The sequence below is a fragment of the Schistocerca americana genome, chromosome 6, assembly GCF_021461395.2.
Source record: "Schistocerca americana isolate TAMUIC-IGC-003095 chromosome 6, iqSchAmer2.1, whole genome shotgun sequence".
Lineage (NCBI taxonomy): Eukaryota > Metazoa > Arthropoda > Insecta > Orthoptera > Acrididae > Schistocerca > Schistocerca americana.
The window spans coordinates 156291668-156821371 of NC_060124.1; the positions used below are offsets into that span (position 1 = coordinate 156291668).

Below are 529704 nucleotides of genomic sequence, written 5' to 3' on the forward strand. Positions count from 1 at the left end.
ATTCGTCCGAGTGTTGCCTAAAAGAGATGGCAGGTCCGCTGGCAAGTCAGCCGCGACCCGCTGTTCAGAAAATAAAACACAATCCAATAAAACGTGGCGCACAGTTAGGTTATTGTCCACGCTTAAAATCCAATCGGGCCACCGACAATAACCTGCTGACAGAACCAAAATACTAATGCAAATCCTTGTTAGAATCTGACTTACAGTGAAGGCAAAGAATGCCCTGTATATCTGCCAGAGGACTACGTTATTACAGTCTCTCATTACACTAACGACTATCTCTGATGGCTCAATTTGGACATGACCCTACACCAGGATTCCCAGAGAGATTTCTGATAACGTGGACGTCTCCTATACTGTCAATGAGTTTGTGAACTAAGTACGTGTTAATTAAAGACCTAATTTTAGTGACAGACCACTAATCGTATAATGCAACGGTTCATGAAAGAATGATCATTAGTAGGTATTATGTATCATTTTCGTGGTCAATTCATATGACAGCGTGCAGAGATGCTGGACATACCTTTCAGACATGGTGCTGCTTGGTTTACACAACCCGACAAACTCGACCGACTGCTCTCCTGCAACAAAGAGAAAGAGAATTTGTACAATTATTAAAATTGCCGAATTTATTCCTCACCTCTTCGCAGTACAGTAATCCAATCTGTATTCAAAACAGAATGGTCTGATAACACAAGATAAGAAGCTTTCACATGAGCAACCCACACCATCAAAAATCGTACTCACCGAGTTTATCGAGGTCTGGGAATCTTCCTACACACTTACTCTCGAAGCACTCTAACGACAAAGTTAACTCAGGTTCAAATATATCCGATCCGTCATTCTATATTCTGTAAGCCTATTAGCACTCGTAGACGTGTACCATGTGAACAAAAGTGTCTGGACACGTATAAGCGGACATTACTAGGGTGTGTGTCCACCCTTAGCCTTCTTGACGGCTTGATCTCTGCTGGGGACACTTTCAGTGAAGTGTCTGAACTTCAGTGGAGAAATGGCAGCCCATTCTTCTTCAAGTGCCGAAAACAGAGAAAGGTAATGATGACATGTGGAATAATCGGGTCTACTACCGGATGTTTGTGTTGCTTTGGCACAATATTTCGGCCACGTAACTCGTTGCCTTCTTCAGGTGCTACCTGAGACTGCCGTGTTGGAGGATCTTGTCCAGTATTTATGCCCAGAGGGCGCTGGATGCTCTCTTTGCTGTCCGCCACCCGCCTGGCGCTGCTTGTAATGTGTTGTCTCTTCCTCGGTGTTCCCTAGGACATCCGCGCCCGATTTGGACGCCATCTGTGGCAGCTCACTGAGGCCTGTCCTGTGTCGGGCGTTCCGTTTGCAGTGCTGCTGCTGAGGTTTTTACCCCTCCCTGGTGCTCCGACGGACGTCCGCGCCCGCCTAGTCCACCATCTGCAGTTGTGGCAGCTGTCTGAGGCCCGTCTCGCGTCGGGGGTTCTGTTCGCGGTCCGCGCCCGCCTGGAGCTGCTTGTAAGGTTTTGTTTCTTCCCCGGTGCTCCCTCGGACGTCCGCGCCCGCCTAGTCCACCATCTGCAGTTGTGGCAGCTGTCTGAGGCCCGTCTCGCGTCAGGGGTTCTGTTCGCGGTCCGCGCCCGCCTGGAGCTGCTTGTAAGGTTTTGTTTCTTCCCCGGTGTTCCCTCGGACGTCCGCGCCCGCCTAGTCCACCATCTGCAGTTGTGGCAGCTGTCTGAGGCCCGTCTCGCGTCGGGGGTTCTGTTCGCGGTCCGCGCCCGCCTGGAGCTGCTTGTAAGGTTTTGTTTCTTCCCCGGTGCTCCCTCGGACGTCCGCGCCCGACTTGGTCTCCATCTGTGGCAGCTCTCTGAGGCCTGTCCTTTGTTGGGCGCTCCATTCGCGGTCCGCGCCGGCCTGGCGCTGATTTCTGAGGCGTTGGCACTTCCCTGGTGCTCTGACGGCCGTCCGTGCTCGGCTCGTCCATCATCTGCGGTCGTGGCGGCTGTCAGAGGCCCGTCCTGCGTCGGGAGTTGCGTTTGCGGTCCGCACCCGCCTGGCACTACTCCTGCAGTGTTACTACTTCTTGAGGAGTTTGTAGGTTCATATCGTTGATCCCTGATAAGCTCCAGAGCCGGACTCCACGCCGAGCTTAGCTGGCAACCGCTGTCTCGGTTTATTAGGTTGTCTGTGACCTTGATCTCGATGGCCTCCTTTATGACACTGTCCCAAAATCTTGGCGTCTGTATCACAATTTTGGTGTTGTTGTAGTCCATTGAGTGGCCGAGCTCCAGACAGTGCTCCGCTATGGCAGATATTGTTGCCTGTCCGAGTCCGGTGTGCCTCTGGTGTTCTTTGCACCTGACCTCTACCGTCATGGTTGTCTGGCCAATGTATGACTTCCAACACTGGCACGGGATGTTGTAAATGCCTGGCTTACGTAGCCCCAGGTCGTCCTTCCCACTCCCTAGCATGGTCCCAATTTTGGAGGGTGGACAGAAGATACTCCTTATATCATAATTTGAAAGAATTCTGCTGATCTTTGCAGAAATAGGTCCAGCACATGGCAAGTATGCCACCTTCTTCGCCTCCTCTGGCTCCTCGTGTGTACCCTGTGGTTGACTGGTAGTACGAAGTGCCCTTTGGTGGACTAGGCGGGCGCGGACGTCCGTTGGAGCACCAGGGAAGTGCCAACACCTCAGGAGCAGCGCCAAGCGGGTGCGGACGACGAACGCAACGCCACATGCGGGTCCGGCCCCAGACAACTGCCACGACCACAGATGGTGGACGAGCCGGGCGCGGACGTCCGTGGGAGCACCAGGGAGGGGTAAAAACCTCAGCAGCAGCACTGCGAATGGAACGCCCGACACAGGACAGGCCTCAGAGAGCTGCCACAGATGGCGCCGAAATTGGGCGCGGACGTCCTAGGGAACACCGGGGGAGAGACAACACATTTCAAGCAGCGCCAGGCGGGCGCGGACAGCAAAGAGAGCACCCAGCGCCCTCTGGGCATAAATACTGGACAAGATCCTCCAACACGGCAGTCTCAGGTAGCACCTGAAGAAGGCAACGAGTTACGTGGCCGAAATATTGTGTCAGAGCGACACAAACATCCGGCAGTAGACCCGATTATTCCACATGTCAAGATCTCGCCGGGAAAGCCTGAAGAGTTACAAAGGTAATGATGTTGGACGCTGGGGTCTGGAGTAAAGTCGACGTTCTGACTCTCCCCAGAGGAGTTCCACTCGGTTCGTTATGGAACTCTCGGCAGGTCAGTTTATTTCAGGAATGTTATTGTCAATAAACAACTGCTTCAAACATGCTGCTTTATCACAGGCTGCATTGTCATGCTAATATAAACGCTCCCCATCTCCGAAACGTTCCTCACTGAATGCGGTACATAATGCTGTAAAATCTGTTCATATCCTTTGGCATTAGCGTTTCGCTAAGCTATGAGAAATAACACGCCCTTCATAGTTCGCTGTTGGCACTATGCATGATGGCAGGTAGCGTTCTCTGGGCATTCGTCAAGCCAAAACCCTTCGATCAGAGTGTCACAGCGTATAGCGTGAATCATCACTCCTAATCACTCGTTTCCAGTGATCCACTGTCCAATGGCTTCACTTTTTGTGCCACCTCAAGAGTCTCTTAGCACTGACTACAGAAATATGTAGGTTATGAGGAGGTGCTTCATCATTGTAACCCATTCTTTTTAACTCCGTTGCACAGTCATCGTGCTAACTGGACTGCTGGTAGCACTTTGAAAATCAACAATGATTCCTTCCGCTGATTTCATGTGACTTTTAGAACCACCCTCCTCTATGCGCGATAGTCCTTGAGTCAGTACATGAGATTTGTCTCGGTTTAGCTGTGGTTGTTCGTTGGCGTTTCCACTTAACAATTACATCACCAACAGTCGACTTAAGTAGCTTTATAAGTGTTGAAATGTCGCTGATGGCTTTGATACACAGGTGACAGCTAATGGCTAATTCACGTTGAAGTCACTCAGCTCGCCTAACCGACCCATATTGCTGTTACTGTTTTTCCACTGGCAGCACTCCCCACCTCCTTTAACACTGGCAGGTCCACCTGTCGTGATATGTAGCGGTCAATTCTACATTGCACCAGGGTGTCCGTGTGCTTTTGATCAGATACTGAACTATTACATGCTCTGCTAGTTTTTATTTAAGATATTTGGTAATGAATCGCTATAATGTAACTACGTAAGTTGTCAGACCTACTTTCTTTACTTCACTGGGTAGTTAGGCAGGTGCTCAAATATTTTTATGAGTAAATACCTCAATTTTTTATCTGTCACACTAAGGCTGACTAAAGGGTAGTGTAAGGCATTTAACCTTCTAGTGTTACGGACTTTACTGTAGTTCTCAATGACATTCAGTGCTGACGACAAACTTTATAAGAGAGTAGATGTACTGTGCAGCATTTATCTCTGTGATGTATATATGCAGACTGAAGCGACGAATGAAAATTTGTACCAAAGCCGAGATTTTAACCAGCGTCTCCCGCTCACTAGGCAGATGCGCCAACCAGTACGCCATCTTGGCACAAGGGCTTTGCACAACTGCACAGAGTACCCCAGCATGCCTTCGCCTTCAGTCCAAATTTCCATTGAAGACTCAGCCCAGTTAGGGAGGAGGGCGTGCTAGGGCAATCTGCGCAGTTTGCAAATTCACCGTGCCAGGCAGAGTAGCGGTTAGCACATGTATCTAGTGAGCAGGAAACCCGGATTTCAATCCTGCCCTTGGTACAAATTTTCATTCGTCACTTCAATCTGCATAGTCACAATGAAGAGGTTTGAGACTTGAAGGGTCACTGGAACCGTATAGTTTCATTTATTTATCACTGTGCCCATCTTCTCAAAGTCATATTTACAAGACGCTCTGGAGTGAACATGATATTTTACCATTACCGCACGTTTCTCTGGAACAAAATCTTTCTTCCTCAGTGACGAGTTATCCCAGAACACAGTCAAAGCATTACTAAATGTAAATAGAAAAAGTAAGCAGCTTTTTGACATATTCAGTGTGATATTGTCTGAGTGAGTAAGATGCAATAATATGGTGGGTGATATAGAGAGTTTGAGTGTTCGCCAAGCCAGATATTTGTCTGTGCATCCTTGTGAACACGGCTGTTGTTGATGGTTCCCTTGAAAGGGCGTGGCTGACTTCCTTCACCATCCTTCCCTAATCTGAAGGGACCGATGACGTCGCTGTTTGGTCCCCTCCCCCAAATCAACCAACCAACGGCTGTTGTTGTATTGGAAGACGGGAATGTCCACAGCAGACTCACTGTGAAGGTGTAGAAGAAATGGCAATACTCGTTCAGTGAGATTGTTGAAATAAACATCGTGGTTCCTGTTTATGGTAGTCTGAATGAGTCGTCGTACGAAAAATGCTCCCAATACATCACAGAGCCACCTCTGTCCTGAACGACACCTTCCTCAAATTGCAGTTTAAGTATCTTAATGAACAGCCGGTGCACTCGAAGACTTGTATAATTTGAAAAGAGATAAAACCACGATTCGTTTGACTACAGCTCAGTTTCCAGTCAGCGACTCTCCAGTTTCTGTGTTGTTTGACGTACTGACGATATGAAGCTTTACATGCCGCTGTAAGTTACAATCTTTTACGAGGTACCCGATCCAAATGTCACTGCATGCTGTTTACTTCGCTATGTTCTCTTGTAAACTGGTTGAGATGGAACTACATTCACTGACAGCACCAGTCTCTGTCCAGTTTATAATAGATTGTCATCACAAGAAGTAACCCTCGTCTCCAGTCCCTGTCGGTTAGGATCTTTTCACAACCAATGTTCTCATACCATATTACATAACTCCGAGCGGTACACCATTCCTCGAAGAAACATCAGCAAATTGGGCTACTTCCAGTACAGTGTGATCATGGGCATGTTCAGACACGAAGGCTCCTTTCTGCCATTCTGTCACTTCCATACGTCGATCCATCTCACTGTGCTGAATCCATACTACCGACTGGCTCGCACACACAAACCACCTAAACTCACGTGACTTGCGGCAGCGTAGGAGGGTCATATGACGGCTGGTAACGGTTCCGTTCCGTCTACAGAGCTCCAAAGAAAACAGAGTGCTCTTTTAAGAGTTCTCTATCGTACACGATACTATAAAAGTAAACTCAACAAAGAGCCAAGGAGGGAACATAAGCCAACACCAACCTCGAGGCTGAGAGTGTACGGCGTTCGTCATAAGAACAAATATGATGTAAACATTACACTGTGTATTCTACCGCGTTTCCTGAAATCTCATTGGATTTCGTTTCACATGCACTCCGTCTTGAGTACAGTCAAGCACGATAATACACTGAGGTGAGAAAAGTCATGAGATACCTCCTATTATCGTGTCGGACCTTATTTTGTCCCATGCAGATCAGTAACTCGATGTGGCATGGACTCAGCAAGACGCTGGTAGTACCTGCAAAAATATTGCGCCACGCTGGATTTTGTGCACGAACTCACCTCTCGATTATGTCCCATAAATATTCGATGGGATTCATGTCGGACGATCGGGCTGGACAGACCGTTCGCTAGAATAGTCTAGAATGTTCTTCAAACCAACTGTGAACAATCGTGGCCGAGTCACATGACACATCGGAAACATGAAGTCTACGAATGGCTGCAAATGGTCCCCAGGTACCCGAACAGCATCATTTCCAGTTGATGATTGGTTCAGTTGGACCATAGTACCCAGTCTACTATATGTAAACACAGCCCACACCATTATGGAGCCACCACCGGCTTACACAGTGCCTTGTTAACAACTTGGATCCTGTGGCTTCATGGGGTCTACGCCACACTCGAACCCTACCATCAGCTCTTATCAGCTGAAACCGCAACTCATCTGACCAGGCCATAGTTTTCCAGCAGTCTAGGGTCGCGACTACGGGCGCTGCAAGCGATGTCATGCTGTTAGCAAAGGCAGTCTCGTAGGTCGTCTGCTGGCAAAGTCCATTAACACTAAATTTCGCTGCACTGTCCTAATGAATAGAGTCGTCGTACGTCCCACATTGATTTCTACGGTTAGTTCAAACAGTGTTGCTTGTCTGTCAGCACTGACGACTCTACGCTAACGCCGCTGCCTTCGGTCGTTAAGTGAAGGCCACTGCGTTATCCGTGGTGAGAGGTAATGCCTGAAATTTTGGTATTCTCCACACAGTCCAGAGACTGTGGATTTCGGAATACTGAATTCCCTAACGATTTCCGAAATGGAACGTCCCATGCGTCTAGCTCCAACTACCAACCCGCGTTGAAAGTCTATTAATTCCCGTCGTGCGCCCACAATCACGTCGGGAATATTTTCACATGAATCACCTGAGTACAAATGACAGCTCCGCCAACACCCTGTGTACGCGATATTACCGCCATCTACACTGATGAGCCAAAACACTATGACCAACCTATTAACAGCTTCTTTGTCCGTCTTTAGAACGAAATACAATACTGATTCTACGTATCAGGGACTCGACAGTTTGGTAGTAGATTTGTGAAGGTATGTGGCATTAGATGTCTACGCACAAGTCTCATATGATTCCCGTAAATAGCGGGCCGCTGATTAGCGTAAGAGGTGATGGCACCCGATAGCGACCCAGATGAGTTCCATAGGATTTACATCAGGTGAAATTGGTCGCCGAGATATCAACGTGAGTTCACTACAATGCTCCTCAAACAATGACACGGACCGATATATTGCGGAAAAATGCCATGAAGAATCAAGCATGAAGGGATGCAGGTGGTTTGCCTGTCTTCGATTACTACCACAGATCCTACGTAAGCGCGGGAAAATGTCTCCATAGCATAATACTGCTCCCATCATGCTGCGTGCGTGGGGTACCGCACGTTTTGAGCCGCCGTTCACCTCGATGACGGCGTTTGTGGAGACCACCAGCGACCTAATGTAGCAAAAATATGATTCACCAGAATAGCCGACACGTTAACATTGATTGGCGGTTGAATCCCGATGGCCCCGTTCCCACTGCAATCGTAACTGCAGATGTCGTTGGGTCAACATGTCAACACGTAGGGGTGGTCTGTTGCGGAGCTCCGTGTTCAACAATGTACGATGAACGGTATGCTCCGAAACACTTGTGCGTGCACCAGTATTGTACTGTCTCGGTAGAGATGCCACAGATCACCATCCATCCTACTTTACAGAGCAGAAAAGCCTCCGAACTCCAAGTCCCCACGTCGTGGACGTCCAACCATTTAGCGCCTTCTTGTAGTTTCACAGTCCTTCTACCTCTTTCCGTAGATGCTCACGACAGTAGCACGTGAACATTCGACCAGTTTCGCAATGTTCGACATACTAGTTCACAGGCTCTGCGTAATAATAATCTGCCCTTTGTCGCAGTCGCTTATGTCAATGGATTTCCCCATTTCCAGCCCATATCTTCACTAGGGTGATCCGCCGTCCGTGTCTCCTGCGCTCACACACTTTTGTTACCGCGTTGCTTCCCCGCAACGCCACCAGGCGGCATCCAGCTGACAGAATTACAATGTCATCGGTCAACCTCAAAGTTTTTATTTCTTCTCCATGGATTTTAATACCTACTCCGAACTTTTCTTTTGTTTCCTTTACTGCTTGCTCAATATACAGATTGAATAGCATCGGGGATAGGCTGCAGCCCTGTCTCACTCCCTTCCCAACCACTGCTTCCCTTTCATGTCTCTCGACTATTATAACTCCCATCTGTTTTCTGTACAAATTGTAAATAGCTTTTCGCTCCCTGTATTTTAACCCTGCCACCTTCAGAATTTGAAAAAGAGTATTCCAGTCAACATTGTCAAAAGCTTTCTCTAAGTCTACAAATGCTAGAAACGTAGGTTTGCCTTTCCTTAATCTTTCTTCTAAGATAAGCCGTAGGGTCACTATTGCCTCACGTGTTCCAACATTTCTACGGAATCCAAACTGATCTTCCCCGAGGTCGGCTTCTACCAGTTTTTCCATTCGTCTGTAAAGAATTCGCGTTAGTATTTTGCAGCTGTGACTTATTAAATTGATAGTTCGGTAATTTTCACATCTGTCAACACCTGCTTTCTTTGGGATTGGAATTATTATATTCTTCTTGAAGTCTAAGGGTATTTCACTTGTCTCATACATTTTGCTCACCAGATGGTAGAGTTTTGTCAGGACTGGCTCTCCCAAGGCTGTCAGTACTTCTAATAGAATGTTGTCTACTCCCGGGGTAGCCGGCCGCGGTGGTCTCGCGGTTCTAGGCGCGCAGTCCGGAGCCGCGCGACTGCTACGGTCGCAGGTTCGAATCCTGCCTCGGGAATGGGTGTGTGTGTGATGTCCTTAGGTTAGTTAGGTTTAAGTAGTTCTAAGTTCTAGGGGACTTATGACCTAAGATGTTGAGTCCCATAGTGCTCAGAGCCATTTGAACCATTTTTGAACTCCCGGGGCCTTGTTTCGACTTAGGTCTTTCAGTGTTCTGTCAAACTCTTCACGCAGTATCATATCTCCCATTTCATCTTCATCTACATCCTCTTCCATTTCCATAATATTGTCCTCAAGTACATCGCCCTTGTATAAACCCTCTACATACTCCTTCCACCTTTCTGCCTTCCCTTCTTTGCTTAGGACTGGGTTTCCATCGGAGCTCTTGATATTCATATAAGTGGTTCTCTTTTCTCCAAAGGTCTCTTTAATTTTCCTGTAGGCAGTATCTCTCTTAACCCTAGTGAGATATGCCTCTACATCCTTACATCTGTCCTCTAGCCATCCCTGCTTAGCCATTTTGCACTTCCTGTCGATCTCATTTGTGAGACGTTTGTATTCCTTTTTGCCTGCTTCACTTACTGCATTTTTGTATTGTCTCCTTTCATCAATTAAATTCAGTATCTCTTCTGTTACCCAAGGATTTCTACTAGCCCTCGTCTTTTTACCTACTTGATCCTCTGCTGCCTTCACTGTTTCATTCCTCAAAGCAACTCATTCTTCTTCTACTGTATTTCTTTCCCCCATTCCTGTCAATTGTTCCCTTATGCTCTCCCTGAAACTTTGTACAACCTCTTGTTCTTTCAGTTTATCCAGGTCCCATCTCCTTAAATTCTCACCTTTTTGCAGTTTCTTCAGATTTAATCTACAATTCATAACCAATAGATTGTGGTCAGAGTCAACATCTGCCCCTGGCTTATCAGTGTATGCATGTGCATATCGCTATTCCATGAGTTTTGTCGCCTCAGTGAAAGGATACGTTTTATGCCGTGCGTTACGCCCACATCGACTCAGCGGTAATATGGGTCAACAGCTTTACCGACTCATTTAACTTGGAAAACAGTGGCCAGCCAGCTGGTCCAAACAACTGGCAATGATGTGGACAGTTGCAGTTAAGACGTAAAAGAAGACGAACAGAAAAACAACATAGTTTCGGATGTCATCCAGTTTTTAAGCAGAGTGAAATTATATTCGGCAACACTTCATTAATACCACACGCCTCTTAGGGAACCAGACGGAAAGCATAACATGCTCTCGTTCTTAGCTAACACACTGTTGTAATTACAAACAATATTGAAGAAAATTCCTAATTTAAACACAGGATATTTTTTCTGAGCCAGCCATGAGTGATGCAGAAGCATGTTACAGGGATTTTACCATACAGTTAAATACTGAAGCCACTGAATGTATTACCTACAGCACTCATCTGGCAATCCCTGCACTTCTTCCATATGCCATTCCGATAAATATATTTCAGTACTGGAAGTGTCATCTGTTACGATTATAACGAGTCGATCATCAACAGAATGTACGAAGCCGTCTGAGCGCCACATTTTCCCTTGTTTTGATGTGCCGTTCTGTATCCGGCCAGCGTTCAGCGGTGACGTGAGACAAAACCTCGTGCATCAGTTCCAGTAGAAAAATTTGGAAATTTGTGGTAGGTTCTATGGGACCAAACTGCTGAGGTCATCGGTCCCTAGGCTTACTCATTACTTAATCTAACTTAAACTAACGTACGCTAAGGACAACACACACACCCATGCCCAAGGGAGTACTCGAACCTCCGACAGGGGGGGGGGTCAGTTCCAATAGATATGGAAGCTTAAATTTCTTGTTATTTCTCACGATTAATTTCTTAGCAGGGCTCCAGATCAGTTATAAAGGGTTCATATTGCAGTGGTACGGTGGTAACTGTAAAAATGCAGCATTTGTATGGTGTTCTCGACGTCGTGAAAATTATTGTTTTCGTTTCTAGGTTGCTTATCACTTTGGCTCCTGTGAAACTACATCTGTGGCATAAACCAACGGTCGTAGTCCAAGTAAGGGGTATTTGATTTTTCATATGCGTATCAAAAACGTAATCTGTAATGTTTTCTTAATTCAAAAAATCTCTTCTTACGATCTATAAGATATCGAAGATTAAAAATTTATATTTGCAGAGAAAACTGGAATTTTGCATGCAATATATAATTAGAAATAATAAGATGTGTATTTTTAATAAAAATGATGAGTATATATATCTTAATTAGCACATATATCATCAATTTTGTATTTAAATGAAATAAGTATTCGAACGGAGCGAAGAAAATCGAAGAAAAGACCAAAGTGAGATTCGAACCAGCGATCCGCAGAATACGCGATCATCATTCTTCAATGCAACCGATTCACTTACGCATCTCGTTTACAAAATATACCTCAACTCTAACAAATAAAGTTACTCTGGAAAGTCCACAGTCGATTTGCTCTGTAAACTTGCGAAAACATTTTAAGTACGACATGTTCCTCGCCACTTTTTAACGGTGTTCCACGTTCGTATCTCACGATGGATCAGGAAGCAACGTTAGCTATTTTCGCAGTACGCACCAACAGGGCGACAATCAGAGCACAACTAGCCTTTACAGAAACTGCGACTGTACACGATTTTTGAAATAATAACTACATAGCTAAAAAGTACGATTAAGGTAAGTTCGATGGCTGTTCTGACTGGCTGGGGTTTGACGCGCCTTGTGGCTCCACAATTGACGAACGAGAAACTGCTTTTGCGTTGTGTTCCTCCCAGACCGCGCTTTGCTTAGCAGTCTGATAGCCAAGTGGCTGGGACAAACGGCCCTGAATTCGTTGTGTACGTGGGTATACTCTGGCCATAGCTAACATTTATTTCCGTTTCTCCAGACGGAAGTTTCATCTAAATCCATGTGGCAGCAACTCAGTGAGAGAACACGCTGAAGAAACCGTGTTACTATGTGTTAGAACCACACTGGCGTAAGTTAGTAGGGCCACACTAGCCCTAGTTGCGACAAAATGCAGTCTGCTTTATTATGCCGTAAATGACATTTCAGTCCCTGTTGCCGTGCTTGTAGAAAATAATAATGGATTAAAGAGGGCCTGCCTTTTTACAAGATCAAAACTTTTGTTTAATATCCAAACATGGTTCACCACGCTTGGGTTTTCTCCCTTTATTGTTCCTGAAATATATACATAGAATTTTGTGTAGGACAGGAATATGTTACATCAGATTTTTTGTTGTTTAAATTACATATGTATTTACAATTTTTTACATTTTATTTGGTTCGTGGCAGGCAACCGAAATCAACCAAAGCTCTAAATTAACGCAACATGTCATCTTCAACGTCTGCACTGAATTTTTGTTTAGAGTGGCATATACCCATTTTTGGCAATTGCAAGCGTAAAAAAGGAGCATATGTCACTATTTCACCGGAATACGTAGTTTAAAAGTTGTACTCTAAACAAAAATCCGATTCAGACGTTGCTTTAATATCCCTGTGTTGCAGATGACATGGTGTTTTAATTTAAACTTGTGGCTGGTACCCGTTGGCAGCCACATAATGTAAAAAAAGTAAAATTAATTATGTAATTTAAATAACAACAAAAAATCTATATATAACTTATTTCTAACCAATGTGAAATTGCATGTATATACACACATAAAAAAAAGTTTTGTATCACCCCAGTTCCCAGAACCCCTGAAGATAGACGTTGACTGTGGATATTGTATCACAGACACAGTCCCTTTGACTGGTCAGAGATGTCATTAAACCCGCCCAAAGATGTAAACAACCATGCATGAGCAGCACCTATTAGATGGAGGGGCTCCGACGGTCGATCAGTTTCAGTCATTCCACCAGCAAGGAGGTACACGGCTCGTGTCGGCTGTTGTTCAACCATTCCTAGGTGGTCAATACCGCGGTTCGATAGCGTCCGCATTGTTACTTTTTGCCAGGAAGGGCTCTCAACAAGGGAAGTGTCCAGGCGTCTCGGAGTGAACCAAAGCGATGTTGTTCTGACATGGACGAGATACAGGGAGACACTAAATGTCTATGACATGCCTCGCTCAGGCCGCCCAAGGGCTACTACTGAAGTGGATGACCGCTACCTATATATTATGGCTGGGAGGAACCCTGACAGCAACGCCACCGTATTAAATAATTCTTTTCATGCAGCCACAGGACATCGTGTTACGACTCAAACTGAGTGCAACAGGCTGCATGATGCGCAACTTCACTCGCGACGTCCATGGCGAGGTCCATCTTCGCAACCAGACACCATGCAGCGTGATACAGATGGTTCCAACAACATGCCGAATGGACTGCTCAGGATTAGCATCACGTTCTCTTCACCGATGAGTGTCGCATATGCCTTCAACCAGACAATCGTCGGAGACGTGTTTGGAGGTAACCCAGTCAGGCTGAACGCCTTAGACTCACTGTCCAACGAGTGCAGCAAGGTGGACGTTCCCTGCTGTTTTGGGGTGGTATTACGTGTGGCCGACGTACGCCGTTGGTGGTCATGGAAGCCGCCATAACGGCTGTACGATACGTGAATGCCATCCTCTAGCCGATAGTGCAACCATATCGACAGCATGTTGGCGAGGCACTCGTTTTCATGGACGACAATTCGCGCCCCCATCGTGCACGTCTTGTGAATGACTTCCTCCAGGATAACGACATCGCTCGACTAGAGTAGCCAGCACGTTCTCCAGACATGAACCCTATGGAACATGCCTGGGATGGATTGAAAAGGGCTGTTTATGGACGACGTGACCCACCAACCACTCTGAGGGATCTACACCGAATCGCCGTTGAGGAGTGGGACAATCTGGACCAACAATGCCTTGATGAACTTGTGGATAATAGGCCACAACGAATACAGGCGTGGATCAATGCAAGAGGACGTGCTATTTGGTATTAGAGGTACCGGCGTGTACAGCAATCTGGATCATGAGCTTGAAGGTCTCGCTGTATGGTGTTACAACATGCAATGTGTGGTTTTCATGAGCAGTAAAAAGGGCGGAAATGATGTTCATGTTGATCTCTATTCCAATTTTCTGTACAGGATCCGGAACTCTCGGAACCGAGGTGATGCAAAACCTTCTTTTGATGTATGTATTTCAGGACCAATAGAAAGAAAAAAAAGCCACTGATGATGCCACAACTGTTGAGAAAATCTATTAAACAAAACAAGAATAATTGTATTGTTGGCAAAAGGCGGAACCTCTTGAATGCAGTCTTTTCGTTGTTGTAATGTAGCGCTATTCTATACTATTTCTTCGTTCGTGTTTCTTTTACCACCGATCAGACGCTCGCTTGAGCATACTTGCACTAATCAAGACATAAATTAGGAATTGCTCTGCTAGCAATCGTATCGAGCGGGCACAAATCAGAAACGCGTTCGCAATTGTATCTGATTTTGCTCAGAATACGAGGGCTATTCGGAAAGTAAGGTCCGATCGGTCAAGAAATGGAGACCACTGAGAAAATAAAAAACGTTTTATTTGCAGCAGATAGCTACCTACACCTTCTAGCTACTTCTCTACATAGTCACCATTCCGACTTAGACACGTGTCGTGACGTTCCACCAACTTTCCAATGCCCTCATCATAGAAAGCATCCGCCTGTGCTTGCCGCAAATCCTCTACGCTAGACTGCAGTTCGTTGTCTGTGCCAAAATGTTTTTTCCATAGCCAGCGGTTTATGGGAGCAGAGATGGTAGGCGGGAGGGGGGGGGGGGAGCAAATTATGGGCTGTACTATGGATGACCAAACACTTCCTATTCTAAAATGCCTTAGGAGCATTTTCATTGCTCCTGCAGAGTGCGGTTGAAAACTGTCATCAAGAAGGATGTATACTTTTAGGATACTGCTGCCCGGTGTGGGATCCTTACCAGATAGGACTGATGGAGTACATCGAAATAGTTCAAAGAAAGGCAGTATTATCGTGAAATGTGGGAGAGAGTGTCACAGAAGTGATGCAGGTTTTGGAATGGACATCATTAAAAGAAAGGCGTTTTTCGTTGCGACGGAATCTTCTCACGAAATTCCAATCACCAACCTTCTCCTCTGAATGCGAAAATATTTTGTTGACAGCGACCTACATAGGGAGGAACGATCACGAAGATAAAATAAGGGAAATCAGAGCTCGTATGGAAAGATATAGGTGTTCATTCTTTCCGCGTGCTATACGAGATTGGAATAATAGAGAAATGTGAAGGTGGTTCGATGAACCTTGCACGCACTTGAATGTGATTTGCAGAGTATCCATGTAGATGTAGATGTAGATGTAGATGGAAATGCACGACAATTGTGTTATGTAGGCTGCATGACATCAGGCGAAATCTCACACCAGGCCCACATACTTTTTTCTACTTTCTAGGCATCTTTAGGTGGTCACTGTATTCTCAGAAATGAAAATAGCGACATCACATGATCTACGAGAATAATAGAGACACTGCCCAACACATCTGCGCAAAGCTTCATCGGATGTTCACTGTGGTTTCCTTTTCACACCCGATCGGAACTTACTTTCCAAATAGGCGTCGTATCTGATGAGTTCTTAAAGTATTTGTGTTGTGTACATTATTTCGAGATTGACCTTTAATGCTGTCTCTGTTTCAAGGCAGTTAGATTCGATCTCAGCAGCCCAGAAGCTAAATAAGAAGAAATGGAGCAGATTTTGTTCATGTTATAAGTTCTCTTTACAATTATCTTTCTGCTGGTAATTGAAAGCCCACGACGCTCTGCGATGTCTCTCGATACGGCACCATACTTACAAGGCCAAATAACGGCGTGGAAATAGCCTTACGTTAACGAGAGATCAAATTAGTTGTTTTAAAGAAATGCGTGCTTGCATAGAATACAAACATTTATGGCATTCACCCATCCCCTGTTTGTGCCAACTCGTTTCGCTAGATTGAACTACCACGAGATGACCACTGCAACGACCTTATGCCGGTGCCGTAGGGTCAGTTGAGAACGGCATCGACACGCAGTGAGTGCTAACACTGCGACTCTTTCAGCTTTTCAGTGAAGCAGCACCGACCTCACAGGTGAGCAACGGTTACCAGATTTCAGTAAGCGGGCGAGTAGGCTGCAGATTTGGAATCGAGCTTCTATTGCTTAGGTGTGTAAACGTATATGTGGTAAGAAATGTAGTCTGGTCGACACTGACAGAGAAACCAGCTGGAGGATGAGCGGGTAGGCGGTGATCAGGTTTGCTCGCTCGCGCTGCAGTACACACAGTGGCTACCGAGAAATCGATTGGCGGCGGCTATATCGGGTTATTCGCGTGCTGGAAAATTCATGCACCGCTGCCGCCGCTACAGAGCGTATTTCACGTATTGAGCAGCGCGCCGGCGTCCGGAGAGCCGAGAGCTCTGGGCTGTCTGTACATTCGTCCCAGACTCTGTACAACAGACAGGATTGCTCACCCTTGCCAGGCACTGTCACTGCATCCTCGGATATCCATCTTTTCTTTTACGTGATACTTAATCTAAGTCTATGTCAGACCCACAAATCCAGAGGTTCACACTTCTCGCATTCTGGCCTGTGAATTTCTTCTATCGCCTATCGCTTATAGAACCTTTGGCAATGATAAGTCTACGTTCAAAATAGTACGGTTCTAGATAATCCTTAACAGAGTTTGAAATAGAGACAGGAAATGAAGCTGCATACGAGATTTTTGGAGACGAATCAGTATCAACAGTGGGCACGAATGTATAATTGAATTCTTCTGTCCACAACCAGATCCACCCCATATGGAACCAAAAAATTCAGAAAAAAACCTCAGCCCACTAGTACACATGTACCTCAATCATATTGTCACCTTTAGAGATTTTAATTATCCAAAGACAAGTTGGAAAATTTATACTTTTATAAATGATGGGTGTTACAAAGCACCTGTTAAACGTTACCAAATGTCTTCACTGATGACTGCTTAGAACAAACACTCCAGAAGCCTTCTCAAGACTAAATATACAGAGTGTCCCAGAAACTTCGAGGGGTTGTTGAGAGTGTCTTCAGGAACAGATGGCCGGCCGGAGGGGCCGAGCGGTCCTATGCGCTACAGTCTGGAACCGCGCGACCGCTACGGTCGCAGGTTAGAATCCTGCCTCGGGCATGGATGTGTGTGATGTCCTTAAGTTAATTAGGTTTAAGTAGTTCTAAGTTCTAGGGGACTGATGACCTTATCCCATAGTGCTCAGAGCCATTTGAGCCAGGAACAGATGCACTATAAGAACTCGTGTCCAGGAATTTCATTTAACCATGCTACAAACCTTCGAAGTTAAAGTTGCCGGCGCCTGCCATGAGTTCACCCCTTCAGCAGCAAATGTGACTTTATACATCGACGGACCATAGGTAGAGCATTTCGCGATATCGTTTCTTATTCAGAGATCACAACTGATTGCCACCAACGCCGGTGGAGAAGATGGAGCTCGCTGCTGCATAGACAGGCCTGTCTCCTACGAATACGATGCTCTGTTGCCTCGGTTGACGACGGTTTTGGACACGGCTTTCCATCTAAAAATTTTCTCCTATATACCGAAAAATTTGGGGATTTTAGAAGGGTCCAGGAGAAATAGAAACTGCAGATGGAAACCCATGTCCAAAACTGTCATCCACCAAGGCAACACAACATCACATTTATAGAAGACAAGGCCTCTTCTACACATCAGCTAGCTCCATCTTCTCCACTGGCGTTCGTGGCAAAAGTCGCGTCACTGAATAACAGGCAACATTGTGAGACATTCTGCAATGGTCCATCAGCATACAAAGCCACGTTTGCTGCCGAAGGGGTGGCCTGTGACAGGCGCCAGCGCCTTTAAATTCAGCACTCTGTAGCGTCGTTGGATGACGTTTCCAGCCATGGCTTTCTACCCTCGATTTGTTCCTCAAGACACCCTCTACAACCCCTCGAAGTTTGTCACAACATTGCTAGGACACCATGTATTAGATCTAATGGCAACAAATAGACCTCATCTCCTTGAGGATATCATGCTGGATCTGATATCAGCGAGAATGTGGCAGTTGCAGAAAGAAACAATGATTACCAGAGTACAAAGAGCAACTGAAACATGTATGGAGATATACGTATTGTGGCCATACAATTATGTACCAGGGCCAAAATCTTTCCTATCTCAATAGGTGATGGGCAATGCAGTGCTCACAATGCAGTTTTCCGTTTGTCACTGCGTTACATGTTCAGTACACTACATAAAAATGCAGGCATGGCGTCTGTCAAAAACAAAATTGAATAATTATATTTGGGTAGCAGCATGTAGAAGCACTTCAAATGGCTCTAAGCACTATGGGACTTAACATCCGAGTTCATCAGTCCCCTAGACTGAGAACTACTTAAACCTAACTAACCTAAGAATACCACACACACCCATGCCCGAGGCAGGATTCGAACCTGCAACCGTAACAGCAGCGCGGTTCCGGACTGAAGCGCCTAGAACCGCTCGACCACAGTGGCCGGCCGTAGAAGAACTGTCTCTCAAGTTTAATATATAGTGGACCGACTCTGGCTAGATATATCTCTTTGAAAAACTTCTAAGGAAACAGCATCTACTCCACAACGATGCGTACCTAGAGGAATACAAAATGAAACACGTTTATTGTCAAAAGGGTAAATCCTGAAGCCTACACGACTACTGTAGTAGAATTTCAACAAAAGACCTCTCACGAAACCCAAAGTAAAGGCTGTTAGTAGTACCACGTCGCCGGCCGCGGTGGTCTTGCGGTTCTAGGCGCTGCAGTCCGGAACCGCGGGACTGCTACGGTCGCAGGTTCGAATCCTGCCTCGGGCACGGATGTGTGTGATGTCCTTAGGTTAGTTAGGTTTAAGTAGTTCTAAGTTCTAGGGGACTGATGACCTAAGATGTTAAGTCTCATAGTACTCAGAGCCAGTACCACGTCAGTGTTCAGACACTGATAGCTGAGACAGGAACTGAAATTAAGTATAGGAAAGAGTTCCGTTTTCAAAAGTTCCCTTACATAGGAAAATCAACGGGTATTGTCCAAGTTTAACTCTCTCTCTGCTGTATAGACGAGTGATACAGACTTTAGGAGCAGTGGCGTTGAGAAACACCTGAAATCGCAAAACTTTAACAAAGCTCCAAGGCCAGATGGAATCCCTATAATTAGATGTCTACAAGAGAATAACCTCCTCCATGCCAACTATCATAAATCCCGGCAACGAGAAACTCAACTCGCACTTTTCTCACATGACATACTGAAGTCGTAGATAAAGGCAGTCAGATAGCTACAGTACAACGTTGATAGTAGCGCCAGACTTTTTACATGTTATGATTTATCTATAACGACATAATGTATGAAAAAAACATTGTAAGTACTCTCTAAGACAAAAAAGGACGCACCACAAAGGAGTTATGCCAATTGGTCGCAAACTGATATTCAAACAGGTGTCGACGGAAATTGGAAAACTGTAAACTTTGGTAGCCGATTGATGAATTTGTGGCACTGCAGCGAAAATTCATTGAGCAGCTGGGAAGGATAGAAAACGGGGGACATGTCGTTAACAGGGCATAAAATCTTTGCAAATTTCATTTCGTATACTAAGTTGGACAGTAACTATGTACGCCTCGCAGACACGCGCGTGAACAGTATACGTGGATGTCAGAATTTCGGAGAGGATGTGTAGTTGGTCTCGAAGAAGCCTGTTAGAGTATCTGGTAAATCACTCGACATTTGAATAGCAGCCATGCCACTATTCGACGATGTTGCCAGGAATGGGCGAACCATGGCCGAACACAGCGTCAAGAAGGAACTGGTCGAGTTAGAAAGACGACAGAACTTGAGGACCGAGCAATCATCAGAGAGACACTCAGAGCCCCGGATTCGTCATTATCATCACCCGGCGTGCAACTAGTGCTTCAGTGACCACAAAGACCATTAACAGGCTCACACGAAGGGAGAGCTGACGACCATTGATATCTGTAAACCAGCAAGCCCGTATGCAGTGGTGTTCGGCACATTCGGCCTCCAGTCTCATTGACTGGAGGAGAATTGTCTTCAGTGATTAGTCCCACTTCAAAATTAGCCCAGATGAGCAGCAAAGACGTGTCTTGAGACAGCGAGGACTGATGGTCTGGAGGGCCATTTCATTTCATAGCAGGACCCCTTCGGTTATTATCCGCAGCTCCCATATAGCACGGCGGCGCATCGACAATATTCTATGCAACGTTTTGCTGTCCTTCACGGCAAGCCATCCTGGGGCTACATTTCGGCAAGATAATACCGCCTGCACACAGCAAGAGTTTCTGCTGCTTGTCTTCGTGTTTGCCAAACACAACCTTGACCAGCAAAGTCGCCGGATCTTCCCCGAATTAAGAACGTTTCGAGCATCATGGGCAAGGTACTCTAAGCAGCTCGAGATTTTGACGATCTAGTAGTAGTAGTAGTAGTAGTAGTAGTAGTAGCTTTATTCATCCGTAGATCTCTTTTTACAAGGATATAGGACATGTCAAAGTATTTACAAATTTAGATCAATTTAAAATAAGCTAGACCGGCCGCTGTGACCGAGCGGTTCTAGGAGCTGCAGTCCGGAACCGCGCTGCTGCTGCGGTCGCAGGTTCGAATCCTGTCTAGGGCATGAATGTGTGTGATGTCCTTAGGTTAGTTAGGTTTAATTAGTTCTAAGTCTAGGGGCCTGATGACCAAAGATGTTAAGTCCCATAGTACTTGGAGCCATTTGAACCTTTTTTAAAATAAGCTAATTCGTGTACACATACATTTACAGACTTCTAGTTAGAGACAATCATAGATTTACTCCTGGTATACAATACTTTTTTTACAAATAACTTATTAAATAATGTAATGCCACATTTTTCACTCATACCTCACTATCAGTCACTGCACACACTATACACACATTGTTTCATAACACTTCACTCACTACACAAACACACACAAGCGCACACTGGTGATCTCTGGGCCATTTTCTGTACCACAACATCCCACTTGATATCCTGAAAAACTGTGTCAGCATCCCTCCATAATGAGTGAGATGTTGAGATCAGAAAGAGAAAGAGGTGTTACTATTGTGCCATGCATAGCTTGTGGGTAAATATTTCTAGAAAGGAAAAAAAGAAGGAAAAGAACATAAAGTGAAGGTGTTATGTGGAATGTTGGATATTTTATAATCATTATTATTATTATTTATTCGTACAACATTTTTTATCAAACCCCTACTCTGTTTCAGCTAAATAATCCCTCAATGTATAAAATGTATTGCATAACAGGTACTTTTTAGCTGCCTTTTTAAATAAGTGTATTTTTGCAATTTCTTTAATCTCTTTTGGTAATTTATTGCACAGTTTTGTTCCTTGGTAGAAAATGCTGTTTTTAGTTTCATGTTTATTTTTTCTTGTTAAATGTAAGTTCAGTCTATCTCTTGTTGCATGGTCATGGACAGAGCTGTTTGTGCAGTAATTACCAATGTTATTTTTGATGTGTAGAACTGACTGGTAAATGTATTCACATTGAGCAGTTAAAATCCCCAGTGTTCTGAACAGATCTTTACAATGAGCTCGACTAGTATTTTTGGTTATTATTCTTATGGCTCTTTTCTGGAGTTTGAAAGGTGTGATTTAACGCGAGAATTGGGCAGAATTTGACCCGATATCCTACAACAGGACTTCCAACAACTCTATTAATCAGTGCCAAGCCGAATAACTGCTTTCATAATGGCCAGAGGTGGACCAATGCGTCATTCATGTACTCCAATTGTGAAGTTCTTTTCTTGAACGAATCATCCAAATTTTCTGAAATTGTAATCATTTGTTTATCTGTACATGTACATCACATTTATTGTTTTCCGCACCACTCGGATAATTTCATCGTGGAATGTCCCTTTCTGTCTTAGAGCGTATTTGTCATTTCTAAATAAAATTTCAAAATGGTGCAGTGATTGGTAACTTGCTTTAAATGTTCAGAAATGTAAAGTTGTGCAAAAATTGTAAAAAAACACATGAACTACAATATCAGCGTCTCACAACCGGAGTCAATCAGCTCACACAATTTTCAGGCACATGCAATAGAATAATACCGTAGGTTCAGTTGCAGGTAAAGCAGGTGGCAGATTTGCGTCGATTGGTAGGATATTGGAAGCATTCAATCAGTCCGCCTACAAAACACCGTGCGACAGGTTCTAGAACACCATTCGTGTATATGGGGCACATGCTACATAGGACTACAGGGGATATTTAACGTATACAAGGAAGCGCAGTACGAATCCTCACAGTTTTATTTGGGCCTCAGAAGAGCGGCATGGAAATGTTTAAAAATTTCAACTCCAGATGCATTATTCCGCGCAAACGTACTTACAAGGGAAGTACCACAATTCGAAAGGCTAAAACCAACCTATATCCGAAAAAAATGACGATTTAATATTACTGAAATGTATCTGAGCTACCACACATAAAGGTCATTAACCTGTAAAATTCTGCTTTTAACAACATTCGATGTCTGAAGATTTAAAGAAAAATTCGCTGAAGGAATAATACCATGTAAAAAAGAGTTCGTTATTTCAGACAGTACGAACTCTACGACAGGCATCAATTTCATTTTGTACGCTCTTAGATTTCAAGTCACGTTATATGACCGACATTTCATCTTCCAACTTGACTTTGTTATCTATGAACAGCTTACTGCACTGAGATACAGAGACACGTTAACGTATGTGTGGCAAAGTTCTGCGACTCCTGTGGCTTTTTATAATAGTTAGTTAGTTAGATACGTGTTTTATTGATCAATAGCACGGAAAAACTGTTATGATGTGGAACGTGTCAAATGCACAAGAAATGCGCACAGGAAACAAGTTTTTTTTTCTTTTCTTTTTTTTGTTTACATTATAGTGTTATATCCAAATATATCTATTATCTATCCCATTCCCTTAAATGGCACAAAATGCATATATTACATCTCCAGATTTATTTACTCGTATTCTAGAATTCATCCATGGTATAGAAGGAGTTGTCAAGGAGGTATGATTTCAATTTGCTTTTGAAACTATTACTGCTGTCTGTCAGACATTTTATTTCGTCTTGTAATTTATCAAAAAATTTTATAGCAGCATATTTTACACCTTTCTGTGCCAAAGATAGGTTAAGTAAAGGATAGTGTAGGTCTTTTTTTCTGGTATTGTAATCATGAATGTCACTGTTGATTTTTAACTGGTCCATGTTGTTAGGAAAAAAATTTCATTACTGAGTAAATGTACTGTGAAGCAGTTGTAAGAATTCCTAACCTTTTAAACATACGCCTACAAGATGTGCCACTATGAACCCCATACATTATTCTAACTACTTTCTTTTGAGCAGTGAACACCTTTTGCCTAAGTGTTGAGTTGCCCCAGAATATTATTCCGTATGACATCAGTGAGTGGAAGTATGCAAAGTATGTTAGCTTACTAATTTCTACATTCTCAAAATTGGCAATTATTCTGATTGCAAAAGTTGTTGAACCTAGTCGCTTTAGGAGATCCAAAATATGGCTTTTCCAACTAAGATTCTCATCTATATGTACACCCAAAAACTTAGTATGCTCTACCCTGGCTACTGACTTCTTTTCATGTGTTATGTTTATTGAAGGAATTATACTTTTTGCAGCAGAAAATTGGATTTACTATGTTTTTTCAAAGTTCTGAGCAAGCCCATTAGTAGAAAACCAATTAATAACTTTTCCAAAGACCTTATTTGTATCATTTTCTATCGGAATATCTTTTACTGGATTAATAATTATGCTTGTATCATCAACAAACAGTATCAGTTCAGCATCTTAATGTCAGTTCAACATGGACTACTGCAGTCCGGATCCATACGAGTTTCATCTGTTTTGTTCCCAAAACTTAAAGAACACCCGCGAGGACTTCACTTTGATAACGCGGAAGTGATGTAAGAAGGGGTGAGGTTGAGGATCCGTCAACGAAGTCAGACATTCTAAAGTGACGGTATCAACAAACTGGTCCTCATTGGGAGAAATGTGGTCGTCGCCAGGGTGCCTGTATTGAGAAATAAATATATAGACTAAAGAATAAAGACGTAGAATGTTAATAACGTTTGTTTTGTTTAATCTTAAAGATTTTTCGCGTAAAATATTCGGAGGCGATACTTTTTAGTAAGCCCTCGAATCATTTCAGGCAAATGTTCAGCGTTTGCCAAATCTACACTGCACAGCAGAATTAAAGGACCACTCTTTCGAAGCCCCTAATTGTCTCCCATTGCGACGTAAAGCCTTCCTCTATAGTGGTGCAAAATCGTGGTTGTCTGCAACGTTACTCTCAGGTCGGTGACGCTTCAAACAACAACAAGGCAAAAAAAAGGTCCAAATTGAGAGGTTCATGTGAGGTGTAAGGTGGATTAATGATGTCATATTGCCACCAAAATTCGCCACAATTCTGTCCACCGCCACCGTGGACGTGTCACGCGATGGGAAGGTCGACACAGCCCCTCTTACACGTATTTCACCCCTTCTTTTGACTCGTCAGCGATGACGATCAGAGCCGCGACGCCCAGAGCTGAAATCACGCTGTTCTCCTACGGGCGGGCGAGTGTAACATTGCAGACACAACGCTACTCGGAATCGACACGAAAGGGCCGTAGATAACAGAGTGAAGTTGTATGATGAAATGTAGGTCATGTAACGAGACTTTGCAATCTAAGAGCGTACAAAATGAACTTGATGCCTGTCGTAGAGTTCGTACTGCCTGAAATGGTATTGTTTTACCTGGTATTGTCCCTTCATCGAATTTTCCTTTAGTTTTGTTAATCTTCAGACATCGAATGTTCATAAACGCAGAATTTTACAGATAAATGACCTTTATGTGTGGTAGCTCAGATGCATCTCATTGGTATAAAATCGACATTTTTTTCGGATTTGGGTCGGTTTTAGCCAGCCTTTCGAATCGTGGTACTTCCCTTGTAAGTAGGTTAGCGCGGGATAATGCGTCTGGAGTTGAAATTTTTAAACATTTCCATGGCGCTCTTCTGAGGCTCAAATACAACTGTGAGGATTCGCAAAATGGCTCTGAGCACTATAGGACTTAACTTCTGTGGTCATCAGTCACCTAGAACTTAGAACTACTTAAACCTAACTAACCTAAGGACATCACACACATCCATGCCCGAGGCAGGATTCGAACCTGCGACCGTAGCAGTCGCGCGGTTCCGGACTGAGCGCCTTAACCGCGAGACCACCGCGGCCGGCGAGGATTCGCACTGCCCTACCTTGTATACGTTAAATATTCCCTGTAGTCCTACGCAGTATGGGTCTCAGATACACAAACGGTGTTCTAGAATCTGTCGCACGGTGTTTTGTAGACGATCTGATTGAATGCTTCCAATATTCTACCAATCGACGCAAATCTGCCACCTGCTTTACCTGCAACTGAACCTACGGTATTATTCCATTGCATATGCCTGAAAATTGTGTGAGCTGATTGAGTCCGGTTGTGAGACTTTGATATTGTAGTTCATGTGTTTTTTTTTACAATTTTTGCACAACTTTACATTTCTGAACATTTAAAGCATGTTACCAATCACGGCACCATTTTGAAATTTTATTAAGAAATGACAAATACGATCTAAGACAAAAAAGCACATACCACGATGAAATTATCCGAATGTTACGGAAAACAGTAGATGTGATGTACATGTACAGATAAATAAATGATTACAACTTCAGAAAATTTGGATGATTCGTTCAAGAAAAAGAGCTTCACAATTGAAGTACATGAATAACGCGTTGGTCCACCTCTGGCCATTATGAAAGCAGTTATTCGGCTTGGAACTGATTAATAGAGTTGTTGGAAGTCCTCTTGAAGGATATCGTGTCAGGTTCTACCCAATTCGTGCGTTAGATCTCAATTTTCAAACTCCAGAAAAGACCCATAAGAGTAATAACCAAAAATATTAGTGGAGCTCATTGTAAAGATAAATGCAACCACACCTTCCCCTTTCTGGTCGTAAATGACAGTTCATAGTGCAGTGAGCAACAGGACTACGTTCTTGTCAGGCTTTGACGCTGCTGCTACCCTGTGGGACGATTCAACCCTTCTCTCAGGACATCTTGGGCCTGCAACCCCATCGAACATCATCGCACTTCTTTGGAGTATTTTGTGTCGCTATTTTTGCTCTGGCGTACAGGGTGGAACCACAAGGGAGCACTGAAAAACCAGTCGACAACATTTGAATGTGTGTTTATGCATTTTCAGCCCTCCTGTTTCACATCCTCCTTTAGCGTGATCACAGGGAAAGGAACACTGACATAAGCGTGAATAAAACAGCAAAGGGTCCTTCTAAGACCACAAACATCGGCACCACCGTCAGTGCCATCCACCCACGTTTGGTGAGCGCTTTGATAATGTTGCTGTACAGAGAGAGTCCACAACAGAGTCCTAGACACCTGCAGGCAGGCAGTCCTCTGACACCCCTCCGACGCCGCATGCCCACTAGCAGGAGCTAGAGCAGCGGCATAAGCTGTCTCCAGGCGCCAAGAACTCCATCACCGGTTGTCTCCCTACAGCTACGTATTTAAGGTACTCAACAAATGCAGGCAGGTAGCATTGAGGGTGTTGCCAGTCTGGGTGGTGTTAGAGGGACCCTTTTCCATTTTACACACACATGTATCGATGTCACAACCCTCCATGATGATGCCACAGCAGGGTATGAAACAGGGGGACTGAAAAAGCATAAACACCATTTGCTGCTTCAGACCATGTTCAAACTTCGTCAAATGACTTTGAATGGTCCGTTCTAGATACACACTATACACCAAAGCAAAAACTGCAGTCACACTGCACTCCAAAAAAGTGCGATTATGTTCATCAGGTTTTCAGGCTTGCAATGTTCTTAATATCAGCATTGTCAAAGATTGTGTTATGATCCTTTAATTGCAATGCCTCGGGTATATTATTATACAGCCAACCCGGTTCATAGTTCATGTTGCAGAGTCCCAGTTATAGGTTGCCTTTCTAACAACTCCCACGAGCAACGATATTTGATTTTCAATATTTTTTATAATTATTAACTGAACTTAAAAATTAAAAATGCTGTCATAACCTACTCATTAAGAGATACACTGAAGAGCCAAAGAAACTGGTACACCTGCCTAATATCGTGTAGAGCCCCCGCAAGCAAGCGGAAGTGCCGCAACGTGACGCAGCATGGAGTCGACTAAAGTCTGAAGTAACACTGGAGGGATCTGACACCATGAATTCTGCAGAACTGTCCATAAATACGCCACACACCGTCAGGTGGCTTGCGGAGTATGAATGTAGATGAGTATGAATGTAGAAGAGTACGAGGGGGTGGTGATCTCTTCTGAATAGCACGTTGCAAGGCAGCCCAGGTATGCTCAAAACGTTCATGTCTAGGGAGTTTGGTGGCCAGCGAAGGTGTTTGAACTCAGAAGAGTGTTCCTGGAGCCACTCTGTAGTAATTCTGGATGTGTGGGGTGTCGCATTGTCCTGCTGGAGTTGCCCAAGTCCGTCGGAATGCACAATAGACATGAATGAATGCAGGTGATCAGACAGGATGCTTACGTACGTGTCACGTGTCAGCGTCGTATATAGACGTATCTGGGGTCCCATATCACTTCAACTGCACACGCCCCACACCATTACAGAGTCTCCACCAGCTCGAACAGTCCACTGCCGACATGTCGGGTATAGGGTTTCAAGAGGTTGTCTACATACCATACACGTCCATCCGCTCCATACAATTTGAAACGAGACTCGTCCGACCAGGCAACATGTTTCCAGTCATCAACAGTCCAATGTCGGTGTTAACGGGCCCAGATGAGGCGTAAAGCTTTGTGTCGTGCAGTCATCAAGGGTACACCAGTGGGCCTTTGGCTCCGAGAGCCCATATCGATGATGTTTCGCTGAATGGTTCGCACGCTGACACTCTCTGATGGCCCAACGTTGAAATTTGCAGCAATTTGCGGAAGGGTTGCACTTGTGTCACATTGAACGATTCTCTTCAGTCGTTGTTGATCCCGTTCTTGCAGGATCTTTTCCCAGCAGCATCGATGTCGGAGATTTGATGTTTTACCAGATTCTTGATATTCACAGTATACTCTTGAAATGGTCGTACTGGAAAATTCCCACTTCATCGCTACATCGGAGATGCTGTATCCCACCGCTCGTGCATCGACTATAACACCACGTTCAAACTCACTTAAATCTTCATAACCTGCCATTGTAGCAGCTGTACCCTATCTAAAAACTGCGCCAGACACTTGTCTTATATAAGCGTTGCAGAGCGCAGCGCCGTATTCTGCCTGTTAACATATCTCCATGTTTGGATATGTATGCCTATACAGTTTCTTTGGCGCTTCAGTGCATAACCTTTTCAGACAATTATGTTCATGCTATAAACTTTTTGTTTGTTTAGGCTTCAGTGTATAATCTGATGTTAAAGATTTAAAATAGAAAGGCAACTATCACAGTTATAAAATGTGTATATTTCTTGAGACAACGTAACACATTGCTTGCAAACAGCCAAACTATATTCATTGAATATTTGAGAATGAGAATACTTAGTGACTTGCAACGAACTGCACATATGATTTCAAACCTCCAGAAAAAATTTTTCTCGCTGACACCACCCTACAATATAATGAATAGAAATTAGTTTATCATTTGTTACATTTTTGCTGTTAATGTAGTAAAACTTCAGCACAAGGCAAAGTTATAATTTATTACCTCTTTATTCTAGTAGCCGGCCGTTGTGGCCGAGCGGTTCTAGGCGCTTCAGTCCGGAACCGCGCTGCTGCTACTGTCGCAGGTTCGAATCCTGCCTCGAGCATGGATGTGTGTGATGTCCTTAGGTTAGTTAGGTTTACGTAGTTTCTAGGTCTAGGGGACTGATGACGTCATATGTTAAATCCCATAGTGCTCAGAGCCATTTGAACCATTTTTTATTCTATTTGCAACGCATTTTACAGACAGTATCCACATATATCACTGACTGGACCTACAAAATTATAACATTATACAAGGTAGTTCGCGAGATACGACGTCATGAATATTCAGATGCGTGAGTAAGTATGTTTTGCTTAAAACTGAGTGCAAATCATCCAGACTACACTCATTCAGTGTTTGTTAATGAAAGAACCTAGCGACTTCCAACAAACTTCAAACTTCGCGAGATACGACGTCATGAATATTTAGATGCGTGAGTAACTCTGTTTTGCTTAAAACTGGGTGCAAATCATCCAGACTACACTCATTCAGTGTTTGTTAATGAAAGAACCTAGCGACTTCCAACAAACTTCAAACTTCGCGAGATACGACGTCATGAATATTTAGATGCGTGAGTAACTCTGTTTTGCTTAAAACTGGGTGCAAATCATCCAGACTACACTCATTCAGTGTTTGTTAATGAAAGAACCTAGCGACTTCCAACAAACTTCAAATATAATTTAAAACATTTTCCAAATTTTTGCCCGTTTATATGATTAATCCCAAATATTTAACACAGTATTTCGTTTGTAAAAAGTAATCAGAGGTTTGAAACTCTTTTATCATGAGCGTTGGGTCCTTTAAAGAACTGCGGTAGGGGATTTACTGACGCTTGTGAATCGGGTGACCACGACTGCATGTTACGCGCTACTGTTTGTTCGGCAAGAAGTTCTTCTCTAGTCTTTCCATTCGTTAACATTCTAACGTAGATTGTACACAAAGGCATAGTTTCAAAAATAAATGACCTCTACAGGTGTTAGTAGAGCCACATCTCGGTATTTCAAAATCATATTTATTCGATTTTAGCCTCTCGAGCTGCAGTGCTTCCATCATCAGTTCCAAGCGTCTAGAGTTCTCAAAGCACGTGGCATGTTGGTTTGTATCGCAATAGTTGAGGCTAGGTAGAACGACTGCGTAAGTTTCCATTACACATTTCATGGCACCCAATAAACAACCGCAGAGTGGCAATTTAACTGCTTACCACTCTAAGCAAACCGCTGCCTCTGGATAGGCTGCATGCTTAAAAAAAAAAAGTGTGTGAATTTCTAAGGGACCAAACTACTGAGATCATCGGTCCCTAGACTTACACACTGCTTAAACTAACTTATGCTAAGAACAACACAAACATCCATGCCCGAGGGAGGACTCGAACCTCCGACGGGTGGGGCCGCTGCATGCTTTAAACAAGTGCGCTAACCACAAGAGAATGACCAAAGAAGCCACAGACTCGAGACAGGCTGCATATTCAAGCAAATGCAATTAGGAATAATTGTTATCTGGACGCTGCCTTACCAATTTCTGCATTTGTAAATGAGTGAGCAAAGAAATGCACCGAGCGAGGTGGCGCAGCGGTTAGCACACTGGACTCACATTCAGGAGGACGATGGTTCAAGCCTGCGTCCGGCCATCCTCATTTAGGTTTTTCGTGATTTTCCTAAATTGCTTCAGGCAAATGTCACGATGGTTCCTTTGAAAGGACACGGCCGATTTCCTTCTTCATCCTTCCCTAATCCGATGGGACAGATGAAATCACTGTTTTATCCCCAGATCAACCAACCAACAGAAATACACTGCTTGCTAGCATAGTATTATAATTTCGTGTGGGTCAATAACCTGGTGGAAGTCTGTCTATTGGACATCACTTTGGTTACTTGCGCTTACCTAACCTACCACAGTTACCCAATTGTGCAAAAGAGGACCTACGGTTTAACGTCGAATCACCACATCATTGAGAGGTGAATGCTTCGTTAAAGGCAGACTGAAAAAAAAAAAAAATACGTCGTCCGCCGGGGATTCAATCTCGTGACCTTTCGGTTCCCAGACATTCACTTTACCGGCTTTTCTATTCTTTTTCTTTTTTCTTCTTTCTTTCTTCATCCCTACAACCCGTCCTTGCGCGCTAGACACCGCTAGACTGGTGGTCGTCAAATCGCGGCCACAGACTCATGTGGTCCGAATCACATACTGGTGCGGTCCGTGGTTCTCAGGAGCTTTTTATAAAAAAAAAAATATATGCCTGTAACAGCTAACAGCCGAATCAAAAAACTCAATTAACATTAAGATCTTCCTGCTCAGCAGGAATTAATTGAGAATGCTTGTTGAAAATTTAGGCCTCCGAGTTTTTTTATGTGTAAACTCTTAATGCTTTTCAAACAAAACAAACGTTCTCGGAATGAAGCTTTCACCCTGCAGTGGATTGTGCGTTGATATGAAAGTTCCTGGCAGATTAAAACTGTGTGGCGGACCGAGACGCGAATTTGAGTTCGAATCTGGGTCCGGCACACAGTTTTAATCTACCAGGAAGTGCCAAAACAAACATTATTAAGAGATTCTTCAGTCTCTCCCGGCGTATTTGTTGATTGAAAAATCCGCAGGTGTACTGCCGGTTCAGAGTGTCCAAAGAGTACAATGTTTCGGTCATCAAACACGTCGCCATCGTCAGGTGCGCTGACGAACTGAGCTCCTGAGGGCGCGCGGCTGACCCCCAAGAGCCGCTCCGTCCGCGGTTCGCGCCCGCGGCCACTCATCGGCAGTCGCGGAGACAATAGTGTCGGCGTTTGCGATGGCGCTGATGTACGTTCTCTATCCTTCCTGGTCGCCAGGTCATTTTGTTTGCTGGGAGTCTTCTTAATTATACTCAGTGCCGGTTCCCAAGCATTGCTAGGATTCTAGCCGTAATCTCGGTTGATGGGAACCAGCACTGAGTTTAATTAAGAAGACTCTCAGCAAACAAAACCAGCGGGTCGCGGGGGCAGGGGATATAAGTCGGCCGCGCGCCCTTAGGAGCTCAGTTCGTCAGCGGACTGACGATGGCGACATGATTGATCGCCGAAACATTGTGCGTGTTGAAGACTATGAACCGGCAGTACACCCGTGGACAGTTCGATAAACGTTGTTAACATTCTACATCATTATTCTTCGTGTCTACATATTTGCAGTCTTCTTCCCCTTGAGGGGTTCCGTATTGTAATGGGTAATATGGCGATGTGTAACGCAATTACAGTCTGTGCGTGAGAAACAGAACTTTTTAATCGAATTTCGAAACTGAAGAGTTCGTCCACACTTGGAGCACCCTATCCTTCAACACGACACCAGCCCACACACCAGCGCTGCTACATTTGCGAAACCCGACACCTTGGGTTCGTTGTCACCGATTATCCTGCATACAGTCCCAACTTGGCCTCATTCAGTTTTCATCTGTTCCCAAAACGTAAATAGCATCTTCGAGGACTTCCCTTTCGTAGTTATGAACCGGTACAAGCAGAGATGAGTTTAGAGCTCCGCCAACAAAGTCAAACGTTCCATAGTGACGGTATCAACAAACGGGTCTCTTGTTGGGAGAAATGTGTCCGTCGCCAGGATGACTACGTTGAGAAATGTGTACAAACGAAGAATATAGGTGTACAATGTTGATAACATTTGTTTTATTTAAAAAGCTTCTACGGTTTTCATATAAAAAATTCGGAGGCATTGCTTTTCAGCACGTCCTCATACAAAGGCTGCAATATTTTAAGATGTGCTTACTTTTAATTGACGTTGATAAATTCGACTGTGAGCGAAATAAACTTGGCAGCTTATCTCAGGGGCGGAGGGGGAAGTGCGTGGCCACTGAGAGGTTAGAGGATTTGAGGGGGAGGGGGGGCGGGGGGGGGGGACACCCGTACCGATCAGCTGCAAGGGTATAAATTTTGACGCGGAAATACCATGGATTCATGAATGTGCATTACAGAGAAGGTCATCTTCAAATGCGCTATTTATTTGTAGTAAATAACATTTAATTAATTAATGCTGTTGTAATATAGTGGAATGAGTAATAGAAAATGACATAAAAATATTTAATAAGGATTTGCATTTGGTTTCCTCACAGTTGTACAATTGTTTTCTATTGGTGACTAGTTTAGAACGCTTCCGTTACTTTTGAAATTATGGAATGCACAATATTAATAAAAACTTAATATACAAACTGTCAAAATTCACTAACAGTTTTCCAACATTTTGTATGCATAGATTTCAGTAGCTGGTGATCCTTATACCATTTCAGTGTTGGTGTTGCATTATTTGTGGATCACTGTGGTTTGCAGCAATCTAAAACGGGGAACAATCGAAACGAAGCGTTCTAAATGCTGCCGACTTTTAACGATCAGTACACGGGGTCCGACGGTACATATGTGGCCCGTGGCGCCGCCACACAATATCAGTATTGGCTCTTGAAAAAAGAAGGTTTTCCTATCACTGTGATAGACCATCAGGGGGGTGGAAAATGCCATCTAGATCACATTGTAACTGACAAAAAGTACATTAGCGACTTGTTACGAAATTTCAGCACAGCAGACGCGCAGAATGCATTGAATATGTTTTCGTCCACGATTGGCTACTTCAAATAAGTAGAGCAGTTGCCATTATCGGTTTTACAGGGCGCCAACTTTGTATCCATGTTTTGTATTGACTACTTACTAACATCCTACAAGTAACCTACAAACAGGAAAAGGTTATGTTAATGAATGAAAATAAAGTCGACTCGCTTAGCTCTCCACATTTCATGCAATAGGAACATACGTTACATTTATTCTTGCACTTCTAACGTATGACTACCACAGACAGTTCGAAAATACAAGAGAACGTCGTATGCTTTCTGCTAAGGCATCAAATTTGGCTTCTAAGATACACTGAAGAGCCAAAAAACTGGTACACCTGCCCAACATAGTGTAGAGCCCTTGCGAGCACGCAGAAGTGCCGCAACACGACGTGGCGTGGACTCGACTAATGGCTGAAGTAGTACTGAAGGGAATTCACACCATGAATCCTGCAGGGCTGTCCATAAATACGTAAGAGTACGAGGAGGTGGAGATCTCTTCTGAACAGCACGTAGCAAGGCATCCCAGATGCGCTCAATGATGTTCATGTATGCGGAGCCTGGTGGCCGGCGGAAGTGTTTAAGCTCAGAAGAGTGTTTCGGGGGGCCACTCTGTAGCAATTCTGGACGTGTGGGGTGTCGCATTGCCCAGCTGGAGCTGCCCAAGTCCGTCGGAATGCACAATGGATGATGATGATGATGATAATGATGTTGGTTTGTGGGGCACTCAACATCGAGGTCATCAGTGCCTGTACAAGTTCCAAATCTTTCCAGCTCCAGTCTTTCCACTTCCCAAATGATGACAAGATGATGAGATCCGTACACGTCCACCCGCTCGATACAATTTGAAACGAGACTCGTCCGACCAGGCAACATGTTTCTAGTCATTAAAAGTCCAATGTTGGTTCAAATGGTTCAAATGGCTCTGAGCACTATGGGACTTAACTTCTGAGGTCATCAGTCCCCTAGAACTTAGAACTACTTAAACCTAACTAACCTAAGGACATCACACACATCCATGTCCGAGGCAGGATTCGAACCTGCGACCGTAGCGGTCGCGCGGTTCCAGACTGAAGCGCCTAGAACCACTCGGCCACACCGGCCGGCTCCAATGTTGGTGTTGACGGGCCCAGGCGAGGGGGTAAAGCTTTGTGTCGTGCAATCATCAAGGCTACACAAGTGGGCATTCGGCTCCGAAAGCCGGTATCGATGACGTTTCGTTGAATGGTTCCCACGCTGACACTTGTTGATGGCCCAGCACTGAAATCACCAGCAATTTGCGGAAGGGTTGCACTTCTGTCGCGTTGAACGATTCTCTTCAGTCGTCGTTGGTCCCCTTCTTGCAGGATCTTTTACCGGCCGCAGCGATGTCGGAGATTTGATGTTTTACCGGATTCCTGATATTCACTGTACGCTGGTGAAATGGCCGAGCGGGAAAAGCTCCACTTCACCGCTACGTCGGAGGTGCTAATGTTTGTTCCCCCTCTTTCTTTTACTTTTAGAAAGTATTAAATGAACTATATCTTTTTTGTGAAATTACACAAGCGCTAGTGAATCCCTGTTCTAGTGATTTGTGCTTGCGGCGACATTGCGAAACGCCTTTATAGTACATCAATGGTACTGAAAGTGCCGCAAAAATGTTCGAATTTGAAGTTATACAGTAAATCAGCGATTTATGACTATTAATTGTTCTCGATTTTTTGTTCACTTTTTCCTTCCTTATAGGCAAGCCCATAACAATATTCAACGGTTTAGCGCATTTATCTCGCACATTTCGTGCACAAATGTTCACAACATTGCAGAATAAATATCAAGTGAAAAAAATTCAAATAGTTGAATAAATCTACAACGGAGCAACTTATTATTCAAAAAAATGCATTTCATTCTCCTTTACCGATACTTTCGTGTGTAAACAAAGTTAGCAAAAATTTATGACGAATCTGTGTATCACAAAATTTGTTTCAGCCCAGCAGCGTAATCTGTTAAGTTGGGTTGGGTTGGGTTGTTTTGGGGGAGGAGACCAGACAGCGAGGTCATCGGTCTCATCGGATTAGGGAAGGATGGGGAAGGAAGTCGGCCGTGCCCTTTCAAAGGAACCATCCCGGCATTTGCCTGGAGCGATTTAGGGAAATCGCGGAAAACCTAAATCAGGATGGCCGGACGCGGAATCTGTTAAGTGAAACGACATTCTGAACAGCAGTAAAAGAGAGTGAACGGGATGACAACAATGAAGGAGTTAGATCACATGTTAGAAATACCGACATTTGATGATTGTTGCCGGCCTCTGTGGACGAGCGGTTCTAGGCGCTCCATTCCGGAACCGCGCGACTGCTACGGTCGCAGGTTCGAATCCTGCCTGGGGCATGGATGTGTGTGATGTCCTTAGGTTAGTTAGGTTTAAGTATTCTAAGTCTAGGGGACTGATGACCTCAGATGTTAAGTCCAATAGTGCTTAGAGCCATTTTTTTATGCTTGTTGATCTAAATGTGCCGGCCGGTGTGGCCGAGCGGTTCTAGACGCTTCGGTCTGGAACCGCGCGACAGTTTCGGTCGCAGATTCGCATCCTGCCTCGGGCATGGATGTATGTGATGTCCTTAGGTTAGTTAGGTTTAAGTAGATCTAAGTTCTAGGGGACTGATGACCTCAGATGTTAAGTCCCATAGTGCTCAGAGCCATTTGAACCATTTTTGATCTAAATGTGGAGACAATAATCTGAAGGAAAAAGGCATCAAGGCGTCTGAAAGGCTCCCTCGCTCTCTCTCTCTCTCTCTCTCTCTCTCTCTCTCTCACACACACACACACACACACACAATTCGTCCTATGAAGACACGTCTTGAGTACACGACAAATAATATTCACACGACGTAATCATTTTCCACGTGTTATGTCTTAAAAGGAGGGGAGAGAGTTGTACCTGGAGGATAGTGTACCTAGGAACACACGCTGTTTGTTGGTCGGTACTTCAGTCTAGTGACTGTTTAAAATCGCATGAATGAATGTGCACTAGAGACCGCCATAAGTAGTTTCCACCATTTTCCACGGTTTTTGTAGTCGGCAGACGTTGGTTACGTTTTGCGCAGCATTTTTGAATTTTTCGCGTTCAGCACATTTAAGTTCTGTCTAATATATTGAAGCTACTTACAATACATTGTTAATTTTTCAGGTACGGAAACTTGTGGTGAGTAAAATGTTATATATTATTATAACTGTTTATATAACATGTGGACAGATAAGGCATACTTCGTTGGTGGTACACCATCTTGTAACTTGAACAGAAGTCTTTTACCATGGAGCATGTGATACATGCAAATGAACTGGCTTTAATGTCTTAATTTTAGCTATCGTGAAAATGGCAGTTTGTTTTAGTTTCCATTAGATTGTGTTTCAAAACGTATTTAAGCTGTAACTGGTTTTTAATAATACTTCTGTTTGATTCGATTTCACTTATTGATTATTGGTGTGTAGTAGTATAATAATGTAAGAGATAGACTATTAAATACAGTATTGACAAGATTTTTTTCAATTGCAAAGTTTTTAAATTTCAGTCTAATATTTTTTCATATGTGTATGACCATGTTACGTCTTGGAATATCTTCACTTCTGGAAACAACCTTAATATACCGGAGTAATCTTCGAAATTTCAGAAAAAGGTAGCAGCACATGAAAAGAGGGTGCTGTCACTTTAAAATTGAACAAGAAAATACATTAAACTCCAACTTCTTTAAATAAGAACAGTGGTTCGGAAATCTACATAAAATTAAGGAAAATACACTGACTGTCGTGTACAAAACCTTATCTGTGGATGAACAGTGCACGAAAACCGTATACATTCGACGGATAGCATATTCCCATATTTGTCTCTTGTCTCGTGAATACGATGTCATACTTCTACAAAAATTAGCCCTACAATGTTATGTCTTCGCTATACTGTGTCTCGATATTTTTATCGTGTAAAATGGCTCTCATTAGTATGAAAGTGATAACTATAGTCAGATCTTTGTCGTACTTTCCTATGAAAAGTAAATGTTCCTCCCTTGACGAATTACTGTTCGCATCCATTGAAGGAACAGTAAGTCACTATTGGAATTACGAAAACATAGACCGAATACGGGTAACATTTAAACTTTGGTATTTGCATAAAGCGCAAACAAATAGGGCTGTATGATAATCCCAACTTCGTGTTGACCACCAATACTTGCTGAGTCCAGAGATATTTTACTTCAAGGTGCTATCAGATCGCAACCTCAGTGAGCAAATGGTTAATGTTATTCGATCACTTACTACAACGTGTTGCGGAGCACATCCTTCAGTGCTGCTACTCCAATGTCGCTCCCTCATTAGATTTAGATTGGATTATAGATGATATACCACAAATACACGTCATGCAAAATGTTATAGAAGCTGGATAAACTGCAGTACAACTGTATATGCAAATGCTTATGAGTAATGAAATCCACACCAACAAATGCATTCCTAGTGGAAGCACAAGAGACGCCCATCCATGCAGGAAGATGCTCATGGAACGATACATTGTAGAGAAATTATCATGCGCGCAGTATCCAATTCATCATCGTCCTTCTCCAGGAAATTACGGGAGAAAATCTTTTGATTTCATTCCGGCATATAATATTTGACAGATGAGTCCAAAGATATTGCCACCAATATGACTATTTCATAATCGGGGATCGCATCTCATTCCAAGAGGGAAAGCCTGATTTCTTGGAGGCAATTACAGCACTGCAAAGACAAATGGAGGAAACAAGACAAGTAATCCACATATACACAGATGGGTCAAAGACAGCAGGAGAGGACAACGCAGGATGTCCTATATTTAGTCCACAACTGCAGATAGCCCAAAAGCATAAATCACCAGTAACTACTTCTACCTACCTGGCCGAAACAATCGCACTGTTAAAGGCGATACAATGGTGTACAAATGAGAATTACACATCTTATGTAATATTATCAGACTCGAAGGGTGTACTTCACGTAATATCAAAAAAAAAAATCTCAAAATCCGCCAATGAGTACCTGCTCCAAGTTCGTTATTGGTATTATAACTGTCTCAGAAGGCAGAAACGAACTGCCTTCATGTGCGTGAAAGCCCATTGTAGAATCCCAGGCAATGAAAAGGCAGATCAATTGGCAAAGCACGCTACGAGCAACGGGACATCACTAGTCATAAAGCTTCCCTTGAGGAATATGGACAACTTATTCTGAAAAGAGCATTCCAATCCGGGCAGGAAGAATGGACGCAGAGCTCACGATACAAAGGAGGCGACTATGCCCAAGTAGAACCACGAATTCCGAAACGACTTTGGTTTGAGTACGTTTGTGGACCTCAAGGAGGTAAATATTTATGTATGTTAATAACCAACCCTAAAATCCATAAAAACGAGAGCAACAGCAATTATTCGGTCACTCACCATAACGCAAAAGCAAATTAATGAAATCGTAAGTTCCGCTGAGAAGCTTAATCCGCTCCACAGACTCTCGTTGACCACTTATAACACCCTCCTATTGGCTACTGCCAAGTTGTCACAAGCCGTAAATGCCAACGCAACGTCTGCGCCACCGATTCTGAAGTCCAGCCAATTTTTTAATAGAATGATCGACAGCATTCTGAATATCATGATACGAGGAGTAAGGTGCTAATGAGCTTTTATAAACACACCAATGAAACTTTACGCAGCCGAAGATGGGAAATTAGTCCACCGATATTTCGCCATTGCGGTAAGATCGGGAAAAGTAAAACTGCGCCGAGTTAGATTCTATTGATAACGCAACGTCATTCAGAGCGCCAGAAGAAATAACTCAGTTTTAGTCTATGTTAAACCCAAGTTATATTTATCTCATTTCTTAGCTATTTTTGTGAAAATATCCACAGCGTGTGAAGAAATCAGGCCTATATTCATCTTTTCACGAATTACCGAATGTCATTAAAAATTTAGTTGTTCCGTTACAAAATAAAACGGTTACGTCACCGTCTCGGTAGATGAAATATTGCAAGCATTAGCAACACGGAAAAATTTCCCCTTTGTGTAGTCTGACTAGTTCCGCATCATATTTTATATAATATACAAAAGTATTAATTTCTCAATACTTACCACATACAGTCCAGCTTACATGCAGAGCAGACGGTTTGTTATTTTCCGACTTCAGTTTAGAACTGATTCGCCACAGATGAATTACCATGGAAGTAAAAAAAGAAGGCAGATAACGCTATAGATTTACGTTGCACGTTGCTTTGATGCCACAGTGGGCGGGTCCTGTCGCCATGTTAAGGAGCCCAAAATACTAGCAGACTTCTGTTTACGATTGGTTCTTGTTCATTATTTCAGCCGTGTACACGCAACAACTGTTTTAAATATTAATAATTACAGTTCTTACATGAATAAATAGATCCAAGAAGGCAATTTTGAACGTTTTTCTGTTCTTCAATGTGTATTTGCTCTAGTGATACGACACATTTGGCCTCATTAATGTAACTTTTTTCTTGTTGATATATCTCGAATAGCCACGAAAACAAGGAAGTGACGTGACAAGCATGCTTTCGTGGTCCATGTAATTCCACTTTTCTGTACCTTTATTGACAGCAAATGAAGCTGGAATTCCGAAACCAATGCTCGTTTGCTTACTGGTACTGCTTTTAGTTTAGTACTTTTTCAGCTTGCAGTTCGTATGCACAACATTTTTAATGTTCACTGTAGCAAAAACTTACTTACGTGTTCTTTGCAAGCCTACAAAAGGTAACGCTCGTTCCAAACTACTTCCCGCAAATGTGACGTCATTTTGACGTCCCGCACAGTATCGACGACAGCATGATCGGCTATTGACTTTGTGACAAGGCAGATATGAATGTTATTGCTCCTCAATTCACTCGCAGGAATTTAAGCTCTCATCTTAACGTTGTTACCTAACCACACACTCGGAAATCGCCACAAGTTCGTAAATAAGCAGTGAAATATTTGTGACAAGGGAGAATATGAATGGAAATTATCCTCGTTTCACTCGCAGCAATTTAAACTGTCGTCTTAGGTTCCCGCCTAACCACACACTCGAAAGACGGCACATATTCGGAAATAAAGAGCCAAATATTTGTTAGTATGGCAATTTAAGCTGTCCTGTTAGGTTCCTCCCGCTTAACCACACACTTGGAAATTGCTAAATAATAGTATTTATTTCATTCTTCGTTCTCATATCAGACAGAATGAAAATAACTTTTATTGCAGATTACACTTGTATTACTTTCATAAGAAAGTCCAAGAACGTGTTAACAACGCTAACATGAAAAAATTGCACGTTACAAGATGCCATCCCACAACTTTCGACTCCAGGAACTACGATGTTGTTCATTATGCCACCGCTTAATCACGTGATATTTGTCTCTTGCCTTAGTTATCATCTTCTTTCTTGAAGATTTATGTCGTTGATGCGTTACTAAGTGACGTTTAATGATAATGGTAAGATGGGTTCTCAGCACTATGGGACTCAACTGCTGAGGTCATTAGTCCCCTAGAACTTAGAACTAGTTAAACCTAACTAACCTAATGACATCACAAACATCCATGCCCGAGGCAGGATTCGAACCTGCGACCGTAGCGGTCTCGCGGTTCCAGGCTGCAGCGCCTTTAACCGCACGGCCACTTCGGCCGGCTAATGGTAAGATGTTTGTGATAAATTTTCAGTGGTCGTTACCTTGAAACGGCGTACTGTAAATTATAAAACAATCGTGTTTCATGCTTAATTTGTGCATGTCAACGAAGACAACAGTTGAAATGACAAAGAAACAGAACTGCATTGTAAAAGTTGTTACCGTTTGACAGCTGGAGAGACACTAGCGCTCCAAGCGATGAGAAAGCAGGCACTCACGTGCGTCGAAGGGATAACGTTAGTTTTACTCCTTCTAGCTATAAGAATAATTTCCCTTTTCTGTTTACAATATATTTTTATCCCTTTAGTAAGCCATGGCTTTTTAGGCGTTTTCTTACAATTATATTTCACTGTTGTCTTAGGGAAAATGCTTTCAAATATACTCACAAAGATATAATCAAATAGGTTCAGTTTTAAATTAGCATAAGGTTCCCTGTAAACCTCATCCCAGTCCAGCTGTAGCAAGCTTTTCTTAAAATTTGCAACTGTTAAATGGTAAATTGAATGCACTATTTTGGGGGACTGTTTTACATTACTGTATGGAGCTATGCCATTTACTGTAACTAGCTGTGCATCATAATCAGACAGACCATTCTGAACAGGATAAATTTTTATTTGATAATATTTGCTGATCTATCAAATCATTATCTATCAGCGTGTTGCTTTCCTCTACCACACGAGTAGCAAAATCAATAACTGACGTCAAACTGAAAGAACCAAGTAATACTTCAAGGTCAAGCTTTCTGTCGACCTTTTTCAGAAAATCTACAGTGAAGTCCCCACAAACAATAATTTGCTTCCCTCCGTCTGACAGATACCACAACAAAGAATCCAGGTTTTTCGAAAATAGCTGAAAATTTCCCAATTGGGACCCATACACAGCTATACAAAAGTACCATTATTAGCGTCATCACCCTTCTATTTAACTACATGATGTCAATGACTGTTTGTAATATGTGTACAAACATGTGACACCACAATGCAAGCAGTGTTTTCTTGTTGCTATAGTGGCATATTTAAATGCAGCCAATATCCGCGTCATGTCACTGTTTACGTGGAAAGATTATTTTTAGCGAACTTACGTCATTTGGCGCGGTCACAGAAATTTATCTCCAGTACTGCTCCAGCATTCTGTTTGCTCATGACAGAGTGACAGAAGAGGCTTATAAGGATGTAGCACGAAAAGCAATAAAAATTAATTTACACTGCGAGTGTCCAATGGAAAAAATGGTGCATGTCAGTACGCCTGAGATTAACTATTGAAATCTTTTTTTTTTTTTTGTACTAGATCAGAAACTGATAACAATGTTAGAGTAATTTTGTGACACTTAACTTCTGTCTCCGCCGAAAGTCTGAATTTTGAGTATTACAGCCATCTTACGCTTCCTGGGGAGTCCATGATCGATTTTAGTGAAAATTAGATAATCCTGGCAGTCTTAATGTCATTATTTCGACACTTCTGTTCGTATTACATCGACAGGGCAGTAACGAGCAATGTAGTGGTTACCAGCATTAGACGAACTCATTATGATATTGAAAATATTTTCGATAAAGCCTCACAAAAAATAATGCACAGTACTTAATTTTCATCAATAACAGATTTCTCGAAAATTTAAAAAAAATGTTTAGTTATTGTTGTAGTCACCAATAATTTAGGTGTCCAATGTTAGGGTAGCAGGAAGGGAACCTCCAACTGTAGAATTCAGTGGATATAGCAAAGTGGCCTACTTGCATTCTTACCACGGTCACATAACAAAGCAATGTATCTAACACAGATTAACTGCGGCAACACGTGAGAAAAAAGAACAATCAACTAATAAAATAATGGCAACAAAACACACTCAGATTTTGCTTTGCGAGAAGCACAGATTGAAAGTTCTGCACCTGATCTTACCAAACGCGGTAGATGACCACTACTGAAGTTCAGTTTGGACTACAGTACAGAATTTGTAAGTTCAGTTCCTCAATAAACACTTTGACTATGGCTGCGACTGACCATCGACACTAGGCGTTAACTGTCCAACGATTGGAGCTAGTCGGTAACTGATGACTGTAGATGAAAACTATCCGATAACTGTAGGCAACTGAAAACTGAAGAGAACCGTGACTGGCCAGGAATCGGCATAACGCCGCTTAAATAATGCTCTCGGCGTACGAAATGCAACTGCGCTCTATTTGGGGGATGCGTAAAATATCCTGGGTTTCAGCGTTCTCTTTGATGACAGAGGTAACTGTTGGCGGTTGAATGGACTAGTTGAATGTCTTGTAGCGGAAGTACTAAGTAGTTCCTGGTGCGCACCGTCTAGAAGACGACTAACCACACTAAGTGTGGCACCACACTCCAAGTTTTCTAAAGGCGCTTACACAGTAGGCGAACGAAGATCAACGGACGATACCCAACAGCTTTGTTGCCCAAGATTTGCTTAGTGTGTACAGGAGGCAACTCAGGGCCAACGAAGCCGCGTCCATTGTTCGTTGGTCCAGTAGCGATTTGATGTGTCTCTAGAACAGGTGTATACTTAAGTTTTTCAGGACGAGCGCAAGTCGCACGTAGTATGTTTTACTGATCGATTTCTCTGTTTAATTTAACGACAGCGTCATCAGAAAAAAACTCTGGAATATACAGTTTAAAGTACAGTAGATGGGTGTTAAATTAAAGAGTGAAACCAGTCAATTTTCCGTGGCTGTCGTGAAAACGTAATTTCAACAGTCGCTGTTTCCTCTGCAGGCAACGAACACCTGCCACTCTTATTGTGTTAAAAAATATTAGAGTGTAGTTTTATCGTGAACGAGCTGCGATTATACAAACAAACTGAAAAGTATTAACGCTTGGAGGGAAATAACTGGGCTACTACAAAGTGATATGCGTGATGTGAAAAAGAAAATAGTGTCTTTATTGACGCCTTTTTGCGGCGAACGACAAAGAGAAACAAACAAAACTGCGAGTGACTGTCAAGTTTCGGTTGCAAGCACAGCTCTCCTAAAAGAGGTGTTAGCTTTGGAAGTTTTAGAGACTACAGAATTTAATAACAATTCGGAATCTGTAGCTTTCATTAGGAAAATGTCATGAAATAGCCCATATTTTAGTTCAGCTTTGTGGTAGACATTAATTTTGACCCACCAAACTGCTCGCTACGTTTTCAAAGAGATGCCGTCCACCAATCTCGTTTCCTCTTCTTCTTTTTCCGATCAGCTTCTTGCAGTAAATATGTTGCACATTCGGAGACTGCTAAATCCAGTTTTTCCCTCATAATATCGCCGGTGAAACCGTAATTACTGGGTGCCAGTTATCGAACTACATGCAAAAAGAAAGAAAAAAAAAATTCGTTACAATCTACGGCGTGCACACACTTTATTCAACAAGTAAACTTCGCTACAGATATTCGGATTTAGGTAATGACAAGTTCGATAAGCCTGCCATCCTTGGCAATGATGTGGCACAGAGGAAAAGCGAAATTCTGCATGGCCCGCTGAAGTGTCGAAACATCGATTCTGTCGGTGACCTGTATGATGACCTTAATGGCTGTTTTCAGTTCAGCAATGGTTTTGGGGTTATTGCCGTATACGTTATTTTTAACATAGCCCCACAAAAAGTAGTCGCATGTGTTCACATCCGGAGAATATGGCGGCCAATCGAGGTCCATGCCAGTGGCCTCTGGGTACCCCAGAGTCAGAATGCGGTCCTCGAAGTGCTCCTCCAGGACATCAGACACTCTCCTGCTTCGATGGGGTCGAGCTCCTTCTTGCATGAAGCACATCTTGTCGAAATCTGGGCCACTTTGGACAATGGGGATTAAATCATCTTCCAAAATCTTCACGTACCGTTCGGCAGTTACCGCGTCATCAAGGAATATCGCACCGATTATTCCGTGACTGTACATTGCACACCATACAGTCACCTGTTGAGGGTGAAGAGACGTCTCGATCGCGAAATGCGGATTCTCGGTACTCCAAATGAGCCAATTTTACTTATTGGCGAACCCATCCAAATGAAAGTGGCCGACAACAATATTGCCCGTGCACATGCGCATAATATCTTCCATCATGCCCCGCGGCCAACCGTGCAGTTTGAACGTCCTAACGCAAACCGTTCATAAATTATGACGATTTTATTTCATACAGTTCAATAACTGTCACCTTGTAAAACGCTACTTTATAACAATAACGGAACGGAAGCAGCGTAGACAAGTTATCAGAGCCAACTGCGATTCCACATGGCCGAATCACTTGGCCGCATGCCATTCATGGATGGGAAGCCGAACACCAATGCATTGGCTATCAACATTCCACTGAATCCAGTCTCGATCGTTCGTTGGCCTACAGTGTACGCATCTTAAGTAGTCCCAGGAGGAATGGTCAATATTTAGGGCTAAGACAGGAACGATCATTCGAAGCAAATAAGCTAGAAAACATGGGCTCTAAAATGCGTTACCTTAAGAGGTATGAGCACTTGATCCTCTTGGCTACTGTGAAACACATCTCTTCTACTAAACAAGTGCTCATAGCGCTTAAGGAATGCGTTTTAGAGCTCATGTTTACTACACATTTTTTTCTTGTTTTCTGAGTCCAGACTACCTCCTCCCAAAATATGTAAAGCAAAGAGCTTGCAGAGATTTGTTTCGCAGTATCGAATATGAAGAAATGCCCATAATTCTTAAGGTATCCACTTTAGAGTCTATGTTCACTAGACTTTGGCTTCGAATAATCGTTCCTGTCATATTCCTGAACAATGTCTATTCCTTCTGAGGCACCCTGTATAAATAAATAAAATATCCAGTTTCGTAGCCAATGCAGGCTCCTACCCAAATTGTGGATTTTGCAGGCACTTCATACTGTGTACCAAGCGCATCAGTCGCTAGGATCATTGCACTGGTGAAAATGGTTGGTTTCGTAGATGTTCTACTGAATAATGACATTTAAAAAAAGATGATGGTATTATTTGGTTACTTACGCTGAAGAGCCAAAGAAACAGGTACACCTGCCTAATATCGTGTAGGGTTGCCGCGAGCACGCAGCAGTGCCGCAACATGACGTGGCATGTACTCGACTAATGTCTGAAGTAGTGCTGGAGGGAACTGACACCATGAACCCTGCAGGGCTGTCCAGAAATCCTTAAGAGTACGAGGGGGTCGAGATCTCTTCTGAACAGCATGTTGCAAGGCATCCCAGATATGCTCATGTCTGAGGCGTTTGGTGGACAGCGGAAGTGTTTAAACTCAGAAGAGGGCTCCTGGAGCCACTCTGTAGCAATTCTGGACATGCTTGATGTCGCATTATCCTGCTGGAATTGTCCAAACCGTCGGAATACATAATGGACATGAATGGATCCATGTGATCAGACAGAATGCTTATGTACTTGTCATGTGTCAGAGTCGTATCTAGACGTTTCATGGGTCTCATATCACTCCACCTGCAGATGCTCCACACCATTACAGTGCCTCCACAGCTTGAACAGTCCCCTGCTGATATTCATGTCCATTGATTCATGAGGGTGTTTCCATACCCGTATACGTCCATTTGCCCATCCGATCGATACAATTTGAAACGAGACTCGTCTGACTAAGCAATATGTTTCCAGTCATCAACAGTCCAATGTCGGTGTTGACGGGCCCAGGCGAGGTGCAAAGGTTTGTGTCGTGCAGCCATCAAGGGTACAAGAGCGGGCCTTTGGCTCTGAAAGCCCATATCGGTGATGTTTCAGTGAATGGTTTGCACTCTGATACTTGTTGATGACCCAGCACTGAAATCTGCAGCAATTTGCGGAAGGGTTACACTTCTGTCACCTTGAACAATTCTCTTCAGTCATCATTGGTCACATTCTTGCTGGAACTTTTTCTGGGCGCAGCATTGTCGGAGATTTGATGTTATACTGGATGTCTGATATTCATGGTACCCTCGAATGGTCATAAGGGCAAATCCCCACTTCATCGCTACCTTGGAGATGCTGTGTCCCATCGCATGTGCGCCGACTATAACGCCACGTTCAAACTCACTTAAATCTTGACAGCCTGCCTTTCTAGCAGCAGTAACCGATCTAACAATTTTTTATCTCGTATAGGCGTTGCCGATCGCAGCGCCGTATTCTGCCTGTTTACTTATCTCTGTGTTTGAATACATATGCCTATACCAGTTTCTTTGGCGCTTCAGTGTATTTATGGGTAATCTTAAGGGAAGGAGATTCATGTCAAACAATAACAATAAGGGGCTTAAGACTGAACCTCGTGGGACCTAATTTTTTATGCTTTGTGTTGATAAATGTGCAATACCCGTAAATCCTGAAGGTTTGCAATAAATCAATTATCTTTAAAAATGTTATGTGTTGTTCTGATGTATGTATGCTGTATATATTTATCTACATCATTACTCTAGAAACCACTGTGAAGTGTATAGCAGAAGGTACATCCCTTTTTGTCTGTTATTAGGACTTTTGCCCGTTCCACTCATATATGGAGCATAGAAGTCATGATGGCTTATGCACCTCCGTTTCAACTTCAATTAGTCTCATCTTGTCTTCGTTCGCTATCACTATGGGAGCTACTAAATGAGGGTCTGAGGTATAAAATATGCTAACTTATATTTTGGGCAAGAGTGACTTATGCAGGATATGTTGTAGTATTTCGCATTCAGAGCTAAATGAATGAGTTAGTTTTCAAAAATCAACTGATGCCAGAAGAATACAGCTTGCTCTTCACTGGTAGCTGCTGTGTATATAACACAGTATGTGTGACAAAATGGCTACTAGAAGGAACTTGGAGTTTGAAGGAAAGACAAAAGTGAATAATACTGCAATGTTTGAACAGCTGTTAAACAGTGAATATGAGTTTGATAATTCTGATAAATATCCAGATTACCAAGACACAGAAAATCAAAGTGATGACAGTGGTATTAAGAAAGGAAATTAGGTAAGAAGTGTCACTAACCTCAAATTTGATCTGCCTTAGTTAAGATACTATACATGCTACACAGAGACCCACCACCCATTGAGGCAATCAAATTAAATGATGTTTTGTCTTTTTCTCAACACATACCAGAATCTCATCATGTTTGTTACAAGGCATTAAAAGTAGCTGAGAAACCCAAAGAAAACGATTAGAGCAGTGAAAGTGAAATGTGAATACTGATACGAGTGTTTTCAAGCTTTAAACTTAGTAAATTTAATTACATTACATTGTCTCATTATTTTTTCATTAAATTATTATCCAGAAATTTTTAATGTCAATTTTTTCTGTGGCAAGTGAACATAACAATTAGATGGTGTCTACATTTTATGAACATGAATAACATTATATTTACCATATAACTTATGTCAGTGTCTCATATACTGTTTCTTTTTTCTAATTAAAAAAACATTTCCATTTTGTAACCTTAACAGTGAATACTTTAATGTTCAGATATTTAACAAAAATATAGAAAACAATGGAACTTTGTAAACATATAATTATATTTTATAAAACTTTATCTAATAACTTCAGATCACTAAAATTTCAATTATCATGTTTTATCACTGAGCCCCCCCCAAGTGTATGGGGTTGTAGTATGTTTCTAGTTTTGTCACTTCTAGAAACTTCCTAAGTAAGTTTTCGCATGATAGCTCATGTCTCTCTTCAAATGATTGCCTGTTCAGTCCTTTCAACATCTTTGTGACACAGTCCCACAGGTCAAACAAACCTGTGACCATTCACACTGCCCATCTTTGTATCCATTCACTATCGCCTGGTGGTCCTATTTGGTATTTGTCCCACATGCCTGAGCAATATTCTAGTGTAGGTCACACAAGTGTTCTTGATGTAATTTGCTTTGTACACTGATTGCCTTTCCCCATATTCTACCAATGAAACAAGTCACCGACTGCTTTACCTGCAACTGAGCCTATGTGATCAAACTATTTCATATCCATAAACATTATTACACCCAGTTATTTGTATATGTTGAGTGATTCCACCAGTGACTTACTGATATTTTAATTGTAGGATACTATATTTTTTTGTTTTTTAAAGTGCAAAGTTGTACTTTTCTGAATATTTAAAACGAGTTGCTAATCTTTGCAACACATTGAAATCTTATCAAGATATGACTGAATATATATCGAACTTTTTTCAGGTACTGCTTCGTTATAGGAAACTATATCATCTGCAAAAATGTAACTATAATATTGTTTGCAACATGAACAGCAAGGATCCTGACACAATTTGCTGGGGTATACATGAAATTACTTCTACATTCCCCACCCCCACCGCACACTAAGTAATCTCCAGTATATTCACAAATAATCTCGTTTGATACCCCATATGAATATACTTTTGATAATAATTGTAGATGTGGTACTCAGTCAAATGCTTTTTGTAAATCAAGAAATACTACATCTATTTGAGTCCTCCATGATCCATAGCTTTCAGTATGTCATGTGAGAAAAGCATGGGTTGGTTTCACATGATCGACATTATGAGAATCCACATTGGTTAACATGGAGGAGGCCATTCTGTTAGAGATACATCATTATATTTGAGCTGAGAAGATGTTCTAAAATTCTACAACAGGTGGATGTTAAGGTAATTAATGGTAGTTTTGTGGATCACTTCTGCAACTCTGTTTGTAGATGGGTGTAACCAGTGCTTTCTTCCAACCAAAGGGCAGAGTTTTTTGTTCGAGGTAACTTCAGTGTATATCATGATTAAAAGAGGGCTACCTAAGCCGCAAATACAGTATAAACGCCGATAGGTATCCATCAGGCCTTGGAGCTTTGTAAAATGTTTAATGATTTCAGCTGTTTCTCAGCACTATTTTAGTCTCCTTTGCAGTTGTACACGAATCAAACTGCGGCGCTGCTGCTGGCTTTTACGTTGTAAAACGACATTTGAAAACAGTTTTCAGCATTTCTGCTTTCGCTTTGTTACCCTCAATTTCAGTCCCTCTCTCGTCCATGAGTATCTGGATACTAACGTTGGTGCTACTAACAGCCTTTATATATGGCCAGAATTTCTTCGGGTTTTGTGAGAGATCTTCCAACAACATTCTACTATGATAGTCATTGAAGATTTCACACATTGCCCTCTTGACAGCCAAAAGCATTTCATTGAGCATCTTTCTGTTTATAGCCCTACGCTACTGCTGATATCAGCTGATATTGTATGTAGTTTTGTATATGAAACAAAGTGTGTATAGAATTTGTAGTGTATGCAGCGACTGGAGTGTGAAAATAATGAAAGAACAGTGTTGAAGAGGCTTTTTATGTTATTAAATAACGTCTTTGTAAAACAGTGTTGTGCAATAGGGTGAACTAATTGAGGTAGCACTGTTTTAAACAGACTGTCCTTATATCTGGGAGGGCAGAGACTCTAGTCTTCACCTGGACATCCTGATTTAGATTTTGCATGGTTTCCATAAATTACCTCAGACACTATAATGCCATAGTCAGCTACCTGTCCCATCCTTGTCAGTCTAGTTCTGTGAGTGTGTAATCGCTAGGTTCAAAATCTTCTGAAACAGTCTCCCCTCAATCTTGAGCTGAAACTGATCGAAGTTCCTGCCACAAACGTTAAGCTGTATTGTGAAGCCTCACCTGTTCTTATCTTCCTCATTCCACAGACATGCTTTTGAGAGCCTGCACAATTTATTTCACCCTGGCATCAGGTCAACAGATAAACTGATCGTTAGCCATTTTGTTTATCTCATGTACTGACTGGTTGTGTCTTATATGAGCTAGAGCATTGCTGTGTTTCGTCGGAAAGACGAGGTTGTTAGGCTGCTGACACCATCAGTTAGCTGAGGGTTCGCCATGTCTGGCAACAATAAGTAACAGGCTAGAAAATCCACCTCTATTACAGACTTCTACACACCAGCAATTGTAAAGTCCCACACCCGATCACTCCACAGTCCGATATCCAGCTTGATCCGCAATGTACAGTGCATTGATATGTTTGAATGATTAGCTGTAGTCAGGAAGAAAGTGATTAATGGTCGCTTTCTGTGTATCAGCATGTGCAGAAATACACATAGATCCGACACTATGTCCACTAGACATTTTTTTTCTGCACTTGCGAGTCACTTATGAAGAGGTGTTGTGATGTAGCCCAGCAATCGACTGACAAGACAAGTCTTTGTACGATTGCCGCTGGCATTTTGGTGAGTGCAGGGCATAGTACATTTAGGCGTCTGGTCTGCAAATCTTTTTTGGTACCAACACATGGAGATTTGACTTGTCCCATATGTTGAGGAGGTAGCTGACGAGCACTCGATCTCTTGCAGTGATGACCACCGTCTTTGCTGCAGTCCCAAAGAGTCAACAATTCACCAATCTGTTCAGTTAATAAATCAGTCTTGGCCGCCAGTACATCATAATCAGCGCATGTAACCATGGGCATTGATAAGGTGTTACATGACACCATCACTGCACTTATCGCTGTGGGGATTATGGCGTTGAATATTTTATCAGCCAGTTCATCCACTGCATGCAAGGAATTGTCGGTTTGAGACACTATAATAGCCTTCACTTGAGGCGGCAGATGACTATTCCACAATGTAGCATATCAGACACTGGACAGGTGTCAACCTTACTCTGTAAGTGTCTCAGATATAACGGTGGTCTCCTGTAACTTCTTGTGCGAGAACGTGCCTGATTCGTTCTTCTACATATGTACCCATCGTAGGAGGAGCAGTGATCATGTCTTCAATCTCTGTGGCATATTTGTGGTCCAGATGGATTACAACGATCGTTAAATTGGTGAATCCACAGTAATGCCCATGCAGATAAAACTGGCTTTCACTTGTGTGAACCACGACACTGGATTATATGGCTGGAAGGGTGGTAAGGGCACAGCAAGCCGAGAGACGGTACAGACTCAGTCGGTGTTTCCATCATGTTAATATCTTGTTCTTCCAGTGCTATTGCGTGTTCAAATCATATCAGCTTCATCAGTGTCAGATTAGCTGTGAATAGGAAGCTATCCGATCAAATGCCTTGCTTGTTTTAATCAAGGCACTTGGCATACGAAATGCGACACTCTTGAATCAGAACAATTATCAGACTTATTCCATGATATGCTGGAAGCAATAAGTTTTCAATGGAGAATACGACTTAGAGAAATTCCACCTTCCAGTAGTATAACTGCTAAAAGCATTAACTAAACTTAAACCTGTAACTAAGTATTTATCACAAGGAAGGTACAGCATTCAACTAAAGAATAAGCATAACATCGTCACAAAACACAGAGCCTCTGGCGGCTGGCTCGGAAATATTTGACAGCCAGATGTAAACATGCACTCTAGACATCACATGTCACTGCACTACATTAGTTGCTACGTGCTTATTTTTTAGTTTACAGGTCTGATATGCTACAAGATTACTAGTGCCCTTTCAAAACTGAAGCAATTAACAACCAAAATCCACTATGCCAACAGAATCACTTGGTATAAAATTTACCGTTTCATGTGAAAAGTTTTTGATGTTATGTTCACTAACAAATTCGACAACAGTATTAATTTATTGTAAATACAAACAATAAATACTAATGTTAAAAAAGAAAACTTATTTGACATGATATGTTAGTTACAGTTACTGCATACCAAAAATGCCGATTTACTATGAAGTAATTTATGCACAAAAGTCATAACTTCTGGAAAATTCTCAAAAATTACACCTCTTTTTGAGGTGTATGTGCCGACTGAAACAGCGAATGAAAACCTGTGCCAAAACCAGGATATGAACACAGATCTCCTGCTCACTAGGCAGATGCGCTAACCACTACACCACCCTGGTACAGTGGCATTACACAACTGCTCGAATTATACAACAAAATCAAGGAAAAATTGTTTTTGAATCAGGATACAATTTCCAAAACTTTCTAAATAGCACGATTTAAATTTACAATTGATAATATAATTCGAATTTTTTGCAGCATTCTTGGGCGTTTGATAATACACAAAACACATGAATATTGACACAGTCAATTAAAGATTATGTGAAAATGGCATGCATGGTAAAATATTAAAATCTAGAATTTCGAATCCGACTGACAGGGCACACGTGGTCTCCCACAAAGGAAAATTCAGAAGCCAGCTTATACAGTGTGTTACAAAAAGGTACGGCCAAACTTTCAGGAAACATTCCTCACACACAAATAAAGAAAAGATGTTATGTGGACATGTGTCCGGAAACGCTTAATTTCCATGTTAGAGCTCATTTTAGTTTCGTCAGTATGTACTGTACTTCCTCGATTCACCGCCAGTTGGCCCAATTGAAGGAAGGTAATGTTGACTTCAGTGCTTGTGTTGACATGCGACTCATTGCTCCACAGTACTAGCATCAAGCACATCAGTACGTAGCATCAACAGGTTAGTGTTCATCACGAACGTGGTTTTGCAGTCAGTGCAATGTTTACAAATGTGGAGTTGGCAGATGCCCATTTGATGTATGGATTAGCACGGGGCAATAGCTGTGGCGCCGTACGTTTGTACCGAGACAGATTTCCAGAACGAAAGTGTCCCGACAGGAAGACGTTCGAAGCAATTGATCGGCGTGTTAGGGAGCATGGAACATTCCAGCCTATGACTCGCGACTGGGGAAGACCTAGAACGACGAGAACTCCTGCAATGGATGGGGCAATTCTTCGTGCAGTTGACGATAACCCTGATGTCAGCGTGAGAAGTTGCTGCTGTACAAGGTAACGTTGACCACGTCACTGTATGGAGAGTGCTACGGGAGAACCAGTTGTTTCCATACCATGTACAGCGTGTGCAGGCACTATCAGCAGCTGATTGGCCTCCACGGGTACACTTCTGCGAATGGTTCATCCAACAATGTGTCAATCCTCATTTCAGTGCAAATGTTCTCTTTATGGATGAGGCTTCATTCCAACGTGATCAAATTGTAAATTTTCACAATCAACATGTGTGGGCTGGCGAGAATCCGCACGCAATTGTGCAATCACGTCATCAACACAGATTTTCTGTGAACATTTGGGCAGGCATTGTTGGTGATGTCTTGATTGGGACCCATGTTCTTCCACTTACGCTCAATGGAGCACATTATCATGATTTCATACAGGATACTCTACCTGTGCTGTTAGAACATGTGCCTTTACAAGTACGACACAACATGTGGTTCATGCATGATGGAGCTCCTGCACATTTCAGTCGAAGTGTTCGTACGCTTCTCAACAACAGATTCGGTGACCGATGGATTGGTAGAGGCGGACCAATTCCTTGGACTCCACGCTCTCCTGACCTCAACCCTCTTGACTTTCATTTATGGGGGCATTTGAAAGCTCTTGTGTACGCAACCCCAGTACCAAATGTAGAGACTCTTCGTGCTCGTATTGTGGACGGCTGTGATACAATATGCCATTCTCTAGGGCTGCATCAGCGCATCAGGGATTCCATGCGACGGAGGGTGGATGCATGCATCCTCGCTAACGGAGGACATTTTGAACATTTCCTGTAACAAAGTGTTTGAAGTCACGCTGGTACGTTCTGTTGCTGTGTGTTTCCATTCCATGATTAATGTGATTTGAAGAGAAGTAATAAAATGAGCTCTAGCATGGAAAGTAAGCGTTTCCAGGCACATGTCCACATAACATATTTTCTTTCGTTGCGTATGAGGAATGTTTCCTGAAAGTTTGGCCGTACCTTTTTGTAACACCCTGTATACGTAAATAAATATGCGAATTGCATCGATTTTTTGCTCAGCTGAGTTTATGACACCTTCCACACTGACACACCAAAGATAAATTTGCAGCAACAGTTTATCACGGCCAAAGTAACGAAAATTGTGGATCACCAACAAAGTATTTCTTCCGCTTGGGTGTGTAACACTGTAAAGTTTTAGTGGCACTGCTTCTTCACCTCTGTTCAGCAGAAACCGGTTTGTGACTATGACACTAATGAAATAAGTTGAGCTTTGTAGATTTCAATTCGTCTCCTCACTTCGTATTTGTTCTCTTCTGCTTAAACTAGTTTGTGATTTACATTTGCCTGATTGCTAACTTGACTTACAGGGGTTTTCGTTTGCTCTGCTTCCTTCGTCACTCTTCTTTTCGATTTAAACAGCTCGTAATTTTTGTTGACCTGCAAATATTATACTGTCTTGTTTCCTCAGTACATGCAGAAATTTGTTTTAGATCAAAAAGTCCTTTCCTAAAGCACTTAAGTGAACTACATGAACAGTACATTGTCTTTCCTGAGGCAGCTTATGTCCATAAGTTTTTAGATATCTACCTTAAGTGAACAGAACTGGTGGCAAGAAAGAATAAGCCCTGCACTTGCAAGATAACTTTATATATTTACAATAAAGCACAAATTACATGTACGGCGAGTTAACGCCAAAACATATCAAGAGTGAGCACCAGAACAATAGAACAAAGAAGTAGATCAGTAAAGATAAAACACACTGATACATATCACTGACATCTGTGTCCACTGATCGATATCACTTGGCACTACACAAGCTCCCCTATTTGTTGTTTGGTCTCCCATGTGTGTCGGGGTACTAGTGGCGAACAGTTCTTCCACCCATGTGATCACTGGAACAATAGGTGGAGGGTCTGCAGGCTGTATAATGAGGTCTGTAGCTCGATGTCAGTGCGACCCAAAAATGTCGTGGTTTGTAGCAGCCACACTCAAAGTCCCTCTGTCCTGTGTGTTGAGGTGAGTGGGTCTCAGCCGATCTCTGGAGACTGTTTCATGCTTTCCATTCCAATCCATCACAAAGTCATTTGGCAATCTGTTTAGCACTCCCAACAGACCTGTATATGATTGGCAAAGAGGGGAACATACAGTGCCATTCCATAGACAGACATGCATTGCTGATCCTTGTGTACAAAAACTGCTTTGTTGACATGGTGTTGCGTAGGATGCATGTTGATCTGTGACATTTTCTCTTTTAATTGTCTGCCAAAATCAGAAGTGTGTTGCTCAGACAGTAGGATTGTAGGTTTGTTGGTCAGCAGATCAGCAGGTAGGCGTAATTGCCCATCAAACACCAACTCCGCTCAGAACACCCTAGATCTCCCTTCACCACTGATCGAAGGCCTAACAACACCAGAGGCAAAGCCTCTGTCCACTTAGTGACCGGCGCCACTAACACAGCCTTCAGAGATTGGTCAGATCTTTTAACTAACCCATTGTTTGCTGGGTGGTAAGCAGTTGTTCGAATATGACCGCAGCTACATATCTGTAGCACCTCTTGAAATAGACAAACCTCAGATTGTCTTCTGCAGCCAGACCTGATGACTTGCGCTACATCATACGAGCAAATCAGCCTCCCAGCAGTGTTGTAGCCACAGTATCTGCCGAAATACTGGAAATAGGGAATGCTGACAGGTAAATTGATCCAGCACAGTCAACATCTAGCTATAATTTTTGGAACCTGGAAGAGGTCGCACCAAATCAATATGTAGGTGCATAAAACAGGCTATAGATTCAGCTAACATTGCCATAGGTGTCTGACAATCTTTCTCTTCTGACACTGCAAACAACATGGGGCTCCGTGGCGGGAGTCCTTTCTTATTACAGGTTGTATGACGTATTTTGCCTGTGGTTTAGTTGAAGTCCTGACTCCCAGGGTGTTAAATTATAAAAGTGGCACAAAACCTCTTTCCTGTGTCTTGATAGAATGTAAGGTTGTAATCTACCCTGTGATGTATCACACCATAAGGTAAGTCCCAGCTCTTTCACCTCCACTTCATCAAATACGACACTATGAGAGTGATTAGCCAACAGTTGAGCCAACTCCAACTCAGAGTATTCCTTTCAGTCAGCCTCTATTTTCTCCCAGAAGACTGCCTTGACGCTGGTGCAGCTACATGATACATCATCAGCTGCAACATTATTCATGCCCCTTATGTGTCTAATGTCTGTGGAGGACTGTGCTATGAAGTCCACTATGCGACAGTGACTGGTCTGAGTAAGTTGCAAAGTGCTTGCGTTCCAGGTATTCTTTGAAGAATTTAACCACTGCGTGAATGGCTAGTAATTCATGATATGTAGTGCTCCATCTTCGCTGTGCTTCTGTCAAAAAGTGGGGAAAAAATGACAAAGGTTACCAATCACCATTGATCCTTTGCTGTAAAGTCGCACCTATTGTCTCCTGGCTGGCGTCGACTGTGATTGCCAGTTTGGCATCATGAATAGGATGATGTAACAGCACAGCCTCTGCCATAGCATCCTTAACATCCTTAAAGACCTCCAGTACATTCTCGTTCCATGATACCACCTTCTTACTCCCTGAGGTGAACTTTCCCTTCAGAAGTCCAGCCAAAGCAGCAAGTTTCACAGTTACCTGTAAAAGATGGTGTTGGCAGAAATTAATCGTTCCCAAGAATCTTCATAATTCCTTGAAAATCTTTGGAACCGTAAAGTCACGAATGAGTTGACTGTTTCAGAGTTTGGAGATAGACCTTCAGTGGAAGTGATGAACCCAAGGATCTGTACCCTCTCTTTCCCAAAAAAGCACTTGTCTTTATTGATTACCACTTCAAGCCTCTAAAAAGGGGTTCGTAAGTTCTCCTTATGTGTTCCATGTTTTCCGAGAAAACGTAGATGTCGTGCATGTAACAAAACAGGAATGGAAGCCCTCTAAGAACCTGGTGTATAAACGTTTCCCATAACTGCACAACATTTTTAAGACTAAAAGGCATAAAGTTTAAATGAAAAAAAAAACAAATGGAGCAGCGATAGCAGTCTTCTTCCTGTTACTCTTTGCAACTGGAATCTATGCATATGCCTTGCGGCAAACGATAACGCTGGAAACTCTCGCTCCTGCTACAGCAATGTTGCAGTCAACCACATAAGGTAACGGATATTTATCGGGATTGGTAAGTGAAATTAGGACTCTATGATTCCCACACAAGCACCAGTTTCCATCCTGCTTTTATTTATTTATTTTTTTCCCTTGTTTTTTGGCTAGGAGGATAAGTGTGCCCACAACCTGTATGCAGGAGACACAATGTCTTCAGTAATTTCTCTGTATATGTCATCCTTAAATGTGGCGAACTTTCCTGGCTTAAGCCTGCATGGGCGAGCCATTACTTTAGGGACTGTTGAAGTCCGAATGTAGTGCTGGGTGTCAAGCTTGCAAGCTGTTCCCGGTTTCCTGACTTCTGTAATCTCTGGAAATTCTTCTAATACTGCGTCAACTGCAGACTTGTATCCATTGAGTCACTTCTGGCAGTCGATCAGAAGATAGATGTGGAGCCAAACGAGAGAACTGCAAAAAATCAGCTCCCAGAATCGGTTTCGTCATGTTTTCCATGAGGAATGGCCATGTGAAGGTGTGTTGTACCCCAACACCAAGTGTCAAAACTTATCTTCCCGTGATCTCAATTCTCGAATTATTTGCCACCGTTAGAGATATCAGAACCTTGGAATCATCGCCTGTAAAACTTCCAGCCGCTAATACACTGCAACCAGAACCTCCATCTACCAAAAGCCTTGTTCCGGACGTGTTGTCGCTCGCAAACGATCAGCGAGACTGCATATTGGTTGCCCACGAAAGGCCAGTCTGTTTCGTCAGTTTCCTCCTATTTGCCAGCTGCAGCTCCACAATCAGTTATCGACCCCCTACATAAATGTTATGCGCTATCTTCTCGACGTTTCTGAGTTGCGTGGTGGTTAATGCCTTCTTTTGGCGCAAAAACAGTGTTGTGTGTCCCCTTGCACCACAGAGGTATGTGACCTGTTGATTGACCCTTGTCGAAGATGAGCCCGCGAAAATCTTCTCACGTTACATACCTGGGTATGTTCCACATTGCCTACCTACGATACTGATAGAGTCCTGTAACCCTAACACGGTAGACACGGGAGAAAAAGAGACACATGAGCGATTTTCTTGTCGATGACCATGTAAGTCCTTCCGTGGTTATCGGACTATTTTCGAAAATTCCATAGAATGATGTATTGGCGTACAATGACGCCAAAACGCTGATGGAACCAACATCACGAAGTTTGAGTTGAATGGTTTTTGTTTATTTGTATATATTATTGTTTCTGGAGTGGCTGTTGGTCCACGTTTCAGAGCTGCCACTATGGCTTGTAATTCCCGCAGACACTCCATCACTCTACATTGCTTAGGCCAGTATTACAGTATCAAATTTTTTTGTTGCAGTTGATATGTCAAATATTTTTGTCAAGGAAACTTGATAGCGTAATAGGGAACTTTGTCAAATCTCGCCTTTAGTCAAATAAATATGATCAGATCTAGAGCCTCGCCGTAAATTTGATTATAAAAGTCGTTCGTCTTCTGTATTTCTGCAATTTGAAATGTAACTGCTTGGAGCACTTGCATTGCTACTGATGTTTGACATCTGTAGTGTATTTGTAAACATGACTGCAAAGTTTAGTTGGTGTGTTCCTTCGACTCTGTTTAATAACCTTGCTTTGACTCAGGTGGGGGGGGGGGGGTGAACAAGGGGCACAGTGCACGCTATAAATCGTGTGCTGATGGGTAGGTGGGATATCCTGAATCCATAGTCACAGCTACAGCATCTACCTCTACATTTGAAAACATCCAGGCAGCTTTTCAATTACCCGGAATAAAGGAGAAGGAAACATTCTGATATTAAAAAAATTCCTAGCTCTCCATTCTAATTTGTCTATTTTTGAACTCTGGATTCCACAAGTTAAAAATTATTCATCTGTTTCACACTTTTTCGTAAGTTTGTTGTTGTTGGAACACTAATTCTGTTATCAGTAAACTCTTCTGGGCTAAGTTGCCGTGGTCGATCTGTAGAACTTCTTCTCCCTGACGTTTCGTTCTCAACTACGGAGAACATCTTCCGAGGTGAGTCGACGACTGGCTGCTAGGAGTTTTTTTTTTTTTTTTTTTTTTCTTTACTGAATTTCAATTCCCCCCGAAGGGGGCGGGCTGGCAGCAGCTTAGTATGCCGCTCTTCAGCCAACAGATTTTGTGACAAAGATCAAGAGAACGGATAATAAAAAACAGGCGATAAAATCGGAGACTTAGAGAGTAACAAGGCGAAAAGAAATCGTGGAACTTAAAACAACAACACAGGGATGATGACGCTAATAAAAATGCATACGAAGCAGACAGGGAAAACAAGAGACAATTAAAAAACACGGCGACAGTCTGGATTCTGTTCGCAAAGGACATAAAATTCACACTTAGCGACAGCATGGTTTCTGTTCGCAACGCGAGAAAGACAAACAACACTGAATAGTCACTGGGACACTGCACTAAAAAGTTGGCAAATGTGACACCACAGTCGAGAGCAGGTGGGGGGAAACTGGACAGAAGATGGGAAAACAAAAAAGGGGGGAAAGGAGAGTAACAGCGAAGGGGGGGGGGGGGAACCAGGAAAGGAGCTGAAGGAGGATGAGGACCCATAAGAGGGGTGGGGGGCAGACGCGACAGGGAGTGGGGTAGGCAGAGGAGGGGAATATAAAAGGACTGGGGGGGAGAAGGGAGGTAGGGAGAGGTTTAGTGGGGAGAAAACAGGACGGAAGGGGGGGGGGAAGAGGGAGCCCAGGGAAAGGACAGAGGAAAGGAGGGGGATTGAGGATCAGAGTTGGTAGGAAGGATAAATGGAGGGAGAGAGGGTATCATCCGGGAGGGGGAGTTGACGGAAGCCACCTTGGGAAAGGAGATGGAGGGTGTAGAGATGGAGGGTAGGGGGGACACAACGGTGAAGACGTGGCAGGGGGCGGGGATGGGAGAGGAGAGGAGCAACCAGGGGGTGAGGGGGTTCAAGACGGCGGGAGGTGTAGAGGATGCGCATATGTTCGAGGAATAGGAGCAGATGGGGGAAAGGAATGAGATCATAGAGGATCCGCGTGGGGGATGGGAGGCGGATACGGAAGGCGAGGCGGAGTGCATGACGCTCAAGGATCTGGAGGGACTGATAGAATTTGGGGGGGGGGCAGATATCCAGGCAGGACTGGCATAACAGAGGATGGGACGGATGAAGGATTTGTAGGTGTGGAGGATGGTAGAGGGGTGCAACCCCCATGTCCGGCCAGAGAGGTGTTTGAGGGGTCGGAGGCGGTTGTGGGCTTTGGATTGGATGGAGCGGAGATGAGGTATCCAGGTGAGGTGACGGTCAATGGTGAGGCCAAGGTAGGTGAGGCTGCTAGGAGCTGGGGCCGCCGCTTATATAGAGATCGTGGGGGCCGCCACCACACGTCACGTGGCGTCGATGTGCAGCTATCTCTGGCTATCGCCTGTTCTCTCGATTGCAGGCAATCGATTGTCACGTGATTGATCCAACGTCGACCGCCATATCTTATCCAATTTTAATCCTTCTTCTTTACGATTAAAATTGTATTGATGTTTGTGGATTTCAATTGCCTCTCTATACATACGTGTATAATAGTGCGACCTCCTCGCTAGCACGCTTGTTTCACCAAATTTTATGTTGTGATCTCCATCCTTAAAAACATGTTCCGCTACTGCCGATTTGTCGATATGTCCCAAGCGACAGTTTCTTTTGTGCTCCGTCAACTGTGTATTGATGCTTCTTTTTGTAGTTCCTATGTAGACCCTGCCGCAACTACACGGAATTTTATATACCCCTGGGGTGGCTAGGAGGTGACGAGCATCTTTTGTTGATCTTAGGCATTCACTAATTTTCTTAGTAGGTCTAAAAATGGTCTCTACCTGAAACTTGGCTAGTACTTTTCCAATGCGATCCGTGATATTATGGATGAACGGAAGAAATACTTTTCCAGCTGATGGTTGTTGCTGTCTCCTATTTTTAGGCATTTTTCTATTTGGGTGAAGTGCTCGATTAATCTCGTTTTTCGTATAACCATTTTTCGCAAAGGCCATTCGTAAATGATTTAGTTCTTCTTGTAAGTAGCCTGGTTCACAAATATTATTGGCCCTATCCACTAGTGTTTTTATGACCCCCCTCTTTTGCCTAGGGTAGTGGTTTGAGTTCTTATGGAGGTAGCGATCAGTATGTGTACCTTTCCTGTAGACCTTATGGCCTAAGGTCCCATCCGCCCGTTTGATAACTGATACATCTGAAACCTTCAGACACTGCAAGTTGTTTGCTTAAATACGTATGTGTGGCAGGCCTATTTATTGCTAAGCAGCTCTCTGAATTATGTGTGAAATGGTTTTACAAGCATCAGTGGCCAATATTTATGTGATTTCATTAGCTAATCTTAATACAAATAAGACACTTGAACTAGTAAAAGCCAAATACAATATGTAAAGAAAACCTGTACATCCTGAAGGGAAAGATGTTGAGGGAGAAATCACTAACGCAAAAAATTTTCTCTGGACTAGCAATTAAAGTTAACTTTAAACCAGATTTTCATGGGATGTGATGGCAGCTCATACCACTGCATTCCTTTGAGTAATTTTGGTTGCAGTTTGATGTAACAACTGAAAAACTGTTGCTTCCACTTGCAAAATATAAAATGCAGATTCCTCTTACTCAAGCTACTTGTATAATGTGTGAAATTCCCCTTCTGTATCACATATTAGTATGTTTTCCTCCCCACACACTTTTTTTGTGTTGTTTCACACTTCTGTCTGCCTCCCTGCAAGCCGCAAACCATTTACGTCCAAAAACGTTGTAATGTACCTCCACTTCTTCCACTGGTTATTGATGGTGGAGACTTGCCATGAGTATGTACAAGCGATAATTTGCGCAATGAAGTCGCCCTGACACTTTATGTCCCCCAGTAGGTGTATGTTATTCTCATTAATTATGTAAATTATCACATCATAACCTACCTGTTTCCTAATCTTATCCTGAGGATATGACAGAATGTCAGGATAAGCCAACAAAATCCAGTCGCCCTTTTAACGAATGAGTTATAAAATGCACACAAGAGACAAGATTAATTGGTACAGGAAAATACTATCTACTAAAGGATAAATGCTGTGATTTTAACACATTTATTCATCATAAAAACAATTGAAGGGCTTGCTGCAAAAACCAAATAGTCTATTTCTGGTCAAAAAGGAGATGTTATCAGAATAAGATATAACATAAAAACGTGCATGTTTTGGTGCAAGAACCAGACTTTCGTGGACTGATCTGAATGATCTGAATGAGATATGCATGGTTGGGTTTGGTAGAAGAAACAGATTAGTCCTGGGCTTGCCTGGTTCTTGCACCAGTAGGTGGCAGCACTAGCGTGGCAGACTGTTGTGTTGTTTACATGGCTGCATGTGAAGTTGAAGTTGTTCAGCTCGTGCCTTTATCTGTAGTGTATATTGTGTTTAAGACATGTCTTCCGATGATTCAAGCAGTGATAATGAATATGAAGACGTAGCAAGGAAAAGAAAAGGTGATTCTAGTAAATAGAAAAGAAACAGGGACAAACAGAAAAGGCTACAAATGGTTCAAATGGCTCTGGGCACTATGGGACTTAACTGCTGTGGTCATCAGTCCCCTAGAACTCAGAACTACTTAAACCTAACTAACCTAAGGACATCACACACATCCCTGCCCGAGGCAGGATTCGAACCTGCGACCGTAGCGGTCGCGCGGTTCCAGACTGCAGCGCCTAGAACCGCTCGGCCACTACGGCCGGCAAAAGGCTACATGGTGAGTCGTATGTCACATGTAGTGGCAAGGTTATTCCAGCTCGTGAAACTGGGCCTGCATGCAACTGCAAAAGAAAATGTTTAGATGTACTTGATACAAAGGAAAAAAGGAAATACTCACAGTGTTTAACTCACTTTCAACAAAAGAAGGACTGGATGCTTTTTTGTGTGCATCGATTACACCAAAGCAAGTTAACTGGCGAATGCCTAGAAAAGCTCAAGATTCACAAGTTCGTAACTTCACATACGTTTACAAGGTATGTATTTGTGTAATAACATGCAGTGAAGTAATATTAGCCCAAAATAATATGTATTTTTAAAATGAGGAAACCGAATTTATTCACGAAAGTTTTTGAAATATTGTTTTATCTCTTTCCAGGTTCAGCTTAAAACCCAACAACATGTAATACGCAAAAAAGCTTTCTGCAGCCTTTATGGGATAAAGAAGGCATGGGTTGAACGTCTGTCTTCATTTGCATACAAAAATTTTGGTCCACCCACAGATCATAGAGGAAAACATGAAAACAGTCCTAACAGAGTGAGTGATAATGATGTAGAAAATGTTATAAATCTATAAATCACGTAAAATAGTTTCCTGCACAAATGTCACACTAAAGAAGAGCAGATAATATCAAGAAATTATTTTTACCTCCATAATTGAATGTAAAGAGAATCTATGAGTTATATTTAGAACAGCATGAGGCAGATGTTTTTAATGCCTTAAAACCAGGTGAAAAAGTGCAAAAGTGTAGGGCAACATATGACTATTGTTATAGATGTTTGAAAGCTAATTTGAATGTTTCATTTGGACACCCAAAAAGTGACACTTGTGAGAAGTGTGATTCTTTAAGAAATTAATAGAAGATTGTACTGATGATTTGGAACACAAAAGAGAGCTTGAACTTGAGCAGGAAGTACTTTTGCGATAGAGTATTCTATGAACGACTTAGAGAAGAAACTAAGGGCTAGTGAAAATAAAGCTGTTACATCTTTAACATTTGATTACCAGCAAAATTTGCCATTTCCAGTACTTCCTTCAACAGATGTATTTTATCTGAGACAACTGTGGACGTACAACTTTAATATAGACTGTTGCACAAGTGGAAAAGCTCACATGTTCATGTACACAGAATATGATGGCCAAAAAGGTCCTCATGAAGTTATTTCCTGCTTAAACACGTCATTCCCCCTTATACAACTGAAATTGGATTATTTTCAGATAACTGTGCTGCCCAAAACAAAAACAAGGCACCTTTACAGTATCTCTTCAGTCTTGCACATACTAACAAATTTCAGAAAATTACACATTACTTTCCAGAGTGGGGACACTGATATTTGCCTTGTGATAGGGTCTTTGGGAACATTGAAAAGGGGAAAAGGGTTGTAACTAGATTACACCATCCTGAAGAGTGTCATTCATTGTTATAAAAACATCTAAATTCTTTGCTGTTGTTCCTGTGAAACGAAACATGTTCAAAAGTTACAAAGACCACTTTAAACAATTCTTTAAAGCAAATATGAAAACAAAACATAATGAGCTTTTGAAAATTTCACATTATAAAATATTGCAGTACAATTATGCTCACAAATACATATTTAAAGCCAGCCAGAATCAACACATGACTGTTATGTCAGAGTTTGCACCACTAGAGAAGGCAATAAAAGGTGACATTACCTTCCCAGAGGAATTACTGTATGGTGGTCCTTTACCTCTTAAAAGGCACAAATATGATGATGTCATGAAATTTGTTAGAAATTACATTCCTATTGCAGATATGGGTTTCTATGAAAAACTGTTACCCTCTGCAGGAAATGATGATGGTAAACACAGCCCAAATAAAATAGAGTAAGAATATTTTAAAATGACCATGAAGTACTTTAACTGTAAATCAAGTAGGTCAACAAAATGTTCTGAGACTGTAGATTTTATATTTTGTTAATGATAATATCATTAAAAAATTAACTTTGGGACAGAATAGTGTACGTTATAAGGCATGCAAAACTATGTATAATTTTTCTGACAAAAGATATTGTAAAATGTCTGGTAATTAATAAAAAGTAAATTATTATTCATTATTTGTTATTTATGTCCAATTTTGCATGCAGTATTGCAGATTTTAAAGCCCTTGGTGCAAAAACCAGGTAAGTCCAAATATTTATGATTGAATTTTGATTTATTTATATGTATATTTTTAATTTCAAAATTTTATATAATGCACATAAAATACAGGGCTATAAGTCAGTAACATTGTCTTACATAATTTCTCAAAAATTGCACACCTTATGTAGATGTCAAACTTTGTTTTTCAGTTTTCTCAGAATGTGTATTTTGTGACTTGCCTGGTTTTTGCAGCAAACCCTTCAATTAAAAGAAACTAAATAATGATTACAAATCCCAGGTTCTCTCTGTGTTAATACTGGCCCTTGAATTGTCTGGCTCTGCCCTATAATGTACTTGCAATCTGTGATCAGGTGCAGAGTAACTGAGAACCCCTGTTGCACTAAATAGCAGGAAGGAACTACTATCTCAAGGGCAGTGTGAAACCTTGGTGCAGAACGGAGTGAAATACATGATTCACCTATTTAAATTCACTTTCCTATACGCTGGTGCATAAGCAAGATCACCATAATGATCAGAGGCTATAAACTCAGAACAGATACTAGCAAAATTGTACTTCATCAAAATTACAGTCGAAGACATCTGTTGACTGCCGTGGACCTCCAAGACGATTCTCCTGCTCCACGACCTCGCAACGGCTCCCTTTTTACTTCTTTCTCCTCTTTTTGTTGCTGAAAATCTTTTCTCCCCCTTAAATTTGGTGGTGAATCATCTTCCGGAAGGCGCTCATTTCTGAATGCCGACCAATCACAGTTTAGAATCCAGATCGGAGTTTTTGGAAGTTCTTTCTAGGTCCGTAGGAAAGTCACCTGCTGTCAGGTGTTTTTGGCTGAACAGGCCGTTTTCTCACGTCTGCCTGCTGGAAAGGTGTTCCCATTTTGCAGGTGGTCCTGCTCACAGGCGTGTCCCAGGATTAGCGTCAGAAGCGGCTGTGCTGTCCTATAAGGAATGTGTGAGCTTCCTGTGTCCTTCCATTCTACCATGAGTTTCATAGCTCTGCTTGTTCCCCAGCCATCCATCATGCAGACATCATACAGTAAATTAAGTATACTAGACGATGTCAGTCACATATATGTTTTTAATGAACGAGCACAAACCTGTCTTTTCTATCACTGAAGGAGCTTACTTATATCATACTGGATGTAAATGTGGTTTGTAAGTTGTAAAATAACGTCATTTTCGTTCAAATGTGGACTCCAGCATCCATGCATGTAAGTTGCCGCATTGTGTACGTGCACTTCACGCGTAAAAACAGTTGAAAATCATCTTGCAAAGATCGCAATTCCAGCGAAAAAACTGTTGAGGACAGCAATGGAAGTTGAGATCATGTAACCTGAATTGTCTTGACAAGCCATAATGTGACGAACAGTGTGAATACACCTAGATGTGATGAGGCCATGATGTGATGGTGCCATGACAGATAGTGTGAATTAGCCTTAATTGCCTCGTAAGTCTTGTTCCTGTCGTTTGAAAAACCAAGAAGCACAACAAAGTCATCGTTTCTCAAACTCGTTACTTCGATCGATTTTGTAAGTTTGTTATTTCAATCAATGGATACCCTAGCTTTAAAAACTAGACATATTTAAATTCTCAGCTGAGCAGCAATACCACCATTGTGACTGCCACCTAACACAAGATGAGAAAACGTAGTGTCCTATGATTATGATATCAAGGAGTCACGTCTGGAATCACACAATAAATAGTAAAAAAAAAACCAGAACGCTCCTAACAAGGACATGTTTATCCCATTGGTGTCTATCAATGATGAACTAGTTATTAAAAGTACTAAAACCAAATTCCTAGGACTCTGGATGCAGATCAATGTTAAATGGAACAAGCATACTGAATACGTTAATGCAGAACTGAGCAAGACATGTTACCTTCTTTACTCATTAAAATCATACTGGAGTGAGAAAACAGTAATGAATGCATACCATGCCTACTTCCATTCTCGCCGTAAATATGGAGTCATTTTCTGGGAAAACTCTAAAACAGCTAATAGCACTTTCAAACTAAAAAGGGCCATTAGAATCATGCTTGCATGCAAATGTAGAGGCTCTTGCTAACCTCTGTTTAAGAAATCTGGTATTATTCTATTACTATGTGTATATAGTGGGGAAACCCTTATATTCATTAAAATAAATGTGCTATGTAAGGACTGCAAAAAAACTGTGATATGAATGACCATTTTACCAGAAAAATAAAAATTTACATATAAGCCAAATCAACACATATCTGTGTCCAAAAAGTAATTTCCACATGGGAGTTGTGCTTTACAACGAATTTCCCGAAAACACAAAAGCTATTACTGAGGTCAAAAGCTTCGAAAAATCTCTGTAGTCGTATTTGCAGCATCACTGCTTTTACTCCATTGCAGAATATTTAAATTTATGAAGCGTGCTATATAAACACTTAGTGAATAAAGTGTTTTTATGTAACCTTAAATAACTATGCCTAGAAATCACTTTCAGAAGTTTACTTGTAACTTGACTTGTCTAATGCCTTATGTAAAAGATGATTTTGCAGACAAAAGGACCAATAAATACAATACAGTATAGGCTCAGTTATAGTTAAAACAAGTGAGAGACTTCGGTTTTTTGGTAGAATGGTAGGGAAATGAAGTTAGTCTACAAATGAGATTGCTTAAAAACATTCATGCAAAAGATCCTAGCATATTGTTCAGTTGCTTGGATCTCAAACCAAATAGGACCAACAGGGGATTCTGAACGTATATGAAGAAGGACAACACGAATGAATACTGGTTTGTTTGACCCATGGGAGAATGTCACAAACATGCCGAAGAAACTGAATTGGGACACACTTTAAGATAGATGCAAATGTCCAGAGAAAGCTTACTTCCGAGTTTCATGAACCAACTTTAAAAAATGAAGAATCTAGGCATACAGCACACTAGAATCCCCTAAATATCAGAGGGATCATGAGGACAAGATTGTGAGGGCGTGCTGAAAACTAATACCTCAGAATTTCTTATGTGAAAACTCTTTAGGCTTTTTAAATAAAACAAATGTTATTAACATTCTACATCTTCATTCTTCATTTCTATATATTTGCAGCCCTCTGCCATTGGAGGGTTCCAAATTGTAGCCTGTAACACGCCAGTGTGTAACGCAACTATGTGGGTATGTGAGAAACAGTGCATGATAATCCTGTTTCGAATTCGAAGAGTTCGTCCACACATGGAGCACCCTCTCCTTCAGTGTGATGATGCCAGAGCACACAGCAATGTTGTGACATCTCCATCAGTCTGATGCCTTGGGTACACTGTTATCGATCATCCTCCATACAGTCCCGACCTAAGTTTCTACTCGATAGCTCCACCCAGTCCTCAGAGAATTTGTGGTACATAATAGTCGAGCATTACGATAGTCGATATACTAATGACATGGAAGCTTTTTCATAACATTTTATTACAAATTAATACTTTTTGCGTTTTGTCGTAAATATTGCTGCTGATCCTTGTCCCTTGCTAAGTACTACGCTTCTAGGTCAAATGGGATGAGCCTACGGTGGCCGATAAGTAAGTTAAGTGAGTTATCGATTACCAAATTATCTAATAAAAATCGCTATAATCGTCGATTGCAATTACTTAGAAGCTTCTACTTTGTATACAATGAAGGGACCAGACACCTTAGTACGTTACGTAAATTACCACTCGATAGCTATACCCAGTGCTCAAGGAATTCGTGCTATGTAAAGTCGAACATTACGATATTCAATATATAAATGACAAAGAAGCTTTTTCGTAACATTTAACTACAAATTAACAATTTACCATTTTGTCGTAAATATTGCTGCTGATCCCTGTCGTTTGCCAAATATTACGCCCCCATGGTCAACTGGGAAGCGCTTACAATATCCGATAACTGAGTTAAGTGAGTTATCGATTACAAAAGTATGTAGTAGAGATCGCTGTAATTGTCTGTTGTAATGACTTAGAAGCTTCTATTTCGTACTCAGCGAGGGGACAACACACCTTGGTATGTGACATAAATTTCCACTCGATAGCTCCACCTAGTATACAGAGACTTCGTGCTATGTAATGGTCGAACATTATGATAGTCGATATACAAATAACAAAGAAGCTTTTCAGTAATGTATAACAACGAATTACCACTTTTTGCGTTTTGACGCAAATATTGCTACTAATCTGTGTCTTTTGCCAAATATTAGGTTCCTAGGTCAAGTGGAAAACGTCTACAATACCTGGTAAATGAGTTAAGTGAGTCATCGTGTACCAAAATACGTAATAGAAATCGATTTAATGTCGGTTTCAATGACTTAGAAGCTTCGCTGGCCCCATCAGATTTTCATCTGTTTCCAGAACTCAAAGAACTTCACTTTGATAGTGATGAAGCAGAGCAATCGAGTGTAGTTGCAGCTGCATCAACGAAGTCCAACATTCCACAGTGATGGTGTGGTAGTCGCCAGAAGAATGTTTGTGAATGCACAACGATATGCAGCATTATTCTGTGGCGACGAGCGCAGAGACAATCTACTTTACTCTTTGACTTTTATTAGTGTTCTTTGTATTGACTTAGATTATTCATGTGATTGGTGTTGGAACTTAAGAAAATAAAAAGTTATTGTTTGACCACCACATTGTATCTCTTTAGCAGATGGAGATAAGCTGTAGTTGGTGTGACTTGACAGTGCCTCTCATGTGTACATGACTTTAGATCTTTGTTCGTGAAATAGTTACCGTCCCATGTCTCAAGACAGTGGAATATTCTCAAAATTGGCCAACTTCTGTGATTTCCACCATCATCATACCACGGCTTACCGCCAAACAATCAATGGAATGGTGTAACACTGGCATAGAACGTTAAAAGCCACGTTAATGTGCCATGTGCAGTCTCGGTCTTTAGCTTTGCCATAGTTTTGATAGGCCTTAGTACAGTATTAAAAGCAGATTTAGGAGCATCCACTGCAGAATTTGTTCATGGTGAACCTTTAAGACTGCCCACACAATTCTTCACCAATCAAGCCAAGGCACAAGAGACTGAATTGCCTTAAGTACTGCAAACAGTGCATGAGCATATGGCCAGACGTCACCAACCTGCTGCCTCGAGACATGGGGTGGTAAATATGTTCATGCACAAAGATCTGCAGTCATGTACACATGTGACACTATGGACCGACACTGTCAAGTCACTACTGCAGCCCCCATATTCTGGGTCCTACAGAGTTCTCTCACGGGATGAACATACCATGCATATAGATGAAAATGGGAAAACCCATCTGTATTGTTGGAAAGCGACAAACCTGCGCATATATTACCGATGGAAGACGCTGAACACGACATGTCACCTTCCACATTATTGGACATGGATGACACTGTCTTAGCGCCACATGAGTAAATAGCATCATTACTGTCAGCACCGGAGCCTGAAGAAGTTGAACCAATGCCTTCAGTACACACAAGAGCTGGACGTTGGGCGAAATATAAATACCCCTACATTTCTGGAGCTCCGCTGTGCCAGGACGGGGGGGGGGGGGGGGGGAGCTGTTTGGGAGTCGGGAGTCGCCAGAAGAACATCTGTGAATGTACAATGAAACGCAGCATTATTCTGTGGCGACGAGCGCACAGACAATCTGCTTTCCTCTTTGATTTTTATGAGTATTCTTTGTATTGACTTAGATTTTTCAGTTGATTGGTGTTCGAGCTTCAGGAATTAAAAAGGTAGTGCCTGACTCCACCCTGTATCTCTTTAGCAGACGGAGATAATCTGTAGTTGGCTAAAACGGTATCAAAAATCTGGTCTCTCTTTGGGAGAAATGTGTTCGACCCCAAGGTAACTATGCTGAGCCATAAATGTGTAGACGTGAACAATAAAGGTGTAGACTGTCAATAACGTTTGTTTTATTTACAAAGCTTTGAGAGTTCTCAGATAAAAAATTCGGTGGCATTATTACTTTTCAGTGCGCCCTCCTAGATTATTACACCGCACCCAGAGACGTTTAAACATTCCTTCCTCCAGCTCTCCGTACGTGAAAGGTATTTTTTTTTAAAAGGTTTATTTAATAGTTATTCGATTGCCGACAGTAATTTTTATGTATCAAAATCCAGTTTGCGAAAAGCCTTATTCTTAATCGATGGGACTTTACAACCCGTGGAAACGGGGGCTTATTATTTCTTCCTTCTTGTGTGTGCGTAGTGAGTGAAGTGTTATGAAACAATGTGTGTATAGTGTGTGCAATGACTGATAGTGAGATATGAGTGAACAGTGTGGCATTACGTTATTTAATAAGTTATTTGTAGAAATAGTATTGTACGCAAGGAGTAAATCTAATGATTGTCTCTAACTAGAAGTCTGTAAATATACGTGTATACGAATTAGCTAATTTTTAATTGATCTAAACTTGTAAATACTTTGACATGTCCTATATCCTTGCAAAAAGAGATCTACGGATGAATAAAGCTACTACTACTACTACTACTTCGTTTCCAGCAAGTTTCGCTATGAATTCTCAACACGCGCATGCGCTTGCGCATGCGTGTCCACCTATGTAGTAATATCTTCGAAGACGTTTTTCTTTGTGTCAGTGTGTGTTCTGCTACCTGCTGTGGTTGTTTATGGATGTAGCCCGTTGCAGGCTTATAATTGTGTTTGTAGTTGTGTTGTGAGTTCAATGTTCGATTATGGAGGACAGCACAGAATCAGCAACAGAAACGACAGTAGAGTCGGAGGATTCAGAACTCACCAAGGCACCGCATAGGGGTGAAGAGATTATGAAAGGGTTCCAGGTGTATCCTTTCAAGTGTTCCGTGCCACAGATGCATCTTTTGCTGCTTTTGTTGCTTCGTCTGCATGTTTATAATATGTCTGCCCTTGCAGGAAAGTCGGTTGTTACACATAACGGAAAACTGTAACAGAAAGTGTTTTCTGTGTGTTATTTCAGGGGGGGTCGAGTATCACATAGCGGACCCACCTTTCCATTCTTCATTGTTTATTTACAATAAATGTGAATAAGAAGCATCAAAGTACTCGCTGGCGGCTTGCCCATAATCCAACATACGTTTTTGAATTTACCTTGCAGTTTTTAGTTTTTATGACTAAAGTTGCGTTAAATGTGGCGCGAACGGAGACATTAGGCTACGCTACAGGTCAGTCTGTTACCACAGCCTGTATTTGGTATCCACATTCGTCCATTTCGTTGCCTTCGCCAACTCTCAACCAGATTATGATGTTGCCACCTAACCTTGACATCGGACCATGCTACAGATTAGTCTGTCACCACAAACAAGATATCTGGGTGGCCTAAAATCACGCCGTAGCTGTTTTTAGATCATTCTCTGAGGGCCCTTGTCAAAGGAAAAAAGTTACGCCTGTCAACTAACTACTCCTCTCCACTAGAAGCAATACTCAGTGTTATAACGGTGGCTATCAGTACTGCTATACTGATGTGTGAGACTTGTGGACAAAGAATACACTGTATTAATCATTTACCTGTGTATTCAAGGCTGGAATTTGCACGTTTATAGCAAAAAGAAGTCTTATAATTTATATGAGGTTTTATTGCTTAATTTCCATTAAAGAATAAAGCTTAGAAATCCATTTTGGTCCACTAAAAAGTTTTGAACTACATGGTGTAGCTAACAGAATGCTAGTGACGACAATGTAGATTAAAATTATAAGGCCAGCACTTTACAGTTTACATGAACAGCCATGGTCTCTAGATGGAGAAGATTCATAAAATATTCTTTTGAGGTTGTGAATAACGCACTATCTGATTTCTTAAGTTTCACAGTCTAAAGCAGGACATTGGACTTCTCAAACCAAGTGAGGTGGCACAGTGGTTACCACACAGGATTTGCATTTCAGAGGATGATTGAACAATTCCGCAGTCAGCCAGCCAGATCCAAGTTTTCCGTGATTTCCCTAAATCTTTCCAGGCAAATGCCAGATTTGTTCCTTTGAAAGGGCATGAATGATTTCCTTCCCCATCTTTGTAACATTCTGAGCTTGTACTCCATCTCTGATGACCATGAGGTATTAAACCCTAATTGTCCTTCATTACTCTACTCAGTATTTATAAAATCCAAATCAGGTCATAATGGTACTATCTTTTTTTTTTCTAAAATGTGTTCACAAAGTTGCATTGCTTACTGTAAGGAACTTTTCTTACATATATGGCAGTGGGGAAGTGAATATCTTAACTAAATGTCAGAGATGAAACATAGTGTGTGCTGTATATAGTGCTGATTTGAATTTTCGATTGTGTGTGATTTCTTGCTGCACTGGGTAATTTCCAAGAACGTTTGCCTATCAAAGCTGTGAGCTCCAAACGATAGATATCGAACTTGCAATTCTAATCGATCACGCTACTAGTGGTGGGCGTTATGAGCTGTGTTTACAGTGGTCACTACAGCAACAACAAAAGAAGAGTGTTGACTGAAATGCTTGTAATTGCAAAGGAAATGACTTACCTCACTCATCACGTTCCACATCATAACGGCTACTGTACTGTGCGATTGATCGATGTAACACGCAACCAACTAATTGAACTATCATTGTCGACCCTGTTGTCGTGAGAAAGTCCATTTGATTTATATGCTGTAGGAAGCATTCCATTTTGGCCATAACCTCGGTTAGACTCTGCGTATGTCACGCAAAGATATGTGTAGTGTGTCGTATGCATCAACTTTTCCTTGCAACCGCAAGTTATGGAAATACATATACTGAAACAAGTGGATTTGTTCTCTTCCTCCCTGACAACCTGCTCTTTTAATGGAAAATTTTACTAATTTCATCAGCCACTCAATGTTCTGTGTGTGCACACTGGGAACATCAGAAGACATGAACATTACACAATGGTTCACAAACTCGTGGTTGAATCTTTGTGCTTTCATTGTGTTGTATGATTGAAAGCTGTCTTTAATCACTTTCCTACCGGGCAGTATAAGTGCTTTATCAAACTGACTAAAGTCACCTTGTCTCTGGAGAACACTCTTACCACAAAACACTTCCAGGGCTCTCGTTCTATACCACCAAATACCCAAATATATTCGACTTCATTCTTTGAAGGTTATCCTCTCTGGTTTTTCCTTCTTTGCTATGTGTGACTCGTCCATTCAACAACTTTATTTGGTCCACCGATTGGTACACTCTCGTTCGTCACTATTACATAACACACTTCTGTGCACAATCCAAAAAAGTCGCACACGGTATTTGTAGATAAGTCAGTTTCCAATGCTGTTGCTTGCAGAATGTAGTCCCTAATACAGCAAGATACAAGAATTATGCTGCTCTGGATCGATAATTTTGAATATGCCCTAGTCAAACCATGTGTTCTTCCAGATAGTCATTCATGTACCACAGTTTCCACAATGAAGTTGTAAAAGGTATTTCACTATCAGAGCTCTTCTTACAAATTCTTACAGACTTTGTCCCATTGCAGTCTACACAGTCCCCCATTTCGTCATCCAGTTTGAGTCCATATTTTTGACAAAAATTCAAACAATTTTCTACTTTACATGAGCATGGAATTAGACATTTCCATATGAGACAATCGGCCAAAGAAACGTCTACCACCACAGACATCCCAATTCAATACAGACATTAATCATGTAGATTTCCCAAGCAACTCACAAATAATTTATCATAACACCAGCCACCACATTCATGTGACCGATTTACAACTGTACCTATTGTTTGGAGGCCGCAGCTTCAATAGGCGAACATTCTTGGAAATTACGCTGCATTGAAGCACATTATCCATTTTCAAATCAATCCATAAGTCGTGTTCTTTTCATTTTGTTACTCAAATACATAAATGGCTTTGATAAGAAGCAGAGCTTCCATGGGTAGCACTAGTTGTATGCTTCCCCAAGCGATATAACAGTATTTTCCAACTTGTTACAGACCCCAGGCTTGGGTTGGTATTTAAGGCTTGAATTTCCCTACCTACAACCATACTCTCCATTCCTCTGTGAACTGTGTGATAGAGGGTTTCTCCTGTTCTTTTGACATACAGAGCAGAAGAAGAATGGCTTCTTAAATGCCACTGTGAGCACTATGGTTAGTCTAGTCTTGTCTTTTCAGAGCCTACTGGATCTGAATGGAGGGGATTGTAGTACAGTCTGAGATTCATTATGCAACAGAGGTCTAGAAACTTTGTAAGTAAGAAAGCTGCCATCCATCTCCAACGACTGGCCAGTTCAGTTTTTTCAGTATCAGCATGATGCTTTCCCATGGATAACTGAAACCTTCGAGCATTCATGCTTTCCATAGTTTTATTGCTCCACTATTCTCTGGGAGTCCTAATTGGTATGGGTGCCACTCACTTGAATGGTATTATGGTATGGTCACATGAAAGGTTCATAAGCCTTTGTAGACTCACTGCATTTTCCCAGTACTCTGTCAAAGAACCGAAGTCTGCCCCTTTCTTTATGTACGATTGAGCCTATATGATCGTTCTATTCCACTTCCCCACAGATTGCTACACCTAGATATTTCTGACCTGATTGACTCCAACTGTGCTTCTTTGATATTGTAAATATAGGATTTCTGAACATTCATTTGCACGACTTTGAAATATTTTCGTGGTCTGTCTGAATATTGTTGCAGCGTTTTTTCAAATCAGACTTCACAATAGATAATTGCATAGTCTCCAAAATATCTGCGCTTACTATTATTGTTGCTTCCCAGGCGATTAATGTGAAAAATAAACAGGAGGGGCACACTTTAAGTTACTTCAACCTGTGTTGATGACTCTTCACCTGAGATAGCATAATGCATCCTCCCTCTCAAAATTCCTCAGTCCAGTCACAAATTTTGTTCACTACCTCCATATGATCATACTTTTGGTAATAAACATTGGTGTAGCACAAAGTCGGATGCTGTACAGAACTCAAGAAAAACTGCAACTACCAGATTGCTTTGATCAGTGGCTTTCTCGGCATCATGTGAGAAAAGTATTACTTGGGTTTTGCATGACTTGCTTTTGAAACCTATACTGGTTAACATGGAAAAAGTCATTCTGTTTAAGCTACCCTTTTTGAGGTTGAGCTCAGAATGTGATCTAAGATTCTACAGCTGAAGGATGTCAATGATATTTGGTGGTAGTCTGGTGGAACACTTCTGCTACACTTTTCTTCTCTAACAGATCTGCACTTCATCACCAACCAAAATGAAATTGCTGTAGTACACACTGCATTATTTTGTGGTGAAGAGATTTGCAGTACATAAACTGCCAGCTTGTGTAGAATTGATTTGTAAGTGTTGAGAAACAAGCGTGAACAATTTTTCCCTTTGCATTCCTTGAATATCATATATTAATACCTGAAAGGGTAATGCATTTCACACAGGGCTGTGAGTATTCCTGGTATTGATCAGCATTTCTTCACTTCCAGGTTAATTTGGATCTGTTGTCAGGTTGTATAAAGCTACAGACATTGTTTTAATGAGTTAAAAAATAAACACTGCACCACTTACATTTTTTCATGCATAGCACAACATGTTTCAGGAACACAAACCTGTTCTCAAGTGCACACATTGTCATTGGTATCCCAGAACAACACACATCCAGGAAACTCATATGACACCAACGTAAATAGTTCCACTTGAAAATGGGAATAAATTCCTAAAAGTGGTGTATTCTGTGTGAAAAAATGTAACTGCCGCAGTGTCTTCTGATTTATATGTTAATGACACGGTTTCAGGCTTTCAGAATACTTTGATTATTATGAATGGAATTAAGACATTATTTTAGTTGCAATAGCGTCCACAGTGACCACAATTTTTTTGTGTAATGACAGTCTCCACACTGGCTGTCATTGGTTGGAATAGTTTGTTCTGTCCATCTCTTCTGTGGCCTCTTTTTGTTTAGCAGGATTAAGGGAATTCCTTAACAGCTGTGCCGGCAAAACTTACTACATTGTCTTCGAAGAGAAATGTGGTATAGCCTATGGACAGTTTATTCCGCTTGGGCTTTAGCTGGTGAGAGATAAAAAGCTGGTCCTTGTTGTCTTCAGATTGAGCATTCTCGCTAAGAGAGTCAACCCCGACAGGAAAACAGTCAAGCCCAAGTCTCAAGGCCGGGTAAAGGGAGACGAACCCTGCACAAGATTTGTAACACAGACGAAGGACGATTTCACTATTGAGAATCTTGCGCTGCCTTACGCAGCACTACATTCGCAATAATGTATAGTTTCAGCCATGAAACAATTTTCAGGTGACCATCTGAAATACATGTTAGGTACACAATACTTAAAATGTAACACAACCATTAGTTGGTCAGTCAGAAGAAGAAAAAGGACACTTGCTCAGTACAACTGTTTTCAGTGAAATTTTATGTGGAGATACCTTGAACATTGTGGAAGAATGTGGGCTACTTTAGAAAGTGTGTAGTACATGATGTTCATTGATTTGAAGAATATGATTTGAATTTTGGAAAAATATTTACTCTTTGACTTTTGAACTTTATAATATTTGTGAAAGTGCCTTTATTGGTTGATATGTTCTACAAAACATGATTCTACGTAATGAATCAGCGCTTATACAATCCTCAACATGTTTAATCCATACTTCCATGATAATATCATAAATGCAAAAGTAACTGTCTGTTGTGTTTTGCAGTTAAATAGGCTACTGAAAGAAAAAAGAAGGAAAAACAACTAACAGGATGAGGTAGGGAATGGAATATATTGTTTTAGATGAATGAACATAAACCATGTTAAAAACTATGAAATTTGTTGCATAATGTACATTTTGTACAGTGCAGTGTACAGCTACTTCAGTAACGTGATGGATTGATGCGTGCTCCTGTCCACACCTGTCTGCATTGTGCATTGGGACGTTGGGGGGGGGGGGGGGGAGGGAGGGAGGCAGGGCACATCACGAGCTATGTTTACCCAAACAGGCAGATGTGAGGGCAGCTGATATTGCTTTTGCAGTAGTTTACTTACTCACCATAACAAAGCTATTGGTATGTGAACAGAGCTACAGGTAACAGCTAGTTGTTTTAGATTTTGTATTTCACCTGTAATAAACCAAACATTTTCTTGAATATGGCTACATTACCAACACTGCAGTGTACTGGTAGATACTGAAGAAATGTATATTTTAACCCTGGAAATGATGGGTTATAATTCAGACAGTTTTTGACATTACGTGTGTGTTATCCTATGGTAGAAATACACACCTGTAGAAAATGGTTGTCAGTGATAACTTGGTATTACATGAATGCTTGTCACTATCCTTCACCTGTTTATTCTTAACAAATATATTCAGTAACTGGATGGTATTAAGAGATGCTGACACTGGAAAAATTCTGTGGCAAGGCTATCAAGATTTGTAAGTTACCCTTCACAAAAATTGGCAATTATGTGTTTATATACTTGGTTCTTTTGACCTCACATTGCATAATCTCTATTTATTATGTATGTATCATGTTCCAGATCAGTACCAGATGTCGAACATGAAGCACGAGTTCCAAAGAAGATCCTAAAGTGCCGAGCAGTCTCAAGAGAAATAAATTTTTCATCTGCGGAAGCAATGGAGAAGTTTAGATTAGAACAGAAAGTGCTATTTAAGGTCCGAAATAATACACTTGATATCCTTGAGCTAGTTGCAGTTTTTTATTGTTCATGCAAAGGTAGTTGCACTTCTGTAGTAATATTAGTTGGGAGAACTGTTCACTCTTCTGAGTAAGAAGCCTATCCATGTCAGTTACAGAAGTGGGCTAAAGCAGCAGAAGAATTAAATGATTTTAATCACGGCTCTTTCAGGTTTCTGAACTGCACTGTAAAGAAGCATTAGATGATTTCAGTCATGACTCTTGGATTTCTGAGCTGCAGTGTAAAGATAAATAAAAGGTAGGGACATGTGCTGGCAATACCAAAGGGAGGAATAAGTTGTTTGTAAATGGGACTTATGAAATATACAGATTATGGGACAAGAAATGACTGAAAAAATCAAGGTGTATTTAAATGTGCAAGCTTGAATTTCATCCACAACTACTTCCATTGCTTGTTTCCCAACTTGTTAATTTTTTTCTGATACACATGTCGGATATAATAGAGAAAATCTACTTACCAAGTAAAAGCAGATGGAAAAACAGAGAAAAAGATAACTTCATCAATAAGATTAAGGATTGACTCTTCAAGCTTTCCTGTGAATGTGTTGTAAATAGTCTTCACGGGTTTGCTGTCCGGCAGCAAACCCCTGAAGACTATTAACAAGATTAAGATTTCCTGAATTGATACTCTACAAGGCAGTCCATTCTGTGAAGCCTTGTTTCCACACAATCTAAAATAATTTTTCATCCACAGTAATCTAAGACATCCATAAAAATGTAGGATCCCAACAAAAGCTTTTAATATTAAGAAATATGTAAAGCTGACATGCTTTTCACTCATGATGTTTAACTAGTGTGCTTAAGAATGGAGAGTAACAAAAATCAGAGTGGAGAATATTGGTAAATGCTAAAGGAAAAGAAACTAATAATTCGATCATATGCCTTTGGCCAAGAATGGAACAGATTCAGTAGAACTTTGAATTGAGTTAAGGATAAGAAAAACAAAGATGTTAAGTAAGCGAGATTGGTAGATAACAGAATAGTGACTTTAAAATGGCACAGTAGTGTATTCTCTTATGCAGCAATTAATATTACGTGAAGGTACTGAACAAATGAAGACACCAGAGGTAAAGTGGCACATATGAAACAAGCTCTTTTACTGTCAGATATGAAGAGAGTATGTGGGAAAAAGTTGCTGAAACTATAAATCTTGTGTACAATATCGTATGAAAGTGCATCATGGGATTACAAATAAAGAAATTAAAAGTGTTTGGTATGTGGTATTACAGAATACTACTGCACTAAAAATTTATTGAATGGACAAAACATAAGGTGACAGGTCTTGAGAAAACCATAAGTTGAGAAAGAAGTCCAAAGGAAACCATTCCCAAAAGGAGAATTTCAAATTTCCTTGCATGAAATATACAATTATCATATGTTCGCCACATATCTAACTAATGAGGCAGCGTGTTATTTCAGGCAGCTCTTATAGATAGCATAATGAGTCTTCTTCAGTACATTTTATAGGGGGCATAAACCTAGCATTCCACAGTTTTTCACTATTGTGTTCACTTTCATCTTGTGTCGTATAAATAAATAACCATCAATATTGCATTCATTGAGATAAAACTATTTTTTGCTGCTGGCAGTACATTTATCACAGTGAAGTGTACAAGAAAGACAACAGAACTAATGAGAAAAAAGCTTAGCTTTAATTATTGATTGGTCTATTGCTACAGTTTCTGAGGTTTTCCAGCTGTGAATAGTGCAAGGTATATTTTTGAATTATCAGATGGGGTTATGGTTCCATTTTTACTGACAGAATTTTTGCGGTTGATATAGAGCACATTGTATTATCAGATCATAATCAATTTTGAGATGAATGAAAATAAAATCATATTGAATATTCTACAATTAATTTCATAAATTTGTCAATTGCAGGGACGATGCCTAGAAGAATGGTTTTTTGAGTTTGGATATGTTATCCCGAATTCTACCAATACATGGCAGTCTATGTTTGAAGCAGCTCCTGAGTCACAGATGATGCCTGCTAACGTGCTGAAGTGAGTGCTGCGATCAGTGTTTATAATATTGTAACATAGGTTTTATCGAAGCTGTTGACTTGAAAAGTGAATCTTTGTCTTATGTTTCAGCAGTAATGTTATGCGAGGAACAATAATTGCCCTCTCCCTCCTCAAGAACTCTGTCACGATATTGGTAGATGAGATGTATGCCACAAAAGGAACCGTTTCCTTGATAATTATTGAATGTTTTATACTGGCAAGTAGCATGGGCCCCTGAACACTAGTGATCATATAGATGCTCCACCACTGAGGTTCCTGTTTTCTGTTGGTGATTTTAAGCCTATAACAGAATGTCCTCTCCGTATCTTGGTAGCTGTACACAGTTCTGGATGATAAGTTTTGTTTGGATACTTTGCGACTTCGTTTTGCTGCATTCAACTTCCCTTTATGTCTTATTGCTCATCAGCATTGGCAACACAGTGTTTTCCTCAGTACGTATTCTATAAATAAAATGTCAAATTGTTGTAGTCACACTGAGAAAGAGAGCGTGGAGATACTCACAGAGAACGACAGTGAGGACAAATTATTTGATGTTGACGTTAGCTATAATTCTCCCATAAATTCTAAAAGCAACAGTCCCAAGGCATGTAACATCTACTTAAGCAGATTTAGCACGGCAGTCTTTTGTTTCGACAAGAGATTTAATTGATAATCCAAAGAATCTGAAAGTGACACCATCTTTCAGAATTGGCTATGAAAATTGTACCAAACACTACTGAAGAAAAAGCCATCTGTACATCTCTGCAGATTTTATTACAACTGTAACTTCACAGGGAAGCTGCAAGCCAGAAACTAATTTTTACACCTACAGTAATATACATCTCTGCAGTGACAAAATTTCAAGTGACAGAGGGAGACATCATAGAAAACACTCTAGAATTCAGCACAGGATGAGGCAGGCACTGGTGTAATCCCAGCACAGGAAGAACCTTAGCCACAGGCTACTTAGTGCAGGTTTACTCACTAGGAAATAATGATGCAGCAATCAGTGTGTTATGTAGCAGCAGCCAGTGGTTTAACATAGTAATGGATAACAGGGCATCGTGGAATCTTTCATAATGGAATAGTTGCCCACATAGCAAACATCTACGTATCTCAGCTAGAACAGTAAATGGTACTAATCTCTGCAGCACAAATGGAGACATTTACCAACAATCTAGATCTGGATATGTAATCTGTGAGCTACAGTGCAGGTTGTGATTGAGATTGCACAGTGCACCAGAATTATCCCATTCTTCCTATCGCATTCTGAATGGTACACAGGAAGAAATACGGACACCTTTTTACATAATTCCAAATTTCTCTAACTTTTCTCCATGCCTTGCTCATTACATGGGACTTTTTGGAGGAGTCAGCGAGTTTTTGGGCTCGTCTTTGAACATGGTCTCTCAGAAATATTGTGAGTAAGGCCCTCTATAGTGCACAAGTCCTTTTTGTTTTGTACAATTTCTCTGTGACCTGCAGTAAATTATTGCTTTAAGCAGGGGCAGTTGTTCTGTATATTCAGCACAGAATTTAACAGGCATCCAGTCCAATGGACTTCTCTTAAAGATAAATGTTAGCTGATTTCCCGTTCAGTTATCGCTTATTTGTATGTAAGTCATTTTCCTGTCTGTGTGATGGCCAGAGCAGAAACTGCATTCTGCTCTGCTTTATTTTGGAAAACAGAATTTAGTATTTTATTACCTTCACTAACATTGTGATCAGTGAGCATGTGAACACATCACTTTATTTCACTGATGGATTTTACACAGCACCAAAACTATTTAGTGTTCTTTGACAATCTGGAGATACGACCTCTCTTATGATGTTACTGAACACTTCTTGCATAGCTACCCTTATGTCCGTGTTAACTTCATACAGCTTTTGCTTGTCAGAAAGAATTTATGAAATTTATCTTGCATAATTTCATATTGACCAATGATAATTCCTTCTTCTTGTATTCCCTCAGCCGGCCGGTGTGGCCGAGTGGTTCTAGGCGCTTCAGTCTGGAACCGCGCGACCGCTACGGTCACAGGTTCGAATACTCGGGCATGGATGTGTGTGCTGTTCTTAGGTTAGTTAGGTTTAAGTAGTTCTAAGTTCTAGGGGACTGATGACCTCAGATGTTAAGTCGCATAGTGCTCAGAGCCATTTTTTTTGTGTTCCCTCAGTCTTTTTTTCTCTTTTTTTAAACTTTTCTTTATAGTGTCTTCTCCACACCTCGAGCACTGCTGCTTTCTCTGACACTAACTTATCCCATTCCTAATTGTCTTTGTTCGCTTCTTGTATTTCCCTCTTAGTGGTTTTGCGGTTTTCCAGAAGCTGTTTGTGTTGTTCCCCCTTGCTCTGCCCTCAACTATGTTTCCAAATTCCTCCGAAGATTTCTTTTTAGATTCCTTCACCATGCATTTCCCTTCATTACTTCTTACCCTACACTCTAGCCTGTTGTTTCCCATATGAGATGCAATATATCTTTTCCAACATTCCTTCATATTACTTCACCACCTGCTTCACATCCTCACTCCATCAACTTATTCTTTTCTTCCTACATACGTCTTTTTTTATTTTATTTATTTATTAATTGTTCCGTGGGACCACATTTAGGAGAAGTCTCCATGGTCATGGAACGAGTCAATACATGAAATTATAACACGATTGTAGAAACAGGTAAAATGAAATATAAGAAACATATTCAGGCGACAAGTCGTTAGTTTAAATAAAGAAAATCAAGAATGTAACACTGGAATTTGCTTAATTTTTTAGCTCTTCCAGGAGCTCCTCGACAGAATAGAAGGAGTGAGCCATGAGGAAACTCTTCAGTTTAGACTTAAAAGTGTTTGGGCTACTGCTAAGATTTTTGAGTTCTTGTGGTAGCTTATTGAAAATGGATGCAGCAGAATACTGCACTCCTTTCTGCACAAGAGTCAAGGAAGTGCATTCCACATGCAGATTTGATTTCTGCCTAGTATTAACTGAGTGAAAGCTGCTAACTCTTGGGAATAAGCTAATATTGCTAACAACAAACGACATTAAAGAAAATACATACTGTGAGGGCAATGTCAAAATTCCCAGACTATTGAATAGGGGTCGACAAGAGGTTTTCGAACTTACACCATACATAGCTCGAACAGCCCGTTTTTGAGCCAAAAATACCCTTTTTGAATCAGAAGAATTACCCCAAAAAATAATACCATATGACATAAGCGTATGAAAATATGCGAAGTATACTACTTTTCGTGTTGGAATGTCACTTATTTCAGATACTGTTCTAATGGTAAATAAAGCGGCATTTAGTTTCTGAACAAGATCCTGAACATGGGCTTTCCACAACAGCTTACTATCTATCCGTACGCCTAGGAACTTGAACTGTTCTGTCTCGCTTATAACATGCCCATTCTGTCTGATTAAAATGTCAGTTCTTGTTGAATTATGGGTTAGAAACTGTAAAAACTGAGTCTTACTGTGATTTAGCATCAGATTATTTTCCACAAGCCACGAACTTATATCATGAACTACATTATTTGATAATGTTTCAATATTACACACAAGATCCTTCACTACCAAGGTGGTGTCATCAGCAAACAGAAATATTTTTGAATCACCTGTAATACTAGAAGGCATATCATTTACATAAATAAGAAACAGCAGTGGCCCCAGCACCAACCCTTGGGGAACGCCCCATTTAACAGTGCCCCATTGGGACTGAACATCATTACCACTCTCAATATTGCGGAGGATTACCTTTTGCTTTCTGTTCTTAAAGTAGGAGGCGAACCAATTGTAAGCTACTCCCCTTACTCCATAATGTTCCAACTTCTGCAGTAATATTTTGTGGTCAACACAGTCAAAAGCCTTCGTTAAATCAAAGAAAACACCTAACGTTCGCAACCTTTTATTTAATCCATCCAAAACCTCACAGAGAAAAGAGACTATAGCATTTTCAGTTGTTAAGCCATTTCTAAAACCAAACTGTACATTTGACAGCAAATTATGTGAATTTAAATGCTGCAGTAACCTTGTATATACAACCCTCTCGATAACTTTAGCAAACACCGATGGCATAGAAATAGGTCTATAATTGTCAACATTATCCCTGTCTCCCTTTTTATAATTATTTTTTGCTGACTGTACTAGTACCGACTACAGTTTGATCCATGTGATACTAATAACCTCATCCACATTAGTTCTACTTTGCAGCCTTGTCAACAATTCTGCATACTAAGTCGTCCTCTCTTCCTTCTGAAATGCCTTCAGTTTAATCAATTTTAATTTTGGGGACATATAAAGTAATCAGTAATGTTTTTAGCATTTCTGCTTTCAGCTTTGTGGGTAATGCTATGTACTTGTTTGTGGGGGAAAAGGAGTATCTTGGTAACAGTTCGTTTTCCTAGCAGAATTCTATTATACACCTGTGACTATTGTTTCGAGTTTTCTCTGCACCACCACAAGTGCTCTTGCTCCCATGTGCTATTATTTTGTCCTGACCCATTCTACCACTGAAGTCTCCTGTTAGTATGTGGTGTCCTCTGCCAATCTCTTTGTCCACAACTCATTGTAGTTGTGCATAGAATTCATCTTTATCTGTTGTTGTTGTTGTGGTCGTCATTCCAGAGACTGGTTTGATGCAGCTCTCAATGCTACTCTATCGTGTGCAAGCCTCTTCATCAATGAGTAACTGCTGCAGCCCACATCCTTGTGAATCTGCTTAGTGTATTGATCACTAGGTCTCCCTCCAAGATTTTTACCCTCCACACTTCCCTCCAATACTTGATGCCTCAGAACATGCCCTACCAACCTATCCCTTCTTCTGGTCAAGTTGTGCCACAAATTCCTCTTCTCACCACTTCTATTCAGTACCTCCTCATTAGTTATGTGATCTATCCATCTAATCTTCAGCATTCTTTTACAGCACCACATTTTGAAAGCTTCTATTCTCTTCTTATCTAAACTATTTATCGTTCATGTTTCACTTCCATAGATAGCTGCACTCCACACAAATACTTTCAGAAAAGACTTCCTGACACTTAAATCTATACTTGATGTCAATAACCTTCTCTTCTTCAGAAACAATTTCCTTGCCATTGCCAGTCTACATTTTATATCCTCTCTACTTTGACCATCATCAGTTATTTTGCTGCCGAAATAGCAAAACTCATCTACTACTTTAAGTGTCTCATTTTGTAATCTAATTCCCTCAGCATCACCTGATTTAATTCGATTACATTCCATTATCCTCGTTTTGCTTTTGTTGATGTTCATCTTATATCCTTCTTTCAAGACACTGTCCATTCCATTCAACTACTCTTCCAGGTCCTTTGCTGTGTCTGACAGAATTACAATGTCGTCAGCAAACCTCAAAGTTTTATTTCTTCACCATGGATTTTAATTCCTACTCCAAATTTTACTTTTGTTTCCTTTACTGCTTGCTCAAGATAGAGATTGAATAACATCGGGGATAGGCTTCAACCCTGTTTGTCTGTTCCCAACCACTGCTTCCCTCTCATGCCCCTTGACTCGTATAACAGCCATCTGGTTTCTGTACAAATTGTAAATAGCCTTTCACTCCCTGTATTTGATTTCTACCACCTTCAGAATTTGAAAGAGAGTATTCCATCCAAGATTGTCAATAGCTTTCTCTGAGTCAACAAATGCTGGAAACGTAGGTTTGCCTTTCCTGAATCTATCTTCTAAGATAAGTTGTAGGGTCAGTATTTCCTCGTGTGTTCCAACATTTCTACAGAATTCAGGCTGATCTTCCCTGAGGACGCTTCTACCAGTTTTTCCATTCGTCTGTAAAGTATTCATGTTAGTATTTTGCAGCCTTGATTTATTAAACTGATAGTTTGGTAATTTTCACACCTGTCAACACCCACTTTTTTTGGGATTAGAATTATTATATTCTTCTTGAAGTCTGAGGGTATTTCACCTGTCTCATACATCTTGCTCACCAGATGGTAGAGTTTTGTCATGGCTGGCTCTCCCAAGGTTATCAGTAGTAGTTCTGATGGAATGTTGTCTACTCCCGGGGCCTTGCTTCGACTGAGGTCTTCCAGTGCTCTGCCAAATTCTTCACGCTGTATCGTATCTTCCATTTCATCTTCATCTACGTCCTCTTACATTTCCTTAATATGGCCCTCAAGTACATTGCCATTTTATAGACCCTCTATATACTCCTTCCACCTTTCTGCTTTCCCTTCTTTGCTTGGAACTGGTTTTCCATCTGAGCACTTGGTATTCAGACAGGTGGTTCTCTTTTCTCTAAAGGTCTCTTTAATTTTCCTGTAGGCAGTATCTATCCTAGCCTTAGTGATACATGCCTCTACATCCTTACATTTGTCCTCTAACCATCCCTGCTTAGCCATTTTGCACTTCCTGTCAGTCTCGTTTTTGAGACATTTTTATTCCTTTTTGCCTTGTTCATTTACTGCGTTTTTATATTTTCTCGGTTCATCAATGAAATTTAATATATCTTCTGTTACCCAATGATTTCTACTAGCCCTCAATTTTTTACCTACTTGATCCTCTGCTGCCTTCACTATTTCATCTCTCAAAGCTACCCATTCTTCTTCTACTGTATTTCTTCTCCCCATTCTTGTCAATCGTTCCATAATGCTCTCTCTGAAACTCTCTACAACCTCTGATTCTTTCAGTTTATCCAGGTCCCATCTCCTTAAATTCCCACCTTTTTGCAGTTTCTTCAGTGTTAATCTACAGTTCATAACCAATAAATTGTGGTCAGAGTCCACATCTGCTCCTGGAAATGTCTTACTTTTTAAAACCTGGTTCCTAAATCTCTGTCTAACCATTGTATAATCTATCTGAAACCTTCCAGTGTCTCCAGGCCTCTTCCACATATACAGCCTTCTTTCATGATTCTTAAACAAAGTATTAGCTATGATTAAGTTATGCTCTGTGCAAAATTCTGCCAGGCGGCTTCCTCTTTCGTTCCTTACCCCCATTCCATATTCACCTACTACTTTTCCTTCTCTTCCTTTTCCTACTACCGAATTCCAGTCCCCCATGATTATTAAATTTTCATCTCCCTTCACTATCTGAATAATTTCTTTTACCGCATCGTACATTTCTTCTATCTCTTCATCATCTGCGAAGCTAGTCGGTATATAAACTTATACTACTGTGGTAGGCATGGGCTTCGTGTCTATCTTGGCTACAATAATGCATTCACTATGCTGTTCATAGTAGCTTAAGAGCACTCCTATTTTTTTATTCATTACTTAACCTACTCCTGCACTACCCCTATTTGATTTTGTATTTATAACCCTGTATTCATCTGACCAGAAGTCTTGATCCTCCTGCCACCAAACTTCACACATTCCCACTGTATCTAAGTTTAACTTGTCCATTTCCCTTTTTAAATTTTCTAACCTACCTGCCCGATTAAGGGATCTGACATTCCATGCTCCGATCCATAGAATGCCAGTTTTCTTTCTCCTGATAATGACGTCTTCTGAGTAGTCCCTGCCCGGAGATCCGAATGGGGGACTATTTTACCGCTGAAATATTTTACTCAAGAGGATGCCATCATCATTTACCATACAATAGAGCTGCATGCTGTCAGGAAGAATTACGGCTGTAGTTTTATCTTGCTTTCAGCTGTTCGCAGTACTATCACAGCAAGGCCGTTTTGGTTGTATTATAAGGCCACATCAGTCAATCATCCAGCCTGTTGCCCCTGCAACTACTGAAAAGGCTGCTGCCCCTCTTCATGAACCACATGTTTGTCTGACCTCTCAGCAGATACCCCTCCATTGTGGTCACACCTACGGTACGGCTATCTGTATCCCTGAGGCCTGCAAGCCTCCCTACCAATGGCAATGTCCATGGTTCATCTTTATCTAATATATTGGAATCTTCAATTGCTGTCTACTCTTGAATATAGGACACTTTGATTTCTGAGTCCAAATTAACAACTATTGTTCTTGAGTTTACTAGTTCCCAACCACATACTTTCGTTTCAAGCTGCTCACTGGTAATTTTTAGTACTTCCTGTTTTGCTTGCCTATACATTATAACCCCAGCATACCTTAAAATGTACTGCTTGTGCATTATTCTTGTACTACTAACTTTCCTCTTCATCTCACTTAGTCCAAGAATATCTGATTTATGGTCGTTCATTTTCTAAGTCTGTTTTATTTTTTTATCAACAATTGTCTTTATATTCTAGGTTCCAAATCTCGTTTTCCATTTCCACACCAGTAATTGTCATACAGATCTGTCGAGTCCAAGACTACTGCTATTTGTGTGAATCACTTTTACCTCCTCATGGCTGATTAGCCCATTGGATCTAATGGCAACAAATAGGATGTCCACGATGAAACTGGTACCGGTGACCATGATGCTGTTGTGGCAACAATGATTACCAAAGTATAGTTCATACAGGATAAGGTGGCCAGTGTGCATTGACCAGTTTTCATCCAAAGCACAGGACGAGTTCATTCATTTGTTCGGAAGGGGAGGCCAACAACTGTTTACCACCTTTGTCCGGCTGGCGAAGATGGAATCGTGGTGCATGCCCTGCAATCTTTCTCAAATAGATTTACAGAAACTGTTAGGTACAAAAAATTCATTTTTGCGTTACTTACAGCTTTACGTTTTGAGTGTCAGGTTTTTGATGATATGTCCATAATTTTGTTACTGGTCATAGTTATTGTGATATTTACTTGGAATTAACACACTGCATGAAATTCGAAAAAGTTTGCAGTGAAAAGTGGAGGTAACTATGATTTTGCTTTTGGTGCAAATTACATAATAAGTTGCTGTGTATGAAATTTAGCTAACATACTGAATTTTTCTTTAGACTTGGTTGGAGGTCTCTATCTGTTGCCAATCTTGAGAAAATTGGTTGGATGTAACGCGCTCATTTACAATCGCCCCACACCAGCGATGAATCCAGAATGAAAGATCCACAACATTCCTCAAATTTCATAAACTGTTTGAGATATCGAAATGAGATTTTGGGAAATGGTAGCACACAAATAGGAGAATATTTTAATATATGGTTATTGTGCAAAACTGCATTGTCTACCACATTTTTTGATGAAAGAATGTAATTTTTAGGGGCCATTGATTGCTGGTAAAGCGAGAAATGCTATGGGTTTTGGAACAACATAAGTGGAGACAATGTATGTTTATTTTGTACTGAGGATGTGCTTTTTTAGTATGCTTATTTTTCCACAGTTCCTCACTTAATAAACTTATTTACCCATTGTTTCAGAATTCTCTCGCATTTGTGTCTGCAAATTTTAACATGGCAGTCAGAGAAATGTGTAAGTTTTACTCAAAATTTGCCACTCATGATGCTTCTCTGAAAATTGCAAATGGGTAACAAGGCAAGCGAAAGTAAATTGCAGCATTTTCAGCAGAATTCTTTTTGATGTTAATCAAATCACGGTGATACATGTTTTTGAATGGTCACAATGCAAGTGTGGGCATGGAGAGGCTCCACTTAATATTTGCAAAAAATGTGAGTTTAAGCTTCAGGTTAGAGCGGCCCTTTACCCTCCAGCACTCGGCATTTCGCCTACAGCGCCTGCCCATGCCCCCCACCGTTGCCATTCTCCCCACACATGCCCTGCTGACTGCGCATCTAGTGACCGTGGCATTTTGTGCAGGAAGTACGAAGGGCAAGTAAAACAAGCAGAAGGCTATATAATTATGTACAATAAACTAGATAAAAAAATTAGTAGTGTCATATATCAAGGAAGAACTTGAAACTTTCGGCACAGGGCAGGAGCATGTAGAGGAACTGTGTTTCAAGTTTAAAAGGGTAGTTGACCATGCACTGGATAGATAGTAACCCAGTGGAACAGTTCATGATGGGATAGAAACTCGATGGTATACAGAGATTACTGCATAGTAGGTGTAACACTGTAACACAAAGCATGGGGCTATAGATAGAGAGGTGCTGAATAAAATGTGTTTGGCTGTTGAGAGCAATGCTTGATGCCTTTAGTTACTACCATCGCAGAATATTGTCGAGTGATCTTTCATAGAACCCAAAGAAATTCTGGTTATATGTAAAAGCTGTTAGTGGCAGCAAAGTTATTAGTGTCCAGTCCCTAGTGAATGAGACAGGAAATGAAACTGAGAGTAGAAAAGCCAAAACTGATAGCTTAACTCCATTTTCAAATGTTCCTTTACAAAGGAAAACCCAGGAGAATTGCTGCAATTTATTCCTCATACCACTGAAAAGATGAATGAAATAAGTATTAGTGTCAGTGCTGTAGAGAAACAGGTGAAATTGTTAAAACTGAACAGAGCTCCTGGCCCCTATGGCATCCCTGTTAGACTCTATACTGAATTTGTGACTGAGTTAGCCCCTTTTCTCACTTTATCTGCCGTAGATCCCTCACACAAAAAACTGTGTCCAGTTATTGGAAAAAGGCACAGGTCGCACCAGTCTGCAAGATGGGTAGTAGAAGTGATCCACAAAACTGCTGTCCAGTGTCCTTGACGTCAATTTGTTGTAGAATCTTAGAACATATTCTGAGCTCAAACAGAATGAGGTATCTTGAACAGAATGACGTCCTCAGTGCCAACCAGCATGTATTTCAAAAACGTTGATTGTGTGAAACCCAACTTGCACTTTCCTCACATGACATGTGTGGAAGCTTTGGATCAAGGCAGTCAGTTAGAAGCAGTATTTCTTGATTTCCTAAAAGCATTTGGCTCAACACCACACCTATGTCAAAAGTACGATCACATGGAGTGTCAAGTGAAATTTGTCAGTGGACTGAGGACTTTTTGATAGGGGGCACACAAAATGTTATCTTGGATGGAGAGTCTTCATCAGATGTAGAAGTAACTTCGGATGTGCCCCAGGGAAGTGTGTTGGGAGCCACGCTGTTTATTAATGACCTTGCAAAGTCAGGCTTTTTGCAGATGATGCAGTTATCTATAATGAAGTACTGTCTGAAAGAAGCTGTGTGAGTATTCAGTCAGATCTTGATAAGATTTCAACATGGTGCAGAGATTGCCAACTTGCTGTAAGTGTTGAGAAATGTAAAATTTTGCACTTCACAAAATGAGAAAACGTAGCATCCTATTACTATAATATCAGTGAGTCACTGTTGGAATCGGCCAACTCATACAAATTCCTGGGTGTAACACTTCGTAGGGATATGAAATGGAATGATGACATAGGTTCAGTTTTCAGTTGTGGGTAAAGCAGGTGGTAGACTTCAGTTTATTGGTAGAATACTGGGGAAGTGCCATCAGTCTACAAAGTAGATTGCTTACAAATCACTTGTGCAACTGGTTCTAAAATATTGCTCGAACGCGTCAGACCCATACCAGATTGGACTAACAGGGGATGTTGAACAAGAGAAGAGCAGCACAAATGGTCACTGGTGTGTTTAATCCGTGGGAGAGTGTCACAGAGAGACTGAAGGAGCTGAACCGGCATACTCTTGGAGATAGACATGAACTGTTCCGAGAAAGTCTATTAACAAAGTTCCAAGAACCGGATGTAAATAATTACTCGAGGGATCTACTACAACCCTCTGTATCGCTCACATAGGGATTGTGAGGTTAAGATTAGAATAATTACTGCATGCACAGCAGCATTCAAACAATTGTTCTTCCTGTGCTCCATATGTGCACGCAACAGGAAGAAACCCTAATAACCGGCACAATAGGACATACCCTGTGCCATGCATCTCACGGTGATTTGCAGAGTATAAAAGTAGATGTAGGTGTAGTTAAATGTAGAGTGGTTGGTTGTGTCACCTTTCCCGTGGCCAAATTAGCTGTCATATCCCAGGTAGTCAGTGTTTGTGCAAGGTATTTCCTCCTTACCCACTTGGTTGTGGTTTTCCCCCAATTCTGGGATGGCTGATTGCAGCCGTTTCCCACTGAACAATGGTGTCATCACATTCCTATGCCAGAGATTGTTCTAAACATAAGAAACTCCTTATATGGACACTACATGTTCTTTGCTACAGAATTAGTTACTTCCTGGGTGTAGAACATCCCCAACATATTAAGGGGAACCCTACAGTTCTCACCGGATAATGCAAAGAAGAATGTTGCATCTGAGATTGTAGCAGACTTTATGGATCTTCTGGTTCAAGCCGTTCACACAGATCTACCATAGTCAGTCCTAGATACTATGTTACAAATCACCAGCTGAACTTTCGCCTTATAAAAGAGGGTAGCAATTTTTAATGTTCAGCCAGCTGCTGAAAGAAATGGAAGATGACCTCTGGATCCGAACAACAGATATTATTGGTGCCTACTTGGATCACAACTTACTATGTAATTCAGTAGCTTCTGCTAAGGCACCTCTGCATGTGGAAATAGACACCCCCCCTCCCTCCCCCGTCCTCTCATCCCACCGAGCATACCAGCGTAATATGTCCACTTTGCACATCCTGTCCAGTCTAACTGTTGCTGTGAGAGGCTGCATCACCACCTAACTAATGGAACTGTCATCATCAGGCACCTCCTTCCATTTTACAAGTATGAGCCTTGCAGGAAGATTGTCCCCAGTTCCAACAAGTGAGATGTGTCATGCTAGCTTTCAGCAGAGGGCAGCTAGATTCAGTACCGACATTCACACTCTTCGAGATCCACAACACAATCATTGTTCACCAATTACACTTACATGAGGGCAGACTAGCATCAGAAGGTATAGTGGTGTCAGCTGATGCCAAACATATTTAAGAATTAGCTGTCATCATCTGTTATTGGTTGCCAGCATATCATTGTTAGGAATTCGTATCTGTACTGTTAGTCCATAGCCATACTCTTTAGGTATCCTGTTTCCAACTTTTTGTTTCCTTCAGCACTATGCTCTTTGCATTGGGTAAAAGTCACTTAGCGTATGTCACAAAGGTCTAAAATACTTGGCAAATGTGAAATAATGGCCCATCCACTTAACATGTCTTGTTTCCCTCTCCCTAGCATTTGCTCATGGCCTCCACAAAGTGAAAGGAAGAGAACTGCTCAGCATAAATTTAAAAACACTGAAAAAAATCATATATGAGAAACTAGTGCAGAAATGTTACTATTCAGAGAAGAATTCATAAATGACAACCTGAAAATTTTAGCAGGAGAGGGCAAATACTTAGGACTGTTACTCTTAAAAGTTTGTTACTTTTGAAGGAAAAATATTAATTGCTTAATTAAGTAATTATTCAGTACTGTATATTATATTACTGGTATTATAAGGAAAATTGTAAATTCTACCCCTTTTTTCCCCACACCATGTCTGTTGTCATTCAGGTTACCCCATTGAAGGCAGTAACTCTCTAAAATCAGGCCATAGCACTCTGAGAATGTATCTGCATGTGTTTGTATCCACACCTCGTAGACAAGAGTAAGCTTATTAGCTGAGCAGCAGTCTTAACCATAATAGTGTGCTTCCATGTGTTCTGCCGAGATGTTGTTTCCATTTTATGCACGATATTTCGATGACTAATCCAGCTGTCCTCTCCCTATGCATTAAATGAAGAAAACAAGTCAACAGAACACCCAGAACCACAATATTAATCAACTGCATCGAGAAAACCCCAGAAGAGTTAACCTTATTTACCCATACCTACATTGTGAGTTGTGGTCTTTTACCTATTCCATTGTTTCTGTTCCACCTAAAATTTCTGTTTGTGTGTGTGTGTGTGTGTGTGTGTGTGTGTGTGTGTGTGTGTGTGTGTGAGAGAGAGAGAGAGAGAGAGAGAGAGAGAGAGAGAGAGAGAGAGAGAGAAATAGTGATTGTATTGTGTTTGTAAATCCACTATAAATTTCTCTTTCAGTGGCAACGTGGTCATTGAAACGAAGTTCTTTGATGATGATATGCTTGTGTCAACTTCAAAAGTTCGCCTGTACTATGTATGAAACGTTGTACATCGTGATATTACAAAGTGTGAGGTAAGTTGGCATTAATTATTATACAAAATATTTATGTGGTAAATTATGCACTATATACTGTTACAATGGACACAAAACATTGTGATGCCCTAAAATGTAACACAGAGTTCACCAGCAGACGTCACGAGAGGCTAATGCACCATGCAGGGAAGTAGTAAGAGCAGAATTGGTTGGTCAGGAGAGTGCAGTGACTTTAAACAAGGACTTGGCAATTGATATCACCTGAGTAACAAACCCACTGGGAACATTTCAAACCCATCTGAAGCTGCCAAAGTCAACAGTTAGTGAAATGATTGTGAAATCAAAAATGAATGATAAGCTACAACTAAACCAAGGTCAGACAGACGTCATGTACTGACAACAGGGACCATTGAGCATTGCAGAGGGTGTTTGTAAAAAATCACCTGAAATCAGTGGAACAAATCAGCTGTGAGTTCCCAAGTGCTGCCAGCAGTGCAGCTATCTCAGTGACAGTGTCTAGGGAGTTAAAAAAGAATGGGGTACAATAGCCAAGCAGCTGCTTCTAAGACACACATTTTTGTAGTCAGTGCTAAGCTATGCTTGGTGGTCATTCCACATCAACTCACCTAGGCCTCCCTGCTCATTCATCTCAGATTTTGTTGAAATTTTATTCACAAATGCCCCAATGAATGTTGGCAAACTTTAACATTCACCAAAGCAGTACTGACTGAGATACAGGCAATTGTTTGATTCTGTGTGTAACTTTCCACAGAGCGAGCGTGAATTTATGTTCTTGAGCTGTTACATCTCGTGCAATGTTTTGTTGAAAGAAATAAAATTTTGCCACCTAGTACAACTTTATGTGTTCTATTAACAACAATAATGAAAAGGATTTTCCAAACGAAATTCAGCCAGAAAATTTTAGGCAAAATACCAGAAAAAATCAGCACCAGAAAGAATTTTAAAGTTTCTCTTTTTATCTCACGGTGTAAAGGTATGAAGAATGTGAAACTTGGCATGTAGAAACCTGACAAGACAAGGTTCTCAAATATAAAGTTCTATTAAGTATCACGTCCCAACTCTGAATACATTAAATGCAAAGTTGAAGATCTTTTAAGGAAGTAGAAAATGCGGTATTTTTGAGCTGATTTTGCAAAAAGACTGTGTTCCATAACACTCTCCAAACTGGGCTCATTAGAAAAACTATGGTTTGAACTGCAAACAAAGTGTAATTGATTATACAACATGGGATGACAATACTAGATAATTTGAATCAAATTTGGGAATGAAAATTACAGAACAAAAAATATGAACTTCAGACTCTTATATGTCATACAATAAACATGTTCTGAATGCGGAATTTAATATGCAGTAGCTTGGAAGTACAAGAACAAGAATACAAGATTTCATTCACATACTACTTTCCAGTAACAGACAAATTCATCAGAAAGTTGATGATGTTTGTGAAAAGCTAAAAAAAAGCCTATAATTAACACTTATTTTACAAATACTGTTTTCTATTAAAGCTTCAAAACCAGTCTCTTTTGAAACAACAGCCCACTCCCCCTCAGAACAGTGGGTTTAATTTCCAATGTGGGTTAACACTGCTAAAAACATTGAGACAAAGTAGCCAGAAAAGTCACACTGTGAATAAAAGTTTTAACTTTGGCTTCTTATATCCATTGATTAAAGGCATGATAATCATGAAACTTTGGAAACAACAATTTTGCAACATAAAATTTTCCATTGTAACATATCATTCACTTACTGCTTTCGAAATTCCTTCAAAATCAGTTCAAACATGATTTTCGTAAAAATTACAAAAATAGATCACATTCAATTTCCTTTTAGAAAATATATTTTCAACAATTGATTTCAAAGTGATCGCAGTTTGAAAGATAATATTTTCAAGCATCCGGAAAATCGTATTTGATTTTCCAATGTGAACTAACAATACCTGAAAATGATGGACAAATTTGAGGGAATGTAGCACAGCAACAGTCTACATTGCAGCGAACAGTTGTCCAGGTTTCATTGCCTGTGGTTTTTGTTTTTAAATTGGCAAGTAATATCTCACTATGTTGCATTGGTCCGTGGTGACATTGTCACTAACAGTTCAAAAACATGAACCGACTCTCATTGTCGGAGGGGTCACACAATACCAGCCATGTGGGGAGAGCCGGGGGGGGGGGGGGGGGGGGGGAGGTGGTGCGCAATTTCAACCAGGTTCCCAAGACTGTAATTTGGTTTCCAAATTTATGTTCCAAAGCCAGTCTGCTTACAAAGTCATTTGCTAAGTATCGTATCTTCGATTCTCAGATATGTAGCCATATCCTACGTAGGTGGCAAGCAAAAAGTAATATTGATTTTAAACTTCTCAGTGTTACAGTTTACATTTTCCAAACTTTTTCAATGACATTCTGCAGTTTGTTTTCTGAAATTGACGCTATCAACCAAATGATGATGTTGATGTTGAAAGAAAAGATGGCGTGGAAATGGGGTGGTGTTCTTGTACCTGACAAGCATCCTGTCTTTCAGACCAGTAAAATGAATGACTATGAACATGTACAAATTTTCTCAGCACACCACTTTGTTACGTTGATATGTCGATAATGATGTTGACCCACCATTCATTATTGTACATACAGGCAACATAACAGCCAGGTAACGACTCCATCAATTTCAGTCTTAATATGTTTGCAATACATACTTCAGCAACAAAATGTATTGTGTCATTAGGAACTTTGATGATACGAACCAAGCTCAAGTCATATGATACCAATTGAGGATGATCTCTCACACTGGATACTGTCCAGTTTTCCCCTCATCTTACTTCTTTAAACTTTTGCTTTCTTACATGTCTTGTTTTGGAGCATATACATATATATGATGCTGTACATTTTGGTTGCAAAAGTTGAATAGATCTTTTGGTTTCAGTAGTTGTGTAGATGGCCTTTATAGGCTTGCACGAGAAGCCAGTCCCTTGGTTCACCAGCCCCATGAAACGGAGTTTCTTATGGTTGGCACCAAAAAAGTTCATTCCGTACCAAACTTTTATGTTGTGCAGCTGAGGAGTCACTAAAATAATATACTTTTGTTATCTGTGTTTAAGTTGACAAAAAGTCAATCAAGTACAGATATCCTATCATATAGCAAGTGGTCTGAAGTAATGCAACAACTAACAGTTAGCCACATGCTCTCATTGATAAAATAATCTAAAAAGGATGTAATGTACGAGGGCTATCCACAAAGTACATTACGTTTTGGAATTAAAAATAAATAAAGTATTGGAAATTTTTTTATTATATACAGATAAAAGCCACACTTAAAGACTACTTTTCTATATAGTTGCCATTTAAATTAAGGCACTTATCATAGCGATGGACGAGCTGGGAAATTCCTTCGTCGTAAAATTCGGCCGCCTGCGCCTTCAACCACTTGGTTACCTCTTCTTGAAGCTGTGCATCGTCATCAAAACGCTGCATAGCCAACCACTTCTTCATTGCTGGGAATAAGTGGAAGTCGCTTGGTGCCAGGTCGGGACTGTACGGTGGATAAGGAAACAACTCCCACTCGAGAACTTCATGAGTGGCATTTGCCGTGTGGGCTCAGGTGTTGTCGTGAATCAGCAAGATCTTTGAGCCCAACTGTCTCCTGCGCTTGTTTTGTATTGCTTTTCTGAGGTTGTGCAGAGTTTGGCAATACCTTTGAGAGTTTGTTGTAGTGCCTCTTTCCAGGAAATCCACAAAAATCACACCTTTTTTGTCCCAAAAGAGGTAACCACGTGGTTGAAGTCGCAGGCGGCCAAATTTTACGACGAAGGAATTTCCAAGCTCGTCCATCGCTACGATAAGTACCTTAATTTAAATGGTAACTATGTAGAAAAGTAGTATTTAAGTGTGGCTTTCATCTGTATATAATAAAAAAAAAATTCCAATACTTTATTTATTTTTAATTCCAAAACGTAATGTACTTTGTGGATAGTCCTCGTAGCTTGCGAATTTTCCTAATGAAAACCTTGAGCGGCATGTTTAACAAAAAACTAATAATTTTCAGCAAACTTTTTGGGACCTAAATTAAGAAACCAAATTACAGACTTCCTTCATAAACCCACCAGTGGCTGGTACTGTGAGACTCCTATGGCAATGGGGTTACTGGTTCATGTTCTTGAACTGGTAGTGACAATGTCACCATAGGCCAGCTCAATATAGTGAAATATTCCTGGTCAGTTTCAAAATACGAACCACATGCAACAAAACATAGACCAAAGAATGGACCACCAATTGCTCCAATGTAGCCTGTTGCTGTAGTACATTCCCTCATATTTGTCCGCCATTTTCAGGGACTGTTAGTTTTTTGGCAAATCAAAAGTGATTTTCTGGGTGTTTGAAAACATGCTCTTTACAACTGTGATTAGTTTGAAATCAATTACGGGAAACACATTTCCTAAAAGGAAATTGAAAGTGATCTATTTTTGTAATTTTTACAAAACGCAACTCTGAATTGATTTTGTAACTGTTTGAAAAGCAGTACATGAATGATATTTTGTATTGGAAAACTTTGTGTTCCTAAGTTGTGATGTCATAAGTTACATGTTTATGACGCCTTTAATCAACGAGACATAAGAAGCCAAAGTTAAAACTTTATTCGCAGTGTGATTTTTGCAGCTTCGTTGCCTCGGTTTATGTAACATTACTAGCCCGTGTGGGAAATTAAACCCATTGTTCCAGGAGTGGAGGGGGGCGGGTGCTCCTAAAACACTTGTTTCAAGTCATTCTGGATTTGAAGCTTTAATAGAAAATGGTTTCTATAAGAGAAGCGTTGATTATGCCCTGTTTCCACCTTTTCACAAAAATAATCATATTTTTGACTAATTTGCGATTATTGGAAGATAATAGGTGAGTGAAAGGCTGTATTCCACATCGTTGTGCTGCCGAGCAGTTGCGTATTAATTTTCATGTTCAGCATGCGTTAATTCTACAAGATATAAGAATCTGAAGTTTATATTTTTTCGTGCAGAAGTTTTCAAGCATAACTTTGATTCAAATTATCTGTTAACCCACACTGGGTAATCAAATGCATTTTGTTTTGTGGATCAAACCACAGTCTTTCTAATGATTCAGGTTGGAGAGTTTTACAGAACACAATTTTTCACAAAATAAGGTCAAAAATATAGGATTTTTTACTTTTTTACAAAATCTTCAACTTTGCACTTAAATTATTCAATGCTGGGTACTTAATGAAACTTTATATTGAGAAACTTATGCTGTTAGGTTACTACATGCTAAGCTTCACGTTTATCATAGCTTTAATCCCTGACAGATACCTTATTTACCTGAGTATGGGATGACGCTGAACATAAAACCACCCCCTTTTTTTAAGAGGGTCCTTGATTTATTTTTTAGCATATTATGACTAATCAAAATTACAAACTTTTATTGATGTAAGGGATCTGTCTAAAAAGTTAACATTATACCTATTCTAAATTTAAGTCATTTATTGATTGTCTGTATTTTGATAATGCAAGGAGAAATAAAATAAACAAAAAGAAATTGTTTACATTAATTTTTATCTTCACTGTCTTTTTTGTTTATTTAGCTCACTGTCCTTGACATCGATATCACTACCATTGCCGCCATCATCCTAACAGGACAGCTGTGAAACTTATATCTCCATTGTCTCAAATATTTCGCTGTTTGTTCCAAATATGTTGCAATTTCTGACATTGTGCTCACTGTGGGATCCAAGTACACAGCTTCGTCTTCCTCTTCCTCTTCCTCTTCTTCTTCTTCTTCTTCTTCTTCTTCTTCTACATATAGCAGATTTTGCTTCTATACTGACGTGAGAATGTTATAGTGTCTCTTGCTTTCAAACATACAGTCTGCCCGCCACTCTCTCATTGGCTGTGTAGAACCAGCAGTTGACACACACCCAGTCTTTCCCATCATACCTCATGGTGAGCATCAATGACATTGCTGCACGAAATGTGTAAGTATGCCGCTGTCCCCCAACTAAACTTTTAGTGTCTCCTGCAGAAATGTGTGCTACTGTTGAGCATTAGGCAAATTTTAAGGTCACTTCAACTCCAAGTGCAAATGGATTCAGGAAAACTGCAGCTTAAACCTGGTAGATGTTCATAAAAAGCCAAAGTATGCAGTATACATTCCTGTGGTTGGATGCATGATGAAATTTCTGCCTACTCAACACTCCCATCCCCGCACTCATCATACGTGTAGACAAGCTGGGACACTGTTCCCCCTCCAACTTTCCGTAGTGTTATGTTCGAGCAACAGTATCTTCTAAGGTGCAGGTCACATGTATCAACAGCAACTAATACATAAATAGAAGATGACAATTGCTATTCAGTCCAATTCTCGAACTTTTGATCGTCCTGCATTGTAGTGATGTTTGTCCATACTATCTTCTCAATGCGTCCTTCCACTGTAATTTATCTGAATGCCATCATCTTATTCTAAAGCTGATTCAAGTTGATAATGATTTTTCTCCAGTACTTTAATACATGTGTAGCGATCAAATTTCTCATTTGCAACCCACTTGGTAAATCGTTAGTCTCTCAAAACCAAATAAAATATTGACTTGGGTTCAGAATCAAGTAATGGCTTTTGAAGGACAAGAGTTTTGCCTGAGAACCTATTCAAATACAACAAAAGTTGGTAAGTTCATAGAATTTAATGTTATTTCCTCCTGTGTTTCACAAAATTGTCTGTTTTTAAGCAGTGTACCCCTTGCACTAGTGCTGTGAGTCAAATGTCATGTGATTGTTCGAGCAAGGTCAATCCTGTATCAATCACTTTGGTGCATTGGGAAATCTCAAGCCTGGTTTTGAATGCAACTATTGTTTGTTGGTATGGTTTAAAATAAATTTGTACAAAAGCTCAATAGCCAAGGCTTTATCTGTAGACATAAGATGACCCCTATACCATTCGGTCTTATAATCACATAGGTACAGTAAAAAGCCAAAATTTGAAATTTTTTCAGACAAGTTTGCTAAAAATTTTCTGGCTGAATATCACTCATAAAATTCTTTTCATTTTTGTTCATAGAGATATAACAGCTAAAATTCGCCAGAAATTCCCACTCACTGTGCTCAAGTCACGCGTGGAGTCAAACAAGTGACTATATCTTGGCCAGTATTGCTTCAATGAATGTTAAACTGTACCAATGATTATTGGGGACATGTGCAAATGTTCAAATAAAATTTCATCAAAATCCGTGATGGTAAAGCAGGAAAATGTTTGGAAATTTGGCGATTTGACATTGAATAACACTATACCTGTGGCAATCAGATGGGAGAGTTTAGGTTTGGCAAATGCCTGGAAAATCTGTGTAATGCCAGTTGAGCAGTACAGAGATGGAAATGAGCGTTTGGCGTCGTTGGCCGGGAGGCCCCTCGCGGGGCAGGTCCGGCCGCCATATCGCAGGTCTTATTACATTCGGCGCCACATTGGGCGACCTGCACGCCGGATGGGGATGAAATGATGATGAACACAACACAACACCCAGTCCCTGAGCGGAGAAAATCTCCGACCCAGCCGGGAATCGAACCCGGGCCCAGAGGACGGCAATCCGTCACGCTGACCACTCAGCTACTGGGGCGGACAGTACAGAGATGATATTATGACACAGGGGTTTTTTTTTGTGGTTACAGTGTGGTCACCGTATTGGCCGTGAAGAAACACTAAATGCAGAAACGGAAAGATATGAACACATTTTACAGCATTGTGTACTATGTACTTTCTGAAGATGATTCTTGATTGCATCAGCATGACAGTGTGTCCTGTCATAAAGCAGCACCTGTGAAGCAATGGTTTGTGGACGATAACGTCCCTAAAATAGTGGCCTGCTCAGGGTCCCATTGGAACAACTTTGGGACGAGTTAGAATGTCGACTTCACTCCATACCCCAATGTCTAGCATCACTACCTTGTTCTTGAGGAAGAATATGCTGCTGTCCCTCCACAGCCATTCAGCCATTTCATTCAAAATGTCCCCACTAGAGTACCAGCCTTCATATAGGTGAAGTATGGACACCCCCGCCAGCCTCTCTCCATATTAATGTCCACTACTAGGTGTCTGGATACTTTTGATTGGCTGTGGCTAGTGTATAATGTTCCTCAAGGGCTCTTCAGATTTCTTGATTTTTCATCCTTGTCACCATTATTTTACAATTCAGTAATGTTATACTTAACAGTTCAATGGAGTTATAATTAAGAGCTAGTAACCTATTACATCTTGTAGGTTTCATTACATTGCAGATAAAGATTGAATTTTGTTATTGATCAGATTAAAAAAAAAAAAAAGTATTTGAGAGCACAAGCACTGTGCAGGTTTGTGGGTGAAAGCTCAGTAACAATGTAAAGCCTCACTTTGTTACATGTAGTAACAAACCAAGGAGGTTACTGTTGTAACCCTATAGTGTGAGTGCATGTAATCAAACAGCACACGATACGAGCACCTCCACAGCCGCCTTAGAGAGATCGTCTCACAACCTGGACAGGTGCCGCAGCAAGCCATGTGCACAGCACCCCAATATAAGTCCAATGCGCTGGACGCTCAGCCTCACTTATGTTTACTTGCTTATTGTATGCTCACCTATGAGACTATATATTTCTGTATTCTATAGTTATGAGGCTTTGTACTGTTCTATCGTTCATTTGATATTATTGTGGATGGAGAATTAAATTTGGTTGGTGCTTCTTCAGATATTGTGTCCGTATAATATTACAATTTCAGTGGAACCTTGCTTAACAAGCACCTCTCATAACACATAATGAGTGATGACGACTTAGTGTGACCTCACCAGCCGCTCATGCGCATTGGGGAAATGTTCAACGATATGAGCATCTTTCATTGTCAGCAGTGGCATGTGAACAATGTCTTTAAGTACGTACTGCAGTCCGGGTTTAGCGCTCTTTCTGCTACCATCTTAGCGCAGCTTGCAATCACATATTTTTCTAAACTTGTGTTCACACAGTGTTTTTTGTGTGCAGATTTTAATAATCTCCATAGAAATGTCCCCAATGATCACCGTAACAGAAAGATGACTGTAATAGAAAGAAAATGACCTAAGAAATGAAACGTAAAGTCATTGAAAAGCGCGAACGAGGTGTAAGTGTTCCTGATTTAGCATCCATGTACAATCAGTCTACATCAAGTATTTGCACTGCCCTCAAGAACAAGGGCAATATTAAGGAGATAGATGCTTCAAAGAGTGTGACAGAAGTATCTAAACAACAGTGTCGTATTCTGGGTGATGTCGAAAGGTTGCTCCCTGTACAGATAAATGAAAAGCAATTGCAAGGTGACACTGTTAACGAGAACATCGTTTGTGAGAAGGCGAGAATGATTTTTGCCAACTTTGTTAACCAGACACCAGGATCATCAGCAGCTGAAGGAGTGTTTAAGGGAAGCCGTGGGTGACTCGAGAATTTAAAGAGAACAACTGACATCCGCAGCATTGTGAAGCACAGCGAAGCAGCTAGCTCTGACACAAATGTAGCAGAGAACTTCATCAGCAACTTCAAGATGCCCTTAGATTCTGATTGTTACAGGTTTCTAATTGTGACGAGATGGGTCTGTTCTGGAAAAAGATGCCAAAGTGTGTCTTTATGCCAGATATAGAAATATGAAACCAGAATTTGGTTGCAATAATTACACGGCTGTTGTTTGAAACTGATAAACAACATTTTATTCAAAATAATCTCCATTGCTATTTATGCATTTCTCCCACCTTTCCAGCAGGCTACGAGTTCCACACCAAAAAAACAGTTCTTCTTTTGAAACGAACCAGTCAGTGAGCCATTTCTGTACATTTTCATGCAAATTGAAGTGTTGTTCAGTGAGAGCATGTTCCAGTGATGCAAATAGATGATAATCGGATGGAGCCAAGTCTGTAGAATAAGCTGCATGCCCTAGTATTTCCAGACTGAACTCCTTGATCGTTTCCCTGACCCGTTTTGATGTGTGTGATGGGGCGTTATCATGGAGCAGTATGACTTTTTGTTGCCTTTTTCCATAGTCTGGTCATTTTTCACGTAGTGCTCGATTTAGATGGAACATTTGCTGTTGGTAGCGATCAGTGTTAACGGTTTCACCAGGTTCCAACACCTCATATTAGATGAGACCCTTCTGATCCTACGAAACACAGAGCATTGTTTTTTTTTTTTTTTTTTTTCCAGAGCGATTTGGTCTTGCAGTGGATGTCGATGGTTTGCCTGGATTCACCCATGATTTACGACGCTTAGGAACCATTTTTCGTCACCTGTCACTATTCGATGGAGAAACGACTTTCTTTTGTATGTGGCGAGCAGCATTTCACAAGTGGTCTTTCGATTTGATTGCTGTCTTTCATTCAGTTTGTGTGGAACCCATTTTCCCACTTTCTGCACCTTTCCCATAGCTTTCAACTGAAGAGAAACGGCTTTCTGCATCACATTCAACCGTTCCACGAGTTCTTGTTGAGTTTGAGTATCATCTTCATCCAGTAGTTTCTCATGTCAAGATCTCCACTTTTGAATTTTTTGAACCACTCGAAACACTGTGTTTTCCCTAGAGCAAGTTCACCGAAAGCTTTGACAGGCATTTGATGTGATTCTGCAGCAGTTTTCTTCAAGTGATAGCAGAAAACCAATGCAGTCCGCAAATTGTAGTTCGTAGGCACAAAACTCGACATGATTGTGGGTTTGAAACAGATATCAGAGTATGGAACTTGGCTTACTGGGTATTGACATTTGTCGTAAGCAGATGGCGCTGCAGATGTGGTCTAATGGGCCCTACACTGACGGCTAGCACCATTTGTAGGGAAATTCCGGTTTCATACTTGTACAACTGCTAACAATGGAGGAGTATGCCTTGCCTCGTTACAAGCCAATGAAAGACCGTTTCAAACCACTATTCTGTGCCAGTGTAAGTGGAAGTTTGAAAATTAAACTGCTGCTTGTTTACCATTCAGAAACTTTTGGGATTGAATCAATGAAGTGTTTGGTCCTTCGGTGAAAAAACATTTGCTTGAGATGAACCTGCCACTCCATGTCTTGCTTGGTATGGACAACACTCATGCCCATTTCCAGGCTCAAAAGACCACCTCCATCAAGAATTTCAGTTCATCACGAACCAGTTTCTGCCACCCAACATTAAAGCATTCTTCGAGCATTGCTTTGAGTTGATTGAAGCTACCAATCTCTCACTCAGAAAGTTTTGGAAATATCACCTCGACTTTGTTGCATCAAGATGATCAAAAGACATGGGAATGGGTTACCAAGAGAGCTCTTGACTTCTGCTTGGAAGAAGCTTTGACCGGAGTGTTATGTCGAATGTGATTCTGAGGCATTAGAGTCAGTATCTGTGGAGCCTGTAGTCAATGAAATTGTGTCTTTGGCCAAGAGCATGGAACTAAAAGTGGATAACAGTGATATCACAGCCAAGAAGTGACCACCAAAGAGCTTATGGAGTTGCAGTGTGTTCCACAGCAGGAAGTTGTGCAGAGGAGTTCTTTAGAGGAGGAGGAAGAGGAGGCAGTAACAGCAAAGCAGCAGTCTTCTGGCGCATTAAGAGAAATGCTGAAAGCGTGGGAATCGATTGATTTGTACATTGAAAATCACTCCACCAATAAAGCAGTGGCTATGCGTGCTACAAATGCATTTGACGATAATGCTGTGTCACATTTTCGCCAAGTGTTGAAGTGTCGGCAGAAACAAATGACCATAGATAGCTTCCTAGTAAAAAAGAATTACTTATGTATCGTGAATAGTAAAGTGCATGATACTGTATGTATAATTTTCTTTGAATAAATAGCATGAATAACTTTTAGTGCTTTTTCTTCATGGAACGCATTATCGTATTTTACATTAATTTGTATAGAATAAATTATTTCATTTAACGAGTGTTTCACACTACTAGTAAGCTCCTGGAATGAATTATGTTCGCTATGCGAGGTTCCACTGTGTTACTACTCCAAGTAATACGGGGCGAATTATTACTTAGCATTTGATGCTCTTGGACAGACAAAAGTACATTAACTATTACAAACAACCATTAAAGTAATGAAATGGTAAAAGTGAAGACACTGTACAGGTTATCCAGCTACTTATTCACTACGTAGCTAGCCCAATGCAGGCTCTTCCAGTTACACCTGCCACTGTGGAGATTAACAGCAGGTCCCCCTGTTCAACTCTTCATTTGGTTGAGTTTGTGCGAGAAAGGTTGAAAGCTTGGTTTTCGGCACATAAGTGGCCATGCTGGAATGAACATGTTCCTTCCAATTTCCTGGCAGTCACAGGATTGAAAGCCCTGACTAATAGGCACGTGGCACTTTCGCAGGATGGTCGACAGATTTCAGACAAGATTATAAAAATCTTGCTCGATCGTATCTGGTTTCTCGTCCATAACAGAGTGATAGCTGGCTGTCTTCACGTGTGAATCAGAGCCATACATAGCAGCAAATGTTAGCAGAAGTGGGAGTTCGGCTTGTCACAACTGAGCATCCACTAGTTGAATGTGAGGACTGTGGAACCGTACGGATGAACGATGCTCAGCTGAAGGCCATTGCTACCATTCTCAGAGTTTTTTCATTGGATCACCACAAAATTATAGTTAGATTTTGCATCAAATTATTGTAGATTTTCACTTTTACAGCTATTTTCCAAAGATAGTGCTGGTAGTTAAGCAACGTATCCGAATGCTGATGCTTTGTAATATCCATTCCTTAATATTAGCTGCAGATTGTAATTTGCAATTTGTTGCCGAGATGAAATGCTGCAAATTTGTCTTCTGTGGCATTTGTTTTAGCTTTCACCTTGTGGAGTACTCATCAAATACGTGCAGATTCTCTGTCACTATTTCTTGTGTCATTGTCACTGACAGAATTGCAGAAGTGTGGTTTATCTGGGGCATATCATCTTGATTAATCTCCTCTTAGTCATCCAAAGAGCTTGTAGGCAAGAAGGCCAAGAGTATTACCACGTGACATGTTAATAACATGCCCAATCAACTCGACTACTATTGCCTGCATCCCCCATTGTATATTTGGAAATGAGTCAATTTGTAGGTTAACAATGCTTACAACCACAGCCCCTTGTCACACATTTGCTGACATTTACATACACCATTCATTGTGAATGAATAGTGTGTTTTCTTTCTTTTTCGGATGAAGGCTGTGGCCAAAAGTTAATGTGCAAGTGTATTTTAATTGTGTCTGTACTCAACTCAACAAGTTGTCGTTATGGCAAGTAGCAGTTTTTCCTTTCCTTACATTGTTGACATTCCAACCTGGCTTTTCCATTGTTTAAAGACCCAGTTGTGTTTCACAAGAGCAATATTTTCTGAATTCAGTCTGACTGTCTCAATAGATCATTTTCTTTGAGGTAATTCATAATGTTTGAATGCAGTATGGACTCCAAAATCCTATTCCAGATCGACGTCAGTGATGCGGGTGTACAATTCATCAGATTACTCCTGCTTCCTGTTTTGACTGTTTGTATGTAACTTTCCAGTCTTTTGCTATGGGTATTTTGTCAAGCAGCTTCAGTAAAAATTGCCTATCTTAGAGAATGTGTGTCCTTACATAAAATGGGTTGCTTTTTTTTTCGTTGCTTCAGCAACAATGTTTTGACTTGTTTTGTGAACCAAGGGGGATCAGTACCATCTTTTTATTGATTTATTCATTATAAATCTCTCAGTTACTGCAGATACTATTTCTTTGAATTAAAGCCATGTCTATTATACACTTTTTTGGTAGTTTTTTTTAATTTTGTTGTTATTGGCATTTGTCATAGTTAGTTAGTGGAGAAGGAGTGAAGACTGTCTTTTAGGAAAGTGTCAAGGAAATATTTATATGCGCTTTTATTTAAGTAGATATATTTTGCATTTACTTTTGGTGGATTTGATGTTGTGGTGGCCAGTGTTGCTACAGCGACCTTTTATGCAAACACTTCTCCATTCAGCCAATGATGCCATGGGCAGGCTGTAATATTCAAATGAGTCAGACTACCTTGGTGAGACATGCAGACACATGGGCTGTATTACACACACAAGTCACTTCAAACAGTAGTGTAAATTTGAAGCACATTATTTCTTATGAATTCAAAAACCCTTTAGCGGATATGAGGTGTTTTGTTCATTGCCCTGTCTGGAACAACCTCCTAAAGTCAAACTGTGTGACTGCAAAACAAAAATTGCAGAAGAATTGAAGTTAAAACAGTATTTGCGCTGTGTGTAACTTAAGCAGAATTCTAAATTTGTAGCTAATAAAATGTGTTCATTTTCAGGTTACAATGAGGCACTTTTTGATGAGTTGTGGAAGATGTGCAAAGAAACAATTCCTCTTGATTATGGATTTTAAAAATAGACAGGTATCAGAGAAAAGTGAACTTTCTCTTTCAGATACTGTGATTGTATACATTATAGATGATAGTAAGAAGAACCATGCACTATTTTATATACATGTATAAATATATGTATTTCAGTGATCTCTTGTAACTTCAGTGCTTGTGCTATTTGCAGTAATTGTAAAACATAAATGGTCAAGCAGAACTCTGTCCTTACATGAGACACAATTTGTGTTTGCATCACTTCTCGGGGTAACAGAGGTTAGGTGCTTCTGTTGTTCAAAAGACAAATACTGCATAAGACACACTGGGGTACTAATCCATTGCTTTGGATCTATAATGCAAGTAATTACCTTAGAAAGTGAGGGGTGTGAACAGTTACCAACAATTTGTGATTCCAGACACAATGGTACTGCAAACTAAAACCTTATTACAATGTGTTGGGAACATCATAATAAAGGATTTTATTGTATTTACTTTCATATGTGAATGGAAGAAAATAATATGAATGAAATTGTTGATGCCAGTTTCCTTCAAGTTGACCTTCCAACCCTTAATGTTGTTAGGGATGAATAGACACAACGTGCAGTAAATTCTCAGACTCACTGTGAGAAGAACTAACTGTTCAGGTAAATTTTTATGCTGTTCCCCTGAAAATCAACATGCTGCACAGTGTGAGAAAATGAAACCACAGGCCTAGCTGTGACACTTTTAACATTTGGTATTGAATGCTTCCTGTGCATGGGCGTCTCTGGATCAAACTTAGTGTGCAACATCTCTTTCGGTTTAAAATCTTGTACAGCATTCTCATGTTAAAAATGAAATTCACATTTTTTTTTTTATTAATTCCACCCCCCGCTCCCTCCCAGAATCTTTTCATCCTGCTTCTTCAGTTGTGTGATTTGATATCTTACTAATCCAGTTGGATGCAGGAATGTGGTTCATTTCGAAGATGAATTGGTCCTTAATTTTGAATGACACAGAGCTGTTTAACAAGATTTCATGTGTGTCAACAGTCAACCATGTAACAAATGTAAAAGGAAGACTAAACTTATCACAGGATTTTCTTAACATAGAATGTGTGTCATTGTAATTTTTTATTCTTGTCATTTATTCATGTGGTTACTATTACCAACTAGCATAGTTTGAAGCTGGATAATGCAACATGGCTGAATTACTGTAAAGAACAGACAGACACCTTAATATGGGCCTACTTTTGGTACTCATCTTTCCTTTTTGTTTTATTGTTAATATGAGGAGTTTGATGGTATTTGAGAAGTATGAAACCTTAAGATAAATATTTGTAATAGTTTTACAATTAGGAATGTAACACACAGTCCTTACTGAGACTGAGCATACAAAATCTGCTTTCAGTCTTTGACTTAGAAATCCCACTGTCAGTTTACTTTTATAATCTTTACTGTCACTGAACATCTATAAATTGTATCCTCATTGCCTTATAATGGGCTTAACTGGAACAATTCATGGTCATGCATGTATTATTTTGGCACTGATGTAGCTGTTGGTGTGGGTTAACCTGTTATCAATCTTGCACAGTGCCATTTTATCCCTTGTGGTTTTCTGCCAGACCAATTCTAAATTTCAGTTGTACCAGAGGTACTCTTTTTATATGATCTGCTAAATGTATCTTCAATAAGCATAAATTGGTATGAAACACTTTTGTTTTAGACACTGTCATCATCTCTCATACAGAATACATTTTTTGTAGTAGGATAGATAAAAAAAATCCACTCACCAAATGGTGGCAGGAGGACACGCACATAAAGGAAGGTTATACTTATGCAAGCTTCCGGAGCCAGTGGCTCCTCTTTTCAGCGGTATTGTAGAAGGGGAAGAAGAGGAGTGAAGGAAAAGGATTGGAGAGGTTTAGGAATCTGCCCAGATTTCGGAAAAGTCATGCAGAATCGCAGGTGAAGGGAGGCCGGGATGAGAAGGAAAGACTGATTGTTGGGGACTGCACTGGACGAGATTTGAAAACCTAAAAGTCTTTCCTCCTCATCCCATCTGGCAAGTCTCCCCTGACCTGCGAAAGTGGGTGACTTTCTTGAAATCTGCCCCTTTTCCTAAACCTGTCAAGTCCTTTTCCTTCACTCCTCTTCTTCCACTTCAACCCTTCTGCCAAAAGGTGGAGCCACTGGCTCAGGAAGCTTGTATAAGTATAACTTTCTTTTGTGTGTTTGTTCTCCTGCCACCACTTGGTGAGTAGTTTTTTTTATCTATCCTATTACATTATATTGTAAAAAACTGATTATTTTCATTATTATAGAATGCATTTTTTATTCGACATAGAAATGAGATTGCATTCTTCAGCATTGACATTTCTTGACAGTAATAGTTTTCATTCTCATCAGCAAGCAGCCTCCAGTTCTTGTTAAAATTAAAATTTCTATGTAAGTGAGTAAAGTGAAAACTGTAGATTTTCAGTGATATTACTTTCACATTAATCATGTAATGGTGCATACTTATAACTAAGTGTCCACTACACATATTTTGACATATCACACATTATAGTCACAAAAGAACATGGGCACCTGCTAGATTGCGATGGAGGACTGCTTGTCTCACCCATTTGCAATTATATGGCACGTGTACTGAAACACACAGTATCTGAATTAATCACAATCTTTGCTTCTTGTTAATGAGAGATATTTGATTGTTCCAGCTTTGTGTTTCAGGAAAAGATAATGTTACAGTTGTTAGTTACCTGTTACAAAGCATACAGTGCAAGATTACTAAGTCTGTAAAGTAGAAAATAGCAGATCATGATGCTATGTGATGTAAGGCATGCAAGTCTGTAGTACGGGGCAATTACGATGATGATCAGGATGATAATGAATATGAATGACCTTACGTATTTGTTCCACCTTACATATTTGTCCCATACACTTGTTGAGAGAGCAGAGGAAACTGAAGCTGATTATGTGCAAGTTATTCAGTTCCCTCTCGATGCTCATGTAGTAGATCTGAAGCATTATTAGCTGTTGTAGGAACAGAGGTGTCTTCTAAAGTAGAAAGTCTGCTCTTAATATCAAGCTTTCCTTTTTTGTTTTAAGAGAGAGATTTCTGAGACATATCATGGACTTAATGTAGTCGTTTTGCGATCTTTGCAAAGCTGCAAGTATTTGCAGGAACGTATGTTGTATTTAACTGATAGTTTTCATAAAATTTGTGGGGGCAAAAATATTGTCAAAAGTGGACTGCCACATCTCATTACCATCATCATTGAGAAAGATAAGGCTTCGAACGAAAATCTTACAGCATCGAAACTGTAAATTGCTCAAGATTTGATTTCACTTGTGTGAAATACATCTCATTTTTACAAGTAGTAAAAAATAGCATCACACCTTTGATCTGTCTGCCCCTGGTAGCTGAGTGGTCAGCGGGGCAGGATGTCAATCCACAGGGCCCGGGTTCGATTTCTGTCTGGGTCGGAGATTTTCTCCACTCAGGGACTGGTTATTGTGTTCTCCTAATCATCATCATTTCATACCCATCAACGCGCAAGTCACCGAAGTGGCGTCAAATTGAAAGACTAGCACCCGGCAAATGGTCTACCTGACAGGAGGCCCTAGTCACACAACATTTATATTTATTTACCTTTGATCAAACAATTGACACTGAGATGAAAAATGAGATGGAGCCTTGCAGCAAAATTGTATACTGTATTGCATGACCTGTCTCAGAAATGAAAATTCATGCTGTAACGGGTTACACGAATGGTCTTTGTGTGAGACACATGATGATAATTTACTTTCAAGGTAAAACTGGTATTTAATCAAACCACAGGTATGTGTGTGTGTTTGTGGGGGGAGGTGGGGGGGGGGGGGGGAATTATGTGCACGCAGACATTTTTGTACATCATGAAGACAGCAAGAAATTTCAGCTCTGAAACATATCTACTAACTGATAGCAATCAAACAAACATACGAGTATTATATAAGCAGGCACACTCTATATTTTCTTTCTATGCACAGAATTTCCTGCAGTGCCTTATGGACATACCTTCTAAAATTTCTTTGTGTTACCAATAAAACAAAACATGCTGTTTTCTCATGTGTACAGAGTTACAATTTTTAAATCTGAATTTCTCCCACACATTTCTTGCATAGGCGGTGTGTAACTACCAAAATACAAAGTTCTTACAATATAGGCTAGCATATTAATAAGATTTTTCTGAAGATTTCAGTCTAGGCCAAAACAAGGAAATCTTTCCTGTACATCAGGCACCCTGTTGTGGTGCAGCTCATGGAAATCCTACCTGTTTCTCAGCAACGAATTGTAAATGAATTCTGTACTTTCTTCGATGTTTTATTTCTGCAGTACTTTTTTATTCCACTTATTGCATCATGTAGATGTATATGAGTTAAATGTGTAATTTTTGAATCCAAGTGAACTATTTCGTGAAGGTAATTCAAAAAATTTTACAAAATTTTATTATGCTGCATTATTCTTGAACTCTAGTCATATTAGATAAGTAACTTTGGTGCAGTGATGTTTGTGGTAATCGTGCAGTGATTGTAACATGTTACATGGAAGAATAAATGCATCCATTGCCCTTAATTTGTAATGTAAAGTTCCCTCATCCATAAAAAGTGAGTCTGTGGACTTTTCAGTGAAAAGAAATGTGCCTTCACTCAGGTACCAGCTAATGGTGCCACTGTCTAGAAGGCATTAGAAATACAATTGTGTGCTGCACTAAGAGAGTAAAAATTTTTCTCTCCATCATTCTGAACAATTTTATATACTGGAAGCAAACTATTGTTAACTTGTTTAGTAACTGATGACTTTTTTAAAAAGTAATTTTATGTTGTAACTACAGACAATAACATTTTGGGTTACTTTGGAAAGCAATTGGTCCAAAGATAGAAAACCTGATAGCTTTTCCCCTTTGTAGACATTGTATTTGCACATTTTGCATTTTGTATTTACATTTTTGTACCCATATGTATGTTAGATTCTTACACATTGTGGTATATTTTAGCAGATTTGTTTGCAATTAAGTGCATGTAAAACATGAATAAAGTTTCTGCTGTGTAAATTCTGTTTACAATTAATAGATGTGTACTTTGTAAAATAGCCATGTACTTTCATGTCTAGCAGAGTAATTTCCTGTACCACTTACACGGGACCAATAAAACTACTTTTTCTTCTAGATTGCTAAGCTTTTTTCCCATTTGTATTGCAGCAAAACATCTTAATACTGTACCACAGCAGCATTTAATCCAATAATTGTTGAGAGAGATCCCATATCCTCATATTGTTCACTTACCAAGATGGTTTGTTTGGAAAGGACACAGCTGATCGTACTTCCCAGCCTAAACTTGTGCTCCATTTCTAATGATCTTGTTGTCAAGGAAACATTAAATTGTAATATTCCCTCATTTGTTGTTTTCCATCTTCCCCTCCAATGTACTTCTTTGAATTGTCCAATTTTTTATGCAGATTTTAGCTTTCCATAATTTCCTAAATCACTTAATGCTAATGCTAGAGTAGTTCCTTTAAGAAGTACAAGACTGATTTCCATCCGCATCAGTGTCCAGCCAGGCCTAATGACCTCTTTGTTGAAAAGGGCACTGAACTCTTTCAAACTGTGTTTTTCTCCATTTGATCTTTCTTTAGCTTTCCTGTTTAGTATATTGTGTGTGTGTGTTTCTCAATTTTTTTTTTACTTATTCTTCATGGTAATAATGGGCACCTGATGACTCAGCAGCTACCCTCTACATTCAGTTCAGCAAGTCGTCATATAGGTGACTGATAGGCCATCCTTTCAATGTTTGTTGGTTTCTTGGAAAGCCGTTATTCACACTGTTAAGGTGGTCAGACATATAGTTGGTACTCTTGTAAGAATAAGTTATAGGAGATTTGTAAATAATTTTATCACTAAAGGCGATACCTCATTGAATAGTAGAGGTGCTAAGTTGTTGAAAGGCAGATAAACAAGACAGTGAATTTCTCTAGACTTTGGACTAATCATTTTTCAGAGCTACAGAGTACACACAAATATAACAACCTCCCCTCCGCGACATACACACAACACATGCCACAAACACATGTATGACTACATTGTGCGAGCATTACAGCTTGACTGGTTTGAGGAGTTGTGCAGTGTAGAGTGGGCAAGGAGAGAATAGTCACAAAATGGGGCAGAGGGTTGAAGAAGCACGTCTGACAGTTAGGAGGGAGAGGCAGCAGATGCACAGCATAGGAATGTGACTGGGAAGGAGGAAAGGTATGGTGCAAGATGGGATGTGATGCAGAGGCTAGCAAAGATAGGAGACATGGTGGATTACAGTATCAAAGAATGTTGTACGGATGAATTCTATCTATGTAATTCAGAAAAGGATCCAGGTGGCACAGGTTCCAAAGCAGCCATTGAAATTGATCCTGGTGTGCTAAGGAGCATGTTTTATCACTGATTGCTCAGCTCTGCTGCTAGCCATTCATTAAAGTGAACAGTTGCTTGGTAGTTGTGCCCACGTAAAATGCTGTGTAGAATTTACAGCAGACTTTGTATATGATATGACTGCTTTCGCAGGTTACTCTGCCTTCAGTAAGATAGGACAAGCCTGTGATGGGAATATGACGCAAGTGACAAAATATTGGGTCTGAGTGTGGCTTAAGGATGGACAAGGATATTACACAGATTGGGTGGGTGGCCAAATTACACTTTAGGAAGGGTTGATAGGTTGTTCCTCATTTCCAGGTATGAAGCCCTAGTAAAGGATGTGGTCCAGTTGTTCCAGTGTGGGATGATACAAGGGTCGTTCAAAAAGTAATGCCCAACTTTTTTTTTCTTAGAACATATTTACTGTTAAGAGTCAAAATTTGGTGACAATTTACATAAACACGTGTTGTCCCTGTCCTATTTTTCTACATAGTCTCCATCACGTTCTACGGACGTATGCCAGCATTGTGGAAAGCATGTATTCCCTGCTGGTAAAAGCTCTTGTCCTAAGCGTAGCCATGTTTTCATTGCATGACTAACACTCTTGTTGTTTTCAAAGTGTGTTCCCCGTAGAGTGTCTTTAAGCGGCCCAAAGAGATTGAAGTCTGAGAGTGCCAAGTCTGGACTGTAGCATGGATGAGGGAATGAGTAACCCAATTTGGAGATGTGTTCCCAGATTCTCAGACTTGTATGTGGGCGTGCATTATCGTGTTGGAGCAAGGTTTCTGCTGGATTCTTGTCCGATCGAACATGTTGGAAACAGTTCTTGAGTTATTCAGAGTCTTCAATATGCCTCTGAATTGATGGTTGGCCTTCTTGGCACAACTTCCACAAGAATGATGCTATCAGAAGACTGTCACCATGACTTTTCTGGCAGAGGGGTTGTCTTGAATTTCTTCTTTTGTGGTGAATGAGGGTGATGCCACTCCATGGACTGCCTTTTTGTTTCCGGCACTAAGTGGTGCACCCAGCTTTCATTCCCCGTAACAGAAGGGTCTCTCTGTGGGTCTCAAAACGCTCCAACAATTCAGACTGAATCTTGTGGTCCACTGTGAGTGTTCGTGGAACCCATCGTGAGCACCTCTTTGAATACCTGAGTGTCTCGATCATTGCAGATGCACTTCCGAATAATGGCATCCACACAATTCAGCATGTTTGGAGCAGTGGCTGTGACACGACGTCCAGAGAGTGGCTGATCATGGACCTCTGTTTCTGCATCTCCTGAGGCTGTAACTTTCTTTACCCGTCGCACAACTGTACTCGTATCAACTGCAGCATTGCCATACACTGTCACCCAAGTGTTTATAGATGATCATCATGATTTCTTTTTCTGCACACAAGAATTCAGTAACAGCACACTGCTTGTAATGTGAATTGTATGTGAACGCCATTTTGACACTGTGCTATGGCTCTGCCATCTGCCAGAACGGTTAAAAACTTCACCGACGCACAGAACAAACAACAGATGTGAAGCACCAACAAGGACATTTGTCTATGTATATTAATAGCTTTTTTTAAAAAATGTGGGGCATTACTTATTCAACAACATTCGTATTTAGGTAAGGATGCACCTTTGTAGCTAGTTCTTCGAGGTGGTTAGAGAAATAGGGTCATGTGAGGATATGACATTGGAAGTCTGCCTGTGAATAGATCTGGAGGATGTCAGCCTGTGAAGACCTTGATAATACCTTCAGCACACTGGACGAGGTATTTCTCATAACTGCAGACATGCTGTCCTGAGTGGCCTGTCTATATGGAAACAATTTTTTTATGTGGACTAGTAAGATATATTTTAACTTTCTTTTGAATGTATACTGTTTCACAATTTTTTTGCTGGCAGCTTATTACAGATGTTCACATCGGAATACAGAACCCAGTCTGAACAATAGGGAAGTTGCACATGCAAATTATTTTTGTGCCATGATTGCGGTTGTGTAGCCTGTATTTCATCTCAAGCTAACCATTATTACTAACCACAAATACCATTAAGAAGCAAGAGGTGTAAGTGCAAGAATTCCAATACATTTGTATGACTTAGTCATTCTGTTGTACACAGTATTCTTACACTTGCTTCAGGGAAAGTAGCATTACCATCTGCATATACAACTCAACATAAATAGAAATACTTGCAAATATAAAAAATGCTAAACTGAGTTGCTTGATTAATTTATATGTTAAGTTGCTGAATCCTGCAAATGCAGTGACTGCCTTCTTTGCTTGTAGTACGCTAAAAACAGTGCTTGGTTTGTAACGATTCTGCAGTATATTCATATTTTTTCTCAATGTTACCAAATATGGCACAATACTGTTGGAGGGTACAAAGATGGACAACTTCAAGTCTTTTACGCAGCAAACAAAGACATGGCGGGGCAAGCATCATGAAGATCAGTCAGAAGCCCGTCTTTGGTGGAAAACCTGAGAGGAAAATTCAAAAAGGAACATTTTATGTAGTTCAGTGTGCTCTTACACTTTATAACAAACTAAAAGTGTGATGTTTTATTTTAGGCAGAAAAGTAACTACTATGTTTTTGTAATATTCTGAACCGCACAAGGATCTAAAATTAACATAAACAAGTTGATTGAAAGACAGCCAATGATAGTGATTCCTAGTGGTGCCAAGAGTGATGGAAGAGATGCAAATGTGTGTCGATGTGAGACAGGAGGCAGTAGATTGCCAGATGTGGGAGCTGGACTGTGTGAGCGACCAGGAGACAGCTGGTGCAGCCACTACAACATGGCTCAGCGAAAGAGGATGTGAACCTGGCCCCACCTGAAACTTCCACTGTAGGCATTGCTTCCACTATCATTTTGGAGAGTCCATTCAGAATTAAGGGCTTAATCAGCTCTTACTGTCCAGGTTGCACGAGTACTGATCTCAAAAGTAAAGATGCCTACCATTCACTGCACTACATAATGGAGATGATCCCTGTAGATTCAGAGATTAGCTGAAGAACACTTTATTAACTGACACTGCAGAAATGGTTCTTTTAATAATAATAAGAATATTTATTCAACGTTACATGTTTGCTGGGAATATATTATTCAGAAAAGCTATCTCAACCAGTGAATTTTCATCTTCTTAAAACATAGTAAATTACTGACTCTGTCCATTCTATAAACTTGCTCTCAAAACATTACATGGGAAACCATATCAAGAGCAACATTGACCTTCCAACTACCTAGAACTGGGAACACAGTAATTACAAACCATAACTTAACTACCTTACATACATTTCACTACCTTCACTCTGTCATTTTTGTCGTTTATTGTTGGAGCTGTAAATGTTAATTTTTTCCACAGTATTTCAGTACTAAAATTAGAAGTTTTTATTATTTTTATCTCATTATGCATATATGGACATGGCTCCTTCCATGTAGTTGAAAGTTACCTTTCAGTAGACCAATGAATTGTGGTCTTATTTGGCACAAGGGTAGTGTCACAACAAGATATTTTTACTTGACAACGAGTCCACTACAAGAGAGTGCGCGTGGAAGAGCAGGGGACAGCTGCAGAGAATGAAAATGGGGAAGACTGTGGCCTGGCCAACTGCCACTGGCAGAGATTTTTACTGCGGAGTTTACAACTCCCAACAAAGTGGGAACAGGGAGTGCCACCTGGCTACTTAAGAGCTAGCTTTTCTGTCATCATTAACTTTGCTTTGAACATGCAAATATTTAAAACCAGGTCTGGTAGCCATAACATTGTTGTGAACAAAAGGAAAAGGTGCTTAGTGCATTATAGGTTGCGATTTAAATATAGTGAGCGTTAGTAAACGATACAGGTTTTGTAACATATGTATGTATTTCTGGACAAATCCTGCAGTGCTACTGCACTAACTGCATTTCTGCTATAAAGGGACAATATGAATCGTATTCGTAAGGTGTGGGGGGGGGGGGGGGGGGCGGCTGAGAGACTACTTCTGCTTATAATTTATGTTACATTTGAAATGCAAATCCATCCGTTATGTTGCTGCTTCTGGTGATAAATTAATGACAAAAAAAATTATCCACATGTATCTTTTGAGGCACTTAATTGGAACTCGTATCTACTTATTCAATATATGGCTCCACATAGAAGCTTATATTCTTGAAGACATCAAAAACTAACAATGTTCTGTTCATCTTACTATGAACAACAACTGAGGACTCTGAAAATGAGTGTGCATATATGAGCTTTAGACAAAAGAAATGGCTGCTATGTGAGACTGACTATCAGTGACACAAATATTAACAAAGTTTAATGCTTTTTACAGAAAACCGAGCAGATCCTACACAATTCATCTTTTGTGCACTGTTCCAATTATGGCTAAAATAAAAATATATACTATGTGTTTTGAACAATGTATCAGAAATAAATTCCAGGCACAGGGAATGTCAAACAGATAATGCATGTTTTGTATGTACAGTATTTGTTTATTCACACGTATAAATCACGTACAAAATTTGTGTTAATAAACACATTTTCTGTGATCGTAACAAATATTTCACAGGTTCTCTCGATTTTCTTCTCATTTTCTCCACTAGGTAGGAACACCTGAAAATCAGAATTGTAGTTTTCAATATAAGTGATAATAGACACATCAAAAGAAGTTTTGCATCAGCCCGGTTCCCAGAACACCTGAAGATAGTCGTTGACTGTGGATATTGTATCACAGACACAGTCCCTTTGACTGTTCTGAGATGTCATTAAACCCACCCAAAGATGTAAAACAACCATGCATGAGCAACACCTATTAGACAGAGGGGGTCAGACAGCCAATCAGTTCCAGCCATTCCATCAGGAAGGAGGTACGCGGCTCGTGTTTTCTGTAGTTCAACCACGCCTAGACAGTCAATACCATGGCTCAATCACATTTTCATTGTTACTTTGTGCCAGGAAGGGCTCTCAAGAAGGGAAGTGTCCAGGCATCTCGGAGTGAACCAAAACGATGTTGTCCGGACATGGAGGAGATAGAGAGAGACAGGAACTGTCGATGACATGCCTCGCACAGGCCGCCCAAGGGCTACTACTGCGGTATACAACCACTACTTACATATTATGGCTCGAAGGAACCCTGACAGCAACGCCACCATGTTGAATAATGCTTTTTGTGCAGCCACACGACGTCATGTTACGACTCAAACTGTGCACAATATGCTGCATGATGTGCAGCTTCACTCCCGATGTCCATGGTGAGGTCCATCTTCGCAACCACGACACCATGCAGGCGCAGTACAGATGGGCCCAACAACATGCCGAATGGACTGCTCGGATTGGCATCATGTTCTCTTCACTGATGAGTGTCACGTATGCCTTCAACCAGACAATCATAGGAGACATGTTTAGAGGCTACCTGGCCAGGCTAAACACCTTAGACACACTGTCCAGCAAGGTAGAGGTTGCTTCTTGTTTGGGGTGGGGGTGGGGGGCATTATGTGGGGCCGACGTACCCTGCTGGTGGTCATGGAATCTGCCTTAACAGCTGTACAAAACATGAACGCCACCCTCCGACTGATAGTGCAACCATATCTGCAGTATATTGGCGATGCATTCGTCTTCGTGGAGAACAATTCACGCCCCCATCATGCACATTTTATGAATGACTTCCTGCAGGGTAATGACATCGCCCGACTAGAGTGGCCAGCATGTTCTCAACACATGAAACCTATTGAACATGCCTGGGATAGATTGAAAAAGGCTGTTTATGGATGACGTGACCCACCACCCGCTCTGAGGTATCTATGCCGAATCGCCATTGAGGAGTGGGACAATCTGGATCGACAGTGCCTTGATGAACTTGTGGATAGTATGCCACGATGAATACAGGCATGCACGAGTGTAAGAGGATGTGATACTGAGTAGCAGAGGTACCAATGTGTATAGCAATCTGGACTACCAACTCTGAAGGTCTTGCTTTATGGTGGTACAACATGCAATGTGTGGTTTTCATGAGCAATAAAAAGGGCAGAAATGATTTTTATGTTTATCTCTATTCCAATTTTCTGTACAGTTTCCGGATCTCTCGGAACCGAGGTGATGCAAAACTTTTTGATTGGAGTATAATCTTAAGATATGGAATTATTATAATCAGAACAACATAATTAAATACAATTAGCCCCCTCCCCCCCATATATATAAAAAAAACAAAGATGATGTAACTTACCAAACGAAAGTGCTGGTATGTTGATAGAGACACAAACACACACACAAAATTCAAGCTTTCGCAACCAACGGTTGCTTCATCAGGAAAGAGGGAAGGAGCGGGAAAGACGAAAGGATGTGGGTTTTAAGGGAGAGGGTAAGGAGTCATTCCAATCCAGGGAGCAGAAAGACTTACCTTAGGGGGAAAAAAAGGACAGGTATACACTCGCGCACACACACATATCCATCCGCACATATACAGACACAAGCAGACATGTGTAAAGGCAAAGAATTTTGTTCCATTATGGGGAGCTATTTGATGAGTTGTGATAATACTTTGTACGTGTAACATTTGATCAGAACTACAGAAGCTGATTCTAATGGCCATTGGAATCATGACAAATATGGCAGTTGAAGACTTAATGCTTAAAACAGAGATTGTGGCACGCCTGACTGCATTTCATCTGTCGCGCTTAAGAGGAATCAGAAACAATAGCACCAACGCTTTGCTATGCACAGTGTTTACTTGTAGACTGCATCAGTGACTGCAGCCTCAGTTAAGTGTGATCCTCAGATCAGTTGTGCAGCGACATACTCAGAATTTTTACAAATCATTGTGGAGAAATGACTAAACAATAATTACTATATGTCTGAAGTTGTGATTAAATTGGAACACTTTTCAAGCAACGACTCATTTTTTTGCAAGATGGTCAGTAACATACATTTGATGTCTAACACTGACAGTTCAAAAGGAATCTCTTGTTTGGCCACAAAATGTCATTGCTTTTGGCTTTGGACAATGTCCTACATTTATCTCCACCTGTACTGCCAACCCAGTTGGTCTCAATAAGAAACACGGGAAAACATATCTGTTGGGCTTCCTTGTATGGTCGATTAACTCATTAGCACAAATGCAGCTGTATTGTCATAGACCGAAATGTTCATTTCACTACAATAAAAATTAACAATTAGAAAAGTTGACTCCTTGTAATCTCCAACAAATCATCAGACACATTGAACCAACACAATGTAGTGACAGATAATTTTGCCTACTGACTGTACTGGGCAAAGTATATAGACAGTTTTTCAAGCAGTTTCCTCAGATTCACAATATAGTGACACACACAAATAAAGCAGATGGACCTAGACAAATGCAACATCATTACTTTGATTTGCAACTAACAATGTCACTCTAGCAGCAGCCCATGTGGCTTGCAGGAGTGACCTATTCAACAGCACTGAATCAGTATAGAATTTGTGCAAGGATGATTTTTAGTTTTTAGAACAGACACTGTTGATCATGCACAACTGTGTGAAATTATTCAAAACTAATTCACTGCAAGCTTGTATTACAAGCCTATGTAGGCACACAACAACAACAACAACAACAACATTGGTCTTGATTTTTTGTCTCATTTTTCCCCTATTGCAGGAATTCAAGTAAAATTTTGACCATTAGGTGATGAATTTAGTGGACTATGATGTAAGAACATAGACAGTGTGAAATATGGAGGTTTGGGTCGATCCATGGAGTGTGCACAGATAGCCAAAGTGGTTAAGGTGGGCACTCACAATAAGCGGGAAACATGGGTTTGAGTCCTGGTCCACCACAAATTTTCATGTCACTATTGGACAGTAGATCTAAACATAGTATAGCTTACGTCAAATATGGAGATTGCTGGGTTTGTAACCAACAATCAGATAAGGCCACATTTTTTACTCGGTGTCTGGTGGTGTGGGCTTTGTCAGTAATAATCATGTGTGACTGTAGTACCAGGCTTCAGGTTAAATAACTAAAACACAAACTGTATGGAAACATAATTTTAATGATACGAAATTGGCCACATATTGTAAAGTCTGAAAAATAACACCTTAACTGTCCAGTAAAACGAGTTGATTTACTTCAATTTCATGTCCTTCAATAGGCGATTCATTCAAACACATACATTTAGGTAGTGGATTGTCAGGCAATAAACTACTGTTGTTCATTACTTCTTCATACCACTTAACATTTCCAATCTCATTCTACTTCTCACCATAGTGTTTTGCTAGTAATGCTTGCATGTCTTGTATCCTAGACACACTTACTTTTACTCCAATCTTAAGTTCTTTAGGGTCAGTGTCTATTGGTTTTTCCTCTGCTTTCATGACACATAAAGATTGCTCAGTTTGAAAGTTATAGTTTTGTTCATCACTGACATGTACTGACTTTGGTTTCTTGGCCAAAACTGATTTTTTGACTTGTGAAATCTTGGATTGGCCCAATCCTTTCCTAAAAGTTTGATGGTTCCATGCTTACTAAATTTATCAAGGTGCTCTCCAGGCTGCACAATCTTATCTTTTTCTTAATATTTTTTTCAAGTGCACCAAAACTCTATCACTTGGCATATAAGAGTTCCCTGTGACAGAAAAAGAGTTCAATTTTTTTGCTCTAATATTTTGTTCCTTTTAGTCAAGATTGTATTTTTGTTTTGGTCTGGACACCCACCTGCTATAAGCTGTACAGTGTCTTTGCCTTCAAAATAGCTGGTTTTACATTTACATTCAAGTTCCTCATATACTACAGAGGCTGCTTCATTTGACGACTACTTTCCTTCATGTTCTGTCCAGCTTGATACATTCTCTTAAAGCAGAGTTCCAGGTCCACTAGAACATCCAGAAACCACTGTCAAGTTATAGTAATACAGCAGCCTTGAATATTATGTGCTTTGATCTGGAAGCTCTGGAAATAGTATATTTTTTGTGAATCATACGAAATTACAGCTACCTTATCATCTAATTTCTTTACGACACGAAAAAATCATGATGCAAAAGTTGTGTGTATGAATAATTCTGTTTTCAGTTTGTTGTAGATAGGTGCAGAATACACTGGTCATCAATATGTCTCTAAAAATGTCATGAACTTGTGAGGTCACATGGTAGAACTAAGCCTTGTGATTGGTGCCTAGTGGAGGTGGCTGTTTTGTCAGCAACATATTTTATGCTTGGCTGATTTTGTAACCAAGACAAATGTTTAAAAATGATCTTAAAATGCTTCTGCCCATTTTTAACATTATAGACTACCAGTATTGGATTCCCTACACTATTCACTCTTGAAATCTGTTATTATCTCAAACTGTATAAAAAATAGAGTTGGCCATCTATGGAACTAGGCTACAGAAATAATTGAAAAACACAAATATTTGAGATTTTTCAATATGTATTCGGGACGGTGTCTACTGGATGGGTAGTAGCAGCAGCATCAGTAGCCCACATCTGGGAGTGCTCAGATGTGGCTTAGTGTCCACACAACACATGCGCTCCTCCCCCCCCCCCCCCCCCCCCTGCCCCATTTTTTTAGATACACGAATAATCAATAGTGCACTGTATTTTGTACAGCTGTGGCTAGTCAATTGTGTCTATTCTTTCAGACATACAAGTGAGTGTTACAAGTCTAGGCAGGTACACGTTGATAACAACATCGGTTTCAATTTCTAATTCTCTCATTCATCCTAGTCCAAGTAATGTTGCATAAGGTGATGTATTTAATGGACACCGATATAAGGATGGAGGTTTGGGTCAGTCCGGGGTGCGTGCTTGGGCAGCTGAAGTGTTTAGGGCAACCACTCACAAAAAGCGGGAAATCTGGGTTCGAGACCCAATCTGGGACAACTTTTCATAAGTCACTATTAGGTAGTAACTCTCTACCTAATACAGCTGACAAGAAGAAATTCAGTCAGCAAATTAGTCTTGATGAGTTTTAGATTAAAGGAGCAGGCAAATATTTTACACCTTCTCAAACATATAAATGAAGTGGATGGGTTTTTGAGAAAGATACGCAAAAAAAATTGTCATATTCCTTCATTCAGTGTGAATCAATCAACCTACACTGAAGAACTCACACTGTAAGATGGAGCAATAAACAGCACATTAATTGCTTACATTTGCACTTATTGTACTGTACATATTATAAGCCAAAACAATGCTATATTCAAAGACGTTTTATTAAGATATTATTTTCTGATGCTATTATTTCGGCTACATGGCCAATGTCAAGCTACCTGCAAACATATGGAGTTGTTAGTGCATCTATCAATGTCGGTTGCTAACTATTAACAATTTCATATAAATGTGCTGTAGTACTTACTTCCATAACACTTTGTTAACGCTGCCACAGTCTAATATGCTGTATAGCTACTTCTTGTAGGTGTAGTGCAGACATAATTGTTGTTCTCTAGATATGCAACATTTCAGTAGTGGAATTTGTTAATGATGTGTTATAGAAGTAAATACTACATCAGATATAAGTAAAATAGTTATTAGTTACAGACAGACATTGATAGATGCAGTACCAACTATTATGTTTGCAGATGGCTTGGCAATGACTATGGAGCCAAAATAGTTTTATAGCATCAGACAATAACATCTTAACACCAAAACTTTGAATATAGCAGCATTTTTTGGGCTTACTATACACATAACGTGTTTACAAGACATCTGTAATATATTAACTGTGTTGAAGGGTACAGTGGTGGATTAGCAAGACATTCACTAGCCCAACCAGTTGTTTGTACAAAGTCTTTGAGTAGCGTACTGTTACTTGTGGAAATTCACATGCAAGTTAGTATTTAATTTGAATTGTCTCCAGAATGTCTTCTTATCACAAGTATTATGTACAAACACAAGTATCATGTACACAAAGAAAAATTTTCTGTCTTGGTCACACTTTACTATTCCTTATTTTGATTACTCATTTCAGCTAATTGCCATCATCACATCTGTCATAAGCGGAAAAATAAAACATGGTATATACAATTATTTGCCCACGTTACAAAAACATTTTTCATAAGAAGCGTTAAGTATTTATGGTATGCACATTATTTCAATAAATCATAAAAAAGAGAGATGATCGCAAAAAAAATAGGCCACAAATACAGTAATAAACATGAGTAATACATACCGAATACTTTAAATCATCAATACAATGTAAATCATCAAATAGCATGTTCTCTTACAGGGGCAGGTGCATACCGGCAGCAACACAGTCACCAGTAAGGAAGTAAATTATTCAACAGCCACCAGGTGGTGCTCAAGGCACACTGCCAATGCACTCTATCAAACATGCATAAAATTAAAAATCTAATACATTAAGTAATGATTAACAAGACAAACCAATATGGATTAATACATGTGCAAGAACATATGTGCAAAATATTGCAGCACCAAATGCAATAGTCAACAATACAAAGCAATGACACAAACATAGGAAAGTTACTCCAAGGCAATCAGTCCAGAATCCCAATAGAGCCAATACAAATTGCATGGAGGTAATGCGGCTGGCTTGACAAGTAACTGAATGTCATAACAGATCATAAAACATGTCTCAAAACCAATTTTTACTAAAATATGTCTGCTCTTTTAGCACTCATTGTGACTGCCTTTTTCTATGAGAATATATCTTGAGTTCTTCCAAAGTAATTGAGTACATGGCCTGTGGGTGCTTAAGTAATTGAGTACATGGCCTGTGGGTGCTTTGAGTGCGATTTGAAGGCTTTCTGTAATAGGGTCTGGATCACAGTTCTTGGAATGGTTCCCCAAATCAATCTTGTCAGATCATACGTATGCTCCCTATACCTTGTTGCAAAATTCCATCCATTTGACCTCTATTAAATTTTTCTCAGTCCCTACATTTGAGTTTATGCATTCCATACCTCAAAATTTGTTTTCATTATTTTCTACAGAATGACATGATATCTAAATTTCTATTAGCATGAAACCCAACTTTTTAGATGATTTTTTAAATGGTTTCATGACCTTACAAAGTGGGCCATTATACAGGGTGCTCCAAAAGGAATGACCGGAAGAAGGGCTTAACACCGACAAATTGCATACTAAATTACTCAGAAAAGACAGAGGTTTATAAAAATCCATCATAAATGTTCAATATGTCCTCCATTGGCTGCACGGGCGACATCTAGCTGATAGCCGAATTCATCCAGAACTGAGCGTAAGGTGTCTGCTGTCACTGAAGCTACAGCAACTGATATTCTGGTTTTTAGTTCATCAGTGTCAGGAGGTAAGGGAGGAACGTAAACACATTGTTTAACATATCTCCACAGGAAGAAATCACATAGTGTTAAGTCAGGGGACCTAGGAGGCCGAGAGTATAAAACCTCGTCTCGCTGTCCTGCATGCCCTATCCAACACTGAGGTATGTTGGCATTGAAGAAACTGCACACACTGTTGTGCCAGTGCAGTGGTGCTCCATATTGCTGATAGATGAAACTGTCAGAGTCAAGTTGTGGGAATAACCAGTTCCGTAGCATTGCAAGGTATGATTGTCCTGTTACGGTTTCTTCCTCAAAAAAGTATGGTCCATAAACCTTGCTTTGCGAAGCCACAAAAAAAAATTCACTTTTGGTGAATCGAGTTGGTGTTCAATTGTTTCATGAGGATTTTCGAGCCCCCATATACGCACATTATGACAGTGAACCTTAGCACTAATATGGAAAGTTGCCTCATGGCTCAATATCAAATGTGACATAAAAGTGTCATCTTCCATGTCCTCTAGAATAGCTAAAGTCCACTCACTTCACTTTGTCAGTATCTTCAAGGGCTTGTAACAGTTGTAATTGGTACTGTTTGAGGGCTAAACAACGTCCTAACACACGCCACACTGTCACGAGTGGTAATGCAAGTTCTCGGCTAGCATGACGCGTAGACTTGTGGGGGCTCCACTCACATGCTCATTGGATTTGTTCCACTGTTTGTTCATAAACACATGGCTGGCCAGGATTTTTGCCTTTACAGAGGCACCCTGTTTCTTCAAACTGTTTATACCACCATCGAATGTTCTTTGGTGATGGTAGTTTAGCACGAAATCGAATATGAAACGCCCGCTGAACTGCAATCACTGATTCACTGACTGAGCACAAATAAATTCAATAACACAATCCACATTCTGTTGCACGGAAGCCATATTGCACAAGACTGGCTGCATGCTCCAGGTCAGTGCTTGTAGTGACATTTAGTGGATTTTTTCTAAAACTCTAGACCATGCCGATTAGATTTAGCACTGTTTCAGTCACCTAGTGACATTTGTCTCAATATTATTACAAGTTAAAGTTGGGTCATTCTTTTTGGGACACCCAGTACATCATATAGATAAACTTAGTTTTGGTTGCTGTTTCTTTTTCATGTCTCCTCTTTCTAACTTTAATCTTTCTGTACAGCCCCAATACACTAAAACCATTAGCCATCGCTACCTGTGTAATTACATCTAATTCACTTTCAACAGCAACATTATTAAGAGGTTATTTGAGGAAAGTCTTTTATCACTGACCTAAAATAAGCCGATTTGTGGGAATCTGTATGACACAGGCTGCATCAATAATCACATCTGAAGTGGTTGGTTTTCAGAAAGTGTCAACAGAGTGTGTCCCATTATCTTCCTCTAACAAAAGATCTAAAAAGCTTTCTTCTTTTCAAATCTCTACTGCGAATTTAATTTTTGGTTGCATCCACTTAAATTTCTTGGCAGTGTCATTAATGTCCCAATGCGTCCCTTCTACAAAATTATGACGACACTTGACCTATCTATGATGAAAAATCATTCTCTGAAAATATCAGGTTGTACTCACATTAACCCCTTAGATATTTAATTAATGAAAAATCATAGGACACTATGAACACTTTCCAAAAACCAACCACTTTAGACATCATTATTAGTGCAGACTCATTTCACCCAAATTCCTACAAATGGGCATTTTAGATCAATGATCAACACACTCCTCGAATTAACTCCTGATAATGTTGCTACTGAACATGAATTAAATATAACTACACAGGAATAGATGACTGATGGTGTTAAAAGATGTAGTGTATAGGGGGTGTACAGAAAGATTTAAGATAAAAGGAAAAACTATGAAAAGCAAAAAGAGACCAAAACTAAGTTTGTCTCTCATCTCAAAGTTGGATTTTGTTACCAATAGAAATTTAGATAAAGGGGTGCAGCATTCCATGCAAAATGATGAAAACAAATTTTTGAGATATAGAGTGTATAAGCTAAAATGCAGGGATTGCAATAAATTTTATATAGGCCAAACTTGTAGGAATTTTGCAACAAGGTTTAGGGAGCGTATGTACAAGCCCAACAAAAGTGCTTTAGGGAACCATTTAAATTCCAACAAGTGTAATCTAGACCTTATTACAGAAATTCTTAAAATCCTATACAAAGCACACAAATGCCATGGACTCCATAGAAATAAATACATATATGTATATGTGGGCACTTCAAAAAGTAGTAGCAAACTATCAGTATTAAGTACAAGTAAAACATCATGCATTTGAAACTCACAGGAAGTGAAATGCATTCTTTAAAAAATCTCCGACATACATGAAAGATAGCATTACAAGCTGAATAAGAAAGACAGTTGAAACAAAATGGCTGTGTCCCTAGCTGTGTGCACCATAGAAGAAAAGTGAGTAGAAATACGAGTTTTGTGGTCGGAGGGCGTAAAATCTCAACAAATCCATAGAAGGATGTTGGAAAGGTATCGAAATAGATGCATTAGTGAGAGAAGAGAGTACACGTCAGTAGATGTCTTTAAAAGTTGATGTATGTCAGTCACAGAACAGCAACGTTCTGGTCGTCACTTTACGACCGTTCCTGAAAAGAATGCAGGAAACTCTGATGCTACGATTCGTGAGAACCAGTGCATTTCTGTAGAAGTTTAAGTCAGGAAACTGAGTATCACTGTCGATCTGCTCAGACCACTATTAATGAGGTTCTCAAGTACCACTTATCATGTGCACGATGTGAGCCCAAGATGCTCACAAAATGACACGTGTTCAGGATGCAACATCATCTCTGATGCAAACTGGAGGACAAGGTTTTCTGACACGTACTGTCACAGGAGACAAAACCTGGGTGCATCACTATGAACCTGAAAGCAAAAGACAGAATTCAGAATGGCAACACCCATCTTCTCCAGCCAAGAAGGACTTCAGGTCTCAGCCGTCTGCCAGAAAGTTCCTTTTCATCCTTTTCTGGGATATGAATGGGCTGATTTTGAAGCACTATGAGCAAAGGGTGAAACAGTGAAAAGACCCAGTACAATGACATGTTGGGGACTGAGCTAAAGCCAGAAATATAGAGCTGTCGCACAGGACTTCTGTCTAGAGGCATTTATCCGTCATGACAATGTACGCCTCCACACCACAGCTGCAACTCTTGCTGTCATTTGGAGACTGAGATTTCAGGTCATACCACATCCTCCGTACAGTCATGAACTCGCTGCTTTGGATTACCATGTGTTTGGACCCCTGAAGGATGCTCTCAGAGGACGATGATTTGAAAGTGATGATGAATTTAAAGAAGCGGTGCACTCTTGGTTGTGGGCACAACCGGAAATCTTTCATTCAAATGGAATAGAAAAGGTGGTTCATTAGTATGAGAAGTGTATCAAAAAGGAGTGGTATTATGTTGAAAAATAAAATCTTGTTTGTATCTGTAAGGGAAGTATATGCTTCACAAAAAATAGTTTGCTGTTACTTTTTGAATCACCCTCAATACATAGATGTGATATAGTGACTATAAATTATCTATCTTGTTGTTGTTGTTGTTGTTGTGGTCTTCAGTCCTGAGACTGGTTTGATGCAGCTCTCCATGCTACTCTATCCTGTGCAAGCTTCTTCATCTCCAAGTACCTACTGCAACCTACATCCTTCTGAATCTGCTTAGTGTATTCATCTCTTGGTCTCCCTCTACGACTTTTACCCTCCATGCTGCCCTCCAATGCTAAATTTGTGATCCCTTGATGCCTCAAAACATGTCCTACCAACCGATCCCTTCTTCTAGTCAAGTTGTGCCACAAACTTCTCTTCTCCCCAATCCTATTCAATACCTCCTCATTAGTTACGTGATCTACCCACCTTATCTTCAGCATTCTTCTGTAGCACCACATTTCGAAAGCTTCTATTCTCGTCTTGTCCAAACTAGTTATTGTCCATGTTTCACTTCCATACATGGCTACACTCCATACAAATACTTTCAGAAACGACTTCCTGACACTTAAATCTATACTCGATGTTAACAAATTTCTCTTCTTCAGAAACAATTTCCTTGCCATTGCCAGTCTACATTTTATATCCTCTCTACTTCGACCATCATCAGTTATTTTACTCCCTAAATAGCAAAACTCCTTTACTACTTTAAGTGTCTCATTTCCTAATCTAATTCCCTCAGCATCACCTGATTTAATTTGACTACATTCCATTATCCTCGTTTTGCTTTTGTTGACGTTCATCTTATATCCTCCTTTCAAGACACTGTCCATTCCGTTCAACTGCTCTTCCAAGTCCTTTGCTGTCTCTGACAGAATTACAATGTCATCGGCGAATCTCAAAGTTTTTACTTCTTCTCCATGAATTTTAATACCTACTCCGAATTTTTCTTTTGTTTCCTTTACTGCTTGCTCAATATACAGATTGAATAACATCAGGGAGAGGCTACAACCCTGTCTCACTCCTTTCCCAACCACTGCTTCCCTTTCATGCCCCTCGACTCTTATAACTGCCATCTGATTGCTGTACAAATTGTAAATAGCCTTTCGCTCCCTGTATTTTATACCTGCCACCTTCAGAATTTGGAAGAGAGTATTCCAGTTAACATTGTCAAAAGCTTTCTCTAAGTCTACAAATGCTAGAAACGTAGGTTTGCCTTTTCTTAATCTTTCTTCTTAGATAAGTCGTATGGGTAGTATTGCCTCACGTGTTCCAACATTTCTACGGAATCCAAACTGATCTTCCCCGAGGTCCGCTTCTACCAGTTTTTCCATTCGTCTGTAAAGAATTCGCGTTAGTATTTTGCAGCTGTGACTTATTAAACTGATAGTTCGGTAATTTTCACATCTGTCAACACCTGCTTTCTTTGGGATTGGAATTATTATATTCTTCTTGAAGTCTGAGGGTATTTCGCCTGTCTCATACATCTTGCTCACCAGATGGTAGAGTTTTTTCATGACTGGCTCTCCCAAGGCCATCTGTAGTTCTAATGGAATGTTGTCTACTCCCGGGGCCTTGTTTCGACTCAGGTCTTTCAGTGCTCTGTCAAACTCTTCACATAGTATCATATCTCCCATTTCATCTTCATCTACACCCTCTTCCATTTCCATAATATTGTCCTCAAGTACATCACCCTTGTATAAACCCTCTATATACTCCTTCCACCTTTCTGCCTTCCCTTCTTTGCTTAGAACTGGGTTGCCATCTGAGCTCTTGATATTCATACAAGTGGTTCTCTTCTCTCCAAAGATCTCTTTAACTTTCCTGTAGGCAGTATCTATCTTACCCCTAGTGAGACAAGCCTCTACATCCTTACATTTGTCCTCTAGCCATCCCTGCTTAGCCATTTTGCACTTCCTGTCGATCTCATTTTTGAGATGTTTGTATTCCTTTTTGCCTGCTTCATTTACTGCATTTTTATATTTTCTCCTTTCATCAATTAAATTCAATATTTCTTCTGTTACCCAAGGATTTCTATTAGCCCTCGCCTTTTTACCTACTTGATCGTCTGCTGCCTTCACTACTTCATCTCTCAGAGCTACCCATTCTTCTTCTACTGTATTTCTTTCCCCCATTCCTGTCAATTGTTCCCTTATGCTCTCCCTGAAACTCTCTACAACCTCTGGTTCTTTCAGTTTATCCAGGTCCCATCTCCTTAGATTCCCAACTTTTTGCAGTTTCTTCAGTTTCAATCTGCAGTTCATAACCAATAGATTGTGGTCAGAATCCACATCTGCCCCTGGAAATGTCTCACAATTTAAAACCTGGTTCCTAAATCTCTGTCTTACCATTATATAATCTATCTGATACCTTTTAGGATCTCCAGGATTCTTCCAGGTATACAACCTTCTTTTATGATTCTTGAACCACGTGTTAGCTATGATTAAGTTATGCTCTGTGCAAAATTCTACAAGGCGGCTTCCTCTTTCATTTCTTCCCCCAATGCACATTCACCTACTATGTTTCCTTCTCTCCCTTTTCCTACTGATGAATTCCAGTCACCCATGACTATTAAATTTTCATCTCCCTTCACTACCTGAATAATTTCTTTTATCTCGTCATACATTTCATCTATTTCTTCATCATCTGCAGAGCTAGTTGGCATATAAACTTGTACTGCTGTAGTAGGCATGGGCTTTGTGTCTATCTTGGCCACAATAATGCGTTCACTATGCTGTTTGTAGTAGCTAACCCGTACTCCTATTTTTTTATTCATTATTAAACCTACTCCTGCATTACCCCTATTTGATTTTGTATTTATAACCCTGTAATCACCTGACCAAAAGTCTTGTTCCTCCTCAATCTGTGTTTACAATAATCACGTACAATATTTACATTTCTGGACATACCATGGCATTATGTTTTTATGAAGAAGATATTGACATCTGCTAAACCAATTCTAAACTTCTGAAGATGACAGATTTATTTGTCAAAATTGGTAAGGAGTAATAAAATATAATTGCAACTAATGACTGAATTTTATTGTGAAAAGTATATACTACAGTTGCTGAAAATTACAGCCATGAATAAAATAATAGCTTGAGATATATTGTAACAGTAAAAGGCAGTCACAACAAATGATAAACGAATAGACACGTTTTAGTAAAAATTAGTTTTGTGACATCTTTTATGACCTGTTACGACATCTGAGTGCTTTGACACCAGCCCTCCCTCACCTCCACCTCATATTTATTGGCTCACATGGCGTGTACACTGGCTGCCATGAAGTCATTTTCCTATGATTTTTATTATATCCTATTGCTGACTGTTTTCTGCTGTTGTTGGGCGTCATTTTAATCATTACTTAACATACTAGATTTTTAATTACATTTTATTCATGATTGATAAAATGTGCTGTCAGTATGCCTCAAGTACCATATAGTAGCTGTTGAATAATTTACCTCCTTACTGGGGACTGTAAGAGTATGTATTGTTTGACGATTTACGTTGTATTGATGTTTGAAAGTATTTGGTGTGTATTACGCATGTACATTACTATGTTTGTGTCCTGTTTTTTGTCAGCACTTGTCATTTTTATGGTTTACTGAAAAATGTGCATCCAAGAGTGAGTTATCTATTCTCATGAAAAATATTTTTATGACATCTGATTTCTTCCCAACATCACACCTATCCTTCCATGTCTCTGAATGTTCCAATGATACAGAGAGAATAAGTTATCCAGAACCGGCTCAAAATTTGGAGGTGGCAAATTACGTGATGTATTAGACCGTGTCCTATGTGAGCAACAGAAGTGACTGACAGCGAGCGACTTCTGGATATGTGACACTCCAGCGACAAGCAACAGAATCGGGCAACAATCTTGGGTGTCCTGCGTGCAAGTGACCATGTCGCGCTACAAGATGGCTGCTTAGAGACAATCAGTTGTTTCTATAAAATGGCGCCCCTAAACTGTATAATACTGTAGTTGGAGAGTAAGGCTACAAAATTTGGTTTACTTAAGAAAATAACGTGAAAAGGAATGCTGTGCATGAAATTTACAAATGGAGGAATCTCCATGGAGAATTTCATAAATATCATCACCTATGAATATCATCAGACAAATTCTTCGAATATGCATCTACATCTACATCTACATCCATACTCCGTAAGCCACCTGACGGTGTGTGGCGGAGGGTACCTTGAGTACCTCTATCGGTTCTCCCTTCTATTCCAGTCTCGTATTGTTCGTGGAAAGAAGGATTGTCAGTATGCCTCTGTGTGGGCTCTAATCTCTCTGATTTTATCCTCATGGTCTCTTCGCGAGATATACGTAGGAGGGAGCAATACAGATGCCTCTGTGTGGGCTCTAATCTCTCTGATTTTATCCTCATGGTCTCTTCGCGAGATATACGTAGGAGGGAGCAATACACTGCTTGACTCCTTGGTGAAGGTATGTTCTCAAAACTTCACCAAAAGCCCATACCAAGCTACTGAGCGTCTCTCCTGCAGAGTCTTCCACTGGAGTTTATCTATCATCTCCGTAACGCTTTCGCGATTACTAAATGATCCTGTAACGAAGCGCACTGCTCTCTGTTGGATCTTCTCTATCTCTTCTATCAACCCTATCTGGTACGGATCCCACACTGCTGAGCAGTATTCAAGCAGTGGGAGAACAAGCGTACTGTAACCTACTTCCTTTGTTTTCGGATTGCATTTCCTTAGGATTCTTCCAATGAATCTCAGTCTGGCATCTGCTTTACCGACGATCAACTTTATATGATTGTTCCATTTTAAATCAATCCTAATGCATACTCCCAGATAATTGTGGAATTAATTGCTTCCAGTTGCTGACCTGCTATTTTGTAGCTAAATGATAAGGGATCTTTCTTTCTGTGTATTCGCAGCACATTACACTTGTCTACATTGAGATTCAATTGCCATTCCCTGCACCATGTGTCAATTCGTTGCAGATCCTCCTGCATTTCAGTACAATTTTCCATTGTTACAACCTCTCGATACACCACAGCATCATCTGCAAAAAGCCTCAGTGAACTTCCGATGTCATCCACAAGGTCATTTATGTATATTGTGAATAGCAACGGTCCTACGACACTCCCCTGCGGCACACCTGAAATCACTCTTACTTCGGAAGACTTGTCTCCATTGAGAATGACATGCTGCGTTCTGTTATCTAGGAACTCTTCTATCCAATCACACAATTGGTCTGATAGTCCATATGCTCTTACTTTGTTCATTAAACTACTGTGGGGAACCGTATCGAACGCCTTGAGGAAGTCAAGAAACACGGCATCTACCTGGGAACCCGTGTCTATGGCCCTCTGAGTCTTGTGGACGAATAGCTCGAGCTGGATTTCACACGATCGTCTTTTTCGAAACCCATGCTGATTCCTACAGAGCAGATTTCTGGTCTCGAGAAAAGTCATTATACTCTAACATAATACGTGTTCCAAAATTCTACAACTGATTGGCGTTAGAGATACAGGTCTATAGTTCTGCACATCTGTTCGACGTCCCTTCTTGAAAACAGGGATGACCTGTGCCCTTTTCCAATCCTTTCGAACGGTAGAGACCTATGGTACACCGTTGCAAGAAGGGAGCCAACTTCCTTTGCATACTCTGTGTGAAATCGAACTGGTATCCCATCACGTCCAGTGGCCTTTCCTCTTTTGAGCGATTTTAATTGTTTCTCTATCCTTCTGTCGTCTATTTCGATATCTACCATTTTGTCATCTGTGCGACAATCTAGAGAAGGAACTACAGTGCAGTCTTCCTCTGTGAAACAGCTTTGGAAAAAGACATTTAGTATTTCAGCCTTCAGTTTGTCATCCTCTGTTTCAGTACCGTTTTGGTCACAGAGTGCCTGGACATTTTGTTTTGATCCACCTACCGCTTTGACATAAGACCAAAATTTCTTAGGATTTTCTGCCAAGTCAGTACATAGAACATTAGTTTCGAATTCATTGAACGCCTCTCGCATAGCCCTCCTCACACTACATTTCGCTTCGCGTAATTTTTGTTTGTCTGCAAGGCTTTGGCTATGTTTATGTTTGCTGTGAAGTTCCCTTTGCTTCCGCAGCAGTTTTCTAACTCGGTAGTTGTACCACGGTGGCTCTTTTCCATCTCTTACAATCTTGCTTGGCACATACTCATCTAACGCATATTGTACGATGGTTTTGAACTTTGTCCACTGATCCTCAACACTATCTGTACTTAAGAAAAAACTTTTGTGTTGAGCCGTCAGGTACTCTGAAATCTGTTTTTTATCACTTTTGCTAAACAGAAAAATCTACCTACCTTTTTTAATATTTCTATTTACAGCTGAAATCATCGATGCAGTAACTGCTTTATGATCGCTGATTCCCTGTTCCGCGTTAACTGTTTCAAATAGTTCGGGTCTGTTTGTCACCACAAGGTCTAATATGTTATCGCCACGAGCCGGTTCTCTGTTTAACTGCTCAAGGTAGTTTTCAGATAAAGCACTTAAAAAAAATTCACTGGATTCTTTGTCCCTGCCACCCGTTATGAACGTTTGAGTCTCCCAGTCTATATCCGGCAAATTAAAATCTCCACCCAGAACTATAACATGGTGGGGAAATCTACTCGAAATACTATCCAAATTATCCTACACGTGCTCAACCACAACAGCTGCTGAGCCAGGTGGCCTATAGAGACATCCAATTACCATGTCTGAGCCTTATTTAACCGTGACCTTCACCCAAATTATTTCACATTTCGGATCTCCGTCAATTTCCTTTGATACTATTGAACTTCTTATCGCAATAAACACGCCTCCCCCTTCACTGTCCACCCTGTCTCTGTGGTATACATTCCAATCTGAGTTTAGAATTTCATTACTGTTTACATCTGGTTTCAGCCAACTTTCTGTCCCTAATACTATGTGGGCATTGTGACCGTTTATTAAAGAGAGCAGTTCTGGGATCTATCTATAGACGTTCCTGCAGTTTACTATTAGCACATTAATATTGTTATTCTCTGTTGCAGCCGGCCACGGTAGCCAAGCGGTTCTAGGTGCTTCAGTCCGGAACCGCGCTGCTGCTACGGTCGCAGGTTCGAATCCTGCCTCGGGCATGGATGTGTGTGATGTCCTTAGGTTAGTTAGGTTTAAGTAGTTCTAAGTTCTAGGGGACTGATGACCTCAGATGTTAAGTCCCATAGTGCTCAGAGCCATTTGAACTATTTCCCCTGTTGCATTTTGCCTACTCCTCCCTTGCCGCGTTCCCAGAGGTGTCTTGTCGGGCCTAGGGAGGGAATTTTCTAACCTAAAAAGCCCACATGTGCACTCCACACGTACTCCACTACCCTTGTAGCCACTTCCTGCGTGTAGTGCATGCCTGACCTATTCAGGGGGACCCTACATTTCTCCACCCGATAGCGGAGGTCGAGAAATTTGCACCCCAGATCTCCGCAGAAATGTCTGAGCCTCTGGTTTAAGCCTTCCACTCGGCTCCAAACCAGAGGACCGTGATCGCGGCAGGAGTCATTGGTGCCGACATGAGGAACAATTTGCAGTCGGCTGCACCCAGTGCTCTCTATCGCCGCCGGCAAGGCCTCCTCCATATCTCGGATGAGACCCACCCGGCAAGCATACAGAGTGAACACTGGCCTTCTTCCCCGACCTTTCCGCTGTTTCCCTAAGGGGCTCCATCACCCACCTAACGTTGGAGCTCCCTATCACTAATAAACCCTCCCCCCGTGTGCCTGCTTGGGCCTTGCTGAAGGAGCGGCCACATGTCCACTCACAGGCTGAGCGGGCGATGCCACACAGCCAGCCTCCACATTGACCCTCCGCCTCGTGTGCCGCGAACGCCACTGAACCCGCCACTCCCCTTGGGGAGAGGGTGGCCCAACCGCGCCCAGTACCCACAAAGATGTCGCGACAGCAGGTACAGTGGGTGAAGCATGTAACACCTGGAGTGTACCATGCAAGGCACCAGACTCCCCACTACCACTACACTCCGAGGCAGCAGCCTGAAGACGGCTGACAGCGGCCATCAACACGTTCAGCTGTTCGCGAACAGTGGCCAGCTCCTCCTGCGTCCGTACACAGCAGTCACACATCCTATCCATTCTAAGAAATCAATTTACTATAGAGAGTTAATCAACTTTTAACTAGACTGCTAATTCACTAAAGGCGGCTGATAGTTGACTAAACTGTGGTTACTAGACACTTCTTGTAGAAAACAATGAAAATAGCACTACCTGTCTCTGGACTGTATTCAAAACAAACACTAGCACTACTGGCACCATGGCTGACTAAAGTGACTCTCTCTGACTGTATTCAAAACAAATGCGAAACCTATGGAACACTATTACTAGCACTCGACAATTAAAGCTTCCAAAAGCAAAAACACACGGAAGAAGAAGGGACAAGTAAGAAAAATACAGTTAATACTTAAATTAACGTAGCTCGCTGCACAACAGGCATGATGCAGGCGGCAGTTACGATGACACTGACACTACTGGCACTATGGCTGACTAAAGGGACTCTCTCTGACTGTATTCAAAACAAATGTGAAATCTATGGAACACTATTACTAGTACTCAACAATTAAAGCTTCCAAAACCTAAAACACATGGAAGAGCAGAGGAGCATTCAACTATCTCATTAGTAAATTAAATACGAATGTTTTTTTACATGATCAAGAACATTTAACTGCCAATAAATGCAGAAGAATGACTGACTAGATGACTAACTACCCTAAAAACACACAGCTTTATATCCAGAAACAATAGGTAACTGTTGTGTGGTGGTAGTGTTACAATTCGTGACTATGTGCTTCATAAAGGTCCTGGGTTCGATTCTGGGTTCCTCATATATAAACTGACTCAGTTACAAATCTGTATACTAAGTTTTATGCATACTGTTTACACTGCATCACTAAGTATATTTTTCAGGTCTTGCCAAAGAGCTTGATCTTTAAGTGTATATGCACCTATCCCAGTACATCACGCACGTTAAATCCCTAATAAATTACAATGAAACATGAAATTTTACATATATCTGATGTTGTGAACATAATTCATCAGCAGTCAGTGTTAAGGCCGAGCATTTCAAGTAATCTAAATAGTCTGTAAAAGTAAATGATACAAAATTTTTGTGCAATGATTTGTCTAAAAGTATGAAATAAAAAATTGGGAAATGTTCGGTGCACCTCCTTTTCTGTTCACGATTTCGAGCATCATTCAAAGGCATGTAGAATGTTTCTCTGATCTATTTGTTTCACTTACACAAATCATTTCATAAAATATTTGACCGAAATCTTTCATTTTTTATTTTCAAGTTTTACTCAGAAAGCATGATCTCACTGACTCCTCGTTTGCCTTCCTAACGTACTTGATTCGAAGGAAGCCTTTTCGACATTTAAATATCGCACCAATGTATCTTTTTATGTGCAAAATAGCTAGGCCTTGAACAAATGAAATTTTTGACACTTCATTTAAATAGCTTGGCGCAGCTTTTCGTGAAATATTTCAATTTTTCCTCAACTCATTAATTAAGTCTTCGTTGTTACCCTGATTACTTTCAAGCACTTAAATATTTTCATGCAAAACTAAACCTCACGCTGGTCATTTTGATACCCCGTTTACCTGTTTCTCTCCCTTTGTTTGGCTATGAAAATTCGGACAAAACCTCATGGTGTAATTTATAGGGAGTCTTGTTTTCGCTCTGCTCACGCGTTTACAAAAACGTTTCGAGTGTTCATCATACGATAAAATAGTCCTTTCTGCGTGCTATCATTTCCAAAAATCGTCGTTTCGACAGCTTGAACCGTTTATGAGATCCGACGATTTTTACGACCACTTGATTCCCGAAGCGCAGGAAAGGTTCGGCCGCGCCGCGAGCGATTCGTCCGCGGATATAACCAATATCTCAACAATGAAAAGAGATATCGTTCTGGTCTCAACTTTAAATGCAATTTAGATATAGTAATTACATTTCATACGAAATAATGTATGGCCTTCAATGAACTATACGGAGAGCCTAAGCAATGTGATTTTAACTCTGCAAATTCTTAAAAATTTCGTGCAGCTATGTACTGAATTTCGTGCTGCACAGTAACTATGACGAATAACGAAAATAAGTTCAGACCTTTATCGTTTAAAGATATCAAGCTATAAGATGCGGAAGAATCAAATTTTTTTCACCGAATAATTTTCGTAAAATCGGACGACAAATATTTCATAGCTGTCGTCGCGTCCGCTCCACTGCTTTGCCGAGAAGACAACGTGGCTGTCGCTCTCTGTCGCGCGTGCTGCAGCGACAAGATTCAAACCAGTTTGAATTCAAACATCGCCAGTTGCAGCGGAAGACAGGCAGCGACACAGATGATGCTCACGTAGGACACTGCCGTAACCATACCTGCGGTTGTGTTCTGTCGCCTGAAGCTGTCGCGCGCTATCGGTCGCTTAGGACGCGGCCTAAGTGTGTGCAAAGAATGGTGTATCCCATGTTTTCACTTTTTGTCTCATGACAGATGCGATGACGGCAGTTAGTCAAAACGTGTAATCAAAATAAGAAATAACAAATTGTGACCAAGACTGAAAAATTGTGTGTGTTTGTGCATGTTTATGGTCGCTGACCTTAACAAAGATGACGTGCATGTTTTTTTGTTACGAGTATTGTTACTTTATAGACACATCTTGTACTCTTCATCATTATACTCAGGGTTGCCTACTGAGGATCGGGACGAATGGAGAATGAAGTCTGACCTTTCACGTGTCACCTGCCAGTCAGCAATCCGATGAGAGTGGCCTTCTCACGCTCCTTCTTCCGCACGGTCTCGATATTCCGTGCTCGCCATGTGCTCTTACGCAGCTTAATTGGCCGGCTGCCCACGTATCGCCCTGCGGAACATAAAATGTGTTCTTTAGATAATTGCAATCCAACTTCAGTAGTTTCCGAATGACAAGAAATCAATAAGCATTTTTTAAAGCATAACCTACTGCTTACAAAAACAGCATTTTAAAACAAGTTTAATAAATTATAATTCTCGCTTTTTTTAGTTTATTTTTTGAAGGAATTCGTGGGAATTTGGAAATTACCTGGAGCTGCTGCTACACACAACAGTTCACTTTCCATAGCAAAACTTCTCGACAAAGTGGCATTCATAACACTAGTTGAAAATGCTTGGCAAATCGTTCATATGTGGCGCGGTTGGGGCGAGCAATCAGTTACAGACAATATAGCATACGATGCTTCACTGCGATCCGACACCCATGATGGGGGCTCTTTAAGAACTATGAGTACTTGTTGATCTTTGTTACTGTGAAACACAGCCTTTCAATTGGAAGCTCTATGCTATTATGAACGACCTACAGAATTCAATGAACAAATGAGGACACATTATTCTGTTAGTGTCAAACAGCAGAACTTTTAATGTAATCTGCTTGCCACTGCATATGACCTGCACCTTTGAACCTTGCTAAAGGAAGTACTCAATAAGGTGTCCAATCAACGTAAGGCACGCTTCTGCAAAACGTCTTAGGGAATCGCGTGCTCACTGAAAAACTGATGGTTGTTCACCAATGCGCTGACAGGTATTGGAGGCGCATTCCTGTAGTGTTTGCACATCATTTAGGATCTTGCATCATCCAAGCATAAGAACAGCATATCATCTCTGCCATTTCCTGTGGGGAATAATAGGTCTCCATTTTGGTGGCAAGTGGAAGGACAAAACTACAATGTAAAAGTATTTCACGTAATTATCAAAAAACTAGCTGGTTCCATTAGAACTAGTGCACGCACTGCACCTACCCAGAACTGTGAATATGATTTACAGTAATAATACTAATAAATGTTTACTGCATTGTGAATCCAAAGACAATAGCAGAACAATGTGTCGTCATTTGTTTACAGCATTCTGTAGGTCGTTCGTAATAGCAAAGAGCTCACAGCAGAAGCGATGTGTTTCAGAGTAAAGAAAGCAAGTGCTCATAGCTCTTAAGGTATGCATTTTAGAATCCATGTTTACTGGACATTTTTGTATTATTCTGATCCATGACACCGCCTCTGAAAATACAGAATATTCTTTTACTAACATCTTTTATAAATCGTTAACAGTAGCGCTCCTATCACACATCAGTGACGAATGCCATACGCTACCTTTGTTTGGATAAAGAGTCAAACTGTAGAGGTGGACGCCGTAAGCTGGGGAACATTCACTTTCTAGGGAGGGTAAAAAGTACTACGGAATTTAGCGCAGAACCTCTTGCGGCGAGGCTTCTATTAAGTTAATCCATTAAGCACGTGCAGAGGCTGGATGGCTGGCGTGTTCCACGAATCTGCGCCTCTGGGAAGACAGTCCACGCTTATTTTAGGCAGTGAGCCTCTGGCTTTTCATAAAATCTCTCAGACGGCAATGGAAAGACGAAAGTTACGCTAAACGCGCTCCTGCCGAAGTTGGACGTAATCCATCAAGTGTTCGATCGAATTAAGCCAGAGAGAACGAAGTTGACAGCCACACCGTGCGGTGCCGCGCAGAAAGGGCCCCCAACAATGCCTGCACACTACGGAAGGAAAAAAAAAATCAGCACATAACTTTCCTTATAAATTTCTCAGGGTCGAAAACCAAGAAGGACACGCGAAAATAAAACGCACGATTGTAGCTTTTTGCAGAATATTTATCTGTTTTTGTTCTGAGGAGTGCTCCTCTTCGGCAACTGAGGGCAAACCGCGTAGTCGGTATTACATCGTCTCGCCACAATTTACACAGTGTGAACTCACCAAGAGATGGCTGCATGGCTGTCAACCGAAATATCGTGGCACGATCCTGACGCACCCGGCTGCAAGGAGGGGACCTCACGAAATACTCATTACGCCAAGAAAATTTCAGAAATCACAATTTTGAATCTGTTTCCCAGTCGGAAAAATTGCGTTCATTTTAAAAACATTTGCATACCTCCTGCCCTAATTACATTTAAGAACAGATTCCTGAGGCTTAAAAGACATTACAGAGATCTTAATTTCTCCGTGTTCATAGGGATCGAGCTCCGCGGCAGTGGATTAAATTGCTTGAAGAAACATTACATGTCTTCAGAAAGTGACGAGTTAATTTATACCAAAACATACACTGAAGAGCCAAATAAACTGGTACACCTGCCTAATATCATGTACGGCCCCGCGAGCACGCTGAAGTGCCGCAACACGACGTGGCATAGACTCGACTAATGTCTGAAATAGTGCTGGAGGTAACACTACGAATCCTGCAGGGCTGTCCATAAATCCGTAAAAGTACGAGGGGTTCAGATCTCTTCCGAACAGCACGTTGCAAGGCATCTCAGATATGCTCAATAATATTCACGCCTGAGGAGTCTGGTAGCCAGCGGAAGTGTTTAAACTCAGAAGAGTGTTCCTGGAGCCACTCTGTAGCATTGTCCTGCTAGAATTGCCCAAGTCCATCGCAATGGTCAATGGACGTGAATGGATGCAGGTGTTCAGACAGGAAGCTTACGTACATGTCATCCGTCAGAGTCGTATCTAGACGTATCAGGGATCCCACATCACTACCGAGCGAGGTGGCGCAGTGGTTATCACACTGGACTCGCATTCGGGAGGACGACGTTTCAATTCCGTCTCCAGCCATCCTGATTTAGGTTTTCCGTGATTTCCCTAAATCGTTTCAGGCAAATGCCGGGATGGTTCCTTTGAAAGGGCACGGCCGATTTCCTTCCCCATCCTTCCCTAACCCGGGCTTGTGCTCCGTCTCTAATGACCTCGTTCTCGACGGTACGTTAAAAAACACTAACCTAACCTAACCTAACCCACATCACTCAAACTGCACACGCCCCACACCGTTACAGAGCCTCCACCAGCTTGAACAGTCCCCAGCTGACATGCATGGTCCATGGATTCATGAGGTTGTCCCCATACCCATACATGTCTATCCGCTCGATACAATTTCAAACGAGACTCGTCCTACCAGGCAACATGTTTCCAGTCATCAACAGTCCAATGTCGATGTTGACGGGCCTAGGCGAGGTGTAAAGCTTTATGTAGTGCATTCATCAAGGGTACACGAGTAGGCCCTCGGCTCCGAAAGCGCATGTCGATGATGTTTCGTTGAATGGTTCGCACGCTGACACTTGCTGATGGCCCAGAACTGAAATCTGCAGTAATTTGCGGAAGGGTTGCACTTCTGTCACATTGAAATAGTCTCTTCAGTCGCCGTTGGTCCCGTTCCTGCAGGATCTTTTTTCGGCCGCAGCGTTGTTGGTGATTTGATGTTTTACTAGATTCCTGATATTCACGGTACACTCGTGAAATGGTCGTATGGGAAAATCCGCACTTCATAGCTATCTCCGAGATGCTGTGTCCCATCGCTCGAGTGCCAACTATAACACCACGTTCAAATTCACTTAAATCTTTATAAACTGCCATTGTAGCAGCAGTAACCGACCTAACAACTGCGCCAGACACTTGCTTTCTAATTTAGGCGTTTCCCACAGCAGTGCCGAATTCTGCCTGTTTACATATCTCTGTGTTTGAATACACATGCCTATACCAGTCTCTTAGGCGCTTCACTCTATAAATGAATTACGCCAGCGGAAAGTTGTGAAAGCCCAAAACGCGCCTTGGAATATATAAAATTTTATACAACTGCTGGTTGGTGTATTTCTTCAATTAACTACAGCTGTCTATAGGATAACTGAATTTGGGGTCTTTTACGTGGTAGATATTTTAAAGCTATTTTCTATCGCACCGGAGAGCGGACTGCTGCAGTGGATGCCTGCAGACAGTACAACGTCGTAACTTCGGCGCTTAAACGTCAAGTGCCAAGTAGTTTAACCTGGACTTGCGGGTTACCGGCCGCAAACGTCGCCTGCAACTGGCTGTGGTAGCCAGTCCCTTCAGTAGCAGAGCAACACGGCAACGGGCGAATAGAACAAGCGGAGTCACCAAGTTCGTTATCGGACTGATCGTCGACGTGGTAGCTGCTCTGTAAGCAGCTAGCTGTCAGCCACTTTGTTATTCCGATCCAGGCTGGGCAAAGGCGACGAATGACGCCGAAGAAGTCCGACGAAAACGGAGCCGCAGGGACAGAGCTGACGCCTTGCACCGCAAGGCAGCCTATCCGGCCCCTGCGTCGCCAATCCAGCAATGAGACACAAGTTGCATACAGTCACAGAAGCCTCCAATTCGTTCTCTCTTCCCAGCAGTATTTATTAATGCGAGGAGTGTTTGGGAATCATGTGTGAAGACGTCATATTTTCTCCAGCGAGAAAAGTGGACGAAACGGAATAGAAAAGTGAAACACGTCCTTACAATGGAAACTACCACGATTAGTAAATCTGATACAAAATTATACTGGACGAAGAAACCGTGTCTCTATGCCGTCAAAATTGGATCTTTAATAGCATGACCGGTACAAATTGTTCACGTATGGATCTCGCCTGATTCTGCAGAAGTCGTATTTTTTATGACTAAACGGAGGGGGACAATATTTTTTGTTACTAGTGACAGCCTTGGGAGAGCCAGGCGAAACAAACCTTTACCATTCAGTGAGCAAGATGTATGAGACAGGCGAAATACCCTCAGACTTCAAGAAGAATATAATAATTCCAATCCCAAAGAAAGCATGTGTTGATGGATGTGAAAATTACCGAACTATCAGTTTAATAAGTAACGGCTGCAAAATACTAACACCAATTCTTTACAGACGAATGGAAAAACTGGTAGAAGCCGACCTTGGGGAGGATCAGTTTGGATTCCGCAGAAATGTTGGAACACGTGAGGCAATACTGACCCTACGACTTATCTTAGAAAATAGATTAAGGAAAGGCAAACCTACGTTTCTAGCATTTGTAGACTTAGAGAAAGCTTTTGACAATGTTAACTGGAATACTCTCTTTCAAATTCTGAAGGTGGCAGGGGTAAAATACAGAGAGCGAAAGGCTATTTACAATTTGTACAGAAACCAGATGGCAGTTGTAAAAGTCGAGGGGCATGAAAGGGAAGCAGTGGTTGTGAAGGGAGTGAGTTGTTATTCAATCTGTATATTGAGCAAGCAGTAAAGGAAACAAAAGAAAAATACGGAGTAGGTATTAAAATCCATGCAGAAGAAATAAAAACTTTGAGGTTCGCCGATGACATTGTAATTCTGTCAGAGACCCCAAAGGACCTGGAAGAGCAGCAGAACAGAATAGACAGTGTCTTGAAAGGAGGATATAAGATGAACATCAACAAAAGCAAACGAGGATAATGGAATGCTGTCGAATTAAATCGGGTGGTGCTGCCGGAATTAGATTAGGAAATGAGACACTTAAAGTGGTAAAGGAGTTTTGCTATTTGGGGAGCAAAATACAAAATAACTGATGATGGTCGAAGTAGAGAGGATATAAAATGTAGTCTGGCAATGGCAAGGAAAGCGTTTCTGAAGAAGAGAAATTTGTTAACATCGAGTTTAGATTTAAATGTCAGGAAGTCGTTTCTGAAAGTATTTATGTGGAGTGTAGCCATGTATGGAAGTGAAACGTGGACGATAAATAGTTTGGACAAGAAGAGAATAGGAGCTTTCGAATTCTGGTGCTACAGAAGAATGCTGAAGATTATATGGGTAGATCACATAACTAATGAGGAGGTATTGAATAGGATTGGGGAGAAGTTTGTGGCACAGCTTGACTAGAAGAAGGGATCGGTTGGTAGGACATGTTCTGAGGCACCAAGGGATCACGAATTTAGTATTGGAGGGCAGCGTGGAGGGTAAAAATCGTAGACCAAGGGATGAGTACACTAAACAGATTCAGAAGGATGTAGGTTGCAGTAGGCACTGGGAGATGAAGAAACTTGCACAGGATAGAGTAGCTTGGAGAGGTGCATCAAACCAGTCTCTGGACTGAAGACCATAACAACAACAACACCTACAGAAATGCCTGTATACAAATATATTGCTGAATAGTTTGGCTTTCACCAAGCTATTCTTTATGTAGTCGATTTACAAGTCGACAATGTCCTAATACACTGACGAGCCACAACATCATGACCACTCTCCACCGTGACGTTGGAAGCCGCCTGGTGACGCTGCGAGCACGTGATGCGGTACCAAAAGCATGAGCTGCAAATGGGGAAATCCACTGAGATAAGCAACTTTGACAATGGGCAGATTATTATTACGCAGAGCCTATGAACGAGTATCTCGAAAGCGGCAAAGTTGGTCGAACGTTCACGTACTACTGTCGTGAGCATTTACGGAAAGAGGTAGGAAGACACTGAAGCTACCACTAGGGGCTAAATGGTTGGACGTCCACGACTCTTCACAGAACTTGGGGTTCGGAGGTTTGTCTGATCTCTAAAATAGGACAGATTGTGGTCTGTGGCATCTCTGCCGCAAGAGCACAATGCTGGTGCATGCACAAGTGTTTCGGAGCATATCGTTCATCGTACATTGTTGAATGTGGAGCTCTGCAGCAAACCACTCCCACGTGTTCAGATGTTGACCCAATAACATCGCCAACTACGGCTGCAGCGAGCACGGGACCATCGGAATACGACTGTCGACCAATGGAAATTTGTCGGTCCTTCGTGTGAATCACATTTTTGCTACACTAGGTCGACGGTCGTCTCCACGAACACCGTCATCGAGGTGAACGACTTCTCGAAACGTGCAGCGCGCCATGAACGCAGGCTGGCGGGACATTATCCTGCGCTTGTATGGGACCTGTGGTAGTGATCGAAGACACGCTGACAGCTGCGAACCACCTGCGTCCCTTCATGCTTCACGTCTTAGCCGATGGCGATGTAATCTTTCAGCAGTATAATTGATAGTGTTTCTGAGACATAACAGTGCTACAGTGGTTTGAGCAGCATTATAGTGAACTCGCACTGATGTCTCGGCGACCAAATTCGAATGATGCAATGGTACCCATCTGGGTCGCTATCGGGCGTCACCATTGCGTACAAAAATCAGCAGGCCTTTATTTACGCGAATTGCATAACCTGTGCTTAGATATCTAATGCCACATACCTCCTCAACCCTACCAACAAACTGTCTGATTCCTGATACGCATGATCTGTGAAGTACCTCGTTCCAAAGACGGACAAACAAACCATTTATGTTTTGGCTGTACGTACTGACTCGATGAGTGCCCTACAGTCTCTTAAGAGGGCAGTCGGAGGAAAACTGTAAATCCCTTGGTACACGACTTACTGAGAAGTCTCAACAGAGCGGTGGAATTGCATTTACTGATACATGTGCAGTGGATACCGAGACATTCGTAACCTCTTGAAATGAGGAGTACAATGACATAAGGCTCGATGATGTCAGCATCGATACTTTTGCGAAAATTATTCGGGAAATGTGCTGACACAGAAAGGCAAGGCAGCCAGAATCCGCTGTTGAGGTAACTCACCGCTAAGTGGCGCTCTCATGCCAGGTTCCGTCGTTACACAGCAAGGTCTGCAGGAGGAATGGCCAACGTTGACGGAAACGACAGGAACGATCAATCGAGGCAAAAAAAAAAAGCTAGTAAACATGATCTTTAAAATATATGCCCTAAAATACATCCCTGATACTGCGAAACAAATCTCTTCTAGTAGAAGTTCTTTGCTTTCCGTATTTTGAGAGGTGTCAGTAAGGGCCAAAACAAGAAAAAAAATGTCCTGTAAGCATGGTCTCTAAGATGCATACCTTAAGATCTATGAGCATTTGTTCAGTAGAAGTAAAGCGTTTCACGGTAGCGATGACGGACAAGTGGTCATCGCTCTTAAGGCATGCATTTTGAAGCCCACGTTTAGCGGACTTTTTGCTTCGATCAATCGCTCCTGCCATATCTCTGAATACCGACCACTCCTCCTGGGATACCCCGTATACAACAAGACGGTGGGCCCACGCATTAGGCGTCTACAGGGAGGCACGTCCTTGTCCTCACTCATGCCTCCCCCCCCCCCCCCCCCTCCCCCCAGGAATCTCGAGTACAGACTCCTTATTAACTACAGAACCCTCGTATACTTCCCGAAATAGTTTCTCGCGATCCCGCAACATCTCTCGTTTGCCCAGTTGTAGGATTAAGTGGCTGTTCTCAGTCAAACAATACTGTGCGTTTAGCAACTGCTGTATAACTTACGCTTGTTCGACGGCCGCCCTCCCCCGCCCCAACGGATAAATTTCCTAAATTTTTGTGCTTGCCCTTGGCTGCGCTACTGAGGTAAAACTTGTTCCATCTTTATCATAATAGAAATGCAACATCAGCTATGGAACTATATATGCTAACTTCTAGTATATGACAAGACTCTTTGGAAAACTATTTCAAACGTGTATTCATACTCATGTTAAAGTGGCCACCTTTATTGAATACGAGTAAACAGTCAGAAAGCTTGATACAACAACGGACCATAGCCACGTGGCTCTGTTTACTCCGCAACAGCAGATTCCGACCGCCCTGTCTTTCAATTGTAGCACATTTCTCGGATATTATCTGCAAAAAGCTCCAGCGTCAGCACGGACAAGCGTTATGACACTTTACTCGTCTCTTCGAATGTTTACGGATGTTAAAATACATATTGTTCTATTAAAGGGAAAAAAAACATACCCGCTTCAAAACCTCGGTTGATACAAGAGTATCACCCAAGAGTATTACCCATACAACAAAGTTACCTGTCTACAGTCATTTTCCGAAACTTTTCTCCGATTTCTTAAACCGTTTACGAAATAAAAAGGGAACAACTCGTAACTTATTCACTCTGCACGTACGTATAATTAGACTTTATATTAACAACTGCGTCTTTTGCCGTATCTGTGTAGTCAAACTAACTTATTTTTTGGTCTCATTATCTGACATAATTGTTCGCTTATCATCTTCTTTCTTCGTTTCGGCGAACTATGGACAGCGTCAATTCTTCTGTCTCGTTTTCAGAGGTTTCACTATCGCGCAATGCTCTTGCATTCGTTTCCGGTGTTGTTATTTTGTCTCTTCGGTTTATGCTTTCCCGGTCATCGGCTGCAGCTTTTCCTGGAAACCTTTGTGTGTTCGAAGTTTTTGCTTAAGCGGATTACGCTCCTGGATCTCTTTAGGAGAAATTTCCAGTTCTCGTAGACCAAAGTTCAGCTCGTGTGAACTACGAGGGATCGACAAAAATACGGGAACACCGCGATAAATGCATGCTTGAACATGTCTGCAGATGCTAGCCAGGCTAACAGGCTCCGCTTTTGTATCTGACCACGGACACCAACTGTGCAGCGTCCACTTTGAAAGTGTCAGTCGTAGTCAGAACGGTGTTCGGTGTGGTTGTGAGTGTGTTATGCCGGAGCTAAGTGAATTTGAACATGGACATGTTGTTGGTCTCGTATGGTGTGTGCTTGCGTAATCAAGGGAGCCGAAATGTTTCTTGTTTCAAGGCGCGCCGTATCTAAGATTTATAATTCGTGCAGGAAACGCGGCGGAAAAACATCATCCGCTACGTCACACCGCGGACAAAAGTGTGTATTGACTGATCGAGACGGACGATCACTGAAGACGATTATGGCGAAAAATAAGAGGGCGACAGCTGCAAAAATCACTGCAGAACTGAATCTCGCACTCGCGAACTCTGCCAGCATCTAAACAACGGGAAGGGAGTTTCATAAGAAAGGAATGGCAAGGCAAGATGGAATTCCAAAACTACTCATCAATCATGCAAATGCCTGTAACAGAAAAACATGGAACCGAAGCCATAAAACCTGGACCCTGGAGCAACGCAAGGAAGTTATTTGGTCAGATGAGACAGTTTGCACACTGATTCCAACTTCTGGCCGAGTTGAAGTCCCACGAGTGAAACATGGTGTGGGTTCGGTGACGATTTGGGCATCCATATCGCGTTACTCCATGGACCCTACGGTTACTCTGCAAGGTCGCATTATTGCCAAAGATTACGTGATCATTTTGGCTGATGAGATTCATCGCATGGTACAATGTTTGTTTCTCATTGGTGGTGATGTGTTCCATGCAGAGAGGGCCCCTATTCACGCAGCTCGCATCGTCCAAGAGCGGTTTTGTGAGCACGAGGATGAATCGAGGACCATTTCAACAAAACTCAAGCCTTTTTATTTCCTTCAAAATGTATTTTTTAACGGATTCTGGCACTTTAATAAGAGCCTCACACAACGGCTAACAGAAAATACGACAAAAGCGAACGTTGTAAAAGGCGCCTGAATACAGCAAATGTTCACAAAACTCGACTTCTCCATTCCTAAGATTCCACGAAATTCAAATAATCCTTCTTTTATATTTTATGCTTGAAACTTTGAACATAAAACTCAAAAGTTAAATTTAATTGTCTTTACACTCGCATGTGTTTACTGTTGGACAATCACACAACGTCCTGCAAGATAAACCTAATGGGTGCTAAGCGACTGTTACACAACAATGAATAATGGTTCAAATGGCTCTGAGCACTATGGGACTTAACTTCTGAGGTCACCAGTCCCCTAGAACTTAGAACTACTTAAACCTAACTAACCTAAGGACATCACACACATCCATACCCGAGGCAGGATTCGAACCTGCGACCGTAGCGGTCGCGCGGTTCCAGACTGTAGCGCCTAGAACCGTTCGGCCACTTCGGCCGGCCAATGAATAATGTCTCGCGTAATTATCTTCCGTGTTCAGCTACTGTTTCACCATAGGATTATAAGCTGCTGTAGAACGTTCTTGCTGGATCATCATTATTAAGATGTTCAGTCGGAGGTGAAAAGTGGAACAAAAAGTAAGGGTCCTCAACGTCAAAAGTGTAAGAAGTGGACGATTGTACTCTCAAATGAAAATCTGAGAACAAACTATAACCATATGGAAACAAAAAGGAAACAACGCGCAATGTAGGATGTTTGGGTTTCAAATATATTATTCGTTTCAAAAATAGCCTATATGCTAATAAGACAAAAGTTTAACAGGATAACTTCTTACTACGATTCATAAGACTAAACTTGCCTAAAACACGCAGAGATAAGGAAGATGATACAAGTAAACAAAAATATGTGTCAGTCTCATACTGTACAAGAGAATAAGAAAGCCGAGAGATTCCTGTAGGTACCTGAACAATGAGAAAAGTGACAGGTAAGTCTGATTTTATTTATAACCTGAACAAAAAGTTTGTAGCATGAAAATAACTGTCTGAACTGGTTACCCACGGAAGCGCTTAAGAAATGTATAGGCTTGCATATTCAAACACAGCAGAATACGGCACTGTGGTCGGCAACGCCTATATAAGGCAAGTGTATGACGCAGTTGATAGATCGGTTACAGCTGCAACAATAGCAGGTTATCAAGATTTAAGTGAGTTTGAATGTGATATTATAGTCGGCGCACGAGCGATGGGACACAGCATCTCCGAGGCAGCGATGAATTCATATTTTCCCGTACGATCATTCACGAGTGTACCGCGAATATCAGGAACCCGGTAAAAAACATCAAATCTCCGACATCGCTGCCGCCGGAAAAAGATCCTGCAAGAACGGGACCAACGCCACTAAAGAGAATCGTTCAACGTGGCAGAAGTGCAACCCTTCCGCAATTGCTGCAGATTTCAATGCTGGGCTATCAACTGTCAGCGTGCGAACCATTCAGCGAAACATCATCGATACGGGCTTTCGAACAGGAATGCGCAGTCGTGTATCCTTGATGACTGCACGACACAAAGCTTTACGCTTCGCCGGGGTCCGTCAACACTGACAATGGAATATTCATGACTGGAAACATGTTGCCTGGTCGGATGAGTCTTGTTTCAAACTGTATCGAGCGGATGGACGTGTACGGGTATGGAGACAACCTCATGAATCCATAGTCCCTGCATGTCAGCAGGGGACTGTTCAGCTGGTGGAGGCTCTGTAATGGCGTGGGACACCTGATACGTCTAGATGTGACTCTGACAGGTGACACGTACGGAAGCATCCTGTCTGATCACCTGCATCCATCATGCCCACTGGGCAATTCCAGCAGGACAATGCGACACCCCACACATCCAGAATTGATACAGAGTGGCTCCAGGAACACTCTTCTGAGCTTAAACGCTTCCGCTGGTCACCCAGCTTCCCAGACATGAACATTATTGAGCATACCTGGGATACCTTGCAACGTGCTGTTCAGAAGAGATCTCCACCCCCTCGTACTCCTACGGATTTATGGATAGCCCTGGAGGATTCATGGCGTCAATTCCCTCCAGCACTACTTCAGACATTAGTCGAGTCCATGCCACGTCGTGTTGCGGCAAGTCTGCGTGTTCGCAATGGTCCTACGCGGTATTAGGCAGTGTACCAGTTTCTTTGGCTCTTCAGTGTATTTATTTCGTATGTATTTTTCAAAGAGTGCCTGAAGACAGGCTCAGGCTTATTGCCAAAAGATACAAACTGGAGGGTGTACGGTGTACTTTCCTAAGGAGAATAGCGGTGGACGAGCTCGCAAGCTGCAGGAAAGGGACGGCGAGCACACGCAGTTCATTAAGGAAGATATACTTTAGTATAAATGCAAATCTTGTCATTAGACAAAAAAGTTTCCTGAGTGTGCTGCCGCACCATAATGTAAAAGATTATGCTAGAGAAACCCACGTTTCAGCCATGGTTTCAGTGGCCTTCTTCTAGTAGAGCCTAATCAATTTAAACGCTTAAAATGTATATTTATAATACCTACCTTAATAACATAAAGAAGAAACAAGCATGAAAATTGGATATGTTGACTTTTGTAAAAATTTAGAATTTGTAACTTTTTTCTCAAGAAAAGCTGTTAATGATGAACTTCAACTACTCCTTCATCAATCGTTACCTACATGGATGCCCAGCAATATTTTTTTGAAAGTTTCTACAAAATACGTCTCCTGTAAAATTTTGTAAATGGCGTTTGTTGAGTTTTGTTAAAACGGTCTTCAGTTGTCACATCCCCCTGACTAACGCAGTCACCAGACCACAATATTGCTGATCCTTTGTGGTGTAGTCTGGAGAGAAGGGCTGGTTGGTTGATTCGGCGGAGGGAACCAAACAGCGAGGTCATCGGTCCCATCGGATTAGGGAAGGATGGGGAAGGAAGTCGGCCACGTCCTTTCAAAGGAACCATCCCGGTATTTGACTGAAGCTATTTAGGGAAATCACGGAAAACCTAAATCAGGATGGCCGGATGCGGGTTTGAACCGTCGTCCTCCCAATTGCGAGTCCAGTGTGCTAATCACTGCGCCACCTCGCTCGGTTGGTGAGAAGGGTGTGTGATCACTATGCACCTCAATCATCTTTACTTAAAATCGTCTCTATTTTGCGTTACGAACGCCAACGGTTTTCCTACGCCGTGTTAGGAATGGTAATTTTTTCTCACCGCTGTATTCTCGTTTGTTTTATTATCTTGAAAGTAAATTTATATCCTTTTAGATATACTTGCTGCGCCCATTCGTGTCACGTAGCCGTAAAACGTACTCCTCCTTTTCCCAATCTTTCACTTATCTTGTGACGTGCTTGCATAGTTCGTGATTACGCGCCTCCTGTACTCGGTGTGCCGGCCGAAGTGGCCGTGCGGTTAAAGGCGCTGCAGTCTGGAACCGCAAGACCGCTACGGTCGCAGGTTCGAATCCTGCCTCGGGCATGGCTGTTTGTGATGTCCTTAGGTTAGTTAGGTTTAACTAGTTCTAAGTTCTAGGGGACTAATGACCTCAGCAGTTGAGTCCCATAGTGCTCAGAGCCATTTTTTTTGTACTCGGTGTTTTGTTGGATGGGACTGAGGATTTTCCTCAGAACCTTTCATCTTTGGCCTCAAGTTTTTCCACTAGGCCTTTCTTGTTCTGTGTCTCTGCCACATACAGAGGATACGGTCGAATAACAGTGCAGTAGTGTCTAATTTTGGAGTTTAAGGGTTATCTTTACAAAATCTCTTTTTATACAATACATTGTGTGACATTTTGTAGTGAAGACCGATAAATGTCCTCTCTGTATTATTATGCCACGTAATTTTATCTGATAAAGTGGGCTTTGCCTGAAGCCAACGAAAATGAACCGACGTCGAGCTTCGATGAGCGATAAGCTTTTAATCAGAGCTGTATTGCGCGTCCCTGGGGAAAATGGTTCAGATACTGAGAGGCTTCTCGGAGTCGGTCATGCTGGTCGAACTGCGGAAGCCACGGCAAAAACGTGTGTTACTGTCATAAGCGGCAGTTCCGATCCACAGGCAGACCCACCCGACCGAGAAGCGAAGTGAAGTGAAGGGGTGGGCGGTCAGGCCAGCAGAAGCGTGTCAGAGCGAATCCTGTAGTCCCCAGCGAGACCAGCGGTGAAAAATGGGGTGAGGTGAAGCGATCCGATCTGAGATGAGAGGAAAATAAGACGAGACGCCCCGCCACAGACAGCTCGTAAAGAGGTCGCTGGGCCCTCTGTCTGGGCACCAGCGGAGATCTGTGACACAGCCACAATTCGTTTTTTTCTCCTCCTTACAGCAATTATCAGTGCTCCTCTTCCTCCGTTGAAACCCCTCGTCGCTTAGAATAGCAGATTCCATGTACTTCAACTTCCGAAACGTTACCGACATTGTACCAGTCCTTCGAGTAATAAAGAAGACGCTGTATTCATTCCTCTGCGAAATATAACCGTCTGAATTCGGCTGAATCTGTTCGGAAAATCCTGTGCTTTGGCAGTCGACAACGTTGGCGTCGTCATGTGCGCCGATGAAATGACTGACGATGCGGGAGAACTTTTTTTTTCCCCTCCAATCTGCACAGCACTGTCTTCGGTGATACACCTCACATCTCGTATAACCGCTTCATTATTCAGCAGAGTAAGCTAAGCGCAGCTGAGTATGCATCTTTGCTGCAGCCTCGAGCAGAGGTGTGATAACAGAGTAAAATACTTCAAGCACGGATTGTCTCACATGTGACTTTTGTGCGAAACATAGCACCTGACACGTCGATAGCAATGTGAGGGGAAGTAGCCGAACTGGTAAAGGAAGACGGCATTCTCAAGAGTGTGAGTAAATTTCATGTCAATCTCTCTCTCTCTCTCTCTCTCTCTCTCTCTCTCTCTCGCTCGCTCGCTCTCGCTCTCCGTCCCTCCCCCCAGTAGTTAAGAAACTGGCTCGCTTACTGGAGACAGGCGTTCAAATTCGCGTTCGGTCAACCAGATATAAGTTTTCCGTAGGTTCCTCGTGGATTCCTTAACGGCACGGCCGATTTCCTTCCGTATCGTTCTCCAATGGGGACTAAAGACTGGTATGGTACCGAAAGGCACAGCCAAAGGCAAGTAGGATGTGACAATAAAACTTCGGGTAATGCCTCTGCGATGACTCGGCATCTCTGCCAGTAAATCCTACTGCCACGTCCGCAAAGGCTCCAGGGCAAAGCACCCCTTCATTACGAGTGCTGCAGACGAGACAGGGTGAAAAACGAGTTCCCGGCATCTAAACTGGGACTTTTCGGCAGAGGGAGAAAAGCCCGACAGAACGAATCATTTAATCTCTTCTCCCATTGTTTAGCGACTAGTCGTTGCCTTACATCTCCGCTCCGCATTCTACACGTTAAAGTGGGAGCCCCACCACCTGACTACCCATGGAAGATACTAGTGTCTTCTTATGGAGGAAAAAGCATAGCCGGAACTCACTCGAAAAATCAAAGAAAAACCACCTCTTATGTATGGTAGCGAAAACTGGATCCTAAGAAAAGGAGAAGAAAAAAAAAATTGAAGCAGCTGAGATGAGATTCCTGAGGTCACTTGGACTAACATTAACCCTTAACTACAGTCGTCCGGTCCCTAGGACCGCGCTACTTTTCACACCCCTGTTTTTAGGAACACTATTGACCTTGAAGAGCTGGGCGCCCCAGTAACTTCCTTATTCTCAGTCTGCTGCTTGTTGCCATGGCAGTCATTGTAGCAATTGCTGTGTTTGCTTTCGTTTCGTTGAAACGACGTCCACGGGACCGCACGACTGTGTTAGTGTAAGTCAGTGACTCACTGAACATTTTTCCTATTCGTTGTGGTTGTTTTGTTCTTTGCATCTGTCGGTGACAATAAATTTGGAACTATGTCAGGTAACCCTGGTCCTTCGTTTGTGAGAACAGACGAAAGTTTTTCTTCAAAATTTGGATCAAGAATTATTGATGAAGTGAGGAGCGACATATCCGATTTTTACTTTTCTGATGTGGAGGATGGTGATTTTATACATAGTGAACATGATTCGGAATCCAGTGTGTCTGGCGAGAGTGAAAGTGAGGAGGAAAGGTCTGAAGGAGAATCAGATAGCGATGAAGATGAGGAACGTGCTAGGAAATACTTCTATGGCAGAAATAGGTTCAAGTGGTCGGCAGTAGAACCAAACAGGCATGTCAGAATTCCAGCTCATAATATATTGAAGATACCAGCACTTCGACACGAACTCAGAGGACAATCACAGATCGACCCACTGACTGCTTGGAGCTATATTTTCAGCGATGATATGCTGAACGAAATACTCACATGGACAAATGAGAAACTTGAAAAAATTCGTGGAAAATACACGAATACGGAGAGAACAGAAGTCAGACCTTGAACAATGTCTGAAATGAAGAGTTTCATCGGCCTTCTTATATACACTGCAGTACTCGAATCGAATAACGAAGACATACGTTCTCTCTTTTGTACTGGCAAGATTTGCTGTAATTCTCAACTGCCTGAGATTTGACAACCCTGATGACGGGGAGTTACGTAAGGTTTCTGATCCAGCAGCTGCTATAGCAAACATTCTACATAAATTCAACGGAAATTCGTAGTGATCCTATATTCTTGGGGGTAATGCTACAGTTGATGAAATGCTAATCGGTTTCAGGCTGTAAATTCAAAATGTATATTCCATCTAAACCGGCGAAGTACGGCCTGAAGCTTCAATGCCTCGCCGACTCCAGGACTAACTACATCTTCAACACCTATCTCTACTGTGGAAAAGTTACTGATGGAGCAGGACTTTTCCCAGACGAGAAGAAATACGCCGTTCCCACTCAGGCTGTCCTCAGATTGTGCAAGCTAATAGCACATACTAACAGAAACATTACTGCTGATAACTGGTATGTGTCAATCGAACTTGCAGACGTGCTACGGAAAAATGGTTGGACCACAGTGGGAACAATGCGCAAGAACCGAAAGGAAATTCCAGCATCTTTCTTGCCTTCCCGTAGACGTGAAGTTGGAACAACGCTGTATGGATTTACCAAACACATCACGCTCATTTCGCATGTGCCTAAGAAAGGAAGAGCAGTAATTCTTATATCAACAATGCATCACTCCATAGAAGATGACGTGGAAAGTAAAAAAACCTGTAATTATAATCCACTATAATAACACAAAGGGTGGTGTTGATACTGTAGACGAAAAGTGTGCCAAATATTGATCAAGTCGCCGCACACAACGCTGGACCATGGCCGTGTTTTTCCGTATTCTTGACATGAATATTGTCAATGCATATATTGTTCATCAGTCATTCAAGGAAAGAACTGTGCTTACCAGGATGAACTTCACGAAATCCCTAGCGAAAGAACTGATCGAACCTTCACTGCGCGAAAGGATAATGAATAAACGCCTCCCACGGGAATTGAGATTTTCTATCGGTCGAGTTCTAGGAACTGAAGTACATCTCCATGAAGAGCTGGAAAAGGAGGACGAACTACCTAGGGATGGAAGGAAGACAGGTCGAATTTGTCCACCAAAAAAGAAGAGAAAGACAAGTTATTTGTGTCGCAAGTGCAAGGTCCCAATTTGTTTGGAGTGCTCTTGTAAGGTGTGTCCGCAGTGCGTGTAAGGTGGTGCGAAATGTGGCCACTTTCAGTGGTGCAGATTTTTTCTGTTTAATTCGCTGTCAAGAATACTCGTTAAATTTAACACTGATGGTACTTGATCAACATTAACCTGCAATGACCAAGTTTCAAGTAACAAACTACACTTAGATATTTCGATATTTGTCCATCACTGTAACTTTCAGTGAGAATTTAGAGTGCAATATGAATAGGTCTTTTTCACAGCACCGAGACAATATTTTGGGCGTATGTTACCATTTATATATAATTGAAGAATAAATATGTAGTACTGAATTCAAAAAGTAGCGCTAGATTTTTACGTATTTTTTCCGCTTTCTGAACGCGGTCCACGGGACGCACGGCTGTAGTTGCGTGAGAAGTACTCACGACTGCGATTAAGGGTTAAGAGACAGAGAGCGATTGTGAAGACATGAGACACCAAATAGACGTGAAAACAACAATGACAGAAAGGATTATACATCACAAAAAAGGAAAAAACCGGTTTGACCACATCAATAGGATGCCACCTGAGCGCCTACCTTGGGGAGTGTTACATTTCAACCAGACTAGGAAACTACACATAGGACGACCAATGAAGAAATAGAAACAACAGGTTTCTTAAACTCCTTTGCTTTCTGAACGGGAGAGCATACACTTCTTGAAATGAAGGAAGAACAACAACAACCACCTTCTTTACTCCGAGCTTGTGCTCTGCCTCTAATGAACTCGTCGTCGACGGGCCGTTAAACCTTGACATATCTTTTTCTTCTTCCCCCCCCCCCCCTCTCTCTCTCTCTCTCTCTCTCTCTCTGTCTCTCTCTCTCTCTCTCTCTCTCTCATACACACAGTCTGACACAGTGCCGCGTCATAAGAAAGTCGCGCAAAGCGGTTATCGCTGCAGGGAACGCGTCAGGAGCAGATCGGGGCGAAAACCGAATGCGCGTTAGCGACGAACGGATGCACCCCCGGATGTAACGCTTCGACGAGCGCGCTACCCGCTGTTTCCACTTAAACAGGAAGTGCACGGTGCACTTCCGGCAGGCTCTGGCTATGGAACGAGCTGACTGACCGATGGACCACACAGCCGTCCGATTTTGCACGATTTTGGGGCAAATCGCTGATAAATCTCAGTGCTGAGCAAAATCCAAAGCACCAAAGATTTTCGTTGCTTCTACTCGAGCCTTCGTCAGTGACGACCGAGAAATGCTGTCTTGTCCAACCGCCCATTCATTTGAAAAGAACCTTGAGCTACGACATCCTAAGTCTTACTCGAATCGTCGACACAGTTACCCTTTACATCTCCATCTCAAAACCCTCTCTTCTTCAAGTCAAACTGGACAGCCGGAACACAAGCACTAATGAGACGTTTTTTGTTTGTTTTTTTTTTCTTTTACAAATAAAGACCGCGAGCTTGTGTCATCTTTATGCGGTTCCCTATATACTTTCACAGAACACTGTCGCCTCTCTAAGCCAGCAATCAAAACTGCTAAGCACTACAGTGGTAGCTGTCGTGCAAAAAAAAAGATTAGAATCTCGCGTCCCAACTCGCAGTCGACGAGGAGTTCTTAGAGGTGGATCAGAAGCTCGGTATGAACAATAGTGCCTCAGGATATCGGTTGAGTACTTTTCAAAGGAACCGTACCAGCATTCGACTTACGAAATCCATTACCTATCGTGCAAGAAAAACAGTGTATTGAGAACAAAGCTGTGCATGCAGTTTGTGCTTAAGAAGCCTTTTCGCCGTTCGTTGAGTTTGGCCATCTCACCTACTTTTTTCTCACAATATACGGCTGTCTGTGCATCACATATCTCAAGAAAATGCCACACAAAATCGTCAGTGGAATCAAAAATTGTTCCTAGAGCAATTCGCGAGCAAAAAAACTTGCTTTTAAATTATGAATAGGAAAAAAAGAAAATATTATTAATACAGAAACTACTTTATTAAGCATCTATTACGTTGCATACTCGCGTAAGTGGAAAAGATGTCGCGTATCTTCTAAGACGATACTAGTAATCGACTCAATGACCATGAACGATAGAAGTAAACTTATGATTCACAACTTTCGTCGGTGTATAAGCGTTAAATGTCAATGTAAAGTTCAAATTCTTGTCCGTAACAAGAAGAACCCGCTTCGGTCGCCAGGTCTGCTGAGGCGCGCCAGTTCGGCGTCGTTTGAGGCGGAAGTAGCAGCTTCGAATACTGATGGCGGGAGAAAAGTCTGTGTAACACGTCGCTGCTACAACTGGCGGCGAGCGGTAGGCAACTTCATGTAGCCGCTACTGGCTGGTCACACTAATCTGATAGTCTGTACCAGTAAGTAGTACCTAGTGGCGTGTCGTTCAAACCTCATTCCTCGTTTATAACGTCGAAAAAAGCCAATTCGCATAGTTTTGAAACAATTGATTCGTCCGGCTTGTGCTGAATAGGCTTCGCTGAACCAAATTAACATGAGATTATAACCGTTTTCAGCTCCCTTACTGATTTTCAAGCATTTCTTCACTTACTTTAATTCATTTTGTCCTCGACGTTCTTAATTTTTTTTTCCTCGGATGTCCCACTGATGGAATGTTCAATCCATTTTCATTCACTTCTGGAAGTTATCTTCTACAGCTACACTTTAAAAAAAAGTGCGACTCAGCACGAAGGAACTTTCAGAGTAGATGTGGCGTACATGAACAGAAAAACAAATTATCAGAATTTCATAAAAATAGGAGAATTCATTCAAGAAAAAGAGCTTCACAAATTGAGGAAGTCAATAATGCGTTGGTGCATCTCAGACCCCGTATGAAAGCGGTTATTCGGCTTGGCACTGATTGATAGAGTTGTCGGATGTCCTCCTGAGGGATTTCGTGCCAAATTACGTCCAATAGGCGCGTTAGATCGTCAAAATCCCGAGCTGGTTGGAGGGCCCTGCCCATAATGCTCCAAACGTTCTCAGTTGGGGAGAGACCCGGCGACCTTGCTGGTCAAGGTAGGGCTTGGCAAGTACGAAGACAAGCAGCAGAAACTCTCGCTGTGTGCGGGCGGCCATTACCTTGCTGAAACGTAAGCCAAGGATGGCTTGACATGAAGGGCAACAAAGCGGGGCGTAGAATATCACTGACGTATCGCTCTGCTGTAAGGGGGTCGCGGATGTCAACTAAAGACGTCCTGCTATGAAAAGAAATGACGCCCTGCACCATCACTTCGTTAGTCATCAGAGTTCAGCTCGAAGCGGGACTCATCACTGAAGACAGTTCTACTCCAGTCAATTAGTTCCAGGCGAAGACGTCTCTGGAGACGTCCCGGACAGCGATGGGATACCAACCTGACTGTCCCTCGCCATACGGCCAGACGACCAGGAGTGATGGCTTGGAGTCCATTTCTTTTCACCCCTTTGGTTGTCAACCGCGGCACCCATAAGCACAGCGGTACAACGATGATATTCTACGCCCTGTTTTGTTTCCCTTCACGTCAAGCCACCCTGGGCATACACTGCAGTAAAATAATGCCTGCCTGCATATGGTGAGAGTTTCTACCTCTTATCTTCGTACTTACAAAACCCTACCTCGGCCAGAAAGACCGCTGGATCCCTCCCAAAATGATAACTTTAGGAACATTATGGGCATAGTCCTACAATCAGCTCGGGATTTTGACGGTCTAACGCGTCAAATCGACGGAATTTCGCACGACATACCTCAAGAGGACATCCAACAACTCTATAAATCAATGCCAAGCCGACTAACTGCTTGCATAAGGATCAGAGATGGACCAAAGCTCTTTCTCTTCGATTAATCATCCAATTTTTCTAAAAGCATAATTATTTGTTTGTATGTACATGTACATCACATCTACCAATTTCTGTACCATTCAGATAATTTCTTCGTAGTGTCCTTTTTGTCTTAAGAGTGTATTTTGTCGCGCGTTCTTCTTCCCGTAATTATTGCTATTTGTGACCCACAGCCCTTCGTATTTCGGATAAACATCAAAAAATTTCAAGACGTCGTTCCCTGACCACTTGCACACAATTACTTCCCAGTTCTGGATCATGGTGGCTAAGAAACATAGAAAATAATCAATGAACAAACAAAAAAAGTTGAACGATACATCTGATAAATAATAAGCATGGTACAAGATTTTGTATACTGACTACTGCGGACTCAGTCCGCTAGGCAATAGCTCTATTTCTCTCTGGGGAACGTCTATTTCAAGAAAACTGTCATCAAAAAGTTAATAATACGATACTGAGTTCCCTTCTCTCTGAATAGAAAAGGTAAAGATGTCACCAACCCGACGGCTGGTTTCAACACCACACTGCTTTACTACGCATGATCCTGTTGGAAACGGTATGTAACCTCTTAACTGACATATACAGCCAATTATAGGAAGACCTACATTTGAACCACGTTGTAATGCAATTTGTTTTTCACATTAACAAATCATTTTATGTATATAGACTGAAGCAGCGAGTGAAAACCTGTAGCAAGGCCAGGAATCAAACCCAGGTCTCATGTTTCCTAAGCAGAGGGAATTTAAAGTAGGCTGGGGCGGCAGTGAGAATTTGGATCCAGGAGGGAGGCGTGCCAGCGTAATCCGTGCAGTTGTGAGAACCGCTCTGCCAAGGTGGCTTAGTGGCTAATGCACCTGCTTAGTAAGCAGCAGACCCAGGTTCGATTCCCGCCCTTGCTACTTAAGTGTATATATATATATATATATATATATATATATATATATATATATATATATATATATATATGAGACCAGTTAAGTCTCTGAAAGTATTTGATTTCATCATTAAATCATTGTAAAAGGTGAAAAAAGCAGTGGCAGAAAAATATCTAGGAGCTACTACTAAGGATTCAAACGTGGACATATGGTTTGTAGTTTAACATTTACTCATTGTTGTATGAGGTAATCTCATTTGTCATACAACGAATTTTGATAACTACTTAGTCATTACTACATTACATCATAAAAAAGCTTTGTACATTACACATAAAAATTAAGAGAACTGCAGCATTCACAGAATGAGAACTTACATAAAATCTTTAATAATTAGATATGGAAAGAAAGTTTTCAACCTCTTCGCAATGGGAGGTATCTCCATCGTCACTCTTAAGTAGTGGCATTTGCCTAGCAAATGCTGACTACAGAAAGCCTCAAACCCCTTTTTTCAGCCGCGTCTCTTTATTAAATACTTCATCTTTACACGTGATATCGTACGAATAGAACTTGCTACTTTATTTTCAGCAGCATGTACACTGAGACAATAAATCTCATGCGATACGTCATAATATCGTGTCGGACCTCCTTTCGTCCGGCGTAGTTCAGCATCTCGACGTGGCATGGACTCAACGAGTCGTTGGAAGTCCCCTGCAGAAATATTGAGCCATGGTGCCTTCATAACCATCCACAGTTGCGAAAGTATTGTCGGCGCAGGACTTTGTGCATGAAGTGACCTCTCGATTACGCCCAATCAATATTCCATTGGATTAATATCGGGTGAGCTGAGTGGTCAAATCATACCTGCAAACAACTGTGGCCGGTGCAATGCCGCATAATCATCCATAAAAATTGCACCGTAGTTTGGGAACATGAAGTTCACGAGTGTCTGCAAATGTACTCCAAGTAGCCAAACACAACTATTCCCCGACAATGATCGGTACAGTTGGACCAGACTACCCAGACCATTCCATGTAAACACAGCCCACACCATTATGGAACCACCAATGGCTTGCACAGTGCATTGCTGACAACTTGGATCCATGGCATTGTGGGGTTTTCGCCACACTCGAATCCTACCATCAAGTCTTACCAACTGAAATCGGGACTCACCTGACCAGGCCACGGTTTTCCAATCATCCAGGGTCCAACCGATATGGTCACGAGATAAGGAGAGGCGCTGCAGACAATGTCGTGCTCTTAGTGAAGGCACTCGTCTCGGTCATCAGCTGCCACAGTCCATTAACGCCAAATTTCGCGGCGCTGTCCTAACGGGTACTTTCGTCGTACGTCCCACATTGATTTCTGCGGTTATTTCGTGCACGGCTGCTTGTCTGTTAGCACTGACAACTCTACGCAAACGCCATTGCTCTTGGTCGTTAAGTGAAGGTGGCCGGCCACTGCATCGCCCGTGGTGAGAGATAATGTCTGAAATTTGGTATTCTCGTCGCACTCTTGAGACTGTGGGTCTGGGAATATTGAATTCCCTGTTGATTTCCGAAATTGAATGCCCCAAGCGTCTAATTCCAACTAATATACTGCGTTCAAAGTCAGTTAATTTCCATCCTGAAGCCATAATCACATCGGACACCCTTTCACATGAATCGCCTGAGTACCAACGACAGCTCCGCCAATACACTGCCGTTTTGTACCTTGTGCACGCGATGCTACCTTCATCTGTATACGTGCATATCGCTATCCCATTACTTTTTTCAACTCAGTGTATTACGAAGAGACGTAAAAAAATGTTACATATTGTTGTGGTAGACCATGTAACTATACGTCAAAGTGCCAGACGTATGACACTATTGTGCAGGTCATCTGGTCTGCCTAGGAGCGATATCGAAAAATTCTATGGTTAATTTTAATTTTATTCTAGTTCAATCTTCATCATCAGTAATTAGTTACCGCCTTCTATGGACTACGGTTCACGTAGAAGCAACGCCTCAGCAGAAGTTGTTTGTTCTCGAAGAATGCGACGACCGACTAGTCCCTCGCGGTTGCCTTTGAGTGACTAAAGCGGACTGTTTGGGTTGTTGCGGGACGCTGCCAGAGCCCGACCGGTTCTGTTGCTCACCTACGCGCGATGTCCACCCTCTCCTCTCCCTCGCAACTGTTCTCGGACTTCGCTCCGCTGCAAAACGACCTCTTCCATGACCACCCTGACAGGCTCCTGGTCTATTTTTCCACCGCAGGAGCGCGCCCGATTGCACACCCTACCCAAATTTCAGAACATAGTTAGACATGTCCTTTTATACGCCTTTAATTCAGAAATACCTTCCTTTGGATGCCCACAATCCCGACCGTCCTTAAGTTTACTTGTGACATCCGGCACATTACTTTACTTACGACTGCAGCGCATTATTTTTCGACTTAGTCACCAGATCTCTGTAAACAACGGTCGGAACGCTGTATCAGTCATTCACTTCCTCGACGACACAAGTCCGCTGTTTGGTCACAGAGCCATTCGACAAACGCTGTGCGAACGTCCTCATCGTTGGGACACATCTTTCCCGCCATTTTTTTTTTCAGTTTGCTAAAAATATGGAAATCGCCAGGTGAAAGAACTGGAATTCTCGATCGGCATCACCGACGTCTCTGCGGCCGTGATGAAAATGTTGACACCACTTTACTACGGCTGGAAGCGACACTGCATTTGGTCCGTGTACCGCCAGAGTTGTACGGTGAATTCGCGTGCAGTTCACACGTTTTGTCCATAGCAATCGTACTGTCCCGCCTACTTCAGCTCTGCAGTGCGTTTCCTGTTGCCGCCCCATTTAAATTGCACATTGTAACGCCCCTGTTACCCGTACAGAGGCGTTAACAAGGTTTGTTATAAATCCTGAACATGTACTCTGTCCTGGCAATGAGTCACTCTTGTTGCAGATGGTCCTACCCTGGGACGGCATGTGTACCTACATCTACATTTATACTCCGCAAGCCACCCAACGGTGTGTGGCGGAGGGCACTTTACGTGTCACTGTCATTACCTCCCTTTTCTGTTCCAATCGCGTATGGTTCGCAGGAAGAACGACTGTCTGAAAGCCTCCGTGCGCGCTCGAATCTCTCTAATTTTACATTCGTGATCTCCTCGGGAGGTATAAGTAGGGGGAAGCAATATATTCGGTACCTCATCCAGAAACGCACCCTCTCGAAACCTGGACAGCAAGCTACACCGCAATGCAGAGCGCCTCTCTTGCAGAGTCTGCCACTTGAGTTTGCTAAACATCTCCGTAACGCTATCACGCTTACCAAATAACCCTGTGACGAAACGCGCCGCTCTTCTTTGGATCTTCTCTATCTCCTCCTAACTTACTTTCTGAACTCCCTTTGTATTTCTGTTTCCTTTTTCTGTTTTTCACCACATTTATAACTAAGATATGTGCTTCCAGCAATCTAGCAAAAATAAGCTGAAATACAACCGAAACAGAATATAAGCCTGTCAGTTTATCTATCAGATCAATATTTTTCTGTATGTATTACCTTTTACAGTATTACCCATTTTATGGCAGGGAAATTTAGCATTTTTTAACACTACATATTCTCTTACTGATGCCAAATGCTACTTGCAGGTATATTTTGAGATCGTGGGGTGATGTGCATTTTTCATAGATCGTATGTTGTAGATAATTACCCAGGAGAAAGTTGTTGCGTATTCTTTTAGCCTCGGGGTACGGCGACATAGCCGGTGTGGTGAGCACCTCAATTCCCACGCTCTTACAGCCTGTTCTGTTAACGACTCCAATGCTACCTTCTGTCCAGTTCCACACAACAGTGGAAGTCAGTATAAAGGCAGGCTTCCTACAAAATAATATACAATGTCTGAGGCATAAATTCATTATGAAAGTAGTAGATCCAGATGAGGCATGAAGAATCATGATGGAATTAGTTTCTTTTATAACACGAGTAACAAAAAAAAAAAGCGTTTGCATTTCGTGGACAGAATTTTCTACAAAGGAAGTCACTGTCTTGTTGTGTTATAGCACGGCTAGTACTTTGTCCAACCTCCGTTCTTCCTAATTACCTCAGAAATTGTCTTCGGCGCTGCTTCTGTTAGTGTCTGTAGTTCTTGCAGTGAAATTGTCAGCCACTTTTCTCATATCGCTCTTTTCGGCTCACATTCGGCTTCAAATTGGTTTTCATTGCAATAAACATGTCTTGCAATTATTCCTTAAAATCCAGGCTACGCACAGGCAAGGGCAAGATATCGATATCTTTACCTTCAAACCAGTTTATTGTTGTAGCAGACACATGCAGAGATGCATTACCTTGTTGAAACATTAGACTTTCGTCCCTGAGATTCTCATACATTCTACTCCATTCTGTCTCTAGCGATTCAGTGGACATACTGGAGTTCATTCTAGTGTTTGCCCAAGCAACGCGTGTTTTACTAGCGCAGAAGGCTGTACAAATCACAACACTTCCACCACCAAAATTTCTGCTCATTCTTACCAGTCATACTGGAGTCAATCCGGACCATCTAAATCAAATTTCTTGTCCTCAATGAAGATCACTTTATCTCATTCCCATGATTTTTTTAAGCAACGCCAATCCACCCTGTTTATGTTTGGGTATTATAGCAGGTTTCTGTAGTCGTTTCTTGAATGCAAGATGTTTTCATTTGACGTAATTTGTTGTACACGTTAGGCAGTTACTGGCAATTGTAAATCAGAAACGAGTTGAGAAGAACAAAGGTTTGTGGCCCTTGCTTTACGAAAAAATAACCGTTTAGAAGCCTTGGATATATTTCTACTTTCTCCAAATTTTCCTTTCTGTCCATATGGTGCACCCAATGTAACGAAATTATAATCACTGCACTTGAACGGTTCAATTTTTTGGCGATTTGACTATTAGAGTGTCCCATTTCCTTCTACGCAACGATTTTTGCTTTTTGATAACGTAATTGTCTTCCGCATGGTACTGTCACAATCATAGCTTATGTACTCAATAAGCATTGCCACTAGTGGTGCCCGTTTCCTAATTAGCAGGAAAGGCAAGTACGCACACACGCACCCCGCACAGAGCCTTTACGCGAAGTTCCACCCTCTAGCACAGTAATCGCTGATGTCTTGTTACATACCGTACTACTGACGTCAAATGCGATACCGCTTGACTGCATTTTTCCTCGTATACTGGAGCTCATACTACTTCATACACATTGTGCACAGCTATTCCAACCGGCAACGTTAATTTTTCTACAAATATCCATGCCTTGATACTAATTTCCACTACTGTATATTTTGCCACTGTAGTGTAAGTGAATTTATGTTCTACCCTGTCCTCGTTTTGACAGTCTAAGCGATTGTCGGTGTTACACAAACCAGTGATCCATCGTCCAGACCTTCTCCGGACATTCTTTCAATATTTAGCTGTTGCTGGTTCACTTTGTCTACACCGTCCCTTTCTCGGCTGTCCTACACAGGCGATTTTCTGTCCTCAGTCCTCAAATGAAGAGGACTGGCGCTCTTACTGCGTTACGAAAGAACATTCCACATCTTTTAGCGATAAGCTAGTCGAAGCCAACTAATGACAACACTATCTCCAACAAAAACAGCCACCGCGGTCGTCCGAAAATGGATTACGCATGGTAATTAAGAGAAAGCATTTCCGTGGTGCGATGTAAATCACCACACCAAGCCAATTTGTGAGGAACGTAACGCAGTTTCCCATCAGCCGGAAAAGAGCTCGCTACGAACGCGTCTGCCACAGAACAGCTTTGAGGGCTGCCAAAGGGAGCGGCCCGATACGCCACGCCGCTCGGTGATTGATAGGCTGCAATATCTGTCAAGACTGGACTACAAGCGAAGTTGTTTTCGCGGTATAAAAATAAGATAACTGAGCCGGAAGTAATTACTTCAGCAGCCCAGACGCCACAGCTGTAGTACAAACACAAATCTAGCGACGAACGTGTCCATTAAGACGTTCTCAAAACTACGGACTCCCATCTCCTAGTTTAGAATGATCTTTTTAAGGGCGACAAAATTATTTCGATGCAATAGTTGTATCGCAAAGTTCAGTGTTATCTGTAAATTTAGACAGATTTTAACAGTGCGCTGGTTCCTGGAGAACACCTGGCACGTCGAGACCGTCACAGCCGAGCCTGCGGTAGTGTTTAGAGTGGAAGAAACCAACACAGTCTCTCTGGCAGCCTCTACCGCTTTGTTAATCGTCTTCTTTGCCGTAGTCTCATTTTCTTCTTCCAAAAACTTTGTGTGTGTGGCTATGTATGTCAGCTGATCAGTGCAATCACGGATTATTTATTCGTTGAGTCAGTATTTAGCCGTATTTTCACTGAGAAAATTTATTATTTTGTAAATCAGTTCGACATCATAGTGATGCATGATGAACATGATCTAAGGAAGACGAAAATAACGGCTAAATATCGTTATTATGACTAATGGCTAATGGAGAAAGACGAAGATAACTTCGGTGATTTTTTTTTATGGGCATTAGGCTCGGGCCCAGGACATATTCCTTGTGCCTAACGTTTCGTCTTCTAATGCTGAAGACATCATCAGAGGCTAAAAAAATTCAGACAGCAATATAAAATTAAACAAGTTCACCACGCCGAACCATCCATACATATTCACACAACAGTCGGCTCGTGACGTCATCAGACCGCTGCCTAAGGTCGCACGTTCCTGCCAACGTGTGTTACGAAGCCTTTAGTGGGAAAGAGTTGGAGGTGTTTGCTTTACTTAGCACTAAAGCCCACAACTTGCTTGATTTCAATCCTCCTTTTCTGTTAAAAGTTGTTTTTGTGCTTTTGAATTTTTATAGCCTCTGTGATCACCCAGCATAGTAATGACTAGACCTTGATAAAACCATATCATTGAGAAACGAAACTGATGCCGAAACTTCCTGGCTGATTAAAACTGTGTGCTGAACAGAGCCTCGAACTCTGGACATTTTGCTTTCGCGGGCGCTCTGCCGCCCGAGCAACGCAAACAACACTCATGACCCTCCTCTAAGCCTTACTTCCGCCAGAACCTCGCCTCCTACTTTCCAAACTTCACCAAAGTTCTATAGCAAAACTAGAGGGACTATCACTCCTGGAACAAAAGATATTTCTTATATGAACTGAAGGGGGGTGGGTTAGAACAGAAAGGAAAAACGAAAGGAAAGGAACGGAAGGAAAAGGAATTATTGATATCAGCTGCATCGTTGACTTCAGGCGGAATTAGCAGGGACGAGTGAAATGTATGCCGGATCGGGACTAGTACCTGGTATCTCCTGCTGACTAGGCAGTCGCGTTAACCACTGCGCCACCCGGACACAGAGTTTATCGCAACTGCGCGGACTATCTGGGCACACCTCCCAGCCGATCCACTCTCTCACCGAGCGCCACTTACCCGCTCGCTACTTTGAGGTTCTCGTAGGAGGTCGAACTTAATTGCATACCCGCACTGAAGGTGGATGGCATGGCTCATCGAGGCGAATCAATTATATAAATGCGTGTCGTCTGTTCTTTCAGACATGTCCGGGTCGCCGCTGATTCCGCATTAAAGTCCCGATGTACCTGACATCAGTTGTTGCCTTTCCTTTCCCTCCCCTCCACTTTCAATTCACATAATATGTATCACAGCTGCGGATTCCGAAAGAACAGTTACCACGCATTCATACAGGAAAGCATACTGCGGAGACATGGCTTAGCGACAGCCTGGGGGATGTTTCCAGAATGAATTTTTCACTCTTCAGTGGACTATACGCTGATATGAAACTTCCTGGCAGATTGAAACTGTGTGCCGGATCAAGACTCGAACCCGGGACCTTTGCCTTCCGTGGGCAACTGCTCAGCCAACTGAGCTATCCAGGCACCACCATCTGCCAGAAAGTTTCATGTCAGTGCACACTCTGTTGCTGAGTGAAAAATGCATTCTGGTAGCTGATACTGCTCATTTATCCGTGTTTGCCATACGAGAACTGCTATTGTGTTCTTTAAGTGTTAGCGCTTCCTATGAACATTTGACCACACGTACAAAGCATTTTTATGCACGCCTGCTGTGGCAAGCGGCGGGTGTAGGTCCTGTCCAGTGTTGAAATATCCGCGCGTATTTATCGCTGTTGAAACACAGATGAAGAACGGTGTGAGTACGTGAGATCTATTGGGTGTGTCTAACGCTACTAGTAGTTGACAGGTGGAGACCAAAAAACAGCGTGGACACAGGACGTGAATGTGCCGCTTAACGGCATCTTTCGGATTTCGAGAAAGGTCGAATCGTTGGCATCAAGAGCGAGGGAATGCCTTAACGACAGATGACCCAAACAGCTGCCTGTATTACAATCACCGAAGAAGAGTGGTGACGTGATGGACTGAGGATAATGCTGTGATAAGAACGGCGGGACGAGAAGATCCGATACTGACTCACTCTGACGAATACACGGACAGCAGCTGAAATGCGGTCAGAGGCTCCAGACAGTGTGTCACCACAAAACGATGCGAACGGATTACCAGAAGCTGCGCGGAGGTATCGAGCTGCTATGCGCAGTTTTCCGCTGACACTACACCACACAGACTACAGGGACTTGCACGGTACAGAGTTTGAGTCATCTGCGTCGTTGAGTGACAGTCTGTACTGTTCGTCGATGACTCCTGCTTCTCTCTGTGGTGGTCTGATCGAACCCGACGAATTAGCGATTGTAGAGACCCACACATCCTCAAGTCCTGGAATCATGGCGAGTGAGCTATAGGTTTGACAGCAGGACTGATTTAATAACTACTGAAGGGAGGCTGAACCCTCACCAGCATGTCGCAGGAAAGCAGCACCACTGTGATGCCCTTAATGCCCAGGTTACGAAATGGCATACATTGACTCAAGTAAAAGGATATACCTCCTAACATCGTATCGCGCCTCCTTTTGCCAGGCGCAGTGCAGCAGTTCGACGTGGCATGCACCCAACAAGTAGTTGGAACTCTCCTGCACAAGTAATAAGCCATGCTTCCTCTACAGCCGTCCAAAATTGGGAAAGTGCTGCCGATGCAGGATTTTGTGACGAACTGACCTCTCGATTATGTCCCGTAAATTTCCGATGGGACTCACGTAGGACGATCTGGGTGGGCAAATTGTCCAGAATGTTCTGCAAAGAAACGTAGTTGACTTGGCACATTGTTATCTATAAAAACTGCACCTTTGTTTGAAAACATTAAATCCACGAATGGCTGCAAATGGTCTCCATGCAGCCGACACAGCCATTTCCAGTCAATGATCGGTTCAACTGGACCAGAGTATCCAATCCCTTCCATGTACACACAGCCCAATCCCATTATGAAGCCACTACCAGCTTCCACAGTGCCTTCTTGACAACTTGGGTTCATGGTTTCATGGGGTCTGTGCCTCACACGAACCCTACCACCAGCTCTTACCAACCGAAACGGGGACTCGTCTGACCAGGTGACGGACTTCCAGTCTTCTACAGTCGAACCCATACGGCCATGAACCCAAGGGAGACACTGCAATAGATACCGTGCTGTTAGCAGAGGAACTCGCATCTGTCGTCTGCTGCCATAGCCCACTAACGAACAATTTTGGCACACTCTCTTAACGGATACGTCATCGTACGTCCCACATTGATTTCCTCAGCTATTTCACGCAGTGTTGCTTGTCTGATGGAACTGACTACTATGTGCAATCCCCGCTGATCTCGGTCGTTAAGTGGATGCCGCCGACCACTGCGTTGTCCGTGATTAGAGGTAATGCCTGAAATTTGCTATTCCCAACACAGTTTTGACACGAGGATCTCATAATACTCAATTCCCAGCCGATTTCCGAAATGGAATGTCTCACGCATTTAGCTCCGACTACCATTCCGCGTTCAGTCTAATTAATGTCGTGCGGCCATAACAACGTCGGAAACCTTTTCACATTAATCATCTGAGTACAAATGACAGCTCTGCAAATGCAGTGCCCTTTTATAAATCGTGTACGTAATACTACCGCCATCTGTATATGTGCGTATCACTATCCCATGACTTTTTGTCACCTCATTCTCCTTCAGCGGGATAGCGGAAAATCCCCACACTGCAGCTCACAGCACTGTCGTCTTGAGTAGTGCCCTTAGCGCTCTGCCTGGTGCCCCGATTTGTCAGCCACAGCGAATGCCGGGGCTGCGTTGGGAAGACGTACACATTCCTACCAGTCTCTAGCCACAAATGTCACGAACTGACACAGTGTGTGTTTTAGGAATAGTAAGAAAGACCTCATGATAACATTCGGATACTGTTTGCTTGCATGGCATAGCAAATACAAGAATGATACGTCATACTCATGTTGCTGGTAGGCTTTAGTTCGGAATAAAATTGACGTGTAACATTTTAATACGATTATGTGAGAAACGAACTGTACTTTGTGGCTTAATACTTTCGATTTCTGCCAATTAGCTGAATGCTATCGACGCGATTTTAGCAGATCCATCACATAACGAGGAATCGGCGGTTCGAAATTTCTACGGAGCAATTTGCATAATTTCCATCCTAGAACAGTCAGCGCGTTTTTGCGGTTTCCACCCTGCTTGCGCCGTTCCTGACGAGTGACTGAGAATATTGCTTGCCATATTTTTTTACAAAAGATGAAGGCCAGACACCCCTACAGTAAGGGTTTATTATTTGCGATCCGCATCTGATTATGGTGCTGAGCCTAATACACTACCAAATTACCGGTAATGAACTCCAGCGTCTCAAGTATGCAGCAATGTTCTCTCACTAATATCAATTACTTTACAATTTCCTCTGTTATTAGCTTCGGTCCTCCTTGTAACAAGATTGCACTCTCCAAGGCAAGAGTGCCAATGCGCCGAATATCCCTGACGTCGCCCTGCTCAGTTAGCTTTCCGAAGGATTCGATATCTCTCAGATGGAGAAACCAATGGAGTGGCGCCATAGTGAAATCAAACGGTACACGAGGAACGGTAAGTAAAGAGCGGAGGAAGTTTTCTCGATGCGATTCCTATACAGTAAGTTTTCGGGTGTCCATCCTCGATAACGATTCCATCCCCCCCTCAAAATGCTAAAATGAGTTCACCGAGTCGTCCTCGCCAGACACTGGAAGCAGAGAGGGGTGTGTGTGTGTGTGTGTGTGTGTGTGTGTGTGTGTGTGTGTGTGTGTGCACGATGGCTGGACCTCAGCCACGTGCTTGCGATTCTGGGCAGCGAGAAAATGTCACACCAGGCGCAAGCAGCTCCTGACTATGGATGGATGGATGGTTGGATTGATTGATTAATTTAAAATTGTTGGTTGCTAAACAGCGACGTCATCAGGGTCTTTCTCAAGTCTATAGTAATGTTGTACGAGCAGTCGATCTTGTTAAAACGATAGGCCTTGTAAGTACAGCCACAGTCATAAAAGTTTCACATACATTGTACAGCATATCAGTTCACACCACTGCCATACTTTAATAGTACTAATAAAATATTTCAAGGCATAAATATACGTGGTTGATTGTGCAGCTACTAGAATGAACCAGCCACACAAAAATACGTGAAAGTCTCCGTCCTATTAATACTTTGAGGACTGAGCGCGAGTGTGGACGCTCAACCGGCTGGTACTTAGCGATTTCACAGTTTTTCTGAATTTTCTACAGCAGATTCTATACCACAGAAAATAGATTGCTCTTTTGCACTTAAAAACTACGTCCATTCCCTTCAGAGTACTGCAAAGAAATAAACATTTACGTTAGTGACAAGGGTTGTATATTAATTTGAGAGTATGCTGTTTTCACAGTGGAAAATTTTTTTTTATGTTTTAGGAACTCTAAGGGGCATAGGATTGAAGTTAATAGTTTTAAATGAAAAATTTTTGAAATATGAACTTTTATTTTATTAATAATCACACAGTTACATTGGCTTTTGTATGGAATACTTCGAAACATTTTGGAAAACAATGCCCTACGTCACAGGTTTCACAATAATATCGCGTGTCTTTCCTTGAAACTTTACCATATCTGGCCTTGCTTGTTTCTGCGCATACTTTGCACCTTCTCTGAGGCCACTTAGACAATTTTGTGGGTGGAATTAATTTTGGAAAATGTCTTCCGCTTAGTCTGTTGATGGGTGAACTATTCTGAGAAGTGCATGAGTGTAAGAGGCCACCTTTGTGAACCAAGTTCTCTGCTAACTCTGAAATGTATTCAACCAGATGTTTGCTTGTATTTCGCGACGTTTTGTACAAAATGTATGAATTTACAGTCATGAGCATGAAAATGCGAAAGAAAACTTTTTTCCACCATTTTATTTGTTTTCGTTCAAAAGGATAGTACGCCATTAGCTGGTCGCTATGATCCACACCAGCTTTTTTACTATTGTAGTCCAAAACACAGTCTGGCTTCATTTTTTCCACCATTCCAAATTTAGTTTTTACACTGACATTTGTTGCCGTCATTTTATGCTTTGTTGTCAAAAGAAAAACGTCTCTGTTGTCCTTCCATTTTACAAACAGTAAGTGATCTCGTCAGCGAAACGAAAGTTCATTTTTTTTTTTCAATTTCTGGCCAACAAGGTCCCTTGGTAGTCCTTTTCTATTTTTCTGCACAGTACCAACTGCCTTAGTTCTTTTCCTCCACAAATAATCCAGTAAATCAGGGCTGGTGTAAAATCGGTCCATGAATAATGCGTGACTTTTATTATGAAAAGAATGACAGAATATGTCTACAATGTGTAAAATGCTGTTATCGGCATTAGACTTTTTCCCAGAATAAATTTCACAGTTCAGGATGTACCCACTTTCACATAGCATAAAAAATTTTACGCCATATTTATTTGGCTTAGTTTCAATATACAGTCTAAAACTCAGTCTACCACGAAAAGGGCAAATTCCTTCATCTATAGTAATATTTTCGCCTGGCTTGTAAGCCTTTCCACTTTGGGTCACGCATCTGTCGAATATAGGTCTTACCTTATGAATAGGATCGTGACCTACCTGGTTTTTAGGAATATAAGTTGTGTTAGCTACGAGATGTAACATTCGTAGAATTGACAAAAATGAGGATTGCAACACGGGATTTGTTGACCAGTAGTCAGACAGTTTTGGTTTCTTGACTAGGTACATATGCAAAATAATACCAAAAAATTTATACAGTTCACTGAGTTTCACTGTTGTCCACACTGACTGAGGCTTGAGTTTTCCTGTAGCGCTTAGTGTCTCTATTGTCATTCTAACGTAGCGGTTTGTCTCTCGTTGAAACAATCAAACACTGAAGAATGTTGGTCAATCCCCTCTTGAATTCCACAGGATTCAGAAAAAACAGGAAGCTGGGGAGTGATTGTATCGTCATCTGTCCACTGGCCAGAAGAATATGGCAAATTGCAGTGACCAGTTGTGTTTGTTGTGACAACGATGTCAACAGCCTCATCTTCAGGTCTTCCTGACGGTTCACCGTCCGAGGGATCGTTTTCATCTATAAGAAAATTCGTAAAAATTATCTTTTTTCTGACCAGGAATCAAACCACGGAATTACGGAAAATTCGGACAAAAAATAGCTTACCATCACTAATGTCAAAATCTGCAATTTCTTCATCTAATTCTGAACCACTGTTGTTCAATAAAAATTTTATTTCTTCATCTCGCAAGGCCATGACGACAATAAAGCGCAAAGCTATCAGCCGACAACAATCTAAAGTTTCGAACTGCCGCGCGCCTGTTGTTAAGTCGAGCGTGAGCGCGGCAAAGGAAATGACTCAAGATATACTCCTGTACCACCTCCAACAGTGACATATGCTGCCATGTATAATTTTTTCTTGGTACTAGGATAACCAGAGAGTACTTTTAAACCTACAGAATATGGAAGTCAATAACACAGGACGTTAAAGAGTGGTGCATTGTGAGCGTGGCGCCACAACCGCGTTCCAGCAGATCTTCATGCCGCAAGGGATACGCATGTGTCATTGGGCAGTGTCCGATACGAAGTCGAGTGAGGACAACTTCGACCCTTCTTCGAGTTCGAAAGGTAGTGCGACATGGTCGAACAGTTTGTTTTAACGACCGCAGCTTCTTGTTAGTCACTGTCTTTGCCACTCAGCCATTATTCTCTTCGTTAAACAAGACGCAACAGCCTGTGCGGGGATGTTATGGTGAACTATGGTGTTTTCCTGGCAGGCTACTTTAACTCCCTCATTACCCTCGATTTCAAATGTGTGCAGGTGCCCACCTCTTTCTTCTGACAGTGCAGGAGGTATATAGTGTCCTGGACCACCTAACCCACGAACACTAGAATGCACGGTATGGATCACGAGGCGTATGCGCACTAGGAATCTGCACCGCTGACGTCAGAATGAACCGAACCAGCGGTCATTAGGCCGCAATTGCCATAACGTATTGTATTGCAGTTGCATTTACGAGCGAAAACATGGTTGTTTACAACAGTGTGAATTTTTATTAGTGACTGGCGACTGACTACAGAGTTACTCCATAATTACCAGCGTATTGAGGGATTCTTTAAGTTTTTAAGTGAAAAATCATGATTTGCAGCGCGACCACCAATTGCACTAACCGTAGCACGCAAGTACGTCATGACTTCAAAATACATACAAGATATTCTTGAGAGCTACTTTGCCGAAGTAGGACGACTGGGCAGATTCACCCTTCGCTTAACACCGCCTCTCAAAGAATTAAGGGTTTGATTTTGGGCCGTAAAGCGAGTTACATCCTGTCTGGTAGTGCATGCAAGAAAGAGAGAGCATTTGACAGTTCAAGTGCCAATAGATTGGCGGAAACTCGAGATACGGCTGTAGAACCGTCATCTTCTGAGAATTACGACGCTTATCGTCTACAGAAAAGCGAATGCGACAACAAGGAAGTTAAAGAGATTGTTTCAGAGGTGGGAGAAATTTTTGACAATTGAATCGAATACGAACGGTTACACGATATGTTTCTTATAGAGACAAACGCAAATGCCCTGAATTACCACACTGTAGTGTATCGTATACGGCAGATGAGTTATGATTCTTAAACAAAATTTTATCGTCCTTATACTGACTGCGAGATATACATTTTTTTTTTTTTCATTGCTCACCACAGTAATTTTCGTGATTAATGGACAACATGCACTGTACACCTCTGAATCTATAGGAGATATATTCAGAGAGTGTACAACGAGGACTGTGACATTCATTTTTGTGAACCATCTTTCCTCCTCCTGTACCGGCAGTATTCAGAAGTGTTTAAAGCAGCTCGAGAAAATACTGTAATACAGTGGTTTTCATCAATCAATGGATATTTATTTGAATTCATAACACGACTACGTGGTGAAATATTTTCTGGAAACGAATTCTGGCATCAATGAGAAAAGAACAGCAAATAAAACGAGGCTATTGCGTTCCGACAGCTGTAGGTGTTTGATAAGTAAAATTGTGCACTGTCTTGCTGAGAAATGGCGTCTGGGGTATTGTGTAGAAAGGGTATGGCTACAGGTCACAGGATGTCATTCACGTAGGTTACACTGGTCGCAGTGTCCTCAACACGCTCCAACTGTGATTTGTACGTGTACCCAGTAGCCTAGAGTTGAGGCTGTATATCTTGTGCGAATGCAGTCACTGTGATGCCGCTCCCCCTGTCGGCGGCGAACCAAAATGCGACCATCATTTTCAAATAAACAGAACCTGAATTCGCCCGTCCCCAGTGACGCTGTTCCGTACACCACTGCAGTCTAGCACGTTTCTGCACATTCGTCACAGGTAGGAGGAGAAGTGGACGTAATATGCGACCTGACCCACCTCGTAGTGTCCTCCGTGAACCATTCGGCACACACCCGTTGCACTGTCGACACACTTCGTCCAACATGACCAGCAGTTCCCATTCTCCCATGCCAATAATGCGCCCTCTTTCAAACTCACTGATCTGACAGTTCGAGCATACCTCTGCGAGGCACCCTGCACGTCTGATCAAGTCACATAGATCCCTTACCTTCGGTTTATAGCGACAACGAGAGCCGCGAGCCGCAAGTACATTTGGTGTTGCGCCGCGATATCGATGTTGACCTTGAACCCGCGGGCCTGGTTCAAATGCTAATTATTTCTGCAGAACATACTAATGTACATATCCTGTGAATATGAACGTGTTATCTCTAGTAGTGAAACGTGTTCTATTGTTTTCTGAACATGAGTGTACTTCCTTCTGCTCTTCCCTGTTACCCTCATCCCTTGTTGCCGTAATTTTATCCATCATCTTCATCCGATACCCGCTCCTAAGATGGACCTGAGGTTTTGTAGTTCCACCGCCAGTCGTTATTCGTCGCTGATCCGGTGCGCCCTGGGTGATGGTGGGAGGATACGTGCAGGTATCCCGTCCACGCTGGTGGATTTTCTATAAAGTCTACAGCCAGAGTCACCATCAGGCTTTCCGTAAACTTCCAAGTCGAGGAATTGACAATGCGGTCATATACCCTCAAGATCTATGTTGGCAGTGGCAACGGGCGTGGAAGCCTTCGCTTACAAGTATTATTCTCTTTCTACTAACTTTCGACTATCTTTTTCACTGTTAAATAAGGCTATTTAATGAAAAGATTTTCATCTATTTATGATCTTATTTATACATGGTATTGGTTTTCTATCTGCCCAACCACGCCGTCCCACTTTCTTCCTGAGAACTCCTAACGTTAACGTCCCGTTGCGTCCGGTCCCTTGACATCCTGTGTGGATGCGACCGTCTGAAATAAACTGTGCAACGTTTCCATGTTCCGCACCGTGCAGTCAAGTACGAATCGACTTTTAGCGTTATTTCGCGTGGGATCCAAAATACGCGACTTACCGCTCCGTGGATTTACTCGGAAACATTTATTAGCGGGATCGGATTAATCCTCTGTATTTGTGCACTTAAAAGCGTCACCCAGCCTCGCAGTGACACGCGAGACCGCTCTGAAATTGTCGCTGCTCCTATGCCCAGCATCGATGCACTGCTTTCAGAAAGATTCCGAGATCCGATAACTGGCCTAGAAAATGTGCAGCGTTAGAAGTCCATACACAGCCTCCAGATGACGCATAGCAATCTGTATCGATAATCTCCACGAGATAACAGTTCAAAGTCAGTACGGGAAAAAAGTCACAGCAACAGGTTTCCACGTAAACAATCCGGTTTATTACTTTCTTTTAGACCTGGCACAGTCCGTCACTTTTGTAAAACAACTCTTCCAGCTAGCTACTGGCTCCGCGATCATCTGGGAGGTTCATTAATGGTATTTCTGTATATTGTCAAAGGGAATCATCTCCGGTGTCCAGCACCCAGCATCGTGCTCTAAGAATAGCTACGAAAACCCCTGCGCGCTCACCTGAATGTCACACTGAGAAGTTTTGATTGTTGCACTGTGTGATTGGTATCAGCTATACAATGGCTTTAAATCAGATAATGTATAAACACATTGTTCAACCAAATCCATACTGGGTACAGTCATTTGCTTCAACTATGTTCAATGTGAGACGTAAATTCTTGACCGATAACCGCGCTTCAGTCATTTATTTCGTGTTCTGAGGCCTGGCTAATTTTCAGGACTTTCGATGCATAACCACCCGAACTATCATTTCTCTCTGATTTACGATAACAGTGACAATTGGTAAACTGTCAAAATCCTAACGTCTCTGCGTAGAGTTTGCGGCACAACGGACGCAGTTGTACCCAACTTATCAGCTACGAGGACCTCTGGCTGTGATATAAAGATAGAATATGCCATTTACGCTTTTATTTCTAAGTGGCAGCAATTCTGTGTGTCCGTTCCACGGGTAGTAGAATACACGGTACGCATCATGAGGTGTATGCGCAGTAGCAAACCTCGATGGTGACGTCAGAATGAACTCAACCAGAGCTCAGTAACCGCAATTTCCATAAAGTATTGTATTTGCGTTTACAAGCGAAAATAAGGCTGTTTACGGCAGTGTGGATTTTTTAATGACTGGTGATTGAGTACGGAGTTGCAGCGTTATTATCATTGTACTGAGAGATTATTCACAATACGTTTTTAAGTACAAATAATGGTTTGCTGTACGATCACCAGGTTTACTAACCACAACAGTGAAGTTAATAAGTTACGAATTAAGTTTCATATATTTCCTAAAAACAATAAGACTAAGAGAAAATGGATAAATGCTTGTAAACGTGCAATTTCGTTTTCAGTTGAAAATGATTACGTCTGCTCGATACATTTTACTGATTATTATTATGGAAGGGATTTGAAAAGCGAACAGTTGAATATTCCTTCGAAGCGCAACTTGAAGACTGATGCTGCTCCGACTCCATCCACCAGTGCTGATTTACGGCGCAGTAATGAACCTAATAATGAGGGAAATATTCCAGCACAAAAATAAAACTACCGTAAAGAAGTAGGAGATATTTTAGAGGTAAATATATTACCAACTATTGAAGAAACTACTACTAGACAAGACGTTAACCGTGAAAATAAACACTGTTGTGCATGCGCGTAAAATCCTATCAGGTAGTACATGCAAGAATGAGAATGAATTTGACATTCTAAGTGCTAATATACTGACAGAATCTCGACATACGACTGTAGAACCGTGATCTTCTGACAAACAAGACACTTATCGTCTCCAGGAAACCGAATGCGACAACAAGGAAGATGAAGATATTGTTTCAGAAATGGGAGAAATATCTGAGAATGAAACTGAATACGAAAGGTAAAATGTTCCCGATTCGGGGAAAAAAGTCGAACTGAAAGATGATTGTAGCATATGTTGCATACAGAGTTAAACGCAAACACCTCAACTTAGCACATTTTTATGATAATCTAACTGATCTTGTAAATGTTTCAGGAAAGAATTGGCTTCAAACAATTTCAAGAGGTTATTTAATTAAGCCAACTGAAAGTTTTATGGAATTCGCTACGAAAATGGTAAGAGAATTTCAACAATTCCACGGCAATGTCAATTTCATAGATCGTAACCCAAAAGGGTTTGTAAGGTAAAAGTATATTATAAATTAGAAGTGTTCTGGGACGACTTTGCTGTAATATATTTCGTAATGACACGCTCTTTCATCAGAATGAAGGTTTACAACAAGAAGAAAAGTGCAAACATAGTAAGCAAACTGAAAGAAAACAAAGACAAAAACTGAAAAAATGAAAGAAAAATTTAACGATCTTCCATAATAGAAAAACTAGCTCATACAGTTAAAAAGAGTTTAAAATTGCATTACAGGTGATTTCTCAGTACTACAAGTCTACGTAGCTAAACCTGAGGGAGCATCTTCCTCCAGAAAAAAAGCAATGCCGTCCAAGAACGTGAAAGAGATTGACATCCTTCGGAGGCTTTACACAAGCATTTCACCGACCACAGACAAAAGTAGTCTAACGAATATAATGTTTCATTATAATAACCATAATTATAAAACATGGAAAATCTCTATTACATTCGTAACTGCGTATGAGTTTAAAATGTATGTGCTGTGTGCCTGTAAGCTTCAGTGCAGTGCGGCGAGACGAGACACTTAACTGTGACGTCACACCTCACAGCCCGCCTGCGCGACCAATCCGTGTGTTCTAGTACCCGTGATCCGTTCGCAATATCATGACCGCAGCAAACAGCTTTTTCCTACCTGTCATTATAGCGAATGAATTGTGAGAGACATACTATCCACTCAACGTTGAATACAATAAAACAAGATGAAAAATCACGTCGCAAACGGAGCTATCGTCTCAGCAGCGAATCTTCTCTGGCAGCAAGCCAGAAGGTGAGCCAGGTGGAAAGGGGGCGTGGTGAGGAATCTGAGCAAACAAACAGATGCATTCGTCGCTACAAATAAAGAGTTGCAAGGGTGTACGCAGCACGTCACCTACCTGAAACCCTTAGCAGCGCAACAGTGATGATTCATGAATTAGATGTGGAAACAAATCATTAGCGCCTAGAGAAAGGCGGCGTTCTATTGCCAGTAATAAACAGTAATTTTATTCGACGATTTTGACAACTATTAACATACAGGCACGTGATCTAGGCTGTGCTTTGTTCGTAAGATTATCTGTTAGTGTCCACAGATGTAAAACTGCCTTTTACGGACACGTTTCCTAATTGAAAACTACATCCCCAGTGAAAATGAAGAACAATTACAGAATCTGTTGAGTGGAATGAACAGTCAAATGAGCACAGAATAGGAATTAGGAGCAAATAGAAGAAAGACGAAAGTAATGAGAAGAGGCTGAAAGGAGAACAGCGAGAAACTTAACATCGGGATTGGTGATCCGCGAAGCAGGTGAAGTTAAGGAATTCTGCTACCTAGGCAGCAAAATAACGCATTACGGACGGAGCAAGGACATCAGAAGCATACTAGCACTGGCAAAAAGGGCATTCCTGACCAAAGTAGCCCGTTGGCATCGAACGTAGGCCTTAATTAAGAAATTTCTGAGATTGTACGTTTGGAACACAGCATTGTATAGCAGGGAAAACAGGAACAGAGCACACTCGAAGCATTTGAAATGATATGTTACAGGAGAATGTTGAAAGGTTCTCCGCAGAATCGGCGAGGAAAGGATTATAAGGAAAATGACGACAAGAAGACGGGCAAGGAAGATAGAACCTGTGTTAAGACATCAGAGAATAATTGCCCCATGGCATTAGAGGGAGCTCTAGAGGGTAAAATCTGTAGAGAAATATAAAGACGGGAATACAATTAACAAATAATTGAGGACGTAAGTTGCAACTGCTACTCTGAGATGAAAAGGTTGGCTCAGGTAAGGAAGCCGTGGCCAGCCGCATCAAACTAGTCAGAATATTAAAAAAATTGTGGTAGGTGTCTCTTGACGCCTGTAGATACGCTGTATATTGAAAGACCCAACCGCAGTTAAAGCATCCACTCGGCCGCAAAGTCTGTTATTTCAGCACGACGTCTGTTCAGAAAAATAACCTAACTTTATTTTTGAAACTTTACTATTAATTTTACATGTTATTGGTCGTTGCCCCCTTTCAAAGTACTCCCCTTCCCACGCAAACTATCTTCTCAGCGGTGTTTCCATTTGGCGAAGTGGTCCTGTATAGCTTCACTTGAGAGGGTCTTTAAGAAATGTGACGAGCTGATGTCATCAATACAATGAAAACCGTGTCCTTGGTTGGTTGGTTGGTTGGTTTGGGGAAGGAGACCAGACAGCGTGGTCATCGGTCTCATCGGATTAGGGAAGGATGGGGAAGGAAGTCGGCCGTGCCCCTTCAGAGGAACCATCCCGGCATTTGCCTGGAGCGATTTAGGGAAATCACGGAAAACCTAAATCAGGATGGCCGGACGCGGGATTGAACCGTCGTCCTCCCGAATGCGAGTCCAGTGTCTAACCACTGCGCCACCCCGCTCGGTCACCGTGTCCTTCTAGCACTGATTTCAATTTCGGAAGAAAGAAGAAATCGCAAGGAGCCAGATCTGGCGAGTACGGAAGCAAGAATTCACAATAAAAAGTGGGCATCACTTTGACATTGGATCGAGACTGATGTGCTTCCTTGGGGCGTGCAGATCCTTTACCAATTCACTGTGATCACCAAACTTTTCTCTTACATGTCGTAGACTTAGCCCGGCATTGGTGCCTCGTTATGATCCTTTTGCATGAATGTTTTTTCGTCATTGGCTAGTTCGAGTTTCCGACACTTTTTCAGTCGATTTTCTTACTGCTATTCTGTCAAAAGAAGAACAAATTTTGCTACAACTCGACGCAAGTTCAATTTTTCCGTTAAAATTTCATGGCATAACCCAGCTGAGATGCTTACCTCTTCTGCAGTTTCTCTGAAAGTCAACCGGCACTTTGCATGCGCCAGATCGTTGATTTTCTGAACGTACGAGTCATCAGTTGAACTGGAAGCACATTCTGGCAGAGGATTATCTTCAGTTGACTTGACGATCACTTTTAAATCTTGAAAGCCATTTGTAACAATGCAGAAGACCCGGAGTATCATCCCCGTGAAATGGTTTATAAAGCTGAAAAGTTTCTGTACAAGTCTTCCCCAGTTTCACGCAAAATTTTCCGTTGCATAGTTGCTCCGTAAAATTGCGCACTTCAAAAACCGTCAATCACACTTAAACACGTTGCTCTCAAATAACAGCATCACGAAAACTAAGCGAGGTGTCAACACTTCAAAAACACGTGGCGACAATGGAGGTAATGCTCAAGGTAGTGGTGCCAACCGCATGTCGCTAAGTAACTTCGTGGGCGCGTAATTCAAAAGTTCGGTTACTTTTTGAACAGACTACGTATGTGGTATTTTAAGTGATGACGTGGCAGTACACCCAACAGAAGTTTCATGATAGGTCTTGTTATGTTTATAACTTCTACATCTACGTAAACAACCTGCAAACCACCTTACGCTTCATGGCTGAAGGTACCTTGCACCACTACCTCTCTTGTTCCACTCGCAAATAGAATGAGGAAAAAACGACTGTCTAAAAACCTTCGTGTGAGCCCTAATTTCTTTTACGTCTTTTTCGCGGTCCTTACGCGAAATGTACTGGCGGCAGCAGAATCATTCCGCAGTCAGTCGGTTCTCTAAATTTACTCCGCAGTTCCTCTTCTATCCCACACAGATTTCCATCTGAGTTAACGAAACGTCTACATAATACTTGCGTGATGATCGAACCTACCGGTAACGAATCTAGCATCCTAACTCTGAATGGCTTCGGTGTCTTCCTTTAATCCGACATGGTGGGGCTTCCATACACTCCAACAATACTCAAACAGGTCACACTAGCGCTCTACATGTCCCCTCCTTCGCCATTCCAAAATTCTCCCAATAAAACGAAGTCGAGCATTCGCCTTCCCTACTACCAAGCTGACGTGTTAGTTCTATTTTGCTTTGCAACGTTACTTTATATATATATATATATATATATATATATATATATATATATATATATATATATATATATTGTCCTGAAACAGACGTGTAGACATATTAGTGGATGTCTTAAGCCAACAAGAGTAGAACACCTATACTCTTTATCAAGAACTGCTCCGCCAAATGTTCGACGTTCAACTCAGAGCAGAATTAAACGAACAAAACAGGTTCAAGATCAGCGTCATCCGCTACATGGGTTCAAATGGTACCAAAACGCCTAAAGTCAAGAAGTAGTTTTCTCCACTCAACCGAACCACTCACATATTGACCAAAGACTTCTAAGAAAAGACTTTGGCAGGAACAACAAGAATCTGCCCACGATTCTGAGGAAGTTCTGCCACCAGGTGCGGAGAGTGGAAAACCCTGAACAGGCTGCGTTCAGGAATCGGCAGATGTCACAAAAATCTGCGCAAGTGGGGAATTAGTGAAAGTTCTGTGTGTCTGTGTGGGAGCATCCAGACCATGAACCACCTGCTTCAATGTGCGCTAGAAAACCATCCAAGAGCGTGCACGGCCGAAGATCTGATGGCGTGCAGCGAAATAGCGAGGACACATGTGGTCTTTTGGAAGAATGAGATACGAAGCAAAGAGTTTATAATATTTTATTATACTGTATATAATGTCCCATGTATTTTATTTTACAAATTAGCGTTGTAATATTGTAAATTTGTGAATTTATTGTAAATTGTTTGTAGTACGCATACGAAATTACATTCGCACAATATAGAATAATTTGTCCTCTATAAAATTTACAATATTACAACGCTAATTTGTAAAATAAAATATATGGAACATTATATACAGTATAATAAAATATATATTAAAAAAACGATGGGGCAAACCACTGAAGTGGACGGAGTAATTGGTTTTCAGCTTCAAAAAGGGAAACTACGATGCACCAATGAGTTGATAGTCCATGGGTTCGTGGGGTCTGCGCCACACTCGAACCCTACCATCAGCTCTCACCAACTGAAACCGGGACTTATCTCACCAGCCCGCGGGTTTCCAGTCATCTAGCATCCAACCGATGTGGTCACGAAACGAGGAGTAAGAGAAAAGACATTCGCGTCGGTCGTCTGCTGCCATGGCCCATTAACACCAAATTTATCGCCACTGTCATTAAGCATACGTTCGTCTACTCCAACTTTGGTTTCTCCTGTTATTTCAAGTAATGTTGCTTGTCTGTTAGATCATCTTTTGTTTTGCTTTAGGGCGCAAAAACAAGTAGGGTTAAAAATAACTAAACATTAATCTCAACCAACAGAAGAGAAGAAAGCTAAAAACAGGGACGTCGACAAAGGTCTGTAATATATGGCATAGAGAAACAAAGGTCCTGAACTAAAGATTAAATGTCCTTCGCCTTACTGCTACGAAGGATAAAAGGTAAAACGCGATCGACAGCCCGCGCGTCGTTTGCTAAAACGGTCGGTAACTCAGTTGGCAACGAGGTCGCCCAAGCCGCTGAGAGAGGCTTAATAACCCCGAGCTTGTTCCCACGAAGGGAGGATCAGTGGTGATGCCAAAGTGACACCACCTGCTGACAGAGGGCAACACAGAGATCATCGGAGGGAATGTAAGAACTAGCGGGCGGAGGTACGAGGACTGCAGCGTTGGCAACAGCGTCATCGGCCTCGTTTCTTGTCAGACCGACATTAACGTCACAGTGGCTCCATCAAGAGTCAGCAAGTGGCAGCTTTCCTGGACCCGTTGCACTAAGGGATGGACGATGTACAGCACACAGAGGCTTTGAAAGGCACTTAGAGAGTCGGAACAGGTGACGCAATTGAAAAGCCCGTGTCGCCGAATGTACAACGTCGCCTGATACACGGCGAAGAGTACTGCTGTAAACACGGGCCGCTGCACGAAGCCAAGGTGGTGAGGGGATCACACCCACTGGGAAAGTGGCATGTAGCGTGAAGTTAAGCTGCCGGAGCAAGAGCCGAAAGCGAACTACAGGAGGTAACACAGAAGAGGGACGTGCCCCATACTGTCGATCAAAGGAGTCATAGAAGAAGAAGGTACAGGATGGGTGGCCACGCATGGCACACAAACGGCATACATATCTGCTGAGGAGAAAGTAACGGCGGTAGGCAAGCGTTAGTTCGGCAGCTTCTGCGTACAGACTCTCAACCGGGCTCGTGTAAAAGGCGGCAGTGGCCAAACAGATGCCGCGATGATGGATAGTATTGAGGCGGCGTAAGAGGGACGGACGTGCAGACGCATAAAGGAAACACACATAGTCTAGTTTCGAACGGACAAAGGACCGGTACAAACTGAGAAGGGTGGTTCGATCTGCTCCCCAAGAAGTACCACTGAGGACACGTAGGACACTGAGATACCGCATACAGCGGGACGCCAGGTAAGATGCGTGGGAGGACCAAGAAAGTTTCATATCGAGCATGAGCCCCAGGAACTTCGTAGCTTCAACGAACGGAAGAGCCACAGGCCCAGAATGTAAAGATGGTGGAAGAAACCAACTGCGCCGCCATACAAACCATTTGTCAATGCGAAAACGAAAGCCATTATCGATGCTTCATGTGTAAAAACGATCGAGACATCGCTGAAGACGCAGCTCAATGAGACAGATCTGTGGAGAACTGCAATAGACGGCAAAATCGTCAACGGAAAAGAAGGCGGAGATGGCTCTGAGCACTATGGGACTCAACTGCTGTGGTCATCAGTCCCCTAGAACTTAGAACTACTTAAATCTAACTAACCTAAGGACATCACACACATCCATGCCCGAGGCAGGATTCTAACCTGCGACCGTAGCGGTCGCGCGGTTCCAGACTGTAGGAAGGCGGAGATTCCCAGCAGGAGACAGGCTATTGCAGGGTAACGATAGCAAAGAGGATGACGCTCAGGATGGAACCCTGAGGCACACCGTTTTCCTGGATAAAGGTGTCCGACAAGGCAGAACCCATACTTGCCTTGAAAACTCGGTCTTTTAAAAATTCCTGAAGGAAACGGGGCTTGCGACCACGAAAGCCCCACGTGTAGAGAGTGTGGAGGATAGTAGTCCTCCAGCAGATGTCACAGGCTTTCTCCAAATCGAAAAACACAGCCATAGTCTCCGGATTTCCGCAGAAAACCATTCATGACATGGGTGGACAAAATGACTGCACAACATCGCGCTCGAAATCCGCAATGTGCAATGGTTAGTAAATTGCGAGACTCGAGCCACCATACCAGCTGGGCATGAATCGTACGTTCCATCACCTTGCAAACACAGTTGATGAGAGAAATAGAAGGAAGGTGTTTGTCCTTATTGGGCTTAGGTATAGGTATGGGTATGGGTATGACAATGGCTTCATGCCAGCGTCTGGGAAATGTGCCCTCCGGCCAGATGTGGTTGTACGTACTAAGGAGAAAGAGCTTGCCCGCAAGAGAAAGGTGCTGCAACATCAGAATGTGACCATCGTCTGGCGCTGGGACGGAGGATAGGGATGAAGTGAGTGCATGACTCAGCTCCGTCATAGTAAAGGCGCTATTGTAGCACTCACTATTCTGATAAGAGAAGGATATCGCCCGAGCCTCCTCCACTCGTTTTCGATGTAGGAAGGCAGGGTGATCGTGGAAGGAGAAGAGATAGCAACAGGGTCCACTATGACATCGTCTGCTAGTGTCAGGCCGGAAATTGGGGAGTGGTGGTCCCAGACAGCTGTTGGAGGTTGGCCCACACGACAGGAGGAGGAGTGGAACTGTTAGAACAACTAGTAAATGAAATCGAGCTAGCTTTTTAGCTATCCCGAAAAACGCGATGATGCTGTGCACACAATCGTTTATAATGAACGCAGTTTGCCATCGTAGAGTGACGGTTCAAAACGCCGAGAGCGCGTCTCCGTGCGCGAATGGCGTCACGGCGTACCTCAGTCCACCAAGGGCCCAGGACACGGCGCGGTAAAGAAGTGCGACGAATGGAATGTTCAGTGGCGTTAAGGATAACGTTTGTAAGATATTCTACCTGTCATCGCAACTGGGGAAATGTTTTTCGTCGAAGGTCGCAAGGCAGGAGTAAAGCCTCCAGTCGGACTTAGAAAGCTGCCATTTGGGTGTGCACGTAGATGAGGTAGGAGTCAGCAATTGGATGGCCCATGGGAAATAGTCGCTCAAGTACATGTCAGAGACAACGGACCTCTCAAAATGGTGGGCAAGCTGGGCAGTGAAGAAGGAGAGATCCAAATGGGAATAAGTGTGAATGGAGTCTGAAAGGAGTGTGGGTGCTCCCATGTTAAGGCAGATGAGGTTAAGGTTATTGAGGATGTCAGCCAAGAGGCCACCCCTCTGACAGGTTCTGGGCGAGTCTCAAAGGGGATGGTGAACAGTCGTAAGTCCTCGTTGTTGAATCAAAGGCCGCAAATGTTCCATTGGATGACGGTCACGACAAGGGGGAAAAAAAAATCAAGGGATGTCACCTCGACATCTCCCGACTGCCAGGCTTCGAAGACTTTCTGCTACAGAACACAGAGGCAGGAGGATCCTCCTCTGTGAGATCTGCAGAGGTGTCAGCATTCTGCTGCTGTCGGTCTGCGGAGTTCAGGGCAGAAAAACATTTGGTGGTGCACACCAGCGACATGGAGGTCGGCAGGGCGAGGGTATCACTTGGCGAGACCGTCAAAGAGAATCTCCGAGTCGGCGAAGGAGAAGATCATTTCTCTTTGTTTGACTTCTTCGGGCCTTTATGGTTGGCAGAGGAAGACTCAGATGTTTATTGGCTGGAGGGACGTCACACGTCGTCACGGGAGTACTCCTTCTGCCCCTTCCAGCCTGCCGGTTCTGTAGCACGTGACTTCGCCCTGTGAGGCGAAAGTTTGGTGGATTGTTGCAGAGCTGGAGGAGGAGATGGGAACGGTACCATGATGCTATGTGATTTCACAACCACGGTGCTAAATTTGAGGTGACATGTCTGCATGGTCTTGTCCGTCGTGGGGCACGATGTAGCAATAACAGTACTGTAGGTACCAGATGGTAGAACACAGGGCTTACAACTAGCCAACAACTTGCGAGTGACCGGGTAAGGCACTTTCTCCTTCACCCAGATCTCCTGGACAGCCCACTCATCCACAGGACAATAGCGTGAGGCGGCGGCATTGTCGCCATTGCAGTTGATACAGTGGGGAGAAAGAGGTGGACAACCACAGGTTACACATTTGGCCATGTGTCGACAGGATTCTCGAGTGTGGTTGTAACGATGACATTGGTAGCGTTGCATTGGGTTCAGAATGTACAGTCATACTGTGATAACTTTATAGGTTCCTTTGATCTTTGACAGTAGAGCCATTCTATCAAAAGTGAGGAAAAGAGTTCATGTGGGCACTAAGAAAGCAGCTGCTTGTTTCATCACCCGATGGACTCCAAAGACACTCTGATTAGAGGGATACGTCTGGATTTCTGCCTCGGTCAGACCATCAAGCAGCCTAGTGTAAATAACATCACAGGAAGAATTCGGCATTCGACGGGCTTCAACACGAACAGGATAGCCAGGGAGGAGCAAACCAGCAAGCAGTTGTGCTTGAGAATCCGAAGTAGTCTCCAAGAGCAAAGTGCAATTTCGTAAACTAGAGCAGGATTTCACGGGGCCAGCTATTGCATCAACATCTTTCTGAATAATAAACGGATTTGTCATAGCAAATGAGTGAACGTGTTTAGTACATGAAACCACAAGGAACTGTGTTGCAGCTGGGACGATCTCTGAATCGGTAGGTCATTCTGTTTAGGTTTGGTAGACCTAGACGAAGAAGATGTTTGGCTCATTGTGACAAAATCTGCCATGATTGCCAGGGTCTCTGATGGTTTGCTCCTTCCTATTGAGTGACCCCTCAAAAGGGGGCGCAGCCATCTTAGGTGACTGTTCACACTTCAGGTCACAACTTCCGAACACCTGACACAGGGACCAACCGGCATTTCAGGATGGTAGCAGCTCAGGCAATCACCCCACCATGGGCCTGGCATTTGCCAGAGGGTATGTGCGAACCCTACCTGTCAACCTGGGGCTGGGAATTATGCATTACCCAATCATCTGTTACGTGTCAGGCGCATGAGCTGGCCTTCAGGGGCGCACAGGGAGGAAGAAGAGAAAGAGGAACCTCAAACGCTAAAGCGGAGGGAGGATAGTAGAAAGGGGACGAAAAAAGAAAGAACGAACGAAAGATGGTGGAGAGACTGTTCTGATACCGACGATTGAATATGAAGAATACATTTCCAACAACATCCCAGACATGTTCCCAAAGGGAGGGGAAAAAGAATAGCAAGAGGACAGACATGCAGCACGGAAGGGAAAAGATGCTGCAAAGGTCCCCCCTGTGGTAGCCAAGCACGAGCCCGCTAAAGAGTGGCGAGCCCCCTGGGGGCGTCTGTTATCACTGACAACTCTATGCAAACGCCGCTTCTCTCGATCATTAAATGAAGACAACTGCGTTGTCCGTGGTGAGAGGTAATGCTTGAAATTTGGTATTCTGAGCACTCTCTTGACACTCTGAATCTTGAAATATTGAATTCTCTAACGATTTCCGTTATGGACTATCCCGTGCGCCTAGCTGCAACGACCATTTCACGTTCGAAGCGTGTTAATTCCCGTCGTGCGGCTATAATCACGTCGGAAACGTTTTCACATGAATCGCCTTATTACAAATGACAGCTCCGCTAATGCACTGCCCTTTTGTTTTGTGTGACTCGTCAGCTCAGTGAACTGCTACTACCTGACCAGGTTTCGAGCACCTGCCAAGACAAAACGTGGCGGGAAGCTATCCGAAGGTGTGTTTTTGCGCTGCTTCTTTGGACTATCAAACTTTGCGTTTCCTCCTCTTCTCCTGACATGGCACCCAGTGACTTCCTCCTTTATCCTCGGATGAAGAAACTATTGCGTGTCGCAAGTTTCTATAAGGAGTACGATGTGAATTTCGATGTGGAACGTTTTCCGGACAGATAAAATGCAGACTTCTACAACACAGGTGTCCGCCAAGACATCCACTGTTGCCAAAAATGTCACACTGAAGGGTGAATATATCGCGAGTGACTATCAGAGTCACCAAGTCCACGGTTGCAGCATGATTTTCTCGAGGTGATAACTGAAACTTTATGACTACGTAGTGTCTGAAGAAAGATTTGCTTTTTGAGGAAGCATCTCTGGACGCAGGGCCTTGGAGAACGTACGCAGAAGTACAGGGTGATCAAAAAGTCAGTATAAATTTGAAAACTTAATAAACCACGGAATAACGTAGATAGAGAGGTAAAAATTGATACACATGCTTGGAATGACATGGGGTTTTATTACCAAAAAAAAAATTACAAAATGTCCGACATATGGCGCGTGAAAGATCTCTTACGTGATCGTTTGGTGATGATCGTGTGCTCAGCCGTCACTTTCGTCTTGCTTGGCCTCCCAGGTCCCCAGACCTCAGTCGGTGTGATTATTGGCTTTGGGGTTACCGGAAGTCGCAAGTGTATCGTGATCGACCGACATCTGTAGGGATGCTGAAAGACAACATCCGACGCCAATGCCTCACCGTAACTCCGGACATGCTTTACAGCGCCGTTAACAACATTATTCCTCGACTACAGCTACTGTTGAGGAATGATGGTGAACATATTGAGCATTTCCTGTAAAGATCATCATCTTTACTTTGTTATGCTAATTATTGCTATTCTGATCAGATGAAGCACCATCTGTCGGACATTTTTTGAACTTTTGTATTTTTTTGGTTCTAATAAAACCCCATGTCATTCCAAGCATGTGTGTCAATTTTTACCTCTCTATCTACATTATTCCGTGATTTATTCAGTTTTCAAATTTATACTGACTTTTTGATCACCCGGTATAATGGGAAAAAAGTCGCCTTCGACGAAGAAGAGGCAGTGAGTGGCCCGATGGCGTGGTGGTGAGGGAGAGGATCTGGTGGCGGCGCGCACGTGCCGCGGCGGACGCAGGGGGCGTGGCGCGTGCGCGTCCCGGCGCTGGCGTCTGCGTCCCACTCGCTGCTACTGGCGCCAGCAGTCGCGACAGCGGCACTGGCACAGGCAGCAGCGGCAGCGGAGCAACCGGTGTCTACTGGCTACTACGCAAGTCTTTGGCCGTCACTAGGACAGCGCTATACTCTCAGGTATGGAGCATGCGGTCACAGCCGGCGTTTATACAGGCGGGAGCTAGTGTCACTCGAAGCTTACTGTCAAGTGACGTCAAAATAACGTGTCTTCCGTAAAATTCGACGCGACCGCGAAACCTGACAGCAGTCGACAACTGAAGAGCTTTGGAGACGCCGTACTGGATTTCGTCGGTTTTCCTTCCGCCCTACTATTATTTGCTGTCACAAACACGTCACTCTTGGTACGATTTGTTACAATTAAACGTCAGTTTATGACATACCGGAGGTGAAAACCTTCAGGAGATGCTACGACGCAAGTTTACGATGAAATCCTAAGAATAAAGTCGAAAGTTGTACGAGTTCACAACAGCTTAGAAAATACAGGGGTTCAATTAAGAAGTAGAAAGGAGTAGGTCTGTGTCCTGCTACACACAACTTTTTATACGACTTCTCATTTGTAAATGGTTCTGGGACTTCATAACTGTAAGAAAATTATGTTCAGTAATATTGGATGTTATAGCCTATAGATATAATGGCGCTCTCTCTCTCAGAAGTGAGTTTGACGTGCTGCTGTAAGCAGTTTCGTATAAAGCACTAGAGCTGTGTGGCCAGTTTCGGTTTCCAATCAAGCTGAAGCGTATACCTTGCACCAAATTACCCTGTTTCTGTTTCTGCGAAAGCAACTACACGTGTTTTTATTTCTAAATGCATTTCTGGAGTACGTGTTCTAATACTGTATTTCAACACTCAGGTATGGCGGTACCGTAATGAATTATAAATACAACTGGAAAACGTTAACAGAATGGGCTTTGTGCCATGAATAAATCCTCAGATACACTATAATTAATTCGAATACAACAGAAGGCTTTACGATTTATCCACATATCAAGTAAATGTTTTTTTTTTCTTTCTGAATTGACGTCAAAATTAAATGCGTGAACTAATGCTACTTTTGACAGTTGTCGTTCATCTCAGGACGCGCTGAAGGCTTTTACCGTCGATATGTCTATTACTGACATTTTACTGTAAGCTTGGTGTGACGCTAGCTTCTGCCTTACAAAAACGTTTCCTACGAGCTGTCGTCGTATCAACGCAATCACAGGGCTATACCGTGATACCTCCCCCCCCCCCTCCTCCTCCTCCTCAACCCATCTTACTTCCCCCTTTCACACACCTTCCGTAAAACGCGATGCGACCGCAAAACCAGATAGCAGTCGATAAATGTGCTGGACACGTACACATCATTTTGGCGTCCCTCCCCGATAAGCTTCAAAAGAAACTAGTTTTTCCCCTTTCTACACGCTCTAAAGTCTAAATGCTTTGGAACCAATATACAGCCGAGATACATCAAAGAGAATGTGTCCCGCCAGCGTTTTCGACGCAATTTACGGAATCCTGACTGGAAGACCTCAGCATATTATTCTGGATGGTCTCTTCCAGGGAACTGAAAGGGGCGGCGGAAGAAAGTGCCAACCCACTAGAGCGTATTGTGAGTTATTACATGTTATACACGGTGTTTCACAATTCATGTTACACACTTCCAGAGGTTGTAGAGGTGACTTAGTAGATCAAGTTTTACATAGGAACCCACGTCCGGAAACACCATCCAACGACACTACAGAGCCTCTAAGTTATAGGCGCCGTCGCCTGTAAATGTATGTATATGTATACTGGGTGATTCCATGATGATGATACAAGCTTTCTACGATGATGGAGAAGGACAAATGTATCAGTTTGTCGTAATAGTCTCTCTACCAGAAACGAACGACTCGAAAGTTATGAGCGAAAACCGTTGTGATACCTCTGACAGGAATACAAGTGCCGGTACAGTTGTTGCTAACATTGTAGAGCAGGCAATTTTCAGAGGTGGTAGTACGTCCAGTAAACAAGGGATCTAAAATGCACGCCTGAGGAGTTAAGAGCACGTTTTCATCTTCCCTACTGTGAAACCATCTCCTCTACTGAACACAAGCGCTCATTGCTCCTGTTTACTAGACGTTTTCTTCTTGTTCTGGTCCATACTACTCCGTCTTAAAGTTGCTGACCCTACAATCTGAGCAACAACAGTACCAGTAATTGTATCCAACTGTCATAAGTATCAGAAAGGATTTCGCTTTTAACTTTCGACTCGTTCTTTTCCGGTTCAGGAACCCTTACGTCAAACTGATACATGTATCCTTCTCCATCACCATAAAAAGTTTGTATCATCATCACGGAATCACCCTGTGTATACACACATTTGACAGATGCCGGCGCCTATAACTAACGCTCTGGAGTGTCGTCGGATGGTGTCTCCAGACATGGGTTTCTATGTAAAAGTTTATGCACTACATTCCTTCTACAACTTCTAGAAGTCTGTAACTTGCATTGTAAAACACCTGCATATTTAGTTGTGGCTCGGCGGCTCGTGGTAAGATGCCAGATTAATCCAAAGCTCTGTGTTTCGGACCCCCATCAATCCTAGGATTTGTATTTGTCACTTATCACTTCTTCCATCACTGGAAATCTTTGTTGATGCGAAAAATGCCCTATTACACCGTGGTTCGGAATCCACGTTAAATGTAGATTCCCCTGTAACTGGTTGCGTAAGTAATTTCAAAGGCCGGCGGGAGACAACGGCATACCTCCTCCAACAGCACCTTGCCTGGAAAAGCACGTCGTGTTTTAATTATTTGGTTATATTCAAGAACACAAAAACAAATACTGTAAGGTACAATAATTCATACAGCAGAGAGCGCTTTTTAGCGGCAGACATGGAACTCCTTGTTATCGGCACATAGTACATTCTAAGACAACAGGTCCGTGATCAGACTAACCCTTATTAAACTGAAGCCTAGCCCTTTCTTCTGCAGACTCCTTCGCCTGCGACAGGACCGTTATTACCTATATAATGTTTCCGAGTTTCCATTCGCATGAGTTCGTCGGTGTGCTGCAACGTTTCGCCGAGTGTTCCCATCATGTACTGGCGCAATGCTAGAGTGGCCAAATTGATGAACTGATCCGGCCTCAAATCTGAAAACTTTTATGTTCGCTTAACAAAGGAAGAGCAACGATATTTGGACCGTTATTGTTCACGTCAAAACACGATTTGCCTAATCGATACTATTTAATTGAGCTCACAAAATCTAAAGGGAGCTTTCCACAAAGATTGCAGCGTCATATAACGAGTATTGTGCCGTGTACTTTATTTATCTGCCGACACATTAAAACAACTGTCTTTATATACTTCTCTCAAAGATATTCGACAGCTTGTTAAAAAGGGATTACAGCTACATAAAACATATGTAAACTGATAGTAGAGAACCTTTTGGCAGAAAAAAATTTATAGACTCTTCTAATAAAGCCTGCCGGCAAAGTGCAGTTGCAAGTCCATCTCTTTGTGAACAAAGCTTAAATGGACTGAAACCGCACTGTGTCGGGATATGAAGTAGAATGGCACACTTTTTGTATACACCGTGTCATGTAACCTGTGTGAAGTTCACGAATGGGACTGTACTTATTTACAGCGACAAGGCTGCTTGTTTTATTGTGTATTTGCATTTTAGCCGAAGCAGTATGGGGGCTACATGACCATCTTCAGTGGTTGTATAATTTACTATTGAGCCCTCACAGAATTTCCGTAAAAGTTTTTGGAAATTTAACTTTTAATAGGTTTTAGTACATCCCCGTTGTGTTACAGATGAGGCAGCGAGCTTTACATGTATGTAAGGCACTGTGCCTCATCTTTAACAAAAAGTCTACTTTGAGAGGTCATTAAGCGCGGAAATTTGACTTACGTGACCATATGTACCATAATGTGTATCGAATGAACGAACTGGCTGTGATAACATTTTGCTCAACAACCTGAACTGAGAAAATTGAAAACCCGCCTTGGAGCTTTCAACTACAGTTATAGAGAAGGCATTTCAGACTATAGCTAGACTGCAATTGCGGACGATTAAGACATACTAACAATTTTTCGATAGTGGATGAAAGTAATACGATACAAACATACGTGTACGTTTATATTTACATGTACATACATACTCTGAAAGCCAACATATAGCGCGTGGTGTAGTGTATCCTGTACCACGAACAGTCGTTTCCTTTCAGATAGAGCGAGGAAAAAACGACTCTCGAAAAGCATCCGTATGAGCCACAATTTGGATTGTTTTATCTTGTGGACCTTACGCGAAATGTACGTTGGCGGTAGCAGAACCGTGTTGCAGTCGACCTCAAATGCCGCTTCCTTAAATTCTTTCAACAGTGTTTCGCGAAAAGAACGTCGTCTTCCCTCCACGGATTCCCATTCGAGTTCACGAAGGGTCTCCGTTAATACTTGCGTTCTGATCGAACCTACCAGCAACAAATCTATCCGCAACTCTCTAAACTGCTTCAATGTCTTACTTTATCCCGACCTACTGGGGATCTCAACCACCCGAGCAGTACTCAAGAATGGGTTGCACTAGTGTTCTACACGCCATCTCCCTTTACAAGAGAGCCACATTTTCCCGAAATTCTCCCAGTAAAACGATGTCGGCCATTCGCCTTTCCTATTACCAAGACGCGCACGGCCCATTTCAAGTGGCACTTCAACGTTACACCTACGTATTTAATGAACGTGACTGTGTCAATAGAAAAAAAAAGAAAATGGCTCTGAGCACTATCGGACTCAACTGCTGGGGTCATTAGTCCCCTAGAACTTAGAACTAGTTAAACCTAATTAACCTAAGGACATCACAAACATCCATGCCCGAGGCAGGATTCGAACCTGCGACCGTAGCGGTCTTGCGGTTCCAGACTGCAGCGCCTTTGACCGCACGGCCACTTCGGCCGGCCTGTGTCAATAGCAAACTACTAATGTTGCATTCTGACGTTGTCTTCTTCTACACGGCCGCATTAACTTACATTTTTCTACATCTAGAGCAGAGCCGCCATTCATCACACCAATTGCAAATTCTGTGGAAGTCACCCTACATCCTCCTACAGTCTCGCGCGACCGCTACGGTCGCGGGTTCGAATCCTGCGTCGGGCATGGATGTATGTGATGTCCTTAGGTTAGTTAGGTTTAATTAGTTCTAAGTTCTAGAGGGCTTATGACCTCAGATGTTAAGTCCCATGGTGCTCAGAGCCATTTTTGAACCTCCTACAGTCACTCAACGACGTCACTTTCCCCTAGACCACGCCGTCATCAGCAAACAGCCGTATACTGCTGCTCACCTGCCCGTCAGATCATTTCTGTATATAGGGAATAAGAGGAGTCCTATCACACATCCCTGGGGGCACTCCTGACGATACCCTTGTCTCTGATGAACACTCGCCGTCGGGGGCAATATACTCGGTTCTATTACTTAAGAAGTCTCCTAGCCACTCAGACATCTGGGAACCTAATCCGTAAACTTGGACCTTCGTCAGCTGTCACCTGTGGAGCACCGTGTCAAACGCTTTCCGGAAATCTCCGAATATGGAGTCTGCATGTTGCCTTCATCCATGGTTCGCAGGGTATCTTGTGAGAAAAGAGCAAGCCAAGTTTCGCACGAGCAAAGCTTATTTTTTTACGTTATCTTACACTGTGGAGTCGATTGTAGTTTTCTCTAGGGCCATTTCTGCTAACAACAGGCTGTGTATCAAGGGCCGGTGCGCTTGCAAATGTTCAGCAAACTTCCCGAGTTTGTGACTGTGTGTTCAGGATGGTATCACTTGCCTGTGGGATTCGCGGATGTCGCCCAGCTTTCTGAGCGAGTTCTCCACTCGGTCCGCCTGCCTCAGCAGTCAGTATTTAGCTGGCTTCCTCGTGCGTAACAGGAGCCAGGCGGCGTGCGCCCGGTCGGCAAGAAGCGGCGTCGTTGTAGACAAGTTAATTATGCTGCCATCACTCGTTACCTGAGAAACATCGACGGCAGGCCGTGGGCGTGTTCCGGTCACGTGTCGTATTTCCCACCGCCGCCACTGTGCACAAGACACTAGATACGCGTCAACCGACGCGATCCCGTTGTTTACGGTGTAAAAGTCGCCTGATTACGGCTGAATGGCTGTCAGCCGACAAATCGTCTCAACACGTCGACGCTGTTCCGCTGTCAGGCCGGAACATTTCCTGCTTGGTTGAACGGTTTGCCGCCCACGCTTCACTTCCGTGCAAGATTACACTCCACACAAGTCTGCCTAACACTTAAATTCATACTGGATGTTAACAAAATTTGTATTTTTTTTTTTAATTTTGTTTTGTGGCGGTGTAAAGTATCTCTCCTTGGTAGTATACATCATCGAAGGTGTGCTGGTATTCCTACCAGTGTGTTTAAAAATACTTTCACGTTCTGAACCTCACTTAGACCTCAGCACGTCTTTAAAAACTATGTTGTTAATGTAAGTCAGCAACAGTTAACGAATTATGTTGGTTTTTTACATTTTTCTGTGGCCATGAAACACCCTGTTTTTCTTTACATTGATAAACCTGTGAAGGATACCAAGGAGAAATTTGGAAAGGGAATTAGAGTTCAGGGAGAAAAAATAAAGGCTTTGAGGTTCGGTGGAAACATCCCCCAAGCTGTGTGGCTAAGCCGTGTCTCCGCAATATTCTTTCTTCCAGGAATGCTAGTCCTGCAAGCTTCGCAGAACTTTCATGAAATTTGGATGTGGGCGATGAGGTGCTGGCGGAAGTCAAGCTGTGGGACGGATCGTGAGTCGTGCTTGGGTGGCTTGGTCGGTAGAGCAGTTGCCCGCCAAAGGCATATGTCCGGTTCTCGAGTCTCGGTCCAGCACACAGTTTTAATCTGCCAGGAAGTTTCAGAATATAAGGAAGTTTATCACTCTGTCTACCTGGGCTCAATGGTTCAGACAGAAGGGTGTCTCTACACAAGAAATACGGCTCAGAATTGTTCTGGCTAAGAATGCTGTATCGAAGCTGACAGTGATTTGGACAGGCCGAACTCTCACTGGACTTACTAAATTGAGAGTGCTGAAATCTCTGGCGTTTCCAGTTTCCCTTTATGGGACAGAAATTTGGACAACTGCTAAAAGGTATTACAAAAGAATTTATGCTTTTGAGATGTGGACATACAGAAGGTCGCTAAGAATATCACAAATGGACAAACGAACCAACAAATAAATCCTTCAAGAACTGAGGATGGACAGAATATGTCCGGTATTTATTTCCGACGAATCCTTCAGCTCTTTGGTCACATAGTTCGACGACAGGTAGATAACTTGGATCATATGATGATCCAAGGCAAAGATGAAGGGGAAAAAGTTTCAGGGACATCCTCCGAGACGATGGGTGGCCCAGATAAAGGAGAAGACAAGCCAGACATTGGGTCAGCCACTCCCAGATGCAGAAGACCGGGAACGACGGTGACGTACTGTTCAGAGATGGACCACCAACTTTCCACTATGAAGGACGGAATACTTACAATTATATCAATCAAATTATATGATCTGGATATTTTGTTTACAAATCCCCTTTCCAGCCCACCATTGTTTTCCTTCTTGCGTAATTCTTCTGGTTCCACCACCCGATTCATTCTCTGCGCTAAAATGGCAGCCGAAAGTGAACTCACTCCAGCTCTGCTTTTGTATGAGATGCTCGTTCATGGACGGCATTCCGCAATCACCTGGGTCACGTTTCCGTAGATACTTCAGTGCGTGTGAACTGCCAACAACCTACGACGGGTGCGACCACGCCCCCAAATGCACGAAAGCTAGACGGTTTGCGTAGCGCGCTTTCGTATCCACGCCTCGCGGGAACGTAGCTTCAAGCTGCGACGGCGAGTCGTGCCGAGTCAGTGAACAGCATTCCCTGCGAAAGGCGAGAATCCGGTCTCGATTCTCGGTCCGGCGCACAGTTTTAATATCACGAAATCGCAAACTGGCGCTCACTCCGCAGCCGAGCGGAAGGTTCGCTTTGAACACGGCCGCCCCGGGCGACATCCAGTTCCCCTCTGAGCACGGGCAGCCGTGCTATTAGCCGGCCGTATTTACCGGAAGACTGGCCAATTAGCAGCGACACGCCACTGCCCGCGGCGCGGCCACAGCCCCCGGCAGCCGAGCAAAACGCGTAAGTCACTTCTCCGACGGTGTGCTGTGATCTCGCTAATCGCAGTACAGCTACGCTCGGCGAATTCCACGAATGACGCCGTCGGGCATTTCGGAACAGCGACAGCCTACAAGCTCAACGAAAGAATGTTACTTTAAATCCGTCTTGATTGCAAATTTTTTTTATTATTCATATGACCGGTTTCGGTTCATTCAGAACCATCTTCATGAATGAACCGAAACCGGTCATATGAATAATAAAAAAAATTTGCAATCAAGACGGATTTAAAGTAACATTATAAAATCACTGATTGCTATTATCCCATAAGACATTATGTCTGTTTTTGCAAAGTCAACGAAAGAAGTATGAAGTACTGAGCATAAATAGGGGGAGAGGCCAATATTATTGTTCGATAGCACTATTTTCAAGAAAAATCAATGCGTCATTCATTTATCCATATTAATGGTGGCTGAGCTCTGTGGTTCTGGACTACATTACAACAGTAACTCTTTATAAAGCTTTATTAATGCTACCAGCCGTTTCGGGCTACCAGTTTGTGAAAGGCGTTCCAGAAGGTAATCAAACTGGTCTTCATGTAGCATTGGAAGTAGCCCAAAAAAAGTTTTAAGCGTATCAAACCTACCATTTGCGGAGTCCTTTGTAAGATGGACATTCGTTGGGCTTTCTCTACATCTAACAGGTGCAGAAGTATGAAACCGGAACTTGGTTGCAATAATTACACGTATGTTGTTTGAATCTGATAAATAATATTTTATTCAAAATAATCACCTTGCTATTTATACATTTCTCCCACCACTCCGGCAGGCTATTAATGCCACCCCAGAAAAGAGTTCTTCTTTTGAAGAGAACCAGGCTGGGAGCCATTTTCGTACATTTTCATACGAATTGAAGCGTTGTTCAGCGAGAGCGTGTCCCAGTGATAGAAATACACTATGTGAGCAAAAGTATCCGGCCACCTGGCTGAAAAACACAAGTTCGTGGCGCCCTCCATCGGTAATGCTGGAATTCAATATGGTGTTGGCCCACCCTTAGCCTTGATGACAGCTTCCACTCTCGCAGGCAGGTGCCGGAAGGTTTCTTGGGGAATGGCAGCCCATTCTTCACGAAGTGCCGCACTGAGGAGAGGTATCGATGTCGGTTGGTGAGGCCTGGCACGAAGTCGGCGTTCCAAACCATCCCAGATGTGTTCTATAGGATACAGGTCAGGACTCTGTGCAGGCCAGTCCATTAGAGGGATGTTATTGTCGTATAACCACTTCGCCATAGGCTGTGCATTATGAACAGGTGCCCGATCTTGTTGAAAGATGCAATCGCCATCCCCGAATTGCTCTTCAACAGTGGGAAGCAAGAAGGTGCTTAAAACATCAATGTAGGCCTGTGCTGTGGTAGTGCCACGCAAAACAACAAGGGGTTCATGCTCCCTCCATGAAAAACACAACCACAGCATAACACCACCACCTCCGAATTTTACTGTTGGCACTACATATACTGGCAGGTGAAGTTCACCGGGCATTCGCCACACCCACACCCTGCCATCGGATTGCCACATTCTGTACCGTGATTCGTCACTCCACACAACGTTTTTCCACTGCTCAATCGTCCAATGTTTACGCTCCTTACACCAAAAGGGGCCGTCATTTGGCATTTACCGGCGGAATGAGTGGCTTATGAGCAGCGACTCGAACATGAAATACAAGTTTTCTCACCTCCCGCCTAACTGTCTTAGTACTTGCAATGGGTCCTGATGCAGTTTGGAATTCCTTTGTGATGGTCTGGATAGATGTCTGCCTATTACATATTACGACCTTCTTCAACTGTCGCCGGTCTATGTCAGTCAACAGACGAGGTCGGCCTGTACGCTTTTGGGCTGCACGTGTCCCTTCACGTTTCCAGTTCACTATCACATGGGAAACAGTGGACCTAGGGATGTTAAGGAGTGTGGAAATCTCGCGTACAGACGTATAAAACAAGTGACATTCAATCAGCTGATCACGTTCGAAGTCCGTTAAGTTCCGCGGAGCGCCTCATTCTGCTCTCTCACGATGTCTGATGACTACTGAGGTCGCTGATATGGAGTACCTAGCAGTAGGTAGCAGCACAATACACCTATGATGAAAAACGTATGTTTTTGAGGGTGCCGGGATACGTTTGATCACATAGTGTGGATGATAATCGGACGGAGCCAAGTCTGGAGAATAAGGCGCATGCCCTAGTGTTTCCCAACTGAACGCGTCTATCGTTTTCTTGACCCGTTTTGCTGCGTGTGATGGGGCATTATCATGGAGAAATATGACTTTGCGTTGCCTTTTCTCTTATTCCAGTTGTTTTTCACGTAATGCTCGATTGAAATCGATCATGTACTGTTGGTAGCGATTAGTGTTAACGGTTTCGCCAGGTTTTAGCAGCTCATAAAAGATGACACCCTCCTGGTCCCACCAAACACAGAGCACTGTCCTGTCCTCTTTCCAAAGCGATTTGGTCTTGCATATATGTCGATGGTTTGCCAGGGTTCACCACAATTTACGAAGCATAGGATTCTAAAAATATATCCATTTTTCATCAACTGTCACTATTCGATGGAGAAACGACTTTCTTTTATATCTGGCGAGCAGCATTTCACAAGTGGTCTTTCGTTTTCCTTGCTGTCTTTCATCCCGTTCATGCAGAACCAATTTTCCCAGTTTTCGCACCTTTCCCATAGTTTTCAACCGAAGAGAAACGGCTTTCTGAGTCACATTCAATTGTTCCGCGAGTTCCTGTCGAGTTTGAGTATCATCATCATAAAATAAGGCCTGCAATTCGTTGTCTTCGAACTTTTCCGGTGGTTTTGCGCGCTCGTCGGCTCTCACGTCAAAATGACCACTTTCGAATTTTTTGAATTACTTGAAACACTGTTTTCCGAAGAGCATGTTCGCCCAAAGCTTCGACAAGGATTCGACCCGGTTCTGCAGCAGTTTTCTTCAAATGATAACAGAAAACCAATGCTGTCCGAAAATCATAGTTCGTAGGCACAAATATGGACATGTTTACGGGTTTGAAACAGATGTATGGAACTTGGGTTACTATGTGCTGACATTCGACGTCAGCCGTTACAGAAGCAGATGGCGCTGCAGACGCGGTCTCACGGACCCTACACTGACAGCTTGCACCATCTATAGGGAAATTCTGGTTTCATACTTCTACACCTGGTACTTTGTGTACCATTGTCACTTCCATCCATTCCTGTTCCAGTCGCGAATAGTTCGCGGGTAGAGCGATCATTGACATGTCTCTGTATGAGTTCGAATCTAATTTTCTCTTCGTCGTCTTTTCGCAAGACATAAATAGAGGACCTTTTAGAATCGCACGCTCTCGTGATGGATTACACTTTCTGAGGATTATTGAAATGAATGTGTGTCTAATCTGCCTTATCTGCGCTTAGTTTTATGTCATCGTTCTACTTTAAACTGCTCTCAACACATACTCCTAGATATTTTATGGCACTGATTGGCTTTTGTGAGTGTTACGTAATCGTGTAATCGTACAATAATGTTTCTTTCTGTCTATTAAAGCGACATATGTTTCAGTCAGTTATCTTGATGGGTAAGGGCCAACCCCTGTTGTGCTGGCAAGGTGATTTTTAAGATTTGAAAGCGCGAGTGTTTTCAAGGAATTCGTCTCGACTGGAGAAAAGAACGTTTTCAAGTAATAGACTTAAGCAAATTTCTGCTAACCATACCGTCTTCTCGTTTCGACAGTCGTCCTGAGTTTCCCTCACATTAGGCCAAATGGCTACGTCACCCGCGAACCGCAGCATTGCACTTCGATTGCTCTCCAGATGGCTTTTTTTTTCACATCCTTCACGGCTTCATGGACGATAAGAAAAAACGTAAAATATCCAGTACTATCACATTGTAATTCTGTCAGAGACAGCAAAGGACTTGGAAGAGCAGTTGAACGGTATGGACAAGGTCTTGAAAGGAGCATATAAGATGAACATCAACAAAAGCAAAACGAGGATAATGGAATGTCGCCGAATTAAGTCGGGTGATGCTGAGGGAATTAGATTAGGAAATGAGACACTTAAAGCAGTAAAGGAATTTTGCTATTTGGGGAGCAAAATAACTGATGATGGCCGAAGTCGAGAGGATATAAAATGTAGACTGGCAATGGCAAGGAAAGCGTTTGTGAAGAAGAGAAATTTGTTAACATCGAGTATAGATTTAAGTGTCAGGAAATCATTTCTGAAAGTATTTGTATGGAGTGTAGCCATGTATGGAAGTGAAACATGGACGATAAATAGTTTGGACAAGAAGAGAATAGAAGCTTTCGAAATGTGGTGCTACAGAAGAATGCTGAAGATTAGATGGGTAGATCACATAACTAATGAGGAAGTATTGAATAGGATTGGGGAGAAGAGAAGTTTGTGGCGCAACTTGACTAGAAGAAGGGATCGGTTGGTAGGACATGTTCTGAGGCATCAAGGGATCACCAATTTAGCATTGGAGGGCAGCGTGGAGGGTAAAAATTGTAGAGGGAGACCAAGAGATGAATACACTAAGCAGATTCAGAAGGACGTAGGTTGCAGTAAGTACTGGGAGATGAAGAAGCTTGCACAAATGGTTCAAATGGCTCTGAGCACTATGCGACTTAACTTCTGAGGTCATCAGTCGCCTAGAACTTAGAACTAATTAAACCTAACTAACCTAAGGACATCACACACATCCATGCCTGAGGAAGGATTCGAACCTGCGACCGCAGCGGTCACGCGGTTCCAGACTGAAGCGCCTTTAACAGCACGGCCACACCGGCCGGCGAAGCTTGCACAGAATAGAGTAGCATGGAGAGCTGCATCAAACCAGTCTCAGGACTGAAGACAACAACAACAACAACTATCTATATAGATCCACCCAAATTGGATCGACTGCATCAAACCAGTTGCAGGACAAGCAGACGCCAGGATAAAGGTGCCGCATTTTACGGCAATATTTGCGGCGATAGGTTTGCCGTCAACAATGCCGCAGTGTGGTCGTAATACACAGTAATTCTGCGATATTGCCGAGTAGCACTGCTGATGTTGCAGGTAGTTGCCGATGTAATGCAGAGAGCTTGCCCGTGTTCTCCTCCAATGTTAAAGAATATTCCGTTTTGCAGGGCAACATCTATCTCTGTATTTGTCTTACCTTTGTTTCCTACTTCTCTCACGACAACGCGGTAGACAAGTGTCTGCGCGCCTGTATATAGCCATCTGTTTTGTTAGTTAATTGTTGTCGTGTACAGAAATGAAGACGTGAACAAACAAGAGAACTATGCATTTCACGATGAGACTGATATGTGACCAGAGCTTTGGAACATTGAAAGTAATTTATACAAACCTGGCAACTCGAAAAAAAGACACTGGCAAGCTTTTGTTGATGAGCTCTGCATCACATTTGATGAACCATACAAAAAATTCCGAATTATTCGAACCAGTGCCAAATGCAAGGCAAAAAAGTTTCATACGAAGAGTGAAATCGTAAGCGGCTCTTCATCCACAGGGTACGCATTTGATACCATGATTTTCATACTGTCTCAAGATGTGTGTGAAGCAGTAACTGATAACGTAAGCCAGTGGTTCCCAAGCACATCTACCTGCTGACCCCCTTTACAGCCCCAGAACATCTCACGACTCCCTATATTTGTTCATTTTATACATCAATTTATTAATTTTTTGCTTCTTTCGAAAAACTTTACAATAATCTGGAATCCACATTTTAGTAAAAAATGGTTCAAATGGCTCTGAGCACTATGGGACTCAACTGCTGAGGTCATTAGTCCCCTAGAACTTAGAACTAGTTAAACCTAAGTAACCTAAGGACATCACAAACATCCATGCCCGAGGCAGGATTCGAACCTGCGACCGTAGCGGTCTTGCGGTTCCAGACTGCAGCGCGTTTAACCGCACGGCCACTTCGGCCGGCTACATTTTAGTAAAAGAGGGTTATCAAATGTAGAGTAATACAAAACTATAGTCTTGCAAAGGACTTTGTACCCGAAAAAAACTGTCTTAAATATCTAATGATATTGTTTTCACTTGAACAACACTTTCCACATCTAACTTTTCTTTCTTTCACTTCTACAGAGGACGACCGCTGTAATACTGAGTTAAGAAAGCAAAGCGCAGACTGAAGAATGTATTGTGTCAGCAACAACTTTGTGACGTGCGAGGCAAAGCTGAAGCTACCAACGATACAAAAAATAGACTCGCTAATTATAATAAGAATACGAAAATTTTTACTTGTCTGACCGCATATTTTTTGCTTTCTTCTCAGCTGCTAAAGCACCTCCTCCCACGGGGACACGCCCTCCACCCTCCCGCCATCCCAGTTGGGAACCACTGGTGCAAACAATAGTGTGTGGTGTTGCTGGTGAATAAAAATAAAACACAAATAAAAATTGTATTGTTATTTCAAATTTGCCTTAAGGCAATCCTTCAGTCCTTTCGCCAAAGCAGAACATTCTTCTGGTACAAACTAGGTTATTGATGAGCAGTTCACTTTAAAGAGGTACACTAACCTTCCGTACGAAACATCAGTAGCTAAACACCGAAGGATGATCGGCAGTCGGGTTCTAACTAGGATACGCTCTCCCAATTGGGTATCGGTTTTAGCAGTTTTCGGACTGATTCTTTGTACGAGATGTGCAAAATCGTGTTTCGACACTGTGGTGAAATTCTGGAAAAGATTATGTATCCAGCATCAGTTCACGAGATAAATTTTCTGAAGCACTCCGTTTTCTTCACAGTGAACGCAAAAGTCATATTTTTGATGTTCTTTCTAACTTCATTCCTTGCGTTGTGTGGAAGCAGGGAAGCTGCTCTCGTTTACGCTTCCTCGCGTATGTTTATTTTGTATCACCGTATAAACACTTCTGGCACGGAAATGTATTGCCAAAAACACTGGAGGGTTCCAGTGGCCGGCATGTTGAAGTAGTCGTGGCTGCAATTCGTATGGCAGCAATGTTGCCGGACAACACGGTCGCGATATATTGTCGGTAATATTCATTTTACTGCCATTGTGAAAGAGTCTTAAGATTCATTGGAGGAATCCTAACAATGTAATTCATCCACAGAAGAAGAGTATTATGTCACTCTACTTCAAGCAAATCTCTAAGTATTCGTTGTCAGCCAGCGACTCTTTATCAAAATGGTTCAAATGGCTCTGAGCACTATGGGACTTAACATCTTAGGTCAGCAGTCCCCTAGAACTTAGGACTACTTAAACCTAACTAACCTAAGGAAATCACACACATCCATGCCCGAGGCAGGATTCGAACCTGCGACCGTAGCAGTCCCGCGGTTCCGGACTGCAGCGCCTAGAACCGCACGACCACCGCGGCCGGCCGACTCTTTATCAGGTAGCAGTAATAGAGAGGTACGTGAACCAAAGAGGAGAAGCGAGTTTCGTCACGGGTACATTTACCAAGCGAGAGTGTTAAGAAGACGGTCATCAATGTCCAGCGGCAGCAGCCACGAAGGAGCTGCTCTGCATCAAAGGTTTGTTGGCTGTAAAAATTTCCAGAGAGCGATTGCTTCGCCACACCTACGTTCATTAGCGAAAGTACGGCCGTATGAAACATCAAGCGAGATTTGCGACTCGACTGACAGTTTCTTGGTAGGGAGGTCGCAGCACTTTATCTTTCATGGACAGTCACCGACCGATCCAGAAGTAACTTCAGGTCTGCTCCGAGGAACTATGTTGGGCTCTCGCTATTCATACTGCATATTTTCCGAAGAAAATAAATTTGTTGACATCGAATATAGATTTAAGCGTTAGAAAGTCTTTTCTGCAAGTATTTGTGTGGTATGTAGAAATGTATGAAAGTGAAAGATGGATGATAAACAGTTTAGACAAGAAGAGAATAGAGGCTTTTGAAATGCTATGCAAAAATGCTAAAGTAACTAAGTAAAGTGGGAAAGTCAAGTAACTGATGAGTAGGTACTGAACAGAACTGGGGAGAGAAGAAATTTGCGCCGCAACCTGACTAGAAGAAGGGATCGATAGCATACAGTCTGAAACTTCAAAGGATTACCAATTTAGTATTGGAGGGAACTGTGACGGGTTAAAATCGTAGAGGGAAACCAAGATATGTGTACAGTAAGCAGATTCGGAAGGCTCTAAGTTGCCGTAGTTATTTGGAAATGAAGAGGCTTGCAAAGGACAGAGTGGCATGGAGAACTGCATCAAACCCGTCTTCGGAATGAAGACCACGACAAGAAAATTATACGGGGTAATCAAATAAAAACGAGGCAGATGTGAAAAGTAAGTAAGCAGTTTATTATTTCAAGAGGAATCGCCATAACTGTTAACACTGTGAGCCAAGACGGTTAATGTGTTCACAGAAAAAATGTTTGCGGTTGCCTCCGGAACCACGACTGTACGCTGGTGTACACCTCCCCTCGAAGCACATCGACGGCCACGGATGTGTTTCTTCAGGGGGCTGAAAGTATGCAAATTGCATGAGGAGAGATCTTGACTCCATCGGGGATGTGTACGGGCTTCCCAGTGAATTGGAAACAACCTTGGCAATGCGATTTCCATATTTTTGGAGCCCCGAAGAAAGACATTCATAGTCGTCGATTTGCTACGGACGCAGACGTTCACGCCTGGGTGCAATCGTGACTCCGGAAGCAACCCCAAACGTTTATCCATGAACGCATTTGCCATCTTGTCTCACATTGGGGTAAATGCATTAACGGCTGTGCCAATTAATTCTGAAATAATTAACGGTTTACATATTTTTCCACCTATCTCGTTTTCATTTCACTGCCGCTTGTAACTAACTTTCAGACTACATTAGTATTAATCTCAAAGTTCTCCCAGATGATTGAGTAATCTGTATTGAAGTACTGTCTGAAAAACTCTACACAATTATTCAGTCGGATTTTGAAAAATATTCAAAGTGATGCAAAAGTTGACTACTTGCTCTAAATATTCATTATTGTAAAATTGTGCACTTCAAATAACGAAAGAAAAGTAGTATCATATGACTACCATATCCATTTTTCAACTGGGATCAGTCGACCCACACAAATATACTGAAGAGCCAAAGAAACTAGTACACTTGCCTAATAACGTGTAGCTTCCTCGCCAGTACTCAAAAGTGCCGCAAAACGACGTGGCATGGACTCGACTAATGTCGGAAGTAGTGCTGGAGGGAACTGACAGCATTAATCCTGCAGACTGTCCATAAATCCGTAAGAGTACGAGGACGTGGAGATCTCTTCTGAACAGCACGTTGCAAGGCATCCCAGATATGCTCAACAATGTACATGTCTGGGGAGTTTGGTGGACAGCAAGAGTGTTCAAATTCAGAATACTGTTCCTGGAGTCACGCTGTAGCAATTCTGGACGTGTGGGGTGTCGCATTGTTCTCCTGGAGCTGCCCATGTCCGTCGGAATGAACAATGTACACGCATGCATGCAGGTGATCAGACAGGATGCTTACGTACGTGTCACCTGTCAAAGTCGTGTCTAGACGTACCACGGGTCCCGTATCACTCCAACTGCATACGCCCCACACCGTTACAGAGCCTCCACCAGCTTGAACAGTCCCCAGCTGACATGCAAGGTCCATTTATTCATGAGGTTGTCTCCATACCCGTACACGTCCATCCGCTCGATACAATTTAAAACGAGACTCGTCCGACCAGGCAACATGTTTCCAGTCATCAATAGTGTTTCCAGTCATCAATAGTATAATGTCGGTGTTGACGGGCCTAAGTGAAGAGTTCAAAATGGTTCAAATGGCTCTGAGCACTATGGGACTTAACATCTATGGTCATCGGTCCCCTAGAACTTAGAACTACTTAAACCTAACTAACCTAAGGACAGCACACAACACCCAGTCATCACGAGGCAGAGAAAATCCCTGACCCCGCCGGGAATCGAACCCGGGCACCCCGGCGTGGGAAGCGAGAACGCTACCGCACGACCACGAGCTTCGGACCAAGTGAGGAGTAAAGCTTTGTGTAGTGCAGTCATCAAGGGTACACGAATAGGCGTTCGGCTCAGATAGCCCATATCGATGGTGTTTCGTTTAATGGTTCGCACGCTGACAGTTGTTATAGCCTAGCAATGAAATATGTAGTAATCTGCGGAACGGTTGCTCTTGTGTCGAACTATTCTCTTCACTCTTCGATGGTCCCACTCTTGCAATATCTTTTTCCGGCCGCAGCGTTGTCGAAGATTTGATGTTTTACCGGATTCCTGATAGTCACGGTACAATCGTGAAATGGTCCTACGAGAATATCTCCACTTCATGGCTCCGTCGGAGATGTGTCCCATCGCTCGTGCGCCGACTATACCAACACGTTTCAAACTCGCTTAAATCTCAATAGCCGGCCGAAGTGGCCGTGCGGTTAAAGGCGCTGCAGTCTGGAACCGCAAGACCGCTACGGTCGCAGGTTCGAATCCTGCCTCGGGCATGGATGTTTGTGATGTCCTTAGGTTACTTAGGTTTAACTAGTTCTAAGTTCTAGGGGACTAATGACCTCAGCAGGTGAGTCCCATAGTGCTCAGAGCCATTTGAACCATTTTAAATCTCAATAACCTGCCACTGTAGCAGCAGTAACCGATCTAACAACTGCGCCACACACTTGTCTTACATAGGCGTTGCCGATCGCAGCGCCTTATTGTGCCTCTTTAGATATCTCTGTATTTGAATACGCATGCCAATGCCAGTTTAGTTGGCGCTTCAGTTTGTGTGGGTGTAATAAGTTGAAGGCATATGAAACGGTACGATCGTAAGTAGAGCAGGTAGCGGAGTTTTCTTTATTAGGTCTCCTTTCCTCGCCTAGGTAATTGGAGTACTTTGTGGAGACGCAAGTCGTCGAAGTGGCGTCGTCAAACTGAAGGGCTTGCATCCGGTCGCTGACCCACACGAAATTATTATTAAGACACGCTGAAACACGTGAACTGGCTGACGCTTGGAGATACACGCAAAATATCATGAGAAAGCCTACTTACAGAGTTTCAAGAAGTCCCCTCAAGGATCGCGAGGGTAAGATGCGTTTGATGAATCATTGCTCCCGCACTCCGTACGTGAATGGAACAGGAATAAGCCCAAATAACTAGTACAAATGAAAGTACCCTCTGCGATGCACTACATTGGTGAGCCCTGATGTCTCAGACTGTATCCTATTAACCAATCCCTTCTTCTAGTCAGGCTGTGTCACAAATTTCTTTAATCTCCGATTCTGTTCAGTACCTCCTCATTAGTTGTGTGATCATCCGACCTAATTTTTAGCATTCTTGTGTAGCATTTCGAAAGCCTCTATTCTCTTCTTGTTTAAACTGTTTATCGTCCATGTTTCACTTCCATACTTGGCTAAGCTCCATACAAACTGCAAAGTATGGATGTAGAGTGAGATGTAACAATCAGACAACATACAACTTCCGTCAACTTGCATCTCTCGAAATGACCGTGACAGTAAGACTACAGAAATTTGGCCTTACCATTCATGAACTGAACAGGAAACACCGTCTCACGGTAGAGACAGAAGCACTCTCGGTCACACGGCGTGAAGTAGCTTGCGAAGTATAGGTGTAAACGCAAACCTACTGTATCATGACACACCCACCTCCCACTCCTCAACCATGACATCATCACGAAAGCCATAGATAGTGTACGACCTGACTGGTCTTCAGGGATGAACTCAACGGACTAGCCGACTGCAAAGGTGTATTATCCGTCTACCCAGGTCTTCGACTGGTCTGAGGACTCGTTGACACACACCGTTCTAAAAGTGGCGTACGTCTTCCACAGTGATTTCGAGTACGTCGCACGAAAGAGTGTCAGAGCCATATGACTTAGCGCGTAGAGTTTCAACCTCAAACTTTTTCGCGGCTGACCCGATTATCTATGGAGGAGTGTTCTGCCATAAAAAATCTAGTAGTAATCAGTTACATCACAGAACCCCTGCTTGAACAGAAACTACGAGGGGAATTACACCGATATTGTGGTGGTATGTTGTAAGAGTGCTAATAATAGATGCATTGACTGTTACTAACTACAGAAGCAGGTAGCAGCTGGCGTGTGAATAAACCTTAAGTCTCTTTCAGAACACTAACGTGTCAGTCACGGGAACGTGTTGGTTACCTCATTGTTCTTTCGTATTTATTTCACGCGGTAGTTCACTCTGTGTAACGAAATTTTGTTCTTACTTTTTGTGCTTTTCTCAGTCTTTCGTAATTTTCGAACACTATTAGCTATATTGTTTAAAATACCAAAAGAACGTTCATCGCGTCAACATATCAAACACTTTGTCTACAATACAATCTGTTTTAGACAACAAAGTGGGTGGGGTTTAATAAATGCAACATTAAATAACAACTCAAGTCAAATAAAAGGACTTCTTTTGATGAAATAGCAGCTTTAAGCAAATAATGGCAACCACCATTGACTGTAGAAAATTTTTGAAATGTGCTCTGTATGATACACAAACAACGTAGAACCTCATGATTAAACGCTTAATAACAAATAAACGAGACAATCAAAGCATAAAAATCACTGAAAGTAACAATACATGGGGGATTTGAAGTGGCATGGTCACATTGGATCAGTTCTAGGAAAGTAAGTGACAGGTTTCAAAACAGTGGTAGTAGAAGGCAATACTAAAATTCTGTTAGCAAACACTTTCACAGTGTACACTAGACGAACGTGGAATTCACATCGCGTTGGACTAACAGGAAAGACAGCGTAATGATCTTGTATGCTTCTTAGGTAAGAGTAACACAAATGTATCAAAATGTGAAGTGTCAGGCACTTGACAAAGTGCATCTACCTCGGAAATTCTACAAACGAGTTTTACGGTGAAATCTACAAACGATCTTGAATTCCGTATACTTCGCTCTCATAAGCAGTATGAAGATGGAATCGAACAATAGCTCGCATACGCGTACAGAACGCATTCTTGACAAAGGGCACAACAACAGTCATTTTGCAAGGTATCGATGTATTTGTTTTGCTATTATTCGGCTACTCATTATTACGAGCCGTTGGTATACGTCTTCATTTTATTCACCTCCCTCCCCTCCACACTTCCCCACCTCTTCGTCCGGCTCCGTCGGACCATCTGTAGCGACGCCACTTACATGTCGTGCTATTTTTATTACGTGAAAATGGCAAATGTTTGAAATTGTAGAGCTAGCAAAGCTTGTGAGATGGAAACATTCTTTCCGACGCCGTTTGTTTGTCCGGGCGGAAACAATGCTCTGGCCGCCTGGTTGGGAATTTTTCCAGTCACTACCCTGCACGCCCCCAAAGGGTAGCAACAGCGAAAGAATGCGAGGCAACCCGCTACAAAAGGAGCGGCCCAGTTTGGCCCTGGGAAGGGTCAACGCCTACAGGCTGTTGATGGAGGGCATGGGGACGCGCATCTCTCTGTGAGGATGTTCGACTATCTTGGTACGATCAAAATTTTCGAAACTTTATTTTAGTTCCAGTTCAAATAGTCCAGTCAAATAGTAGATATACCTTGCAAAAGCTGGGGTAGAAGAGTTTATTTTTTCAACTCGTTCATATGGTTGGAAAGATTAGAAAACCGAGTTTTGCCAACAAAATTTCGCTTGGGAAAACTTTCTGCAGTCAAAAAACTTCGAAAATTTCGGACTTTTTTCAGTTTTTTCAAAATATCTCAGTTTCATTTGCTCCTATCGCTTTAACGTCTACTTTCTTTTTTAAAGAGCACAAAATTCTCTACAAATTTGATTCTTGCCATTTTTTTCTACTCCCAATATCTAAGGCGCTACAGTGCGTCAAAAAATACCAATTTTTCAAATTCTGAGCATAGTGGCAAGATACCTTATTTTTGAACACTATTTTTTCAGTTTCTGTTTGTGTAGTGTAAATACATTATAAATCATGTTATAAGTTGGAATTTACCACCTCACTTTCAGGTATTCAATTTCTCTGTATGCAACATGAGGATTGCTGGGCACCCAATTATTGTGATTCTTACATCACTACCTGAAGTTCACTATGGGCCACCTCAGCCCTGGTATTTGTAAAACTATAAATATAAAAATACATCATTAAGACACACACACACACACACACACACACACACACACACACACACACACACACACGAACGCACACATAATAAATTGTCTCAGGGAACTGAACTATTATTAGCTGCAATAGGTAACCTAATTAGGTAGGTAATTATTCTTGTGTATAAAAGCCACACATTTCACGTTAAAAATAAGTAGCTTTATTACAATTAAAATGCATTGTCAGTTACTAAAAAATGTTGACAGTTCTCGGTGTGTAATACTTGTAATATTGCACTTATGCGCACTTGAGACAGATATGAGCATCACTTCCAACGATTTGATGGGCCAGGTTCCTCAGTGTCACCAGAAATACCTTGAGTTACGGATTCGGGGTCTGTACATAGAGTTGATCCCAGATTGACCTCTTCTTTAAACAGCGAGTCAGCCTCAGCAAGTTCGTTGGTTTCGTCAGCGGTTTCCTCAACATCCTCCATAACATCTTCTTGACTGTCTTCATATAAAAATTTTGGCACGTTTTCACAGTTGACCCCAATACATTTCTTGCAAATTGAAGAACATTTCAAACCCACTTTTCTGCAGGAGCACGCTCCGCCACAGTTCAGCTTGCATGAGCATGAAACAATGTGAAGAAGTGCTTTAGGTGCTGGATCTTGGCTCATTATAACGGGTATTGGACCGTGGTCACTGTGATTCCAGCCCCATTTCTCAGGAGGTTCCCAGTTTCCCATCCAACTTTGGACTTGTTGGTAAGTAGGTGGCAACCGTGCAAGATTCAATTTGCTTTTTGTGGCAGACTTGGCGAATAGTTGGTACCGCAAATGGTCTAGTGTGTGGGAACTGCTGACACCTCCACTATACAATGCGATAGTAACCTGTTCTCCTGCAGTTATTATTTCTTCATGGGTAGCATGTGGATTATTGAACGTGCAAAGCGCTGAGGTTAGGTGTTCATTTTTCGCAACAATATTGCACCACTTAATTTTTCCTTGACCAAAAAAAGCAGATGTTGTATCACATCCGCTAAAGGCGTGAGTGAACAGAATATATTCACTGTCAAACTTGTAAGATGCAGTGGAAAGCCACTTGTCTTCTGTATTTCCTCTTCCTGGCTTTAAGAAAAATAAGTTTTCAGTGCCTTGCCCCAAACCGGTCATGAGCAAAAGCAGGTCAACATCTTCTCCTACAATGACAACACTTCCAAAATCTTTGGTTCTTGAAATGGCAGATGTTACAATTATAACGTCAGCATCTTCTTGTGCCTGGTGCACTTCAATGCTACACTCCAGAAATTTCATTTTAAGAAGTGTGATCAAACGCATCTTGTTTCGTTCGTTGTACAAGAACTTGTCCTGAGGTTGTTGGTTCACCATCTCTGATTCAACCACAACGTCAACCGAAGAATGTTGTTTGGACCTACGAATCCTCTCAACACTCTTTGTGCTACATTTGTCTCCCTCACATGGATACCCATCAAATACAATAGCAAATTGAGATCCAAAATGACGTTGCAGGTAAGAAACATAGCTTTGGGCTATTGACTTGAAGCAAACATTTCGAGTCCAAGTCACTTTGTGGATAAGGTACCCTCCATCAACGACAAAAAATTTACTCGGTCCACCTGACTTCACATCTTCCACTGGAACGAAGGCATTGTAGAATGAAGATTTTGTTCCTTTTCGCATGCCTTTTTCTGAGAATAGGGACATTGGGTAAGGAGCAAGTTCATATTTCAGAAAGGCTTTTAACTCTTCTTCACTTCGTTTCATTAAACAAATCCTTTGGAAAAGAGTTAAAGGATCAACAGGAGTAATTTTAGTGCTCCCAGCTTTTACAGAATTGAACGTAGAAAGGAGAGTCACAACTTTATCTTGTCTATGGAACTTTACATCGTGGAAATTGTCACCAACTATTCTTTGCTCGAAATTTGAAAAAATGGTATTTTTTGACACGCTGTATCGCCTTAGATACAGGGAGTAGAAAAAAATGGTAAGAATCAAATTTGTAGAGAATTTGTGCTCTTTAAAAAAGAAAATAGACGTCAAAGCGATAGGAGCAAATGAAACTGAGATATTTTGAAAAAACTCAAAAAAGTACGAAATTTTCGAAGTTTTTTGACTGCAGAAAGTTTTCCCAAGAGAAATTTTGTTGGCAAAACTCGGTTTTCTAACCTTTCCAACAATATGAACGAGTTAAAAAAATATAATCTTCTACCCCACCTTTTGCAAGGTACAGGCTTTTTTTTCTGACAGTGTCACTGGACTAAAAATGTATAATGAAAGTGGTACACCAAGTACCTTCCACCACACACCGCAAGGTGGCTTGTGAAGTGTAGACGTACATGACTTTTTTCAGAAATGGTGGTATATAGTCAAGCATTCGAATCCGCGCCAATACTATTCTGAGTTGAGATAACTAAGAAACTAACTAAGAAAAAAACGACGTGCCTTGCACATTTGCTTGTTCTTCCAACAAAGATACTTTTCATGGTGACGAAACTAAAAAGTAGCACGTCTTCGCCTTAGTTAAGAGAGATATGGAAGTGATGCCAGACGGTTACAATAGGATTCGTTACCAGCTCGAAAATAATGTCTAGAAATAGAGTATCCTCAATTTTCCAAGAAACTCTATGGTCGTGTTCCTAATAGACGTGTCAGTTCTGAACCAAGGGATTAAGAAAATTGTGCTCACGTACTGGAAATGGGACAGCCGCACCCGCAACTGCTACTTGGCAGCGCAATGCCTGTAATACAACCCGATTCTACTAGAACGAATTTAAGGAAATACATTAATAACGCAAGACAGTAATCCATGTATACAAATGCAATCATGAGCAACTGAATTCGATACAGCTACTGAGGTGGAAATAGACCAAAGTACACTAACAGAGATGGGAAATATCATACCATCGTCACCTTAACAATAGTAGTGGAACTGAAAGCATTTACATGTCTATGGAATATGCTGATTACATTTTCATCCTTATCCGTGATTATTGACAGTAGAGAAAAGAGCCATTCCTAGAGACGAAGAAAGGTGCTAGGGCTCGATGGCTATTACACGCGTCTACGGCTAACGGAATTCTTCAGGAGATCCAACACACCTCGCTCAGAGGGTGAGCATCGCAGTCTTTCGCACTTTGGAAAAAGATAAATTACTAGCATGAGGAACACGGGAGCATAATAGCGACACGTCGCACACACATTGGTTATAGTGTAATAAATGCAGAACGTGCAATGACGGGAGGGACTCGAGACAGCAGGGTGGCAGCAAGAGCGGGTATTCGTCCCTGCAGAGTGGGCTACACCATGAGAAGACCGCACGACTGATTGACTGCCTCTGACGAATTGATGGCCGACGAGAGCTGAAATATGTGCACAGGTTACAGGAACACTGGCATCAGAACCGTCGGAAGCACGGTACTGGGTTCAGTTCTCGAGTTGTCGGGCTTTCTTTACCGCTGATCCACACCATAGACAACAGAGATTTCCGTAGAGTTAGAGTTAACTGGGACGGTGAGAGGCATCCTCGATTCTGTTTACGGCTGTCGGTCACCGAAGTGTTCGTAGACGACCTGGAAGAAGGTGTCTTCGAGAACCATTCTTCTCCACCTAATGGAACTTGATGCAGGGAACTATTGGCTTTGACAACAGAACTGATTTGGTGACTGCAGAAAGGCTGAATACTTGCCAGTATGTGTCTGATAAGCCCCCTAGTCACACCCTTCATGACCGCGGTACCAAATGGCATATTCCAACAGGATAATGCAATGCTCCACACTGCAGTCCACGCCACTGTCGCCTTGAGGACTGTACGGATCCTTGGCCAGCCTGCCTGATTCCCTGATGTGTCAGCCATAGAGCATTTCTGGAACGCGATGGGAAGGTGTATACTTTCGTACCAGCATCTAGACAGCAATCGCCACGAATTAACAGAGCATGTGTTACATAAATGGCAAGAAATTCCTCACGATGGCGTTCAGAAGCTGTTTGCTTCCCCACCACAATGAACACGAAATCGAATTCCTGCCCTTGAGGGTCACACATAATACTGAATTGATGGACATCCGTTCCGAAAGGATTTAATGTTTAATATTTTAAAACTCCTTAATTGTTGTATATCGTACTGGTAATTTATGGTGTATTGCATTTCAATGGGTCTAGTTTCAGTGTAGAATGTCCAACTTTCAGCTGTTATTGGCGGTATTCCCGTGCATTGTCATGAGAGACACGGGAGTATCATATCGACATGTCACATACACAGTTGGCAGCAGTGTAATGAATGCAGAACGTGCGATGACGAGACGGACTCGGGACAACAGTGTGGCAGTAAGAGCGTTTTCCAGCATTAACTGGAATCCCTATCGTGTCAACCATCGCCTCTCACCTGCAAACGGCACAGTGCGCTGCTACCAAATAGCGTGCCTCCCTTCCATCATCTACAGCATTCCACAGACGACCTCTTCACCTTCCCACTACCCAATTGGGACAGGGTGACGTGAGGAAAACTCTACGGACATAAGGGTTTTTGAAACTTCCTGGCAGATTAAAACTGCGTGCCGGACCGAGACTCGAACTCGGGACCTTTGCCTTTCGCGGGCAAGTGCTCTACCAACTGACCTACCCAAGCACGACTCACGCCCCGTCCTCACAGCTTTACTTCTGCCAGTACCTCGCCTCCTACCTTCCAAACTTTACAGAAGCTCTCCGGCGAACTGTGCAGAACTAGCTCTCCTGAAAGACAGGATATTGCGGAGACATGGCTTAGCCACAGCCTGGGGGATGTTCCAGGAGTGCTAGTTCTGCAAGTTTCGCAGGAGAGCTTCTGTAAAGTTTGGAAGGTAGGAGGCGAGGTACTGGCAGAAGTAAAGCTGTGAGGACGGGGCGTGAGTAGTGCTTGGGTAGCTCAGTTGGCAGAGCACTTGCCTGCGAAAGGCAAAGGTCCCGAGTTCGAGTCTCGGTCCGGCAAACAGTTTTAATCTGCCAGGAAGTTTCATATCAGCGCACACTCCGCTGCAGAGTGAAAATCTCATTCTGGATAAGGGTTTTTGAGTGGCACTCCAGGTCATGTGACTTCAATCCAACTGAGTACGTTTGGGACGCTACCGCGTGAGGTGTGTGCATGCTTTGACTCAGCTCCGGGTCTCCCCGAGTTATCGAGGGTCAGACGGGTTGGCCAGCGCTTTGGGCGCTTCGTGGCGTCCACACAAAGCTGCGCCATCGCCGCCACGAGGACCAAACACTGCCGGGTACACGCCTCCAATCCAGTTACTAACGAGTGTGTACATGGAACACCACATCATTGCGAAAAACTCCCAAATACTCTTGAGAGTTTCTGAATACAGATTTCTCACACACATTTTCCACTGCTGTTAGAAACTTGCTGATCGTGTATGCTGTATTGCTGTTAATTCTACGACAGTTAATTTTACGAGGGCAGTTCAATAAGTAATGCAACACATTTTTTTCTCGGCCAATTTTGGTATAAAAAACCGGAAATTTCTTGTGGAATATTTTCAAACATTCCCGCTTCGTCTCGTATAGTTTCATTGACTTCCGACAGGTGGCAGCGCTGTACGGAGCTGTTAAAATGGCGTCTGTAACGGATGTGCGTTGCAAACAACGGGCAGTGATCGAGTTTCTTTTGGCGGAAAACCAGGGCATCTCAGATATTCATAGGCGCTTGCAGAATGTCTACGGTGATCTGGCAGTGGACAAAAGCACGGTGAGTCGTTGGGCAAAGCGTGTGTCATCATCACCGCAAGGTCAAGCAAGACTGTCTGATCTCCCGCGTGCGGGCCGGCCGTGCACAGCTGTGACTCCTGCAATGGCGGAGCGTGCGAACACACTCGTTCGAGATGATCGACGGATCACCATCAAACAACTCAGTGCTCAACTTGACATCTCTGTTGGTAGTGCTGTCACAATTGTTCACCAGTTGGGATATTCAAAGGTTTGTTCCCGCTGGGTCCCTCGTTGTCTAACCGAACACCATAAAGAGCAAAGGAGAACCATCTGTGCGGAATTGCTTGCTCGTCATGTGGCTGAGGGTGACAATTTCTTGTCAAAGATTGTTACAGGCGATGAAACATGGGTTCATCACTTCGAACCTGAAACAAAACGGCAATCAATGGAGTGGCGCCACACCCACTCCCCTACCAAGAAAAAGTTTAAAGCCATACCCTCAGCCGGTAAAGTCATGGTTACAGTCTTCTGGGACGCTGAAGGGGTTATTCTGTTCGATGTCCTTCCCCATGGTCAAAAGATCAACTCTGAAGTGTATTGTGCTACTCTTCAGAAATTGAAGAAACGACATCAGCGTGTTCGTAGGCACAAAAATCTGAACGAACTTCTCCTTCTTCATGACAACGCAAGACCTCACACAAGTCTTCGCACCCGAGAGGAGCTCACAAAACTTCAGTGGACTGTTCTTCCTCATGCACCCTACAGCCCCGATCTCGCACCGTCGGATTTCCGTATGTTTGGCCCAATGAAGGACGCAATCCGTGGGAGGCACTACGCGGATGATGAAGAAGTTATTGATGCAGTACGACGTAGGCTCCGACATCGACCAGTGGAATGGTACCGTGCAGGCATACAGGCCCTCATTTCAAGGTGGCGTAAGGCCGTAGCATTGAATGGAGATTACGTTGAAAAATAGTGTTGTGTAGCTAAAAGATTGGGGAATAACCTGGTGTATTTCAATGCTGAATAAAACAACTCCTGTTTCAGAAAAAAATGTGTTGCATTACTTATTGAACTGCCCTCGTAGTATGTTATATACAAGCAAGTCGCTGTTCTATCTATCGTTCATACACTGAAGAGCCAGAGAAACTGGCACACCTGCCTAATATCGCGTAGGGCCCCCGCGAGCACGCAGAAGTGCCGCAACACGACGTGGCATGAACTCGACTAATGTCGGAAGTAGTGCTGAAAGAAAATGAGACTATGAATCCAGCAGGGCTGTCCATAAATCCGTAGGAGTACGAGGAGGTGGAGATCTCTTCTGAACAGCATGTAGCAAGGCAGCCCAGATATGCTCAATAAATTTCATGTCTGGGGAGACTGGTGGTCAGCTGAAGTGTTTAAACTCAGAAGAGTGTTCCTGGAATCACTCTGTAGCAATTCTGAACACGTGGGCGGTCGCATTGTCATGCTGGAATTGCCCAAGTCCGTCGGACTACACAATGGACATGAATGGATGCAGGTGATCAGACAGGATGCTTATGTACGTGTCACCTGTCAGAGTCGTATCTAGATTTACACGTCCATTCACTCGATACAATTTGAAACGAGACTCGTCCGACCAGGCAGCATGTTTCCAGTCATCAACAGTCCAATGTCGGTGTTGACGGGACCGGGTGAGGCGTAAAGCTTTGTGTCGTGCATTAATCAAGGGTGCACGAGTGGGTCTTCGGCTCCGATAGCCCATATCGATGATGTTTCGTTGAATGGTTCGCACGCTGACACTTGCTGATGGCCCAGCAGTGAAACCTGCAGCAATGTGCGGAAGGATTGCACTTCTGTCACGTTGAACGATTCTCTTCGGTTATCGTTGGTCCCGTTCTTGCAGGAACCTTTTCCGGCCGCAGCGATGATGGAGATTTGATGTTTTACCGGATTCCTGATATTTACGGTACACTCGTGAAACTGTCGTACGGGAAAAGCCCCACTTCACCGCTGTTAGGAGATGCTGTGTCCCATCGCCCGTGCGCCGGCTATAATATCATGTTCACACTCACTCAAATCTTGGTAACCTGCCATTGTAGCAGCAATAACCGATCTAACAACTGCGCCAGACGCTTATTGTCTTATATATAGGCGTTGCCGACGGCAGTGCCGCGTTCTACCCGTTTACGTATCTCTGTATTTGAATACGCGTGCCTATACCAGGTTCTTTGACGCTTCAGTGTACGACGGTGAAGTACCCACGACGAAAGGTGCGTGCTGGAATTGCAACGGTAAGACGATATAACGGTTTAAATTGACCAACAATACGTTCACGGACTGCGACCGCAAATCATCACGGTAGGTTGAGATTATCCTCGGGATAGACAGAGGTATTCCAGCACGTGACCCGTAATCCTAACACAGGGAAAATAACGAAAGTAAACAAGTTTCGCGTTAGGGTGTCAGTGATAGCGGGGAATATTTCAACGTTTATCAAGATCGCTTAAGGAAAATGCTGGAGTGGTCCCTTTTGCAAAGGACACGCCCGATTACATTCTACAATCCGAGTCTAAGTCTCTAACGTCCTCGTTGTTGACAATAAAACCTGAATTAACGATTGTCGTGGACTGACAATGAGACGGCTGTTTCTTAACGGACGACTGCAGTCACGATGAGCCTAATTATCTTCATAAAACAGGTCACAGTAAAGTGAAGCGTGCATGCGTGTACCTGCCAGAAAAGAGTACTTTTGGAACGGCTTCTCTTTCCTTCCGCGAGACGGACCACAAGACGAGTACGTCAGGGACGCCTGTGGCCGAGGCGCCACGTCTTGTTAAATAAGCCCGCGAGAAACTTCCTCATTGGCTTTCCTAAGTCCTTGCACGTGCCGGCCATCTGTGGCACGCCTCGAGTACGCGCAGTGACACACGTCTCGTGAAGCCTGCTGAGCTTCAGCACCAACTAAACTTCGTCCTCACTGAACGACCGTGATGCACATTCTCGGGGTTCACTCTGAACGTTCTTGCAGCTGGCTCGTTCAACTCCTGCGTCCTAAGCATATGCTCAGTAGCTGTTTCCAGTCGCCACGGTGGCGACGTGATCGAACACCGACTACGTACATATACGTTAACTGCTTGTTTCGTCTGTTCACTGTACAGTATGGTAATGGAGTGGAACTGACAGTTTAGAGGCTGGTGATTCTCATGAGTATCGTAGCAGTAGATATCCTCAGATTAGTAAAGCTTAATAAAAGCACATCCTCTGTTACAGACTGTACACCAATTAGGTTCCTTTCAGAGTATGCTGATGCAACAGCTCCATACTTAACTATCTTATACAACTGTTCGCTCGAAGGGATATCAGTACCCAAAGACTGGAAACTTGCACAGGTCACACCAATATTCAAGAAAGGTAGTAGGAGTAAACCACTAAATTACAGGCCCGTATCATTAACGTCGATATGCAGCAGGATCTTGGAACAAATATTGTGTTCGAACATAACGAATTACCTCGAAGAGAACGGTCTATTGACACATAGTCAACACAGATTTGAAAAACATCGTTCTTGTGAAACACAACTAGCTCTTTATTCACGTGAAGTGTTGAGTGTTACTAACAAGCGATTTCTAATTGATTCCGTATTCCTGGATTTCCGGGAGCATTTTGACACTGTACCACACAAGAAGCTTGTAGTGAAGTTGCGTGCTTATGGAATATCGTCTCAGTTATGTGACTGACTTCATGATTTCCTGTCAGAGAGGTCACAGTTCGTAATGACTGACGGAAAGTCATCGAGTAAAACAGGAGTGATGTCTAGCGTTCCCCGAGGTAGTGTTTAGGTCCTTTGCTGTTCCTTATCTACATTAACGATTTGGGAGACAATCTGAGCAACCCTCTTAGGTTGTCTGCAGATGACGCTGTCGTTTATCGACTAATAAGAAGATCAAAACATACTGCAAAGTGATTTAGAAAAGGTATCTGAATGGTGCGAATATTGGCAGCTGACCTTAAATAACGAAAAGTGTGTGGTCATATACATGAGTGCTAAAAGGAATCCGTTAAACTTCGGTTACACGATAAATCAGTCAAATCTAAAGGCCGTCAATTCAACTAAATACTTAGGATTACAATTACGAACAAGTTAAATTGGGAGGAACACACAGAAAAAGTTGTGGGGAAAACTAACCAAAGACTGAGTTTTATTGGCAGGACCCTTAGAAAATGTAACAGATCTACTAAGGACACTGCCTACACTACGCCGTCCTCTTTTAGAATGTGGGATCCTTACCAGGCAGGATTGACGGAGTACATCGAGAAAGTTCACAGAAGAGCAGCACGTTTTGCATCATCGCGAAATAGGGATTGCATCATCGCGAAATAGGGGAGAGAGTGTCACTGACATGATCCAAGATTGGGGGCGGACACCATTAAAACAAAGGCGTTTTCGTTGCGGAGGAATCTTCTAACAAAATTCTGATCATCAACTTCCTCGTCTGAGTGTGAAAATATTTTGGTTGACGTCGACCTACGTAGGGAAAAACGATCACGATGATAAAATAAAGGAAATCAGGGCTCGTACGGAAAGATATAGGTGTTCATTCTTTCCGCGCGCTATACCAGATTGGAACAATAGAGAATTGTGAAGGTAGTTCGATGAACTCTCTGCCAGGCACTTAAATGTGATTTGCAGAGTTTCCATGTAGATGTAGATATCAACACATATAAAAATGTGTGTGTGTGCTCCAGCATATCTCCGGTACGCCTGGAGCAACCAAACGTGGTACATATATGACACACACTATGGAAGAGAAGACTGTGGGGCTCTGAGAAGCCTACCACTCCCTGGAATAGCGTTACGGGCCGACACGTAAACATACGTCTATAACGTCTTAATTTCCAGGAAAGTTAGTCCAGGTGTTGTTTACTATCCAAGAAACACTACTGTGGTGTAAGACACCCCTAGCATCGCTATTTATTCTTGCACCTTGACAAGAAACTAAAATATTTTGTTTGTGACAAATTAATATCACAATGCGTTTTTGAAAGATATTCTTGTTTGATTTTTATATCTATTTATACTGGTTGGTCATAAGTAGTGGGGTGAAAGGGTGTGCGGACACTTTTGGTATCAAAGTAATACGCTACTTAATTAAACTGGTATCAGAAGTGTCCTCGTACCCCCTCCCCCTCTTACTGCGACAGTTAAACTTTCGCTAGCTGAGAGGGCCGCCATGAAAAACGAGTGATCGTAAGACAATGATGGAAGCCTTGGTAAGAACGTGCGGAAGAGAAATAAGGAATAAACCATCGAAAGAAACACAGGCTCAATCTGAACATCATTCCTATGAAGTTGGGCACCCATACGGTAAATAGTTTCCATCTACACTGCTTCACGTAGCGAAAGTTTCATTATAACCACCACGCACTTTAATGGAGAGCAGTCAAGATCAGTCTTTTTCCAGCATTGTAGCTGCAGACATCATTCTATCTTCTCAATTATGGTGAATAGTTTACTGTAAATTTTGTGAGAGGCAATATGTACAGTGAAGCCTACTTAAATGCCTAACTCGTCGAACAGTTGTTTACAAGATAAGTCACGGTAGGCACCGCAAATTATTCTTCTGAGCGCTTATGCATAGTAAAAGTGTTCCGCCTTAAAAAATGAGTTATCTCCAGAGTAAAATTATGTACTGCGGAACATACAATAATAATGACAACTCGATAACTAAATAATTACTCTCGACAACCAACGACGACGTGAAGTGCAAAAGGTGGGTAAACCAAGTCGTTTAAAAAGATCTAGACGGCGTATTTTCTCCTTTTTTTCTCAGTTTATGTTCTCGTCGGTATTTACTCCGAAAGTTTATGAAGAGCAGCATTAGTTCCATGCAGCAAATTTATTTCAAAGGTATTAAATTGTTTGATATGCGAATTAAAAGTTGGCATAATGTGTATGCTTTGTATTTGATTGGAAAAGAGATGATTCGCAGAAAATTAGTTAACAATTGTTTTGCTACTACAGATACTGTTATTTGATTCAAGTACTTGCAATGTACACGGCAGTAGCACTCGCATATTTGTTACTCGGGAGCAAGATCTGCCTGTCAGTTGCCTGCACATCGAAACGGGTCGTCAAGGTATATTACTAGTGATAGCACTGAGCTGAAATCAGATATTTATGTGCAGCCACCTGGTATAAGAGGAGTTATCTCAATCAGTCGGAAATTTTGCTACAGGAGGAGGAACTCTCAGCCGCGTAGCCACGGAGCAGCAGCGAGGCTAGAAACAACTTCAAGTTGGAGCTAATCATGCCGTGCAATATCCTCGCTCAAGGCAAAGTTCGATTTCGGGCTTCGTTTGTAGTAACCTATTCCCCTCTATGTTGTCCCTGTATCCGGTGACCTAACTGCACAAGTAAAGTCATATACAGTGTGGTCGGAAGGTGTGCAGCAATCCTTGTAAAACAAAAGCAGGAGGACAAACAGAAATTTAAAGTCAAGTATTATGAGTTGGGCGAGGGAAAACGTGTGAGGCCATGTTACCAACAGGGCGGCCATTTTGGAAGGCGCCATCTTGGATGCAACTCGCAGTTTTCGGATGGAGGAGGAGGAGATTAGTGTTTAACGTCCTGTCGACATCGAGGTCATTACAGACGGAGCACAAGCTCGGATTAGGGAAGGATGCGGAAGGAAGTCAGCCGTGCCCTTTCAAAGGAACCATCCCGGAATTTGCCTGGAGCGATTTAGAAAAATCACGGAAAACCTAAATCAAGATGCCCGGACGCGGGTTTGAACCGTCGTCCTCCCGAATGCGAGTCGTGTGCTAACCACTGCGCCAATTCGCTCGGTTTCAAATGGAGAGGGGGGTCGTGTGACGTATGGAACAGAGGGAGAATTACGCGAGAAGAGCAATGGTGCCTTTAATTAGAGCATAGCTTCTGTCATTGACGAATCATGTATTTTATACAGAATAAAGCAAGTGCTATAGGATATCCTGAACTGAAAGATGATACTGCGTAATTGTGTATTAGTTTTAACCAAAATGGAGGCTCCAAAATAACTGCCATGTTGCTAACATAGCCTGACAGGTTTACTTCCTCCCCCCCCCCCCCCCCCGTCCCAACTCACACTACTTGTCTTGAAATTTCTGTTCATTCACCTGTGCCATTTCCTCGACTCTGGACGCTCTTGGCAAAAGTGAAAAGCTCAGTTCCGGCGCAACTTACGACGATTGAGTGTGTCGTGGATCAGCCCTGGCCCTGCGAAAATGTGCTGACTTTCGCTTTTCGGCTTCTTAGCCCATCAGATGACAATGGCTAAGTTATTTCGTCTGCAGTTGTGATAGTGAATTCACATTTCGTGATGGCTTAGGAAGCAGGAAACCTGTTGATCCGTAAATAAAATTTGTTGCAGAACCTCAAGAAAATGTTTCCTTCTTTTCCCCCTTAAGCGTCTACATGTTTAATGACTCTGTAAAAACATAACGACATATACCTGGACTAATGTGTCCCGCCCACGTCCAGTTAAACTGAGCAGGATCGGGAGGTGTGAATTGGGGCCAGCTGGAAACCGTTGGGCACGAAAGGGAACGGCCCCGGTTCGCGTTAGTGAGCTGCAGGCAATTTTCATCTTTCTTAAAATCTAATTACAGCGCGCTGCCTCTGAGGCATCAGAAACTCATTTCAGATTGTATGTTTGTTTGCCAAAACCTGTACATGCATATGGGTTTTCCGAACGCAGCAACGTAAAGCAATAACGATTACAAGGGAAGACACGTATCCTGCTTTAGCAGGATTTTACATCTACGTGATTACTCTGCTATTCCCAATAAATTGCCTGGCAGAGGGTTCATGAACCATCTTCATGCTGTCTCTCTACCGTTCCACTCTCGAACGGCGCGCGGGAAAAACGAGCACTTAAATTTTTCTGTGCGAGCCCTGATTTCTCTCATTTTATCGCGATGATCATTTCTCCCTATGTAGGTGGGTGCCAACAGAATGTTTACGCAATCGGAGGAGAAACTGGTGGTTGAAATTTCATGAGAAGATCCTGTCGCAAAGAAAAGCGCCTTTGTTTTAGTGACTGATTGCCACTCCAATTCCCTATTTCGCGATAATACAAAACGAGCTGCCCTTCTTTGTACTTTTTCGATGTCATCCGTCAGTTCCATCTGATGCATATCCCACACCGCACAGCAATACTCCAGGAGAGAGCGGAGAAGCGTGGTGTAAGCAGTCTCTTTACTAGACCTGTTGCACCTTATAAGTGTTCTGCCAGTGACTCGCAGTCTTTGGTTTGTTCTACCCACAACTTATCTATGTGAAGGTTCCAATTTAGGTAATTTGTAATTGTATTCTCTAAGCATTTAGTTGAATTTACAGCCTTCAGTTTTGCGTGACTTATCGCGTAATCGAAATTCAGCGGATTTCTTTCAGTACTCGTGTGAATGACTTCACGCTTTTCTTTATTCAGGGTCAATTGCCACTTTTCGCACCATACAGATATCATATCTAAATCATTTTGCAATTCGTTTTGGTCATCTGATGACTTTACAAGGCGATAAATGACAGCATCGTCGGTAAACAATCTAAGAGGGCTACTCAGATTGTCTCCTAAGCCGTTAATATAGATTAGGAACAACAGAAGACCTATAACACTGCCTTGAGGAACGCCGGATATTATTTTTGTTTTACTCAATGACTTCCCGTCTGTTACTACAAACTGTGACCTTTCTCACAGGAAATCACTTTCTGAAATGTTCCGCACCTACGAGAATCATTTCATTTTTTGGGTCTTTGGAACGAAAACTGAATCGAAACTAATCCGGTCGCACAACTGAGGCAATATTCCACAGGCACGCAGTTTGGTTGAAGACGCTTGTGAGGAACGGTGTCGAAAGCCTTCTAAAACTATGTAATCAATTTGACAAGAGCTAGTTGTGTTTCACAAGAACGATATTTTCTGAATCCGTGCTGACTATGCGTCGACACACAGTTATCTTTGGGGTAATTCATAATGTTCGAACACAGTATATGTTCCAAAACCCTACTGCAAATCGATGTTAGTGATACGGGCCTGTAATTCAGCGGATTACTCCTATTTCCCTTTTTGGGTACTAGCGTGACTTGAGCAATTTTCCAGTCTTTGGGTGCGGATTTTTCTGTGAGCGAGCGGTTGAATATAATTGCTAAATATGGAGTTATTGTATCACCACACTCTGAAAAGAACCTGACTGGCATACAATCTGGACAGGAGGCCTTGCCTTTATTAAGTGATTTAAGCTGCTTTGCTTCGCCGAGGATATCTACTTCTATTTTTCTCATCTTGGCAGTTGTTCTTGATGGAATTCAGGAATATTTACTTCATCTTCTTTGGTGAAGGAGTTTCAGAAAACAGTGTTTAATAACTCTGCTTTAGTGGCTCTGTCATCAGCGACTTCACCGTTGTTATCGCGTCTTGCCCCTTGTGTGCTTTATGTACGACCAGAATCTCTCTGGATTTTGTGCCAGGTTCCGAGACACAGTTTCGCTGTGGAAATTATTAAAAGCACCTCGCATTGAAGCACGTGCTATATCTCGAACTTTTGCAAAACTTTGGCAATATTGGGGGTTTTGCGGTTTTTTTTCTTTAATTTGCTTCTGCAACAGCGAACTGACCCGTTTTGTGTACCATGGGGAATCAGTACCATCATTTATTAATTTACGTGGTACATATCTCTCAACTGCCGTCGATACTCTCTCTTTGAAAACATTCCACAACATTTCTACACTTACATGATCAGATCGGAAGGAGTGAAGATTGTCTCTTAAATAGGCGTTAAGATCATTTTTATAAGCTTTTTTTTTTTTTAATAGATGTAATTTGCATTTCTTTTTGATGTTTGAGGGTGTTACGGTATTCAGCCTAGCAGCAACTGCGTTGTGGTCGCTAATCCCTGTAACCGTGATGATACTCCCTATTTGTCCAGGATTATTTGTTGGAAAGAAGTCAAGTATGCTTTCGCAACCATTTACGCTTCGAGTGAGCTCATGAACTAACTGTTCAAAATAATTTTCTAAGAAAGCGTTCTGTACAATTTCGAATGACGATATAAGGCGAAAGAAATGCGTTTTCCTTCGCTCAGAGCTACTAAACTCGAAAAGAGTCTGCTCAAAGTGCCGCGGTGATCTACTGAAGTTAGAAGCCAGTTCTGTACGGGTCAAAAATCGGGCACCTGCGCGTCCCGTATAGAACAAGACGACTACAGCCCCACTACATCTTCTTTATCAGTAATTTTAACTCTGTGACACGACGGACTATATTTAAGTATGGAGATTTGGTTATTGGTCGCGCACCCGCGACGCGGACCGCGCGCGCGTCCAAGCTAGGCAGGCCGTAATGGGTGTGACGGCTACCGGCTAACTGTGGCTCGCTGCGCCGCGTCATTACGTCCAGCTACGGCGAGTGGTCAGGCTACGTAGAACTGTCAAAATTCAGACTAACAGATGTAACGCCAGTTTCGTCGCTGGCGCGCACAATGTGCATTTGTGCACCTTCAGCACAAACCGTGATAGACTACATGATGGACGATACGTCTCATTACAAACGGCAGCACGATTCTGTCACATGCAGATATACTTTGTAATCAATACACACTGACGGGAAAAAATTGCAACACCAGAAAATAATTAATGTAGAGTAGTGAAATTTCGGAAATGCATTTGCCTAGGTAACATATTTAAGTGTTTAAGTATTAAGATCACAGTTTCGTGTAAGCGCGAGATAAGCCACTGCAAATGTGAAATGAACGTTGAATGTAAGTCATGCAAGCGTGCAGGAAATGTGTTGTACGGGTACCGGACATCAGTTTGTGGGATGGAGTCGGTCAATACAGGTACGTTTAACGGTTTTTAAGGATTATGCTGGAGTTGCCGTCCGATGATGGCCCATTTGTGTTCAACTGGAGACAGTTCTGGTGATCGAGCAGGCCAAGGCAACACGTCTACATTCTGCTGAGCATGTTGGGTTACAACAGCGGTGTGTGGGCGAGCGTTATCCTGTTGGAAAAAACCCTCGAATGCTGTTCATGAATCCCAGCACAACAGGTCGAATCGTCAGATCTACAAACAAATTTGCAGTCAGGTTGTGTGATACATCCACGAGAGAACTCATGCTGTCAAACAAAATCGCACACCAGACCATAACGCCAGGTGTAGCTCCAGAGTGTCTAGCATGCAGACAGGTTGGTGCAGGCCCTCAAATGACCACCCTCTAACCAATACACGGCCATCACGGGCATCGAGGCTGAACCAGCTTTCATCATTAAACACAACAGACCTCCACCCTACCCTCCAATGAGCTCTCTCCTGACACTCCTGAAGTCCCAAATGACGGTGGTTCCGGGTCAGTGGAATGGAAGCTACAAAGTGTCTGGCTCGGAGCTGTCCTTGAAGTAAGCGATTTGTAACAGTTCGTTGTGTCACTGTAGTGCCAACTGCTGCTCCAATGGCTGCTGCAGATGCCGTACGATGCGCCGAACACCATATTCTTCCCTCTCGTTAGCGCCACGTGGCCTTCCCGAGCACGGCCTCCTTGCGATCGTACATTCTCGTGACACTGCTGTTAGCAATCACGTACAATGGCTAGATTCCTGCCAAGTCTTTCTGGAACATGGCAGAAGGGACACCAGCTTCTCGTAGCGCTATTACACGACCCCGTTCAAACTCACTGAGGTGTTGATAATGACGTCTTTGTCACTTTAAAGGCATTCTTGTCTAACAACTCACCACGTGCAATCTGAATGGAAACGAACGCTTACGACCGTTACGGTGTGCATTTAAAACAACTGATTTACATCCTCATAGTGGGGCTACTAGCGACACTCTTATGCAACTACCGCCAGATTGTAATAGACCCGTGAACAACACGCCCACCAACTTTCGTTTATGTCGCACAACACCTTCTTGGTGTTGCGACTTTTTACCGTCAGTGTATGTAAAAAGTTACAGCATCAAGAATTTTTTTTAACCGTAATTCGGCAAATGTTTAATGACTTTTATATTATTTAATGTACAAAGCAGAGAGAGCATTGAAACTGTAGCTCTGAGTGAAGCGCTATGATTGTGATACTCACCAGTTTTGTAGCACAATTAACTACGATGGGGTAGTCATTTTAATTGTATTTTAATTGAAAATTGATATAAAATCTGATACAAGCCATATACACATACAGCACGCAGTCCGTATTGGTGAATACACACAATATCCAAGCTGTAATACCTAAGACTTATATTCGATATTACGTATTTTTATTAATTGTCTATAAATTTGCAAAGTTTCGCGCATAGCTCGAAAACTATTACAGATGTCACAACTCTAGATAGTGCAATGGAAGGAGGAGTAAAACTCCGATAAGAAAGTGGTGCCACATCCATACCTGTTGTATTATTTGAAGGCACACGGAGAGTAAGAACTGTTTCTAAGCACTGCAACAAAATTTCCAAGAGTTTGAATTTAAATTTTGGGTGAGTTACTGCAGATAGAATTAAGAAGGTAAGATGTCAATTTTTTTGATTAGGATTTCAGCGAAAAGCTAATGGTCAGTCAGATTTTTAATATCTCTTATGTATCAAAAGTTGTAAATTAGGCTGGTGTAACTAGAAATCCATTACGTAACATGGATGACGGACTTCCCGTGGAGACGTGGACCGAAGCCATAAAAAGACATCGGCCATCTTGCAATAGGGCAGTGTTCTGGACGACTTGACTGAGGCACTGTTTGTGCTACTCTGAGCACGTTTAGAGGGATAGAAATTTTTCAGATCGTCTCCTAGCAGTTCGCCACAACTTTTGATTTTTCGTGTAAAGTAGTTTGGGATTCTAATTTTGTGCACTGGGGCTAGACTTTATCTCAGTTCGACTGTGAGGGACTTAGGATATTTCTGCTACTTGATTGACTCTTAGGTTATACCATCGTGTGTTGCTTACTCTGATTAGGTGTGAGCTGGTATAGAAATTAACTTCAGTTAACGTTTAGCTGTAAACACTGTTTCTTTCGCCTGGATTATAATTTATTTATTTTATCTGTTTTCTTGTTAGTGTGGTCTTCAGTGCGAAGACTTATTTGATGCAGCTCTCCATGCTACTCTATCCTGTGAAAGCCTCTTCTTCCCCGAATAACTACTGCAGCTCACATCATTCTGAATATGCTTACTGCGTCCATCTCTTGGTCACCCTCCACAATTTTTACCCCCACACTTCGCTCCAATATTAAACTGTCGATCCCTTGATGTCTAGAAAGTGTTCTACCAACCGATCCCTTCTTCCAGTCAGGTTGTGTCACATATTTCTTTTATCCCCAATTCTATTCAGTACCTGCTCATTCGTTATACGATTTACCCACCTAATCTTCTGCATTCTTCTGCAGCACCACACTTCACTTCAAAAGCTTCTTTTCTCCTCTTGTCTAAATTGTTTCTCCTCCATGTTTCAGTTCCATGCATGACTACAATACAGACAAAATACTTTCACAAGAGAGTTCCTGGCACTTAATTCTATATTTGACGTTAACAAATTCCTCTTCTTCAGGCACGCTTTTCTTACTATTATTAGTCTACATTTTACGTCCTTTCTACCTCGGTCGTCATCAGGCTGGCCAAATAACAAAACTCATCTACTATTTTCAGGGTCTCGCTTCCTAATTTAATTCTCTAAGCATCACATGATTTAATTCGACTGTATTCCATTATCCTTGTTCAGCATGTATCGATGTCCATCTTATATCGTCCTTTCAAGACACTGTCCATTCCGTTCAACTGCTCTTCGAAGTCCTTTGCCGTCTCAGACAGAATTACAATATCATCGGCAAGCCTGGAAGATTTTATTTCTTCTCCCTGAACTTTAATCCCTACCCCAAATTTTTCTTTTGTTTGCTTTACTTTTTGCTCAGTGTGCAGATTGAATAGCATCGGGGATAGGCTACAACCCTGTCTCACTCTCTTCTCAACGATTGCTTCCCTTTCATGCCCCTCAACTCTTGTAACTGCCATCTGGTTTCTGTACAAATTGTAAATAGCCTTTCGCTCCCTGTATTTCATTCCTACTACCTTCAGAATTTCTAAGACAGTGTTACAGTCAACAATGCCATACGCCTTTAAGTCTACAAAAGCTGTAAACGTAGGTCTGCCTTTTCTTAACCTACTTCCAAGATAAGTCGTAGGGTAAAGTATTGCCTCCCGTGATCCTTTATTTCTTCGGAATCCAAATTGATCTTTCTACTAGTTTTTCCATTTTTCTATAAAGAATTCGTGTTAGTATTTCGCAACCACGACTTATGAAACTGACATTTCGGTAATTTTCACACCCATCTGCTCCTGCTTTCTTTGGAATTAGAATTTATATGGTGAATTCAATAACAATTACATTAGAAGCTCGAGTCAATTTCCACTCACTTAATAGCGTAGTTGGTCTATGAATTTGTGTGTGAATGTATGAAGACGACAAAATCTTATTAGTTAAAACTAAAACAACGTAGTTGCCGCTTTCTATTTAACGCACTTTTCACCTAGGTGCAGCCTAGCGATCATTTGTCTAACTGGTTAATGACATCAGGAGCAAATTTAGTTATTTATTTTAATTTTAAAAGCGCAGTTAAGAGCAAAAGAGACAACGTATCATCCCGGGACAGACAACTAAAGCCATTCTCTCTCTGTAGTACTTAAGCCCCATTTAAATCGTAATTCATGTTACTGTCGTTATAACCAAACGGGGATCATCTCATTTAAGGAGGTTCTGTCGACCGAAAGGGCTACTGCCGATCGTTTTTATGTTCGTAGGACTACAGTGCAATGGACCCTAAAACATTGTAGGAAATCAGCAGACATCTATGATACCTCAGATAGGGTTTTTCAAACTGAAATTTGAAGAAAATGACGAATAAATACTTCTAGCAACCATGAAAGAGTCAGATTCAAGGTTAACACCGGTAGCTAAGTTCCCTTTGTTAGCTTGCGACTTGGTTGAAAATTTAAAACCGTCTTTAAAACAGAAAAGAAATGGGCAGGCAAAGATTTCTGTCAAAATTTTATGAAGCACCACCCAAAGCTCGGTACAGAGGTTTAACACGTTTATCAGATTCAAACGACCGTATGTTGAAAGGTTTTCCCAGTTGCTTTTTATGGTTCCTTACCTCAGTCGGTAAAAACGAAACCTTTTTAAGATCACTTTGTTGTCTGTCTTTTTTTTTCATTTGATCTCAGGAAGGAATATACGTATAAAATTGAAATTTCTGTCATATTAAGGTATACGGTCCCTTGGTGATGTTAAAAAGTGAAGCTTCTAAGTCAATGCAATCAAAAGGTACAGCCTTTTATGTCACATATTTTGATACTCGCAAATTCACTCATCAAAACCTACCAGTTACTTTCCGTTAGTCTACAATCATAAAATTTAGCAAGAAGCAAGGTACAACCAAAGGACGAAAGCCGAAAATTGTTCATTGCAATTATATCATACGGAAAAAAGTTTTCTCGTTTGTCATTAGAACGACTGTCTGTCAAGATCCCTTCTTCTCAGTTATGGGAGAGGAATCAATTTGAAATTTGTGTCACTTAGTAAAGGCTATCACACCTTGGCAAAACAATAAACTTTAGCTTCTAGATCAATGCAGTCACATTTACGGCCATTTATGTCACATATTTTGATACTCGCAAATTCTCTCATCAAAACCTACAGGAGACTACCCCGTGACTTGGAAACACGAAATTTGCCAAGAACCAAGGTTCCACACTACGATCAAAGGAAAAAAACTTGTTTCACGCTACAGCTAAAGGAAAAATATTCGAAAATTGTTAATTTGTAATGATTTCACAGCAAAAAAGTTTTTCTCATTTCTTATCAGACTGTCCGTCTGTTCATCCGTCTGTCAAGACCTCTTTTTCTCAGGAACGGTTGAACATCTCAACTTCAAATTAGTGTCACATACTAATGCCCCCGATCCGTTGGTGATTTAAAAAAGAGAAGTTTCCGCGTGAACGCAATGAAGAGAAAAGACCTTTTATGTGACACATTTTGATCCTCGCAAACTCACTCATCAAAACCTACAGGACACTTCCCCTTGACGTAGAATCATGAGAAACGGCAAGAAGAAAGGTTTCACAGCAAAAGTAAAGGGGGAAAAAATCAGAAAACTTAATATGTAATTATATCACATGGAAAAATATTTCTTTTGTAATTTCCTATCCGACTTTAAACTTGAAATTAAAACATTCTCGAAAGTCTTGGAATCCCTGGGACGGGTATCTTGCCAGTATCAATGTCGACAACAGGGAAAAACCGTCGAAATTCTCGATTTCAGGAGTGGAAGAACTGTCTGTATACATAATTAATTTGGTACGGAACCCTCGGAGCGCGCGTACTACCCGCAGCTGGCCAGGTTTTTTTTAATTTCATTTTAATTAATAATCTTGTACTTTCGACATTTTGTTCGTGAACCACAAAAGCACATCTTTTATTTAGAAACCTATACTTTGTTGTATGGCATTGATTACCGGAGACTTTTATTAACACCTCGAAAATCTCTTCTTTCTGTATGTCGTTTTGCTTATAAATAGCTTTGTGGCTATTTACACCAAAACAAAACTTCAACTAAAGGTTTTATGCGATTACACCTCATTTCAAAACAAAAAAAAATGGTTCAAATGGCTCTAAGCACTATGGTACTTAACTTCTGAGGTCATCAGTCCCCTAGACTTAGAACTACTTAAACCTAACTAACCTAAGGACATCACACACATCCATGCCCGAGGCAGGATTCGAACCTGCGACCGTAGCAGCCGCGTGGTTCCGGACTGAAGCGCCCAGAACCGCTCGTCCACCGCGGCCGGCGTTTCAAAACAACACCAATAGTTTTACACCAATTCTGGGTGAAGTGATCCAAACTAGCCGCTGTTCCCCTGCATTACCTTTCACAACTTTTTTTAAAAAAACTTCTCTATTCATCTTTTGTATAGGGTCGTGTGTGATTTGTTACGCAATGCACTGGCTAAATAAATAAATAACTGTATCTACTGTTATCAAGCCGCTATGAGGTGACCAATTCTTTGCTTGTTGAGCACACAACGTGATCCTGAATCACTGCCCATCGCGGCGAGTTTTATACTCTAGCTGAAAAGTGTACCTCGCCCGCGAGATAAGGGCATTCTGACGCCTCATCAAACTGAACGCGTACGCGCAGCGAGTAATTAGCGGGCAGGCCGAGATAGCGTAGAGGCGCCGGCGCTGCACTGGACACACACGCACTCAGATAGCGGGGTTAAGACGATCGTAAAAGCGGCGGCCCGATCGTCGCAGCGGAAAACACGCGGCCGCGGCCGAGGCCGAGGTGGCGCCAGGCGTTGCGCCACCGTACAACGCGATTACCGGTTTCGGCTTTGCGGCCATCGTCAACTCCGACTGTGATGCGCTCTGCGTGTCGCAACACGGCTAACGAACAGCAGTGCAACCAATTCCCTGTAATTCCTGTTTCGGGCAAATCGGAAATGATACATGACAGGCTGCACTGTTGCTTTCGCCGCGTGTTAGCTGTGTAGTGACGTGTTGATTCCATCCGAGGCTGATCCGATAATGGCCCTGAAGCCGAAACCGGTAGGAGGTTACAGCGATTCATTCAGAGAACGTTACAGTCACTAGCTGCGGCATAAACAAAAAAAAATTATTGGCTATCAGTTTCGATCAAGCACAGATCAGTCAGGTTCCTGTTTTACAACCAAAAATAGCGAACAATATTTCTCTAATTTTGTCATGGAAACAAAGAAAAATATGGTGCACCTTGTAACGGGACAACCTCCTCTAGCATCACCTTTCTTTTCTTTAACCGAAGTTATCGACCCAAAAATATTTCGAAACTTGTATAGGTGAACATTATCTCAGTTGTTTAACTAAATAAATTTCATATGATTTTGTATGCGATGTATTATATTTCGGGCTAAAACGTATAAAAAGGAATTACTTTATTACAATCGAGATGTATTAACTCTGTATATACAGTTAAAATTACTTTTCTTTTAGAAACATTTGAAATTACAAAATATCTGGCATACTAAAAATTCCTGTTACTAATTGAGCAATCTGACGATATTTATAAAATTTATTTCTGAATTCACTTACAAAATAATATATAACTTGGTGAAGATTCTTCTTTTGTCATAAAAATTTGGAAACACTTTTGTTTTGTAAACTCCCTGGAATACAGTTAGTAACGCAGAATGAAGTAGCAGTGGGCAAGCCTCTGATGTAATCGGAAATGTTTTTGATTTTGGCAATAACAATGTAATGTTTGGTTTCATGAAAGTGGAAGTTATTAAGACAGTGTGATATGGAAGAAAGTGACATAAATAACAAAGGAAACAAAACAGAAATTACAAAGCAGAGTTACGTAACAGTTATCAAGTCATCTGGAACCCACAAAGTCCAAAATTTCAGCCTAAAGATTCTACTCCTAGACATGACGAACTGCAGCCAACAACCAGAAAATGAAGAGAAGTAAAAACGTTTATTTGTAAATCTTACTTCTCCCAAAGCTTATTAAAAGAAGTTAATTATTACGAAGAGACTGAAAATCTACTGGTGATGTGTGGGAGGGTAAGATTACGACCTATAACATAAAGATGATATTCCTTCGTAAACAACCAAGTCAAAGCATTTAACATAGGAATTAATAACGTAGTCTGAATGGTTCTTTTACGATTATACGACCTGCTGAAAATTAAGAAACACGACATATGGCAAATGAACGACGAACGAGCACGTTAAGAACGGTAGTGAGGAAGGCGAATGATCAACTTCCGTTTATTGCGAGAAGTTTAGGGAAGAGTAGCTCACTGGTACAGAAGACAGCATTTAGAATTGGCTAAATGAAATAGCTCAAGCGGATTTCGCACCCCCCCCCCCCCCCCCTCCCGACCTTGGTCAATTGTTCAGTCAGGCATTCTGCGTTGCCTACGATCGTCTTTAGAGAAACGCCGGAAAGCTAAGGTAATAAAAATTTCTGCAGATTCAAAATAAAACTAAAAATATACGTTAGTGGTCATAACTTCTATAAACTCGCTTATCTTGGTTTAGGAGTTGAATACTTGAATTATATTTTTCTAGCGGTAGGATTGGGGGGAGGGGGGGGGGGGCGGAGCAGCCAAGGTATCACCTCCCGCTCATCACCACTGCTGGGAACGCCCACTGAGATAACTTAAGGCTGAATTTACGAAATGTGTTTTAGATCTGTAAGAACACTGTACTAACATCAACTTATCCCATCAATTCGCTAAGAACTATTCCGCTAATTTTCCAAAATGATAATGAAAACTCAAGAGGATAAAATAGTTAGAAACAAAGTTTTGATAAAAATAATGCAGCTGCTTAGGTTTCAATTCAACTGTAAAGTTACGGAAGAAGCTTATTTTGAACAGCGCAATGCTTTACTAACGCGCGCCTACTACTGGTGCTATGCTGTTGCCTTCCTACGATCTCTGAACTGAATCGTCCAGCCTCTCATAGTGTGTTAACATATTGAAGATCGTCCAGCTCTTGTGGTGTGGAAAGTGGTCTTACGCAGATGAACGCCCAACCTGCCGTACAGGAGAACTAATAATTAATCAGTCTGACGTCTAGCGGTGCAGACCAGCGTGCGGTCATTTACGTAGATTTTGTTGCTGTGCGTTTCTTACGTTGGTTATATGCTCATTAATTTATGTAGTCTGAATATTGTTAACACATTACGTGGGAAATAAATACTGCGTTGCCACTCATTTAAAAGGTGAGGACGGGCCGTTATAACATTGTGAAACAGCCTGTCGTTGCTTCTTGCGGTGTAGTTGGATAGAGAGAGTGGGGACTCGTCTGTTCGCTGTAACCTCACAGGTTATCGGCAGACCTAACAGGACCTACAGTTTGAGTGGAATCCGAAAACGGTGCAACTCAGCGTTTTTCAACGTTAAAGAGTTAAGAAAATCACTTCTTTCACATCAGAAAAAATATCCGATTATTTTCTCCTTAAATAATTCCGTCCCATACCGTGGAAGCAGGCACGCCAGACACACGTCCGAGGACAGGGAACTGTAAGAATACAGTAAGCTGAAGCGTGCGGCTGTAGTTGTGCAAGTGCTCACACCTTCGGACGTGTATTCGATTTCTTCTAGTCCTCGAAAAACGGAGTTTTCGACTACTGCAATTTCGAACCTGCCAGTCATCAGACCGAAGAAAAGGACAGCACAGCAGACGTCACGCCACTACCGGCTGTGCCACGGGTAGCCGCACTCCGACGCAAGGGGCAGCCATGCGGACCACACTGTCGCCTCATACCAAGTGTTGCGTACCTGGTATATCCGTGACGTCAGTTATATTTCGAGAGAGGGAGACAGCGTAGCGTAATGGCTAAAGCCGTCGGCACACGGACCGTGCATCCGAAGGTTGAGCGTGCCGAGTTTCTGACGTCGTAACGTGAAATGGCAGGTTCGGGAGTCTTTCCGAACGTGTAGAGCAATATCTAGCATGTCAGATATTCTGAGCGTGCGTCTGAGAGTTGACCAATGAGATGGCACAACGCCACCTACGCACGTGCACGCCATCTCCCTTCAGCAAGGAGTTGTGAGGCGCCATATTGGCATTCATTTCAAGCCTATACGTATATATGCCGCTTCTGAGCAAAAGCAAATTGAGAATGACACGAAAACCCGTTGTTATCTGTGCGATTCGTTGAAACAAAATAATGAGAAACATCATATTCGTGGCAAAAGAATTACTGTAACTTGCGTATTATGAGAGTATGCCATTTGAAGGCAACGACACACTGAGAATCCACCAAAAATGCTTAGTTCTTGTTACAATTTGTTATAATTAAATTTCAATTAGTAATATAGCCACGATTAATACATTTAGAAAGAAACAGGATGATGGAAGTGGCCAACATATACTTCTCGCTGAATTAGCGTAGCTGGTAGTGTAACTGTTTCTGAACAGGCCGCGTAATACGGCGGTGGTTAGCGTATCGCCATATTGAATTTTTTCTACTAACATTCGCATTTTTAATAGGTTCTGATGCTTAATTATTAGTTTAATATAAGTATATACTATAATATTTCATGCTCACCCTTTTTTTTTTCGAGGAGTGCGTTTATTCGATTGGCTTAATCTACAGCACAGCTTGTGCTACTTGTAAAAGAAAAAGGAGCGAAATATCTTTATACGATTGTAATTTACGTGTTGCAAGGATTCTACTAGTGGGCAGGAACAGCGATCAAGTAAGAATGACATTGCAGTTATACTAAATTGTGGGAATAATGAAATAATGTTTATCTTACATGGAGAACTATTGCAAAAAATTGTATCGCACTGTTTGTAATGGAACTTTTATAAGCCTTTATCTTGGCGGTTCGCGCATGCCCGCCCAGACACGGGAGATTGCTGTGTTGCCAGTTGTACGCGCCAAGAGAAACAGCGCCATAGTATATAGTTCGCAAACTTACGGTAAGGGGGAGCGCGCAGTTTATGAAGTAAAGCCACCACGGCCGCATTAACCCTTTCGCTGCTACAGAGACGTGCTCCCCGCATTCCGCGACGTGCGCGATTTTGTCATCATTGCACTGCTCGCCTGTGCAGACACATGGTGTTTCGACTGCTTTGACACACTTTATCATTCAATTTCACAAAAACTATTTGGCATTCCCAACCGTAACGAAATTTTACAAGGATGCCTCGTTAGATTTCAGAGACTGTCTGGAGATCTTAATCTATCCAGTTATAACAAAGGAGGAGGAGGATATTGGTGTTTAACGTCCCGTCGACAACGAGGTCATTAGAGACGGAGCACAAGCTCGGATTAGGGAAGGATGGGAAAGGAAGTCGGCCGTGCCCTTTCAAAGGAACCATCCCGGCATTTGCCTGGAGTGATCTAGGGAAATCACGGAAAACCTAAATCAGGATGGCCGGACGCGGGATTGAACCGTCGTCCTCCCGAATGCGAGTCCAGTGTGATAACCACTGCGCCACCTCGCTCGGTGTTATAACAAAGTTTTAGCACCCAGTCAGATTATGGTTGACATTATATTGGTTCCCGAGAATAGGCTCGGTGAGTGTTACCTACTCAGAGAGAAACAAAGAACCATAATCAAGGCAGCAACATGACTGTCAAATTAATCCTGGGTCGAAAGCAGTTTTACTTTTTTTTCCCAGTACTTGTTAATAAAGACGTTAAATTAAATGAAAAGCGTTGCGGAAAGAGCTCAAAGGACAAATCAGTGCTTTTCTAAGAAAATCCGACTGGAGCGAAAGCTACATCGCTACTTAAAAACTTCTGGCAATGCAGCAGTTAACGGACAATGTTTGCTGAAGTTGTGAATCGCTGTCCTATCTGAAAAGTGCGCACAATTAGGGACGGCGAAATGTCAGAGCCACGCCGAATGCTCCGCTCTGACACAGGACGACAATTCGACTCCATCCTAGGCAAAGTTTGCTTTCTACCTGGTCTAACGTAGCATCGGCGGGAAGACCATTAACGGCGGGTTATACGGAAAAAAGAGTCGACAAGCGAGTCCTGTTTCTCGCTCCCGCCGGCCGGTGTGGCCGTGCGGTTCTAGGCGCTTCAGTCTGGAACCGCGTGACCGCTACGGTCGCAGGTTCGAATCCTGCCTCGGGCATGGATGTGTGTGATGTCCTTAGGTTAGTTAGGTTTAATTAGTTCTAAGTTCTAGGCGACTGATGACCTCAGAAGTTGGGTCGCATAGTGCTCAGAGCCATTTGAACCATTTTTTCTCGCTCCCGTCGTTCTACAAATGCTCTTGTTGCTCACCCAAAAGGTGATGTGTGTAAAGTTAGCTACTCAGACTGCGATAAGTAAAACGGTCCCCCCCCCCTAAAAAAAATGCTATTAGTAATACACGAAATATTTCCGGGGCACTAATGTAATGCTCTAGCTTATGAAAAACCATAATTAATTCTATGAATGAATCAGGGAACAGATAAGCGTTTCCGACTTGTGTCACCCCCTGTATCACATGTTCACTCGCTGAAACCTGAACACTACGCCAAAAAAAAAAAAAAAGAAGAGAGACAGAAACAAAGAAACAGAATGGAATACACAAAATGGTATACACTGGAAGTGCAGTCCAGCAATAAATGGACGCATACAAGAACTCTTTATTTGTTACAGCGTAGCTAATGTTTGGAGTCGTCCACAAAATAAAATATTTGGCCCAAAAATTTTATTTTTTCACATCTTCTTGACTGATGCCTTCCGCCCATAAATGACTTAATTTTGTTTGGAAGTTCAACGCAGTTATTGTGCATCACTAGATGTAGTAAACCATTGCACTAAATTTTGAAGAGTAAAATTCCATAGCGTATACTTTCCGTATGGTCGATTTTAGTTGCCACTAGAAATTTCAAAAAATTATATTCAAACGAATAAAATTCATGAAATCATACACGTTGACATTGTTTTTAAATAAAGAAAATATTAAGCACCGAACAAGGTTTGAACTCAGAACCCTCCGCTTAGCAGTCATACACTTTAATCATTACGCTATCGCAGCTCATCGAATCTCTCATAGGACTTTAAAATATCACACAAAATACCGACAAACACTGTTGGTATGACTATGAATTACTCACGTTTCGTCGAAGTACAATAGGAAATAAACAATTACCGCTGTTCTTTATTGCGAAAAATCGGTTAGTGAGAATGATACAAATACCTTTCCCTGCTATCGCCTGAATTAGGAGGCTTATTTCTTGTTTGGTTTAATTAATTAATAGAATATGAAAAAGAGTCGACAAGCGAGTCCTGTTTCTCGCTCCCGCCGGCCGAAGTGGCCGTGCGGTTCTAGGCGCTTCAGTCTGGAACCGCGTGACCGCTACGGTCGCAGGTTCGAATCCTGCCTCGGGCATGGATGTGTGTGATGTCCTTAGGTTAGTTAGGTTTAAGTAGTTCTCAGTTCTAGTGGACTGATGACCTCAGCAGTTAGTCCCATAGTGTTAGTGCTGTTCCTTCTGATAGAACAGGCTCCAACCATTCTCCTAGATACTTGAATCTGTCGACTTTCGCAATTTAACCTTGTTCCAGCTGTAGTTCACTGGGAGTATCACTGATGTTGGTGAGGTATTTTGTCTTTTCTACTGACAATTGAAGTCCGACCTTGGCAGCCTGGAGTTTGAGCATATTTAGCTGCTTTACTGCTACATCCACTGGGCTTGCTATAAGTGCCAGATCATCTGCGAAAGCTAAACAGTCTACTACTAGTCCCTTCCGTTTGTATCTCAGGTAAATACCGTTCGGTATATTTTTTTTCGCCTCTCTCTGATCACCTTGTCCAGCGTACAGTTGAAAAGAAGAGGTGAAAGTCCATCTACCTGTCTTTATCTCAGAGCTTTCTGGAAGTGTTCCCATGAACTTTATCGTGATCTAGTGTTACTCAGGGTCTTTTGGGTAAGGCTGTGGGTTTTCTGGTCCAGGCACATTTCTTGCAAAATTCTCAAAAGAGTAGGTCTGTCGATTGAATCGTATGCTTTCTCGAAGTCAACCAAAGTAACTGCGTACTGTTTATTCGCTGGCTTAATTTGACTTAATACGGACTTCAAGTCAAGGATCTGTTCAGCACGAGAACGTCCTTTTCTAAAACCATCCAGATAATCTCCAAGTTTTGGGTCCAATTGAGGTTCAGCTCTGTTCAATAATGTCTTAGATAATATCTTATAGGTGACTGGTATCAATGAAATCCCTCTATAATGGTTGATGTCAGTCAAATCACTCTTCTTGGGTAAGGGGTGGATCAGAGCAGATGTCAATTCATCTGGTAACTTCTTAGTATACCAAATGTTCCGTAGGTTCTTGGTCAACTTGCTGATTGCTTTGTCTCCAGCCTGCTTCCACAGCCCTGCAACTACAGCGTCTTCTCCTGGTGCTTTGTTATTCTTCAGGGACTGAATGATTTTTTTCACTTCTTCTTCTGTTTGAGGGTGAGAGTTTGGTTGTCTGGGATTGTCTTGATAGACAAAGGAGGTTTTAGGGGACTCACAGTTGAGGAGATTATCAAAATATTTGGCCAATATGCCAATATCTTTGTCATTATAGACTATGTTTCCATCTGGTCCTCTGAAGTGTAAGTTGGGTTAGGTATAGCTTCTAAGGTTTCACTTGAAAGTTTGGTAAACGTTTCTAGTGTTATTCTTCTTGAAGTCTTCATCTAATTGAGTCAATTGGTCCTGAGTGTACTGACGTTTAACCTGCCTAATGGTTCTGGCAGTTAGCCGGCGCTGTTCTATGAACTTCTCCTAATTTGTTTCGGACTTCTGTGAGCTTCATCTTAGCCAAGCAGCTTGTCTCTCCGCGATCGTTTGGTCGCAGGTAACTGTCCACCACTCATGTTTCTTCTGTTTCCTTAGTGGTGCGATTTCTGTTGCACCTTTTACTAATTTGTCGCTTAGTTGGACCCAGTTGTTGCATTCATGACCTAGTGTTTGCAACCTCTCTGTAGGCATATTGCAGGTTTTCAGTTTTTCCAAACAAACGTGATAGTTTGGGAGTTTGAGACTTTCTTGTATTCCTAGGTAGATTTCGGAACTTTATTTTTGAGAGGTAGTGGCGTGAGTCCAGGTTTGCCCCTCTTAACACACATTCTGGACTTCTCTACAGGACTTCCTTGAAATGGCCACATGATCTATTTGAAACTCTCCTAGGAGTTTATAGGGTGAAGTCCATATCTTCCGTTTCCTTGTTAGATGCTTAAATACCGTTGATTTCATTTCTAGGTTAAATACTTTACAGAGTCCCACAAGTCGTTCTCCATTTCTGTTAGCGTGCATGTAAGATGGGTATTCCCCCACTATATATTTATACTTCCGTTCTTTCCCTAACTGGGCGTTAAAATCACCCAATAATATGACTGTATTCCGCTCTGGGATCTTGCCGATGGTGTCCTCGAGGTCTTCCCAAAATTGGTCTGTGCCTTCTGGGTTTTTCTCGTTGTCCTGGTTAATAGGTGCATGTACATTCACAATGGTGTAGATCTTATTGGAGCATCGAAATGTAAATAGAGTCACTCGACTATTAGGTGAACGGAAGTCGATAACTGAATCGCGTATTTTGTTACTGACAATGAATCCAGTTCCCATGTGAGGGACGTTCTTCATCTTCCTACGTCCCACTATGCCCTTGAAGATTCGATAACCCTGAGATTCAAAGGCATGTTCATCTGTATACCTGGTCTCTTGTAGCGCTTTGATAAGAGTCTTGTGTTACGTCAGAGTGTCAGATGCTTCAACTTGCCCATCTTGAGCAAGGAGTTAACGTTCAGCGTGGCGAAGTAGTTGCATTGTTTATGCCGTATTTTGTTTCTAGAGGTTTCAGGACGCTCCGACTCATCCTTGTAGCATATTGGTGTGGGCTCACCAGAATCCAAAGGCCCACTTACGTCGTCCGAGGCGACGGTGGATTGAGTAGCACCTGCGATAATTGTATCCGTAAGTTTGTCCTCCATGCTTTGGTTGAAAATGTTGTTGGGTGGATTACGATTGTTACGGCCTAATCATGTTACTACCGAGGTTGTAAGCTCCGGTAGGTTTGATTTCATGATTTACTCCCTTAGGTTAGTTGCCTTCCCAGGGTATGGAGACCAACCTTCCCCTCGTGGTTCTTCCGCCTTCCATGCCGTTGAGATTGTATCAACCATCTTCATCCGCCTTGGAAGCCGTTGACCAGTTTCCACTTGTACCCTAGGCAGGGGCCCTTACAGGGTGCTATCAGCCGGGGCAAGTGAACCCCCCCTTTTTTTTAACGAGGTGTTACTTCTCCCGCTCCTCCTTCCTTATTGGTTGTAAGATGAGGCCCCCGGCTTGCGACCGGTATAACGTAACTGTAAAACCTTCGTATCTGTCTGTCTGAACACGCTAATCTCCAAAACTGCTGGATGAACTTTCATGGGGTTTTCACAGATAATGTTGGCATAGCTTGGGGCAACAAATATACTTTATTTCATCAAAAGTGGATCACAAAAAAATATCGTAATTTAAGGTTATATAAATCCGGAAATGGCTTCGCCTTTTACGTTTTCACGACTGAACTGCTGAACCAGTTTGATGAAATTTGGTATGGAGATAGCTTCAACCCTGAGGAAGAACGTGAAATACTTTAGAATACAAAATAAAAATAATATTTTTGACACTTAGAAGTGTGAAGCAGAGGATGGAACACTTTTTTTAATCAGTGAACATAAACCATCTTAAAAAGTTGCGTAATGTACACACTGTATAATGTATAGCTACTTCAATACCACGATACTTAAGATAGGGCAGCTGCCTACGTCCGTCCGCATGCACAGCTAGGCAGCAATGCTTTATGCCTGCCAAGTCGTCTTGTGCAGGGGCAGTTGGAAGGGGCGGTTGGCGGCGGTATCTATGCATCGCATCGTGTTACGCTTACCCGAACAGACACGTGCCAGCAGCTGATGTTACTGCAGGCACAATAGCTCGCTGACGTATCCATCATCACAAAAAAACTACTTTTATGGGAGCGTAGCCCGTGGTAACTTCTAGTAGTAGTAATAATAATAATAACAATAATAATAATAAGAGTGTAATATAGAAGATTGGATTAGAAAAAAAACTGAAACAGAAACATCAGAACACTCTCAGTTAGGACAATTACAGAACAGAATGTTGCACTAAGGACTGAATGCACAATCTGTTTGATTTCTGTCAGCGATACGATATTAGGCCTTTGCGACGAGGAACTACTGAAAATCTATCCTGAAGAAGGATGAAATACACGGTAGCTGCAGTAACTGTTGGAAACCAGGAGATCATTTCACACATCGCATCTATATGTAAAACCCTGGCACCAACAGAAAATTTGGGAACGTATGGTGACGTCGCCAAAACAGTCCATTGAAAATTAGGACAAGAAGATAGATTAAGGGGCGACTTTTCGCCGTACAATACATATGATCCTCTCACTGTTGGAGAAAATGAAAAATTCAAATGTTACTGCAACCGCAGCATAACGACTCATACAACAATCCGTCCTAATCCAATTGACACCAATAAAGACCAATAAAGCTGAGCAAGTCACCTCCAGATCTCTATAGATGTTGAGAACGCCAGAAACTATGAAACCGATCGAGAAAACAAACTGTTTGAAGGACTAGTTTGGTAGATCAACCCAACGTTTCTCAAATACCTTACGGAAGTCGTCAGGTCTTTCACTGTTTATGCCTTACTGAAACATAGCATAATAGTGTAGACTGAGCAGAATCAATGGTTGGACTAGTTTATTTCCCTTGGGTGGAAAGATTTTTTTAAAATCCAGAATGTTTACAGGCATGTTCCTAATACTTCATGAACGGTTTGAAATCCTGGTTGAAGTGTGAATGTACTGGTTGTAGACACGTGGCTGACGACATATGGATGTTTGGGTGTGGCCGTCAGTGGTGCTCGGATAGCCAAATGGTAAGGCGATCGCTGGCGATAAGAGGAAGATCCGGTTTCGAGTCCCAGTCCGATACAAATTTACATTGTTGTCACTACAGTATGCTGCTGATGGTTGTCCGTATTCGCAACAGCGAATACATTTCATGTACAACTTTGTTTCAAATAACAGCAGCATACCTATGCACAGTTGTCCGAATTTGATGAGAATCAAAAGGATACTACACAGTGCTGGCGGGCCTTCGAATTCGACTCATTCCTTGTTCTGTTGTGAAGTGTCACTTCCGATGTAGCAGACACCGAATGTTCAACAGAAACGAAAATAACATTGGGCGTGCAATAAGTAAGCTTAGGAGGATCTCTAATGTTCTCCGTACACATAAGTGATTAATCAGGCTGACTGGCAGCACTACAGTATTGATCGCTGAAGATGTCGTTGTTCAAAGGAAAGTAGGAGGGCGTGCTGAAATATAATGCCGTCGAATTTTTTTTTAGGTGAAAATTCTTGAAGCTTTTTAAACAAACACATATTGTTAACATTCTACATTTGTATTCTAAACATTCACATATTTATTTCACACCATGGTGACAAACACGTTTATCCCGAAACCAGTTTGTTGACACCGTCACTACAGAAAGTTCGACTTTGTTGACGCAGCCAACCTCGGCCTGCAACGCTTCATCACTATGAAAGTGAAGTCCTGGAAGGTGTTCTTTAAGTTCTGGATGGGACCAAGTCGGGACTGTATGGACGATGGTCGATGACATTGAACCCTACGCGGCGGAGTGTTGTCGATGTCGCAGCGCTCGTATCTGATCTGTCTCTGTCGTGCCTCAGCACAGGGTGTTCCACATGTGGACGAACTCTTCAAATTTGAAACTCGATTACATCACGCTGTTTCTCACGCACCGTCATAGTTACGTTACACACCGCCATGCTACACACTACAATTCGGAGATATCTAGTGACAGAGGGCTGTAAATATGCAGACATGAAGAGTAAAGACGTAAATTTTTAAAGCTAAATAACAAGTACACTTTTTTCCATTGATTTTTGTTTAATTCAGACTAGTTTTCATCTTATTGGGTCGTCTTCAGGAAACAAGTCACTAACGCCTGAAACGGACACTAGTTCTCAAGGTAACAAAACTTTATAGGCAAAGATACAATCCTCTTGCATAGAGATTTGTGCATCAAACTTGTTTCTTGAAGCTTAAATTACACTTTACGCAATGGACGATGTTAAGGACAATAAATAATTAAACTACACAATATTACAGCTTAAATGGTTACAACGCTAAAGTTTGTGAGGTTTTGACATTAGATGACAAATTGTTAAAATGAGCACTCCTCATTTATGTTGTGCAACAAACATGTTCTATAACACTGTAAATTAAAAATTAGGCAATGAACAGTATTGTACACATTAATTAGAATACACTATCTTATAGTATTATAGGTTACATGATTATGATGTCATAGTTTGTGAGGTCGTGACACTAGTTGAAAACTGCCTAACTGAGAACTAGTAACTTATGTTCTTCAACAAACTTGTTTCACACAGAATGCAGTTTATGCAATGCACACTTGAGGAAAAAAACGTTTTACTGAAAATCTCCAGCTGGTTCTAAACGATCAATTACAGGTGAGCACATCCACACTTTTTAAGCTTCACATGATGGAATCGACCAGCCACTTACCCACAAACCACCGCAATGACGCATAATACTACACAAAATTAACGCACAACAGAATTTCCTATACCTTACCTTGCTTACCCCACAAACTTCAACAGTGTAACCTACAATACTGTAATATTGTGCTTTTAACCATGTACTGTGTTTAATAATGCCCACTGCATAAAATGTAATTTACAATGTAAAACAGGTTTTTTGAACAACATAAGTTACTAGTGCTCAGACAGTTTTCAACAAATGTCACTACCTCACTAACTATAGCATCTTAACTGTATCACCTCTAACACTGTAAGTTTGCGTACTTTAATTAATGTGTATACTGTCCATTGCCTAAAGTTTAACTTACAACGTTAAAAAACATGTTTGTCGCACAGCATAAATGAAGAGTGCTCAGTTTAACAGTTTCTCAGGCAATGTAAGGCTCCACAAATTTTGGCATTATACCCATTTCACCTGTATTATTGTGAAGGTTAATTACTTATTGTGCTTAACATTTTCCATCGTGTAAAGTGTAATTTCAACGTTAAGAAACAAATTTCATGCACAAAATTCCATGCAAGTGCACTATATCTCTGCTTACAATGGGTTGGGGTTGTTTTGGGGAAGGAGACCAGAAAGCGAGGTCATCTGTCTCATCGGATTAGGGAAGGAATCACCCCGGCATTTGCCTGGAGCGATTTAGGGAAATCACGAAAAACCTAAATCAGGATGGCCGGACGCGGGATTGAACCGTCGTCCTCCCAAATGCGAGTCCAGTGTCTAACCACTGCGCCACCTCGCTCGGTCTCTGCTTACAATGTTCGATTACCTTAAGAACGTGAGTCCCTTTCAGACGTTAGTCAGTTGTTATCTGAAGATATGGCGCAATACGCCGAAAACTAGTTGAAATGAACAAAAATCAGTACAACAAATCTTGTTATTCAACATTAAATGTGGAATTGCTCTATCAAGAAATGAGAAAAGAATCCATAAATAAGATTTAAAATGTTAATAACGTATGTTTTATTTAAGAAGCTTTAAGAGTTTTCACAGAAAAAGATTCGGAGGCTTTACTTTTCAGTACGCCCATGTACCGGCGCTGGAAGGCTGTAAGGAAATGCAGGGATATTTGGACAAATTTTCAACTTTGTGCAATGTATGGCAGCTCTGGTTAAATGTTAACAAAAAATGGTTCAAATGGCTCTAAGCACTATGGGACTTAACATCTGAGGTCATCAGTCCCCTAGACTTAGAACTACGTAAACCTAACTAACCTAAGGACATCACACACATCCATGCCCCAGGCAGGATTCGAACCTGCGACTGTAGCAGCCGCGTGGTTCCAGACTGAAGCGCCTAGAACCGCTCGGCCACTACGGCCGGCTCAATGTTAAGACATTCACGATAATGTCCACAATGCACAGAGAGAACCCTATTGTATCCCACGACAAGACTGTAGCTCAACATGTCTATAATTTGGGCAGCGAGTTGGCGACCGGTGTGGTGGTGGTGGTGGTGGTGGTGGTGGTGGTGGTGGTGGTGGTGTGTGTGTGTCACCCGCCCCCCCGCTGAGATGATCTGTCGAATGAAACTAGTCTTTGCGCCAGCGACAGCTGTTTATCGCCCCACTCTCCTGTTTTGAATGATTTCGCTTATTATGACGCAACCGAGTGACAAGTCTCCCAGCGCTATGACAGTTATACGAATCTTTTTAATCAGTCCCCAGGTTTCAGTGATCTGATCTACATACTTTATCAGCCATTCTCGTTATACACTGTGATTTTTTCCACCGTGTACAAACTCTAGGGACTAATCGATCAGAGGATACAGAACAAAAAAGTATAATGAACTAATGTCCGAAAACGCGTGGTTTCCTCGTTGCAGACCACTGCGGTTTAATATGCGCTGTACCACGCAGCCACAGTTACAATGTGTGCGCTGAAAATGGATTCCATGCGTCAGCGCATGCGTGTACGCGCCGTAGCACGCTCTGTCTCACAAGTTCACATCGGCCAGGCTGCATAAGAACATGGGCGCTGCATACACGATACTTTTGAGATAGCCCCATAACCAGAAATCGGACAGGTTGAGATCCGGTGAACGAGCAGGCCATGCAACTACACGCCCTCGTCCCATCCATCGACCAGGGAAGATACGATTGAGATGCGTCCCGACGTTAACGGCTAAGTGGGCTGAAGCACCATCACGTAGCAGCCACAAACGATCGAGTCATTAATGTCTCTTCTTCCAGCAGGGGAGGCAAAGGCACCCGCAAGAAACGCCGATAGTTCCGGCCTGTCAGGCGACTTGGAAGGAAGGCTGATCCCAAAATATGGTCGCCAGTTATCCTGAACCACACATTCCGCCTGCACCGATGTTGATGATTCGCTGTCACAATACCATTGGGGTTCTCGTTACTATCCTGCTAATTACTATTAGAAATTCGAGGATACCATGCCGGTAACGATGGCCTCATCTGTGAACAGCACCCCTCGTGAAGAAACCGGTGAAAAAACTGCGGTAGATGTGGAAAGTCTACCTCTAATAAGCCCTGCACAAGCTGTAGGTCATAAGGGTAGTAACAATTGTCATGGAAAATGTTTCACACGGTCGTCTGGCTTATCCTGTACTGGCGGGCCAGCTGCCTGGTACTGACACGGGGGTCGCCTTCCACAGTGTTAATCACATTTTCCTCTAAGTCTGTTGTCCGAACACTTCGGGTACGTCCTTCATAATTTCCTGCTGCCTGAAACGACACTGTCACAGACAAACGGCGAAACACTGTTGCAAGCACTGAACGCTGTCGTTGCTGTCGACGCGGATAAGCGTCCTGATACAACCTCGCTGCCCGTCGCCCGTTTACCTTTCCGCATGTGAACACCATGTCGGCAAGCTCTCGATTCGAATACGGAACCATTGTGTACAACGGTGTATCACATTCACTGCAAGGTGAGTCAGCAAGAGAAGTGAAGCGGACACAACATTAGCAATTACTATGACAGGAGAGGACGTATGACGGACAGTACCACTTTCTAGGACGAAACCACGCATGCTGTAACTCTGGCTGCATGATAGAGCGCGTATTAGACCGCAGTCTCTGTAACAAATTATGACTGAATAAATGGTCCCTAGTAAGAAAACCATGGCTTTCGAGACGTAAGTTCATTAGATCCTTCTTTTCCATATCCTCTCATCGATCAATGCCCAGAAAAACCAATCTCTGGAAAAAAAAAAATCACCCTGTATATTAATCATGACTATGCCTGCCAATTTTTTAATACAAATAACGTATCTTATCTCAAGAGGAGGTGAATAAAATGTCTAAAACTGAAGTATTTTCATAATTTATGTATTTATTTACTTAACCGGGAATTATTCGTATTTCTCGCTTTACATATGAACTTTGGTTGGATTTAAAAGGTTAATAACTGGTGCTATATTTAATTATTCTTTTATTTAAATTTACTGAAGCTCTTTCTCTCTTCCCCTTCGCTTGCAACCGTCACCGAGACTTGTATACTGATATGACGTGAAAAGAAAGGATATGAGATACAATTTTTAACCCCTAACTCACGAGGTGTGGTCTCTCAGACCACGCGAAAATTTTCGAACTCGCTCTCCAAGGCCAGTTGTGGTGGAATGCCTCAATACTCCCCCTACCCTCCTTAAATTGCCAAGTCTACGATGTTTTGCTGTCGAATGCGTTATCGCCTTCTGTGTTTATTGTTGACATGTGTTACTGTTAGGTGCTGGAGTCTCCTAGAGCGCGCCTGTTTTCTTCAGTACGGTACCATATTGCTCAAAATGTGTTGGCACGAATGTGTCATTTGTAAATTTCCGGAGTTTGATGAAACTGTCAGTCGATCTATGGAGGAAGGTATCAGTGATACATATCAAGAAATAAACGAAAAAGACGAGGATTTTACATAAGCCAGTGATCACAGTTCTACTATCGAAGAGGAGTATCATTCAGATGAAGAACTTCAGGAAAGTTGTGATGGGGATCTTTCTGTTTTTCAAATGTCTGTTAAAATCTACTGTGTTCTGAGTGGTGATAAAAACGTAGTTCCCAACAATGAATGTCAATTTGACAGACTTTCTTTTTGTACTTGCTACAGAGATTGCATAATTTTTCAGAACTAAAAATTCAGTACTCTAACAGTGTATTTATGTGTACTATTTAAAAGAACCACACAAAATTATGTGCTTTTGTGTGATAAATAGTAAAATGCTGTAGGCTTTCTTTGGTAAAATGAAATAAACTAGAAGCACATAATTTTGTGTTATAAATAGTAAAATGCTGCAATCTTTGTTTAGTACAATAAAATAAACTAGAAGCATTTAAACAACACTTAAACAACTGTAAAAAGAAATGTTACAAAACATACATTAAAAATTTCAAATGATGGTTCAAATGGCTCTGAGCACTATGCGACTTAACTTCTGAGGTCATCAGTCGCCTAGAACTTAGAACTAATTAAACCTAACTAACCTAAGGACATCACACACATCCATGCCCGAGGCAGGATTCGAACCTGCGACCGTAGCGAATTTCTAATGAGTTTTGCCTTATATCTCAGTTTAAACATAGGGATCTCAGGGACCCCACTTCGTGATACACGTTACAGAAAAGTCACCTCGCGAGTTAAGGGTTAAATTCTATGGTGACTTAATTCTTTGGTGACTTAATCACTTGCTTTTTAAGTGTGTACGATCGCTTGTCGGAAGACTTTTTTCCGATAAACGTTAATAACCATTCTCTAATTTTCCCGAATTTATTTAATTCATGCAGCTTTGTAATATGAATCATCCTTGCAGTGAATTTATCGTAAGGACCGCTCTTTATCCAATCTCACATTCTTTTCAATTCCCACGCCACTAAGCTTTTCGGCGTTCTGATCCAGACACAGAGTTCGACTATTAAGAAAACGCCTGTTCATTGACATAGACGAAACACTGAAATGAAAGCTACTTATTGTAACTCAATAAAAAGAAAACAACATTGACAGCAGGCGACAACGCAGTGCAGTCTACAACAATGATTTAACAATGCCAAAACGGTCGCATATTTCCGCTCCGAACTGAATGCGCCGGACTGCGTCAAGTACGTTCATTTGCTTCCACTCAAAACAGTGAACGAATAATTCAACCAACACCTAGGACTACAACCGAATGCGACGACTGTTTACCCACAACCGACTGTTTTCGCTCGGCTGTTCGCACCAGCAGTGGGCAGGAGACGTGCGCGGCCGGCGGCAGCCCATCTCCGACGGGGGCTTCTTCATTTCCATACAGTCGACAACGCCACAAAACCGTTCCGAGTGCAATACACAGTGTTCCGAGAACGCAGCAAAGAACCGTTTTCTTCCCCTCGCCAAGTTCCACGAAATCGCGCAACTGAAAGCTACATCGCCGCGGCACCAGTCACAATAAATACTACAAAGAAAGCAGATGTCTCAGTGACGGGCTGTATCGCAAGCATGAAACTAACCTCAGAATGGGAGAAAGCAAAATGCGGGGCGGAACAAGGATCAACAGCCAGTGCTTTCTCGTTCTTAACCTAATTAACCCATCAGCACCGGATTCTCTTCTTCTTAATCTGCATAAACGAACCCCTCATTGAAACTTCCTGGTAGATTAAAACTGTGTGCCCGACCGAGACTCGAACTCGGGACCTTTGCCTTTCGCGGGCAAGTGCTCTACCAATTTTCGAACTGGCTCTCCAAGGCCATTGGTAGAGCACTTGCCCGCGAAAGGCAAAGGTCCCGAGTTCGAGTCTCGGTCGGGCACACAGTTTTAATCTGCCAGGAAGTTTCATATCAGCGCACACTCCGCTGCAGAGTGAAAATCTCATTCTGAACCCCTCATTACCTACTAGAGCGGTTCGAAAACTGTAATATTTTCTGGTGACACAACCATTTCCAAACTCAGTTTTACCAGACACTACACAGATGACAGCTGAATAGGACTACAGGTGGTTAACAGCTAACATTTTAATTCTTCATCTCGTAAATCATTATGCCTTAATGTCAAACACACATAAATGGCCTGTTGGCAGCAGATGCAGGCCTTAATGGCCATACACTAAATCAAACACACCCAGTGAAATTGCTTGGGGTCCAGTTGGCTAACGACTTAAAATAGAGTGATCATACAAGCTAATCGAGAAGTTCATTTCAGCATATATATATATATATATATATATATATATATATATATATATATATATCACTCACTCACTGCTTAGGCACAGAGACAAGAATGTTGTCTTCCTTGTCCTATGGAATTTATCAACTGGTGTAGAGTACCTAAACAAAGTGAAGTGTTTATTTAGCAAAAGAGCCACTTGTATTCAACAAGCCTCCCTCTAATACACACCAAGACACTGGGAATACCGACAAGTTCGAAAGAAAATTAAAAACATATTTCTTAATCATTATTTCTGCAAAAAAACCTAGATATCTATATCGAATGACTGAAACGTTCTGTTAGCCGAATTACGACCAATAGTTGTCAATGTAAAGCTGTATGGCAAGTAGTAATGTACTGCAAACAGAGCTCTGTATTTACAGGAGGTAGTACACATTTTCTTTGGAAAATACTGATGCAGTCAAGGAAATACCAAACTACCAATAGAAAACAAAAAAAGCAGCTATAGTATAACTGAGGAGGGGTTGTTTGGGGAAGGAGACCAGACAGCGAGGTCATCGGTCTCATCGGATTATGGAAGAAGGGGGAAGGAAGACGGCCGTGCCCTTTCAAAGGAACCATCCCGGCATTTGCCTGGAGCGATTTAGGGAAATCACGGAAAACCTAAATCAGGATGGCCGGACGCGGGATTGAACCATCGTCCTCCCGAATGCATGTCCAGTGAGCTAGCCACTGCGCCACCTCGCTCGGCCTAACTGAGGAGGCACCAGCTTTCTTGCAAATTTACTCGATTAAATTTAGTTCACATAAGCAAAAACAGCATTAAGTAGTATAGTGAATAGTTACTACTGTTAATACATGAATCATTGCCGAAATAGGCAGTGTAATAACTGCGTTCCAACGTCGTCTATCTCACATAATAATGATGAGAACAAAGTAAGAAAAAATGAGGGCTGTACAAAGGCATATAAAAAGTTTTTTTTTTCATTCACTCAGTGCTTGAATGTAATACGATAAAAAACTATATACTTGTAAATTTAGATACGTCGACTCTCCACTTGTGCATGTGTTTCATTGAACTTTGTTTTACTAATTCCAAGTTTTCACCTGACGATGGCAGTAGGCGAAACGTCAATAATGTAATTAATGGGCGCAAAAGAGTTTAAGCAATTTAAACGGTATTATTCCCAAAAGTTCAGAATGATTGCGGACAAATGTTACAATGCGTTTCTTTTATTAATAAAAGGATGCATAACATGTGATGGGCATATCGTTTAACCAAACGCGTTTACAATAAAAAGTGTGTGTCTAAAAATGCAAAAATAAGGCATTACAATATAGCAGTGAAACCAGAATATCTATATGTAAGCGTTGTCTAGCATTAAACTACAATTTAGGTAAACTAGAAATATTAGAAATGCCAATACTGGAGCCAACGAAAACTGTGGCACATTGGAAATTATGGAGTATTGTAACGATAAAGTTTATCGAAACATAGAAAACATCTCAGAAGTAATGGCAATCACAACACTGGTATTTTCTGGTCAACCACACCGAATACAAGACAGGAGACTGATCAAAAAGATCTTTAAATATTTGCGGATTAAAGAGTGAACACGTTAAATTTCAAAAGGATTGAAAAAAAATAAAAATAAAGTAAAAGGTGAAGGAACAACTGAGAGAGAAGTGTTTACGGAAAATATACTGAATATGAAAGGATTCTGAAGAAGGATTGTTAAAAACAAAAGTTCGTCTGAAGAAAAAACAGATAAAAAGAGTACTGAAAGAAAATAGAGCAACGAATAAGGAACTGAAAGTGTCAAGTGGTCCTTTGTTAGTCCATAAAGGGTAAACAATTTTTAGTGGATTTCAAATAATGGCTGTATTATTCCCTGTGTAATCTGCATAGCACCCTCCTCTCCTCCCCACCCCACCCCGCCCACACACACACACACACACACACACACACACACACACACACACACACACACACCAAAATATAGGAGCCACATTAACCAATATGAAAGTCAGTAATATATGTCAAGCAAACTTAGTTGTAAGTGCTAATTAAATTTATAAACAAACTTATATAACCATTCCAGAATGAGATTTTCACTCTGCAGCGGAGTGTGCGCTGATATGAAACTTCCTGGCAGATTAAAACTGTGTGCCCGACGCGGATTTAGAAATACACAACACGAAAAGAAGAAGGAAGAGGAGGAGAAGAAGAAGAAGAAGAAGAAGAAGAAGAAGAAGAAGAAGCCGAGATTTTTCAGAAGGAAAATGTTAAATTTAGACGTATTCCGAGGCATAAGCAGTAAGAGAACTGGTGTGAAGTGGTATGGAGAGGAAAAGAGAAATTTGACGGAAATGTAAAAGAATGTTGGAGGAAAAGAAAAGAGAAAATGGGGAGGCACGAAAAATTTTTCACGCAGCAGCGGAGTGCGCGCTGCTTCGAAACTTCGTAGCAAATTAAAACTGTGTGCCGTATGGAGAATCGAACGCGGAGCGTTCGCTTTTCGCCGGCAGCGCTTGCTAAAGTGCATAGCTCAGCCGCTAGGGCACTGCCCGTAAAAGACAGTCCTGGTTTATCACACACTTTTTTTTAATTTGCCACGAATTTTCAAATGAGGAGCAGCTCAAATGGTCATGTGGTCGCTATTGGCCTAACTGGAAGGAAAAAAGTTATCAGTCGAAAAAAAAAAAGAGTAATGCCACTCCATCATGACGGAAGCGCCTCGAGGCCATTACATCGCTCGCCGGGTCCATGGCGGTCAGGTTGGCAGTGCAGATCGCTCGCCGCATCTTAGGCAAGATGGCTTCGCCGGTCGTTGAGGTAGCGCGCATAAAAGTGGAATTGGCAATCCGCCTGCGTACACGGAATAATACCTTTAAGCAATCACACTGGGAAGATCTCGGTAATGATAACACTTGCGACCTCGGGCACTGGCATTAACACCTCAATTTGCGACGCAGTGCACGTAACCGACGTAGAGGCAGGCGACTGAGGTGGCTACTAGAAACGGCACGGGCATGACTGGCTTGAAGACTAAATGCCGCCGGCTGATCCCGCAGCCAATGGGCGCCAAGAAGCCGCAATGCGTGGAACTGTCAACTCGACTTCACGCGCTACACACGTGCCAAAGACTGCCACCAATGGTAGGCAAATGGGGGCGGCGGCAGACGCGGTTGGGCGGAGCCAGGTGCGTCGGAAAAAAGCGCCAGAGGCGGTGCTGGCGCCGATAGGTGGCTATAAATAGTGGCGTCTCCGCGCGTCGCCAAAGATGCTGGCGCAGTCGTCACGGCAGCGCGGGCCCGCCGCGCCACACTCGGTAAGTAAGTGTTCGCGCCACGAATACCACCCGCCCTGTGTCGTTACACGCCGCCACAGACGTCTGCGACGTGTACCCATCGAGTTTCAATTACGACAGCGAAAAAAATAAATTTGCGTAATTTTTTGTTTGTTTGCAGGTACACGTCTGCTAGTTCGGGTACGTACTGAAATTCCCGCGCCATAGTACCGTAGCAGCCCGCTAGAGGAACCGAAAGGAACTGTCGCAGCCAGATGAGAAAGCGTTGCGAGGTGCTGTAACACGTATTCAGAAACAGTAGAAACGTTGCAGCTATGTCAGGCCAGTCCAGATGACTTCTTTATATGTCAATACTGGCACGACACAGCTGGAACACTTTCGCTGCCGCTGAAAACGAACTCTACGTCGTTGTCCACTATCTGAACGGGCTACGCTATTTTCTTTTGGCTCCTGCAGCGGGCTGCTGCGGTACTACGGTGCGGGGATTTCAATATGTACCAGGACTGGCAGACGGGTACCTGTGAACAAAAAAGTAAGTAAATTTATTTTTTCCATGGTGATAACGGAAACTTGATTCCTACTCCTCGTACTTAGGTACACGTCACAATATAAACACCAGATGGAAGTTGTCAACCGCTTCGTTACCACCCTTTCGGACTCTTCTACCTAAATCCGTCGGCACACGGACCGTGCTGTCGAACGTTAACGTTGAGCGTGCCAAGTTCAACGTACTGCTGAACGCTCAGGAACGATGCGACTTGTGCATATGGTACGTGGGCCACAACGTGGTATACGCGATCGCAACGCACTCCAGCGGCAGTTGAGGAATGTTTCTAGTTCGTAAATCACACTGTTTACTCAACGGGCGCGCGTAAAATTCCCACGTTGGCTCTATTAAAACGCACATTTCCTTCATCGTCCACGAAAAGGAAAGTACCATGTCTAATCAATAAGGACACAGGCTTATAAAAGTTCCATTACAAACAGTGCGGTACAAATTTGAAATATTTCTCCGCATAAGATAAACATTATTTCGTCATTCCCACATTTTAGTAAAACCCCAGGGTCAGTCTTACTTGATCACTGTTCCTACCCAGTAGCAGAATCTTTGCAACATGTGAATTACGAAGCGTAATAGGAGCAAAATATCTTTATACAAGTAGCGCAAGCTGTCCTGCAGATTAAGCCAATCGTACAAAGGCACCCCTCAAAAAAGGTGAACTTATATTTACATAACATCAAATATTATAGTATATACTTATAGTAAACTAATAATAAAGTATCAGAACCTAATAAAAACGCGAATGTTAGTAGAAAAAAAATTTGGAAGTGTTACGTCGCGAACCACCGCCCCATCAAAAACTCATTATTGGATAGGGTCGCTACTCACTACGCTAAACCAACAATACCCCTGCACTTAGTCGCATTATCTTAGCCATTAATAAAAACGTTAATCGTAGGTAATTATGTTACTAATTGAAATTTAATTACAACAAATTGCACCAAGAACAATGCGTTTTGGGTGGATCTTCAGTGTGTCGCAGCCTTCAAATAGCCTACTCTCATAATACGCAAGTTACAATAATTCTTTGGCTTCGAATATGATGTTTCTCATTAATTTATTGGATCGAATCACACAACTAACAACGGGTTTTCCAGTGAATCTCAATTTGCTGGTGGTCAAAAACGGCATATATACATATAGGCTTGAAATGAATGCCAATATGGCGCCTCACAACTCTTTACTGAAGGGAGACGGCGTGCGTTTGACGTAGGTGGCGTTGTTCCATCTCATTGGTCAACGCTCAGACGCACGCTCAGAATATCTGATATGCCAGATATTGCTCTGCACGTTCGGAAAGACTCCCGAAAGTGCTATTCCACGCCGTGACGTCAACGTTCGGATGCACGGTCTGTGTACCGACGGCTTAACTAGCCACTATCAAGAACTTGCCCATATGTCGTCTTTTCTACTCCACGCGATTTCCATGAAGCAGTTGGGGTGAACATGGAGCGGTGCCTTTGACGGTGTCTCTGTCGTTTCCTCTTCCAACAGGACGGCCATTCCGTCTCCAATGACCTCACAGTCGACGAGATGTTACCTTCCTTAGTCGCCTGTTCACGTCGCAGATGACAGGCGAAACAAACAGCAGCATATACGATGTGGTATGCAACAGCTCCCCAAATATATTAACTAAAATTATTACGCATTACTTCGATCTTATCCTGCACCATCAACTTCAAAATAGCCCCCTTGGAACAAGTACACTGATTCCAACATTTCCGCCAACTTCGAAATACATCCTGAAATGTTTGTTAGGAGAGTTTAGTACCTTCTGCAATTCCGTTTCAGTCTGCTCTACTGTATCAAATCTTCGTCCCTTCAGTTGATTTTCATCTTGGGGAAGAGCAAGAAGTCATGCGTTCAGAACGACGGTTGGACAAAAATTGTAATCTTGTCTTCAGTCAGAAAATTCCTGAATAATGTAGCCCGTGTAGTACTCGCTCATGGTCATGGTGGAATGCGTAGTCTTCATTCCCCACTTCGGTGGACGTTTTCCCATGTCTTTCCGCAAACGTCTTAGAACATCGCGATAGAACTCTCTACTAACCGGCTCGTCAGTGGAGACGAACTGTTCATAAACAACCTCGTCTATGTGTTTCCTGTCCCAGTTGAAGGAGGATTCTTCCATTGCAACAGTTGGTGCTCGTGTCGCGGTCACTGCCATAAAACCAACTTTCGTCACCAATGAGAACCCTTTAAAGAAGGCCTGGATCTTCTTGAAGCAGCTGTGGCACAAACTTCGGCGCGCAATCCTTCTTGCGTTCGTTTCTTCTGGCGATTACGTTCGCACGTACCACAACTTATTCCCCAGGTGTTTGCAGGTCTTTGATTGGTCTGTCTACGATACTGGAAAACCAGATCCCTCATTTTCCGAACTTGTTCTGGTGTGATGCCAGCTGACGGCCCATCGGAACGGAACGTTCATCAACCTCATCAGTCGATTTTTGTCGGTTTTTGGAACGCTCGTGCCATTCGAAAGTTTGTCTGACCTAAAAGCTTACTTCAACATTTGCTGCGTTCAATCAGCAGCTTTCCCAGATTCACCAACTTGTCAAAACGCATGCGCTCTCAGAATCTTCAAAATAAGCCATTATCCGATTCATCAACACACTTTTCGTAACCTCTACAATAGGTGTTTCAACAATTCTGTGCGCACTCGTGATGACTAAACACAGACGCGAGGTCGAAGAACGAATATTTTTATTTCAAACACAAGATTTTTACTGCACTATTTCTTTATTTACTCGTAGAAAAACAATTTACACGAAGAGCTCGTTTCGGCAATTTACCACAATCGAGTGTACGTCTTAGTTGGTATGACGTGGTCCATATGGCGTCTTGGAGCGTAAATATCGATTGCCGCTATGTTATTATAGGATCACTTTATTTATGTTTTTACCTTTTATTTGCGTGATTTTGTGAAGTTATATTCTGACAGCTGTCAAAAAATAACTTTGCATGATCACACAAATAAAAACTAAAGATATAAATAAAGTGATCGTATCATAACAAAAAGGCAACTGATTATATCCAAGATGCCATATGAAGCACGTCATACTAACTAAGACGTACACTCGATAATGGCAAACTGTCGAAACGAGCTCATCGTGTAACTTGTGTCTCTACGAGCAAGTACATAAACAATGCAACAAAAAACTTGTACTTGAAATAAAATACGTCGTTCTTGGACCTTGCGCAAGCTGCGGGCCCACTGGAAAGCAGATTGTTGAATACACACGTGGGGCGTCGTACGTCTTTCTTTTGGCTCTGTATTTCTTCCGTTAGTCCACCTTGGTTTGTGTCCCAGACTGACAACACCCAATAGCCACAAACTGCTCAGTATAAAGTGCAATGGCGGAAAACTGAACCTGTCAGCAGTATAACCTAGCAGTTGAAGAGGCGCAAGGACGGTGAGAGACAAGAAGAAGAGGAATAATCATACTTAACGATCAGGCTGTACCATACCCTCTGCCGGCCGCGGTGGTCGTGCGGTTCTAGGCGCTCCAGTCCGGAGCCGCGCTGCTGCTACGGTCGCAGGTTCGAATCCTGCCTCGGGCATGGATGTGTGTGATGTCCTTAGGTTAGTTAGGTTTAATTAGTTCTAAGTTCTAGGGGACTGATGACCACAGCAGTTGAGTCCCATAGTGCTCAGAGCCATTTGAACCATACCCTCTATAAAGTAATCGGAGTCTAACGTTAAAAAACAAATCGTAGGTACCGTCAAGTCCGAGCACAACTGGAACCGATGATGAAACTTCACTAGCACGGTTTTGAAAATATCGTCCGCTACATTTGTTTCAGTTTGGAATTTAAAATTTTTGCCTCTGAATATGGCTTTATTAAATTTATGCTTATTGAAGCTTTTCTGAGTGAGCAACCGCCATACTCCTACCGGGCACCATAAACTACCACCCAACAACAATGGAGAGTACAACAAATTGTCCCACCAGTCTTCCTTACGAGCGCCTAATGCAAACTGAGTAAGAAAATTCCTGCAGTAAAACCCTGCTCGAAACCGGGACCTTGTCATCCGCGGACTGTGCTGATACAGACTGACCCATCCACGACCAACCATGACGTCAGATAAATCATAATTGTGGAAAAAACCAGCAGGTAGTAGCTAAGCCATTTCTGTGCGATGTCTCTTCTTCCCCAAGTGTAAGCCGAGCAATATACGTAGGGAAGCTCGTGAGAAACGTAGGCTGTAGAAGAGAGCTCCTGAAGCCACGAGGGCGAGACGTGATTCGTGCCTGGATGCCTCAGCTGTTAGGAGCGTCGTCCACGATAGCCGAGGTACTGAGTTCATAAAGCTTTAATCTGGCGCAAAGCTTGAAAATAGTGCACACCCCACTGCAGAGAAAACGATATGGAAATCGTTCGAATGAGGGTTTTATAAGTCACTTCTTTCATGTCCGAATTGCATTTATTTCTGTTTCCACGAGTACATATCTCTGCCCTATGCTTTTGCAAGCTTATTTTGTTCGGAAAGCTTAGCTCTAGGCATTTTACTGTGTGAGTGTTTCCAATGATTGATCTTTCCTCCTGCTTACGGGAAATACGTTATACTCGCATTTTTTTTCCTTGAGATTCATTTGTCTGTCACTGCATCCATTGTGCCTACCACGCAGGTCTTCTTAAAGCTGTGTGCAGTTTTTTGGTGTTGCGTGCGAGATTACTTGGAGCTTCCACCGTTATCCGACTGGATACCTATTGACATGTGGTTAATGGCAACAACCCTGCGACAGTTCCTTAGAGTGCTGACGCCCAAAAATTTGTCCCCATCCAGAATGACGGACTGAGTTCTATTTGCCAGGAAGTCTTCGCCACAGTCACAAAATGAGTAGAAAATTGTGTCAGCTCGTTTTTTGTTCACAAGGACCCGGTATGGAACTGCTTCCAGTGCTTTCTGGAAATCAGGAACCACGCAACCTGTGTACCATACCAATCGCTCTCGACTATTTCATCTGAAACTACAATATCTGATCAAAAGTATTTGGACACACATTAGATGATGATGATGATGATTGATTTGTGGGGCGCTCACCTGCGCGGTCATCAGCGCCCGTACAAATTCCCAATCTGTACACAGTCCAATGTAGCCACTTTCACAAATGATGATGGAATGATGAGGACAATACAAATACCCAGTCACCGAGCAGAGAAAATCCCCAACCCCGCCTGGAATCGAACCTGGGATCCCGCGATCCAGAGGTAGCAACGCTAGCCACTAGACCACGAGCCGCGGACTGGGCACCCATTAGTGGACATTAATATGACAAGTGTCTTACCCTTTGCCTTTTCGACGGCTCGAACTGCGCTGGGGGCATTTTCGGTAAGGCGTCTGGTGGAATGGCAGTACGTTCGTCCTCAAGCACGGAAATCAGAGAAGGTAGTCATGTTGGACGTTAGAGACTGTAGTCGACGTTCTAACCGCCCGACATGTGTTCGACTGGATCCAAGTCGAAGCAGGCCAATCGATTTCAGGAACGTTACTGACCATAAACCATTGCTTCACTGATGCTCCTTTATCAGAGGGTGGACTGCCATGCTGACACATACGATCACCATCTCCGAACTGTTCCCTTCCTGTTCGCAGCACACAATGCTCTAAGATGTGTTCGTATCCTTCCGCATTTAGCGTCTTCTTAAGCGCAATAAGGAGACTACACACAAACCACATGCAGGAACACCAGCAGCTCCGTACTTCATTGTTGCCGTCACACATGATGGAAGGTAAAGATCTCCAGGCTTTCGTCCAACCCAAACCCTTCCATGGCCTGCCACAGGGTGAAGCGTGATTCATCATCCCAGACCACTCGTTTCCAATTATCCACTGTCCAGTGGTGTCACTCTTTAAACGACCTCAAGGGCCGCTTATTATTTACTGCAGATATGTCTGGCTTACGAGGAGCTGCTCGACCGCTGAACCTGATTCATTTTAACTTCCTACACGGAATTACCGAGCTATCTGGACTGCTGGTAGCAGTTTGGAGGTCACAAGTGAATTCTTCCGCTGACTGCATGCAATTTTTACAACCGCTCTTCGCAGTATTCGACGGTACCTGTCCGTCAGCGCATAGGGTCTGTCTGGTTTCGGTTTAGCTGTCGTTTTTCCCTCTCGTTTCCAGTACTTATTGACATCACCAACAGTTGATTTAGACAGCTTTACAAGGGCTGAAATGTCCCTGATGCATCTGTTACTCATGTGACATCCAACGAGTAGTCCATGTTCGAAATTACTGGGCTCTACTGACCGAACCACTCTGCTGTTACAGCTTGTCAACTGACAACACAACACTTCCCGAAACCTTTTAAACTGGTGGTCAGGGTCGTAACATCAGGCGGCCAGGTCCGCATTACACAGGGCGTCCGGATATTTTTGACGACACAGTGTATCTGATTTAGGCAGTCAACTGAGGTCGTACTAAACGAGTCGCCTGTGCATTCTCCTGCAGTGGAAGAACTCTCCTTGTCGTGGGCAGTCGTCTCACACACGCTACCGTATCTAGTGTACGAGAGTTTATCAAAACTCAGCCAATGATCGACAAAACTGTACTATTCACCGAGAAAACAGTGATGCTTATTACATGCATTTTGATGTGACAATTCTGGGATATATCGCTGTACCATAATTAACAGCGAAAACTGAGACGGGTGAAAGTATACTATAACAGAAGCAAAAACGCGGCTAGTTAATAAGGGCCCGCACATGAGCCGTGTGAGAGAGAACTGGGAATGTGGGGTTACGCGCCACAGCTGTGCAAACGTATTTTAAATGAAAACTTTTCGATTAAGTCCCCCTCTAATTCGACTCAAATTTAACACGTCCTAAGTTAACAAGAAATGCAAAGCTGCTTCATGAAGTTACATGTTACAATTCGCAGTATACTCGTTCCGTTAAAGGAACTGATACACGTATCGTCCTCGCGTTTAGATGCAATACTGCACTCTTCTCTGCAGTGAATTGCGTGTTATTTTAATCATCCCCGGATTATCTCTTAAATCTTCACACGATTGCACAGTTTGCTCCTCCGGTTCTTCAACCGTATCAACAAGAGTGCCCTACAGTTCACTTTAGAGATGATCGTAGCAACAAAAGTCCAGAGAATTGAAGTGAGGTGACCATCGAGGGCAAGGAACAGACTGCGCTCAATCTATCCATGTTAGACCATAGTGGAGCGTTAGATGTTACCTTACACCAGCAGAAATACGTGCTGTTACCCCATTATATATCTATAGCATTCCCCAAACATGGATCATGACTCAAATTCGAAACCAATCAGATTGGGACTTCAGAATGAGTCGTGCTTGGGTAGGTCAGACGGTCAGAGCACTTGCCCGCGAAAGGCAAAGGTTCTGAGTTCGAGTCTCGGTCCGGTACACAGTTTTAATATGGAAGGAAATTTCAGATGGGGACTTGATCGAAAGGTGAAAATTTCAAACACGGTTTATAAAGGGCGACGAAAAGTTTCCAGAACTTGTGTGCCAGTTCACGCAAAATCGCCTTAAACAGTGGAGGCAATCATCCCACCGACGCATCAGATTCAAGATACCGTTTGGTATAACACCGTGTCCTGTCGCATATCCTCGTCCAATAGCAATCGTCGCTCTTTCAAGGCCGTTTTTAAGGGACCAACCGCGCAATAATAGTGAGAGGTCAGGACTACCGGTGCTCGAGTGTCTCACACTTACGACCTTTCTGATGTAGAGACGTACGTTATCATGGAGTGGCAGCACGAAACTAGGCGCAAAACCGCACAACGGTGGTTTTCGACAGACGTGCTGCCTCATACACATTCTCCATTCTCCGATGGGTGTCTACAGGTGTCTGTCCTTCGGCAGCCAAAAGAATAACAACAGCACCTTGGTCCTATTTAAAGGCATTTGGTAATAACGTCGCCATAGTTCAGCGGTCATAGTTCACCTTTCCGCGTTTACCGCACGCACGTCGGAAAGGCACAAATCCGTTGCCTGCATGTCGGTGCTTGCATACCTACATAGGAGTCGCGCTGCGCTGCATATACGCCGCAGCAACGCCCTCAAACGGATAATTTTTCATCACCCCTTACACTAACGAGGACGATACGAAGGCATGCTGAAAAGTAACAAACGGTTTTAACATTCTACATCTATGTTCTTCATAGCTACATATTTGCAGCCCTCTACCGCTAGACGACTCCAAATTGTAGCGTGTAAAATGGTAGTATGTAACGTAGCTATGTCGGTGCATGATACACAGTGTGCTGTAACCGACTTTCGTAAACGAAGACTTCGTCCACACATGGAGAACCTTCTCCCTCAGCATGGCAATGCACGAGCCCTGCGACATCCGTGACAATCCGACGTCTTGGGTTCACTGTCAACGATCATACTCTAAACAGTCCCGATTTGGCCCCATTCAATTTTAGTCTGTTTTCAGAACTTAAAAACCACCTTCGAGGGCATTACTTTGACAGTGATGAAGTTTGCAGGCCGAGGTGAGGTACTGGCTCCGTCAACAAAGTCAAACATCCCACAGTGACGGTATCAACAAACTGATTTCTGGTTGGGAGAAATGTGTTCGTCGCCAGGATATCAATGTTGAGAAATGAGTATGTAGACGTTTTAGAATAAAGATGTAGAATGTTAATAACGTTCGTTTTATTTAAAAAGCTATAAGAGTTTTCAGCTAAAATAATTCGTAGGAGGCATTACTTTCCAGCACGTCTACATCTACATTTATACTCCGCAAGCCACCCGACGGTGTGTGGCGGAGGGCACTTTACGTGCCACTGTCATTACCTCCCTTTTCTGTTCCAGTCGCGTATGGTTGCGGAAAGAACGACTGTCTGAAAGTCTCCGAGCGCGCTCGAATCACTCTAATTTTACATTCGTGATCTCCTCGGGAGGTATAAGTAGGGGGAAGCAATATATTCGATACCTCATCCAGAAACGCACCCTCTCGAAACCTGGCGAGCAAGCTACACCGCGATGCAGAGCGACTCTCTTGTAGTCTGCCACTTGAGTTTGCTAAACATCTCCGTAACGCTATCACGGTTATCAAATTACCCTGTGACGAAACGCGCCGCTCTTCTTTGGATCTTCTCTATCTCCTCCGTCAACCCGATCTGGTACGGATCCCACACTGATGAGCAATACTCAAGTATAGGTCGAACGAGTGTTTTGTAAGCCACCTCCTTTGTTGATGGACTACATTTTCTAAGGACTCTCCCAATGAATCTCAACCTGGTACCCGCCTTACCAACAATTAATTTTATATGATCATTCCATTTCAAATCGTTCCGCACGCGTACTCCCAGATATTTTACAGAAGTAACTGCTACCAGTGTTTGTTCCGCTATCATATAATCATACAATAAAGGGTCAACGACATTCTCAGCGAACAATGTTGTAGTGTTGCTAGTCCTAGCTGATTAATCGGTTGAGCGTATTGAGAACATTGGAAATCCTAAGTTTTCTTATTGCACGCCCAATGCTACTTTCGTTTCTGTAGTACATTCCGTGTCTGGCACATTTAAAGTGACACTTCACAACATAGTAAGTGAGTGAATCGATTCCACAGGCGGCTCGTAACCATAAATTCCTTATCATCTCGCAAACGGATATTTGGCGGACCCACGTTTACTTGAAAGCTTTTGCCTGTATTATTGCATACTTAACCTCGCGTCAGTTTTCGCTACTAATATGGCACACCTTGCAGAAGTGTAGAGGATAAAAAAATCTAAAATAGTCCTCCATAAGCTCTTTAACAGAAATATTTCACTGTGTAAAAATTCTTTGCCAGGGATGATACCTATCCAGAAACAAATACCGTTGTTAGTATCGTAACGTTACACGTAATAGAGACAACACAAATCTCAATCAACTTCGCGGAGAAAGAAAGACAGACTTCGCGGAGAAATACATGTTTCTCAAAGCATTGCCGTTGCTGTCATAGTTATGGAATTTCATGTTCCGTTTGATGCAGAATATCTGGTGCTGCATTTACCACAGGACAGGAACTCGTGGTGCTTCGCACGTCTCGTATTCTTTCCCCACGTAGGGCTCATGGGCTTCGAGCAGCTGATTATCCCTGGATAGACGGCCTGGAGAAAGAGTTCCTCACGCAATGCTGTGGCAGTCCTACGCACTGAAAGGACGATTAGGGTTCAACGAGGTCATTAGACATGGAGCACGAGTTCGGTTTTCAGCAGGAGAAGAAAGGAAACGCTCCACAGTCTCCCTCAGTCGGTTTAGGTAGAGAAAGCAACGGAAAAACATTCTGGGTAGCAGAACGACCTGGACCGGCTGTATGTGAGCGTAGTCTCTTAAAACCGCACCATTTCGCCCTATTTTATTCTAATATATGACAAATGGATGTTACTCACACATGTGCTGCGAGAATACAATGGAAAGACTGAATGGTACATTACAGTATGTTGTTGTAGCTGTTGTTCTATTCGGTCAAAAGACAGGTCTGAGGCAGCTACCCACGCAAGTCTATCCTGTGGAAGCCTCTTTAACTCTAACTAGTGCAAGCTACATCCATTTGAATCCGCCTACTGTATTCAAGCCTTGGTCTCCCTCTACAATTCTCATCCCCGTACACTTCCACCCTTTGCAAAACTGACGATTCCGTGATGCCTCAGGATTTGCCCTATCAACCGATCCCTTTTTATAGTCAAGATATGCCATAAATCTGTTTTCTGCCCTATTGCATTCACAACCTCTTCATCTGTTAGACGATTTACCAATATACCGTAACCTTCAGCATTCATCTGCAGCATCACATTTCAAAAGCTTCTATTCTCTTCCTTTATGAACTGCTTGATGTCCACGTTTCACTTCCGCACAAGGCTACATTCCACATGAATGCCTTCAGAAAAGACTTTCCAACATTTGAATTTATGTTCGACGTTAACAAATTTCTCTTTTTCAAAAATGCTTTAATTTCTATAGCCAGTTTTCATTTTATATCATCTCAATCTTGGTCATCGTCAGTTGTTTTACTGCCCATAAATAAACACTCATCTACAACTTTTAGTGTCTAATTTTCTAATTTAATTCCCTCAGCATCGACTGATTTAATTGCCCTATATTCCATAAACCTTGTTTTATTTTGATTGGTGTCCATTTATAACCTCTTTTCAAGACACTATCCCTTCTGCTCAACTGATCTCGCGAGTCCTTTCCCGTTTCTAACAGAATTACGTCATCGGAAAAACTCAGATCTTATTTTTATTCTTGAAACTTAAATTTCTTTCAAAATGTCTCCTTTGGTGCTTGCTCACAGTTTGGAAAACATTCGGGATACGCAGCAAATCGATACGTGACTTAAGTAATAACGCTTCACAAGTTTTCCCTACAGTATTTTTTTTAACTTGCAACTCTCTATGCTGAAAACAATTTACTGAAGTGCATCGTCTCAGCCTGCATAAATAAAATTATGCTTCAGTCTCCACGTTACGACGAACTTAATCTGGACGCTACCCCCTGATTGGAAGGCAAATCCTCTGTACATCCGAAACCACTCCGTCCCTCTCGCAGCTCGCTGGCATTTGAATGAAAAGAACCCAACTTCTTGCCTATTTCATTTCAATGAAAAGCACGTCTGAAAAGCGTGCTTTGCGCACAGTACGTCTTCACCGGTTATGGGAGCAAGTGCGCCCATGTGGTTCATTTTACGCCATCTTCTAACTTCCACCAAACAACTTACAGCATTCAACACAGAGGCCCTTGGTTGCTTTTCTACAATCACATTGCGGCTGCAGTCCACGATAAATTTCGGCCGATTTCACCTTTCCATCCACAATTCGTCACGCATCGAACAAGTTTTTCGCCACGTGTTCACCCTGCCTCACCCTGCACCGGCATCATTTTGGACATGTAATACTCACTAACGAGCAGGGAGCATACTCACGCATTTCTACTGCATTTCATCTCTTCGTAAGGTTTTTTTCCCGCTCAAACCTTGAACAACTTACACTTCAGTCTAGAGTCAAACGAAGACCGCCCGTGATTCTCACGCAGAGCGTTCACCACGCTGAAGATCTGGGAAACCTTCGCCACGTCCTGCTAGGAATATTCTATATCTAATACAAAGATGAGGTGGAAAGCACACAAGAGTCGTGAAACCTGAAAAATATTCTTCGTTAAAAAGTTCGATTTTCTTTTTTCCTTTACAAATATGAAGTATTTCGAGAGAGATGGCGACATTATTTCCGTCAAACCGTATAAATGGAAAAATGTTTACGATAGAGCTGACGAATCATTTTTTCGTGCTAAAAGAATTTGGTGTCGAAAGATCCACGCCAAAAAGGAATACTATATTTTCGACATGCTGGGAAATACGAGCTACCAGGAGGCCGTTGTGTAGGAGAGATCTTCAGTTTCGGTCATTTCGTGAGCTCAGAAACGACCGAGATGTCTTCATCGAGCTCTGGAGCAAATCCGATGGCAGTGCGCAGTAATTCGGCAGTGCCGAACTCACAAACCTCATAAACACATAAATCAGCGGTTTATTGTTTTCGTCCCGATTTCTCTGTCATTATGCACAAAAGAATACGTGACCCGTATTTAATAACAAAAAATATTACAAGACTTTGACATAAAATTCATCATCTTCGACAAAGCCTTCATCTAATTCGAAAACTGACTCAAACATTTACACAATAGCAGTATCCTAGCAATACAGTAGTTGCAACATTGTTGTATCTAGCGAAAAATTACTTTTGGGGGGGGGGGGCAGTATAATTGCTTGTTAACCGATTCATCGTACTAACCGCCGTTCCATGTTGAACGCTGTTCGCTTTACTTGCTGAAAATTGTCGTTATTTTTGACACTAATGGCCAATTTCGGCTACATACTCATTTATAAAATAATATAGCATTTTATGAAGTGCCTGACTATGCTATACATAAATTACTGCTTTCTGCTTTGGTTCCACACCTATCAACGATTGTGTGAAGGTCAATCGTAGAGTAACTGGAAAGTATTTCGAGAAAGATAGCCTGCCATCAATGCCACGACGCAGGAAGCAGATGCCGCAACATAATGGTCTGACGAAACACTGCATTAAAAGCCACAAGCACAGCGTTTGTCATTAATTTACAGCAATAAACCTAATCAGGCCCGTTATTATTCTATTAATAGTCCCGTTTGGCGCGATAAGAAAAAGATGTTTTCATTAGCAAAGCAGCGACACATTCCTGCTAACTGGGCTACCAGCAGGGGCGCGCGGCTACCCGCGTTGCAGGCGCGGCGCGCGGTGCAGCCGGCGTCGTGGGCGCGGGGAAGGCTCACCTACGTCTCTCGCTACCTGCTAGGGAGTTGCCTGCATCCCGGCATCTGGCTCGATAAATAAGATTGGAAAAAGCCATGTAGGTCGTTAGAATGCAGTTGTAACGTATAAGATTGACTGTTACGGGAAATCATAAACTGAATCTACCTCGCAGCAAGAAATGGCCAAGCGGATTTCTTGCTTACGGTTGGCTGAACGTCAGGAGAATGGGAAGACCGACATGCCACCTCACAAGGAGAGACACACAGCGGTGCGATCGACTTTTTGAAATTATCTATACGGTGATATACGTTAAGATCGCATGTACCACACACTGCAGCCATCATCTTGGTGGGCCCTCGTCTGCGAGTAATCGACTGAAAAAAAAAAATCGGAATTTTGTGTGACAATAGCGTTTAAAAAGTTGGATTTCGTGATCTGGTTGCGTGGCGATAACAACTTCACATGCAAGAGGTTGTGGGTTCGAATCTCGTCAGGGGCACGAAATTGCTTTTAATTTTTAAATCTTTATTGAAACGACTTTGATCAACATTTTTGTCCAATTAATTGATTTAAATTTATTTTTTTAATTCTATTCCTTTGTCACACAATTTTAATCATCATATCAACTTCTTCATTTGGACTCATTTTTCTTCCTCTCATTCTTGCTCCACTTGAAATCTTTGTATACGTGTGTTTAATCAATTTTATAATCAATTTTATGTACTAATTTCGGTTAATTTCTTTTGTATTATCAACTTGTTTTTTCGACCACATTACTGCGTTCATTATATCTATTTCTCATTTTTCTAGAATTTCGTTTTACTTACGAACCCATCTTTCATTTAAATTTTCGTCTGAGTTACTTTATCCACGGTACAATAGGTACATAGGTTATGTTTTAAATGTTTGGGTGACGATTACTGTGCGAAAAAAATGGCCCATCTGGTAAAGAAAAATACATTTTCACACCATCGCACAGTCAATATAAATGGATTATTTTATCTTTTGTTTTTTAACTGATAGATCGGAATTTTCAAATAATTGAGTACTATAATAGAAAAATATAATTAAATTCATATTCACAAAAATGCCGATTGGAAAAAGAGCGCTATAAAGAAAAAAATAAAGCAAACGAGAAATTTCATGTCGTGATTAAAACACATTTAAACCAACTGAATAAAAATAATGATCGAAGTAATTTCAATAAATATTTGAAAAGAAAAAAAGATTGGAACACCTGACAACATTCGAACCCACAACCTCTCGCATGTGAAGCTGTTATCCTATCCATTATGCCACGGAGCTAGACGTTGTAATGGCGCTTTTTTAACGCTATTAACTAATTACTCATCCGTTTCCGAGCACCTTCTTGTGCCTTCACTCTTTCTGACGTGGTAAACAACCACAGGCTCTCACACAATTCAGCTGGAATTTGCTGCACAACGGTTCCGCATACATTTGTTTTTCTTATGCCCACGCAACGAATGGCACTTCTCCAGAGTTATATTAATGACCCGAACGTGTTATATTTCCCCTTCCATACACGTACTCTGGCTGTTTGTTCCATCCCACACAGTTTACAACAATCCCTCCGACGAAGCTCATTTCTAAGGTTATCGCAAGCAGAATGATAGCTTAGGCTCAGTCGAAATTAAGGACAGTTTGCAAGGCCTAGGCTGCGGACGTAAAAAAAGCCATGTTTATGTACGTTCCTTTCTGGAACGAACGAAGGTAAAAGTCTAAATTCTTTACCGGTAACATATCAATGTTATTAATTTTGACAGAAGTAGAATTAAGAATGAAATTCAAAGGAACCGAAGACATCGATTTATTATAAACACGTAATTTTTTACATTAAATATTTGCAAATTTAAACATGTCAATTTATATAGTTTCAAACCACGGACATCATTCTGCTTCAGTAGATGGAGTACCTTAGAATAAAGCAGTTCACGAATTTTCTGTAACTATTACAAATAGTCTTTCCATCTATGAACGTTAAGTGTAAAAAAAATAGTTTTGAGCAAATCAAATTTAAAGCTGAAAATGATAAACACACACTCACAGTTTTACCCCTCTTTCTGTAAAGCGTCTTCCTTTGGGGCTGACCATGCTTGTTTCGTGTTGAACTCAGCTGCACGCCGTAGCTTGGCAACTCTTCATTTGCCTAAAAGTTGCAGTCCCTTTACTGTATGACAGCTAAGGTTGATGTTGAGAGGCATTATAACTCTTCTTATTCCCATGTTTCCATCATTAAATGTCAGCACAGCCCCATTATCCCCCATTTCAGAGTATTTATACCCACAAAGACATTCTTGCGTGTTCGTGGCCAAATTGTATTTCTGAATGACTCGTTGGAATTCTGATGCGCCCATTTAGACATTGCTGGAGGGCTTCGCGAGCTAGGTTGATGGCTACCGGAAAAGCCTCAGGAATAGTATTCTTGTGTACGAAACATGCTCCTGAAACTTCAGCCTTCCGGAATTTACACCACGATTCACGTCGAGGAGGGAAAAGTAAATCTGCTTCTACACCGCCGGTGGATTATTCCTGATGAGGGTCCATGTATTTACGTTTCTACAATGCTGGTTACCATTAAACTTACGATTCTCAACGAGACTGGCTCTTCTAGGCATGTTTATGTTCTGTCAAACTGCACCAAAGTATTACCAAAGACACGATTTCATGTAAACATCACCTATTTTCACACGAAACAAAGCCATCTGGCAGACATTTTGTAAACAGCAGGGTAGCTAACATCGAGTGTTGTGTATCTTCTATCTATAAGTAAATGCCACAGCCTTCTATTGGCAGTGGTCTCAGAGATATCCATATATAAAATAATGTGTGTCCAAAATTACGTAGCTTCAGAGATACGCAAGTAATTTAATAAATTAAAAATTAAATACTTCTAAGAGTCACACCGAGATAAATTATGTACCATTTCACGCAGGAAAAAGAGAAGACCATTACAGGATTTGTTTTGAAGAAATACCAAAAATTTTAGATTTTTGCTTGCAAACTCCCATTAAATTTGGTGGCAGACTCTGGTTCACCGCCAAGATACTAGAAAAACGGAATCAGTCAACAAAGGAGATTACTTGCAAAACGTTCGTGAGATTCACTGTAGAGTATCGCTCAAGTGTATGGGATCCTTACTGAACGGGACTAACAGGGTTAATTACAGACTTCAAAAGATGGATAGCACTTACGTTTACACGCGCCTCTGAACCATGGAGATACCGAGAAACCTGAACTGCACACCCTTTATGAGAGGCGCTAACCAACCCGCGAAAGTATGTTCACAAAATGCCAAGAAACGGTACTAAACGAGGAATCTAGGCATATTATACAGCGCACTACATATCGCCACGTAGAGATTGCAGAGCAATTTGACTACCTACAGTGGGTACTTTCCTACCACGCTCATACGCGAATGGAAGTTTTAATATAGTGGTTTCCAAACTTTTTGAATACACGACTCCCTTGACCTGAACATAAACATCCACGGCTCCTTTCGAACATCACATTCGACTCGACGTGCGGGATAAATAAATTCAATTTCGAAAAAAAATGAACAAGAGTAGCTTTTTCCTTAACTGTTGATATAATGCATTTTAATCAGCTTTTTATGTTATTACGTCATATTCTTGCAACGAAATCGCTGGGAAGGTTAGGCCTGTTTCTCCACCATCAGTTCTTCGAATTTCGGCACGAGGTGGAAACGGCGACTCGCATCTCGTTCTCCACATCGTTCACGATCTGTATTTCGTGTTGATACCTGGTAACGCTGAAAAACTTACCTCGCATGTGCAGGGTACTGCGAAAGCTATCAAAACACATAGGGCATTGCTACCTATCTGCGGATACTCCTGCTCCATCTAGTTCAAAAACTCGAGCAGTAATGAAGAAAACGCACTTCGATTTCAATATACAGTCTGAAGAAATATCAATAAACTCTCGTTCTTCGCTTGTAAGTACTGATGGAAGTTTTGTACAAAGGATCTCTGATCCATTTGTGTGATCAGCTGCTTGTAGACGGAAGCAATCACTGAGTTCATTTAAAAAATCGACAAACACAGAGTAGAATTCTTAACTGAACTCGAAGTGACCGTCTTCTAAGACCGTGTCAAGAGCAGGGAAAACGTAATGTACCGTACACCTTTATCATCCAGCTCTTTCTTCAACAGTAATTTTTTCTGAAGAATGTAATTTTGTACGTTACTTGCAGAATGTTACACTCATTGCCCTGAAGTGATACATTCAATGAACTGTGGTTTTCAAAGATGTTCGGGGGACACGCCAGCCTCAAAACAAAGTCACCCCGACTTAAATGGCCGACTTTTAATGACGTTTACCACTTCGATCACTAACTGAAGAAACTCCTCGAAGAAGAATGCTCATGCTTTTAGACGCCAGTGCTACTCAGTGAATAAGGCAGCGTGTATAAAGAGCATTACGAGCCTCTGTAAGACTCAGAACTTGCAATCCGACGTTACACCCAGCCATGTTGTAACTGTACACAGTCACACATGCGCACACAGTTTTTTGCCCATTAGTGTTATTTTCTTCCAAAAAAGGATGTAACATTTCAAAGAGGTCTGTTGCTTTTGTTCCAACGGTTATTTTCCTGCAGAAAAGAAGATGACCCTGAAATTTGCTTTCCTCTATCAATAGAACGTAACAAATTAGGTGTTTATCACAGCGGCTGTCTATAGCTTCATCCAATTTCATAGCAAAATCACCATTCCCTTTGAGTTTTTCAGCTAACTCATCACTACTGTCGTCAGCCGTGTCGAGTATTCGACGACTAATAGTTTTTTTTTTGTCAAAGGCACACCTGTCATTTGTTTCCCAACCGACTCACCTATCACAACAGATTACCATCTCCAGAGCAGCTGGTAAAACATGGTCTTCTGCTACGGTGCGATGTCCCTTTCCCTTTGCAGCACGGTAGGCAACTTTGTAAGACGAAAGAAGAGCCTTTGTATGAATCGTAGCTTCTTTCGTGATAGTTTACTTCCTGTTCCGTCATTTCTTTTAGTTTGGGGGTAAAGTATTCTAGTGGTTTGTTTACCAAACTACCGTGGTTTGACTCCAAATGTCGTTTCACTTTATTACGAAGCATGCTTTCAGTAGCTACTACTTCGTACCGAATGACACACTGTGGTCATTCTTCACTTCTAACAGTAGTACACGTACAACCAAAAAGTAACCGTCGCCCTGCTTCCTTGTATTTTCGTCAACGCCTCTAGATTTGTACCACACATTTGAAATATCACATTTTATAGTTTCATATAAATATAAATCACGAAGGACAAACAACAAGTGAAAACGATTTACATTCGACAAAACTAGTCTCCAAACTAACTGTTGCTCAATACAAACAACTGAAAAACTTGCTTTTGGTTAAGATGGGGAGCAAATTTCCCATACTAGACTATATTCATCCCAGTTTTTAAAAACTTCCATCAAAGTTTAAGCGTAATTTCCAACCTTTTCTAAGCTTACTCTCGTTTACATGATTAACGCGAAATATTTAACACATTGACTCATTTGTAAGGTAATCACACGCTTGAAGCTTTTTTGTACATTGGAGTTCGATTGTTTGAAGACTCGGGATTTACTGATACCTTCAGGAAACATTTGCTAACGCTTGAATTTGTATTCAATGTTAACAAATTTCTCTCTTTTAGAAACACTTTAAAGCTTCGTATAACCTCAAATTTTGTCTGACTTTACTGTCGCGGTCGTTCAACTTGGCCCGTACCTGTCCAGACGACGCGGTAACAGAAAGCACATCGGTAGTTCTAGATACCCATCACCAAAGAGGTGCGTTATTTCTTCCGACAAACTTCTAGCGTAATCATCGCGACGGTAGCGCACGAATTCTAGCTTATACTGAAGCGCACCAGCAACATTTCTTCTCGCGCACAGCCCTAGAATGCAACAGAAAGGTGAGGAAGGCGCTCGTACGTAACGCAAAGGCCGGTAGCTCGGGAGATACGGAGGGAGAGAGAAGTCGCCCTGAGCCAGGGTGCGGCGCGTGGACGGATGGCGCGGTCCGTAGGCCGCCGTCCGCGGAAGGCAGGGAACTGGGTTCGAGTCCCGGTTTTAAGTGATCGGAAATCGATGCACAGTGGGTCGGATCGCGGAGTGCAGCTGCAAGCGTAGTACAAGGCAGATGGCGGCGTTTCACAACAGAGCTGCTGACCCACGTAAACACACGGCCGCGGGGTCGCCGACTCTATACTTAGCGCTTATCGGCGCCGCCGTTTCGTCAACGGCAGCAACGGCAGCGACAAATAGTTTTACGGCGGACCCGGCCTTGACCTGAGTCGCTGCCGGCCACACATTAAGGTAGACGTCTGCGCGGATAATAAGCATTTGTAAGTCCCTCAGCCGCAATTCTTCTTATTCCTACTTCTTTAATCCGTCCGGCATCTAGGTTATCAGAAGGTAGGCTTGTCCTTGACCTCAATTTTCATCAGGATGTCAAATCAAACACCTTTCAGCCATTTAATTTTTAAACTTATTTTATTTGGCTACCAGTTTCGGCAATTTATTACGCCATCTTCAGGCGTCCGACCGACGTATAGGAACATTCCACCTCGGCTCTGATCAAAACAGGGGCCAACATTCAAATACTGGTATCTGTAGGTTTCTGCTTCCTGTAGCGATCCAGGAACAGATACAGACTCAGATCACAATTTTGTAGCGATGAAGAGTATGCTGAAGTTTAAGAGATTAGTCACGAAGAATCAATATACAAAGAAGTGGGATACAGAAGTACTAACGAATAACGAGACACCCATGAAGTTCTCAAAGACTGTAGATACAGCAATGAGGAACAGCACAGTAGGCCGTAAAGTTGAAGAGGAATGGGCATCTTAAGAAGGGCAATGACACAAGCTGAAAAGGAAAACATAACATACGTACAAAGATGGTAACTGCCAAGAAACCATGGGTAACAGAAGAAATACTTCAGTTGAGCGATGAAAGCAAAAAAGTTCAGGTAATTTCAGGAATATAGAAATACAAGTCGCTGTGGAATGAAATGAATAGGAAGTGCAGGGAAGCTAAGACAAAGGGGCTACATGACAAATGTGAAGAAATCGAAAAAGAAATGATTGTCGGAAGAACTGACTCAGCATGTAGGAAAGTCAAAACGACCTTCGGTGACACTAAAAGCAAAGGTGGTAACATTAAGAGTGCAACGGGAATTCCACTGCTAAGCGCAGAGGAGAGAGCGAATAGGTGGAAAGAATACATTGAAAGCCTCTATGAGGAGGGAGATATGTTCCGTGTGACAGAAGAAGAAACAGGAGTGAATTTAGAAGAGACAGGGGATCCAGTATTAGAATCAGAATTTAGGAGAGCTTTGGAGGACTTAAGATCAAATAAGGCAGAAGGAATAGATAACATTTCATCTGAATTTCTAAAATCATCGAGGGAAGTGGCAACAAAACGACTTTTCACATTGGTGTGTAGAATGTATGAGTCTGGCGACATACCATCTGACTTCCGCAAAAACATCATCCACACAATTCAGAAGGCCGTAATAACTGACAAGTGCGAGAATTATCGCACAATCAGCTTAACACCTCATGCATCCCAGTTGCTGACGAGAATAATATACACAAGAATGAAAAGAAAATTGAGGATGTCAGATGACGATCAGTTTGGCTTCACGAAAAGTAAAGGCACCAGAGAGGCAATTCTGACATTGCGGCTGATAATGGAAGAAAGACTAAAGAAAAATCAAGACACGTTCGTAGGCTTTGTTGGCCTGGAAAAAGCGTTCGACTATGTAAAATGGTGCAGGACGTTCGAAATCCTGAGAAAAATAGGAGTAGGCCATAGGGAGGGACGGGTAATATACAATACTTACAAGAGCCAAAAGGAAATAATAAGAGTGGACGACCAAGAACGAAATGCTCGCATTAAAAAAGGGCGTAAGACAGGGATGTAGTATTTCGCCCCTACTGTTCAATCTGTACATCGAAGAAGCCATGATAGAAATAACAGAAAGGTTCAGGAGTGGAATTAATATTCAAGTTGAAAGGATATCAACGATACGATTCGCTGATGACATTGCTACACTGAGTGAAAGTGAAGAAGAATTACATGATCTGCTGAATGGAATGGGCAGTCTAATGAGTAAAGAATATGGATTGAGAGTAAATCGAAGAAAGGCAAAAGTAATGTGAAGTAACAGAAATGAGAACGGCGAGAAATTTAACATCAAGATCGATGCCCACAACGTAGATGAAGTTAAGGAATTCTACTACTTAGGCAGCAAAATAACCAGAGAAGGACGGGGCAAGGAGGACATCAAATGCGGACTAGCACGGGAAAAAAGGGCATTCCTGACCAGGAGAAATCTACTAGTATCAAACATAGGTCTCAATTTGAGGAAGAAATTTCTGAGAATGTACTTTTGGAACACAGCGTTGTATGATAGTGAAACGTGGACAGTCGGAAAACCGTAGCAGAAGAGAATCTAAGCATTTGAGATGTGGTGCTATAGAAGAATGTTGAAAATAGGTGTTATGATAAGGTAAGCAATGAGACGGTTCTGTGCAGAATCGGGAAAGAAAGGAATATGTGGAAAATACTGAAAAGGAGAAGGGACAGGACGATAGGACATCCTTTAAGACATCAGGGAATTACTTCGATGGTGCTAGAGGGAGCTGTAGAGGGTAAAAAGTGTAGAGGAAGACAGAGGTTGGAATACATCCAGGAAATAATTGAGGACGTAGGTTGCAAAGTGCTACTCTGAAATGAAGGGGTTGGCACAGGAGAGGAATTCGTGGTAGGTCGCATCAAACCAGTCAGATGACTGATGACTGAAAAAGGGAAAAAAATGGCGATCACTTCAACAACATCTGCCGACATTTCTGCGGTATTTGAATGTTGGCCCCTGTTTTGACCAGAACAGAGGCGGAATCTTTCTACGCGTCGGTCAGGAGCCTGAAGATAGAGTAGTAAATTGCCGAAATTGTGACCCAAATAAAATAAGCTTCGAAATTAGATGGCTGAAAGATTGCCAAGACAGGCAAGTCCCGCAACCATCTCTGAATAGATGGACATACATAAACCTGAATTTTCATCTACTGAAATCGCATCTCGTAATTTACGAAAGCCACCCCAAAAGAAACGCACTTTTTTTCCAAGAATCCAATTTGTCTTTCACATCTTTGCTAGTCCTGCAGGTCATAGCAACGTTCTTCCCGCTTGTATTCAAATTTAATTCAATCTGTTTCCGTAAGTCGCACTGTCGTAGCATTCTGTCAAGATAGCTGCTCGGCTTGATGTTCATCTGGAGCAACTACTTGTAGAGTCCCTGAGTTGTCAGAGCGAGTCAGTGACAAACATTCACAAGAGAGTGAAAATGACGTATCGGGATGACGCTGTTGATCTCAGTACAGTTAGTACTTGGGCAAGCAGATTACCTGTTGAGAGTGCCAATACACGGGACCTCCCGCGCAGCGCCAGACCGAACACTGCACAGATTCCCGACAATGGGCAGTGTATACACAATCTGAATGGGGCTGACGCACGCATAACAGTGAACCAACTGTAAATTATAGTGAAAACAGGAGAAGTGGGTCTTCAAACCACTGAGACAGCTGAAGATGGTTCAAATGGCTCTGAGCACTATGGGACTTAACTTCTGAGGTCATCAGTCCCCTAGAACTTAGAACTGCTTAAACCTAACTAACCTAAGGACATCACACACATCCATGCCCGAAACAGGATTCGAACCTGCGACCGTAGCGCTCGCAGGGTTCCAGACTGTAGCGCCTAGAACCGCTCGGCCACCCCGGCCGGCTAGCTGAAGATGAAATAGGTTTGCGGCAGGTGGGTTCCCCGAATGTTGATCGATGCTCAGAAAGGAACAGGGAAGACAAGTTTGCAGCGAACTTTTGGGTCAGTAGGAGAGTTCTGGAGACGACTTCCTTGCAAAAACTGTAACAGGGAATGAAATATGTTTCCACTACTTTGAACCGGAGACGAAAAGGCAGTCGCTGTAATGGTGTAATGAAAACTCATCGAAGTAGAAGAAATTCAAAGCTACGCCTTCAGCAGGAAAGTAATGTTTTTTCTTTGTTTCTTTTTTTAAGGTCTGTTGCTTGTAAGCACCATGCGACACGGAACCGCTATCAATTCTGGCCCGTATGCGGCAACCCTTAAAAATCTCCATGCTCGCATATGTCGCGTCCGACAACATCGGCAGTAACTCGATGTTATGCTGTTGCATAACAACGCCCGGCAACATGTGTTCAATGACGAAACCACCACCGAGATCTCAACGCTTGGTGGGCAACACAGAAAGAGCCACCCTACAGCCCTAATCTGGCACCACGTGATTAACACCCCTTCGGTAAACTGAAAGAATCCCCTCGGGGAAGGAGATGTGAAGATGACGACAGTCTGAAAACCACGCAGGTATACAGGCCTAGGTTCCACGTACGCGTAAGGCAGTTGGTGTGAACAGAGGTCATGTGGAAAAATGAGATTCTGTCTCAAAAACGTATCAATATACTGTAAAAATAGCAAAGATGCGAAGAATAAATTGGATGTTTAAAACAAATCTTGTGCATTTAATTTGGAGTGACCTTCGTACATTCCACTGGCCAGGAATGTAGTGGTCCGTCATGGCTGCATTTTAATACAACAGAATCATAATTTTGATACGTCTGGGAAGTTACAGTAATCTGTGGTAATTACTGAAATGGTTTTTGTAACTTGTTCTGCCTTTGCAGATATCTACAACGCCTCTGCCCCTCCAGGATAGCGTGCATCCCGCCCCAAATGTGTAGAAACAGGAACAACAAGAACACTTATCAACAACAACAACAACAACTTCATAACATCAGTTGAATTTTCCATCGGTGCTTGGCAGAACATGACAATAATATTAAGTGTTTTGCTTTTTAATATTAACAAACGACTTATCGGAGACGTAACAGGCGTTTCGACAGGACTAGGATGGAAGGAAATCGGTCGTCCCCTGTTCAACTTAACCACATCAGCATGTGCTATAAGTAAATAAGCGAATCCACGACCTAAATCGGATTAATAAAAAGAGCTCGGATTTCTGCTGCATGAGCTCGTCGACGACGAGGCATGACGTTTCGACACGTGTGACTCCCATCGACTCGTAGCATAGTCACTTCGCCAAAAGATCACAGGAGTGACACTCGTCGAAGCGATGCGCTCTTCCGACGAATTCACCGGCCGGAGACAAGAGCGCTTTTTATTAGTTCTGCACGTCAGGAAAGACTAAGTGATAACAACATCTGGTTGGACGTGAATTTTCTCATACAAATCTGCTATTATGGCACATAAAAAATACAATAGTTTCATCTGCTAAAAATTAAGCAAACTGCTGTATCTCGGTGATTAATACAGTTGCGAAAATGCGTTGGTCTTTGTTTCAAGAGCTTCTGGCTGTTATTCACTTAGGTGAAAAGCGATTAGAAACATCTATAATGAGTCAAAAGTTATTTTACGTGATAAAATTAACGCTCTTGCCCCTGTATAAAGTTACATTGAAGGTTGCAGAAGAAAAAGGCTGAAAAATTAGCCCCAGTGAGTGGTAGCATGCAATTTTATTTTAAGCCGAGTAAATTTCTCTTAGAGAGAAAAACTTTGTTAAACAACTTCTGTGTTGTAGGTAGGATTGTTGTACCGCTTTTGTGGAATATTTAAAACGTATATGACGCGTCGTTGTTCCCGTCGACAATGAGCAGAAGCGCGTTTTATGCTGTTCTTAAACATTTGCAACTGAAATTGTAAGCAGTAGCACAGATCAAAAACAAATTGTGTGAAATTCGAGACGACTCGCCATCATCACTGAAGGCTATTTATTCACGGATTACTGAATTTAAATGTGTCGCAGAAGTACACGAGATGAAACACTCCAGCTGAGGTTGTCACACACGAAACCATATGAAAAGCTCGCGATATGAACACAGTACGAAAGAGTCGGTAGGCAGCTCCAACGGCAGGAAACATGGACGAGAAGTCGGCATCCTGAGCGAAAAACTGGATGTCAAAATGTTGCATGTGAGAAAATTCTAATGTGAAAAACTAGAATACAAAAAAAAGTCTTATGTCCATTTAAATCAGACCAGAAAAAATATAAAAAAATATTTGCAACCATAATCAGGAAAGCTGCTTTTGCTTAGGTCCACATCCACACTAAATTTATTGAGAGAAATCTTTTTGAGTGTGAGGCTGTTTTTTTTATTTTTTTTAACAGGATCCTGCATCATGACCTTTACCCTCGTTTTTTTCATATTTAATTTAACTCCTTCACAGGATTATGAAAACTGAGTTCCATTTGATTATGCAAACAAGTAATCCTAATATTGGCCAAACATGTTTCAGCACACTTGTATCATCAGGAACTGGTTATGTTTTATTTTTATATGGAAAACGCAAAGTGGTTTGTACACTACTGGCCATTAAAATTGCTACACCACGAAGATGACGTGCTACAGACGCGAAATTTAACCGACAGGAAGGAGATGCTGTGATATGCAAGTGATTAGCTTTTCAGAGCACGCGTACCATCACGTTTCCGACTTTGATAAAGGTCAGATTGCAGCCTAATCGCGATTGCGGTTTATCATATCGCGACATTGCTGCTCACGTTGGTCAAGATCCAATGACTGTTAGCAGAATATGGAATTGGTGGGTTCAGGAGGGTACTACGGAATGCCGTGCTGGGTCCAAACGGCCTCGTATCACTAGCAGTTGAGATGACAGGCATCTTATCCGCATGGTTGTAACGGATCGTGCAGCCATGTCTCGATCCCTGAGTCAACAGATGGGGACGTTTGCAAGACAACAACCATCTGCACGAACAGTTCGACGACATTGGCAGCAGCATGTACTATCAGCTCGGAGACCATGTCTGCGGTTACCCTTGACGCTGCATCACAGACAGGAGCGCCTGCGATGGTGTACTTGACAACGAACCTGGGTGCACGAATGGCAAAACGTCATATTTTCGGATGAATCCAGATTCTGTTTACAGCATCATGATGGTAGCAACCGTGTTTGGTGACATCGCGTTGAACACACATTGGAAGCGTGTATTCGTCATCGCCATACTGGCGTATCACCCGGCGTGATGGTATGGGGCGCCACTGGTTACACGTCTCGGTCACCTCTTGTTCGCATTGACTGCACTTTGAACAGTGGATGTTACATTTCAGATGTGTTACGACCTGTGGCTCTACCCTTCATTCGATCCCTGCGAAACCCTACATTTCAGCAGGATAATGCATGACCGCATGTTGCAGGTCCTGCACTGGCCTTTCTGGATAAAGAAAATGTTCAACTGCTGCCCTGGCCAGCACGTTCTCCAGATATCTCGCTGACTGAAAACGTCTGGTCAATGGTGGCCGAGCAACTGGCTCGTCACAATATGCCAGTCACTACTCTTGATGAACTGTGGTATCGTGTTGAAGCTGCATGGGCAGCTGCCATCCAAGCTCTGTTTGAGTCATTGCCCAGGCGTATCAAGGCCGTTATTACGGCCAGAGGTGGTTGTTCTGGGTACTGATTTCTCAGGATCTATGCACCCCAATTGCGTGAAAATGTAATCACATGTCAGTTCTAGTATAATATATTTGTCCAATGAACACCCATTTATCATCTGCATTTTTTCTTGGTGTAGCAATTTTAATGGCCAGTAGTGTAATAGTTATTGAGAGAAAAATTAGGGATAAAACATTTTACATTTATTGTCAGTCATGATTAGCATTTTCTCTAGAAGGTTGGGTTCTTCAGGATCTGTTTCAAATGAACATATCTTGCCATCTATAACAACATGATATTTTTTATGGAGGTCGTTGGAAAGCTGGTAAATCAATTTTCTTTTAACAGTAATTTTGCTGCCTGGAAACATTTCATGGCAATATTCAGTAGTAGCAGCAGTAGTAGCAGTTGTTGTTGTTGTTGTCATCCTTGGATCACTTTTATAGTGTTTTTAAGTTTATTATGGCATTGCAGTTACACAGAAAAAAACTAATCTATAGAGGCACATAATGTGAGGTATAGTTTGACAAGGATGAGATAAAAAATCATCTATGGCCTTGTAGTGGGAACCATTCAGGTATTTGTCGGATGTAATTTAGGGAATTAGTGCAAACATAAATCAGAATGGCCAGATGTAGATAGTATCCTACATCCTCCAGAATACACCAGTATGTTTAAAACAGTGCTACCTTATCTGATGATTATTTGCAGTTTTTCTCATACTTCTTGTCCTTGTCTCCATGTTACTCCCTTGCAGGAAGAGAGGCACAGTACTTTTTGGAGGCGGGGGAATTGAACTTCCAACACAGAATGATTACATTCTTGTTGTGTGCTCAGTACTTAATCAAGATCAGCTGTTCTTCTGCTTGTTCTGGTAAATCTTTTGGATTTTGTTTCTTAACTTTTGTTTTCTGAACTGCTCTCTCTCTCTCTCTCTCTCTCTCTCTCTCTCTCTCTCACACACACACACACACACACACACACACACACACACACACACACACACAGTTGCATTTCATCATACGGCAATTGATATTTAGGGCTATCACCACTTCTCACTTCCTGAGAATAAGCCAATAAAAACAAAAGATATAAAAAAAATTAGGACTAATTTTCATTACAAGAATTATTATGAGAAATATGTTGCATTTCATTATACTGCAATTGATACTTGGGGCTGTCATCACTTCTCGCTTCCCATTTTCTACTTGTGTCTCTTCAGTCACTCTCCTTCCTGGAGCAATGTAAGGATAGTGCCTTGGAAAGAGGTTATAAGATGAAAATCAACAGAAGTAAAGCAACTCAAATTAAATCAGGTGATGGTGAGGAACAAAATTATTTTTTCCACTGGGGCAGCAGAATAACTGATGATGGCCAAAGCAAAGACAATACAAAGTGCAGACTGGAAATTACGAGAAAAGCATTTCTGAAAAAGATAAATTTATTAATCTCTCATATAAATTAGGAAGTTGTTCTTTAATATATTTCTCTGGAGTGTAAAAATCTGTGGACAATAAATGAAACAGATGAGAGAAGAACAGAAATTTTTGAAAAGTTGTTTTAAAGATGAATGCTGAAGATCAGATGGGTTAACTGATGAAGAGGTAATGAGCTGGAATGGAAAGAAACAAAATTTATGGTGCAACATGACTAAAAGAAGGAACTGATTGATGGGACACATCCTGCCATGTTTTTGCAGGTAGCCTCTCTTCCTTCTCGCTTATGGAGGTCACTTCAAAATTAGTTTTGGCCACATGTTGCAACTCAACATTTCTAAATGAGCAAGCCACAATCGCCATTTGTTTCTATTGTGTCAATTATCCTCTTGGCCACTATCTTTTATTGTATTATTCCTCACATGGTCCAGCGTCAAATTCCCCCAACTTCCAAATGCAAGTACCTATTTTTCCTGCCTCTTACGAGTAGCCTGCAGTTAACATGAATTTTTGTTAGGTACATATGTTGTATTTTCCAGTTTTAAGTAAAGAATGAAGCACTGATGATGGCAGTTTGCTGTAACATGTTTCAGCAGTAAGAAGATTAGTTCTCTGTATTGCAAGGTGAACCTAAGTCTCTAATGTAGTCTGCAGACATGGTTACTATTACAGCATCAAGAACTAAATGATAACTTTTTACAAGAGAAATACGTTAATTCAGTCCTTTGATAATGAGTATCAGTTCAGACAATCATCATCATCATCATCAACATGGCAGACATAAACAGTTCATCAAAATTCATTAAGCACAACATAAGCACCATAACAGTCTAGTCAAACTATCACCATTCAACCTAACCTAGACCTCTGAGTATGCTCAATCCATGTATTGGCATAACCCACACTCTGAAAAAGAACATAGACGCAAAACAAATAGTGTTTTATAAATATCTCACATTCTCAGCTGGAGAGCAATCAATGAATTCAATGTAGAGACAGCTTCAGATATGAGGTTTTTATTGCATTTATTCAGAAACAGTTTCTCACTAAGAGATGGGGTGTTGTTTCATACTGTAACTATAAGACCACTGCCCTAAGTGCCTGTCTCTAGCTAAATCCACACACAAAAAAAAACTGTATTCTAAGCTGGACAAAGCTTTACAAAACAGTGACAATAATTTTGTGGTTTTGTCCTAACACAGGAATGTAAACGTATAATGTACGTTAGTAGTTCCGTACCTGCCATTTTTCTCACTTGTAAGTCCTTATATCCCTGTGCGCTTTTTCTGTGTATTTCTCTATAAAGCCAGCAAGTGTTATAGAATCTCTCTGCAAATTATTACAGTAGCACACCTCAATAATCACACTGCTCAATTGTTACCTAGACATTACACGACATCATAATCATCGATAAACCAAATTCATACCACTGGAAAATTGTCTTCCATTATTTCTCTGCTTCAGATATCACAGTATTATCACCACACACGAAAAACGTGTGTGTGTGTGTGTGTGTGTGTGTGTGTGTGTGTGTGTGTGTGTGTGTGTGTGTTCACTGTGAAACATGTAAGTGTCCACCCCAAATTATTAACCTAGACTCAAGGTTACGGTGTATTCCTTCTGATATCCATTACTGTAATGTGCCAAGATGCTATTACTTTTATGCCATTTACTGTTTATTGATATATGCATTACAATTAAAAAGATATGTAAAACGGCACTATAACTGGAAATTTCAATATGTCTATTGTGAGATGAAAAGTGTAATACATGATATTACAAGTTGTAAATGTAGGCATTCGGCCATAGTCCTATAAAGTGAACAATTCTCATACTAGAGAATTGGTAGACGTATGCTGCTTGATACTTTATTTTACTCAAAGACTTCTTTGAGTAAACAACCAGCTGTCAAGCATGAATTTCTATGACTGTCAAAGCAATAAAAAACATACAGGGTGATTCAAAAAGAATACCACAACTTTAGGAATTTAAAACTCTGCAACGACAAAAGGCAGAGCTAAGCACTATCTGTCGGCAAATTAAGGGAGCTATAAAGTTTCATTTAGTTGTACATTTGTTCGCTTGAGGCGCTGTTGACTAGGCGTCAGCGTCAGTTGATGCTAAGATGGCGACCGCTCAACAGAAAGCTTTTTGTGTTATTGAGTACGGCAGAAGTGAATCGACGACAGTTGTTCAGTGTGCATTTCGAACGAAGTATGGTGTTAAACCTCCTGATAGGTGGTGTATTAAACGTTGGTATAAACAGTTTACAGAGAATGGGTGTTTGTGCAAAGGGAAAAGTTCTGGACGGCCGAGAACGAGTGATGAAAATGTAGCACACATCCAGCAAGCATTTGTTCGCAGCCCAGGAAAATCGACTCGCAGAGCTAGCAAAGAGCTGCAAATTCCACAATCAACTGTATGGAGAGTCCTACGAAAAAGGTTAGTTATGAAACCTTATCATCTGAAATTGGTTCAAGCACTGTCTGCAGCTGATAAGATTAAAAGAATCGATTTCTGTGATTTTATCCTTGCTCAAATGGAAACAGATGAATCTTTCATTTCAAAGACTGTGTTTAGTGATGAAGCAACTTTCCACACTAACGGGAAAGTCAACCGTCACAATGTCTGTATATGGGGCACTGAGAATCTGCGGGAAACAACTCAGTATGAACGTGACTCGCCTAAGGTGAACGTTTTCTGTGCCATTTCAGCCAATAAAGTTTTTGGTCCCTTTTTCTTCGAAGGTGCTACTGTAACTGGACTACAGTATCTGGAGATGTTAGAGAATTGGCTGTTCCCTCAGCTCGAACAAGAAGCACAACAATTCATATTTCAGCAGGATGGAGCGCCACCACATTGGCACTTATCTGTCCGTAACTACCTGAACGTCAACTACCCGAGGCGATGGATCGGCCGCCAGGCAGCCCGTGACAGAGCACTTCATCACTGGCCTCCAAGAAGCCCTGATCTTACCCCCTGCGATTTTTTCTTATGGGGGTATGTTAAGGATATGGTGTTTCGGCCACCTCTCCCAGCCACCATTGATGATTTGAAACGAGAAATAACAGCAGCTATCCAAACTGTTACGCCTGATATGCTACAGAGAGTGTGGAACGAGTTGGAGTATCGGGTTGATATTGCTCGTGTGTCTGGAGGGGGCCATATTGAACATCTCTGAACTTGTTTTTGAGTGAAAAAAAAACCTTTTTAAATACTCTTTGTAATGATGTATAACAGAAGGTTATATTATGTTTCTTTCATTAAATACACATTTTTAAAGTTGTGGTATTCTTTTTGAATCACCCTGTATTATAATATGTAACAGGATAGATAAAAAACCTACTGATAAAGTGGTGGCACAACACACACATAAAAGACTGTTGTGATTGGCAAGCTTTAGGAGCCAGTGACTCCTCCTTCAGGCAGAAGGGTTGAAGGGGAAGCAAGAAGGGTGAAGGAAAAGGACTGCACAGGTCTTGGATAGATTTTGGGAAAGACACCCAGAACTGCAGCTCAGGGGAGACTTACCATGACAAGGAAAGACTGATTGTTGGGGACTACATCAAATGAGATTTGAAAACCTGAGAGCTTAAAGATGGAAGACAGGGTAATATGTAAGACAGATTACTACTAAACCATCGTGCACAAGTTAATAAGAGTGACAAGCTAAGTGCATTGTACGTAACACAGATGGGAGGGGCTGATGAAAAATAGACGGGAAAGACACTAAAAGACGTAGAAAACTAAAACGGAGTGAAGCAAAGAGTAGTTACAGTGAAGAAAAGATGAGTGGGTGGTGAGAACCAAGGACATGTTGTAGTGCTAGTTCCCACCTGCAGAGTTCTGAAAAACCGGTGTCCGAGGGAAGAATCTAGATGGTGTATGTGGTGAAACAGGTGCCGAGGTCACGAATGTCATGTTGTAGAGCATGCTCTGCAACAGGATATTGCGAGTTGCCAGTATACACCCTCTGCCTACGCCCATTCATCCTAATTGATAATTTGGTGGTAGTCATGCCAATCAGTATATCTCATCCAATGCAGTCTTCCTTTCTCATCCTGTATGGTAAGTTCTCCCTGACTGTGGTTCTGGGTGACTTTCCCGAAATCTACCCCTTTTCCTTGACCTCTCCAGTCTTTCCCTCACCCTTCTTCCTTCCCCTTCAACCCTTCTGCCCAAAGAAGGAGCCACTGGCTCCAAAAGCTTGCCAAGTACAACAGCTCTTCATATGTGTGTTCTGCCGCAACTTGATGAGTAGATTTTTATCTATACAATAAAATATAAAGTAGCATACTGTCTACCAACTCTTTGCATAATGTCCTACTGGGACATGATACATGAACAGGTCCCACAACAGAAAAGAAAGAACAATTCTCATATTGTTATTTAGATTGTGTCCCATTTAAGTCACTCATTTAGCCTGTAACAAATGTTTAATGTTAACTGCCTTACTGGAAATAATTTTTCTTATCTTAAGAATTGATGAAATATTTTTTCCTAGTGTATTTTCCATTTTATATGGCTCAAATTGCACCAAATTCCATTTTAAATGATTCACATTGCATTCTCTCAAATACTGTTACATATACATTTATAAAAATCCTACAAAACATTTATTATTATTCATGAGACTGTTGCCATCTGGTGGTCCTTCTCTGTATTACTCTGTTAGCCTGACTGGTATGTGGTAGTATGTAGCCGGCACCAACCCAGACCTCTGCTGCAATTCTTGATATGCCACACTTGTATGGCTCAGCCTCTCGATGAGGTCTGTCTCGCATGAGGACACAGTTATACTTTTCAATGTTCTACTGTCTTTTTATAATAATGTACTGTTATCTCAGGCATATAGTGGAATTAATCTGTATACTTGTTATAACAACTAACATAAAGGTAACTGTGCTTCATTTCAAATTCATAGCCAATTACGACAGTACAAAAACAAACATGTAGTTCATCGCACTGCAGGATTTCATAATCTGTACACTGTGCACACGTCAAGAACAAATTACGTGAAATTGTTAATTTATGATAACAGCTACAAAACTGTAAATATTTTTCTTACTTTTGCACCATTTCAGATCTGAATATGGGAGCTTAGTCCCGTCGAAACTATAATCCAGTGTACCTACATGTGATCAAGGCAATAAAAACTTCATTATCTGAAGCTTTCTTTACATTGAAATAGTGTTTTCTTCACTTTCTTTTTGTTTACATGTGATATCATGTGCCACATCGTTACAGCTCAGAAGTCTCATTTGGTATCGCTGGGTTCAACTACCTCAGAGCAGCTCATCAGAACTGGTGGCAAGGTGGCAGACTCTATTCTCAAGATGTGCCTACGGTGTTGCAGATGAGGCGGCGTTGTGCACAGTGGGTGTGGGCATGGCTATGCGTGTGGACGGCAGCGGCAACAGCGATGCCGCCACCTGCACTGCCCGGCAAGCGGGATGTGTTCGTATCACGTGGCTGGGGGGCCGGCGGAATGCCCTTCAGTGTGCTCTACCTACCCGCACCTGTCCTGCCTGCAGGCGAGCCGCAGCCACAGTCAGAACAGCCTGTGTCACAGGTAATAGTGCTGCAATACCCACCATAACTGCTGGTCTCTGACCTATAGTAAGTTCCAATCCTATAGTTTCAGAGCAACTCACTATTGACATTTCTGAAAACTGTACACTGTTGTTGATGTAGTCTTTAGTCTGAAAATGATTCTGATTCATCTTTCTGCACCGGTCTACCCTGTGCAAGGCTCTTCATCTTTCCATGCCTATAGCAACCTACATCTGCTTCCTGCAGTCAACCTTGGTCACTCTCGTCAATTTTAAACCCCCCCTCCCCCCCCCCCTCCCCCATGCACACACGCACGCCCACACACACACACACACACACACACACACACACACACACACAGGCGCGCGTGCACGCTTAAAAAATGGTTCAAATGGCTCTGAGCACTATGGGACTTAACATCTATGGTCATCAGTCCCCTAGAACTTAGAACTACTTAAACCTAACTAACCTAAGGACATCACACAACACCCAGTCATCACGAGGCAGAGAAAATCCCTGACCCCGCTGGGAATCGAACCCGGGAACCCGGGCACGGGAAACGAGAACGCTACCGCACGACCGCGAGCTGCGGACGTGCACGCTTCCCTCTGTTATCAAATTAACTGCTCCTTGATGCCTCAGGATGTGCCCTATCAATTGGTCCCTTCTTTTAGTCAAGTTGCACCATGAATTTTGTTTCTTCCCAATCCCATTTAGTATTGTCTGTTTGTTGTCCACATGTCACTTCCATAAATGCTACACTCCAGACAAATATATTCAGGAAAGGCTTCCTAATTTATATTAGATGTTAAAAAAATTCTCTTTTTCAGAAACACTTTTCTTGCTACTGCCAGTTTGCATTTTGTACTGTCTTCTCTCTGCTGTCATTAGTTATTTTGCTGCCCCAATAGAAAAGCTTGTCTACTACTGTTAGGGTCTCATTCCATTTCATAATTTTGCTCCCTGAGCATAGCCTAATTTGAGTACATTCAATTACTCTCATTTATGTTGATGTTCATGTTATAACTTCTTTTCAAGACACTATCCATTACTTTACACTGACCTCACATCACCTTTGGCAACTCACAGAATATCACAATCTCATCAGCAAAAATTTTCAATTCTCTTCTCTGTGAACTTTAATTCCCTTTCCAAATTTGTCCTTGGTTCTTTTACTGTTACCTACCGCATTGCTTCATGTCCCTGGACTCATGTACCTGTAGTTTGGTTTCTGTACAAGTTGAAGATAGCCTTTTTATACAGACATATGAATTGCACTGATCGTGATTTTTATATGCTTCCATGTGTAAATATTTAGCTGGTGGTTGGTTACGTTGAACACCAAAGAACGCGAACTAGAGTAGTGCATGGTTCCTACAACTACTAATGGGCAGAATGTGTTTTAGCAACTGTCAATAGAAATTTATCTAAGAGTTTCTCTCTCTATTGCACCATAAATCCAATAAGATAATGAGATGATTATTTTCTGTAAATTCCAGGGCAGTGCCTTTCTACACACAGGCTGTCCCAAAGCCTTAAGGTTAAAATTATACAGATGGGAGAAAATCCTAAACTTATTATTATTTTAAGAGCAGGAACCAGTAAGTGGAAATGAGTATTTCAGGTGGTTAAAGGTCTTAAATGAGCAATGCATATCAGATGTGAATTTTATATTGTTTGTATACTGTAAGAGACTGCTGCTTGCTGCATCGATGTCTATAGTGCTACTGTGGGAAACAACACACAAAGAGTCTACATCTACATCTACATCTACATCTACATTTAACTCTACATTTATACTACACAAGCCACCCAACGGTGTGTGGCGGAGGGCACCTTACGTGCCACTGTCATTACCTCCGTTTCCTGTTCCAGTCGCGTATGGTCCGCAGGAAGAACAACTGCCGGAAAGCCTCCGTGCGCACTCGAATCTCTCCAATTTTACATTCTTGATCTCCTCGGGAGGTATAAGTAGGGGAAAGCAATATATTCGATACCTCATCCAGAAACGCACCCTCTCGAAACCTGGACAGCAAGCTACACCACGATGCAGAGAGCCTCTCTTGCAGAGTCTGCCACTTGAGTTTGCTAAACATCTCCGTAACGCTATCACGCTTACCAAATAACCCTGTGACGAAACGCGCCACTCTTCTTTGGATCTTCTCTATCTCCTCTGTCATCCCGACCTGGTACGGACCCCACACTGATGAGCAATACTCAAGCATAGGTTGAACAAGTGTTTTGTAAGCCACCTCCTTTCTCCTTTGTTGATGGACTACATTTTCTAAGGACTCTCCCATTCAATCTCAACCTGGCACCCGCCTTACCAACAATTAATTTTATATGATCATTCCACTTCAAATCGTTCCGCATGCATACTTCCAGATATTTTACAGAAGTAACTGCTACCAGTGTTTGTTCCGCTATCATATAATCATACAATAAAGGATCCTTCTTTCTATGTATTCGCAATACATTACATTTGTCTATGTTAAGGGTCAGTTGTCACTCCCTGCACCAAGTCCCTATCCGCTGCAGTCTGTGATGTGTCCACAATGAAGTTTGCCACTGTTTGCAGTTCATGATCAACTGTCAATGATAGAGCATTACATGTATTTAATGTACAGTGCAGCAGAATTTAGTGTTCAGATTGATGAACAAAAGTACAATACGAGTTTCACAACAAATGTTATGTTAATTGGAAGAAAATTATCCCCACAGATATATACTTTGAAGAAACTGGGTCTTCAAGTGGCAGAAATTTGCATAAATCTGCCACAAGAAGTATTATTTGCAAAGCATAATTTGAGGAGGTGCATCTGGCAGAAGATTCATGAATAATGCCATCAATTGTGCCTGTGAAATGTACAATTCAAGAACACAGCATACTTTTCACAGTATATATAAGTGACTTAGTAGATAGCATTGGAAATTCCACGAGACTTTTCGCAAATGATGCTGTTCTATATAGAAAGGTCCTACGCTAGAAAATTGTAGCAAAAGGCAAGAGGACCTGCACAGGATCAACGCTTGGTGCAGGGAGTGACAACTGAACCTAAACATAAATAAAATTAATGTATTGCACACACACAGACAGAAAGACTCTTTATAGTGTGATTACATGATTACAGAACAATTACTGGAAGCAGTTACTTCCATAAAATATCTAACATTATCCATACAGAGTAATTTGAAGTGGAACAACCACATAAGATTAATAGTGGGTAAGGCAAATATTAAATTGAGATTTATTGGGAGAATCCTTAGAAAATGTAGTCCATTAACAGACGATTTAGCTTACAAAACTGTCATTCGACCAATACCTCAATACTGCTCACCAGTTGTGATCCATACCATACAGGTTTGATAAAGGAAATAGAGAAGAAAAAAAGAACAGTGGTATGTTTCATTACAGGTTCATTTGCTAAGTGCGAAAGCATTATGGAAATGCTCAGCCAATTCCCATGGCAGATGCTACATGAGAGGTGTTCTGCATCATTGTGTGGTTTACTTTTAAATTGCAGAGAGCGTACGTTACTACAGAAGAATCAACCAATACGCTGCTTCCTCCGAAATATATAAGGAACTATGAAGATAAATTAGAGATATTCGAGACAACACAGACACTTACCAGCAATTATTTCTCCTGCAAACCATTCTTAACTGAAACAGGGAGGGGGAAAAGTGACACAGGTACACAAAGTACCCTCTTTCACACACTGTAAGGTGGTTTGTAGAGTACAGATGTAGATGTAGATGGAGTGCTGGAGGAGCTGCAATTATAACACAAAGTACCCTCTTTCACACACTGTAAGGTGGTTTGTAGAGTACAGATGTAGATGTAGATGGAGTGCTGGAGGAGCAGCAATTATAACCTTACTGTACAAATGTGTGCAAGCAATGAGGCCAGATGGTTCTGAACCAGAACTCAGTTCTGACAATGGACTGTGTAACAATGTATGCATCAAGACCGGTGAATGTCACTTTTAATTGGTACCATGTTACACGCTACAAACTGTTTACATCTATATGCAGTTCCAGCCATTAGTTCTTTATCTGAAGGTACTCAGTTTATGGTTCCCTCTTTCCATATAGTTTCGACCTAAGAGTTGAGAGACATTTTATGTGACGGTTATTCAGAGAGTGAGGTCCAAATCACCATATAGCTTGTCAAATGTCACATGAACACTGAAATATGCATGCGCACTTACTTCTGGCATGCCTTACTCATCAAATGACATCATTTTCATTGGTGTTGTCACAGTGTGCTGTTTACAGTGTCAGTTCAAAATGTTTAAAACAATCAATCCACCTGCTGACTGGGAAACACAGTCAAGTGATTCAGTTTCTGACAGCAACAAACTTTGCAGTAGCAGAAATTCATCAACAGATAAGTGAGGTGTATGGCCCGAATGCAATACGTAACAGCAAACTGCATAAGTGGGTAAAAACTTTCAAGGACAGACAGAAAAATGTCCACGATGAACCGTGATCATGCCAACCATCAGTGATATCAGAAGATTTGGTCAAAACCATAGACTAAAAGTTTCGTGAAGACTGGTAATTCAAAATTTCAACTTTAGCACTGGATTTTCCAATTTTGGGCGGAACAACTTTGCACAAAAATTGTCTCTGAAAACTTGCAATTTCACAAATTGTGCCCACAATAAGTTTCCAGGCTGCTTACTGAGAAACATGAAATGAGAATAATGGCTTGTGCTCTTGATTTTTGGCCCTATATTGCAAGGAAGGCAACCAGTTTTTAGAGAACACTGTCATAGGGGAGGTGACATGAGTTTTTCACATGGCCACAGAATCTAAATGTCAGGGAACACAATGACATCACTCAACAACACCAGTCATAGAGAAGGCCAAGCAGACATTCTCAGTAGGCAAGGATATGGCAACTGTGTTCTGGAATAGCCATGTGGAGTCTTGTTAGTCGAATTTATGCAGCAAGGGACAACAATAAATGCAGCCGCTTACTGCACGACCCTGACTAAACTTCAATGTGCAATACAGAATAAGCGACTTGGCCTCCTGATGTCTGGAGTTTCATTGCTGCATGACAATGCTGCCATTCACACTCAAAATTTGGTCAGATCTTTTGAGTGCTAACAGATTGTCCACCCACCATACAGTCCAGACTTGGCACCGAGCAACTTTCACTTGTTCCACTACCTAAGTGAAAGTAGTAGTTAAAGAGTGGTTATCCTTACAGGTGGCAGATGTCTATGACACAAAAGCTTGTAGAATGTTATGACAAATGTTTAAACAAATCTGGAAACTACGTAGAAAAATAGAGAAACCAGCAAGGAATTAAATAAAAACTGTTTATTGAAAAGATTTGTGATGATTCATGTTTTTTTAAGAAATTGGACCTTACTTTCCAAATAACCCTTGCTGCTCATACTAGTATCTCATTCTTCACCTGAGGAAGTGATAAATAACAATGGCTGTGGTGGAATGATATTATTATTATTTTTTTTTTTTTTTTTTTTTTTTTTTTTTTTTTTTTTTTTTTTTTTTTTTGGGGGGGTGGCAGGAAGGGGGAGGGGGCTCATGCATATAGCGAACAGAAAAGGAATGACATTAATCAGAATGTATTGTAAACTAGAGTAACATCAAATCAATGCATAAACAACACATTTGTGGCATGACAACTTGGAAGAAAAACAAGTCTAAGAGTTCTTGGAACATTTAAACTCTATCCACCCTAATTAAAGTTCATGGTGGAACTTGAAAAAGAGGGCCAGGCCACTTCTGGGAACAGCCTAATAAAAAATTCATGGTGGAACTTGAAAAAAGTGACCAGATACCTTTTCTCAATATATTAGTTACGAGAAAACCAGACGGATCCCTGGGTCACAACATATACAGAAAACCACACAGACTGTCCTCAATCTTCACGCCTCAAGTCATCACTGTCATCAAAAAGACATTAGGTACTATAGACTCTTGTTACATAGAACACCAACACAGACTAGGAGAGTCACACTGAAGAATTACTTACAAAGAATATGCACTCAGATCGTCAACCTAAGTGGGCACTGTTATCAAAATCAAGGATGGCTGAAAAAGAGGTTGAAACCAACACACAAAAAGAGAAGCCAAGAATTGCTCATCTACTTCATACTGGCCCAATATCTGGAGAGGTTGGTGGGCTCCTACAGAACCATGCATCCAGGGTATTCTGCTCCTGTTGAGTAGTATAGAAAGTCTTATTCCCAATATTAAAGATGATCTAGATCTCCGAAAGTTCAATGCGTACCACATTCCATGTGAAAGTGGCCTGTCTTACCTGGGGCAGACTATTACGACAGTTGAGGGGAGACGTAATGAACAACAACAAACCCAGTTAAAACAACAACACAAATCAGCATCACCGATCAATGCCTCCAATATAAGTGTAAGTAAGGAGGCTATTAACAAATTATCTGCAATAGCATCTTCATTATTTGGTTCAAGTAGTGGGACGTTATCATAATGTCTCATCCCAGATACCAACATTAATAGTGCATTGCTGAGGCAAAGTTGGACAGGAACTGGACCTTCCCAATCACTGAAAAAATTGTTGCATGATGGATTATTACAAGTAGGACGAGCTATCGAGGTTTCATCATGTCTCATAATGCAGCTCAGAAAATCGTTCATTAGTTTTTCACAATGCACCAGAATCGTCTGTGCCAAAACCAACAAATCTAGCGTATTATCTTCAATCATCAGTTTTGGTAGGCAGCTTGTGCACAGTCCCTGAAACTATATTTGTTTGTAATTATTTCATGGGGAACAATTCTTGTCTCTTTGAGGCAATATTCACAAAGTGCACTGACACTTAAATGAATGTTGGTTCAGTGTGTTTCTTCATCTTTTCAAAAAATGTCATCTGAGAGTAAATATGGCTTGCTTTCCACTACTCCTTTTATTATTATCACCACCACCTCAAAATTTGGTGCCAAGTTTTGAGTGTTCATGTTGTTGTGGTCTTCAGTCCTGAGACTGGTTCGATGTAGCTCTCCATGCTACTCTATCCTGTGCAAGCTTCTTCATCTCCCAGTACCTACTGCAACCTACATCCTTCTCAATCTGCTTAGTGTATTCATCTCTTGGTCTCCCTCTACGATTTTTACCCTCCACGCTGCCCTCCAATACTAAATTGGTGATCCCTGGATGCCTCAGAACATGTCCTACCAACCGATCCCTTCTTCTAGTCAAGTTGTGCCACAAACTTCTCTTCTCCCCAATTCTATTCAATACCTCCTCATTAGGTATGTGATCTACCCATCTAATCTTCAGCATTCTTCTGTAGCACCACATTTTGAAAGCTTCTATTCTCTTCTTGTCCAAACTATTTATCGTCCATATTTCACATCCATACATGGCTACACTCCATACAAATACTTTCAGAAACGACTCCCTGACACTTAAATCTATACTCGATGTTAACAAATTTCTCTTCTTCAGAAACACTTTCCTTGCCATTGCGAGTCTACATTTTATATCCTCTCTACTTTGACCATCATCAGCTATTTTGCTCCCCAAATAGCAAAACTCCTTTACCACTTTAAGTGTCTCATTTCCTAATCTAATTCCCTCAGCATCACCCGACTTAATTCGACTACATTCCATTATCCTCATTTTGCTTTTGTTGATGTTCCTCTTATATCCTCCTTTCACGACACTATCCATTCCGTTCAACTGCTCTTCTAAGTCCTTTGCTGTCTCTGACAGAATTACAATGTCATCGGCGAACCTCAAGGTTTTTATTTCTTCTCCATGGATTTTAATACCTACCCAAAATTTTTCTTTTGTTTCCTCCACTGCTTGCTCAATATACAGATTGAAAACATCGGGGAGAGTCTACAACCCTGTCTCACTCCCTTCCCAACCACTGCTTCCCTTTCATGTCCCTCGACTCTTACAACTGCCATCTGGTTTTTGTACAAATTATAAATAGCCTTTCGCTCCCTGCATTTCACCCCTGCCACCTTCAGAATTTGAAAGAGAGCATTCCAGCCAACATTGTCAAAAGCTTTCTCTAAGTCTACAAATGCTAGAAATGTAGGTTTGCCTTTCCTTAATCTAGCTTCTAAGATAAGTCGTAGGGTCAGTATTGTCTCACATGTTCCGATATTTCTACGGAATCCACACTGTTCTTCCCCAAGGTCGGCTTTTACTGGTTTTTCCATTTGTCTGTAAAGAATTTGCGTTAGTGTTTTGCAGCTGTGGCTTATTAAACTGATAGTTCGGTAATTTTCATATCTGTCAACACCTGCTTTCTTTGGGATTGGAATTATCATATTCCTCTTGAAGTCTGAGGGTATTTCACCTGTCTCATACATTTTGCTCACCAGATGGTAGAGTTTTGTCGGGACTGGTTCTCCCAAGGCTGTCAGTAGTTCTAATGGAATGTTGTCTACTCCCGGGGCCTTGTTTCGACTTAAGTCTTTCAGTGCTCTGTCAAACTCTTCACACATTATCATATCTCCCATTTCATCTTCATCTACATCCTCTTCCATTTCCATAATATTGTCTTCAAGTACATCACCCTTGTATAGACCTTCTATATACTCCATCCACCTTTCTGCTTTCCCTTCTTTGCTTAGAACTGGGTTTCCACCTGAGTTCTTGATATTCATACAAGTGGTTCTCTTTTCTCCAAAGGTCTCTTTAATTTTCCTGTAGGCAGTATCTATCTTACCCCTGGTGAGATAAGCCTCTACATCCTCACATTTGTCCTCCAGCCATCCCTGCTTAGCCCTTTTGCACTTCCTGTCGATATCATTTTTGAGACGTTTGTATCTCTTTTTGCCTGCTTCATTTACTGCATTTTTATATTTTCTCCTTTCATCAATTAAATTCAATATTTCTTCTGTTACCCAAGGATTTCTACTAGCCCTCATCTTTTTACCTACTTGATCCTCTGCTGCCTTCACTACTTCATCCCTCAAAGCTACCCATTGTTCTTCTACTGTATTTCTTTCCCCCATTCCTGTCAACTGTTCCATTATGCTCTCCCTGAAACTCTGTACAACCTCTGGTTTAGTCAGTTTATCCAGGTCCCACCTCCTTAAATTCCCACCTTTTTGCAGTTTCTTCAGTTTTAATTTACAGTTCATAACCAATATATTATGGTCAGAGGCCACATCTGCCCCTGGAAATGTCTTACTATTTAAAACCTGGTTCCTAAATCTCTGTCTTACCATTACATAATCTATCTGAAACCTGTCAGTATCGCCAGGCTTCTTCCATGTATACAACCTTCTTTTATGATTCTTTAACCAAGTGTTAGCTGTGATTAAGTTGTGCTCTGTGCAAAATTCTACCAGATGGCTTCCTCTTTCATTTCTTACCCCCAATCCATATTCACCTGCTACGTTTCCTTCTCTCCCTTTTCCTACTTCCGAATTCCAGTCACCCATGACTTTTAAATTTTTGTCTCCCTTCACTATCTTTTATTTCATCATCCATTTCTTCAATTTCTTCGTCATCTGCATAGCTAGTTGGCAGATAAACTTGTACTACTGTAGTAGGTGTGGGCTTCGTATCTATCTTGGCCACAATAATGCGTTCACTATGCTGTTTGTAGTAGCTTACCCGCATTCCTATTTTCCTATTCATTATTGAACCTACTCCTGCATTACCCCTATAATCCTTCTAAACTAAATAGTAATGAGTTGGCAATGAAATTCCGCACCTGCTTCCCCAATTATATGCATAACACAATATGCAATACAAATTCTGAATTTACCAGCATCTGGAATCAACAGTAGCCCATTGCATCCAAATTTCAGGCACCGGGGTGTTGCAACAAAGGTTGGTGAATTGTAGTAGATCATGTAGATGAAACTGCAGATCCATGAAGTGTAAAAATTTATTTTTCCTCCACATTCTTAGACTTTCGGATAGTGGCTGGGTGATGACTGGAAATTGTGCCCACTGAAGAATGTAAGGTTTCAAAACGAAATGACCGGCATATTTCATCCAACACACAATATTATGTTAGGGATACAGGATTCTAAAACACCTAACATGTATTTCATGCAATACACAGTATTATGTTATTTTATTGCAGAATATATCAAATAACTGAAACTACAACAGTGAAAAAAAGCCTGGTAGTGACTCATAATCAGGTAGGAGCAAAATTCTAAAATGTAATTAAGTCTGAGATGCCAAAAGAAACAAATACACTAAAAACTGCATGACTATGTTGAACAGGTGTCATAAGCACTGGAAAAGATCATTTTGGTTCTTTGGCATGTCAAACAAACAAAGAAGAAAAATTGCATGTAAAGGTTATTCTGTAGTTTCTTATGATTACGAACAGATATTCATTGCAAGAAAGCTGCTGAGATCAACAGAAATATGACCTTTTTATATTCCAACAGAAATTTGTTCTCAATGACATAACTGAAAGACACAAAGGTTCACATAGCTCCACTGTATCAGGTTAAATGAAATGGCTGTTTAACAAAATGTCACTCAAATGGCATTTGGTGTCTTTTTAGTCAATCACCATAGGCTAATAAGAAATTAATTTCAACAATATCAGGAATAACACAAATACAGAAACCCAGTCTTATTTACACAATATTCAATAATATGCACATTCATTCCATAGCACTGTACTTACATTAAGAGTGACTAAACATCCAAATCTAATCCATATTCACAATAACTACTCACCAATGTATGTTTGCTATAAAGCTAACTATTATTAAAGCCCACAACATTTTAATGTCTACAGGCACTTACATTTCCCAATGGAGCAGAGGAAGAGGACGATGAAACTGATATCCCAGAAATTGCTGAACAAGATGCCGGCCTACCTCAAACAGCTGCCTACCGTGCGATGGAGCTGCGTAATGCTAGGGAGCTCCTACAGCAACCACTATCCCGCAAGCACTATTCTGTCATACCTCAGCTGTTCGTATCTTACGGTTGGGGCCCACTTGGAAAATAAAACTGGAATTTTCATCCACTCTATTCCATTCTATACTCAAAAGCTCCAGTGTATGTGAATGAACTTATTTAACTAATACAATCAATTTTTGGCAAGTCTGTCAACTTATTCACTGAAATACATGTAATAAAATCACATAGAGAAGTGAGTCAATAAACAGCATCCCTGCTTACCTTATGTGCTTTCACAATAAAGTGTAGTTACTGGTACTGTGATTGCTGTATGAAATACAATGTGTAATGAATGGACTATTTCTGTGACCAAATTCACACCTACGTAAAGAGAAAATTAACCTCCTAATATTGCCTTACCCACAGGAAAATGATCAATTATTCAAAGTCTGTAAAAATTGGCTCCATGTTGGATTGTAAGGGATAAGAAGCATTACACAATTCACATACCAGTGTCCATGATTGATAAAAGCACACACGAGATCACTATTAAAACACAGAAAATGTACTGGCCTACATAAACATGGCACACCGAAAAGGGTAGCACACTCAAACAATGGAAGGTCTAGGATGGAACAGCAACAATATGAAAAGCATATTTTGCTACTCACCACAGCCACTGAGCTGCAGACAGGCACGATGTGAAGAAAGACAACCAAACATTTAAGCTTTCAGACAAAAAAGTCATACTTCCAGTGTAGATTGGCCTCAGCAGCTGGAGACTGTAGGTGTGTGTGTGTGTGTGTGTGTGTGTGTGTGTTTGCTTTTTCAGAAGGAGGACCTTCTAGTCCAAAAGCTTAAATTGTTTAGTAATGTTTTCATTGAGTCCATTTGCAGGTCATCAATGTAGTGAACAACAACTATGGCACACTGTAAAAATCGCTTACCTCAAGGTCCTCCAGGGGAACAAAAAATTGATTACCATGATGGAAAGCTTCACCGTGGCAAATAGTTTAACCTTCACACTTACAAACTTGAAAAGGGTTTAAATAGCCCGTATCAGCCAGCTTTGGTTAACCCGCATATGCTTTTACCAACATGTCATTTTACTAGTGATTAGAGAAACCTTCCACATTCCAGAGAAATACAGAGTATGGTATGTAATGTCCTGGCTATACCAGAGAACTAATTTATGTAGATTCTTACTATGTATCTGAAACAAATTTCTGCAACATTCTTTGAACATTCGTTTTCCTCACACCTAAACTAAGGAAACGAAGAAAACAATGTACACTGGCGGAAAAAAGTCCCAACACCAAAGGGATCTTTGCAAGATAAATGAAGAAATTTTGTAGGCATGTTTCTACATCTGAAAGATGAGGTCTGTTCAAATTTAGCAACAGTTGCATATGACTGGTGCTAGTAGTGCCACTATGAGAATGCAAATGAAGTTTGGTTTAAATATGCGCTGTAACTGTCATGAGTGTTAGCTACCTTTGTGATTGCTCATAGTGAGTTGATGTTAGTCAAGAATTCCTTTAAGAGAGGAAGGTATGTACCAATAACTCACTGAGTTTGAAAGAGGTCATGTAATAAGGTTACGAGGAGCTCGATGTTCCTTCTGCAATATTGCATGAAGACTTGGCGTGAATGTAGACACTGTACATGACTGCTGGCAGCATTGGTCACAGGAATGTACTGTTGCAAAAAGATAAAGTTCCAGATGACCATGTGGCACTATGGTGAAGGAAGACCACCGAGTTCAGCATTATGGTTGTGGTGCATTGTACTGGGGTCTGTCTGTAGCAGCGATTCGAGCAGCAGCTGGCTCAATAGTGACACAACAAATTGTTACAAATTGGTTACATCAAGGACAGCTCCGAGCCACACGCCCTGTAGCATGCACTCCGCTAACCCCAAACCAACACTGTTTCTGACATCACTGTTGTGAAACGAGAGCTCATTGGAGGGCAGAGTGAAGTTCTGTTGTGTTTTCTGATGAAAGCCAGTTCTGCCTGGCAGCCAGTAATAGCCTTGTATTGGTTAGCAGTAAGCCAGATAAGCACCTGCAGCCAAGCCAACTGTGGCCTCAACAGATTGAACATACACCTGGAGTTATGACATGGCGTGCGATTTTGTATAACAGCTGTAGCACTCTTATGGTTATTCCACATACACCGACTGCAGATGTGTACATCAGTCTGGTAATTCGATCTGTTGTGCTATCATTCAAGAACACCTTTCCAGGGAGTGTTTTCCAACTGGACATTGCTTGCTGTTGTAACACAACATGCTCTACGAATATCAACAGCGCTTTGGCCTGCTCGATCAACAGATGTCTCTATAAGTGACCAAGTTGGGAGATCGGACGACAATTTCAGTGTCATCCACAACTAGCATTAACCATCCCAAAACTGACATCTGGCACCTGTGCAACACAACACACGCATGTTTGCATGCTTGCGTTCAACATTCTGTCAGCTACATTGGTTATTCACGTACCAGAATTTCATATTTTCAATGACTTTTCTTGTGCCTACATTACCCAGTGATCTTGCTACATTAATCACTCAAACATGTTAGCGAGGTAAATGTAATCCTGAAATTTCATTACTCTACATTAATCATTTCTTGGTGATGGAATTTTTTTCCATTAGTGTAAGTATGTAAGTACTGTCAACAGTAAAATTCACTTATGTCACTGTCCCTAGAGTAATGTGTTGTATTAACCCTAATTTAGTTGCAGTGAGTGAACATGTGTAACTAACACTGTCGCACCACTTATACTTCGCATGAAAGCTAGACTACACATCCCGAAAGACTGTGCTAAATATAGTGAAACCTCTCTATAACGATTTTCAAGGGACCACAAATTCTGAACACTGTATAGAGGAAAACACTATAAAGAGGAAGGCTTCCAAATAATAATTATAGGGCATTACTGAAGATCGGGATACCACTAATCAGCTGTGACAAATGGTGCCATAGATGACATTTTAAATTTTCACAACACTGTAATATGACATTCACTGCAAATGATCAATGTATCAAATGATTAGTTTTTTGTAATTAAAACATGAGGCCTGGTAGGTGGATGGGTGAAAGTGAGTGGATGACTTAGTACTGTAAGAAGTTATAGCAGATTCTTAAGATATGACATCATTGTCCAAAGCTGACAGGTGGTATCCCATTCTCCAGTTGACCCAATTATAAAATATGAGCCAAATTTTGTTTAGGATAACTGAACATATTGCATAAAAACACAGTAAATGGTACCGATTAAAAAAGAATTAGTTACAAAAAATTACTTTAATAATTAAATTATGAAATGGAACTTAAAATTTGCACAAAACTCTAGGAACCTAAGCAATATGAAAATCACACACCTATGATTTTTTAAAATATTCAAGCAAGCATGTTTGTTTCGCATTTCTCCTAGACTCTATGGCAATCATTTCTTGCTCCAAATGAGCAAGTTGAACTACTGTTCTATCCTCAAGTCTATGGGCCATTGTATATCTCCTGAATGTTTCAAGGGCTTCAGCTGCCTTAGTATATGAGGGCACAGGGTCATCTTCCTTGTCACTGTCACTTTTACTTCCACTACTATTCTCCAAGCTTCTCTCTGCAGTCAGCTCCTCAATACTTTGTACTCCTGTGGTTGCCACATTGTCATCCACAGCCACAAAGTCCTCAAAAGTGACAGAATCACTGCCTATTAATTCCTGAATCTCTTGCATATCACTTGTAACAGTGAGCTGCCAACTCATTCTCACAGAATCTCGCTTTTGTGAAACAGTTTTTAATAGTTTCAGTGCTGACTTCCCTCCACGGGTACATAATTAAATTCCTTGCCTGTAAAATATTCAGCTTCAGTTGTGAGCTCTGCTGGCTTCCTGATTTTCTTTGATCCATCAAATTCAAGGCCTTTTTTACAAGGGCTGTCCTATATTTAACCTTAAGGGCATGTATTATTCCCAAGTCCAAAGGTTGCAGATGGCTGGTGCAGTTGGGTAGCAGGAAAATTACTTTCACATTTCTCAGAAAGGATACATCTGGTGGATGTGCCGCACATTTATCCACAAAAAGCAGCACTTTTCTTGCAGCACTCCCCATTTTGGCGTCAAATTCTCTGAGAAAACGTAAAAATATATTACTTGTCATCCATGCCTTGGCATAGTCTGTATATTTGCACGGAAACATGGAAATGTTTTTGAAGCACCTCTGATTTTTTAGCTTCCCGATAACCAAAGGTTTCAGTTTTTCACTGCCATCAGTGTTTGTATGCAACAAAACGGTAAGACATTCCTTGCTCTTGTTACTGCCATGGCAATTTTCCCCACAAAAAATAAATGTCTTATCCGCCATTAAACTGAAAAGCATGCCGGTTTCGTCAGCGTTATAAATGTCATGCAGTTTGTAGCCATGTATCAGATTAGGGAGAGTCTGCATCCACTAAGCTACAGTTTGTTTCTTCCATACTTTTACTTTCTCCACAGTCCGCTTTGTATACAACACCATAATGCCATCGAAATTTATCAATCCATCCATTGGATGCCTTAAAATTTTCCATTCATAACTGCAGTGATATTTGAAGCGCCTTCTCCTTCAAAATAGTTCCGTTTACAGGAATGTTTGCAGCACGTGCTTGCTGAAACCAAGTTAATAAAACTTCCTCCATTTCGTCGTACGTCGATGGTTTCAAACTCATACGTTTCAAATTTCCACAATTCTCAAACCCTTCCTTATTGACGATCTGTTTATCACAATAGTGTTGAGTGTTGAGGGGGCCAGTTTAAATTGCTTCACTAGCTCCATGCGACTCACGCCAGGAGATGCCTCCACTTTTTTATAACAGAAACGTTCTTTAACTTAAACGTTATAAAGAGGTAAATAATTGACCAGGGTTCCAAAAATATGAGCGTTATATGGAGGAAATTGTAATATAGAGGAAGTGCAGTAAAGAGGAAAATTTAACATTGTTTAAATGGGCTTTTAGTCGAGACCGAAAGAAATGGACATAACATAGAGGAAAACATTATATGGAGGAATGTTATAAAGAGGTTTCACTGTACAGGATGCCTTTGTTCATACTATGGGAATCCATTCAGAAATAATACTTTTAGTTCAAATGTGAGACATCTGTGTGGTCATAACTCACTAGTCTTTTTAGACTCATTGCTGAGTTTTCCATGGGCTATACATTAATCTCCCTAATACACAGTTGATTTCTATTCAAAACTTTATTTACTATTACAATGAGAACAACATAACATACTCACTTATGGGATCTGTGGTTGATAACACGAATTTGTATAAAAAGATGAGAATCCATCCAGTAAACATAAGACAAAGGAATAATCTTTATGTTGGGGGCACATCTTAAATTACTGGTCAGGGAAGCACGCACACTTTCTAAAATAGATTTTCAGCAAGTTTGACAAGAACTGAAGGCTGTTGGTTACATTAAAAACTTGTGTGGGATGTTTTATGCAGCAAAACTAATAACATTTGTTGGTACAGTACTTGTGTTGTCTGTTTTGCATCATATACAGGGTGTCCATAATTACAGTTCCAATTTAAAAACACTGTATAAAGACAACCACTATTCAAAATATGTCAAATTTGAATAGTGTATGAGGAATGTTCAATAAGTAATGAAACACTTTTTTCCTGAAATCAGTTTGGTTTTACTAAGGTTTCCAATGCACCATATTAATCCCCACTCTTTTGGCTACAAAACCCTATTTTTCAATGTAATCTTCATTCAATGCGACTGCCTTACGCCACCTTAGTGGGAGGGCCTGTATGCCCACATGGTACCACTCTATTGGTTGATGTCGGAGGTAACTTCTTGCGCATCAATGACCTTCCCATCACCCATGTATTGAGTGAATCCTTCATTGGGCTCAACAGATGGCAATCAGAAGGTGCGAGATTCAAGCTGTTGGGTGGATGAGGAAGAACAGTCCAATGAAGTTTCGTGAAGGTATCCATAGACATCCTGCAAGCACCTGTAAATATATGTGATGCCCTAGTTTTCTGCCGAAAGAAACTCAATGACAGGTCTCTTCTCAGAACACACCTCCATTACATATACCATTTTGAAGGCTATGTATAGTGCCATCACCTACTGGAACTTCATAAAACTAAAGCGGCTGAAATGGGAATATTCCACGATGTCTACAATCGAAATTGGCAGAGAGAGAGAGAGAGAGAGAGAGAGAGAGAGAGAGAGAGAGTGAAAAAATATATATATATATATAACCTGTTGCATTACATACTGATCACCCCTCATATTATTGATGCAAGGGGAAACGTTGCGGAAGAAAAAGTTTAACAAAAATTTGAGCAAAAGATAGCGCTTTAAGTATCTTAACCTAAATGGCATCAGCTAGAAATGACAGATGAATTACAATACGATGGATATGGTTTGAGTCACACATTACGCCATCCATACTGTTCAGTATGCATGACTGCAAAAGTTCAGCAGTCAACAGTTGTGGCACTGCTACTTAGGTAAGCTCACCCACCATGGCAAGGTCATGCTGCATTAAATGTGAGAAATCACTTTTTAATTGTCCTGAGACCAAAAACCACAGAAACGCAAAATTGCATTAGTTTTTAATGTCCAGGGGCCAAAAACTGCATAAAAAACCAAACAACATTGATTTATAACTGTCGCAAGACTGGCGCACATGTTCAACATGCTGTCCACTGTTTTCTGCCACAAGCTGAAATCGAGAAACAGCATGTTCCACAGCTGATCAGAGTGTCTCGGGGGGTCATGTTCAGAATGTATTGTGCAATTCATGCCTTCAGTTCAGTTACATTCATAATTGCAGCACAGAACACAATATCTTTCAGAAAACTCAACAGCCAGAAGTCACATGGATTAAAATTGGGTGATGTGAATTGCCAGGCTGCAGAGAAATGAAGGCCGATAATTTCTGAAATATCTCTGCAGTAGCCAATTCCCTGGCTATGTAAAGAGTGTAGGAGTGCCATTTTGTACAAAAATGATCCTATCCACACATCCACACGCTGCTGAAGGGTTGGAATGATATTGGTGTGCAAAGACTCTTATAGGGTGTACATAGGGTGTACCGGCGACAGTACAGGTAACAGGACCCACAGGACTCATCCCTTTGGGGCGGGGGAGGGGGGGGGGGTGCAATCCTAGGAATCCTACAATAAACAATGCCATCAACCCGTGCCATACAGTCACATTTGCAGAATGAAGTGGTAACAGTTGATGTGTGTGCAGATTTTCTGCTGCCCATATTCTGCAATTCTATGTATGGTGGACATGTCCTTGGGAGTGGAAATGGGCTTCATCTGTTCACAAAATGTTTCATGGTCATTCATTGCTCACTTCCACGAAAGAAAGAAATTCCAGAGTGAACATTTGTCTTGCTGGCAGATCAGCAGGATGCAACTCCTGAACGTGGGTAATTCTGTATGGATAGCAGTGCAGGATGTTTTGTAGGATTTTTAGCACAAAGCTCAAAGACATGTTCAAAGCTCGGGCAATTCCCCATGCACTGCATGTTGGCACACCACCATTTGACCTATCCTGCAATGCAGTCACCTCACTTTCGACAGACGTCGGATCAACTGCTTTCTTTCCTCTGCCACACTGCACTTCAAGAAAACCTGTCTTTTTGTATTTTGTAACTATTCCCTAGAGATCCTCAGCAGACATCAGACCAATGCCTTTTTTCATACCTTTGAGTGTCCAGAACTCCTGCAGGGCTACTGGTGCACAGCCTCCTTTCTTGTAAAAGAGCTTTACTAGCGGCATATGATCCTTCATCGAGACAATCACGAACTTTCTCCCTGCATCAATAACACAATGTTCAAATCTGATATCATTCTGAGCAGTAGTTCTCTTACTGCAGCATTTTGAAACTGGAATTTTACTTATGGACACCCTGTACAGTATCAATTGGTTAGAATCTCAATCCTTGTGAGCTGCAGACACAAACACTGAGTGTGTGATGAGAGCATTTGCTGGTGTAGCTATACCACAGTCAAAACGAAGCACTATTCACCCAGGGTTTCTGTGAACTCATCTACTCAATGGGTAGTTTAATTAAACGAAGACATCAATGCAATTCAGAAGCAAACTGCTAGTTTTGACACCAACAGGTTCGATCAACATGCAAGTATTATAGAGATGGGAATCCCTGGAGGGAAGATCATGTTATTTTTGCAAAACACTTGAGAACATTTAAAGAACAGGTATTTGAAGTTTACTGTAGACCAATTATACTGCTGTGAATGTACATATTGTATAAGGACCACAAAGATAAGACAGAAATTAGGGCACGTACAGAGGCATATGGATAGTCTTTTTCCCCTCATTCTATTTTTGAGTGGAACAGGAAAGGAAGCAGTGATAGAGTGTACCCTCCACCACACACCATACGGTTGCTTACGGAGTATGCACCTACATATAGATGTAGTTTGTGAGCCAAATCATAGCTTTTAATAGAAGATAAAGTCAGCGATTTTCTTACAGAAACCACAGAAATATCAACAATGCATCATTACATGAACACTGTGTGCGTTAGCAATTCTGATTTGGGTCTTCATAAATCATTCCCTGCAAACAATGGTATGGTTCCTCCTAATAAGCCAAGCACTGTGGTTGATGATGTTTGCATGTGAGTGCCTGCCTCTATTAGCTAACCACATATGCAACAACGGAAGTATTCACATGTTTATGTTTGTACTCGTTTAAAATGCCTCAATAATTTGAAATTCTCATCAAAAGTGAAATACAAGCTGTGACTAGTTATCTGCATGCAAAAAATGTGAAAACAAGTTCAAGTCATTGGCAGATTAGTTACATTTATGGTTAGAATACTATGAAAGATGGCATGGTAAAAAGAATGGGTCGGTGTGGCTATAGATGTCAGTACAACACTAACGAAGAAGTCAAAGTGAGTACTACTGAAGTCTTGGTGCAAAAAGTTGATTGTGGGCGAGAAGAACAGAGAAGGGAGGGGGTCCGGAAGTTGGGCTCATGTTGGGTGCCAAAAATGTGAACCGAGGTCAACAAAACCAAATGATTAACCAATGCTTCTAACTTCCTTTAGCAGTGCAATAACAAAGACGACGAATTTTTAAACAAAACTGTCCCTGAAAGAAAAACATGGCTGGCTCATGTTACAATATCCATAGAAAGAGGGCATTCAACATTATCAAGGAAAGTGAAGTTCAAGCAGACAAATGCTCCTCAAAAACATATGTACATGGTTACAAGTGGACTTTTTGCCTCACAGTAACACAGTCAATTTTGAGACGCACTGTGAAACCTTAATTAAACTATGCTGAACAATCCAAAACAAGACATGGCAAGCTCAGTAAGGGGATATTTTTTCTCCATGACAATTTCCCTCCACATGCAGCTGAATGAACATAACACCTAATCACATCAACTTGATCACACCCACAATCCTTCTTTCCATGAACAATACGAGACTGGAATAGAAGGGAGAACCGATAGAGGTACTCAAGGTACCCTCCGCCACACACTGTCAGGTGGCTTGCGGAGTATGGATGTAGATGTAGATGTAGATGATTCCTACTTGTTCTTGCCCTCGGAAAAACATTTAGGTAGTTGGCGGCACAGTAATGACAATTATGTCAGAAAGGCTGTCCAGCAGTGACTGACAAAAAACATGTACTGTACTGAACAGAAAACATATGAAAAACAGAAGAATCTGTATCAAAACAGATGTTCGGAATGAAGTACAAGATGTTTGAGGAATGGAATACTTAGCATGGAATACTGAAGTTCAGACACTACCCTTTGTTGGTAGACTGAAAAAAAAAGCTATGAAAGTGACAATGAGGTAAGTGAATTTGAAAATCAAATTTTCCAAATTACTTCTTAATTATAATGTTAGTTTTATATTGCTTTATTCTAAAACATCATAAGCAATTTACTGTCACCTTATTTCACTTACTTGTGTTCTCTCTGACATTATGCAAAGATGAATAAATTAACCACTGGTTAGGCTTGGATTAAAGAAAAACAGTAACTGAAGCTGCAAAGATGCCATAACCAAGATATTACTCAACTGCCACTGTGGACACAAGGTCACAATAATAATCATGTATCAACTCAGTTTGTCTGTAAGAAATACTGTACTTGCTCTTTGGTTTAGCAACTGGTACGTATATGATTCTCTGTGCATCAAATCTTGTTGACATTCATTATTAAACTTTTCACTCTTTAGCTGTCTGACCCAAAATGTTGTTAAGATTTCCCTACATACATGATTATAAAGCTTGATCTCCTCCTTTATTTCCATATGGTGTGCTATTTTATCGTACTCAGTCATGATACAGAGGATACACTAATAAAACAAAAGTCAACAATCAAAGTAGAATATAATATTCTAACTGTGAAACTTCAGAAGACATCTGACACAGTAACACATCAAACCTTATTAACAGAAGTATAATCAAGTGGGGTATCAAAACAAACTTGTAACTGAATTGAGGATTTCTTGATAGGGAGAAAGTAGCATGTTATCTTGGATGGTGCATTACTGACACATGCTAAAGTATGAAAAAAGCTGCACAAATATTCTTTTGGGTCTTGATAAGATTTCGTAGTGGTACTAAGAGTGACATACCACTTAAAATGTTCAGAGATATAAAGTTGTGCACTTCAAATGTGTACTGCAACATGACTGCAATGAATGAGTCACAGATGGAATTATTCCACTCGTACAAATACTACACTGTAACTATTCATGGATGTAAGAAATGGAATGATCAAACAGATTCAGCCATAGGTAAAACAGGTGACAGACTTCAGCTCATTGGTAGGACACTGAAAAGGTGCAATCGACCTACAAAGGAAACTGCTTACAAGTCACTCATGCAACTCTTCCTAGAATACCCTCATGTCGAAATCACTTTTGAGACCAACTCCAAAGTCAAGGGTGTCAATGAGGTACAACACTTTGAACTGAAAGTATGTTTATTACTGACACCAACATACAGCCACAACAATAATGACCTCCTGTGTGAACAGTGCTGTTATTTATACAAACATCAAATATATCAGAATGTTAGTATTTATTCAACCATCAAATGTTCCACATATACAAACATCACAAGACAAATATTTCAAGAACCTTCCAGAAATGACAAATAGGAAACAACAAATAATTGCCGGTGGTCATGTTCGAACTGGCGACCAAGAGCACACAAGCCTGAAACACTAACTGCTTCCTATCCTCGAGAAACAGTAACCCACTGCTGCAGAGTTTCTCACTGGGCCAGACTGCAGCACGCTGGGTCTAGATCTTGTCAACAGTTCTCCATACGGCAGTGCTCATAGATCCTCGCATGCTGGTCATGTTGTTGCACCCTCTTCATTATAATAAGCATTAAAGGTAGCCCCTCCCATCAAATCTTTGTGATCATCAAGTGCGTCTTCAGTTTCCTTGAACCTCTCATCATCAACCTCAGCCTTCGGACTGCAGCAGGACACGGATGACATCTCCGTCTTCTTGATGAAGGGGTCATAATTCTCATCTTCGTATGTGATGATCAACAAGCAACAAAGGATATGATACTGTCCTAAGTAATGCTTTAGTAACTTTTCCGATAGCCCCACTTTCTGCACAGGCACAAAAATCCATACCACATCTCCCGAGCTGTATCTCACTGGCCACTGGGATTATAGCACGCTTGGTCTTTCTCCTGGATGTGCAGGGTCCGTTTGCAAGCCAGCTGCCTTGCTTCTTCAGGCCTGGTGTTTCACGTAGTCATTCTATCATCCAACTGAAAAGGGAACAGTGTTTCCACAGTCGTATCAGCCTCACAACTATGGAGCAGAAATAATGGTGTGAAATCTGTAGTGTCCTGCTTTGCCATGTTGTACATAAATGTCATGACAGGCAGTACTGTATCGCAATCTCCCTGTTCAACAGCAGAGGGAGTGCATCTGCCAGTGGCTTATTTTAGAATTCTGTGAGGCCATTAGTTTGTGGATGGTAGGCAGTTATCACCCTGAGGGTGATGTCACAATGTGAAATTCTCTCCGATATTAGTCTCAAGTGGAAAACTTTCCCAAGATCAAAGAATTTAATCAACTGCAACTGACTTGCCCGAATAGAACTGTTCCGGTGGTTTGCATCTTGTGGCATAATACACACTGAACATTCATCAACTTTCTCGTGCAATGTGTCCAAGACGTACACACTGAAAACAAACTGGCATGTTGTCCTCCTTTCCTCCAAATGTCTGTTCTTCTGGGGGCATTTTGCATTGGTCGGATGCTGGGTTGTTGTTTGACATTCGTGGCATAAGTCTGAGTTGGCCAAGTCCATTCTTCACAGCGTTTGGTGAAAACTGGTGCCAAATATCGTTTCACCTCCTCTTTGACCTTCTCTATTATCTTCTTATGCATCAGGTCATTCTTGTAATTGTTCTCTCTTTTGTGTACTTGGTCTGACATTTCTGGCTGTCTTTCACTGCTGCACCTCTTCTGTTACCACCTGGCATACGAGAGAATCAAGCTCTAGAAATGCCAACATTTGGCAGTTGGTCACACTTTCTTCATCCGACTCTTTTCTGTTGCCTTTCCTCAATTTTCTGTCACTACTTGGTGAACTCTTCTGTCATTGTGACAGCCTTTACCAGAAAAGGTAGGTAACAGGTCTTCTGCAACGCCTTCCATAAAGTGTGAAATTCTGTCAGCTGCTGTCATGTCAGGACTCACTATGTGACACAGTGCCTAAAAATTTTTTTCCTTCTCACCAAACAGCCACAACTCTTGTAACGTGGCAATGTTCTGTGCACAAATGACCACGCTTCAGGGAAGGAATAGTTTTGAGCCTTTTTAATTAAGAGAGCACCAATTAGAATGCAGCAGGATGGCAGACGGGCGGACGGCCAGAGCGGAGGTAGCTTGCCGAAGGGTTACGATAAGAGCCGAGTCGGTCGCGGTAGGCCAGCACGGTGACTTGCAAGAACGTGAAGGCAGAAGGACACAGAAAAGCCAGGGGTAGCTTAGAAATATGAAGCAGCATCCATAGGCAGGCACCCCTTGGGGATGGAAAAGGTGGACTGGACCGACCACAGGCTGCTGAAGGGTAAAAAAATAGTTCGTTGGTAAAAACTTTAAATTAGAGCAGAAGGCCAGAGTAAAATTTGCAGAAGAGTGAAAATCAAAAGCATATTTGTGCAGAAAGCAATAGGGAAAAATGTAAAGTAAAATGTATTTGTTTTAAGGGCAGAGATGGTGGCTGACATCACAAGCGTTTTAGTGGGGGAGAAGGAGCGCACAGCTCACCATTGCTCAGGACTAGCAGTTAGACCAGGGAGCAATAAGGATGACCGGCAGTTGGGCTCCCGCAAGATTTCCAACGAAGCTTTGCTGTTTGACTTAACTGGCCCAAGATAGTGACAAAGTAACTTTCACGTAGGAGGTGAAGTTATTTTAACTGTGTATGAATGTTTATCTTAATACGTGACTATTACGTAGTTAATTGAGCAAAGCTTAGTGCATGCCACAACACGACAGTCATTGAACACGGTAAGTCTGCTGCTCTGCTCGCTCCTGCTGTTGCAAATTCTGTTTCTGTTTTCTGATAATGATCATTATGGCCAATTGGTTATGATCATAGTTATTTTAATGTGGGGTATCAAGTGTAAGTAAAGACCGTGTTCCGTGGCATCCGGTAGTACAAGATCCGGGCCTCATGCACTAAAAGACCCGAGTGGCAGCTGTGTGATTTATATTAATATGATCACAATTGGGATTAGCCTGACTGAGACAAAATGCAATCGGTATCCGACAGTGGTCTTAAACCCACTTAGAGGGGCATAAACGTCTGATCGCTATCTGGCTGGATACTGGCATGAAAACCACGATTTTGCAACTTGTTTGTCATAAAGTGTGTCAGAGGATTTTGAGGCCAATATAATTGCTTTTATCGGAGGTGCGTTGCATTATTTAGTCACACCAGAATTCCTCTCCAAACCCTCAGTTCTACATATCTACGAAGTCCAGAATCCACAGGGTGCTGAGTAATGTACAAGCGGCTGAACTGCATGTAAGATTACAGGTCAAGAAAGTGCAGAGGCTGACTACGCTGCCACCGCACAGGTAAGTCACAAAGAGGACCTGCCACGCACCCCTGTAAATCTACTGCTTACCATACTAGACTGTCCAAGGGGTCCAGTACGTTACAAGTCGGGTTTGTCATTCCTCAGAGGGGATGTCAAATGGCTCTGAGCACTATGCGACTTAGAGGGGACGTCACAAAGTAGTATATCGGCCTAGGGAATATTTCAAAATGGTGCGATTGGCTGGTAAACGAGTAAACGGAGATGTATCATGGAGTAGTACAAATTAATTTATGCAAAAGGATAAGCGTTATAGTAGAATATTGCACTGTAAGTAATTGCAGCAGCAGGGCGGCACAGTGATTTTGCTTGCGTGCTTAGTACATGGAGACAGTACCACTCAAAAAGGGATGTGTAGTGGCCTTGGATCGGGCGAGCGTGGCATAAGCAAGAGCTGCAGTCGGGCAGGCTTTGCTGGGCACAATAAACGGTTGCACAAAGAGGAACAGCGTCAGTGCAAAGTGGAAGCAGCAGACCAGTAGACAGCAGACCACGCGAGGGTGGAGCCAATGCAGAAGCACCGCACAAAGAGGATGGCACTAGCAGAACAACGCAGGGCTCACAGCAAAGAGGCAGTAGGTCGGAGAAGTCATCGAAAGCTAAGAAACCGACTTCTATACCAACAGTTGAACAGCATTTTAACTTTAGAAAAGAAAATAGCTGAGCAGGATAAAAGTAGCATAGCAGGGAAAGCCAAGGGCGATACTGAGGTGGTTTTGTGGGTAGTATGATGAGGGAATTAGACAGAGCAGAGGTGTTTAGCCCAGATCTGCATTCAATGAGAATTTTATTGGCAGTTGATAGCAAAGTAGAGACCGAACAGACAAAAGAGGTGCCACTAAACTTGAGTAATTCAATCTCTGAAGAGGCTGAGGCTACTCAAGGCAGATCAGAATCAGTAGTAAACCAGATGATTTTGGCAGTACCATGGGAAGAGAAAAATGTCTTCTTGCTGTCACTTCTTGCAACCTTGATGCAATTTCGGGAAGAAATCAGTAAATATATTAAGCAAGGTAAGGAACAAGTAAGCTCTAGTATTGTATTGGAAGTGTCGAATTTGCATGAGGAGGTGAAGAAAGACACCATTGAGCAGTTCATTCAGTGTAAGTTGCAACTGGAGCAGCAAGTAGATATTAAACTACAACAAGTCGTTTATAAAGTGGATACTGAGCTGGATGAAGTGAAGAAGGAATGTGCTAAAGTGTACAAGGAGGGTTTAGATAAAGTAACCAAAGCAGGCTACTGCATATCACAACTTCACAACTGAATTGGAAGTTAAACAGGGGGATTTTGAAACTAGAATAAATACTGAAATGGGTAATATAAATCGTAAGATAAGACCTGAACAAGATACTAGTTTTAATTTGCATGTTAAGGATACAATTCAGACATTGGCTGCTAGTCGGGCAATGTATGAATCATTTGAGAAACATCAAGAGGTCCATAATCAACAGATGTATGCTAGAATATTGCAAAATGAGCAAGCAATTGCTAAACTGGCCACAATGGCAGGCCAGGGTTCGTCGAACAATTCAGCAGAAGCAGCATTTATTCAGTGTCTTAAGTTTAGTACCTTTGAGTCACAGGGAACCATTAATCCTAAAGTATTCCTTAAGGAATTTGATGGGGTAATGCCAGAGTACTGGACAGAATGAGAGCATCAGTCCCCTAGAACTTAGAACTACTTAAACCTAACTAACCTAAGGACATCACACACATCCATGCCCGAGGCAGGATTCGACCCTGCGACTGTAGCAGTCGCGCAGTTCCAGACTGAAGCTGCTAGAACCACTCGGCCACACCGACCAGCCAGGCATAGGGAAGAGTGAGTTTAAACTAAATATCTTCTCAGTGATATTCACAGGAAGGGCCCATATTGGAACAGGTCTTCAAGTCCGAGCCGGCAGGGAGAGAAAGAGAAAGTGAAAGGAAAGAGAAAGGAGGCCGTAAGTGTTGTCCTTGACATTCGGCAAGGTGCACTGGAGGGGGGAGAGTCAGCTGGTGCTGGCAGGACACAGGTGACAGCAGATGCGCACACAGCGCATATAGAAGGAGAGAGTGGGGAAAGAATGGTAGTAGGGGTCCCGCACACAGGGAATGCGAACAGCTGACAGGCAAGCGGCAGTGCCATGAGTGCACCGGAGATAATGAAAAAGCTGCAGCTAAGTGCAGGAGGTGGGTGAACTTATGGAATAGCTAGATTGTTTGAAGAGACGGCACCCAGACCTGAGGGCAAGAAAAATAGTAACATCTCGTTTAGTCAAAGAGTGTGGGGACTATGGCATCCAAGAGTAAATGTGGAATCTGGCAGTACAGCTAGGAATGTTAATGATGCAAAAGCGGGACCATTAGAGGAAGGTGCCAGCGGGGAATAGCAAGAGTGACGTTGTTTTTGAGTTCATGTTTGATGGAGATAAGCAACATGGACAACCCTTAAGATCAAATAACAGACAAGTTGAGCTCCTCAAATCTCGCGCTGAATGGGCAGAAGTTGGGCTTAAGTACGAACTGTCGCGTCACAACAGGTTGCTTGAAGTTTCTTTGGGTTGGAAGGTAGGTAAATTTCAATCCGGAAATGTTAGAGTTGTTCCAGAATTTGGCTGACAAGAGATCACTGCCGATTTGTTAGCAGAGAAGGAAGCCATTCCCATGGTCACAGATAGTGAGCCTATTGTCAAGGTGCAGGTTGGAGGAGTGATAAGTCGTGTGTTAGTGGACAGCGGATCAGAAGTTTCCGGAATTTCAGAAGGACATTTTGTGAGTTTTCCAGAAAAAAAAGATATGGCAGTGTGGCTAGTGTCCGCAGTGAAAATATTTGGTGCTACTGGAAAGCTGTCAAAGGCTGTTCGACAGGAAGTAGTGATGTCAGTGCAGTTAGGGGGAGTAATGGTAGAACATTCTTTTCTTCTCATTCCCAGGTTGAAAGTAGAATTATTAGTGGGCGTGGATTTTCTGAATGCATTTAAAGGTGAACTAAATTTTGAAAACTGGGAGTTGAGATTCCACGTGGGAGGTAGAAAACTAGTGGTCCCCTTTGTTAAGAGCAAGGAGGTATTTAACACAGTACATAGGAGAGGGAGGCGTTGCAGTCGAGATGAAATTAGTTACAATACATAGCTTGAGTTGGGGTAAGTGTGTGGTTGAGACGATTCAAGAGAAAATACAAGAGAGGGTGTCAGAGTTGGGGCATTTGTCTGAACCACAGAAAAGGGAATTGAGTGAAATTTTAAAACGGAATTGTGGAGTCTTTTCTGATGCACCAGGTGAGGTTTAGAATTTTGAGAGTAGTTTAACTATTAAGCCACGTGAGGTCTATGCCCCCAAGACTTATGTAACACCGCTAGCCCAAAGAAAAGCAGTGCAAGACTAGACCGCATGTTGTCATGGCGGGTAACTGAAAGAGCAAATAGTGAATATATCAATCTGTAGTTTGTAGTACCCAAGAAGAATGGAAGTGTGTGACTTGTCATGGATGCAAGGAGATTGAATGCAATTGCGTAACGAGAGACCGATCGGCCAATATCGATAGACGAACTTTTCCAGAAGTTCCATGGAGTAAAGCTTTTTCATGCATAGATGTGACCTGTGGATATTGGAATATAAGGTTAGCACAACAATCTGGGAAATATACAGCGTTCCGGCATAAAGGAATCTGTTAACAATTTTGCGTCTTGCCATTTGGTCTTAACATTTCTGTGTGTGTCTTTGTAAGAACCATGTACCAGGTGTTGGGACCTGAGCTAATGGACCAGCTTACTGTGTATGTCGACAATATATTAATAGCCACAGAGATGTGTGAGCAGCATTGTGCATTATTGGAAAAAGTACTGGTGGCCATGCAGAAAGGGGGCATGAAACTTAAGTTTAGTAAGACAGATCGGCTGAACGAAAAGGTTAAATTTCTGGGGCATATCATTAATCAAACAGGAATACAACCAGAGAGGGAAAAACTTAGGGCCATTGAGGAGTTTCATCGGTCAAAGAATAAGAAAGATTTGAGGGCTATGTATGGACCGTTTGGGTTCTATCGGTGTTTTGTGTCATCACAAGCATTTAATAACACAGCACTGAATCAGTTACTGAGGAAGAATGTGCCCTGGAAGTGGTCAGAGGAATGTGAGGTGGCTTATTTAAATTACTAAATTGTTGACCCATCCACGGCTCATGGTAAACAATTCCAGTTGCAAGTTGCCTATCTAATAACTTCCAGGGGTGATGAAAATTTTATTTTCAATGTTTCATATCATAGTATTAACCAAATTTAAAATGCTGTCATAATGTATTCATTAAATGGGTGTAATCTTATGTTAAAGATTTCACACAATAAGACAAGTATTTTGGTTAAAAAAAAATGTTTATGTGCAGTGTACCTTACAGCAGGCAAATCGTCCGACTTTTTTACTATTAACCCCATTCGGAAATTTTTTTACAAACATTACCTACAAATATCAATGTGTGAAAAACTGCAAATTACCCAAACTATATTCATCCAGTATTTCATCTCAATAGCACTTAGCAACTTCCAACGAACTTTTAACACAATTTCCAACATTTTTCTAAACTGTAAGTTATATGCTTCAGCTTTTTTCACACAATAACTTTACTGGGGCGATTCAGCCGTGCAGTTGAGTCACTCCAATACACAAATACCGTAGGGCTGAGTTGCACACCTGAATCGTCAGGCACACAACTAAACTGCGCAGCTGAAGCTCTATGGTGAGAGCTATCTTCCTGCTTGCACGAGTGAGTTATTTAATGTATTCTAATGAGAAAATGTTGCTTTTGTTTTGTTATTGAAAAGAAAATACAAATGTCAATGAAAGTATTGAATTTTCCAACTCTGGTACAAATTTTTTACGCATCTCCTCCCAGGCATTATGTTTTTTGATCTTATTGCTGTAATATTCATTTCCCGAATCCAAACTTATGGCAGAATGTCCTACTTCACTGATAAAAAGTTCCAAGTTGGAAGTTATTCTTGAAGGAGGAAAGTGCATAAAATTGCTTAAACTGACACAGAAAATACAAATGATTCAAAAATCACAAAGTGCAACAAACCGCAAATGCAGTACAGCCTGCTGAGGCGATGCAGCACCCGTTTTCCCCCACCCTCTGTAACCGCACATGTGAAAGGGTCAAACATGGTTGAATTGCCACAACCAGTCACTGAGAGTGGTGCACGCGCAGTGGGTCATGCTGCCAAATCACCAGTGTGTGAGAAGCCTTAAAGTCAAAATATTTAACAAGCTAACTCAAGTGTAAAGTAATCAGAAGTTTGAAGCTGTTTTACACATTGCAGTTCATTGTTTAAATAATAGGGGGCTCTGAGCACTATGGGACTCAACTTCTGAGGTCATTAGTCCCCTAGAACTTAGAACTAGTTAAACCTAACTAACCTAAGGACATCACACACATCCATGCCCGAGGCAGGTTTTCGAACCTGCGACCGTAGCGGTCTCGCGGTTCCAGACTGCAGCGCCTAGAACCGCACGGCCACTTCGGCCGGCAAATAATAGGGGGATTACTGGTTTTAAATCTAACATTTAATATTCCAAGACATTTTACTAGGTGAGGCATCACAGTGTTGAAGCACTGAACTCTTATTTGAGAGGGTATTGGTTCAAATCTCTGTCTTGGTGCACAGATTTAGGTTTTCTGTCATTTCCCTAAATCACTTAAGCCAAATGACAAGAATGTACCCCTGACAATTATATGCTCACTTTCTTCCCACACTGTAGCTTCTGCACAGTCTTTACTGACATTGTTGACAAGATATCAAACCCCAATCTTCCTTCCTTTTTTCCATGTTCTCAAAGAAATTTCAGCATTTTGTTGTAAGCTGTAACCATTCTACATCATTTCACTAACTGTGTATTGCTCTAAAGTTTAATCAGCACCATTTCCTACATAAGTAATTCTTAACTTACAGCTGAAGAGAAGTTTTCTGTTTTAATGTCCCTTGGACACCACATATTCAGAAGGAATACAGTTTCAGAAGAATATCAAGTGTAACTTTGTTTAAATAATTCTTTCAGTAATCACCTCAAGGGAATTTTGGGGAACTGCAGCAAACCGAAATCTGGATTGCTGGACGTGGATATTAACCCTGCACTTCATGAAGACCAGTTTCGTGCCTTAAAGGCACATAGTAGTTTCTAGCACTGTGTCTTCTCTTTATACAACAGCATCATCTGTGTAAGACCTCATGAAACTTCCTACGTCAGTCATTAAGTCATTTGTTTATACTGTGAAAAGTAATGGTCGTATAACACTACCTTGGGGTGTATCTGAAGATTTTTTTGTTTTGAGAATGACATTCTGTGTTCTGTTTTCTAGAAACTCTTCAATACTGTCACACATCTGACCTGACATTCCGCACAATCAAATTTTGTTCGTTAGGCTCAATTGGTTACCTGACAGCATTCTGTGCCAGAGTGAACTACAATATTTGTTTAAGGTACCATACAACTAACTACAGATTCAAAAGATCAAGCACAAAAATATTGCCACTTTTGTCATTAACCATCTGCACCTCATAACTATTGGCATAGTAATGACAATGCATACACTGACCATAAATTACACAAAAATGCCTCAAAGGGATGCTGAACAACCATTTCAATCAACTATAGGCTCCTTCGGAGACTTTCATGATACTGCTTTTACAACATTTTTTAGATCATTGTTACACTTTCCTTTAGTTCATACAACATAGCAATATATAAACACATTCATCTTCTTCTTTAATATTTTCCCCATATTGATATTACTGAGTCCATGCAATGAAATAACTAAAATGAAAAGTTAGTGTGTTATTGTAATTAGTACATGTAAGATGTTACCCTGACAAGTTGATTGTTTAACTGATCAAGATAATTTTCATATAAGGTATCCAGTAGACTACTGTGTAATTCACACTGTCCTTTTCATCTGTCTGATCATGTGAGCCTCTCAGTCTATTACTGGCACATATAAACTTTCCCCTAAGTACTTAGAATGACCAGAAGATGTGTGCGATGTTCTAGTAATATTTCCTGAAATATTTCACCACTAAAGCATTTACTAAAATAAACCTTTGTTATCTGAACATAGCTCTGAAATAACTTGAGAAGGTTCTGGTTCAAAGAGGGAAATGAAGATGATGATATAAACAAACTCTGAACTTCTGTTAAGGCACAAGAAAGACATAGAAAAAACTCACCATTCATTTCCTTCATTGCTTTGATGAAGTCCTGGGGATCTTTAAAACTCACAAACCCAAATCCTTTTGTTTTGTTTGAGCGTTTATCCCTAATGACTTTTGCTTTCAAGAAAGACTGGTATTTGCTGAAAGCCCTTGTCAGAATTTCATCTGTTACATCATTACCCAAGTCACCACAGAATATCCGGAAGTCATCTGTAATAAGAACATTGTACTTTTATTCATATGAGATCTCCCAACTACTGTGAGACTAACAATATAAGAAAACTCACATTTTATTAATTGTAAATTATTTGCTGAAGACAGATTGGCTGTATCTATATATTGTATTACCAAATTACATTACTTGGACACTTCTTTCTAAAGAACAGGCACCTACATTTGATACGGTAGTAGAAACAAAATTAAAAAGACTAATAATCATCTGACAACCATGCCACTGACATAACAGCCTCACAAAACAGAAACAGTTATGGATTAACATTATTTTTACCAAAATGTAATGAATGTATTGATAAGGAAGGAACATCAGTGTTTCAACATCCCATTAACAACAAGGTCATGGAGCAGAAGCTTGGATTGAGGAAGGATAGGGAAGATCAAATTTAGATAGTTACATGAAGACTAGCAGGTGAAAGAAATAGTATGCATCTGCTGGAGGAGCATTTATACATATTGCAGAAGACCCAAGAGTCATACTCCACATTAACATCACAATAAGAGCTTATTACAGCAACAGTAATGTTTTGCACATATTGGCTGAGAAAACATAAGCATCTGGAAAGAAAAAGATACCAGCATTTTCATTAAACATTTACTTGTTGCTCTGAGAATGCTACAGTTAACTTGGAGTTAATATTTACAGAGTATGATATACATGTGCACTGTTTTATTCTCAATGCCATAAAAAAGAAAGAAGATACATGAGGGCAAGTTTATTGACAGGAAAAATGCCTATATGTGATAAACACTCGCAAGCAAAGATTTTTTTTTCAGTAAGCAGTTAATATTCCTGTACAATGTTCCCAGGATGGGGTTGTTTATAATGGTACATAAAATGCACACTTAGTAAGCAATTTAATATTTCTTTGCATTACTTCCAGGAAAAAGACAATTTATGTTGTAAGGTCATGCTACAGAATGAAGTGTTAGACCACTGTTGAATGGCAAATAAGTAGTGATACACAGAACATACTTCCAGTCTGTTTGATACAATATGTATCAGAGCCTGTCAGACTTTAATTTTTTTTTTAAAAATCCATCAGACCTTTATGTCAATGAAACATGAGCACAAAGCACATACCACATATCCATGACTAACTAAAGAAAAAGATCAGAAAATTACATGAAAACAACAATGGAAAATATTATACTAATATTAATAACAAAAACAACCATAATACAAAGAGAGTAATTTTACAATGTTAATAATGTCCAGCTGTGACCCAGCAGCAGGTATTGTCCCAGCATAGCAGGTAAAACAGCTGCTGTATAGTTCATCTGAGGAGGCAGTGACTTTCCAAAGCAGCATCTTTATTTCTGGTTCACTTGATTAAATTTAGCTGGCACAAGCAAGAATGTCATTTAGCAGCAAAGTGGTAGCTTGCTGTCAATACAGTATACACACTAACACGGAGAGGTCCCCAGTGGTGGGATTGACTTTTTGAAACCATCCAGATGGTTATGCAGGTGAAGATCCCAGGTATCACACACTGGAATCATTCACCCTGGTAGGCTCTCATTTGCAAGGAACTGACGGGAAATAAATTCCAGAATTTTTGTGTGACAGCCAATAGCATTAAAAAAGTTACATTACACAGTCTGGGTGTATGGTATAATGGTTTAGGATAATAGCTTCCACAGGCAGGAGGTTGTATGTTCAAATCTCATCAGGTGCAATAAATAATTTTTAGTTTTAAATCTTCATTGAAATTACTTTGATCTTTTTTTTTCAATTAATTGATTCACAGTAATTTTTACTTCCATTCCTTTGTCATGTAATTTTAATAATAATATCAACTTCTTCATTTTCTCTCATTTTTCTTCCTATATTTATTTTTCCACTTGAAATCTTTATTCGTGTATTTTAATTCATTGTATTAATTTTGATTTAATTTGTTTTATCACCCTCTTTTTCATCTACACTATTGCGTTCATTATTATCTATTTCTCATTTTCCTTGAATTTCATTTCACTTATAAACCCGTCTTTTATTTAAATCTTCATCTGTGTTTTTTGTCCATGGTGCAATAAGTATTTGGATTACGTTTTAAATATTTGTGTGACAATTACCACACAAAAAAATTGCACACCTGGTAAATAAAACTATGTTTTTCACACCATTGCATAGTCAATATAAATAGATTATTTTGTCTTTGTTTTTTAATTTATAGATTGGAATTTTCAAATAAATGAATATTATAATAGATAAATATAACTGCATTCACATTCCCTTCTTATTCCCAGCAACAATTCACAAACACACAATCTGACTCTGACTGTGTAATAGTTCTCACATTTATCTGCCCATATTTTATTTAGAATAAGAATGATAATACTTCTCTTGGAGTCTGATGAAGCATCTCTTGTGCCACAGTGTTGGTACAACAGGTCAAATAACCATCTAGGTCCTACACCTCTAAACAATTTTCACAACTTCGAAAGGATTACCTATTTCACAACAACCTCCTCGCGATATTTTATTCCCCTGTGAGGTTACCATCTCAGGCCAACAAGTTGTGGTCTCTGCATGTACCCAACCATCATTGTTGTGCCCACTTTTGAGCAGAAAATTTCAAGATTGGCTTTGTCTGTAATTATAGAGACTAGCATCAACCCAAACTCTACAGCTTAAAAGAAGCAAGTTTGTCTTACAAACAATCACTTAGTATGCAGAAACAAATGCATAAAACAGTACAAGCTGTAAATGACGTGTCACCTGTTTTATTTATTTCTTGAAACAATATGAGCCGTAGCTATTTGGTCATGGACCAAGTCTCTAGATAAATTTCAGAACAATGAGGAAGAATTTAACCATTAAACAAACTAACCAAATTTGAAACAAACATGGAACCCGGAAATATGCAATAATATATATCTTGTTGAATGACCTGCATAAGCAGAAATATTTCAGGAAGGAGGAGGTGGAGAAGGGGAGGAGGGGGGGGGGGGGAGGAAAAGGGGAGATGGAGGAGGAGAAAAAGAAGATATCTCTTATAATCCCAATGGACATATTTACGGATCACTCAGTATAATTATGTATATTTCAAGTGAGATTGCTGAACACAGCATAGAAGCACACATCTTCCAGTGTCAAGTCATGTGGCAAAACATGCACAGCATATTTAATGGTTCCCACAGACCACCATGATCCCACTTTTCATCCAGCAGTGTCTACAGTAAGCTCTCTGATGTATCTATTGATGACAACTATGTGCTATTTGGGTGAGTGGGGTAGAGGGGGGGAGGCAGGTGTACTGAGTAAAGCACCCACTTGCACCCAGAATGTACAGGTTATGACGCAGAGTCATGTGTTGCCACCAGATAAGACATCAGGGGATCCACTGACATAGGTTCTGCAGCACAATGCCTGGGGAGATCTGGTGTCACATGGGCAACCGGGATCTCCACAAAAGTAGTACATGCAGAGTCTGGTGGCATGGGGCCACCGGACTTTCCTTCATTTTAGAAGACTTATTTTCGCCCTTCTCCTCCTTAGAAGATGACAATGGGAAAGGTGTCCCTGAATTGGTTTCAGGGAAAGAGGTAGAACGACAAGTCTGGTGGACAGCAGCCTGTGGTTCCTTCAGCCACTGGCTGATGCCTGGCTGTGAACCAGAAGGAACCATGGAAGGAAGAGTCCCAGGGGAGCTCCTCCTAATTACAGAAGCCGAAGGAGAATGAGGAGCCTCCAGCTGGGGGATAGGAATTGGTGTCCCAGACAGCTGGGGAGCCAATGCTCCCAAAGTGGGTGCTGTGGAAGCACCAGAAGGGCCTCTAAGTGTCTGGGGGGCAGGTATCAGTGGGCAGCTCTGAGGGCACATTGTAAAAGGTGCAACAGGGGAAAGAACAGTCGACAGAGAAGATGAAAACATTGCAGTTGTAGGTGTAATATTGTTTCATTCATATGTGATTAAGATGCTCAACTTTTCCTGGCCTCTTGATAAGTAAGTATCTCAAGGGTTTTATACTCCTGAATTTTTCTCACACTTAAAAATGGAGCAATCTGGTGAGCAGGGAGAGTAGAGCTCACAGCAGTTTACACAGGTGGGGGAGGGGCACGAGGAATGTTCACGTGCAGTGGACGTTCACAATCCCTGCAGACGGGAAAAGTGGTGCAACAGGAAGACATACTTCCAGACTTCATATACTTGAAGCATCTCATAGGAGGAGGAACATAGGGTTTCGTGTCACACCAGTAGACCACTACATTGACCTCAGGCAATGTATCACTCTCCAAAGCCAAGATAAAGGCCTCCGTAGCAACTCTGTTTTCCCTTGGTCCCCTATGGGCACAATGGTTGAAGTACACACCCCATCGCTCTAAGTTTCTAAGTTGGCCCACAGCTCAGCGTCAGATTGGAAACGAAGATTGCGGTGAAAGATGATGCCTTGGACCATATTGAGACTCTTGTAGGGTGTGACAGTCACGGGAATGTCACTCAACTTTTCACAACAGAGTGATGCCTGTGAGGGGGCAGTAGATGACATTTTAATCAGGAAGGAAACACTCTTCATCTCAGAGATGGCTGCAGCTTCCCTGTATTTTTCTTCAACACGCTCCACAAAAATAAAGGCTTTTTGGTCAAAAAGGTGTCCCCTTCGATCCCAGAAAAAACCAGGTATTGGGGCAGGATTTTGCTCCTTGTTGTCTAGTCCTGTGTTCCTTCCACAGCATGGTGAAGGAAGGGAACACATTGGGATCATACTTTGTTTCATCATACAAGGCCTTTCCATTTGAAGAAATTGCCAGGGTCATGTGACCACCAGTGGGAGAAAGTTTAAATCACTTCAAGTGCAAGCTATCTGCCATGGTGCCACCCACTCCAAACGGGGGCTCTACCCCTGGGTGCCACCCAGCCACAGCAATAGCTACCTGAACAGTAAACCACTGATGGGAGTTCCCATGCCCCGGCCATAATAGCCACATACTACATAGCATACATGGGGAGCGTCCAGCTTATGCAACAGCAGTGTGATCCCTGCGTGGTCAGGTGGCTACCATTGAGCAGGTACTTGATGACCCCCCCCCCCCCCCTCCCCTCACACAAACACACACACACACACACACACACAAAATGGAATGGCTACCGTACTGGGTTTTGGGCATTCTACAACAACAGAATGGAAGAGTGCCAGGGTAGAAGGGCACAGAGGCAGAGCATATACCACAATGGGTGACCTTCACTACATGACATGAACTGTAAAATTTGGAAAAGATGGCAAGCTAAACCCAATAATGGAGACCATATAATCACTAATGGAAGTTGAAGGTACCGCCAGGAGTGAAACTAGAAATCAAGACCAAAATTGTCAACCAAGTCTAGGTAGGGTCTTCACCAAAAGGCCCATCCAACGGAAAGTCAGAAGAGGTAAGAAACAGTTGGAAGTGCAGGTTTGCAGCACACAAAGAGGGAGTGGTGCTGCAAAGGCTGGAGATTGCTACTCACCATATAGTGATGATGCTGAGTCACAGATACGCACACCAAGAAGACTGTCAAACAAGTACGTTTTCAACCAAAAAGGTCTTCTTCTCAATTAGACAAAACAGACACACACACACACACACACACACACACACACACACACACACTCACACACACACACACGACCACTGTCTTGGCTGCCGAGACCAACAAGTAAACCAGAGAGAGAGAGAGAGAGAGAGAGAGAGAGAGAGAGAGAGAGAGAGAGAGAGAGAGAGAGAGAGATAAAGCAATAGCAAAGACTGAGAACCAACGGTACACTACGACAATGAGACAGTAATAAGGCATATACTCTATTTAGTCCCTTGTCATTGCGTGGCACAACTTGTGCAGCAGTGAGCTCTAATTGGGTAACAGAATGGTGTGTGGTATCCTGGCTGGCTAGTGGCTGAGGTCAAGTCCCACAGTCTCCAGTGGGCTTTCAGTTGCTAGCCCAGGATACCAGACTATTAATATAGGAAACTGCAAAGTAGTGCTCGCCTTTATATACATTAGTTAAGGATGTGTTATCCAATTACTTTTTCCTAACGAGTCTTCAGTTGTAGTTCCTTTTCAACGAGTCCCTCTTATTACTCTCAAATCCCATAAGACAGTATGTGTACAAGAATGACAGTGTTAGAGTACTGAGATGCTAGAACAACAGTCTACATCAAGTTTACAAACTGACACCTGACTGCCAGTTTCCAAGAATATTCTTCCTGAATACTCTGGGTTATCCCAAAATATGACACCACAGGATAGTTGTATTCTGTCCCAAGATACTGGAGTTGGCTGACATCTGTGTGTAAGGTCTGCTTGTGTGTGTGTGTGTGTGTGTGTGTGTGTTTACTGATGAAGACTGTGGTCAAAAGCTGATGTGTTTCAATTGTGCGTCTTCAACCTGACGTGTCTTCTTTACGGTAAGTAGCAATAGGTCTTTTCCTACATTGTTAGTATTTTCTTATTCATTATTAGACCTACTCTTGCCATTATCCCTATTTCATTCTGTGTTTATAACTCCGAACTCACCTGATCAAAAGTCCTCTTCTCACTGCCACCAAACTTCACTAATTTCCACCATATCTAATTTCAACGCTTCCATTTCCCTTTTTAGGTTTTCTAACCTACCTGTCCAGTTTGGGGATCTACCTTCCCACACTCCAACTTGAAGAATGCCAGTTTAGTATTTCTCAATGACAACATCCTCCTGACTATTCGCCACCCAAAGTTTATCACTCTCGTTTGTTTCAACCTAATATTCTAAAAGCATTAAACTGATTGCTAATTATAACAGTATTTCTGTCTCATTTTAATTAAAAAGAGTTATAAGTAAAGTTATAAAGGTTTTATATAAATGTATTATTCTTGTAATTCCAGTTATCTATACTGATTATTTCTTACCTTTAAAATTGGCTATGATGTATGCTGCCGCACACCTACGAATTTTTCTCTTTCATACTCTGGATATAGATCTATCTCGATTAATTTCAGTGATTTGACATGTCGACATATCTGAATGGAATATTCCTCTTCCTCTTGGTGTAAATGACCAAACCCTCTATCTGCAGTCATCATCATAGAGAAATCAAGGAAGATTCTCCCTCTAAAGGAAGCTCCGGTATTTTTTTCTCTTCTCTCTCTCTCTCTCTCTCTCTCTCTCTCTCTCAAGGAAAATTCTCCCTCTAAAGGAAGCTCCGGTATTTTTTTCTCTTCTCTTTCTCTTTCTTTCTTTCTTTCTGTCTGTCTGTCTGTCTGTCTGTGTGTGTGTGTGTGTGTGTGTGTGTGGGCATGCACATACTTGTCCCTTGTGTCCACTGATTAAGAACTCATCTCTTTAATGAGGTGTTACCTTTAACAAGTCATTTTTTTCCAATTTCATTTACTTTCCTTCATCTTTTATTACCCTACTTTATATAAGTTTCCATTTACCACTCTCTGGATTGATAGATAAAATACATAGGCGATGGTGGAGAAGTCATCGAGAGATCATAGTTGTCAGAAGAAAGTGTAGTCCAACAACAACAACAACAACAACAACAACGATGTAAATTTTATGTTAAACATGTAGCACTGACTTTGCTATAAAATACATTTTCAAGTTACCTTCTTCCCATTCTGCAAGAGAGCTATCTTCCCACACCTGGCCTCCTGCCATTCTAACATGCTTCTTCGACTTCTTTTCCTTCTTACGGTTTGAAGTGTTTGAATCATCTGCAGCTGCTTGTCCCGGTACAGTAGGTCCAACCGTGACAACTGTAGAGGCTCGCACACGGTCAGACATTTCCTTGGCACGCTGCTGTGGCGTCTGCACGTGGACCTCGGTAATATCAGTTTTCAGTTTTTTGCGCTTCTGTCCACCCAAATCATCTGTGCTGCTGTCACCATCAGCAGGAACTGCTGCAGCTGAGTCTTCTCCGTCACCAGGAGTCTTTGCCGAATAGATGAGTGGTGTTGCACTAACAGAAAAAAATGAAAATTACGAAAACCCATTGAAGCACAAGAAAAAAGTTCTGCCAGACAGCAAACCTAAGTCAGAATTTGGCAGATTCAAGAGGTAACAACCAATTAACAGCTTTAATTTATAATTTAACAGTAAAATAATAGCATATTTTCCCATATTCTCCACAAATAATCATTTTATTTGAAAAGAAAAGTATTCACAGTCCAGTTGTCAGTTCCCTTCAACATTTAATGGAAATATGGTATTAGTTAACACAAAAATATTTAGTAATTAAAAGACAACAAACTACCCCAATTTTTCCTGCTCTGTGGTTTCATTCAGTTAACACAATGTTCTATAGCCCAGTCAAAGAAGACCAAGGATGGTTGACTGGGGTCAATAATTTGTGTAGTCACAAATTTTTCTATGGTGGCAGGAGGAAGAGCCATGAATAACGTACTAAAAATCGTGTTCGGTGGGGAACAAGCGTAGGGTCGGTGCGATGGAACACTTCACTTCTGCACTTTTTCTTAAATAACCCGAAATCTGTGGCCTCTAGTGAAAACATATCTCAGCACAAAAATAAACTACATTAAATTTCCTACAAAAAAGATCATATTCATTTTTCTTCTAGAACTAATAGTTTGTGCAATACTCAGGATTCAAAAATTGCAAATTACTTAAAATAGTGTTTTAATGGTATAAAATTAATGTTTATTGTTAAAGGGAGTGGGTAAAGAACAAACATTAAATTTTCATACATCTCATAGCATTACAGCCTTATTAAGAGATTGAGATTAGAAGTGTGAGGAAAGACAGATCACCATATTGTGGTCTCCCTACTCTGTCTGCAAGAACAAACAGTCTCTGTACTCAATACTCCACAAGAAGCAACTACAAGGTGTTTCACAAAATTATAGTAATCCTTCTGCAGTGTGTCTTAAGAAACAGTGGTGACACAGTGAGCAAGCATGCCCAGGGGGGTTCTTATTTTCTAGTAAGCGTGTTAACACTAAATGGAATACAGATACCAGTTACTAATAATACTAATGCAAGAGATGAATATGGACAGAAACTACAAAAATACTTCCACAATGCTGTACAATGCCAGAGGGGATAATTGATTATTAGTTAGCCTGTGTGACAGTTGTTGTGCTCTTCTGGGAAAGGTGTCTTCACCCATCACGAGTGCTGCTTGCTCTCCACTTTCAGACTATAAACCCCCTCCATGCACTATTTCCAATCTGGTTCTCTTATGTCAGAAGATAAAATAACTTCACTGTGCTTGTGTTTACTGGAGCTATTTTCCGTTTATTGAGTACATCATGAAAAGTGTTCCATCTGTCGACAGAGCAGACAGTGAAACTGACATTTTCCAGCACATACTGACAAGAGTGTTAAACTTAGGGGAGGCTGTTCAGAGTGTACGCAAGGTTAACAGCCCCAGGTGCTGGGATCTATGGTAAGTTCCTTTGAATCTCAAACTAGTAACTACATTGCTAAAATTTTTTGATCCAAACTGCCTGTGAATGAAAAGTGCGACACTAGGTAAGATAGGTATATGAATGGCTGAGGGCAAATAGCAACAATGGGGCATGGGATATAGATAGCTAATTTTCACCTGCACTCCTACCTTTTATATGATTCCCAAAGTCCATAAACCCAAACACCTAGAATGTCCCATTGTCGCCATTTACTGTGCCCCGACAGAGAGAATCTCTGCTCTTGTAGACCAACACCTCCAGCCTATTACCCCCTCCCACATAAAACAGACCAATCATTTCCTCCATCAATCCTCCACAGTTCCTATTCCTTTACCACAGGGCATCCTGCTCATCACTACTGGTGCCACCTCTCTTTACACTAACATCCCTATTGCCCATGAACTTGCTGCCATTGAATACTACCTTTCCCAACATCCAACCAATTCCAAACCTACAACCTCCTTCCTGGTTACCATAACCAACTATTTTCTCCCACCCGAAATTAGATCACCTTTGAAAGCATCACCTATAAACAAATCCATGGTCCTGCAATGGGCATCTGCATGGCACCATTCTAAGGCAACCTATTCATGGGCCATCTAGAGGTATCCTTCCTAACCAGCCAGAATCCCAGGCCCCTCATCTGGTTCAGATTCAATGATGATATCTTCATGATCTGGATCGAGAGTGAAAACACCCAATCCTAATTCCTCCAGAACCTCTCCCCCATATGCTTCACCTGGTCCTCCTCAACTAAACAAGTCACCTTCCTTGATATGGACCTTCACTTTAAAGATGGTTATGCCAGTACCTCCATCTATCTGAAAAATACCAACCACCAATAAAACCTCTACTACGACAGCCACCACCTGTTCCATACCAAGAAGTTCCTTAACTGCAGTCTGGCCACATGTGACCATCACATCTGCAGCGACGAGCAGTCCCTCTTGAAATATATGAAATATACCAATAGTCTCACTTAGGCCTTCACAGACCAAAATTATTCTCCCAACCCTGTACAGAAACAGATCTCCCAGCCTTATCTATCTAGCCAGCCAATACCCCAAAGTCCCACCGTCCAGCCACAAAGAAGCATTCCCCTCATGACTCAGTACCGGAGCAACTGGTTCTCATTCTCTGCCAGGGTTCTGACTATCTCTCATCTTGCCTTGAAATGAGGAGTATCTACCCACTATCTTTCCCACCCCTCTCACCGTATTATTCCACCAACTACCGAACGTACACAATATCCTTGTCCATCACCACAAAACCCCTGCTCCCAGCCCCTTGCCTCAAGGCACATATCACCTAGACTCCAGACCTGTGCCACACATCCTCCCACCACCTGTTCCAGTCTGGTCACAAGCATTGCCTGTCCCATCAAAGAAAGGGCCACATGTGATCTACAACCTAAGCTGCAGCCACTGTGCTGCATTCTACAATGGCATGACAACCAACAAGCTGTCTGCCCACATGAATGCCACCGTTAAACTGTGGCCAAGAAACAGCTGGACCACCCAGTTGCTGTAATGCTGCCCAACACAACATTATTATCTTCAATGACTGCTTCACAGCTTTCATCATCTGGATCCTTCCTACCAACACCAGTTTTTCTTAATCATGCTGGTGGGGACTCTCCAGGCAACATGTCCTACGTTCCTGTCCTTCACCCACCTATCCCCTTCCCTGCTCCCACTCCAGGACTACACAGCCTTCTACTTCACCAACACACCCAGAATTTTCCCCCCTCCTCACTTCTCTCCTTTCCACCTCCCTCCCTCTCTGCCCCCCCCCCCTTCCAATCTAACCCCTATAGCGTTCCCAGTGCCAAATTTTTATCATGTAGCCGTAAAATAATAATTTCTCTGTGTAGGTTTAGATTGCAAAGAAATAATTTATGACAGAATGATCTAAAGAGACGACAAGTTACACTCTTTTGTTAATTTTTTAGTCGACTTCACTTCTTCTTTTGTCTTGAATGTGTCTAGAGGGACATCTTGCGTGTGCTGACAAATGTAAGCATATTTGTATGAGTTAAACATATAATATAACTATTTAATATTATTGTGCACTTTTAATTTGTAAGAGGTGATCCCGATTTCATGTCCGCCTTCCTTGAATTAACCTGCATTCAAGTAATTTACAGCTCAACAATCGCAGCGGCCGATGCAGCCAACGACGCCATTACGTGGCGATATTAACTTATGAAAAATTAGCGGAAGCGGAAAACTCGCCCGCTATTAGCATAATATTAATTTTTCTCCACAGCCGCACGAAGTTGCAGAAATACTTAGCTTTAAGATTCTTATTTTCAGTACCATAGCTGAGAGCCAGAGCCAGGACTCCGACTACAATACAATGGTCAACGGAGGTAAGAAAAATACTCTCGCGCGTGTGTGGGCCGCGATTGTAATTAATAACTAAAGATCTTTTGCTTTAACGTCAACTGACTAGCCGAGGAAATTTATATGAAAAGTTTATTACATTGTTCAACTTAAATATCATTTTTATGAAGGCCCACCACGTAAGTCGGCAACAATCAAAAAATAATAATAACAATAATAATATATACATTAAATTACGACGGCCGACGGACACGAGATTGGCGCCGCAACTTTGGGGCCCGATTAATATGATTCTATTGTAATGAATGTAATTATGTATGTGTCTAATTGTTGTAAAATATTAATGCTTGTATGAATTCTTTTACATGTACAACAACAAAACCACACCCTGAGGAGATCTGGAGAGGAAAAAGTGTAGAAAAGAAAAAGGATTGCGAGAAAGAAAAATAAGTAAGGTAAGGCCTATTGTGCAAGCATCCTGTGTAGCTCTGTGCGGAATATCGAACCCATGTGCACATGAGATACCTTCGGTGTTTTGTGTATTTATGTGTTTATTTTTGGAGGGATAATTATTCGTTTTGTGTATTTATGTGTTTATTTTTGGAGGGGATAATTAATCGTGTGTGTATCAGTGTTAAAGATTCGTCAGTGGCTTAAAGTGAATTTAGTATGGGTAAGATAGGACAACCTAAAGCATCCGTACCAAAAGAACAAAATTCTGTTAATATGGAAAGTGAGGATCATTTGCAATACGTAAACGAATCCCAAGCCACCGCCTCGGATAACATAATTTCCGGAGCGGGGGGCGAGGATCTGTGGACGGTGAATGACGCTCCACAGCAGAATGGGAATAGAGTAACAACTCCACTGCCTGGGCAGGGGGGCCAATCGAGTGCTAGATTAAGCGGGGCACCAGTATGCTCACCGATTGCAGACCCATTTGCAGAATTTCTGCGCAGGTTAGAAGAAAGAGATAGGGAAAGAGATCAGAAACTGGCTCAGATGCTCCATGAGCAAGAGCAACAAAGAGAACTGAAAGAAAGGGAAAAGGAAAGAATGTCAGAACAGAGGGAAAAACAAAGAGACGAAAAACTGGCTCAGATGTTGCATGAGCAGGAGAAAAAATTAACGCAAAAGCTCATTGAGCAAGAGCAGCGCAGTGAAGCAAAACTCGACAGTATCCAAAGCGAACTAGCCGAGATGCGGGATGCGTGCAAAGAAATACCCGATCTTGTGCAAAGCTTAGCCGGAGAGATGCAAAAATTACAGAAATCGCAGGCTAGGCTTGAAGATAATGTCCAGATTTTAACCAACCGCGTAGATAATGTGGAGATAGATGCACGGAAAAGTATTGACGCATATTTGGAAGTGCAAGCTCAAAAAGTAGAAAAAGAATTAAATGAATGGCTAGAAGTAAAGGATCGCGAGATATCTGCAAAGATTGAAAGCGACGTAAAAACAGTAGAACAAGCGACTGCGGCCGCGAGTGTAAATATTGACGCTAGCGCTGCTGCACTACATGCCGAATTAGCAGAGATCAAATCCCGTGTGACAGCGGAGTTGCCAAATTGGCAACAGGAGGTCGCGCGAAGACTGTCTGCGTTGGAAAGCAATGTAAACAGTGGCGGACAGATCATGAATCAGACTCCGCGCACTGATTACTATAATAACGCTGACGGTAGCCAGGGTGCGAGTGCGCAACCGCAACCTAATGCGAATTATGAGCACGAACAACATGCGATACCGTGCAGCGTACATCACGAAGTGATGAATGTCCCAGAATGTAGCAATCAGACGTGCAAAACAGAGGACAATGTAATAAAACACAGGACATTCCAACCTTTCAATAGCGAAAAACGAAATGTCCACCCTGTTGTATTTATTAAGAGCTTCAGGAATGTGTTTCCCAGGACATGGACGGAAAGACAAAGAATACAGTTCGTGGTCTCCTTTATTCAAGGTGACGCGGCACTGTGGGCCACCGACGTGTCCGAAAAATGTCTAACGATGCAACAGTTTGAAGGTGCATTCTTGCAAAAATTCTGGTCCGATAGCGTCCAAGAAAGACTACGAAAGGAGTTGTACAGTCCAGAAATGTACAATCCTAAGATGGGAAAGTTACGCAAATATTTCGAAAAGTATATAAACAAAACCAGGTACTGGGACGAGCCAATGTCCGATCGTGCCATAATCAGATTAATAAAAATGAAGTTGCCCAGTGAAATTAAAAGATATTTCATCAATGTGCCGGAATACGATATAGAACAATTCATGGAAATAGAGGATTCTGTTGACCTATTGATCGAAGATATGAAAACCGAAAACAAGTGGAACCATGCAGGCTATAATCAACACAAAGCCGATTACAATAGCAGCCACAGTAACGGTAGTAACTTAGTACCAAATGGTAACGGGAATAGGCAAGAGCACCGGTAACAGAATCAAGGCACAAACAATGGCAATGGTTATAACGGCAACGGTTATAATCGTGAAAATCGAAAGAGACATCATGATGGACGCATGAGTAATGGATATAATGGTAACGGCAATCCGCAATGGCGGAACAACCGAAACCAGTGGCGTGGTCGTAACGAACCGACACCACAGTGGCAACAAAATATAGCGCCACAATGGAACGCCAACCCAGGTCCATCACAGAACATGTCAGGAAGTTACAACCGACCACCGCAAAACCAGAGCCATACACAATATAAAAATACGCCATCGGGGAGGCAGGGCGGCCAACCCAACAGTAGCAACAACAACAACCAGAACCACAATGTGAGATTAGTGGAAGTGACAGACAACTGTCAACCCACTAATGCTCATCCGTTAAACTAAAGACGGCCACAATACGCTCTCCGTTGTTGGCTGCAGGATGGTGTAGTGAGTGCACATTCACGGATGACAGCCATAAACTTTGTATGCTGAGATACAATGAAGGAACAAAAATAGAAAAGGAACTTGTAGACATACCGCAGACATGTAACCGAACCGACAAAAGTGTTGTGCAGGCTATATTGCAAGCAGATATGTATGGAGCACCAATACACATAATCGTCGATACCGGTGCGTCAACCAATGTCATGAGCGCAAATTTTTACAAGTACTTGAGTCAAAATAATAGAATACCAGTATTGCCAGTGAAGAATTGTCGTGTTACAGGTGCAATAGGTGCACAATCTCATATCATAAAGCACCAGGTGCAAGTCGAGTTTACGGTAGGAAATGAAGCAATGAAAAGCTCGTTCCTAGTAGTTAAGGGATTAGGTGTTGCTTGCATCCTGGGGATGGAATTTTTACGCCAGAGGGACGCAAAAATCGACCTCTTGTGCGGGGAAGTAAGCCTTATGAATGAGGATAGACGTGTAATTTTGCCATTGTTGAGGACACGGGAAGTGCACGGTAAATATTGCCGGAACTTTCAGTCGAGATTCGAAGGAATACAGGTAATGAATTTATATTCTGACTTAAGTACAAGACAAGTATATTTTAAAGATTTTATTACTGAAGACAAAGAGGAAAAAAGGAAACTGATAGCCATGAAAGTTAGGGAGTCAGAACATTTGACTGAAGCACAACAAAACGAATTGACTCAGCTACTTACAGATTATGAGAATGTGTTTTCGGAAAAACCCGGTGTTATCGAGGGCTACACCTATAACATCGAAGTGGTACCTCACGATACCTTCTGTCACGCTAACTACACCATCTCGTGGTCAAAGAAGGAGGCAGTTACGAAGGAAACAAGAAAAATACTTACAAAGACTTAAAGAAGTTCGCTCAGTAGAGCAACGTTTACATATGTGTAGTAGGTTAAGTTTATAGTGTATTTTTTCTGTGTGTAAATGTTCCGATTTTAGTGTAACATTTAAAGACAATGAGGCACACAAGATTAGTGCGATTCAATTTTGTAGATGTTAAGGAATAATAGTATTTTTAAACAATTGCATTTTGAAAAAAAAGTGAACGTAGATTTAAGAATATTTTAAAAATTTCATGTTGAAAAAAAGCTAAAAAAAATATATTAAAAAAAATTTCAATAGCATTTAATGATGAAAGAATTTTTCATTAGTGTGTCATGAATATTTTTGAACTGTAGTAGTAACGCAACTTATGAAATTTAATATTATAGTGTATATGTTGTTCTATGTATTTATGTCTATACCGATCTTGAAATATGCTCAATCATAATTTACTAAACAACATGAGTGCAGGGTGTACATCACCCAAGGTACCTCATGTGTTGTGGACAAAGTACAAAGCAAATCAGTAAACGCGACTACCGCTAAGCACTGTTAAAATATATTACCATCTGCTAAGGCAGAGATTTGCACGAATTTGTAGTGTAAACAAAAGTCACGAATCTAACATTAATCTAGGAACTTGCACGCTAGGCCTAGATTATAAAATGTCTACAATAATGCGAGAGGCAAAGTTTTGTAAAGTCGAGCCTGGCTCTGGAGAGCAAGTACGCAATGAGTGGGCAGACATGACATGGGGACTTACCTCAGATGAGACGGAAATACAATTGTATAGTCAAAAAATCTGAAGGCAAGTACGACTCTAAGTGGAAAAGGAAAAGAGACAAGTAGTGCGAGAGACTGGTAAAATCCAGCACTAGCCAAAATCCAGTTCAGACTGAATGAAATACATTAGTGTTTGTGAACTAATCGAAACAGTTACTTTAAGCAGTGTGAAAAACTGTGAAGGTGAAACTGTGATATGGACAGTGAAGTGCTAGTATTGAACGTTCAACAGCGGTGAGGACGCCAAACGCCAATATTACGCACGAAAAACTGTGAATTTACTATAAATGTGAACTGTTAACGTTAAGTGAACCCACAGTCAATATTTTTGGGACAGACTGTAGTTTCAGTGAGCACAATAATGCGAGATTGGAATGCGATGCGTGGACTGTTGCAAAACAGCGACCGCAGAAACGGCGAATGTTTGTGCTAAACTCATACTGGGACACTCACCAGTGCCTGCGAGTGCGGCGAAAACATAAATAATTTTATCAAGACAAAAACTGACGTGTAATGGAAACAGTATTGCATCAAAACTGCATTCACGGGAGAAGGTCCATGTCATGTTTTCTGCAAGACAGTGCTAGCTTGACACTCGGAAACTGGCGAAAACTGAACAACAACTGCCGCACTAATAAATGCTCCTTTCCCACTAGCGTAACCATCTGCAGCGGGAAACAAATATTACGTTGGTTGTGTGTGTGTTTCATGTACTACGTCGGAGATGCGTAGCAGAGCTGACTCCTGCCAACAAGAGCGGGGGGCGGATATCATCCCACTCCGCCGCGCCTGGCCGAGACAGAAGCGCATCGCCAACGGTGCAGCCGATCAGCTGATTCTGACGTTCCGCGACGGCGAGACACACGCTGGCGTCGAGCGGGCGTTGACCTCTCCGCAGCCGCCGCGAACGCCGAGCACCGAACACACCAACCGACGCCGTCGCGAGCCAAACGTCGCGGCGTAGATCATCAACGACACCGCAATCAATTGTTTTAATGAACTCATTTATTTGCGTAGTGCAACAAAACATTATTTGCACATCCTGTACTCCAATGACATCCCAGAAACATTTAAGTGAAAGTGACCCAAGTAGTTAGTCTGTCGCTCCGCCGAGGTTTTCCCCAGGTTTCCCTACGGCCGCGCCAAATGGGGAGCGAACAGTTGACACCCCTGGGACTTCAAATATTCCGGACTAACTCGTGGTTGTATACCTTGAACCTCATCTGTATTACACTTTGTGTGCAACGCACCTCAGTAATTACAACATACGATGTGACATATGTAAACTGTGAAAGAAAAATCTGCGTGTGGACACTGTGGACATGAAAGAGGAAATATTTATGTCAAAAAACACGAACATTTTTTATGACACAAACATTTCGGGGGGCAATATAGCGTCCCCAGTGCCATATTACGAAAAGACTTTAAATTATTTATAAAGAAGACATTCATAATTTGTAAGAGATTTTTTTTATCATGTAGCCGTAAAATAATAATTTCTCTGTGTAGGTTTAGATTGCAAAGAAATAATTTATGACAGAATGATCTAAAGAGACAAGATACGCTCTTTTGTTAATTTTTTAGTCGACTTCACTTCTTCTTTTGTCTTGAATGTGTCTAGAGGGACATCTTGCGTGTGCTGACAAATGTAAGCATATTTGTATGAGTTAAACATATAATATAACTATTTAATATTATTGTGCACTTTTAATTTGTAAGAGGTGATCCCGATTTCATGTCCGCCTTCCCTGAATTAGCCTGCATTCAAGTAATTTACAGCTCAACAATCGCAGCGGCCGATGCAGCCAACGACGCCATTACGTGGCGATATTAACTTATGAAAAATTAGCGGAAGCGGAAAACTCGCCCGCTATTAGCATAATATTAATTTTTCTCCACAGCCGCACGAAGTTGCAGAAATACTTAGCTTTAAGATTCTTATTTTCAGTAGCATAGCCGAGACCCAGAGCCAGGACTCTGACTACAATACAATGGTTAACGGAGGTAAGAAAATACTCTCGCGCGTGTGTGGGCCGCAATTGTAATTAATAACTAAAGATCTTTTGCTTTAACGTCAACTGACTAGCCGAGCAAATTTATATGAAAAGTTTATTACATTGTTCAACTTAAATATCATTTTTATGAAGGCCCACCACGTAAGTCGGCAACAATCAAAAAATAATAATAACAATAATAATAATATATTAAATTACGACGGCCGACGGACGCGAGATTGGCGCCACAACTTTGGGTCCCTGTATGCTCCCATAAGCAGCACTTTCCTGTCCCCCTCCTCTACACTGCTATCCTCCCTCTCCCCACCCCAGCTTCCTCCTGACTCCCACCACCCAAACTGCTTCTCCCATCACGAGCAGTTGCATGCATCCCTGTCTCAGGGTCAGAGACAGTGGTCATGTGTGTGCGAGTTGTCATTCTCACATGTATAGCAGTCTTTTTGTTGTGCCAGTCTGCAACTCAACATCTCTTCTGCATGATGAGTATCAATGTATCCATTTCACACTACTGTCACTGTTTTCACAGCTTATGTTCAAGATTCTGTTTTGCCCTTCTTTAGTAAAATGCAGAGCATGAAGACATGGAGTATATGAGGTACCATTTTCTCAGATCCACCACAGAACTTGTCACAATGTGAGACAAAAGAATTATCTTCTACTGTTAACTCAGTATTTTTCAAGATTATTGTGGCAGCAGCTTTTGGAATGCTCTTCCATTCTGCTTGCTTATCTATTCATTTTGAAGAATACTGCACATAATTCAAAAAAATTCACCTGAGCTACTTGCGTAAATCGTGCTGAAACCTACGTGGCCCCAAATTTTTTCTACCATTCTGTTTTCAACTGTCTTTCTATGAGGTGGTGTTCCTGCAACTTGCTCCAAGAGCTCCTTTACAGAGAACAGGCACTCTTCATTTCTCTCTAGGTAACTGAATATCTCCTCCATAGATTCAGAAATTCCTTCAGATCAGAGTGCCCATTTTTCTCAGTGAAGGCACTGAGCCTATGAAAAACTTTTCGTAGCAATCCTCATGAAATCTTGCATCTGCAGTGTATAGGTCTCCAGAAGAGCAGATACACCTCCAGATGGTGTCTTTCCATTCATCCCTCCTATCCTGTGCATTTACAGTAATTATATTGCCCTAACTGAAGGATAAGGCACTGTGCTCCTTTTGCAGCAATTTTTGAGTTTTTGTCTTTTGCTTATGAAGAACTTCATCGATAATAGCTTTCACACAAAGCAGATATTCAGTTTTAAAACCAAACTTCAGTTCAGCTGAATTCAAATGTAGGACTGCATGTGAGCTTGAACTCAGTTCCTCTGAAAGAGCTTTTCCCAGAAATCCTCTAACTGAGTCAGCTCTGGTGTACTCTCTTTTCTGCAATATACATGAAGAACATTTTTTTTGTTCCTAAAATTTTAATATACCCATATTTTCTCAAATAACTTCCATTTCCCAATCGTTTCACTTTCCCATTCACATTACGTAGACCTAATAGCATCCCAATTACAAAGCAACCCCTTCTCACCTGCCGTTTGTGGGAGTGTATTTATTTCAAAACCTACTTAATAACTGCAGATAAGTGCTCACTTAAGCTGAAAATAGCTCCACTCTATAACTGCTATCACAGTGAAGTTTTTTTTTCCCTACTCACTTATAAAAACTGGGCTGGAAATGCTGGGGAGATATGGTCTGTCTGTAAACTGAACAGTGAGCAGTATTCCTGGTGGGGAATGTCGCCTTTCCCTGAAGAGTTGCATTCAGGATCAGGTCCAGTATGGAAAGGAATGAGTTGATAATATTATGAAAACTTGAGAATAAAATGGTTCAAAGGTTCTGAGCACTATGGGACTTAACATCTGTGGTCATTAGTCCCCTAGAACTTAGAACTACTTAAACCCAACTAACCTAAGGACATCACACACATCCATGCCCAAGGCAGGATTCGAACCTGCGACCATAACGGTCACGCGGTTCCAGACTGAAGCGCCTAGAACCGCACAGCCGCACTGGCCGGCTAAACTTGAGAATAAATTTAAAAACACAGAAATAAATAAATCCCAGAGTTAATATTCCCAAAGCAATACTTGTGACTGCAAATGGTATTTAGGTCCAACTACAAAAATGCAAGAAATTTTCCTGAAAAATGGCATATTACAGTTGTTGTTGTTGTTGTGGTCTTCAGTCCTGAGACTGGTCTGATGTAGCTCTCCATGCTACTCTATCCTGTGCAAGCTCCTTCATCTCCTAGTACCTACTGCAACCTACATCCTTCTCAATCTGCTTAGTGTATCCACCTCTTGGTCTCCCTCTACGATTTTTACCCTCCACGCTGCCCTCCAATGCTAAATTGGTGATCCCTTGATGCCTCAGAACATGTCCTACCAACTGGCCCTTTCTTCTTGTCAAGTTGTGCCACAAACTCCTCTTCTCCCCAATTCTATTCAATACCTCCCCATTTATGTTATCTACCCATCTAATCTTCAGCATTCTTCTGTAGCACCACATTTCAAAAGCTTCTATTCTCTTCTTGTCCAAACTATTTATCGTCCATGTTTCACTTCCATACATGGCTACACTCCATACAAATACTTTCAGAAACGACTTCCTGACACTTAAATCTATACTCGATGTTAACAAATTTCTCTTCTTCAGAAACGATTTCCTTGCCATTGCCAGTCTACATTTTATATCCTCTCTACTTCGACCATCATCAGTTATTTTGCTCCCCAAATAGCTCAACTCCTTTACTACTTTAAGTGCCTCATTTCCTAATCTAATTCCCTCAGCAACAGCTGACTTAATTCGACTACATTCCATTATCCTCATTTTGCTTTTGTTGATGTTCATCTAATATCCTCCTTTCAAGACACTGTACATTCCGTTCAACTGCTCTTCCAAGTCCTTTGCTGTCTCTGACAGAATTACAATGTCATCGGCGAACGTCAAAGTTTATATTTTTTTCTCCATGGATTTTAATACATTCTCCGAATTTTTCTTTTGTTTCCTTTACTGCTTGCTCAATATACAGATTGAATAACATCGGGGAGAAGCTACAACCCTGTCTCACTCCCTTCCCAACCGCTGCTTCCCCTTCATGCCCCTCGACTCTTATAACTGCCATCTGGTTTCTGTACAAATTATAAATAGCCTTTTGCTCCCTGTATTTTACCCCTGCCACCTTTAGAATTTGAAAGAGAGTATTCCAGTCAACATTGTCAAAAGCTTTCTCTAAGTCTACAAATGCTAGAAACGTAGGTTTGCCTTTCCTTAATCTGTTTTCTACGCTAAGTCATAAGGTCAGTATTGCCTCACGTGTCCCAACATTTCTAGGGAATCCAAACTGATCTTCCCCGAGCTCGGCTTCTACCAGTTTTTCCATTTGTCTGTAAAGAATTCGCGTTGGTATTTTGCAGCTGTGGCTTATTAAACTGATAGTTCGGTAATTTTCACATCTGTCAACACCTGCTTTCTTTGGGATTATGTCGCAGAAAAACATAGGATTGTCAGTTTGCAGGGATTTGAATGTAAATGTATTAAAGGAGGCTCACAGCAAATCAATCTGGATTTACAATAAATAATTCTCTCTCTCTCTCTCTCTCTCTCTCTCTCTCTCTCACACACAGACACACACACACACACACACACACACAAACCTCTTGCAGCGAAGTGGAACCAGAAAACCCATTTTTTTCTAATTTAATTTGGTTAATTAGTATTACTCATGAAATTATTTATTCAATTATCTTCAGACAAAATGATCATGATGGATATTGTTTTCATACAATAAACTAAAGTTAAATATAAACTTTCCTTTCTCTCGTAAACTGATTGTCAGATGAGGATGCACAGTTAGTCACAGTGCATACCTTGGTTGGTTGGTTTAAAGGGGCGGGGGGGACCAAACTGCTTGGTCATCAGTCCCTTGTTCCTGTAAAAACAATCATACAGGAGAAAGAAGAAAACAAACAAGACATAGAGCACAATACCGAAGGATAGGAAATTGACAGGAACAACAGAAAGGCAACAAATACTACAAAGAACAAAAAAGGACAAGAAAACACAGAGAGATGCAAGAAAAAAGTAGAAGAGATTAAAACAAGAAAGCAGATTACCGTGGCTGGCTGACCTTGAGAATAAAAAGGAGAAGCCAGCCACTCTGCAACACATTAAAACCTCCACCCTAAAAGCACTAGGGTAGAGGACACACAGGGACAAAGGACAGCGGTGGCGGCACTGAGATGGGTCCTCGCAACGGAGAAGGTAACTATGTGTTAGTCACATATGACCAATGCGGAGCCGACAAAGGACAACTGAGTCCCTGCAAGAAGCCTGCAGGAAAACACAGTTTGTTGTATGTACTGTTATGCCATTCCATTCTCCCAAAGCTGAAAAACCTTGCGGCGTTAAGACAGAACGCAGGTCTGTTTCAGAGATGTCCATCTCCAGAAGCCATTCCCGCATAGCCTGTTTGGTCAACCTGTCAGCAATTTCATTGCCTGGGATTCCAACATGTCCTGGGGTCCACCCAACCACCACTGAACAACTGAACCGTCACAGTGCAGAGATGGACTCCTGGATGGTCGCTGCCAAAGGATGGCAAGGGTAGCACTGGTTGATAGCTTGTAAGCTGCTCATGGAGTCAGAACAGAGAGGAAATAACTCACCAGAATAGGAACGGATGTACTGAAGTGCACGAGATACGGCCACAAGCTCTGCAGTGAATACACTGCAGCCAGTGGGCAATGAATGCTGTTCAATATGGCCTCTGTGGACACAGGATAAGCCAACAATACCATCAGCCATCGAGTCCTCAGTGTAAATGACTTCACAGCCCCTGAACATGTCAAGAATTGAGAGGAAGTAGCAGCAGAGAGCAGAAGGGTTAACATAGTCCTTAGGGCCATGCAAAAGGTCCAGATGAAGCTTTGGCCGAGGTGTATACCATGGAGGTGTATGTGAATGGACCCCAAATAGATGTGGTAAAGGGAAGGACTCCAGTTCAGACAGAAAGGATAGCACGCGAACTGCAATCATTAGCCCTGACCTGGGCTGCCGATGCGGGAGATGAACTGCTGCGAGTGGGAAAAGGAGACAGTAATTCAGAGACTCAGGAGAACTACGAATGTGTGCAACATAACTGGGGAGCAGTTGTGCATGTTGGATCTGCAATGGAGGGACTCCAGCCTCCACCAGGACACTGGTCACTAGACTTGTTCTAAAAGCTCCCGTCGCTAGGCGACTGCAACAGTGGTGCACTGGGTTGAGTCAACGCAATGCTGAGGGTGCCGCCAAACTGTAAACCACACTCCCACAGTCAAGGCTGGATTGAACAAGGCTTCTGTGGAGCTGCAGCAGCGTAGAGCGATCTGCACCCTAGTTGATGTTCCTCAGGCAGCGGAGGGCATTGAGGTGCTGCCAGCACTTCCACTTAAGCTAACGAAGGTGAGGTAGCCAAGTCAATCGGGCAATGAAAACCATTCCTAAGAATCTATATGTCTCCACTACAGTGAATGGATTGTCATTAAGGTAAAGTTCTGGTTCCAGATGAACGGAACGATGCCGACAGAAGTGCACGACACAAGACTTCGCAGCTGAAAACTATAATCTGTGGGCTAGAGTCCATGACTGCACCTTGTGAATGGCTCCCTGTAGGCACCGCTCAGTAACATCACTACTGGAGGAGCAGTACAAACTGCAACAGTCTTCCATATACAGAGAAGGTGAGACCAACGGCCCTACAGCTGCTGCTAGACTGTTAATAGCCACTAAAAATAGACACTCAATACGGAGCCCTGTGGAATGCCATTCTCCTGAATATGGGGGGAACTATGGGAGGCACCAACTTTGACACAAAAAGTATGGAGCGACAGGAAGTCTTAGATAAAAATCGGGAGCAGGCCCCAGAGACCCCACTCATGTGGCAAGGATATGATGTCACCAGGTCATGTTGTATGCTTTACATAAGTCAAAAAAGACGGCAACCAGGTTTTGGCGTCTGGAAAAGGCTGTTCGAATAGCAGACTCGAGGGACACAAGATTATCAGTGGTAGAGCAACCCTTGGTTGTATGAACAGCTGAGATACAATTAAAGAGGATTCTGTCCCAATAAGTCTCTCAAAGTGCTATTTTTCTTTTCTTCTCTCTAATGCTTTTTATAGCCTGCAATAATGCTGCAATGGTTCTGATGACTTGGAAAGAAGCAATGACTAGTGCTGCTCAACACGATTTCCATCTGCCATTATAGTTTCCTGAGAATGAATGGCTCCTGAAAAGAAGCTTTGCATTGAGCATTTACTCTTGTCAACTTTCTCGTGAGTAGAAAAGTGTAGACTATTACCCAACTTCTGTAAGAGCAACGGTTTAATGCAGCAGAAATTCAGTACACGATGAGTCTGGCATACATTCACAACTTTACAGGAGAGGACTTGGTGTGAGAGTCATGCAGCACATTTGAAGGACAAACAGATACACACAACAATTTTGGCCACAGACAAAAGTCTGAGGTGAGTGAAGATCTTGTGCAGCATATGGATAAATTGTTCTAGAGATAGGTTTATGATTCTAAAGCCATGAATGACTTCTCAAAATTTCCATGATTTTATTTTAAAAGCAGTGTTACAGAGGCACTTGAATAGCAAACCTTTTGCATGGTGAATGCTCAGAATGCTGACTAACAACCATGACACTTGGCAAACAGATTCAGCATCAATATTTCTGTAGCATTACAATACGGAGGTAAGAATTTGTTCAACAAAACTATTACAGACAACAAAACTTACACAAAAACAGCAACTACAACAGTGTGTGACTACCCGTTCCCCATATAAACCAAAAAAGTTCAAACATTCAACAATGTTCTTATGGCAAAATCATATGTGACAAAAACAGTGCTTTGTTAGCTGAACTCATGTTACCAGGGCAACTATCAATGAGGCCGCATATTGAGAGACACTACAAAGCCCATGCAGCCCCATTAAAAACAAAGTGAAATGCTTGCCCTTGTAAGAAGTCATTTGGCTGTGCACCTATGTGAAACTGCATGCTGCTGCATCAACTCTACAACAACTCAAATAGAATGTGATGGTATAACAGTGTCATAAATTTTTCACATAATTAATTCTGCAACCATAATATAATTGTGATGTAATTTCTGTCACGCATACCTTTTACTGTTTTATTAATATTTTCATATAAGTACATGTCAAAGGATTAATTCAAACAAACTAATTAAAAGGGCCTATTGTATTTGCGGTGCAGTACAAACACTGGCCTAGTCAGGGAAGTTTGCTGCAGCCACAGAATACATTTGATGTAAGGAGTATTGTCACTGGGAGCGAAGATCCAACCAGTTTCATCTTTAGATTGTACAAAGCTAGCTAGTGTAGCAGCTTTTCTCTAATGAATAACAGACTGTTTAGTGCAGCAAGTGTTACAGTGTAAATGAACTTTGCCTCAATCGTTTGCCTAACAGGGTCCTATTCCATCACCATTATTGATTCCAGAAAAGTAAAATATTGAAAATGATGAGCTTGTTTAATTTCAGTAACTAAGATAAAGAAAAGCAATTTACAAAACTGAGTACTATCCAAAAAATTCATTTAATAGCAGTGAACTTTGTTGCTTGGTAAAACAACTAGTTAAAGAATAATGCTTAAAAATAAAGGAGTAAATGAATATTGACAAAATATTACTTAACAGTATTACATTTCATTTCATGTTTCTTGTGTGCACTGCTAACTGCTCATATCCGCAAATTAACGAAATACTATGAACTTTCCATAAATAACTTACTACAATAGAAAGGAAGTAGTTATGGACAAGTGCATCATTAAGAACATTAACAGTTAGCATTAAAATGAATAATGCAGGGCCATTACACGAACTGCTTTACAAACTATTAACTTTTATGCACATGTTCAGTACAAATTATTCTGCTGGTTTTTTTATTAACTTTAATTCATGGTATTAACTGTGTTTTTACATCTGAGCTCAATCAGGGCTTTTGTTCCATTCTTGCCTGATTACAATTCAATGATTAGTCCATAATTACAGTTTATAAACAATTAATAATCATACACTGGAGATGCTGAGTCGCAATAGGCACAACAAAAAGATTCCCACAATTAAAGCTTTCAGCCATTAAGGCCTTTGTCAGCAGTAGACACACATGCAAATGTGTGTACGCGCGCACGCGTGCGCGCTCACACACACACACACACACACACACACACACACACACACACACACACGCGCGCAACTTGCACACATGTCTGCAGTCTCAGAGAGCTGAAACCACACTGCGAGCAGCAGCACCAGTGCACAATGGGAGTGACGACGGGCTGGGGGTAAGGAGGAGGCTGGGGCGGGTTGGGAGAGGGATAGTATGGTGGGAATGGCAGACAGTGAAGTGTTGCAATTCAGATGGAGGGCAGGAGAGAAGGTGTGAAGGTGGGATGGGGTAAGTAGTGGAAAGGAGAGAAATAAAAATAAAAGAAATTAAAAGACTGGGAGCGGCGGTGAAATGATGGCTGTGTAGTGCTGGAACGGGAACAAGGAGGGGGCTGGATGTGTGAGGACAGTAACTAATGCAGGTTGAGACCAGGACGGTTACAGGAATGTAGGATGTATTGCAAGGAAAGTTCCCACCTGCACAATTCAGAAAAGCTGGTGTTGGTGGGAAGGATCTATATGGCACAGGCTGTGAAGCAGTCATTGAGATGAGGGGTATCATGTTTGGCAGCGTGTTCAGCTACAGGGTGGTCCACTTGTTTTTTGGCCACAGTTTGTCGGTGGCCGTTCATGCGGACAGACAGCTTGTTGGTTGTCATGCCTACATAGAATGCAGCAAAGTGGTTACAGCTTAGCTTGTAAATAACATGAGTGGTTTCACAGGTAGCCCTGCCTTTGATGGGATAGGTGATGTTAGTGACCGAACTGGAGTAGGTGGTGGTAGGAGGATGTATGGGACAGGTCTTGCATCTAGGTCTATTATAGGGGTATGAGCCATGAGGTAAGGGATTGGGAGCAGGGCTTGTGTAAGGATGGACGAGTTTATTGTGTAGGTTCGGTGGATGGCGGAATACCACAGTAGGAGGGGTGGGAAGGGTAGTGGGCAGGACATTCCTCATTTCAGGGCACGATGAGAGGTAATCGAAACCCTGGCACAGAATGTAATTCAGTTGCTCCAGTCGCGGATGGTACTGAGTTATGAGGGGAATGCTCCTCAGTGGCCAGACTTTGGGACTTTGGGAGTTGGTGGGAGACTGGAAAGATAAGGCACGGGAGATTTGTTTTTGTACAAGGATGGGAGGATAATTACGGTCAGTGAAGGCTTCAGTGAGACCCTTGATATATTTTGAGAGGGACTGCTCATCACTGCAGATGAGACAATCATGGGTGGCTAGGCTGTAAGGAAGGGACTTGTTGGTATGGAATTGGTGGCAGCTGTCGAAGTGGAGGTATTGCTGGTGGTTAGAAGGTTTGATATGGACGGAGGTACTGATGTAGCCATCTCTGAGGTGAAGACCAATATCTAGGAAGGTGGTTTGATGGGTTGAGTAGGACCAGGTGAAGCAAAGGGGGGAGAAGTTGTTGAGGTTCTGGACAAATGTTAATAAGGTGTCCTCACCTTCAATCCAGATAGCAAAGATGTCATCAATGAATCTGAACCAGCTGAGGGGTTTAGGATTCTGGGTTTTTAGGAAGGATTCCTCTAGATGGCCCATGCATGGCCACCGACAAACTGTAGCCAAAAAACAAGTGGACCACCCTGTTGCTGAACACGCTGCCAAACATTATATCCTTCATCTCAATGACTGCTTCACAGCCTGTGCCATATGGATTCTTGCCACCAACACCTGCTTTTCTGAATTGAGCAGATGGGAACTTTCCCTGCAATACATCCTATATTCCCATCACCCTCCTGGCCTCAACCTTCGTTAGTCACTGTCCTCACCCATCCAGCCCCCTCCCTGTTCCCATTCCAGCACTACACAGCCGTCATTTCACACCCACACCCAATCTTTTAATTTCTTTTTATATCTTCTTTTTATTTCTCTCCTTTCCGCTACTTACCCCCTCCACCCTCCACACCTTCTCTCCTGCCCTCCGTCTAAACTGCAACACTTTACTGTCCACCACTCCCACCATACTATCCCTCCCCCTCCCTGTCCCAGCCTCCTCCTTATCCCCACCCAGTCGCCACTCCCATCATGCACTGGTGCTGCTGCTCACAGTGTGGTTTCAGCTCTCTGAGACTGCAGACATGTGTGCAAGTTGAGTTTGCATGAGTGTGTGTGTGTGTGTGTGTGTGTGTGTCTACTGACAAAGGCCTTAATGGCCGAAAGCTTTATTTGTGTGAATCTTTTTGTTGTGCCTATCGCGACTCAGCATTCTCCGCTATATGGTGAGTAGCAACATCCCTTCTCTGGTATTGTTACATTCCATCCTGGATTTTCCATTGATTAATAACCATACAGTAATTTATGCCCACACAGTAAGTGGGCAACCATTCTTAAATAATTTGCAATCTAAAACTATAACAGATTTGGTTTATTTATTCCAAATTTCACTAACTCATTCTTATTTTTACCTTTTTTAATAAAATTTCTTTCAGTCATTATCATGCAAAAAGTAGTCATATGATAACAATTTGGTAATAACTGAATCTACACTTATCTTGATTTTCATTATTCTTCAGAATAGATGTCTTTCCCAAACAACAGGGAACAGTAGCTGCACATGTCATTTAAAAATCCTAATTAACTAGAAGTATAGGTCTGTTATAATGGATCTGGCACTAAACTTTCCACTTGTTTTCATTGGTGAAGAAGTGGCTGACCAGTCAGTCACACGTCAGATGAGAAATTGCAGGGCATTATGATGACCGTTCAACAGACTGATATCAGACTTTTCTTACAGAGGACACAGGAAAAATGGTATACCATTGCAGCAAAGATTTCAGTTGTCACAGCCATTATGCTGAAATATAGTCAAATACATGAATGCAGCATCTGCACTCAAGACTTTTCTGTTACTCACTCTCACATTAATTTCAAGCCCCAACATTGGCTGAATAAAAATACTGGCCTCGTAAATAAGATTCTAGCCTTACAACATGTAGATAACAGTTTTTCCTCTGACAATCAGAAAAGTTGTCATCAACAGCTATTTAATAGAATGGAGAAAGCTGCAGTCTTTTTACCAAATTAGTTTATTTCCTGGTAGAACTATGTTCATTTTCAGCCTTTTTTGGCAGAAAGACAATGAAGGCCACTAATTATGGTTAACCGTTAATAAAACATAAACAATCAGTTTCTGAGAGTTACTTCACTCTACCTAGACTCATTCCACATTACCAGAGTTTCATCATCACAATGGGAACCACAGAAAAGAAATAAGAGAATGGATATTGCGTGCAGATCACCTAGCCAGTCAGGGTGGTATCACAAATTTTTATTGCTAAATTCTAAATTTTCTTCCTGTTAAATTTTCATCTATAGTATTCAAGTGTGTGTGTGTGTGTGTGAGAGAGAGAGAGAGAGAGAGAGAGAGAGAGAGAGAGAGAGAGAGCGAGCACGTGCCCGCCCACAGGTGTCTCGAGTTTATGGGCACTCAACAGCAAGTTTATCAGCACCATTACACATACTAAAAGAAACAAATGTGGGTAAAATTGTTATCACACAGTGAGGATGAAACCTACAAGATGACACTCATGCACTCACTTACACCTCACTAACACTGAACCACACAATTACTCTATCTCACATGCCTTAAGACAAAGGAGAAAGAATGAAAAGTGCTGTATCAAGGATTAAAAGGTAGGTAAAATTATAGAGGCGCGAAGTTAAAGAAAAAGAGAAATGTGACCAGCTGACCACTTACAAAAAACATAGGTGGGCCAGTCACCCTGTTAACATGTTAAGAAAACATGTTAGACAATTCACGGAACTTTAAAACTCTAATTATGTCCATTCGTCAGTCACTTAAAATAGAAGGGAGATCCGGTAAATCATCTGCTGCTGCCCTCTGGTCTGAAAATGAAGCATACTTAAATAAAATATGGCACACTGTGATCTGTTTGCCACATCACGACACATTGGAGAGACCTCTTGCCGGAGCAAGAAGCTGTGCATCATAGGGCTGTGGCCTAAGCAGAGACGAGTAAGCAATTTTCTTTGTCTCTTCTCTGTGGCTGGTAGGAGGAAAGCCACAGTCACAATGCAAGCTCTACGAGATGGAGCTTATCGTCTGTTATTTCCAGCCACTCACCCCCCACTGACGCATGACACTGTACCTCAACAGCGAGGTGATATTATGCAGGGGGAGGGCACACTGAACTAATTGAGGTTCACCACACATCTCCTTGGCTGCTACGTCTGCCCTTTCATTCCCCACAATACCCATGTGACCTGGAACGCAGCAGGAAGTCACTTCCTTTCCCAACCTTTAATTTAGGAGGAGGTACTTATTTAAGATGCCAGGAAATAATGTATTAAAAATATGCGCAGCACTGCAACCTCTCCCATACTGCAGTAAATCTAAAATTATTCTGGGGCTCTGCAGTACCCAGGCGGCAGCCAGATAAAACCTCGGATCTGAGCCTGTGCATGTCCCACACTCAGGGATTCCAGCACACACTTCACACGTGTCCCAAACGGCCTCGTTGCTCACAAACGATTGTTAAAGGGGCGTTCGATTGCTGGACGAGCAACGGTATGGTATGCAAGGGGAGTTGGCATAGAGAGGAAGGTACATGCTCAACATACCGTGAGGAGTTGCTGCCAGGTGGTAAGTGGTGGTTTACCAGCCTCAGCACTGGGTACGGGTCTGGTCCAGTAAGCCCCGATTGCCAGTTTGATACTCTAATGACATATAGCATCAATGATCTTTAGGTATGAAGGTCCAACTGTTCAATGCACTGTGCATCCATAATCTAGCCTCAATTGCACAAAGGTCTTATAAAACTGGAGCAGACAGACCCTGTCCAGTCCCCATGACCTGTGCCTAATATACCCCAATATGTGCAGTGCGTTCTGGACTTTTGCCTTCTGGTCCTTTAGATGTGGTAACTACGACAGTTTGAAGTCAAAAATGAGGCCCAGAAACCTTACATGGAGAATAGTATCCCACATTTGCAATTCAGGTAAATTTAAAATATAACAAGAATGATTAAAATACACACACACACACACACACACACACACACACACACACACACTTCCCTGCAGAATATGTAAAACTGAGCCGGCCCGTGTGGCTGAGCGGTTCTAGGCACTTAAGTCCAGGACCGCGCGACTGCTACGGTCGCAGGTTCAAATCCTGCCTCGGGCATGGATGTGTGTGATGTCCTTAGGTTAGTTAGGTTTAAGTAGTTCTAAGTTCTAGGGGACTAATGACCTCAGATGTTAAGTCCCATAGTGCTCAGAGCCATTTGAACCATTTGTAAAACTGACACACACACACACACACACACACACACACTTCCCTGCAGAATATGTAAAACTGGTCTTTACAATCCACTCCTCCAACATCTTCACTGTAAGTTGCAACTGACGACTCGCTGCTGCGATACTAGTGGGGAAGCAGAAGACAGCAAAATCATCCACAAATAAGGAGCAATGGACAGGACTCCTTATCGTGGGCATGATACTGTTAGTGGCTATTAAATAGATGGTGAGAATTAAATCACTGTCCAGGGAACACCATCCTCCTGCACAAAACTAACTGACAGCACATCAGTCACTCTGTACCTAAAAAGACATCTGGAGGGGAAGGACAGAATGAAGATGGGGAGGTGGTCAAAAAAGCACCACTGGCATAGGTGACTGAGAATAATGTGCCTCCAAGTGTGGTCAATTACCCAGGTTCCTGAAAAACTGTAATAGATGGCAAAATCATCAACAAAAATGGAGCAGGAGATGCCCAGTGGGAGACAGGCCATTACTCCCTCATAGAACAGGCAGCATTGTAGCACTCATGATTCTGAGAAGGGATAGGTATCACGTGAGCCTCCTCTGCTCATTTCCAGAGGAGGAAGGCAGAGTGATAGTGGAAGGAGCTCGAAATTTCCGCAAAATGGGTAGATAGCAATAGGGTCGATGATAACATTGTCTGCTACAGTCAGGCTGCAAATTGGGGAATGAATCTTGGTCCCAGAGAGCTGTTGGAGATTGGCCCACATGACGGAAGAGGGGGTGGAACTTTTAAAAGAACTAGTGAATGAATCCAGCTAGCTTTTTTGTTACCCTGAAGAATGCGATGATACTGTGCACACATCTGTCTATAATGAATGCAGTTTGCCATCGTAGAATGATGGATAAAACACAGAGAGCACATCTCTATGCGTGATTTGTCTCTCAGCATGCCTCAGTCCACCACGGGACTGAGACATGGTGTGGTAAAGAAACAGTGCAAGGAATGGAATGTTCTGCGGTGGTAAGGATAATGTTTGTAAGATATTCCACCTGATCATCACAACTGGGGAAATCGTGTTCATCAAAAGTCATAAGGGAGGACTCAAGCCTTCAGTCGGCCTTAATAAGCTGCCATTTGGGTGTGCAATGAGGTGGGGTAAGAGTCAGCAAATGGATAACACATGGGAAATGGTTGCTCGAGTAGGTGTCAGAAAGAACGGACCACTCGAGACGATGGGCAAGATGGGCAGTGCAGAAGGATAGGTCCAAATGGGAATAGGTATGCAAGGAGTCTGAAAGGAGAGTGGGTGCTCCTGTTTTAAGGCAGAAGTTGATTAAGAAGGTCAGCCAAGAGGGTTCCTCTCTGACAGGTTCTGGGAAAACCCCAAATGGGATGGTGAGCATTAAAGTCTCCGAGCAGCAAAAATGGTTGAGGTAGCTGCCCAATAAGCTGGAGGAAGTTGGGCCTGGTGACATCAAATGACAGAGGGAAGTAAATGGCACAAAGGGAAAAGGTCAAATGAGGAAAGAAAAGACAAACTGCAACAGCTTGAAGATGTAGTCAGAGAGATGGGTTGACTATGAAGACTATGAACATCTTCCTATATGAGCAGCAAGACTCCCCCATGAGATGGAATGCCGATTGGAAGGTCAAATCAGACCAGGAAGAAATGTAAAAGCTCAAAGCGGTCGTGAGGACACAATTTTGTTTCCTGAAGGCATAGTACAAGAGGACACTGCGATTCTAAAAGCAGCCATAAATTCTTTCTGTTGGATTGAAGGCTGTGAAAATTCCATTGGAGGAGAGTCACGATGAGGAAAAAATGAAGGGGTGTCACCTTGGCAGCTGCCTAGTGCCAGCCTGCAAAGACTCGCTGCTACAGAGCACAGAGGCAGGAGGATCCCACTCCATGAGGTCCACAGAAGTGTCCACATTCTTCTGCTGTCGGCCTGCGGAGTCCAGTGCAGAAAAATGAATTGGTGGTGTGCACCATTGACACAGAGGCTGGCGGGGGGAAGGTATCACATGGCAACAGCGTCGAAGAGGATCTTCGAGTCGGCAATGGAGAAGAACATTTGCCTTTGTTGGACTTCTTCAAGCCTTTCCAGTTAGCAGAGGAAAACTGAAGTGTTGGTTGGCTGAAGGAACGTAGAAAGTCTTCACGGGAGTATTCCTTCTGTCCTTTCCGACCTGCCAGTTGTGTACCTGATGACTTTGCCCTTGAGGCAAGAGTTCGATGGCTTGTTGCACAGCTGAATGGGGGGATGGCGATGCTACCTTGACACTGAGCAATTTCACAACCTCAGAGCTGAATTCGAGGTTGCATGTCTACGTGGCCATACCACCATGGAGCGAGATGTACCAAAAACGGTACTATAAGTGCCGGATGGTAGAATGCAGGGTTTGCGATTAGCCAATAACTTGCGAGCAACCAGGTAAGGATCTTTTTCCTTTACCTGGATCTCCTGGACAGCCCGTTCATCGAGATACATGGGACAATCTTGAGAGGAAGCGGAATGGTCGCCATTGCAGTTGATACAGCCTTTGTCAGACAGTCGGACAGCCTAGTGTAAATAACACCACAGCAAGAATTCGAGTTCTATGGGCCTTGACACAAACCGGGTAGCTGTGGAGAAGTGAAACAGCAAGCAGTTATTGTGCTTGACAATCAGAAGTAGTCTCCTAAAGCAAAGTGCCATTCTGTAAATGAGAGTAGGATTTCACAGGGTCGGCAATTGCATCAACAGCTTTCTGAATAATAAACGGATTTACCATTGCGAAGGACTGACTGTCTTCAGTACGTGAAACCATGAGGTGCCATGGTGCAGCTGGGAGGGTCTTTGAATTGTTAGCCTCATTCCCTTTACATTTTGTACACGTTGATTGTGAAGTTGATTGGCTCATTGCTAGAAATGATTTTCAGCATCTCCAATGGCACACTCCTTTCAACAGGGGCCCACTTCATAAGGGGGCACACCTACCTTAGGTGATTGTTCACACCTCAGGTCACACCTCCCAAACATGTGACAGAGGGACCAATTGGAATTTGGGAAGGTAGCAGCTCAGGCAATCACCTCTCCCTGGGCTTGGCTTGCCCCAGAGGGTACTTGCAAACCCTACCTGTAAACCCATGGCTGGGAATTACATGTTTCCCAATCACTTGTTATGCGTCAGACTCATGGGCTGGCCTTCAGGAGTGTACAGAGAGGAAGAAGAAAAAGGAGGAGTCTCTAACATCGAAGAGGAAGGAAGGATAGGAGAAGGTGAATGAAGCAAGGAAAAAGGAATGAAAAACAGTGGTGAGACTGTTCTTATTTCAGCTATGGACAGTGCGGAACATTCCCAAAAACACCCCAGACATGTTCCCCAAGGGAGGCGAAAAAGAATAGCAAGAGTACAGACATGCAGCACAGACGGGAAAAGATGTTGCAAAGGCTGGGCCCCCATGATAGATTTCTCCCCTATATGAGCAGAAATCTTAAATACTAACAATAACATATTTTGTAATGAACTATTTTTAGATGGAGAAAGCAAGGCAAATGGTATGTGTGTTTCCTTAAGACCTCTGTTGTTATTTGATGTCAATAAAAAGAAACACATTTGTGACAAAAATACGCTTTTCCTTGGAGTCGCAAGACAGATTTAAACTACCTTCACAGATTTCAGAAATAACCTCAGAAAAAAGTAGGCCTCTTGAAAGAAATGTATAAGGCAGGGAAGAGTTGTATAAACCATTGACCACCAATAAAATGTTGGTTCTACTATGTTCTTATTGTCTGTTATTAGTCACTGTGTTATGTCCATTGTTTTACAGGTACTGTGTGATTTTTCTTTTGAGAAATACATGACTGGATAGTATACAAACCGCCAGGGACTGCCACAATTTCCTCCTTCTTATCGCCCATACCCTCTAATATATAACATATTTTCAAAGTTCCAAAATGTACTAGAATCAATAAAATGTCTATAAAATGCTGTACTGTACAATGCACTTGTGGTGAGACAGTCCAATTCCTGAAATGCCTCGCCCGTGGCCTCTGGTCTGCCAAGGAGCACTGCAGTCCTGGGTCCTCGGATAAACCACAAAAATCTGCCGCATTATGCCACACACAAACAGACTTGGACTGCAGGCAGACTGGTGAATCTAGATCCGATTGGCAGGGCTTGCACATTAGTGGGAAATGATGGGCTTCAGATCAGAGGCCCCGATCCATTAGAGATAACCACAGAAATGGCCTGCAGTTTTGGCCTGTCATGGAAGTCCACTCATGTGGCCAGCTATTTACACGTCACGGACACCATGTTGATGAATGAGATATCGTTGATCAATCCATGCAACAGATAACTTGCGCAAATACTCTGAGAATCAATACTACTGAGGATAGGTAGCAACTCACCATAAAGATGATAGCTGAGCCACAGATATGGACGTAGAAAAGACAATCACGCTCTCACAACTAAATTTTCGGCCATAGCCTTTGTCAGAAAATGAGAGCATACAGACATTCACACAATCATTCAGATGCAACTCATGCACACACGACCACTGTCTCTGGCTGCTGCATCAAGAGTCTCTGAGAATCAGATCCAAGCAAACCACTCCTCACACCACCCTGACTGTCGTCAGCAGCTGCTAGACTAGCGGCAAGAAGTGGTGGCAGCACTGACTGCAAGCTGAGGAGAGTGATAGCAAGGGGAGAAGCAGTAACAATGAGGGAGTAGGGAAGTGGCGCACATACTCAGCTGCGCCCAGCCAGTGATGACCCATGCCATGCCATCTCAGTAAACAAACCATTTCATCTACTAGGACAAAAAAGAGATTTTCCCAGTGGTTTTTTTTTTTCAAATTTCCCAGATATTTCCCTGATTTCCCTGACATCTGAAATTTCCTGATATTCTCTGATGTCCCTGATTTCCAGAACTTGTGGCAACATTGCTGTGCAATATGGGTCCTTCCCACCAACACCAGCTTTTCTGAATTGCACAGGTAGGAACTCTCCCTGCAACATATCCCACACTCCCATGACCCTCCTGGCCTCAACCTTCCTTAGTCATTGTCCACACCCTTCCAGCCCTACTCTGTTCCCATTCCAGCACTACACAAGCCCTCATTCCACAATCGCACCTAGTCTTCTCTCTCTCTCTCTCTCTCTCTCTCTCTCTCTCTCTCTCTCTCTCTCTCCCTCCTTTTCCACACCCACCCCACCCCCTCCACCTCTCCCCTGCCCTCTGTCTAACCTCTCGACTGCATATAACTGACCTACCCTCTCTCCGCCTTGTCCCTGCATGCTCCCCACCAGCACTTCACTGTCCTCCACCCTTGCTCTACTATCCCTCCCCCTCCCTGCCTCAGCTTCCTCCTCAACCCCACCCAGCTGCCCCTCCCATCATGCATTGCTGCTGCTGCTGCTGCTGCTGCTGCTGCTGCTGCTGCTGCTTCTTGCAGTGTGGCTTCAGTTGCCAGAGACTGCAGTCGTGTGCGTGTGCGTGTACGCGCGCGCGCACCCTCATGTGTGTCTGTCATCTATTTTCAACAAAGGCCTTGTTGGCCAAAAGCTTATTTGTGAGTCTTTTGGTTGCGCCTATCTGTGACTCAGCATCTCCGCTATATGGTGAGTGGCAATTTCCCTTTTCAAAATAAATTTATGCTAATATGTGTTAATCATAAGATAATTACTTTGTTTGCTGCAGTCACAGTAATACACATATTTATTTCTTTGTTTTGTGAACTAAGCAAAACTGATCATCATGGATTTAAGTTAGCAAATGTCTAAGCTAACTGAACAGTAAAATATATTGACATTAGAAATGATGAAAGTAGTAGGTCTGCAAGAGGAATTAACTCCAAAAGTAAATAGCTTGGCAGGTTCACAAAAATTATTGGCAAATTTGTGAAAAGAGTTAACCGTGTGTATAGAGGCTTTGTCTATGCAAGACATTCAGATGGAAGTAATAGAGGAAATGTTGCCCAACACTTTCAAAGAACACAAACAAGACTTGGTTAATAAATTCCAGGAACAGCAACAATACTTAGGGCAGGCAAAAATTTCAGAGTTTAGAAACTGTATATTAGAAATGAAATCAGTATGTGGACTCACAAAGATCAACAGCTAGTAAAAATGTTTGACAACCAATTTAAGGAAGGGGATGAAGTACACCATAAAAAGTTCTGAGAATGGAGAAAAGCATAGGCCAAGGAAGTATTGGGCTGAGTTCAAGTGATTTATGATGACTAACAGTCACAAACAAACCTTAATGTGGAGGAAATTCTCAGAACACAAATCAATGCACTAGAGAACAACAGTAAGAAATAAAAACATGGAATTTTGGAAAGGACAGACAAGATGACAAAACCATTAGCCAAGAATTAAAAACAGTCAGGAAAACAATAACTTTTTTACGTGGAAAATATTAAAGAAGAGGTAAAAGACATTAAGGATCAAGTCAAAGTAATTAGTGTTCAAATGCTCAGGGTTTATGATTCAACGCTAAAAAAATTTTGAGCAGAGCTCAATCAAATTGGATCACAAGTCGAGAATGCCACAACTAGTGAAAATATTACCAGACCTATTGGTGGCACAGGAGCAAAAACCATAATGACCACACACATGATAAACGATAATATGGTCCAGCACAGGCAATTTAGTATGTCTGTACCCAGGAAACACGATGTGCATCCAGTGGTATTCATAAAAGGTTTCTGCAATGTACTGCCACAAACTGGGACCAAAAACTGAAAGACCAGATTTGTTAGAGGCTATGTGCAGGACGATGTAGCACTGTGGGCAACAGAAGTTGCCGACACATGCAAGCCTCTAAGAGTTTGAAAAGACATTTTTGTCAAAATACTGGTCATGCACAGTTGAAGAGAAATTACACAAGAAGATTTTCAGTCCAGAGCCATACAACATAAGGCAGGGATGCTCCACACATATTTCACAAAGTATCTTAAAGAAGCAAAGGCTGAGATTGGGGATGGGGGTGGGGCATCCAGGTGTTTTATGGGAATGAAGTATGTTGTAGGAAGAGTTGCCACCTGTGCAACTAGGAAAATTTAGGATTGGTAGGAATAATCCAGATGGTCCTGGCGGTGATGCACCCACTGAAATGAAGCGCATCATGTTGGGCAGCATGTTCAGCAGCTGAGTGGCCCAGCTGTCCCTAGGCCACAGTTTGGCAATGGCCATTCAGTCACTGTTCTTCACCCACCTATTCCCTTCCTGCTTCCATAACAGCACTACACATGCCCCCTACCCCAGCACTGCACCTACTAGTTTGTTCCTTTTCTCCTGTTCTCTTCTCTCCTCACCCCTCTCCCTTTCCACCTCCTCCTACTGCTCTTCCCATCAGCATAGCCTCCCGACTCTGCACCTAGCATCCCATTCTGTCCCTACCACATTGCAGCATACTCCCAGAGGCAGCACAGCACCTTCCCTCATTCCTATTCTGCTATCCCTCCAGCTCCGTACACCATGCCTCCTCCTTACTACCACCACCCACCCCAGATTGCTGCTCACGTCAGACACAGTTGCAGTCTGCAGTCAGGCTCCAATACCCCGAGAGAATTGTGTGATCCCAACTGCCATATTTTTTTAATTTTGCTTTACGGACTAACTTCCCCATGAAGATTTTTGTGTGGCAACTCCATATAATAAGCATAATAAACTTTACATCAGACATGGATAATGGAATGTAGTCTTATTAAGTCGGGTGATGCTGAGGGAATTAGATTGGGAAATGAGGCACTTAAAGTAGTAAAGGAGTTTTGCTATTTGGGGAGCAAAATAACTGATGATGGTCGAAGTAGAGAGGATATAAAATGTAGGCTGGCAATGGCAAGGAAAGCGTTTCTGAAGAAGAGAAATTTGTTAACATCCAGTATTGATTTAAGTGTCAGGAAGTCATTTCTGAAAGTATTCGTATGGAGTGTAGCCATGTATGGAAGTGAAACATGGACGATAAATAGTTTGGACAAGAAGAGAATAGAAGCTTTCGAAATGTGGTGCTACAGAAGAATGCTGAAGATTAGATGGGTAGATCACATAACTAATGAGGAAGTATTGAATAGGATAGGGGAGAAGAGAAGTTTGTGGCACAACTTGACCAGAAGAAGGGATCGGTTGGTAGGACATGTTCTGAGGCATCAAGGGATCACCAATTTAGTATTGGAGGGCAGCGTGGAGGGTAAAAATCGTAGAGGGAGACCGAGAGATGAATACACTAAGCAGATTCAGAAGGATGTAGGTTGCAGTAGGTACTGGGAGATGAAAAAGCTTGCACAGGATAGAGTAGCATGGAGAGCTGCATCAAACCAGTCTCAGGACTGAAGACCACAACAACAACAACATCAGACATACACCTATGATTTCAGCAAGCTACTAGAGAGGTAGGTACCATCCCATTTAGGGTTTACAGTATAAGTGTAATGGACTTGAGGCTGTTAATATAGGGGATAAGAAGGAGCACACTGTGCAGAACAATACCGAATGCAAAAGCAGCACAGCAGCCAGAACACACATCCTGAAAATGCCCAGCACACTATTCTGTGAAATCGTGGATATGGTCCAGTACAAAAAACTTTAGGCAGTTGCAACAGTATTTGATGAAAGGTAGTACCATCATGGAGCTACTCATACATTAGCACCACGTACTTTATCATTGCAACTATTTTCTGTACAGGATGCAGATCACAAAAAATTACTTAGAAGGACTTTTGATTTATTTAGAATGATGGAATAAGAGATAGCTTGCTCTATGGGGTGGAGGTTACACGATGACTGCCACTCTACAGTTTGAGAAATATGAAGCAGGAGAGGAAACAGTTCACGTCTATGTGGTTGGTGGCCAGTCCCACTGTGTAGACACAAGAGGCAGACAGCACTAGGCCACCTGTCTGCACAACAGCTTTTTGCCAACAACGTATGCTCTGCCTGAAGACTGGATACAAAGAAAGCAAAATAAGTGTGTTCTGCTCCTCAGAATCTTCCAGTGACCACACACATGATCTGTTTCTCATGTTCCCTATTGGCTTAGGCAATGGAGCAGATTTCCCACCAAACTCAGCGGAAGACTGAAGGTGTCTCTTGTCAGCAGCATAACTGGATAGACCTACCTCGGTTCTGAAAAGCAGACAGCTTGGATCTTGTAGGCACATCCTAAGCTAAATGGAAAAACACTTGTTAAGACTTAACTGGGGTGTTTGAAATAAAAAAATTTTTAAACCTACTCCTTAAATATTCCTTTGACCTGTGACCCTACCCCTTGAATTCAAGATGGTCTGGAGATCACTTGACTATTCCTGAAATCTCCTCCACATGCAACTGCATTTCGTGTGTCAAAATTACCCTTACTGATAACTGAATTGGTTGTCTACAGCATATTAGAACACATATCACGACCACACATGAATACTGGGTTGCATCTTTAATTTTGTTTTACTGCATGATGAGATATAGTGTTTTGGGCCTGGTAAAAGAAACGTTCTGTGCTGCAAATTTAGTGAGAAACAGCAAGATCATGTGTAAACATTTACTGATTTTCTGTGATGCAATAGTTTCTTCTTGAAACACAAAACTCATGGCTTTGCTTAAAAACTCGGGGTATAAATGTAAAGTGGTATTGCTGGTGCCAAATAGTTTTTTTTTTTATTATTATTATTATTTTTTCATTATTACAAATTCCCCAGTATAATATAAATTGAAATGATTCTATACGCAATGTCAACGGCTTGTTTATTCACACACATTACATCTAATAGCACATCCTTGGCAGCTCCAATGTTGCTAACACTCCCCTTGTCATTTCTTGGATACACGGTACCAAGCTGTCTTAAGTAAAACAGGAAAAAGTGCGCCCACCTCCATATTCTGTGACGAGCCTATCCCACACAAAACCCCAAAAACAAAATGCATCAACGACATTCTTCTCCTGAATCTGTTTGTGAAGATCAGTTCTCAAACATTTGTGACTTTTTCTCATATGGTTGTTAATCGACAAGGAATTTTTGCCACTGCTATTCATTCTCTACAGCACAAAACATTCAGTACATCTCTCTGTGTTACCTTGCAGTACCACACTCAAGTCCATCTCAGGATTGGACGTCTTTCTCTGTTAATTCCTCTGAGCCCTGTCACACAGCAGACAGAGTCAGTGGCACCTAACTCTTATCAGTATCTCAAGTCCTCCGAGGCCTCTGTTCTGCCTATGCCTCTACCTGCCACATTACACCTCATTTCCCCAGTATCACATAGGTTCGCCCTCACCGCCTTGGCAGCACCTAATAAATACTTCAGACTTTGGACTGTAATGTGGGGATGTATGGGTTTCTTTAGTCCTGCAGCAAGTCTGGAACTAGTGGAGAACAGTAAATTGAGTGTGTGTAGTTCCTTAATCTACTAAGCAGAGATATGCAACTGTTTACTCTGCCGCTCTATGTTTTCAGCAGTGGGAAGCAGCTGTGCTCAGCCTCTACTCAGTTACTTTTTGCCCCGGCCCGTCCCTTTTTTCTTACCCAATTGGCACACCATTGATGCTATCCTATTTTTTGTCTTCTTCTACCTTGAGCAGGACCAGATCTATAATCTTTGCCACCATTACATATCGCACATCTCTTCACTCTGTGTTCTCCCAGTACCAGTTTCCACAACTTTGCCGTTAGAAGTAAGCTCCGTTGTTCTCACTCGACACTTGACTGACGTGTCTGATATATCACTCTATTAACATGTTGCAGCTATCCACACAATTCGTACACTGAACAGATAGTTAGGAAAACGGAACAATCAAACAACCAACAAGATCACAAATTGCACGTAAAAAGGGTGAGATGGGGGGAAAATTGTGTGGTCATTTATGTTGCCAGATGAGGGGGGGGGGGGGGGGGGGGTATTGTGTGGTCATTTATACTGCCAAATGCAAAGACTCTCCGTCATTGTTACAGGATCTTTTCTGCACAGCATCCACGACATACATTAGTACCTCCAACTTTTGAGATATTCACTGATGTGAATGGGATACCTTCCTAATATCATGTCAGACCTTCTTTTGCTGGGTTAATGCAGCAATGCAATATGGCCTGGACTCAATAAGTCATTTGAAGTCCCTTGCAGAAATACTTAGGCATGCTGCCGCTATAGCAGTCCATAATTGCGAAAGTGTTGCAGGTGCAGGATTTTGTGCAGAAACTGAGCCCTCGATTATGCCCCATAAATGTTTGATGGAATTCAAGTTGGTGATCTGGGTGGCCAAATCACTTGCTCTAATTATTCAGAATGTTCTCCAAACCAGTCACAAACAACTGATGTCCCATGACATGGCACACTGCCATTCATAAAAAATCACTGTTTGGGACATGAAGTCCATGAAAGGCTGCAAATGGTCTCCAAGTAGTTGAACATAACCATTTCCAATAAATGATCACTTTCAGTTCCATGTAAACACAGCCTGTACCATTATGGAGCCAGCATCAGTTTGCACAGGCACTATTGTGCTGATAGCAACACACTGGTCATCTGAAGCCATTGAGGTCCCTCACTGATTTCTGCAGTTAATTCGCCTGTTACCATTGACAACTCTATGCAAATGCCGTTGCTCTCGCTCGTTAAGTGGAGGTCGTCAGCCACTGCGTTGTCTGTGGTGAGAGATAATGCCCTTCTACACCTTGTGTACATGATACTACCACCCTCTGTATATCTCATATCGCTACCCAATGACTTTTGTCACCTCAGTATACGGGCCCATTCCTGAAACTTATACTAAGCTGTGTATCTTAGTGCTGCAAGTTCAGATATCAGTCCGTTTTGTAAAGTCCCTGTTCTAACAAATTAACCTTTTCCTTCTACTTGTTAGCCGACTGAATTCGTACTACATGATCATTCAGCAGTTCGTACCCTGTGGCCACTCTTCAGCTTAGTCCTCACAAATCTTGCCCCCAAATCACGGGAAAATTAACTCAGTGAAATGGAGACAACAATATCCTTCCACAGTTTGTAATCCCTGTATTCCGTCCCCCATATCCAACAGCCCCTACGAACACCTGGCTTCAGCTCTAAGCTAAGCATGGAAACTTAAATGTGCAATGTTTTTGATTTCCAGAAAAACTACCATAAGACAAGCCAGTAGTCACGTCCTTTAAAACCGTTCACAAAAGCATCCTTCCCTTTTTATTGTGCTAATCCATCACACAACCAGTTCTGTTTCCCTTAGTGGCACATATTTTTCTCCTGCACTACGCAGGGTGGGTCAGAGAAATTTTCCACCCAGACTAGATTGAGTAGCACTGACTGCTGCATTACATGGCAAAAGCGTAACCTGTCACAACACCCTACCTTTACATCTGGTATGCTGAGTTGACATCCCATAAGCACTGGAGAGCTTGGATGCGCAATTCTCCAATTACTGGAGTTGACTCCACATTGACGGAGCATCCGATGTGCTGTTGAAAGAACAGATACAGCATCTCATGTTACAAGAGTCATCTCCACACTTATAACTTAGCTCCATGTGAAGACAGCTTGTGTTGTGTCTTTCGTTGCTGCACGACTGGCAGACCTGGGATGTTTCCAAATTTTAGTAATACTACCTGATTACTGCTAAAAACGTAATTGTTGCAAGAGGTTGAAAAGTCTGTCTCTGTTCTACTAACTCTGGCCATCCAATGTAGACCTGTTCTACTGCTGAGGGTACCATCCCTGACTGACAGAATGTGACTGCATGACTATGCTTTGAGATCAAGAAATTCCTGGCATCACGACAGCTGCTATCTCTACTGAGTTACTACACATTATCACGATGTGCTGCGAGTTTGGCGTCTTGTCTTTCCTGATAACAGCTGCTTTGGGAACACAGCCTTTCCATGTTCAGCCTGCCTCTTCAGCCATACTATTTCAACATCTATCAAAATTCCTGCATGCACAACTTTACATGCAGGTTATGGCAAAGACCAACCAGATACTTTTCCAAGAAAAAGAACGTCACCTGCCAAATATAGCCATACAATTGTTGGACTGCGCACCTAATCTGGAACATTCTGGTCAGATATACATCCTCTGTCCCCTACAGGATATCGCACAAATAATTAAAAACATCAGGGGGCAATTACGCAGTGACACTGACCATGTTCCATAAAGCAGGGCAAAGCCAGCTTGGTTTAATGTCAGCAGTCATGTTAAAAAAATTGTTTGGGACACACAGTTATCACAATGCCAAACACTGGAATACTGCTACTCACTGTTAACATCACTCGCTTAGAATGCAAAAGCACCTTCGCTCAAGAGAAAGTGCAATCAACTTACTCAGAAGGTAACTTGCTCACCAATATCCAGAAACTTAAGATAGTAGTTACCAAACTGGTGTGACAAGAAAATTTTGTAAAGACCAATAAACTTGACTTGTTGCTAGTTCAGGGACAACTTACAAATTCACCACATTGTTGACCTTGGTCCAGGCTATGCAAATTATGTCCTACAACACACATAAAATCCAATTACAGGTAAATAACTTCATCACTAGCATTCAGTTAGGGTTACATCATAAACTCTGCCCTAATTTAACCCCTGTTGAAGTATTTTTCCACTTGTTAGCTAATATTAACGTCCAGCTTACAGCCCGGCTACAAATGCTCTATCCCACTACAGAATCATTCTTACCCCATTATTACGTTGCTGTTAAGGTGCAACTAGTCCATCGTAATAATAACCTTACAGCAAAAATACATCTGCCTATATCCTCTTTTAAATGAGAGTTAAAAAGTTCATCACAGTTTGCAACAGCTGGCAGTATGTCATCCCTGAGTTGCTGTCCACGATCACTGTTTGCTATGACGCTACACTTATCACTGAATCATAACACATCACACTGACTGACAGTGGGTTACTATTCAGTAGCTCATGGTGTGATGTAATCACATCCACTAACAAACTTTCTGCCCAGCTACAGTACACACTTACTACATGTCGGGACCCATTTTTGTTATATTTTCCAGGTTTACTGTTCGAGATAAGTCACCATGAGATCTTGTCAGCGCTGTCAAACATTACCAGCACCCACTTGCTATTATCAATAGTTCAGCTAACAGATCGGAGAATGGACAGATCAGTTTAGACAGCGCTGTATCAGATACTGCTGACTCCCACCAGCAAAAGACAATGCTCACTGTCACGCTCCCACTTACTGTCTCTTCACTTTTAGCCATATTTCCACTTTAAGTAACTGTAGAGTTTCCACACAATAAATGTTTTTGCAGTTCTCTACATGTGGCTGTCCCTGAACCTCACTCTGCAGTTACCTATCATGAAGAGAGTTTGCTTTAATAAAGAATCTGCAACCTTAAACTTTGATCTAGTATGTATAAAGTTTTCACATTACTATTAACTTCATTTTTACTCTGTTACCGTATGTCGTGCTAACCTTCTATTTTATTATAATAAGAGAGATCCTTCCTATGGACTCAGGCATCCAAGTTCTCAATAAATCCTAGCATGAATTTAAGCTCATAGTTGTTAATGATCAAGTTTTAATATGTGTGACAATCATAACTGCTTTCACTATTCTGATGCATGAGCAACATGACCATTTCAAAAGAATGTTATGTACAACACATACTAAATCATGCTTAATTTGTGTTGTATCACTGTCATGTTTATATGGTGTTTTCTTGGTAGCTTCAATTAGTCACTAAAACTTTGAGAAGTAACAACCTTATCAGCAATTTTTAAACTCTCTCTGGGACACTTGTAACCTCAATTGTCTTGCATTTTTATGTTTTACAATTAATTGTCCCTCTTCTGCTGCCTCATTATATTTTAGTTAAGCCTTGTGAAAGATCAGTTTTGAATTTGATTCCAATTTGTTTCTCAGTGAATCTCACCAAGCTTTGTAACATCTCTTCAACCATGACCCTGGGTTTTACTTGCTATTTTGGGATAATCTGTGATTAGATTCGCATTACAAGATCAACCTATGAACTTGTTTGTGGAATGGTGTGTCAGCTTGTAATGCATTCATTTAGGATAATAGGATGAAATGTAATTGACTTTTTCGAAGCTTTTTAGGGAGGTTGCACCCATCAGTTTTTCAACAAAAAGGAAATCACTCTCCTTTTCCATGCCTATAGAATTTTGTAAAACCTCCACTTAGTACCCACAGTCATACTATCATAACAATCCTCCAAGGCCCCCTCTAATGTTATTCATACGAGTGTTGTGCCAGCGTCTTAGCTCTGCAGTCCTTAAAAAGGCCAGTCGCAAAAACAAAATATCCTCTTCTGCGAATTTTTTGTAAGCTAATCTGGCAATTTTGGCCAACTAGGCCCACGTTACCCTTACCTATTCAGTCCCAAACATGGGTCATCCGGCCACTATATATGGTTTATGGAACGGGGCAGCATGTGCAGATTGCCTAGCCAGTAAGGGGGATATCGTGAATTTTTACCGCTAAATTTTCAGTCACCTAAATTTTCGTTTGTAGTATTCAAGCAACAACTATTGTGGCTTACATGCTGAATACAATCCTCTCCTCAGCAGAAGCTGTTTGTTCTCATAAAATACATCATGTGATAGCTGCAGAACTCAGCCAGCATGTCGGACCATGTAAGGATGCTCTCTCTGGTTCTGGCCTCCTGCAAAGCAAGACTTGCAATCTCTCCTCTTTCTGTCTCCTGACTGCTCTCAGACAACGTTCCTCTGCAAAACGACATCTTACTATGACCGCTTTGACTGGTTAATGGTCCGTCTTTCTATCATGAGTGCACCCAACTGTATTCCATACTATCAGAATATAGGAGAATGATTTTAAACATGTATTTCCCTTCTAAAAGTGCTTCCTTTGGCTACCTACATCTCTGGACATCCTGTGGCAAACTTCCAACACTTGCACAATCACATCTATCTCCTGCCGTACGTCTCAAAGTACTTGCTTACCTTAGTTTTACTCCTAAATATACCAGGAGAAGATGGAGGAAAAGAATGACTAGATGACAGAAAATCAGCAAAAAGACAAAAAAGACAAGAGAAAAGAAAAAGTGTGGATTTGACAGCAAGCGCATAATACAGAATTTAGATCACACACTTTATTTTAAAATTACCACCTAGAATTTCACTACCCTTTCATTACTACTTTTATATTAATATCTAAAGCTATTTTAAAATACCCAGTAACCACGTTAGGGCTCAAAACTTAATTTAAGGAAATAATCTGTAACCTCTTAATGCCTGAATAAATTTCTAGAAAAAAAATAAAATCAAGAATTGTGGCACTTAAGAGGTACCCAAAACGCTCGAGAGAGTGCAGCACTGGTAAGAAACATTGGTATCTGTAAGTGCAGTCAGCACTTGCCAGCACTGGACTCAAAAACTGTTATCTTTCAATTCATTAACACAGCAGTGGTATGATGTGAATTCGCAACATTCGGCATTAGGGAATTAAAATATGAAATTTTAGTTAACACGCTTCTTGACTTTTAAACAGCAGGGAATGCACAGTAAGGAAAAACTGACAAAAGACAGGTAACTACCTTACGATAGCTGGCACTGGATTTTGCACTGGGGCAATCGGGGTCTCCATAGCTGCTGCAATAGGTGCCACCATCGATGTGTCCATCAAAGGTGGACCAGGCATGGGCATAAAAGGAGGCGGCATAAAGCTCGGTGGAGCAGGAGGCGGTGGCGGCAGCACAGGTGGGCCACTCGCAGGAGCCATCGCAGGGCGCATCACCGCTGTAAATACAACCGGTAAAGCGACAAGACACAAACTGCCTACAATGTTTCAACATTCTATGAGAAAACATTATAGTACAAAATACACATAGTAAAGTCACACATAGTAAAGTCACACCTTTACGCACACATGCACGCGCGCACACTCACACACACGCGCACCGGTATGAAGTGAAAATTACAGTCAGGTGCTTCCCACAGCCATTATTAAGTGTTAGGTGGAGACATCCCACAGCAAACATGACTGCTGATGTTGTTTCACTGGTACTGAAGGCTCAAAGAACACCCAGGTACAAGACCCATCTTTATCCACACTCCCAGCACATCAAATTACAATATCATCACAGGTGTGTCCTACCATACCAGAAGCGGGGCCCACCAGCGAAAGCAGTCATGTTGGTACCATCTTTGCTGTAACTTCAAAGACTTTCATGTGAGTGCAGCCACCAACCAGCAGATGAACGGCCACCTGTAGACTGTGGCCAAGAGCAAATTATCAGCAAGTGGCAAAACATGCTGTTCAACACAAAGTGCTACATTCAATGGTTGCTTCACAATTTGTGCCAAACTGAAAACTAATGAAGCACTATGATGTGATTCTGTGAGTAGGAGAAATTATATAGGAATTGTGTAATAAAAAACATGACCATATTTTTAAACTGACATGTAAACTGGAGAACTTCCAAAATATTTTAAAAAGTGTCTAATAACACCAATACACAAGGAAACTTTGAACTCTAAAATGTGAAGCACATTGCACATTACGTCTATCATCACTCATATCGAAAACATTAAGACAAACAATATAATCAAATGAGCAATAAAACTGAACCAAATTCAGTTGAACACCACTCTGGATTTTGATGGAACATACATACAAGGGAAGCAATATTAATGTTACAACAGGTTACAGACATACTGCTGGACTTTTTTTTTTTTTAAGAAAAAATGCTATTTTATTTGTATACCTAGAAAAAAACCCTACATAACATGAACTGGAATATGTTCATGATAATTATGTCTAGTATTGGTTTACATTTTAGAGACAGACAAACAGTATACGATTTGTATAAAAACCTAAGCTGCATCACATACACAACGGTGAGGTACAAGAGGCACACACACAGGAAGAAATATGTCAGAAACATAGCTTGTCACCAGCGTAGTTCAACTTATATTTTGAGAAAGGCACTGGGGAATGTAAAGAGGATGTGGAAGGGGTAAAGTTTAATGAAGTGGAAATTAAAATTATAAGACTTGGTGACAAGACAGCTGCCATTGAGGAGAATGAAGAGAAACAGGAAAAATGGAACAAGAATGAACAAAATGTTGAAATAAAAGTATATGGCAAAAATTAATAAAAAAAAAAGGCCATATGAAACATCTAAAATATTGCAGTAAACACTGGAGTTACCAATACACCACTCACACCTGTTCGTAAAAACCTTGAATTATTTACCACATAAAATCACCACAGATGGCAAAAGTTCAACTGACATAAAGCAGAACTCCACAGGCAAAGGTAGCTTATTGCGAAGCAAAAGGTGCTACTTATATGAGTCACCTAAATGTGAATACCCAAAAGGGATATATTATGGACTTTTTCTGAGTGTAGCCTTGTGTGATTCAGTAACATACACCATTGCTACAAGTGACATGAGATGTCATGGGGCATTTGAAATGTGATGCTGGAGAAGGATAGGAAAGATCCTGTGGAAAGCAAAGCCAGAAGTGAAGAAATTCTTAGAATGGGTGAAAAAACAATATAGGAAAGAAGAGATCAATTAACTGACCGTATCTACCAACACATTAGATTTCTAGTTAATGTAAAATGAAAGGATGATTCAAGGCATGAGAGGAAGAGGAGGACATTATGAAGACATTGACTCATATAAGGAAATGAAAGGTCTAAGAGTAAGCAAAGAGAAGTGGAGTAGAAGAACTGCCACCAACCAATCTTCGGATTGAGATGACAATATGAAGATACTCTTATGACTTTTTCCTGCATACTTAATTGTGTTTAACCTTTCTCCTCTTACCATTGTGTCACTTCTTTTTTCCAATGGTTTCCCTGTTAGTGTACCACCATAAATACTAAGAAGTGTCTGTGGTAAACCACTCTCTTGTCTAATACGACTCTCCACACCCATTTCACCTGTTTCCTCATTGTCGATATTTCCTATCACTTTTTTATCCTACAGTCTTTTGTCCTTCCACTCTACTACACCTTTCAAAGTCTTTAGGACACTGGAGTTCACACTATTAAATACCTGAACAGATGTGCATATCCTGAAAGTTCACACATTCTTTACCCATAATCATCATATACCCAATAGGGCCTTGTGTTCTTTACACTTTTCTGGATTGATACTGATCCTCCCCCATGTTTTTCTCAATTTTTTCCCTAATTTTCTGAGTACACACAACATTTGCAAAGCAGTATACGAAACTAACTGGCCCATAATCTTTGCATTCTTTGGTTTCATGTTTCTTTGGTAAAAGAACTACAACAGTTTTAACCAAATCCTAAAGTCAAATCTCCTCATTATATCTTCTACAGATAAGATTTGCCAGTCTGGATATTGCTCCATTTCCAAGGCCTTTATAACTTCTGTCAGTATTTTATAATAGCACATTTCTTTCCCCTTTCTGAGATCCATCATGGTCCTCGCCCCTTCACATCTCAATATCTCTGGTCCATGTTTCATTTTGTAATATTCCTATTCAGACTCTTATCTTAGTTACATAAGATGTCCTTGAGCTTCATGTAATTCTTTTACATATTTCTTCCACACCCATTTGTTCTCTTCTTCACGTGCTCTTATCTTCTCATTTTTATTGAGTGTGTCTTTTTGTATATTTTTTTTGAATCTTTGTTCATTAAGTACTTAACTGCTTTGTACTTTTCTTCTAATACCTTGCATTTCCAATAATCCAATCTCCTAACAGTAACTTTTCTTCCATTCGTCTTTAACCTGATTAATTTAATATTCAGTTTTCTCAATCCCCCCCCCCCCCCCCCCCATACCTTTTCTACTGAATATTCATTCTTCCATTTTCTACATTCTATTTTATTAACAAACTTGATATAATTCATTCTTACCCTATTTACTTTTTCAGTCTCTTATTCTAAGGGTTCCAGAAAACATACTCCATTTTTATGATAGACATACTTTCTGCTAAATTTCCCAGTCTTCCTTCAGTGCTTTCCAGAGAGGGTCGTAGATCCTCCAGTGTTCAACTTAACTACATCCCATTTTCTTAGCAGTTATATTCTTTTTTCATACATCTGCTCTCACAAAGTTGTGATCTGTATCAGCTGCAGGGACTGTTTTCACCATTTCAATAATGGTTATGAACCTCTGATTGGTTATAAGTAAGTCTATCTAATATCTTGCTCCATCACTAGGAGCTTTACATACATGCAGACTTTGATGATGATTCAAAGCCATGTGTTTGTAAGCTAGATATCAAAGAGACCACTGAAAGCTATTGGCTTCTCATCCTTTCGTTTCTTTTGCCAAATCTATGTTCTCCAACTACATTCTTCTGTTTATGCCACAACTCCATACTATGCTATTCCAGTATCCTATCACTACTGTAGCTTTTACTTGTCCCTTTCCTTTGTCTTGCTAGATTTTTTGCTACTTGTTCATATATCTATATCACCAAATGGCTAACCTGGTTCGTGGTTCAGTGGCCCAATAGCAGGCTGTCTATCTAAAGGCTTCCAGGGGCAACAAAAAATTTGATTTTCAATATTTCAAGTAATTATAGATCGAAATTAAAAATTTAATATGCCATCATAATCTGCTAATTCAGAGGTATAATCTAAACATTAAGGATTTAACATGATAAGTATTACAGTTAAGGACACTATACCTCAATACAGTGTAGCTCACAACACGCAAATTACCCAGAATTTATTCATTCAGTATGTGAGAATGAGAGCACTTAACGACTTCTGACAAAATTTACACATAACTTCAAACCTTTAAAAAATTGTTTCTCACTGACATCCCCAAAAAATAAAGAAAGGATCAAAGTTTATCACTTACTACATTTCTGCTATTTATGGAATAAAACTGTAGCAGCAGGCATGAAGTTTTAAAGAAGTTTTAACTTATCACTTCTTTACTACTAACTCCACTCAGAACACATTTTACAGACAGTACACACACATTCCACTGAATCTAACTACAAAATTATGTCACTGTATGACAAATAGTTCAGGAGATGTAATATCATTAACATCGAGATGTGTGAAAAACTACTTTTGCTTAAAACAGAGTGCAAATTACCCAGGATATTTTTATCCAGTGTTTCATAATGAAAGCACTTAGCAACTTCCGACAGACTTCTAACACAATTTTGAATCTTTTCTAAATTTTTGTTGTGTGTATGTTTAATGACCAATATTCGACACACATTAACTCATCTGTAAAATAATCAGGCATCTGAAGCTATTTTATACATGGGAGTTTACTGATTTCTACTATTCAGTATCTAGATTTCCATTTAACATTGAAACACTTTAACTAGACACTGCAAATAATACTGCATTTTGTTTACTTTTTGAATAAATATTTGCACTTATTTTTCAATTTTATTTCCTCTAAGCATATCTCATATGAGAACACATTATGAAAATATTACTATCGTGAGAAAATTTTATTGGAGACTTCTAATTGTTACAAGTACCGAAACCATAAAAAAATCTGTGGGAACTGACAATGCAACACCTGCATATTTAAAGCAGACACAGAAACAGTAAAGCTAATACTTCTCACAGTGAAAATTTGGAATGACTGGAAACTGACTGAGGGCATAAGGAAAGAGCTAAAAGTGAAGATTACTAAGAAATAAGCAGGGTGTAGCAGTATCCATCATCAGCCTCATATTCGAACAAAATGTGGAATGGCAAAATTTTAATGTTGACCTTTACAGATTGTGAAAAGCATTGCATTACCTGAACAGACATGTTACCTTAAGGACTACAAAAATATGACAGACCACCAATTTCAGCTGAGTTAATTTGTGCCATGTGTATGTTTTATTCCCAGTACATATAGTGCCAGGCAAAAAACAGAGCAAAGGAGGTAAGTTCTGGCTCATGCTTGTACTGAGTATAGATGAAAGTAATGATAGTTGCCTCCTCCTCCCAACAACAAACTGTAAGCAGCACCCATGATGGATCAGAACCTACTTTGTGAGCTACTTCACTACAAGGAAATAGTATCACACAGAACTCACAGAGACTACGACGTAGTATTTGTGACCCCTACAGGACTCTCACATGAGTGATATACCACAGGCAATCTCAGCAGCATTCCCATGTGCAATCGGACTACTGCTTGCTTAGATGATGCCCAATCAAGTAATTCAAATAATTATTTCAAAAACCACTGAAAAATGAACTGCAATCGCTATGTTTAGCAGCAGTGATTGATGATTTCCACATTTCAACCAATACCACATTTCAACCAAACAGAAACAACAGGTATTGAAACTTATTAAACTTGTTCCATCTATTTCTCTCCCCCTGTATCAGATGTTGGAATGTAAACAGAATGGATCAAAATACCCATCTTAACTGCAGGCATCTCTGAAATATGTAGATGGGGATTGCCCTTAGAACATATCCCTCAATCCCACAATTGTCCTGGCCTCTATCTGGTAGTACTCCAATCAACTCCCCTTCCCCCCACCATCATCTGTTCTCAAAATCTCTTCACACATCACACTATTCAGTTCACATATTCATTCACCCGTAAGTACACTCACAAAGTTCTCACACAGTCTTGTTCTTCTATTGTATCCTGTCCCCTCCCCTTAAAACTACTTCCCTTCCCTCTCCACCTCCATATTCATTTCACATTTCACCTAACATAATTCCACACTTCAGATGGACCACAATGCTGGGACAATGTAGTGATCTCTCTCTCTCTCTCTCTCTCTCTCTCTCTCTCTCTCTCTCTCTCTCTCCCCCCTCCCACCCCCCTCCCACCCCCGCCGTGTGTGTGTGTGTGTGTGCTCATTATCAAAAATAGCATGGCAAGAGAAAAGACCAAATAAAAATGTGAAGACAGCCACAAAAAGCCCATTTGTGGATTTGCCCAAGGATAAGATGCACCCGAGCACTAGCTCTAAATGTGGAAAAATGTATGTTAATGTGGATGAGTAGGAAGAACAAACCTGTAATCTTCAGTTGCAGTATTACTAGTGTCCTGCTTGACACAGTCAAGTGTTTTAAATATCCGGGCATAAAGTTGCAAAACAATATGAAATAGAATAAGCATGTGAGAACTGTGGTTGGGAAGGCACATGGTTGACTTCGGTTTATTGGAAGAATTTTAGGAAAGAGTGGTTCACCTGTAATGGAGACTGTATATAGGACACTGATGCAATCAAAGCAATACAGAGGTGGGCTGCTAGATTTGTTACCAGTAGGTTCAAACAACACGTGTTACAGGACTGCCCGGGAACTCAAACAGAAATCCCTGGAGGGAAGGCGATGTTCTTTTTGAGAAAATTTAAAGAACCGAAGTTTGAAGCTAAGTACCTGACAATTCTACTGCCGCCGACATACATTACCCAAAAGAACCATGAAGACAAGATTTGAGAAGTTAGGGGTCATATGGAGGCATACAGACAGTCATTTTTCCCTCACTCTATCTGCAAGTGGAACAGGAAAGGAAATGAATAGTAGTGGTACAGGGAACCCTCCGCCATGCACTGGTGGCTGTGGACGTAGGGGTAGAGGTAAACCTGTAGAGGGCAACACATGATAATTACTCAGGCATGTGCATCTTTCCAGGGTTTTAAAAGAGGAATTAAAATTGCCTATCGCCACCAGTCGTGAAAGTGACCTGATGCCCAAATGACATTAAAAAGGGTGCTTCATTCCATGAGATGCGGTAGCACACTATAATGGATCACATTGGGACCAGGGGACATGCCACAATCTGCAGACAATACAGAATCCAGCTCCCACATGAAAAAGGGCAGTTGCATTCCTCACCAATGGTGGACCCAAAGACACAACTGCCCCTCTCAGCAACCACTCTTTGCTTACCAGAAAGTTGGATATTGACAGATGGTAGCAATAACAGTGGCAAAATAGGTTGCCATAGTCAGCAATGTCTTGCACGCTGGTTTGGAGACAGTCATTCAGCAGCACAGCTGCCACTGGGCACCCATCCCATTTGTCACCCATACACCTATGCTCTTCGTAGAACATTTAATTTTGGTCAGGAATTGCTGCCACAATCTCTTCTTCCTCTATCGAATAATCCTGCGATATTTAGCTCTTGGCACCTGAAAAGCTGCAAGGTTCTCTGCAGTTGGAAACACTTGAATCTACACAGAGCCACCTGTCTGGCTCTGACTGCACAATGGCAGTCGTCAGTCCACCAACGTGCAGGCAACCTTTTCAGTTGTCCTCATAACTGCAGAATTAATGCTTCAGTGGTGTGGTAGTTCATTTGGGTAATATGATCCCCCATTTCTGGGCACTGACACAATGTTCAAACTCAGCAAGGGAGCTGTGAAGCGTACAATCTACCCTACTGAGTGGCCATTGCAGCAATTTTCTGTGGTCACCACTCCATCTGGTAGGTGAATCCAGGTCAGGAGGAAATCACTGTTGTGCAAGTCATTGACTTGAGGAGCATGGGCTGGAGAGCAAAGTGAGAGTGATAACAAAGAATGAGCCTGTTGCAGTGCAGAAGTGCATGCTCGGACCCGTATTTGGCAAATATGCACATTAAGACAAAAGAAGCCTCTCAATTGCCTACCACAGGGGCAGGTATAGCAGATTCCCAAAGCACGATGTGTGCATTAAAATCAGCACAGAGGATGAAGGGGTGGGGACGCTGACGAGGAAGATTGTGGAGAGCCACTTTGTCAAGCGTGTCATATGGGGGCAGAGGGAACACACGGTCAACAGATAACACAAGTGGACAGACACTGCAACTGCTTGTAGGCTGGCCATGAAGGTGAGAGGGAAGGAGTGGTAGGCATTTGTTGACAAAAATAGCCACCCCTCCTTCAGCTCTGTCTTCACTAAGGTTGTAGTTTTTTTGTGGAGAACACAGCAATGTAGCAAATGGGTGTCAGAACATTTGAAATGAGTCTCCTGAAGACATATACACATTGGTCTACCCTAAGCCAGCACACTCAGTTGCTCCACATGCCATCAGAGCCCCACTTGCCAAGGTGAGCCATATACGACTGAGTTGTGGGGGGTTGCCTGCTAAGACTGTTCCTCCTCAACAGCTACACATCTCATTAGCGAGCAGCATACCTTGAGATTGAGGTATTTTACACAGGTTTTTATGATTCACACGATCCAGTTGGCTAAGCCAAGGTCTGCAGTCCCTGTGACACAGAACGTCCCACCACCATGCGACACACTGGTAGCTGAAGTGTGCCCGGGGCTTACAGTGAAAGAGGACTGATGGCACTTACCAGTCTCTAGCTCAGGAGCAATAGGATTGCCAAGTGCATAGGCATCAAACAAATGCTGAACCCCCGAGAACTATTCACATGAAATTAGTGTGTTTTCCAGTTCCCTAGAGGGACACTTGCAACTATTAGGAGCTTTCCTTTTGAGCATTCAAAAGGAAAATCTCAGCCTGAAATTGGAGAAATGCACGTTTACTGAACCACAAATTAATTATTTGTGCCACATAATTTCAGCTGAAGGAGTTCAACACAACCCACAGTTAACCAATGCAGCAAAAAACTTTTCTTCACCTTGTAATATGAAAGAATTTCCATCCTTTCTGGGCTTGACAAATCATCATCATCATCATCATCATCATCATCATCATCATCATGGCTTTGTACCAAAACATGCCACTACTGCCAAACCTATCACCAAATTGCTAAAGAAGGAAGTAGCATTTACACAGACCCCTGAGTGTGAAATGGCCACGTTAAAAGTGAAAGACATTCTAAGCCAGTCACCCATTTTGATGTACCCTGATTTTGAGAAGCAATTTATACCCTCCTATGATGAAAGTGATTTTGCTGTTCAGTGTGTCCATAGTCAAGTTCATGGGGAATTTGAATGCTCCATTTGGTATGCAACTAAACAGTTAAATCTAGCTGATTTTAACTATAGCACAGCAGTAAAAAAGCAGTGAGCTCTACTGTATGGAGTACACTATTTCAAACGTTACTTACACAGGAGAAAGTTTATGGTTGTGACTGATCATGCTGCTTTATGGTTTGATTGGAGAAGGGACCAAACTACGCGGTCATCAGACCCCCCGACCTTGGAATAACTCGAAGAGGGAACTACAATGGCCATAAAATTACAAATGATTGGCAGAGAAGGAAGGAAGAAGGTGGAAGAAGAGAGGAGGGAAAGAAAGTAACCAATGACGAGCATGGAGGAAGAAGCACAGGTAGACAAGATAGACACTCAAGGTAAAACAGACCCCATAAGGAAAGGAGTGGGAAGGCAGAGGAAAAGTCGGTCGCAGGGTGGCTAAGATGGGACAGTCCAGTAAGAGGTGAACCACAGTCAACACTGATCCACAACAACAGAGAGGGGAGTCCTCACGAAGAAGGAGATAACCGTGAGTCAGCCAAGTATGGCCGATGTGGGGCCAGCAAAAGATGACAGAGGCCTTACGAGAGGCCCGTAAGGAGGACTGCAACATAGTTGCAGACTCCTTTATCGCCCTGACCTTGTTCAGCGAAGAAAGAGTGTGCCATTCTGCATTCCAAAATCCCAAAACCTGACAGCGTTATGCCGAGCGAAGGTCTATTTCCGGAATGCCAATAGCAAGAGATGGCCTGTTAGTAGCCAATTTAGCCAGTCGATTGGCAAGTTCATTGCCACGGATCCCAACATGGCCTGCAGTCCAAATGAAAACCACTAAGCATCCAAGATGATCAAGGAGAGAAAGGGAGTCCTGGATAGCTAGGACCAACAGGTGGCGAGGGAAGCACTGGCCGATTGCTTGCAAACTGCTCATGGAGTCACTACAGATAGTGAAGGACAGTCCTAAGCAGAAGCAGACATGGTGCAGTGCTCGCAAGATGGCTACCAATTCTGCAGTAAAAACACTACAGCCATCTGGCACGGAACAAAGTTCCATGTGTTTCGCATAGGTGTAAGCATAACCAATGTGACCAGCAACCATGGAGCCATCAGTATAAATCACTTCTGAACCCTGGAATGAACTGAGAAGACAGTAGAATTGGTGGTGAAGGGCCTCCGGAGGGACAGAATCCTTTGAGTTGATGGAGAGACCAAGACAGAGCCATGGCCAAGGGACGCACCATGGAGGGGTGCATGCATGAGCGGAGAAAAGAGGCAGTAAAGGGAAGTGCTGGAGATCAGAAAAGAGCAACTGAATACGTGCGGCCATGGTAAGCCCACATCGTGGCCGCCGCAACCGGAGGTTGATCTCCTTGTCTGGATAAAGGAGACCAGAATTAGGGTGCTTTGGGATGCAGCAAATGCGGAGCATGCAAGATATCAGCTGTTGCGGTGAAATCCCTGCCTCTGGGAGAAGGCTAATCACGGGGCTAGTCCAGAAGGCACCAGTCGCAAATCATACCCCACAATTGTGGATGGGGTCTAGTGTCTGCAATGTCGAAGGTGATGCATAACCATAGACAGGACACCAATAGCCTAAACGAGACTGGACTAGCACTTCATACAATTGCAGCAGAATAGAGCAGTCTGCACCCCATGTGGTATTACACAGACATCTAAGTACATTGAGATGTAACCAGCACGTCCTGTTCAGCTGGCGAAGATGAGGGAGCCATGTCAATCGGGCATCGAAGACCAGATCCAAGAAGCGATGGGTGTCCGCCATTTCGAGGGATTGGTCATCGAGGAACAGGTCCGAATGGGGATGGACTGTACAGCGATGGCAGAAACGCATGACACACGACTTGGCCACTGAAAACTGAAAGCCTTGGGAGAGAGCCCAAGAATACACCTAGTAGATTGCCCCCTGTAGACGGCGTTCTGCAGCGCCCATGACAGAGGAAGTGACATAGATACAAAAATCATCAGCATACAAAGAGGGGGACACTGTTGGCCCAGCACCTGCCACCAGTCCATTAATGGCTACAAGAAAGTGAGGGACGCTCAGCACGGAACACTGTGGAACCCCATTTTCTTGCCGATGGGAAGTGCTGTAGGAGGAACCAACTTGGACCCAGAAAGAGCGACATGAAAGAATGTTACGGATAAAAATGGGCAGAGTGCCACGAAGGCCCCATTCGTGAATGGTGGTGAGGATATGGTGGCACCAGGTGGTGTCGTCAGCTTTATGCAGGTCAAAGAAGACAGCAATGAGGTGTTGCCGATGGGCAAAAGACTACCGGATAGCAGACTCCAGGTAGACCAAGTTATACACCGTAGAGTGGCCACACAGAAAACCACCTTGAGTCGGTGACAAAAGGTCACGGGATTCAAGGATCCAAAACAGCCGCCGACTCACCAGGCCATTCAAGGAGCTTGAGAGAGTTTTGGTAAGGCTAAATGGACGGTAGCTATCCAACTGAAGATGTGGATTCCCAGGTTTCAACACTGGAATAACAATGCTTTCCTACCACTGGGTAGGAAATACCCCCTCACTCCACACATGGTTGAAAAGGGTCAGTATATGACAGTGACCAACCAGCAATACGTGTTGGAGCATTATGTATCCAATCCGGTCCAGAAGCTGTGTCGGGACAAAGGGCGAGGGCGCTGGCAAATTCCCACTCGCTAAATGGGGCATTATAAGGTCCAAGTAGTGAGAAACGAAAGACAAAGACAGTCGTTCCGAGCGCTCTTTCATCAGAAGGAGGAACATGGGTGGATACTGAGTCGATGCAGAGGCTTGGGCAAAGTGTTGAACGAAATGCTCTGCAACAAAGTCCGGATGGGTAAAGACAACACCACGCACAGAAATTCCTGCAAGGTCAGTGGGAGGACGATGGCAAAAAATTCGCCTGAGTTTTGCCCAGACTTGTGAAAAGGGGGTGTGCGGTCCTATGGCAGCCACATATCGTTCGCAGCAAATCTGTTTCTGAAATTTGATTAGGTAACAGGCCCAGGTGCAGAATCGTTTAAAGACCAGAAGGAGAGCAGTAGAAGGGTGCTGCTTGAAGTGTTGAAGAGCACTGCGGTGGTCTTTTATGACCGCAGCAATTTCCGGAGTCCATCAAGGAACCATCTTCCGACGGGGGGAACCTGAGGAAGAATAGATGGCTGAAACAGCTGCATAAAGAATGGAGGCAGTCAAAGTCTGTAGACTCATCAATGCTGCCATGTGGTAGTACAGGGGGGATGGTAGCAAAGGAGAAGGCACTCCAATCAGCTTTAGAAAAGGCCCACCTGGGAGGGTGACGGAGCAAGATACACTGAAGGAAGGTGAAATAATCGGGTAATGATCGCTGTCATGTAAGATATCGTGGACACCCCACTGAAAGGAGGGAAGAAGGCCGGGACTGCAGATGGAGAGGTCAATGGCAGAGAAAGTGTCATGGGCTACACTAAAGTGAGTGGGAGTGCCAGAGTTTAGTAGACAGAGGTCAAGCCCTGCCAGAACAGCTTAAACTGTCCTGCCCAGAGCAGTAGTTGCGTGACTACCCAAAAGAGGGTTAAATATAGTGATTGGAGTGGCCAGATGGACCCTGATAGGAACTGCTTCCAGAGTGGTATGGAGGGGAACCCATTTACTAACAATGTCCTTGCGGACCAAGGTGCAAACATCACCAGAAGCCTGCAAGGGGCCAATTCGGTTCCGACAGAAAGCGTGGAACCAACAAAGGGTGGGGGAGTAAGAACTGACAAAATGGTTCTCCTGGAGAGCGATGCAAGCAGCAGTGTAGGAGGAAAGAAGGGGCTGCAACTCCGGGAGGTGATGCAAATATCCATTACAAGTCCACTGGAGGATTCTCAAGTTAGAGTCCAAATGGGAAGCGAACGGACCGGAGCCGGTCACGCCGTTGAGTCACCATCCGTCACCTATAAGGATGGGGTAATGTTCATATAGGTGGGGTCAGATTCTGTTGGTTCATTGGCTGGAGGAGGAGAAGGCGGCACCTCCGGGGGTACCAGAGGGGCCTTGCACTTGTTCTTGCGTTTCTGCTTCTTCTCTTGTGAAGAAAGAGAAGGGCAGACTGCAGTGAGGGCGGGCAAGGAATTACACCTGGTAATCTTGGCGCCCAAGGGCCATGGATCACGCAGCCGATGTGGAGCTGCAGATCGCCTTTCAGGGAGCTGCCGGGAAGAGTAGTCCCAGGAGGGAACTCCAGTAACGGCGGCTGCCAAAGAAGGGGAGCGCTTCTCCAGCAGGGGAGGGGGTGGGTATGGGTACTGATGGGGAGGGGGAGGGGGAAGAGGAGTGGGAGAGGGAGGGTGAGGGGGAAGGTGTGGGGCAAACGGAGCAGCGATAGGAAGAGGAGGGTATTGGAGGGGGAATGGATGTAACTGAATCAAAAGTAGATATTATTTTCTCTTCATGCTCCTGTGGGATTTTCTGAAATATTTTGCTTTTGGTTTGCATCCTAAGTCCATGACACTTAATAGACCTCTAGAACGAATCAACTCCACCCTTAAAGTCTGTTCTTCCACTGTAGCACTAGCTTACGAACGTGTATTTGAATTATTTTTGTATTAATTCCAATACCATTTTGACGGTGTCTGTGAACCATTTCAGTAAGTTGCCATTTTTAATTCAGTCCTCTATTTGCACAGTTAGGCTCACTCATTGTTATCAGTTCTCCTTTAATAGCCCACCAACCACGAATGTTTTTTTCTGTTGGTAGAGGGCGAAGTGCCGCTCAGCTGTTATGTTTTCAAGTTCTTCTCCATATGCTACTACCGTCAATTTATAGCCCACATCATGTGAATGTCTTTTATTTTTTTCCATCACGAAACTAACTACTAACAAATCACTTTCAGTTCAAGTATACTGGCGCAATAGACTGCAATGCCGCATCATAGGCTAGACAGTGTTCTGTTTTTGTGGTGGCGTGGCGTGAAGCAGACAGAGTTAGCAAGCACGTGAATCTCCGCAACTCATGTTCGTCGCATCGGTGCACTTCTGCTGCCAGTTGATTCCAATGCTCCCAGACAGAGATAGCTTTCCCACAGCATTGAACAGATGGCCATTTTTAAGACTGGCTTGAATTTTAAATAAAACACTGGACGCTTTTATATTAATTTCGGCTATAAAACGCACCTGAATTTTGTAGGAAATTTTTCGAAGAAAAAAGTGTGTCTTGTAGTCCGTAAAACTACAGAATAAAGACAAGAGACATTTTACGATAAGTATATCAATAATTAATTTGATTCTAAAAGCAAACAACTGAAAATGAAATAAAGTCAGAAAGACTGAGAATATCCTGTTAAATATCAATCAAAGTAAACAGTAAAAATGCCACTGATTGTACTCAGTATAATGGAGAAATACGAAATAAACTGTAGATATTAGTTATTGACTACTGATGCCATTTTTAGCATCTAGCTTATGAAGTAATCATGGATTGCCATGAAAAGAATGAGATCTTGCACATGAGTGCCACAAGGAATCCGTCAAATTTTGGATACATGACAAACGTAAAGACTGTAATATCAACTACTAGGCACGGGGTGGAGCTGGTCACACTTTCGACAAGCTTCGGTGTAAGTAAGTCGATCTAAGGTCTTGCATTCTTGAATCCATCTTTCTTTCACATACACCGGGCACACTGGCAAATGTGGAGGATGCTGCGCATTACAATTTATGCACACTGGCGGGGGAGCACAGGCACCCTCATGGAGTGGAGTCACCGCAGGGGGGGGTCATTGGTGCAGCAGAAAGACATGTGTCCAAACTGTAAGCATTTAAAGCATCTCATCGGTGGTGGAATGTAAGGTTTTACATCACACCGATACACCATCACCTTGACCTCCTCTGGGAGGGTATTCCCCTTGAAGGCCAGGATAAAGACACCTGTATCTGTGCGATTGTTTTTAGGGCCTCACTGTATATGGCAGATAAATCGAACTCCTCGCCACTCAAGGTTTGCACGGAGCTCCTCGTCAGTTTGGAGAAGAAGATCCTGGTGGAAAATGATAGCCTGTACCGCGTTCAAAGATTGGTGGGGTGCCACGGAGACTGGAATGTCACCGAGATGGTCACAAACACACAGGGCTTCAGATTGGGCAGCAGAAGATACCTTTACGAGCAAAGAACCGGACCACATTTTACTCATGGATTCCACTTCGCCATACTTGTCTTCAATCGTCTCCACAAAAAACAAAGGTTTGGTCATGGCTAAACTTTCGCCATCTATCCTGGTACAGACCAGATACTGAGGGAAAGGTTTCAACCCAAGCCAGCGAGCTTGACCCTCTTCCCAGGGTGCGGCCACGGAAGGGAAGGCCGAAGGATCAGAAGAAGGAGTGTCATGTCTTCTATCAGTTAGAAATGGCCACAGAATGGCCAGGATGATGAAGCTTTTGGCACTTCATGTGCAAGGCGTCTGCCCTAGTACCACTCACTCCGACCAGGGGCTTGCCCCATGGGCACCACCCAGCCACAGCAAGGGCCATCTGGCACGGCGGCCATTGGCGGGAGTTCTGATGCCCCAAAGTGATGAGCATCAACTACTTGGCATAAACGAAGCATTAACAGCTCAGATACTAACAGTGTGATCCCAGTGTTGTCAGGGAGCTCAGCCAAGTGGGACTTAACAATCCCACCACACGGACTGACTACCATCTGGCGACCTAGCAGGAAGGGGCCAAGTTGCAAGGGGAAAAGGGAGGGGAGGGGGAGAGGAGCCTGCACCATTGAAACTAGGTTGGGAGTTCATGCCCAAATAGCTCACATTGAACGGAAAATGTTGGAAATGGAGGTCAAACCCCAATGGGACCAAAAACGCCAAAAAGCAGATGGAAACAGCAAAATAAACAATAGCACACCAAAACAAACGGGAGGATAGCCAGGTCGATATAAAGAAGTCCACCAAGAGGGAAAGGAGAGGGCAGGGAGAAAGGAGCAAGGACAGGGAAGGAGAGGAATAGGGACGGTAATGCAGCCTGGAAAAACGAAGGAGACTGCAATAGATCGGGGCCCCGTGCACGTGACACATGTATCCACAAAAGGGACTGTGAGTCCCCTGGGGGGATCATGCTGCTTTAATGACATTATAAGCCTCAAGGCTCCTAGTAGTAGACTGACTAGGTATGTCCTAAAGTTAAGCAAATATGATCACTCAGTAAAGCACAAACCAGGAAAGCTCCATCAAAATGCTGCCACCTCAAGTCGGATGGGATGGAATATATAGGTCAACAAAGTCCTGGTTGCTGAATTAGAGAAAGAACAGCAAGAGGACAAAAAATGCAAGCAATTTGCAGCATCACCAGACTTTATGGTAGTTAGTAACATCCATTACTGTAGAACACCCCTAGGTTATTCTGAAATTCCTTGGATAAAGAATTTTGCAGCCATGACGTGACAATATACAACCAGGTCACAGTAGGAAAAGGCAACCAATGTGCAAATGCCTCAAAGTGCTGGGGGTCTACATGTAAGCAGGATATTAAAAGTTATGTATGGTGTTGCTTTAATAAGTGTGCAAAGGGCACAATATGTAAAACCAAAAATTCCTCTACAAACCCTTCCAGAATCCATGAAACCTTGTCAGTTGGTTGCCCTTGACATAGTTAGACCATTCTCAGTTTCACCTCAAAATAAAACATATATTTTATCAATTATTGATCACAATCTCCATGGTTCATCTAGCAGATATGACTGCAGAAACAGTCGCCAAAGCTTGTGGGATGTTCTCATTTAGCCATTTGAAAGCGCTGAAGCCATCTGAACAGATCAAGGAGGTAATTTCTTATCATCTCTATTCATGTAGGTTTCCTTGTATTAATAATTAAGAAGTGGTGAATGACCACATTCCTTTCTAAAAGTGAAGACCATGTAGAGTGTATATCAATAAGTCCATTCTCATAATGCTGTTAAATTTTGTGATTCTGAGCCATACAGAATGGGACTGAATGCTGCATTCCATTGTGTCCTCATATTATGTGAGAGCACAAATCCATTCGTTGCACTCCATTTGAAGTGATATACAGATGCATGGTGTTGCTGGTCCCCGTAGGTGGCATATTGCAGCAGCACTTGTTCCAGCTTGTGAGTACACTAGTGGACATTGACAATACAACAAATAAGCAGACAAGCATGGGCAACAGCAGACAGTTTGGTTTTCCTGGAAAGGAGGAGTGACTGCTTCAGATGCCCACATCAGGTTAGTAGCCGTATGTGGGGAACCAGTACCAAGTCGCTACTATATGTTTTGTAGGGTATCAGAGTTCATAGATGGCAGGGACTGTGCTGAAAAATTCAAAAGCACTAGATGTCCAGCAATTACACACAGACCAAACAAAGCCCAGCAGGTAATAACTTGATAATGAGGCAAAGGCAAATCATATTTGATGAACTAGAGAAGACAACAGGTCTATCACAGGGAACCCTCCACATCATAATCCATGAGGATTTGAAGACGAAGAAGGTGTGTTCAAAATGCGAACCCCATTCCCTCCCCATGGCACAGAATGAGAAGTATGTGGAGAGAAGCGAACAGATGGTGCATCAGTACAGTGCAGATCCAGTGAAGTTCTGGAGCATCTGGTCGCTGTCGATAAGTCGGGGTTATTCCACATGACTCCAGAAAAGAAATGCCACTCTATGGAGTGGAAGCATACTGGTAGCCATTGTCCCAAGAAGTCACAGGCAGGGCTATTCATGCAGAAATAAATGGTGTCTGTGTTATGGGATCAGGAAAGGATGTTGCTATGGACTGGCTCCCCTCCAATACAACTCTCAACAGTGATCTGTACTGCAGTTCACTGCATCAACTCTGCTGATGCATTCATTCAATGACGCTGCCAGAGAAATTGGGGCTGTGACACAATGCATGAACTATGGCTTACTATGCTACCATATCATCCATATTAGACAGATCTGGCTCCTAGCAACTATGCCCCATTCGACGCGACGAAAGAGGTCATATGGGGTAAGAAGTTCACCACCAATGATGAACTTCGTGCACTTGTCCACCAACAACACTGGATACCCATAAAGAATGATTTTCTATGCTTGGAAACTGCCAGAACAATGGAAAAAGTGCATGGATATTGGTGGGGAAAACCTGTAATATAATTGGTGTTTATTCTGTATATTATTCCTTTGAACACAAAAAAATTGTAGTGCTGATAATTTTTTAATGGCCCAAGTAGATAGGTAGCCTTCAGATGTTGATGCTACAAGGAGTTTCCAGTACTGCACACATTTTTGTCTGAAAGCAGGTTGTTTTTATTCAGGATTCCCATATACCATACTATTCCCCACTCTTTAGGCTACAAAACCCAGTTTTTCAACATAATGTCAATTCAATGTGATGGCTTTATGCCACCTTACTAGCAGAGCCTGTAAGCCCACACGGTTTCACTCTACTGGTCGACGTTGGAACCAACGTCTTGCTGCATCAATAACTTCCCCATCATCCATGTACTGCTTCCCATGGAATGCAGCCTTCATTGGGCCAAACTGAAGGAAGTCAGAAGATGCGAGATCCAGGCCGTAGGATGGATGAGGAAGAACAGTCCAATGAAGTTTTGTCAGTTCCTTTTGGGTGTGACCTTGTGTTGTCAAGGAGGAGGAGAAGTTCACTTGCATTTTTGTGGCGATGAACACAGCAAAGTCATTTCCTCAGTTTCCTGAGGGTAGCACAACACATGTCCGACTCGACTGCTGTGCCTTGAGAAAGGATATCAAACAGGGTAACCCCTTTCAGAGTCCCAGAAGAATGTCGTCGTGACTATCGGCTGAGGGTGCAGCTTTGAACCTTTCCTACAGAGGAGAGGCAGTGTGGCACCACTCTGTGGATTGCTGTTTTGTCTCAGTTTGAAGTGACGAACAATGTTTCATCGCCTGTGACAATGTTCAACAAAAATTTGTCATGATCAACCTCGTAACGGACACAAGCAATTCCACACAGATGGTCCTTTATTGCTCTTTATGGTCTTCTTTTAGGTGGTTAGGAACCCAGTGAGCACACACCTTGGAGTACCCCGACTGGTGGAGAAGTGTGTCAGCACTATCAACAGAGACGTAAAGCTTTACAGCGAGGTGTTCGATTGTGATCCGTCGATCACCTCAAATGACAGTGTCCAAATTTTCCAACACTGTAGGAGTCACAGCTGTGTGCAGCCAGACAGCATGTGCGAGACTGGACAGGACTGCGCGACCTTGCTGTGATGATGAAAGATACGTCGCCCAACGACTCGACATGCTTTTGTTCATAAAATTTCAAATAAAACAATTTATCTGTGTCGGTCATTTTTATTTTCCCCCGTGATGCATTTTCAGAGTTTATGCTTTCATGTTCAGGTGGAAAACAGCGATATCTTGTTACACGTTTCTCAAAACAGTTGCAGTTTCCTTGAAAAACAGTCCAACATGGACAATATAAAATTATGCTTTTGTTCACTACCAGATCTCCATAGAAATTCTGCACACACCTATGAATATCTGAGATGCTCTGGTTTTTTACCAAAAGAAACTCAATGAGACCTCTCTGCTTGGAACACACCTCCATTACAGATGCCATTTTAAAAGCTAAATATAGTAACCACCATCTATTGGAACTTCATGGAACTATGGGTGCTAAAGTGGGAATATTCCATGACATCTCACAGAAAATTCCACATTTTTCCAACTGAAAGAATAAAGAAAAACAAAAGTCTTGCATCTATTAGTGAAAACCCCTTGTACAATGGTAAAACAGTTCTCCCAGCACTTCAAAAATGTCCTCCTACCATTAGGCAAGTTAAACAGAGTCAAAATAATGTGAAAATTCCAGAGTATGAGCCTGGGCAATGGATACTACTTAGCAAGCCAGCTATAAAAATGGGAAAGACTAAAACATTCACCCCTCTTTGGGAAGGCCTTTATAAAATACTACAGCTGATCTTGCCAGTCACTGCAGAATTACAACTGCCCGAATGAATACACACAGTGCAGGTGCACACTGACCTCTGGAACTTTACTGAAATGGCAGTGATAGGCATAAATCAGCTGATATAGCACTCAAATCCTGTAAAAGCCAGCCACATGTCTCAAAGCCCCATTCTAATCGGCAGCCTGCCATTAAATGCCGGTATAATTTGCGATCAGCACCTCTGTACCAGCCTCGTTCCAAAGACTGAGCAGCTACCACATACATGATGTACTGGATTAAGACAGTTATTGCTAACTGCCAGAATTGCTTTCGTTTTAAAGGTATCTGATTAATCATTAAAATGTACAAGGTTATATTTAAAACTATGTGCCGGACCAAGACTCGAACTCGGGACCGTTGCCTTTCGCGGGCAAGTGCTCTACCAACTGAGCTACCCAAGCACAACTCACGCCTCGTCCTCACAGCTTTACTTCTGCCAGTACCTCGTCTCCTACCTTCCAAACTTTACAGAAGCTCTCCTGCGAAATTTGCAGAACTAGCACTCCTGAAAGAAAGGATATTGCGGAGACATGGCTTAGCCACGGCCTGGGGGATGTTTCCAGAATGAGATTCCCACTCTGCAGTGGAGTGTGCGCTGATATGAAACTTCCTGGCAGATTAAAACTGTGTGCCGGACCATCTCATTCTGGAAACATCTCCCAGGCTGTGACTAAGCCAAGTCTCCGCAATATCCTTTCTTTCAGGAGTGCTAGTTCTGCAAGTTTCGCAGGAGAGCTTCTGTAAAGTTTGGAAGGTAGGAGACGAGGTACTGGCAGAAGTAAGGCTATGAGGACGGGGCGTGAGTCATCTTGGGTAGCTCAGTTGGTGGAGCACTTGCCCGTGAAAGGCAAAGGTCCCAAGTTCGAGTCTCGGTCCGGCACACAGTTTTAATCTGCCAGGAAGTTTCATATCAGTGCACACTCCGCTGCAGAGTGGGAATCTCATTAAGGTTATATTTACATTTTATTCACTTAGATCCTTATATGAAGTCAAGCATTTATAAGTATTGAATGAAAAGTTACAAATGTGTTTATTAGCTTTGCCCAGTGACAAAGTAAGTTAAGTACAGCAATGTGTTCGGACAGTTTACTTGTGCAAACAAAGAAAACAATCTCATTTGGATTACGATCTGTCAGCAGGTATAGTCGTAGTGAGGAAGCTAATGATACAGCTACTTTTAATACTCTTATGATTTCTACATTCTTTCTAAGATGAAACCTTGTGTACTACAGCAGTTGTCAGTGTATTCACTGCTTTCCATTTCCTCTGAATTTTATACAGGTTTCCATGGGATTTCATGAATCAACCATTCTAGAGGTATAATACATGACCTACATTCGTATGGGCCTTTGAGTCAAACCTGGGCTCATCATTACCCATTAAACCAGGTAATCTGCTTCCTCTGCAGCGTGATCTTGCATTCATGATGAAGGAAAAATTGCCCAACTCACCAGTTCCAAATCTCAACACTATTTCTATTCTCTAGTACAGTGTGTCTATTCCCTAGCAAAATATCTATTACAAAACCAAACTCCATGGTTTCAATATTCATACATTGTTGGGCACATCAGATCTGTACATTAACATCAGACCTACAACTGGGCTAATGAAACCACTATTATCTATAACTTTCCACTCAGTGCAATAATACCACTAAGACTTACCTGCAATAATTAATATTTTTACTATAGTGTATTTCCTGGTTTCCCAATGAAGAGCACAAAACAGATGCATCATACAGCAAAAATTACTGATAAAATGCAACAGCTGCTTCTCATTGGAATTTTCAACTTGGAATTCACTTGTATGTAAAACTATCCTACAAATGAGCTTCCAGAAGCTGTAGACTTGGTGGTGCTGCGCAAATCTGGTGATTGCCAGGATCCGCACTGAGGTACACAACGTTGTGTATTGCTGTCCCTCTGCTGCACCTCCTTGCACCTCAGCTCTTCTGCCGTTGTTACTCACTGTTGTGTTACCACTAGCAGCCACCAACTCTTAATTCACTTTTGCATGATTTCAATCTATCATTTTAACATTCTTGACGCATCCTAACAACATTATTATCAATGAGATTCTCTTCCTTAACAGTCACATACTTTTGGCAGTGCAGGGAATTACCAGACTAAATCCAAAAGCCAAACCTTATGTACAAAGCTTTTGCAACCATACATTCTCATCACTACTTCTTATTTTGAGAGTTTTAATTTATAATCTTTGGCCACGAAAGCATACTGCTGCTGTCTCTCATGTTAGTATGCACTAATATGCTCTTTTGAGTTATTACTATCAATAAATAATTGCCGAGATAGAGTTCAGTAAATGAAGCAGACGAAAAAGAGTGCAAACTCTCAAAAATGAGATTGACAGGAAGTGTAAAATGGCTACGCAGGAATGGCTAGGACAAATATAAGGATGTAGAGGCTTATATCATCAAGGGGAAGATAGTTACTGCCTACAGGAAAATTAAAGAGACCTTTGGAGAAAAGAGAACAATCAGTATGTACAGCAAGAGCTCAGATGGAAAACCAGTCCTGAGCAAAGGGAAAGTACAAAGGTGGAAGGAGTATATACAGGGTCTATATAAGGGTGATGTACTTGGGGGCAATAATATTGAAATGGAAGAGGATGTACAGGTAGATGAAATGGGAGATATGATACTGTGTGAAGAATATGACAGAGCACTGAAAGACCAAAGTCGAACGAAGGCCCCAGGAGTAGACAACATTCCGTCAGAACTACTAACAGCCTTGGGAGAGCTGGCCATGACAAAACTCTACCATCTGGTGAGCAAGATGTATCAGACAGGTGAAATATCCTCAGACTATAGTAATTCCAATCACAAAGAAATCAGGTGTTGACAGATGTGAAAATTACCGAACTATCAATTTAATATGTCACAGGTCCAAAATACTAATACGAATTCTTAACAGACGAATGGAAAAACTGGTAGAGGCTGACTTTGGTGAAGATCAGTTTGGACTCTGTAGAAATGTTGGAACACATAAGGAAAGGAAAACTTACGTTTCTAGCACTAATAGACTTAGACAAAGCTTTTGACAATGTTGACTGGAATACTCTCTTTCAAATACTGAAGGTAGCAGGGGTAAAATACAGTGAGTGAAAGGTTATTTGCAATTTGTCCAGAAACCAGATGGCAGTTATAAGACCAAGGGGCATGACAGGGAAGCAGTGGTTGAGAAGGGAGTGAGACAGGTTTGTGGCCTATCCCCGATGTTATTTAATCTGTATATTGAGCAAGCAGTAAAGGAAACAAAACAAAAATTTGGAATAGGAATTAAAATCCATGGAGAAGAAATGAAAACTTTGAGGTTTGCTGATGGTATTGTAATTCTGTCAGAGACAGTAAAAGACCTGGAAGAGCAGCTGAACGGATGGACAGTGTCTTGAGAGGAGGATATAAGATGAACATCAACAAAAGCAAAATGAGGAAAATGGAATGTAGTTGAGTTAAGTCAGGTGATGTTGAGGGAATGAGATCAGGAAATGAAACACTTAAAGCAGTAAATTTTTATTATTTGGGGAGCAAAATAACTGATGATGGTCGGAGTAGAGAGGATATAAAATGTGGACTGGCTATGGCAAGGAAAATGTTTCTGACGAAGAGACATTTGCTAACGTTGAGTATAGATTTAAGTGTCAGGAAGTCTTTTCTGAAAGTATTTGTAAAGACTGTATCCATGTATGGAAGTGAAATATGGATGATAAATAGTTTAGACAAGAAGAGAACAGAAGCTTCCGAAACGTGATGCTACAGAAGAATGATCACGATTAGGTGGGTAGATCACGTAAGCAATGATGAGGTACTGAATAGAGCTGGGGAGAAGAGGAATTTGTGGCACAACTTGATAAGAAGAAGGGATCGATTGGTAGGACACATTCTGAGGCATCAAGGGATCACCAGCTTAGTACTGGAGGGGAGCATGGAGGGTAAAAATCGTAGATGGAGACCAAGAGATGAATACACTAAGCAGATTCAGAAGGATGTAAGTTGCAGTGGTTATTCGGACATGAAAAGGCTTGCACAGGATAGAGTAGCACAGAGAGATGCATCAAACCAGTCTCTGGACTAGAGATCACGACAACAAAACAACAACAACAATATAATAGAGATAATAGTTTTTAACCTCCGGCGGGATTTAAAAATTGCTTTACACTTGAAATTGACTAACAAAACTACTTATGGTGATACCATACCTTCAAAGCTTTAAATACTCTGCTCAGTTAGGATACACTTTGAATAGTACTTTGCAACCATTCTTGTCTTATCTCCCCACTTGCATGTTCATTTTGAACATCATTAGCTATACATGGAGATGGTATCTGTTCTTTCCGACATGTCCAAACAGATACCATTTCCATATATAGTTCAGGCTAACCGGCTGTGACCTCCTTCTTCTGTGCAGATACACACGCATTGCCCAAACTCTTAAAGGACTTGGTCAGATTGTCTGCCATGAGTAATGAGTGTAGTGGGCAGGGGCACTATGAATGTAGTGTGTGGACATTAAGTGGGGAATGTGGGTCTCACGGGGAGCGTGCAAGGGATAAATCCCTTCAGTCGCACTATCCTCTGTGCCCTCGGTGGCTCAGATGGATAGAGCGTCTGCCTTGTAAGCAGGAGATCCCGGGTTCGAATCCCGGTCAGGGCTCACATTCTCAACTGTCCCCGTTGATGTATATCAATGCCTGTCGACAATGTAGGGTCTTGATTTAATTATCATTTCTTTCTAGAGCGCGGCATGGTCACCAATGGCATCTATTCTTTCGGACATGTCCAAAAGAATAGATACCATCTCCATATATAGTTCAGGCTAACTCACCATGACCTCCTTCTTCTGTGCGGATGCACATGCATTGCCCGAACTCTTACGGGACTTGGTCAGATTGTCTGGTCTGCCACAAGTAATGAGTGTAGTGCCCAGGGGTACTATGAATGTAGTGTGTGGACATCAAGTTGGGAACGTGGGCATCACGGGGAGCGTGCAAGGGATAAACCCCTGCAGTCGCACTATCCTCTCTGCCCTCGATGGCTCAAATAGATAGAGCATCTGCCATGTAAGCAGGAAATCCCGGGTTCGAGTCCCGGTCACGGCACACATTTCAACTGTCCCCGTTGATGTATATCAATGCCTGTCAACAGCATAGGGTCTTGACTTAATTATCATCATTAGCTATTGTCAAAACTGCTTAATTCTACCAATGATGAATTACTTACTTCTTTGGAGCAGTTGTAATGCAAAGAGAAAGAGCAAATCTCATTGGAAAAGACCATATTGTGGATCTTTATCATCACAATAAAATACTCAATGCCAACATTATGCAGAAGTTCATTTGCAATTCTTATTTTATTACTCATAGGACTGGATATTTTTTGTATAGAAATGGAATGAAACATACCTCACCTCCTGATGATGCACTGCCCGATCCATATACTGAAGAAAGTTATACTCCCAAAGGATTAATATATAATGGTGATTAACTGTATATGACTAGTGCAATATTGTTAATGCTCATTTATGTGCCAATTGATTATGAATGTTAAATAAGGAAAAGGCAATCACTCAGCCATAGCAGACTGACACGTCAAGCACAGTAACACATAACAAAACAGCATTCAAACTAGCTTTCAAGCACTAGCTCTTTTCCCAGCAAATTCACACACAGAACAACACATACACCCAAATGCGCACTCCTGTGTCCATGGCAAGACTCATATATTTTAAATATATGTTTCAAACAATAGAAACTCCAGGTAGGAATATCAACAATGTAGGAAAAGATGCATTGCTACTTACCGTTGACACGTCAAGTTGCAGACAGGCACAATTAAAAGACTCTTACATAAAGCTTTCAGCCACATCCTTCATCATTAAAAGAGAGAGAGACACCATTCATGCACACAAGCAATCACATCTCAAGCATACACAACCAGCAACTCCAGCATCTCTGGCACTGAGGCCCAAAATGCTGGAGTTGGCGGTCATGTGTGCATGAGGTGTGCTTGCTTGTGTGTGTGAATGGTGTGTGGCTCTCTTTTACTGATGAAGACTGTGGCCAAGAGCTTTATGTAAGTGGCTTTTAATTGTGCCTGATGCAACTTGATGTGTCTTCTTTACAGTAAGTAGCTATCTGTCTTTTTCTACATTGTTCTTAAAAATGTGTTTATTAGAGTGCAACTAAGAGATTTGTTGAAATGTGGTGCCCCATTTCAATTTGTTCTATTTATGTTCATTGCCATACTTGAAAGCTACATGTTTCCTGAACATTTTACATCTTTATTCTCTAATGCACATTTTTCTCTTTAAGGAACAGTCTGTGCAGCACTACTTTCGATGCACCTTGCGCCACATTGCTGGCATAACTATTTGGGAGATGGCTATCCTTAAAACTACACACACGGTACGCGAAAAAGTCTACGCTAGCATCATCTTATCCGCTTCCTCTTATTTTCTCTTTTTATCAGTTAAATCATAAACAAAAAATTGATAATTCTGTTACACTTGATCAATCTAGTTCCTACTTACTTTTCTAGCCTAATTTGCAGTAATTCATTGAGAAACTAATAAGACAATGGAAATATGTAGCTAGTTAGGTGGTCTGGTATGGCACATTATGATGGATTAAGTAGATTTAGTTGATGTCATTTTTTCACAATTCCAAGAAAATTCTTTTTTAATTTCATTTAGATTTTTCCATTGCTATTCTTAATGTGTCAAAGTTTTCAAAGCAATAAACAAGGAGAAATTAGCGTTATTACTACAAACTTACAAATTGTCTGTTACAACTAATCAGCTAAAAGCTCACACAAGTTGATTTGCTGCAACTTTTACCAAGATGTTCTAGAACCCTCTCTGTGTGATGATAATGAAGTAATTCTTCAGTTTCTATGCTCACACAAATCATATGAGTTTCAGCTCATCTTCACTTATACACCAGCACCATCCTGGCAGCTATTCTGTCCAGCCTACTGCATCCATCATGTCGCAAAGGCACAGCTTATCATAAATCCAGCTACATAAACACTACAGCTGTTGTTGTTTTTAATGGCCTTCACAATTCCCACATTGTACTCGAATTGAACACTGGATGTCATGTCAGCGCTAAGTACAGAAAGGAAAGTTTAAAGGTAGAAGGAATATACAGAAGAGCTATACCAGGGATATCAACATGAAAATTATATTATGGAAAGGGAAGAGGGAGTAACCAAAGATTAGGTAGGAGAACTGACAAAACACTGAAAGAAATAAGTCAAAAAAAGGTTCCAGGAACAGATAACATACACTCAGAATTTTCGGGATCTTTTTATCCCTTGCCAGGGATATGGCGAAGTCTTTAACGGTAGCTACGGCGGAGAAGAACATCTTTGGTATGGCGCAGCTGGCTGAGGAGGCACCCTATCCCTTCCAAGGGAAAAGGGGGAGTGGAACCACTGCCTTGTGGTGAAGAGGGATCTTCAAAGGCTGAGGGAGTAAACCCTGAAAGAAAATCCTCGGATGCATTAGGCTTAGCAGGCCAGCAGATGAGAAAAAGTTGTCACTGCTTTCAATCAAAGAATGAGCATCAGATTAAAAATAACTAATGTAGACAGTACTTCTTGTTTCCCTGGGACGAATGACAGCTCTTCACAGCCTGAAGAAAAACCAAGGAACGCAAGAAGATAGAATAAACAAGAACAGAAAACTAGAACCCAACAACAAGATAAAAACAAGTTGAGAGTTGGAACATTAAATGCAATAACCTTGACAGGAAAAACTGAAGAGATTGTAGACATGATGGTGAGGAGAAAGATTCATATCCTTGGATTGAGTGAGACCAAGTGGAAGGGAAAAAAACTCTAAATTGCTAAGAGGTGGGTACAAATTATACTGGCAGGGTCACAATAAAGAGGCAAAAAATGGAGTGGGGTTTGTGTTTCACAAAGACATTGACCCAGTTACAGATGTGAGCTTTGTAAGTGAAAGGACAATTAGAGCAAGAGTGAAATTGTGAAAGAATAATTTTACTATAAACCAAGTGTATGCACCTCAGCAAGGGTGCAATAAGGAAGAAAAGATAAAATTCCTTGAAGAACTGGAAGACCAAGTAAGGGAAGATAACATTATGGTAATTGGGGATCTGAATGCTCAGATCGGCACAGTTAGAAATGGATATGAGGAGGTGATGGGCCCTTCTGGATATGGAAGACGAAATGATGAGGGTGAAGAAATTCTAAATCTGTGCATAAGGAATCATCTTTTAGTGAAGACTACATTCTTCAAGAAACAAGTTAGCCATAAGATTACTAGATATGGCTGATGTGGCAAATCTAAGGCAGTTATAGACTATATATTAACGGACAAATTAATTGGAGGAAAAGTAAGGGACACTAAGTCATACCAAGTGAGCACTTGGATAGTGGCCACAGGTTCCTGGTAGCTGATCTAAATTATAAGATGAAAAGTTTGAATGCTGCACGAAGAATGCCAAAAATTGAGGAGTGGAAGTTGAAAGAAGAAGAAAATAAGAAAAGTTTTTAAAATCTAGTAGCACAAAACTGTCAAAAACTAAAAGAGGTAGTGTAGAGGAAAAGGGGAACCTATTTAAAACATCAGTAGTTAACAGTGCTGTGCAGATATGCGGCAAAACAAAGGGTAAAGTGAAAGACAAAGAAACCAGTTGGTGGAACAATAGAGTAAAAGATGCAATTAAAAAAACATAATATGGCAAAGAAAAACACGGCATCTGAAAAAAGAAATCAGAACCTGGGGCTGGTACCAAAAGACGAACACAAGGTGACAACATCGGAGAAGGAATACCAACAAAAACTCCTAGCAAAGAGAGTTGTGAAAGAAGAAAAGGAGAAGAGTTGGGAAATATTCACCCAGAAAATAGAGCAGGATAGCAAAGAGAACCAAAAACTGCTATATGGCTTATTGAAAAGTAAATGATCTGACAGAGAAGACATAAAAGCGATTGAAATACAGGATAAGGATATTATCAGCGACATGGAAGGTATCAGAGAAGAGACGAAGAATTATTTTGAAATCTTACTGAATGAGGAAGATGCACAAGAAAGTGATACCGAAATCATTGAATTGGAGGAAGAGCAGGATACGATCTCTTGGTTAGAAACTGAGAATTCCCTGAAACAGATAAAAAGTGGGAAGGCTGCTGGAGTAGATGAGCTGACAGTGGATATGATTAAAGCCGCAGTAATCCGTGGAATACAATGGTTACACAGGGTGCTGGGGGTGATATGGAAAGAAAACAAAGTGCCGGGTGAATGGAAAAAAAGGAATTATAATACCATTGTTCGAGAAAGGTAGTAGAAAGAAATCCACCAACTAACGAAGAATCACACTGTTATCATACTGTCTCACGATAATGGGAAACGTCATAGAAAAGAGATTGTGGAAAATTCTAGAACACCAATTAGAGAAAAAACAGCATGGGCTCAGAAGTAGGGGAACGATAGATCTCAGTTTCTCCCTCCGTCAGTTGATGGAGAAATATTGGGAAAAAGGAAAGGACTTGATAGTAGTATTTGTGGATTTGGAAAAAGCATATGACAGTGTACCAAGGGATAAAATATGGGAATGCTTGAGAAAACATAATGTTCCTGATTCATTAATTAAAAAAGTCCAGCTGCTGTACGATGGATGTGAGAGCAGTGTACAAGTAGGAGGTGGAAGATCAAAATGGTTTAAGACAAAGAGAGGTGTTCAGCAAGGCAGTTCGTTCTCCCCTTTACTCTTCATTACACTTATGGACACAATCATGAAAGAAATCAAGGAAGAAGAAAATGAAGATCTCAATGCTTTTGTTTTTGCTGATGACATCGCCATTTGGGGAGCGATGGAAATGGAGGTTCAGAGGAGACTAGATTACTGGAACACAAAACTTAAAAAATTCAAGTAAACTGTGAGTAGGAACAAGACAGTGACAATGAAGATGAGCAGGACACTCACACCTTGTCACATCATACTGGAGGGGGAGCAGGTCGAATGTGTAAAAAGCTTCCGTTATCTGGGTAGCATCATATCATGCAATGGAAGTTCCAAACTAAAAGTCTTAAACAGAATAACAAAAGGATCTAGCTTCTTCCACCAAGTATGAAATCTAATCTGGGACAACGAAGTCCCTCAAAGAGCCAAATGGACCATATATAAAACTTACCTCCTGGCAATCATTATGTATAGTCTAGAGGCCTGTTTCATAGATAAGAGAGAAGAGAGTCAAATACAAGCATGTGAAATGAAGTTCCTTAGGTCAGCTCTACAAAAAACTAGGAGAGACAGAGTCAGGAATGATTATGTAATGAGAGACCTGCAGGTGACATTGACTACAGAGGAGAGAATGATTGCTTTGAGATTGAAGTGGTTCGGTCATGTGAAGCGAATGCACCCGACTCGAACTCCACGCTGGTATTTGGAGATGGAGGTATCAGGAAGAAGACCAATTGGTCGGCCTAGAAAGAGATGGGCAGACCAGGTTAAGGAAGCTCTCAAGATGAGAGGAGTAACGTGGGATGTCGTGGAGAGGGAAAAGCTATACCAGGACAGAAACCAATGGAGGCATATTGTTCACAAAGTTCCTACCCAGCTTGCTGGAAGGCAATCCTGATGATGATGATGACGATGATGATGATGATGATGGAAGCCAACCATAACAAAATGATCCTACCTGGTGCACAAGATACACAGAGAATTCAAAGTTAAATGAACCAAGTCCATTTTGCACTATTTTTTAACAGAGCCCCCTAGTGTGTAGTAAAAAAATGTTTCTTTTCAGTGCAGTATTGAACCAAGTTCACAGTCACATAGTCATTCACCTGATTTCAATGTAATAACATGTAACGATAAAGTTTCTAGAACTTGCTATTATATTGTTAATGGTATGCCTTAACTCACCCCACATCTCTATAGGTTCCCCTGTTTGATGGGATTTACAAAACAAAATGAATAAATGAATAGAGTTTTAATTTATCAGATGGCTGAACATACTGGCAATGACCATGGTGGGACCCACACTGGGAGTTGCAAATGCCGCCACTATGGGCACTCCAAATAAAACATGTTGGAAGAGCATCAACAAAGGACAAAAAAGAATAAAGTAGCAGACAGCTTCACAGGATATAGTGTTTTCTTTTAATACAAACAACTGGAGTGTTGCTGTAATTAACTGCTGTCTCACAGTGATCATAAAACATCGTCAAAACTATCAAAGAATCCTGTTACTCTTTACTTTGTACATCAGTGTCTTCCCGAATTACATACAGTGTGACAATGCACTGTATTCTGATGACATGACACTAATTACAATTGAAGAAACTATACAAGATGTCTTCGAATGGAACAAAGCAGTAACTGAAATGAGTAGTGACTGGTGCAGGGTTAATTTTGCAGGGTTAATTTTTTTTATCTATAAATAAAATAACAATAGGAGAAATTAATGTCACCCTGAAGACATTTAAACACCATAGGAAAAAATTCAAATTACTGGAATTACATGTAGATCAAAAACTCAGTTGGGATGCACATACAAACTACTTACGTGGCAAACTTGCTTGAAATGAGTCACATTATTAGTAAAAACTTATTCACTTCCACCACCCCGGACTGGAACAACAGAACCACATCATTCACCACAACTTTGATTACCTATCATCATGTACTGAAATGAGGGGCATCCTACCCAAGATCCTTTCCACCCTTCCTAAAGTGTTGTTCTGTCGCCCACCCAACCTACGTAACAACCTAGTCCATCCCTATGCCACTACCAATCCCAACCCCGTGCAACAAGTATCATATCCCCGTAAAAGATCCAGGTGCAAGATCTGCCTAATCCACCCACCAAGGTTTTTCTGTTCCAGTCCTCTCAAAGGTTTATCCTACCCTACTAGGGGCTGGGCCACCTGGAAAGCAGCCATGCCCTTTACCAGCTGCAATTATTGCATAGCTTTTTATATTGGTACGACTAAAAACCAGCTGACCGCCAGGATGAATGGCTACTGCCAAACTGTCGCCAGCACAACATAACATGTTTGGTTTTAGTAACTGCTTCACTACACAAGTGTAGCGGCAGCCGCCGAGCCGAAAGGATGTGCAGCAGCAGCAGCAGCACTTGTCTGATAAACTGTAAATTAATTTAGTCTTTGTTTCTTGTTCATGTGCTTCTACAAAGAAGTGAACTGTACATGTGTATTTTACTGTGTAGACTAGTGGTTGGAAAATTAATCATAGTTTTTGTTGTTGCATAAGTCTTGTGAATATCCTTGTGTAGGGCGGTTTCCTAGCATAAATTTTACCATTGCCAGAAACTCCGTCATGCCACTAAGTTCTAATTTTGTGCTGGTACACAGCACACAGTTTAGATCAGTGCATTCTAGTTTGAATACTTATCTTGTGCAGTAATTTTCTGGCAAACAGGATTTCTAATAACATGTATCTGTAAATACATCAACTTCAGTAGAGAAACTTATTTCTGTTTAATAGCTTGCGGCCTCAGAGTACAGTGAGAAATCTGCACAGCAACTTTTATTCTCCTTTGGTATATGTTCAAACTCAGTAGTGCAATTTGATGCTTTATATCTATTTTATACACAGTACGATATGGCTAGGGACTGTGCTTGTGGTGAGCAGACACAAGGAGAGTTGGCTGCTCTCCGTAAACAGAAACAGCTGGACGCTGTGTTGGTTACTGTCGACAAGCTTCCAGCTAATGCTCAAAGTTGCGGTGATGTTGGGGCGCCAATGACAAGACCTGCGACACCTTTGGTGCCACTGGAGTCCCCTGGTGACCCGGAAGGCACTGCAGCTTTTGATACGCAACATCTGACCGGTCCATCCTCACTCCAGAGTGGGTGGCAGGAATTGGTGGGTTCATGTGTCACTAGGCAGAAGGTGAAAGAGGGAGCAGGCCATGCGGCTGGCTCCATACTTCTTAGCAACAGGTACGAGGTGCTACCCAGTGTTGATGATAACTCTGAGCCAGCACAGGATGACTCTCCTGTTGGGCCAGCAATCGGTTTGCCTGCCCAGTCCGGACAAACGCAACATCTGACCGGTCCATCCTCACTCCAGTGTGGGTGGCAGGCATTGGTGGGTTTGTGCGTCACTAGGCGGAAGGTGAAAGAGGGAGCAGGCCATGCGGCTGGTTCCCTACTTCTTAGCAACAGGTACGAGGTGCTACCCAGTGTTGAGGATGACTCTCAGCCAGCACAGGATACCACTCCTGTTAGACCAGCAATCGATTTTCCTGCCCAGTACAGACAAATACAGAGGGTGGGCATGCTAGTCATTGGAAGCTCCAATGTTAGGCGGGTGATGGAGCCCCTCAGGGAGATAGCAGGCAAGGCAGGAAAGAATTCCAATGTACATTCGGTATGTTTGCTGGGAGGTCTTATCTGTGATGCGAAGGAGGCCCTGTCGGCCACTATCGAGCGCACTGGGTCCAACCGGCTGCATGTAGTGGCACATGTCGGCACGAATGATGCCTACTGCTCTGATTCTGAGGCCATCCTCTGCTTCTTTTGGTGGCTGGCTGATTTGGTGAAGGCAAATAGCAGCACACGCGAAGTGCAGGCCAAGCTGTCTATTTGTAGCATCATACCCAGCGTTGATCGCGGTCCTCTTGTTTGGGGCAGAGTGGAAGGTCTAAACCAGAGGCTCAGACAACTCTGCGATGGTTTTTCTTTCTTGCTTTCCTTGGACTTTGTCCCTCATCATGCGGGGTCGGCCTTTTTATTACGGTTTTTGGCAGCGTTAGTTGCAGAGGGTGACCGGATGACCTTCCTGCTGCCACCCTGAACCCCCCGGGATGTTAGTAGTGTACCCTAGGTGTTTGCGTTTAGTGTAAGCCATGAAATAGTGCGAACATCTGCAAATGTCTGTGAGTCGTGTAACTGAGACGGAATGTGGGGACCAGCCTGGTATTCACCTACCAGGACATGGAAAACTGCCGAAAAACCACATGCAGGCTGGCCAGCATACCGGCCCTCGTCGTTAATCCACCGGGCGGATTCGATCCAGGTCCGACACGCCTACCCGAGTCAGGAAGCAGCACATTAGCTCTCTTGGCTGCCCCAGAAGGTAGCGACTCTGCGACTATCGGATGCAGAATTGTAAGGTTCCCCTTAACAGGTCAGGTGCGCATTACATGCAGGAAGTGGCTACTAGGGTAGTGGAGTACATGTGGCATGCACATGGCACTTTTTTTAGGTCAGAGAAACCCTCCCTTGGGATCAAAGACAATTTGCCTGTTAAATCAGCCACAGAAACTTCAGAGAATCTTGGTCCTCGCAGATCAAAGATAGAAAAGATCAATATGATTTTAGTAAACTGCAGGGGTATCCAAGGAAAGGTCTCAGAATTAGTACCACTTACTAAAGGTGATAACACACAGATAGTATTGGAAGCAGAAAGCTGGTTGAAACCAGACATCAATGACATCCAAGTTTCAGACTGGAACGTTTATTGTAAGGATAGGTTAGTCGCCAACGGTGGCGGTGTGTTTATTGCAGCAAAAAATTCAATAAAATCTAGCGAGGTGATCACAGATTCCGAAGGTGAATTAATCTGGGGAAAATAGAGTATCAAAGAACTGCCAAAAATGGTGATCGGATGCTTTAATAGACCACCTGAGTCAGGATCTGTAGTTGCAGAGCGCTTCAGACAGAACTTGCAGAATATCATTAGTAATTTTCCTGATCATGCCGTTGTAAGAGGGAATGACTTCAACTTTCCAGGTATAGATTGGGAGTGTTACGCCATCAAAACTGGTACCAGAGACAGGGATTCGTGTAGTATTGTTCTGGATGTCTTGTCCGAAAATTACCTCCAGCAGATAGTTAGGGAACCAACTCGTGGGTGTGATGTCTTAGACCTCCTGGCAACAAACAGACCTGGACTTATCGGATCAGTTAACGTAGAGGAAGGTACCAGTGATCATAAGGCTGTGACAGCATCTACAATGTTGGGTCCTACAAAGATTGTTAAGAAAGGAAGGAAAATATATTTGCTCAGCAAGGATGACGGGATGCAAATTTCAGAATATCTCAGCAGGCAGCATCAAATATTCGGTGATGAGGACGAAGATGTGGAGAACAAATGGAAAAAAAATCAAAGGTATCGTTCAGTATGCCCTAGACAAATATGTTCCAGTAAGGTTTTAAGGGATGGAAAAGATCTACCATGGTTTAATAGCCGTGTTAGGAAAGTGCTAGGTAAACAAAGAGCACTTCTTCTCAGATTCAAAAGAAGTTAAAAACCTAGCTGATAAATAAAAGCTGAACGAAGCGAAAATGAGTGTAAGCAGAGCAATGAGAGAAGCGTTCCATGATTTTGAAAGTAAGACATTGTCAACCGACCTGAGTAAAAACCCTAAGACATTTTGGTCGTATGTAAAATCAGTAAGTGGATCAAAATCATCTATTCATTTTCTCAGTAACCACAGCGGGACATAAACGAAAGATAACACAGAGAAGGCTGAAATATTGAATTCGGTCTTCCGAAGTTGTTTCATTGTGGAAGATCGTAACACTGTCCCTCTTTTCGATCGTCGTATGAACGTCGAAATGGCAGATACTGAGACACTTGATCGCAGAATTGAAAAGCAGCTACAATCTCTTAGTAGTGGAAAGGCGTCGGGGCCAGATGAGATACCTATGAAATTCTATGGCTAAAGATTATGCGAAAGAACTTGCTCCCCTTCTAGCAGTAATTTATCGCAGATCGCTTGAGCAACAAAAGGTACCCAACGACTGGAAAAAAATGCAAGTCATTCCCTTTTTAAGAAAGCCCTTAAGACAGATCAACACAATTATAGACCTATATCGTTACATCAATCTGTTGTAGAATTATGGAACATGTTTTATGCTCAATAATCATGACTTTTTCGAAAATGAACATCTCCTCTATAAAAATCAACATGGATTCTAGAAACAGAGATCCTGTGAAACTCAGCTCCGTGATATCCACAGCGCAGTGGACAACAGCGTTCAGGTTAATGCCGTGTACCTTGACTTCAGTAAGGCATTTGACACCGTCCCGCATTGCTGTTTAATGAAAGAAATACGAGTTTACAGAGAAGCAGAGCAGACCCGCGATTGGGTTCAAGACTTCCTTGCAATAGAACTCAACAGGTCGCTCTTAACTGAACTAAATCGACAGATGTAAAGGTTGTGAGGTAATGGGCGAGTTGTAATGCCCTAAATATATTCTAAGTTCGGAGTTAGCGTGGCCGCACAGGGGCCTCTGGTGACAGGCTGCGGCTCGTTGGCGGCTGCGTGGTGCCGAATGTTAGCCGATGCAAGAGGGGTAGCCCCGGCACATAGTCCAGGCCAACTGCGTGGCTGGGAATTCCATGTTGATGCTGTGACAATGACTGTGCTTTGTGTCAATGAAGGAGACTTGTATGCTGGGAGTGCCAACGATGGCGGACCTTGTGAAACCATAATACAAACGTTCCACAGCTCATGTCGAAATTAATATAGCCAGAGGAATCATGATAACTTTAAAAGAAACATGTACATTACCATTATCTGAATGACAATTCTGAAGTTGTAATCAGATTTTCAATATCTTTATTAGTTTAAGTTTAGTATCTGACTGTAAATTATACAAGTAACACCCAGCAATGGATTTTCAAAATCTAAACAGTTCATCCGATTTTCTCGATCGACGTGTCTTTAGAAAGCTATTAGTGTAAACCTAAATTGGTATGAATTACAGGCATGTAACTTGAATACTACATGAGTTACAGGAGGTCAAAGTGGCCGATTACTATTAATAGCATCAGGCCATAAGTACTCCCCAGTTACACGAAAAAACAGTAGCAGCATGCTTATAAATATATTTATTCTTTGTTTATATCTGATATATACTATTCATGAAGAAACTGGTTAAATATTTACTGTGTTTTAGAAGGCACGGAGACAATAGGCTACTGGCCTTCCTTTTGTTTCTATTCCTATGATATATGTTTATTTGATTTGTTTATGTACTTAATAATGTGTGTTAGAGTGTGTTTATGGTCCAGCCATAGGAATATTTATTTAATTTCAAGTTATTTAAATGTAAATCCAGTATTTTGTATGTGTTTCAATATCTTTGAGAGTGTGCGTTGGCTTGAAGGCATGGCGGGAGCGCTCTAGCCAATCACAGCACTCGTTAATGGGGAGACTGGATGGAAGTGCTGGACAGGGGACTGCTGGACGAGGAGGCGCGCAACAGGCGGTTGTGGGAACTACATGGAGAGTGGAGCAGTTTGTGCATGGTCGCGGGAGATAGAAATATTTCATAGCGCCAATTTGTGCGTTTCTGAGATTTCCGTGGCTTCTGCATTTAGAAGTTAATATCTCGCAAGCTATGTTGTTGTTCACAACTAATTACGAAGTAGGAATCTATTGTTTCCCTGTTATTCAACTTATATTTTGTTTAATTGCTGGACCATCAACACCAACAAGTGTTTACAGTAATAAATGGCATTCTTAAAGCTACTTCTACTATCGTACTCATCATTTAAAGTCATTAAAAATAGTACCTGCAGATTTTATTTAATTGCAATCTTTCATTTATGAATGTCTATGTTACATTCAAAATTTGCAATTGCTGAGTGATAGGAACCTTCGGCTATTCGATTCATGTGTATATTCATATTGTATACTGTAGACTCAGCAGTATTTGGCTTGTAATGCAGCAACTACATATTCCAGCCACTAGACAACAAAACCAGCCAAAACTTTTAATCTTTCGACTCTGTGTCTGAGGGTACATAGTTGACGGCCACACTCATAACATTTTCTATTTGAAAGCCCACAAGGTAACATCTGGAGTACCACAGGGAAGTGTGATAGCACCATTCCTGTTTACAATTTATATAAATGATCTAGTAGAAAGTGTCGGATGCTCTTTAAGGCTATTCGCAGATGACGCAGTTGTCTATACCAATGTAGCAACACCAGAAGATAGTAAGAATTTGCAGAACGACCTGCAGAGAATTGATGAATAGTGCAGGCTCTGGCAGTTGACCCTCAATGTAAATAAATGTAACATATTGTGCATACATAGGAAAAGAAATCCACTACTGTGCAGCTAAACTATTGATGACAAATAGCTGGAGACAGCATCTGCCATAAAATATCTAGGCATAACTACCCAGAGCAACTTTAAGTGGAATGACCATATAAAAGAGATAGTGGGAAAAGGAGACACCAGACTTAGATTTATTGGAAGGATCTTAAGGAAATGTAACTCATCCACGAAAGAAGTGGCTTATAAGGCACTTGTTCGCCTGATTCTTGAGTACTGTTCATTTATCTGGGATCCCTATTAGGTAGGACTGATAGAGGAGATAGAGAAGATCCAACAAAGAATGGCACGTTTTGTCACGGGATAGTTTAGCTGGCGAGAGAGCGATTTTGGAGATGCTAAACAAACTCCACTGCCAGACGTTACAAAAGAGATGTTGTGCATCAGGGAGCGATTTAACATTGAAATTTCGAGGCAGCACTTTTCAGGAGGAGTCGGACAACATGCATCTCGCATACTGACCACGAGGAGAAAATTTGAGAAATTAGGACCAATACAAAAGGCTTACCGAGAATCATTCTTCCCACACAGTAGTCGCTAGTGGAACAGGTTGGAAGGGATCAGATAGTGGTACTGAAAGTACCCTCCACCACACACCATTAGGTGGCTTGCACAGTATGATGTAGAGGTAGACAACTCATTTGGATCTTTCCCTTCAACACTAGGTTTTCTGAACTGCGCCGATGGAGGTTATCCTTACGACATTGACATTATCCTTACAACACATTCTATGTTCCTGTAATAATCCCAGCCTCAAACTAGATTAACATACTGTCCCCACACCCTTCACCAACAGTTACCACCCCCTCTGTCCTAAGACCACCTCCACATTACCGTCACCTAACCTCTTTGTTCGTCGCTCTCTGCGAATGTACCCACCCATCTTTCCCTGCTCCTCTGCTTTTCCACTCCATTTTCCCCACCTCCCTGCCCCACAACCTCCTGATGCTGTGCCTGTTAGCAATCTAGTCCCCTCACACTCTGCCAGACAGTGCTCCTCCCCCCACCCGTACACTGCTATCCCTTCCCCTTCCCCACCCCCTCCAGATTGCTGCTTCCATCCCATATGATATTTGTTTGCATTCTGGCCCAAGCTGCCGGGGTTGGTGGTCATGTGTACGTGAGGTATGCTTGCTTTTGTGAATGAATGATGTGTGTTTCTCTTTCTCTTCCTGATGAAAGCGGTGGCCAAAAGCTTATGTGTAAGTGTCTTTTAATTGCGTCTGTCTGCAACTTTGTGTCATCTTTACAGCAAGTAGCAATCTACCTTTTCCTACATTGATGATATTCCTACCTGGAGTTTCCATTGATTGATTTTACCAAATGGCTTTTCTTCCCTCCTACAACCCTGTGATGTTTTCCTTTGTTCCTATTCTCTATAGCATTACTCTTCTCAGTGTCCGTTCTCTACCTTCTTTCCTGTGTTTATTCAATGCCTTCCAAACTGCACCTACTTCCTAGCCACACTGTATCAGCAATTGTCCGTGAACAACACAGGCTTCATGAGAGCGCAGATTGTTGATGCAGCATCTGATGCCCCAGATTCTTTCCTACGATAATCATAATTATATTTATTCCTACTGATCACACTTCATCCCTCATCCTACAGTACTTTAGCATTTTACTTTCCACACCTGCCCACGCTACACGCACTTATGATCCTTGACCTAACTCATCACCCTTCCCCCTCTCTTCCCTTATACATTCCTTTCCTCCCATGTATATGTACTCTTCATGCATCTTACCCAGCTCCTCTCACAACCATCACCACTTATTTTGTCCTTTCCCATGTCATTTCCCTTTACTTTATACCATTCCTGTCACAATGGACCACTGTTCCATCTATCTGCGCCAGTTCACAAAAGTATCCCTTCTCCTGGCTAAAAACCAGTCCCACTACCTATTTGTTAAATGTTGACGAAACCATGGAATCTGCCCAAATGGCCTAACCATAAAAGCTTCTTTCTCCAGATCCCATCCCTCCTTTCACAATGACCTCCATCTTTTCAGATTCCACCAGTATCTGGACCTCACGAACCTAGTCCTGCAAAAACATGGCACAAGCAACCTAGAACCACCTCTGCTCCCTTCGAAAGATGCTATTACTTCGCAAGTCCTATTTCATACATCGCATGACTCAAACAGAATCCCTTGCTCTCCAGCATCTGGAGCAGCATTTCAGACACCACCTCCGCAAGTTATCCAACCTGCTGCCTGGGGGTACCACTAACCAACCCCTATCCCAACAACAGTGTTCCTCCTCATTCACCCCTCATAGCACCTAAACCCTCCCTTGCTGACCTTTTCAACTTGTCACATCCCAAAACTCCCTACCAACACTCCACCAAATTCAGAGCCGAAACATTCACGTAACACTCTTCTCAACACTTCCACAAAAACCCTCAGCTCCAAAGAAGTTTCAGTCCTATCCAAACACCATGCCTTTAGCCCTACATCCAAATTTAACTATGCTGGACTTGTCAAAGACCTACTCTCCTTCTCACGATCTCTGCAATGGAAAAACTTCCTTGTCACCAATCCGTCTAACCAAAGCCAATTTAATTACAACATCAAACCCTGCCTCTCTCAGTTCTTACCATCGTCCAACCGTGATCCCTCTCCCACCCACCTAACCATCTGCTGGTCACCTTCCAGGAACTCCTTACTTCCACCTTAGCCTTACTACCTTTCACCAGGTCCCTTCCTCAGAAGACAAATCTCTCAGCAGAACAAAGATTAGCTATACACAATCTCAAAACAAATCCTGACCTAATCATACCACCTGCAGACAAAGGTTCCACACTGTTGTTAGGAAACACAGTGACTACCTGGCAGCTGGCCTCCGCCAATAATCTGACTCTTCCACCAATAAACTCGGCCAGAGTGAGCCCATCCCAGAAATACAACATAACCTCCAATCCCTGCTCAAAGCCTTTGGTACTTCCCAGAACCTCTCCCCTGAATCCATTTCCCTCCTCAACCCCATGACAACATGCACATCCACCACCTATATGCTCCCCAAACCACACAAACTGAACAATCTTGGATGTCCCATTGTGGTTGGTTATTGAGACCCCACTGAAAGAGTTTTGTTCCTCATTGACCAACACCTCCAACCAATTGCCCGTGATCTAGCCTCCCACGGCAAGGATACCAACCACTCCCTTCACCACCTCTCCACTATCCCCACCCCATTACCTCCTGGATACTTACTAGTTGATGTTAATGCCACCTCCTATACACCAACATCCCTCAAAACCCATGGCCTTACAGCTTTGGAAAACTACCTTTCCCAAATGTCCTTCAGACTCCAAACGCACTACCTCTTTCCTCATACACTTTACTATCTTTATCCTAGCCCACAACTACTTCTTCTTTGAAGGGAAAGTATACAAACAAATTGGCAGCACAGTCATGGGCACCTGCATGGCACCATCCTATCCCAACCTGCTTATGGGCCATCCACAGACTTTATTAGCCTACACAAATTCCAAACCCCTAGTCTGCTTCAGGTTCATTGAGGATATCTTCATGATCTAGACTCAGGACTAAGACAGCCTATCTTCATTCCTTCACAACCTCAACACCTTCTCTCACTTCCGCTTCACCTGGTCCTCCTAAATCCAGCATGCCACCTTCCAAGAAGCTTATCTCCTCCTCTCTGATGGCTCCATTATCACCTCTGTCTACATTAAACCCACCGACCACCAACAGTACCTGTATCTCTACACCTTCCATCCCATTCACATCAAAAAATTCTTCCCATATGGCCTAGCCATCCAGGGATGGCATATCTGCAGGGACGAGAACTCCCTTGCCCAGTATGCTTATGGTCTCACCGAGGCCTTCACGGACAGGCACTACCCCCCAGATCTAATCTGCAAACAGATCTCCCATGTCATTTCCCCTCACATCCCCAATCCTCCCTCAACCCTCAAGAACTACTCACAAACGAGTGCCCCCTTTGTCGCCCAATACCCCCTGGACTTGAACAAGTGAGCCACACCCTTTACCAGGGCTTTAATTACTTACCATCATGCTCTGAAATGAGGGACATCTCACCCGAGATCCTTCCCATCCCTCCTAAAGTGGTGTTCCATCGCCCATCCAACCTGCACAACATTCCAGTCCATCCCTATACTGCTACTAATCCTGACCTTGCACCACAAGGATCATATCCTTGTGGAAGACCCAGGTATAATGATTGCCCAATCTACCCACCAAGCAGTCCTACTCCAGTCCTGTCACAGGTTTATCCTATCCCATCAGGGGCTGAGCCACATGGAAAGCAGCCACATCATTTACCAGCTCTGCTGCAATTGCTGCATAGCTTTTTATAATGGTATGACTACCAACCAGCTGTCCACCAGGATGAACAGCCACCACCAAACTGTGGCCAAGAGCAAAGTAGACCACCGTGCGGCACAACATGCAACTGAACACACCATGCTTGATTTTAATGGCTGCTTCACAACCCGAACCATCTGGATCCTCTCCTACACGATCAGCTTCTCTGAAGAGCACAGATAGGGATTACCCTTACAACACATTTTCTGCACCTGTAATTATCCCGGCCTCAACCTACAAAAACATACTATTCCCACATCTTCCACCCAACACTTTCCACCCCTCCGTCCTATTATCTCCTCCCCATTCTTGTTTCCCACACTCTTTGTTAGCCTCCCTCTGCCAATGCATCTGCCCATCTTTCCCTACTCCTCCCCTTTTTTTTTTGCATTCTAGTCCCAGCATACTCCAGCAGTTTGTTTTCGTCTTGCTTCCCCCCCCCCCCCTCCCCGACTACTATTACTGTCACTATCCCTTTCCCTTTATCTGGTCCCTCCAGACTGCTGATTCTTTCCCACATGATAGTTGCATTCTGACCCATGCTGCTGTAGTTTGCGGTCAAGTTTGTGTGAGGTGTGCTTGCTTGTGTGAATAAATGGTATGTGTGTGTCTTCCTTTTCTGACAAAGGCTATGGCTGAAAGCTTATGTGTACGCTGTGCCTGTTTGCAACTTAACGTGTCATCTTTATGGTAAGAAGCACTCTATCTTTTTCTACAGTGTTGATATTCCTACTTGGAGTTTGCAGCATTTAATTTGCATACATTGTTTTCCTTCATACACAACTTTAATACAGAGTACTACTCAGGCGTAACTCAGTGGGTTCACGTACCATGTTCAAGTGGGACAAAAAAGCAGTTAGATGTACATCAGCTAGCTAGTTAGTTTGTTTCATCTTCTATGGATCATTTGCACAATAAATTGTAATGATGTGGAATGTGTCATTTTATATTCACAAATTAATTTGTAAATATGGCTAATGCTTGCCATTTACGAGTTATTTATGTACTTTTTAAATGTACAGACGTGAGTTGGCAATTTCTACCCACCATCTTTTGCACATTACAATAGCAGAAATAGAAGGAGTTGTCAAGGAGAATTTTTTTTTTTTTCTTCAGCTGCTGCAAAAATCATTTTAAAGTAGTTAATGATAATGATACTGCATAGTATGTATATCTATAATTGTTTAATTTATGCTAAAGGAAACAAAGAATTATAACTGAGGATCCAGAGTGCAAGGCAAGAATATTCGAAAACCAGTTATTATTACTGTTGTTATTATTTCAAGTAGGTAAAAAGATGAGGGCTAGTAGAACTCCTTGGGTAACAGAAGAAATATTAAACTTAATTGACGAAAGTAGAAAATATAAAAATGCAGTAAATGAAGCAGGCAAAAAGGAATACAAACGTCTCAAAAATGAGATCAACAGGAAGTGCAAAATGGCTAAGCAGGGCTCGCTAGAGGACAAATGTAAGGATGTAGAGGCTTATCTCACTAGGGGTAAGATAGATACTGCCTACAGGAAAACTAAAGAGACCTTTGGAGAAAAGGGAACCACGTGTATGAATATCAAGAGCTGAGATGAGAACCCAGTTCTTAGCAAAGAAGGGAAAGCCGAAAGGTGGAAGGAGTAAATAGAGGGTCTTTACAAGGGTGATGTACTTGAGGACAATATTATGGAAATGGAAGAGGATGTAGATGAAGATGAAATGGGAGATACGATACTGCGTGAAGAGTTTGACTGAGCACTGAAAGACTTAAGTCGAAACAAGGCCCCGGGAGTAGACAACATTCCATTAGAACTACTGATGGCCTTTGGAGAGCCAGTCCTGACAAAACTCTACCATCTGGTGAGCAAGATGTATGAGACAGGCGAAATGCCCTCAGACTTCAAGAAGAATATAATAATTCCAATCCCACAGAAAGCAGGTGTTGACAGATGTGAAAATTACCGAACTATCAGTTTAATAAGTCACAGCTGCAAAATACTAACGCGAATTCTTTACAGACGAATGGAAAAACTAGTAGAAGCCGACCTCAGGGAAGATCAGTTTGGATTCCGTAGAAATATTGGAACACGTGATGCAATACTGACCTTACGACTTATCTTAGAAGAAAGATTAAGGAAAGGCAAACCTACGTTTCTAGCATTTGTAGACTTAGAGAAAGCTTTTGACAATGTTGACTGGAATACTCTCTTTCAAATTCTGAAGGTGGCAGGGGTAAAATACAGGGAGCGAAAGGCTATTTACAATTTGTACAGAAACCAGATGGCAGTTATAAGAGTCGAGGGGCATGAAAGGGAAGCAGTGGTTGGGAAGGGAGTGAGACAGGGTTGTAGCCTCTCCCCGATGTTATTCAATCTGTATATTGACCAAGCAGTAAAGGAAACAAAAGAAAAATTCGGAGTAGGTATTAAAATCCATGTAGAAGAAATAAAAACTTTGAGGTTCGCCGATGACATTGTAATTCTATCAGAGACAGCAAAGGACTTGGAAGAGCAGTTGAACAGAATGGACAGTGTCTTGAAAGGAGGATATAAGATGTACATCAACAAAAGCAAAACGAGGATAATGGAATGTAGTCGAATTAAGTCAGATGATGCTGAGGGAATTAGATTAGGAAATGAGGCACTTAAAGTAGTAAAGGAGTTTTGCTATTTGGGGAGCAAAATAACTGATGATGGTCGACGTAGAGAGGATATAAAATGTAGACTGGCAATGGCAAGGAAAGCGTTTCTGAAGAAGAGAAATTTGTTAACATCAATTATAGATTTAAGTGTCAGGGAGTCGTTTCTGAAAGTATTTACATGGAGTGTAGCCATGTATGGAAGTGAAACATGGACGATAAATAGTTTGGACAAGAAGAGAATAGAAGCTTTCGAAATGTGGTGCTACAGAAGAATGCTGAAGATTAGATGGGTATACCACATAACTAATGATGAAGTATTGAACAGAATTGGGGAGAAGACGAATATGTGGCACAACTTGACAAAAAGAAGGGACCGGGTAGAAGGACATGTTCTGAGGCATCAAGGGATCACAAATTTAGCATTGGAGGGCAGCGTGGAGGGTAAAAATCATAGGAGGAGACCAAGAGATGAATACACTAAGCAGATTCAGAAGGATGGGGGTTGCAGTAAGTACTGGGAGATGAAGAAGCTTGCACAGATAGGGTAGCATGGAGAGCTGCATCAAACCAGTCTCAGGACTGAAGACCACAACAACAACAATTATTTCAACACATATATCTACTTGATAAGCATTTTTATGTAACATACCTATTATTGTCAAACAATGGAAAATCCATGAAGGAATGTAAGAATATTATGAAAAGGATAGTTGCTACTTACCATTTTGTGGAGATGCTGAGTCACACATAGGAACAACAAAAAAAACTCTCAGAAAATAAGCATTCCGCCAAAAAGGCCTTTGTCGAAAATAGAACACACACACACACACACACACACACACACACACACACACACACACACACACACACCAAAAAAGACCACAGTCTGTGGCAGCTGAAGCTAGACTGCGAACAGCAGTGCATGATGGGAGAGGCAACAGCGTGGTGGGTCTGAGGAGGAGGCTGGGGTGGGAGCAGAGTAGGGGTGAGGGACAGTAAAGTTCTGCTTGTGGGAGCATACAGGGACAAGGTGTAGAGAGGGTAGGGCAGCTAGGTGCAGTCGGAAAGTTACATGGTGGATGGTGGTAAGGAGGGGAGGGAGTAGCAGTAAAGGAGAGATGTAACAAGACAGCAATCATGTGTGTGTGAGTTGCTTTTGAGTGTGTGTGTGTGTGTGTGTGTGTGTGTGTGTGTGTGTGTGTGTGTTGTATATCTTCAACAAAGGCCTTATTGGACAAAAGCTACTTTCTGACAGTTTTTTTGTTGTGCCTATCTGCACCTCAGCATATCCCCAATTATTATTGTATTGTTTTATGTACTGAACACACTGACACAGCCAACTGCGTAGAAAACATACTGAAAGGCAATTAAATATCCTACTCTATTCTATTCTATCCCATTCTATTTTATATGACACGGACTTTAGTTCCATGCCATCAGTTGTTACATAAGGACACAAATTAATAAGTAGATAGTACAAGAGAAACTTACGATGTCGCACTGGAGGTCCCCTCTGCACTTGATGTGGAACCAACACAGGTGGAGGAGGTGGCGGCGGGTGGCGGCGGGGGAGGGGGCGGCGGCGGAGGAATTCCTGCATAGGGAGCGACAGGCTGTATTATTGGTGCAAACGTCAGTGGTGGATCGGTCTGATAATCTGGGACTGCAGGTACCATCTGCTGTTCTTCCAGTCGCCGCTGCACTTGATTGTAGGTATTGGCACCTATAACTGCTCGTTGTGCTTGCACCGTAGTCACAGGTGGCTGCTGCGGTGGAGGTGGAGGCGGTGGAGGTGGAAGAACAGGCAAGGCGATTTCAGCCTCAAACCTGCAATAATTGAAAGAAAAATGGTGCTCATTTTCTTCTAAAGTATTTTATAGAATAACAGTTCTGCTAAACAATATGAAATGCCACACAGTAAGATTCAGTCTATATCAGTTGAGCTTGTTTGATTAAGTTCTCGATATTCCTCGCAATTCCCTCTAACTATGCAAGTGAAAACTCCACAGATAAACTTGCTGTAGTAGGTCAACTAGACCAAGCACAGCGTCTTCACCTACAGTAGCAATAGTAAAGGCAAATGAGAAAAAAACAGTTACAGTAGAAAATGCAATATGTGTAGATAGACAATAGTGCTTCCTTCCCATTAGAGCAGCTTTTTAGTCAAAGACAGACTGAAGAGGAAACCCACAAAATAAAAATACACAGCACCTCATGTAACATGAGATAGCAAAAGTAAAGCTAAAATACTCATAAGCGACAAGGCTATCATCAAGAGTGCCCCAGGGAAGTGATATGATGATTGTTATTCTCTACATACAGAAATGACCTGGCGGACAGGATGAGCAGCAGTCTGCAGCTGTTTGCTGACAATGCAGTAATGTACAAGAAGGTGTCGTCATAGAGTGACTATAGGATACAAGATGACTTAGACAAAATTTGTAGTTGGTGTGATGAATGGCAGCTAGCTCTAAATATAGAAAAATATAAGTTAATGGAGATGAGTAAGAAAAACAAAACCATCACAGAATGGAAAATCCAGGATGGAAGGTAACAATATTATGAAAAGGAATGTTGCTACTCACCAAATCACAGATAGGCACAACAAAAAGACAGTCAGAAAATGAAGTTTCAGCCAACAAGGCCTTTGTCAAAAATAGACCACACACACACACACACACACACACACACACACACACACACACACACACACAACCTATCCCACCAATGGCAAGGCTACCTGTGAAACCAGTCATGTGATCTACAAGCTAAGCTGCAATCACTCTGCTGCATTCTATGTGGGCAGGAAAACCAACAAGCTGTCTGTCTGTTTGTCTGCCTGTCCACATGACTGGTCATCGACAAACTGTGGCCAAGGAACAAATGGACCCCCCTGTTGCTGAGCACACTGCCCAACATGACACCCTTCATTTCAATGACTGCTTCACAACTTGTGCCATATGGATCCTTCCCACCAACACCAGCTTTTCTGAATTGCGCAGGTGGAAACTCTCCCTGCAATATATCCTATGTTCCTACACCCTCCTGGTCTCAACCTTTGTTACTCATTTTTCTCGCCCATCCAGACCCTTCCCTGTTCCCATTCAACACTACACAGCCCTCATTCCACCAATGCACCCAGTCTTTTTACTTCTCTCGTTTTTCGCTACCCCCCTCCCCCCACCTCTCCCCTGCCATTCGTCTAACCTTCAGACTTCACCTAGGTGCCCTACCCTCTCTCCCCCTCATCCTTGCGCACTCCCCAGCAGCATTTCACTGTTCCCCACCCCACCCCGCTATTCCTCCCCCTCCCTGTCCCAGCCTCCTCCTTACCCCCACCCAGTTGCTGCTCCCATCATGCACTGCTGCTGTTGTTCGCAGTGTGACTTCAGCTGCCAGAGGCTGCAGTCGTGTGTGTGAGTTACACTTGTGTGTGTGTGTGTGTGTGTGTGTGTGTGTGTGTGTGTGTGTGTGTGTCATCTATTTTCGACAAAGGCCTTGTCGGCCAAAAGCTTATATTGTGACAGCCTTTTTGTTGTGCCTATCTGCGACTCAGCATCTCTGCAATATAGTAAGTAGCAACTTTCCTTTTCATAAAAACAAAACCATATGTTTGAATACGGTATCAGCAGTATGCTATTTCAAACAGTCATACCGATTAAATATCTAGGTGTAGTACTGCAAAGCACTATGAAATGTAATGAACGTGTAAGGACTGTCGTAGGGAAGGAGAACGGCCGACTTTGGTTTATTAGGAGAATGTTAATGTTAGGAAAGTGCAGTTCATCTGTAAAGGAGCTATAGGGCAGTAGTGTGACCCATTGTTGAGTACTGTTGGAGTGTTTGGGACCTGCACCCGGTCAGATTAAAGAAAGACACCAAATCAATTCAGAGATGAGCTGCTAGATTTGTTACCTGTACATTCTAAAAAAAACAACATGTAGGTGTTATGGAGAGACTTCAGGAACTCAAATGGGAATCACTGGAGGGAAGGTGATGTTCTTTTTGAGTAGCACTATTGAGAAAATTTAGAGAACTGGCATCTGAAGCTGACTGCAGAACGATTCCACTGCCACCAACATACATTTCACATAAGGACCATCAAGATAAGATGAGAGAGATTAGGGCTCGTATAGAGGCATATAGACAGTCGCTTTCCCCTTACTCTATTTACGAGTGAAACAGAAAAGGAAATTACTAGCAGTGTTACAGGGTGCCATCCACCACGCACCATATGGTGGCTTGCAGAGTATGTATGTAGATGTACATGTAGAGGTGGAAGTGCTTGTATGTGACTAATGCAACACACAGTCACAACATTCATGGGATCAGATATAACATACGTGTAGCTGAGATTCTCACTAGCAATGACAATATATTGTCAAACATGCATTTACTGTCGATTTGTTAATCAGAGCTGTCACAGCAATGCATTTTTTTATTTTTGATTACTTCAGCACTATTAAAAAAATTATGGAACTTCTACATAACAAACAAATAATATTAGATGTGATACATTTCATACCTGAAAAACCTATTATATCGAAAAAGAACTGAATTGGCATAAGCACTGCTTGCAGATATAAATATTATAAATGGCAAACAAAAATTTTCTGTTCGAAAGTCCTACAGTCCAGAATTGGTAGGCCAATCACGTAAAATCGCCATAAGGACTGAGGTAACCATCCCACCGATGCACCAGGTTAAAGTCACATGTTTGGTCAAACACCGTGTCCTGCTGCGTGAAGAAGTCATAACTGCCTGCTGCATATTCACAACAGACAGGACTTGTTGAAACTTTAGGGCCTTTATTAAGGCATAATAATTGCATGAGGAGAGATTAGAACTATGGGTCACATGCTCAAGTGTCTCCCACTTGAGCTGGCGTAACTTCTGCATCACAACACTCGGGATATGGACGTGTGTTAGTATGAATCAGCAGCATCACTTGTTGCAGTTTTCCTGGATATTTTGCCTTAATTGCATCCAACAGTTTCTCCAGCACTGTGCAGTACCATACTCTAGTGATGGAGGTGCCAGGTTTCTCGAAATCAACAAGCAATGGATCCCGGCAATCAAAGAACAGAGTGAGCATCACCTTTCCAGCAAATGGTAGACTCTTGCACTTCCTAGGACAAGGGCATGATTGATGATACCATTGTTCCCATTTTTGGCACCAGTTTCTGTCACCTGCAAGGATGAGCTCATGGAATGCGTTACTTCAACAATGAAATACATCAGCTGCTTCAGGCAAACAGCCATCTGATTTGCTTTTTGTTTGACATTCAAAGCCCAGGGTATCCACTGGATGCAGACCTTACAGAAGCCTAACTCCTGTTGGGTAATGCATTGCACGCCAGAAGCTGCAGAGTGATCATTTGCTAGTGTATGAATGGTTAAGTGCCAGTCTGCCTTAATCCCATCGTCAACTGCTCACTTGATTTTGTCCATAATGAGGCTGGTCTTCCAGATCGACCAGCATCCTGTGTGGAATTGTGCCCAGCACGAAACTTGATGCATCATTCCCCAAAAGTGATTTTCGACTGATTCCCCATACATATTCTCCAGTCACGATGGTTATCTACCCATGTTTGTCATTTGGCAGTCAAGCAAAGAACAACAGCAAGTTTTTCCTGTTTGGTTGAACTTGATAGTAAAGTCCCCTTAGTTCACATTTCCAAATTTACCACATGCACAGCAGAATGACACAAATGCTAAACTAATCCCTCACCTACATGTCAGTCTTTATATACCAGCACTGGAGTCACAATGGGTGGCATATACACTGTAGCAATGTTCTCGAAAATAAACTTTCTGATATCTGTATATAGATCCCTAATGGTAACATGTTTGTTTTCTTTAAACAATTCACTTCTTAACTAGAAAAAATACTATTAAAATAACTCCAAAAGTGTCATGGTGATATTAACTTTCTGTAAGAAGGAAGATAACAAGTTTAACATCCCATCAGCAGAATGGCCATTACAGATGGAAAACAAACTCTGATTACTAAGGGGTTGTGGAAGGGAATCCTGGCATTTGACTGGAGCAATTTAGGGAAATCATGGAAAACGTAAACCCAGAAGGCCAGACTGGGATTTGTACCATTATCCTCCTGAATGCGAGTCCAGTGTTTTTCACGATAAATATGCCAAAAATTTGTTAATGTAACATTATTGTAGTATATGTACTTCACTGACAGATTTGCTTCAGAGGTCAGGCACACCGCTGCTTTATTTTGTAGGCTGTTTGTCAACAGATGATTTGCTGCGCTGCTTATTGCAAAGCCTCCTACATCCGCCACAATGTCTGCAGGTACAAGCCATGCCAACATTTGCCACACAAGTCGCATAAACCGTACTGCAGTCACAGGCACCTACTTGTGTCCATGCTGTCGTGTGTCCACACGACACTGCGACTACATTTCTCCACTGACAGTTATTTAGGTCACAGCTCAACCCCTCGTAAGCAAGTTCCACTTCGGTCTCGAGAGCAACCACCAGCTGCCTCGAGTTTACACTCCAGATCACAAAACCTTTCACTACCACTACCCAACAGACAGTGCTGTCTCACACCTGTTCCAGGATCAATAGCCACTGGAAGTCCATCAACTGCTCCCAAAGACCTGACCTAGAACTCGATGACCCACAGGCTCACGCCCACATGGTACAGTGTTGCTGCTCATCCTCAGTAACTCTCAACTCACCAGCATTGCCGACCATTGTGGGCATCATCATAATGGCACCCAGTATACATCGTCAAGACCGACTTCTGAGTTGCACTCAAGTGCGGACTTTCAGTCTCTAAGTTGTACTGAGTGTATCTCATGGTTAATGAAGAAGTTATTGAATTCAAACAAACTCAGCTGCACAACTTGACCAAGGTTGTAACAGTGGCCAGGAGGATAATGGTTTCATGTTACAGTGCTCTTCCCTCATCTGCCATATATTACAGTGGAGGTGAGCCAACTCTCCTATGTGTGACACTCTTAGTATGTATGGCTTCCCACAGCTCATTCCTCATCTGTCATATACTACAGTGGTGATGAGAATAATGGTTTAGTGCTACAGTGCCTGCTCAAGATTCACTGACTGCAGTGCCACCTCTTGGTCTCAGCCATCACCTGCCCACTGCCCACATTCATGCCAAGCCTGGCTCTGCCGTGCTGTGTTGCATTTTGCCCAGACAAAATTCAGCCACCGCCAGCCCTCTTCCAGGAGGTGGTGGTGGTGCCTGGACATGACAAGGATGATGAGGTCATTTCTCCATGTGTGTTTTATTGTTTCTTGATGTGTCTTCATTCATTTTTGCTGTAACACAGTTTCATCCTTTCTCTATTGTTCATGTCTTTTTCAAACAAATGCATTTTGCTGGTGGATTCATTCATCTTCATGGGGCAACATATTCATGTCATTGTATTGCGCTGGTCTATTTTCGAATCCTACTGCAGTGTGAGTATGTCTCCCCATTTATTGGACACGGACAGTTCCATTCTGCATTTCTATAACTGTGTTGAATTGTAGGATTGTCTCCATTTTGGGAGGCATTTGTTTTGCACTTGGTGTCAACATTTCTCAGTAGATGCAAGTTTGGCATTGTTCTCTTTTCAGCATAGTTTGGGCGGTCCTTTCTTGTACTGTTCCAGTGTGAATTCTCTTACTCAGTGTTGTTGGTCTGCACGGTTTTCAGTGGTTTCTTGGTTTATTTCTGGGTATGTTCCAGTTCTTTACAATGTATTCTTATGTGGGATTGCATGCTTTCTGGTTATCTTGTTTGGAGCTGCCATTGCCTGCAGCACTTCAATTCTGGGGTCAGACAATTCTGGACCTGCTGCAGAGTGTTTCTCCACTCACTCAGGTTCTACAGTCTTTTCTACAGTGTTTGAAAGAGCACAGTCAGTACTAGCATTTAAATGGGGCATCCAGTGTGGTGAGCTGGGCACTTCATATCCAGTTTGTTTGCAATGTTCTCATTCATATACTGTCATAATGGAAGACACTCCAATACTGGTTCAGCCCTCACATGTGATGCCATCAGACACCAACATCTCATCGTCAACTCTTTCGGCATCAATCTAGTCACCACTTACATCGTCAAGGCCGACCCTCCTGCCGTCACCAGTCCTATCAGTGCCAATAGTTGCTCTCTCAACGGCCCTATTGTGCCGGCCTTTGTGACACTGTTTCCATCCTTCGCCTCCACCTCTTCTGCAGCCATCCTGCAGCTGGCCCTGCTGGTGCCACCGATCCCATCATGTGTTCTTTTGGGTCTCGAGTTGTGACTCCTTGGAAACTCCGCTGTCAATCCTGCCTTCTCTGTCACCACCTACAGCAGCCTGTTGCCATCCTCCTATGCAGGCACGGTGACTTCTTGCATTAGGATCATTTATATATGTTCACTGAATTCTTATCCTATTGTTTCCAGTCTGCTCTAGTAGCTGCTTAGTGCCTCCTCCCTTAAGTGGTGACTTCATTCGAGATGGTTGCACCATCTCTCTTAAAGGGGGGTGGGGGGGATGACCGGGGCCCTGCATATTCTGCCACCACACTCAGGGATGTGCTTCACAGGACTGCATTACCTAGGGAGGTTGGTTGCCATCAGAAGATTCACTGGGCTGTTTACCATGAAGCCTCCTGCAGTCACCTCTATGTCTGGGGACACAAGTCGTGCCAATTTTTGGCACACATGTTACAGTAAACAGTGCTGCAGTCATAGGCACCTACTTGCATCCACACGGCCATGTGTCCACGTGATACTGCAGCCACATTCCTCAACTGGCAGGTAGTTAGGTCGCAGCTTCACCCCTCAAAGGCAAATTTCACTCTGGGCACCCACTACACAATGTCAAGGCAGACTTTTAAGTTGTACTCAAGTGTGGACTTCCACCTTCTAAAGCTGTACAGAATTTACTTCAAGGTTAATAAACAAAGAGTTGTTATTGTACCACGTGAATTCAATCACTACTAGTCACACCACTTGACCAAGGTTATAAGAGTTTTTTTATTAAAGTTTTGTCTCCAAGAAGATTAGATAGCTAGCTCGATCAGGTATCATCTAACTTTGTCTGCATTGTAAAACACACAGATGTTGGTTCTTGGATCACACATGCTTGCTACTGGTTCAAGATTACAACAAATTATCCCACATAAGAAGATATAGTTTATGACCTGCAAAAAGAGAAATGTATTTAATTCCTCAACAACAAATGAAACTACTTCATCTGTCATTTCTCACTGAGGACAAAAATGATAACCCAGAGAAAGAAAAATTATTGTACAGGCATTAAAACATCACCAGTAAAGATGACTGCAAGATAGAATTAGCAATACTGTTAGTGGCAACATCAAAGAATTTGTTACTTACTACAAGACATACAAACACCTCAACAAAAAACAGTCAAAGCTGCAAATAATAACAATTCCCTTATCAGGATGTCTTTAAACAAATGCAGCACAGTCTGCAGCATCATAAACGAACAAACTGGACAGAAGGTTTCACAAAGGAAGAAATTACATTGAATATAGAGAAAAAATGTACCAAATTGCCAATGAATTTGATACATATTTTTCAGAAACTGTAAAATATATCCTGCATAACTGTATTAACACTACCCACTCTCTCCACCAATAATACTCCCTTGAACTCTAATTCTACTTCCTACAACAGTAGGTGAAATACAAAATATTACAAGAAGAAAATTAAGTTTACTAGATATGACACAATTTCCTGTTTTCTGCTTGAAAATTGTACTATTTGTATCAGTAAACCTATGACAAATATTAAAAATGCATCATTTAAAAACAGCAAAAATTAAAACTGGTCTGAACTTTTGACCTCCCCAATCACAAACATAAGCCTGGTTTTTTCTTATATGTCAATGACACAAATATACTGATAACCAGTGGACAGGGGCATTCCAACTTGTAGCCAATGAAAGAACTACTCATGCATAATCCTGGTTTGAGGCAAGGAGAATACTTTTAAACATACAGAAAACTGCAAGCGTGAACTTCTGCATGAGATGCAACACTGTTTCTTGCTATGCAGATATACATATTATTATAAACAGAGACGTAATCATAAAAGATGCTAAATTTCTTGAACTGTTCAGCAGTAATACACTAAAGAAGTTGTGTACAGAGGTGTCATAAAAAAACCTTTGCACAATCTTTTTTTATTATTAATTAGATCAATTAGAGATACTACTGACATAAATACTTATCTACCATACGCTATTTGAATCCCTTGAGATTTTTTTTGTTACAGAAACAAGGTATGAAAATAATGGCACCAGCAGAGGAACCAAAACACTGTAAATCACTATTCCATTGTTCAAAATTGCTCCACTGCTGAGCATTTATGTACTAAAGTAAACATGTGGCACAGTACACCACATGGAATCCTCATACAAAAATCCAGATCACCAACTCCACAACACTAAAAATTTCAAATTATACACATGAAACAAAAATACAGTAGAGTGTCGATTATCCGAATGTCGGTCAATTGAACGACCGCTTAACCGAACTGTGTACTCGCTCGCACCTGTTACTCTCCCACCCTACCGTCCATCATCCCCCTCACTCCCAAACCAAGTTTCCCACAGTAGTCGCCACACTGGGCCACCGCTGATGGAACATTGCTTCTAATGGGGCCTTCACAAGGCGCTGCTGACCGGCCAAGCCGTCAGTCGCTGTCTTTCAACAATCAGCACACTTCTGTTGGCTGGGCACTGGCAGTAGAAGTAGCGGCAGTATCAAAGCTTTTCACAGCAACAGCTGCGCCAGCTTAGAATTGAGACGTGCCGCTCCGCGCAGTTTGAAGGATTGCGCGCCCCCAAGAGGAGCTTCTCACGGTGCAAACAGTCACCTTCTGTTCTCTGTTACAACCACTTGTGTGCTGCTGCGTGAAGAAGTGAACTTGACAATACATGCTTAAACGTAAATGTGTTGTCCTTTCTATGAGGGACAAGTACGAGATTATTACTATATATTCCTACTGAAGTTGCCTTTGTATGCTACTTTGTATTACTAAAAGAGATGCCTGATTTTATGAATAAATTTACTGTACAGTACTTCTTTTTGGCAAATAAACATGTACAGTTCGATTATCCAAACAAACCAGCTTTCCTAACACCCATGTCCCCCAATTACTTCAGATAATCGACGCTCTACTGTATATGCAAATGATGTAGAATGCAAGGAAATAAAAACACTTGATGATCTGCCAACAGACATCAAGTAAGCCAAATGCCTAAGCAAACAATGAGGTCAACCATAACTTGCAGTACTGGTCATTGGCTTTGACTTGTGATGTAAGGTTCTGTGTTGTGTTATGTGATGCCACATGAAGATGGCATTGTATAGTATGTGACTGTGCTCTCTAGTGCTGAATGTCGATTTTTCTTTCTTTTTTTAAAAATTATGGTTTTAGGGTGCAAAACAGCTACGGTCATAAGCACCCATTCTGTGGCTTAATGAAGGACAAATCAGGAATTTAAATCAGCAGCAGTGGGAGCACAACTCGAGGAGAAGGGAAACTAAAATCGAAAGGAAATCTTAGAAAAGTGATACTGAAGGGGAGCTTTTCCCCTAAAAGAGCTTCAAATGACCGATGTCATCTCACTAACACTTATAAACTCAAGGACGTGATCGGCTGAGCGTGCATCATCTGCTAAAAGGGAAGATATGTCAGGCAACAGCTGTAAACAGGCGCATAGCGGATTAAATAGGGGAACTGAAGTAAAAGGTGTCTCACTGTCCACAATTGAGAGCAGTGGGGACACAGCAGGGAGGATCGCCATTTAAAAGGTGTCAATGGCTAAAAAGGCAGTGCCCAATCCGGAATCTAGTTGAAATTACCTTCTCCCGACGGCGAGGCTGGGAGGAAGAGGTTTTATGTCCTGTAATTTATTATACTGAAGTGTATATTAATGTGTGTTCCATATGTCATGACATAAAATGCTCTGTAGATAGGCAAAGAGAACCATACGAACAGTGGGCTGAGGAAGAGAGACAGCAGCCTTTGCCGCTATATTGGCTGCCTCATTTCCACATATACCAATGTGTCCTGGGATCCAGAGGAATGCCATAGAGATGCCCCCCAAGTGGAGCATGTGGAGGCAGTCTTGAATCCAGTGCACCAGAGGGTGGATGGGTTGAAGAGCTTGGAGGTTGAGAAGAGAGCTGAGCAAATCTGAGCATATAATATACTGTATCTACTGATGGCAACGGATGTATTGGACAGCCTGGAGAACAGTGTGAAGTTACACAGTAAAAAGGGAACACTGACCAGGAAGCTGAAATCTAATAGGGGTACCGTCAATAATACAGGCACTCCCAACACCAAAGGTGGTCTTGGAGCCATCAGCATAAATAAATGTGGCATCCTCCATTTGCGCATATAGAGCAGCAAATGCCCAACAGTAAACATTGGGGGGGGGGGGGGGGCAGGGGTACTATGTACTATCCTTGGGAAGCTGACAAAAGTCACGGAGAAGGCAGGTCCAGGAGCGAAGTCCAGGTGGCGTCATACCCCCATTTGTCAAGAAAGTTATATGAAATTGGACGGAAAGTGAATGTAGCAGTTGATGGAAGCAGACTCCCAGTGATAGTAGAGAGGAATGGCTGCCTGCATAGCCTAAATACAAGGAGCCATCGAAAAAAAGGGCATAGGTTGGATGAGCAGGCATGGAAGACAGATGATTAGCTTAACAACTCAGAAGGACAACTCGCCGATTGTACAGTAGAGGTTCAGCAGTCTCAGTGTAAAGACTCTCCACGGGGCTAGTGTAAAAAGCTCCAGACGCTAAACGGTGGTCGACAGAATCTAGACCAGGGCCGCACAAACACGGAAAACTGCAAGCGTGCAAAGCGAGGTGCAGCGAGTGCGTGCACAGTGCATCGGTTCAACTCGGCATACTTCGCCTCAACTCGGCTTGCTAGGTGAGGCCGACGCTGTGCGCTGCCGAATGCGCTGCCGGACAGCTTAGTCAACATTGGAATATGTAAGCGCAAGACAATTACCGGAATAATGGAACCATCTGCTCCAAAAAAAGGGAAAATTGCCGAAATTCAGTTTAAACCGGAATGGGAACTCTCCTACTTTTTTTGTGCGTTGTGACGATAAAGCCAAATGTCTAAGCTGCGGTACACTAATTACGTGTGTCAGAAAATCGTCTATTGAAAGGCACTACAGCAAGTTGCATTCAGAAAAGTATAGTGATGTAACAGGGGATGCCAGAGAGGAAGAATTACGGAAGTTGCAAACTCTTGCAGAAGAGAATTTTGTATCTACAAACCAGGTTTGTTGCAAGTACTTTAGCATGTATATTTTGGTTAAAGTTCATGCGAAACGAAATAACATTTGTTTAGATTCCTTAGTTTTCATTTTTGCATAAATTATTCCTAACATATCTTTTTTTCTCTACTTCAGGGTGAAGAAGATGAGGGGTGTTGCGAAAGGACTCTCAGAGCTAGTTACAAAGTTGCTCTACATTTAGCAAGAGCTGGGAGGCCATTTATGGGCAGGCCATTAATAAAAAAACATTATGTTGGACATAGTAGAGACAATGAATCCCACATTAGCTCCCGCGTACAGCAGAATACCACTTTCCAGAATGACAATACATCGGAGAATCAACGACATTGCTGAGAATTTGCATGAACAACTGGCAGCCAAAATTGAAAACTTCCTAGCGTACTCCATCGCACTTGATGAGTCCACGGATATTAACGACATGGTTCAGTTAGCAATATTTTTGCGTGGCGTGGACGACGACCTACATGTAATGGAAGCGCTCCTGGTTATGATTTCGTTGAAGGACACTGTTACAGGGGCGGATATTTTAGCAGCTGTCGAAATGGCAGCTGAAGGAATAGGACTCCCTTGGGAAAAGCTGTTTTCCGTAACGACAGATGGGGCACCAGCAATGTGCGGTAAAGCAAAAGGGTTTATTGGCCTACTGCGGAAAAAACTTAACATGCCGAATTTACCTTCCGTTCATTGTTTTGCACACCAAGAGGCTCTTTGTGTGAAAGTTATTGGTCTTCAAGATGTGATGAAGGTAGTGGTGCGTATCGTGAACTACATTCGTTCTCATGGACTCACTCATCGACAGTTCAAAGAATTTTTGATTTCCTTTGAAGAGGAGTATCCAGATATTCCCTACCACGCTGAGGTGCGCTGGCTGAGCAAAGGGAAAGTGATTTCCCGAATTTTTCGACTACGCCACACTGTGGCTCAGTTTTTGGAGAGCAAAGGACGTCCGGAGCCACTTTTTCATGACCCTGAATGGGTAGCTGATTTAGGATTTTTAGCAGACATTATGGCTCTCCTAAATGATTTAAGTCTGAAACTCCAAAAAGAAAACAATCTCATCAACGATATGATCAGTAAAATAAACGCTTTCCAGTATAAACTGAAGCTCCTCAAAAACAACCTTTCAGAGAAAAATACGCAACACTTTCCTGGACTAGGTAAGCGAGATATAAATTGCACCTTTATTAAAACAGCCTGATTTTTATAACCACTCTAATCAAGACGGTACTATGTTTTTGTTTGACAGCATCTGTGCAGGAAGGAGCGCGCTTTGAAAATACGTCGAGGTGCTACAATCCCTTGAAAATGCGTTTAACGACCGATTACAGGTAATATGCCGGTATATGACATCAAGCTAAATAAAGGAGATTGCGTTACATATGCAAATGTAACATTACATTAAAACCAATATTACACATTACATGTTTATTAAAATCTATCGCATTTTAGTACTTTGAAACAACGGCTTACATTACTTTCATTTATTAACAATGGCTTTGTTATTGTTTCAGGAAATTACCTACCTGCAGCAAATTCTCGATGTTTTTGTGAAACCTTTTTCGATGGATATTGAAAGTGCGCCTTCAGATTTGCAAAGCGATGTTCACCGAAAGGATGTGTTTCACAATACAAAAGGTTTGCTCCAATTCTGCCAGAATTTGCCGAAGGAAGAATTTCCCAAGTTACACAGAGAAGCAGCGAAGATTATTTCTATGTTTGGTTCCACTTGTGTATGTGAAAGGTTTTTTCTGTTTTGCCTTGCACAAAAACTAGATTGCGTGTGAGTATTTCTAATTGTAATTTGAAAAATTATCTCAGAATTGCTGTCAGCCAATCTCTTGTTCCAGATCTTAGTAGCATAATTGCAAATAAAATAAAGAGCACATAGGAAGATACATTTGTGTTGAAACCAAATTTAAAAATGATACCATTACAGTTATTATATAAATCTCTTTTGTACCGGTACACTAAACTAAGCTCTCCACCTAGTGTACATTAGTATTTGGCAATGACGAAGACAACAGGCTAAAAGCTTTGAAACAGGTTGAGACAGGTGGCGTGAGCGACACAAGCTAAGGAAGTGAGAGGCAGCGCTGTTGCGCAAAGCCGAGTAGTGGGGGGTCTGCACCGTCGTCAACATAGCGCAGCCGTCTTCTGCACTCTGCACTGTGCGATGCACTGGTGCATGCACCTTGTGCGGCCCTGATCTAGACACTGAAGAATAGACAGCCATGCAGAGGAGTAAACTATGCTTCCATAGTTCAATTTCGAGCGCACTAAGGCACGATATAGGCAGAGAAGGACCACTCGGTCCGCTGCCCAGGAGGTACCAATCATAACATGAAGGGTGTTGAGGGTCTGAAGACAGTGAGCCAAAAGATATAAAACATGGGGAGACCAGTACAGTTTTCTGTCAAACATAAGTCCTAAGATTTGACAACACCTGCAAATGGAAGGTCAACAGGGCCTAGAAGTAAGGAAGGTTGATAAAACTCCATATGATGCTAAAAACTTACAAAGACGGTCTTACTGGCAAGCTGGTTTCAATGCTCCATGAGTGGAGGTGACCGAGACATCCTTGAAGAAGTTGTTCAAGAAGGCTGGTCCATTGAGAGTTGTAGTAGATTGCAAAATCATCAACAAAGAGGGAGCCCGAGACATTGGACAGGAGACAATCCATAACTGGACTTATGGCAATGGCAAATAGTACAACACTTTGCATGGAGCCCTGCGGCACCCCGTTTTCTTGGGGGAAAGTACAGGATAGAGTAGTGTTCACCCGTACCTTAAATGTGCGCGCTGTCATAAATTCGCAGATGAGAAGGGGTAGCCAACCTCAAAAGCCCCAACAGAACAGCTTGCGGAGGATGCCTGTCCTCCAACAGGTATCATGTGCCCTCCCCAAATCGATAGTTATAGGCTACATATTTGATTTTTTTGTTCGCATTTGTAATTAGATATGAATATGATGCGGAAATTAATTATTAGTTCATTGAATGGTGCAATGTGTGATGATGTGGCCACAGCATTTAAGTTCCTCCAGAGTTTCTTTTTATTTTTTTATTGTAGTATGTGTGTTTATACTTTATATGCACGATTGTGTTTTGGTTGTATACAGAAATTGCCATTAATAGAATTTTTTATGAATTTGTGGGTTGTGTTATTAGATGCAGTTCATAACAATTAATTAAGATTGATGGGTACCATGGAGTTTGTTCTAGCTATTTTCGTCAAGTTAGGTCTTTGATAATACTTACATGAGCAAGATTTGGTATTATGGCATCAGGGAATAATGGTTTTGATCTTAATATTTGCTACTCAACATTCAAAGAGTAAATGATAAGGAATTTATCGTAAATAATTTTGGACTAGAGAAAAAGTTTTGCTTTTTTTGTCTGAATGAATATTGCGCTTCTGAGAGTAAACTAATAGTTGTTAAATTTGATAACTATAAAATATCGAATAGTTACTGCAGAAAATTGGTGTGGCAATTTATGTTAACCACTCACTCAGCCATTAGATTGGAACTAAACAGATTTTTTTGTGTGAAGAAGAGAACTTTGAAGCTGCTGCAATAGTTACTGACAGTTTTAAGTTAGTAGTAATAGCATTGTACAGATACGAAGAGACATCTCAATGTATTTTTAGAAACATTGGACATCTGTTAAACATGTTTAAGGAGACTAGTTGGATACATTACAATATTTTAATAGGTATAGATTTGAATGCAGGTTTTGATGCAACAACGCATGAACATAATATCACTGAACTAAAATCCTAGCTGGACCTGGTAGTCTAGTGGTACAGCATTTGACTGGAATCCAATCAAATCTTGGTATCAGATTTTTCAGTCTACTTTGTAACGTGCATTCATCTCTTAACGGTGTAAGAAGTCACCAAAAATGACACGTGGTTCTGATTACATGCTAAACTTTAGGTCCTCTTTTTCCTGTTGGATAACTGGAGTAGGATAGGGACAGCAAGTCGTCGAAGTGGTGCCCACCTGAAAGACTTGCACAAGGCCAGTGAGGCACATAAAATTATTATTGTAGTAGTAGTAGTAGTTGTTGTTGTTGTTGTTGTTGTTGTTGTTGTTACTGTTGTTGTTGTGGTGGTGGTGGTGGCGGTCTTCAGTCCAGAGACTACAGATGCAGCTCTCCATGCTACTCTATCCTGTGCAAGCCTCTTCATCTCCGAATAACTACTGCAACTTACATCTGCCTAAATCTGCTTAGCTTATTCATCTCTTGGTCTCCCTGTACGATTTTTACCATCCATGCTTCCCTCCAGTACTAAGCTGGTGATCCCTTGATGCCTCAGAACATATCCTACCAACCAATCACTTCTTCTTGTCAAGTTGTGCCACAAATTTCCCTTCTCCCCAATTCTGTTCAGTACCTCCTCATTACTTACGTGATGCACCCATCCAATCTTGAGCATTCCTCTGCAGCACCACATTTTGAAAGTTTTTAGTCTCTTCTTGTCTAAACTGTTTATTGTCCACGTTTCACTTCCATACATGGCTACACTCCATACAAATACTTTCAGAAATGACTTCCTGAACTTTAAATCTGTATTTGATGTTAATCAATTTCTGTTTGTCAGAAACACTTTCCTTGCCATTGCCAGTCTACATTTTATATCCCCTCTATGTGACAATCATCAGTTATTTTGCTCCCCAGATAATAAAACTCATTTACTACTTTAAGTGTTTCATTTCCTAATCTCATTCCTTCAGTATCACCTGATTTAACTCAACTACATTCCATTATCCTTGTTTTGCTTTTGTTGATGTTCATCTTATATCCTTTCAAGACACTGTCCATTCCATTCAGCTGCTCTTCCAGGTCCTTCGCTGTCTCTGACAGAATTAAAACACCGTCAGCAAACCTCAAAATTTTCATTTCTTCTCCATGGATTTTAATTCCTATTCCAAATTTTTCTTTTGTATCCTTTACTGCTTGCACAATATACAGATTAAATAACATCGGGGATAGGCTATAACCCTATCTCTCTCCCTTCTCAACCACCGCTTCCCTTTCATGCCCCTCAACCCTTATGACTGCAATCTGGTTTCTGTGCAGATTGTAAACAGCCTTTCGCTCCCTGTATTTTACCCCTGCCCCTTCAAAATCTGAAAGAGAGTATTCCAGTCAACATTGTCAAAAGCTTTCTCTTAAGATAAGTCATGGGGTCAGTATTGCCTCGCAAGTACCACCCTACGGAATCCAAACTGATCTTCCCCGAGGTCGGCTTCTAACAGATTTTCCATTTATCTGTAAAGAATTTGTGCTAGTATTTTGCAACCGTGACTTATTAAACTGTGAAAATTATTGAACTATCAGTTTAATAAGTCACAGTTAAATAAGTCAGAAAATTATTATTGTAATTAAAAACCCACTAAGATAGTGCAATTTACGCTCTGCCAACAACAGGTCCACAAGAAATCATGCATGTCTCAACAATATTTTTTGTCAATTTTAAAAGTACACAAGAATCATGTGATGTGAAAGTGTTTCCATTTTCTGATTATAATTCTGTGTCTTTAAATCATCCATATTGGTAATCCCACTTACGGAAATAATATAACTACGCCTGTCGCAAAAGTTGCAGCCACAAGATTTGGCACTGATGATAAAACTGACAGATTTTGTAAATCCCTTGCTGAGAGAGACCATTTTGGCCAGTTTTATGGTCACACACATAATATCATAAACTGCAGACTTTCACAGTTGGTGTTTGCTGCATTGTTGATATTTGATTTATGGGCATAAGGCCGTGGTCCAAGGCATAATTCTCTGCCTAGAGTTTTGACTTTTACTGCTGGCGACTTCACCAGATGCTTTAACAACTCAGAAGCTGTTACAGACTCAAAACAAGCTCAGAAAGCCAAACTGTTTATATGTAGCCACCCAACAGCCGGTTTGTAACCTCATTGGATAGCTGCCCAAGATTGCAGTGTCACGCCGACATATGCTTTGGGGCTGGCAGTGGTGAAGATGAAGGGGGAAGAAGGAGAAAGGAAAGAAATGGGAAAGAAATCATGATATCAGCTGCATCGGAGCTTCACACAAAATCAGCAGTGATGAGTGAAAATGTGCATCGGATCGGAATTCAATCCCAGGATCTCTTGCTTACCATGCCGTTGTGTTAACCACTGCGCCATCCAGACACGGTGTTTATCACAAATATGCGGACTATCTCAACACGCTCTGTGGACGACTCACATTCCCATTGTTGCAATAATTCGTATTGATACTACAACTAAGTCTACTGCAACGTCTTTGCAGCAGCAGCAGGTACCTCCTCGTGATGTTCTCGGTTATCGGACATTCATGGTCACTATGTCTCAAGTTCGTGGTGTTGGAGAAACGTTGATAATTTTTTTTATTGATAAACCATTGTGTGTTAGGACCCGTAGGTCTTGTAAACTTCCTCATGACGAAAATATTTGTGTCTTTATTTGTGGTAGAGGTGTTGATATGAAATGTAAAATTGTTGGCAATATGACTGTATATAATAGTATGTAATAAAGTGTGGTACATCCTCTGAACGCTAGGCATAGAGCCGTATCCTTTATTTTAATAAATCACATGACAGCAAAAAAGAAACCTGTTGGGTCAGTATGAATACCCCTCCCAAACATCCCATACTCTAATATCTTGACCACCTGCCAGCCCAGTCCGCGTCGCGCCTAGCGTTCCTCAGCGCAACGGCGGGATAAGCGCACCGCTGCTTCTCGAAATTTTTCTAAGTCCGCGACCTTGGATGACGTGTCAGCTATAAATAGCGCGTTTCCGGTAGCTGGCGCTTAGTCGGCAGCATGCCTCGTCGGTCATAATAAGATAAATCTGAAAACCATCTTTAATATACAAAAACAAACTGTTAGAATAATTACCATCAGTCCAAGGCCAACACCCTCCAAACAATTATTTCAACTGCTTGATATTCTACTCTTGCCATGCCTCTACTTACAAAAAAGTATAATTAATATAAAAAGGTACTGGAAGTTCAAAACTAACTCCAATCTTCACTCTTACAATACAAGTATGTGCAATGACATCCATATAAAAATGGAAAACACGGTTTTAGCACAAAAACAAACCAACATTTAGAGTACTAGATACTACAAAAAAACTCCCAAAACAGATAAAAGAAATAAAAAAGGCCTTGTTTAAGAAAGCAGGATTCAAATTTTTAATAACAAATTGCTATCACGGAATCAATGAACAGTTGTAATAAACTTGTAGCCAATAACTATATTCGTTTTCAATATGTCAATAGTGTTTTTGATCAATACTTGCCATAATGTGAATGGGAGGCTACAGAACTCCAACTTTATTTGTACATATATGTTAACTATGTACAGCATTCAAAATACCTTTTTGTAAATAAGATTTTTATGTGAAAATGTCAACTAATTATTCCATATAAAATACCTATTTCATACATTTTTGTAATTAATCAGAGATGTATAAGCAATTCTGCAGGCTACTGCCACTAATATCAAAAACATTTCTGCAGAATGGCAAGAAATTTTCCAGTGTTGGCAAGGAAATGTCCCATATGGAACAAGTTAAGGTAGATGTTCAACAGGGATCTATACTGGGTCCTTTCTTAATCCTAATCATGATTAATGACCTACCATCATGATTTAAATTCAGTACAGTACTGCATACAGATGTTACAACTTTCCTTCACAGTATTAATAATTTCAGAAGTCTTAAAACTTGTGCTGTAAAGACAATTTCTCAAGCAACCTACTGCTTTAAAGCAGATGGATTCTTGCTGAGTAAAAACAAAAATCAATAGATGGGTTTTAGTCTTAAAAAAACAGCTCCAGTAAGATGATCATAATCGTGTTAAGTATTTTGGGGTATACTTAGATGAAAATTTCCCTCAGGATCAAGACGTCAAATATATCACATAGTGAATATACTACAGGGAAACATTCCATGTGGGAAAAATATATCTAAAAACAAAGATGATGTAACTTACCAAACGAAAGCGTTGGTATGTTGATAGACACACAAACAAACACAAACACACACACAAAATTCAAGCTTTCGCAACCCACGGTTGCTTCATCAGGAAAGAGGGAAGGAGAGGGAAAGACGAAAGGATGTGGGTTTTAAGGGAGAGGGTAAGGAGTCATTCCAATCCCAGGAGCGGAAAGACTTACCTTAGGGGGAAAAAGGACAGGTATACACTCGCGCACACATACACATATCCATCCGCACATATACAGACACAAGCAGACTCACATAGTGAGTTGGTTATTCATTTTTTAAGGTGGCTTATGGAGTGTGAAGCAGTAATAAACTGACCAACAACTCCAACCAATTGCCAGTAAACTAGCCTCCCATGCCAAAGACACCAACCTCTTCCATCACCGACTCTCCACCATCCCCACCCCTTTAAGCTCCTGAATCCCTACTCGCACTGTTGGCGCCACCTCCCTACACACTACACTAACATCCCTCCTGCCCATGGTCTTACTGCTACTGAACACTTCCTTTCCCAATGTCCTTAAGACTCCAAACCCACTACCTCTTGCCTCATATACCTTACTAATTTTATCCTACTACTACTTCTCCTTTGAAAAGGAAGTATACAAACAAATCTGCAGCACAGTCATGGGCACCCACATAGCACAGCACAGTCATGGTCACCCACATAGCACCTTCCTATGCAAACCTGGTTATGGGCCATCCAGAGAAGACTTTACTAGCCTCCCAAAATGCCAAATCCCTGATCTGGTTCAGGTTCACTGATGATATCATCATGATATGGACTCAGGGCTAAGACACCCTATCTTCATTCTTTCACAACCTCAACACCTTCTCTCACTTCCACTTCACATGGTCCTCCTCAAACCCAGCATGCCACCTTCCTAGAAGTTGACCACCTCCTCTCTGATGGCTCCATCCTCACCTCTGTTTACACTGAACCCATCGACTACCAACAGTAGCTGCATTTCGACACCTTTAGTCTCATTCACACCAAAAAATCCCTGCCATATAGTGTAGCCACTCGGGGACAGCATATCTGCAGTAACAAGAGCTCCCTCACTCAGTACGCTGGCGGGCTCATGAAGGGCTTCATAGACAGGCACTATCCCCCAGACCTAGCCCACAAACAGATCTCATGTGCCGTTTCCTCTCACATCCGCAATCCTCACGAAACCCCGAAAAACCAGCCACAAAGGAGTGCCCCCTTCGTCACCCAATAACCCCAGACTTTAACAAGAGAACCAAACCTTTCGCCATGGCTTTAATTACCTAACATCGTGCTCTGAAATGAGGGACATCTCACCCGAGGTCCTTCCCATCCCTCCTAACGTGGTGTTCCATCGCCCATCCAACCTACACAACATTCTAGTCCATCCCTATACTGCTACCAATCATCAACACCGTGCCACAAGAATCATATCCCTGTGGAAGACCCTGGTGCAAGACCTGCCCAAACCACCCATCAAGCACTTTCTATTGCAGTCCTGTCACAGGTTTAACCTACCCCGTCAGGTTGATTTTAATGGCAGCTTCGTTACTCGAGCCATCTGGATCCTCCCCTCCATCATCAGCTTTTCTGAACAGTGCAGGTCAGGGTTATCCTTACAACATGTTCTCTGTACTCATAATTATTCCAGCCTCAACCTATGGTAACGTACTGTTCCCACACTGTCCATCCAACAATTTCCACCACCTTTGCCCTATCATCTGCTCCTCATTCTTGTTTCTCACCCTCTTCGTTTGCCTCTCTCTACCAAAGCACCTGCCCATCTTTCCCCACTTCTCTCCTTTTTCACTCCTTTTTTCCCCAGCTCCCTGCCTCACAACCTATTAATGCTGCGCCTGATGGCGTTCTACTCCCTGCATACTCCATCAGATCACGTTCGTCTCACCCCCCACCCGCACACTAGTATCCCTTTCCTTTCCCCACGCCCTCCAGATTGCTGTTTGTGTCTCACATAATAGATGCATTCTGGCCCAAGCTGCTGGCCAGTGATGGTGATTTGAGGTGAGGGGTGCTCAACACCATGGTCATCAGTGTCCTGACGAAATGTCAGCATGCCAACCTCATGGGTGGGGACAAAGGCTGTTCCCACTTGCGGAGCATTTTATAATGTATTAAAGTCTGCCTTCCTTCCCTACGATTTAGGGATGAGGCCTGACAGTTCACAAAATTTCTCCACTCTTGTAACACTGGAATCAGTATCAGTGAGGATGGTGGGCAGACGAACATTGAGATTGAGGGTTGCCCTTACATCAATACATAGGACATATGTTGCCAAAATATGCTGAACTGAAAGTGGCACACCAAAAACTTCACAGAGTGGAGGATCTTCCTGCCACAGGAGGAAGCCATATGTTGAAGGACTATGTCCGATGTGCACTCTGGTAAGCAGAACCTCCTTCCAGCGGTGAGGCTGACAAAGTCTGCCATGTCTGTGTAGTTGATCTGAGCGACCACAGTTTATTTTCTGTCAGAAAATGAGATGATGGCATGCAACGGGGTGGGAACTGACGGACAGCACCATCCTGACATGCTTCCTTGGTGACTTTGGCAGTGACGTCATTTCCCTGTATCCCGATGCGGGCAGGTACCCAGCAAAAGATCACCTCCTTGTCACGGTGTTGGAGCCCCTGTAAGGAGTCATGGATGAGCTGAACCAGCTGGTCTCGTGGATACATTTCGTGAAGTGCTTGTAGCGCACTAAGCAAGTCGGAACAGACAAGAAACCTCTTACAGTGATCCCTGTGAATCCTCTCCAGTGTCATCAGAATGCCATATAATTCCGCATCATAATTTGTAATTTGTTCTGGAAAATGTACTTTAAAAAGAGGACACTCTCTTTCCAGAATCCATTTGTATAAACAACAATAAAACTGTGACATATGATTAAAATGGACAGAAACATAATCTGGAATACAAGTTTTGTAGCATGTCAAGCTTAAAATCACTTTGGGCCTCTGAAGACACCAAGGTGGCAATGCGTTCCATCTCTGGCTGTGTATTTGGATGTCTTATAGATCCAGAGCCTTGAGATTGTCTTTAGCACTTATCCCAAATGGCTTCATCGCATGGGGCCAATTCCTGAACAGTCATTCAAAGGTGGGTTGGACCACTGCACTAAATGCCAATGACTGAGGTGATGCTGATATTTTCAGTGTCTGTCTGTCAATCCAAAAGCATATGTTACCGAATCCATAGCAGTGGTTCACCAGCCTCTGCACACAAACTTGGAACTGGGATAGTCTGAAAGGCACCAGTCGATATCCAAATGCCCTCATGGTGGACAACGTCTAACATCTTGAGCTAGGAAGTATGGCCTGATGCATAGATCATGCTGCCATATCTAAATGTGATCGAACAAATGCCCTATAAAACTGCTGGAAGCGGAACCTGTCAGCTACCCATGTATTTCTGCCAAGACATTTCAAAATATTCAGTGACTGGAAGCCATTTGGCTTTGGCTCTGTCAGGTGTGGGAGTCAAGTTAATTTTACGTCAAATAATAAACCCAAAAAGCACACAGATCCTTGAAAATGTAAAATATCGTCCTCCATTGTGAACACTGATTGGTTAAAACTTCGACAAGCACGGTTCAACCTAACCATGTTATCAGCTCTGGTGAGAACAGAAAAACAGTTATCCTGGCCCAGATTTCCAGCCTCCTAATGGTCAACTGTAGCTGCCTCGTCGACGTCGCTGTCAGATCAGAGGAAGAGCAGAAGATTGTAAAGTCATTCACAAACAGGCATTTGACAGGCCTCCTGACAGCAGAGGAAATGCCCAGGCATTTGACAGGCATCCTGACAGCAGAGGAAATGCCACTGATAGCAAAGGCACACAATGTGAGACTGAGAACACTGTCTTGGGGGGACCCCATTCTCTTGAACATACCAGTCAGACGAGGCATTGCCAACGCAATAACAAAACTGCCGGTCCTCGAGAAAGGATTGAGGATTGGATAAGAAGTGGCAGGCATCCACGTAGTTCTCATTCATGAAGTTGGTGATGGATGTTGTACCTTAAAGTAGCGTAGCAATTTTTTCAAGGTCCAAAAACAAACAAACCAAATGGTTTTGGCATAAGGAGGACTCCTGTTTCGCCATCTCCAGTAGAATTAAGTTGTCAAGGGTGGAATGGTAGCATCTGCAACTGCACGGGGAGTGGCTCAGGTGACCTTGGGATTCAAGCAGCCAGACAAGGTGGCAGTTGACCATGTGTTCTAGAGTCTTATCCACACAACTGGTAAAGGCTACACTCCGATAACTGTCAGGGGTGCTCCAGTCCTTGCCTGGTTTCCAGAATTGAATTAATATTGCCTCCTTTCAAGTAGTGGGATACTGTCTATCAAACCAGATCTGATTGAAACAAGGGAGGAGCACAGATGACGAAGCATGGCATAATGGATTTCATTAAGCCATGGAGCAGCATCTCTGGCTGCAGACAAAGCTTGATCCAGGACTTCCTCATTATGTGAGAAGAAACTGAGCTTCCTCATCTCCACAGTTTTACGGAAAACCTGAAAAGCAGGAGCTTGTCTGGATGATATAGTGACAGTAAAAAAGTGTTCAGCTGAAGCCTGAGCCATGTCTTCTAGTGTGTCCACCAAGACCCCATTACTTGACAAGGCCATAAGGAGAGATGTACTGCCCTTACATGAAATCCGCCTTCTTGAGTACCAAACTTGTGCAGTAGAAGTGGACCGATTAATGAAAGTCGTGAATTCCTTCCAGGAAGCCCTCTTCTGTTCTTATATCATTCAGCTCGCATGTGCTCACACAGATCTGAAGGCATGAAGGTTTTCTGTAATTGGACTGTGTTTGAAGTTCTGCAGAGCTGTTTATCTGGCCCTCATTGCCAACTGACAGTCATCATTTCACCAAGGTGCAGGCTGTCATCTGAGATGGTTAATAGACAGGGGGATGGACACTGCAGCAGTCAATGGCTGAAAAAGACTCTGTAGTTGTGGAAAAGTGTGTCACCTGACCTGCATTCAGAAGGTAGATATTCTCAGAATGGATGAGTCACTCAATCATCCGACCCCTGGGGCAAGTGGTAGCCACGCTCCACAGAACATTGTGTGCATTTAAGTCTCCCACAAGGAGGAATGGGTGTGAAGGTGTCCAGAAGAGTTCTATCAGTGCATCTGCATCCAAAGCATCTTTAGGTGGAGGATACAAAGAACACAATGTGATGTTAAAGGTTCCAAAGCATCTTTAGGTGGAGGATACAAAGAACACAATGTGATGTTAAAGGTTGCTGCAACTTTCATGGCAATTGCTTGTATGATTGTGGTAAGAGGGACAGGAGAAGAGTGGCACTTGTCATCAATGAAAACAGCCACTCCACCTTTAGCCCTGTCTCCAGTAATAACGTCCATCCTGTACGGTGATACCACGTAATGCACGAGTGCCGGTGACTTTGCGATGAGTTTCTAGTAAGCTGATGTAGAACAGTTTCTCCTGGACCAGGAATTGTAATTCTTCCAAATGTGAGCGATATCCATTTAAATTCCACTGCAACACAGAAGTCTCTGTAGGAGCCATTATTGGAGATGGTTGTTCTTTTCTTTCTCCCTCAGAGGCGGTGATTTACAAGGGAGGTCAGGGGGGATGTTAGCCAGTTCCCAGCTCTCCGGTTCCTCCAATTGAAAGTCCATATCCTCAAGAACATAGTCCCCATCAGAGAGGGAGCGAGCTTCCCAATCTGAAGGTTTAACTACCACTTTCTCCGACTTCGAACTACTTTTTGAAGGCTGTTTTTCTTTACTTCTCGTAGGAGTTGGTTGCTTACATTGAGAGGACTGCTTCTGATGGTGAGCTGTGGTATGTGGCTTAGGGGTAAGCCCACTGCTGACAATTTCTGAATGACTTCTGTTTCAAGTGTAGTGTTTCCCCCACAGGTACACTGGTAAGTGCATGTGCTCATACTTGAATCTGTGGTCAGAGTTTGTGTGGAGGCATCAGACTTGGCAGTTGGCATCTTAAGGGCTGATGCAAAAGAGGTAGCAAAAACCAGGAGTTGCATAGCTTTGAAAGTTTTTTTAGCTTCACCATAGGGTATGTCTCTCTTCACTTTCCACTCCTGAATTTTCCTTTCCTTGTTGTAAACTTCACACTTTCTGCTCCACGCTGAGTGATTCCTGGAGTAGTTTACACATTTTGACAGAAGTCTACAAGACCACCCGATTCGTGAACTGAGCCTGCACAGTTGCCACAAGTAGCCCTCCCACTACATCCCAGAGTGGTATGGCCAAATCTCTGACATCTGAAGCATCACATTGGATTAAGAACAAACTAGTGAACCATAAGACAGATATAGTCTGCAAGAATATGTTCAGGTAATTCTGGAGTTTAGTGAATAATGTCACAGATTTTTCTAATTATAGTATTTGAGACTTGTAGCATCGCATTTTAGTAGCTGAACAGTGTAAATTCGCATAGTCGTCAGTCATCTGTCTGTTTTGAACAGCTTGTGAGAAAAAGAGAGGAAAAAAATTGTTAGGGATGGATAGGGACTGAGCCTGTTGCGTACAGATTCAGGGGGAATTGGCCACCGTCCGTAAACAGCTGGAAGCTGCGTTGGCCGTAGTCAACAGGCTCCAGGCTGTTGCCCTGGACCGCGGTAACATTGGGATACCCGAGGTGAGCACTTTGGTACCTACAGAACCTGTAGCATCGCCTGGGATCTCTTGATGCCACTGTGCCCTCAGATTCAGACGTCCCTGACGGTCGACACTTGCCTGACGATGATTGGCGAACCGTGGCGGGGTCACAAATCCCTGGGCGGAAGCCGAAAGTTTGTGCTGGCCGCAAGGCTGTACTCTTATGCCCCCATAACAGGTTTGAGGTACTACACACTGCTGAAAGTACTTCTGAGCCAGCAATGGCGGCCTCATCTGTTGCGGCAGTGGCTGGTCTTCCTGAGAGGTCCAGATAAGCACAGAGGGTGGGATTGCTTGTCATTGGGAGCTCCAATGTTAGGCAGGTGATGGAGCCCCTTAGGGATATGGCAGCTAAGGATGGGAAGAAAGTCAATGTGCACTCTGCGTGCATTCAGGGGCGGAGTCATCCAAGATGTGGAAAGGGTACTTCCGGATGCCATGAAGGGTACAGGGTGCAGCCAACTGCAGGTGGTGGCTCATGTCAGCTATAATGACATGTGTCGCTATGGATTGGAAGAGATTCTCTCTCATTTCCGGCAGTTACTTCAGTTTGTGAAGACTGCCAATCTTACTAGCGAGATGAAGACAGTGCTCACCATCTGCAGCATCGTTGACAGGACCGATTGTGGGCTTTCGGTACAGAGCCGAGTGGAGGGTCTGAATCAGAGGCTCAGACGGTTCTGCGACCGTGTAGGCTGCAGATTCCTCGACTTGAGCGATAGGGTGGTGGGGTTTCGGGTTCCATTAAATAGGTCAGGTGTCCACTACACATAGGAGGCAGCTACACGGGTAGCAGGGGCTGTGTGGCATGGGCTGAGCGGTTTTTTAGGTTAGACAGTCTCAGAAAAGATCAAAAAGGGCTCCAGTCTCAAAGAGTACAGGGCAAAGAAACAACAAGAATTGACCAAGGAATAGTCGGTATTGTAGTCGTAAATTGTCGTAGCTGTGTTGGAAAAGTACCAGAGCTTCAAGTGCTGATAAAAAGCACTGAAGCTGAAATCATTATAGGAGCTGGCTAAAGCCAGAGATAAATTCTGCCGAAATTTTTACAGAGGCGCAAACTGTGTTTAGAAAGGATAGATTAAATAAAGTAGGTGGTGGTGTGTTTGTGTCTGTTGGTAGTAATTTATCTTGTAGTGAAGTTGAAATAGATAGTTCCTGCGAGTTACTATGGGTAGAGGTTATACTCAACAGCCATACCAAACCAATAATTGGCTCCTTCTACCGACCCCCCGACTCAGAGGATATAATAGCTGAACGGTTCAAAGAAAACTTGAAGTACCCCATGCAAACAGTTATAACTAGTGGAGACTTCGATCTAACCTCGCTTTGTTGGAGAAAATACATGTTCAAAGCCGGTGGTAGATAGAAAACATCTTCCGAAATTGTACTAAATGCTTTCTCTGAGAATTACTTTGAACAATTAGTTCATGACAAATTGTAAATGGTTGCAAAAACACACTTGACCTCTTAGCCACAAATAATCCTGATCTGATAGAGAGCATCATGACGGATACAGGGATTAGTGAACACAAGGGCATTGTAGCGAGGCTCAAAACCATATCAACCAAAACCACTAAAAATAAGCTAATTATGTAAGTGTAGACCAGATGTGGCTCAAATTCAAAGATACAGTATCGACAGCAACAGATAAATTCATACCACAGCAAGGTAAGTTAATAAGAGACGGGACTGATCACATTCTGACTGAAAATCTGGTCAAAAAGATCTATTGCTGCTTTGTAACCGACTCACTCACGGATGCTCAAAAACATTGCAAAATGGAACACTGCACAGACATGAAACAATCAGCCGATGGGGACCCAGATTTCTTGTCATACATCGCAACCAGTGATGAAACATGGTGTTTTCAGTATGAGCCACTTACAAAGCACCAGAGCTCGAAATGGAGAGGTCCACAATCTCTGAAACCGAAAAAAGTGTGAATGCAGAAAAGTTGTGTCAAGGCACTGGTTACAGCTTTGATTCCAAAAGAATTATCCATAAAGAATCCACTCCAGAAGCTCAAATGGTGAATGCACATTATTACCTAACTACAACCAAGGAACATGGTGTTTGTGGCACAACAATGTTCTGGCACACAAAAGCAAGATTGTACGCCATTTCTTGGCTCAGAAAGATATTGTTGCATTTGACCACCCCCCTTATTTACCAGATTTGGCTCCGTGCGACTACTTGCTATTTCCCAAACTGAAAATGGTGCTGAAAGAATGGTGTTTCAAAACAATTTACGATATCCAAGAAGGCTACGGCAACTATCCTGAAGGTAACTCCAATTGCAGAGCATCATAATTGTTTTGAACAATTTTTCCAACATTTCCAGTTGTGTATTGACTTACAAGGAGATTGCATTTTACTTCACATCAGTCCCCTTTTCAGTGGGACGGACTGTGTACATGTTAGCACAACATACTTTTAATTTTTCCAAAGCGCAATATCATTTGGTATTATTTTATGGGGAAACACTAATCGTGTGCATGACAGTTTAATATTGCAGTAGAAAGCCAACAGGGTAATTACCAGTTCTTTGTATATGGCACACTGTAAACAACAAGTCTGTCTGTGTGGCCATCACCTGAAGCAAGCAGAGAAATATTTGTTCTGTAAGTAAAAACGGTCTTTTCTCGCTACAACGTATTTTATTTCTTCCATATGTGTTTTGCCTTTTACTTTCAGATTCCACTGACAATGGCTTAAAATAAATGGCGAAAACGCATCTGGAAGAAATAAAAGGTAGTTTTTATTTACTAAATGAACAACACTGTTAACATTTACTATGTGAACAAAAAGATCATGACAGTAATAAATTTACATACCTCAATATTATGTTAATATTGTAGAAAAGCTCTAGTAGAATGTAATTACTTTGGAATTAAAGGGGACCACTCACCAAAAAACAGGCGCATTGTGTTGTGGATAGTCACTGCCCCCCCCCCCCCCCCCCCCACACACACACACAAACAAACATGGTGCCAGCTGGATGAACAGTGCCAGAGCTGCATTTTGGTGAGTGAACTGGTTGTGGAGGTGATGAGGTTGGGTGGATACGGGAGTGGGGGGAGGAGGGCAGAGGGAGAGAGGCAAAAAAAGGGAGACGTATTGGGGTGGGTGGCTAGCAGCTCAAGGGAGGCAGCCATTTTGCCAGCTAGGATTGGATTGGATTGCGTGGGGGAAGAGACCAAACAGCGATGTCATCGGTCTCATCAGATTAGGGAAGGATGGGGGAGGAAGTCGGCCGTGCCCTTTCAAAGGAACCATCCCAGCATTTGCCTGGAGCGATTTATGGAAATCACGGAAAACCTAAATCAGGATGGCCGGACGCAGGTTTGCCAGCTAGGAATGTGGGACAGAGGGATGGCAAGTACAGGAACCAGGTTCACAATTGGAGCAGGTATGGAGTGGCACATACTGAATGTGACATGGGGACATGAACTGGGAAGGGGTGGCAGGACAGAGAAAGGAGAAACTGTTGGGGAGAGCATGTGGTGACAGTGGGTTACTGGAGATTGAGCCCAGGATGCTTACGGGAGAGAAGATGCGTTGCAAGGATAACTCCCATCTGCGTAGTTCAAAGAAGCTGGTGGTGGAGGGAAAGATCCAGATGGCCTGGGTTTTGAAGCAATCATTCAAACTGAGCATGCTGCACTCTGCTGTGTGTTGTGCCACCACATGGTCAACTTTGTTCTTGGCAACAGTTTGGTGGTAACCATTCATTGTGGTGGACAGATGGTTGCTAATCATATTGATATAAAAAGCTGTACAGTGTTTGCAGCAGAGTGGGAATTATCTAGCCTGCTTTCACATTTGGTCTGGCTCTAATGGTATAGGATAAGCCTGTGACAGGACTGGAGCTGGTTGGGTGGTTCGGGCAGGTCTTGCACATTGGTCTGCCACAGGAATGTGATATTTGTGGCAAGGAGTTGGGGCTGGGAGTGGCAAGGGATGAACTAGGATGTTGTGGAGGTTGGGTAGGTGACAGAATACCACTTTAGGAAGCATGGGATGGATCTTGGGTAAAATGTACCTCATTTCAGGACACAATGAGAGATAATCAAAGCCTTGACAATGGATATGGTTCAGTTGTTTCAGTCCAGGGTGATTCTGGGTGACAAGAAGGACACTCCCTTGTAGGTGATTCTTACGAGTGGTGGGAGGACTGGGAACTTGTGGGGATATGCCTTTGCAAATCTGTTTGTGGATGAGGTTTGCAAGGTAGTGCCCGTCTGTGAATGCCTTCATAAGAATTCAGCATACTGGACAAGGAAGTTCTCATCACTGTAGATACATTGTCCGCTGGTGGCTGGGCTGTACAGGAGGGATTTTTTGGTGTGGAAGGGGTGTCAGCTGTGGTGCACTTAACGTGGACAGAGGTGTGGATGGAGCCATCAGAGAGGAGGAGGTCAATTTCTAAAAAGGTGGCATGCTGGGTGGAGAAGGACCAGGTGAAATGGATGGGAGAGAAGGTGGTGGTGTGAAGGAATATGGATACTATGTTTTATGCCTGCCTTCCTTTAAGTCCCTTCCTAAGAATGTTAATCTTTTCGCAGAAGGAAGGACATCAATACACAACCTGAAAACAGATCCTGACCTAGTAATCCTCCCTACAGACAAAGGCTCCACCACTATTATGATGAGATGCACTGACTACCTCACAGGAGGCCTCCAGCAGCTTCCCGACTCCTCCTCCTAAAACCTCTGCCATAGTAGTCCCATACCAGAAGTCTATCTGCCTCCTCACCCCAACAACGATCCACACACACACAGCTTCTACACGATTCCCAAAATGCACAAACATAAAAAATCAGGACACTCCATCGTAGCTGGCTATTGTGCTCCTACTGAAAGAATTTCTGCTCATTTTGATGAACACCTCGAACCAATTGCCTGAAATCCAGCCTCCCACATCAAAGATACTAATTCCTTCACCAACTCTCCACTATCTCTACCCCTTTACCTCCTGGATCCCGATTTGTCACTGTCAATGGGACTTACCTATACACCAACATCCCTCATGTGAATGACCTTGCCATTCTCACACACTACTTATCCCAACATCTTCAGACACCAAACCCACCACCTCATTCCTTATACGTTTTACCAACTACATCCTGACTCACAAAACATTTCCTTTGAAGGTAATATATACAAACAAATCCACAGCACAGCCACAGGTGCCTGCATGGCAGCTACCTATGTCAATTTCTTTATGAGCCATCTAGAGGAAACCTTCCTAGCCTCCCTAAACTCACAACCCCTGGTCTGGTTACGGTTCATTGACACATCCATGATCTGGACTCAGGTCTGAGACTGCCTGTCTGCATTCCTTCACAACATCAACACCTTCTCTCCTATCTGCTTCACCTGGTCATCCTCCACCCAATACACTACCTTCCTGGACACTAACCTCCACCTCTTTGATGAGTTCATCTACACCTCTGTCCACATTAAACCCTCTAACCACCAACAGTACCTACATTTTGACAGTTGACATCACTTCCACACCAAAAATTTCCCAATACAGCCTATCCACCTGTGGACAATGTATCTACAGTGATAAGAATTCCCATGCCCAGAATGCTGAAAGTCTCACACCCCCAATCCCCTCACCACCCACGAGAATCAGCTACAAAGTAGGGCCCCCCCCCCCCCTTGTCCCCCAGTACCACTGTGGACTGGAACAACTGAACCATATCCTTTGTCAGGACTTTACCTCTCAACATACCCTGAAATGAGGGACATCCTATCCAAGATCCTTTCCATCCCTCCTGAAGTGATATTGCATCACCCACCCAACCACATAACACTCTAGTCCGTCCCTATGACACCCCCACTCCTAATTCCTTGCCCTGGGAGTTTAGGGAGGCTAGGAAGGTTTCCTCTAGATGGCTCATAAAGAAATTGGCATAGGTAGGTGCAGACCAAGGTGCAAGACCTACCCAACCCACCAACTCGGCATCTTCTACTCCAGTCCTGGCACAGGCGTATCCTACCGCATCAGACGCTGTATCACCAGTGAAAGTGGCCATGTCGTATATCAACTCTGCTGCAACACTGCACAGCTATGATTACCAACCAGCCAGCCACCAGGATGAATGGCCACCATCGAACTGTTACCACAAACAACGCTGACTACGTGATGACAATACAAGCAGCAGAGCACAATGCAAAATTTAAATGGCAACTTCACCACCCATGCCATCTGGATCCTTCCCTCCACCCAGCTTCTACAAATTAGGCGGAGTTACCTTTACAACACATCCTCTACTCCTATAACCGTCCTGGCCTCGATCTCGGGCAACCCACTGTCCCCATGCCCTCCAACTGACTGTTGCCCTTTCCTCCGTCCTGTCACCCCCTCCCAGTTCACGTCACCGTGTGACGCTCCACACTGGCTCCGATCGTGTCACGTGCCTCGCCCGTATACCTGCCGTCACTCCCTCACACATTCCTAGCCGGCAAACTACCTGCCTCCTTCCGAGCTAATAGCTGACCACCACATTCCCTCTCTCTGGCTCCCGTCTCCCCCCCCCCCCCCCCCAACTCATCCCACCTGATACTACCCTACCCCAACCCAGTCCACCTGTGGAAATGCAGCACTGGCCCTGGTTGTCCAGTTGGCACCATATAGGGGCACAGGCTTGTGTGTATGTATGCATGTGTTGTTTCTGTGTGTATTTTACACTTTACTCTGGCTGTACATTAAGGACTTTGTGTCTGTGTGGGGGAGGGTGGGGGTTCAGAGGTGCTTCTGCTTTTCGGTGAGTGGTCTCCTTTGATCCAAAAGTATTATTTATATAAAGAAGTTACTGCAAGCAAAATGCAGAGTGAACAGGTGCATTGTTGCTACATAGGAATCAGTAGATGCATTTGTACAGTCCATACTACGTACTGTCAAAATGTGTGAACTAAAGCATTTGATACCACTAATCGGCTTTTGAGCTGCTCTTTCATTTTACATGAACTGTGAAATACACATGCAGTTTATGTTTATTTTGAACTGAGAGTAAAAAATTAATGTTATGATGTGTATTTTCGTTGTGGGATGTATGCATCCTTTCTTTTATCTCTATGGTACGCTCCATTGGTCCTTATACCGTATATAATCTGTGGTATAAGACTTGATTTACTAGTCTGTTATTTTGGTTCATGACTTGCTGTGTTACTTTTAGCAACATGGAATCAAAATTAATATACAACAGTTAAATGTTGTTGAGTGAGATGGCAGATGATGAACAAACTATCAAATTTTTGCAAATGGTAGGCGTCATTTGGGAGTATCGTAAATATCGTGTATAAGACAGTAACATGAGACTGACAAAGCTGTCATGTCAATGTTCTTCCAGTGGCTACAAGTGAAGGTGTGGTGGTCCATCAGGAGTAGAACACAGCTTAACAAGTTTAGATTCAGTCTTCATGTTACAGTTATGTTGAAATACTATTTTTTTATCAGTCCTATGTTTAAACTGATTGGTGAGTTGTGTTAATTTATTACTGTTCACCATTTTTGCTTTGGTTAGCTGGTTTGGGGTGAAAGGATCCAAACTGCAAGGTCATCATTCCCTTCATCTGTTCAGAGACAAAGCAGGAGTACGTGTCAAAGGAGGGAAGTGAAAGGAAAATCCTCGAAAGCCTAAGTGTAACTAACACAAAAAATAGAGATAAAGCCCAGAAAAAAGACAGCACAGACAAGTCATAAAATAAAACTTCCTGGCAGATTAAAACTGTGTGCCGGACCGAGACTCGAACTCGGGACATTTGCCTTTCGCAGGCAAGTGCTCTACCAACTGAGCTACCCAAGCACGACTCACGCCCCGTCCTCACAGCTTTACTTTTGCCAGTACCTCGTCTCCTACCTTCCAACTTTACAGAAGCTCTCCTGCAAACCTTGCAAAAATAGCACTCCTGAAAGAAAGGATATTGCGGAGACATGGCTTAGCCACAGACTGGGGGATGTTTCCAGAACGAGATTTTCACTCTGCAGCGGAGTGTGCGCTGATATGAAATTTCCTGGCAGATTAAAACTGTGTTCAGGACCGAGACTCGAACTCGGGACCTTTGCCTTTTGTGGGAAAGTGCTCTACCAACTGAGCTACCCAAGCACGATTCTCACCCTGTCCTCACAGCTTTACTTCTGCCAGTACCTCGTCTCCTCGGTGCCCCACTGCAGACTCCTAACGAAGGTACGAGCATATGGGATTGGCTCCCAAATATGTGAGTGGCTTGAAGACTTCTTAAGTAATAGAACCCAGTACGTTGTCCTTGATGGTGAGTGTTCATCGGAGGTGAGGGTATCATCTGGAGTGCCCCAGGGAAGTGTGGTAGGTCCGCTGTTGTTTTCTATCTACATAAATGATCTTTTGGATAGGGTGGATAGCAATGTGCGGCTGTTTGCTGGTGATGCTATGGTGTACGAGAAGGTGTCATCGTTTATTGACTGTAGAAGGATACAAGATGACTTGTGAAAGATTTGTGATTGGTGTAAAGAATGGCAGCTAACTCTAAATATATATAAATGTAAATTAATGCAGATGAATAGGAAAAAGAATCCCGTAATGTTTGAATACTCAATTAGTAGTGTAGTGCTTGACACAGTCACATCGATTAAATTTTTGGGCGTAACATTGCAAAGTGATATGAAGTGGGGCAAGCAAGTAATGGCAGTTGTGGGGAAGGCGGATGGTCGTCTTCGGTTCTTTGGTAGAATTTTGGGAAGATGTGGTTCATCTGTAAAGGAGACAGCTTATAAAACACTAATACACCCTATTCTTGAGTACTGCTCGAGCATTTGGGATCCCTAACAGGTCAGATTGAGGGAGGGCATAGAAGCAATTCAGAGGCGGGCTACTAGATTTGTTACTGGTAGGTTTGATCATCACGCGAGTGTTACAGAAATGCTTTAGGAACTCAGATGGGAGTCTCTGGAGGAAAGGAGGCGTCCTTTTCGTGAATCGCTACTGAGGAAATTTAGAGAACCAGCATTTGTGGCTGACTGCATTACAATTTTACTGCCGCCAACTTATATTTCGCGGAAAGACCAGAAAGATAAGATAAGAGAGATTAGGCATATAGGCAGTCATTTTTCCCTCGTTCTGTTTGGGAGTGGAACAGGGAGAGAAGATGCTAGTTGTGGTACGAGGTACCCTCCGCCACACACCGTATGGTGGATTGCGGAGTATGTATGTAGATTAGACCTCAGAGACCTCGCTCTTGTAATGCAGTAAGGATGTGATGAAGGCATGTCATGTCATAAGCCTTCTGTAGGTTGAAAAAGACAAGTGATGAGGTGCTGACAATGTGTGGAGGTGGGTGAGCAAAGGCCGACCGGATGGTGGACTCCTGGTGAACCAAATTATTAGCAGTGGAGCAGCCTTTGTGAAACCTGCCCCGAGATGCAGCTAAAAGACCCCGAGACTCAAGGAGCCAACACAGCCGCTTGCTCACCATGCATTCAAGCAACTTACAGAGAATGTTGGTAAAGCTGATTGGGCAATAACTGTCCATCTCGAGGAGGTTCTTTCCCGGTTTCAGTACTCATTCCAGATCTACTTAAAGAGGGCAAGGACTTGGTGCTGGCAATCCATTGAGAGATGTTTCAGCCTTTGGTTGTGGATGTGGTCTGGCCCTGGGGCCCTATCCAGACAACGGATTAGGGCAATGGAGAGTTCCAATTCACTGAATGGAGACAGCTTATAAATCACTAATACGCCCTATTCTTGAGTACTGCTCGAGCATTTGGGATCCCTAACAGGTCAGATTGAGGGAGGGCATAGAAGCAATTCAGAGGCGGGCTACTAGATTTGTTACTGGTAGGTTTGATCATCACGCGAGTGTTACGGAAATGCTTCAGGAACTCAGATGGGAGTGCTCCAGGTAGCAGGTAGTAAAAGATAAATGTATTTGCTTCTCCCACCGTTTTATGAGCCGAAAGGTGGGGGTGGCAGTTCTCAGACCACCAGTTTTGCTTTATTTTTTGTGGTATCTATGCTTCTTAGCCTTGACCACTCATTCTGGGAATCTGATGTCTAGTAAATTTGATTCTTTCTTTTGCTGAAGTTGTTCTTGTTGTGCAAGTTTTGGCCTTTATGTATTGCATCTGTATTTTAAGTTGAGCTATCCAAGTCAACTGATGATGACAATAATTTCTTTCGCTAGTGTTCGCGATTTTTTGCTATGTGTGTTTCGTTTTGGCTTCAGGCTTTTTTAGTGCAATCTGCTTCAGAATTTTTGTGCTGGTATTGGCTAAGTGGAGCTATTTAGAAAGCACTGCTCATGCAAAATTCAGCTTGCCCTTTTGTCATATGACATCCAGCAAACCATGGATGAAGGGCAACAGGATCAATATTCCTATATTTCTGGAAAGTGTTTGACAGGGTTCCCCACTGCAGACTGAACAAAGGTCCAAGTGCACAGATTACGTTTCCACATACTCAAGAAATTCAAAGACTTCTTGAGTAATAGAACCCAGTATGTTGTTCTCAACAGGGAGTTTTCACTGGAGACAAGGGTATCATCTAGAGTACTTCAGAGAAAGGTGATAGGATCGCCCTTATTCTGTATGTACATAAATGATCTGATGAAGAAGGGGAGCAGCAATCTGCTGCGATGTTCAGGATAGTGTTGTCATTGAGTGACTGTAAAAGGATGCAAGATGACTTGCACAGAATTTCCAGCTGGCCTGATGAATGGCAGCTTTCTCTAAAAGTAGAAAAATAGTGAATCCAGATGAGTAGGACCCAATCCCTTAATGTTTAAATCCAGCATTAGCAGTGTGCTGCTTGACACAATGACGTCGATTAAATATCCAAGCAATACGACACGGAACAAGCCTGTAAAGATGGTAGCAGGGATGGTGAATGGCCTACTTTGAATTACAGGCAGAATTTTAGGGAAGTGTAGCTCATCTATAATGGAGATCACATACAGAACACTAATGTGGCCCATTCTTGAGTACTGTTCAAGTGTTTGAGACTTCCACCAGACCAGATTCACAGAAGATATCGAAGCAATTCACAAGCATGATGCTATATTTGTTACTGGTAGGTTTGGTCAACACACAACTATTAAAAGGAACCTTTGGGAACTCGAATGGTAATCCCTAGACCGAAGCCAGCTTTTTTCCCCCCCCTCCACAAAACGCTAATGAGAAAATTTACAGAATCAGCATATGAAGTTGACTGCAAAACAACTCCACTACTGCCAATGTACATTTTGTCTGAGGACCACAAAGATAACAGCAATTAGAGCTTGTACAAGGCCATACCGGTAAAAGTTCTTTCTCTTTTATAAATGTAACAAGAAATGAACTTACTATAGTCAACCAGTGTAAATTTTCACCAGTCAGGCTATCTTTATACTACTTACTATTTTTGCTTCCTATGACTGGTGTTCCACCTACTGGCACTATTTTGTTCTAAGAGCAAATTTTATTAGCTCTGTTAGTTGTAGACCAATATCTACATCTACATACATACTCCACAAGCCTCCATTTGGTGCATGGCATAGGCCACATTGTACCACTACTAAAGTCGATCAAGATAACTTTTACTATTCAAGGTGCCTTTGCACCACTTTTTGTTTCAAATGATTGGTATTCCACCTACTGGCATTATCTCGGTCTACAAATAAATTTTATTACCTTCATTACTTCTCAAACAAAATAATGCCAGTAGCTGGAACACCAAAAATTTAAAATAAAAATAGTAAGTGATACAAAGATACGATGACTGGTAAAAAGTTGCCTTGATTGGTTGTAGTAGTGGTCCAATGTGCCCTCTGCTATGCTCCATATTGTGGCTTGCGGAGTGTGTATATAGAGGTAGATATTGGTCAGCTAATTTTGTCATTACTAAATACAGTTTGTTTGCTCTAATTGTGTTTTTTTCAAACTTTTGTTTATTGTATGTCTGTCATTGCACTTTGTATATTTAACTGTTATTTTCGCTTTTGGTGACATTAAATTGTAGTTTGTCCCTGCCCAAAATCATCATTTTCCCACAGTAATCCTATTAGCTTCAGTATATGTGTGACTAAGATTTTGTATTTGATGTGGCATAGGAATGCTTAATGATATTGGTCAACAATTTGAAATCACTTTTGTGTTGGCGTCTTGGGGCTTGATATATCACTATGGATGATATTTAGCCACCGAAATTGATCAATTAACTATCATGAATTCACGGGGCACAAATTATTTAGAGATCTTTTATAAACTATGCAACATTTACATAACAGCATTCAAACAAACACAACGGGTTAGGTGTTCACTCATTCTACATTAAAAAGGAACTTATCAGCTGTAATGCGCAATTTTGTACACCACTGTCATGGTCCAATGACAACAAAATAACAAGAAATTTTATTGTTATTGTGGTTCTACATCTTGCAGGCATCTATTTAAACAATTGCCAATATTAACCACAACCTTGGAGTAGATTTAGTCACTTGCAAAATTTGTTGTCAGTTAGGGCTTATCCATTGCAGTTTGATGGTAACAAAGATATTCAGCAATACAATACTAGATGAAAAAAAATTATCTGGAGATCCCTAGATAGCGAAACACTTAGGAACAGAAAAGAGTGCAACATGCCTTCGATAATCTTCCCAGAGAAATAAAATGTCTAACAGACAGGAGAAGTCTTTTCAAATGTACATTAAATGGATTAATTGAAATGTTCGACAGCTCTCCGCTAACTGACAACCAAGCAATCAAATACCCACCTAATGCAGACTTTGGACTACACTACAGATCAGTGAACCATTACATTTAACATTTCATACACACATTCATTGGCTCTGCCGACTCACAAAAAAAATGTTACCTTCCAACCTAATGTTAACTGCGGACTGCACTACACATCTGTCTCTCAGCACAATCTTCATTCAAAGAGCTTATACAGACGCAAAAGAATTATTGCCAGTGTTCTGCTCCCTCTCTATATTGAGTATATATGACACCAATATATGTGCACCAAACTGACATATCTATTACTAATAGTGTATCTCTACTGACATCGTCCATGATAAAAATAAAGAATGAAATTAAATAGCCTATGTAATAATTTACCACAAGAAATAATTTAATTCAGAAAATGAAACACAAAGTTTATATTACGTTTAAAACTTTACTATGGGAACGACGTTTTCTATTAAAGAATGGTTGGTGGTGTAAAAATTTTAAGCATTTTCTAACACTTTGTTGTTAAAATATGTAATGACATACTTCATCATAGTCTCTAATACTCTGTTATGATATTTACTTGCCCCTGTAGTTCACTACACTACAATCTGCCAAAATGCTTAAGCTCTGATAAAACTTATAGTTACTCTGTCTCGACGAATGGAAAAATTGGTAGAAGCCGACCTCGGGGAAGATCAGTTTGGATTCCGTAGAAATGTTGGAACACATGAGGCAATACTGATCCTACGACTTATCTTAGAAGAAAGATTAAGGAAAGGCAAACCTACGTTTTTAGCATTTGTAGACTTAGAGAAAGCTTTTGACAATGTTGACTGGAATACTCTCTTCCAAATTCTGAAGGTGGCAGGGGTAAAATACAGGGAGCAAAAGGCTATTTACAATTTGTACAGAAACCAGATGGCAGTTATAAGAGTCAAGGGGCATGAAAGGGAAGCAGTGGTTGGGAAGGGAGTGAGGCAGGGTTGTAGCCTCTCCCCGATGTTATTCAATCTGTATATTGAACAAGCAGTAAAGGAAACAAAAGAAAAATTTGGAGTAGGTATTAAAATCCAGGGAGAAGAAATAAAAACTTTGAGTTCGCCGATGACATTGTAATTCTGTCAGAGACAGCAAAGGACTTGGAAGAGCAGTTGAACGGAATGGACAGTGTCTTGAAAGGAGGATGTAAGATGAACATCAACAAAAGCAAAACGAGGATAATAGAATGTAGTCGAATTAAGTCGGGTGATGCTGAGGGAATTAGATTAGGAAATGAGACACTTAATGTAGCAAAGGAGTTTTGCTATTTGGGGAGCAAAAGAACTGATGATGGCGCAGTAGAGAGGATATAAAATGTAGACTGGCAATGGCAAGGAAAGCGTTTCTGAAGAAGAAAAATTTGTTAACATCGAGTATTGATTTAAGTGTCAGGAGGTTGTTTCTGAAAGTGTTTGTATGGAGTGTAGCCATGTATGGAAGTGAAACAGGGACAATAAATAGTTTGGACAAGAAGAGAATAGAAGCTTTCGAAATGTGGTGCTACAGAAGTATGTTGAAGATTAGGTGGGTAGATCACGTAACTAATGAGGAGGTATTGAATAGGATTGGGGAGAAGACAAGTTTGTGGCACAACTTGACTACAAGAAGGGATCGGTTGGTAGGACATGTCCTGAGGCATCAAGGGATCACAAATTTAGCATGGGAAGGCAGCGTGGAGGGTAAAAATCGTAGAGGGAGACCAAGAGATGAATACACTAAGCAGATTCAGAAGGATGGAGGTTGCAGCAGGTACTGGGAGATGAAGGAGCTTGCACAGGATAGATTAGCATGGAGAGCTGCATCAAACCAGTCTCAGGACTGAAGACCACAACAACAACAACAACTCTGTCTCAGAGTACATTAACACAGTCCATAAAAATACTTTATACAATTGTATCTTACGGCCGCTAAAATTAAACGAACACTTAACTACACTGTTATTTCACTTTAGTGTAAACAGAATGAGGCGATTTTATCCGAGTGGTTTGATGTGCTACGATGAAGCTTGAATGATGTTTGCAAATAACATATTCGTGGTCCGGTCAAAAAATGAGAAAAAAATTTTTCATTAAAATATTTTTTTTTTTCTCTCGATATATTAAAAAGTTTTTATCGGGGATGAAAATAAATAACATCTTCGAGATCAACATAGTCTAACTGATCAAAAAGTGAGCAGAAATATTTTCGAAAATTTTGTCCCCCCTAAATTCGATAAGTGCCAAATTAAAGTGTTTACCCATCGTTACTTCATTACATAGATATAGCCAATATTATATGACTACAAAATTTGTGGGGGGCATGTTCCAAGGAACAAATAAAATTAAATGAAAGAAATACAAACAAACTTAACACTGCTTTAAATTACCTGTTCATTTCATCCTCCATCATCCGCAGTTTTTCGTCGTTCATTCCCGCCATGATTTAGTTAGAACTTGAATAGAAACTACTTAAATCTCCTTCATTAAACTCCTTCCGTACACCGCCTTCAAACGTATACCAACAACTTCCCTGTGTACTGTGTAGGACAACAAACACAAAGATATCATAACAATCAGACAGACAGACGACGCGAAAGAAATTCGTAGAAGATAAAAATCAGAGATATGGCCAAAGTTGATCACTACCCATGTAGCAGTTATGCATTACTAAGGGTTCACACACCAACAAAAGTATCACCATAGCTAGTAGCATACTGAAGTCGCGTTGTAGTTGCATATGTGAACTCCCAGTTCTTAGTGGCGCAACATAAGAGACGCAACTTTTGTCATGCCACAAAAGTTCAGGTTGGTTGTACAGTGGTGCGCCACTTTCCTACAATTCCTGCTGCCTGGTGGCAATATTGCGAAATACGAGCATTCTGTCGCAGTTATCGTGCGAGTAACTGCTGCTATACTCCATTCAATTTGTGTGTATTTTTATTTTATTTCTGAAAAGAATGATAATAATGGTCGGCAGGTAGGCAGGTACACTTTAGCAGCTTCTAGAACTACAAGAACAGTAATTTACGTTTGACTGATTGTAGCAGTGGGTGTGTGTGTGTGTGTGTCTCACACCAATATATATATAACCAAATCAGCGAGTCATATAGACTTCCTAATTTGTGAGACCGAGCATTGAATGTAGCTACAGAGTATAATGTCGCAGCTGTTAACCAAAAAGTTAGTTATTCGAAATGCCAATATTAACGAATACAATAAGATTCTAAAATCTCGGAAGAGTGGCGTGTCTGCAGGTGATATTTACATGTTAGCTGTTGGTTAGTTTACCGTTGCAGACAGAATTTTCGCCTCTGAATGTTATTTTTGTTTCCCTTGATTTATTTTCGGATCCACCATTTGGGTTTTGTCTTCCACGTATTTAACTCTTGTCACAACTCTAACGCCGTAACCTGCACTATAACATTCTTGCCCACCTAGGTGACTTAAATTGACGCCATATTGAAAGCCATGCAGATACGTATAAGTTGTGACAACCTGTGTGAAAGGTAGCTCACGATGCTACTGCGGCAAGCCACAAGCTGCAACGCCACATTAGATGTGTGTGTGAACCCGACTTAAAACCACTGAGGTCGATAAGTTAAAACTTATGGGTTAATTAATTTTTAATCATAAATAATTCCTTAATGACTAATTAATATCAATGATTTTTTTATAAACTTACTTGATAGTCTCCATTTTTTCTGTTTCACTTAAGAGTCTTATGCGCTGAAAGTGTTTTTTGTGGATTTTATGCATCTTCAATTGCAATGTATTTTGTTAGACTTTATACGATTTATATACGATTGCTTTTTACATTAGACACTTAGAATCTGTCATTCATCCTGCGATCACAAGCATTGTATATTGAGAAAAGCATTACAAGCCAGAAAGAGCCGAAAATGATGATATTCTACATGTTCCCTGTTCTAATGGGAAAGCACACACTGCAACACACAGTACAACAATGATGAGGATACGGCGCTAATACTGCCGTAATAGTGTCAAAACGTTACTGAAAGCCAGATGTATAAAGAGGTAAAAGTACTTTAAGCGAAATGTGCTGCGGGCACACTTAAAATTTGTCCCGGTGCGCGAATCTTCGGGTTAAGCCTGGCGTCGACGGGCCAGCGCTGCGACCGCGGCGACATCACAAGGACTGGCGCAGAAACGGCTGGAATCCTCCACCTCGTGTCGCCTTGACGCTTCGACACATTACGATGTGTGTGGATAATTTCGTTTAGTGCATGCTGCAGACGTGTTTAGTGCTCCGACTTTAGTGTCTAGTGGACTATTTTGTACGACTATATTTCGTTTACTTTAGTCTTACTGTATTGTGAATTAAGTTTGCAATGGTTAAATTTGTTACAAAAAGGCGCGCTTGGAAGTTGATGATACTGCAAGTCAACCTCCAACAATTATTGTGTCGTCAATTGCTTCATCGTCTTCAGGCGAGAACCATTCACAGCTGAAACCTGGACAATCCAGTAAGGGAAGATCATTTCAGAAGTCTTGGTTGATCAAATATACATGGCTAGAATATGAAGCATCTACCGAAAAAGTTTTCTGCAAAACCTGCAAGGAGGCAGATGATAAAAATCTATGACAATTTTCTTCAAAAAAGAAGATGCATTTACTTCCATAGGGTTTTATAACTGGAAAAACGCTTTGGAAAAATTCTGTCTTCATGAAAATAAGTTTACGCATAAGGAAGGTGTTCTGACACTAAATTCTATCACTAACTGAAGTGTGGCGTCCCAACTGAATGAACAGTTAGATAGTGATATGAAGAAAGGCCGTTTAGTTCTTGAGACAATTTTTACTACCATGCCATTTCTATGCCGACAAGGACTAGCAATTGGAGGGCATGAAGATGTAAACTCCATTTTTTTTCAATTGCTGTAACTCTGGAAGAATGACATATCTGGGTTTAAAGATTGGTTAGGGTGTTCAGGGTATAAGTGGACGTCCCACGATATTCAAAAGAAGATCATTGATCTACTAGGAAAGTCTGTGTTGAGAAAGCTATTGGCTTCAATCGTGAAGACTGAACATTTTTCTGTTGTGGTTGACAAAACAAGTGATTCTTCGATTGTATTCGTACTGTCGATGATTCCTTAATCATCAACGAAGATTTTTTGGCTTATATGACACCCCAACACTGAATCACAAAATCTGTTTAGTATTTTAAAAGACGTTTCTGCTCGTCTTGATTTGTCAATGGATAACTTAAGAGGACAGTGTTGCGATGGTGCCTCGAATATGAGAGGTAAGTTCAAAGGAATAAAAAAATTAGCTTTGGATATACAACCAAAAGCACATTATGTGCACTGCACTTCTCACAGTTTCGACTTGGCAGTTGTAGACAGTCTCTGCCATCTTACGTCTATGAGGGATATTATGGTTTTAGCCATGGACTTAATAAACACCATAAAGGAATCCAACAAAAGGATGGGACTTCTCAGAAGTATACGCTGTGAGAGTGCCAACGACCAAGTTAGTCTATGACTCCTTTGCCTGACTCAATGGACTATGCGAACTTCTAGTATCTTGAAAAAATTGAAAAACTTTGAAGAACTTCTAGATTTTTTTGAAACATTGTCTGCAGAGGACAAAACAGAGGCAGGTTATAATGTGCAGACTACCTTGAGTCAATGTTACAATTCAATACTTATTTCTTTTTACGTCTTTATTGCCAAGCAATGAACCGAGTAGAGGATGTCAATGAAAAAATGCAATGCCCTCATCTAAGTGTTGCTGATCTGGAAAGAATATATGAGGGCTTGATTTGTGTATTGAATGGAAGGCGTGATAGTTTTGAACACTTTTGGGAATTGTGTTTAAAAGAAAAACCTTCAGAAGTGGATGATTCTTCACTTCCTCGGAATCGAAGTATACCAAGGAAGTATGAAAACAACGAAGCCAGCTCACCGCACACTTTCAAAACCCCAAAGGAATACCACAAAGCTATTTACATTAAAGTTTGTGAAATGGTGCAATCTTACATTACTGAGCGTTTTGCTTCAACTGGACTCTGTGATATTCGCTATTTCTGACTTCATTAAAACAGCAAATACGAGTAGTTAATACTTTCAGCCAGAAGGCAAATACTTGTTTATAAATAATGATTAATGTATAATGAGGCGTCGCATGGCGACGGTGGAATTTTCTAAATAATGTAATTCGTCGTCTTTGGGTGGCAATATAAACAAAAAAATATGGATAGATATGCGATCCTTCACTATTTTGTTCGCTGGAGAACAAATGAAGCCTTGAGCGCTAAAGACTTGTACTGTTTTTCTCAAGTAAGATGGACGCAGATTTGTGGCAGTCTGATCTAATTTTTACTAAATGTATAAAAACGTGTTATGTCTAAGTTTGAGTGAAGTGTAAAGAACTGTTATAACTTACCGTGACGACGCACGAGCGACTCAAAGAAGACAATGGCTATATAAAAGAGCACTCAATGGACATGATGCGGACATAGAAATCTACCGTCATTGTAGTACTAAGCTTAAGGTACGATATATGTTTTAGTTATAATAAATATTTGTTCTGGGAATACTGAATCATTTAGCAGTGCTCATTCCTATTATCTCCTCAGTATTATTTTCATTTTAATTATGCATTTTGCTAATATTACAGACACCAAGATCAGCAGTCCTATGTGCGTGTTACATTGATAAAAAGAAAACTGTTTTATCGTCTTCTTGCATCAGCTTTAATATTGAATTTCCCTTTTGTGTGATGTTACAGTTGTTTTTGCGCCCTTAAGAACTTTCTGGTCCCTTAGGAAATTGTTTTGTCATAACAATAACTTCACAACTGGGTATGATCGTATCTACGATCATGAAGTAATTAGAAAGACGATAACGCAATTTCTTAATCAATAGCATGCTAGTTGTGACTGCCTCAAGCCACGCGAAACTGCAAGTAAAAACTATTCACATCTCATAATGCAATATTTTATGACAATGGTCAATCCACGATTCTTACGCCAATTGTGATTGATAAAACAGTAAGCTAAATCTCAATTTCCAACTTTCCATTGAATAACAACATCACTTTTATTTTGTAACATCACACTTGGCGCCCGAACAGGGACTCTGCCAAAAATTAGTTCAAATTCTTGGAAAATTTTCTATGTGCTTGTGTTAATAAATGTTCTGTCGTTTCATGTACACATCATCTCTGTGATAATGATGGAAAATATGCTGGTCAATAACGCAGTTTAATTATCGAGAGAAAGGAAAAGAAAAGAGACGCGAATTTGCTGAGACAACATAGTGCTAACCAAGCCATCAAAAAGTAAGTCAGAATTTTGCATATGCAGTGTAGTGCTTCAGTAGCAATGTTGCTTTTCCAAGTCGATCCACATCCTTTCTATCTCCTTCCCACTATAGAAAATCTGCTTTATTTTATCTTTCAAAGTAAAATTCTTCGTAGTCTGATAATAGAAATTATTTCTCCCCATTGTTAGTATAGCTGCATTACACTTTCAACATGGTGGATAGTGTGCGCAATTTGCAGTGAAGAGCATCTTCATTCATTTGCCTGAAACGTTTAGGTTCCATCTTATCTTCTCGCCAGATAGAATTTCATTTGTTGCTCACGCGAGAGCGGTGCTTTTAGCGGACTCACCACGTCACTGACAAACGACGAAAGCCTTGCGTAGCACGTGATTTACTGACGAAAATGGCAGATAGTAAACAGAGACAGGTGACAACAGGAGACGGGAGTGAAGACGTTAATAGTATTCCATACCCTTTACGATCGCGAACGGTAAGTTCCCGTGTGGAAACTGAACTAACCATGTCTGTAACAGGGGAAAGTGACCCTAAAGTCCAAACTCTTCCCGCTGCAGCTACAAATGACCTCGGTGCGTTAATGGAAATGCTGAAACAACAGTTTGACGCAGTAAATGAGACTATAAAAACATAAAATGAGACTGTTAACGCCCGATTAGATGCTGTAAGCGAATCAGTAAAAACACAAAATGAGACTGTTAACGTCCGATTAGATGCTGTAAGCGAATCATTAAAAACAGCAGCTAGGCACAATCAAAACAGATCTGCATAAAGAAATTACGGCTGAATTAAATACCCATTTGGGTGAGCTGCAAACTAAGATCAGTGATCAAATTCAGAAAATGCAGAAACAGGTGAAAAGTGAAATAGCTGAAGTATCTGGAACATTAAACACAAAAGTTCAGGCAGCTACCAAAGAAATAAACTCAGTTAGAAATGCAGTATCTGACATTGAAGGTGTAGTGGAGGATCTGTCGAGGCAGATAGACTCCATCAATATTGAAGAACAGGTTAAGAGCACCGTGAAAGCACACACGGAGGCATTGTCGGAACACTACGGTGAATGGATAAAGGGTAAAGATATTTTTATCGAAAAGAAGGTCAGGGAGGAGCTTAGGGAGACTGTCAAGGATGTAACTTATGAAATCTTAGCTGCTCCTGGTAAGTCGGGAGACACAGTTGTTTCTGAATTGGGACAGATTCGGAGGACACTTACACGGGATCTTCCCGAGTGGAAGCAGCAAGTAGTGGACGAAGTCAGAATGCTGAGAAACTGGGTAGAAAATCCGCACATGCATACGCAAACTATAGGGAACAACTCTTTAGACGGTGACGAATGTCAGTCAACTCCTTGTCGTTCACCGCCTGATTACATGCAAAACAACAGTCCTGTTGAGTCCCGAGTAGGGAAAATAAATGATCCGCCCACAATTGTGAGTTTAATGCAAGAGGAAAGTGTGATTAAGCATCGCACTTTTCCTGTTTTTCATCCGCAGAAGCGAGAAATACACCCCATCGTGTTCCTAAAGAATTTTTCCGGCATATTTCCCAGGAGCTGGACAGACAGAGAGCGTATTCAGTTCGTCACTGGATTTATTTCTGGTGATGCAGCATTATGGGGAACGGAAATGGTAGACACGTGTTGTAGGAATTATGAAGAGTTTGAGAAAATATTCTTGACAAAATTTTGGAGTAATGGGGTACAGCAAAGATTAAGGAAGGAGGTGTATGGTGCGGAAAGTTTCAATGAGAAGCATGGAAGTCTCCAGCGATACTTCGAGAAGTATCTAGCAAAAATTAAATTCTGGGATTCTCCGATTTCTTCCAAGGACATAATTATGATTCTCAGAAGTAAACTCCCTGTGTCTATTAGAGAGAAACTAGTAAATGTGTCCAAAGAAGACACGGATGTATTCCTTTCTGTGCTGGATTCCTTAGATTTAAATAGCGAGGATGTGCGCTCCAAGGTTGGCAGCGGCAAATTCTTCCCTGGCAGCCAGCAGAATGCATTGCACGCGGACAACAATGCGCCGAAGGAGAGAGTGCGCTACTGTGATTGCGGGTACCAACCTGCCAGCCGTTATGAAAACGCAAACGGCAATAACTTTAAATGGAAGCAGAAAACCAATTACAGTAATCAGCAGAGATACCACCCAATTTACAACCACCAGGTACAACATCAGTACGGAAACCCACCCTTTAATTCTGCGCCTGCTTAGCATGGAAATTCTCCACAAACGATTGGTAATTTTTCAAATGGGCCAGTGTACAATCAAAGTTATAGGTCGAAAAATAGCAGGTGGCATGGGCAAGGCGGAGGCCACCCAGCACAACATCAGAACAACTTTTCACAGGATAGAGGACCGCGGAACAATTTTCAAACGGCACCAAATGCGAACTTTCCTTCACAAGGAAATGGTTTTTGCCGGCAACCAAAAGATCGGGCGACAGCAGCTGTCTCAAGTATTCTATTCACAAGTGAATGCACCCAGTGGATTTTACCCCTTTACACCGGCATTTGTACCACATAACCAGCACTAATATGAAACGGAACAAACACTTAGAGCCATGAATGACAAACAGATTAAACATCCTGCGGAAAATTAGAGGCAGCGCCTTTCAGCCCCCTAGAGGTCGCTGCCGGTTCCAGTGGGGGTACTAACGAATACTCCGATTCTGAGTATGTTAATGCGATACGGTACGACCATGAGACCGACTTACGAGATGACCTTGCACGTGACAAAGAAGCTCAAGACATTAACAACATTTATGATGAACAGGTCCAGGCCTCGATTAAGATTTCTATTGCCAACATTCCTGTCACAGCCATTGTTGATACAGGAGCAAACATCAATGTGATGTCATCATGTCTCTTCAGACAGGTGTCTTCTGTTTCAAAAGTTTTATCATTGCCGATTCAGGGTTGCTCCATATCGGGAGCGATTGGTCCATTGAAACAGAGAGTTAGTTTACAGACACAGCCTCAACTGCAGATAGAATCTGTGTCGGTTTCTTACCTCCTGCGTACTGGAAATTTCCTTGTGTGACCTGTTAATGATAAGTATTGTGTTGAACAGCGCACTGACTACTTGGTAACAGCTACTACATGTAAACTTTAAGTATTAAATGTTAAGTATGGAAAAATTGTTTATAGTGATGGACATGAACTGATATTTCTTCAACAAGCTGAAGCAGGAAATTAAGGTTGCAGAAAGAATTTCAATTTAGCTTTAAGTTAGTATAAAAAAATGTGCTTACGAGGTGATTGCCCGGATCTATATAAATATGCAAAGGTGAGAAATGGAGAAGGATGCGTAAATAAGCACTTCTCTCAAGGTACAAGAAGATTTATAGATTTATTTTTAGTAATGTAAGTACTTGAAGTTCTGTTGTAAAAGCCCAAATTACCTGCTTTAAAAAAAGGTACATGTTCAAACAGTCCAGACAGTGGACAGGAGTAGAAGAAATAGCTTAAAGTTCAGTTAAAGCGTGCTGTTAAATGGAAAAACAAGTGGTAACCCACATGTGTTCACGCAAGGAGACAATAAGCTGTATCAAACTAAGTTAGATGAAATACAGTACAAATAGAGGCAAACCATGAAGCATCAATAATGTAGCGTAAGTACTCCACGAGGCCATTAATTGCTATTGAAGTAAACTATTTCCCTGTGATCTGAGCCCAATGTAAAGAGTATATGAGGAATGTTAGCTGACGAATTGATTTCAGTAGAATCAAGGTACTAAATAACCACACAGCAAGCCCCCTGTATCATAAATAATTCCAAGTAAAGATCTTCAGAAGATTTGTAGTGTAATCTAGCGACCATTCAATACCCTAATTGAAGGCTAATCTAAAGAACAAGCAATGCAGTGATATTTAAACTTAATACTGACTATAACCAGAGTAAGACGTAGAAGTAGCAAAGCATGCTGTAATGAAAGAGGTTGAAATTTGTATATGTGCCTATGTTTATTATGATAATTTTATTTACATGCAGATTTTATTGCAAAAATGTCTCCTAAGACACTCCTCTTATGAAATCCATTTTCCTTGTGCCCGTTCCTTTTGATCCTGGTTCATTAACCCAGACCAAGGGTCGACTTGTAAAAGGCACGTGTGCTTCGAGGCAAAGCAGTGCTTATGAGAAATGAGACACGTAGCGTGATGAACTTCGCTAGCTTTGGTAATGTTTGTTATGGACCGGTTGCGTAAACCCAGTGAACTGTCGGTAATTCCATTCATGCGAAAAATAGTAGACACGTGTTACCCTATTTTTTTTTAACAGAGAACGATTGCTGAGTACATGAAGCGAAGAGGGAGACCTATTGTTATCCATTCTGCCCTCAAATATAAAAAAAACAAATTGGCAGGAAAGCACAAAAAAAAAAAGATTCAGCGTTAAATGCGTACTCGTTAAGTAGTAGATATGCTGCGTGGCAGTAGAAAATGATCTTGGGTGCACTAAAGAATAAATGCAACGAGTGTTGCGAAACCTGTAGTTTTCATAATGAGGAGATGAGCCCTTAAAACAAAGTTTGAAAGAATATTTTTAGGTTCTCTAGTGAAAGTAAACCTTGAGATATAAAGAGTCCATTCATGAAGCAGTTGTTCACTGGACTTAACAAAAGGAGTGACCATTAATTGTAAATATTAGCTCGTAAGTGATCTTTTGTAAATAGTAGAATATAAGTCTTTCGGTACCAATGGAGGAAACCTGCAAAATTGATTGTTTTGTAAATGAACTCTATCGGCGAAGGAACTAAGCACGAATGCTGTGTGAAGATGCACACTAAGGTGCGACGTGCATAATAAAAATAATTGTTCACTGTATATTAATGGTAGTGTTTACTGCAAGTGTAAAAAGAAGTCAAGGCTACGACAACAGGTGCAACGCAAAGTTCAGTGTTGTTCTAAGTGCAGCGACAGCTAAAACATTCGTCGTCACTTACCTGTGAGCCTCATGGGAGGCAGTTGACAGAGAAGTATGGAGGCAGCTTCAGTGTCCGGCTCCTCCGATGGTAAACGCGCGCGAGGTGTTTGTATCGATGCACTCGTGTGATACGAAGTTCATAAAAAAAAAAGGAGCAATCGACGACCAGCAGCTCTGTTACAGCCTGAGCGCGAACGGATACTGAGTATTGGAGCTCACGCAACCTTGTGCAGCCGCTGTGAGTGGCTGACGTGTGGGTGACGAAACAATCCAAACTTTAAACTGCTAACCGCCATGACTTCCATCGTACATGCTGGAGGAAAGACATTTGTACACTTGTGTGACTACATTTCCATACGTAAATTAAGCAATTTTCTTGAGTTGAAGTTAAGATGAGTGAGAAGTAGATTGTTAGATTACTCAGGCCTTAAAGCCATTAATACCGGCACTCCTGAACACTGCTAAAATGAATTATAATCCTGTCTCTTGATGGACAAAGAAAATGAATGTGCACTATAGGAAGACCCTGAACTCCAGACCAGTCCCGATCCTTAACAAATGTATCCAATAGGTTGTAAGTTATACTAATAATTTTCCACTTCTTCTGTTTCATATTGTAAGTAAAAACCCGGGAAGCCACTTGAATTCCTAGCACCACAGTGGAAAGGACAGATGTACTGCATGATGAACGCCATATACAGCTAACACAGAAAGTGAAAGCATCACAAAGTGTAGTGCTACGTTATTAAACTGTAATTGAACCACAATGAGTCAACAGATGCTCGAACATTGTCCACTCTAGTTTAGTGAAATTAAGCACTCACTGTACTCATGTATTAGTTGTTAAGCTCAAAAGAAAGTAATTTCTGAATTCTATCCCCTGAAGTGCGAAATGAATGTTCACTTATTGTTATAAGCAAATATGGACCAAACTTAAATATGCACATAAATGTTAATCTTGGTATTATGGAAAGAAGTGACTGATGAACAAAGAATGAAAAACTTTATTTTGAAAAATGATAAATATCTGGTATATGTTTATAAATGTAATTTCAATTTATGTACTTAATACGCCAGTAACATTATGTAAATGTCACACCAAAAATCACGAATATCTCATGAGGACATGAGGATCGAGGTAATCGTTCGGCATTCCCTCTCTCCTCATGGGAGGCAATGTGATATTCGCTATTTTTGACTTCATTAAAACAGCAAATACGAGTAGTTAATACTTTCAGCCAGAAGGCAAATACTTGTTTATAAATAATGATTAATGTATAATGAGGCGTCGCATGGCGACGGTGGAATTTTCTAAATAATGTAATTCGTCGTCTTTGGGTGGCAATATAAACAAAAAAATATGGATAGATATGCGATCCTTCACTATTTTGTTCGCTGGAGAACAAATGAAGCCTTGAGCGCTAAAGACTTGTACTGTTTTTCTCAAGTAAGATGGACGCAGATTTGTGGCAGTCTGATCTAATTTTTACTAAATGTATAAAAACGTGTTATGTCTAAGTTTGAGTGAAGTGTAAAGAACTGTTATAACTTACCGTGACGACGCACGAGCGACTCAAAGAAGACAATGGCTATATAAAAGAGCACTCAATGGACATGATGCGGACATAGAAATCTACCGTCATTGTAGTACTAAGCTTAAGGTACGATATATGTTTTAGTTATAATAAATATTTGTTCTGGGAATACTGAATCATTTAGCAGTGCTCATTCCTATTATCTCCTCAGTATTATTTTCATTTTAATTATGCATTTTGCTAATATTACAGACACCAAGATCAGCAGTCCTATGTGCGTGTTACATTGATAAAAAGAAAACTGTTTTATCGTCTTCTTGCATCAGCTTTAATATTGAATTTCCCTTTTGTGTGATGTTACAGTTGTTTTTGCGCCCTTAAGAACTTTCTGGTCCCTTAGGAAATTGTTTTGTCATAACAATAACTTCACAACCGGGTATGATCGTATCTACGATCATGAAGTAATTAGAAAGACGATAACGCAATTTCTTAATCAATAGCATGCTAGTTGTGACTGCCTCAAGCCACACGAAACTGCAAGTAAAAACTATTCACATCTCATAATGCAATATTTTATGACAATGGTCAATCCACGATTCTTACGCCAATTGTGATTGATAAAACAGTAAGCTAAATCTCAATTTCCAACTTTCCATTGAATAACAACATCACTTTTATTTTGTAACATCACAACTCACATAGGTCATTGCAGTTGATCAAGAGTGCTTGCTTTTAGTAAACAGAGGTGAAACAAATTTGGAAAAATCAATTGAGTTTTTCAAAAATGACCTAGACATTGAGAAACTGCGCTTACACTTGAATATGTTAGTCAATGTCGCTGTTAAAAAACAACTAGTTTTAAAAACCATGCTTGATGTAAAAAAGTACATTACACAAGAGTCTGCAGTTTGCGAAATGTTATGCGAAGTAGTGAAGTACATTCAGCTTCTCCAAGTAGTTCCAATCACGACAGTAACAGCAAAACGGTCATTTAGCGCCCTTAGACGTCTGAAGTCATATCTCCGATCAAAAATGGGACAGAAGCGATTGAACAACTTGGCTGTTCTTCATGTCCGCCGAGATGTTTTGGATGAATTGGATTTCTGACCAGTCATCAACGACTTCATATTCAGTAATCCAGTTAGATAGTCGACATTTGTACTTTTCTAAAGATACTCTAGCCCTAAAATGGCATTTAGAGCAATATTAAAAATCTTTGTGAACTAGAGAATTAAATACATACATAATGTTAAATTTTCAGTTTCGAAATATTAGTACTAGTTTTGTACTATATTACTATAGTACTGTATTAGTTATTTTCAAATTCTTAAATATTTTTAGGGTGTAAGACCCGATTAAAACCTTCTACTTACATACATTTGACTGAAAGTATTAGGCATACTATATTAACTTTATTAACCGTATTACAGCATTAACTCTGAGACATTGTTTTTATTTAATGAACACTGAGCCTTATTCAAAGTAAGCTTAAATTAGCTATTTCACTTATTAATCAAACTGCTATTACAATGTGACAGCAATAATTTATGTTTTATTCTTTTAATGATAGTTTAGGATTTATTTAAATATAATTTCAGTCTTTTCAGAGCTACATATTCACTGCTCTGTGATAGTCTATAAGCATGATTATTACTATAAATTAAATTAGCTTTTTACGAAAACACCGTATGTGTTTATGTTTTGTTTCTTTTTTCAAATGTTCAAATTTGGGTGATTCCTAAGGGACCAAACTGCTGAGGTCATCAGTCCCTACGCTTACACACTACTTAAACTAACTTATGCTAAGAACAACACACACACCCATGCCCGAGGGAGGACTCGAACCTCCAGCAGAAGGGACCGTGCAGTCCATGACAGGGCGCCTCAAACCGAGTGGCCACTCCACGTGGCTTCCTTCCAAAGCCAAAAAATGTGTTAGGCTTGTCGAGTTTCCCAGAGTGTCGAGTTACCGAGAGTCCAGTTTCTGGGGTTCTAATGTTGATCATATGACTCTAAAAATGCTTAAAAAATTTTAAATCTCACAATTTCCGATCTAAAATTTAGAAATTTTCCCAGGGCAAGACCCCCAGTATGGGCCCACCAATATTTTTTATAAGTCGGCGTCCCTGATTTACACTGTCCGTCATGTCAAGTCAGTTGATGTCACGTGATCTCACCTCACATGGCTGTCACCAACTGTTTTTATCATTGGAATTCCGATTGTTGCAAGAGGATTTGCAACTATTTTTACCCATGCTCATCTCAGAGTTTATATACAAGGATGTTGGTGTCAACATTCATTGCAAAAATGAGATTTATTGGACTGAAATTGTTTTCAGTTTAGTTGCATGTTAGAGACAGGAGAGAGAAGTGCAAAACAATGTGTAGTGATATTCACTATAAATACCATGCAATAATGTACACTGACGTAAGGCTATGAAGGAAAACCCTTTATTTAAGTGAAATCCAGAATAATACATTGTCAACAAATATGGAAGCGTTATAAGAAAACGACGAGTAATAATAATGTCAGTCTACTCTCTCCTAAGCACAACTCTTTCATTCACTGTGCATTTATATTCCCTGACTGAGGTGACTCCCACACAGCCCCATCCCCTCATGGAAGAGCAGAGTTCCTGTGATGTATAGGTATCTATACGTCATTCTTCGATTGGCTTGAGAGGACCCTTCTGGCACTATGTCACTTGCGTCTTCTCTCCCAGAGAGAGGCAGTGTGGCATTTCCATGTCCTAGTCTACTTTACTGGCCTCCTTGTGGAGACAACGGTGTCTCTTCCTGTCTTGTATCTGTGATTTCATAATCAGTCGCTAGTATGTATGTGCGCTTCAATCTTTCTAATGAGACAGTCTATGCCTTGCCATTTACATACATCTGCAACGACTGTTTACTCCTCGCCAATACTCTGTAAGGCGGATGCAGTGGTGCTCAAACAGCATTCATCCTCAGCATGACATGTGAATATGTGCAGAGCTCCTTATGGAAGACTGTTTCTGTGTTTCTATGTCATGATCCTGGCGAAGGCCAACGTTTACAACTTTTGTCCTTTACTTGTTGGAAAACATGTGGCAGTTCCACTGTTGTTGACTGTTCTTGTGCCTGAAGAGCTCTGCTGGCGGCTGCAAGGTCTCTCAGCAGACCATTTCCACCATCAACGCTTTTAAATCTGCTTTGTAAGCAGTTCACAACACCCATAGCACCACTGGCAAGACTGAGCTCCAACTGCCTGTATGTCACATCAGCACACCCATTAATGTTCAGTGCCACTGCTCGATCATCCCGTTTCTGGTCAGGTGGTAAATAGTTATGCGATGGTGTCAGAATCCATACAGTCTAGACAGCTCCTAGATTAGTGTCAACTAGCACTGGTGTCCCTGGTCTGTAGTCATGTGTAAAGGGCAACAGAACCTCACTACCCATGTGGTCAGAGAAATCTGTGCTACTGTCTCTGCTGGTAAGTCCATTTGCGGCACTTCCTCAGTCTATCTTGTATATCACTCTACTACTGTCGTGAGATAATGAAAACCTTCTGATGGCAGCAATGGTCCCACCATGTACTAGTGAAGTGTGCAAACCATTCTGTCTTTGGGGGAAATCTCCTACAGGTTTGTGGACATGGTGCCTCACTTTGCTAATATGACACACCATGTATTTCCTCACCCATTTACAGAAATCTTTCTTTATGCTCAGCCCCAAAAACGGGAACGTCATGAGCGTGGTATTTGCACTCAGATGGGCCAGTCCAAGAGCACTTTCAAAAAATGATTTTCGCAGTCTTCACAGAAACTCTTAAATTCAATATTTTAAGTTATTACTTAATTTAAATTAATAATATAATACAACAATTTTTCTTGACGTTAAATCATTTCATGATATTGCATTTAAATTAAATTAAATGTACAATATTGACTTCTTTCCACATTCCCAACACTCTGTGGTATCCATGCAATATGGGTAATGCAGTGTTCAGATAGAAGTATATCCGAGGCATTGCCAACTTCAGAGAAGTCAGCTGTTGTCAGTCCTTTCTCAGCTTCCCTTACAGGTTTGCAATAAAAGAGTCTGATAAAGTCCACAATTTACTCCTTGTCATTAATTTTGAGTGTTATTTCCCTCTATTGTTATTTATCTGCTTTCAACCAATTAAAAGTTTATGTATACTTGCTCAAATTTTTTTTAACGTCACTCCTCAAATAATATTTTGTTGTATGTTTTAACATCGCCTTCCACCTTTTCCTCTCAGTACTGCAACATCCAAACTACTTTATTATATCGCAGTTAAACTTTCATTTTCCTTCTTGGTTTTAACAGATATTTGGTATCCTCGCAGAATTTGCTTATTTGTTTTTACAAAAGCCACCTTTAGCTTCAAAAGTCTGACAGGTAGCCAACCAGCATTTAAAAACAAAACAAAATAATTTCCGAATGACAACTCCTTCTACTCAGTAGATGAATTCTTAGATATAAGTAGCTACTGTAAATAGAAAGAAAAAGAATTAGATATGAAGTAGAAAAACATACATATTTTGCAAAGAAAATTTATGTTAAGCTGACATATTCCACATCATTACGAAATGTCGTATTCATGATCAACTGAACAAGTATCAATGTAATGTAACATAATGTGGTAGTAGTAGTGGAACTTCATATGGGGAGCCATATGTCTCTCTTTTACTTCTGTCAGATCCTTTCCGTTTCTTTTATGTGACTTCTAGTGAAAAACTCCAGAATGTTTTTCTAAAAATCAAATGATTGTATAGGATTATTGGTAAGGAGACCCTGTCAGGGGTTATTAGTCCATCTGGTGCAAGTCTTTCCATTTGGTGCTACTTTGGAGTCTTGCATATCGATGAAGATGAGATGAAGTGATGAGGACAACACAAAACCTGAAGAAACTCCCCGACCTACCTGAAATCTAACATGGGACGTCATTAACTAGAGGCAGCGATGCTAAGCACTAGACCACGACCTGCTGTGGACTAGGAAATTCTTCTTTTTCACATATTAATTTCCGAGGGTAATTGTACTTCTTAGTGTCATTTTATTTCCTTTTTCTCATACATTTAACACAGTTCATGAGCCATGTTCGCTATCAGTATTCAAACAATGTTGGGGGTGCTTAATAAACTAGAGTCTATACTGTTTTAAGGCTAAATAACAGATTCCCCAGGTCCTCTCTCCTGATGGGATGTTTCTTGATGCTAGTGTTAATGTTCGACATGTTGATGTATATAGAAAAATAATCCAGTCTTTCTCTTCTGTAGTTTATTATGCTAGTTCCATAGCTACCTACCACTATATCATCTTTCTTATGAATATCAAATTTTGTATTGTTAGGGGGTTGTTTGTGCTGTTGCCTCAGATGATAATTACATGAAATATTTGTCAGGATTTTTAAGTGGTGGGTCCTTGAGGTATGGCAATACGTGAACACCGATAAGTAAGTTCAAACAGTTTTATTAACGAAAGGCTGATTATAAAACATGCATACTATGTGCACCCATCATCACTGTGTCTGACATCCTAACAACAGCTAATTACGGTCGTATCGAAAGGCATGGTGAGTTAAGAAAAGAGACATATATGCGCCCGAGGCCACGCTAGTTATAAAGCGCGCTGCGGACAGCCGCCAGTGGCTTACTCCTGCATCACACTGCAGCTGGTCGCACTTGTACTGACCAAGCAAATTGTCAGCATTCCAGATAGGTCGGCTGGCGAGCGCGTGTTACGTACCATACAGCTGTGTGCTACCCGTAGACCCATACATCACTCTCCCCAGAGTAAAAGAGCAACCATAGGTGGCTCTAAACGACCTCCTGGGCGTTATGAATCTATTTCGGCATTTGTGGCATCCGAAGGCATTGCTACATGTATTTCATTTACAGACACAGTAACGTTCAGTACAGAGAAGCGAGCTTTCAGGATAACAATTTCATACATCACAAATGCTGTTGACGAAAGACAAATTAATAAAACCAGTAGAAACACAATACTGACAATCAAGTGTGCATTAACATTACTGGATGAATCAAATGACTTAATTCTATTTGCTGCTTCAATGAAATTTAACTAATTGTTGGAAGAAATTACATTTTCATGGATATCATTAATTAAATTATTGTTGTCAGAAAAACGTGATAAGGAATGCTTTCGATATCTCAATATCTATGAATCATTATAATAAACAGATAACATTCTCGTTAATACCAAATATCCAGTTGCATGAAATGTAGTCTGTGATAGACTAGGCATACCAAATAGTTCACATGATAAATCACAATGTGTGGCACTCAAGATTAATCCAGTATTATTCAATTTGAGTGCAAAGGGTATCTCAGGTGTATCATAATTTTTACATGTAAATGTGACATCAAGGGTGGAGTTAAATGAGAAAATTATACCTTTAGAACATCGTTTAAGAAAAGGATGATAAAGATGTGTTAAAATTCTAGGGCAATCATCTCTTGGGGGATGATTCATAACCAACTCTTTCTCACAGCTATACACTCTACTATCTAAGAATACTGCCGATTCAGGGCAAATTAAGTTATGACTACGTTTACATATATGCAAATCATTTTCATTTAGGGACACAAAATATCTTCGATCCTTGCTGCTCAGTAGATAATCATTCAGTACATGCTTTACATGAATACCTGCCTGTCTCCATTTCACAGGGTAAGTATAAATCTTATACATTTCAAAATTATTCTTTGATCTAGCAATAGAAACAATAACAGTTAATTCATCTGCAATCATTAAATTGTATAAATTATAAGAGTATAGGTTGCATCTAGCTTTCACTCAATTGATAGCAGGATCTGTAAAAATTGTCCTGGATGTAGTACACTGCTCAAACAATGATTTGAACTACTTTCTAAGGCTGATCTTAAGTTAAGGGCAATTCTAGCATTTAATACTTAACAAAAGAGTGTTTAAATCTAAGTGTACATTCGCTGTGATTAATCCTTGGAATAGTACTTGGATATTTGCGTTAGTTTCATTACGAATTACTTGGCAATGTGAGATAACCCAGATAGCACAGTAAGCTGGTTTCAAACTTGTTTCCAGATGTAAAGTTCAAGTATGTAAGCTTGATTAAAGCTGGAATATTCAGGCCTGTTAGTTGGATTCAAGCTTGAAACAAACATCAAAGTTGGCAGAGTTCAAGCTATATTTCAAACTTGACTTATCAAGTTTGGCTCCAGCTGTATCTACACATGTGGAATACAGCCTGGTATTTACAGCTTGTTTTAAGCTATATAATTATTAATCTGAATTTATTGAACCTAATTAATTAAATAAATATCAGAATGGAAATGGTGTGAAACAAATTATTAAGACATGTATGTTTAAAAAATTTTATTTTCAAAGTGTTTAAAATTGTTTTGTTTTCAAAACACAGACCAGAGCAGGATCAAATATCACTGACTTCTGCCGGTATAATGATCCTGTAACAGGTAAAAGAAAATGTTAGCCGTACCTAAACATAAAAAATGTAAAAAGTTGAAACTGATCAACCTAAATATAATTTATGCCCCAGATTACCAAAATAACTTCAAACTCAGTGATGAAGTAAGAATCATTAACTAGTATAAACGTCACTGAGTAAGCAGCTGCTTCTGGTGACTTCATTCCAAAGAGTTTTTAATGTAATTTGAAATAACTTTTTGTTTGAAATTTTTAAAGTAAAGATTACATTTCGGTAATTTTGCGATGACTTCATGAAGAAGCCACACATCACTATTTCTAACAGTTTCAGGGCCATTTAATCTGAATTATAAAGAAACAATTACTTGAAATCATACACACCTCATACTGTAAGCTTATAAGGAAACTACTGTTTAGAAAAATGTAGACGTTTTATTCTATCCCCAATTATGTTAGTGAAACTAAACACACACTATTTAAGCTAAATACAACATTAAAAAGGTACAAACATTCACAATAAACTCAGATTTTTTTTAAAGTTCTAGTCAAATGAGAAGTGTCCCCTGTTGTTCATAAATGTTGGAATATGGTAAGCTTTCTCAACAGTACTACAATCATTCTCAATAGATTCATCCTTCACAGTACAGCCCAGATCCAAAATTTGCCACTACTTTCCATGAAAAGTAATATTACACTTATTATGAATATGCTTAACTTTTGCCAAGTACGGGTCACAAGAAATTTTGTGTCCATCATCACAGAAAGAATTAACAGCTTCAACAAAATCTCTCAAGACTGATTGCGTAACAACAGACTGCAACTCTGACTTTACTGTTGCCCCAACTTTAAGACTTATTTGGCTTGAATTTCTTGAGTATGTTTACTTTGTGCAAGAGTGTCATACTAATGGGAAGAAATTTCATATTACCGCAATTAAAGAGCAGTCAAAGCTATGTAAATAAAAAAGACTGACACCTATGTAGTGACTGGTTCTTGATGTACTTTTTCCCGTTCACCATGTCATTACTATTTGTATTCACAAAGAAACTTTTCGCACTTCACGATTATTCATTCATGGTGTGACACATGCGAGTACTTACAAGTAAACAAATGTAATAGGGCGATATATATAAAAAGGCGAGATTTTAAAAAGGTAAAATAACATTAAATTTTAATTTATTGGTGCCACGTACTAGAGAGCTAGTTTGAAATGACCTCTTTTTGCTGAACAACCTGTAATATGTATTCTTAGCTGGTAATCCATTTCACTTTCACCCAGGCTCAATTTTTCTACATAAAAGAATATGATATTTCTTTACATTACATAATAACATTTATCATTTGTAGTATTAACGTACCACTAGAGAAAAATGCACCAACATACCTGTAATACACTATATATCCTCTTCAGACGCCACACGCTTACCGAACTACTTTCCAGTATAAAACAAACTTTACAACAGTCAAAAATCATTAACGCGCGTCACAAAGGTAAAATGGCCGTCAGTGCAACGCTTATAAACACTTGTGCCGCTTCCCGTGGACGTCTATGGAAGCTATGCTGCGCACGTATCTGCTGTACAGCCTTCCAGGGAAATTACAGTTTATTTCAAGCTTGGGAAAATTATTTTAATTCAAGATAAATTTTTACAGCTTGATGTAAACTGTGTAACAGGATGATTTTTCAATCTTGAATTTTCCACTGAACCTAAACTCAATATCCACCTTGAAATAAGCTGTGTAACAGGTTGATTTTTCAATCTTGAATTTTCAACTGAACCTAAACTCAATATCCACCTTGAAATAAGCTTGAGTGCTAGCTGGGAAATTGCTTTACAATCTGTTCAATGAAAACTGTGTGGTTAGCAATGGTTCTTTGCATATTCTTTAATAGGATAATCTCATTAGAGAGGTTAGTTTAATCTGTACTGGACTGTTGTTCAAGAGCTAATATTTTACCTTTAACTTCCAGTTAAAGTACCAAATACAGTATGAAGGCTACTCCCTCCAAAATCAAACCAGGTATGTTTACGCCTAATTAAAGTTTTGTGGGGCAAAAGCTTTAAAAACAGTAAATCTCTTGTTCATAATTAGCAAATGTAGATTCTACCTGCATTTTGGCTGTGGTCCAGTTATTATACCAAGATATACCCATTTCCAAAATTGTATCATTACTCTTAACAGAACGAATTAGATCAATTTAATTCTTTACAGAATTGAACTGTTGCTGAATTTCACTCAGATTGTACTTGAGTACAAGTTTTGCATTATTTGTTGAAACTACCATGTATGATCGTGGTTCAAACAAAACACCTGTATTCTGTGGTACTATTACTACAACATTAGTAGAATACGCGATCATAGCAAACATTAGAATAAAATTAAAATGGTTAGTTAGTTCTAAATACTGGAGTTAACAATGAACATAAAATAAATGAGTTTCTTGTGGTAACCTGTGGAATAAAAGGTTTAGTTTCACTTGTGCAGTCGTGCAATAGCTTCAATACTAAATTTTCACACCACATTCGCATAAGCACATGGCCGAAATAAAGACACACATTGCACTCTCACACACTGCTCACGTTTACACAGATTGTAGGGGTGTTTAGAACAGGATTGCTTGGAACGTGGCGATGCCTCAACCCTCAAAGTTTGAATTGCGACCTCGCGACTCTCGCTACCTGGGTTTGAGAACAGCAGGTCTGCCTCTCGGTCAGTCCTCGTCGTCTTGCGACACTACAGGAAATCTACCCGGAAATGACTTTACACGATTGACATGAACGACAATCGAACGAAAGGGCAGTAGGAGCTTAAGAGTGATTGGCGACAACACCTCCAATATTGGACATGGTCCTTTCCAAAACTTCTTAAACTTTTTGACTTGAGTCTTCTTTAACACCATGTTGCTCAGATACACAAGATCTACAACTCAATACTGTGGCATTGCCGCTTGGCGCTCGTGCTTTCTTATTTGCTGAAGAAAGGATTGATGATTTCGCTGTTTCACTCCCCTCCATGCTTCCTTTAGCTTGCACGCTAGATCCCTTATGTCTTCATTGCTGATTCCGGCAGTCAATCATGCAGAGTCCAAGGGTGAATCCATTCTTCTTCCATAGACGATCTCATATGGACTTAGGCCATGTTGAGGTGTGCATTTTGGCATTGTAACAACTTACCAAAGATGGAAAATAGACATCACAATTATCGTGTTTGCTGCACACATAATGGCTAACCATTATAATAATTGTTCTGTGGACTTGCTCGACTCTTCCATTTCCTTCAGGGTGTGTTGGTGTAGTCCTTAACTGACTCATTTGCATGAGCTTACAAGTCTGTTTAAGTAATTCACTCATAAAATTCGTTCCTTGATCACTAATTATACTTAATGGTGATCCAAACTTAACAATCCATTCTTTTACAAAAACTTTAGCTATATTCTCAGCGCTCTGATCAGGTATTGGTATCATGGTAAGGTATCCAGAGAAATGATCTAATATCGTCAATATGTATTTGTTTGCATCTTTAGTTTTAGGCAATGGTCCTACAACATCTAGTCCTACTCTTTCAAATGGTTTACTTGTCTTTTGCAGTTCTTGCAATGGTGCTCTACATTTTCCTACATTATTCCGCCTGTTACAGGAATCACATTGTGAAACAAACTCGAAAACGTCAGCTTTGTGGGTCGGTCACCAAAACATTTGAGCTATTTTAACATTTGTTCCTTTTTTATTACAATGTCCTGAAAATAAAGAATCATGTTGTTCTCTCATGATTTGCTCTTTCATGCTTTCTGGAATAACTAGGTGGTTTCCTTTACTAGGGATTTTGTACAATACTCCATCTATTTCGACAAAATGTTGATCATTTTTCCACAGTTTGCATTGTGGATCTTCTTCTTGGGCTGCCTTTAACTCTTCTTCTCGACTTATTGTAACACAAATATTGACTTTTCGATTCATTGCATCAGCATTCACATGTTGTTTACCAGGTCGGTGAATAACCTTAAATTGGTACTCACTCAGTCTTAATGCCCATCTTGTTATTCAGGAACTTGGATCCCTTAAGCTCAATAACCATTTAAGTGTGAAATAATCTGTAATGACTGCAAATTCTCTTCCTGTTAAGAAACATCAGTTATGTTTCATACCAAAAACCAAAGCACAAAAGCTCCTTCTCAGTAGCAGTATAATTACATTCTGCTTTATTTAATTGTCCGCAAGCAAATAAGATTGGATGTTCATGACCATCAACTTCTTGAGACAAGATTGCACCTATGGCAAAATTGGATGCATCTGTTGAAACAATAAAAGGTTTACTGAAATCCGGAAAATGCTCATGCTGGGGCTGTGGTTAGAGTAGTTTTAAGTTCTTCCATTGCCTTTTTGCACTCTGTTGACCAATTTAATGTGGCTCCTTTCTTCAGTAGCTGTGTCATTGAATGTGCTATATTTGCATAACCAGCTAGAAATCGTCTGTAGAAATTTGACAATTCCAAGAATGATTGTAGTTCATTAAATTCTGTGGTTCAGGAAAATTCTTGAAATCTTCAATTAGTTTTGGATCAGGTCGAACACCTTCACTGGTTATAACATGACCAAGATAGTTAACTTTACTTTGTGCAAAATGACATTTATCTATTAACAAAGACAGGTTTACGCTTCTTATATGCTCAAAAACAGCTTGTAGTCTCACTCTATGCGACTTCATGTTTTCACCAAAAATTATTACACGATTAAGGTAAACAAGTGCTTGTTTTGGGGTGAGCCCTCGTAAAACAGAATCCATCAGGCGTTGAAATGTAGCTGGAGCATTACAAAGTCCAAATGGCATATGAAGATACTTATATACTTCTGTTGCTGTTACAAATGAAGTTTTTGCTTGATCATCTGGAGGCACTTTTAACTGGTGATAACCTCTTGTTAAATCGCATACTGAAAAAAATTCTGCATCTACCCATGTAATCCAAGGTTTCCGCTAAATTTGGTAAGGGGTAAATGTCGGGTGTGGTCACAGCATTCAAAGATCGATAATCAACACGAAAACGGAACTGTGGTTCTCCAGAAATTGATTTCTTCTTTACCATTACAACAGGTGAACACCATGGTGAGTCTGAAGTATCTCTTGGTTTTATAATTCCGGCTTCTAATTGTTCTTTAAATATGTCCTCTACCAACTCTCTTTGACTGAATGGTATTCGGTAAGATTTCTGTGTGATTGGGGCTGCATTCCCTTTAGGAATACGATGCTGAACTAAATGAGTGACAGGTAAATTTGCACGTTCTCGGAATAAATCTGCATACTCTGACAAAACAGGTGCTAAAATCTTCTGTTCATCAGCTGTGAAATCTTCTGTCTTCTTCCAAATCTTGCGCTTCAGCTCATTATTAACTTCGTCTCCTCGTTACAATTTTGTGGCACTGTTACAAAAATCAAAGTTTATAACTGCAGATGTGTTACCTCATCTGGAATCTGTATTACGTCACTTTTACTTACGCTCGACACTTCAGGAACTTTCGTTCCTCGTGGCAAATCAACATCCTCATTGCTCATACTCGTTATTGTAACCGGGAGTTTGGGACATTGTGTCTCACCATTGTAGCGGCACCTGCACTTCTAGCAAGATAACAATGGATTGTATCCAGTAACTCACTTTTCTCGGATCACTAAATTAATAGCAAAGTTCCTTCCTTGCATCATGGTGACTTAACTTCAACGTAGATTGTCTTTCCTGCTTCCTTGGGAATTTGCTGAGGCTGATCAATGTGAACATTGACTCAGACAGTTTGAACTGATGCATTGTGTGGGCGGTCCATCCCCACGAAGTCAGTATTTCTGCTCCTTTGAGTATGATATAAAGAACGATTTCCTAGGTTGCAGTTGCTATGGGTTAGTCTGATCTTTCTTTCTGCGACAAATATCTCTCCCTCGTTAGCGGACAAGAAACCAAATACAAGTACACCGTTGTAACGAGTTTCGTTGTTTGAAACCACTTGCACCCTTGCTGTGTATTTATCTTTATTTTCACCTTCCTCTTGGCCTTGGCCAAGAAATAATTCTACGTCAACTTCTCCATAATTACGCAGCTTTCCTCCGTTTAACCCTCGCACTTTTAATAGCGGCGGTTTCAATTTATCCCGTTTATCTATGCAACACCACATTAATGAGGTCTGTGCTCCTGTGTCAATAAGTAGTTTTATGTTTCTCCCACGATATACAGCACCTATCATGAAGTCATTTTCGGCCTAATTTTCGCTGGAACTAACAGGAACAACTGTCTCTGACAAGGGGTGGATGGAGTGGTGGCCTGTATGTCGCCGTACTCTTTTAAAGATCTGGCAGATTGTCTGTTGTTCGCATTACCTTTCTTCTTGTTGCGATAATCTCTCGAAACATGACCCTGCATCCCCGCAGTGATAGCAGAGTCGATTCTCTTTACAATCCTTACGCGTGTGACCCAGCTCATTGCATCTGTAGCATTGTACAGTTGCGTTGAAAACCCTGCGTTCTTGTTTCTGCATCTCAATCGTTCGTCTTAGTGCTTCAACGAAACCAACAGCTGACACTTCTGCTTCCAGAAACGTTTTACATCGTGCCAATCTAACAGCTTTGCTTACTTCCTCTCTGTGCAACACATGAATGAATGTGTCCAAGGCCCTCTGGAGTTCTTCGAACAACTGAATGCGATTTTCATTTTCATCTTCTAGCAACTAATACGTTTGAGCGTTGATGTTTCGAATTCTGTCGGCAAACAGATTCGTCTCGTCGCATTCGCAAACTGTAAAGCTGCTCTCTGTAAAATCTGATAGCGTTTTTACGTTTAAATCACTGTACAACAACCATTCTAAACTCATTGTAAGCTTTTGTTTTCACGCAAGTCGGCTCCGCGCTAATGAAATCTTGTGCTACTCCCTGATTTCTTAATTTGGCAACCACTACTTATCGGAATCTGTCCATGATCCTAAGAGGGCGGCACCTTCAAGTTTACGAAAAAACACCTCCACATCATCTTCGGGTTTCCCTCTAAACACTGGTACTGATGGCAATAATGAAAAATTCTTTACTGTAGTTGTACCTGCACTGCATGAACTATCATTTGACAAGTCTTTCAGAATGTTACGCTCACTTCTTTCTGCTTTTATCTGCCAAATCTCTTCTTGCAGTTCATTAACAACAGTTTGTAGCTCGACAACATTACTCTGATTGGATTGCAACATTTCGTCTAATTTAACGCCAATGAGTCACTCAAATGTAAAATAAAAATCCATCACTGCTTTTCGTATTCTAGCCAAACTGGAGTAGCACAACCTGAATTCCAGCGATGGATGTCCCCGCATAGTCAGAGATGTTCATGCTGCTGCTGCTGCTCGAAGTTCACGTTGTGCTGCACCTCTTCAGGACTGTATATTTTCCATAATTATCCCCACGCTGATACCACTTCTGAAGGGGGTTGTTTATGTTGTTGCCCCGGATGATAATTACACGAAATATTTGTCAGGATTTGTAAGTGGTGGGTCCTTGAGGTATGGCAATACGCGAACACCGATAAGTAAGTTTTACTAACAAAAGGCTGCTTATAAAACACTCATGCTACGTGCACCCATCATTACTGTGTCTGACATCCTAACAGCGGCTAATTACAGTCGTATCGGAAGGTTCCATGGTGAACTAAGAAAAGAGACATATTCGCGCCCAAGGCCGCGCTGGTTATATGGTGCGCTGAGGACGGCGGTCAGTGGCCTAGGTCGGCTGGCGAGCGTGTGTTACGTACCGTACAGCTGCATGCACCCCATAGACCCGTACAGTATTAAAATCACCGATTACTAATTTAGAGTTACAAACCCTTCTTTTCTTATGAATATCCTGAAGGTTTTGTGTAAAGACTGGACCTTCTCATCTGAGTGAAGGTTTGATCGCCACATCTGTATCGCTGACATGCTGGTGATCACAATACCACAGTCAGTTAACTGTGTAACTAATAGATGTCTGTGAGTAAATGATGATAAATCTGTTCCTAGATGCCGGCCGCGGTGGTCTCGCGGTTAAGGCGCTCAGTCCGGAACCGCGCGACTGCTACGGTCGCAGGTTCGAATCCTGCCTCGAGCATGGATGTGTGTGATGTCCTTAGGTTAGTTAGGTTTAAGTAGTTCTAAGTTCTAGGGGACTGATGACCACAGAAGTTGTCCCATAGTGCTCAGAGCCATTTGAGCCTGTTCCTAGATCTTTGTTCTGTGGTTATCATGGAAGATTAGTTGAGAGATAACACATTTAATATAAAATACCCATTTATTGGTCACTCGTACATATAACAAAGAATGACTATTGTACACCTGCATGCTAAAAGTTTACACAAGAACGACTGGTCAAAAGAAGGAAGGTGCCAAAGATAGGACACTCTGCGCCCCAGAAACCCCCCCCCCCCCCCCTCACAGTAGTGCAGAACACAGTGGTGAGCGGAGGGCTCACAAGATGAAGTTGTAATCTTGGTGCCAACCCTGCGGTTGTAGGCGGCGGCCGATGGGGGAATGGTGGCAGCAGTATCGATGGTGTTGCAGCCCGGTGATTCTAACGGCTGCACATGAGAGGTGACAGGATGTAGGTCGTCGATGAGGGACTACGCCGGTTTAAGCCTATTAACTGAGACTGTCTGTGGCTGTCCAAGGAGGTGCATGACCAACGTGTTGGTACTGCGACGTAGCACATGGAGAGGGCCTGAATAGGGTGGCTGAAGGGCTGCCTGCACAGTGTCATCCCGCAACATAACAAAGTCACATGTAGCTAGGTCCTTGTGGACGAGCACAGGGTTGGTGGTGTGAGGGCGTGGCAGGGGGTTCCTCGGATGTGGCGGAAGGTGAATCCTCCACAAATTTGGCGAGGAGAAGGAGAGGCTCGCCATACAGAACCTCAGTGAGCGAGGCATTAAGACCTTCTTTATGAGCTGAGCAAATACCCAGCAGGACCCATGTGAGGGTCTCCGACCAGAGGCCTCTGTGGTACATTAGGGCAGTCTTGGGTGTGCGTTCGACTGCGGGTGGTATGCTGGGGTATGAAACCTGGCGACGCTGCAGAGTTTGCAGAGTTGTGCAAAGAGTGCAGACTCAAATTGACGTCCCTGATCGGTGTTGAGAGATAGGGTGAAGTGAAACTGTCTGACGCTGGCCATTGATGAGGATATCTATAGTACTGGCCTTGTGTGCAAAATACCCGATGTGGAACAGAGTAAGGCTGCTGCAGTGTCGGTTTGACAGTGCTATCCCGTAACATAATAAACCCTCATGAGCCTAAGGCCGAGTGCAAGGAAACTGGGCGCCAGGTATGCAGTCGTGGAGGATGGATAGCAGCTATGTGCCACCAGACATGATCGACAAGAGTAGGGAGGTCAGATAGATCGATGGTTGCTGCATCATCAATGAACTCAACAGGGAGGACTTAACATCTCGCCATAAAGGACTTCGGCAAGTGACACCTGGAGTGTCTGCCTTATAAGATGTGCGGATTCCTAACATGTTCCAGGGTAGGGCGTCGAACCACTTAGCATTGTGGCACATGAGGCCCACTTTCAGAGTACTGTGCCAACGCTCAGCGAGCTCCTTACTTTGAAGGTAGTCAATGGTAGTGTGATATTTATCTACACCACAGAACATGTAGAGTGATTCAAACTGTCTACCCTGATCAGTGGTTATGGATGCAGGACACCCGAATCTAGCTTTCCAGGAAGATACGTATGTTTGTGCTACAGAAACCGCCACAATGTCTGCAAGAGGGATTAGCTCCACCCACCATGTAACATAGTTCATAATGGGCAAGATACATCTGAAACCACATACACAACTAATGCCCCAGTGAGTTCTATGCGCACATGTCGGATACGGCCTCTAGGGACGTCAAATCTGGCTAGGAGGGCTGTGAATGTTTGTCAACTTCACTGCGCTGACACGATACACCAATGTGAACCTAGACATGTCAATCTTTTATCACGTCTGGCCACGCAAAGGACTGCATGACAAGCTGTGTAGTAGCCTTAGCGCCCATTTGTGATAGGTTCTGTAAAGCAGATAAAACCTGGCGATGTAAAGCAGCCAGGACAATAGTCTGAGTGATACCCGTAGACGTTTCGCACCGTAACAGTCTGACCAAGTTCAGTAGGGTGCAAGAAGCTATCTGTAGGGAAGTGGAAGAGTCCTGACGTAGGGTCTGAATTTCGATATCATTGTCCAGTAAACGAGCCAGTTCGTCGAAATTAATAAGAGACAAAATAGCATTGACATGTGACAGATAATCAGCCACCACATTTTCTGAACCACAGATGTATTGGATGTCTGTTGTGTACTGATAGATGAGATCGGTCTGCCAAAATCTGGGTTGGGGAACATCAGTGGCAGGATTGTGAATAGCATCCATGAGGAAACAATGATGCATGAAGATTGTTATGTTCCTTCCTTCGATGTCTGTGAGGAAATATTCAACCACCTCACACACTGCAAGAAATCCCCTGTCGAAAACCGTCCAGTTACGTTGAGCCATAAATAGTTTTTTTTTTTTAATGGAGTAGCTCAGTTGTGTCACCAAAGTGTTGTCGAAGAACCACACCTATTGCGAAACCACTTGTGTCCACCATAGTAGAGATGCCAGTGTCTGGCATGGGGAGGGCAAGAGTGATGACACGTTCTAGAGCTGTCTTGAGAGCCTCAAAAAATTTCATTATATCGCAAGATCACTGTATCCAGTGATGACCAGAAGTCTGTTTGCCGTCTAATGTGTCAGTAAGAGGGGCTTGGGTAGCTACCACCATTGGCAGATTGCGTCTGTAAAAACTGATGTTCCCCAAAAATCGGCGCAATGCATCGAAAGTCACAGGGAGTGGTGGACCACAAATGAAGTCAATCCAATCTTTTGGAAGATGTATATCCCGACAGGAGATGGTGTCCCCTAGAAAGGTAACGCAGAACGCAGTTGCGTCGAAGTTGTGATTTATCATGATTAATCTTGACTACATTACATGCCAGCAAGTCCTGTACTGTGGTCAGGTGTGGCTCATGTTTTTCATGCGAGATGGAGAAAATGACAATGTTATCTGGGTATGAATAGCAGTAAGAGCAGTTAAAATGTAGTGTGTCGATGAAACGTTGCCAAGTCTGAGCAGCGTTTTTAAGGCCACAAGGTATGTAACAAAATTCGTAAAGGCGAAAAGGGGTGATCAAGGCTGTTTTAGGTATGTTACTCTGTTTCATAGGTATTTGTAAACATGCCTTGCGTCTGTCCAAAACACTATAAAAGCTTGCTCCACTACGTAGTTGGGCGAAGACTTGAATATGTGGGATAGGATAACTGTCTATTATGGTACACACATTAAAACAACGATAGTCACCAAAGTGGCGCACTTTGCTGTACTTTTTGGGGACTAAGTATATGGGGGAAGGCCAGTTACTGTCCGACAGTCGATCATTTCCTGTCCGCAGAAGTTCATCCACTGCAAGGTGTAGTTGAGGGAGGTGGCATGCTTTATGACGTACTGGGGGCCATCTATCGTGACAATTTTATGTCGCCCTATTCGTAATACCGTTCATTTGAACCGACGAGCTAGGCAAGGGCACGTCTCTAGCAGGAGTTGGTAGCACATCAGATTCATTTACCTGAGATGCTGTCGGTGCAGACGCGCCAGAGTCATAAGAGGCGCATCGCTTCTGTCGAGATACAGCGGCGAAGACTGTTGGTGTATAAGGCGCTGTGCATCTGCAAGGGCCTGCTTATCCTTTGAGATGATGCGGTTCAGATCTGTGTTACGAGTGCGGGGGTCGTCGACCACAGAGCACTCGGATTAGAACCGAGCAGCGGAAGTGGCGAGGCAGTTCACCAGAGAAGAGCACTAGGAAGGATGCGCGCTGGCGTACTAAGCTCAGTAGCAGACACTGCATTGCGCGAGAGAAGTGGGCGGCGGACTCGAATAATGGTGTATGTCTAATCAGCCAGCTGTAGATTATCCTCACGTGATGACGAGGTAAGAGGAAGAAACTGCAGTTTTAATTCCTGCAGGAGTTTAACTAAGCCCAATGTCCAGAGAAATAAGCCCAGCATGACCACTGTCGTGACCAGAGCACAGAGATGTCGTCACAGCTGGGGAGGTATTCTGTCACCTAAACTCTCATCGTAAATGATGCTGTGGATTGCATCTCCTGGTATACAGTCCGCAGCTCGTGGTTGTGCGGTAGCGTCCTCGCTTCCCACGCCCGGGTTCCCGGGTTCGATTCCCGGCGGGGTCAGGGATTTTCTCTGCCTCGTGATGACTGGGTGTTGTGTGCTGTCCTTAGGTTAGTTAGGTTTAAGTAGTTCTAAGTTCTAGGGGACTGGTGACCATAGATGTTAAGTCCCATAGTGCTCAGAGCAATTTGAACCAATCCTGGCATACAAGACAGACGCTCGATAAGGAGAGCACAAGCAGAAGTGTATTTATTATGCTCGGGTGGGTTTAGCAATAAGTCACTAATAACCGTACAGCACTCATGCAAAGAGTCCACCAAACAAACAAAATGAGTAGTGTGATTCCTTGTATATCCAACAAGTTGTCCACCAAGATAAACCACATCATGGATTGTCCATTTGTGTCGGCGGCAGCTTCGGAAAATGGCCTGGAAGCAAAGCTTACGGCAGGGTCAGTAGGGTGCGGACCACACAAAGGTTTGGAGAAGTAGCATGCAATGGCATCGATTGTGCAGTGGTGACAGCAGGGATGTTCAGATGGATGTCCTGGTCGATGTGGGAGGAGGCAATACATGACACATGAACCCAAATGAAACCCGACATGGATGCACTGACAACCAACGCGGATGGATTCCTGGAGATTCGAGCGCGAAATCGTGATTGAGTGCCAAGTGGCAGGACGGAACAATAGCTGTTGCGTCGCCCGAGGTCTGTACAGTGTGGTAGGCCAGGTAGACACAGGAGTATCCTGGCGCTGTTTACTCGAGTGTCCCATTTCCCAGTGCGCAAGAGGGCACATTAAACGGCATAGCGCGATCGATCGGCGTCGAGTGCGTGCGACACATGTAATGGCGGGGAGGGGAGCCGTGCATTTGGGCCCCGACACTGTACAGCCGAGTGGTCCGTAGTAGGGTGAGGTAGAAACTCCGGAGAGAGGAAGCCAGAAGTTCGTGCAGAAGAAACTGCACATACTCGTAGAATCCAGTAGTGGGCGTCAGTGTAAGCGTGTGCTGCACCTAGTGCGGCGAGACAAAGGAGGTTCGAGTCATCTGTTCAAGCGGAATAAACACTGGAGAAACGAGCATTCTCGTTGTTATTGGTAGCACCCGACGTAAAACGTTGCGATTCACAATCGAAAGTCAGTTCTGCAGTAGTGATGTCCTGCACAGTCGGGAAGGTTTTAGACCGAGTCATTCTTTGAGCTGGCACTCAATCAGTAATAAGTGATGCACAAACTGAAGCGTAATTATGCGACTCAGGGTTACCAATGTGGGAGTTATGTCGACTTTGACTAGTATCCGTGTAGAAGTAACCAGCTATTACGATCAAACACTCTTAACTCGCGCACAATAACAAGAAAATGACCCACATCGAGCGTAAAAAATCACTGTCAAAAAATACGTCCAAAGCTCACTGAATCAAAAGATAGAGCATAACGTTTTCTGGAGTCATTGTTAGCCGATAGTTGCCCCAAGTTTATAGTTCACTTCGATAAATTCCACCACTGGACTTCAAATCTCTTTCGAATCCTCTTATAAGGTCGCCTTGGCGTTTTTTTAAGTGGGCAACGCTATTCATAACCCAAACGATCGATTCATCTATTGTGATTATTTTTTCTTTACAGATTTTATCTTTCAACCATCCCTATAGGCAAGCATCTAAAGAGGTATGGGCTGGGGACGTTGTTGGCCAAGAAATATGACTGTTTCGATAATTTGTGTTCTGGGGAACGTCACGATTAGATTATCTGTCATCTGACAACTAGAATTTGCAGACTCACCATCCTGCTGGAAGAATATATCCGTCCTACAGACCAAAAGAACCTTTTACAACAATCCCAGAAACTCAGTTTTAGGAAAGCATAGGTAACAGGGACCCTTAAGACGATGCAGTAACATAACAGGCCCAAGCAACTTATTTTCATACCACACCACACTTATACAGAGGTGCACTCTCGAAAATGCATATCCACAGAGGCAAGTGGGTTTTCATAGGACCCCACGTGAGTTACTAGAGTTATGGATACTGTCATGTCTGAAAGTGGTTTCTTCAGAAAACAGTATTAATCGGACTGCTCAGCAATTTGAAAGGCCAATGACAGACTTCCAGTCAACAACCTTCATCTCCTTCTCAGAGGTATTGAATCCGCTGTAATTGATAAGGATTGAGGCTGTGAATACTTAATGTCCTCTGTATTTTTTGTGTGGAAAACCATCACTTGTAGAAATGCAGTTTCGAATCCCACACAAGGAGAAAAATCGTATTGCAAATATTCAAATATTTATAATGTACATGATATTTCATAAACGCTGAAAAGAGCTTTTCATTCACATTACTTATATGTGAATTAACAGCGCCACAAATCTGAAGAGTTTATTCAGCTTGATTATTACAAATGGTAAGTCTCTCTATCACAAAACTGAAACAAAAGTTTTCGACCACTGCCTGATTAGGTTGTGTATATTGAAATCTACTCAGACTTCATTTTCTTGTTTATAAACAGAGAGCCCCAAGCAGCAGATTCTCAAATCTACAACACCCATGGATTTACTTATCTTTTTCTTCTTGGTTTGTCCAAGATTGCATGCCCACACTTTATACTATGGTTTGAGGTACAGTGATATTAAAAAATTTGTAAATAACAAAAAAACTTTTGTGTTGCTTGTTTAACATTGTGATCAATTATCTGAAGTATTTCTTGACTTCCAAAAGGCATTTGACTCAATACCACACCTACCCTTATTACTGAACGTAAGAATGCACTGTGCATCATGTGAAATTTGTGACCGGATTGAGAATTTCTTGGCAAGGAGCAAGCAGCATGTCATCCTGGATTGTTGGTCGCTGATTTACAACAAACTTCAGGTGTGGCTCAGAAAAGGGTGTTGGGATCCTTGTTGTTCAGTTGTGTAATGTCAAAATTGGTTCAAATGGCTCTGAGCACTATGGGACTTAACTTCTGAGGTCATCAGTCCCCTAGAACTTAGAACTACTGAAACCTAACTAACTTAAGGACATCACACACATCCATGCCCGAGGCAGGATTCGAACCTGCGACCGTAGCGGTCGGGCGGTGTGTAATGTCCTGGCAGACAATGTCAACACTAAACTCGTACTTTTCGCATATAATCGAGTTATTATAATGAAGTACTGTTGAAAAGGCTGGACAAATACTCAGATCTTGAAAAAGTTTGAAAGTAGTGCAAAGATAGATTTTAAACGTTCAAAAAGGTAAAAAATTGTACTTCAGAAAATGAAAAAGTATCAAATGACTATAATATCAATAATTCACAATTAGTATCAGTTAGTTCATATGAGTACTGAGTGTAACTATTTGAAGGGAAATGAACTGGAACAATCATATAGGCACAGACATAGGTAAAGCAGGTGGCAGACTTTGGTTCATTGTTAAAATACTAGGGTACAATCAAAGTAATGTGAAATCTTCTCTTATTAGTCTGTTTCTGAGTAAAATAATATGGAATTGTGGATCCATTTTAACGCAAACACTTTTTATTTACTTTTTTTTAAGTTTATTCCCTTAATTAGTTTCTGCCACTGAAGATGGGAGCATTTCGCCAAAACTAGTCTGAGGACAAAAATTAAAAGAAATAATCAAAAACTGTTTGATCCACAATCCCATACTAGGAAAATACAATCAATCTACAAAGGAGACCATGTGAGTCATCCTAGACTACTGCGCAAGTGTGTGGGACTGGGACCCACACTAGTGATGGGAGAATCGACCCGATTGGTCAGTCGATTGTTTTTACATTCAGTCTATTTTTCAGTTGAATGAAAGAACCGAATGAAACTAGTCTCAACGGCCATATGAATGTTTTCACTCACTCACCGTGTTTGAGTGGTTGCATTCAGTGTGAGAAGCGTGAGACAACAGACCGAAACAAGTCTCCATCGATTGAGGCAGTTCTATGAATGTTTTCACTAGGTCACCCTGTTTGAGTGGTTTCACTCACTACGAGACAACCGACTGAAACAAATCTCCGTCAGTTTCGGCTGATATAAGATGTTTTCACTGACGTATGGGGTTTGAGTGATTTTATTTACATACTTTTTCAGCCTTTTCCGTTACACGTGAAACATGACCAGGGTTGAAAACTTCTTTTTAGAGACAAATGAAGTATCTTATTTCAAGGAGAGGTGTATAAATAGTATATTTCTAAGGTACGTTGAAAATATATGTATTTACTAACTGAAACATGAATTTTCGTGCTTATGGCATTAAATATCAATTTTTGGTTGGTTTCAAAAGTTAAATATTTGGTGCTGCACTCTAAATTTGTATATATAGAAATGAACAGTCACTCTCTAGTTTTTATTAGATCGGTTACTTGTCTGGTTTTTTTTTCAGTTCAAGTTTTGCAATTGGTTTTCAACTGATTTCTCGATAAGCTGCAGACTCGAAACTTTCGACGTAGCTCAGAACTGGATGATACTGTAATATTAACTCACTTTCGAGTCTGGTGTGTGGCGGGGTGTACTTTGTTTTTCGGTCTGCCTACCTCTGCCTGTTCGGTACAAATTTTGAAATTCATTTTAAACTAACTTCGCGATAAGCTAAAGACTTGAAACTTTCAATTTAACTCAGAATCGGATGGCAGTACAATATAACCTCGCTTTCTTTTCTGGTGTGTGGCGGAAAGTAGGTACAACTTGTAAGCAGTGGATGACACGGCAATTCGCTTTCCACTCTGGTGTGAGGCAGAGGGTACTTTGCATTTCGGTTGGTCTGACGTTCGGTACAAATTTTGCAACTGATTTTAAACTAATTTCTCCTTAAGCTATAGACTTGAAACTTTCAGCTTAGCTCAGAACTGGATGACAATGCAATATTATCTTGCTTTCTTTTCTGGTGTGTGATAGAGAGTGTGCCACTGTTATTTCCCTGTTCTCTCGTTCCAGTGGTGAACGTTTGGCACTTAAGAACTATTGCTACTAGGCTTCCCAGTCGGCTTGATTCTCTCTAGTTTTTGCATTTCTGTGGTCTTCTCAAGAAATATACCCATAAGGAAGCATTATATTGCTTGACTCATTTGATGAGAAACTGAAGTAAACCTGAAGTTTACCACGTGTCCTGCTTAATCTCATCACAATGTCTGAAATCAGCTGAAAAATTTCACACACACACAAGACTAAAAAGCAGAAAATAACTGTTTAAATAGAAAACTTTTTAATATAGCATGGTTTTAAAACGAGCTAATAAATATTAAATAAACTCTATTGGCTAAATACAGATTACTAACGCCATAGAGATAGTTCTGAAAATTTGTGCTTGTGTCGTTTTAATAGCTATAACACTATCTGTAAAACTGAAAATGTGGGGTATACGTATGTTGCTGCTGATGTAGTTTCCTGTAAAAAATATTTACCTTCCACACAAATAAAAGGCTGAATATTCAAATGATTTTTCATTTGTGGACATTATAACACATTGCCTGTAAAACGGAATGCTAACCGTCGCTAAAACGAGGCAAGGTTTCCTTCTTCTTCATATTTACTCAAGGGAACCACTGAGGTCACCTTTGAACCCCCATCTAGGGCGACAATACGTCCAGATTTCCTCACATTTGTCCTAGTTTGAGGGCTTACTGAGGAATGCTGGAGGGTTCAGGGTAAATTGTTCAGGCTAAACCTGGACCTTTTTTCGTACCTTTGGAAATTCGATTGACTGGAAATAGATTGTAATAAACCTTAGTTAAAATCCATTAAAGGAGGACCTAACTACATATCGTTTCTTTGGTTTAGTCTCTTAAAAACGCACAGGTAAGCATGCTTAGCCACTCTCCTATGTACCTACAGCATGTTCCAAAATTGTCTTTACAACTTTGATCAAGTAAATTTTAGAAATGGAAATACGTAGAAAGATCAATTTGAGGCATAGTGTTCCCAAACACCTTTCTTACTTTCCCATATTGGTTATTGACTACCCACCCTCCAGCAGTTGGCACAGTGTGTGGAATGCTTTGTGCAGACCAAATGTGACACTCATGTCCTGTGGAACCCCATTACATTTTTTTTCTTTAGGCAGGACTTGCACAAACTGTGATCTTTCATTAGAGCAACAATAGCACACTTTAACGAGGACATCCTAGACAGGACGTGAAACTGGAATATCGCTCAGATAACCTGTGTGCTACAGACGACACATGCATTTAAGGTGACAATCTGTGCCCCGTCTCCCTTTTTGTCGTGACAGTCACGATTTTTCTAGGTCCCTCCTGAATCTTTTCAAAAGTAATTCGGGACACCTATTTGTCCATAATTTAACAATTATGAAACGATTTATCGCAAACTGTATGTTCATTTCACCTGTATCAGTGTGCTGTTACTGAAAGGGTACTTTCCCAAATGAGTGCTGTATGGAGCAGTGACAAAATACAATTCTTTGTAGAAAACACGAAACCAGAGTTAGTGACTGGAGTGATTTATTATGAAACTTCAGCTGAATGTTTTCATAAGGCTGCTGAAGAATACAGATATGCCAAATTTTTTTTAGTATGATAAATACTGTAGTACCTTAGAAGGTACCATTAAAATATAAATTAATGTACTTTAGTAACAATTTAAAGTGATGGTTTGCACATATTATGTTCAATTCAGACTTTTTCCTCATTCCTGAACTTGATTCTAGAAAATGTGGTCACCTTAACACACCGAACCCTGTTAAGCGGCTACTAGAACCTCATGTGTATATGAACAGTATCCCACAAACCACAGTTTTCTATCTATTCCCATTTATGTAATATATGTCATCAAAGTTGTAAAGACAATTTTGGAACACCATGTATCGAGCACTCAAAAGTTGCCGACAATGGGCGATCAGACACACCAGCCACCTGACAGCTGAATATCTAAAATGTCATTTTCCTTCTACACAATGGGCTGTATAAAGCTGCTTTCATTTACGTTCATTTTCATTACTGTTAATTTGTAATTTAATGTCTAAATATGAACGTCTCTTTAATGCGCTTTTACTGTGTAATTTATATCTGCTGATCGGTAGAAGGAGTGCACCCACTGTCACTGTTGGCACTGAAATGCAGGCACGGGAATAGTCCCCCTCTCATGTCCCCAATAAAATGAGTAGTTGCATGTACAGCTTCTCCCCATAAAGCTTTTGGAATATGCTTTGCTGACTGAAGCCATGAACGTACCATTTCGCAGATAATCCTGTTTTCACACACAGCAACTCATTTTGCTGTTGGCACAGTCAAAGAATGTTTCAATCCAATTGACTCAGCATATCTTCTCACATCATTATTGTCAAACTCCTTGCCACCATCAGTCTGCAGTTCTTTAATGGTACATTGAGCTTATGTTTTCACCATCTAAATAAATATTGGCAACTTCTCCTTTACCTCATCCTTTTTCCATAAAAGATATGTCACTCTGAAGCTTGAGAAGTCATCTTTAAAAACAAGAAAATATCGATGGCCAGCTAAGGTTAATTCACCTGGACAAGTTGACTTGTCAACTTGTGAACCAAAAATTAGCCTATGATGTTTACCTAGCTTACAACCTTCACACAATTCATCGTCTAACCTTACACTGATATCATGAGTAGTCAAAAATGATTGTACATGTTGTTTGTTCTGGTGCCCAAATTTTTCATACCACAATTGAAGAGTATCAGAAGCTTTCTTTACTACACTGGGCTTGCCTTGCTTAATCACTTGCACTGCCAATCGATAAAGTTCATTCTTGCTTTTAGATAGAGCAATAGCAATTGGAATATTGTCTCTATAAAATGACCATATTTTACCATCATTTTTGATACTTTGATCAATAACTTTTTCTCCGGCCTTTTTAACAGAAAATAAATTACAAGCACCATCTGGACAATACCATACAACTTCAAAATATCGTCTGGTCCACTTTCTTCCATTAAAAGTTTCAACATCAATACGATCACTCCCAAATGCTTTGATATGCACATTATTTTAGCACTGTCCATTTTCCATTGTACATCAAAAGGAGTTTATAAAACATACCAGACTTGACGATTTGTAACGAGATGTGTAGCGCCACTATCAATATACCACTCGTCACATTCTGATACATCTACATTTGTAGGTAAATTACATACTTTAGATAAAGTTTCTTCTGGAATTTCTCATGACAATGTTTTCACAGCTGATAACATTGCAGAACCATCAGCACCACTAGGGCAGTCCCTGGAGATATTAACTTTGCTTTTTCATTTAAAACACAAAAATGGTTCAAATGGCTCTGAGAATTATGGGACTTAACTTCTGAGGTTGTCAGTCCCCTAGAACGTAGAACTACTAAAACCTAACTAACCTAAGGACATCACACACATCCTTGCCTGAGGCAGGATTCGAACCTGGGACTATAGATTTAAAACACACTATGTCTGTTTTGCAGCATTTCGAAATGTGTCCAATCTTACCACATGAAAAACATTTCTTCACATCGTGGTTGCTTGAATTTTCCACCTTTTTCACACTACCCAATTTAATTTTTCTTTGTTGCTGTGTAGATACATTTCCCTTGGTTCTTGAAAACATTGCAGCAGCTACATATGTTTCTTCTCTGTCTTGAATTCGCAGCTCATAAATCAAACACCTTTTCTGTAGTTTATGCCATGTTTTGTCAGCTTGTGGTAGATCGTGCCAAGTTACGTAATTGTCATCAAATTCTTTTGGCAGTGTCTGAAGCAAACGTGCACACAAATCAGCTTCCTCTACTGGCTTATTTAGCATGGACATCTTTATTTGTATTTCGTCAAATTTTGCTAAATGACATTGCACAGCGCCTGACCATTCCCATTTGATATTGTGAAACTTATGTCGCAACAAGTCGATATTTTCAGCAGGCTGAATATCATAAATCTGGTGTAATTTATCCCAAACATATTTAGCAGTTTCACGTGTAGCTACTCGAAGTAGCGGTTTTGTTTCTACTGACAAAACAAGACATTTCTTCGCTTTTGAATTCGCTTTCGTCCAATCAATTTCGTTACATAATCTTCAATATTTGTATCCGGTTTCACAAAAGATACGCATACAAACAGCGTCACATTCCGAGACACCCTTGTTGAGAATACGCCAGGTAGCCCAATATTCTTTGCCATTTAATTTTTCAACCTGTTGTTTTTCTTCAGTCATGATGTTCTGCCCTTATTTTCTGTTTACTCTTACAAACACGTCGAATAACTTCGTAAACTGTCTGCAAAAATGGTAATCGCGTCGCAAGCAGTCTGCTTGAATTAGTCGATTCTCACCCTATTAAACATGTCTCAGTTATATATCAAATCAATGCTAATCTTAACCAAGCTCCTCTGCTACCATGCTAGGATAAAAAATATATATATCCAACCACTAAATGATTGCGCAAAGATTTATTAAAGTACCAGAACTTAACATAAGATCAACAACAAATGGTTCAAATAGCTCTCAGCACTATGGGATTTAACTGCTGAAGTCATCAGTCCCCTAGAACTTAGAACTACTTAAAACTAACTAACCTAAGGACATTACACACATCCATGCCCGAGGGAGGATTCGAACCTGCGACCGTAGCGGCGCGCGGTTCCAGACTGTAGCGCCTAGAACCGCTCGGCCACCCCGTCCGGCCATCAGCAACAAAATAACTATATTTTTTTAAAAAAACTTAACAGGTCTCTAATACAAAGAACAAATACATCAAACAATAACTTTGCATCAAAGATACTTGCACACATATAACAGAAACAAATATGAACTTGTAATATTATTTACAATCCTTTAACACGTGCCTATTCAAATACAGAGGTATGTAAACAGGCAGAATATGGCGCTGCGGTCGGCAATGCCTATATCATATAACAAGAGTCTGGTGCAGTTGTTAGATCGGTTACTGCTACTACAATTGCAGGTTATCAAGCTTGAAGTGAATTTGAATGTGGCGTTATAGTTGGCACATGAGCTATGGGACACAGCATCTCCGAGATAGCAGTGAATTGGGGATTTTCCCGGACGACCGTTTCACGAGTGTACTGTGAATATCAGGAATCCGATAAAACATCAAATCTCCGACATCGCTGCCTCTGGAAAAAGATCCTGCAAGAACAGGACCAACAACGATTGAAGAGAGCCGTTCAACGTGACAGAAGTGCAACCCTTCTGGTAACTGCTGCAGATTTGAATGCTGGGCCATCGTCTCATCGTGCGAGCCATTCGACGAAACATCATCGATATGGGCTTTCAGAGCCCAAGGCCCACTCATGTATCCTTGATGACTGCATGATACAAAGCTTTAAGCCTCGCCTGGGCCCATCAACACCGATATTGGACTTTTGATGACTGGAAACACGTTGTCTGCTCGGATGAGTCTCGTTTCAAATTGTACGGAGCAGATGGGCGTGTACAGGTATGGATACAACCTTATGAATCCATGGACCCTACATGTCAGCTGGGGCCTGTTCAAGTTGGTGTAGGCACTGTAATGGTTGGGGTGTGTGAAGTAGGAGTGATATGGAGCCCTTGGTATGTCTAGGTATGACTCTGACAGTTGACATGCACGTCTGATCACCTGCTTCCATTCATGTCCATTGTGCATTCCGACAGACTTGGGCAATTCCAGTAGGACAATGCGACACCCCACAAGTCCAAAATTGCTAAAGAGTGACTCCAGGAACACTCTTCTGATTTTAACACTTCCGCTGGCCACCAAACTTCCCAGACATGAACATTATTGAGCTTGAATGAGATTTTCACTCTGCAGCGGAGTGTGCGCTGATATGAAACTTCCTGGCAGATTAAAACTGTGTACTGGACCAGGACACGAACTCGGGACCTATGCCTTTCGCGGTCAAGTGCTCTACCACTTGCCCGTGAAAGGCATAGGTCCTGAGTTCGAGTCTCGGTCCGGTACACAGTTTTAATCTGCCAGGAATTTTCACATCAGCGCACACTCCGCTGCAGAGTGAAAATATCATTCTGGAAGCATCCCCCAGGCTGTGGCTAAGCCATGTCTCCGTAATATCCTTTCTTTCAGGAGTGCTGGTTCTGCAAGGTCTGCAGGAGAGCTTCTGTTAATTTTGGAAGGTAGGAGACGAGGTACTGGCAGAAGTAAAGCTGTGAGAACGGGGCGTGAGTCGTGCTTGGGTAGCTCAGTAGGTAGAGCACTCGCCCACGAAAGGCATAGGTCCCGAGTTCGAGTCTCGATCCGGTACACAGTTTTAATCTGCCAGGAAGTTTCATTATTGAGCTTATCTGAGATGCCTTGCAACATGCTGTTCAAAACTGATCTCCACCCCCTCTTACTCTTACGGATTTATGAACAGCCCTGTGGGATTCATAGTGTCGATTCTCTCCAGCACTGCTTCAGATATTAGTCGAGTCCATGCCAAGTCGTGCTGAGGCACTCCTGCATGCTCGTGGGGGGCCTACGCTATATTAGGCATGTGCACCACTTTCTTTGGCTCTTCGGTGTAGGAGGGAGAGACTGATATATGGCTTAGGCCTACTTTAGCGGTGGGTTCCAGAAACATTACACCACGATATTTCGCGGATTACAATGAACACACTGGTGTATCTGAATGGGTTACACTTTAAAACAAGCATGGAAAAATTCACACAAATGCGTCGAAAAAGCCGTAATATCCGGGCTTGATAATGGCCTAAGGCCGAAATTGCAATAGTGTGTAATAAAAACGTATAACAGTCACTAGCGTAAAGACGATGTCCTTCAAAACGAGCTGCTCTTCTTTGAACTTTTTCAATGTCCTCTTCCTATGTGTCTGATGCAGGTCCTACACTGTACAGCAGTACTCTAGAATTGAATGGACAAGCATAGTGTAATAGTGTAAGCTGTCTCTTTAGTAGACATGTTAAATTTTCTAGGCATTCTTCCAATAAACCAGTCTCTGGTTTGTTTTCCTCTATGTGATTGTTCCAGTTTAAGTTATTTGTAATTATAATTCCTAAGTATTTAGCTCAGTTTAAAGTCTTCAGATTTGTGTCATTTATCGTGTACTTTTATTTTAGCGGAATTCCTTTTAGTACTCTTGTGTATGAATTCACACTTTCCATTATTTACAGTCAACTGCTAGTTTCTGCACGATACAGATAATTTATCTCTCAAATCGAATGGAGATTATGCTGAAAAATAGGGTTTTATAGCCAAAAGCGTGGGGGATCGTATATTGTGTTGGACTCCTGAATAAAACCAACCTGCTTTGAGAAACAAAGTATTGCAGCGCTTACTGAATGCTCCTCGTATGTGTAATTCATATACAGAAAACTTGCAGACGTAATTGTTACAATTTAACAAACTTAATAACATAAAAGAACAAAATAATTCACTAGTTGTCTACCAGAGTACTTCGCCTCTAAAAGGATCTGATCTGTGTAGATAATTACTGCAAAATTTGGTGATCTACAGTGGAATAGTAGGTGTTGAGCCAAATACTGTTGTTAATAATGGTTAGTGCAGTGGTATTCACATTTTCATGTTCGATAGTGTAGCCAAAAAAAGTGCATTTATTGCATCCAGTAATATAGTGCAATGGTTCATTAAAATGACTTCACGTTGTTTTGAATAACAGAATGTAGGGTATATTTCATTTTGTGCAGCTCCTTTTGCAAAATTTGGTAATGTACAGTAGTATGGAAGATAGGGGTAGATTAAGAGTCATCTACCACTAATGGTGATAAAGTAATTAGTGGAATAGGTATCGGTGTTTTAATGTCATTATTGCAGCCAATAATATAGCAGAGTGGCTCATTAAAATGATTTCACACAGGTTCATGGACAGCTGTAGAAATCTTTCCAGGGATTGGCGGAAGGCTCTAAAATTGCCATTTTTCATGGAAATGAGTGACACAGCATGTCTTTTTTAGGTGCCACAAAAAATCTTATTCCAGGCAACTGATGGTTATCCACTCTATATAGAAATAAAAATGCTGTTATACCCATTTCTGGGAGTGTGGGATTCTCCCCTCTTGCAGACGCGTATGCATAGCTTTGCATCCAACATTGTTTATTGCTTTAGAAACTAAGAAGAAGGAGACTTCACAGACATAATAAGCAATAAATAAATTATTGATGATACAAGATTGCAAGGATACATGTGGTTGTAATCGTTGGCAGTAGTTTCGTCAAAATGAACTCACTGGTGCGAGGGTCTCATGCTAGTGGGGCAGCTCAGATGGATGATATTGTCATTTGCAAAAGACTCTGTCTGCCTACCTGCAAACCCTATCAGGTATTCTTGAAAAACAACTACTCTCATGCAGCTCTGTTGAAAAATATGGGGTGGAAACTACCTACATAAAAGGAAATTTCTCCAAATTAGATTAGATTAGTACTTGTTCCATAGATCATGAATACGACACTTCGTAATGATGTGGAACGAGTCAGGTTAATAAAAGGTGTCTATACAAGATATTACATTAGAAAAAATATCACATGACACTCAATAATTTTTTTTTTAAATTTAACCCCTTCTGAGCTAAAGTTAGATTTAACCTTGAGTAGTGAAGATCATCCTTTCCCCTAGTGTTGTAGCCATGTACACTGCTATTACTTTTGAATTCGTTTGGATTGTTAATAACTAATTTCATAAGTGAATATATATGTATTGTGAGGCTACCGTGAAGATTTCTAGCTCTTTAAATAAGTGTCTGCAGGATGATCTTGGATGAGCTCCAGCAATTATTCTGATTACACGCTTTTGTGCAATGAACACTCTTTTACTCAATGGTGAGTTACCTCAGAATATGAAAGCAGAGAATGAAAATAGGCATGGTAAGCTAATTTACTCAGATGTATATCACCAAAATTTGCAATGTGAAATACATTTTTCATACATTTAAACTGATTACTTCCTGTACAGAAGCGTTCAGTTCTCGCTATGTAGTAATACATCAAAGTCTTGCCCTTACCATTTATGGTTCTATCATAATTCACACTTGATGCAAGTTTATATCAATGGAAGAGTCGTATTTACAGTCACATCAGCAAAATTCATTTTAAAAGTTCTTCCGAAGTGGGAGCTTTTTAAATGATAAAGTTCCTGAATATGGAAAAGACTACGAGTTAATACAATATGAAATTATGTGAGAAACAGGTAAATGTTTGAAGTGCTTCAACCATGGGAGAAAAGTGAGAGCCCCTATTCTAGTAGATTCCGTCAAAGTCTAATACTGTCATCTAGCAAGATGAAGAATCTGTTAGTACACATGTAAAACTTGGTTTCTGTGGTAGAGTGCAGAGTAATGCTCTGATAGCATCCTTGAACCACGAAGAGCCCTGTCAGATTGAACAGCATTATTATAATTAACACACGTACCAGTGCAAGAAAATGGTAACTAGGTTTTGATAGTCTTCTGTACTTTTGGCTGCATATGCGATCTTCTGTCATGTGACTACTTTCTTGCAGTAGAATCATTTCTTTTTACATTTGTAGCAGATCAAGCCACTGGGTGCATGCCAACAGGTGCTCCAGGTTTGCAAGGTCGGCAGTTAAGCAGTTTACAAAATGTTTTGGCTTGTCACAGAAGACGTGAAATGACTGGTATAATCTCTCTCTAAGTAGAGGCTAGTCCACAATTGCATGTAACTGCACTGGGGGAAGCTCCACAGCAGGGCAAAGGTGACTTTACATGTACAGTTCTGCAATCTCTGGAGACACTTGCTGTGCAGCTTACTGCAGTGCTGGTTGCAACAGTGTGAGGTATGAGGGGCCCTCCCCTGAAGCATGAAGTGGTATCTGAGTAGAATGCTGTGATCCTCCATGAGGCAGCAGCTCCAAGCACAAAGATGGGTAGCAGGAGGGCTGGAAGAGCTCGCTTGTGTGTGTGGCGATGACCTGCGATTTGGAGGCATTGAAGGACAGGTGCTGCTCGATAGCCCAGTCGCTTACTCATCGATTGCAGTTTGGAGCCAGTGCCTGACATACCTCGCACTCTCACTACTTGAGTAGAATACAGTGTTGCCTTTATAAAGAACATTGTCGACTCACTTCGCCGATGGTAGGTCACTGGCATACATTGTGTAGAGGAGTAGATCTGGAACATGCCCTTGTGGGGCACTAACCAGGATGAAGCACATTGAAAGTTTGGATCCTATGCAGAAATGTGGAAGGTACATCAATAAAAGTAGGAGCACTGCAGTTGGATGTGTGACACATGTACCCTACATACAAGCAGTTTACACAGGGTGCCCTTGTGCTATATGGAATCAGAGTGTAGGCCTGTGAGACGTCGAGGAACACCAGTCCTAGTTGTTTCCACATTCTGTGCCCTCTATAATATCCTCCACAAGATGTGACAACTGGTGGTTGGTCGAACAGCCTCTCCTCAGGCCACTCTGTTCATCAGGGAGCAGGTGTTCAGTTACAAGTGCTGCAACAGTCAACAAAGTTAAAGGTGCTTGAATATTTTGGACACTGCTGGCAACAGACTTATGGGTCCATAGATTGATGGCTGCCTTGCGTCCTTTCCAGATTTTGGCAATGACTGTTGCATGCTTCAAAGCCTATGGGAACTGTCCAGACATCAGCCAGAAAGAGGTACAACTTTCAATTGGCAGCAAAGATGTGGAGGGAACAGCTGCCATAAATGCACCAGTGGCTGCTCCCATGCAGAGCAAACATGGTCCACTGAATCGATCATAGTGCTCCTATTTGGATCACTGCTATGGCTTAACACATTGATGTCCCCATGCCTGACGCTGTGTTCCCTTTGGCTGGCACAGCAGACCACACTCATGCCCAACATAACTTTTGGGACCATCTTAATAGGTAGTTACATCAAATGATGGCGTGTGGCAAAGGGGCACCCTTATCTGACCACTAGTGTATTGGGTTTTGGGTTGAAGTGGGTGTTTAACAAACGACCTATAGAAATCCAAGAAAAACAGACTGGGACTCACCTAGGAAAGATTTAAACTTCTATCTCAATAAAAAAAATTCAGTGCATTTGGAGGAAATGACAGATGAAGTGACGTCTGCCATCATGCTCGCCTGCTTAGGAAACTGTCCAGTCGCCAGGAACTGCACAAACAGGGAAGTACTTGGCAGCACAGTAATCTTGAATTCCAAAGAGAGTTGGTAAGAAGACAGTTCAACTTTGTAAGAGAAAAGAGGACAATGGGCAAAATATCAGGATGCTCTTGCCAAAAAAAAACTCTTGCTGTGAACCAAGTGAAACAGTCATCCTGAAGATATTCTGTGAGAAGATGGAAGGTGGAGCTGTCAGCCCAGACTTCACAAAATCCTCACAAGAATGCCATCAAATCCAGGTTGTGACGAAGCAAGCTGGGATCACTTTACTCTTCTCTTGTTTTTTCGTCTGCCTCCTTAAATTCATTTTTTCTATTTTGACTAATTACCACTAACATACATGAGTGTAAAAGAGCAAGGTTGGCCCTCAGTCTTAAGAAATACAGCACCAGGTCTAATTTTGTGCTTAGTTTTCTGTATTTCATCAATTTTCTAATTTATTTTGACTATTTCTAGTTAATATCTTTTGTTATAGGGCGAAACCAGTAATTGTTTCATGACTTAAGATTCTATTGTTGACTTACAAACAAATATAAATTCTTTATTAATTATAAACATTTGGAAGAACTACTACTATGGTTCTTTAAGTATTTGTTTGGCTCTATTCAAAAACATATTAACAAAGCCAGCCCTTAATTAATTCCAGTATAATTACCAGATTTGTCAAAGTAATGTTTGCATAACTATATCTGTTAATTTCATTATTTAAACAAATAATTTGGCCTAACCTTTGATATGGAAGGAACTGTTAAAGAGGAGGAAATTTGTTGATCTATTCAGTTACCTGAATGAGTTATGTTTTAATTGTAATTTCTGTAAACTTAAATATCGCACAATGTATAGTTTCGGTACCTATTATTGTTAGGATATATAAAGGCCCGATTTTTGATCCTGATACTGTCAGTCCACGGCTGATTTTCAGACAAGAAACCTGTATTGGTTAGGTCAACAACAATGCATCAACTTAACTGTGAAATAAGTGTAACACAAATAGGCCATGTGTTAAAATAATAACAGTGCCTGTTCAATAGTGCCACATGTACCATGTTATTCTGCAAGAACTGTATGATTAGGTTTCTACTGCTCATAGATGTTCAACACTAAACTATTGTAGCAGTATGGTGATGTTTGCCTGCAAACTATTGATGAGCCTTATCAAAAGTTAACCAATAGCGATCTGGCCTTATTAACTGTGTAATATTGGGGGGGCTGAACAGTGAAAGTAAAGAACTGTGAACTGCAACTGCCGGCTACATCATTTACAGTAGTCAGTGCTGAACTTCCACCGCCCATTTGTCAGCCAGTGTAACAACATAGGATGTCGACACCGAGGACTATCAATGAAGAAATAAAGCAGGCGAATGTCACAAGGTGGCATACTAAGGGAGGAGGATGGTGTGTATACAAGGACTATGCATCATGAGAAGCGGTACGTGTCCATCAAGACTCGCTTCCCTAAATGTGCTCTGACAGGATACAGACCAAAATTCAGTCCCTGTGAGGCACTGGTTTACAGTAACTAATGATACACCTGGGAATCTGCCAGAGAATGTACTGACTTCAAGAAAATCCAGTGGATGGTGAGAACGTGTCAACCATTCAAGTCAGCCCAAGTGGAACTTTTTCAGACTCTTTTGCAACAAGCAGGAGTAGGATTACTCAGCCTCCTATGTAGACTGTTTAGAGTCAATTTTGCAGCAGAAGTCGTTCCTAATGATTGGAGGACAGTGAATGTTGTTTCCATTCTAAAGCCAGCGTGAACCGATCGTAGCAAGGCAAAGGATGCAAGACGAGTATATCCTCATTTCTTTTAAAGACATCAGAAAAACTGGTTAGTGTGCACATTAAGGAAAGGTTATTAAATGAGGTTCCTCTACATGAAAACCAACACCAACACCAACATCAACCAAGGAAATCAAGTGGAACAGCATTTCATCAGCTTGTCGGGAACACAGAATCACATGATGTATACGACCCGGAGCAATCGGAGAGATCCGGGAAAAACCCGGGAATTTTTTCATCCATGAGAAAATCGGAATAACCCGGGAATTTTTTACAATCCTGGGAATTTTCCATTGGTTTAGTTTTCAGTAAAATTTTCGTAATTTTGGCTGGTACGAGCTAATACTCTAACAAGGGATATTACTGTATGCCCGTACTGCAGAATAATACTACAGCAATAAGACATGAACGAGAGAAAAAAGAGAAAATAAAACTTAAGTTACAAAGAAAATGTGACATATACAACAACAAAACACAGTACTCATACAAGCGTCTGCCAACAGCAAAATGTGTCAAAGGCTTTAGGAAGACTATGCAATGCTTCAGAACAAGAAATTGGCTACGATGAGCACGATGACACAACTGTTTACATTAGATTCGTTTGAGCAGTTGCGAGTGGGCTCATGCGCATGCGCAGTTGAGTCACGTATGATTAGTACCTTCTCACGCTTCTGGCTACAGAAGTGTGGTTGTTAGCTGTATAAGCAGCAGCATCAAGCAGCCAGATGATACACGGAAAAATTTTACTGGCGCGCACAAACTACCAGATTCACTCATTCGCAACAGGCCCAGATCTAGGGGGCGGAAGAGGGGAGGGGGAAACCGGAGTGTCTGCCCCGGGCGGCAATTTCAGCGCGGGGGGGGCGCCAAATTCATATTCTTGACGAAAAAAAACTTGTATCACAAAGCGACTAACATCCAGCACACGTTGGTCTATCGATTTTTCATATGATTTTGAAACACATGCCTGTTGGTTTTTGAACATTTTTGGACACATTCTGAATTGATTTCTGAATTAATCGTAAGCTGATTTTTGAAGGCGTGCATAGTGTACATGTCGTGTCTGCCAGGGGAATCCCTGTCGCATCTAGAAGTAAACTTCCCTGCAGACAAAAGTGGACGGGGCCATTTCAGCTCAGCGGAAAAAAGCTGAGCGGGTGAATGCCAGTGTCTGTCTGTCTGGTTTACTGGGTTCGCAAATGATCAGCATTGTTATATTTACTAGTGAAAGCCATAGATTGAGACTAACAGAGTGGACATAAACGACTAACAGGAATAACAGGTAAGAAAGATTACCTGTTATCTTCTTGGTGTATCCAAGAAAATGAAATTTTGATAGAAAGTTTTTGGCCTGATCTGTACACTAGTAAGGGCCAGATGTACAGTCCCCGACCAGCAGGCCTTAAGTTCTATTCTGGGAGTAGCGCGGAAAACGCATTGTGCGAACACGTAATAAAGCTTAACCGGAGAATAAACGCGGGATAACTAAACTGGTGATTGTAGCAGGGTTAGTGAAGTTAACCAGAGAGTAAGTTTTGACATAGGAAGGAATAGTTACAGAATTACTGATGACAAGATTGTTTGTTAGAACGACGAAGGAGAAGATGAGAAGCTGGAGCCTATGAATGAAATGTGAAACTATTTACTAACATAAAGCTTTTTGCTTGTAGTAGGCCTAATAGCCATTTGATAGTGGTTCTTCGTGAATTATATTCTGTTATGGTGTAAAAACGACCTTTTGATCTAAAACGGTCTCGTTTATTTCGGGTGTATTACAATTGCTGCAATCTAGCAGACAGTGACAAAATACACGTAATCAGCTCCAAAAACAACACCAGTCTTGGTTACTATTTGTATTAACAGCTTTTTCAGTATTCGACAACGACATTTCTTTTTTTTATATACCAAACTTCGATGAGGTGATGATTCTTTTCTCAGAAAGGAAAGCACGCCATGTAAAGCCATAGCATGATAAGCGAGAGAAAAAAATGCTAGGACTTAAGGACTGAAGAAATGTGTACTGTGTCTTGTGTCTTGTCTCTTGTCTTTACTGGTTTTATGTATCCTATATTTAATTTTATGTCACACAAAACAGCAAGTTGTTAGCTAATAGGCAATAAAGACTGCAAATTTTCTGAAGAGTTCTTGTTCTCCTGGTTACAAATAATCCCATCCAGAATTAATTGCGAGTTTTGATGTCACACCGGCTGACTGGGAGAAGGTGAAATACCACAGGACGTCTTAATGTCCACTGTCCTGAATATAGTTTGATGGCATCCATTACAAAATATACACGCTTGAATTCGACAGAGCGAAACTCAGTGACGTGCGATAGAAGAATGCTATGTGAAATGTCGTGACACTGCTCTTTGGCACACTAAAGACCAAATAACATGTCGCACATTTCCCCGAAGACACATGTTTTATGTCTCAGATTCTGCAGAATGATAAGCGCTACAAAACGAACAATTTTTGAAAAGTCGATTTAATTTTTAGCGTCCTACCTCAAAGGCTGGAGGAAGGGGCGAGGGGGGGGGTTCCATTATCTAATATTGCCCCAGTTCGGAAATATCGTAGATCCGTGACAGTGGACTCTGTTGTGGGGAGGAGGGTAGTGACAAGTGTTTACGTTTAGTGATTTTGCTGTTTCCTCTTCGTTTATTGCTAACTTCAAATGAAAACAAAATGAATTTATGTGGACGAGAGCTATCGAGTGAATTAAAATACAGAATTTATGTGGACAAGAGCTATCGAGTGAATTAAAATACATTCACATAATTACGGAAGGCTAAAATAAGTTATTAGTTTCAGATTTTGTTTTATTTCCACATTCCCAACAGTCAAGCATTAATCGCATTGCAGAACAATGAAGTTATTTTTGCCGGTTTGCTAAAGAAATTTGGCTTTTATTACTCTTCTCCGCTGAGGCAATCTATTTATTAAAAACGAAGTGTTTAATTCCACATTACTGGCTGCTTTCAACTGTTCGCTGCATTTGAAGTGCACTTTATCTTTTAGCACGTATGGCATTATCCCAAAACAAAGAACAAAAAACGAGATAATATGGTACTGGTACTACTAGAAAATTTACATCCGAATGTGCACTTTAAGCCGAATTATGCGTTTTAGTATGGTTCACGAAATTCCGATGCTTCTGGGGTATCCTCTGATGTCTTTGTTTCTTTTATGAGGTAATGCAAGATCCTTTAATGCTTTACACATACGATCATACGGGCTACCTGCTTCATAGTAGCTGCGCAAGTGCGGTGACGCCTATTGTGTGGCACACTCTGGCAACTGATGAAACGAACTTAGTTCTAACAGGTCGCCGGAAATATTGAGAATGGTGGTTTGAAAAGCGTTACTTTCAAAGTAAATTTCCTTTTACACAAGATGAACTATGTGCGAGAATGTATGATGAATTTCTGAAATCACAGAGCTTTTTACTCTCGTTTAAAAATCAACTCTGTAAGGATGATCATTTGAAGAATTTCTAGCCCAGATGATCAGATATTTACGTCGTTATTAAAAATTTTACTGGCGCATTTGTGTGATGTATCTTAAAGTGTACCGCAAGATAACACGCACAAAAAAGATCAACATTATATATGAAAGCTTAAATTCTCTTGCAGCCGATTAATCTTCGAGACCAATATTACATGTGAAAGCTTTGCTTTTCTTGTAACAACACTATGTATATTAATTTAAACCATTAACTTTTCCTAGTTGAGTGGTCGTGCTAATTAACAGTGATGTTGCTATTGGCTGACTACATCACGTGTCAATGTAGCCTCAGGTTTTTGTAGAACAAATAGTACTCATGGGGGCTCGTGTATACTTGTAAATAACTCTGTAGAGTATAAAGTAAAAAACGATTCCAATTTTCGAAATGATGAAGGAATATTTGAAAATTACACAATTGAATTAGAAACACAAAATATTATTTTTGTTTCTATATATAGAATCCAAGGTGTAGAGATACCAAAACTATTTTTATCAAAATTAAAAATCTTTTACATAAAGTCATCAATGAGAAAAATAAAAAGGTATTACTAGCAGCTGATTTCAATATAAATTTATTACATCAAACAAATGACACAATAAAGTTAAGGACTTGATCCAGAAATTTGGTTTCAAGGTAAACTTCATGGAAATCACAAGAGAAAACGAAAATACAGGAAGTTGTATTGATGACATTTTAACAAATTATAAATTTGATGATGCAAAGAAGTTATGTGTGGAATTAGGACTCTCGGACCACTAAAAATACTTATTAGCAAAAGACATTTTACTGCTGAAAATTTAAAACAGTTCTGCTCTAAATTAGAAGAGGTGGAGTGGCAAGTTGAAGATGATACTCTAATCTCTGTACAATTTAACAGGTTTCTAGAAGGTTTCTTACATGTATTTAATGAGGTATTTCCACTTGGAGTATTCCACACAAAGCTGTCAAATAAGCTAAATTGGATCACCACTGGAATAAAATTATCCAGTTGGAAGAAAAGACAACCGCACAAGGAGTTCAAATACAACAAAGACCCTGTTCTCATAAATTATGTCAAACAGTATAAAGGCTTAATTAAAAGGGTACTGAAAGCTGCAAAAGAAATGGTAAATAATAAATACATCTTGGCTCATGAAAACAAATCAAAGGCAGTCTGGTCTGTCATAAAGTCAGAACTGAGGATGAGAACTGACAACAAAGTTATCTCCAAAATTAAGGTGGGAAATAAAACTATAACAAATCCTGCTCTGATATCAGAATCTTTTAACAATTTTTTATAAATGTATCAAAACCAGTTGCAGATGTAAATGGTTATACCAAGAAAGTACAATTAGGTCAGAAGGTGGAAGAATGCTTTAACCAATTTTAAAAAATTTCAGCCAAAGATGTAGAGAACACTACACTACAGCTCAAAAACAAAAATTCCATAGGGTGGGATGGCATACCTACTAAAGTAGGCCTAGTTAAATCAGTTGCCAGGATAACAGTTCACCCTCTTTGCTCAATAAGCAATAAATCACTCGAAGAAGGCCCCTTTCCAGATGCCCTGAAGCACGCAGAGGTAAACCCTTTGTCCAAAAAAGGCTCAAGAGAAGATATGGGGAACTACCGCCCAATCTCTAATCTCCCAATTTTCTCAAAAAGATTTGAAAAGTGGCAGTAATGCAAATCAAAAAATTTATAGAAAAATCAAACATATAATCAATACAGCTTTCGTAAATGCAAAAACAAGATAGATGCCATAAATGGATTTGTGAAAAAAATTTGTTCTGCCTTAGACAAGTCTAGCAAAGTTGCAGGATTTGATTGTGTAAACCATCAATTGCTCCTGTATAAAATGGAAAAATGTGGAATTGGAGGCCGTGTTTTAGAGTGGTTCAGGTCATACCTCACAAAGAGAAAACAATGAGTAGTTATATCATCAAGCAAGGGAAATTTCTTCTCTGAATGGATGATTATTTTACAAGGCATTCCACAAGGCTCAATTCTGGTTCCAATTTTATTCTTACTTTACATAAATGACTTGCCACTAAACATATATTCATACTCCGTTTTATTTGCTCATGATACGCCTGCCCTCATCGAAAGCAATCACTCATAAAAAATTCCCTCAACTGCCACAAATCTACTATACAGTTTAGAAAACTGGTACCAACTAAATGGGTTATAACTGAATATTAGGAAAACACATTTGCTACAGTTTAAAACTAAAAACTCTAAGATAAATGAAATTCATATTACCTGCAAAAACCAGGAACTGATAGAATCAGATTGTGTTAAAATTTTAGGAATACATTTGGACCAAAATTTATCCTTGTCTTCACATACAGAATACTTAGCAAATAAGTTAAACAGCCTGACCTTTGCTATGAAGATTTTGTCATATTCAACTAGTATGGAGATAATAAAAGTAGTTTATCACAGCTGTTTTGAAGCTGTGATAAGGTATGGCATTATCTTTTGGGGTAATACAAGCAAAATCATTAGAATATTAAAATTACAAAAATCAATTTTTAGAAATGTGTGAACATCTACATTTATACTCCGCAAGCCACCCAACAGTGTGAAATGGAGGGCACTTTACATGCCAATGTCATTACCTCCCTTTCCTGTTCCACTCACGTATGGTTCGCGGGAAGAACGACTGCCGGAAAGCCTCCTTGCGCGCTCGAATCTCTCTAATTTTACATCCGTGATCTCCTCGGGAGGTATAAGCAGGGGGAAGCAATATATTCAATACCTCATCGAGAAATATACCCTCTCGAAACCTGTACAGCAAGCTACACCGCGATGAAGAGCGCCTCTCTTGCAGAGTCTGCCACTTGAGTTTGCTAAACATCTCCATAACACTATCATGCTTACCAATTAACCCTGTGACGAAACGCCCCGCTCTTCTTTGGATCTTCTCTATCTCCTCTGTCAACCCGACCTGGTACGGATCCCACACTGATGAGCAATACTCAAGTATAGGTCGAACGAGTGTTTTGTAAGCCACCTCCTTTGTTGATGGACTACATTTTTTAAGGACTCTCTCAATGAATCTCAACCTGGCACCTGCCTTACCAACAATTAATTTTATATGATGATTCCCCTTCAAATCGTTCCATACGCATACTCTCAGATATTTTACAGAAGTAACTGCTACCAGTGTTTTTTCCGCTATCATATAATCATACAATAAAGGATCCTTCTTTCTATGTATTCGCAATACATTACATTTGTCAATGTTAAGGGTCAGTTGCCACTCCCTGCACCAAGTGCCTATCCACTGCAGATCTTCCTGCATTTCGCTGTAATTTTCTAATGCTGCAACTTCTCTGTATACTACAGCATCATCCGCAAAAAGCCGCATGGAACTTCCGACACTATCTACTAGGTAATTTATATATATTGTGAAAAGCAATGGTCCCATAACACTCCCCTGTGGCACACCAGAGGTTACTTTAACGTCTGTAGATGTCTTTCCATTGAGAACAACATGCTGTGTTCTGTTTGCTCAAAACTCTTCAATCCAGCCAGACAGCGGGTCTGATATTCCATAGGCTCTTACTTTGTTTATCAGGCGACAGTGCGGAACTGTATCAAACGCCTTCCGGAAGTCAGGGAAAATGGCATCTACCTGGGAGCCTGTATCTAATATTTTCCGAGTCTCATGAACAAATAAAGCGAGTTGGGTCTCACACGACCGCTGTTTCCGGAATCCATGTTGATTCCTACAGAGTAGATTCTGGGTTTCTAAAAATGACACGATATGCGAGCGAAAAACATGTTCTAAAATTCTACAACAGATCGATGTCAGAGATACAAGCCTATAGTTTTGCGCATTTGCTCGACGACCCTTCTTGAAAACTGGGACTGCCTGTGCTCTTTTCCAATCATTTGGAAACTTCCGTTCCTCTAGAGATTTGCCGTACACGGCTGTTAGTAGGGGGGCAAGTTCTTTCGCGTTATCTGGATAGAATCGAATTGGTATTCCGTCAGGCCCAGTGGACTGTCCTCTGTTGAGTGATTTCGGTTGCTTTTCTATTCCATGGACACTTATTTCGATGTCAGCCATTTTTTCGTTCGTGCGAGGATTTAGAGAAGGAACTGCAGTGCGGTCTTCCCCTGTGAAACAGCTTTGGAAAAAGGTGTTTAGTATTTCAGCTTTACGCATGTCATCCTCTGTTTCAATGCCATCATCCCAGAGCATCTGGATATGCTGTTTCGATCCACTTATTGATTTAACGTAAGACCAGAACTTCCTATGATTTTCTGTCAAGTTGGTACATAGAATTTTACTTTCGAATGCACTGAGCGCTTCACGCATAGCCCTCCTTACGCTACCTTTGACATTGTTTAGCTTCTGTTTGTCTGAGAGGCTTTGGCTGCGTTTAAACTTGCAGTGAAGCTCTCTTTGCTTTCGTCGCAATTCGCAGTAGTTTCCTAACTTTGTTGTCGAACGACAATGGGTTTTTCCCGGCCGTCACAGTTTTACTCGGCACGTACCTGTCTAAAAGACCAAAAGAATCTTGTCGCCCACTGTTAAGAAATCTAAAAATATTAAGTGCCCCCTGTTTGTACATCTATGAACTGATCATTTTTGTATACAGTAACCCTTCATTATCCACAGACGACAATTTTAAGCATCAATACAGCACTAGGAATAAGACAAACTTCATGCTTCCTACTCACAGGTTAAAGTTATATGTACAAACCCCAGGATATATGGGCACGGAAATCTACAGCAGGCTAAAAAAGGAATAAATAAACAGCATGGAGCTAGGGCAACTGAAACCAAAGCTGCAGAAGTTATTAGTGGAGAAATGTTATTACTCCGTAGAAGAATTTATGAATGCTGATGTGGAAGTCTGAGCAAGGAAACATCACCTGTAAATTAAGCATAAGTGTTAAGTTTGGTGTCACGTAAATGATTGTAAAAATATATTCACTACGTAAACGCTGTTGTCATATATTACCTTGTAATACATGTAAACTGTTGTGTTGATATATTGTTTTTGTAATACTGTATATACAAATTGTAATTAAAATGTAATGTTGACGAGTCCCCAGTACATCAGATCTGTGATTTGACTTTGTATGTTATGGGATAATAAAAATTCTGATTCTGATTCTCTGAATATCCGCCGTCATCGGCTGGCGAGATCACGTGACATGAGTGAGCTATGACTGGCTTACAAAAGTGCACGGCAATCTCGATTTCAATGCTTCGCAAAGTAATACCCAGTGTTTGGGGGAATTTGAATTTATACTTTCGTAATACGAAAATATGCAACGTATTTTTATTCCTTGTTTGATCTGCCAGATACATTTTACAAAGAACAGATAAGATTTATATTAATCACAATAAACGTTTGGAACTTAAAATGTGGAAACAAATTATATCAGTTATTACATTACACCTAGCGATGGCCGAGCGCCTCTGTGCCTCCCGGCCTAGCCAGATATGCAAGAAGAAGAAGAAGCGTATGCAGCGTACATGTTGCTGTACATCACAGATCTTTCCAAAACCTGTTTTTTTCCCCCATTTATGAGACCGTAACGATTCAATGGATTGATAAGTTTTACAGTTCGAAGGAAAAGTATACTGTCACTTAACACGGGAAAAGTGTAATTTAACCCGAGAGAAAGTATTTTTAACCGGGAAATCCGGGAATTTTTTTCCTCTTCCGCGTATACAACCTGTTTTCAGGAAATTAACCTCTACATATTCCGGTATATTGAGGGGGTTTCTGTTAGTACGACCTTCAAATTCACAGTTAAAGGTGCTGAAGTACATGACATATGTAGGTGGATTAAACATACATACTGAAAGGAATACCCGAACAAATTAAAATATATTGAGATTTTTAAAATGCTGGTACAATTGATTGAGAGCCAAATTTGCAGTCTTAGCTGTTTCAATGTAGTTGCTGGTTTTGTATCATGCAGGTATGTCCTCAGCTTTATTTCTGCATAAAAAAATAATACAATACTGTATAAGAGCCATATTACTGACTTACAAAGTTCCAAATTCATAATACTAAGAATTCTTTTAAAAATTATTTAAAATCTTGGCTTGCGAATTAATACCTAGGACATTGCCACTATCATAAAAATGCTGACAAAGTCTAATGTCCCATGTTATCTTCATGGCCTAACACATATTCAAAGACGCAATGAGGAGCAGTAACTGAATAATCAGGTCTTAATACTATGTAGAATGAATGCTCATTCCAACGCACTTGTATAGCATCACTTTCCAGTAAGTGCTGTGTTTAGATCCTGTTTGCTTTGTGTTATTTAGGATAGGAAGAGATTTGACCTCATGTAGACTTTCATTTTAGGAACACACCTACCATTCTGGCGATATGTATGTGTTGTCAAAATGGAAGCAGGAGACAGATGTATTCCGCTGTCATCTCAAAATTCAGTTTCTGAACAGCCTAGATGGTTTCACATTTCCATATGTAAGTGAGGCACTATTGTTTTAATTATTCTTTCATTTGGGTCTACTTGTAACCCCTGTTGGAGCTTCTGCACTATACTTTTGTAGCACCTTTATTTTAGGGACATCAAGAACTCTCCAAACAAAAATATCAGTAACAACATGATTTATTAAATTTAACTGATGCAATGACAAATTGTAGTCAGTGCTCCTCATTGCACCTTGGAGTATGCATTAGGCCATTTAGATAACTGAATTGACGAAAGTAATGGGATACTTCCTAATATCATGACAGACCTCCTTTTTCCTGGCATAGAGCAGCAGCTCAACATGGTATGAACTCAACAAGTCATTGGAAGTCCCCTACAGAAATGTTGAGCCATGGTGTCTCTATAGCTGTCCATAATTCAGAAGTGGTGTTGGTGCAGGATTTTGCACATGAACTGACCTCACAATTATGTCCTGTAAATTTTCAATGGGATTCATGTCGGTAGATCTGGGTGGCAAAGCCATTCACTCAAATTGTCCAAAGTGTTCTTTGGATCAATCGCAAACAATTATGGCTCGATGACATGGCACATCATTCCAGACTTGGAATCATCACAGACTGGCATTCTGCCCTGTTGAAAACATTTAAACCACTCATATCGCGCGCGCGCGCGCGCGCGCGCGCGCGCACACACACACACACACACACACACACACACACACACACACACACACACACACACAGTGATCTTCAAGCTCCTCCACTGCACTAATCCGACAAGCAGACTGTACATGTGCTTACTTTAGTGGCTATGGTTTGCTTGCTATTTGTCCAAGTGACACAATGCAAATGGCAGTTTGTTGTCTAAACCTGTCACTACGTGCACTCAGTAGCCACAGCATGCTCTCTCTGCTGGTTGGTTATTTCAAAAGTTAAGTTTCTTTTTTAACACGCCTCATACTGTCGTCCACACTCCTGGTCTTTAAAATAGCAACACCAAGAAGGAAAGGAGAAGAGCTCATTAGAAAATTGTACTAATTGTGCATATACAGTCCTGTAGGAGGAGCGGATGATTGAATTTGTAGATGATTTGGAGAGGAAGGGCGTGGTGGTGTAGACTGCGTGTGAAACTAACCTAGCTGGGCCTCACACTGAAATGAGCTCAAATGGTGGATACTTGCAAAACATTCCACTCTGCTTCACCTCTGTGTCAGACTTCATCAATCATAGTGGCTGCAAATTGTTAAATGCCAGTTCTTTTTGACAATCTCTGACTGTGTTTGCAATGGGTGAGATCTGGAGAATGTGCTGGTACTCCTGCATGTTTGACATGTCACCGCCAAGGACGCTTGTGTGTTACCTCTACCATGCATCTATTGCTGCCACCAGTACCCTTTGCCCACTTACGTGGGCCTGGGTAGACCAAATGACAACTTTACGGGTAAATGCCATGTAGTTTGAACCGGCCATCATCATGGCCCCGAAGAACCTCGGACACTAGTTATTCCCACGGTGCGCATGGCCTGACACCTCAAACGACTTGCCCTGCCGTTTACCCGCGTGGTATTGTGGTAGGTCAGGACAGCACAGGCAACATACCGTGAAGGTGGTTACGTATATAGAACACATCAGAAGTGTAATGGCAGCTGTTCCTATTATCAGGTACACAAACCAGTGTGTTCAAATTCTGTACGCAATACTATTACTCCAGGTGCTGGCCCCATATGACAATGACTATTACTGCACTTTGTCAATGTTTGTTCTCCTCTGAGCCTCCACATCTACAGCCACACACTGCAAACCACCGTGAAGTGTACGCCCCATTGTACAATTTATTAGGGGTTCTTCCTGTTTATTTAAATACACGTCTAGTTCCATACGACCAAAATGAGGGACAAATCTCCAAGATCATGGAAGGCATCAGTACATGAGATTAAAACATACAGGTAATATAAGATAAAATAAAATGTTTATGAACCCAAAAGAGTTAAGCCATAAGTTTAAGTAAACACAATCAACAATATAACATAAGAATCAGCTTCCTTGAAAAGGAACTCATCATTTTTTAATTCTTGTGGTAGCTTATTGCCAGCCGCAGTACGTGATCGCTATGGTCGCAGGTTTGAATCCTGCCTCGGGCATGGATGTGATTGATGTCCTTAGGTTAGTTAGGTTTAAGTAGTTCTAAGTTCTAGGGGACTGATGACCTCCGATATTAAGTCCCATAGTGCTCAGAGCCATTTGAACCATTTTGTAGCTTATTGAAAATGGATGCAGCAGTATACTGCACATATTTCTGCATACGAGTTAACAAAGTCTTGAGAGAGAGAGAGAGAGAGAGAGAGAGAGAGAGAGAAATGTCAAAATACCCAGACTGTTCCATTCACGTATGGAGACCGGGAAGAATGATTGCTTGAATGCCTCTGTGCATGCAGTAATTATTCTAATCTTATCCTCATGATTCCTACATGAGCGATATTTAGAGGGTCACAGCACATTCCTAGAGTCACCATTTAATTTTTGAAGTTGTGTTAGTGGACTTTCTCGGGATAGTTTACGTCTGTCTTTAACAGTCTTCCAGTTCAGTTCCTTCAGTATCTCTCTGACACTCTTCAATGCATCAAACAGACCTGTGACCATTTATGCTACCTTGCTCTGTATATGTTCAATATCTCCTGTTAGTCCTATTTGATATGGGTCCCACGCACTTGATCAGTATTCTAGAACCAGTCGCATGAGTGATCTGTAAGCAATCTTCTTTGTAGACTGATTGCACTTCCCCAGTATTCTACCAATAAACAGAAGTCTACCACCTAATTTACCCACAAATGATAATGATGTATACGAAGATGATATTTGGTTTGTGGGGCACTCAACTGTGTGGTTATCTTTACTCAGTCCAATCCTGCAACTTTCATGAATGATGAAGGAATGAGGAGGACAACACAAACACGCAGTCCCGAAGCAGAGAAAATCGCCAACCTGGCCGGGAATCGAATCCGGGGTCCCATGATCCAGAGGCAGCAATGGTGACCACTAGACCACAAGCTGCAGACACCCACGTGTGAGCCTATGTTGTCATTGCATTTCATATCCCTACAAAGGGTTACATCCCAGTCTTTGTATGTTGGCCAATTCCAACAGTGACTCATTGATACTATAGTCACAGGATACTACTTTTTTTTTTTGTTTTGTGAAGTGCAAAATTTTACAGTTCTGACCATTTAGAGCAAGTTGCCAACCTCTGCATCATGTTGAAATTTTATCAAGATCTGACTAAATATTTATGCAGCTTCTTTCAGACTTCTTTATAGATAACTGCTTCATCTGTGAAAATTCTGAGGCTATTATTAATGTTGTCTGCAAGGTGGTTAATATACAACATGAACAGTAAGGGCCCTAACACACTTCCCTAGGGCACACCTAAAGTTACTGCTACATGTGACAATGACACTTCATCTAAGAAAACATAGGGATATATACATTGTGACATTGTATGAAGATCCCGGAGGCATGTATGAAGAACCCAGAGCCATCTGAAAAGGCTACATGCTACCACACCTGCATCCAGTGTTGTGACTGGGCATGCACCTTTCTCTACTGCTGCATCGAGAGAAGCCACAACAGTGGTTGCCACACTGGCAATCTGTGGTGCTCCGGATGCCGCCACACTGCTCATGATGATGCATTTTTTTTACTGCTTACGCATCCATTTCCTGATTCAAATTATATGGCGAGACTGAATGATACTGCACAGCTGAATAAACGTGTTTCCTAATTTGAAACTAATTCAATGAATGTGAATTCCTTGACGTCAGCTGAACCAAGTACGGATCAACCACCCAATAGTAACATGAAAATTCGTGTCGGACCAGGACTCAAAACCAGACTTCCCACTTATCATGAGCAGTCACCTTAACCAGTTGCACTTTCCGTGCACACTCTCCAGACTGACCCAGACTTCCACATGTCACACTGTCTACATCCTTATATCATAGTCAACAGAATTCATTACCTAGTGCTCACAACATTACCTCGATTCCCACAACGGGGAGAATGAGACAACAAGGAATTGAGACCTAGGCTTATACTACTTTCATATGTGCCGGTACAGCTGTGGATCATCAATAGTGTGTGTTCTTTCAGGTACACATGTAA

At 41.8% G+C, this 529704-nt stretch overlaps 3 protein-coding genes and 1 non-coding gene across 5 annotated transcripts; 3 read left to right on the forward strand and 1 right to left on the reverse strand.

Moving 5' to 3' along the window:
- The first annotated feature begins 72437 nt into the window (after positions 1-72437).
- On the forward strand, positions 72438-109821 carry LOC124619361 (retinal rod rhodopsin-sensitive cGMP 3',5'-cyclic phosphodiesterase subunit delta). Its single transcript, XM_047145683.1, has 6 exons — positions 72438-72651; positions 79137-79199; positions 79304-79439; positions 81364-81485; positions 95261-95375; positions 109621-109821. The coding sequence occupies exons 1-5, from the start codon at positions 72545-72547 to the stop codon at positions 95340-95342; spliced, it is 510 nt and encodes a 169-aa protein (XP_047001639.1). The 5' UTR covers positions 72438-72544; the 3' UTR covers positions 95343-95375; positions 109621-109821.
- A 10717-nt stretch (positions 109822-120538) lies between these two features.
- On the reverse strand, positions 120539-467099 carry LOC124620022 (RNA-binding protein 42-like). Its single transcript, XM_047146688.1, is given in 9 exon segments — positions 120539-120680; positions 142503-142637; positions 329968-330162; positions 337755-338107; positions 378393-378594; positions 425180-425246; positions 425248-425515; positions 466787-466936; positions 467046-467099. Coding segments are annotated over 7 exon segments (1263 nt in total). The 5' UTR covers positions 466840-466936; positions 467046-467099; the 3' UTR covers positions 120539-120680; positions 142503-142512.
- On the forward strand, positions 263383-308930 carry LOC124619500. Of its 2 annotated transcripts, none has more exons than XM_047145920.1 (3): positions 263383-263401; positions 297553-297768; positions 308500-308930. In XM_047145920.1, the coding sequence occupies exons 2-3, from the start codon at positions 297553-297555 to the stop codon at positions 308713-308715; spliced, it is 432 nt and encodes a 143-aa protein (XP_047001876.1). In that variant the 5' UTR covers positions 263383-263401; the 3' UTR covers positions 308716-308930. The 2 variants fall into 2 exon arrangements, with proteins under 2 accessions (XP_047001876.1, XP_047001877.1); XM_047145921.1 differs by lacking the exon at positions 263383-263401 and adding an exon at positions 291545-291634.
- Positions 403218-403292, forward strand: Trnat-ugu. Its single transcript has one exon. It is a non-coding gene; the product is annotated as a tRNA-Thr (tRNA).
- Positions 467100-529704: the final 62605 nt, after the last annotated feature.

What these genes read in the sequence shown, in the direction of transcription:
- LOC124619361 (XM_047145683.1), top strand. Translation starts at nt 72,545, where the DNA reads ATGGAGGACAGCACAGAATCAGCAACAGAAACGACAGTAGAGTCGGAG. An exon ending in TGGCAAGGCTATCAAGATTT is followed by an intron (nt 79,200 to 79,303) that starts GTAAGTTACCCT and finishes ATCATGTTCCAG; the next exon opens with ATCAGTACCAGATGTCGAAC. An exon ending in ATGCCTGCTAACGTGCTGAA is followed by an intron (nt 81,486 to 95,260) that starts GTGAGTGCTGCG and finishes TTTCTCTTTCAG; the next exon opens with TGGCAACGTGGTCATTGAAA.
- LOC124619500 (XM_047145920.1), top strand. Translation starts at nt 297,553, where the DNA reads ATGAGGCGGCGTTGTGCACAGTGGGTGTGGGCATGGCTATGCGTGTGG. An exon ending in CAGAACAGCCTGTGTCACAG is followed by an intron (nt 297,769 to 308,499) that starts GTAATAGTGCTG and finishes TAATGTCTACAG; the next exon opens with GCACTTACATTTCCCAATGG.